This window comes from Haemaphysalis longicornis, unplaced genomic scaffold (assembly GCF_048455015.1).
Source record: "Haemaphysalis longicornis isolate Haplotype H1 unplaced genomic scaffold, Haemaphysalis longicornis Haplotype H1 scaffold_9, whole genome shotgun sequence".
NCBI lineage: Eukaryota > Metazoa > Arthropoda > Arachnida > Ixodida > Ixodidae > Haemaphysalis > Haemaphysalis longicornis.
In genome coordinates, this window is record NW_027526460.1 from 60,557,470 (window position 1) to 61,033,845 (window position 476,376).

Here is a 476,376-nt window from a genome sequence, read left to right on the forward strand (position 1 = left end):
GTTTGGTAAGCGCAGACATGGGCTCTGCAGGAAAAGTTGTTTCGGGATAGCCTTTCTTTTGGTGATCCTTCCTGTAAAGACCGTGATTCTGTTAGCTAACATTTTTTTTTTTGGTTAAAGGTTGCCACATTCCAGAAACCACACTACGTTCTTCACTGTTTTTAAAAGCTGACGCCCAACCGTGGACCTGCTTTCTCTGCCGCTGCTGAAAATAAGCTGAAAATATGCCATGGAGTTGCACATGTTTTAATTAAAACCCAAATAAACGCTAACTTAACTCTGACATCAACGTTGTGATTAAGCAAGCAATTCCAACATAAGAAATATTTCTTTGGTTATTGCTCTTAGTAAACTCCGCGTCGTTTAGCGCTGCACTTTTGATGTTGAGAGCTCATTTGTAGGCGTCTTTGCACATATCCTGTGCGTAAATTGGGTAGCCATCGCCGCAGATGTCGTTGTACTGGATGACGCATTCGTCTGGAATTAAGTCCTTGACAAAATCCTGTACCCAAAGCGTGCATTCTGAAAAGAAAAATTAACAAGAAAAACAGACGTCCGCATTCCACAACGCAGATTACCCAGTTGTGGTTCTTTCTTGTTTTCGATAGTTTTTGGTCAGGAGAACATGAAGAGAAAAAGAGTTGAAAAAGTAAGATAATTGAGATATCGTGCTGGCGGCAAAAAGTGAACACACATATACATACCTCGGTAAAACTGGATGCTACTCACTTCACTCAAAAAATATTCTTCCTCGCGCACTCACTCACTCACACTCACCTCTCGCTCTCACCACTCGCTCTCACCACTCCCACGGACTCGCTCTCACGCTCGCGAAAAGAGCGAAAGGCAATGATGCAAGCTATGCAAGACCTAGCGTTCACTACTTATTCGCTTTGTCAGCCTTCAAAATGTTTGTTCTTTTTTGAGTAGATATTTGGAACCTATATGAATACATGAACAATTTTTCCTTCATTATCGCTTCGCACCTACGTATGCACACCCGCACATCGTTTCAGGCAACTTTACTCGAAGTTATTGTTGTCTTTCTGGCTCTTCTCTGGGGTTAGGCTTTCGTCCCCTTTCCCTCTTCTAGTAAATGACGTAAAAACCCAGTAGAACTGTGAGTACGCGTGCAGAAGAACAAAAGAAAGAAGCAAAAGTTTTAGATTGCACACATAAACAACTGAATCTGGCGTAGAAATACCTTATGGAGTGTCAACGGCTTCACCTTCGCCTACTACAGACACTTCACCACCCTAAAAAAATATGAGCCTAAATAATGAACCTCGGCGTTTTGAGTGAGCGCTTAGCATTGTTTGTGTATCGTGAGACGTTAGACCCAATGAGGAATAAAGGAAATACTCAGATACCTCACCTAATCGCTTCATAAGCCTATGTGGAAACGTAAGCTAGAACATCGCGAAATTAAATCCCAAGAAATTGGACGAAAGCTTTACGTGGGGTAGTTGGGCACCCATTATCGCTTGAAAAACAGGGCTGAAAACTTGGACAAATTAGAACGCAACAACAAGTGCTGCTGTTGTCTTCTACTTCGTCCGTGTTTTAAGACCATCCTGCAGTCTAACACAGGCTGAAACAAGGTTCCAGTACCAGTACACACGCTTAAAACAGCCTGACTTAGACGACTAAACAATTGGGGTTGTGGTGCTGTTAATTGCTCCAGACTACTTCTAGGCGTATTTAAGCGGTTCGTGTATGGCTTGGTGTGTAGACGATGTGGTACCAATCTCAGCTGGACATGTCCACGAATAAACACTGGGAAAAAATCAGTTATTGACGTGTGTTCTTTACGTTTATGATAAAAAAAGTGTCGCGTACGTTGAAATTCTGCATGTCTGCAGTCCAGTTTCGTAGAAACTCTAGCGTCAATATGTACAATGCCAAGAAAACTGGAAACCAGTACAATTGTAAAATAATCTGTTATTTACTAAATAGCGCCGACAACTCAGCACATTTTTGTTGTGCTTTATAAGGGTAAATAAAACAAGGGACGCGCATGCCTCCCAATGATTCAACGTTTCATCCTTTGACGCACTTTTTATTTAAACCGCTGACACGTAGCCTTTGCCAACGGTGGAATGCCTTTGCAGAAAAAAAGAAACTGCGAATGGATTAAAAAATAGTTACCCTCTTGCACGCAACAGTTCCGACATGGTGAAGGTGACATCTCCTACTTAGCGACGGAAAGGTGTATGGTGGAGAATAGGTTTTGCCATTTGTGTTAGAACCTGAAGGATACGCGGTCAAATCATACTATCTGCTCTCCACTCTTTTGGGTGACCTTTATTAGCCTAACTTCACCCCCTTCCGGAGGATTCGCCGTTTACAGTGGGAACCTCGGGGAGGTAAGGGCCACCCAGGGAGCAGTTCTGCAGGACTCCCCTTGACTCTACACCCTTGTCCCCAGGCGACTGGTTTACATGGGCTCATCACTTTCCTCAGCCGCCGACGAGAACACACAATGGGCCCCTTCCCCACTTCCGTGTAAAGGGGTTCGCGACACTCCCCGGCCCCATGGAAACCATATGTGCGTCTGTACAACGTGGGTGTAGTAGTCAATTGCGGAGCCCGTTCTGCGGAACTCACCGTAGCTCTGCACCCTAGCCACCTAGTAATTTGGTTAAAAGGGCTCATCAAGCCTGTCAACCAGCTCGCATTATGGACTCCTTCCTGGCTCCGGTTACAGGGGTTCGAAACACCCCCGGCCCCATGATTCCATAAAACGAACTGTACGACATAGGTGCAGTAGTTACTGCAGAACATTGACACCCCGGACTTCTCCCACGCTGGATTACAGCAGCGCGTTACTGCTCCCAGCCGTTGGGCAATTCCCATTTTCCATGCTTCTGCGCGGGAAAAGAGAGTCATAGTCGTTTTTTGTCGTTCCGACTGCTCCAGTAGAACGTGTTGGTTGAAAAGTGTTCACGAATTTGTAAATGTAATGTTGTGGCAAGAAATATTGCGAAGTTTTTTACGATCTCCAAGGAGGGGCATCTCAAGAACGGCGCAATCCTTGTAGTCTGTGTAGTGGAAGCGGCCAACGTAACTGGTAGTGTTGTCTGAAAAAGAACAGTAAAAGAAACCACTGTGGTTATTTTCTCCTCTGGGTGAAATGGGCGGCTACATGACGGTTTAAGACATTTGTATGTCAGGTTTTTATGTAATCCTAAATTGATGAAGTTTATACTTTTGGTTTCGACATATTCGTATCAGCCTAACGAGAGAAATGCGGTTGCAAGTAAACATCAAACTTAGTTTTAAAACTATTCCTTGGGCATCCATTTCGATGCCCAAGACAATGCGAGAAGGCAAGCATGCGAGCGAGCAGAGGGCAACATATCGCTGTGGGACACGCTGCCTCGTTCCCGCCATCTCAACTGCGCATGTCCGTGCGTTTTCGACGGCCGCTGCCAGGTGACAGCACCGGTACCTTCGATCGTCCGCTCCGCGGTTCGTATTTGAATTGCCCATGACTGTACGATGTGAAACCGGGTGCCTGGTGCGGCCGAGTCGTCAGTGGGCAGTAATATCCCTGTATATTACGAGGCGTTCCCTACCCTCCGTGCGAAACAGAGAGATCTTGATCTGCGCTTGGTTTTACTTATGCATGCCATTTCACCCAGAAGGTTTTACCCATGAAAATGTAACACATTTTCAGGCTTTTGTATGGGCTTCTTTTATGCTTCCCACCAATCTCTGTCCTCAATGTGCAACGTGAGCTGTACGAAGGCAAGGGAAAGGCAATGTTGTGCGTATGTGGACGGGATGTTCATTTTTCCCGCTCGCATGGTGGCCATAAGGCGGCTGCTACACTTTTAAAATTGAGCTCAACTCCCAATGTCGAAGCTATACGTAACAATGTTTGACACAGAAATATTCGAATCAGAAACTGTGCATACGCGATACGTTGAATGGGTCGTTTCTTACTGGTTACTTGCGCTGGCTTTTTCTTTAACTGACATTTTTGCGTTTAACGCTTTAAGAATATCAAAGTAAGCTCCATAAAATAGTGTATTCCTCCTGAATTCCTTCTCTTCATCAATGCCCATCAATTTATGCGCCTTATACATTCGGCGAGATAAATTTCCGTACATAGAAGAGATTCCTAAAAAGCTTGATTATATATAGGGGCTTACCTGGGCCAACAGTGAACCTAATGGTATCCGGTGTGTCGCCTTCAGTGATGTGCACTGGTATCAGCTGCCTGGGAAAATAATCCTGTTGTGAAATGTTCCCCAGCGCCAAAATTTTCTGAGGCTTGGAAAGTCGCACATGGTTGTTACTCCAGTACAGCAGAATCTTCAGAATAACGTAATGTAATGTAATGAGTATACAATTAGCAGTGTAAAGCAGATTGTGACGATGGTTACTTAGCGCATGCGGAAACTGCCATTACTCAATCCAGTAACGCTAACTGCCGTCAGTGATGCTGACTCGCATGTGATGAAACCTGTTTTTAAAATCCCGCTAGTCAATTTTGTTGCTGGAAGCCTCAACTTACATCGCGGAATCCGATAGCCCAGCGAATGAGGACTCACGCAGAAGAAGAAACCATTAATCGGGTTATCTCTGCCACAGCTAGGTGGCAAAACGGCCAAATACTTTAGGCGCAGTGATTGGCGGTGGTGCTGCGGGAAACATAACTGGCACAGCGAGATGTTAACGACGTGGTTCACGTTGCCTTCTTCCCCCATCCACTATCCACGCATACAAACCTCCTTTTTCGCAGCTATAACAGAAAACAAACCAGATCTTGATCTTGACCAACTCGTCCAAGCTTCCGCAAGAGCGGAAGCTTGGACGAGTTGGTAATATTGGCGGGAAGCGCGAATTAACACGACGACAGAGAAGAGAACAACAAAAAGCGCTTCGTATTGTCTATTTTGTTGTTCTCTTCTCTGTCCTTATGTTAATTCGCGCTTCCCGCCAATGCAGATCTCGATATTTAAAATAAGAAATCTCGGGCAATCTCCACTAACGTGAAATTTGAGGAGGAGTGAAGCATGCAGTATATAAGTGTATTCTTGGCGTCTTGGCATTTTTGCCCACGGAGATGAAACCGTTGGGGGGTAGAGGTATACAGCCTTTCTGTCAGTCTCTTGTCTTTGAAGCTCGAAGCGTTCTAGCGCAAGGCGTTGGTAAACAAGTGTTCCGGTGTGTCATTTTAGTACGCGCTACGTTCTAGTGCGAGGCGTTGGAAAACGAGTATCCCGGTGTTTTAGCACCGTGACTACATGATGCTACGATGACATGAGACGACGACGACATGAGATGTCGACAGCCCGAGCCGCTAAGGGGCTTCGCCCCTAAAACGAAATATTTTAAAACTTAAAGGAATCGCGCAAGGCTACCTCAACAGTGGCGTAATAGGGCTAATACTTTATCTTGGCACTTTGGTTGCGAGATCGGACGGAACTAGAGGCTTTACTAAATAACCCAATTATGGCTTTTGGCAGTGGTTTTGGTCGGATACCGCCGATAGCACACACAAATCTTCGAGGCGCCATCGGAACTGGTCAGGAAAGTAACGTATAAGTCACCCCTGTTTCATCTGTAACATCAACGAAATAGGTTATCTGAGCATGGTCTAATAGATTTCCGGCTTGAAAAAAAGTTACCTCGAAAAATGCAGTGTGACATATTCCGACTATTTAAACGTACCTAAATTAACTACAGTGGGTATCACAAATGTAATAGTTATTGGCGGTTAACTAATCTTCTTGATACGCATTTAACAATTGAAGCAGAGAACTCCTATTTTGTGAAAAAAAATCTCGAAGAAAATGAATAGCCGGCGATGCTGCCGAAAATTGCTGAGGTTCGGGTTCCTAAACCACACTAAAGAAAAAAATTTATAAATGCTGGAAAGTACCGGGGGATGGCACTGACCGTAGTTGGCTTAAAATACATTAAATTCTGCTGCTCAGTGGTGTGTAATTCCAGAGAAGAATTGAAAGTTCCGCGATTGTGTGGCAAGGATCATTTCACCAAATTTGCAATATTTCAACCAATCATTGTGTTTTCTTGTCAAAATTTTTGGTTACTGTGGGCCAGGAGGTAACTAAGGGTTGCTTTATGAACAAGGATTGTCAATTGTCAATAGCGATCCGAAGCAGTGTGGTTTTAGGGTGGGTAAGCGTGCTTATCCTATCGCGACGGTGGGCAGCTGAGGGTGAAGCCGGATATTAGCTACGCCTCCTGTCCCAGGCGCTTATTAGGAAATAGTCTTTAATTGTGTAAGAAAAGTTTACCGAATGCCAAATAGTCAATTGAATCTCTAAAGGGAAAATCACTCTTCAGAGGAAATTATTTTCGTGGCCATTATAGTGATCGCAACGAATTGTGTTCAAATCAACAAATGTTCTTCGTGATAAACATTAACGAAAATAAAACATGAGCTCGAGATATACAGGAAAGAATGTAAAGCATTGGCCTCTCTAAAACTTCCGAAATCGCTGCTGCATCTTACCGTTCCTTCCCGTTTTCTCCTACGAGTGACCACACGTACGTCACGGTCTTTGCTTCCGAATTGAAATCTTGTCGGTGAGCGGATAGGCACTCAAGGATGGAGTCGTTGTCGGTGTCCGCGATGGCAATAGGATGTTCAAAAGCTGCGATTGCCTGCATAGACCAACCTAGGTTCGCAGCCAGTCAAGCCTTTTTCCCCCGAAAACTGAGGTAAAGGAGTTTTGCGAGATTCATAGTGTCCTAAAGGGGATATGAAGACAAAATAAGTTTGGTTCATTAAAGAGACTGATTCGTCACAATAACAGTAACAGAAATTTTACTGCAAACTCCAAAGAAATAAAGAAAATATAAGAAAAAAACAAATTCAGCAGTGGCGAGTCCACAGCCACTTTCTGCGCACTAATTAAGAGAATCTCACGTAGGAACATGTACAGTCTTTGTCATAACTTTCTAGTCTAAGCTGAAAGTGCGCAGGCTGCAGAAAATTTAATGTACAACCTTAAAGGGGTCCTGAAATACCTTCCGCCGATGAATGGATGTACATGTACCCAAATAAAGCAATGTATTTTCAATCTCCTCCCGCAAGAATTTTGTTAAAGCGATGAGTATTAGCTGAGAAATCGCAAATCAAAAACCGCGCATTATCGTCGCTCCGCGTTTCCTCCTCCTTTCGACTTACTCTCCGCTGTTGACGGCGCGCGAGCCTTGCCTCCCATGATGCTGCGCTCCGCAGCGGTGACGTACTTCCGCTATTCCGCTGCTCAGACTGTCGTCTGCTACGGGCAAGCTTTGTTGACACCATGAATCCCGCACTCCGCTCAAGGCTGGAAAAGCGAACGAAAAATCTGGCCGCATGTATGCGGCGGCCTGGCCTTGCCCTTTCGCGGTGTACGTTGCTGGTGGTGGTGGTGAAAAACGTTCTTTGGTGAAAAACGTTCTTTTTGCTGGTGGCAAATGACTTTTTATCGGCGGCGAACTCGCAGCCGCACGGGGAGGGTCGTGCGCTCGTTCCCTTGATGCACCGCGCACTGTTTATCCAAAAAGCGCCGTATCAGATGTGGCCCCGCTGGTGCCGGGTCTTATTTTGCGGCGGTGGTAATTCCTCCCGGCGGCATGTGAAAAAGTCATATTAAACCGATACAGAACCCGTGCACAAAACGCTTCAATCATGTGACCAGTTCAGCTTGGGGCGACGCGTGGTGGAGAGCGGCAACGTTGGCAAAACATGCTCCGTCGCGGCTCTGAGCTTTCTAGCGCTGGAGCAAGCGCCATTTCTTTGACAATCTCAAACATCGGTTGCCTTGGCAACAAGGCACAAACCACTCCAGAAGTCAGTTACGGTTGCGTGATCCCGGTTCAGCTTGGGGCCCCACCTCGCGACATGTGGGTACTGCTGGCGTACCACTCACTCCCATTGGAAAGTGCGAGATGCGTTTGGCATTACAGGAGGCGATGGTGTGTGTGTTGTGGACGCCTTTGTTTCGCGATGAAATGCGACGTTGTGCTTCTGCGGGTGGATAGTGCTTCCCATGGTCTGGATTATCTTTCTCGAGCGACGTACGACTCAACCTCGCATGGGGTATGTGCAGTGTGCGTGGCTAAAAGCCATCGGCTTGTGCGCCAGATTTAAGTGACTTGCTGTTCGTCCCCGCAAAGCGCGCGCGAGGTGAGTACCGAATTTACGACGGGCAGGAGGCAACCCATCCTCTGTCAATCGTGGTTCAGACTTTCAACGCATGTTCTGACGTTGTGTTCGTTAGAAACGCATCTCGGGATTGTTTTGAAGTTGAATAAAATGTATGCGTCAAACCCGGGCATTCGGCTCAGGGCGTTCTCTGCGATTGCACGAAAGAAGTGCCACGGGGCTTCAATGCTTTCTCTATGGAACGTACTCAGGTAACAGAATATTCATGTCGTGTTATGGCCGTGTTGCATTCAATACAAACGGTTAAGCGTTTGTTTTACACTTGTTTCTTTTGTCGTAAAATGTCCAAGCACTCCGGCACTCCGCTGGCAGATCAGCCGGCAAGCCGACGCTGAGCAGACGACTCATCTCTTTGCCGGAAGTGCGTGAAAAAGCCGCCCAATAGCAGGATGTCTAGCTCATGACGAACATCTGGGAATCGATGATGTAGACATGTGAAGATGGCGGCGTCCAAAAACACGAAGGGAAGGGTGAGAAAAAAACGACAAACTTTGCAACAAAAGTGTGAGCTTTCCGCTGCGCGTAAAAGAGTAATACTTGGCACAGAGGACGTTGACGACCCAGTCTAACGGTTGCGCTAGTTCATTTAGTGTGCTCAAAATGCCTTTCAGGGCCCCTTTAAGTCCCGAGAGGGGCTGAAACGTTTTATGCTGGAAAGCACGGGAAAACACCTTTGTTTTTTACTGCCATAAAATATTTTCCTCAGATTTAAAGGTAAAGCTTATTCTTTGTATTCTTTGTGGTCGATAAGGCTTATGATTGGCCTAGAAAATTTTGACAAAGGGAGTGCGTACTGTGTCTTGCATACATGGCTATTTTGTTTTCTTCGTTTTAGATACAGCCACCGTGGGCGAGAATAGAAAGCGTCACTTCTTGCTCAGCACGTGAACGTCATACTTTCTGGCCCGTTGGGATGGTTATAAGTTAAAAACTGAACGTCAGCGTTCAAATTTCTACATTTGCAACGGTGTTAACCAGGAAAAATGTTGTTCACTCAAGCTTTGCATTTCACCCAAACACAACAAATCATCCGGTGTTTTAAATACGGGTTTTTTTTGTTTGTCTGTTTTTTCAGGAGGTAAATTGATTTATTTAAAAATGGCACTTGCATTGTTAAAGTGTCTAACTAGCATACTCTCAGATTACAGAACAAAATCGGTTACCTTGAAACCGTCAGGCACGTCACGCTGAAGCTCTTTTGGTCCCCGGGCTCCTAAAGCGGCCCCAATAAAATAGGCAACTTGGAATGCAATTATGAATAAGACTAGACGGCAGATCATTTTGTTGGTCTAGATATATTTTTGTTTGCGAGAACACTCCCCAAGCCCGTTTTTAGATTTTAGAGCGCGAATTCTCACTCCAAGAGCGACGGAACCTGAGAGTGGGGCAAGGATCGAATGGCTGGGCTTTGTGCAGTTACCAGACCGTCCCATGAAAGCACATGAAAAATGATCCCTCCCGACAGTTGTGTTCCCGGACGCTTATAACAAAAATGTTTACTGCTGAACACATTGTTTGACCACTTCCCTGCGGCTGAGAGAGAGAACATTCCCCCATTGCGATTGTTATGACAGGTCAGAAAATTTTCCGACAGCCGTCAAATTGAACTTTGGTAGAGGTGAAAAGCAATGAATGTCATTTTTGAAAGGTTCTCGTTCATCCGCGAACTCCATAAGCGCCAACTGTTGCACTCAGGTTCTGACAAGCAGATGGTGCAGTTGTGTTGACTAAAATAAAATCAACGAAATAAAATTTTGCAACTAACACAGGCTGGTTGGCTACGACACGCAAGGTCATCGTACAAATGGCCGTAACTTGAAGTACAATGAGTACAAGCGCTTTTCCACCCGCCATCGGTTGGCGATGTTACACCTCAAAGCTTGAGGTCTGGCCTTACATTCAGGGGTAAGGATTAACGTAAGCAAGAGGACGCGCTACAAGAGGATTTTCCCTACGCGGCTGTGTCGTCGGAAGACGACGACCAAAGGGATGACTACGATTTCTCCTGATTAAAACCCTGTGCATATTTTAATGGTCTTTGCTTCGCAGCGCCACAAAAAACGGCTTTGCACTGCTGGGGTCCGGCTGCTCCCTCTTTCCTGGTATCTTCTGTCAGTGTGGGGACAAGCTAGGTCCACCCCTAGCTCTGCTGTTTCTCCAGCCTTGCACCACTCGTGCAAGCTGCGCCTGTTTCTTTTTGTTTGTTTGTTTATTCTTGGGTTTCGGGGGAAATAAGATGCATATTTTTTTTTTATTTCGTCAGATCATTTTGTGAAAATTTTATTTTTTCTATTTTTCTTATTCTTTGCTCTTTTTTAATTCTGTTCGACCAATTATCTCCATTTAAGCTCTTTTAATGATTACAGGTTTTTTTTTTCACCAAGTCTGTATTTTTGTTGTAATGCAGGGCGTTACACGGTCCTGGCTGTGGGGTAGTGATACCCCCCAAGCCCTGCTGGGGGTCCTCCGTGGCAACGACCTCTCCTGACCGAACTATCTACAACCCACCCAATCGTCCGAACAACGGCTGCCCCAAGACAGAACCGTTGTCACGGGCTATTGATCACAAAACAATCCGACGAAATCGACATTTATACCGATGCCAGCTTGACGACACGAAATGTTGGAACTGCCTTGGTTTTCCCAGGTTACAGAACCATTTGGACACCCGGAACGCCAAAATTACTGTCACACCCATGAAAGCAGAAATACTCGCCATTACCCACGCTCTTGACTACCTTATGTACGACCTCCATTAACCCACACCAAAAAAATACCAGAATATTAACCGACTCCTACGAAGCATTTCAAGAACTTCGATGAGCATTTTCAACGCACCCTTCAGGCAAGCAATGGCCCTACAGCTCTATGGCAGTCGAGTCCGCATAGACTGGACTCCTGGCCATGATTCGGCGGCGCCCGGGAATCAGGCAGCCCAGGAAGCGTTGCAGGAGACTTGCTCTTTCCTCTCCTGCGCTGACTCCGCCGTCGCCCAGCCTTCAGACCTTCCTGAATGCTTGGACACGACCGAAAGTACCAGCGTACCCCCCGCCATCCGCCTACACCGGTACAAACACGACAAGAAACTCCGACTCAAGCAACTTACTCCGAGAGGTCACGTTTCCAACCAACCTTCTCTTACAAGAACACAAGAAATAGTTATTAACAAATTCTATAGTACATGTCATGTAAAGTACATGGTACCCCCCCCCCTCCCATCAACCCACCCGCTGCGGTGGCTCAGTGGATAAGGCGTTGTGCTGCTAAGCACAAAGACGAGGGTTCGATTCTCGGCCGCGGAGGCCGCTTTTCTGATGGAGGCGAAAAGCAAAAACGCCCGTGTGTTCGAGATATTGGCGCACGTTAAAGATTCCCAGGTGGTCAAAATTAATCCGGAGCCCTCCACTACGGCGCGCCTCATCGCCTGCGCTGCATCGGCGCGTTAAACCTTATAATCAACATCAACACCCCACATCAACCCAAAATGTCCATACTGCCAGCAATCCTTCAAGGCTGGGTTGCACCAGCTGGTCTGTATATGCCTCAAATTTTTTCGGTACCGGAATTTCACTTCCCCAAACCCAGATCACTCCACCCATATCGATCCCCTCATATTAGATGACCACACCATTAACCTTATCATACACTTCGCCCCTAAGTGCGGTCTAGAGCGAGTTATATAGCGATGGCCTACAGCAGTGAATAGACAATTCAATGCTGTACAACCGTCCTGGGAAAGAACTTACGCCGCCTCCCGGCAACCACGAACTGATGACGAACCCCTTTCAACTATGAATCCGTCCCTCCCAACTCCCCCACGAGGCCTCCGGCCTTCCCTTTTGAATAAAAGGTTTAACAACAAGGCATGCAATAAATGCTAAGCACTAAAAACATTGTTTTTTTTTTATTTTGTGCGTTTGGACGCTGCTACATAGAGAGTTTGGTTTGTATGGGGATTTGTAGGAAAGGGGAAAGCGGAAAGCGATCATTATACCTCCATTTACGGTGTCATCAGACCGGAAGCAACATTTTGAGCGCTTTGAGTTCGTGTGTAGATGACAAAATGGACACGAGTTCTCCCCCAACAACGTGCAAGTGTAGGTTTTCTGTCTATGTTTTATGGCCTGTTTTAAAATCAACAAAAGTACAAAAATATTCGCCAGAGCTTGTCGATTTAGCGGCAACGAAATGCTGGAATTGCCGAGAAATCATCCCTCCGCTTGTTCCATGGCCCTTCCCCACAAATACGTGGCCCATGCCCCCAGACGGGATTGATCGAAATTGTAATGTCAATGCCTTACTAAGTGGAATTAAAGGCCATCTGCCTCATCCTCACCGCGCCTATGCAGATTTCCCAAGCCCAGGCTCCCAATTTTTTTTTTCATCCTATTACAGCGAAAACTTCAGGACGCACCGTGTGAAATATCAACCTCGCAATATCATTTTAGGTGTCGGCCCTTTTTCGCCAATCTCTGGGCTGAGCCGCGTCGCCGTCGTCGTTACCGAGTGAACGATGGGAAGGCCGTCGACTGAAAGAAAGCAAAGGAGGAGAGTGTCGCGAAATTGGGAGGGGAGGGCGGTTCTCCGTGGCGGCGCGAGCCAGTGCTCTCCGGAAGTGTGCGGGGGGGAGGGGGGCAGTATGGTGTGCCCGCACGAGGCGCTCGTCTGCGCGACGCTGGCGAAAACGTGACGATGGTGTGCGTTCCCTGCCTACTCGAGTCGCGGTCCCTTCCGGAGACGCACTTCGCGCCGCCGACGCAGAGGCTCATCATCGCTGCCGTCGAGAGAACCCACGAGCGAGTGCTGCCTCAGCCCACTGCTGCTGCGCCCAAATATCGCACTAGGGAGTATCGTAATCGCCAGCCAATTTTTTTCAATGAGCATAACCGCATGGATCTACGTCAGCCCGTGGCGTAGTAGGCTGCATCACACTCGGAAGATTGTCCGGGCTCGCTTTCAGGGCAAAAGTTTGTAGGGACCATTTATCGTTAGCTTTGAATCCAACTTGGAGGTCGTCACTTCGTACGTATTCACAGGTCACAAGTGTTTTTTCTCGCTTGACGGCAGCATGCATTCGCGACATGTTGGCGCGCTAGATGTGAGCTGGGCACGTGTACGCGCACATACGTTGGTTAATTGGGCACATGACTAACCGCTTTCATGGTCGTAGTGTATAGAGTGCCGTCCGACGCCGATCTATAGCTCAGTATTGCAGGCATGGCTAGATTGCGGTCCGAAGACATTCGAATACTCAGGACTAGGCTAGCACTACACTTAGTGTCTATCGTTGTGGTGTAGAGGTTTCGTCATAGCTTCTTGTTGCCAAGGACTCTGGTTCGAAACCGGCTTCCGGTTGTGTTATTTTTCTTTCACCTTTAACTGAATTATAATTCTCATGGCTTAGGTTAGTTTTTGGTGTTGAAATGATTGTTTTGTGTCCGAAAGGTCATTTTATATCAGTTTAGGCTAGCTTAGGTTACCTTACTTTACGTTAGGTAGAGCGGTGTAGTGCTAGACGCGGCATTTTTTTTTTTTTTTTTTGAAACGCCGGTGGACGTCGATACAGTGGAGTGCTTATAGTACCGTCGGTCGGCAATACAGCCTTTATTAATGCTGCCGCCAAATCTTTATGTAAAGCAAGGCTCATAATTAATGCAGTACTCTCATCAGGCTGCCTGGGCGATTTTCCATGAGCACCAGGCGTACGCAGTGGCCGTGTTCCTAAGCTGTGCTTTTCATGTAGACGGAATCGACGTCATCACCTCCAGCCGCAAACGACGACGCCGGCCGCCAGAAGCGAGCGCCCCCTGAGGCTGAAATCGGCCAAACGGACAACTGGAGCGCGGAATCGAAGATGCGTGCCGGTAAGTTCACCGACATTAATAGTGGGGCGGAGAAGAAAAATAGGACAAGGGATTTTAGCGCACAATGCATCGCCAGTGGGGTTCGTTCTCCCCTTGTCGCTGCTTACGCAGATGAGTAATTAATTTCGTGTGCCACGGCGTAAGAAAACTTTGCTGCAGTCCTAGGAGAGCACGGAAGGTGAATGCAGCACCTCTGTTCCAAAACCTCCTTCGACGACCAAGTACCAATTTTGGGTCTCGCATGTCCTAACGCCTAAACATAGATGTCCTCAGCAATATTTTTTCTGAGCTGTGGTGGAACACTGAGTTATACTTGAATGATGGGAGTTGTCGCGGTTTTTTAGTTGTCTTGTGAGATTGGATAGACGCGAGCTGTTCGATGCTGCTGTTGTTTAACAGTTACCGTGGACGTTATTCAAATTATCAGCTGAACTAGAATAAGAGCGCCTACGCGGCTCATTGCTGCGAAAGCGATTCAACGAGGTAGAAGTCGGTGCATGGGTACGTCATTGTCATTAGATTTTTTCCTGGTTAATCTTTAAGCACAACCCATGACCATGGCTAACAGAAAAAAATTAGGTTTCCTGCAAATCTCGCTCGTGTTTTGTGAGCAGTCGCTTAGGTTTCGACTCAAATTAGCAAAGTGGTTTTCTAACACATCATCAAACTTTCAAATAACAGTGCTCATACCTACTTTTCTTCAAGCGCGCAATGGCAATAAAACAAACAAAATCCCCACAAAACTTACCCATTAAAAAGTATCGCAGCCTTACAAAATTAAAAAAAAATGTCAGTTTCTGGTTGTCAATTCTATTTAACCCATTGCGTGCATTTCTCCCTAAATGTAGTCTATGGCCAAACGCTGCGGCATTTCATCAAATGCTGCTTGGCTAACCATAAGGTCGATATCCCACTGATTTGTTAATTTTTTGCTCCGTGTGTGAGCACGAGTTGATGAACACACATCATTTCAAGTAAGACGGTCGCACTTTACTGCTTTTAAAACTACAGCTTTATCAAATACGACATCACGCCTCGTAGCCTAATAGATAAGTGCACAGACTTTTTCAATTCCGCCGACTACCTGGGTTCGAGAACACATGACCCGTGCTGTTGGTGTTTTTAACCTTATCTAAAAACTCTTGAAGGACACTTAACAAGTATTCTCTGTGAAAGCGTTTCTTGTTTCGGCTCGGATGGGGGAAAATGTTTGCTGGCGCTAATTTTTTCCCACCTTTGTTCTGCACACATTTGTATGCTGCCGATTGAATTTCCCGCCAATCAACGACATTTCTTTCCGGGCGTTCGTGTTCGAAAAGCCGTATTGCACGCACTGCGGGAGTTCCCTGTGGTAGGCGGCGGGAAAACGTGTCCGGAAGGAGCGGCGAGATACCGCGGAAGGCCAGTCATTCGGTCAACGCCGCGGGCTACCACCTTTCCGCTGAATTCCCGCTACTCGGATCAGTGCGAGGTCGCCGGTCGAGTGCGGGGGCCGAAGGACGCCGCCAACAGGTAATTCGAACACTCAACGACGTCCTGTGGTTGCCTGTTGTCGGGGCGGTAATTTCGCGTTCCGTCACGTGGCTATAGGCTTGTGGTTAGTAACGTGATTAGTCCCACGTTGATGCAACTAAACATATTTGAACATGCAGTGGCTGCCACCTTAAAATTTTTGACAAGTTTGTTAGCCTCGAAATAAATTCTGGCTGCATGCAAAAACAACTTCGGCACTGGGTGCTGTAAAAGTTTTTATTTCCAGTGAGTCAAAGGAAAACAGCGTGCGCTGGGCAGAAAAGTAAAGAGAACGCAAACTGTCATGTAAGCCTACTAACAATAGCCATTTAACGTTTGGATGGGGATGCGGATAATAGTAAAAACTGGAGCGATTTTGCTTCCTTACACAAACAAAAAATAGAAAATTACATTTCCGCCTTTATTGTGAAGGTTAAATTGACTAATAGACACCGCCCAATAAACGGCGCCGCAATCACGGCTCTTGTTTCTCTATATAGGTCCTATGCATAGTACGGTGCAGTCATATCTAGAAATAGTCCTCGGACCATAATGTCCTGGAATGACCTAAACGCACACGTGATTGCGGAAGACGACATTGGAAAATTCCATATTGATCTTGAAATTTGAAATTGATTTTGTTAAATTATAAACGGTGTTTCTATTTTGTTCTATTGGTTTGTTGAGGACTGCGCGTACCTACAGTGAAAACTGTGAAACCTTGTCTCCAATTCGTGCTCCTCGCTTTTGGCGAAAAATGCAATTTTGTTGAAATCTCAAGACTACTCGGGTGATTGCTGTATTGTTTACACTGAGAGTACTCTGATGTTGCGTTGATGTTTCCTAATCCAAACTTGTACACATGTATACCACGTATAAAACCCTTTCAATTGGGGTTGGAAGTATTTCTTAATTAATAAGTGAATAAATGGCATGTAACCGAAACTTCATTCTAAGCCCTTTTCAAACAGGTTATGACCGCACCGTTCTGCGGTACTCTAGCACTTTTCCTTTGCAACGTTCAGTACGCCCGAAGCAGGATTCATCTTGACCCGGATGCACTTCGAAACGTGGTAAGTGCCTTCTGGTGTCAGACAATGTTGCCTGTTCTTTACCCCGTACCACCCAATCAGTCTTACTTTTTATTCTTTACAAAACGAGTTGATCATGAAAATTAAGTATTCTCGATTTTTGCATGCTATGTAACGTCGTAACAACAACGCGCTCTCCCAGTAGGCTGTGCAGTTGTTTCAAGTGGTAGAATTCTTCTCATTTGGTGAATGAGGCGCGGCCATGAGTCAATGTCAGCGCACATGTCTTGTAAATTTTAATCAGTTTAGGTCGACTCTCTTTTTATCGCTATGGATTTGTTTCTATTATGCGCTTGTTATAACGGAGGCATACGTTGTGGCATCTTAGTCACGCAGCCATGCGTTCATATTGATTACAGAGCAGCAATTGCACTTCAAGAAGCCTATGTCTGCAATGCCGACAGGCGGTACTATAAGCACTCCACTAAAGCGACGTCCATCGGCGTTTCGAAGGAAAAAATGCCGCGTCTGGCATTAATTCGTATCTATTAACTGTAACGTAACGTAAACTGCGTAAGGAACTGCGTAATGAAAACGAATCATTTAAAACACCGAAAACTAACCTAAGCAATAAAAATTATATTCAAAACTTAAGATGTGAAAAAAAATAAAGGTTGCAAAAGCCGCACTCGAATTACCGACCTTAGTAGCAAGACGCTAAGACGGAACCTCTACACCACAACGGCAGACGCTCTGGCCTGTGTCAGCCCTGTCTTAAAAATTCCAATGTCGTCAGATGGCACTCTATGGCACTCTGCGTTTTTAGAATATGAGAAGACCCATGCCTAATTTTAAAAGCTTCTGTCTACCTCGCCCTATTGTGTGCAAACTGACAAAGCTCAGCTGACTGAGAACTTGCGCAGCGCGGAACGAAAGAGCAGTACTGTGCGCCTAGCTTGCATAGCGTTGTTATGAAAATGCGCATTTGGTAGAATGAAGCAAACGTACGTTACGCGAATAATGTTAGCCACAGGCAGACTATTCATCTCTCCTAACCCCGGCCAGCATAGCCTATTAGCTAATTGGGACTCCCAACTACGGCATTTCTCTTCCGTTCCAACCAAGTCGGAGCTGATTACCAGCAAGGGTTACCCTGTGGAAGAGCACACGGTGGTCACTAGGGATGGCTACCTCCTCAGAATCCAGCGCATTCCCCACGGGAGGAGCGACAGCGCGGCAAACTACACTGGGGAGAAGAAGCCACCGGTACTCGTTTTGCACGGAACTGCCATGTCCTCCGCTGACTTCGTGCTCAACTTCCCACACCAGAGCCTGGGTGAGCACCCGTGAAGCTTCGACATGCCTCACTGCGAAGATAATACTGTGGTCAGTCGGTGTGGAATTTTAAATACAGAGCATTTCAGTAACTCACGATGTCACCCGCGTTGACGTCCGTAGTCGTAGTCCGCACCCCTCCCCCTACACTATATAAAAAAAATACTATCCGGCGCCTGGTTTCGATCCCTCGACCCTGCGGGCGGAACGCAATGTACATGGTGCTCTACCCACTGCGCCACAAAGCCGACACAGAATGGGAGGCTACGAACGCGCCTTATATCCTTGACTCATTCAAACTACGTCAAGAAGCTGCTGATACAACGCATTCACTATCACTACCACCAACTCCCCAAACACTAAACTTTAACGCAATACACCCACCCCCTATGCGACGCATTTACTCGAGTCCCCCTCGCGGGGAGATGGGCCCAATTTTTTTTTCCTCGTGAATTGTGCTAAGCAAACTGTGATTGCATTCAATTTGAGTGCCTTTAGAGAGTACGTCCGCGCAGACGAGGGCGGGCAGTCTTTAAACGCTTAATATTTTCCTACGGGAGCACCCCGAGGAAACTGTCTGTCACTCTGTAACGTTCGATGTGTCACACTTCTCCGTATTAGAAAATGCTTGTCTGTATACTAACTTGTATGTATTTTACACCGTTGGAAATAATAAAAATTCAAATTCAAATTCAAATGCCCTAGGGCCTTCATAATTTCATATAAGACCGCCTACATTGCCACTACAAAATGTCCTCCCTGTACTGCACTGTGCAAGCTCTTGAAACCAGGGGTCTCAAGGAAGTATCTAACTAAAGGCGCTCCGTCCTTCACCCACTTATATCAAACGCCTTATATTGACCCTGAAAAAATTTCTCCCGAGCGGTGCATCTGTGTGCAATAAAGGGTTTTGGTGTACAGCGGAGTAGATTACGCATTTACCCGACAATTCTGGCACGTAAATTCCAGCAATATTTTTACTGATAAGCATGCAGAAAGCAATATCTTTTTATTATTCTACGAAGATTATGTTTTCATGGAAACATCCTGTTAGTTTGCTGTCCGGCCCAGTGTTTATCGCGTGCTTGTTCTCATTACAGGTTTTTTACTTGCGGACGCTGGTTACGACGTGTGGTTGGGCAACTTTCGCGGTAACGTCTACACCAGTCACACCAGGTTCGCTAGGAGCGACCAGGCGTTCTGGCGCTTCAGGTGAGAATTCTTTTATGTGAGTGCGTGCTTTTTTTTTTTTTCGGACAATGGTACTATAGTCCAAGCTCCGCGGCTGGCTGGCCAACGCAGAAATGTTCCGTTACGCCAAACAACATGCATCGGCCGAGGGTATTTCAGCACCCCTTTAAGGAATAAAAAGTTAACCAAGAAAAGTTGACCAAGTAGAGTTCCAATGCTCAGAGAGTCTCTGAGCATTGGATCTCTATGAACGCGAAGGAAACAACGCTTCGATGAGGGCTGCGCCTGCTTTCACGTGCCTCTTCATTCCCTTTCCATGCGTTTCGGAAATACAGGAGCATTCGAAGGGTGCCCGAAAACGAAAAAGTCCCTCATTATGTTCAAGACAACCCTGCCCTCATCCGCGCCAGCGGAACATCATTTTAGCAAGGCAAAAGACACTCCGTCGTACAAACGGCGACGCCTTTCCGATGTCCACTTTGAATCTCGGCTCCTTCGGAGAAAGATATCTAACATATCAATGTATAGCGCTGTAAATAAACTGTACATAAGTTGGTGTATAAACAAATATTTTTGAGATTGCAGTGTAGTGTAGAGATTGCAGAGTTGGTAATGTATGAGTGATGAATTTTTGTTGTAGTAATTTCAAAGTAATTTCATTACTTTTGAAAAGTAATAGTAATGTAATGTCATTACTTTCGGTCACCTGTGATTTCTCGTGTAATTTAAATACATTTTAGAAAATTCTGGAAAAGTAATGAGTAATGTAATTTAATTACTTTTCAGATGTAATTTTGCCATCTCTGGTCGCGAACCTCCAGTGGTGTCGAATTGATTCTCCTGTCTCGTTTTTTAACACGAACGTGTTTTATGCCCGGGTACACCGAGATCTCACTGATGTCATATCCGTCAAGGAAGTGACGTCGCCAGAAAACGTGCCATTAACGCGGCGGCGCCCGCATTCGAGCCCACGAACTCTCTCGCCTCTCGCCGCGACAGGAGGTACGTGGCGCTATGCCAGCTGTGCTACGAACAGACACGTGAGCAGCTCTACAAACGCGCCTTACGTCCTTAATTCCCTATGACTCGTTCAAATGGTACTGCCGTCTAGGAGAGGTGAAGCGACTAAGCACATCATGACGCTAATGAGCGCCGACAGTTCGCGCCCCGATGCCAGCGCCTTCGTGTACGGGGGACCCGCATGAATAGAGGCACCATCCGCTGTCGCGTTGTTCCTATGACCGTTATGTGTTTCAAGCTGCTGTTTCTGTGCATGTTATTTTTGCTTTTGTTGTCCCGGAATAAACCGATTATTTTAAATGCAGAGCATTTCTTTAACTCACGATGTCACCCGTTCTTGGCGTCCGTAGTCGTCCGCATCGCTCGCAGGTGCGCCCTCTCGGCGCCATCGTGGCGTGATAAAGGCGGGTGTCGGCGAGGCTGGAACGCACTCATCGCCGCGCTCTCTCGTCAGCAGTTGCCACAAGTGCAACAACATTAACGTAACGCAAACTACTTAACGTCGTGCGCCCCCGGAAATGCTCTGCATTTGATCGTGCTCCTCACGAGGGGGATGTTTCTGCATCGCTTCCCCGTGGACATCGTTTGCAAACCACAATTTTTTTTCTTTTTTTTTTTGTTTCTTGCGTGTCGGCGTCACTTCGTCTGGCGGTGTCAGGGTCGCGAACCCTTCGCATAGGAAGGATGTTCCTTTAACATTCAACTGCTCCTGTGAAGGCCCCTTTTCTTTTCGTGTTTTACCGATTCCTATGAAAGAGGGATCCACTACAATTCTTTTTTCTTTTTTTAGACAAATGTCATGAGGTGTAAATTGGGTTCTGATAATTGGTCTCTGCACCCAGTCGCATGTTAGACGTGCCTTGAGTGCATATAGTACATTTGTTTATGTCCATACCTTCTGTAGTCATCCCCCACCGACCGCGGTGCCCTTGTCCCGGTGGAAAGAATCAAGAGTCTCTCAGGCCTACCTCTTCTCCTTTAAGTAAACTTCCCTCTCTCTTTCTCTCTGTCTATCGCTCTCTTTCTCTGCCTCTTTCTTTCTCTCTCTCTCTTCACCATGCTATCTAATAACCATTGCCATAGCGCTGTTATGTAAATAACAAGAAAGTCGTCAACTGTTTTCGGGTCATGAAGGTTATAAGAAAGATTTGGGCGGAGAAAATTTATTTGATACGAATTTTTAACCAAAGATGTGTGCCCCCCCCCCCCCCCTCAACCACATTTTCTTTTGTTTTCAGTTTTGACGAAATAATTAAGTATGACCTGCCAGCAACAATTGATGCGGTGTTAAACCTCACGCAGCGAGAAAAGCTTCAGTACATCGGCTGGTCCCAAGGTTCTCAAGTGCTGTTTGGTCTGCTCTCCGAGAGACCAGAGTACAACAGCAAGGTAAAAATGTGATGTTAACATATGCCTGTTATCTGTCGTGCGTTTACTCCTGCAAGCCGCATCAAGGGAAACTCCTTAAACTGTATACAGTCGCAATTCAGTGTTCCGTGTGGAAGGCAAATTAGGTCGAAAGCAGAGACAACGCAAGCAAGCATGTTTCTCGATATTGTCAGCCAATTTTAAGCTACTCGATTTGATTGGAACCTGTAGAACTTTATTATGCGGAATTATAGCTCAAGTTTATAGCTCATTTCTCAAGCTACGTGCAGCACTGTGGAGGCTACATTGTTGTAAACAGTCTGTCCACTGCGGGCGCCTAACTCACCATGATGGAAAGCGACAAATGGCGCCGGGGCCTTGTGGTTCCACCTGCCGAGAGGGGAGAAGGAAATGTCCTGTTAAGACCTTTTCACGGTGAGTCAGGCGTGCTCTGTCGGCGGGCTGTTGACAACAATGTAGCCTCCACAGTGCTGCACATATATCTTGTGGAATGATAGATATGTTTGTCCAGGGGAAGGGATGCGATCAGAAGGAAGTCGCCTTTCAACTGCTAAAGTGCCCTTTGAGGAATCTGTAAAAACATGTTTACACCTAGTTCATATATCTTTAGGGCTAAAAATTTTAAAAACAATAATCAAGTAAAGGTTAAAATCAGGTAACGGATGCTCTCGCCAAAGTGCACGGTCGCCCGGTGCAGCAGCTTAGGCTGGGGGGTGTTTAATCCGATGTTAAGTCAGTGAGCCACGTGTCATTAATAATGTTGAGTTCCATTCTACCTCCCCATTCTATTCTATCACTGTAGGTACCATTTCCAGCCGAGGCTCACTGGAGTCCATGAGTGGGCTTCTAAACTTGTTGCGTTATATCAAGTCTCCCGCTTCTTCCAACCTCCAGGTGGCCCTGTTCACCGCCATGGCTCCGGTCGCCTACCTGGGGCGGATCAGGACACCGCTGGTGGCGCTGGTACCCATCTCAGAGGGCATAGCTGTAAGCACGCATTTGCTGGCCGGCCGAATTTTCGTTAAGCTCTCGTCTCTAATATCGTAGTCTTCAGGTCAGTAAAATTATTGCAATTTTTATTCAGTGACTCCACGGGACAATTTAGGTATACCAAGCAAACCGCCGGGTGGTTGAATCGACCGTGTGTATTTAAATAAACTGCGCTAAAACGGCTGGGGCTTTTTTTTTTTTTCGATGTTGGAGCGCATTACTTAGACGGTGCCCTCTAAATTCCTTTTTAAAGACAATAGTCCTTCTTTGGCTACCCAAAATCGGAAATTTTGGTCCGTGCGTCCGTCCGTCCGTCCGTCTGTCGCTCGATTCAACCACCCGGCCAAAACTTGAGAGAGCACTTGCTTAAGTACATGCAAGACCATTCGAAATTACTAAAACTGGTGGCATATGTCGTGAACATCAATATTGTTCAGCAAATGGAAACATAGGGCATATTTGAGGCAAAAGATAAGCCCGTAACTGACAGTAGCAGCATTATTCTATTTAATATAGCCATAGGATTACTTTTTTTTGCGCCAGCAATTCAAGACGAAATGTCTTAAAAGGGTCAAGTTACGCACTCAAGCGACCTGTTTTTTATGTATAGTTTAATAACAATGGAAACAAAAGGCTCCAACAGATGGCGCGTGAGCTGTGCGAATACAGAAAAAATGTACCCGACTGAGCAAAATGCAGCTTGTATTCGTGATGGGAGGAAGGAAAGGGGAAGGGAACAGCTTGACTGATGTGAGGGGAGAGATGACAGGGTGCTACAATGCAGGGGTGGCCTTAGACTGTCCTGCACGGAGGAAGAAAACAGTTAGGAGGCGGCTTAACGTAACGCGGCCAGCCTTCGCAAGCCCACGTCTGTTGACGCCACTCGCTCAGCTGTTTCCCTTTCCAGAGCCACCGGAGTTGGCCCAGCACGTGACCCACAATATTTTTTTTTGCAGCTTCATGCCGGCATTTATTCGGTTGGAGATAGCTTTTATCTGACCTCTCTCTGTATTCATCTGCTCGATGCTCTCTTGTGCGCGCACGCGTACGGGCGGACGTGCACCCGATTTGCGATATATCTTACCTGGTTTACAGAAGGGAATAGAGTAGAAATGATTACTGGTCAGTGGTTCAGGATCAGGTACGTTGTCCCTGAAATCAGCATCCGCATTCACTGTAGCAGAGTATCAGCAGCGCGCGACGGCCAATACATCCTACCGCGTGCTGTCAAATGACGGGGTCACGTGGTATAGTGACGTCTGGGCCGGCTTTGATTTTAATTTTTAGGACTAGGCTTCACACTTCTGAAGTTGCGCCATTTCCTCACTTTTCCTTCCTTTGTGCCGTAGTCTCTCGACGACATTTGCATTAGGGCAAGCAGATACGTGGCCAATATTTGCAGCGACGCTGCACGGGGCTGTGGTTCGTTCCGTGTATGTTTCTGCTCCGCAAGCAAAACAAAACCACCCCGAAAAAAAAACAAGAAAAAACAACGTCAAGCGGAAAAGATAACTTCATCGCGAATGCTCAAACATAGCTGCACTAGCTATTGTTTTACAAAACTCGGCCCTCCCCCGGAAATTACACGACGATCGGCCGCTAATACGACTTTATCATTACTCTGAGTTTTAGTTCTTTTTCATCATTAGTTTTATCACTGTAAAGTTGTAAACGTTACGGAATATCTGCTATCAATAGAGGGGCATGTATACAGATGGAGTGTGGTTGCGGAAAACGGCTGTAATGTTAGTTTGTTCAAACTCCCTCCCTCCCCAAGCATTATATGACAACTGGCCGCTGAGACTTTCATTACGGCAATTCTCATTCGATTCCTGCAATAAGATAGTTCTTGCTGTAGTTGCAAAGGTTGTGAGTATAATGTACAAGAATTACTTTTCTATTATTTGGTAATAGTAGTGATATGGCTTGGTGGTTGCTCAACGAATCTTGGAAGAGCTAGCGTTTATCCTAGCAGGCAAACATGCGGCTGTTTGTTTTCCTCACGTGGAAACCCATCTATGGACAGCACATGGGAATGGGATATGTTCCTTTTATATAGCTTAGCCGGTCGTCCACCTTCACGGAGTGAATGGCGCGCAATTTTTTATTTGTGGCACAGTAGGAACTTATTTATGACTAGAGGAAGACCAAACATTTTGGTAGAGAGTAACCATGCATACCACCCTATTGTCGAGCTAGAAAATGGGGGTGGGTGTAATTGTATGAAAAATTATTGTACGCGTCACTCCGGTTTCAATTTTCTAGTAGATTTTATTCACACTTGGAGCACGTTACCTTGAAGATAAGCAGTAGTACACATTTCTCGGTAAGTTATTTTTTTAATGGGGCGGCAATGATCCTTCACATTCGCACCCGCATCGAAGGTGCAAAGAACGCATGAAAATGTAGCGCGCACACGCACGCACGCACGCAAGCACATACACACACACACACACACACACACACACACACACAAACAAACAAACAAACAAAACGCACGCGCGCGCGCACTCTGTTACATTTGGGAAGGTGTCCGGCACCGACCTCCACCAATGTCGCGATAGCGTGGTGGCCGAGCGGCTAGCAGAAGAGCTGCCTCCGTTTCGACGATGTAGAGCCGAGACCAAACTTAACTTGATTAATGCATAGCGAGGATACCGGAGGCGGCCCCCCGGCGCGTCTAGAGCATGGAAGTCGAACGGACAAAGCAACGCTCTTTGTCGAACCCGCGGTATGTACTGCAGCGGGAACTCGTCGAAACCTGCTTTTTATAACCAGGAGTCCCAACGGTCCACAGCCTCCCAGCGCATTGCGCACGGCACCTAAAACCACAAGTATATAAAACACTGTCCACAAGTCCCGTGATGCCTTTGTAGAAGACGTGTGTACTAGCTGTGCCGGAGAGAGGGTGGGAAAGTAGGGAAATCACTAGTCCAACGGACTACAGAGTGAAACACACACAAACAAGCCCTCTTGCAGAGCCGGAGAGGCGATGAGTCAGATGCCGCCGCCGTAAACGGCCGCTCGGGAGGTTTTTGAGGCTGGCCGTATTTTCCTTGGAAAAACGCATGAACGAAGCAAGCGCTCTTCTCCTCTACGCATCAGTGCTAAGTGGGAAAGTACCAAGGCGAGCTGTGCGCTGTTGAAGCCCGCGCACCGCGTTAAAACACGCACACCACAGACTCAGTCGATTCGTCACAACAAAAACAAGCAAGCACACACACGCATATATTTATATTTCCCTGCCTCTTCAACGTCCTCTTGCCTTTGCATACGTGCAGAATTTTTGGAGGTTGACTGGAAGTGGAGGTATCATGGTGAACACGGAGCTCACAAAGCTGATGGCCAGGCTCTTATGTGGCAACGACTTCACCGTCGACATCTGCATTGCCGCCGTGGCTGTCTTCAATGGCATCGATTGGAATCAGCTCAACATTGTGAGTGCCGCCTTTCGAGAGTGAGCCTAAGACGAAAACTAAAAGCGAAATAAAAATTTTGTCCGGTCTCAGAAAGTGGGATATACTACAATACCAGCTCAGTTTGTAAAAAAACTGTAGTAACGTAAAACTATTAAACCTAATAACATCCTTCCACAGTTTCGTTTTGTTTTGGTAGCCAGGAACTTTCCCTGCCTTCAGTACCGCCACTTATTCATAAGTGCTATTATAAGTAAAGCTCATAATGTTATTGCATTCACAAACGGTTCACAAAGTATGCTAAACTAAAATGTGCATTCCTTGTTTGCTGCAGAAATTGTATTCGCATTTGTATTAGCATTTATATTTGTATTAGCGTTTCTAGTTACAGCACACGAAGCCTCCAATGTGGAATCAGCAATGAAGGTTTCATTTGTTGCGCCTAACCTATAACCTTCTCAACAACGAACGCTGTACCTTAAACCCAGCTGCTCGATTTCAAATCGTTTACTGTTAAATCGAGTGGCCTTGCCATAATCTAATTAGCCGGGAATATTTTAAGAATAACGCCGTGTTGTTGACACTTTGTTCTCGACTTCACAGAGCCGCCTCTCCGTGTATTTGAGCCACGACCCTTCAGGCACATCAGTTCGCAACATCTATCACTTGACACAGGTAAGCAGTGCTGAAGCTATAGGTCAAGAAGCTTGAGGGTCGAAGGTCAAGCCCAGGCCAAGTTCACATAAGAGCAACCCTGTCACGTCTTACACTTTTTTACCTTACCCATACTGGCCACTTGCATACAAGTATCACAAGTATAGATGAAGAAATGGGCGTAGGCAGGGCATGTAATGCGAAACAAGATAACCGTTGGTCAGTAAGGGTAACAGTGTAGATTCCTAAAGAAGGAAAGTGTGGCAGGGGGCAGCAGAAAGTTAGGTGGGCAGATGAGATCGATAAGTTTGCGGGGATAAATTGGTCGCAGTTAGCACAGGACCGGGATAATTGTAGATCTATGGGCGAGGCCTCTGCCCTGCAGTGGGCGTAGACAGGCTGATGGTGATGATCATAAGCATCACTAAGTATCAAGTACAAACGTGTCCGAGATTGTAAAAGATTATGTTGCTGAAAACATTTTTGTTATATTTATACTACACGGTAGTCAGCACATGCAGCACTCGAGTGTCGAGTGCGAGCAAGACACAGGCTTTTTAAGGTGATCTTCACAAAAGAATTGCGTCATAATGCCTTGGATAAGCTGTGAAGCTTTACATAGGTGAAACCAACATAATGCTATCAGCAGCCGTCTGGGTGGGGCCTCATTGCTTTCATCATGCTTAACAGCTGAAAGAAGCCTTTTCGGTGAAAATAATATTTACTGATGGGACGTCTAACAGCCAACGTGTGCACTAGGAACTTTTATAGTACTTTTATCGACAGAAAGCTCACTTCTCTGTCATACTGTCGTTTCATTTTGTTTTGTTTTTTGTGCGTCCCAGTCAAACCCCTGACATTAAGTTTAATGATACAAAAACCTTCAATGCCCACAGGAATGACGTTCAGCCCAAGCACGATGATTTAAACGCGTAGCCAGGTGTTACTATTTCAATGAACAAAAGCACATAAAGAACATTAGTGTCATTGACCACAGCGCTGTATTCAATTTGCTACTCATAAGACAACAAATAGCGCCTTTGACACTGGTACTGTTAAATGTTCACTCTCGTACTCACCACGGACCGTCCACAGGTAGTTTGAGGGTCGTGCTCTTGTGCTCTTGGTACCGATGAAAGAGAAGCGAATACCACATTGCATCTAGGGTAGTGAGCGGTGAGACCATTACTGATAATTGAACATGTGCACTGCCGACCAGATTGCTCACGACCAAAAACGTGACAAACTCAACCATGTGGATTCAGCACAGCATTGTGCTGAACCTGTGTGTGTCAACCATACAGCAGGGTGCTTCGACGGCAATGATAACGCACACAGTTGCAATCACTTCTATACCCTGCTGTCATTAGTGGCAATTAGCAACCGCGAATGTGCCGATTCTAAATATGAATATTGCGGCAGCTGTCAGAATGTTGACTCGTGGAGGGGCCACAGGGAAAAAAATATGTTTGTTTCAATAAAAATACTGCTTTCCCCCATAACAATGCTTATAACTTCAAACAGATGACGCAGTGGTGACTCCGCAGACTTTCCCTCCAGGATGTTATGAGATGCCAGGAACTTGCACTATTGGCACGCACCAATGAAAGTCACCGCCAAGGGACATGACTTGCTTATTGTGTGGTGTCTCTTGTTCCGTTTAATTATTATACCACTCGAATGCTAACGCGCAGCTAACACGTTGCAACTGTTTTCAGTATTCCCCCTACTATTTAATGCACCTTATCTATCGAGTTTCTTACCGAAGATTTGGCCACCAAGAATCAGATACTCTGCGCATAATCCAAGCCATCCTTATCAGCCGGATTGCATACAGTGATCCTTACCTAGCCACATGAACGCGGGCATTGCCAGTTAACTGCGCATATTTTGCCTCATATGTACATACCTGCAGTTTTCCTTGCGCTAAACAACGGGGACATGTATGACAAGCGCCAGCGGTTCACGAGTTTGGAATGCGCGCATGACTGTATAAACCGATTGGCTTTCCAAGCCTCTGGCTTACACCGCGACAACGGAACGCCGTGTGGTTCTACTTGGGTCCAGCGAGCAGGCTACGACGACAAGACGAGCGCCTAAGGTGCTCTTTAAAATACCGATCAAGAGCCCACAGCCATGTAGGTGCCCCCCTTCCATAATTTCAGTATTTCGAGCTTTCACAAACTACCGAACAAGCGCCCCCCCCCCCCCCTCTCCCAACCGCTCTCTGATGGTTCAAACCAGCGAAACCAAAACTGGCCAGGAACTTCTGACTGCCCTCTTGCGTGAACTCAAATCCAGTCCAAGAACACACAGCATGCCGTAAATTCACCATAAGCTCGCTATTGTCCTCTGACAGTGCTGAATGTGCGTGTTATTTCATGACCATGGTGGTCCGTGATATGCATCCGTATACAAATAAAAAGAAAATTGAAGTCGTGGAATGGCATTGCTACGGCGAAAAAAAAAACAATGCACGCGACAACTTGCCACTTCGTTCGAGATCGAAAGAGGGCGAACGGGAGGGACAAAAAGTATGAATTTGCTGCAGCAGAACTTTGGAAAGGCCAAGCTTCGGCAAAAGTTGAGCAGTGAAGCGCGGTGTTCAGTGAAGAAATGGTTGACCCTCTTTTTGAGTTTCATGAGGGAGAAAGAAGCACAAGGCGTACTGTGAGTAACAGCTAGGCTTGTGCCTTAAAGGCCAACTCCACTCAAAATTTTGACTTCTTGAAAACACTACTTCCGTATATAGTCTGCTGAAAAAGAAAGCAAGATGCAAAATACAACAGCTGAAATACGCGCGTGGACGCCGCAAGCGGTCAGCAGAAATCGGCTATTTTGAAACCGAAATCGAGAAGAGCGCAGCCATTGAAGTGGCATTGCAGCCGTCCAGCGAGCAGCCGGACGGTCAGCAGCTCGGGAGCAGGCCTGTGTGCAAGCTCTACGCGCGCACGGGGAAGCAAATGGGCGAAGCGTTCGCAGCAGAGCTCGACCGGTTCACCAGGTGCGTGGCTGGCCAGCGGAAGAAGCCCCCGTCGGCTGGAGTAGAGTGTATTAGCTGGAGCTGGAGCGTCACAGGCGCGCCATGGCTGTTTACGCGATCCGCCGGCAGGTGCCGCATGGTCTGCGGAGCAGCTTTTTAAAATGTTTCTGACTGATTAACTAGGCGTTTCACGGGGCTACCACTCGTGTCCCAGATGATTTGGTGGTACTTATTACACATTAAAAATAAATTTGGTCGAGGTGAGATCTGAGTGCAGACGGCCTTTAAGAAGCTGTTAAAATAGCACACAGTTTGCACGTCGGAAACTGTTGCATCAAGCCAGTACATCCAGCGATAGATACAGCGGTTCGGCGTTACAATGCGTCATGGCACTAACAAAAGCCAGAAGACACCGGAAGATTTCTCGGGTGTAGCGAAGGCCTTTCACTCCGCCATGAACGCCCTCCGAACACGCCACAAGTACACCTTGTTCAACATCTCTAAAAGGGACCAGATGATGGTTAGAATGGGTTCTTTGGCTAACAGGACCAACAACGTGGTTGGCGATCACACCGTGCAAATAGCTAACACTGGTTGCGCTAAGAGGGGCTTTACGGTCTTTATCATCTTTATTAAAAATGTGTTTCTGCTGAATGCACTGCATTATTTTCATTTTCTGGGAGGCGGTAAGGGTATAGTGAACTAGAATTCTAGTTCATTATAGTAAGGGGGCTTAACTGCTTCGCGCCACCATTTTGAATTATGGGGCAGTTCCGAACAAGGACACCACCCTCTCCAAAATTTGCTGAATTAGCCCCGCGTCGAGGGGTGGCACTTGCTCGGTATTTTACGGCAGTCTGCCAGCCATGAGCTACGAACGCTAACTTCTTCACTTTGCTGGCTCACTCAGAAGGTGTCTGATTTTAAAAAGCCCGCAATGGCGGATAAGGCATTGTGCTGCTAAGTAGGCAAGGTAGCGGGCTCGATCCATGGTTGCGACTGCTGTTCTACGGTGTATATGATCAAAGAAACGCTATCGCATATGAAATTTTGGCACCCAATAAAGAGCCCCGAGTGAATTCAATTACTCTGCTCTGTGTAAACAGCCAAGGTACAGCTTAATTCTTTGCGCAAAAATGCTAAAAATAAAAGTGCTGCACAGGATTATTCATTAAAAGTAATTTATTTTTTCCAATCTTCTAGCTGATACGCTGCAATTGCTTCCGAAAGTATGACTATGGCTTGCTGCTGAACCTATTAGTCTACCGAACGGTAAGTCAGACGAGCACGTTTACCGGTACGGAATACTCAACTCCAGCGCCAAGAACGCCATGGTGATAGAGTTGAGTAGCAAACCTAGATTTCGTGTGTACGCTAAGCCATATCATGCATTCCACTGGGCTATTGTTCACAGGATGTAGACCAAAATTCATCCTGCACACATCATATCTTACTGATGCAGGCTACCCATTTTTTAAAGTGCGTAATGCTTAAGTAAAGAACATACTATTAAGCACCTGCACATGTACTTCAATGTAAAACATAGGCATTACCATTCTAAACATCCTAAACAGCATTCCTCACTTGCAAAATCAATCAGACATCTTACCTCTTGCATGCTCAAGCAATTATAATAATTTGAGCGTTGGCAATTAATATCAGTAATTAAGTTAATTAAGTGCAAGGTATGATGATAAGCATGTCATCACAGGTCATGCATTAAGTTAATTCTTGTTCTGTTTGCGCTGGTAGAGATTAATAAAGCCCACACAAATTGAAATGTTTTTATTTTCTTTTTACAGTGGTGGCCATGTTTATATATGTGTGATCACCAAGGGAAACTACAGTCAGTTTACTCATTTCTTAAGACATCTAAGGCTTCCACCTTAAGTAGGACCATGAATTTGCTCCTCATTGAATTCAATGGCGCTTAACTGTCTTTTAGCAAGGAAGGACCGGTCCCTGTAATGATGACCTCTTGGTACGATCGCTTCTCTCGGTTCTTGACAGCGCTGGCCTCCCAGCTACCTGTTGCAGCGTGTGCGGGTGCCCGTCGCGCTGTACCAGAGCCCCGGCGACTGGTACGCCGACCTAAGGGACGTGGCCAGGCTGCGTTCAGAGCTGCCGAATGTGGTGCACCGGTACACTGTGCCCGAGAGGCAGTTCACACACTACGACTTCGTCGTGGGCACCGGAGCAGCGGAAGTCCTCTACGGCGAGATGATACGCTTCATGGACCAGTACCGCTACTCCACCTGACCTTTTAGAGCAGGAATTAATGAACGTTTGGCAAAGCTGAAATATGGCCAGCGTTGTTATCGCATTGCAGCACTTCTATTGCTGTGCCGTTCAGTAGGGAGCAATAGCCGAGTTGGAACGATTAAAAGAGTAAAATATAAAGAAGTGTAACAGAGTCAAGTTCTTCTTAAAGAGTCGTTTAAAAGGGTCATGCAGACAAAACACAAGTTTGGTTTATTCGAAAGGTTGCCTCGTTATTATACTGACACGTTTTAATGCATACTTCGCTGAAATAAGCTACATAATTAGGAAAAAAGGGAACGACCATGCAACCCACTAGCTCATTTCCCACAATAGAACTTATGATGTTATATGTGCCCAGTTGTGCGATTGGCGGAGGCCGGCAAAAGCAAACGCAAATTAGGCAGGCCTTATACGCCTCGAGCGCGGCCTGTAGGGGCGCCACTGAAATCCCCCTAGCGGCCCGTTTCGAAAGCAGGAGCGGGAGTCCCCGGCCCGCTCCCCCCTGTCGCCGATGCTTTTGGGGCTCGTTCAAGACAGCCATTTACCGTTTGTCCCCGTTCGAAATACCGAATAACGTGGAGCAGGCACTCTGTTTGCAAGCCTGGTGGGTTCACGAGAGTATAAACGTTTATGACGCGATCTTAGAAAGATCTATATGAGCGCCGGGCGTGTGTCACAGGCCAGCGTCCCGAAGCGAGCATTTGCATGAAGCTGATTGCAATTCCGCTGCCCTGAAATTTAGTGGCAGTGTCTCTGTAAGCAGTGTTTCCTCCGATGGTCATGTTGCGGCCATACACACTATGATGTAAATCGACTTCGTGCACTACAAAATCTAGCGGAGCACTCATACCTGACAGCACGCAAGTTACGCCTGCCAATATCACATATCAGATATTGCTCAGTACCCTGAACAAGCCAATGCGGCATAAATTTCGCAAACATTGTACCAAAAAAGTACGATGGATAATGCAAAATTACACTCTGGAGTCAGCACACAACGACAAATTTAATGCTGGGTCGTCTTGTCCCGAGGTGAGCGCTCGCAAAGATTCATCTGTTACATTTATCCTCCACGAGAAGCGCGAAGATAGGCTTATGGAGTAATCCGCGACCGCGACCAAACGCTTCTTCGAAACATCGTCGTATGACACAGGGAGACTGCAGAATCTAGCATAAACCGAAATCAGAGACCCTTATTGCCCTTATCATATACGAAACTCTTCAAACGAGCCCGTGTGTACGAGATTTCGGCGCACGTTAAGGATCAGGTGGTCAAAATTAATCCGGAGCCCTCCACTACGGCGTGCCTCATCGTCTCCGTTGCGTCGGCGTGTTAAACCCTGCAATCAATCAATCAACTCTTTCAACGACACCTCGTATTTCTTGTGAACTGCCTACCCTGTATTCTTCGAAAAATGCGTCCGCCGAGTGATCAGCCGATCGTTGAAGGCGAAAAACAAACGAAAAGTGAACACGCAGCTTGTGTGTGTGATTACTAAAACGTTCATTTGTTGATTTCGCTCCGCATTTGCAAACAAACGATAGTTGAGCGCCCTCCTCCTCACCCCCCCCCCCCCCCATGTCTAGCGAAATATCAGTGCATTTCGCGTCTAGTTGGTCTGGTGAATACTACCTTGCTCAAACAAACGTCTTTAGCATTTCAGAAGCTGCTCTCGGTTTTTTTTTTATTCCCGTACGACTATTCTATTTATTCCTGACTTTCAGACCATTCATTTTCCCGTGGTTTCATTAACATATACCTTGGTCCTTACTATATGGGCACATATCTGACAATGCACAGCCTTTGAGTGTACTTAACATTTTCGCGTGGCTTATATTCCCATAAAAGGCACAAGTTTTTGTCAGCTATTGGGTTATCACATCCCCGAAATATATTTTTCTACGACGTACATATTCGAAGCAAAGCCGCATTTGTTGTTTGCGCTGCAAAACGAACCAACCTCTTACAGTGCCAATGTCAGGTCTAAACGAGGTGACGATAAATAGAATTCACTTGTGCTGACGTGTTCGAAGGCGACAGCGGTGATATGCTGCTGCCGTCGCCGACGACCGCAAGAGCGGCCAAGAAGCGCGCAGAACCGCCTCCCCGGGTAGCTCTTGTTGGCGTTCGAGCGCTCTACCAAGACGCAGCTGTTTTTTTAAGCGCCCTAAACGTTCAGTTAGCTTACAGACGTCACCATAACAAGTTATTTAGTGCGCGGAAAGGCAAAGAGAAGCGAAAGAGAACCAAAACACTGCATGACCACCTATCAGCCACGCAGCGCTAATCCCGCAAACGCCGCGGAGAAGCGGCGGCAGGCGGCGCAGCGATCGCGAATCTCGAGGCGTATAAGCTTGCCGAACAAGCTTTCTGAGCCTAAATGTAATTTTACAGCAGTAAGAATGGTGCGGTAAACAACGAAAGTTACGAAAATACACGTAAACATAGAAGTACCGATGTGCACTGCTGTTGGTACTGAGCGCACTATGCTTGTTTTAGCTGCACAACAGCCCGCCGCTTTGGAATTGTCTTACGTGACCCTGCTTGTCGAGCATACCCCATGTTTCACAAAACGGTTACTTTCTACCGAAGCAAAAAAAACCAGCCAGGTGTAAATACGGTCAAAAACAATACAAGGGTGGCCAACGGTCGTGGCTGAGTATCGTAGCGCCATCTGGGAGAACTGACGGCAAGCAAGGCCGCAGAGCCACAGCCGGGCTGGAGGAGCGGCGGGCGCGCACTTGCGCGCTCGCCGCTGCTCCAGTCCGGCCGTGGCAGAGCCACGGTGGTCACGGCCACGCCACGGCCGGACTGGAGGAGCGGCCGAGCGGCGAGCGCGCACTCTCGCGCGCCCGCCGCTCCTCCAGCCCGGCCGCGGCAGAGCCGAATGACGCACTGGAAGTGCGCCGTTTATGCCTTCACTGCAGACGTCACGCAAACAAGCGACTTGGCGGGAGAATCGAAATTTCAACCTAAATTGATTCTTTTCTCAGTGAATCGTTAGCTACCAAAAAAAACAAACGTGTTTTGTCTGCATGACCCCTTTAATGTTTTACGGGTGTTGAATTTAATATTTCATGACAAATGGGAAGAAGGTGCTGGCTTTTCGATCTTTTTCTGTCGTGGCCCCCGAAGGAAGATTTTTGCGTGGAAGAGGAACTTGTGCTTAGACATTCCGCAATAGGACAGGAGAGTGCTGGGGGAAACAGCAGGTGATAATTAGGAGGGCCAATTCGTCGGCTGATGACACTAATTCCGCACGCGTGTTTAGGCCTAAGTCTTGCCATGTGCTCCAGGTGCAGGGGTGGATTCCTCCACACACTATCTGCAAGTCTGTATAAACGACTTCCGCAGATGTTATGCAACTGCTGGAGCTATAGTAACCTCAGCATAAAGAGCTATTTATTCGCACAGTGACGTACACGTACAGCCTCCCAAATGTTTAATAATATAGCGGGAGCGACGGCCGATCGGCATGCCAGCGCCTTATCACGGTGTTCAGCAGCGAAATGGGCGAGAGTACGCGCACGCGCACAGGGCTGTCTGCTGTATAAGTGTTGTCTGCTACGCTGTTTCCTTGAGAGGGGTACACCCCCTGCCACAGCATCTGAATGACTTTACCGTGGTTATTTGAAGTGCACACGCATATCAAATGTGTTTGATTCTTCTTTCGGATCACTCGCCCCGCACTGCGTGAGGAATGCCACTGAAAAGATAAAAGCAGAACAGTACTGATTTCATGGGCGGAATGCTCTTAGGCCGCTACGCGATATAATACGATAAATAACAAATCTGATAAAAATAAAAAGTTGTGTCCCACGCTGCTTAGCTACCTTTGGCGGCAGCGAAACGGCCTAGCAAGATAAGAAAAACAGGGGGTGTGTTGCCCTGAGACGAACAGCCACGGCCGGGCTGGAGGAGTGGCGGGCGCGCACTGGCGCGTTCGCCGCTCCTCCAGTCCGGCCGTGGAACAGCGGAGCAGACGACACTCCCACAACAGATAGTTCCATGCGCGTGCGCGCACCCTCGCCTATTTTGCCGGTGAAAAGTGATAAGGCGCTGACATGCCGGTAAGTCGTCGTTGCCGCTATATTATCAAAATTTTGGGAGGCTGTACAGTGTTCTTGCCCTAGAAAAAACGCAGGCTGCCCTCCATCTATTATCCAATTAGCAAGGCCCATCAGTGTGGGCGTGGCCTCCGCGATTTGCTGCCGGCGGCGCGCAACGGCGCGCCGCCGGCAGCAAATCGCCGAGGCCACGGTGTGGGTTACCTAGTGTTCATTCGTAAGACCTAGCTTTCTTGCTCAAAATTCTGGCCTTTAAGGAGGCCAACAAAACCACTGCAGGAAAGTAATATCTTGCATAAAGCAAAAAATGTTTTCCAGGACTCTGAAGTTTGTGTAATTCTAGGTCAAAATTTGCTACCCATAATTTTAATGGGATCGTTTCCATGGCTGTGGGGCTTGGTTGCGCAACGTCCTAAACATTAAAACGCGCACAAAGTAAGCTTTCACCGCCTGTATTACCTGTCAAATTTTTCGCATTCTTCTAAATAAACTGAAAAAACTGCAATGAGCCAGAAGCACTCGGATAGTTTTCAAGATTTTCCGAAAGGGAAAAGCTTTCAATTATGAATACTCCCTTGTCATGCATGTAAGTTGGCTTGCAAGCCTTTTCTTTTTTTTGCAATTTCGTTTCGGAGACCTAGATCACTCTCGTAAAATACTTCAAATCTAATAGTTGCCGACCATATATCTGACACAGTCAGTGTACAGCTGTATACACTTGGACAAGGGAGGGAAATATTCCACTAAGGAATAAGGAACGAATGGATGGACAAACTTTTACTGCCATATGCAGCAAAGGGAAAGTGTCAAACACCTCCGTCCTCTCAAACACCATCCCTTGGCACCGTCAATATGCAAAACCTATTTTCCCCACTGACATAGCTTGCCTATTAGAAACAGCACGACGTAATACAAGAAACAAAACATGCCAATACCACACTTCATTCAACAGGGGCCGCTGTTTAATCCTTGTAGCGGAACGTAATAAAAAGCATGGAACAACAGAATTCCAGGATTCTATTTATTTTAATAAATACGTAGACATATGAACATATCCAGCTTGCAAACATAACAACGAAGCACAGCAATGAGTTTTTACAGCAAGGCGCACTTTACGTATGGAACTAAATGCTATGCGCAATTAAGGTGATGTCTTCCAGATATGAGAGAGCAAGCCAAGCAAAACTTTATTTCCAAGCACACAAAGAAAAAGAGAAGTTACAATGCAACGTGCAAATGAACAAAAAAACTCGCCCCCCCCCCCCCCCCCCCCTTTTTTGGTACGCCATCGAGCTGCATCTTTTTGCTCCTTGGAACACTTGGGCCAAAAAAGAAAATGTGAAAAGGCTTTACAGTAGCAACACCAAGTCCTACCCAGTAACAACTTCACAAAATGCAGCTTTCACTGCACAGCACAGCACATTCCCTCCTTTTCAATTTACTGGAGCACAGCAGTCTATGGAGACCTGCTCCGACGCACGATGACTCGCAGTAGCAGAATGCTGCCATGGAAGTAAGGTGTTGCAGCTGACGATTAAAAAAAAAGAAAGAAAACAAAATTGCACTCCCAGCGCTTGGATGATGCACTCAGATGGGCTCAGGTACAACTTTTCCACACAGCTCTTCAATCATCAGTCGTCCTGGGAAAAAAAAAAAGACACGAAGGACACGCAATTACACATGGCATCATTCACTGAAGCCTTCACTACAAATGCAGTGAACAGTAATTACTAGAGAAGTCCAAATAGTCAAAACTTTTGAATACCGATGGTAATACAACATTCCATTCGAGTTCGAATCAAATAATAGCAGCAAAGTGCGAACATTGTTTCTAACTTTTAGGAACCAGACCTTGCTAGAAAAAAAAGGGGGAGAAGAGTGGGGGGGGATCAACACAAAACACGACATAGGTATCGAAAAGCCCCGATGATACAGTCCAAATTCTGTCCAGTGCTCATTTAGTCTTATTTCTGCTCCTTGTGTATTCGTAAAGCCGCACTAAAGTGCAGTTATTCAGGGGCTTGATTTCGGACATCGTTAGAATTCGAATCCGCCAACCACCACTGTCAGACGTGGTTTTTCCCAACTCGCATTTCAGGAGTGCACCACTCCTGCTACTTTTACTCTTTTTGCACGCACACCAAAATTACTGATGTTTTCACACACTGCATTGTCACTTTCCAGTAAGCACTGCAGGTCCTTCCTACGCTTTCACAACAACTTAATCTGAAAGGTGCCCAAGACTTCAACCAAAACATTCCATTTTCCGAACAAAAGGGGCTTGGTTTTGGAGGATAACCCTGATCTGGAGCCCTTAGTCGCACAAAATATATTATGCCAGGAGCTAAAAAAAAATCAATATCAGAGCAGGCCTGCAGTACAAAATACTTGTGTAGCTTCACTAAAGGTGGATTTACAATATTGTCAAGCATCAAACTGTACTTCGATGGTCAGAAACTAATAGAACGGCGCGGCAAAGACTGTTCCAGAGTAATGCGAATCAATCCCCTTGAAGGGGTACATGTCAGGTGGTACGACATAGCCGAAGGTGGACACAGAAGTCGCTGCTTGCTGGTACTGTCGGAACATCCAGTGGCCAGTGGTGCCACTGATGAACGGTGATTTGGAGCAATTTTTGTATCAGCAAATTATTAATTTTAGAGCAATTTGGAGCACCTAAACGCCAGTTTTGGAGCACCTTGGAGCAACTAAGCATCAACTGCTAGATATGTCCAAAGCAACTCTCAACACTAAAAATTGACCAGTATCGTCCAGTAATTGATGTAGAGGTTGCCATGGAATGTGGTTCAAGATGCTTTTCACACGTGCGATCACAAATGGACGGCACAGCTGAAGAATAATGGCCTTTTGAAGAATAATGGCGTGCGATTTTTTCACGGCCACGTCGACGATTCCACGCACGCGGCGGCTTCTGCCTCGCTCAGAAAATGACACGCGTCGCGCGCGTCAGTGGGAGGAGCCTGGTGACTTGCGTCAATGGGGAGGCGTGCACCTCATGGCGGCGCTTTTGAAGCGCTGAGACAGCCCGGTCACGGCCGGCTGGCTCCGCTGGAGGTGTTTAGGCTTACCACCCCGGCAGGTATTGCATGGACGCTTTCACTGGCGACGCGTATGATGTTTTATAGTGACGATTTCGCCCACATTATAAGCTCATTTACCACACAAGCAACTTCATGTTTGCATTGAGCGGTATTTTAGAGAGCGCTTAAAAGTGGTCGCCCGAGCTCCCCACACCACTTCGCGGCCGAAGCCGCCGCCATGTTGCCGCACCGTGCGCAGCGTGCGGGTGGTTACGCGGCAGCGGTAGCGCGCCTGTGGCGTGCGCGGCGCGTTTTCGCAAGCAGATAACGCTCCACGAGGTTCATGCTTTAGAGAGACTGGCCATTTTTCACAGCCCGCTTCACTTGCGATGGTCCACTCCGCGAGCCCAACAATCGAAGCGGGAGGTTGCAGCCGAGCGCGTCATGCATGCCGCGAAACGGCACCCCCGCTGGCTCTCGGGGCGGAGAGAGCCGGCAATAAACGCCACCTAAAACTACCTATTGTTCATAGCAGGAACCATTGGAACCTACAGCAAGAAGGAAAGTTTTGAACCGCGGTACGCCAGCGCTGCAATGAGTTGCTAGATGAAAACACTGTATCGGCGGTACAGTGACGGCACCAACCAAACTCACAGCGGCAAACACGATGACGGGTGCTAGGGAGTTCAAGGTATCAAGCCGAATTAGTTACACATGTCCAGAGACCACTGTGAAGTAGTGCTTGTAACAGGCTGCACGCGATTTGCGCGACACAAATTTTGGCACACTTTTGGCGCATTTGCTTGCAAAATCGTGTTTTTTTTTTTTATCAGGATGGCGCAGGATACCTCATTTGGCGCAAATTGGCGCATTTGGCGCAGGAGTGGGAGTACTGAGTGGCCCGCCTTCTTGAACTTACTACCGTCATACACCAGCCTATCTATGCCCACTGCAGGGCAAAGGCCTCTCCCATGGATCTCCAATTATCCCGGTCCCGTGCTTAATGCTACTAATTTACGTCCGCAAACTTGATCTAATCTGCCCAGTTTCATTATCTAGGGATCCACTCTGTTACCCTTAATATTGTCTTCGCATTACATGCCCTGCCCACGTCCATTTCTTCTTAATTTCTGCTAATATTTCCTTAATACGCGTTTGTTCCCTGACCCACTCCGCCCTCTTCTTGTCCCATAATGTTACACCTATCATCTTCCGTCCCATTGTTCGCTGAGTGGTCCTCAATTTAAGTTGAACCGTCATAGTGAGCCTCCAAGTTTCTGCCCCAAAGGTGAGTACCGGTAAGATGCAGCTGTCATACACTTCCTTCGTCAAGGACAATGGTAGGCTGCCCTTCATTATCTGAGAATGTCTGCCGAATGCACTCCACCCCATTCTGGCAAATGCACTCACTACTGTATTTGCAAGTAAATAATGCGACCTCGAATGCGAAGGAGGCACTTTTGGCGCTTCTGAAAATGAAAAAAATATATTTTACAACTACAACGTGAAGATGTCACGAGGCCCAACGGCCTCACTTGCAAGCTCCGTCTGGCTCTGAGTTGCACAAGCTGAGCGGTTTCAGGCAAAAACTGGTCGCGACGTCCGCAGACGAATTCTGCCAGGTTATTCTCGAGTTTACGGTAGCGGCCATCCTTGGGTCCATGGGACGCTTTTTGAGTCAGTGTGGCTTGAAAGGTGAGATGGACACTTCCTCCAACCTCGAATGGCTGACTCACTTAGTCCGAGATGCCGTGACGCACTTGAATTTCCCTGCTCTTCAGACAGCAAGACCGTCCGTTTCTTAAATGCGGTGGTGTACTAATTTCGTCCGTTCATTGCAGCGGCTCAGAAGGCAGAAGCAAGTACAGTGTAGACCATTTATAACGTAACCGCTTATAGTGCGGGACCGGATATAACGCGGGTTTTTGCGACCACCGGTTTGCCTCCCATAGAACTCAATGCATAAGCATACCGCTTAAGATGCGGTTGGCCGAAGCACAATACCGTTTATAGTGCGGTTTTTCGGCGGGTCTGCTGATCGACTGGCCCAGCTGAGGCATCGTTTTAGGGTAGCAAAAGAAACAAGAAAGGGTGAAATCGGCCATCTGACGCAGCGTGCACCCCTTGCCCTCCTCTAACGTAGACACCCAGAGAAAAAAAATAGGCACCCTTTAGTTCGTGCGTACCTGATAACCACAACTGACCTTGCTTGATGCATCTCGGAAGATAGCGACAGTCTCCCCATCCGCGTTTGGCAAGTTGATTTTATTAAGGGGGGACGAGGGTCTTAAAACTAACTTTTTTATTTATGGGTAGAAACTTATGAAACTTTGCACACGGATGTGCTTTTCTCTGTAGATTTCAAATATGCAATTATATTTGAGCTGGTGCTGTTAGTTCAAAAGTTATCATACAAAGTCTAAACCACAATTAGGTAATTTCTTACGCAGCTTTAATGAACTTTCGCATTGCATTTTGTCGCTTTTAATTACATGAATGGATAGCCAGAGAGTTCCCATACCCGATGACATTCTTCGTTTTTCTCTAAAGTCACGGCATCCTAAAAAAATATGTCAAGTACAAAAAATGGCAGTATTGGATATTTTGGCTCATCAAAATAACTGCAAGTCATTATTTATGCGTAGCCTAAACAGAAAAACTAAGAATGTCATCGGCTGCCTCAGGCTGTACTGAAAAAAATGGTACCAAGATTGACCTTATGAAGCAAAAAGAAGTTTCCAAAAAGCTGCGTAAGGCTGAGGGAAGTGACCAAAAATATGAAACTGAGAAAACTGCATTTGAAGTTTGGCCATGTGTTATGAGATGAACCGTCAGTAGTGTAGCTTCAAAATTTCCCAGTAACAAAGACATGTTCTTCCCATTTTCAAATCTGTCTTTGGATTCCAAAAATGCCAACTAGAACTGGAGATACAAAAGGCCAAGTAACGGACCCCATCAGGAATTTAGCAAAATTTATCGACTTCGAATCGGTTGGCATTTTGTTAGCGTTGTGAAATCTGGTGGCGTCTTGCTGGCGTCGTGAAAACTGCAACAGTCCTTCGTGAAGTGCCATCATCTATTACAGTGCACTGTGGTACCCAGAATATTGTGTACGGCAAAAGTGTGAGGGTGAAACTTGCTTTAGGTGCCCCCCCTTTTTTTTGTTCTTTGGTGAGGCTATTTCATTCGCGGTTTTTATGCTGGAAGTTTGAGAGGATACAGTGGTGGGACACTGCGCAGTGTGTTTTCCGCAAATGCATCATGTTGTTGGCCTCAAAAGGGTCTTTTGGGGAAAATAAATGTAGCCGAAAGGCAAACTTTCTTGGCCTATGGGGATAAACCCATAGACGCCTTTTTCCTTCAAGCCGTGCATGGTGCGGCTATCTCCATCGGACATCACGGTTGTGTACCGCAGCCCATTCTTGGAGAGCGAGCGCTTGAACATTATCAGGGCTGCCTCTACCTCCATGCGTCCTGCACCACAGTGAATGTTTCGCTGACACTCATGGTCTGCCAGCCAATCTTCGTAGCCCTCATCTGAAGCTTTGGGTCCGATGGCGCAACTTAAGCAAAAGTTAGAGAGGACTACATGATCAATCACCAAGCCGGTGTACACTTCAATGATGCAGCCCACTCCAATGTGTGACAACCATCCCCTTGTCATCCACGTGCCATCAAACATCACATCCACGTTGTTTGGCGGCTGACCAAAGTCCGAGTACAAGTCCTTGATGGCACGCACACTATCAGCTTCAGAGGCTGCTGCAGTGTCCTCGCAAGCCTGAACCACTTTCCTCAAGTGCGCTTGAAATGAATGTCTTGTGGTGCAGGCCTCTGTGGGACAAGTTCATACCAGCACAAAAATCTGACAGAGCAGTCACCCCCTTCCCGATGCTTTGAATACTTTTCAAAGCCCTCATATTCACTTCAAAAAGAGTGATATTGCCAGATCCTTCGGTCGTTCGCGAGGAAAAACGTTCTACACGGTGTTCACAAACCGAGCACGTCACCTCGAGCTTCACGGCGAGGCCGTACTGCCGGCCAGGCTTCCTCAAATCCGGCGCCGCCAGCCCGCACTTGCCGCACCTGACGTGCGCAAAAAGGTCCTTCAGCATTGCAAAATCCACTAAGACAAAATCTGTGCCGGATTCTTCCTCTGAGTGCGCCAAATCCACTTCAAGGAGGTCGAATTTCCGCTGCGTTGCTGACTTGGTCTCCATTCCGCGCTTGACCTCGTCCGCTTGTTCCGTACGCGCGGCGATCTCCTCCGCCGTGTAATACATCGTGTCAAGCCGGCAGGACGTGCTTGGACTAGGTATGGATTCCGGAGGTGGTTGGTCAGGCGATGGGGCAGGCGAGGCAATACGAGGCGGCGAACGATTCTCATCCGGCGGAGTCGAGCGGCCCGAAGTCGCACCACGCGACCTTGGGATAGGCGGACGACGCTTTCGCTTCCCGTGTGCATGACGGGTCGTCTTCTTCAAACGTACGTCTCCTGGCATCATTCACGAAAGTACGCGATGGAAGAATTAGAGGAAACTGTAAAAAAAAACTGCTCTAAGCGAGCGCTGCGCCAGAAGAGCGGACTCCGTCAGACGAGCGTAGCAGACGCCATGATGGCGACCGCCATGACAGCAGTCGCGCCGACCAATGGGAGGGGTCGCACGGCGAACTCAAACCGCGCGCGCCCGCTCTAGCCAATCGGCGGCCGAGAAGGTGCATTCGGAAAACTGGCAAGGGCGGTCGTTCTACTCAAGCGACGCCATTTTGAGATATCGCAAAATGCGCACATAGAAACAAGCTTCAAAACAAGACCAAGATGGCGGCGATCGGTCGGCTGCTTCGCCTGCGGGGCGCGCGGGAATTTGAAGCAACTTTTGCCCAATTCGGGGCATTTTGTGGCCCTCGAGGCGTTTCAAAACATGATTTTAGAGTATTTCCCGGTGGAATTTCGCGTTGATATTTTGAAGGCAGGTGCTTGAAGGTACAATAATTCCAAAAATTGGATTTTCTCAAAATCGATATTTTGGCCATTTTTGACCATTCTAAGACCCGCGTCCCCCCTTAATCGTGAACCGCATGGCCCGTTTTCGCGCACGAATCGTGCACATCAGCGTTGCGCGTGTTTTTTTTTTTTTTTTTCGTGCTCGTGTTGATGATTTCGCGCTCGCGGTGACTTCTTCGCATGGGGCAGTGGGAGGAGCCTGACGACTTGCACCAATGGGGAGACGCGTACCTAATGGCGGGAGATTCGAAGCGCTCCGAGCCGGCTAGCCGCGCCAGAGATGTTTAGGCTTACCACCGCGGTATTTTTTGATGGGCACTTTCACAAGCAGCGTGGATGGCAGTTTATATTCCACTTTTCGCCCACATTATTAGCTCCTTTCTTGCATGAGCATCTTCGCTTGCGCCCCATGCGGCATTTCAGCGAGCGGTTAGAAGCGGTCGCTGGAACTTACTGGAACTGCCTGCACCGCTTCACGGCCAGTGCCGACGCCATGTTGCCGCCTTTTACCGCGCGCCCACATCACGCCAGTTGTATCCGCGCTGGCGTGCACTGCACGTTTTCGCGATACCAAATCTACCACGCGGTTCACGCTTTAGAACGTTGTTGCTGATAAGCCACCGCTCTTTCCCTTTCCGAACATTCGAGCCGCGCGAAGCCGAAGATTTCCACCACCAGTACGTTGCGCTGATAAGCAGCCGCCTTTGGCATCGTAAACACAAGGTGGGGTAAAAAAAAAAAATCCCGCTGGCGTCTTATCACGTCTTGCGGCATCTGTTCATAGACGCTAAAAACGCAGCCATGGTCTCAAAACAAACACAACGGAAGTTAAAGCCGCGCTCGCCGTTTGTGAGACTGCGCTTTTGCCCTGCAGCAGCGGCTGATGTTAAAAATAACACAAAATATAGACCGTGCCTTCGTTTTTAAGTGCTGTGCGTTTGATTGATGATAAATATAGGTTGACTTGAGAGATAGGTGGCGATGTGGTTGAATTCGCGCGTGTTTTGGTTATAGTGCGGTACCGCTTATAGTGCGGATTTTTGCCGCTCCCGCGACATACGTTATAAGCGGTCTACACTGTACGAACGAAACAAAGCACAATGAGGAGCCAATGCTGCACCGCGTGCACGTTAGCTCTCGCCTCCGAACTAGACTGCCTGATCATGCGACCACTACCAATGTAGCCAACGGTGATCTCGGGAGAAGCCAGCGCCGAAGTTGACACTGATAGCCATGAGCTCTCGTCAACAAAAAACTTAGGTTAGAGCAGCGGGTTTGCGGCTCACGTTCCAGGCATAATAGTACGAGGTGCATGCCAATGCCAAAGGTATTTGAAGAAAGAAAGGCGAGAATAAAAGCTACCGCCATGTTTAAGCCCGAATATAATGCGAGGGAGGAACGAGATGGGAGAGGAACAGCACGAGAGGTGAGTGGGAAAGAGAAGGAAGGCATTTACTTGCCAGGGGTGCCGGTTGACAATCATCATTCAACATTTGCAACGAAAGGAGCAGATACGCTGCCTTTTCTTTTTTTAAATTTACCTGAAAATGTTACAAAATTGGCCTTTGTATAATGCGCACACCGATTTTATTACTATTTTTAGAAAGTTGGCAGATTCATCTGTTACATGGTCGAAAATTCCAAAGCTTTTCCAGTTCAATTTCGACATTCAGCAAAATGAGGCAGACTTGTCAAGTTTTCGGCATCTGCAGATGATGACGAAGTACAAGAACAGCCAAGAACAGCCAGTGCCACCTCACTTGCGCTCTCATACTTTCTCATCCATATACCACTAGCAAACTCAGCTACGTAAGCTATACCACCTGCTTTAGTTCTTTTGGTACTGTGTGAAATTGACCACTTTTCAGAGGTTGGTGCTAAACACATTGGTTTGGCACGTATTGGAGTGACATAAAATGCAGCCGATTGATTCAATGCTTTTTCCACCAACACCAGTTCTTAAGGGGGGACGTGGCTTTCAAAATCAACTTTTTTATTTCTTTATGGATTTTGATGAAAATTGGCGCAGCAACTGGAAATGCTTCCGTGATAACACCATAAAAATTTCAAACTAATATTTTGAAAACTTTTTTATGTATTAAATTTTCTTTCTGTTCCGCTTGTACCGAGCTTGAGCGGCTTATAAAACATGATAGAAAATTTGTTCGAAGTGCTTTGCATTCCCAAATGAATGGACGAGGTCGTGACAGTTTTAGAATTTTTTTTTTACAACGCAATGTTTTTTAGTTTTCATTTTTTTAGAGGTTAATGTGCAATAGGCATGTTGACTGTGAACGATTATTTGAATAAAAAAATCACAAAAAACAAATCTGGAAAACCAAGAGTGTCACGACCTGAACTGTTCATCAAGGAATGTAATGCAAGAAACGGAATCAAAATAGACCCAGCGGTCACAAAGAAATCCCTGGTACAAGCGACACAGGTGGCAAAAAAAACTGTTTTGAGAAAACGGCTTCCAAAGTTGCAACATAGGTTTCACTTATCAAAAGTCGTCACGGTTGTAGCCTTTCATGTCCTTTTGAACATGGGGCTTCTGGAATGCCTTGCCTTGAAATTGGAGTGCCTTTTACAGCCTTTCTCTTTGCAGAAAACATCATTTTCAGCTCCTCTGTGAAGAGTACATACCCCACTTTGCAGACCAAATGAAGGGGGAGATGGGTTTCAATGGGCTTTCAATGCAAAGTAGGTTAGCTGGTTGGCTGTATCGCACTGAACAGCCTCCTTTTGCAGTGTTGTAACCATGGCAACAAGTTAAGCATTTTTTTTACTTAAATTTGAACATTTTTGGCTTTTTTTTTATGTTTTATCATTTTGCCTGGCACATCAACTTAGCACTCATACGTGCAGGTGTTCATTGCCAAAAGTTTGCATACCACAAGGATGAAAATGAGCTACTTTGAAGCTTGGTAGAGTATTCTGCATAACTCCCAACTCCCAACTTCAATGCAAGAGCATATTTTTTTACTACTTTTGACATTCAAGGCATCCAATATTTCTCGCAGCAAAGCCAGTATGCCCTAAGCAATGGAATAAATAATTTCACTAAAAAATCACTGTTAAATTGTGCGACAAACGTACATTTTTAATGCAGAGAACATATTTTTATTCCTATATTACTAACTCAAACCTGTTTGCATGAAAATTACAAATGCACGGGAAACGTTGCGCAAGAAAGGCGATATGGCTCGCGCGCATCGCAGCGCACGCTTACCGCGACATATCGAACTTTGATTATAGCTGATATGGCTGGTCAGGTCGCTTTTAAGATTAAATCTAACGTCGCAGGCATTAATTACAACTACTGGCGTTCAATCGTAACCGGTTGCCCAGTCATGTGCTGCTCCAATGCGCGTCAGCTATGCCGTGCGCGCCGCAGCGTTTGACACGTCGACCGTTTCTTTCTCAAGGCTAGCGAGCGCACAGTCAAAACACAGCAATAACTAAGCGTGTAAACATCGCAAACCCGACCAAAAGTTCACTTCACGAACCGCTATCGCAAGCGCGCACACCGCGTCACCCTCCGGGGTCTGGCGACGGTAGAGTCACGCGCACCACGAAGCGTTCGATGACCTCCTCCTTTCGAGCCACACAACTTCCCGTAATCTGGCTCGTTATCTCCGGCATTTCCACCGCGATAACGTCCGTGTTGAATGCCATAGATTGAACAGAAACTCGGCCGAGCGAAGCGGCGAAAATGAACTCAAACCGCTCGCTACGCAGCTCAGGCGGCCGCCATCTTGCATTGCGCCCGTGACATCCAATCAAGAGGGTCGTTGTTCTGCGCCCCGACCGAGGACCAATAGCGCTTCAGCATCTATTTCTAGCTTTGTTTGTGCGTCGTTTCTTTTCTGCCGTTTGTGCGTTTGTGAATGAACGAAGATAAAAGAGACGAGCAGAACCGGAAAGATGATCGCTCGGCCGATCTAACCATATCAAAATGGCCGCGCCCGGTGGCACCGGTGCGGAGATAGAGCGCTCCGAAAATTGCCGTTTTTTTCGCCCTTTTGCGCTGATAGTTTGTCACCGCGCCTGACAAAAGTATTTTTTTATGCCACTTTGCGACGCTTTTCAGCCTAAAAACTTTGCAGACGCATAGAATAGGAAACATAGAAGCCGAATATGTGGGTTTCAAAAAAACGATGTTTTGGTCATTTTTCCGAAGTTGAAAGCCGCGTCCCCCCTTAAAATGTTTCCATAAATAACGGTCACAAAAAAATGATCAAGAATAAAATGTTTGCCCAGATGTTCAAGAAAATGACAAAAAGGAAGTTGTATTAACAAATCCTGGATAGTAGAAAAAATTCAGAATAAGTACTTTGTCGGTAAACATTTCAAAAACACGTCTGAGAACAAAAAAAGAAATTGAGTTAGCACGTGTGGTACCGGTGCTATGCGGTGAAGCCCAACCTCAGTTTCAGGATGCACAGTTTCGGATGGTTTCTCTGGAAGAAATCTGGTAGCCCGAAATTATTAGAGGCTCCAACTAGCACCCATGCAGTAGCGGTCCCAGAGATCGGTTTTGGGGGGGGGGCGATTTTTTTTGGGGGGGGGGGGGGAAGGGGAGGGGGGGGGGGGGGCAGGCAAATTAAGAATCGCTCCCCTCCTTGTGCCAATTCTGCGGAGGTGGTGATAACCATGGAGGCGTGTGCGCGTATGCGGTGCAACCCGCTGGGATTTTATTTTGCGCAAGTGGAATGCTTAAGAAAACTAAAAATAAGAAACTGAGGACCTCTTTGGGGGGGGGCGACCGCCCCCTTCGCCCCCCCCTTGGGACCGCCACTGCACCCATGTGATGTAAAAACACCTTCACAATCACTGGCAAGCGCACGATGCGAAGGAGTCCACTTGGAGTTAAAAAACGAAACTTGGTCGTAGATGCTTATTGACGTTCACTCTCCGTTTATAATCACTTATGTGTCAGAACTTTCACTTGCAGTTTGATATCTCCTGATTTGCTATTGTAGCCCTAATGAGGTAACGATGCACTAGAATCATGCCCAGGAAACTTTTAACGAGTAGTTTGGCACAACAAAAAAAGAGTTCAGCACTACGAACCTCCTGCATTGCAGCACCACCTCTAATGCCCGTTAAAAAAAAAAAAAAAAAAAAAAAAAAAAAAAAAAAACTTGCTGGAGACTTTGCCCGAATTGATAGTTCTAACACACTAGAGCTTAGCAAATACCTTTGTACAGAAACGAAATTGGCCGGCAAACAGCTAGCAGTGTGCGAGATTGATTTGAAGCGTTCCCCAAGTGTGAACTGATATCCGACGACTTGGCGCTGTTTAGACTTTCAGCCGGAACTGTTATTGCAGGAGTAGGGCACAGGTGAAGTGAAACCACGAGCAGCATGCTTTGTTCGAGGAACAGTTGCGGGCAATGAAGGCACCACAGCAAATTGGCTTGAAGTTGGATAACTGCTCAATAGTGTCAAATATGAATTTTGCAACGCAAAGACGAAACCGAAATTGCTGCAAACTGGCTGAAAATGCCACGTCCACTCGCTAGACACGCGAGGAACTTGCCGAAATAAGCTTTGGCAGAATAAAGAGCTACCCGTTCTCTGAACCAAATCTCACCAGTGAATAGCTGGGGTCATTTTCAGGTACAGTGGAACCCTGATGTTACGTCCCCCGGTTTTCCGGCAACCCACTTCGTACAATGGATCACCACGGTGCCGGCAAACTCCCCATAGAAACAATGCATTGAAAACCTCGACGATTCAAAGGTGAGGTGCATGCGCTCCGCTTCATATGACGGATGCTGGTAGGCAGAGGTCGGCGGGCTCACTCATGAGTCCACTCACTCACTCATTTGGACTCAAACTCGCGTGCGAGTTAGAGTTTGAGTGAACGCGAGGCTAGTGTAGCATGGTGAGTTTGAGCTTGAGTGAGTTAGAGCCCGACTGAGCTTGAGTACTGAGTACATTTTGAGTTTGAGTCCATTTTGAGTTTTGAGTACATTTTCGAGTACCGAGTACATTTTTGAGTACTGAGTCCATTTTTGAGTACTGAGTACATTTTTGAGTACTGAGTACATTTTGAGTACTGAGTACATTTTGAGTTTTGAGTCTGAGTGAGTTCTGAGTTTTGCGCTCACTGTGAGTTTGAGTGAGTGGCGATTTGAAAAAAAAAATTTGTGAGTGAGTTCGAGTGAGCCGTGCCAACTTTGCCAAGGTATGCTGGTGAGGATAAACTGGTGGTTCACCCACCTTTTACGCCATTTTGTCCCGACCTTCATTTCTTAACCTCCATTTGACGCTGCTTGATGTACAAAGGAAAACAGTCGGCAGCGGGCCAACCACTTGCTTTAAAAAGGGGCACTGACACAAAAATTTTGCATCTTGGTCTTTTTTGTTGCGATAAGTAGCTAATGACCTGCTTATCACCTGTGGAAACCTCATTTCCTTCAGCGTGCAACGGTTATTTAATTAGAGACATTTTTAATGCGGCCAGTTGCAGTTTAGGTTTCGGCGGGTGCCGCGAAGTGGAAGATTTTGTATAAACAAAGCTGTTCACGTGACTGTCGGACGGATATCACAGAGCAGAGCTACCGCAGCACTGTCGAATCCGCAGGCCGGCAGTTTCTGCGAATGCCCCTACGTACTGATCTCATCAGCCGCTTAATTAAAAAGCGACCGGGGACGTGACACAGACGCTGTGAGTGCCAATTGCTGCTGCGGGTACAGAACGACGCGCGACACTCGAGACAGTGGGTGGGGATATGCGCACTGGGAGCAGCAGGCCAGTCTGCCAACAGGTCCGCCTACAGATGTGTTCGGCTTAACACTGCGGCGGATATTCAATTGCCACTCTAGTAAGTGGTGCAGCTGACGATTTTTAATGTAACCCCGCCATCACATCATTAACTCCTTTCTCATATGTGCTGCCTTGTTTGGGACTTGAGTCCCGTTTCCTGCAGCAGTAACAGCTATTGCTTGAGCTACCTGCGCCACTTCGCGGCTGTGGCCGCCACCTGCGCAGCGACCGTGCGGCTTACTCAGTGCGCTTTTCGTGTCCCCAGCGAGATTTCGCATCCCTTGTAATAAAAAAAAAGTAAAAATAGAGTGCCTGGAATCACTAGAAGTTATGTCGCGGCCGGCTGCCCGATGAGCCAACATAATCCCAGCGCCTCCGCCGCCAACAATCTAATCGTTCGTTGCTTGAGAGCAGAAGCTCCAATCTCCAATTGGAGCGGCGAGCGAGCGAAAAACGCCGGCACTGCAGAAGCGTCCAGCACAAACTCGTGACGTGTTTGGATGTTTATTTACTTGAAATCTTGGGAATGTCGATTGCGCGAGGTCCTTCGCTGGCTGCTCAGTTGTGTTTCGCACACTTTGATAGCTGCACCATAAGTATTCACAAAGCTGTCACCCCTTCAAGTCACCTAAATGACCATTTTTGCCTATGTTTCCAAACTTCGTGCGCTATTTCTCAGGACCAATTTTTTTCCCACATGGTCAGCTGTCGGGTACAATATCTTGGGATGTACTAATTTGATTTGTATCATTTTTGCTGCATTCGAAAGCTTAAGAACTGAACAGTGCAATAAAACCACAAAAGTACAGAATTTTTTGCTGGCACCAGATTTTACGCAGTTAGTTTTACAAAAAATGTCTTTTTTGGTCTTCACACTCTGAAGATTGTTCTTTGGAAGCTGTTGGATGCTGTTCTTTCATTCAATGATGACAGCAATGCATGAACAAGCTTTTTGAAATCGTTCGGATTGAACCCTGGGGGCAACACCCCCATTAAGGGGAGACGCGGGTCTTGGAATCCCGAAATTTGGCCAAAAAATCGATTTTTAGAAATCGCCATTTTCGGAAAGTAGAGCTATTTTTCTACTGGTTAGCCAAATATCCAGACCCAGGAGTACGTATTTGAGCCATAATATCAATTTACAGCACCGACGACCGCTAAAATCGGCCAAGATTCGACGCGAAAATAGCATTTTTTCGACGACTCGCCCCTCGGGTTCTACATGCGCCACGGCGTCCATCTTGGTCTCATTCGAAAGCGCGTCTTTTCGTTTTCAATTCCCCGCCAGAACCACTCCGTTTCGTCCGTTGGTTGCGAGTAAAACCGGCGTAGAAAAGAGACGGATCGCGCCGCCTCATTGGTTAATGACTGCACGTGACCGCAGGGCGCAACCTCATTGGCTGGGCCCCGTGGGTCGTCTGCTCGGCACTCTCATCACAGGGCAACGGCTCATGTATTCGTCTATGCGAGGACCGGCAAAAGCCCCGCATGGCGTAAAAATAAAGTAAAGATGTCTATCGATAACCGAAAGGAAGAACAGGCATTATTAAAAGCGCCTGAAATACGATTTTCTGCTCCTGTGACGACGACTTGTCGCGAGAACGGCGCCGAGACGGAGGTAGGCTTAGCGCCCGCGCGGGCACGATAGCGTAGCGATATGATTACGCCTGCGAGGGCACTAAGGTGCGTCTATCTTTCGATCAGCAGCAAATAGAAAAAAAAGAAATGATAAAGTGGAGGATGCCGCATGCCGACGTCGCAAGGGAAGTGTGTTCATTCTGTTATCAACGATGCTGCGGCGGTTCGGCCCACACTCCGGCGCGCGCTTCCTCGTCGGCAGGTTACCATATAGATGAGCGATTTGAGAATTATAAATGTTCGCACTGTGCACAATGTGCGTTGGTGACGTGATATACGAGTAGATTAAACCGAAAACGTGGTTATTCCACCTAGCCAAGCGCATGCACGTTACAGAACAGTGGCGGGCATTCCGTTACCAGCCCCTTCGCTGCAACTCACTTCACGCGATGCAAATCCGATTTGATTGCTACAAATGAAGCAGTAACATAACAAAATAGCGCTTACAACTGTGGTGCACGCTCGGCACCTCAGCCCTAGTCGCCAAAGAGAGACGGCGCGATGCCAACAGCATAAAAATTGAAGCAACGTTCTGGCTTTGCTTTTGTTCAGTTTTTCTGCCAGGTGCCATCTGTAGACAGAGGATTTCATAATTTTCCCACCAACTGATTTCAGCAAACTTGGTATGCTCGTGTTGAGCGAAACGCGAGCTACATTCTAGAACCTTTCTTTTTTTCATATGCTCAATAGATAAAACTGTCACTTGTAGTAAAACTTCAACTGCAATTTTCTCAGCTTCCCTTTTTTTGCATATGTGCCTAGCCTTACAGGGGTTTTGAGGTAGTTTTTTTCAAGGGATTTCTACAAGTGTTATACCGTTGAATTCGGGATAAAATGAACTGCATGCTGAAGCTATTTGAATTGGCCCATTTTGCCTCAAATAAATGTTATGAGTAATAATTAGAGGTCATTAAGTTTTCAGAAAACTGTACTTGGCATAATTAGATTAATTCTATCCAATCAACTATCTTTACAGGAATCTAAATAGCTTCAGCATGCATGGCAGGTCTTAAGCTACACATCCATACCATTTACTTTTAAAAAAATTGAATAAAAAGTTCCTTAAAGGCCCGTAAGAAATTACTTAATTAGGCTCCAGTGTTTTTTTTATAACTCAAAAAATATTTCTACCACTTGAAAACTAATTACATATTTGAAATGAGGAAGACAAAACACATATGCACAGTGATTTTCATTATCACAGACCAATTAATAAAAAAGTTCATTTCAAGACCCACGTCTCCCCTTAAGTGGCCGAAAAAGTATATACGCCTCGAGCGCTGCCTGTAGGGGCGCCACTGAAATCCCCCTAGCGGCCCGTTTCGAAAGCAGCCACGGGAGTTGCCGGCCCGCTCACCACTGTCGCCGTTGCTTTTGAGGCACGTTTGCGACTGATATTTTCCGTTTGTATGCGTTAAAATACGTACCACCAAAAAAGCTTGGGCATGACTGGTGGCCCCATGAAATGCTTTGTTAATCCGTTTAAAAATTTGCTAATCAGTTTAGCATTCCAAATATCTGAGCACAAATGTATGTCGAGGGTTTGTACTTGTACAGAAACCTTAAATGCAAAAAACACTTTTAGGACAGACCGAAAGAGCTCAGAACCTGGTCTCCCCATTTAACCGAAACTGAGGCTATGCTTCGAGGAACCAGGGCCTTCGCCCAATGAGTGGCACCAGACCTGCGGAACTTCTTGGCCGACTTCTTCACGCTGCTTCCGCCGGCAGACGACGACGACGGGGTGGCAGTGCCCCGCTGGTGATGGTGGTGATGGTGCTGAGCACCCATGCTGGCCGACGGCACGGCCCCCTTGTGCGACCGGGCACCGCCTGTAAGCAGAAACACCCACACCATCACCGTCAGCCAATTGTGTCCACTGCGGGAATCCCATGTCTCTCCAGATGTTACCATCTCGCAATGCCCTACTCCATTCATTGCCTCCATGTTTTCTGGTTTCACCCCTCCATTGAGTTAATGGTCTTCCACTTCTACCCACATGCACATCAATAGCGAATTCATTCCGCCATTTTGACCCCACTGCATTCAAATAGAGGCCTGAAAAAAAGTGAAGGAACAGAAACAGAGCGGGATGCTCCAAGACCTTTCAGATGCAATTTCTTTTCACTTGGTTTCCCGGGAAGTGTCTCAAATCTTGTCTAACGTCAGTCAAATTCTTTACTAATTTTTACTAAAGGTTTTCTCGTTCAATTTAATCCAATCACCATTCAATTTAATCCATGCGCCATCTAATTTAACCCAGACACCATTTAATTTAATCCAGGTGCCAGCAAATTTAACGTAAGTGCCGACCAATTTGATCCGGTCCCCAACCAAATTAATCCAGCTGTTAGAACGTTGTTCAGGGGCGTTCTGGGAGAAATTAGGTGTAGCTTTGTTGACTTTCTTCAGCATGGTGTGGCGAAAACGTGGTGTTTCTTGATCCGTTATGTGGAAAATATCTTATGTGCAGAGCCTAATGGACATTTACTAACACACGCCAACCAAGAGAGCGGTCTTGTTTGATCCGTTGGTGCCGTGTGCTGTGAGCTGATCGTGTGCAAGTTTCAACAGCTACCGTTTGGCGTAACATATTTTAAATCCATTTTAACCTTCGCCCGCACCAGAAAGCCCACAGTGGGCCGACATGACATCATCTGCCATTATCCCCAAACTGCCGACGTCGGTACTCCCGTGACGTAGCCAACACGCTGGCTGTGGTTGGCGCGCGCTGCTGCACCATGTGTACACATCATGGTTTTGGAACTGACGTCACGCTGCCCGGGCCCGTGGGGACAGTAAAGACCTCGGCCGGTCTGGGTGCTCCCACATCCAGAGCGGTAGCGGTACGGCAAGAATGGTGGCATCACGTGATACCTCCTGTCATGGCGGCCACTCGGCATTTGTTTTGTCAAAACCGAAACGGACACGAATAAACGCCGTAAATGATTGTTTACGCAGCGCTCGACCGTCTAATGTGTCAATTTGCAATTAGTGGGCTGGTAGGCACGCATAGCAGCGAAAAAAAACATAACACGAAAATTTCATGTCAGTACTCCTTTAATTTCACACTGGGCTTGGAAACTTTTTTTTTGTTTTCCAACCAATCTCCATGAAACTTTATGGGCTTGTTCAGTTGTTTAGATGATTTCAAATATCCAATTAGTTTTGATGTAACACATTTAGTTTTCAAGATAATTAGAAATCTTTCTTGATTGTTCTTGAGAACAATGGAAAAAAAAACGAATCAATAAAAAAATTACAAGCAAGGCATGAATAGACACTAGAAGTTGTGTAGAAGGTTATGTGGGAAGCAGTTTTTTTGTTTTTTAATGACATACCATGACGTTATAGATGAATTACCAGGAATTAGCTGGGGAGACGCCACTGCTTTATCTGTTCTCTCTAATATCTCGATTATTTGTACATTTGTGATACCATTGATGTCACTGCTACTGAGACACCATGAACCATTAACCATGGTGCGTTTCCCGGCCGCCATGAATGCCAGGCAGAGTGTTCTTGACAGTCAAAGCTTGCCAACACCGAGTGCTCCTCACGAGGCCCACGCTCACGTGTGCTAGGTGCTGTCAAATCCCGCTACAACAAAATTGACGGGACGTGCGAAAAATTTCACTTAAGTGGAAATTCATTCAGGCGAAATCTGCCCCAACACGCCACAGAAAGGCAAGAAAATTAGCCGCAACATTGACCGCATAATGCAACCTTTAAAAAAGGAGTGACGTGACGCTACGTTGTGTTCGGATAACTAACAGACCAATGGTTATCTGTTTTTTACCCGCACATAAAGAGTGCCTTACCAGGAGTTGGGGGGAAGAAATGCAGTCACTAAACAATGCTGTACAACAATGCATATCTGCCGAGCTGATTACTTGCAGATAGCTATGCTGTCGGAAGTCCCCCTGGTCCCCCCTCCCGCTTGAGGCAGGAACAGCACCTATTATCTTAAAGGGACACTGAAGTGATATGTAAACATTGCGGGATTACTTGCGCAAATTGTAGTCCGGAGTCCCCAGGCCATGTTTCGACCACCCTGGGCGCGTTTACGCGATTTTATTTAGTAGAAAAATTAATTCGAAAATGCTGTCCTCCTCTCTTTACGCTCGCCCATTTTCTGCGGCGTTTTCGTGTGACGTCAGGAGGGGATAAGCTGGCAATTGGCTGCGCTACTGCACGGCTCCCCGGCCTTCAGACGGAGTCAGTCGGCCCAGCGTTTCGTCCGCCGGCGGGTCGTCGCAATTCGTTCGCTCAGTTGAAACGAAGCCAGGACACGTTTGTGAATGGTAGAATTTGCCTTTCTTTACTTGGTTAGTTTGTACACTGTATCTAGCTCCAAGTCAAGGTCGCTTCACACAAGCGCTGCACAAGCGCACATGCGACGCTTCGCTGACTGGTATGCCAGTAGGAAAATATAAGGCCTCTTGAAGGCGGGAGAAGAGTCAGCGAAGTCAATATAGGTACTGAGGAAATAAAATCAACTGATATTTTTACCGTACAGCGGAAAACTAGGGTGCGGGAAGCACTTTTTTGCGCTGGGCGAACAAGCACAGCGGTCAGCAGCACGACTACGCATCTGCGAACGCTTTTCCGTCTACGAAATGCAATTGCTAGACGTGAGCTATTGTGGAAACTCGGGCGACGCTTACTGCACGAGCGCAATACAACAAATAGTCACCTAAGCTGCTTGAAATGCCAAAACCAAATAAAAGGTGTAAACTGATTGTACAATATATACCCTATATTACCAATACCAGCGAAGCCCGCTCCGTGGCCGAGCGGTCTGGGTTGCTAGGTATGCAACCGCAAGTATTTTGCAAGTCACGAGTTCGAATCCCCGCGGGTACGTGCGTTTTTTTTTGTAAGTTCACTTTTTCGTTTTCCACCGATGTTTTCTATATTGAGTTCACCTTTTTTTGGGCCTCAACGTTCATGGCTCCACGAACTAGTTCACAAAACGCGCGCAGGCTGGCACTGGCGCGCTAGCGAGTTCTCGTTGGCGTGCTGTTGCCATAAGCACCGACTGCTTGCAGGTAGTGGGCACAGGCCAGAATGAACAGACCCTTGGCCTGGTGCGAACACGCTTTTTACGACACAGGCATGAGGGAGGCAAGCTCCAAATATGGGGGAAAAGCGCATCACATTTGGGCGTCTGATGGTACGCGGAGGGCGTTCATGCACTGCGTAGGTTTCGGCTAGTGAATGCTACGATTCCAATCCGTCCTAGGAGGCTTATCTTTATGCATTTTTACAGCTGACAACATGGCAGAAGCGCGGTACGATGATTACTGAGTTATTGAGAATGCCCATCCAACAACGCCAACGGTTGTGTTTTACAGAACCGAAACCGAAACCGAAACTTGTTTGGTTGCTCACCTTGGGCATCGTGCAATCACGGTGCCCACTCCTCCTAACGTCACAGCCTTAGTTGGTGCGGCCGGCGCAAACCGCACATGGTAGTTTTTCTTCTTTCGCGCTTTGTAAAATAATTACCGATTTGTCAACCGAATAAACGATGAAAAGTGTGCTAATTTGAGCCAGTCTACGCAGTGCAAGCAAAAACGGGAGCTTGACAAATTCACTTCAGTGTCCCTTTAACCTCTGACTGGGCCTGTACAGTGGCATCTGGCCTTCGGCAGGCAAGCCCCGCATGCTTGAATATATCGCGAGCGCGCTCTTGCGATTAAGATAAATTGCACAAGCATGATTTCTGCTCTTGACTACGAACAATGGTAGAAGGAAAATGGCAATGACAGCTGCTCACAGCGCATACGTAATGGCGCAACACCAGCACAACACATTTGCGCTATTTCAACTAGATACGGATTGGCTGTAGCTCCGGCTTGGTGAACTGGTCCTGTGCCTCGTTTAAAGACAGTCAGCCGCATCGCAATCACCAGCAAGCAATGGCGTCCATCTATGCGTTTGTTTTTGTTTATTGGTGGTGGCGTGGCCGCACGGCGCTCGTTTGCGGTGGAACTAAGTGCCCCAAGTGTTTCAAAAGCTACAGACGGCTAGCGTTACGCTTAATTTATCGGAAAAATAAATGTTCAAACCCAGTTCCACCGAGTGAAAATTTCACCGAGAGAAACAAGCCAGATAAATGGTTCGTTGTGGCGAGTAGTTTGTTGCATTGACTTCAAGGGCTAGCTGACGGGGAATTGAAAACATTTCGTCGAAGCGGAAATTCCGCTAAAGTGGAGTTCGTTGCAACAGGATTCGGATGTAGTTTTTTTTTTTTGTACAGTACAGCCCACTTACACTGAACACAGTTTTAACGAAATCGCGGCTATACCGAACAAATCTTCATTTCCCAGTATCATTTCTATACATACATATTGTGTAGAGATATAGCGAAAAGTGGACATAACGAACTGATTCACATTTCCTGATGTGTTCGTTATAAGCGGACTCAGCTTTTTCTTTTTTTTTTTTCTGGCAACACTGGATGGCAGAACTAAAAGCTTGAACAGCTCTCCTCTTGGAACATACCCGGGTTGGGCGACTGGGGTCCCCCCCCTCCGGGTCCCCCGTTGATGGCTCCCCCTCCTCCTCCCGAGCTGCTGCTCGACGTGCTGCTGCTGGAGCCCCCTCCGGCAGCTCCTGATCCTCCCTGGGCGGCCAGCACCGACACCGGCCCGTTCTCCTCGCTGCCGCTCTGGGGGTTGGCAGACTCAGACTCGCTGTTGTTGCGATCTGCACAAAACGAGGGAGGCACACTCAATTTGGGAGGGGAACTTCACCACTCGCAGAACATGCAGCATGCCTTTAAAGGAGCCATGAAGACAAAACAAAAGTTTGTTTTATCCGGAAGATTAGGTGTTGCATAGTACCCCAAGCACTTTCCCGGAAGCAAACGATGCTTTATTCACTGTGAAATAAGGCAATTTAAGCCAAATTTTTAAATCTCCCGCTAAATCATACATTTCGTGACGTGAACAATGGCGTCATAGAGCCGGTCCATGAAACAGATACTTAGTATGTCGACTCCATATAGCACCCTCACGCGGGAGTCGATCGAGACGGCGGCCATTTTAAAAATACTAGTAAAACCTAGTGCACCCGCAGCCCTAGTCATGGAATCGCCTGATCCGGAGAACAAAACTCTGGCCGAGGAGCTCGGGCTTGCATTTAACAACCTCACACCACTTGAACGCTCAATGCTTCTAAGTGCACAAGCGGCAGGAGTTGTGGGATACGTGGATGGACCGGAAAGCGACCATTCCGCGATAGCCACAACAGACGAACGCCCAGCCGTCGGCACCGCTGCCTCGTCAGCCCTTCGAGACCTACGAATACAGACTGGTACATATGTGCCCATTTTTATTACGGTTAATAATGGTTCAATTTCAGTAGCAATATTGCTAATGCCAGTTGGCCGGTGTCGTGTATGGAAAGCCGTTCACGCGAGCTCTCTGCTCTGAACGATCTGACAATTTGTGTGAACGCCGACAGAAAAGCCTCGGCGCCTATGCTTCCGGCGTCCGAAAAACATGGAGGAAGAAAAATCGTTTCTAGAAGCTTTGGCGCCATCTTGAGATGGCGATGGGTGGGACGAAATTTTTGCTGTTTCGGCAGTTTCGGTTTCATATCCGATTCTAACGCGGCCTATTTTTCCGGAAAAAATGTGCACGGAAGAATCGGGTAAATACGGTAATTAGGATGAGAATTATGGATAGGCCCCCTTCCACACCTGCTACACAGAGGTTTTGAAGGCCCAGTGAGCTGGTGCGAGTGCCACATGCGTATGGCCTACTCGTAACCCCGCTAAAACAACTTCCGCCTGTCTTGTCGTACTTCACTACACTTTCTACATGTTTAGATGGTTAGCGCCAACCCACGTGGGCCTCAGAAAAGCAAGGTAAGGGTCATATAACCTGAAAGAGCGCAGCACCAGAACAACCTCAATAATCCACTTACCACGGTCATCTTTCTCAATGATCCCGCTGACGGCCTGCAAAAAGGAATGCAAGGGACAAACCTGTTACAAGGACTGCCCAAGAAGGACAGCAGCAAGTCCCATTTTGACTTCGTACAAGTTTAATTCAGCGCTAGTTTCACTCAGCCACTCGTCGACGCAAGGCTTTACAAAATCCATAACACAGGCATGTGCAATGCTCGCGACACAACTGGGATGCATTCATAGAGTTTCTTACAAGATATATTAGAGAGGAAATTGACGCTGCAACAGCGTGTACCCGTGAAAATTACGGGAAGAATATGGTTTCCCACTCAGCCTGGCTTGGCTTGCAATGCTTTCACGAAAGTTAAAATATGTAAGGCACAGCCAAAGGGACAAGTGCAGTGTTTATATACACACATAGGGAATGAATACACATAGACTTACGGCCATGGAGGTGATCGAAGACTTTGAAAACAGTCGCTCAGCTTCTTTGAACTTGCGGTTCCGTTTGTCCGCTTTGCTGTTGGTGTTTCTGCTCGAGAGAGACACAAGATCTCGTCACACAGTGGGGAGGGGGAGTATTCGGTGCAAGTAAACTATGGGATACATTAATATAAGTATACCTTGAGATATATATACCTAGGTACACTGATATACACAGATTGGTGTTTCAGCGTCATAATTCCCAACTTTGTTCAATTTGAAAGAACTAGTCTTTGGTAACTCACTAAGCTCAATTCCATCCACGAAAGAAAATCTTAACCAATAAACTGCAAGAAATATTGAATAACTTTTAAACTCCATGCTAAAGTAATGTTATACAAACCAGCCATAAAAATGTAGCTATGAGTTCGTTAATTGCATGTTATTGTTCAGTTGATATGGCCAAACAGTACTAGAGGCCCCACTACAACTGCCCAGTCATGTTTCTTGGCGGTGACTTGTGTTGGCTGCCGCCAACAGCACAAACAAGAACCTGCAACGTCATAAATTGTGGAAATGTGCTTGGGAGTCACTACTGCTTCATATGTTTTCCTTAATATCGCCATTATTTGCTTGAAGCATGAGAAAAAATTGGCATCATTGTTTTCTGGAAAAGACAGTCCTTTTAATCAACCAAACTATGTATTTTATCTTCATGGCCCCATCAACAATGGCAAAGACATCAGGCACTGACAAAAGGCTTGTATCACGTACAGCAGGGGTTCTCAGGCAGGTTGGTCCCAGGGAACCCTGCTAAGCTGTTAAGTGCCAAGGAACAACCCCCCCCCCCCCCTTTCATTCCGTTCACGCTACATTCGCATACAATAAATTCAAAACGAAGCAAGCTTGCTTGCTATTGAATATAATGCACGTGAATGCCGACTTTACGCCAGCGTGTACGCTAGCGGCACCCATCTCTAACAGAATTTATTCTTTCACCTTTCCATCAAGTCACAACTTGGTGCATCATTGCACGGCATGGATAAAACATTTCCATTAAAAAGAACGAAGTTGTTAAATAGGTCATAAAGGACACGGAACTCTCAATAAAATATAAAAATAACAGTTACACAGGTTCAACAGTCCAGGTCAAGGCAGGACAAAGTTAGGTCGAAATAGAAGTTTCTCAGCTTGGTCAAGCACTGAAAATTGTTCCCCAAGTTCAGATGCGTTCAGAGAACAGTAAAGAGCAAATACTGCAGATGGTGTGGGTCCCAGCAGGTCATACAGGAAGATAATAAATACATTTCGATTGATTGATTGATTGTGGGGTTTAACGCGCCGACGCAACGCAGGCGATGAGGCGCGCCGTAGTGGAGGGCTCCGGATTAATTTTGACCACCTGGGGATCTTTATCGTGCGCCGAAATCTCGTACACACGGGCGTTTTTGCTTTTCGCCTCCATCAGAAAAGCGGCCGCCGCGGCCGGGAACCGAACCCGCGACCTCATGCTCAGCAGCGCAACGCCTTAGCCACTGAGCCACCGCGGCGGGTCACACGCAATTTTCTTGAAATCCACGCCTATAACAGCTCCACTGAATTACTCGAATGTTCGACCACCACATCACTTCGTAGGTAGCACATATTCAGACAAAATTGTTCCCCGCACGAAGGGCTACCGCAACCTACGTCTTTTGTTGCACCAATCGTGAGCAGACCCACAGCGATGGTCACACGGCGTCACAGCGGCTCCCGCAAATATCGAAAGCACATCATGAGGAAGTGAGTGACCAGAGATGCCCGATAACAAAGTAAGGACAGGCATGCACAAAGCGCGCCTGGCACGCAAGTTTCTTCAGCCTCGACCCGGCAGTCTGGAGTGGCAGATAGCACAGCAATGCAGATCTGCGCCACTCCACAACGCACAGCACATTTCACAAACATTTGAAACCGACAGTACCCTCTAAAGGGTTTAAGGATGATGATGATCGACGATGATTGCTAGTGGTTTCGCCTTTGTAGCAGGGTGATGACATTGCATCTTACTAAAACGAGCTAATAATGTACCTATGTTTTGTACTCTTCGTTTAATACTAGCGCTGCTCTTAGGGCCGACACAAAAAACTTATTTTTTCTGTTACAGGTGGTAGCTGTTCTAGGTAATATTCCCCTCTCTGCTTTTCGTCCACCAGCATTCTAATCTTCTTTTCGTCACCTCGACAGCCTTGAAGTTAACTTCCTCTGTGCTACCCTTAAATCCTAGGGCTTCTGGAAGCCAATATTTCCCTCATGTAGATTTGGATGGATACCCTCGCATTCTCCTTTCTGAATTTCTCAGCCCTGTATATCTCTAACGACGTTTTAGCTCCCATTTTTTCTCTTCATTTATTCGTTTCTATCTGCCTGCCTCTTCTTTGGCTACCTTGGCTGTTTTTGATTCTCCACTGTACTTTCCGTATTTCATCGTTAGCCTTCTAGTCTTCCTTAAACACTGCGTGTCCACGCTTTTCAAGTATAGGTACCTCTTAGCTGCGCACCTACGTTGATCCATTGCTCTCAACCTCATCTCAAAACATATTTTGCTCTGCACTTCTCAAACATCAAACGACGACCATCCCGTATCTCCCTGCACTGCTTCGTTAGTTGTTTTTCCATGAGCGCCTAAGGCCAAACGGCCTACCACTCTCTGGTTCACTCTTTACAAGAGCCCCTTTAAGAGCCAACTACAGCAGAAATTTCGACCTCTTGAAAACACCAGCTGTAAAAGGGTTGAAAGTTGGGCGAACTGGTAATGATGCATCTCAAAATACAAACTGCGCACAAATTAACGAAGACAAGAATACATGAAGACAGCACAAGTGCAGCGCTGTCTTCATGTGTTCTTGTCCCCGTTTATTTTGCACACAGTTTGTTTTTTGAGAAAAAAAAAAAAACCTGCACACAGTTTGACTGAAAACATTCGAAATAACCATGTAATACCAACAAGTGTTCTTGACACACTCTGTTCACAGCCAGGAGGATAAGGCTCAATGCTTGGCATTCATGGGCCCTTTCTAGTTTAGATGTACATAAGCGAGCAGCGTAAGGTTTTCAAGGTCGAAGCTACCCATTCGTCTCCAATCGAGTCTCCAGAACAGTCAGCAATGGAGTGTGTCGAACAAAATCCCATAGGCACAGTATGTTTTTTTGTTTTTGAGAAGCGAAATTGACGCATTCGACCCTTTCCCTTCTAAATTAACTGCTGTGAAAAAATTTATTAGAGGGACCGCAACTATGGCTGAAAATGACTTACTTGTTAGGGGCGAGATACCGATCCCATCCTCGAATGATGTTGCCATAAAGCTGTGTATCCTCGAGGTAGCTGCCTTCGAAAGCATAGATCTGACGTTCGAGATTAGCCAAAGTATCCTGCAGATAAAAATCACAGCAACAGATTTCAGAGTCAGGCATGCAATAAAAACTAGGGCAGTATTCGGAGTGTCATACATGTCAAGAGCTTCCGTTTGTAGTTCCTGGGCTCAGCCCAAAGAAACGAGTCAACAGCTAGATACTGCAAACTACGTAACGCACATGGGGACCCAGAACAAGTCGTAAGATAATTACATTCGCTGAAATACAAGCTTATCGTACAATTCCAGGTTATTTGGTCATGTTCGAAGTAGACACGTTCTGAAATGTTAATTTGCGCGAAAAATACGAAATAATCACACAGGACGAACGCCAGACTTCTTAATCCCGTTCTCTCATTCGTTAAGTAATGGTTTTTTTTTAGAACCGTAACTACGAACTAGCCCACACAGCACTGTCACTACTCTACTCGCGTTCGAAACGAGGAAGCACTGTGCACATTGCCTTGAACTGACAACAGACTGGAATTTAACGACAATAAAGATAACCTATTTCTGTATCTACCAGGCAAAGGATTCATAAGCGCTAACCACATGGAATGATTTTGCAAGCGACTTGGGGAGCGACGAACTACTTTTCGCCGCGGACCAAGTCGCACACACTGGGTGAGACCCGTGTGACAAAAACGATGTCAAGAAAGCGAATTCTTCACGGCGTTCATGTTGGAGCCGAGAGACGAGGCGCAGAAGGAAAAGCGTGCGCTATGCATACCCAAACCAGTTTTAGAGATGCAATGAAGTGCAAAAAGCAAGGTAGAAAGGTGTAATACTTTTAGTCATGCTTTTTATGACAAATGATCAAAAATGTTTGTAAACAACCAGCGTACCAAGCGCGTTATTATGCACAGTGCGGCAACATTGAAATCGCCATCCTCAGGATGGCAGCGGAGTGGTACGAGGCAGCGAAGCGGAAGTCGGCGCTGACGATGTATGTTCAAGAGAAGAGGGAGATCCGCTGAGAGGACCTTTACGACAACTCGTGGGGCAGCGGCTTGCTGGCCGAGGCTCGAGGAGGTGTGCTGCACACACGGGTGTGGAAGGCGTGCTTCACAAGTGAGCTACAGACTTCCTGTGCCCTCTGTGGGGAGTGTGACGAGACTCTGGAGCACGTGATCGTCGGGTGCCCCAACATATCCCCCCCCTGCCCGGACGATGTCGCTGCCCACCACCCTGGGTTTCCGGATTGGCAGCGGCGGCATAGAGCGTGAGGTCATTGAAGTGACGAAGAGGCGGCTGGAGTTTTGGTGGCAAAGCTGTTCGCTAGGGCAAAGGCTGTGAGAGGGACTACAGGGGCGCTGCTCTTGGAGCGACGCAAGGAGTGACCTTTTAATTCTTTTTTTCTTTGTATTTCTTTTTTTGGCTTGGTTGCGCGTTTGAGCAGCGACAGCCCGTTTCAAAGGGCACAGCCACCATCACCAGCGACTTCGGATCCTAGTCACGTCGCTGGAAAAATCGCTCCGTGTGGTTAGCGCTATACTCCTTAAACGTTCTTAAATGTTCTCAAACGGTGGCTACCAACTAGCCCACGTCAACACTCCGACTACACGCGTTCGAAATTAGGCACAGCTCCGAATAGCACCCTGAACCGACAAAAGAGCAACGTCGAATTCAACGACACTAAAATCATTTATCTGGATCCACTGAGCAAACGATTCATACTTTTTAGAACCGCACTACCACATATCTCACACTGACCATCTAACTGGACCCGTTCGAAACTCGGCACAACTTCGAATACCACCCTGAACCGAAAAAAGACGAGCGTTAAATTCAACTACACTAAAAATTACGCTTTCCCGCATGCACCGGGCAAACCATTACCAGTCTTGATTTCGCATCAACCGCGTAAACAACTACACGTGGGTTAAAGCACATTGACAGATCCACTCCATGCTGCACCAACATTGGCGCCATTTTGGGAGCGGGAAGCAATCGAAAAGCTGTTTTCCACTCTTCCACGGCGCTCTAAAGAAACAACGAGGAACAATAATCAAACAACAATATTTCCTACTAATAATCAGAGGTCTGCTTACGGCGATCTCGGACTTTCGCTTGACTAATTCCGCCAACTCGGCCCGAGTGTCCATGATGCCGCTGTTCTTTGAGGCCATCTCTGTTGTTATGATGGACTGCAGGCCCGCAGTGAAAAAAGAAAACGTCTTTGCGACGTAAATAGTTTAATTTATTTATGTAACCTTAAACTTTTGTAATTTTTCAAGTTATTTTATTACTTTGTGGTTTTATGGATGTTTCTGAAAAAAATCAATTTTAAAACAATCGCTTTCCGGAGCTGCAAAACATGTTTTGGTTTCGGTTTCGGTTTTAAGCGGTTTTACAAAATTACGCACTTAAGTTCTTATTGTTTAGTTCGTGGTTCTAACGCCTCGTAGAATTTTTATCTTGCTTGTTTTTACGCCCCAAAAGTTATAAAACAAACAATCCGCATTTCGTTAAACCTTGGAGCGACATGTCTAGCAGTGTGAACAAGCTTTTTGCGCCCTTTTGTTGCTATTATTTCGCATTCACAAGCTTACCACCTTTGAATAATCGCCCGTTGGAACCTGTTAAAACCTGTTTTCGCGTTGTGCGGAGATCAGTAATTTTTTACACCACATTGTCCTGCCCCCAACGCTTCTCCGCATCATTCATGGGAACCATAGTTAGGGGAACAATGCCTGGCTTCATCTCATTCCTTCAGGCGTTGGTCGTATCTTCCGTCTAGTTCGGGAGGCCTTAGGCACTCAAATTGTATTTTTTTTATTGCATGACCTATACTTAAACCTGACGCAAAAAGCAGCTGCATATCTTGTACTTATGGGATGTCTCTTAGCAAGGCAGCAGAGTGCGCACGTCTTACGTGTGCTTCTCTCCGGATAAATGGAGGTGCTCTGTCTCTGCTTGAACCCTCTAATTGCATACTTGTTTGCGCATTCAGCATTCCTCTATATATTCCGCCTTTTCTTTTAGCATGCGAACATTAATCCATCTAGTTTTGTAATCCGAGTAGCTAATCAGTCTAACAGCGCACGCTTAGAACGGTGCAAAGTATTTTAGAGCTATAAACTGCCCGTTGTTATGTCTCTTTTTTTGCCACACTCGGCCGAGATTTTCAATCTGGATTAAAAGAAATTCCCCAAGGACTAAAAGACGGCCTCCCTGGAGAGGCCTTCGCCTGCAGTAGACATGTACGTAGGCTGAATTAATGATTTAATTATTAATTAATTAATTGGAAAGGGTTGATTACTTTATTCTAGCAAGGAGGCCCTCGTTGTGGGATATGGGGGAAAGGGTAGAAGATGGATCAAATAAAGCTTGTTCACGGCACTTCGAGCATTCACTTGAGCACGTATGGTCTGGTTACGACCATGAGGGACCTCACACCCGCTGGTAGAAGGGACGAAGACATCCTGAGATAATAATAAGTCACCCGAAAAATGCAAAACACGTGATCCGTCAGAAGTAATTCGCTATCCACAAATGGTGCGCTTCAGAGCAACCCACAAGGCAACTAACCCACTGAACACAAAACGTCTTATAGATGTCTACCATGGTCTTGCAAGGTCTGAGACATCTTGCGCTATGCGAGTTAGCTATAAGACGTGTATTTTTTATGTCTCAAAGATGTCTTAAGAGAGATATCTACAGGACACCTGTGCAAGATCTCCGACGTCTTGAGCTCCGTGAGATGTTGATAAGTCGTCTTTACTAAGATGACTAGAAGACACACGAACCTCAATGTGTACAAGACGTTCCCAAGCAGCAGAAATTGCCAAGCCCAAGCACGGCAAATCATCAGTGGCCAATGTGTCCGAGCTTGGCAATACTACCTCGGCCGCCATTATTGGCTGGCGCTTGGGAAAGGTGACAAGCCAACAATTGGCCAAGCTCTGGAAGGCCAATATTGGACAACGCTTGGCAAAGTATGTTGCCATGATAATGACTATGGGTGCACCCCGTGAATTCTCATGCACATTTTTGGCTTTGTGGCCAGTCTTTATGACCAATGCCTATGTTATGGGATGCCTCGCTCCTCGATTTCTGCTTGATACATGCCATTATACAGGAATTTATTTAACGTTACTTATTAATGCGCACTCGTTAAATAATTTCCTGTACAACGGCATCTATAAAACAGAAATCGGACTGCGAGGCACAATAAACAAACTGCACCAACTTTGCGAAGCAATTACGGGACTTGTAAAACAATTGAGAAACAACTCACCGGGTCCCTCTGTGTAGTTTTTTTTTATTATGCCATCAAATTTACAACGGGAAACCTGTCTTAACAGTGGCAAGAGTACGAACACAAACCCGAAAGCAAACAGAAACACAATAGTCGAGAAGAAGTTAAAAAAAGCGCAGCTCATGAAGCGCGAACCGATTATGCTTCGTTTAACGGCTTGAGATGCCTACATGCATGATGCCTACATACATGCATGAGAAGGCGGCATGCCCTCTTTCAACCATCCCACAGTAAGAGGGCTGCGCCGCAGTGCCAGCCGCAGGATGGCACGAAGGCGGCATGCCCTCTTTCAACCATCCCACACTAAGAGGGCTGCGCCTTGTTGTTGTTGTTGTTGTCGGTGTGTGTTATCGGTCTGTGTTATCGGTGTTGTCTGTGGGCCAAGGGAGCCGCGTGTTCTGTTCTTTCTTTCTGTGCCGCTTGCGTTATCTCTTCTGATAGGGAGAGCGTTCCGAACTAACGTGAAAAGCCTGGAATAATCTTCGATCTTTCTGGATACACTTCGATTATTCGAGAAACCCCCGCGCCGAGTGATAAATTCCCGCAGAGCAGATGCTGCGGCATTGGAATCGTCGACGCTCGCCTTCGCACGTCACTTTGTTGACTGCAGCTTCGCCGCCTGTATTCTTTGATTTGTTAGGGGAGCACAAGTTCGCTCCAATAGGCTTAAGACGTGCGGGAAATGATCTAATGAGTCGCATGGCCATCCATTTTAAATGCAGAGCACTTTATTTTGTTATGGGCTCACCTTGTCGCCTTAGCTCGCTAACGGTCGATGCGACTGCCGGAATGAGGCGGCGCCGCGAGATAACGGACCCAAGTAGAGCCTTCTGTACCGGGGTCAGGGAGTCACGCTGAAGCTTCGAAAACCACGCGGTTTAAATATTCATAACCGTTCACACCTCGTGAACCCCTGGCACTTGTCATGCATCTACCCGTTATTTAGCGAGAAGAAAACTGCAAGTACATTTCAGGCGAAATGTGTGTGTATAACCGGCAGCCCCCGCGTTCCTTTAGTTAGGAACGCTCGTTGGGTTGGTTTTTACGATAGTAAGCGAAAAAAGCGGCCACGCAAGAAAGAAATGGCGCGTTCGAAATGACGCAGAAAGGCTCCAGCCTCGCAAGAAAAATATAGCACATTCGAAATGCCGCAGAAAGGCTCCAGCCACACAAGAAAAGAATGGCGCGTTCGAAATGCCACAGAAAGGCTCCAGCCGCGCAAGAAAAAAATGGCGCGTTCGAAATGCCGCATAAAGGCTCCAGCCGCGCAAGAAAACAATTACGCGTTCGAAATGACACAAAACAGCTCCAGCATACGAAATTAAAGCAAGCGCAAAAAAGAACAGAACTCCCACTGGCGCAGTTTCCGGCAGGGGCGCGGGAGCACTGCGAAGACGGGAAATTTGAAATGCAGCAGTGAGCGGATAACGGCTGTGCAGCCCATTATGGCGAGTCACTGCTCTACACTTCCGACAGCTTTCACATTGAGTAGAACGGCTATAATTTCTTTCCCTAGTTATGCAGCTTATTCGAGTGAAGTTTACGTTAAAAGTGGTGTCAGTATGATTCTAAAGAGGCAATCTTTCGAATGAACCTAACTTGCGTTTTGCCCGCATGGCCCCTTTAAGCCGTCCTATTTCAACGCTTGGGTCGGCACGTTACACTGCTAAACTAACCGGTAATCGTGCCATAGTGTTCGCTTGGCTAACTGCACTAGCACTCCGACCTTTCTTATCGCGTGCTGTCGCACGATGCGAGCCCACACGGAACCAGGAAATTACGTGACTGTCTGGCTGTCCTTCCACAAGGCATGCATGACACTAATTTGTTACAGCAAGCACGCTCTCCTCGTTTAATTTTTTTTTACTTCGTTTCTTCTCAACCGTTCCCCGACATACACAAGGTGACACCCACGGTACGGCGAATCCGCAAAACCCTCCGCTCTTCCACATCTTCCCACAACTCCTCTATGCGAAGTCGTACGTCACGCAGACAGAAACAAAATAAATAAAAAAAGAGATAAGAGACGGGGCCTCACAGGCAGCTAACGTGCGCGATACAGACGGAGGAGTGAAAGTGAGTGAGACGGGCGCAGGCGTCGCTTCTTAGCCGCAGTCACGACTCGGCATTCGTCTTGTTCGGCTGTCCGGTCACGAGAAGGAGTCATCACGACCGAGCGCGAATCGCCAAATCCAATGACTAAGTGGCGGCGCGTGCGAGGGAGTTCGTTTCGTCTGCGGCGGCTTTCTCGTTCTTCGTTTACGTCTGCTCGCCGAGCGATATCGTGCATGTCTCAGGTTCACTTAGCAACCCCATCTTCCTCCTACCCCGTCCACTCCTTAAATGCAGTCAGGTGCGGAGAGTGCGGGGTACTAACCACAGTGCCAATTCCGTTGAAGGAGATGTGCATCTGTGGAACAGAAAGAAGTGTGTGGTCTTCAGTGCCACAAAGGACAGCAGCCTTGAATGAAATTAATATTTTAGTTTAACACGCTGTCTCTTTCTTCTCTTACTTCTCCTTCCAAAATAAATGTGTCACACGGGTAAGTAAAGATATTGTCCAAAACTTCTTAGCTCCACATTGCTGAAAAAGGAGTGCGAGAATTAGGTAGTTTGTGAGAACAACGCGTGCAAATTAGTTATAATTACACTTTCTTACTCAGTAACCAATACGCAACATGTACAAACGATAATGAGTGATGCCTTATCTTATGTCTAAAAACACACAGCAAGTTTTGTTTTGCCGTTCCTGGGACGAACTTTCCTAAGTGACAAAATGTCCTATGACGAATGATCCTATGTGACCAAACGGCCTATTACGAAACGGCCTATAACGAAACGCCATGTGACGAACGGGCCTACACCCAAGATGGTCCCAAGGGCTAAGGGACAGGAAGAAAGCGCAGTGGCTTAGGGAACAAACACGTGAAAAGGACATATTAGTAGAAATTAAGAAGAAATAGACGTGGGCAGGGCATGTAATGCGAAGGCAAGATAACCGGTGGTCATTATAGCGTAATAGAGTGGATCCCTAGACAAGGAAAGCGTGGAAGGGGGCGGCAGAAAGTTAAATATGTGCAAATGAGATCAAGAAGTTTGCTGGGATAAATTGGTTGCAGTTAGCCCAGAACCGGGATAATTGGAGATCTGTGTGAGAGGCCTTTTGCGTAGGCGTAGATAGGCTGATGCTGATGCTGGCCCTCCGACGGTGGAGATTGCCCAGGTGCGACGGTGATAGTCAAGCGTTTTTATTCGGTATTTTTTAGCAGATCGGACACTTGTCTCTCCTTTATCAAACAAGCCGCAACAAGGAGCTCCTCATGTAGATTTTAGCGTTGAAGGGGAACCGCGCTTGCCTATAAATATAGCCCCGCGATGGACCGTGCACCGTGACCTGGCCGGACTTTTCCCTTTCCCCTCTGTGTAGACCACAAAGTACAAATTGTGGGAACGGTTTAGGTTTACGACTTTGGGCGCCGTGGCGGCGAACTCGCCAGCCCACTTGAAGAGTAAAAGTGGCGGCGAAAGGTGGCAAGCGGGGCCAAAAGAGTTTACGAACGTAGAAGTCAGCAAATATCCTTTCGAGGACATGCCCAGAAGCACCTTGCCCGAGTTGGAAAAGGGAACAGGTGCATCTGAGCACCCTGTATTTATTTTGTTGATGTCGATGGTCCCTCTGACTTTCTGTGATAAACTCGACGGGAGCCTGCTGAGTAGGAACAGATTATCATATTCAACAGAACCTTGCTTCTTGCAGTCATGGCCTTGCGACTTTAGCAAAGCTGGGCGGAAAACTAATCGCACGTTCAGACTACAAAGTGCAGCGGTTTCGCCGTAGCGACACATACACATATTAGCGTTTCGAACGAATTTGACACGGCCCTTCAGTGGCTCAGCACCTGCCCACAAATAACCCACAATAACCTGCCCACAAATAAGTGGCTCAGCAAATAACCCACGAATAGCTAATCCGGAATTTTTGAAGCAAAAATTTCGCTTTTTGAGAGAAAAAAAAACGCCGGGGGCATTTCTTTCTGGAGAAAACACCTGCAGAAAGATTCCCCCCGTTCCATTTTATATGTTTCGGTCGCACTGAACATTTTAGAAAGTTTCTGATAGTGAATGCCAGCGGAAAAATAAGCAACCGCCGTTGGAAAGGCGGGGGACCCCCCCCCCCCCCCCCCCACCCAGTCCCGACGCCCATGATGGGTAGCGGTGCTGGAATCAATCAATGACCACGATATTAGGCACTTACCACGAAGAAAATAGGCTTCCAAAATGCCTTGCTGTCTGCAGCCTTTCCTTCCTGGTACCAAGGCCAAATCGGATGGACATTGATGGAGATGATACAAGTTGCATTAAGGCGGCGTAATGACTGTCGTGGGTGGTCTTCGTGGGTCCTTGAAGACTTATACACTTGACCTAGGCGGCCTGCCGTCGCTGCCGCATTTGTGGCTGCCAAGCTAGGAACCATTCCAGAAAAGCACGCGCTGTAACATGAGGTCGTCGCACAAGAAAACTAGGAAGAAAAATAAATTTGTTTATATTTGTTATGAAAATAGAATTGACAGTTTGGCGAGTGGATTGAAGTTAGTGATTGGAAAATATAGAGCGAAACAACGCAGACACAGTTAATGAAAGGCAGAGGAAGCGCTGAACTCACAACTGACATTCTTTATTAAGACACGGGAAGATAATATACAAATCAGAAAACAGGTGAATGTATCAACAATGCTTGTAAACACGGGTTTAGTAGTAGCGGTCCTTGTGCATCCGAAAAAAATTCGATTCCTCACTTGATAATGAGCACCGACAGCTGCCTGATACAAGTTAATTTATGTACATCGATACTAAAGAGTTCGGCAATCCCTCGAGTGAATAGACTTTCGTGAATAAAATAACAGTACTACTATTGAAAACTAGAGAGCAATGGCATTCGCGGAAATCGTTAGGAGTATGCAAGGGGGTATTACTGTCGACATCATATTGTCGCGAAGCATTTTCTATATTTTGTTTGCTTATGCGTTCTGTTTTCAGCGTCATGGCTTCGTCCGGCTGTGTTTTCTGTGTTTGAAGCGAAGCGCGTGTTACCTTCCTTTTCTTTTGTTTGCCGCCCAGACTATATTATTTGATACGTTCTCAAGAGTGTATAGCTCTGTCAGCACTGTGCTCTTCTTTGAAAACCAGTGTTCTCTACCTAATTCGACGGTTCCAGAAAGAATTACGCGGAAAGATAAATGCTCCCAAGGCAAACGCCGCGGCATTCGATTCGTCAGCACTAGCCTGAGCTGGTCACTTTGTTAACTGCTCCTTCGCCGTTTGTGTATTCTTTTAGTCCTTATTGGAGCCCAAGTTCGCTCCAATAAGCTTGTTCCTGCAAGAAATGTGCATCATCTTTGGCTGCGTGACAATATTGTTGTTCGCGCGATCGTGTGGGCAGACGACTGATGTATTGCTGGAAGGGATAAGATACACTATTTCCATATGGCAGCGAACGTACCGTAGAGCATGATTCACATTAGAACCTTTGTGCCATGTCCCGGATAAATGATAAATTATTCGTTGAAGCGTCGGGCAGACATGGCTAAGCTTAGTACGGGCTGACATGCCACATTTACTTTATTAACAGCTGGTAACGTTGTTGAGGGCATGTGCCACATATTGATACAGTTGAACCTTGTCATAACGAACACCGATATAGCGCAAAATCGGCTATAGCGAACTAAATACGAACTTTGGTTTGTCACGCTTCATTTAAATGACACTTGTTCTTTTAAAATGAAAGTAAAACGGTGAGAGCCGCTCGCAGTGTCGGATATAACGAAGTTGACTAGTAGGTGGAGAGGCTACTTTGGAAAAAAATCCCGGCGTCTGAAACTGCAGAAGTAGAAAATGCCCTTTGTTCGCGGACGCTGTGGAAAACTTCATCGCGCTCAGTGGCTAAGGCGTTGCGCTGCTGAGCACGAGGTCGCGGGTTCGATTCCCGGCTGCGGCGGCCGCTTTTCTGAAAAGCAAAAAACGCCCGTGTGAACGAGATTTAGGCGCACGTTAAAGATCCCCAGGTGGTCAAAATTAATCCGGAGCCCTCCACTACGGCGCGCCTCATCGCCTGCGTTGCGTCGGCGCGTTAAACCCTACAATCAAATCAATCAGTGCTGTTAATAGCCGCAAGACAAAGATCACATTCTCTCCCCCCAAAAAATAGGAACGCAGGCCTGTTTTGTCAAATGACCTTTGTTCTGTTGTGATTTCCCGTTTCATGTTCAGGTTCATTGAGCTTGAAATGCCACAAGGAGAAAGATGAAGAGAAAAGATTCCTTTTTTGCATCAACAATTTTTGCGGGAGCCAGATTACCGAATGGTATAAACCGATTTTTAGCTATACTGTTACAACGAATATCGTATATAACGAACTGAATTACTGCCCCGATACCACTTAGTTATAACGAGGTTCGATTGTATATGGCATAACTACTACATTCTTTTTCGACACCTCCACTTGTTTTTCAGGCATGATAACCGAGACTTCGTCTTTATTCGTTGAACTATTCTCTCACTGATCTCCGAAACGACACCGCCTAGATAACCGCCTCTGAAAGTCGTACAAATCTGCTACCTAAAAGATAACAAATGTTCACAACATTCTTTACAATGTGGAACAAATGCCTGATACTGCAATCTCATCTGTAACAGTGTTCTCGGGCGCTGAAGTACATCTGCAAAAAGGTTTATTTCGAAACTAAGTTGAATGTCGAGGAACTGCGTCTGTACAGTTTAGAGGTTTTCAAATATGAATACCACCAGGGCGCCTGCGCACGTTGGAGTTTCAGAGAACAAGATTGCCCATTCCCAACTTGATAGTTGACCCGCCGAGCACCTGAAGATGAATATCTGCGCCGGCTTCCTCTAGACTCGTATCCAGATATTACCGCACACTATAGTCTGCAGAGGCAAACATACGTTCCACCACACAAACTACCTAAACGTCACGAGAAAATACTTCGCACCCTGCAATCTCACACTTACCCGCACCCGAGAAGATGCCATTACATAGCCCCCACCCTGCTCCCACTATGTGCGGCTATTGTGGGGAATCCGGGACACTTTTTCATGTGGTCGACGGCTGCACACAAAGTCCACTTGACCCGCCCAGTCTTTTTCCCACTTCTGAGCTTTAGGAGAGCTCCCTGGCCAGCTGTTCCGTGAACGTCCAGCGCACGTTGGTGGAGAGGACAGAAGACACGGTCCGTGCCATTGTACTCCTGGAGTGAGGAGGCCACCCCAAAGACTCTTTTCTAGAAAACAATAAATGTGTTTTCTCTCTTTCTTTCTCTCTCTTTCAGTCTAACGCTGTACTCTTGAGCCCCTCGAGGATTGGATCTGCTCTTTTACGATGGCAAAATTAAATTTGAACTGTTGCGCAGAAAGAAATCATTCGTCCTCGAGGCGTGTTCCGAGAACCTTACTCAGGTGCATGCAACGGCCGTGGGCTGGGAATGTCGGAAGGCAGAGTCGCATCGCAGGATGACGTATATACCATTGCTGAGGATAACGATTGCTGGGCTCTTGCTTCTCTGCCAAGGTGATCCTGCAGCCCAGAAGACACCTGACGGAGCACTGACATGCGATTCTGGAGAGGCTTTCTTTCTAGTCTGTTGTTCGATACTGGTTACGGTAGACGTGTACACGATTGGTCATCCTCATGCACATTGAAGGTAACGCGGGTGAAACCGCCGCAACAAAGCGGTCTTTGTTGCGACAGCGCAATTGCTTACCACGACGCAACTTCTCAAGTCGTGCCCCGATAGAAGCACATTCATTCGCTGAATACCGCGCTGATTAGCGTGTTGCGGTATACAGAAAGTACGCCATTGTTGCGCGTATACGGTATACACGCAGTCCTTAATTTATGATAACTGAGAATTAGATGAGATTGCAATTAAGGCGCACCACATATTGAGACGAAGCCATTTATGCGATGCACGACTCGAAAAGAAAGCACGAGGGCAGCAACAAAAATGTCTTTTTGAACTCGCAATGCGTTTTGTCAGCCGAACTTCGCGACAAAACCGCCACTGAACAGCCACACGTCAGACTAAGACACAGGAGTAATGGTCAAGTAAAAAAATGTAGGACTTCATCCTGCGGCTTCTCGGTGGCGAAACAAGTGTGCTACCCTGCTATATTAGGGATTTTGAGAAAATACGGAAAAGAGCTGCTACTGGTGGATGCGGCACATTCTGAGGCATGTGCACACCCCACTGCTTGAGGTACGGTGGTGATGGTTTGAGGAAGGGCAAAAATAATAATGACCTATTATACGTAAAACGCAATCCTATTACATCCAATCCAATCCAATCCAATCCAATCCTATCCTATCCTATCCTATCCTATCCTATCCTATCCTATCCTATCCTATCCTTTTAAATGTAAAACGCAGTCTAGAGTGAAAGGTGGTTGGTAGTTCCAGTCTCCACCTGGACAGTTTTCTTTTTCAGTTTCTCTACAATTATCATTTTGATCGCTTGGGTTAGGTTTTGGTGTATTCAATGACTATTGCATACTTTCTGTGCGTCAGATTAGGCTACGTTTGGTTAGGCTGGGGATAACGAAGTAGTTACAGACGTGGCGTTTCGCAAGCAAACTCCTTCGGACGTCGACTTAGCCCTCATTCACACAGCCATTTATCACCCCGTCACGTCACCGTCACGTCACCGTCTTCCGTCATGGGCGACAGTTTCTCAGGCGATTTCTCGCCGAAAACGGTGCGACGGTGACGGGAATCCGAGCTCTATTTTTCGGTCCGTCAACGCGACGGGACCCCGCCCCGTGGTAAACCAGCCAATCAGAAAACAAATTTTCACGGCCAAATTTAGCGAAAAGTGACCACACGTAAAGATCTAAGCCACTTTCTTTATTTTCATATTAAGCACGCCCAATTCTAGGCTAAACTGATCACTAGGCAGACGACCCTGTACTCTGACGGAGAGCTCCAGTACGAACGCTACTCCGTTCACGTCTCCGTCGCGGTTTTTTGACGTGGCGGTGCCGTGACGGAGAAGGTGATGGTTTTGTGAATTAGAGCTTCTAGTAGCGTCGGACGGCACTCTACACAGAGCGTAGGTCGAATTAACAGCATTAGCTATGACAGTACACTACACGTGTACATGAGGGGGTTGGCCGACATGCAGACAAATCAACGCTTACTTTGTCAGAAGAGGCATCCTTTAAGACGATTTATGTAAAAGTGCGAACGGTTAACTATTGTGCGCAGTCCGTGATTGCTCCCAAGTGCCAGAATTAGCAGCGAAATGCCAGGAACCTAGCCCCAGCAGCAGCATAGGCAATGAAATGGTAAATGTCTTTGCTTTGCAAGGAATTGGCCAGCGAACTAGCACCAGTACAACAGCTTTTCTTTGGAGGGGTTTATGGCCGTTTTAAGGGTATGCCTACTAAATGGTCCGAGGGCTTCCGTACTTGTGTGCCGTACTTCTTATATCGCCCCCAAATATGTCTTTCCAGCAATTCATTTTTGTATTGTTGTGAAGCCAACTTTAAGAAGGCTTGGCGTACATTGTTCTACATGGGTTCTTTTGCAGGTAGCTAACAAAATGCCCTTGGGACATTTTACTTCGATGTCAAGCTACTTCTACCGCTTCTGAAAAAATATAGCTTCCCAGAAATGTATTTGTTTGGTCTATGGCAGACAAGCCGACGCTAAGGGTACTCGGTGTTAGCGCTCCATAGGGACACATGCGTTTTTTTTTTTTTTTAATACGGTGTAGGTTTGGGCGTTTTCAGGTGCGGCGTTTTTAGGTTGGGCGATGTTGGGGTGTATGTTTGCGGGGTTCTGTTTAATGTAAGAACATAGGACGTTTACATTTTCATATAAGACCTCTTGTATTGCCTTTGCTAGAAAAGTCTGCTCCCCAAAGCATTTTCGGAAAAAAAGTCAAGGCGAGTTTAAAAGATTGATGATTGATTGGTAGGTTTAACTTGCCGACACTACAGGCGATGAGGCGCGCCGTAGTGGAGGGCTCCGGTTTGGTTTTGACCACCGGGGGATCTTTAAAGTGCGCCGAAATCTCGTACACACGGGCGTTTTCGTTTTTCGCCTTCACCAGAAAAGCGGCCGCGGCAGATTTCACGAGGGCTTGGTAAATGGCGCATTGTAGGGATAAACGGGGTCTATGGAGGTACTTAATAAAAGGCTTTATGGTTTTCTTACTTTGGGGTGAGAGTGCTTATGTGGCACCTGAAAAAAGGTACTCCTGGCAGTGTTTGTGTTTGTAGCAGCGAAGCTGACTTTCGGTGTATTGCAAAGCGACTTGAGCATTTATTTGACAATTTCAACTTGGAAGTTTCTTCAGACTCCTTTTACTTAAACGACGTGTCTACAATTTCTCGTTACCTTCCTTGTGAAGGTGCCTGTCCTGTTTCTATACTGGACCCGGGGAAAGCTCCTAGTTATGTGTCCAAACAGCTTTCTGCCTTCTATGTGTTGCAGATAATAAAATTTCATAGAAAATAATAATAGAAAGCGTGCTTAGTTTTCTCAAGCATCTGCCAAGCAGAGAGAGAGAGAGAATGCTCTTTAATGTGAACTGGTGAGGTCAGCCCTGCTAGGGACAGGGCTTGCTACACCAGATGGGGGGTGACTACGTTGATGAGTGGTGCATATCAGACATCAATCAGGGTTACAGTAGGAAGAAGACAAACATGAAGCGTTAAAAAAAAGAAATAAATAAAAGGGCAAGAAAAACAAGAGATTGCTGCCAACAGAGTCCGGACAAAAAAAAATACAATTGGAAAGAAAATCGTTAATGGAAACGTTCAAACAAAATGAAAAGTAAACGACGGGAAAAAACGTAACAACACCATCCGAAGAAAAATAAATAGATGAACGCCACAGTGCGAAAGAGAAGATATCGTGACACACTTGCTCTGTCTCTGATCTAGAGAGATTTGTCCAGTTCAGTCTCTCGTAGGAACTGGAGCAGAACTTTTGTACCTAAGGTACTGTCAGACCGCCACAATGCGAATCAACGTAAGGAGGCTTAGCGTGTGCAAGTTTATTAGGGTGGAGCTGAATGAATTTCGGGCTCTTTTTTTAGCATGTATTTTTTCGTACATGTTACAAGCAGTCAAATCATCGTTGTCACGCCTTCAAGCCAGGTATTAAAGAAGTCCCAGGACACCCGCGCTCTTGTTATTACTTCTTAATGCGAAAGGTCTAAGTTCTAGTTGAATGACTGTGATCCCGTGCATCCGCTTCACGTTGTCGAACAGCTTTGTAATCTTGTAAGAAACCTGGATTCTATATACCTCCCCCCCATCCCCCGCCTGTAATGGGGGAGTGAATTTAACGGTAGCGAATTTGGCTGCTTGTATATCGCTCGTTGGCTGCATTTTTCCGCTCCCTTCATCAAAGGGAGACTGGTGTGGACGCCGACCTCTCCCTACTGCCGAGTTTAAGTGTTCGCTGTGTGAATGCCTCGTGCTGTGGGCCGCTTCCGAAGGAGCCACCTCTCACTACTGCACAATTTAGGCTCGGACTATGGAACACCATGTGGTACGGAGTGTTGCCGAAGGAGATGTTTTAGAGACGGCAGTCTTTCTTGGGATAATAAAACGCAAAAATTTTGGTCTTTCTTTCTGTCTGTCTGTATGTATGTATGTATGTATGTATGTATGTATGTATGTATGTATGCATGTATGCATGTATGTATGTATGTATGCATGTATGTATGTATGTATGTATGTATGTATGTATGTATGTATGTATGTATGTATGTATGTATGTATGTATGTATGTATGTATGTATGTATGTATGTATGTATGTATGTATGTATGTATGTATGTATGTATGTATGCCACTGAAATCAGCCACCTGGCCAAAAAGTATAAACACTCTTAAACAAGAAGTTTACATACGGTAAACCTTTCCAAACCACTGTGTCTGGTACCCTTCCTACTTGTCAACATTGTTGAGCAAAAGAAAGCATTAGAATATTTAAGACAAAGCATTAGCAGCTAAATGATACTCGTGCTGTTCAATGTGGGCTCGTTTTTCGCGATAGCAAACAATAAAATACGCCTTCAAAACAATATTTTGACCCCAAAATACGAAAAGGGCTCGTGGTGTAGCCTATACACCTTGTGGCGGCATCCCAAGAAGTACAACAGTAACAGAAGGTTCCAATATATGGCGCGCGAGCAGTGCAAAGCGGGACAGCGTAAAAGACTAGCGGGGTACCTGGCTGAAGCGGCAGAAGACTATGGTCTTTCAACGACATTTACAGCGAAGTCAGCAGATGCGTTGGCCAATTTCTTCTGGTAAGGGCGCCGACGCGGACTCCGGATTTTTCGCTCTGTGGATCATTTAGTACTTCGCGTTAAAAAAAGTGTATTGCCCGACTGTTTACGATTCCTGCTTATGAGTCGAGTGGTGTGGGTTCCAACTCCAAAGCTTCAACAGCGTTTTGTTTTTTCACATTCATGCTCGACGGAGCACGCTCTGTGATACCTGCGACAGGCACGCTCCTAAAAAGAAAATAGCAGTGGCTTAGCTCGGCTATGACAGGATATACCTAGCGGGAGCTAAGGTTCATCTGGTTATTCTTAGGTTTCCTGGTTGTCCAGGATTAGCTTATTATCATGCGTACTGCTGCTAAAACAATTTACAGTCCAATCCAATAGAATTCAATTTAGTCCAATCCAACCCAACCCAGTCCAGTCCAGTCCAGTCCAGTCCAGTCCAGTCCAGTCCAGTCGCGGCGGCGGCGGCTCCGGCGCGCCAGCTGTGAGCCGTGAGACGTCACTGCTCCTCGCGCATGCGCATCACGGCTCTCCAGGAGCCACGTGAAACTGCTCAACCTCGGCTTGTGTAGCTCACGCTACAAAAACAACCCTTGTAATAACCCCCTCACCGCAGTCGCTGCAAAAATGCGTCCGACCGTACAGTGTATAGTTAAGATGAACTGTGTTTACATTTTCCTTCCAAGCCCCGGTTGTCATTTACGTCACACCGACCTTGCCGCGACGTACAAGCGACGGTTTGCTCGAGCCCGCTGTCTCCCGGACTACGCCCGTTAAGTTCCCCGTCCCCATCGCCCTCTTTTCTAGTCGACTGCGACGTACGCTGTGCTCGTGATGGGCTGTAAATAAGGGAGGCTCGTCCCATCACCGCCGGGTATCCGGGCACTGCGGCAGGAAGGGGCACTTATGCGCAGAAATCGATCCCCCACCGCTGCTTCCTATAGCCGGGCAACGTGTCCGCCGACTTTCACCGCCACTGGCATAGGAACAAGAAGGCTAAGAGCCCACGTCGTGAACTGCGGCAAAGGTAGCGCCCAGCCATTCATTATTGGTAGAAATGAGAAAACGCCAGCCGAAGTAGGCTTAGATCACCAACAGCTTGCAGTGACCAGCGAGGAGACGAGCAAGTCGTGCTGACCTGATCTTCTCAGTGGTGATGTGATAACGTCACCAGGAAGTAGGTATGCATCGATCGACGCCAAAGTATATGGACGCCTGCAAAATATTTGGCACCTGTATGTGGTGTGTGTTTCTACTTCATCTTCGTCTGCTTAGCTCCCTTTTTATTATTCCCAACCAGCTAGCTTAACAAGTTTTGTTAAAAAGTATGGAAGCTACGAAGTACAGTCAATTGAAAAACAAAAGGGCTTCAGCCGATGCCCTTGGATGAACATAAAAAAAGTCTATGTACGTACCCAACCACAGGAAAAAAAGAGTATAGAGAAACTGCTCGGCCTTGTTTCTCAGCGGTGACGATGTACAAACTCCTCTGCGTACATGTGTTCTCGAGTGCGCGAGACGCTTAGACGCCGGCGAGATCAAAACAAAACGAAAGCTGAAGCTATAAACTAAACCGCGTAGCGTCGGCGCACTGCCGCGATGAGCTGTCCCGCTTTTGGTGGAGCCGACCTTGCAGCCGCGGCAAGCCCATCGCGGGCACGCGTCAAAACAAGGGCGTCGAGTTTCAACAGGACGCGCCGTTGCAGCGCGACCAAGACATGCGCCCTTACACCACCGCGCTGTGTTCAGCCGCTCGCTTATAAGGCCGGCAAGCCAGGGTTACTCAACGATCGCTGAATCACGGTAGCTTGGTAACAGTATTTTCATCCATCGACCCGGACTGAAATGTTTTTTTTTCTGACGTAATCGTATTCTAGGTGACATGTGCATACCGACACGTACCGACACCGCACTACGTGCACGAGCACTGCGCACATTTTAGGTGCGAAGCACCTTAAGACTTCGCTTTGTCTGTGCATGGCTTGTCCTTTGAGGTCCGTGTACACAGTGTTGCGCACGCGCGAGGAGCATGGGATTTGATTGGATTGAATTGGATTTGGATCAGATTGGATTGAAAAGGATTGGATTGGATTAAATTGAATTGGATTGGATTGGATTGAAATTGTATATACTGTACACACGCGTTTTCAACCATTTACAAGCGCGAGTGGACAATGCCACGGGTGATTTACGGCAAGAACGATCCCCAGTGCTTCGCCCACTCGTCATGATTCACCTCGTCGAGATGCGTGAATTTTTTGGCTTATGTCCGGATGACCTGCATGTCGCATCATACTGACCGCCGTTTCGCTCTCTTCCTGCATTTGGAGGACGAAATGCCTCCTCCTTACACATCTACTCTCGGACAGTGGAACACTCTAGGCTGACTCTTATTGCCCGCTACTCTGTAGAAAGCGGTCTAGCAGGAGCAGTTGAAGCCCGTGAGTTTGCCTCCCTTCCCGTACCCCACGCGGCCTCTCCCGCCTTTAAGGGGGCGCACTCACTGTTAGAACTGTCCACCTCCATTATTTCCCAGGCCACAAACACCCTATCGTCTCCTCCCACATCCCGCATTTGACATAGAGTACTCCTGCCCACATAATGGTTATCTCTGTCCTTCTCCTACATTAAAACCTGTACCCATACCTCTTGAAATGTCTGGTTTTCCGATACAATTGCTCAAGGGCAGATAATACTCTCGACACACGAAAGCCGTGCTTTGCATAAACACACCGCAAGAGCTCGACTAAGATCTTCACCGTTGCTTGATAGAAAATAAAGATTCATTCATGGATTCATTCGTTTGAACGCCGACGTACTGCTCGTCTTTCGGTTGGCTGTTTTCGTTTAGCGCGCGTCCAGCAGGCCCCGCCTTCGAGCGTGGATTTGTATGAAAAGCCGAGTCAGCTCGGAGATAGCCTCGATTGATTGTAGGGTTTAACGCGCCGTCGCAACGCAGGCGATGAGGCGCACCGTAGTGGAGGGCTCCGGATTGATTTTGATCACCCGGGGATCTGTAACGTGCTCCGAAATCTCGTACACACGGGCGTTTTTGCGTTTCACCTCCATGAGAAAAGCGGCCGCCGCGGCCGGGAATCGAACCCGCGGCCTCGTGCTCAGCAGCACAACGCCGTAGCCACTGAGCCACCGCGGCAGGTAATACAACAAACTAGATAAATTTTCCTTGTCGCATTTTTCAACTGCTGAGGCCCTAACTCTATTCCAGGACAGTTTTGTTTCGCTGGAAAGAATGTGAGGAGCCGAATGGATGCATACTTGCCACTTTCCTGGTATCTGGAGCCAAAGGTGCTCAAAGCCGTGTGTCTAAATTACAGCGACAGCAGCAGCGAATGGACAGCATTTAGTGCTTGCGTTATTAGCCAACTCGTTCCAAGTCTGCAACCCCCTTCAATACGACGTCCATTCAACTATATGCGCGGCTTTAAGGACAGCCAGAATCCGTTAGGAATATCCAGTAACCCGCTAGAAGACAAGCGTTGCGCCGTCAGTACAACGATGCAAACTTTGCTACGAAGAGGTCCTTGTGCTCAGTAATTTTATTTCCATGTGTGCTGTTTCATCGTTTCCTTCATTAATTTTCTACGAATCTTTTAATTCGTCTCGTGTACTCCCTTTCTTTAGCGCCTACTTTCCCCACTCTCACCTCTCTTTTTTTATGAATCTTGCTTCGCACGAAACTTTCACAAAACTGATCCATAGTAAAAAACATTCCTGTTTCAATTAACTCGCACCCATGCAGCCGCTTATTAACTTCCTAACCAGCTCAACTTGCAGACAGAGAGAGCGGGAGAGAGAGAGAGATGTGAGAGGGAGGGAGAGGGAGGTGGAAGGAATAGAAAAATAAAGGGAATCGCAAAACGAAACCTGGGCAGCAAGCACTGCTAAAGGCTGCGCCTGCTATTTCTGATCTAACGACTGGCCTCGAGAGGTGGTGTAGATAATTATAGGTCTGAGTTCTGGATCGGGAAGCAATTTTCTCAGCCGCGAAAGATATGGCCAGCCGCACAGGCCTTAGTATATCAATAAACCATCATCCGCTCATGGTTCCGAAGAGATGAAAGCGAACAGGAGGGATTTTATGGGGAGAAACTTTTGGCGATGAACTTCGAGAACCTATTTGCGAGTGCACCTTAAATTGCCTTTGAGATATTTGTCTGAGAAAAATTTACCGAACAGAAACATTGCGCTTTAGAGCACTGCTATGAAGTGTTCTAAAAATCTATATTTGACAGAAATTGCAGAGGCAAGCGATTGAAGCTAACAGATCAAGGCACCAGATAGATGCCCCGAAAGCACAGCAAAATACAAAATTTGGTTTATTGCTAAATATATCTACGTTTTCCAGGTTCAGTAAAGTAGTTAAAACCGATTTGGTCTCCCCAATTCTTGTGATCGTTTGCCGTCCTATCAACAGATAAAAACTTTCTTTTTATAAGGTGCTTTCAGTGTATGTATTAATTTGGTTGCCTATCGTTTAGTAGTTCACATGTCTTCTTGTTAACCCTACCTCTGCCATTCTCTTTGCCATGTCTTTGATACCACTTGTGTTGGATATATTTCTGTTCAATTCTTATGTAAAATATTTTGTAATGGTACGTCTATGTACAAGTATTCAACTGTATTTGATTACACCAAAAACTGCATTGCTGTTTTGTTTCTTGCTAACTGCTCTTCGCTACCCTTGTTGCCGATGTAGCTCAGGGGAAGGGAGCGTTGTCAAGCCTCTAAGCTGCGGCTTTTTTTCCCTCGTCCATAGCCATGTAATTTACATGCCTCAAATAAACTTGAAACTTGAAACTTGAAAACCATAGAAAGGTTTTTCTTATATCACCATATTTTTTACAGGCTCAGCGTCTGCCGAATTTACTCCGCAATTTTCAAAGAATAGCGACCGAAAACGTTGAATTTCATGTCTATTGCCATCGACCAAACCAACCATAATTCATCTCCAATCCTCACACTGTGAACGCGGCGCACGAAAGGCTGTCTAATCAGGCTTAACTTTATGCGGTATTTCTCAGTAAAAAAGCTCGCCCTTGGTAACCTATACGTTTTGTCATTCTCTGTTTATATATTAGGGTGTTAAGGCAGGTTTATGAATTACGTATCCAGGTCGCCTTCCCAATGCTAAACTTCACAGGGCCGCAACTGCGTTTGTACTCCCTTCTTCCTTCAGGTATTTTTTTCTATTTTGCACAATACTCTAACCTCGTGATTCTACATTTACGATAGAAATCGTCACAGGGACGCTTTACTAAACCAGAAGAAATCACTCTCAGTGCTAGCATTTTTGTAGGCCTCCTTGGCACTAAGCCGTTCGCTGTAAGTCCACTAAGCTCTATTTGTGAGGAGCGGTCGGCAGCAAGCGACGGGTTATTCAGCAAAACGGGCCCCCTTTTTAAACGCAAATTTGCGTGCTCCGCGAACGGTCAAAGCGCACGACACTTCGCGACCCGGTAACTGCGCGTGCAACAAAACGACCGCCAGCCGGCGGGCGTGCCCGACGCCCTCCCTCCCATTTACATTTTTCGCCTCCTTTCCGTTTATTCTTTTCCTCTTGTCTCGTTACCCCTTCTCACCTTTTTCTTTCGCCCTCTCCCCCTTTGTTTTGAGCTTCGTTTCTTCTCCGCGTTTATCACCGTCGAGTCGGAGCCTTCAGCGCGCAGCCCGCTTTCTTTTCATTCTATTTCGGTAAAGCCGTTCGACAGTCGGTTCGCACAGCTGCGCTCTTTTATGCCGCGGAAGTGCGCTCACGACGCGATTGCGTGATTGCTCCTCGCCCAGCTCCTAAGCCTTCCTGACTAAACTGGGTGGTGACGCTTCCTCTACCACTCTGTATCTTCCCCTTTCCCGCCATTTTTTTTTAAATGGTGGCGGCGAGCGCGAATCCGAAACCGGCGTCGTTCTTCTCGCCAGCAAGGCAAACAAAAGCAGCGTTATGATGACGGCGACCTTTTGCGGCCGCGGCGTGCAGCGCAGCCGAGCTCTCGCTGGCACGGGCTCGTACACGACGTCCCGAGTCCCGTCGTGAATGCCACATCCGTCGCGCTGGACACGCGTGCGTGCCGTGTACAACGCCGCCGCCGCCGCTCACGAGTGCCAAGTCCGCGCGCGCGATAGAGCGAGTGCTGCTCCGTGCGTGCGACGGCTCACGCGCGTGTGACAGACGCTGTCGAGATCTCGCTGCCACGGCTCGAACAGCGCGGAACTCCCCAGGGAAGAAAGGCCGTGATCAGCAACTCCAGCTGCACCTGTTCTTCACCGGTGTTCTTCACCCGTTGCACTTGTTATGCACTGGTGTGAGTGCTCTTCGAAGAGAGATTAGTTCTCCACTGGTGTGAGTGCTCGTTACACTTGTTCGTCAGCAGTGTAAGTTCCCGTTACACTTCTTGTCTGGTGTGGGCGTTTGCAGCCTGCTCTAGTTCCGTGTAGATGTGAAGCGGGTCGATCTGTCGGTGTGCACGGCGACTAGAGAGGTGTTTTGTGAACTGAAGTAGGACTGGTCAAAACACCTTACAGAAGAGAAATTTCGACAAATGATGACAACGAACTGCTCGGCCCACAGTATTCTCTTGGGAAGATTGCGTCCTTTGTTTGCAGTGATTTAAAGGCATGTGCCGTGAGCATAAGCTGTTGCGGTAGCCTGCTCTGTCCATAAGGTTCGAGTGTTAATGTTTTTAGCCAGACGCAATATAGGCAACGCTAGACAGACGTGTTTTAAAGACACAGTTAAAACGTTCATATGAAAAGAAGCGGTTAAGTTAGGAGCGGAATAACTACAAGGTAGAGATGCACCTTGCACGTCTTGCCTGCGGAGAAGATTAAGAAAGTTTCCGGTGAAACAGCTGTCAAAAATCTTACGCTTAATGCCTAATCGTTTGCGTTGCTGTCACACAAACATTTTGAAGTTTATTTACATTCATGGTGTATCAAAGGCTACCTAAGGCGCATAATTAGTGCCGTTTTGCAAGGACTTCGTGAACCACCGAACTGACAAGTTAGATGCACAATCCTTGACTAGTTCCGATTTGCTCGCCGTACTGAAGCTCAGATCCTGACACCTCTTGGAAGCGACGGAGAGTCGGCATTCGTCAAGCTCTACGGAAGCTTCATCAGAGACGTAACCGTGCGGCGACACGGTCTGAGAGCACTGGCAGCAGCGGACGGTGGGGGCTCTCACTGCTGTAGGGCTTCTGCTGCCTCCTGCCCCGCCTGTTACAGCTTGACGGTGAGCTGCGCCGTCCGCTACTCTCGACCCTGTACGAGCTACCGACTGGTCATCGACATCGACATGGGAACGTCCGAGCGCCACGCAGAAGAGGAGCTGGCTCTGGTGGTGGTTGACCCTCCAGTGCTGAGGGATGCGCCAACTCAGCAAACCAGCACCCTCTGCGTACAGGAGACTGACGAGCCCGGAAACGATATCTACGACGACCCGATCCGGCCGCGAGAGCCTTGGGTGAGTGCACGAGCAACCGCTATGGCATTGTCCTATTCAACAAAAATATTCCCGGAGGCTTGTAAACATGCTTGTTTTGATCAATAATTCATACTTGTTACGGAAGGACTCTGGAGTGGTGCCGGGAACATTCGAAAATTTTATAAGGAATAAATTCGTCCACTCACACCAGCTTTGCGTATATGGTTGGAATGCGCATTGCTGAGATAATGGATGAATTCATTGTTCTAGCAAAGGTTAATGCCTCGACTTACTCAGGCAGAGAATTCCTTAGCTGCTGCGTTTGGCGCCATTCGTTACTGGTGTTAGGAAAGCTCCTATCCTGAAACGCACTAGTTGGGTTAGTTTGGAACAGGTTGAAATGTCCTACCCGGCCCTGTCACTACGAATGTCCAAAACATAAGTGCGCTGAAATGGGTTGACGGTGGTCGATTGTCACTCGCCACCTTTATGCAGCGTTTCTATTTTGGGAGCTGCAGAAGAATAGGATAATATGGGCCGGTTCTAATCTACGTGAGTTAGATGAGGGTCAGCTTCTCCGTTGACGCTGTCAAGGTGCGGTGAAGTGGTTCTTCGCGGCAGTTAAATTAAAGGGCAAATCTGAATACAATTCTTCAAGTACATGCTAGAGTATTCCGGTGACGTTTTAACCGATGGAGAGCCACTTAACTCCGTAGGGAATGCGCGGCACGCCGGATTGAGCGACAAGTTAATGACAATACGACAAGTTAATGACAATCTGTCCAAAATCTTGAACTTGAATATCGTCGACTGCAAAAATACCCGACGTGCGCTTTACCATCTACGGCGTGGACATCGCGCTGTGCAGTAACTTCGGACCAACAGCTGATCAGTACAGAGCACTACGGACAACAATTCACGCACGTTCCTTCCACAAATAGGCCTCAGATCATTATCTGAGACCATTTACATTGGAACTTGGGATCTCCGTCACGCCGCAAAAATAATGTAAATTTATCTCATGTTTGGAAACATAAAAGACAAAGCGGGAGGTAGAGACTATTCTGTCTATCTGACGGATCTATCTGCAGACGGATCTGTCTGGACAGAGCAAGCGCGAGGGAGTAGTGGCTTGCCGAGCTTCGCGAGGCATGGCTGAAAACAACAAGGCCGATAAAGCGAATTTCCTTTCGCTTGGGTTGCGCTTGCAAACAAGTATGCGGAAGCCTTGTCTTTGTTGACGTTGGTTGCAGACGGAGTGGTTTGTTGTGATCGTTTGGCTCAATAATAAGCTCAGCGCTAGTTTCTAGACACGGCAGGGTCTCTTTTCCTCTGCTCCTGCATTCTTAATTGAGCTTCCGCGTCTCCAAACAACCTCCACTAGTATTTTCTCCTGGAAAACGGGTTACGACAAACGAACATGACCCGAGAACAGTCTTAACGAATATCGTTTGGTCTCATGTTCCCCTCTTAAGTATTTTCCGAGGCATTGGATCTTCACCAGCTGAGCAAAATGGCTGGCTTTTCTTTTCAGAACGTATAAAGAAAGTTTTCATGTCTCCCATTTTGGTTAAAGGGACCATGCAACGCTTCCGATAAACGCTTTCCCTCTTTCCTTCGGATCTGGAAGCTATAGTATCGCCAACACGGAGCGGCACTACGTGACTGGCTCGACACAGCGGATACGCATTCCGTTTCTGCTTTGCTCTTGTGGTTTTCTTTTTAAAGTGGCTATCGTATGCGTTCATTGCTGCAACTGTAGGAAAGCCGGCCAACAGCTGCTAGACCGCTGTGGTGACGTAATTCCAGCGGTTGAAGAACGCCAAGACCGGGAAAGACAGAAACATTTTTTGATGAAGTTTATAAGTTATCTGATGGGCATAGAGCAGTAATTTGTGGCTGAGGTGCTTTGCGTTTCCCTAATCTAAGTACTTGATGTTTAGGTTAACTGTATACGTCCGGCAAGCATTTCAAGATTTCAAAAGTAGTTGAAAAATGTGTCGCAGGGTCCCTTCAAAGTGCCAGAACGCCATTCTTGAAATAGGCATTTATTCCTAATCTATGAATCCCTGAATAAGTCATCATAAAATATTATCTCTTGATTTAACTTCCCCTTTTTGCGAACCAGTTTATTCGCTTTAGTTTGTACCTTCTAGAGAAATCGAGGACCTTACAGAAAGTTGGGTTGGTTACACAAATTCACACCATTTTCCAATGTTGTACCAGAATAGGAGATGCAGAAGTGTGTTTGATTGTATTTTTAAAACATAGATTCAGAAATATTCGCTAATGATTTTAAATAAACGGGAAGCATTACTTGGTTTGGGGCAATTAATCGGCGGTGCCTTTCAGGCCTGCACAGATGAGGATCCCTGGATCCCCGCATGAAATAAAACCCGCAGTGCGTACGTGTGTGAGTGCTTAACAGGCGGTTTCATTTTCCTTGCAGCAACAGTTGGTTGCAATTACAAGCAGGGCTTGTTACATTCGCATTTAGCTACTTTAGGTCATTGGGCGAGCCTTTGTAGTGGTTTGTGTAGTGAATAATTAATAACACTAAGTAGACACACTGGAACGGACACTACATGAAGGCGTTCGATTCTGATAGCCTCTGCCCCTTCATGCGCCAGAGATATTTCACTATGCAGACCACCACCTTATGCTTAGAAGCTTTCTTGGCCGCACTTTTCACCCCTGTCTGTCCATCCTTAGTACTGAATCCCTCATAGTGCGTTTAGCCCTATTTTTCGCGCTCAAAGCGGGGACTGGTGTCTTGAGTCTGGGGGTAGATTTTGCCGTCTATCGCCTTATGACTGGAGGCAGAGACCAGCATAGCACATGTTAGAGAGTTGGGCCAAGTTATTTATGCTAAGGACATCATTCCAGAAGCCATCAAATAGGCATTATCATGCACGGGGTGTTCAAAGCCCCTCGTACATGGAAAAAGGAACAATGAGAAAAGCGACTGAGACTGGCATGTAAACAGTGTCAAAAGCATGTACTCAAAGGCGAGGCACATTGGAAACACATTTAGAGTCTTCTTCGGCTAAGTAGAAGAATGGTGCCTGTTTCTTGGGATTCGTTTTTCTTATTTTGTAAAAATATTTTTACAGCTATAGAAAGGACAGCTGTGTTATCAGCATCATTATTTCGCAGGTGGGGAGCTCTCTACCTAGAATACAGTCGTTTCTTCAAAGTTCCAGCCATCTGGCGCATGAGTAACATTGTTCTGCAGCATTCAACGTTTTTTGTTATGCCCACGTGCAGAAAACAACGGTGGTACCCTATGGTAATCCAATATTACGCCACCGTAACTGCTGTAATACTCGAGAAAAGCTTTGTACGAAGGAGGTATCAACAAATGCGTCGATGGTTCTGACGATAAGCAGTCGAGAGCCTGCTAGGATCATGAGCTTAATGAAATACGTGGAAAGCTATCAGCGAGGGCTATATGGCGAAAACATTGAGAGACAGAGAGAGAAGGCTCTTTATTAGAGGAGAAAGCCGAGATGTTTGGCGGAATTTCGACACCGACATGCTACTCTGCGGGGGGAGGGAAAAAAGGGGAAAAAAAAGACCCGTTAGATTGCAAGGCAGAAGAAAGAGAATAAATAAAAGAAGAGAGAAAAATAACCTGGACTCGAAGGCGGATCTTATAAGCCTGAAACGCAGCGAGTGCTTCAGCATTCATGAACATGCCTCTCGTGACATCCCATACCTGCAATATTTTGCCAACGACGCTGCACACCGTATAACGTTTCAGTGGCTTTTAGGTCACTCTGGTGTTCTAGCAAACGAGAAGGCGGATGGACCGGCTCGCAGGGGCCCGTAAATGCGCAATGTGAGGAAGATTTTCTTCACTTAGCGTGATACCACAACTATGGCTAAGGCGCTCGTCTAAATAGAACGGAACCATCTCTCGTTCCTTCCAGAGCCCCGCCATGCCTTCCTACGCTACATAGAACCTGAGCTCAGGATGAGGCTGCCAGAGATACTTCCTCGCCGATTAGAGACCTTATACCACCGACTTCGTCTCAACGCAGCGTTTACGAATTCACACCTTTTTGGTGTCACCACAAACCCTTGCTGCGACAACTGCGGATCGCTGAAAACCGTGAAGCATTCGCTGTCGGAATGCTCGGCATATATACACGCAAGGCTCAGTCGTGTCTGCAAGAACTAGAGCGCCTCAGCCCAGGACCAATTACCTTGAAAGTACTTCTTGGTCCATGGCCATTTCCACCAGCTCAACGCAAAGTACTGGCGGCGTTGTTCGACTATCTGGGCAAGATTGGCGCCATTGCCGAGATTTAGAGCTTCAGTCTTTAAATTTTAAGCGAAAGCATTGGGAGTGCCATCCGGCAGGATACGCTGCGACCAATTTTTCTCCAGTTGAAGGAGGGTCGCACTGTAGCTGAAACCGTTTTTACACTTAAAAGTAAATTTGCGAGCCGTCACGGCCAATCATCTCCAGGTGCGGATTGCGGGAGTACAGACGGCTTTGGGATGTTCGATAACATGCCTTGATCGTGCGTGGAAGTCATGCTATAATTTCGAACATTTTGAACCCTGTTAAGCCCATGCTGACGCAGTGTTTGATTGTCTGTGTTTTTAGATTTCTTTTCAGCGAACTTAGACGGGCACGTTATAGCGGTGTTGCAAATCAATAAATAAGTGGCGAGTCAACGCTTACATCTCTATCATTTGTAGACTCCTGAAGCGTATCGCTGTTTCACGATAAAGTGGCATAAATTCACTTAGCCATCCATTTATAGAGAAGACATGCTTGTGGACGAACTCTGAAGCCTGCAACGAGTTCAGACGGATAGTAATCGCTCTGGCTGACCACTCGCGCTAAAAACAACAGAGGTATCTATTGATTGATTGATTGATTGATTGATTGATTGATTGATTGATTGATTGATTGATTGTGGTGTTTAACGCGCCCGCGGAACGCAGGCGATGAGGTGCGCTGTAGTGGAGGGCTCAGGATTAATTTTGGCCACCCGGGGATCTTTAAGGTGCGCCGAAATCTCGTACACACGGGTGTTTCTGCTTTTCGCCTCTATCAGAAAAGCGGCCGCCGCGACTGATGACTAGCTTCGTTTTGGAATTATAAACGAATTTGCAATCAAGGGTCAATTCCAAACGATAACTACAGTGAGGTAGCCACTCCAATGAGCCTGATATGGCTGAAAGGAAGGAAAAGACAGTCCAGGATAGTCCTGCCCTGATAATTACCCAACGGGTCACATTCTCTCCTTATTCCACTATTGCTTGTCTCAGGACCAGTTCTGGAAGAGCAATAATACGGCGGCTTCGATCAAGGACGGCTTCTCATGCGCACACTGCTCTTAACACTATGAGAATATTGTGCCATCAGTTGCCGGGGAAACTTCCCATCTCAATGCCGCCATGGTCTTACGAGAGCCTGCAGTGTCAGCTACATGTCCCTCACATGAGAGTCAAGGGAAACACGCCAGTGGAAGCAGCCAGATTTTTGGTTCTTGAACATTTGGAGAACACTTATCCCAATCACCTTCAAAATTTTACGGATGGCTCAGTCGATCCGTACAGAGGGGTTAGGGCAGCGGCGTAAGTCGTTCCTAATAACCCGGTTTCCTGGGCAGCACGCCTGGATCATGTGGTGTCCTCCACCGAATCCGAGTGCATTGCCATCGCGGCTGCTTTGAGAAAACTTAAGTCGTATAAGCCGCATGAAGTTGTAATTCTGACTGACTCAAAAGCAGCACTACAACTTTTGCAGCGTGGGATCCCCACGAAAAAGGACTGTCAGCGTTCCTTACGGCTTGTGCAAGAACTTAGCAGCAAGGGTTTCAATGTGCCGTTTCAATGGATTCCATCCCATGTTGGCGTCAAGGGCAATGAGACCGCTGATCAGATTGCACGGAGTGCGCTGCAATTTGCACCGACAGTTAAAGTTTCCCCCAATCACTGGAACGACTTCAGGCGAACAGTGGCCGAACATTTCAAGTCTTTTGAAAATCCCTATCACCAGCCTTGCGTCACAAACGGGCTTACAAGATCGGAGGCAACATTGCTGTACCGCATCCGAACGGGCTCAGCGAAGACCACAGCATGGCTATTCAAGGTGGGCCTCGCGCGATCGCCTCTGTGTTCGTCATGTGCAGTGATAGGCGATGTACACCACTACGTAATGTGTTGCCCAGAGCATGATGTCGAGCGGACTGCAATGCTCTCAGCGATTCGAAAGCTGACAGCCCCACACAGCACTCTGGACCACATCGTCTTTCCAAGGGGACATTGGATGCTGCGAAGAGAAGTGTCACGCCTTCTCCTGAGCTTCCTTGAGGAGACGGAGCTGGCAAACTTGTGGTAAAAGGACACTACCTTTGGCTAATTAGGAGGAGCTTGGGCGGAGCAATTGCTGGCATATCCAGCCAGGCCAATTCCACCTGTTCCCACAACAACCACCACCACCACCACCACTCCTTATTCCGGATTTAAGCCACAAATATGTCGCCCAAGTTTTGAAGTTTCCTGTAACTGACGTTACGGACTTACTGTATATCTTGAAATAAGGATTTTATGCTCATGCATGATAGAAGAAAGTAATTATGAAAACAAGAATTCTGCTGGTGAAATTGGCAGCACAGAAGTATGTGGCTACACGAGTATCGGTACAAACGGGAAAACACCCTGTAGGTGCAGATGAAACTTCTGGCCTTACAGAAAAAATTTGTTCGCAGATCAACTCCGACGCTTCGCGGTTATTCGGCGGATCGTGTGACTTTGAGGGCTTTCCGCAAGCCCAATCTTCCTGGATCGCTTTTCACTGATCGCCGACGTAAGCTGGCTTTAGAAAACTGAAATAACTGCGCTCTTCCTTGAAGCGAGCATACTTCCTCTACGAATTCATTCACGCCTTTCAGAAGACAGAATTGAATTACCGTCTTCCTCACTGCGTCCACAAGGGATAAAAGCAAATGGCACCGACGCAAAGAAAAGGAAACCATATTGAGCCACCACTGTCGCAGCTACGGCTTCTAAAGCACGCCTCTGAGAAATTGGATGAGCTCCGCCTCCCATGCACGCCTCACACCAAGGTGCGTCCTTGGCATTGAAGCTCCCCTCTATCCCGGAAACGAAAGCACGCCGCCGCAGTTGGGAAAATTGCCGAGTCGTGACTGCGTTTCACTACTCTCGAGTCGAGCTCCCAAGAGTCAAGCTTCGCGGCAATGCGCACGAGCGTAAAAGTGCACGTTTTTCTGGTTCTTTTGTGCGCGCATCACTCAAAGTGTGTGGCTTCTTTTCGTTCTTTGTGCAATTTATTTTTTTTTCGGTGTTTAAGGTTTTTTTTTGTGTGTGTAGCTCATGCGCGGTTTCCGTTTCCGCCAGTGTGCACACACTCCTGCACCGTGAAGACACCTCATTGAAAAGATGTGGATGTGAAAGAGAGAGGGAAATGATGAGGGAGAGTGAGAAAAAAAAAAAGAAATTTGGCCGCTGCGTTTACTGCGGGTCCCAGGTATACATTGTAGCATTCGTTTTGTGCAAGACTAAAAATATGTGGGTCCTTTCTGCTGTTTTGTATTTTTTCGGCTATTCAATTCCGTTGACGTTTAGCTGTTCCTGTCTTTTCTCGGCATGACAGGTTGTAAAAACCGGTACAGCATGAAAAAGCACCTAAAAGAACCAAACAAAAAACAAACGTGTGGCACAGGCTGTATTTTTAAAATGTTTTACCGGAATATAACGCCTCTCAAAAATATTTCTGTCAACGTCACTGCTATCAGCGTAAACGTGCTTTGTTACTTTTGTAAGTGGCCAAAATAGTTAAGAAAGCTCGTTTACGCTAACAGCCTTTTATTCCTCCTATACTTCCCTTTCTTCGTACTGGTTTGTATGCAGGCGAGCTCCCCGCCGAGCTCAATAATATCGCGGTGCACTTCCTTTCTTTTTCCTATCGCTCGAACCACAACAATTACTACTACTTGTAAGTCGCCTGCTCATTACTCATTAGGCTTCCACTGCTGCGATTCTATGCGGTCATTTTCGCCCTGCTATCAAATTAGGTTTTAGAACCGCGACAACTTTGTAACCAAAGCTTTCCGTTTAAGCCAGAAAAGCTACCACAACGTTTTGATGAGGCGTCGCCCTTCAAAGCTTAATCTTGGCATGCTTCTTGAGTAAACAAAGCGTGCGCGTGAAGCCTCCAGTTACACGGAAAGATATCGCTGAAGAACAGAAATCGCAAACGACCGTAGTGCCGGCTCGTAGCCGTTAATAATAACCTCTACGTCCCGAGCGGCCGCAGTGCGGCCCACTGACGGGGTCGGCGTGCTGCCCTTCGCCTGGTCGATACGGCCTTATTAGCCCGCAGAATAAATCGAGGCTGACGAAACCTCCCACCGTTCAAAGCGAGCGCGCTGGCGTGTGCGAGCAAGCACAGGTGCGGCCGAACACACACCTGCATGCAGAAATGCGCTTGCAGCCCACACGTCCGAGCTTGTGGCAGAAGTGACGGGCTAAAGGGACCATGAAGACGAACTTCAAGTTTGTTAAATTTGAAATAACAAGCCTTTGGTAACGCACTCAGCTCCATTTTAGCCATGAAAGATGTTTTGTAACCGAAAAAAAAGTTTGAAATATTGAAAAAGTTTCAAATTTCGCGCGTCAGTGACGCAATATGGGCAGGAGTGACGTAATAAGGCCCGGCCTTTAAAAAATGGTTATCAGTGTGTTAACTGCACGTTAGAATTCGAGTGAAGCGATCAAAGGGAATTGGACGCCAATCACAATCGCCCAGTTGCGTCTTGGCGGTTGACTTGGCCGGCAGCCGCCAATCATGCAAACAAAATTCTGTGACGTCATCGAAAAGTTGCCGAAAAGTGGCTGGGGAGTCTCCACTGCTGCATGCATTTTTATCAGCGGAGCTGTTTTAGGGCCGGCCCTGACGACAGTCTCGACTGGTGTCGTATCACGCCCTCCCTGGAGCACGTTTCCCCGCCACGCGAAAACAGGTTCCCAGTATAAAAAATTAAAGCGGTTCCACTCAACGTGAAAGCTGTCGGAAGTGCAGAGCAGTGATTCGTCATAATGGGCTGTAGCGCCGTTATTCGCTCACTGCTACCACCCAATGCAAATCAAATTTCCCGCCTCCGGAGTGCTCGCGCGCCTCCTGCCTGAAACTGCGCCAGCGGGAGTTCTGTTCTCTTTGTGCTTGCTTTTCCTCCCGCACGTGCCGGCGTTGCACTGGCACTTTTTTTTTTTTTTGCTTACTCTCGTTCAAACCAACCCAACGAGCGTTCCTAACTAAATATTGGGAATACGGTGATATTGGGCTCCCATGATGGATAAATTGTCCGGGCTGATCCATGCTGTGCCGACGTGTGGGTTTATGTGGCTAGCGTCGGTGTAGACGTCAGTTTCACCCGGTCGTTTAATTGAGGCAAGACGTCGGCAGCGTTGCTGTCGAAGCTCGGGCTTCCTGCGTGCGACGGGTTGAGAGGTGACGGATTGATTGAAGTGGGGCCGCTGCCATGGGGGTATTGGGGCTGGAAAATTAGGTAAGGGAATATTGCTTCGTTGATCCCACGCGGTGAGGAGCACGCCTTGGTGGGTGAGTTGTCGTTTAAAATTGTATTGATCCGTTTGTTCCTGAATGATGCGGTCGATTGGTGGGAGGGTCGCTGCTTGTTGGAGGTTTGCAATTTTTGTATGACGTGGGAGGCCAGTGATGGTGCGTAGGGTGGAATTGTGAAGAACTTGTAGCGTGCGTCGTTGGGTACAGTTGAGGTCATAATGTGTCCCTCCGTACGAAAGAATGCCCACCGCTACTGCTCTGCCGAGGGTGGTGATAGCCTTTTGTTTGGCTCCCCCATGTTTGTTTGAGAGCCGTCGGAGGGTGTGCTGCACGAAGTTCCATTTCTGCTTAAGGCGATTAAGCCATATTGTGGGGCTGTTTCTGGTTCCAATGTAGACTCCGAGGAGTTTAATTGGTTCCAGTCTGGCTGACACAGAAATGGAGGCGACACTGACTTGAGGTGGCACGTAATCGGTGGGGGGTTGACGGCCGAAGATGGCGAGGAATTCTGTTTTGTGAGGTGCGAGGGACAGGCCAAGGTCGGGGAGGACCTTTTCGAGTCCCGTCACTGCGCACTGGAGGTCGGTAATCATGGCGTCTTGATTTGGGTATTGGGCTGATTCGGTCCATATAGTAATATCGTCGGCGTAGATAGTAAAGCGCGCTGTGAACTCAGTGGTGATCCGTCTTGCTATTCTGGTCATGGCTAAGTTAAAAAGAGTTGGGCCAAGTATGGAGCCTTGTGGTACACCCCTATCAAGGTAAAAGACTCGGGGAGACCAGCCGGGGTAGGTTCCGTGTAATTGAATGGGGCGAGCTTCAAGGAAGTTTCGGATCCAGGTTTGAGCTTTCTGGCTGGGAAATGCCTCAGCAAGTTCTTCAAGGATTGCTTGTTGGCTAACGCAGTCGAAGGCTTTCTTTAAATCTAGTGCGAGAAGGTAGTCGGGGGGTTGTCGGGAGTATTTCCGGTTAATCACCCGTCTGAGGAGCCAGAGGCTGTCAGCGGTGCTGAGATTAGGGCGAAAACCTGTGCTCCGTCCTCCCTTCCCTCCCCCCCCCCCCCCCAACCCCCACCTGGCCTTTGGCCATCCTATCTAATAAAGTTTGCAACAACAACAACCTAACTAAATGAACGAGGGCGCTGCAGGTTAATTACGTATATTTCGCCTCCAATGTACCTGCAGTTTTCTTTCCGCTTAACAAGGGGGAGATGTGTGGCAAGCGCCAGCGGTTCACAAGTTTGGAACGCTTATGAATATATAAACCGCTTGGCTTTCGAAGCCTCTGTGGGACGCCCTACGACGGGTATACCGGGCTCTACTTGGCTCCGTTATCTCGCTGCGCCGCCTGATTCCGGCATTCGCTTGACATCGAGTGTTACAGCCAGCTACGACGGCAAGGCGAGCCCCTAAGGTGCTCTGCACTTAAAATCATTCAAAATAAAGGGCTTATGGTTTTCATATTTTAACACAAAACGGGTTTTGTTGGCCCTTAAAATTGGCCTTCCCAGCAGCTTGTTCAGAGGTGAAACCGACTTCAATGGGCTCGATGTAAGCTTTGCCTTTGCAAGCTGGCTTTTCCTGTTAATTGTTCCACAGTGAAGCACGGCTATCTACGAAAGGTGTCTAATTGCAGAAAACGGGTCTAACTGTTGTGCTATCGGAAGTATAAGAACTGTGAAAATTATCCGCCGAGACGATTCTGCCATTACGCCAAGTTTCATTTACCTGTCGTAATTACCCGCCGCGGTGGCTCAGTTGCTAAGGCGTTGTGCTGCTGAGCACAAGGACGCGGGTTCGATTACCGGCCGCTGCAGCCGCTTTTGTGATGGAGGCGAAAAGCGAAAACGCCCGTGTGTTCGATATTTCGTTGCACGTTAGAGATAGCCAGATGGTCAAAATTAATCCGGAGCCCTCCACTACGGCGCACCTCATCGCTTGTGTAGCGTCGGCGTGTTAAAACTCATAATCAATCGATCAACACTTGCAGAATTACTGTCTGCTGTCAATACATTAACGTCTACGGAGGGAGTGTGGTGACAGAAAACGGCTGTAACTGTTGTTTTACCAGGACTATCCGGGGAAAAAAATGTATCACAATTAGCCGCCAAGATGACTCTAACATCGCGCACAGCAAAGGTGCTGAAGCTAAAAGAAAACTTCATAAAGACAGGACACAGTTACACTGTTACAGCAGATTTCACGCCAAATGGAACTGGGTTAGTTTTTTTTCTTTGTATTTATTTCATAGTACACCTGAAGGCCCTTAATGAAGCGTATTACATAGGGGGGGGGGGGTGGCATGTACAGATTGAAAATACACAGATGGTGAGAGCAGTATTAGAGAAATAGGAAAAAAAAAAGATCTTAAAGAACGAAGAACAAAACTTCGGGACTATGGAAAAAAAGAAAAGAAAAGATAAACGAAAACAGAAACCTTCGCTACAGCAAAATATGGCAGGAATGCTGCAACGTGTTTTAGAAAAAAAAAAAACATTTGAACAAATAAACGGATTGCGCTTGCGCAAGAAGGCACTTACAGATTGCAAGGAGATTACTCTACAGAACCAGTTAAATACAGAAAAGCGACGAATAGCAAAAGAAGAGGAGAGGCAGGTGCGCAACAATACATTTCAAGGAACGATGCAATTCAACGAATCACAACTGGCGAAGCAACTCTTGAAATTTCGTGATGTCGGTTCGGGTTGCTGTATGTCAGAGCAAATTGTTCTAGTCAGTTATGATGTGGGGGGCAGGAATGAGTGTGCATACAAGGACGAGTGACATAGTGGGCGCTTAACTTTGTTGAGATGACCCCTGCGCCGAAAAATAGCTGATGGAGGCTGAAAGAAATAGCTGTGAAGTGTTGGGTGGAAGTAGATTTTATGGCAAAGGAATATCCTTATCATTTGTGGAACATCCCTATGAAATATCCTTATGGAATATCCTTATTATTTGTTTGAAGCTTGCGATAAAATTGATATTTTTGTTTAGACAAAGCGGTATTTTTAGCTAAGCGAAATACTATTTTGTCTCAATTGCTCCCTAAAAAACTCGAAGTCTCTGCCTTTTCCTAGACGTATGTATAGCGCAGTAACCAGCATAATTAGACTGTCTTCCGGTCTCCTTACTCAGAATGTTTTCTAGGCTTTCAGAGAATAGCCGACGTTGTATGTCGGAGCGCCAGTACACAACATGGTTCACCTGTGTATCTCCCGCATTCTTCAGCCAGATATACATTATAATTGGTGCTGCTGACACTGATCGCGAAGCGTGCCAAATCAATTAGTCTTTCGCTGATGAGAGTGGCAGTTGGCGCCCGTTCAGACCCTAATGTTTGGTCGGTTCTACTGCCGCAATTAAAACTTACTGGGTATCCTTGCGCCGTGTTTAGAGCACATGTCCGCTGCCAAGTACATGCAGCGCGCTTAATTACTCCGCGCTGGCAGAGGAGGCTCATGGTCAGTTACGCGCGCTGTATGAGTTGTGCGGTGGTTGGCGAGGTTGCCATATAGAGCGTATCTCTTCATAAGGTCTGTGTTGTTGGTTGAGTGACAGGAACTGTAGTAAAATGCACGCGCACTTTGGAATTCCGGAATGCTGGATTACAGAATTATTTATGCCGTGTCAGTCTGTGCTCTCTCGTCTGTTTGCAAACAATATTTTAAGCTATAAATATTTAAGGGATGAAATAAACTATGAGTTCGTAATATCCATTCGGAGTATTCCAAAAGGGAGTTTAGTCCTGTAGGTGGTGACTCCAATTTGAAGTTACGACCATGCCTTCAGCACAATAATCACTCCTAGCGTAGCTACGCGACTGAGACGGAGTACAACCCGTGTCGCGCCCTTTGTGGCACTGACCATCACAAACAGCGGCGGACGATTAAGTGACAGCTTTGTTTCTGCCCACAGCTCCAATTTGGCTTCGTGCATTTAATGAACAGTTGTCGAAAACAGCGTGTAAGGTTAGTTGTGCAAGCTATCACCAAGCGCGAGGACAGCATAACCCTTTAATTGCTCGCTTAGTTGTTGGCTTGGAGCGACGTGCGTGCTTAAAGCATGGTTAAACTTACGTTTTTAAGGCTTTTTCGTTACTTTACAATTATCCAGAAAGATTTTTTGTTACCTCAGCACTAATCAAAGCGCGCTTAATTCCCTATTCCCAGAACTTAGCGGCAGTGCGTGGGAAAAAAAAAATTACCAGTGGCCTAGCTCGGCTATGCCAAGATAAGGTTCAGCTGGTTATTCTTATCTTTCCTGGTTGTCTAGAATTAGCCTGATTATCATGCTTACTGCTGCTTCAATGATACACGCACTGTATACGCATTATGTGACACATGCACATATTTATCAAGCAGCTCCGGCGCAGCGTCACCAATCGTCCGAGAGCTAAGGTGGTTCCACAGGCGCACGCCGGTGCTGCTGCGACGCACGAGCCATCGGTTCCACACCCAGCCACCCCTCGCATGATCATCAAGTGGACCGGGCCGCCACGTGCGGAGCGGAGGTCGGCGAAGACGCTGGGCGCGTGGGGTGTGTGAGAGACGCCGGGCAGTGAGCAACGTTCTGTGCGCCGTGGGACGTCACTGATCCTCGCGCATGCGCCACGCGGCTGTCCAGGAGCCGCACGAAACAGCTCAACCTCGGCCAGTGTAGCTCACGCTACAAAAACGTACATGAAGATTCCATCGCCCAAACGACATGTCATGAAGGCGGTTTCCGTTATGCACAGCTTCAGTAATTACGTTGGACTTCCCGCTATTTACCAGCGCGCCTAATGACGACGCATTCAGTACTTGTATTAGTTACCTGCTTTATGCATAGCCGAGCCGTATATCCCTTCGGTGTTATACGAAGCCATTTCAGTGCGCGACAGCGCTTTCGGCCCTACAGCTCACGGCGAGATTGAGCGGCGTCGTGAAGGACATCTAAAAGCGCATCGGGTGGCCAAAAAAAAAAAAAAAAAAAGGCATCGTCTAAAGATGCGGTTTTCCGAGATCCAGTTTACGCTTTCGTGTGCGCGCCGTCGGGAGCAGGTTTAGAGCGACGCTGGATTCCGTGAATAATCTCCGTCCAGCTCCCGCTATGGGTCAAGGGCTGACGCTCCGCGCCATTCGTCTTGCGGCCATTTTCCTTTTATTCTGTGACGCCCACGGCAGGGTATGTCCGCATGAATTGGCGGCATACGCAAAGGCTTTTGTGAGCAGGAATGTCGGCGTAGTTGAAAAAAGCCTGAGTGAAAATTTCCCCCAGAAACATGTGAATTGTCATACCATCAACTTTACCCTTAAGCGTTCCCGTTGTCATCGCTTTTTAAGTGCAGAGCACTTTAGGGGCTCGCCTTGTCGTCGTAGCTTGCTCTAACGGTCGATGTCAAACGACTGCCGGAAACAGGCGTTGCCGGGAGATAACGGACCCAAGTAAAGTCCGGCGTTTCGTCGTAGGGCGTCCCGCAGAGGCTTTGACAGCCAAGTGGTTTAAACAGTCATAACCGCTCGAAACTCGTGAAACGCTGGCCCTTGTCATACATCTCCCCGTTGTTTAGAGCAAAAAAAAAAAAAAACTGCAGGTGAATTTGACGCAAAATATACGTAACCGGCAGCACCGGCATTAATTTAGTTCGGAACGCTCATTGGGTTGGTTTTTGCGGTAGTAAGCGAAAAAAAGTGGCAGTGCAAAGCCGGAAGGTGCGGGAAGAAAAGCAAGCACAAAAAGAACAGAACTCCCGCTGGCGCTGCTTCGGGCAGGGGGCGCGCGAACACTGCGGAGGCGGGAAATTTGATTTGCATTGGGTGGTAGCAGTGAGCGGATAATGACGCTACAGCCAATCATGGCGAATCACTTTCTCTGCACTTCCGTCAGCTTTCACGTTGAGGGGAAAGGCTGTAATTTTTTTAAACTGAAGAGGGGGTGGGAATAACTGCGTGAGCACAAATTAAATCTTCCAGTCGCCCCAGTGTTGCGAGCTGGATGAGGCGGAGACATTCAGATTTGGCCCCCGGGCTCCGCAGGAGTAAACGCCCCATAGGAATGTGGATAGAATTTTTTTACTCTCTCGGATGTCAAGAACTCAAGGCTGTCATCACCTTACTCATAAGCAACGATATTACCATATTACGCGAGGGTTTTTCTTCGCATTTTAAAGATTTCTGCAATGACTGTGCGGTTTCTGTTGTTCCGTTTCAGATATCAATTACTTGCAACCAAATGCAGTCAACTCGCGATAATCCGAAGCGGCCTAATTGTAATATTTGTTTATTCAGAAGTTCCGTGCCGGCCGGTTCCGGCCATTTGGCATGCTGTCAAATGGAAGAATTTGTTCGGAAATTCGAAGCTAAAATCCACTATATCGGTTAACGGGAAGTTATGTCGAATTAAAAGCATCGAGGTGACCGTCATTTCTAGATAGAAATCAAACTTTTGAAGTTGAACAGCGCTGCGTTTTGTACTGATTTCGGCGCCATCGCACCGAGGCAGCGCACAGTTGATAGAGCGGCCGGCCGGTTGAGGCACGTGCCAGCGCACGCATCTTTCTCTTTTAAGGATGTCATTTTTTATTGCGCATGGCGCCGTGTGAGCAGTTTGCGTGGGGAACCCGAGTAGTACACGCTGGACTTGGCGACGAAAGTCTAGATTCTCAAAGCAAACAAGGAATACGTGTAGCGGGCAACAATGCTGTTGTTGTGATTATTGCTTAATTGGAAGTTGTGTTAATTCGAAGTGCTTTGCGCTCCCCATGGACTTCGTTTTAGCGGGAGTTAACTAAATAACGCGTTCATATATTTCGCCAAGTGTTTTCCAACAACACATATACTTCTTACTCAACTGCTGCATATTTTTTTATTACCCGTGTGTCCACCCCTTTGTTTTCCCTTATCCTAGTCTAAAATCACAACAGGAATACCGCAAAAACCTAACAAGAATTCCTGTCGTGCTACAAAAAACTTTTCTGTGACAACAGAAGTCCTGTTGTTACGACAAAGCAGTCTGTTGTCACGACCCACATTTCTGTCGTAACAACAAAGTAAATTTTCTCAATGACAAATATTTCTGTAGTCAGAACAGACTGCCATTCACGCTACTCTTCACAATCGGCAATAACATTCAACCCTTCTGCAACTACTGATGGAAGATCAGGATCACGACAAGACAGGAATTCGGCACGATGGAACATCAAAATCAGGACAGGAATACCACGAACGACAGAACATCAGAATCGCGACACAACAAGAATACGACAAGACGACAGTACGACACGCGAAAATACGACAAACTAGAAAAATTTTTGTTGCCTTTTTTCGACTTGGCTATGGCATTACGCGGGGATGGAAAATAACGCTTCAAGACAAATTCGCTCTCCTAATCGGAGAGAAAGGCAGCGTAGATATACTGAATGAGGCTTTGAGTCAGATAATAAGACAATCACCAGTCCACCTTGAAAAGGCCAGAAAAACACGGACGAGGGTGGAGGGATGAACAAATGGAGCGCCGCTAGCAGTTGAATTTTATTTTGATAACTTATGTAAATATACTGTAAGTACTGAATATACTGTAAATATACTACTGTATGACAGCTGCATCTTACCGGTACTCACCCATGGGGCAAAAACTTGGAGGCTTACTAAGAGGGTTCAACTTAAATTAAGAATGACTCAGCGGGCAATGGAGTGAAATATGATAGGTGTAACATTAAGGGACAAGAAGATAGCGGAGTGGGGCAGGAAACAAACGCGTGTTAAGGACATATTAGTAGAAATTAAGAAGAAGAAATGGACGTGGGCAGGGCATGTAATGCGAAGGCAAGATAACCATTGGTCATTAAGGGTAACAGAGTGGATCCCTAGAGAAGGCAAGCGTTGCAGGGGGCGGCGGAAAGTTAGATGGGCAGATGAGATCAAGAAGTTTGCGGGGATAAATTGGTCGCAGTTAGCTCAGGACCGGGATAATTGGAGAGTAATGGGAGAGGCCTTTGCCCTTCAGTGGGTGTAGATAGGCTGGTGGTGATGATGATGATGTAAATATACTAGGCACGTGGTGCTTTGCGTCACAGATTCCTATCCAAATGTAGCAATTCTTCTTTCCTGCGAGAGGATGAGTGATTGCTGGCTGTATGCGGCTCATTGCAAAGGGGTCGGGTGTTCAGCAAGATGTCAGCAGCCACGTGTACGTACAGCTATCATTCAGCAAAGAACCAGGTAAATAGTGGAAGCACCCGCTGTCATAAACGCAGAGACAAATGCATAAGCCAGCTATTACTCAACGTCTCAGACGAATAGTTATATTTGTGTAGGAATCTGGGGCGCGAAGCAGCGCGGCCGAGAATGTTTAAATTTTTCCTTGTCAAAGGAAATTCACTTGTGAGTGGCGCTGTGTTTATTTCTCGCTCGACCTTCGTGGCAGTTGTTTTTCGCGCCTTTTCAGGGTGAACCTTAGCCTACTCGCGCAGCTCTATTTCGAAAAAAAAAATCACGCCATATCCACGGAATGAATGATGATAAGTGGGGCGAAGGTCGAGAGGGGGAGATCATCGGTAACCGTAACTCTCCCGTGAAAGTTCGCCCATTACATCATTAAGAAAGACGTAAGACTGTGTGCGTACATTGTACAAATCAACTTTTATTTTGTTCTTTTATTTTGTTCTTGTTCGTTTGTTGTTTCGTTTCTTCGTTTGTTCTTTTCATTTCGTCGTTGTCATGACTGGATTGCGAGGTCCCTTCATTACGACGGCTTTATGATCTGTGAAATGAAGCGAGAGAGGTTCTTGTACTGGCTGCAATGGGAAGTTTGCAAACACTAAGTCTATACACGTTCCTCGGATCGTGGTAGGGTTCATATGGATACATCTGAGTGCGTATTTGAAGAAAGAACTTTTATTTAGGGCGAACTTGTGCCCGAACAAGACGAGAGGAAACGAGCAAAGGTCCTTGCGTCTCGTTCGATCTCCGAGAACGACTGCCTGCGTTCGTGGCGTGATCTCTTGCGTGATCTCCTCCTCGCAGTGCACGTGCGCTCGCGCCTCCGTTGGCGAACACAGACAAGCTCGCGCTCCCGGTGCCGAGTTTGCGCTGCCGGTTGCAGCCGGTTCTTGCGCGTGCAACGCGGCCCACTTTGCGACACCTCCGAAAGCATGCGGCGGTCACGTACCACGAGACACAAGGGATGGACAGACCCATGGCTTTAGGAGCTTCGCCCCTAAATGGGAAATTTCCAAAAGTTAAAGAATTGCAGACCCATCAGCGCAGTCCCTGTTGTGTACAACCTGTGCACTAGGGTAACATGTATGATCGGCACAGTGGTCTCCTGAGAGACTCTAGGACCGGCGAGGCCTGACAACCATTGAAACGCAGGGGAAGCGCAATGGATACGGAACGAAGAGATATGCAGTAAGAGAGGGCAGACAACTCCATTGGGGAATGAGGTAAGAAAATTCTTGGCGTAGGAACCAATTCACAAAACACCGGATGGGCGCGGTAAGAGGTCTATGGGCGAGGCCTTCGTGTCGTAGCGGATGTAAATAGGCTGATGGCAATGATTGTGATTGATATATCCTGGAAAGATGAACCTTGTTACTCAGTGTAGCTGTAAGATACTCAACTCTATATTCCTGCCCAACTGGTGACGCTCGCTTAATAACTCCTAGTAATAAAAGAAGTTATCTTTCTTCGCTGCGCGCCACCTGGTCATTTTGGAGGATCGTGACCATTTCCCTTGACCCCACTGAGTTCCATTTTAGTGCACACAAACCTTGCATACACTAGGCGTTTACTTCGTTTTAGCCTTCATGACAAATGAAGACTCTAAGACATAATGTTTATGGTGGATCAAGAAGCTTTGGCCATAATTGAACGAAGGTGGGTGGATATTTTCCGGCCGAGTCAGATGACTGGCAAACTACGGCGCATTGGGCGTTCCAAATATACCAAAGAATTGTTAAAAGGTGATTTAGCAAGGTAGATAGAGTTTTTGCAGGTTCAGTTTAAACATTACGGTAGCTTGTTCCTTTATGTATTGAACAGTGGCGCAAACGAAAGATCAGTCTTCTTAAAATGAAAAAAAAAAAGAAGGCACTAATGGTTACAGGAATTTTGAGCTATAGCCTGATGTAATTTTTTTCCCAGTATGCCTGTTGTTAGCCCGCAGTGGCACATATAAACGGTGAATATAAAAAGACTAAAACAGATCACATGGCGTGCATGTGTGTGATAAGACATGTCGTTCGCAATTCGACGCTGCTTTTTCTGTTTAATGGTCTTCCGGTTGTTGGAACGAAAATGGTACCGGCCCTCGTAAACGCCTTGAAGACCAATTGTCCATCAGCGCCGTGTGGTCGTTGAGCGGTTGTATCCTGAAGCGAAGGCGTACTTCTCAAGTCTCGCTTATTATCACCTACCACCGCGGCACTTGCCACTCCTTCCGCAAATACAATTGAAGTCCCACGTATGTTAGCAGCGCTGATAAGGGGCGCCTAGCGCGCTTTCTGGGGAGTCTGTTAGAAGTCTCTGACTCAGAACTATACACGGCCCTGTTTTGTTTTAGTTCTTTTCTTAACTGTGTTGTCAAAACAACTCCACCTCTAAGCCACGTGCGTCAACCAGGATATTGCATGGTTGGGGAAGAATTCCTGCGTTGCTCATGTACTAAAGTCTACCGCAATAGCCAAGGAGTACTCCTCATTCTCTTGGAAGGATTTGCAGTGAAACGGGCTGTGTAGACTTCACTGCCCAGGAAGCAATATAACTATTGGGTGGTCACCCCAGTGAAGTTGAGAATGTATGACTTCCCTCCTTAGGTATTCGTCGATTTAGCTATCATTTTACTGCTTTACAGTTTTCTTGTTGAGCCATTGGAGCTAGCGTAAAGCTCTATGAAAGCATATACTGATTAAGTTGTAAACGCTTGCTCGCAAATTAGGCCTCGGAAGGTGAATTCACTCCCTTTTTTTTATTACAAATTAAATACGTTTGTGAACAAGGTTAGAAACCGAAGTTCATGGCGAATTTGAAGTCGTGACCAAGAATGTTGCATCAGCTTTCGCTCATGTAACAGAAACTAAGTGCCTCACGTCGCTTATTTCCCATCTACTGTGTTATTGATGCCCTACATGTAAAAAAATTAAAGTAATAAAAATAGTTAAACACGAAGCGGATAGCCTTGGAACCTGCTGCCCCCGCTGCGCAACCTGTGGAGATTATAAGTGAATCATGGCACTCCAGATGTCGCTTGATTTCTGCAAACAAGACTCATATTTTTACCTTCGACGACTCAGAAAATTATCGCTGGTATATGTCAGATTCCAGTAGCAGCTGGTCTGCACCAATATTATTACTTCGAGAGTCTAGCAAATAGCGCGATCGCTTACAGGGCGTACAATGCGGCTTGGGCGTACTGAAGAGGCTGTTGATCTATTGACGAGCATGGACTGACGAGCATGTGTGAGTCGTGCTGGCGTTGCAGCGAGATTTCGGCTGCTAATAACTCTATGTAAGCGCAACCTTTTGAAAGTGCCCGCTCGCAACACTTGCCAAGAACTATTATGGTCATTCAAGGCGAATGCCATATGCTGTTGCGAAAGGAGATGTGATTCAATAATGGCTGCAGTGACGATTGTCAAACTCACCGAACTGAAAGATAATGTTGCAAATTTGGCCTCAGGCTATTTATACCTTTGAAAATTTAAAACCAAACATGCGTATACAAGTCAGCGAGAAATATGGGTAGCAGGAAGCGTTGGCAGCAGCGACAACAGCAAAGGCTTACAAATACGGTGTTTGCATTTTGTTATACATACAACAAACAACGAGGGAGAATACTGACCTACTAATAATCTTTAAACACAGAGCTCTTCGGTTTATCATTAAACTTCCTTGTTAAGTGACCGGTCACTGTTGTCGAGCTACCCGTTCGTTTCGAAAGCTAACGCGAAGGCGTTCCCTGTACTCATTAGATGAGTAAATGCCGTCTGCGTCGAAAGTCATTTGGTACCCTCATGTAGCACTACGCTAATGGAATTAACAGATAATATCATTCTCTCTAAATGCCATTCCATTTGTCGCGTGACAGGAGTGTCAGTGTGTAAACACGGCTGTAGAAACAAGCGGCCGGACGCAGCCGAGCCCGGAAGTCTGGTTGTACACTTACACTCGATCAAGGACGGGTCGCGAGAGATAGTCGGCGAGGGTGCAGCCCGCCTGTGGCAGCCTTGAGTGACGTACCCTCGATCTGTATTTGGCTGCTGCGCCTTCAGCGGCATGAGCAATACTAGGGCAGGGTACCCTGGGGAAAACTAACATAATACTCCATAGATGGCTTGTTCCAGAGTAAAACGTTTAGCTGCCAAGACACCTTCCTCACTTTAATTCGCGCGAAACGAACTCCTGGAAATTCTTTAAAAAGTACTACGGAGGGTACTTTCCGGCAATTTGAAAGTAGCTGAGTGCGTTCACACCACTGCGACACCGATTAGCTACCGAATGTCACAAACGCGGCAAGACATTCCGAAGAGATCTTCGCTAAAAATTGGTTTGTCCGCCTAACCTATTACACAAGACATTTGCTTCATGACCGCGTTTATTTCAGCCGTGATTATCACACTGTGGACATAAAAAATGCTCCCCGTGCCGCAAGGTACTATGAGATGCTCTTCGCTATAGCGGAAAGCTGCGATATTTAAAAAAACAAATCAAAGCCCTTTTCTTAAAAGAAAGATTGTGAAAACGGAAGGCTTTCTCCCATGAAACCTGAGTCACGGTCAAAGTTCAAAATCCAAGCTGCTTTGACCGTGTCGAAAAGGCACAATCGTATAGACGTCAGTTCATCACGCGAGGGACCCAGGTTTAATTCCGTCAACGGGAAGCGTTTCATTCTTGAGAGGCTTGATGTGCCTTTGTGTAAACCCATTGTGTAAGTTGGCTTCCCTGCGGAGCGTTCTGGCGTAACGATTTTGGACTTTGAAGACATTGGCGTTCGACGAGAGAAAGCTTCACGTTTCAAACATCTTTCACTTCACCCACTATCAACATAATCGTCAGGGAGCGTTGGCTTCCTGCAGGGCGTTTTACGGCAACAGGGAGATATAAAAAGCTTCGCTTTAAAAATTTTTTTCCCGTACAACTACCGAAGCGCGACCACAAGATGAATTCAGCGTGGTGCCCTGATTCGCACAGCTCGTCCCAACACCTCAGATGTTCAAATGCTTTAAAAAGCAAGCACAAAATGTTCACGCATCTCCACGAAGTGAATCATGACGAGCTCTAGGGATCGTTCTTACCGTAAATCACCCGTGACAGTGCTTACTGCCGCTAAAGCGATTGCCACTCCTATCCAATCCTATACAATTCATTTTTTTTCTATTCCAATTTAACCTAATCCATTTCAATCTAGCCCAATCCAAATACAATTCAATCCAATCCAATCCAACGCTCCTCGCGCATGCGCAGCACGGCTCTCCAGGAGCACTCTCTCTCTCTCTCTCTCTCTTCCCCCCTCTCTCTCTTACCTTTTGTGAACCTTTTATTTCGCTCTTGTTACCCTTTTGTGAACCTTTTGTTCACATATGTTTTGATTTACACGGTGCTGTGCGTCTCCCTCTCCCTCTCCCTCTCCCTCTCCCTCTCTCTCTCTCTCTCTCTCCCTCTCTCTCTCTCTCTCTCTCTCTAACCTTTTGTGAACCTTTTATTTTGTTCTTGTTAACCTTTGCGAACATTTTGTTCACAGATGTTCCGATTTACACGGTGCTGTGCCGTGATCACGGATGCCGGGCACCGGACAAGCCTCGGCCTTAAGGGGCTTCGCCCCTAAAAGTTGTTTCCTCAATTGTTTCGGAAATGTAGAAACATTTTATAGGTCCCTGAGAAATAGAAACACTTTTTCACTCGTTTTCTGGCGTTTTTCAATTGCAGGAAAACTAGCACCTTGCTAGAAGTTTTCCCAGAATGAAGCTGACTCGTGTAAAGCGAAAATTTCAGTGTATGCAGGAGGCCAGAACGCACCCATTAATTCCAAAACAGTTCACTGGCGAAGGCCCTGGGACAACGCCCTGCACAATGGGTTCACCGTTAATCATCTGCGACTGCTCTAATGATTCTGTCGGACGGGGAGGAATATCTGTGGTCTCACTTTACTACTTTGCCTTTCCGCTTATATAACGATGCATACCGATGAGGAAAGTCGAAATAAATAAACGCATATTCCGAGAAATATATTCACGAACCCTTCCGTGTTTATGTTTGCCACGACAACCCTCGGTCACTGTCCCCGCTTTTTGTGGAACGCCGAGCATTCGCAATCAATCATAGTTTTCTATTGACACCGCCAATGCAATTTTCCTCCCGCATTGGCTGTCCTAGTTGTCCTCCTATTCTGGGCCAATTGTGATTCATTGCTTTCAAAGAGGCCACCTACCTCCGCTAGCCACGCACTGTTCTAGCCGCGCAGGGTCCAACGCTTTAATTAAAGGGCTAATATTCCAACAGAGCTGCACACTTGTAGGAATTTGCGGGAAATATTCGCGAAAGAAGGAACACAAGCGAATGCTTGCTTCCAGGATAGAGGCTACGAAATAGATTCTTTATCTCCCCCCGTTATTGGCAGTGGAAGCGTACACACAAAACAGGGCAAGAAGGGTGTGGCCTTAACAAAAGACACGGTTGTAGGAAACAAAATAACGTGCCTCGAGCGTGCAGTCTGCAGGGCGAGCTACCCGATTGTGTACGTGAGAGTAACGCCAACAGGCACTGCAAGAAAAATAAAGATGTAGTCTTCGGCTTACCTGTGTAGTTTGGAAGTGTGCCATTTATTTTCACTTATTTTTGCCGAGAACGTCTTGGCGCCGGTGTAGAGAATTAGGGCTCCTGGCGCCCATTCTATCAAGTGGCAGTCGACGCCGAGCCGTGCAGTGGTAGCTACAAAGAAGAGGTGAAGCATCAAGGGACTCTGCAACTGGACACCTTCTGTGCCATTGTGACCAATTCACAACGTCAAGGAAATAGCTCTCTACCACACTTCGCCGGCTCGACGACCACCCCTTTACAGCACAGACAATTTAGTGTTATAGGCGTTGTCCGTCACAGGCCGAAAAGGCTACCAAAGCCTTACTACGCTTTTTGAGGAACACAGGCCTATCTGAAGGATTGTAGGGACATTACTACAGTGCAGCTTCCTTAGTTCACCCATTTCATCAGTGTACGACATTACTTTCGTGCATTTTCTTGATTTGTGTGCGTGCTTTGTACTGCCTTTGTAGTTACCATGGCCACGCCTTGTGTTTCTTTTCTTTTTTCCCTCTTCTTTTCTGTTTTAATATGCGCCGTGGTCCTTTATTTCCCTTTCATTTCCCGTATCCCTGAGTAGGGTAGCCAACCGGACAGTACCCTGGTTAACCTCCCTGCCTTTCCTGTACTGTTCCTTCCTTCCTTCGTTCCTTCGCACCTGGAAACATTGTCAAAGCTATAGTTACCAACATCACGGAGTGGCACTGCGTGGTTTGCTCGTCGCAGCAGAACTGTCCACCTTCCGTTTCTGCTTCGCTTTGTGGATTTTAAAGCGAAGCTTTACTGTTCTTACTGAGGGCGTCTGTAACGCGGAAACGCCCTGGAGGAAAGCCAACTTTCTCTGACGATGATGATAGATGATCGTGGGTGAAGTGAAAAAAAAAATAAAAACGTTCCAGTGGCCGGAATCGAACCTGCGTCCCTCGCGTTATCAAGCCTGCCTCTATCCGATTCCTCCATTTCTTTTTTTTCCTTATTACATGGGAGAATACGCTCAGATGTGGCAGTACGACGAATAGTCAAGCAAACAAAAGAATACACTGAATTTCGACATGGTCGAAACTCAGTCCAAACTCAGGCGACAACCGAAGAATCTGCCACGAGAAACCTTCACGTCCAACCATCGTCGTGGTTAGATGGAGGGGTGCATGGTTTTTTCCAAAGTGGCTATAGCATGCGTTTATTTCTGGAACAGAAATGAAGTGGCCAATACGCGCTACATTGCTGTAATGACGTAACTGGAGCGCTCAAAGAACGCCAAGACTCGGGAAGGAGAAAAAAATCTTTTGAGTATGTTTCCAAGAGAGGCATAGAGCAGTTATTTTTTGGCTCAAGTACTTCCTGTCTCCCGTTAATAAGTAACGGATGTGTTGGTTGACTCCATTATGAAAGCATTTAGGTTTAGAAAAAAGAAAAAAGTATTGCAGGGTCCCTTTAACAGTATTATATGCCCCGAAACCATGGTCACTCAAACCGTATTGCAGGCTTTCCCATTCCTATGTCCTCTGTCCTCAATTTTCCGGGTGTCTTTGTAGACCACATGTAGGAACTGGCGGTAGCTCTGTAAAAGCATAGGTGTAATAATATATAAAGCTTTCGCTTGCCAAACCATGTGATTCAACCGGGACATATTCGTAGTTGGTCACAATTTAAAAGTTGGGGCAGCACACTAACCGCGGACGATATCACAGGAAACAATTTCACTGATGTGTGACCCAGTAAATTGGAATTTATTTTGTGTCACCAGGAGTGCTTTGCTTTGCACAAGTCAATTCTTTCTCCGAAGTGTACGAAAGCGTACATCATTGTCTTTTTTAAGTGCGTTGGGCCGAGCGGTGTTCGGGGTCTGTCAATTCATTAGTTAGTCCTCCACCCAATCGTCCGTCAACTTTCCTTAGTTCGAAATTTATTGTTATATTGGCAGAGACGTAGATAACCGCCGCTTTCCTATTGCCTGCTATTTGGGTGAGTGAGGAGTTCCTGACGACGGCTCATCGAAAGTGGAAAATTTGTTCGCAGCCACTGGTAGACACACAATGACACCCCTATTTGCGTGCGTTGAATAGAACAAAATATAGGGATGATAAGTTTGCGTCCGATATGTGAGGCCCTGGCGGAGTTCGTTACCCTGCATTTCCAAATTTCTTGACTATTTTAGAGGTCATAAAGTGCATTTGCAACCAAACAAATGCATGCGAGGTAACGTAGCCATTCAAGTTGTCGCGGCTTAAACGAATGCTCGAAATGACGTACTAAAGTGAGAAACCAAGCAAGAAGCCTTAAAAAGGCCAGCAAAATTCTATATATCGTAATTATCGCAGGTCTTAGTGGGGTGAATTCCTTGTGGTGTAATTGACCCAGCAACACTTTTGATGTCGCAATCCGAGTTGTTCTGTTGAATAAAAAGCGCACTCCATCAGTGACCCCAAATTTTCGCTTTTTCGCTGCACAAGGCTTTTTTTTGCTTTGCCGATACTGCGCCTCATTTGAATCACCATACTTCAAGCGCAACTCACCTCAATACCATCAACGGCAACTGCGGATAAGAGCCGCTCCGCCAGCGCTCAGCATAAATGCCGCTCCAAATAGGCGACAGCGAGAGAGATACAAAATACTGAGTGCGTGGAGTCACCGCTAATTCCTCCTAAGCTCTCCGTTTCTTCCCACTCGGAGAAGCTAGGTGGGCACATATTGCGGCCCGGCCGCTTTTGCAAAAAAAGTAGCCGCCCTCGACGACGACCCTGAGCCCACTCTCCCTCTCCAGCGACTTGCGATTAAAACGGAGGGAGAAGGGTCCAACGGACGACGCAACGAGGTTACATTGCTGGGCGACACACAGCCGTGACACACCACGGGGGCTGTTCTCACGCGGCGTTCCCTGCGCGTTATAGGTCGCGGGGGCGGTGGCGGTGTCGCGCGCGGAGACGAATTATTATCATCGCTCCGCACCGCGGGCGCTGCGGCGCGAACGGGTTCACCTACACGACCAGTCTGGCTCAGCGTGGAGCGCTGCAACCGTCGTCAAAGTGCGGAGCCTCTGCTCGCTTCCCGCGGATATCTGTGTGCGTGTGTGAGCCCGCCTGAGCTTGCAGCAAGACGTGAGATTGTTGTGGAACGACGTGTTCGTGGAGCGTGCATGGGTGCCGTTACGTCCTGAATTTCGTGCGGTGTGTGTGTGTGTGTGTGTGTATGGGAGTCAGTGTGTGTTCTTGAGTGTGTGAGAGTGCAAACAACAACCGAAGACCTGTGGATACCCTTCTCCGCGACTGGTCAGTGAGGCGTCTATTTCTTCATGGCACGTGACTGGTCAGACAGGATGGTATGTATGAGTGTTTTTTAACGCATGCCCGCATGTGTGCACAGCTGGTCATAAAGGTGTTTTCGAGCTCGGGGAAGGTTTTGTAAATGAAATGACGCGACAGAAGTGATCTACGGAAACTGCTGTCCCACATAGTGATCCTTCTCTGCTTTTATTCTACCAGGGATCGCCCCCATTTAACCCGAAAGATTGTCATGGACAGGGAGCTTTAATCGTCATGGATAACTCTGTTTAGAATTTTTTTCCAGCGCTACGAAAGCAGGAAAAAATGGCCTATTTTACTCCAGTGGCCATAAATGCACTTCAAAGAGTGGCCTTTGAGATCGAGGGCACTTTAAGGGCTATACGAAAACACCGGCGTGGCATTCTCAACAGATGTATCTCTGGTGGATGAATTTAAAAATGTAAAACTCGTTGTTTCTTATTGTCTCGCTAGTACGCCTCACCAAGTGGGAGATTGTACTTGCAAAGACCAAAACAATAAAAAGAATAACTATTCTCCCTCCTACGTCGACAGCACAGTTTGTGCACCCGCGCGTTGAAAATATTCTCTGAAAGCATTTAAGAGGAAATAATGGCGCCGCGTATTTATCAAGTAGTCGCCAACATTAAGGCGACGCAGAGGCAATTAACAATGTGCCTCTTTCTCGTAGAAGAGGAGCTTTGACCCCACAAGGACCAAAGCCCCACCAGTCCAGAGTTAACAGGGATACATTACCCCAAATATGACAATGGAAGTGGAGATGTCTTGGCTGAAACTGCAATGGAAATTTTCAACGCATAGTATACACCACCATCAAACCGGAGGCCACTCCCCGAGGAGAAACAGACGGTGACTTTGCCCTTTTGTTTTATAATCGCAATGTACAGCCAATTATCGTTCGGAAGAGGAAAGGAGCGCAGGCAAGAGTCCCCGCCGACTACCACGGCAACTACTTGCGCACGCAAGACGCTACCCAGCATTTAATCAGATATATGCGCCCTTATAGCCTTTTAAAAAGACCTTGTTGCTATAATACTAAGGTTAACAGTCCCGACATCACCATTGGGTACAGGTCATTATTCGCTGAAACAAACAGCCACCTGATTTCCACCCTTGGCGCTATGCGTGATGCAACCCTCAACCAAAACACCATCCTCCAGCTTGGAGAATTGCACTGCCCCCCTCCACATAGGGCTGCACTTACAAAGTTACCTTACAGCGCAAACCGAACTAATTCACCAGCATACATGAATGCATGCTTTTGAATAACGCCACTGCATCCCTAAAACAACTCCATTCAAGCGCCGTCGTGTCGTTAAATGCAGGAAACACGACCAGAATTACAGCGCAAGCGAAGGACGCCAGCTTTAATCGAGTTTTAATAGACCCATGTAGTGGAATCCCCAATGGAAAGTTAGTTACTGCGACTGGAAAATCTGGCACTAAACGTGTTTTAGGGTATACCGGCCGGGCCCTGGGACAGTCTTCACTAAACGGCCGTGATAAACATTTAACGCGCAACTCAAAAGAAGAAATGTTACTGAGCGAAATAAAAGGGCCCGACAGCACGGCGACATCCCGGTGTACTGAAACTGCGTTCCCCCTCCGAACAAATAAGAGTAGATCGCTCTGCAGTTGCCTTCTGCACCCCGCTATAGCTAAGTTTCTCGTGCTTAATAGAGAAGCTGCTGAACCTTTAAATAAGCCGCTAACGAATTGTGCATACAACCACGTAATGAGCGCGTAACCGTCTTGGTTTACATATAACGCGGCGTAGCTTGCCACCGCAATCCAAAGTGATCCGCAGACATTGAATTTTGCATATTAACCGTCGTCTTTCAAATGCAATGTGTATTCCACTTACGGCTGACCTCAGTTAAGCACTGGCGTCTTGCTTCAAAGGAAGACAAGGAACATCTTCCCTCATGCTACAGAAATCTGCTGCACATAGGTACTGCTTGTTCATATATGGAGTTATATTGCCGAGTTGTTTACTGCAAGAAATCAGTTGTAATTGCATAAAGAAGCATCGGCGGAAAAGATGTCCCCAAAAGTCGATACCCACAATTCTCTCAGGGTGACCCAAGGTATTCTTTGCATAGGACAATATATGTGGGTGACTGCTTCACGTTGGGTGAGTAGAATATAGAATTGGGTAGCACGTTACTGGATGAGTAGTCAGGCCAGTTCTCCAAAAAACAAACAAAAAAAAAACAATTCAGAGAGATGGTTACGAGACAAAATGCATTTCAATGCAGAATCACAAATGAACAATCGCCTAGCTACGCCGTTAAGATTGAAAGGAAAGTACGTAGTTAGTCCGTACTTCTTGAAGTCTTGTGACGCATGTGGGAAAAAACAAATATTCGAGTCTCAGCGCCTTGTCAGGAAGGACAAAGTATCACGTCTAATTGAACGTGAGAAGCGACTGCGATTGGCCAGCAAACACACATGCATTATTTAATCTCATGGGAACAGCACGTGTGGAGAACAGAGCAAGTGCAGATGAGACACAACAGGTGAAACATACGTGTAACAAAATAAAACCACGGTCCATGAAAAGTTTACGCAAAAAATAGGGCAACAAACTTCTTCGAGAAAAGAATAGCTTCAAAATGAAGCGTTGGTATCTAATGAAATATTTTCACGCCGCAAGAAACAAGGGAGGAAACGAGCAACATTTGGATTACGCTGTGGGAACGCCCCCGGATAAAAAAGCAAGCTTGTTAGCACAGGCATCACACGGGCGCCGTTCTGCTGACGCGAGTTGCGAAGTTAACAAAAAGAACGATAAAAAACGCCACCGCTCTGAGAAATAAACTGATAGTGTTAGCCAACTGCGTAGCCGCCATAGGGAAGTGTGTGTAAGCAAACAGGCTTTATTGTTATCTACGAAGCGTTGGCGGCAAGTTGAATGTATGCGTACTAAGCGTGCGATAACATTATAAGAATTCCGGCTCAGCATGCACCGAAGCGTGGAAACCTCTCTGATAAAGTGCTAAAAAAGGAAAACTCGAGAAGGAAGGGGGGGGGGGGGGGGAGACATGTTTGGGATTTCCTCGCATGCGACGCGATGATTCATAGCAGGATCCTGTGTATCGACATTTCCCGCTATCGTATGGTTATTGGCCGGTATCGATTTTTAGATAATTGCAAAAGCCTAAGAAATTTTCGTCATAACGGACGCAACCATGTAAATTGCGATACTTGCATAACAAATGACTTGCGATTGCCGCTTTTTCCTGACCGCGCGTTAACTCTCGAGCTGTCTTCTATAAGACAGTGTAAACAAGTTCTATCTGCCTCTCACCTCCCCCCCCCCCCTTTTCTCCCTTTTCAAGGCGAAAGCTACGTCTCATGATGCGTAACACTGGCGTTGACCACATCAAATGTCTATAAAAAACCACGAGCCGCACACGGTGATCTAGATTAGAATGCAAGGCCATTCCCCATTGCGAGTGTGGATGACCAGTGGGGCTGTATAACACCTCGAGAATACACGTATCCATCTGTCGTACATGGCCGGGGCAGCGCACTACGCAGCAAGGAATCCTTACACTTCCCGTGCACTTTGAACGCCGCCGAGCAAGACTTTTCAGGAAAGGTTTGCAACACGTACACTGTACGTTCAGGCCTCGCGTCATCCCGAACGTTACAAATCACCATGAAATCGGAGAAGGCTTTGCAGAAGGGCGAGTTCGATCGTACGCAGTTCTTCTGTGAAAAACAGCGAAGATGAGAAAAAAACAGCGAAGATGACGTGAAACGCAAGGGAACCACATAACACAGGCGCTGTGTGGTGTTGCTCTCTTTCGTCTGCGCTGTTCGTTCGCCGAAGCACCATGAGATTGGCTGTTGCCACATTATCCTTTCCAGGAAAGGCACTCAACAACACGTCCACTGCACGTTCACGCTTCCTTACATCTCGAACGCAAGCAACACCAAATTGTTCTCAAAAGACAGTCCCTCGCACACAGCACAGATGTATCCGAAACTCTGTCCAGAAGGTTCATCCGAAATTTCGCATGCCCACCTTTGTGGTAGTCCGAATGCCACTCGTCAATCGCCACTGCATTAACGTTCGCGGCGTTCGGGTTCCTCTTGCTGAGCGAGGTGTCAGTGTGAGCCTTAGTGGTTTGCTCTGCCTCGCCATAGACATTGCTGGACGTCTTGAGGTGCGGACATCGCAAGACCTATGGATACCTAGCCATGTACGGCACTGCTGTAAAAAAGGAAAACACAGGTGGGAACACAAAGCGAGTGCGAGCCCCCCGTCGCTTAATCTACATCACGTGGATCGAAAAATGCTGGAGGCATTTGCATCTCTTTCTTTGCTTTCCATTCTTTGTACTCATTGCTTCCCAGACCGTAGACAATGCGAAACTCCGTACTAAGAAGATAAGAATCTTTGTTAATGTAGCTTCATGAACCAAGCATGACAAACACCCGACGTAGCCGTGAAGAAACCTTTACTAAGTATCTCGAGGGGAAGCCACACTGCTTTCACATTGAGATCACATAACCAGACTTAAAGGTACTGAGGAATTATTTGTCACAGACACGTTGTTAAAGATATTGTGATGTTCACAAATAAATCTATCTCTTCCAGTGAATTCAAAAAAAGGAAATATGTTTTTAGACCATTTGCCTCACCCGTAAGTGAGATATATTTTAGAACACCTACGTGGCATCTTATATAATATATTAAAAGTACAAGAATGAGGTGGAGTGCATTCGGCAGGCATTCTCATATAATGAATGGCAACCTACCATTGTCCCTGAAGAGGAAAGTGTATAACAGCTGCATCTCAGCGGTACTTGCCCACTTGGAGGCTCGCTAAAAGGGTTCAACTTAAGTTGAGGGTGACTCAGCAAGAAATAAATGGAACGGAAGATGATAGGTGTAACATCAAGGGACAAGAAGGGAGCGGAGTGGGTCAGGAAACAAACGCGTCTTAAGGACGTATTAGTAAAAATTAAGAAGAAGAAATTGGCGTGAGCAAGCATGTAATGCGAAGGCAAGATAACCGTTGGTCATTAAAGGTAACTGAGGGGATTCCTAGAGAAGGAAAGAGTGGCGGGGGGCGGCAGGAAGTTAGATGGCCAGATGAGATCAAGAAGTTTGCGGGTATAACTTGGTCGCAATTAGCACAAGACCGGGATAATTGGAGGTCCATGGGAGTGGCTTTTCCCCTGCACAGGGCGTAGATAGGCTGCTGCTGCTGCTGCTGCTGCTGCTGCTGATGATGATGATGATGATGATGACGATGGCGTGGTTTAAATTATTCGGTCGCCTAACAACCCTTGTGGTGCTCTTCCTAAAGGAAACTTCGCTGCCGTGGCCTCATATCTTCATCTATCTGTGGGTAACGCAGACGCAATGGCCACTGCTCGTGTCTCATTGCAACCAGCCATAGCTCACTCTAGTAACAGACTCTTCATTCCAGCCACGAAAGACGCCACAGCAACGTCATATGGGCAGGAATTACGGGATATAGACCAGCAGAGTCAATATGCCGTTATCATACAAGTTATCATTTAAGTGGTACTGTTAAACGGAACTAGAGGCCCCATTACAAGTACCCAGCCATGTTTCGTGGTAGTGGTTTATGTCGGCGGCTGGCGATCTCTAAAACAAGATTCTGTGACGTCATAGAAAAATCGCCGGCAAGTGGCTGCGGAGTCCCAACTGCTGCATGATTTGGTTATATTTCGATTATTTCTTGGAAGTATGCAATAAATTTGGTGTCATTGTTAGTGGGAGAAAGCAGTTTTTTAAATGAAGCAAACTGCTATATTGTCTCCATGGCCTCTTTAAAATACAACTGGGTGCCGGGTTCGGATGTAATCCAAGTAACAAGTTCGTTTCGACGCTGCTGAGATTCAAGAAACCCAGCAAGGAGATTACGAAGTAAATGAGACAGTTTCAGAATATGCGATCGGTAATGGGTTGGCTTAGTCAACCGGCGAACAACCATCTCTGAAATCGTTTGTAGAAATTGATCAGTCGTTTTACAAGTCTTTGCATGTCAGTGACATCAGCCATCGGCAATATTAGAGTGCAACAAATATCAAGGCACGTTTGATTCCTTCGGGATATCTGCTCAAGGCAGGTGAAGACCGACAATAAGCACTCGGCAAGCTGCATCGCTCCGGCCGCCGCCGTCTCCCAAGGACGTATGGCGACGACGAATGTGCGGCGAGACAGCTGCGGTCACGCGTCTTGGGTCTCGGCACACATAGGCGAATCACGCGATGCGTACAACGCGTACACTACTCGTAACCGGCGGATGGCTGAGACGGAGAGAGAAGGGGTCGGCGCGGTGGAGTTCTTCAGATCACGAGCTGCCAGGGTGTGTGTGCTCTACGATTCACACTGCGACGCGCTTCGCCTCGTTGTGGCCGCCGCGCCGTAGACGAAGAAAAGGTGGGCGGATGTTACTAGGCTGCGCCGGTTCCGCACGATGCCCGGTTTCACCATTTCCTCCTTGTCCCGCCTCGCCCATCACGCACTGCTCGCTTCGGAGAACGCTGCTTCCTTTCACTTTTGCCGCGTTTGGAGTGGCGCTGAGTCGGTGTGGATGTCGCGATCAGTCTGACAAATCAAACGGGGCGACCCGTGTGCAAAATTACCGTGTCACGTAGCGTGAGGTTACACGAACTATTCAATTCTGTAGCTATTAGCCAAGGTTTCGTGACAAGCGCGTCTGGAGGCATCGTAACGAAGCTGGTGTAGCAACCGCCGCACAAAGGAACATGCACCATAAGTAGCAACCGGCACACAAACACGCACCTACGGACGCGCCCACATGGATACTCACTCGCATGCCTGCACACATGCATTCCTGCATAGCTGCACACAATATCCATCAATCTGAGCCGCTCCTCGGTAGCCAGTGATTGTATTTTAGGAAATTTGAAGTAGATTCAAGAGATTATTAGTAGTTTTAACAGGGATAACGTAATTCATGTAAATACAAATATTTCTGTGGACAATATTTTCCGGCCGAGCTACAAATAAAAGTAATTTCAAGCAACTCAAAGTAAATTCCACGTCCTTCAAAGTATTTTCAACAAATTTTAAGCAAATACAGGTAATTAAAAAAATTCAAGAACTTCAAGGAATTGCAAGAACTTCAAGGTAATTACCAAGAAATTCCAACTGCTTCCAAGCATTTTAAAGTACAAACAAGTAAAAAAGTCACTAAATAATCTGAAGTAATTCCACCTGACTTTCAGGTAATTCCTAGTGATTGAAATTAATTACATGCAATTCCAAGCAAGACCAATTAAACGTATTTTCAAGAAATGCAAATTAGATTACAAATAATTATGAGTGGTTTCTTAATTTACAAGGAATTCCAGACGAAATCAAGTGATTTATTTGTAAATTCGATTTTTTTGCAAGTATTTCAGAGTAATTCTAATTTACGTGATTTCAGAAGCAGTTCCCAAGAATTTCAATAATTAACCGGTAATTCCGAGTGTGACGAGTAATTTGGCAGCTAATTTTTTCAAGCCCTATGATGCATCGCATATAAAAGATCCATGACGAAAAATGCACATCTCGTTCATTTAAAAAGTGCTGTTCTAACGATATTGAGGCTGGCATTTACGTGCATTAGCAGTTAGTTTAGATAATAAGGAACGAAAACAGTTAAAGTAGTGACAACTTACCAGCCACTTTGTCGCCCTGGTGTTACGACGTTGCAAGCACTAATTTGCGCGATTCCGTAACAAAACCCCCCACCCAGAAGCATAAAGGCGACTCACTGATAACTTCGTCGTCGACTTTGGCTTATAACGTCAAAGATGGCGTTGTACACTGCGAATGCTGAAAGTTTTAGGCCGCAGCCCTTGGGCGGCCGTCTCTGGGATGACCCCCGTCTCATCGCAACCAAGTGAATGATGGCAAGACCTACGAATGAAAGGAAAAGCGAACGATAAAAGAAGCGAAGAAGGAGAGCGTCGGCAAATCGGGAGGGGAGGGCGGTTCGCCTTGGCGGCGCGAGCCAGCGCTCTCCGAAAGTGTGCGGTGGGTGAGGGGAGGGGGAAGTATGCTGTCCCCGCACGAGGCGCTCGACGGCGCGACACTTGGCGAAAACGTGAGGGGGACGTGCGCGTGACTATGATGTGCGTTCGCTTAAGACGCAGTTTGCGGTCCCTTCCTGAGATGCACTTGGCGCCGCCGACGCAGAGGCTAATCATCACAGCCGTCTAGAAAACCCACAAGTGAGTGCTGCCTCAGCGCACTACTGCTGCGCCCAAATATCGTATTGGGAGTATCGTAATCGCCATCCAATTGTTTAACATCTCTTTTAAAGCAAAGCTTTTTAAAGCAAAGCTTTATACCTGTACCCTCCGAGGGTTTTTTCTCGACCGTTGGTATCAACAGAAAACTCCCGCCAATAAATAAAAGAATTTAGTGGAACCGCCAGGAATCGAAACTGGAACTAGTAGCGTAACAAAGCGAGAGCCCATTGTCTTACCGATTTAGCTACGAGCCTACGCGGAGACGTGAAAAACAGGTGGTGGACTCACCAAGCACATCTACTGGTTTACCCCCTGCGTTCTCGCTAAATGCCACGTGATAGCGTCACGCGACCGCACGCGCCGCTGTGCGCTCCGTCCACGGCACGTCTAGCGGCCCTGTGCGCGCCTTGCGCGTGTGCTAGGGGTTACAAAAATTAAAAGAAGCTCACACCAACGCATGGCATCTCACTTCCAGTACGCCAATGTGCTCAAACCTGTGGCCTCCAGTGTTCACGTAAAAAATTACAGCCTTGTCGTCCGCCCTCACGCCAAACTACACATCAAGGAACACATTAAAATACCCCTTGATGGCCAGGCCATCACTCCAAGCCCCAGCATCAAGATCCTGGTCCTACATCTCCAGGCCAACACCAAGAGTGACGTATCCTTGCAGCGCCTCAAACACAACATCAATCAAATCGTACACATGATCAGGCGAGTTGCCACCAAGAAGCGAGGCCTCAAGGAATCCAATACCTATCGATTAATTCAAGCTTTTGTCCTCTTGAGAATCACTTACGTGAACCCCCTGTCTTCTTCTCGGCAAGGATGACATAAAGATGCTTTATATAATGATTGTAAAGCCGGTTGAGTAGGCCATTGGTCTTCCCCTGACTGCGTCCACAGAGAGGCTGCTTAGCACGGGGCTCCACAGCACATTGGAAGAGCTAATAGAGGGCCATCTTTCTAACCAGACGATCCGCGTCCTTCGCCTCATCCTTCACCAGATTGACTGGGCAGCACAAAATATCATTCTGCTTGATGTACTCTTGGCGACAAGAACTAAAGATGCTCCCTTTGCTTAGAAATATGAACCCCTCACACGGCGAGGGTCACCGACAAGCACGGGCTCAAGCGCTCAACAGCACCCTCTGTGGGGATCATGCAGTTATCTACACTGACGCCTCCCAACATCGAGGGCAGTAGTACGCCATCATTGTGGTTACCTCCAGAACCAACCTCCTTGCGTGTGCCTAACTCAAGACCCAAGACATGATGGCAGCAGAAGAGGCAGCCATCGCCTCGGCTCTCACTCATCCAGTGGTTCGGAAGGTAGTAACCGATTCCCAACAAGCCTACTGGAATTGCCAGTCGGGTTGGGTGTCCCGAAGTGCACTGCGTGTGCTAAAAACCCACTCCCCAAACGATTCCATTCAGCTCATCTGGACACCCGCTCACGCTTCCATCGAGGGCAACGAATACGCCCACCAACCCCCCGTGCTATGGAGCTGCACGAGTCACCAGCTTGTCTCGTTCAGGATCATAGCCCAGTATTATCGCTTTCAGAGACAGACCCTACCTTCGCTTTACCCTGACCTTTCCAGAGAAAAACAAACTACACTACGGCACATACAATCCGGCTCCTTCCCACACCCGACGCGTCTTCACTTATGCACTTGAATCGTTACGATGATGAATGTAAATATTGCTCAGAAGTAGGAACACTCCGCAACATAATGGGGGTGTGCGACTTCAGCCCTGAGCACCCTCCGCTCTTTCCGTCAACTACCCCAGAAGAGAAATGGTAGATGCTGCTTTCAAGCCTGTCTGCCTAGCCAGGTTCATTTGGTGGACAGAGCACAGGCGGCGCGGACTGCATATGGGCTCCAGTGAAGAAAGAGCCACTCCCATGGGCCGCACTCTGGGACGTTCAGAAATCTGTATAAAAGTACTACCTCCTCGTTCTACCCCTCCTCCTCCTACTTTTCCTCCTCCTTCCCCACCGTCTCGTCTGCCGATGTCGTCGCCTCCGTCCGCGGTGGCAGAGATGCACCGGGTTTGATATTCCTTTAATTTTACAAAAAAATGTTTCCACTCATGTGCCGCACCAATACAACTCAACCAACCACCGTTCATGCATAATCATTGATTTAACCTTACCAAGAATATCTTATTCTCCTCCTCTCCTCCTCCTTGAAGTAATAAATGGTGTGGTTAAGTGCATTTCACTTCTCTCTGGTTTCACTATTTCTAGAGCCACGTGAATGAATTTAAGGGACGTTGCATGGGTAATCGTTGTGGATGCCGTTTACAGCTTTGCTTTCCAACCAAATCCACAGGGTGGATTGGCGAAACTTTTTTTGTTAAAGGAATATCCTCTGCCTCCGAAATGGAGCTGAGTGAGTTACCAAAAGGCATTTTTTTTTCGAAATAAAACAAGGCCGCATTTCAGCTGCAGTGTTTCTTTAAAGATGACCAGCGGAGATAAATTTTTCTCAATTTTTCAGTAAGTGGTCCACTCATAAAACTAACGACGTCGATGGCACATTACCCTTATGGAACGCCTTTATTTAAAAAGATCCCCAAATGCTAAAGGTTATGCATGGGACAGTTTCACTGACTTGCGGGTTGGTGCATAAGGCTAAAATGGGATTTTTGGCTCCTAAGCTTACGTTTGACTCTTATAATGGCTGTTAAAAGCATCATTACCGTAAAAATAAGTGCTTCACTTCTCTTCAGGAAGTCTGCAGAAGTTGCGCGAGCAAGCGTTTGTATGATGTCACGGTTCGTTTCCCGTCCTTTATGTGCCATACACCCGCACTGGAGCGTGGGTGATTAGTGGATTAATTTCTAGCTCTCCAGCGTGCACGTTGAGTTAACCGCCGCTCTCGGCTTCACGAAGGCCGAGGACGCAATTCACGTGGCCAATGAGTCAGGCCGCCGCCTCTCTCTCAAACAAATTATAAAGTGGCCTTCGCAGCTGTGAACTCCTTGCTTACCGAGCTCGGTCCGCGTAGCCTGTGGCAGTCGTAGAAAGCAGCCAGCGGAATAAACAGGCTAGAGAGCTCAAGGGATAGCACTAACACAGGCTTTCGAGGTGATTTCAAACGCCAACTAAGTGACAGGGTTAATGCTGCATTCGGTGGTATTTTTGACCGTAATGCGCCAACTGTGGCACGTTCAGTTGCAACTGAATCATCTTGTGCTTATTTAATCGTGGTTTTACGACTACATACAAGTGGTAGGGGAGAATGCATTCGAAGAAATATAACGGAGATACCTTCAATAAATCAGAGAAACCGTTTTCATAAACTGTATAGAGATACCTTCAGCAAAGAGGGAAACGCGCCCCCCAAAATATAGCGAAGCTGGAGATACTTTCAGCAACCTGGGGAACGCGCCCTCAGAAATAAAGCGCAGACACCTACAGCTACCATGTTCAGTGCACCTGTAGCTATAGTCCCAAAAACGTTAACTTGTTACGTATTGCGGCATATTACGAGCCCATGGCCGTATCTGTGAAAGATGCACTTCTTGCAGAGGCGCTAAATTGCAGACAAATTGACAAGGTGTTGTCTATTGACGTAGGCAACAAACTAGTTGCGTCTGTCGTAGCGGTTTTAGGAATGTAAGTAGGTTAATGCTCTTATAAATATGAACCTGTTAGATTCCTTTAGATGTTTTCAGCTTACTCTAAGCCTTTCTTTACTTATGCTTTTCTCTGACACGTTATCACAGTTTTGACATTTCGTGGCTTATTAATTTGTTTTTCACTTGTATAATCAGTATGCATTGATTTTCGTTCAGCGACTGCACTTATTCTTCATTTTGTTATTAATCATCAGGGGTCCCACTTGCAGGGTTCTTCCCCTGGATGTATGCTAATGTTATGTTGTTTACTCTATTTGTCTAATAAAGGCTTCCATTGCCTCTTGAAACCCTGAAGCCACAAATAACAGGTATGAACATCGATGGAATCGGTAATTAACGTATGGCTTGCATGGTAGGTGTGTACCTGACGGATGAAATCTGGGTGTATTTGTGTCTGCGTGAGAACACACTCCCACACGCATGCGCACACACAGGCACACACACACACGCATGCACGCATACACAAATGCAAACTAAGATAATAATGACCTCTTAGCCAGGTTTTAGCAGTTTTTACTCAAAAAGTTTACATGTTTTATTGCAGTCTACTTTGCTGGCAGCGCTAAAAGTTTCCATTTACACTTTTTCTTTTTTCTTGTTTCATTTTCGCTTTACAAACTCAAGCCTGTTGAGTTGCGTTGCGCAGTGCTGGGACGCTGTCTGCAATGGTCGCTGAGTGAAATACGATGCTTGGCGACTCTCTTATCGAGGATACGGCCAAAGTACGAGTGCACCTGCTATTGCCACCGTCTCATCCCGGTGAAACGTTTGGAAGTGGGCCAGGTCGTAAGCACAGAGGCAGAGCGGTGATCACACACGGTTTTCCGCGGGATGCTTTGATGGATGCTGTGCTGTTGGCACAATAACGCGAATGCATGCATCTGCGTGCCAAGGAGATTCAATTTCGTCATACAACAAACATGCTTAAGGCGGGCAGTGAGCTTACAAGTAGCCTTCACTGCAAATGCGTCCACCAGTACCTCGCCGCTCTGAAGCAATTGCACGTCTATTTCGATGGGGGATAATTGTCACGAGTGATTGTCCTGGTCTTTTCTTCATAATCGTATAATGTCTGCTGCAGGACAAAGGCAGGCCTTCGCTTCCAACCACCCCTACCTTGCATTATCCGAATCCATTTTCTGCATCGAATTTTTTTCGATACAAAACTCGATGGTGGTATGCCACCATCACGTTATTCTGTGTCTATGTAGCTAGTTTAGTTTTTAGATGGTCTACTTTTGGTCTACTCAGTCCACTTTTGAATCAGATTACGAGGTTTAACGCAACGAAGCTACAAATGGCATATGAGGCGCGCAGTAGTGGACGGCCCCAATTAATTTTGACCATACGGGGATCTTTGACGTGCGCTGAAATCTTTGCACACAGAAGCTTTCGCTTTTCGCCTCCTTCTGAAAAGCAGCCACGCCACTCAGCCTACTTCAACTGCCGTCTCTATGTAGCCGAAAAATTACTACAGTGATCGGCCAGTTCTCAGTCCTTCACATTACATGCCAAGTCGATTTGCACTCACTCACCCCAATTTTGGATATGCCTTTTAAACAAGTTTACTCCCCAATCGAAGATACTCGTTTAATGTCGTAGGCATTACTCCTGTCAACATCCTTCCCATAGCACGTTGCGATGCCCTATTTCCTCCCCTTGTGTGCAGTATGAGTTCATCCCTTTAGTCAAAATCAGGACAACCGATCCCTTGTATACCGTTCATTTCAGTGCCGAAGCTACGCTTTTCGTCCTTGTGGTTTGGATAAACATTCACAAATTCTCGCACATTTTAACGTATTAAATACAAAAGTCAAAGTCAGACGGCACACTGTAGGTTACCGCAAGTTTAAAGATTTATTTGGACGATTACACATTTACGTATCTTCATCCGTAGGTGATGCCCGCTGGAGGCTTTAACTACTAAAAAAAGAAAAATATACAGGGAGAAAAAAGGAAGAAAAAACCCGAAGTAAACATTTAAGGAACAACATTCAGCTACCCACTGACGCACCGAGACGTCTATAATAAACATACTGTTCTTTCATTTTTTGTGTGAAAGGCAATCACCGGTTAGCTGGTGGTTTTGCTCGTATTTTAGCGAAATGTTGGCATCAGAAACCTTTGGCAGTGACGTGGTGGGAGATCGATGGCTTGGCTGGATGCAGGGCGTAGTTGTAAATTTGTAAAAAAAAAAAGCTCTGGTTTCCGTAAGTGCTCATTGAATCACTTCCGGTCTGAGCAATTTATACATTTATGCATGTTAGAACAGACTTATGCTGAACGCCCAGTCGAAAATGATGACAAGAAAAATGTCTATAGTTTTGTCGTATTTTCACGTGTCGTACTGTCCTCGTGTCGTATTCTTGCCGTGTCGAGATTCTGATGTTCTGTCGTGTGTGGTATTCCTGTCCTCGTTTTGATGTTCCGTCGTGCCGAATTCCTGTCTGGTCGTGATCCTTACCTTCCATCAGTAGTTGCACATGGTTTCAATGTTATTGCCCATCGTGAAGAGTAGCGTAAATGGCAGTTCTGTTGTGGCTACAGGAATGCTTGTCATTGAGAAAACTGACTTCTTCGTTACGACAGAAATGTGTGTCGTAACAAGAAATGGCTTTGTCGTAGCAACAGGACTTCTGTTGTCACAACAAAATTTTTGTCGTACGACAGTAATTCTTGTTAGGTTTTTGCGGTACTCCTGTTGTGATTTTAGACTAGGCGCGATGTATCAGGCACCGTCGTAGTACCAGGCTGGAAGACATAATGGTGCATTAACTGGTTAACTGCTTAACTGCTTAACTGCTTAGCACCGAGAGACTGTGTTGCACACGCATAGTATGGTTGCGTATGGCCACGCAGTGCGGAAGTATACTGCTCATACAGGTGCGAGCGGCGGCAATTTTTTTATTTTCGGTTGAAAAGAGAAGGCAATAGGTTACAGTAATCCGCAGAGCACTAAAGCAATCATTTGGTTTAGTTCCAGTGACATAGAATACTCACTCAGGGTTGAAGCCTTTCGGGGCCGTCGAGACGAACGTCGACGGAGCGTGGACGCTGGCCGCTGGTGCCCGACCGATGCCGCTGGGGCCACGAAGACACAGGTTCGTGGTGCACCTAGGATGACGGTGCCGATGCGCGGTCGGCCCGCTCCCGCCCAGGCTCGGATGGCGTGGTCGATGGCCTGGCCGCGTCCCCCTGGCTCGTTCGTTGAAGCGCACGTGCTCCGGCCGCCTCCTGGTTTCTTCGGTTTCTTGCCTCCCATTGTCTTGCCTTCCCCTTCTCTTTGTGCGCCCCGCTTTTATACCCTATGGGCTCTCCCGTGGCGCACCCTCATTGGCTCTTCGCCTCTGCTATGTCCTTATATGGCCATCTCGCCACTTGTCCCCTGCGCGGCCTTCCCTGATTGGCCTACCAGTGCACTGTCACCTTTGCCCAAGATTCCTCGGTGCGTCGGCGCTGGCGCTTGCTGAATGGCGCGCTCCTGGCGCGCACTTCCAACTGCCATTCCTTTGTTCTTTTTTGACCCTTTTTTGGGAGGGTTTCGATTCATCCCCTCTCAGGGGGTGCCCTGACACATGACAACATAGAATACTTACTCAGGGTTGAAGCAATTAGGCTGAGGCAGATTGCTACCGATGAGACAAAAACTGGGTTTGGATGGGCAGGTGGTGTCCACTTTTCACTATCGGGGTATATGAACGAGGGTGAGTAGGGAAGCTGTGTTCATTGGTAGCCCCACGGACACCAGGTTGAAGAACGACAGGCCTTACTTCTGAAATGAAAGGGCAAAAGTAGAAGGAGGCATATTAAGCGCTTTTACTGGTGGCCGCAAGACGCTTTTAATTCAAAAGCAAAGCTGGTTCATTCAGTTTTCGCAGCGTGAACAACCTATATCCCCATGCACGAGTGATAGGGCAGTGAGAAAATGTGTAGAATGGCGCGGCGCAGCGGTTCATGGGAAGGCTTGTTCGGTTGCCTGCGTCTGCCGAGCTCCTGTGTAATAATCCAATGGTAATAATGGAACCCATAGAAGCCATGGTAATACCATGGAAACCACGGTAATAATCCAATGTTTATCTTTCAATCTTTTGAGTGCGACTCTCGTACCTGAAGTAGCTGGTGAAAGTAATATGTGCGCGTATTTATGCTGAGAAAACTGTGTATTAGTCTTAACAACGTTAGCAACGTTTAAAGTTAGCAATGTTAAAATTCGTCTGCTAGCTGCAGATACGTATATTTGAATAGGGGTAGAAGACGAAACGTGGTCACGCGATATTCCTGGGTTGAATGGTTCAATGACTCAATAAATTTCCCTCCCGACCACTCACCTTTCCGCTCGCACACTCCCTCACTTTGTCTTAGAGCATGCGCTTTGTTCGCAAATAAATCGCCTTGACAGATTTGGTTATGGTGCAAATGTTAGAATGCTGCAGAGGTTATAATACAAACGGCGAAAATAACTTCTTTAATAGTGATCAAAACAAAATGCAGAAGACATTAATGGACACGGTATTTCAGCGCTTGTTAAATGCATCTAAAAAAAACTGCGCGCAAATTAAGGGGGATGGGAACACATGAAGGCAGCACAAGCTCGTGAGTTTCCGTTCTCGTTAATTTGCGCGCAGTTTGTTTTTGGAGATGCATCATTAACAACTCGCCCAGCTTTCACCCTTGTTAAATGGCTCCGGGTGGCCGTAATGAAACCTGCGCTCCCGAATCTGCCCGTTTTGTAGCATGCGCGTAGCATCCCCGCGTTCCAGGCTAAGTTGGAACTTCGAATTAAGGACAGAAAGTTGGACTAGTTGGTTTAAGGACGCAAGAGGAAGATAGCCACAGGAAGAACGCAGACTTCAACTTCTAGCGTTCGCCCGGCGGCTATCTTCCTCTTGTGTTCTATCCTAGTGCTATTACAATGTACCCAGTATCCTTGAACTACGAAATTTGCACTAGACGCCGACCAGACACTTTTCTCCCTGTGAAACTTCTGTTTACAATAAGAAGAATGGCAGGCCGACCTAACAACACAGACGTCGCCGTTTTCAAGTAATAAGGGTTGTGGAAAACAAGTGTTCTACCCTTCGAACAGAGCTCGTTATGCATGCAGCGCTCGAAGGGACGAAAGGAGCTGTTTGTTTCCCCAGCCGCCCTCGCTGTCATTGCGTCCCGCAGAGGCGTGCGCTTCTGACCCTATCACCTACTGATGCCTTGCAGCGCTTTTCACCCCGTAACACGCACCAGTGCTATGTTTAAAGCGAGGGTCGAAAGAAGCGGGCCAGCAGAGCTCAGCTGCGTTCAGTTGTTTATATGCTCGCGCTCCCACGTGTTTTCACCGTACCAAACACTTCGTCCAGACAGTCGTTGCGGTGGGTTTACATAGGCACTTCTTGTATAGGTCTAAACAGTATACTTTGAGCTTGCTTCCGTTTCCGATTCCAGGAAAACATGATGGCTGCTTCATGCATAGGCTTTCTATTTGAATTTATTTGAGATGTATTTCCCGCGTACGCGCCTTTGTGAAGAACAAAGGCCGCTGAGAAGGCGATAAAAGTGGGCTAACTGAGGAGTGGGTCTCTTTAACACGCTTGAAAGCATTACGTACTAAAAGGACGGTTTCAGTGAATTTGAGGTCAGCAATTGGATGAGGTGAGGTTGAGATAGAGTTGTGCTTGAGAATGCGTTTACGCGTGAGTGACGTTTTTGGTTTTCGACCGATATTGTGCTGGGCCATCAGAGGCCTAAGCTTAATGGCGAAGCTGAAGTGGCAATAAGGCCTAGACGGCTGCTTTAGTTTCAGGATTGTTCGAATCTGGAGACTCATTTTCATACTTTTGGTTTACAGAAGTCCTTCAGACTGCTCCTACCTTGCACAAGTACGATACTAGTCCACATGCTGGGCACCGAGGTAGGGAGAAGACTTCGCTAGCTGGAATGCAGAGCTGAAATATATTATATCTACCTTACTTCAAAATGAACATCACCCGCGAGCTCGAGGCCCGCTTAGGCAAACCATATGTGTCCAGATCGTTTGTGCGTATAAAATCCAGCAGCCATTGTTTGCTGAGATGTTATGTGACATGAAGAAAAACGGCAGCAATTTGCTTTTTCTACACTATTTGATTTAGGGATAAGCCTGCCGCGACGTGCACTCTCTAGCCACATCTGTCAAAATTTCAAAAGATGAAGTATGGTAATTATTTTTAAATAGCTTTGCGAATCAGTATCTCCGTCAAATATATATTTTGTTTCTTGTGTGAGCTTCATTAGGCGCTAATTACTGCTGATAGTTTATGTCATACATTTATTCGTACTGAGTGAGAGGCAAGCATACCTTTGTTCCTTAATGACACCATTATTCAGTTATACCGTACACCACGAACAATGGAAGCCAACATTAAAAATGGCCGTGTATCTGCTCCTTTCGTTGAAAATGTCGACAAAAGACGATAGTCGACTGGCGCACCTGGCGAGTAAATGCCTCCCTTCTCTTTCCTGTTCGCTTCTCATGCTGTTCCTCTCCCGTCTCGCTCTTCCAAAGATAACAGGCTAGAAGTTTGCTCAAGTAAGTTTAAATTTACCGCGTTCCACTGCTCCAAGCCGGGTGCCTCGATGCCAGCGCTGCCGTACGGCGGAGACGCACACGAATCTAGGCGCCTTACTACAACGTTTTTAGAACCACGTTACCCTACTCCACGAGTGTTTCAAGCGGAACGTGGAACCTATCTAGTGGAACCTTTCGTTGCTGTTGCCCCGTTTGATCTCTTAAATGCCGCCAGGAGTGCGGGCAACAGCAGGCGATGGTTTTCTACAGTTGATGTAGTATTTAATTTGCTATCGCAAAAACCAAGCACCCATAACGTTTTTAATAAAGAAACACTGCAAATATCCCTGATGTATTAATTTTCTGCCTTCTATTTGCGTAGTGTCCTGTTCTTGTTCAACAATGTTGACAAGTATGAACACTGGCATCGGACTTAGACGTTTAGATCTGGTTATGAGTATATAAAGCTATTGCGCAGATTTTGTTTCACTTTGGCCGGCTGACTGAATAGAGTCACAAACAGACAGACATACAGACAGACTAAAATTTCTGCGTGTAAGTAGGCCAAGAAAGACTATCGTTTTTAAAAAACTGAACGCACATCGCCATCTCCATATCCGAATAAGCGTTAAACACACCAGCTCAAATGAGTTTTACATAAGGTCGAAATGCTGTCGCTGCGTCCATAACGCGTCATGCCTTCGCTCGCCCGGGCTGCCTTCTCAGGAATCTGCGAACAATCATCTTTAGGTCTGAGCCAACTTATTCCCTCGTTTAGGAGTGAAAATGTAAAAGGGAGATTGTTTAGCAGCAGGGGGTGGAGCTGTTAGCGAATAACGACGTGACTCAATTGGTTTCAAGGCAGTTGGCTCATGCGTAAATACGACCGCACGAAAATGTGAAATATTGCCTTGAAATAGACCAATGGTTCATTGGTTTGCGTCACGAGTCGCGTTATTTATGTGAGGCATTCTTGCACGGCAATGCTTCCGCTTCAGAATCCGATCGTTCCTCGAGCGAGGCGCTGAATAAATAAACGGGTCGTGCGTACAAAAATTATGGAGCTCCGCCTGCCAAGTCTCCTGAAATACTGACCGCTGGAAAAGCCTTCTGCTGAAGGTTGGTTCGTCGACGCCCTAGTGAGATTCCATCGAGCGTGCCGTTCCCTCTTGCCCCCGTTGGCTCTTAGATGCTTTTCACGAACCAAAAAGAAAACCTCAACCTTGACCAGTGTGTCGAACCGGAAAAATACCGGTTCGATTACGGTTCGAGTTCGGGTACGTTAATTTCGTTCTGGCTCAGTTCTGGTTCGACTCAATCCTGTACCAAACCGGTTCCCGAACCGGTTCAGAGTTGAATTATTATCGGAGTGCGAAAAACAATTGTATTTTAACTCGCCATGAAACTGAAATACAATTTCTCTCTAATTAAAATTCTGCTGTTTTTTTTTCAATAAGCATGATACAATAATATAATCGCCCTTGAGCAATAGGGCCACAAATTATCCACTTTTTCACCCAACCCTTCTGTCGTCGCAGGGTATACATCACATTACCGGTAAAAAACACGATTGTGTGGATTTGTTAGTGAACTTGTTCTGTTTCATTGCATCACCTGAACGCCGACAAGGAGGTAACCCAATGTCCAGTGTGTTCTAACATTTTTCTTTTTTAGTTTCTGCTGAAGTTGTAGAGCAGAAAATTTGAATCGCTGTCGATGTTTCTTATCTATTCTTGTGAAAACAACAAGCTCGAGGCCATAATGGAGCTGAGCGAGGTACCAAGTTTGAAGGAATACAACCTCTCGAATTATGAATTGGCGCCCAAAATTTTGCATTGGCATGTCTCTTTTTGTCGCTGTTATGTGTTTTTGTGTTTATGTGTTTATGTCGCTGTTATGTGTTTTCGAAACCTATTTGGGCCCTTTAGCCGTATATCTTCATCTTTTTTGTTGCATGGGATTAACTTCGCTTGTATGAAGCCGATGCCGGAACCAAAGCTTACGGTTTCTATAGCCAGCTTTTGTAAATCAGTGTTTATAAACTTCATGTGACAAATGGTAATAGATGTTCAATCAATCAATCAATCAATCAATCAATCAATCAATCAATCAATCAATCAATCAATCAATCAATCAATCAATCAATCAATCAATCAATCAATCAATCAATCAATCAATCAATCAATCAATCAATCAATCAATCAATAAATCAATCAATCAATCAATCAATCAATCAATCAATCAATCACATGCGTGTCTCTTTCTTCCTGTGCCCCATCCATCACGCTGCTGCTCTAGATCGTAGGATTATGTAGAACCGAAACTTCAACCCTTTTGACGTGGTAGAAGTAAGCAAAATTTACGGTATGATCATTGGCCGTTGCGCAGTGCAGCAGTCTCACGGCCTGATTATCACAGCAGAGCCCTACAACGGAAGTGCAAAGTCGGTGCTCCAACCCTGCTGCAGGCTGCCAACAGTGTGACCTTTATTTTTAGGTAGTGTCTATTATCCCGGCAACCGTGAGAATTACCGTAAGAAGTTTCCCACGGCAGTCGCCTCTCATTGGCTGAGCGCGCTACGTGGAGAATCTATGGGATAAATATTTCCTAAAAAGCCGTGTCTGCAGCTGCACCTGTAGCGCTGTGGTATATTACTTGTTTTTGAACGAGAAGGTTCAGGTTCGAGTCCGACATTCCGGTGCTTGTTTTTTTAGCTTTCGGAATTTTTCTGTCGTCGTGATTTTGTTAATGCTTTTTTTACTCTGGTTTTTACTATATCAAGAGATCGACGCACAGGACTTCTAGAATGGGTGGAATTATCTTTAATATAGGTTGTTTTCTGTTTCGTTAGGCTGGGTTAGATTAGGTTTGTTGCAGTTGGGCTGGATTTGAGTAGGTTATGACGTGTTCGGATGGGTTACGTTACGTTCGGTGAGGTTGTGTTACGTTAGGTTACGTTTGACCGTAATATTATTCAGCAAATTTTAGGTCTGCCAGCTTTTATGGAAACTGCCGTGAGAATTTCCCGGTGGTAATTCTCACTGCTGCCGTCAGATTAGACGCAGCCTTATTTTTAAGTCGAAGCTTTCAACTCTCACTGATGAGGTCTGTACGCAAAAACGCACTGCAGGAAAGCGGACTTTCTCTGAAGACGGTTTTTATCGTCAGTGAAGTGTAGAAAAAGTACAACGCTTCCACGCGAAGCTTTGTGATAGCTCTGTTAGGCCCCCCTCCGCTAATGGTTGATATGCAGCAGAGGAAGGAGGTGGCGCAGGCGTTCGACGGCGCGACGTATATAGGCCTAACGTCATGTTCTGAGGTGAACATCGACGGCCGTTACCCACAGCTCGACATACGATGAGAATGACGTTGCTCTACATGCCGCAAGGTTGTTAGGGGCAGGGCCTTAGGCCTAACTTCGCAATTTGAGATTTACCACTTTGAACCGGCACCCACCCGAAAAAGTACTCACTGTAGGCCAAGCAGCAGGTCTCAGTGGCTAAGGCGTTGCGCTGCTGAGCGCGAGGTCGCGGGTTTAATTCCCGGCCGCGGCGGCCGCTTTTCTGATGGAGGCGAAAAGCAAAAGCGCCCGTGTGTACGTGATTTCGGCGCACGTTAAAGATCCCCAGGCGGCCAAAATTAATCCGCAGCCCTCCACTACGGCGCGCCTCATCGTCTGCGTTGCGTGGGCGCGTTAAACCCTACAGTTATCATCATCATCGAGCAGCAGGTACCGATGCAAGCCGTGGACCCCAATCCCAAACGTGAGGTCTACGGAGTGCATACCCTAGAGTTTCTGCGGTTTTTCTAGAAAAGTGGAGCAAACCTACGCACTAGCGATTAGTCGCAATGTAGGACTGACCGACCAAGGAATCCATCCCGAGAAAGCTTCACGTTCAGACATTGTCGTCGTTAGATGGACGGGTGCATGATTTTTTCCCCTAGCCTTGCAACCTGCTCGCGCTACCAGCAGCAATAATCATGGTGCGCAGTCCTTTCAAACATGTTGTGACCCCGAAGAGGCAGTTTATAACGTATTGGTTGATCTGAGGGGGAATAGTGAGCGAGAGATTGAGAAGTGGATGGTGCGTGAAAGAGAAACGACCAGAATGACACTGACTACCCGTTGTTCGCAACGGATGGGTGAACCGTTTTTTTTTTTTTGTGAGCCGGTAACCATTGTTTATTTTTTTGGTTCAGTTGCGGTTCGGATCCAGCAGGCTCAGAAAATAACGGTTCGGTTTCGGGTTCAGGCTCGGGAAAAATAGCAGTTCGGTTTCCGTTTTCGGCTAGGTTCGGATCCAGTTTGACACCCTGACCTTAACAAAGATAACGACTTTGCGAGGTATGTCCCAACTTTCCGAGGGGACTAAGGGATAATGCGTTATGCTGCTGAGCCTAATAAGATGTGTTTTAACTATGCCATATGTGTTAGCGATCCTCCGCCGAAGTTTAAGTGCGACGAGGTCGTGCATAACGGCCTGTCCGTTGAAAAATTTGTCTCGTATTGGAGACTTCCAAGCGAATTGAAGAAGCTTGGTAAGGCTTCTTTACATGCGACCCATAGGCGTGAATCCTCATTTGCCCCGCCGAAACTGACTCAAAAACATGCTTGCCAACGCAGAAAATATTTCTAAATAAAGGTCAACCAATTGACTAAGTTTGAATCCTTTATAGCACAGAAGGCTCCAGTGTCTCACAGTAAAGGTTGCAAAAAATTGTTGGTATTGGTACAAGTCAATTTCTTTTCGGATTATAACATCACTTGCCTGAAATAATTAGGCGCATTGCTCGAATTAGAAACACAGGTACTAAGCCATTTATGAATTTATAAAACATTTATGAATGGCAACTATTACTAGACTACAACTTCAGTGACTTCATTACCCGCCTCAGACAACTGCAGTTTCAGTTTACACCTACGTAGGGTTAAAATTTGCACCACATACGCATGTGAATGTTACAAGTAAATGTCCTTCCTTCCTTCCTTCCTTCCTTCCTTCCTTCCTTCGTCCTTCCCCCATCCCTTTTTTTAAGGGTCACTGATACTTGTCGAGGTCTTACCGCTACCATAACGGAATGAATCAGTCATTGGGCAGTTGATTCGGCTCACTGACTTGGCAGCCGGCCTCAGTACCTGTGCACCTGATGAACAAAGGAAGAATTGCGTACAAGATGTTTGAGCCCCTTCCAACTATTGGCCTCTTGCGGGTTCGACACGTAAAACCCCAAATTGAATTTTGTTTCTCAGCTCACAGATCATGTGCTAACACTATACGGGCAAATCAAATTTTGTAAACTCTCATGGGAATCAGATTGTCTGGTTGGATTTTCAAATTACACGCCATTGAAATTGACTATGGCAGCCGCCCTGACCTTACTTCTACCACCGTTACTTCTCATTCGACTGATGGTTTTAGCCATCCCCGGTGGCCCAGAAAAGTCACCACGCGACACCGGAGGAAAGAGGCGGCAGCCCCAGCTCTCGCTCACTCACAACCGGCCGCGTGTTTTGGAAGGTGGCGCGGACCCGGGCCTCACGCCCGAACCCGCCGACGCAGCAGGAAGGTCTAGCGGCGGCGCCGGTTGCCAAACATTCTCCTTGTTTTTTTCTCCCTTGCAAATCTCCACGAGGAGCCGCCGCGTCTGCCCCCGCGGGTTCTATATGCTGCTCCTTCGCTTCGGACCTCGAGCTCGAAGTGCCGGCCCCGCGTGCGCGCCTTGCGAGTCCGACTTTCGAACGCGTCTTCGTGGCCTGTCCAGATGTAGTTCACCCTGGATTATGAAGGCGGATTGAACTGTTTAACAACTTTGGTCGCTAGGAGACGAGCACGTGAGCGTGGATGCACTGAGTGCTGTCTGCTTCTTACTGTCCACTGTATGGTGCTGTGCGAAGTGAATGTGTAAGAAGCATCAGTGGTGTGGGACATTTCCGGGTGACGATCGACGCTGGCTTTTGTGTCACAGCTGGACGTCCTACCTTGGCTGCGAGTGAACAAGCACCAAAAAGAATGGTCTATGAGTGGTAGCCACATCTCGTGGTGAAGTGACACGGTTGTTTTGGTTTGTGCCTTTACGCTGCCGCCGCAGGACCACTCTTTAGAGAAGGCTCTTTCTGACAATGAACGCAAAAGAAGACAGGGAAGATGGTGAAATCTGGAAAGTGAACTGCTCACTTGAGATGCCGAGTGAGACGTCAAGCTTTGAAGAGGGCAGCCGGCACTGCGAAAGTCGGCGGCGTTGAACGTGCATAGGGTGGCCACAGCATGCGACGACAAGACCTGAAAACCTGACAGTTGGTGGCGCCTAATAGTAGAGCGGCCACGTTGTGTCTATCAGCGTGACCGAAATGTGTTGCTTCAGCCCGGCTCATGCGCTCCTTACACGTCTCGTGAGTATACACATTGCAATGGGCGGAAACACCACTTAGTGAACGATGTGAACGATTACGCATTTCATGACTGTTATTCTCGTCACAGAGGCGATAAAACAAGAAGCTTGATGTAGGAACATGTTGTTTCTCCATACGCCGTTGGTTCAGTTATGTATATAAACAGGTTGCACAAGGGAATGTAAATACCGGGAGGGGACCAAAGGAGATTCAACTAGAACCTTTTACTGCTCAAACGTAAGGGAGGCGCAGTAGCCAGGAGAGCTTAAGTCATGGCGTAGTCGCCGTATATATATATATATATATATATAGGAAGGAAATGAGGGGCTCGTTGAGGAAATACAGAAAGATAGGTCAGCAGTCTACAACGCCAAAGGAGGCATAGCGGTGTGGTTGGGCTCTTTTTTTTATCACTACGGTTAATTGGGTAAACATTTTTTTTTATTTATACAGAAGAAAGAAAGAAAAACACGCGCCCAGAGTGGGGACCGAACCCACGCCTTTCGATTACATGTCGAATGCCTTACCAATTCGGCTATCTGGGCGACTGTGTTCTCCTTCACTTTCTGGGCTATTTATATTTACTAGAAGTGTATCTGGCGCTTGAGGGTGGTAGCCAGCGCCACTCTGACTACACGGGAAGAAGGGGACCTTCTTTTTAACCCCCGGGGCGTGACTCGAGCGTCTACAGCCTGTCATGAGCGGGGTACTGGCGGGAAGCCCTCTTATGCTACCTAGGCATCAAGGCTGCCAGAACCGAGACCCTCGCTTGGCTTTCGCAGAATAATATAGTAAGGAAATGAGGGGCTCGTTGAGGAAATACAGAAAGATAGGTCAGCAGTCTACAACGCCAAAGGAGGCATAGGGGTGTGGTTGGGCTCTTTTTTTTATCACTACGGTTTAAAAAAAAAATGTTTACCCAATTAACCGTAGTGATAAAAAAAAGAGCCCAACCACACCCCTATGCCTCCTTTGGCTTTGGCGTTGTAGACTGCTGACCTATCTTTCTGTATATATATATATATATATATATATATATATATATATATATATATATATATATATATATATATATATATATATATATATGCAGTGACGTCAGTAAATTTTGATTTTTCTAATGTTTTTCTCGTTTGCTCGTAACCACGGATCTAAAATGAGTGGACAGTCCAATTTTGGTAGTAATAAAACAGATTGCATGTTGGGACGGAGCGCGAAAAACAATGACAACCAGGAGGAGCAAATACAACAGGAGCGCTCCATCCCGTTGTATTTGTTCCTCCTGGTTGTCGTTTTTCGCACTCTGTTTCACCAAGCACCCTTACTAACTGGCCCAACTTTCTTTGTTACTTTAAAGCAGATTGTTGTCATGTCATGTGCGAGCGGGCGTGTTTTGCTATGTTCTCAGCAACCCCACATTAAGAAATGCTGTGTCTGTGCTGATTACTTCGATAGTTCGATAGCGACATCAGCTTTGCTTTATTAAGGCTGAGCCAAAATTTTTGGCCTAGCAAGCTTGGCGTTCTTCCTCAGATAACCACGTCAGTCGCATAACAGCTGATTCCTGGATTTTTTATCGGTGCTTCTTAGCCGACCAGTGGGCTTTGAAGCAGACTTTGGACAAGTCCTCTGCCTTTTCTGTTTCTTCTTCAATAATTTCTCCCTGTTTCGCTCTAAAATAATCCACGCGAGTGTTTTACTGTGTGATCACTTCACCGGCCATATCGGTGAAGTTTTCATAGTTCTATCTTTATTTTCTCGTCGCTCTGTAACCAGGTGAAACGCTAGAAGACCAGAGAACGACAGAGTGGAGATATCGCACTGGGAGCCTTGGGAGCGCTGGCCACGTTTTCATGTAGACAAGTGGAAGCGCGGAGTGCCAGCGGCCGTTGCTTCTCCGGGTCTTGCGGGCCGACCACTTGCATGGTTTTAAAACAAATTCTGCAGCGTGAGCTTCAATGGGGAAGGAACGGCATGGGCAGCTGAGGAAACCCAGTACTGATGCGCAACAAATGAGCGACAGACAACCAATGGCGCTTTTAAAGCTGGAAAACGTGACCACTGCAAACAGATGAAAACAGAGAGCTAAGTAGGGTTGCCATGGCGTAGGAAGGACGGGCGAGAAATGTCGCGTCGTGGTCTTCTGAAGCCGGAGCAAGCCGTACGCTGGGGTCAGGCCTCAAGATCGCCAGAAGGAGGGGCAATGTTCTTACGCGTTGTGGACTGTCTACCGATAGATCTGCAGTTCCTTTTTGTTTGTTTGTCGTCTTGCCCTGACGCCACACGTCGCTTCCTAATCTTTTCTAGAAACAGCGCAATGATCGTACCACAAAATAAGCAGAGCACGTTAGGATGGGCCTGTGCCGTGCTGCCAACACGATGTATTATCCTGTGGGAGTCCCAGGATTTGGATGGAGATAATAAAGACTCTGTAATAAACATTTATATATGCAAGATAGGAGCTCGTGCTTAACTAAATCTAGTGGTGGTTACAATCACATGCATTTCCAGTGCACCATTAGCGCATTCTGATTTTCAGATATTTTTGCAGCCATTGTGTTCAAAACTAACTCCGGATGGCTGGACAGCGGAATGTTTTAGTATGCAATGCCGATCTTCAAACCTTAGTGCCTTATGGATGCGCCGCATTCCTTCGGCCTCGCCCACACCACATTTGTTTGCAAACTGCATATTCTACAGCGTTCATGCTGTTTATCCAGATGAGCTTTACTCTGCCCTGCCAGTTGTATTTTACGATGGGAAACGGTTTTCAAAGAGCCGCTTTCATTTTCACCAAAGGCACAAATCGTAATACAACAGCCGGTGCAACGCAAATTCCAGCGTAATCGGGTCGAAGAACGTCGGCTGGTCTTCTTAGCCTTTTGTTTTGTTTACTTTCTTCCTCTGCCAGTGTTTACAAAATACACTGACTCACTAACCCCCCAAGGCTTCCGCGTGCACACGATTCGAGCCTTGCGATGGCGAAACTTTCTGTTGCAGTGTACAAATAGCTTTAAAGACGCTTTCTCGCGTAAACCAAATTGCACACTGCTGCATAAATGCGCGGACTAAAAGCCAACTTCCCCTATTGCGAGATTTTTTTTTATCTGATAAAAAAATGTGCACTCCCATGAATAATTAGCCCCTAAAGCTTTTCCGGTGGTAGTACTTGTGCCAGCAGTAGTCATGCGCTAATGAATAGAGAATTAGTGGTGTTACGTGCATATGCAAGAGAATAAAGTTTAGGTTTTCCAACCAATGCTTAGTGGGCACCACAATACCCAAGGAGAATCCTCGACGTTGCTTTTTTAATGATATAGATTCAGTAATAAATACTTACTGGGGTTCTGGTACATGCCGGGATGAGCAAGTTGTAGGGAAGGTGTAATTAAAGCCCATTGTACAGAAAGTTTCCATCAGGCTTAAGTTATACAAAGACCCCAAGTCTAGCCTTGAAAGCATTGCCGTTTTAAATCTAACAGCGCGCCTCAGGGCAGGTCAGGTGCGTGATGGGATATCTGTCTATATACATGCATATAAAGATAGACGGAGCGGGTTCAACTGCAGTTACCGCCGCAACACTGCCCTGTTTAAATACATCGTTCTTGGGACGCCTAGCCCCTTCCGGTTAACTGCTGACGAACAAGGCCAATAGGTAATATGCCGGGATGATATCTTCAGAAAATAACCGCCGCAACACCAGCCTGGTACAATTTAGGACAGTTGCCGTCTGCGGTGACAAACACAAACCGTGGTTTAAAGTGTGTATACAATGGTCTCCGGTCACACGAACACTTGACTCTCCGCGCTTGTCGCCACGACAATGAAGCATAAGTGGGCATGCTCAAATGCCACCCGCGGCCAGGAGCGACAGAAATGACTTTTGTACGCTCGTGGGAGGCTGATTAGAGAGGGGGTTGGGGTGCTGCGGCTGTGGTTCTTTCGCGCTAATGTGTGTTCTTACAAAAGTTTTCATATTTTTTAAAGACGATAGCCTTTCTTGGGCTACTTGAACCCATAAATTTTGGTTTGTCTGTATGTCTGTCTGTCTGTCTGTCTGTCTGTCTGTCCGTCTGTCTGTCTGTAACTCGATTCAGCCACCCGGCCAAAGTAAAATTCTTGCTGCGCAATAGTCTTATATAGTCACAGCCAAATGTAAACGTGTAAGCCCGGTTTATATGTTCATACTTGTCAACTTTGTTGAACAAGAACAAGACATTACGAAAATATAAGACAGGAAATTAGTACACAGTGGATATTTACAGTGTTCCTTTATTTAAAAATTCCTGGATGCTTGGTATTTCGATAGCAAATGATATTCTCTACTGCAGTAAACCTCCACCTCCTGGCGGCATATAAGAAATCACGCGGCAACAGCCAAGAAAGGCTCCACTAGCTAGGTTTCGCGTTCTGCTTGGAACGCACGTGGAGCATGGCAACGCGGTTCTATAAACCTTGAAGTTGTCCGCCTCTATTTGCGCACATCTCCACCGGACTGCAGCGCTGGCATCGAGGAACCCAGCCTGTAGCAGTGGAACGCGGTAAATTCAAATCGCCTTGCGCAAACCTTTAGTGTGTTTACCTTGTGATGAGCGCGACCGTACAGGAACAGCATGAGAGGTGAACGGGAAAGCAAAGGGGGGCATTTCCTTGGCAAATGTCTACAAAGCCTATACTCTTTTGACGACATTTGCAACGAAAGGAGCAGATACGCAGCCAATTTTTTTGTAAAATTGCGCTCTGAGGGCATTTAGATGAAAATGTATCCAATAGCTGTGCATTTGTATGCACAGCGGGTGGTGAGGTCGGCAGTTTACTGACGGTTTGGCGGCTTCGCGCCGGTTACCCGAATAAAAACAGCTTCCAAAAACGTAAAGCTTCTCAGAGGGACATTCTTGCAGAAAAGGGTCTGCATGTGCGCTGAGTTATGTGCACAACTTGGCTAAAATAAACCAATAAAATGAACACCGAACGAACACAAAAATATGTTTGAATACGGGTAAGATGGCCTAACGCCACGGTATCTTTGACAGCAGGAACACTCACGAACACTTTCACATTTAGAGCGTCTGTTCGTTTGAATTGTGCATTTATGCAAGAACGAAGTGAGTGAGTGAATGAGTGAGTGAGTGAGTGAGTGAGTGAGTGAGTGAGTGAGTGAGTGAGTGAGTGAGTGAGTGAGTGAGTGAGTGAATGAGTGAGTGAGTGAGTGAGTGAGTGTGAGAGGGAAAGAGGTTCCCAGCCTGCACCACATATGTATCGCAGGGAAAGAAAAGGAAGGGGAGGGGGTAGAAATATTGGTTGAGGTAGTGGTAGAAAGGTTGTTGGGGAAGGAAAATGATGGGGTAATGGGGAAGAGAAGATAGATCTACCATCAGTGACCGCCGCCCAGGAACGTGCAAAACTATCAGCGGGCTTTTTTTCCAAGATGTCATTGTTTGAAACGGAAAATCAGATAACTCTACAAGTGTAAAGAAAAATAACAAACACTAAACCTTAAGAACACTTGGTTCTAAAAATTGATCTTCACTGTCGACTTGGATCCTTAGTAGACATCTTGTCTTGTTTGTTCTTGTTCTTGAACTTTACTTGATTCTTTGATCTTGGCTTGTTGATCTTGTTCCTCATGATTTGTTCGTGACCTGACTTGACCGGGGATATTGATCTGTTACGCCTGATGGTTTGTGATTATGTGTTGTTGGTGTTCTGCTTGGATTCCTTGTGTTGTTATGATGTAAGATGGGAATGACTGGAGATGTGGGCGGAGGAAGCAACACTGAATTACAAAAATTCAGAGCCAGGAGTCACATAACCGACACGTCCTTTCGGGGCCAAGCATTTAAATTTCGGCAGCTCGCCGTCAAGCAGTAGGATTACCAGGGATATTTTTCTTGTATAAGCAAGTGAAAAAATAAATGGGCGCCGAGGAAGCCTGGGATTCGCATTTTTTCGAATCCCCTTCCCTTCAGGGAAGTCCCGCCATATTAGAAACCCCGCTGTGTCTGAAATGACACCCCTTCGTACTCTTTGCCGCATCAAAACGTATCGTACGTCAAGGTTTTTGAGTATGGCACGTGAACGCTTTAGAACAGTCTGGCAAATTTACGAAGGTTGCCGCGCTTGAGAGCCCCGTAATGCCGTTCTTCTTCATTCTTACCTTGAGTTTTGTCTTCGTTCATTATCCAGCAGATAATCTTCTTATCTTCGAATTACTTAGCTAAAACTGAACTGCCCGGGAGGCCTTTAATAGAGCGCAGCTGTTCGCGACATGTCCTCAGGACACGACGGGGTATATCACTCGGTCTCGCGCTTGGTTGGACAGTAGGCATTATGTCGATGATTATCTTTCTTGGTAATAGGCCTAACAACATCACCGCCATTGTCGTCTTGGTTGATGCAGTCGTTTGACAACTATGTATATCATAAAAAAAAACTCTAAAATGGATGTTCAATGCACCAAGTCTACACCGGGGCTTTGAGGCGCGCCTTCCCGTTAGTGTTGTGTGTTTCTTCGTCTTTGTCCGTGTATCGTAACCCTTAGCGGCGCAATTATTTTAACCTAAGTTCGCAGTAGAGGGTTCTGCATTAATTTTGACCTCCTGTGCATTCGTTTTTCTGTTCAATCTGAAAAGCAGCCACCGCGGCCGGGATCGAACCCCCGTCCTCGGGCTCAGCAGCCCATACCTTACTCCACCGCGGCAGATAAATCTGTATATGTCAACCATTAAAATCGTCGACGCAGTCTTTTTCGACGCATGCATTCGTGAACAGAGAGTATCAAGACCAATCATGGTCATACCTTTGTATTCGTAAACAAAAAAGAAGGGTAAAGAATGTAAATGCAAACAATAAAAATTCTCGCCGCCGTCTTTACGGGCACAGTTTCATGATGCATCGCAGCCCAAAAGGTGTGCTTCCCTGTTCAGACACATTTGGCAGTCAATTTCGACGCGAGTCAAAATCACTCACAGCTGCTATGAAATTGCAACACACCTTCTACGATTATCCACGTACCTATAACCTTTGCATATTACACATCATGAACGTTTATTGACGCCATAAGAGAAAATAATCGCTGCAGATGTGGTTGTATACACTGACAGGGACATACGTCTGTACGGGTAGGGTTGAAGATCTCAAAAATGCCCCGCAACACAGCCGTGCGCCCACTGCTCATTGGAAGGTGGTGCTTTGAGCTGCAGCGCATCACCTACAGTGCCATCATGGGAAATTGGAACAATAATTTTTGAATATCGCAAAATACACTCTTATGGCTGTATGACAGCCATTACCGGTTTACGGGAAGCTTTTTATATTAGGGAGGACTCCTTTAAACGCCCAACAATGCAGCCAGGCAGTTTCGGCTAGAAGAAATTCCTGCAAATTAACGAGACCGTGTTCCAATTACTTTTGCCGGCAGCTGTACATATACAAACCGGCTGGCCTGCCATTTGGAGGCTAAAAAATACTTTTGTTATGGTTTCAAACGCTTCTTACTAATTTTCGTGGCCGGTGGTATATTTTGTATGGAGCCCCGCACAAACCGGTTGTGCGTTAAATGTGAACGCCACGCAAGTATCTCTAACTGTTGAGTATAAAGGGGGCAGGATCATATCGTTTTCTTAACGTTCGTAACAAGGGTCGCAATCAAAGAGCGTACATACGCATTTCCGATTCTGCTCACACAAAAAGAACTGCGGTGCAAAGGTGATCCGAAGACGTGCCAAGTCGACTGCAGTGAGCGTTTTGCAATGGGTGGGATCGCATATTTTTCAGGTTCATGAAAGTAATGGCTGCCTAACATCCGTGTATACCAGATTAGTTAATAAACGGCAAGGTGGAATGAAACGTCAATATTTTTCTAAATTCCGTCAGTTCAACAGATGACATCCACATATTCCTTTCTTCAAAAATTATTCTGATTCTGATCGGTTGCAGGGCGGCGATTTTTACCGTGCTGATTTTGTTGTGCTTGGGGTGGTTATCCACTGTACAGCCTGTACTCAGCCTTTTGCTTCACATTTGCGGCCTTCTGAATCCGGGCTTCAAATGGTATGATAGAGATACCTCTTTATTGGGAATGGACTCATTTCCTTCTCTCGATGTTGCCTCCTCTGAAGTGGCACCTTCCCTCGGTGTCCATAGCGTTATGCAACCCACGCGTTCTCTATCACTGTCATGTGTAGTCTGTCGAACACCACTTTTGAGAATTTGTCAGACAATTAACTCTTAAAAACATTTAAAGCCCGTCGACCATCTGCAGTCAGCGTCTCTCGTAATATGCCTGGTACAGTAACATGATTGCGTCGCGTACATCAGCGTCCTTCCCCTGAGGAACTTGGGAGCCCAGTATTCGAGTTTGACCCTGGGGTCTTCGTCCAGCGATGCTTATAGGTTCGAACAACTCGCTTCTAGTGCTAGCCTCCACTGACGTATGTCTTACAAGCGGCGGCATTGTTTGAGTCGCTTGTTTGCATAGGATAGCTGCGCAGAAAAACAATACGGCATCCGTCAAGGCATTCCACCGAGAAGCTTATTTGATTATCATTACGGTCACCCCGCACCCGCCTTGGCACACCTCCAGTCATTGATCTTCGGACAGTGACGGAGAAGCGTGTAGCAGGTGTGCGCGTGTGAGGAGCCTTTTCACGCAGCCATACCTAGTCCTTGTAAAACAAACGAATCTCCACCGCCTCTTAACGTGTGAAATATATGTGTGCCGTTAGACCCGCTATTAAATCTATACTTTAGCCTGTCAAGTCGATCCTTCTCTCCTTTTGAACATCGATGCCTGAGCAGCTCTGCCCTTGGGAAGTTGCCTCGTTGAGGCGCGTGAGGCCTGGGTTTCTTCATTTTTCGCTGGCCTCCGAAGCTTTACCCTTAAATGTCACTCCCCGTGGTTTATACCGAATCCTTGTGGTCGTTGGGCATAATCACACTCTCGAAAACAGAGCGTTTCCACCGTCGCCGTGGTCAACTGCAGTCAGTGTCAATATTCGGGTTTGTTTGTCAGCGTTTCCGCAGTTCCTGTCTTCGAGTTAGTTCACATTGATTGCTGTCAATAGAATATTTATTATGTGGGTGCAGCGGTATCACAGCGTGTTCGCTGCCAAGCGCCCATTTGAAAAGCAATGCTACTTTGGCATTACGGATGTTTAGGTCAACCGCAGGACTTTCTGCCTCTGTAGTAGGTATCGTAACCTGTAGCCACAAGTCCACTTTGATTACAAGTTATAATTTAGAGCATTGCATTTAGGTTTTGAGGCCAGTTTTAGCGCCTAGGAATCACAAGTGCAAGTAAGCATGGCGTGTGAATTTCGAAGACAGAAGAAGCAGTAATACAAAAATGCTTGCCGTTGTCTGGGTAGTTCAGAATGTCCCTCCTTCTAGACGCGTGTACTATCGAAGAAATAGAACTGGAAACGTATCCACAAGGGAAATTGACCGATAGTTCAATGCAGTACTTTGCTGGCGTATCTTGATAGTCAACCCGCCGCGGTGGCTCAGTGGCTAAGGCGTTGCGCTGCTGAGCACGAGGTCGCGGGTTCGATTCCCGGCCGCGGCGGCCGCTTTTCTGATGGAGGCGAAAAGCAAAAACGCCCGTGTGTACGAGGTTTCGGCGCACGATAAAGATCCCCAGGTGGTCAAAATTAATCCGGAGCCCTCCACTACGGCGCGCCTCATCGCCTGCGTTGCGTCGGCGCGTTAAACCCCACAATCAATCAAACTTGATAGTCATCTGCCCCAGGCCAATACCATGACACATTTTCAGGAACGGGCTGTTTTCTAGCTCTATAGCTGAAACTACAGGCTTACCATGTAAAATATTGCCTGTCCTTATAGAGAGAAAGTTTTTTTTTTTGCAGGAATATCCTGGATTGAAGGGAGGGGGAGAGAGATAAAGGGTGTATTGAGAGAATTTATGGTGTTCTTCTAGGAGTGATTCCCTCTTCACAGGAATCCCTAAGCTATTTTAGCATCGGCTGCTCTCCCGGTGAGCAGGAGCTTGTCATAAAGGCAGGGTCTCCCACTGCTCTTGAGGGTTGGGGGTGCGGGGAAGGGGCGGTAGGTGCTTGTTTTATGTGCATGCGGATCAAGTTAGGGACCCGGCTTGTAGTCAGCTCGTCCCGGGTCATGCTATCTAGCCACCGCAATCACGCGGTATCATGCAACCAAACTGATGATTTGAGAAAAAAACACCTGTTCCCCTGTTCGGCATCGAAGCTGGGTCCCTTGCTTTACGAAGCCGATGGTCAATCCTATTGCGCCAGAGAGGCACACGTCACTCATATGCGAAGTGTTGGAGTTGATATTTGCGCTACACCGTTGCCCCGGAGGCTGCTGTTGCTAGGCCGCAAAGAACTACACAATAATATAAACTAAGAAAAAAACCATGATTTAACGCATTACTTACCCAAAATTTAAGAAAACTTAATCCAGTTTCCTTTTATAGGCCTTCTCAGGAGCTGCGGCACCCTCTCTTGACTACTTACGGTATCAACGCCAAGATGATACAAAAACGGGCCACGAGAGGGCGCCGCAGCCCCTTCGGCGAACTGACAGATTTCAACTGACAGATTTCACGTTGAGTGGGACTGCTCTAATTTATGTCCTAGAAAGAGAGTGTACCAAGCACCGGGTGTTTCTGGTCTGGGACACCATGGGGTCTATTGGTATCTTAGGCGTGAGTCTGTTGTGTCCGTACGGGAGGCGCGATAAATCATTTGACTTCGGGATGGGGTGAAGGAAGTGCAATCAGGGCTCTGTGCTTATTGTGGTGGACCGCTTTCAGTGAGCAAGAGCTTGCGGGTGTTGAGTATACGGGGCTGTCAATGTGGGAGGAAGAGGCGCTGGGAGAAGGGGTGAACGCCCTACAGCGAGAGAATTCAGACAGGGCCAAAAATATTGAGCGTCGGGCATGGATGTTGCTTAGTATGGACATATAACTAAATGTGTGGGGTATAGTTAGCGTTGGCTTAGTGTGTTTGAAAATGTGGGCTGATACTCGGAGGGGGGGGGGCGATAGCATATCGGGCAGAACGCTGATTAGAGTGTGGTTCCTGAGGCAGTCTCTTTTTTTCATTGTAGGAGACAACTGGCGAAATTGAGACTACAGGCAGTAGGAGCAAGTGGGGGAACAGCGGAGATATAGGGGATATGCACCGTCCCGCAGCCACGTGGGCTGTCTGGTTGCGGGTTCACGGATCCTCCGGTCAGGGCGGAAGGTCGATGTGAAGATCAATTTAATTAGGTTAAGGGGTTTTTTGGCGATTTTACTGGTTGACTACGGCCTTTGAGAATGTGTAGAGCCACAGGGCCGCACGTTTGTATCCTTTGGTGGCCTTTATAACGTTTCGTAACGGTATAGTACAAAAAGACAAAATTCTTCCCCTGTGACTTCTTTGGCGCTGGTGACATCAGGGTTGCACTTCTATATTTATTTGACGACCCTCTCGGTTCCACCTTATGAACACACACACGCAAGCACACACGCACGCAAACTATATGTACTATGTGTGTGTGTGCGTTTGCGTGTGTGAGGCGCGTAACCAGCTTTTGAGGGCAAGTGTCAAATGGTTACAGGAATAGAGTATTGTACTCTTCTATTGGCCGACGGCGCTTTTAAATGGTCCGGCAAACATCTTGCGCGTAGTACGCAGGTCTGCGCCAGTGTGCATATGCAGCGTAAGTTTCTTGTTCTTGCTCATGCGATTCGATTTTTTTGTTATTTACCTTTCCTCACGCGTTTTCGCTGAGCAATGTTTACGCCTTGCCCCGAGGACAAGGGTGCGGAGCGAGGCTATTGTTGATGGCCGTAGCGCGTGACCGTGTTTACCCGGAAGGTACGGGGCAGTTCTGGGGCGTTCAAGTGCGCACGTGGAACGAACCCACGCAGGCGGATTCACGTGACTACATTCACAGCTGCGCTCGTCTTCTCACCGTCCCCAGCGAGTGGGGAAAGTGGCTTAAAAGATCACAGTACATTGGCCCGAAGTAAGCCACCTTCTCCATTGATTTGTGCTTGCTTTTGGTGGCTTCTATCTCGTCGCTCATTAAAGCCATCCAAGCTTTTAAGCAACTCGCGCTGGCGCACAGATGGCTTGCGAAAAGTGGGAACCGCGAATTACAAATTGCACTAAGGTCATCTTGACGGGTTCTCCAGTCATTGTTATTCGATTGATGAGACAATAAAGCAGTAAGTGAAAATAATGTGTAAAGAGAATGTGCAAAATTCACTAGCAAATGGTTTATACGAGTTACAATAAATAAGAGGCAGAGAGCTCGGCCCTAGGGCCTACCAGAAGTAATACGAGACAAGAAATACTTGCTAACTGCTGAGAGTTACGAAACGAGAGTATATTAAGGTGTCGCGACCGGGGAAATCAATGAATTACCGTCCAATATGGTTTTAAAATAAGGAGATGATACACTACTCCACTAAAGCGTATAAACAGCCACCCCAAATTTCAAAAACGTCGAACAGAAATAGGAGGTTTACTGCGTACGTAAGGAAAGAATTTAGTGTGGAGCCAAACATATTTTGGGTTTCTGTGTAGTATGTAGAAACGTGCGGCGGTCACTCAGGTCATTATGCATTGGTCCCTATGCCTTCACACTAAACTTTTTTACACCCTTTTTGGCCGAAAAGGGTGTAAAAACCTTGTCCCATGGCTAACACCTTTAAAAGGTGTTTTCGCCAAAAAAGGGTGTACGGACGAAAAAAGGGTGTAAGAACAAAAAAAAGGTGTTGAGGATGCTCAACACCCTTAAAGGGTGGTGAGGACGCTCAACACCCTAAATAAAGGGTGTTGAGCATCCTCACACCGTTTTTTAAAAGTGATGGCATGCGCAGTACCATGGTGTTGCGCATGTCATCACCATAGCCTAAGAGGCTTGCGACCTATCACCATGGTGTCCTAATGCAATTCATGGCGACAGGTGTATGTCTGGAGGCTCTGTAAGTAAATGAAATGCAACAATTAATGTCTAATGGCACAATTTTAAGTTATATATACAGTGATCCCTCGTGGCATCAAACTCGGATATCTTGAAATATCAGTTAACTTGACATGACACACACAAAAAAAAACGTAGTAGTCTGAACCAAAAAAGAAGAAATAATAGAACTTCACAATTTCATGCACGTGACGATCACAACATTGGTGCACTAGAGGGACCACTGAAAACCGTTATCAGTGTGCTCACTACACATTAGCATTCAAGTGATACAGCTAGACAGAACTGGACCCCCACTACAATTGCAATCATGTTTTCCGGTGGTAGCTTCCAAAAACAATATCCCATGTGATGTGCACCCGTAGAGAACTTGTATTGGTATTTGTCGTCACAACTTTTTTAAAAGGCAGACAACCACATTTATAAGTTCTATTGACCATAAATTGCACAATTTCTTTTTTATGTCAAAAATCTTGAGACTCAAGCCGAATGAAACCACGTTTTCCGAACAAACTTTTGCAATCGACAGTAAATGTTGCAACACAAAAAAAGAAACAAGAATGTTTGCAAAATTCTGTGCATGAATCCTGAGACTAAAACTAATTCACAACCATAAACTATGATTGAGGTGTCTATTAATAAACATTTTGGCAACTTCCCTTAAAACTTTACAGCCAAGCACATACCAAATATTAAGATACAAGCAATTATGAACGTCCTTCCCTCCGAATGCAATGAGGTGGACACAGCAGTCTGAACTATAAAGAACATTTATCTTTGACCCATCCTATAGCCGGTATTCATTGAAAAGTTTAGCTGTCAATTTCTTCGTTTGGCAACACTGAAATAGCCACGAACATGGCTGATCGCGCGGCTCGTGCCACTGCGGCCGCACGGCGAAAAAAATATAACACCGACGTGCGTCGCCTGCTCCGTTTAAACCGATTCTCAACAGTGGTGTCATCAAAGTTGTTATTAAAAGCACTCGCGTTGGAGTCAAGGCATTACTTTGCGTTCGGCGGGCTAGAGCTTGGAATGTCCAAACCATATCATGCGCTTAGCACGGACAAGTACCGCCAGAATCCAAGCACACCCTTTAGGGTGCTTGGATTCTTTCGCCGCAGGAGCACCCTTTTCTGCCCAAAATATCATAGGTAGGAGCTTTTCCTGCAAAAGCACCCACCTAAAGGGGTACAAAAAGGGTGCATCATCCTCGGTTCACAAATGGCGCTGCAGGTGTGCAGCCACATATGGCACATTATGACACACAATTACGGTATGAAACATTCGTGCTTTCCAAGCTCCCTTCTATGAGACATTCCATTAAAGCTCCATGTCAGCTGATAATTTACTTGAACTTTTTCACCCACCGATTTTTGAAACATCCATTTATAAAGTCTAATATTACAGCCAAATCGCAGTACAGAAGTTGTATCATTAGAGGATGTTGATTATTCGAAACGGTGTTAAAAATTAAATTTTATGTTCATTTTGCTAAACTGCAGCGCACATCCTTCGAGCTTCACTGCACAGCATAAACGTGTTATGCAGTGAAAGCAAGTAGGCGTGCAACAGATCAACTGCACAAAAGTTCTTCGAACCTTAAAACCTATGGCTTCTCAGCATTGCATCAAACTTCCAATCACGGTAGCTACTCGCAATGTTTAGTGACTTATTCTTGAGCTGAGCAGAAAAGCTCAATATTAAGGCAGACCAAATACAATATGTATACTTCCCTACGTACTGTGGCTTTATTCTACCCATAAAAGTTGGGTCCCCACTGCCACCTATTTTATTTTACATTATTCTTTTTGCTTCATGAAAAATGACCCCACATAGCAATACCAAGAACTGTAAACATCACAGAACAATGCATATGAGTTCCCTGGTTGAAATGTGATGACATTGTTGTTATAGCAGTATTTTATCATGAGTCTAGCTTGTGCATGGTGCCTTGCATTATGTCCCTGCTGGTGGATGTGGGGTCATTTTTCGATGTTGCAAATGAAACGCCAACAGCCAGTGCCCATTAGTTTCGTCTAGTATTACGAGGTGCGTCATGGGAACCATCAAACCCGTCTATAGCCCTTTTTAGAGTTGACTAGAGGTAAAATCAGCAATATTATCGATAAAACGTTTAGCATCTTTTTTATCAGCAGCTTTAGTTGCTACTTTCCATATTTAGGTTTTTTCTGCTTTTCTTAATGACATTTTTGTTTCGCTGAGAAGGTGCATAACCAATGAAAGCTTTTCTGTAAACCTTTGGTAGCTATGCAATTGTTAGAAAATATTTTACTAAATTAGGCAGCTTAAACTTAGAATACTTGCATTTAGAAACATTAAAATCAATTTAAATTCATCACACAGTTCTGGCTGTTTTTACACAAAGCTGCACATGGGATATTAAGTGCACCGCGAGGAGGGCTCTGGATTAGCTTTGGCAAACTTTGGGATATTTATTGTGGACTTAAATCTCCACACATGGGCATTTTTACTTTCTGCCTCCACCAGGAAAATGGCCACCAATTTAGAGAGCTATTCTTACTAGTATTTGATGTACATTTTAAAATAATCTCAAGTATTATAGCCACGAAATTATTCTCTACAACAGCACCCAGCGGGTGCTGTTATAGAGAGATTGTGCACTACACCAGACAATGTACTACACAGTCGAGAGCTTTGACATCTACAAAGCAAGCTAATACTGGTAAAATGTTTCATACCATAATTACTGCGTGTTCAAAGCTCACGTGTGAAGTACAGATACTGGTGCTTCAGCAAGAACCGAGGATGAGCACCCTTCCTGGTTCTGAAAAAAAATAAACATGGAAAAATGCTTTAAGCAGGATTAAGAAACAGGGTTGAAAGAAAGTGAGCAAGCAATTCTTTCAAAATATGCAAAGCAATGCAAACAAATATTTATTTCAACTTCATGTCTACAAAAGACACAAAAGACAATCTCATTAAGGCTGGTAATGGGGTCTTGGGTAAAAAAAGAGCAGAGAGCACTTATATAAATGCTACAGGGAACCTTCAAGCCAAAAATTGCTTGAGCACTTAAACTAATCACTGTTCAACAAATTCATGAAAATTGAATGGATGAAAAACCAGCGGTAAACACAGGACACAGTTAAAAGAGAACAACGGGTCAAGCTTATCCCGTCGTTCTCTTCCGTACCCTGTGTTTTCCGCTGGTTTTTCATCCATTCAAACATGTACCAACTAGCACAGTCCGATGCCTTGGTATCATAAAAAGACGAATTGTCACTCCTTACAGACAGTTGAAAAAAAAAGTATAAAGCAGGTGACAAAATTAAAATAACAGCAGATTGGTTAACTTTTAATTTTAAGTGATAATATAAAAAATAATGGCATGAATTAAAGTGAGCAGCAACCACAGGACCATGATGCTAGGCCAACATTCCACTTTGAAGAAAAATATCCGCTTTCAACGCTACATAGGCCAAACATGCAATGCGGCAACCCTTTAGGGCCACAAAACCTTCCATAATCTTTAAAAAAGCTACAATTTAGTTGAGAAAAACTGACCACAACAAATTGGAATTGACAACTAGATACAGTTGTCACACCAAAGCAAGCCGGCGAAAGATGAACAGATATCTAGCTGTCCTACCCCCTATTTGTGCCCTAGCCTCTGATCCACTGCAGCAAACAAAAAAATTGTTTATATGTAGAACTATTGCTCTTGGTCAAACATAGACAGTTCTAATGAAGGAGCCAAGTAGGTTCCGAAACGTTCTGAACGCTTCGGATAAGTCCTTGGTTAGAGTATTATATTTGATTCCATCAAACACAAAAAAATAATGCATGGTAAAGCGCTAACATTAACTTTGTCTACCGCGGTTCCTTCATGGTGACATCACTACAGGAACCAAAAATACAATACAGTGCATTAAAGGGGCCATTCGGACAACATAGAAGTTCGCTTCGTTCGAAATATTTCCTGTTTTATAGTGCCCCACCGCTTCAGCAAATCATGCTGCATTCACTGAGAAATTAATTTAGGTTAAAAGTCTGATTCTCCCACCATATCGTGTGTTTTTGGGATGTCAGCAATGAAGCCATAAGTGCATGTAATCAAACAAACTACTGCGTCACTCGGGTCTGCAGCCTTGCTAGCCATCAGTCCTCCCAGGTGGAGCTACCATACTCATCCACAAACCGTTGTTTGCCATTGCTTTGTTTTTGACCGCGTCTGCACCTGGCTTGTTTTCGTTACTGTAGAAAGTAATGGTTTTGTGAAACATGAGGTATCCTCGACAAACAGGGTCACGTAAGACAACATCGCCTATGCCAATCGGCCAGGGCCGTGCAAGCCAACTCCAAAGCGGCGGAGTGCTGTGCAGCTAAAACAAGCATAGTGCACGCCGTACCAACAGCAGTGCGCATCGGTACTTGTATGTGTACGCGTATTTTCGTAACTTTCATTGTTTACTGCCCCATTTTTACTGCTGTAAAATGAATATGCATTACATTTAAGCGCAAATAGCTCGTTCGGCATGCTTATAAGGCCTGCCCAATTTGCGTTTGCTTTTGCCGGCTTCAGCCAATCGCACAGCTGGGGACATATGACATCATAGGTACTGCTGTGGGAAATGTCGCATGGCCATTCCCTTTTTCCTAATTATATAGCTTATTCGAGTGAAGTGCGCGTTAAAAATGGTGTCAGTATGATTCTAACGAGGCAATCTGTCGAATGAATGAAACTTGTGTGTTGTCTGCATGGCCCCTCTAAGCAAAGGCAAGGCAGCCAATTTTTTTATTTAGGCTGCCTTCATGCACACATTAGTGCTCTATTACTTCCAGAAACTCATTACGGGACTCCTGACATATTTACAGTTGCAATAAAAATCAGAAATAGAACGAATAATCATTGGACACTCCACACTGTCCAAAAACAAAGGAATAATGTGCGAGTGAGCTACCTAAAACACTGCGACAGAAGATCATATACATCAAGGCAACTAATAAAAACCATGGCTAGTGCATAGCCACTACGCAGCTCATTTGTTAAGAGCTTATGTGCGTCCCCACAAGTTGGCTGTGTAAACCCACTGACACCTAACAGAGTCCAAGGTTCGACGAAAACTCGTCAGGGGAGGGTGATTCATTGATGAAATACAAGCAGGCACTCGCCTGGTCAAAAACAAATAAATAAAGACGCCTTGGGGCCCCTACTGGCCCCTTGTTCACAATGAAGAGGGGGTGAAAGGTCGCGACTATCTATAGGTTCGGTGGCGCAGATTGCGCATGTATATCTCGGGGAGATTACCCCGCTACCGGTTAATCGTGTTTTTAGTTGGTTGAATATGCTCCGATTCTAAAAGCAGTCGTGTCGACAGGCGCTTCTCTGATGCGATTATGCTTGCGGAATCCTAATCGATGGAGTGGTCAGTAGCCAGGTGATGATCCGCCAAGGCAATTCAACTTGCATTGACTTTTTTGACATCGTTCTGGTGCTATTGAATTCTTTTAAAAATTTCCAGTTTCACCTATGTAGGATTAGGAACGAAAAAGAGACGCTACCAGTCCAAACAAAACGTACTGACGTTTGGGCTTCCAGCACGGAAGCCTTGTTCACAATAAATGCATCACCAGAAGTGGGTCGTTTAAGTTTGCTTAAATAATCGCTGCAACGAGCGTGCGTAGATCGGGTTTAGATTTTCGTCGTTACGATTGACTGTGTTAGATATGGTCTGAATGATTAGTGATTCCAGATGTAACCGTGATGCTGTCACTTTTTCTGTAGCGACGATTCTTGCATTGTCCCAATCAATCTTGTGGTCATTCACAACGGCGTGTTCGGCTAAAGCATTGTTGCGGACGCTTTTATTCTTTACGTCACGTGCGTACTGCTGCAGACGATTCTTATAATTTCCTGATTCCCCGATATACACGCCACTGCAGTCTGCACAAGGTATCTCGTATACCACACCGGGGAAGCGCTCCTTGGGCAAGCGGTCCTTGGCGCATCTTTTTGGCTGGAACGTGGGCCACCTGCACGTCATATTCCTGTAGGATACGTGCCAAACATTCACTTGTTCCTGGAAGGTAGGGCACAGGAGCTCGCTTCATCGGGGCAGGAGGCACGTCCAGTTGTCCCCGTCGGGTCAGTTGGCGTTCCGTTGCGTTTTTAAAGTGCCTAGGGTAACCGCAGCTAGCCAGGTCGTCCCGTACCTTTGCCGTGTCCACCTCCGCATCCTCGGGCTTCGAGCACAATCTTTTCGCACGCTGCAGTAGCGTGCTAACAACAGCCGTCTTGCGGGAAGCGGGGTGCACGGAGTTGAAGTTCAGGTAGCGGCCTGTGTGCGTTTCCTTGCGGTACACGCTGAAACGTAGCCTCTGGCCCTGCCGAGACACGAGGACGTCCAGGAAGGGAAGTTTGCCATCGGCCCCCTCTTCTGACGTGAACTGAATGGCACGTTCCATACTGTTGAGGTGGGCCAGCAAGCTGTTCGCCGCGTCTTTCTGAACGACGCCGAAACAATCGTCGACATAACGCAAGAACACTTTTGGTTGAGGGGCAAAGGAGGCTAGCGCGCGTGCTTCCAGCGCTTCCATAGTCAGGTTCGCCGCCGTGACCGAAATAGCGGCACCCATTGGAGTCTCCTGCCTTTGCTTGTAAAAATGGCCTATAAAGACGAAGTACGTATTGTTCAGGCAAAAATCTAGAAGCCTGCGTAGTTCTGGCACATCCATCGGTGATCTCTTGGGCAACGTCTGATCAGCCTTGAGAGCAGCGGTGCATAGGTTGACAGCCAGGTCAATCGGAATGCTCGTGAAAAGGGACTTCACGTCGAAGGACACCATCAAGTCGTCTTTCTCGATCACGGTGTTGCGAGTCTTCTCAACAAAATCGAAAGAATTACGAATGTGAGTGGTCCCTTTACCGACGAGCGGAGCCAGAACTTGGTGCAAGAACTTCGACAGGTGGCCCTGCACCAAGTTCTGGCTCCACTCGTCGGTAAAGGGACCACTCACATTCGTAATTCTTTCGATTTTTTGTCGAGAAGACTCGCAACACCGTGATCGAGAAAGACGACTTGATGGTGTCCTTCGACGTGAAATCCCTTTTCACGAGCATTCCGATTGACCTGGCTGTCAACCTATGCACTGCTGCTCTCGAGGCTGATCAGACGTTGCCCAAGAGATCACCGATGGATGAGCCAGAACTACGCAGGCTTCTAGATTTTTGCCTGAACAATACGTACTTCGTCTTTATAGGCCACTTTTACAAGCAAAGGCAGGAGACTCCAATGGGTGCCGCTATTTCGGTCACGGCGGCGAACCTGACCATGGAAGCGCTGGAAGCACGCGCGCTAGCCTCCTTTGCCCCTCAACCAAAAGTGTTCTTGCGTTATGTCGACGATTGTTTCGGCGTCGTTCAGAAAGACGCGGCGAACAGCTTGCTGGCCCACCTCAACAGTATGGAACGTGCCATTCAGTTCACGTCAGAAGAGGGGGCCGATGGCAAACTTCCCTTCCTGGACGTCCTCGAGTCTCGGCAGGGCCAGAGGCTACGTTTCAGCGTGTACTGCAAGGAAACGCACACAGACCACTACCTGAACTTAAACTCCGTGCACCCCGCTTCCCGCAAGACGGCTGTTGTTAGCACGCTACTGCAGCGTGCGAAAAGATCGTGCTCGAAGCCCGAGGATGCGGCGGTGGACATGGCAAAGGTACGGGACGACCTGGCTAGCTGCGGTTACCCGAGGCACTTTATAAACACAACACAACGCCAACTGACCCGACGGGGACAACTGGACGTGCCTCCTGCCCCGATGAAGCGAGCTCCTGTGCATTACCTTCCAGGAACAAGTGAATGTTTGGCAGGTATCCTACGGGAATATGACGTGCAGGTGGCCCACGTTCCAGCCAAAAAGATGCGCCATGAGCTCATGAGAGTCAAGGACCGCTTGCCCAAGGAGCGCTTCCCAGGTGTGGTATACGAGATACCTTGTGCAGACTGCAGCGGCGTGTAAATCGGGGAACCAGGAAATTATAAGAATCATCTGCAGCAGCACGCACGTGAAGTAAAGAATAAAAGCGTCCGCAACAATGCTTTAGCCAAACACGCCGTCGTGAATGACCACAAGATTGATTGGGACAATGCAGGAATCGTCGCTACAGAAAAAGTGACCATCATGGCTACATCTGGAATCACTAATCATTCAGATCACATCTAACACAGTCAATCGTAACGACGGAAATCTAAACCCGATCTACTCACGCTCTTTGCAGCGATTATAGAAGCCCACTTAAACGACCCACTTCTGGTGATGCATTTATTGTGAACAAGGCTTCGATGCTGGAAGCCCAAACGTCAGTACGTTTTGTTTGGACTGGTTGGCGTCTCTTTTTCGTTCCTAATGTACCCTCCCGGCCAGACGGGATTCCATCACGCTCTCGATTTCACCTATGTAGGATGCGTCGCAATCCTTGCATGGAATTTTGTAGGCAACACCGGGGAATCTTGATTTTTCTAAAGGGTCCTTCACGCGTACCAGCTTCTGATTAAGCCTGTTCGTTGGCACGTGTGCAATTTTAACGCCATATGTGCCAAACACCCTTGCAAGAGCTTCACTGATGCCTCGCGTGTAGAGGACGGCAGCGCGGTTTTGCCGGTATTTTTCAGGAACCCTTTCGGGGGAGGCAACTGAAGCCCGCAATTGTTGCGTCCTCACAAGCTTTGAAGGGTAGCCATTGCTGCGAAGGTCCTTCCTTACCACGGCTAGCTCTTGCTTGCGCAGACCAGGCTCAGAGCAGATTCGTGATGCGCGTGAGAAGAGTGCAGCGGCGACGGAGCGTTTTTGGCCTATAGGATGCGCAGAGTAGAACCCCAGGTATCTACTCGTGTGGGTCGGCTTTCGATACCCACTGGTTGTAAATCCTTTGGCCGACCGTCTCACAAGTACGTCGAGGAAGGCGATCTGTCCATTATTTTCCTGTTCCATGGTGAACTGGATGCTTGGAACACAAGAGTTTAGATGCTCAAATAAAGGCATTACGTCTCGGCGGTGGATCACACAAAAACAGTCGTCTACATAGCAGACAAACATCTTGGGGCCGTCTTGTACGAGTATAGCGCAGAATTTTCTAGAGCCTCTAGGGCAATATTTGCACAGACTACTGAAACGGAAGCTCCCATCCCTGTTCGAAACCGCTGGTCCGTTGAAAACAAAATATATGTGTTCTGCAGGCCAAATTCCAGGAGACAATATAAGTCTTGCGTCTCAATTGGCGAACGTGAAGGCAGAGATGCATCGTTCTCGAGTAGATCCTTGCAACTCCGGACCGCGTAATTTTGCCTGGAATTTGGCCTGCAGAACACGTTTTGTTTTCAACGTATAATGTTACAAGCAGGGGTTTGGAACAGCGATGGGAGCTTCCATTTCAGCAGTCTGTGCGAATATTGCCTTAGAGGCTCTAGAAAATTCTGCGCTATGCTCGTACAAGACGGCCCCAAGATCTTTGTCTGCTACGAAGACGACTGTTTTGGTGTGATCCACCGCCGAGACGTAATGCCTTTAATTGAGCATCTAAACTCGTGTTCCAAGCATCCAGTTCACCATGGAACAGGAAAATAATGGACAGATCGCCTTCCTCGACGTACTTGTGAGACGGTCGGCCGAAGGATTTACAACCACTGTGTATCGAAAGCCGACCCACACGGTAGATACCTGGGGTTCGACTCTGCGCATCCTATAGGCCAAAAACGCTCCGTCGCCGCTGCACTCTTCTCACGCGCATCACGAATCTGCTCTGAGCCTGGTCTGCGCAAGCAAGAGCTAGCCGTGGTAAGGAAGGACCTTCGCAGCAACGGCTACCCTTCAAAGCTTGTGAGGACGCAACAATTGCGGGCTTCAGTTGCCTCCTCCGAAAGGGTTCCTGAAGAAGACAGGCAAAAACGCGCTGCCGTCCCCTACACGCAAGGCATCAGTGAAGCTCTTGCAAGGGTGTTTGGCACATATGGCGTTAAAACTGCACACGTGCCAACGAACAGGCTTAAGCAGAAGCTGGTACGCGTGAAGGACCCTTTAGAAAAATCAAGATTCCCCGGAGTTGCCTACAAAATTCCATGCAAGGATAGCGATGCATCCTACATAGTTCACTGGAAATTTTTAAAAGAAGAATTCAATAGCACCAGAACGATGTCAAAAAGGGCAATGTAAGCTGAAATGCCTTGGCGGATCATCACCTGGCTACTGACCACGTCATCGATTGGGATTCCGCAAGCATAATCGCATCAGAGAAGCGCGTGTCGACACGACTACTTTTAGAACCAGTGCATATTCAACCAACTAAAAACACGATTAACCGGTCGCGGGGTAATTTCCCCGAGATACACATGCGCACTCTGCGCCACCGAACCTATAAATAATCGAGACCTTTCACCCCCCTTTCATTGTGATCAAGGGACCAGTAGGGGCCCCAAAATGTCTTTATTTGTTTATTTGTTTTTGACCAGGCGAGTGCCTGCTTGTATTTCATCAACACCGAACTAACCCGCCTGAATCACCACTTTATAAACATTGAGCAATTTTTTGAATTGGTTTATTGTAGCAAGCTGTCTTGTTTATTTCCTTATTTTTTGGCATTTCCTGTCTCATTTGAAATTGGGAGACCAGATAGCTTTTACTACGGGTCATGCACTGGTGACAACAAATATTTGATTTCACTTTAAACAATTTTGAGTTCTGTTTTATTGCTCACCAGCCAATGACCAGAAATATAAGAGGCTCTTAAAACATGTGCTGGCATTTCTTTCCTGCACTGTAGTACAACTAATCATGACTTTTATCATATTTTGTTCACAAATTGTAATATTTAGAAAGTATTCAGCTGAATGAAAACGTTATTTCAGAAGCATGCGCAATCAACAAGGCCTCAATGACTCTCACCACGTGGTTCACTTGTTTCCGTCACAAATAACCTGATTGCAGCCACATTCCACCCAAGACGAAGGTAACATACCATCTGGGATGATGAATATTTAAAATGCCTTACGAGTAAGTGCTCAGCACATGAAATTGTGGCATTAAAACAGAAGATCCGTCTGCGGCATCCTTCACTTGGGGCAGCGCTTGATCACAAACTTCGAGAAGCTGAAAAATGCTCCATGCGCCGCTCCAGCCAGCAGAAACAATGCAGGACGCAAGTTGGTAGGTGGACCGTTGGCATCCTGCGATTGTGAAGATTTTTATTTAGTAGATGCTCTTCTTTTTGTACCATTGTTCATTTTTCCTTTAACAAGCAGCTGAACTCCTGCAGGTTCTACGAATCATACAAGCATAATAAAATGCAGCAATGCAGAACAATTGGCAGGGTTACCTCAATTTTTCTTTTCTAGGAATGAAAACAATGTAGGTAATCTATACACAACTACAATCAAACCTTTCAATTTTTACCTACTTCACTCCTAACAAGCCCGTATACACGTTAGACATGCGAGAAAGCTGCTAAATTTATGCCCACAAACTTAATCAGGCATCAGAAATCGGCAGGGAACGACGTGTTACCTTTAAATGGCACTTTTTTTGTTCAAAACACGTAAATGGGCGAGAAAGGCCCATAACTATGATTTCGTACCCTTATCTGGAATGGTTTTCAGGCAATGCTTACATCTCACTTCAGTACCTTCAGGTGGTGGAGATTTTTGAAAACTCATTGCGGGCAAGTGGGTTGTGTTCAAGCTCTCGTATCTTGCCAGCATATGCTGGATTCCAGCATTCCCAATTCAACGTGACGACTCGAATGTGGTGGATGCAAGAAAGAATAAGCACACGCCAAGGGCGTAGCCGGGGGAGGGGGGGGGGGAAAGGGGGGGGGGTCCAGGAGCTCCCCCCCCTTCTTCATAATGTTTTATGCCAAGGCTGGGGTGCGGTTTAGGCAGCCTGAAAAACCGCCTGAAGTCACCTGCAGTTTTAAGGACATTCTTGCTCACATAAAGCTGAAAACAAGGGCTATGTCAACGTCTCATCCCTGCGCCCGCTCCAGATGCTGTACCTGTCAATATATACAGCCCAGCTGCATTTCGCGCCGGATACACCGACAAGCGCCGGGAACCTGCCGCGAGCCCCACTTTGCCGCGAGCCCCACATTGAGCCCCACTGTTTCAATGGCGGAACAGCACGGCCGGGGAATGGCAGAACAGCAGGAAAAGCCTCATATAGGCTTACATGTGGTCGGGAGCGTGTCATTCCTTGTCTTTACACTGGTACAAAGTATAATCACATGACAGAGCATGTCGCTGTATTTTGTTCAGTCAACTATCAATCCTTGATATGTTTATTTTTCTACCGACATCGCATTTCATTGACTATTGCAGATCCATAATTTATGCTGCATAAAAAGCATTGCTCTGCCCATGTTGTATTTCCTCCACATCAACAAAACTACACAATTCTCCTTATTGCGGAGCTTTGTTTTTTTGGCACTATTCCACTGTTTCCATTGACCTCCCTCTTGGTTAGAATCAGCATTCTGTATTTGCTTAACCGGAATTTTACTGAAGCCATGTCTGTTTCGATTTAACAGATAGAAATATAATGAAATTTAAGAAACTTGCAACAAGCTCAACATTCAACAGCAGTGCAATAAGATGTTCTGCTTAGCGCAAGTTTACTACTCACGTTACTAGCACAAAAAATAACAAAAGGCGATTACTTAAGGACGAAGACGCACGTTTGCTAGCTTCACCGCCATAATATACGAATGCGCCGCATGTACAGTCCACTGCGATTCGATGGTTGTCGCGGGAAAGCTACTCTTTCAAACGAAGCAGAAAGAACACCAGCTTTAGCAAATATTCCATGCAAGTTTCGTTATCGTCGGCGTAATAAAGGGCAACCAAGTCCAAGTCTGTGCTTGATAACAACGAATGTACAGCTTGAAACCCAAAGGGTGGCAAGTCAGTCGTGCGGGCCATTGTTGTATCATGGAACAGCCAACAAAGGAGCGAAGAGTGCGAAATCTCGATTGTCATGGTTCCGAAACGAAACCGTGGGCTGGTGGCACGCTTGGCCGCTCGATGCTGGCGCGATAACCTTCAAATCGTGCTCGACTGTACTTCATAGCTGACAAGAAAACTTAATAGTCCCTTTTCTAAAGGAAAATCTAAAACACGAGAATCTTAATAGCAAACATTCAGTGTTGGCCTCCACTTCCTCCCGACGAACTTCGGGGACCGCGCGCCACTCACGAGCGCACTCATGATCACGCTCACGAGCGCGGGTCCGCCTAACCACCTGCTCTGCGGACGAATGATTCGCCCGTGGTCTGCCCATAGACCAGCGAACGGGAATTTAGGTGATCATAATTATCATCACCATCTAAGCTCCTTAAAGGAGCCATGAAGAGAAAACACAAGTTTGGTTCATTCAAAAGATTGTCTCGTTAGAATCATACTGACACCACTTTTAACGTAAACTTCGCTCAAATAAGCTACATAATTAGGAAAAACGGGAATGGTCATGCGACCCACCAGCTCATTTCCCGCAACAGAACCTATGATGTCACATGAGCTAAGCTCTGCGATTGGCGGAGGCTGGCAGAAGCAGACGCCAATTAGGTAGAGCTTACAAACTAGACGAATGAGCGATTTGCGCTTAAATTTAGGGCACATTCTTTACAAAGCAATAAGAATGATGGGACAAACAGTGGAAGTTACGAAAGCACATGTAAACATAGAAGTACTGATGCGTTCTGCTGTTCGTACTGCGCACAGCATGCTTGGTTTAGCTGCACAGCACTGCGGGGCTTGGGGTTGTCTCAGACGACACTGGCCGATTGACGCAAGCAACGGTGTCTTACGTGACCCCATTTGTCGAGCGAGCACTGTTTCAGGGAACGAATATTTTCTCCCAGAACAAAAACAAGCCAGATTTAAATGCGGGCAAAAACAAACCAAACGCTTGCCACGGTATGGTGGCGCCATCTAGGTTACAGAACGTAAAAAAATGCGGGAACAAACCAACACCGCTGTACAGGGTGGAGACAACCTTTGAACGGTCCCGTGCCGCCGCAATTGGGCCAACGGGCTCAACGCGTTATTCTTTTCGTTTCCCACGAGACCTAGCAACGCAAAACAGACAATATGATTCAAACTTCTTCAGTAAACCGCGTTGCGGCGATAATTTTAGCGCGGTTTTGACACAATGACTTGCTTCGGCGGCGAGCGAGCAACCGAAAATGGCGGCGCCAGCGTATACGTGTCTCTGCCCTGTACGGCGGATGCGTGAATGAAGGTACTCTAGGCTGCAGAGCGGTCGGTTCCTGTGATGTCATTTGGGACCACGAAAACGCACGATTGAGCGGGTAAATCAAAATTTTAACCTAAATTGTTTAATTTCTCAGTGAATAAAGCACCGTTTGTATCCGGACAAGCGCTGGGGGCACTATAAAACACGAAATCTTTCGAATAAAACCAACTTGCATTTTCTCTTCATGGCTCCTTTAAGGTGGGCTTTACAGTTAGCGTTGAGCATACAGAAATCGCATGTTAAAGTCAGTTATTTCAAGCATCGTCTGCAAAACAACGCGCAAGATGCCTTGCCTACATATTTCCCCGTCCCATCTTTTGGTCGACCACGGCTCCCCCCCCCCCCCCAAAAAAAAAAAAAAATTCCTTGCTACGCGCCTGGCAAACGCCCAATCAGGAGTACGTTCAGCATGCACGTCGGTTGTTTAAAAAAAAGGGTGTAATGTATTGCTCAGAAGACTCAATGCTTGCACGCATCTTGGAGCAGCAACGGCCTTGGCAGATGTGTTTGAGTGGTTTTCCTCTCTCATAACATCCACAGTGCTTTCAGGAAAAGCCCCAGGCCTAGCAATTAGCATGTTCCAGTTAAGAATAATGCTGCTGATACTTTACATTTTCAAATCTTTTTCTTTGTGGAAGGATGTTTCTTTATTGGCGGTACAGCACTAGCGTGCGTAAATCGCAGCCTTCAGAACCCCAATCAGGCCTGTTTAAATGGTACAGGCAGTTACATAACTATTTGAAAAAGTGGACTGCAAGGACTGTCAATTCACATGATAAACATCCAAAAAATAGCTGAAAACAGAACTGGTAAGGCTTTATCGAAGACTACTACAAAGGTAATAACATTTTTGTGTCACCACCTAAGAAATATGGCTTCACCGTAAACATGACTAACACCAGGAAGTTCGTATACATGGTGATTAACTGCTACGCCCACATTATGATTTTGGGTGAAACTTTGAGTTTTCCGAAATTAACAATAAAGGTTGCCATTGAGCGCCTACATGTTAGGTTATGCATGAAACACCAATAATTGTTACGGGGGAGAGAACTTGTACATTCAAGTGATCGAACATTATTCAAGTATGATAGCCCACTGTGCTACCGAAACTGTGTTTGAAAACTTACGTTCTGGCGGCCAAACACTGTTGACAATGCTTGTGGCTCTTGTCCGGTTGAATGGAGGGACGTGATGCGCTCAGACCGTCCAGAGGTCTAAAACGGGATGACACATGATTACCACACATGCAAGAATGGAAATGATTAGGTGCACGAATGTTACGTCTCGGGCAACAGAACATTCAGCCAAAATCACTGCCCGCGTACCGCGGCACCATACACATGGTGAGGTGGCTCGCCGCAAACGCAACGAAGCTTGCGAGGCGCGCACATTCGCTCGCAAACGATTCTCCCTCGCAATTCCCAACACGGCACAAACGACTGCGGTGATCAACGAAGCCGAAAACGCTGCGCAGCACAGTTTAGAGGAGTAGCCGCCCGTGTTCTGATAAACTACGCGTAAGACGTGGTTCGCAGTGGTGAACTCTGAAGCTGTTCAATATAGTGCTGCGGAATGGGAAACGTTACTGAGTTACTGAGCGCCACGGCGTTACTGAGCGCCAGTGCGTTTAGCGCTCAATGCAAGCACCACAATCTTTCGCACATCGCCTTTCTAGAGACGAGCCCTCTAGGTTCAACCTCGCCAGTTCAGTTAAACAATTCACACACGCGTGCTCCTGTTAACGAATCCTTAAAGCGCCGATGACAGCTACAAATGACATCCAGTGACAAGAAAGGCGGCAAATGTGACGAGACAGCTTACCGAGAGGAGCCGACGCAGAAGAGTGAGCGACGTTCAGAGGCAAGCGCCTCTGTTGTTCTCAAATACTTCATCGCGAAGTCGAACACGACAGACACAACCGAAGACGACGAGGTGCCCAATTAATCATAATAACTGCGCTTAACACAGTAAACACGTAAACAATCGATGAAAGACGGGTCACCACTTTCCTTTATGCGGGTCACGGGGTATCTGTTCCGGAATCCGGCCACGCCGCCGCGCGCCGTACTCAGGGTATCGGCCGTTGGCAGGGAGTTGCGTAAACAAATTAAAACGACAACAATAAATAATTGCCTCTTTTACTGAATATAACATAATCTTTAGGTTTATTATTTATTGTGTGTATTATAATAAAGAAGCTTAGATATTTAAAGTTTACAAACACAAAACGCGAACTGAAGCTTTTGGCGCTCGATTTGAACGTTAAAAAAAGCAGCAGATAGTAAGATAACACTGCGCAATGAAATTTGGCAGTGTTCTAGTGTAAGTAAGCGTATTATTATTTGGCGTCTGTTTATTTAGCGCCCGATTTCATGCCCCTACCTCCCCAATTTTTGTTTTCTTTTGATATCTGCCTTGTTCTCCAACGTTGTTTCTGCAGGAGAAACTAGGTGGTCTGTTTATTGCATTTGTACACAATATTTACGGTCGCTAACAATAAGAATGGAATAAAATTGCGATTGCTAGTACGTTATAACTCCACTGAGTGACGAGAATGACTGTTGTCAGAGAGGGCTATGATTGTGCTGGTGGGGCAGGAGAGGAACAGGGAACGACGGAATGATGATACAGATGTCACAGTTCAAGGCTGTGCTGTGCTCCGTGCAAGGCTGTAGAAAACAAAAAGTGGGAGGGGGAGTGTTATTCTGTCGAAGTCGTAACAAGCAAGGGCTGATATTTTTTTCCTGTTTCAACGTCGGTGCTGCCGCTGCTTTTTATTGAATTTGGCAGCTTTTTTTTTTCTTTTGAACATTTTTGACGAGGTTGGGAGGTTGGAGCAATGGGATGTCTTTTTGAAATTATATTGCATGCATGGCCTCAATCAATGAAGAGCTGAACACCTTTTCCACACCCTTTCAACACCCTTCCTAAAAACAGGGTGTTGAGGTTGGTCAACACCCTTTTTTTCACAAAAAAAAGGTGGAAAGCAATGAAAAAGGGTGTTGAGATTCAAGAAAAAGGGTGTGAGGGCCTCCCAACACCCTTTTTTCAATTATTTTACGCCCTTTTTGGCCAAAAGGGTGTAAAAAAGTTTAGTGTGCATACACATTGTTCTCGTCGGGACGGCAACTTCATACCACAACCAATGTTCTCGCAGAACCCATTGGGAAGAGTCGGTTCTGGCCAGACACCTGTGAGAAAACGTCCTGTTTAATACACCATGTTGACTCCGTCCAATATATAATTATGTGTGATGCAGAAGCGTGCGGGAATTATCAGTGATACGGCGTGTATTGGGGAGTACCCTTGCGGGGACGGTGCCGTTCCATGAGTAATGCTGGGGGCACTGGTGTGCTCTACATGTATTTTCTATTAAAGGGGCACTGAAGCCAAAATGCAAATTCGTGTAATTTGAAAGAACTGGCTTTCAGTAGCTCACTTAAATCTATTCCAGCCGAAAATGCAAGAAGTACTACAAAATTTTTCACATCTCACGCTGCAGTGACGCGGTATGGGCAGAAGTGATTTGCACCCTTTGTCAAAATTTTAGAGGCCGACCTTAAGCCTTCTCGACCACAAAGAATTCAAAAATAAGGTTTGCCTTTAAATGTGACAAAACTATTTTATGGCAGTAAGAAACAAAGGTGTTTTCTCTAGCGCTTCCGCGTCGCTCGTGACGTAAGCTTGTACATTGAATTTGTTGCGGCAGGCGCGTTTCCGGCTTGGCCTAGAAAATTTTGACAAAGATTGCACATGGGCCAGCAATAAAACCTACTCATTTGTGTGCTAACTACACGTTAGCATTCAAGTGGTACGACGAAACGAATAAGTAGGCCTCCGTACTATCACCCAGTCATGTTTCTTGGGGATGGTTTATGTCGGCGGAGACCACTCGAACGAACAAGAGTCTGTGATGTCATCGAAAGTAACTGGAAAGGTGCTGGGAAATCTCCCCTGCTCTACAGGTATTCTCTAATATCTCCGTCAGCTGTCCGAAGTTCGCGATCAAATATGGGCCATTGTTATCGGGACATAGCAGTCTTATTAATGAAACACTCAAGTATTGTGTCTTCGTGGCCCCTTTAGAGACATACTTCGTCTAGACTCTTGGTCAATTGCTGCAAGGAAACGTCTCAGGATTTTAATTTCTCCCGGCGGCTAAGGCCACTCATTCCGTGCACACTGGCAACAGGGCAGCATCTTCAACGTTGAATTCATTCTTTTGTATGTGCGCCAACATAAAGGGAGCTATGAAAAGGCCGCACAGGGTTCAAAAAAGTTATATCGTCCTTGTTGTGCGTGCTAAATTGCGGCGAGGTACAGCACTGCAAGATGTTGTACTTTTGAGAAAAATATAAATACTCATCACGGGATATGAGGAGCGAATTAAGGCTTCATCTAAGTATAGTATAAAAAGCAATGCAAAAGGTATAATTCTTGTAATCACAAGGATACAGTTGGCAGGAGTTTATACCAGTGGTCTCCAAACGTTTTAGACAAGGGAGCATTGTAAGTCCTTTCAGTAAAAATGCTCGGAATTTTACAAAATCATTACAAAATAAAAAATAAAAGAAACAAATAGAATTTGAATAAAATGAAGGTATTAATATTGTAGTGCCTGTCAGGTTGACTTACCTATTTTAAATTTGTATGCGCATCATGACTACATGTAGTGTTCAGCACTGAAAGCGGTTTTGGGGACATGAATGAGGACAACTGCACATTTCGACACATTCACCAATATACGTTAGGTGAGCAACTAAAAATGCTGATGTGGGTAGCATGGCATATTGATTTTCCTCTGTGCATAAATTATTTGAGCTAATTATAGCATCTGCAGTCTCAAATACCAAGAGTTCAAGTGTGAAGTAGGAATTCGCTTGTTCATCGGTTTGGTTATCTACACAGTACCCGTCCACCCACTGCTGCCTTTTACGCGGAGAATGTGGAACAGAACAATTTTTATAGGCAGTCCATCCGGAGTCGTTTAGTGTTTGGAGCGCTGTGCTGCAAAGCACATGTTCGCGGGCGCCCCCTTCCCTGCCGAGGCAGCAGTTATTAATGCAGGCGGGAAAGAAAAACGCCGTCTGTGCCAGATTCAGGCAACGTTAGCAGATCCACAGTGCAGGTGGTCTGATTTATTTCCTAGTCACTGAACCCGCCTATCACTTCTCTGCTGCAGCTTGAACCCGCACTCATTGCTGAACTCATTCATTCCGTTCCTTTTTAGCGGCATTGACCTCTAGAACACCTTGCAGTCATTTTTAAAATTTAAATTTCTCCATGCAGACGTCCGCCATGGGAGAGTGTATGATTAAGCTAAGTGTAATTAAAAAACTGCAAGCACCGTTATTTTTAAGATTTGACAGAATTTTCGCAACAGCAGAATTTTCGCAACAGAACAACCACTTGGTTGTTCTTGACATTTTCATTTTCTTCGCACTTAAAACGAAAATGTAGAGCTCTTGGTTCTTGATCACTGATGAGTTATGGTTGCAAACAGTAACTGAGAAATAAATATAAACGAATGTTAAGGGAAAAGACAAGGTTTTATGCATTGGCAAGCGCCACTTTCTGCCCCGTTGGGGTATTATTTGAACATAAGAAATTCTCTTAATTATGACATTTCAAAACAAACGGCGTTGATATCTGTTATCGGGGGAATTTTTTTCTTTCCCCTCGATAACCACCTATTTAGGGCCTTCGTTTAGCGCGTGAAGATGCACAGATAATAGGTCTTCGGAGTAATTCATTTACCAAGCTAGTATGCAGCCACATAAACTACACAATAGGTTGCTGTCGGTACGGAAGGCAGGTTAGATTAAGAAATGGCTCTCAATGCCGTGAAACACTTATGGCGTCAGTCAAGTAATAAAAAAATGTGGTTCATTTATCCTTTCGGCCCTGGTGGTGCCAAATGATGTCACTACGTAAAAATCCCTCTAGCGCATACAGAAAGACACCACACCTGCCCGTTTTATGGGAAATAGTCCTTCAAGGGTTACTACTGCGATAGACGTCACCATTATTGCATTTTAGCAGAACTGGACACTTCCAAGAAGAAAAAGACCGAGTGAATACAAAATTATGATGTTGAGTCTAAAAAACACAGGTACTAGCTTTAATGTCAAGCTTGTATATCTATAAATATACACACTACGAAGCTCATTTTGCATTTGTGGGCTCATGTACTTATAACATTTAGGAAATAAAGCAAAAATATGCTTTCTACTCAACTACGCACGTTTACTTTTCCGATGTTCTAATTAATAACCACATTAATAAATGAGTTAACACTTGCACTACCGGCTCTCTATTTTCTTTTGTAGGCTTATGGGAGCCGTAAAATTGAGATGAACCTACAGACAACATTTTTTTGCGTGAAAAAGAAATCAGGCTGTGTCAGAAACCCATTTACATGGCGTGCTCAGGTTATCAAAGAAATCAGGCAAAATTATTTTTTCTACTCAACAAAACATTTTTACTTCCAAGATGTCCCAATGAATTTGCTCATTAATAAATCAGTTATAACTTGCCCTACCAGCTCTAGTTTTTTGTTTGTGGGCTTATTGGAGCCGTAAAATTAAGTTGAACACAAAGAAAATATTTTTTTGCGAAAAAGAAAATCAGGCTATGTGAGAATCGCATTTACATGGCGTGCTCAGATTATCAAAAAAAAAAAAAAGGTTTCATTCAGTGGAAGCGACCACAAAGCGAAATGCATTGCGGGGCCAGAGAGTTGAAAAAGAGAACCCTTGAGGACAAATGCAACGACTGCCCATGCGCCCTATCACGAAGGTCTTCTGACGAGAAGAGAGGTACTCAGTGAAGGGAAGACGAGAGAATTCCGGGACAAAGATTGGGTTTGCAGGAAACAAGGTATCAGGCGGGACGCTATATTCCTTTCTAAGATATATGCGCAAGCCCAGACATTCTGGTGCGATGCAGCACGCTGTTTAACCGTGTTGCACCGTGCCGTGTTGACATACTGCGACCCGCTCCGACGGAGAACATACCGAACCACCCTTATTTACGAAAAGAGTGCGCAGAATTTAGCCAAGAGAACAGTTTACAGGGAAGAATTCACAGGTCTTTCTAAAAAAAAATTAGCATTCCTGGAGTTCAAACCGGGCCCGTTCGCTTTACAAATCGCGATTTACCCAGATGCTGTCTTTTACAGTTTGGAAAAAGAATAGAAGTGCCCCGCAGTCGCAAACAGAAGAAATGTTTTAAGCGAAGAAGTAGTGGGGATGGGGGTGCAAAGTAAGTGTTGGCTTGCACCCAAAACTGAACGGAACGTCGCATGCGGGGCTTCATACTGCAAGGATGTGATGAGACTGATGTAGCTAGTAATGATGATAATTGTTATGTTTGGGTGGTGATGATGATGACTTGATTGTTTCTTTTGGAAGAGGAAAGTGTAGGGTTACAAATTGGTTTCGCACACGGAAATGCCACAATCACTCGCATGAAATTTGCCCAGGAAAGATTGCAGTCAAGCGACTACATAGCGCAGGGATTTGTCTTCACCTCTGAAGGTTTGTGGGTTGGTGCTTTAAGCGAGAGCTATGCTAACCAGGGTGTTCGTACTTGTGTGCAAATTTTTCTCAAAACACTATTTCTTTTATGCCTTGGAAGCAGCGGACTACTTCGCCAAGTTGCAGGGTAGGGCTACGGCTTCCCATTCTATTTAGTTTTGTGTGACCATCGTTTATGTTGTATCCGCCGCCCACCGAGTCACCATACGTGGCAGAGAGATGTAGACGCTACCTTGTACCCACGGAAAAGAGACCCTTTATTCTTGTTACACGATGTTTATAACCGGGCTTGCGGTTGCTGATGATAATGCTGGAAATTGGCCACCTTAGCATTGTGCGCCACCTGGTGGCATGAACAGAACTACATTACAAAACACAACATCCCCTCCTCCCAAAAAGGGGCACGCACAGTCACGGCATTGTCTCATAAGTCATATTCAGCCAGCCACGCAGGCTTGCGTCGATCTCTGGTGGATCGCCGCGGAGCCTCACTTTCAGCACTTGCCTCAGTCCCTCCCGACACGTTCCTTGGTACACTCATGTCCGTGACATCAACACTCGGCACACCAGTACTTGCATTTGAAGTTGGAACTGCCGTTCTGTCGGTGCTGGCCGGGGTAGTAAGTGGCTGGAACATCTGGGCACTCGGGGGCTGTGCTGCGGTTGAGCCGGGAGTCCCAGGGGAAACGCAGGTTGCCTCTGTCGCAGGATTCCAGGCTGCAGTGTATGGAATCAGCCGCTCACGATTCCAAACGCGACCGTCGCTCAGCTCGTACGTGTCCTCATGTTGGCGCCGAACCACAGTGAAAGGAGGTGAATACGATGGGGAACCCTTTGGCACATGTCCCGGTAGCTTAATCCGAACCGCTTGTCGTGCGCTCAATGACGAATGTTTGGCTGCACGACGTCGATCCGTATAGTGCTTGCTTGCAAGCTGTTTCCGAGTTACCCTTTGTTGGACGCCTTGAAGCTCCACGCCTCCGACCTCAGGAACACTTCCAGTCGGTCCTGCAGCGAGATCGAGTCTGGTCCTTGGGTGACGGCCGTGTAGGAGAACAGCAGGTTTCTGACCCGTAGTAGCATGCGGAGTGCAGCGGTAGATCCCAAGGTACTCTGTGACAGCCTCCTTTAGTGGGCGGTGTTCCTCCAGACACACCTGAACGTAGTCCTTTAACACACAATTAAACCGTTCCACTTGTCCATTTGACTGTGGATGATAGACTGCCGAGAATGTGTGGTGGATACCTCTATTGCGCAAGAATTCTTCAAACTGGACGATGTAAATTGTGGCCCATGGTCACTCACTATCTCCTTTGGATAGCCTTCACGGCTAAATATACTCCGCAAAAAGGACATGGTTGTCGCTGAAGTGACGTTGGACGTGAACCCTACTTCTGGTCACTTGCTGAAATAGTCTACTAAAGTAATGGCAAAACGACAGTCCTGAGGAGCCCTTGCGAAAGGACCAACGATGTCGATGCCTATCTTGTCCCACGGTGCTGAAGGAAATGATACCGGCTGCATTAGCGGCACAACTGGCTTTGCTGATTTGTCAACAGACTGACAAACGGCACAAGACTTGATCAGCTGTTCGACGTGCTTGTTCATGCCAGGCCACCAGTATTTTTCTCGGAGTCGTTGCTTTGTACGCGTGATGCGTGGGTGTGATTCATGGGCGATATCCAGAAGTCTGCTCACCAACGAAGAAGGTGCCACGAACTGTTCCCCTCGGAGCAGCAGGTCATTCATCACTGACGGTTCGTCCCGAACCCTGTAGAAAGGAATTGCTTCTGGAGGCAGCGTCTTGGCTGATGGCCACCTGGACGTTGTCCACTGCATCACTTGGCGAAGTACAGAATCCTGCGCAGTTGCAGTTACGAATTCCTCGTGAGTTAAGCAAGAAGAAACAAAGCAAACAGCATCTTCCGGCTCCGGACGGGCTCCATACTTCTCCTGCGGTAACCGGGAAAGGGCATCTGCGACAGTGTTTTCAGTGCCCTTCTTGTATTCTATTGTGTAGTTTTATGCCAGGAGTCTGGCATGCCATCTGGCAATCCTGAAAGGTTGACGGCCCGCTCCATTTACACCGAGCAGCGTCACCAGTGCCTGATAGTCTCTACGTAACGTGAAGTGCCTGCCCCAAAGGTACCTTTTCCAGTGCTCACATGCCCACATTCAGGCTAGTGCTTCTAGTTCGCCTACAGAGTACTTGGCTTCAGCCGGTGTTAGGCGCCTAAATGCAAAAGCGATGGTATGCAAGTCATCACCCTTCTGTTGCTGGAGTACAGCTCCTATGCCAATGCCAGAAGCATCTGTTGTAACCACTATTTCCAAAGCAGGGTCAAAAAGCTGTAAGCAGTTACTTGCCAAGAGGAGCTTCAGCTGGTCAAAATAGGCTTGCCTTTCCGGCATCCAAGTGAAACCTACTCCCTTCCGAAGGAGCTGTCGTAGAGGCTCAACGAGTTCAGCATAGTGCGGTATGAATTTTGCATAATACCCAACCATGCCAAGGAAAGAGCGCAACGTTGCTACATTTGGGGGGGCTGGAACTGTCTGGATGGCCTCTGCATTGCTCACAAGTGGGCGAACCCATTCTTCAGTCACTCTGTGACCCAAAATGTCAAGCTCCTTCACTCCAAAAATGCACTTTTCATTCAGTTTTAGCCCAGCATGAGCAATGCACTTCAAAACCTGCTGAAGGAAGGTGTCATGCTCCTCTTTTGTGCACCCAAACACAACAATGTCGTCAGTATAGCAGAGAGTATTTCTGCAGCCTTGTAAGATTATAGACATCATTCTCTGGAAAGCAGCTGGTGCCGAAGCTAGTCCAAAACAGACACGCTTGTACCTGTACAGCCCATGCTCTGTGATGAAAGCAGTCAGGTCCCTGCTGTCTGGGCTAAGAGTCAATTGATGATAGGCCGAGGCCAAATCCAGTCTTGAAAAGAACTTTGCACCTTGCAGCTTGTGTAGCAACTCTTCAGCGTGGGGCAGGGGAAAGGAGACCACAATGATTGCTTTGTTAGGCTCCCGCAGGTCTACACATATCCTAATTTTCCCGTTCTTTTTCTTCGTTACAACTATTGGTGAGACCCAAGGGGCACTGTCAATTTTCTCAATCACATCTGCCTGTTCTAGCCGATTCAGTTCAGCTTCCACAGATTCCTTCACCGCAAACGGCAAGCGTCGAAGTTTAGCGCTTACAGGAGCGATATCTTTGCGTATCTTGACTTTATGCACGAAGCCCTTTGCAAAACCCAAATTCCCGTCAAACAGGTCAGAGAACTGGGATAGCAGATCAGGAGAGAGCCCTTCCGGTTTACAAGAAGTGTGGAAGCAGCTCAGTGACGTACCATTTATCTGTAGTTGCAGTGTGTTGATGGCGTCGATGCCCAGAAGATTTGTGCCTTGTGGTACCACGTAGAAAATGAGTTGAGCATGCCGGTTCCGATACTGGACTGGAGTGGCGAAGCATCCTTGAATGTTGATTTTTCTGCGTGAAAAATCGAGCAATGTCGCCGATGTTGGCTGGAGTTGTGGTGGAGGCCTCAGTTTGCTGTACGTGTCAGCAGCGAGAATTGAAACTGCAGAACCCGTGTCCACGAGGAAATCAACGAGAGTTTCTTGAACCTGTACTTGTATTCGCACTCCGGTGCTCTGTTCCCCGTTAAGTTGCAGTACGCTGAGAGCTGTTGGATCGTGGTGCTGGACTTCTTGAACAGCTAGTGACTTCTTGCTAAGCTTCTCGCTACGACAGACTCTCTCGAAATGGCCTACCTTGCCACAGTTGTTGCAGGTGTTGTTCCTTGCTTTGCAAATACTAGAATTGGCTAAGTGTTTCGCAGAGCCGCAGCGAAAGCAAGTCCTACTATTTTGTCCTACTATTTTGTTCGGCTGGCCCTGGCGCCAAACGCTTTGCCACTTTTTGCACGTACCCTGCAGGGCTAGCTGATGACAACTCCTTGGAATATTTTGCAGCTTCTTCGATACTTCGAGCAATTGTGAGGGCCCTGTCCAACGTCAATGAAGAGCCTTCCAAAAGTAGCCGCTCCTGAAGTACGGTGTTGCTCGTCTTGGCGACGAGTTGGTCGCGTATGAACTCGTCGGCCCTGTCATTAAAGGCGCAGGAAAGTGAAAGTTCTCGCAGCGAAGAAACGAACATGTCCGCGGTCTCACCCGGCAACTGAACGCGTTGACCAAACCACTGGCGTTCAATGACAACGTTAGTACTTGCTGCGTAGATGGCCTCGAGCGTCTGTAGAGCAGTCTTGAATTCGTCTTCGTCCACCGTAGGTTGCTTCTCTGGTAGCGTGTAGTAGATTCGTTGACCCTCGACCCCCAGGCAATGTAGAAGGAGCGCCTTGCGGCGTGCTGGCAGGTACGCGTCGCTTGCCGACGCTACGAGGTACCGTAATTACCCGATTCTAACGCGCACTTTTTTTCGCGGAAAAATAGGCCGAAAAATCGCATGCGCGTTAGAATCGGATACGAAACCGAAACTGCCGAAACAACGGAAATTTCGTCCCGCCCATCGCCATCGCCATCTCAAGATGGCGCCAAAGCTTTTAGCAACGGTTTTTCGGACGCAGGAAGCATAGGCGTCTAGGCTTTTCTATCGACGTTCACACAAACCGTCAAATCGTTCCACTTGCGCGCTTGATAACAGCAATGGCAGCAGCGGCTCTCTAGAATCCAAAACGAGCGGTCGGCTGAACCGTGCGCCTCTGGAGAAGCTCGCAGGATGGGCGTGCGAGGCGTGGGCCACGATCCCATCGACCATGGTCGAACGTCCGTTATGAAGTATGGCATCGCGAGCGCGCTTTACGGCACCAAGGACGAGATGTTGTGGTCAGCGGAAAGCGACGACGAGTGAGATGAGTGAGATTATTTCGAGAAATAAATCGCCCGTTTTTTAAGTGCGATGCACTTCTTAAGCGACCCTGAACCTGCGTCCACCGGCGATGTCCGCATAGCATACCCACGTGGGGGATTGGCCAGGAATCTCCTCGTCTTCCTTGGCAACGGGGGGAGATGGGCGCGCGCTGCCTGGTCGCTGACATGGCACATACCCACGTGGGGGATTGGCCAGGAATCGGGCGTGAGAAGGGCTAATGCGCCCGCTTAAAGGAGTACTGACACGAAATTTCAAAGCTGAGATCCGCTCTAGCAATCAAGTACAACGACAACACAAATAGGTGTCTGGGAATAAATGCATCTTTCTTTCTTTGTAGTTGTGTGTGTGTGTGTGATCTCTCTTTCGCGAACATTACCGAACCGCGCAAATTCAACTCGTGCATTCGCACTTTCACATTCTTCCCCTCGGGGAAATGCGGGGAATTTTCTCGCATTCGTTTTTCTTGCTCACAAAGTTCCGTGCGCGTTACAATCGGAGGTGCAAGTTTTTTCGGTTTTTTTACCTGGAAAATCGGGTGCGCGTTAGAATCGGGGGCGCGTTAGAATCGGGTAATTACGGTAGTTCTCGAACAGCCGACGCCATTGCGTCCACGGTATGGCGGGCTTTCCCGGTGTCGGTGGAAACGGCGGCGGCGGCGTCAGTGCCATTGAAGAAGATTGCAGTATGTCGTACTTGAGTAGTGACGTGGCGTTCCGCCCGCAGCCGAAAAGGGTTACCTCGTCGCCATTATGTTGTATCCGCCGCCCACAGAGTCACCATACGTGGCAGAGAGATGTAGACGCTACCTCGTACCCACGGAAAAGAGACCCTTTATTCTTGTTACACGATATTTATAACCGGGCTTGCGGTTGCTGATGATGATGCTGGAAATTGGCCACCTTAGCATTGTGCACCACCTGGTGGCATGAACAGAACTACATTACACAACACAACAGTTTACACTGCAGGATATTGCCCAGTGAGCCCTGGCGAGTGATCTGACTTAATACAAGACTTACTCCACGAGACCCAGTGGACTTCAATGACTGGGCTCACAAAATTTCTTCTATAATTCGTCATGAGAGTACGCGGTCATTATCTCCAGGCCGTGTCTAGAGTGCCATCCGACGGTATTATAAGCACTCCACTATATTGACGTCCACCGGCGCTTTGTGACAAAATTGGCGCGTCTGGCACTACATCGCTCTAGATAACGCAAAGCCAGGCTACCTAACCTAAACATAACATAAGATAACCTAACGCACACAAAGAAATAATTGGAAACACTAAAAGTAACCTAAGGCATGAAAATTATAGTTCAATTTTAAGATGAAAAAAAAAAAAACCGGTCTCGAACCACCGTCCTTGGGATCAGGACGCTAAGACGGATCCTCTTCACTACAACGACAGACGCTTCGGCCGGTGCTAGCCTAGCCTTAAATATTCGAATGTCATAGGACGGCACTGTAGACACTGCGTTATCTGTCATTATCATCATCATGGTTGTCGCAGTCAATAGCATGGTTTGTACCATCAGTGCCAAGATCCGGGAGACAGCAGGAGGGCCCGCGGGCGGCTTGGCCAAGCGGCTCAGATACATGACCCATGAAACATCACCGAGCACAAGCCAGGCACCACTCGTTGCCTTGGCTAAGTGCGTGCCTGGCAGACTCCACCGCTTCACCTACACCGAAAGATCATCGTCCCATGTGAATATAACATTTCTATAACCATACTTGCCTTACATGTGATCCACTGCCTAACACCGGTGCATGTTTTTCATTGCACATCATTGATTGATTGTAGGGTTTAACGCGCCGACGCAACGCAGGCGGTGAGGCGTGCCGTATAGTGAAGAAGCAGACAGGACAGCGCTCGTCCTGTCTGGTTCTTTTCTTTGTGGTCCTGTTTTAACGCGCTGTTTGCAAAACCACTCCGTATTCTCGTACACAGGGGCGTTTCTTTCACTGCACACTAATAATTACAAGTAACCACCTACTTATATCGGTACCGTTAGAAAAATGATGGCGTGAACTTCACGCCCCACGTCTTCCATGAACGCGTAGTATAAGCGTATGGCCAAATTTATCAGTATGACCAGTTGCAGCCGATAGATGAGAAAGGACACGTTTTTTACAGCTATCTTTTCGTGGAATTACAAATTTTATTGTAGTCAAGTGTTCTACGACACGTTGCCGGTTGCGGAGTCATACTGCTAAGCGCGAAATTGCAGCAACTGACCAAGTCACTGATAATGATTGTCAACAAGAAACTCGCATGGGTTCTGAAACGTCAAACATTCTATACTTGACTTGGTCAGTGATTGCAATTCTACCCTTCGAATTTTATTGTCCACGACTGTCTTCCAAAGAGACAGGAACAGTAACAACGTGAAGATTCACACGCCATCTGCTACCGTTACGAGTATAGACAAGCCCTCGGCATAAGCCCGTTCATGCCAGCGCGAAAGAGCAGCTAAACAGCCACAACAGCGCCTGAGGCTCGATGAAACGGCGGAGGTCTGGGTGTGGCTGCACAGCAGTCGCTTATGTGCGTGCCTGCGAGGGTGAGGGGAAGAAATTAAAGACGCTGACTGATCGCCGGGCGATCTAGCGTGGGGTGTTCGCGGATAAGGCTGAACCCGGAACGCCGCTAATAACGCCGCAATAGCACCGAAAGAAGGGGCGCGATGCACACCCCTGTCTAAACCCGTTCGGACCACGCACCGACTGTCGCGGGAAGGGAAGAATAGGGCGTGGCTCAGGCGAGGAGCTGAACTAGGTACTCGTGTATTGCTGTTTTCATCTTTGTAGTTTTGTTTTGGTTGCACTTTGATATATATTTTTGTGGGAAGCTTCACATTGATGCTGTTAATTGGGCCGATCCCCCGAGAAAGGTGTTAACTCCTTCCTCTTCTTCTTCTATCTCTCCCCCTCCCTCTCACCCTTTGTTATTCTCCATCTTCTAAAGTAATGTCGTTTGTACATGGCCTTCAGTTTAGCTACGCGCTACTTCCGTCGGAGCCAGTGGTTGTTTATATTTAAAGAAATTAAGGGACAACCTGAAGCGGTACGGTGCGCATTCAATCTTCCTTTGTTCCATTTGCGCCACCTATCGGCTTCAAACAAACCTATATTCTGCTCCGTAACGTGTGGGCCTTATACTCAGCACAAATTCTTTCTTGCTCGGCGTTGTCCAATACAGTACCCTACCGATTTTTCGGTCCTGGAGGGGAACTAAAAAAATAGTCCGAACGAAAGAGCAGTCCGAAAATTTCGCAAGTCGCAAAAACGAACTTTATTTCATTTAAACAGGGCTGAAGCCATTAATGGTTCATTGCCTTAAATTCCTCCTTCATGTGAGAACGTCTGCTTGCATTTCTGCAAGCGTCACGTTTTTTTTTTTTTTTTCGTAATCGTTGGATAACAGCGCCAAAGCGTTGGCAATGTCTTGCTTTGGCGGTTGCGGACGGTCGGTAGTGTCTTCTTCGGCGTCAGAGTCGCTTCGCGGCAGCGTGGTCACTTCGAACACGATCTCGTCGTCCGTTAGCTCGGCGCACAACAGTATGTTGCTGTTCCCTGCAGCAAACTCTTGAAATGTCGCGAAAGATCAAAGTTGGTTACACGCACGGGAGTCAAGCCGATCCCTATCCAATCCGAAGCTAGCCAGGCGGTTAGGATTCAAAATGGTGTCGTCCTGGAGTCGCACCGGGGCTCTGTCGCGGAAAATTTTGCCTGAAAAATCGAACGTCTGGCTTTACTTTGTCCGACATATCCGTTGTTCATATACATTACCACTCTGGGACAGCTGGTGATGCCTCGGGAAAGTCCGGAATATCCAGCAAGTCCAAATTTTTGGAGTCCCAAAAAAACGATCGGCTACTGTACTTCTCGGCGGGTACGTGCTACTCTGAGGGCATGTCCCCCTCTGCTGGACTTCATAGCACGCGCACAGGTTTGTGGTGGCCAACCTTTCTAGTGCCTGCACAGTAATAAAACCAACCGTTTTCTCTCTCTTTGTATGCACATTTCGTGCCTTTAAAAAACGCTGTTGATGCCGTGAGGAAACAGCTTCGACCCTTGGGCGGAATTCTCAGTTTTGTTCATTTCATGTCCGTTTCAAAGTATCCACTTGGAGCGAGCGCTGATTGGCTGAAAGCAGACGACCAGATGCGACGCAGCACATCCATTGGTCAGGGGCCTCGCAGGTGGAACAACGTCACGACTGAAACGGACGCGAAACGGACATTTCATTCAAAACGAACACAGCTCAGAATTTCGTTCCCTGGGCATTCTCTGCAAACCAGTTCTCTAGCCCTGGCAGTTTCCCTAAATAAATAAATAAATAAATAATTAAATAAATAAAAATGCCCCCCCCCCCTTAATATAGCGAGAGAAAGGTTCGGGTGAGCTGTATGGGTAGGAAATAAGAAGGGAAGTACTAGGTGGCGATACAATATCCCGGAAAGTCGCTTTTGCCGATTTGGGTAGGTGAAGGGGGTTGGTGGTTTGAAGGGTCAATGAAGACAAAACACAACTTCGTGTAGTTTGATAGAACTAGCTTTCTGTAAACTCGCTTAGCTTCGTTACAGCCACAAAAGACGTTTTTATAACCGAAAAAACGCAGAAACATCGAAGAAAAACTTTCAAATTTCGCTCTTCCTCTACTGGGACGCAATTTGGGCAGGGATGACGTAGTTTCGCCAGCACTAAAACCATTTTAACAGCATAACTGTTCAAGCTTGAGCTTTGTTCGTCTGCGTTCGCAGAAAAAAAAAAAGCGAGCGCACGTGAGCATGCGCCTCGTGCGGAGCACTCGGTGTCGTCCAAGCTTGCGCGTCGGCTTGCGCCCCATGAGGAGCTCGCAAAAATACCAAGACCTCGGCTCAGCGTTCATAGCGTGATCTCTCGCACGCTCTTCTCTTCGCCAGTTCACGGGCGTTCGCGACTAATGTGGGGAGCACTGAGCAGTTATAACGCTACCGATGCCGAGTTCGTGAATCCCGTTGCCACCTCTTCTTGCGCATGCTAACGCGGTCCACTTTGGGAGAGATGTGAAAGCTTGCGGAAAAAACAAGCTAGGGCTGCCAGTCATGCAGAGTTTTCATCGGCAAGTTCGGAAATCCATTATGAGGTGCAACAGCCGGGTCTGCGAAAAAGGAAGAGGGGCTGCCAACTCTGCTGTTTCTCCAGCCATGCACCCCTAGTGCAAGCTAAGCCAATTTTTTTTCTCAGTGTGTAAAAACTGCCCTTTAGCATTTTTAGCTAATGTTATGCTAGCTGTGTGACTGTTTTTTGGAGCTGTGGTATGGCAGGAGGGCAGCTCCGGAGACATCGTTGTGGAAAGAAGCCCCCAGTATGTGGAGCGTGGCTAATTCTGGAACGGGGGTATGGGGTAGACCTAGGTGGCAGTGATATTCCGTACTGGGGAAAAAATTCCCATTTTTAGGTTCAGAAATACCCGATGTCTTGGATTTGTGCCCTAAGGTTTCTCAAAATTCCCTGCAGATTTCCCTGCATTTTCTTTTTGCAGATGATGGATTTTTACTTGAATTCTTGTTCGGTTTTGGACGTGACCCAACGCCACTTATGTGTACTTTAGTTAGCTTTCCGGACGCGGACGCCGTTCAGAGAATCAGTTTCAAGGCGAACTAAATTCCACTTATAAAAGAAGGAAACGTGGTGCGAACTAGACGTGGACGAAGAAGACAAGGTACCACAAAAAACAGGCGCCATTGTCGTACCTTGTCTTCTTCGTCCACGTCTAGTTTGAGCCACGTTTTCTTCTTTAAGTAGGTACCAACAAGCACAGCAACAAGTTTTGTTAAGTCATAAATTCCACTACATTTGCCGCTCATTTTGCCACTACATTTGAATTACACACCTGTTACCAAACAGCATGCTTATTTGCACGCTAAAGCTCAAAGTTAAAAATGTCCGTACGAAAAAAACGGGACATTGTTGGGGAATCAAGCTATATTTAGCTCAGCGCCAGTACTGTTGGCGCCATCTCTTGTTGAAAACACGCGGACTAAAGCGCACCTGAAATACATTTTCGTATATTGCGCAGAAATACATGCGAAAAGGCTTCAGCCCTTAAGGCACCGCGCTTCACGCTTTACTAGACCATTCTCATGGAGTATTCTTTCCTCAATGCTTCCTCCTGTTTCATCAACTGGATTGGAAGCGGACTTGGAGGCTTGTGGCTTGCGCGGACACGACTGCGGATATTTGAACATAAATCCGACGAAGTGTTAAGGGAAATTTTTATAAGAAAACACAGTAATAAATGATGCGAGGATTGGTTTACTGACATTATTCTTCCTTTTTAACAACTCCTCGACTCCTAAAATATCCTGCATCTACTAAACACTTCCTTTTTCCCTTTTGGCCAAAATAACTGCCGGAAATTCCCCGAGAAATAGAAAAATCCCCGCAAGGAATATCACTGGTTGGTCTTTCGCCTTTTGTGTGGGCATAGAGGATCAGTAGCAGATTTGTTAGGTTTCGCTGTGAGCCCTGTTGGTTGAAGGTAAGCGACGTGTTCTGAATGTCTTGCTGGAGAGGAACTTGCTGCTCTCCGCTCGAGCCATGTGAGGTTCATGTGGTTAAGTTATCCGTGTAAAGTGTGTGATGGAGGCCAGGTTATTGTCTAATTAGGTTGGAAGTTGGTGGAATGCGATATTAAATAGTAGGAGTGAAATTACAGATCCTCGCGGGTTGCAGTTAACTCGTATGCGGAAGGTTGGAGATTGGAGGGGTCCGAGTCACGACGTGTCGGTGCGGTTTCCCTGCGACGTTTTGACGAAGTCTACGCCTTTTCTCTAGCTTGAATTTGAAGCTTCGACGTCAATAAAAAAATCTGGGCAAACGACCTCTCTTGCGTCTTCCCCTTGGCTTATTTTTCCTGAAATCCAACTATCAACTCACCTCTCAACACCCCGTGCTCCTAGAATATGTCGATATAAGATTTTTGCGTACGGATGCAGGATGTGCTAAAACGTCCCGAATGACGTTTTAAAGACATTTAGATGATTTTGAATGGATGTGTAGCAAAAAGGTGTCGAGACGGTTAGGAGAAGCTACGTAATCGCTTCGAGACTACTGGCATAAGCGTCTTGGTCTGGGATGGTTTTTTGCATACGAAGATTGGATTTCGTATAGTCCTCTCGTTTCTTCGGTATCATCTTAAATAAAAATAATTATCGCAGTCATTTTGCATCATAGCCAGGGTCAGCCACCTTGTTCAATCCAACCCTCCAATCCAATCCAACCTTAAATCCAACACTCCAACTCAAAAATTGAGGGTGGTATACACCTTGGACTAACACACTTTTAAATAATTCTAGTCAGAATAATCAGGAAAAGGTCGATTAAGGTGCACGAGGTAATTATGTAAAAAACAAATAATATGTTTGCTATAAGGTGGAGGCATAGTCACAAATGGCGGAGTGCGCTGTTGCCAAAGGGGATCAATGCAGTGAGAGATTAACATTCGCATTCTACTCAGCAGTTCCACATTTTAACAGCTTTATCCGCACAGGTGGCACAGCAGGCGCAAGAGCAGATCAATAGTATCCAACAAGAGAAGCTTTAGAAATTCAGAGACATGCATGCATTTACAAAAATCCCGGGCCATCTTCACTAACGTCAAACGGAAGGAGGGGGGGGGGGGGCAAATCATGCCCATGCAGTGTATAAGTGTATTCTTGGCGCATTGGCGTTTTTGCCAACGGAGATGAAATCTCCTGGGGTAGAGGTATACAGCTTTGCTGTGAAAGTCTCTTGTCTTTGAAGCACGAACAGTTCTAGCGCGAGCCGTAAACGATGGTGGCAATGTTTTTTAGTACGCGATAGAAGCGTTCCAGCGCGAGTTGTAAACGACTGTCCGGGTGTTTTAGTACCGTGACTACATGAGACTGCGGTTACGACGACGACATGAGACGCCGGCAAACCGAGCCCCTAAGAGGCTTCGCCCCTAAAACTAATACTACATTCAGAGTAAGAGGGGGAGTGGGCGCACATGCGCTTTATTGATGGTATTTCTCGTGACGTCATAGTTCAGAGATTTATATATTTATTTAAAGACGTTGACGGCCGATGCCGAAATGGCATTAGTTAGGAGGGGATACATTAACGTGGTTAAAATCGCGTCAGTAAAACAGCTTGTCAGGGAACAATATTAATAACAAAGTGACCAATGACACAAGCAACAATATAATAACACAGTGACTAAGAATACTCTGACCAGTCAATGGTAACATGTGAAACATGTTACAAAAAATAGTAATATGCATGGTCGACGCATGTAATACGCGTTAAATGTCAACGGTGGCTTCAAATCATTGTCCGCTTCCAAGTAAGTTATACCCGTGCTACGTGAGCTTTTCGAAGGCCTCGAGTCGAATGTCATTTGACTCAAATGACGCCCTTGAGATGCTACACGGCGTTTTTCAAAGGCATTTGGTTAAAATGTCATTTGAATCAAAAGGAGCACGGAAGCTGACCTTTGAGAATCTCAAAGGCCTTTGAAACGCGAACGGTTGTACCCTCGGGCGCAGTTTCTGCATGCCGTAATAACAAAAACAATTATTTACGAGTAAATCTAGGTGTCTAAAGTACACGACCTCCATAATTTGTCCCTTCTTTTTGTTAACTGTCAGTCGGTCTACGATTACAAGGTAACTTGGTAGTCTCAGCATCACGGTACTGAAAAAAAAAAATACTGGCTGCCTTGTGCATATTTTGGCCACGTCTGTAGGTTGTTATCATTTTGATCACTAGTAAGAGTTATTTTGCTCATTTTAACTCTAAAATTAAATTTTTGCCAAGGACGAGACATGGCAGCAGTGGCGACACCAAAACATGGCGGGCGAACTCGGAAGCTTTCAACTGCCTTTGAGAATGGTCGTGTAGATCGGCAGAACTCCTTGCAGTTCGAATGGCATTTGAAATTTCGAAGGTCATTCGACTAAACTGTCATTTCAAACGCTCGTGTAGCACAGGTATAAAGTAAGGTAGATTGTAAACGGAATGGGTATGTAACAGAGACGATGTCTGTGGGTAGAGCATTGTGTCGTTTATTGACAACAAAACAAATGAAAATTGGTATTTCTTGGTGCGTGAGTGTACTGGATTAACCTTAGGCACATGGTCAAAGCTAGCAGAACCGTAAGGAGCCGGGTGAATGAACGTTCGGGAAAAGGACGTGGCACTGTGGTATGAACTGTCAAAAAAAGATAGGCGGGACAGCTTTATACGCGTGGCAAATGGTGGAAGGTTCAGAGCATGCTTCAGAAAAATACACTTTGGTTGCGAGAATAACAGAACATAGATAGAGCTGCTTTTTTTTTTTTCAAGTATATTTTAGAAATTGCTAGGAGTCATCAGTACCTTCAAGTGACATACTTTTATGAAACGAACCGTGGAGGCAAGGAGGGAACATAAATGCGCGGTGTCATTATGGAAATCAGCGTGATTTAGGGACGGAGCTTGGAGACGCCAGCTAAGGCGGTAGTTGGGGGGCAGTAGTAGTAGTAGAACTTTCAGTGAGAAAAGAAGACGGGGGGGGGGGGGGGGCTGTTGATGGGGGTGATATATTGGGAGGGAGCTCATAATTGGGCTCCGACGTCCAAAAATCGATATACATCATCTCCCATATTGGCTATTTGGATCAGGCGTAGCTGATCTTAAATATTTCATTACGAAATTCGAACATTATGAAAACCGTCTAAACGGACAAAGGAACTTGTCCAGTAGACGAGCGCCATGCTAGCCGTAACAGAATTAAAGGGACTTAGCAAGCTTGCATGACGATTGAATTGCATGACGATGGTAATTCGGCTGGGCGAAAAAAAACAGAAGCCTGAATAAAATGACTCCAAAATAGCAGTACTACTCGAACACCTCCTAGCCGAACTGAAGGAGCTTGCTCTGGCGCAGATCGTGGTAGGCTAGCGCCACCTGCCGGGAGTGGCACGAAACTGGTTTCCGCGCCGGCAGGCCGGCAGACGCGCAAACGGTACAAAACGCCGGCGCCCTGCACGCGGGCTCTCCCGCAACGCGGAGCGGCCCTTCCCCGCCCGACAACCACCTTGCCGATCCGGAATCCGTTTGCCCCTCTTTTTCTGCTCCGGCTTTTATCCTTTGCTTGCTACTGGTTGCCGCCGCCGACCAGTGCCGCGTCGCGCGGTGGGGCGCACTGCCGTCTGCCACTCTTTCTTCTCTTATTTCTTGTTGTTTCGTGGCCTTGCCCTCCACTGCTGCGGCCGCACATCACTTTTTCACGGCGCGCGCTAGCTGACTTTTTTTTCTTCCCCGCGTGCGCGTAGTACCAGGCGTAGTCTCTTCAGTCTCTCCCCGCCACGGCTCGTCGTTCGTTTCCCCTCCCCCTCTCTCGTCACACCGCCCTCTCTCTGTAGAGAGAGAACCCTGTAGCCGTCGTGGCTTCTTTCGTCCGACGGTCATATCGGTTTGTTGGCCCGTGCTTAGCAGTTGCGTCCCATCCCGATGTGGTCGTCGTCGCTGTGGCCGAATATCCGGCGTGCCTTACCTACCAGCTCATGAACGTCGTGACCATTTTCGTCGCGTACCTCCGACACCACATTTTGTTCAATTATTCGTGTTGTTGTTCCCCTCCCGCTACCTGTCCTACCGAAACAACCAGCGGCTGTGCGGTGCGCGATAGGTGCTTTGTGCGAGAGCATCGCCGGAGGCCCACACCCATCTGCTGCGTGTGCACTGTGTAAAGACCATCGCCAGCACCTGTTGTCCTGTGTGAGCTTCTAGTGGCCGCAGCCCAAGTTATCGTGCTCTCTAGAGACAACGAGAAGAAAAAGGATACCACGTCTGTTTACATCCTGGTACCCCGCCAGCATCGCACCGGCGCGAATCCTTTCCACGTGTTTCTTGTTGCAGTTGCTAGCGTGGGTGTGTTTAGCTGCACCATGTTCGATGTTATGTCTAACCGCCCTTTCGTTTGAGTGAGGGCTGTTCCCGCCGTTTAAACCCCGAGGGAACAGGTCCAGGCGCCGTTCTTGTTGCGCGCTAATCGACGTCACACCTTTCCATCGAGACCTGTGGTTGTCTTCTACCCTTGAACGAGATCGGATATTTTTGTTTCGCTAGGCGAGTTGATGCCGCGTCGGGTTCACTGACGCCTCTGAACGCCGCCCAATACGACGGAGCAGGGAAGTTGCACCGTTTACAAAAGCTTGACCACCGCTTGTCGACGAAAGGGGTTTTCTTTCGTTGACCGGGCAGTCCTTCGCACTGGACAACAGTGTAGCCGGTAACGCAGCGTGGATGCCAGCAGTTCCTTGCACGGCTACTTTGTGGCGCGTGTCAAATATACTTTGGCCGTATTTTGCCTCAACGGTTGTGGTTCCTATTAGTGCTGCAGTCAACCTGGACGGGCTCAGAGTGCACTGTCTTTTCTGTTAGTATACCAGTGGGTATTCACCTCTTAGAGGAATCTATTTTTGCTTCTTGCCTAAATTTATTCCACCACTTCTGTCGAGTGTGGGTACTGTCTATTGGAATGTGTACTCACGCTACCTGTCATTTCACGAATTGAACGAGCTTAGACCTGCGCTACCAGAACCAGAGCTCAGAAACGGCCATTTTCCCAGTGTGGCGCACGTTAGGAGATAAGCACTGCCTCTGCGCATTTCTGTGAGAGGGACGTTGATTGCAACAGTCTGATCTGGATTGAGACGAGCGCTTATCGGGTGGCGTTGGGAATGAGTTTTCAAGACTTTCCCAACCAGTAGTGTAGAAGAGTAAAAAGGGGAACTACTCTCTATTTCAATCTCCTATCTTTGCCCGTAGAACCACGGGAAAGAAAGTACTTAACAATTAAGGACAGCCGTGTGCACCGCTAGTTGTCGAGACCTCATATTTAATTTATGGTTCAATGTTCACGCTTTGTCTGGATTTGTAGGGTATAGAGTAGGAATAACAAAAGGCACACAATGGAGCGGCTGTTGCATTCCAGACCACCCCCAAGTCATTGTACCCTGCTGTGAAAGGATGAATATCTTGGCGGGTGGTTTGCACGGCATGTGTTAATCCATTTGGCTTACTCGGAGGTGCGTCTATCCTAATTTAACTTTGAGTGCGCGAGTTGGCTTGCGGTGGATATAGCCACTTCAAAATCACTCCACTGGTTCATATCGTACAAAACAGACAGAAAAAAAGGAGCACCATGTCCCGTGCAGCCAGCTCTTCGTCCGGAGAGACCAAGTCCTTCTGGCGACGCCCAAGATTGTCGTCTCAGTGCAACGCGAGTAGTGCAAACCGCTTCGCAGGACCAACCATACGCGTTGCTGCGCCATCCTCTCAAATGCAGCCTCTAACGAACCGAAGGCTGTCGTCGTCGCCTCAGCAGCAAAGCTCTGACGAGGAGGATGAGGAGCTCCGCTCTTTTCTCACCATCCGAGAACCGATCCCTCGCCACAGTGCAGGAGCGCGCCGTGGTAGAGACGAATCGCCGTCTTCGCCTGCCAGCTCGTTCGATTCGACGCGACTCTCACCGTGGTCGACGCCCACATCTCCACGTTGGTCCGGTTCCACCACGCCACCAGGTTCCTCTAGTCTTGAGGGCCACTCTCCAGGGTTGTCTACGTCATTGTCGTCGTCTCCTTTTTCCGATGCCAGTGTCGTCGTGTCTTCAGACCCGCGAAAGACCTCCCGTGATGGGGGCCCCTTTGCCAAATGTGTTTCTTCGTCTGCTTCCACTTCATCATCTCCTGGCTGCAGAGTGAGTCTTAACGGTGATCAACCGCCACCACCGTGCAACATCTGGGCAGGTGGCTTCAAGTGGCAAGATCCGCCCGGAGCTGCACACGCCAAGAATCGAGACGAGTGCCTTCAGATATCAGACTTTTGGAAGTACCACCACCGCCGGAGCAGCGATGTTAGCTCCGACGCGGACTCTCGAAGAGGAGACGATATTGATTCCTCTTTCGATGGAACCCGAAGGGCATCATCATTTGATGCCCTGGAACTCGACAGCGACGACAGCTTCGTCGACGCTGTGCGTGGTGCGAGGCCTAAGATAAGCCTGCCCGTTCCCAAGCATTCTCCTCCTAAGAATAACTTTCCAGAGCCTCAGCAACCGTCGTATCCCGGTCGCTCAAGGCAAGACAGTAAAGAACCCTGCTGCCATTGCAAGCCGTCGCCAAACCTGATGCCTCTTGAATGTTGTGAACAGGATGCGAGGGGCCAAGGGGATGAACCTCTGGGCAGTGGCGTTGGTTCAAGGAAGGGCCTCAACTGGCCCTGCACCTTGCAGCCTCCGACTCAACGCTGCGAGGACTGCCTCTATTCGGTGCCATTGTCTACTGGTATACAGTGGGTGCAGGCGTCGTGCGGCAAGTTTCCATGGAATCGACGCCGAGGATCGGTGGGTGGCTCTTCTATCGTTTGCTTTTCTTCGGGCGTAGGGATCAATGCAGTTTAAGCGGCACGTGTTACTGGTTAGTAACGTTTGAAATCTGGGTTTGTTGGTGCGAAAATTTGTTAATTGTTCACGTGGAGTGAACCGCACTAAAAAAGGACTTAATACTCCTCTCGCATGGAATACAATGGGGCTGGTGTAACGCCGTAACTGCCGTGACCATGCAGAATTGCGTAAAAGTCACACTAATGAAAACATGTGCCTTGCTAAGCATGCTTTGCTTGCGCAAGGGTTGATTGAGGATTGTAGCGATGGGACGTCCTGTATACATAGGCAGTCTCGTATAATGAGAAAGCCGACAGTTGGAATGACGACTTTACGAGAGATGGGTAATGATGGTACCCCAACGTAAAGCTGACGGGATCTCGTTTTAGGCCCTCTTGTCGCTATGAGAGATAACCGAACTTATATGGGTGCGCTTGGTCCGTAAATGTATATAAAAGGCCTCCTGCTTGCTTGCTGCTGGCTGCTTGGGGCCCTGCTTGCAAATGTCTTGCCTATGCGTAGAACAGCAGCCGATAGTTTGGTGCTCTCAACGTCGGCGCGACAGGCAGGAGAATTCTGCATTCAAAATGCGACTGTTGATCATTGCCCATTGCTGAATATTGGCAAACTTGGGTATGTTTGAGGCGTGAGAATGATTTAGAAATGTGAAGGATGCCTGTCGAACGCAGGGCACCAGTGGCGTTATTTGAATACTTAGACGAGATCGGTGTCACTGAACTGATTTGACATACTACGGAGATCGTGATGTTCATCGAACTTTTTCCGCAAACTCAACGATGTGTGTTTTTTCTTACTTCTTTTCTCCTCGTTCTTCCGCCCTGTTATCTATAGGGCTTTTTCTACCCTCCTCTACCCATTCCCCGCCGAGTAGCATGTCAGTGTAGAGATTCTGGCAAACCTCTCGGATTTCTTCTTTAACAAAGAGCTTTCTCTCTCTCTTTCTCTTATGTATGTGCCGTCGCGATTGAGTTTCACGTACTGGCCGATTTATGGCGAGGAAAATAGACTTAGCATCACATTCACCCCATGCTTAACCTGCGCAAGAAGATTGTGACACTTGAATCGCACTCGAATTACCAGACTACCATTGCAAAAACTGCGTTGACTGCCCTACTCACCCACTCGCGGGCCATACCGTAATGTACCGGAATCTCCTGCCCTTTCCCGAAGACAATGTGTAGCCGCCCGTGCTATACACTTTTAACTTCATGGCTGTTAGAATGCTACTGCTTTGTGAAAGTTCCTATTGGTCAGGTGGACTTATTTAACCGCACTCTTCAGCGTTGTCGCAACAATTCGGGTTGCAAGTCCATGTACGAGCGTACTTGCATTTTAAGATTAGGTGGCAGGAATAGTTATGTTTTGTACCCTCCCGCTAGACAGCATGAAAGTTTGTATTGTTTTGACAGACCGCTCACTCTTATCGAAATGCGAATAACATTCGCCGATATGTGGCTACTACCCATGAAACCATGACGTTTTATTACGAACACCCTGAAAGGAAGCAATACGGCGTTTAAATTATTTTAACCGGTTCCCGTTTTGTTGGTAAGAACATTGGCTATCATTTCTTAGCGAGATGCACTCTAAACACTCAATAGTACTGTTAAAAAGTAGCTACGATAGGTATTCTCATGCATCTAATTTGTTAGCGAACGGATAATGACATGGTAGGGGACAGAAATGACAGCCACTTGCGCTGAAAATATTGCTTACCGAATTTCTGAGTATGACAGTTTGCAAAATGCAGATCCGTATTGGCTTTCAGTTCGATCCAAAGCTCACTCAGCCGTGGCTATACAACGCCTGCAACATTTAGCCAAGCATGAAATGCATCCTAGATCTCCTTCTTATTACAATCGGTGTTCTATAAACAGGTATTATTTTGTAATGATATAGGTTCAGATTCTTGTTGGAAAAGGCCCCATACTACATGTCGTTGGGGTTTGGTGGCATGGATTGCAATCTCTGCGATACGAATGAACAGCTGGGCGAGATATGTATTGAAGTAAGCGAACCTCAATACATAAATACGACAGAATAAGGCTGAGTAAAATCTATGGGAATCGCCGCCGTTTGGTCTGGCATACATATAACTTAGAAAACAGGGATTCCTACACAAATACACTGCATTTTTCTTTCAACACAAGTTAAAAGGAATAAGCGCGCTAGATATTTCTTTACTTCCGCCAGCACCTTTCTGTGATCGGGTGCACGGATGACGATTACAGCATCAACCGAAAGGAAGTTCTGAAGTGCAAAACTCGTTCGATAATTAATGAAATTCATGTAATGTTTGCTCATCCACGTGAATGAGTACACAGAAAGCTGAAAAAAGTGTTCATGCCCTCATTTTCGTACTTCCCTGATTCAACATCAATAGGCCAAGCTTGTTAGTAGTGCTCGCAGCCCGTACAAAGTACCACGTCGGTGGCGCAGTTCAAAAGATTGCGTGCACGTGAGGTGGTGTCGTTAAAAACGGTTACGTGTTGAATAGATAAGTGCATCCTGTTTAACTCTGGAATCATCCGTAGGAGCCGTTCAGGAGCAGAACAAGGAGGTCACCCGCCGGACTTAAAGCTGCCCTCTTTCAATGATGTCACATACACGTGCGTTCCGGAAAACCACAGCCGGTCGCGCTCATCCCTCTTTTATTGCTCCTACGCCGTGTTATCTCCTCACATCTCGTGGAAAGCCTCGCTCTCATCCTGTTTTTACAAGCTCGGAGGTGGCCTTGATCTTAAATGAGAGGCAATGAAATTCCCATGCACCTATGAATTGAGAATGGGAAAGTTTTAAGGTCCAGTAGAACGCTCCTGAGTGCTACTCCGAGTTTTGCGATGCGAATAATGTTTGCTCTTAGCTGTTTTGACTGCGTTTGTCCGTTCCCTTAATTCATCTATGGTTCACTGGCGTGGGCGGCCAAAGAGAGCGGGCGCCACCACTCCCTGCTGTAGCTACCGCACACTCTCCCTTCCTCTCTCTCTGCGCATGCCCAGGCGTTGGAACGCGCTATGTAAGGCTCCATTACTTTGTGCTTTAGCTTAGAAGCCGTCTCGCTGTTTACAGACGCCGCCACAGCCGAAACTGTCCCTCTTACTGACTTGACGGGCTATGTAAGCTTTTAGCTTTAAAGGGACTCTGCAACACTTACGATAAATGATTTCACTCTTTTCTTCACGTCTGGAAGCACTGCGAAAGCTATAGTTATCGCCAGCACTAAGCGGCACTGCATGATTTACTCGTCGCAGCAGATGCGCCTTCCGTTTCTGCTTTGCTTTTGTGGCTTTCTTTAAGTTTCTATCCAATGCGTTTGTTGCTGCAATTGAAAGAAAGCCAGCCAACAGCCGCTACATTGCTGTAATGGCGTGATTCAACGCTGGAACAACGCCAAGACCGGAAAAGAGACGAGAATCTTTTGAGCAAGTTTCTAAGTTATGTGATGGGCATACAGCGAAAATTTCTGGCTGAGGTACTTTCAGAACCTTTATTCTAAGTACTGGTTGTGGTTGTTGACTGTGTTATGAAAGCATTAAAGATTTTGAAAAGTGCTGAAGAGTATGTTGCAGGGTACTCGTAAAGAATGAAAAATAGTAAAAAAAAAACGTCTCTGTTAGAATCTGGAAGACGATTACGAAAGTCTCTGCAGGGACGTGGGTGCTTTATTATCCTTATCGGAGACGACATGCGTTCATACGCCATGGATTTCGATTGTTAAAGGGTAAATGTCCAGCAGATTCGCTCCGGCGTTTTGTTACCACTTACAATCGTGGCGTATGTGGCTTTATTACCCCAAATAATAGTGGGTAAGTGGTGAAATTTTGTATTTGAACAGAAATCTAGGAAAGAAAGAATCTACGTCCAACAAGATGCATTGCTTCAGACGCTATTTAAAAGGATTCATGTGTGTATACCCCTCTATAAAGCAACACCGAGCATCCCGAAGATATTTAAAATCCCACATGGGGTGTTCAGTACATTTAACAAATACACATTGCCTTCACTCTGACAATGCACTTCAAGCGAGATGCTTCATACGAAACTTCAAAAAATTCAGGTGTGTATTATCATCTACAAAAGCAACAGCGAGGATCCATGTATCCGCTTAGAATAGTGCATGGGTTCTAAAAAGTAGTTGCTACTAAATACCTATTACTCGCTAGTGGGGCTACGTTCACGTACACGCGATAGTCAAGGTTTTGGAGCATTCTCAGAAGTCATGGTGGTCGAGCGGGAGTCCGCGCAGGAGCAGTGACGGTTAGCGGAGCTTGCTCAAGTTTGTAATTGATGCTCCACGGTCTGTCCCGAAAAAAATTTAACCGATCTGAATAACAATGTGGACGAAGAGGATAGATGCAGTTGTACTAGGAACAGTCCTTGAAACTTAAAGGACGTTTTGTCACGAGCACAGGTCCTGGCGAACAGGTCCTGGCGAACAGTGCAGAAAGACGCGCTAATCATGAGCGTGTGTTTAGCACACAGCGTCATTATCATAAATGAATCTATCGAAGACTGATATTCGCGGCAGATCGATGGTTCCAGGCCTCATTTCCAGACTTCATCGGGACATCGAAAGTGAAGACCCAATAAGTCTCCAGATTTCAGTCATGTCTTCAGACTTGGATCCTCAGTGGGTCTCCAGAGTTCAGTGGGTCTCCAGACTTCATTGGGTCTTCGGAGTTCATTGGGTCTCCAGATTTCATTTGGTCTTTATTGGGCCTTTAGAGTTAATTGGATCTCCAAAATTCATTTGGTTTTTTATTGGGTTTTCAGAGTTAATTGGGTCTCCAAACTTCATTGGGTCTTCATTGGGGCTTGCTAGTTCTCGAGCCTGGTTGCTTATTTTGCTCTGAAGCTCGAGGTCTGAGCTGGCGAGAGATGCCTCCTAAAGCTCTTATTTCTCGCGCGATGTTGCAATGCCTGGTTATGTGTCAGTAGGTAGACATGTACGGATGGTACAGCATGGTATAAAATCTCTTTATCGCCGCAATAGGGGCATGATCTTTATATTGTTGTGGATACATTAAGCTGAGAAATCCACACCTATTCACATCTACATAAAACACACGGCATGGAACTAGCACGAGAAACAAAAGACGATAAATCTCGATTACGATTTCTTTCGCTAGTGATACATAAGGTATCCTTTCAGGGCAATGATCAGTCACGTCGCAATGCCCTGAAAAAAAAAAAAGAACCAAAAAGGAAATTCAAGCACAACAGGAAGATGTCAAATACGCCGGTGTAAGTGGAAGGTTTGTAAATTGGTCGTTGCAACTTCGCCAGCGTAACTTCAGCCTGTTTCACGATGCGGATAAATCATTGAAGGGTAGTAGTAGACCAGAAACCGTTGCGTGTAAATTACATTATAGAAGAATCTCTAAATGAATTTTAATTAATGATCTTTTTAAAGTGGATGAATGGAAAAGATAATAAAAATGGTCAAATGGCCAGCGAAATAATTAAATTGACTCCACTTAAAAGGTAATTTTAATTATTTGGTATGACACTCTCGTGCCAGGCAATGCCAGGAGTAGTTGTACAGGATGCTGTCATGCGGAATTTGAGAGGAGGCAAGGCAAAACTACTAAAAACAAGCAAACCAAGCTTGCAGCGGGTTCGGGGCAGGACGCAAAAGTTCAGTTATAATACGTCAACAAACATTTTTAACAGACTAGGGTGCGCTAGCACACATGCAATAAACTAACTCCTAACTGCGGTAAACTCGGATTAAGGTAAGCGAGGAAAAAAAATCGAAAAGCGGAGAACGTAACGTATTGAGAAACGCGAGAAAACGAAAGGGCCAATATTGAGGGAGAGGAATTCCCAGCGACATCTAGCCCAACAGGTAGACACTGAAAGAGGGCTACGGGGTATTCTCGACCATTTTTCAGAGTAGCGAAAATTAATCGGTTTGGACGGTCACGCAAGCTTTTTTTTAGGCGTTCCATGCTAGCGTTGGCCGTGTTATCCGGTAGTTAACCCTTCCCGTCAGCTGGCACTGCATTTATATGAATGCGACTGTGCTGCGACATTCGCGCTCACACTACTGAGAAGCTGCAGACAGAGAGAAAACAGAAGGAAGGCACAGTTCCTGACTATGCCAGTTGTGAAAGAAGGTGGTTGAGCCGGAATGCCGCTTTAGAGCCTTACCAACAAAAGCGACTTATCTGGAAGGAGCGCAAAATTGATTAATGTTTTCAGATAGGCGCACTTTTAGTTGTCTAGTTCCTTTATTAATCGCGGGTTTATTTATAAGTCGCAGGTTTCTTATGATCGATGATGTTCGTGACGATAGTCGAGGATGCGTGATACACAAAATATGCAGCGACTTTGCATTGACAGTGTCCGTGTCTGCAAGCCGTGCGTCCGAGTTTCTTGGTCAGTAACGCCCATAGATAGCGTGCATGGATTAGCAGGTAGATGTGTGTACTTATTAGTGAGATGCCTTTCGTTTATTGCAATCAACTACCCCAATTAAATAGGCTTACTGATAGTAGCCTATAAATAGCTGTAGCTGGTATTATTTTATTGACTCTCATTAAAAAAGTACAGAGAGAGAAAACCTTTTATTGAGCACAATAGAGAATGTAGAAACCTATAGTCCTGGAATCCAGGTGTTGTCCTAGCCGCCATATGAAGGATCCTACCACTTTATATTACCAGCTATAATATAACTCATATAACTCATATATACTTTATATAACTCATATTACCAGCACTTTCTGATCCACTAACTGCAATTTTGGGAAAAGCCTTCGTTGGGCAGTGGAAACAAATAGACTGATGGTGTTACTGTAGATGAACTGCCTCCCTATTATTTGCGTTGCCACACCGACACCGCCCATCTAGAACTCGCGCCGTGGTGCTTTAGGGGTGTGGGGGGATCGTTGAGTGTTGTGAGCTTTCACTCCACTAAAAAGCCTGTGAATTAATGCTGCTGACTTATCTGTATGATCCAGTTATGTGGCGACCAAAAGGTGGACATGTCCTCTTTATGTAACCGCATCGACCTCGGTCGGCGCATTGTGTAGCTAATAGAGGACAATGCCGAGGTAGAATATGTAAAAATATGTGGGTGGTGGCACGCAGACAAGAAGCAAAGTTTGTTCCTTCAAATGCGAGGACTACACAGTAGTTCCCGTAATGGAACTGCCCCGTTAATATTACCACAAGCCACAGATTTGCTCAGGAGACCTGGTTTTTTCGCGCGGCATGTACAGCTCTCTCGTCACGGTGATCACGCCGTCGAGGTATGCAAGACCCTGTTCAGTTCGACAGTGTTTCAACTTCTACGCGTATGTGACGATTTTTATGCAGATTACGAATTATTAGGGTGACGCTTTATTTTCCTCATTGATGCCGTTGTACGCCAATACGCCCTGCAGGAAAGCCCACTTTCTCTGACGGTGATGATGAGTGAACCTTTGTGAACTGAAAGGAAAAAAAATCTACCCGTTTGTCTAACGATAATTGGAAAAACGTGAAGCTTCAGTCGCTGAGTTTGTTATTTCATCGTTGAATTTAATTACCTCCGTCCAACGACGATGATGGTGGAACATGAAACTTTCTCGTGATGGATTCCTTGGTTGGCCAATCGTAGCGAAAGTGGTGCGGTACCTCAAGAGTAGGACATATTCTCAGTGTGGGATCGGTTACCGTAATGAGTAGGCCGCGTGTGGTTCGTTCAGCGAAGGAGCAGGCTGCCTTTAACCAAGGTCAGCGCGAGCGGGCTCGTGATCTTCACCCTATACATAAGATCGAACACGTCCCAGAGCGAAGTTCAAAGTTTCGTGGTCGAGCTAGTGCAGACACTACACGTGCCGGTAGAGCAGATCCATATCCTGCTCTGCGGAGACTTCAACGTGGACGTGACCAAGGAGTCGGGTAAACGAATAGAGCTCCGTGCTAGACGAATACTCGTTGCGTCTAAAGACCCAACTTCGACCAATCACTCAAAACCGTTCCTGCGTGGATCTCACGTTTGCAAACAGACTGTATCGAGTCACGATGGCAGAACCTCTGAGGGTCTACCACATCGATCACAGGGCAATACTGTGTAAATGTAAAGTCGTCCGTTCCTAAGAGATCCGGATACAGTCGTGACAGGCAGACTTAAAGGAGCCATTAAGAAAAAATAAAAGTTGGGTTTATTAGAAAGACTGCTTTATCCCGATAACAATGATGCCAATATCATCGCAATCTTCGAAAAAATAACGGAGATATTAAAGAAAAGGTGTGAAGCAGTCGCGACCCCCTTGCCAATTTCCCGCAACTTTTCTATGACGTCACGGAACCTGGTTTGTGCGATTGGCGGCCACATAACTGACCTGTCGCGACGACACGTGACTGGACGTCTGTAATGGGGCCTCTAGTTCCAATTGACCGCATTACTTGAATGCTAACGTACAGTTAAACGCACTGAAAATTATGTTTTTGTTGGCCCGTATGGCGTCCTTCTTGCTCATAACACGTCACTGTGGCGCAAAATTTGAAAGTTTTTAAATACATTTTGCTTTTTTTTTCGTTAAAAAACATCTTTTGGGGCTGTAATGGAGCTGAGTGTGATACTGAATCCGAGTTCTTTCAAATTGTACCAAGTTGCATTTTCTCTTCATGGCTCCTTTAAAAGGAACGTGTCTTCATTCTCTCCCCTTACTTCAAACAAATCAACTGCCCCAATGTCCAACCACAACGATGGGAAAACCCGCAGCTTTAGTGCGTCTACCCGCGTCGAACTGGACGAAGCAGCGCTAAATCCAAGCCAAGCAGACGATCAAACTCAACGATCAAACGCCAAAATAAACGACTAAAGCTTCGCGTTTTCCTATCGTTGTCGTTAGCTCAAGGGGTTCTCAAACAGGAATTTTTGTGTAGAATGCTCTTACCCTGAACTCGTTTCGTTCAAACAAAGAGGCACATACGGAGAGGCAACTGTTTTCCCCAATGAGACAACCCACCATATTGAACCACGAAAAGTCATTATGAACGTGGGGTTTCCATGTTTAATTGTACACATACTGCAAAGGTCTACTTTTAGAATGGGGGCGCAGAAGTGAGCCAGATTGCCACATTGACGGAGTATACGTTGCTGAGGCGCTGCGGGCAGTATGACGTGCGATTATGGCCAACGGCCACAAGAATGAGTCTCACACAACAGAGTATAATATATAACGTGCGATGGCCACGTAATTGATATCAGCGGGGACAACAGTCGGCATTCAAGGAGAACATGTTGAAGAAATGAGCAGCGCCAGTGTGCATTTTTACTGGGGCCCATTGGGAAAAGAACACCTTTTTTTCACCCGCCAAAAGGCTCTTTCTTTGTGCGTATCTGCAAACATTGCAGGAAAGATTTTGAAGAATTCATGGTTTTTGTTGGTAAAAATACAGCTTAAAAAGGGCGAGGGGCATTCGACGAAGTACAGGACAGGAAGCGATGGGAGAGTAAAGGGTTGATTTAAAGAAGAGTCATAGTTATACTTGCACATAAACGAAAAATAAGAAGTTAAAAGAACTTCCACTCAACCTGACAGCTGTCAAGTGAGGAGCAGTGATTCGCCGCAGGGGCTGTGGCGCTGTTCTCCGCTCATTGCTGCCGCCCCTCATGCTCTTCACCTCCCTGTCTCACTCCTCTCTTGGTGAATTGAACAGAGGCTTGTTCAATGCAATTCAATTTTCCCGCCTTTTCAGTTCTCGCGCGCCTTCTCCTGGGACAGCTTGCATCCTCTTCTTTCTCTCTTGCTTCTTCTTCCGCCTTCAACAGCACAAGCGGGAGTTTTTTTGTGCTTGATTTCACCTCGCACGTGCTGGAGCCCTTCTGCGCCATTTTAAACAGCTCGCGTTTTTTAAGTGCAATGCACTGCTTAAGCGACCCTGAACCTGCGTCCACCGGCGATGTCCGCGCACGTGGAGATGGGCGCGCGCAGCCTGGCCGCTGACATGGCACATACCCACGTGGGGGATTGGCCAGGAATCTCCTCGTCTTCCTTGGCAACGGGGGGAGATGGGCGCGCGCTGCCTGGACGCTGACATGGCACATACCCACGTGGGGGATTGGCCAGGAATCGGGCGTCAGAAGGGCTAATGCACCCGCTTAAATGAGTACTGACACGAAATTTCAAAGCTGAGATCCGCTCTAGCAATCAAGTACAACGACAACACAAATAGGTGTCTGTGAATAAATGCATCTTTCTTTCTTTGTAGTTGTGTGTGTGTGTGTGATCTCTCTTTCGCCAACATTACCGAACCGCGCAAATTCAACTCGTGCATTCGCACTTTCACATTCTTCCCCTCGGGGAAATGCGGGGAATTTTTTTTCCTTCGGTGGCCACTTTTTTTTTCGCTTGCTATCGTAAGAACCAACGCGATGAGCATTCCTAGCTAAATGGAAGCGGGACTGCCTGTTAAGTGCATATATTTCTCCTCAAATGTACCTACAGTTTTCTTTGCGCTTAATAATGAGGGCATGGATGACAAGTAACAGTGGTTCCAGGAGTTTCGAACGGTTCTTCCTATATAAACGTCTTGTTCAAGTATGCTCAACTTTGGACCAGAAAGATGAATCGAGGGACTAGCGGATGTCTTTTCGAAGCCTATGGTTGGGTGCGTGACGCCGTGGGAGTCCGTTCGGGTCCGTGACGCCGCGTGTATGCGATGGCTGGATAGTGTTACAGCGGACTAGCTATGACGACAAACCGGGCCCCTAAAGTGCTCTGCACTTAAAATGGCCGCTAACACTCTCGGCGTATTCAGATAAATTGGCCAACTTTAACAACAGCAAGTGCGCACGCACGCACGCATACGCGCGCACGCACACGCATGCACAAACACACACACGCAATAAAACAATAAATAGAAGCTATCTAGGGGCGCCTCACATTTCGCCGTATCATGAAAGAACTGCCACTCGAAGTTTCCTTAAGCCAACTTTAAAGAGCGATATATAGCACACCTTGTGGTGCGAGGTGCACGCGCACCCTGCGGCCGCGCGGGAGGGCCGTCAAAAAGCGAAACCCGGTCGTAAAGCGTTCACGCGGCATTTAAAACGCTCCCGAGCGGCACGCACACACCGAGATGGTCGCCGTTTACTTCAGTCCTTTTGTTCGCTGTGTATACTCGCCGCGGCTGTGGTGGCGGGGCTTAAAGAAGTCGCGAGCGGCTACCGCGCCGGAGGAAGCCGACAGGCGCGTCGGAGCAGGTTTTGTGAATCCTCTTAAATCCCCCCTCGCCGCAGCATCCCGGGGCAAGGAGGCTTCGTTCTCCTTGCGTCCAGGTTGGTCCTACATCACGCCCGGTTTGTTCTGGCAGAATGAGGCGGCTGTGGGAGGTTCCTTGACCTTGCACGGACGCCTCGATTCTTGGTTTGTTCCTCGTTGGGCTTACATCCGTACGTGCCGTTCTCCCCTTACCCTCTCTCTTAACATCTGACCAGATCAAGTGGTAGCCTCCTTTCCCACTCTGTGGAGCGCACAAAAGGAAGGAAGCTTTGTGCATCGAGCACACGTCGTAACGCACAGGCTACTGGAGGTACGGAAGGGTCCCGCGCGCTTTGAACACTCCTTTTGTGATCTGTCTTGTTCGCCGAGGCGCGACAGGCTGCGTTGTGTTGAGCCCGGCGCCGCTCCATCGACTTCCTTCCTCTGTCTGCTGGGACCTATTGAGATTCGGTATGGTAGGTAGGGTTGAATGAAACTGACGCGGGTTTGGTTGCACAAAAAGTTAGGCGCATCCTCGTGGTGTCCTTTGCCTCTGGAAGACACAGACGAACTGCAGCTGTTTTCGTTTTGCTGTGTGAACTTGCGGATGTAGCGGAGGTTGATAGGCCGTAACCAATTTGGTTCGGTGAAGTGGGCCTAAGAGAAAAAAAAACTTTTCGAAAAATCCTAGACAAAATAATCATTGCATTCAGTCGTTGCAAAGGACAGTCACATTAAATTTATGCTTCGCTCGCAAGCTTTAATGCAACAAATGTTTCTGTGGGTGATTCTTGAGGGCGTGCAAAGAAGTGCTGAATTTCAGAACCATATTTCCGACCGGTATGGGGTTAGAAACAATGTCAAAGGTTTGGTCAGGGGTGGTGTGTGTATGTAGGGGGAGGGGGATGAAACACAGGCTGTTCTGTAAATAGTGTGGTTTCCTTTTATCTGCTAGCCGCGCGGGCTCTAGCGGGGCCTAATACAAAAGCGCTGATAAAAGAAAATATCGCTTTTACTCCTTGAAATCCCAATACAGAAGAATTGAGCGTGGTTCGTGATCTACTGGTGTACGTGGCAGCTTACAAACTTCGGATCGGAAACGCGTTCGCTGAGAAAGGACAGTTGGTCTACCGCCCGTCTCGCTTTGCGCGTGGTCCCGCGGCGCGGTTGGAAATGTCGCCAGGAGATTATTTATTACAAAATCCTTGATTATTGTTCTGAAAGGAAATTCTAAACCGTGGATGTATTGGAAGTGCGTTATAATATTACAAGGCATAGGTGGGTGGAGCTATGGACGGAACATACGTCGTTACTGTTACCTTTCACCTCGTAGGAGCGCGAAATATAAATTATGTGTGTGTGGTTTCTTAACGCTTTTCTAAATTTCTCGCATTCTTTTAAGCCTAAATGAACTTAAACATCCTTCAATGTGCTTCGAAGGGGTACACTAGAAGCACTAGAAAAAATCCCGGGCCACCGTCACTAACGTGAAACCTGTGGAAGGGCTAAGAATGCAGGGTATAAGTGTATTCTTGGTGCCTTGGCGTTTTTGCCAACGGAAATGAAACAAGGGGGGGGGGGGGAGTGGGGTAGGGGTATACAGCTTTGCTGCAAATTTGAAGCACTAAGCTCTCTAGCACGGGGCGTAAATGGGTGTCCCGGTGTTTTATAAGTACGCGTTGAGTTCTAGCGCGAGGCATAAACGAGTTTCCCGGTGTTTAATAACGTGACTACATGAAACGGTGATTACGACGACGATTACGACGACGAATGCGAGAGACGCCAACAGACCCAGCTCCTAAGGGGCTTCGCCCCTGAAATATTTATAAGATAAATCGTGTTTAATTGCTTCTTGTGCGGGACCTTTGGGGCAGAATAAGTTGCGTAAAGCGACCTGAATATTTCAGGTTGCGAAGGCATGCAAAATTGACTGGGCCTGTAGTATCATAAAAGACCGAGGCATTGCATGTCCGACCTCGACCCTCTGCCCTTGCACGTTTAAAGAAGTCTTTCGTCTTGTAATCACTGTACGCTACGTTCTGAGATTTGCAGAGATTACTTCTCTAGACGCCTCCGAAAAGTTTTCTAACTGCCCATCTGCTTGCCATCCTTTAACCAGTTATTATGCGCAGAGGTTTTGACCTTCCGTTTTATTCGCCTCCAACTTGAGAGCAGTGGCGTGTGTCAGCACACCATGTAGGCAGGTGTTCGGCGTCACCTGCGTAAGGACATCTGCGGCTTGCAGCCCTTGTAAAGGTGCTATGGCGCCATTCGCAGGAAAAGAGTATGGGTCGGAAGTTCACTGCGGTTCACAGCATACTGTAGACAGCGAGAATGTTTGGGCTAACACTGGCAACACTCGATGCAGAATGTTATGTTCGTGGTTGCGCTAGTTTTTGCGCAGTAACACAACTGCTGTATATTCGGTTTCAAGATATTCATGCAGCTTTGCAGCAGCGGCGAGACGGGGATAGTAGGCTCAGCCAACACTGCACAAAGCAAAAGATCATCCAAGGTGCACCATCTGCGCTCTACCTGTGGCAACAGACGCCGTTAACGTGTTTTTTTTTTGTGGAGGCACTTTGCCGTTGTTGCACCCGCACCTCTTATTTGCTCAAACAATACCTTTTATTTGCTGATTCCTAGCTGCTGTAGTTTTCACTATGCAGCAGCAAGTTTGTGAAGCGGAGTGCAATGTTCTAGCGGAATATACACATTTGCTGAAGTTTCGTGAAATCGCTAAGTCCTGTATCGTCAGGCTAGCCCAATGTCTGGTAGAATGCATCATAAGTAACAGAAAACTATCAAAACTAGTTCTATAATCGACACAGGAAGCTGTGCGCGTCATGTGATGCGCCATCTCGTAGCAAATGCGTAAAAAATGGCGTAATCGATGACCATGCGCTTTAACGCAACGCTGGCAGTGTTCTTAAACTGTTCCTCTTTGGCGTATTTTCGTACACTCGCGCAGATTTGTGCACGCCAGTCATATTTTCATTTGGATTGCTCATTTTAGGAGTTGCACGTTGGGGCAACGGGTCATTTAAAGACAAAGCTCTGGTCAAACTATTTTACAAGAACCCGTAAGCGAACTTTGCTACAAGATATTTTAAACGTATTTTATTGGGAGCATCAGGCGTTTCAAGAAAACAGAAAAATATATAGACTAAAAAGTAGCTCCCGCCACAAGCAAGTGGCAAAATCTTTCATGCAGTAAAAGCACTACACTGTTTAAATGAGACATATTCGAGGTCCCCAGAACTACACGGTGGGGAAGTTGCGGCCAGGTTGTGGTGCAGAAATGTGGGTACGCAAGTGCAAGTTTGGGAAGAACGTTCGAATACCGTTTAATTTGACAATGGAATGGAACAAGAAAATATCTGCAAGGACTGACAAACAGATTCTAGTTCATAATTAGAAAAGGAAATGGGCTTGGGCGGGACGGGTCGTGCACATGAGGGACAACAGGTAGACCATCCGTCTAACGGAGTGGCTGCCAGTAGGCCGTAAACGCAACAAGGATAGGCAAAGGACTCGATGGAGGGATGAAATGAGATAATGCGGCAAATGCGGCAAAGGATGGACTCTGCTACCACAGGATAAACGCGGCTGGAGATCTTTGTGAGACGCCTTCGTCCTGCAGTGGACACAACCAGGCTGATGATGATGATAGGGAACACGGAATGGTCGTGTGAAAGGCTATGCTTAGAAGTAACTAGGAATCCGTGGTTCTCTTAAAAAGAGATTTGCTCACCTTCGCACACACACACACAAAAACAGTGTAAGCCCACCGTGGAGGCAGCAAGGATGCAAATGAACGGCGTTCCGCATCCCTGGTTTCAGAAGAAGGAACCCTGCTGCGCGGCCGTGCCATTTGATAACTCCTTGCTGTTGTTGTTGGCGCTGTTGTCATCGTCGCATCCCCGCTCACGAAGCACGGAGTACGTGTTTTGAATGGGGCCTGCAGCGCACTCGGGCGCGGAACACGTTTAACGGGTCGGGGAGTGCTGTGTCCGCCACCTTGCTATTCAGAAAGCCTCTTCACGACGACGTCATTACGTAACGAAAGGAGGAGCTCCTTTCCGTTTAAAGCGAAACTCGTAAGAAATAATTCGAGGGATTAGCGGGATATGTTAAACAGGTGGCGAGAAAAGCGCTGTTTGCAGGTGGTCTTCTTTTTTGTTATGCTATTCGTCGTCCTCGCCTTGGGGCTGTGCCTTAACATGGTGCGCAAGCTCCTTCAGACGTTGTTGTGCCGGCGTCGACGTAAGTCCGAAGGGTATTACCGTTTTGACAGTGAACGAGGAAAAAGAGGAAACGTCCTCGATACTCCCACAGCCGTGGCCTAAATTGCACGAACTCATACATACGAGAGAGCTGAAAATACGGGTCTGCCGTATTCGCGCAGCTATAGGTGGGCTTGTTTTGTAACGGCTCCCGGTACGGCGCCCGGTGCGGCACCCGGTAGCGTATTTCCAAACTCTTCGCTGCGCAGAGCACCCACGTGACATGTGTGTTAGCGCGATGCAGAACGGTAATTAATGTCGTCATTGGCTGCGCCTCAAACCTAAAGCGACCTAAAACATGCCAAATAAATATTAATAACAAAAACATCAAGCAGGTATTTGTTTCGAAAAAATTAAGTATATACAAAACGGTTAACTAACGAAAAAAAAAAACTAAGATATAGTCCTGCTGGGGCTCGAATCCAAGCCACCAGCGCCAGTCCTCAGAACTTTACATGGAGGCCACAAAGCCCTTAACAGGCGCTGAAAAGCCTATACCGCGTGCAGTGACATCACACGAGTGAGGTGAGTGCTCTGGGCAGCGTAGCGTTTGGAAACACGCCGCCCCGGTACGCAGTCGGTAGGCCTGCGCATGCGCACAGCCGGTCTCGCCACCTCTGCGCACGCGCAGTACCGCCGGTTGGCTACCGCGTACCGTACCGGGACAGGGTCTCCGCTCTGCCATAACTATCTAATATATTACACCTACTACGCAAAAAAAAAAAAAAAGAAAAACGGGATTTCATCACCACGCTTATATAGAATAACAAATGCGTTGTGCAGATGGCGGGAATTAAAGGCTGGTTTGGAGCTCAGAAGAGTTGACGCAACAAGTGTTGATGCGAGCAAAACGCTACTTCCGGCAGCACTTCCCCGTTGGCAGCGTTGGCGCGTGACTCGGCTTCACGGCGACAGCAGCAGGTCACTCGAACGGGATCGGGAGGCCCTCGACGGCGCGATAACGGCCCCGTTTCATAGGCACCCTTGGCTCGCGGCCGCCGGCGGTGCGATTGACCACGAGGTCGGTCAGCCCTTCCTGCTGCGCGCGTTGACCCTGGCCGTGCGCGCTTCCGAGAGCGCAGCGCTGACCTTTTCCTATCAGCGGCCACACCGCTTCCTCTGATGGGGATGTGGTGTCGGTGGTGGAGCCGCCTTCTTCAATAAGCACAGAGTATAGGCCCTCTTCTATAGGCTTTGGATATTCTTGATCAATCAATCACCAAACCTTCAAAGACCGAAATCGCAAACGAAGAACGAACTCACGCGACAGTTTTTCGCGTACTAAGTAAACGCATATACGAACGATGTAAATATACCGATACACCCGCCGCGGTGGCTCAGTGGCTAAGGCGTTGCGCTGCTGAGCACGAGGTCGCGGGTTCGATTCCCGGCCGCGGCGGCCGCTTTTCTGATGGAGGCGAAAAGCAAAAACGCCCGTGTGTACGAGATTTCGGCGCACGGTAAAGATCCCCAGGTGGTCAAAATTAATCCGGAGCCCTCCACTACGGCGCGCCTCATCGCCTGCGTTGCGTCGGCGCGTTAAACCCCCACAATCAATCAATCAATCAACGTCAAATGTGGGAAAATAGTCTGTTTTTCAAGGAAGGCAGCCTAAATACCAGCAAACGAGTGGTGTTTAGGTTGACTGCCGAAAATGCAGCGGGCCCGAGCGTTGAAGTTTGTTTATACAGGGTGATCAAAATTAGGTCGAGAGGTATTTATTAAAACTGGACGCTTAGATTTACGTGAAGACCACCTATACAGTGAGGTTACACGCCCAGTTGGAGACAGAATTAGGTGGTAATTATTGCTGTCAGTGGCATAATTAACTGAACTCGAGTAATTAACTTTTTAGTGGCTGCAGTAACCAGTCAAGTTTGTATTCGAACGTTAGACGTAATCGTGTTGCTACGCAGTTTCATTTGGCGGAATTCTTGTAGCGCATTCCTAGTCCGAGATATCGAACTGCGAAGTTGAATTGCCGTTCGCATGATTACGCATGATAGTGAAGACCGGCGCAAAACTCCTCCCCTTTGTTCTGTGTTTCGATAGCGGTTCTGAGTACTGCAGATTGCGATAACGCCAGCCAAGACTGAAAGGGTGCCAGTTATCACTTTCGCCCATGCCTCCACCCCGTTGTCCAGCTAAAAACCGTACACAACAGGCACGTGACAAAGGGAAGAGCTTTGCGCCGGACCTCACTTTCTTGCAGGCGTAATCATGCGAACGGCAATTAAACTTCGCAGTTGGATATCTCGGAGCGCGAATGCGCTAGAAGAATGCTGCCAAATAAAACTGAGTAGAAACACCATTGCTTCTAACTTTTCAATACAAACATGCCTGCTTAGTGCAAGCACTAAAAAGTTAATTATTAAATTTTAATTTATTGGGCCACCGACATCACAAATTGCCACCTCATTATGTGTCCCCCTGGGCGCATAACCTCAATGTAGAGATAGTCTTCATGTACATCTAATTGCCTAATTAAAAAAAAAAAACATGTCGACTTAACTTTGATCACCATTGTATAAGAGCTGGAATCGTTCCGGGCTCGATATTTATGTGCCGTGTTGCGGTTTAGTTTTTGTTGGTAAGCAATTCTTGTGAGAATTTTGTGCGTGCCTTAGATACATTAATTGGTGTTTGTTGGTGACTTTCGTTCTGACTTATACAACAGCTCCATGGCTTTCATACAAGGTAGGGTCAAGGATTCTATTCTGAACCAACTGCCAAAGCTCTTAGCGACAGCGGATGAAGAACCCAGCTGCCTTTAGCCGAGGAGAGTGCCAAGCACGACTGTGCAATCTAATTTTTATCTGCAGTTTACCCTCCAACTGCGTGTGCAAACTTTAGTTGAGCCAACTTCCCCTCCGCTGGCTCCCCTTTCGGCAAAAAAGACTTTTGGCTTCTCATCTTGAATCACTTCTATTCAATTTGCAATCGTGTTCGATGGCTTGCATGACTCAATGCTTCTATTTCGCTGAATACAAGATTTTCATTTCGTATTGGTTCGAAGCTTACGGAGCAGTTTACCACCAAGGCTGAGTATGTTTGCCGATGTATGGAACTTCCGTCCGCAAAAATGTATCAGCGCAGGCTTGTTAATTAGGCTTAAAGCCCAAAGGGTGTCGTGTGTTAGAAATGTTACAGAAATAGAGCTGGTTACATTTCTTACATGCAGTATCTTCAGTTACTGTGCTTTGCAGCCCGACCAATAAGTAAATATACGTATAATTAAATTAATAACGGAAACGCAGCGGGTCGCTGGACTAATAATATGCCGCTAATGCCGCCGCCCTCCTTGTCATTGCACCGTTGTTTATTTGGGAAATCTAGTAAAGCAACTGAATTTAAACGCGTGTCGATTTTAGCGGAACATTCTGATTGCAAAACACTGGCCGCGTATCTGCTCCTTTCGTTGCAAATGTCGACAAAAGGCTACAGTCTTTGTCGACATTTGCCAAGTAACTGCCTCCCTTTGCTTTCCCGCTCACTTCTCATGTTGTTAGTCTTCCGTCACGCTCCTCCCAAGGTAAACATACTAAAGGTTGCTCAAGTCAATTTAAATTTACCGCGTTCCACTGCTCCAGGCCGGGTGCCTCGATGCCAGCGCTGCCGTACGGCGCAGACGCGCGTGAATTGAGTCGCCTTACTACAACATTTATAGAACCACGTTTCCCTTCTGCACGTGCGTTCCACGCGGTACGTGGAATCTATCTAGTAAAACGGTTCGTTGCTGTTGCCGTTTGATTTCTTAAATACCGCCATGAGCTATAGGAGCGCTAGCAACAGCAGGCGACGATTTTCTGCAATTGATGTAGTATTTCATTTGCTATCGTAGAAAACAAGCCTTCGTGAATTTTTAAGTAAAAGAACACTGCAGATATCACTCTTGTATTGGTTTTCCGCCTCATGTTTACGTGATGTCTTCTTCTTGTTCAACAATGTTCACAAGTATGAGTGGTAACACCGGACTTAAATGTTTAGATTTGGTAGTGTATAACTTTATTGCGCAGATTCTGTTTCACTTTGGCTGGGTGGCTCAATCGAGTCTCAGTCTGACAGACAGACAGACAAACAGACATACAGACAGACGGAAATTTCTGGGTTTAAGTAGCCCAAGAAAGACTATCGTCTTTAAATAACTCGGTTATGTTTTAAGAAACTAAGGGGAAAATAAAACCTGAGAGGACTTCCGTATTTGACTCTACACCCCCCCACCCCCCACCCCACTACTCCAGCGAACTGAAAATTCTGGTATCAAGAAGCATGGACAGAACAAGTGAATCGGCGTGGGGTTGCCAACTTTTAGACACGGTGGTTGTAACCAAAACTGGACCGGGGCGTGATTCACTACAGTATTTTTTCAGCACGAGACGGTACATAAAAGGGCAGTCTGGACTACTGAGCACACACGGGTGAGCGCCGCAGTAAAGTCACTAACTCCGCACTGTATTGCCCGAAGATTATGCAGGAAAATTGTTACAACTGTAGGGAATTGCTCACAACATTGGCTGTGGGGGCGTTCAAATTTGTCGGATCTGTCCACGGCCCCAGATTTCTGCCGAACGAGCAGGCAAGAACATTTACCAGATCTATTTCTAAACAAAGTGGAGAGAAGCGCGAAAGCTAAAATTACGTCGAACCTTCGCTCGTCAATCCTTCGATCGTCAAACCTTCAAATCCCCGAATTGCAAACGAAGAACAAACTCATGTGACAATTTTTTTTGCGCACTAAGTAAACGCATGTACGAATGATCTAAATGCATACCGATACCCGCCGCGGTGGTTCAGTGGCTAAGGCGTTGTGTTGCTGAGCACGAGGACGCGGCCTCGGTTCCCGACAGCGGCGGCCGCTTTCCTGATGGAGGTGAAGAGCAAAAACGTCCGTGTGTTCGAGATTTCGGCGTACGTTAAAGATCCCCAGGGAGTCAAAGTTAATCCGGAGCCCTCCACTACGGCCCGCCTCATCGCCTGCGTTGCGTCGGTGCGTTAAACCCCACAATCAATCAATCAATCAATCAATCAATCAATCAATCAATCAATCAATCAATCAATCAATCAATCAATCAATCAATCAATCAATCAATCAATCAATCAATCAATGGAATGCACAGCGATACGTGGTTTATGCGATAAAGGCATAGTATTGTACTCCATCTTCATGATCGATGTGTGTATTGTCTTGTCTTGAATCGTTCGTTTTTCGCGATTTTCAAGTAACCACAATGGAAAATCAGTTTGACGCACCGGCAGTGTGTCCAGAGATACTTTGAAAGCTCTTCGGTCGACCAACCGGTCTATGGGGAAATGCACCAGTTTTTTTGACAGGACACCATCGGTCCCACTAAAGCAGCTTTCGCTTTAAAAAACTCTGCATTTCTTTGGACTAGGGGGTTAAAATTATCGAATAACCACCGTGTTGGGCATTTCAGACACCACGGACGAGCATTTATTGCATAGATTAAAGCGAAAGTTGAAAATGTTAACTAAGTCACACAAACAGTTTGACTAAAAATAATCAATGGTTTACCAAGTGCAATACTATTTCAACCTCATGCTTGAAGACGACAGTGTGTTACATGAAATTTTTGGTTCGTCGAAACTAATTTTCGATGAACTTACAAACAAGACGCAAAAGTCTAAGAGTTACCAAAGTAGCACAGATGCTACACGCACTGTGTTAAACCGATGACTGCGAGGACGCCAGTACAACTGCTTCTGTTCATTCCCATTAAAAACAAAAACACCTGTATTAACCCCGATACCCCAGTCCTCCAATGTCCGCCTCGTGTGTTACGTACATCTTCATCGTAAATACGAAATTTGTTTTGTAATCCCGTTGGGCATGTCTCTACACCACATGGCGACTTACAAAACTCAATAAAGTAAACCTTGAAAACAAACGCTTGCCCTCCTTGTTTTACTGATTTCTCGGGCTAGGCGCGTGTCCGGTCGGCGATAAAACTAAACGCCATTTGAAATAAAACTGCGCGCGGCGATCTCCTCGCAACGACCACGATTGGGGCCGACACTGGCGTGCGAGAGGCCATCAAACGCCAAGAAACACGACTGTCGGGTCTATAAAAAGCCAGGGGACTGAGTGTTTGCGCGAGCACAGCAGCGCACAGCCTGTTTCCCAGATCTATAACCGCGAAAGGGCGCTGGAGAAGCGTTGCTGGGGCGTCAGGGCCGATAAGCCACTTAGCGGAAGGGGGAAGTTCGGAAACACCGCCAAGACCATGATGCCTGCTTCGGTACTTTGTCAGGCCCCGCTAGGCCTTCCCTAGTATACTAACCGGCATCTTCGTGTGCCTCCTGGCGAAGTGTTTCGATGCCTGCGAAGCAAATATTCACCAGACTTCATACCGCTACGTTTCAGGTAATACAGGCCTTTAACATAGGGGGTGTTGCCGTATAGCCTATCTGCCGCCATACACTCGTCTATAATACAGGCTGCCTGATGGTACACACGCATGCGAGTTTTAGTGCCGTGCATAAAATGGGCCGCCCTGACCGATAGCTGGTGGTTTTGAGGTACGAGGTAGCGTGACGTCACACGCTCCTCGTGGTTTAGTGCCGCGTCTAGCGACCTCAGGTGGGCCGGGCCCGTTGAGTGGATGCCTTGTCAATAGATGTCTGCGACCTAGTTTCTCGATGTAGCGAGGCTGCTGGGAAGGGTTTCCCAGCAAGCTTGTCGTAACCACGCTAGCAAGGTTGTTAAAATCAGTGTTTGCCGCCGCTATATCTTTCCGGTACTCATATGCGTGTCCCAATTAAAAAAAACAATGCGCAACTCGTATGGTTGAGTAGTGAGAATAGTTGGCTGCTTAGCTCGCGGCTCGGAACCAAAGTGCCTGTTTCGGCGTGTTGGGTGGCATAATTAGCAGGAAAAACAGCGCACTGATCATGTGTGAGCCGACACTCTGCTCTAAAGTGGCTGTTCAAGCGTGCTGGTTAGACACAACGGGCCAAAACAGAGCAGCGCTTATGTGCCCACGAATGGCTCATAAGCGCTCGTGGACTTCACGTCCTTCTTCTGTCCTCGTTCCAGCGACGCTATGTTTTTATCCCGTCAATCGTGGCTCTGCACTTTGTATTCTCTCTCGAGGTCGCCGATGAAGGCGGGGTACGAAAATAACCCTTATCACGAGGTTCTGACGCGTGTTGAAGAACCCCAGATGGTCTTAATGTTGCGAGCCATAAACTACGACGCCTTTATGGGCCGGATATCGCCCTGGCGCTTCATTTAGCTAAGGCACGTCGAATCGAATGGGAATAACGGAGACCGTAGGAGGATCTATATTTTAGTAGCGAATTTCGTGTTCGTGGGAACGTTTGGGCATTTGCATCTTGAGTACAACAAATGCATCCTTCAGTTATTGCAGAAAGAGGACTCTGGTGGTGATGTAAGGACGTGGCCTTATTCGAATAAAATTAACGCAATATTAGGTGCAAGCAGTTGAATTGCGATAATAGAAATGGAAATAAAGCGCGTGCTAAGCAATGAGGAACTCAGCTGGTGCGAAGATAACACCAGCGTGTACGTCACATGTTTAGACCTTTCAAAAATAAAACATGCCCTTCATATATTTAGTTTTTTAGGGATGGCATCCCTGACTTAAATTTCCGACCTGTCAAGTACACATGCGAATTTTCAGCCTAGTAAAAAACCTATGAACAAAAGGCGAACTGTCCGTTCGTAGTGCACAAAAACTAAAAAAAAAATAACTTGTCTGCAGCTTGACTCCACAAGCTTGCTTTAGTCTGGATGCCGCTTTCTGTGAAGCCAAAATTTTCCTGTAAAACCAATTTCTGCAGCAATTGCTCGGCAATGTCCCGAAGCCTAAATAAACGCTCCGTAAAAACAGTCATTTTAGGATCGTCACGGCATCAGGATCTTGTTGCCGGGACCTTGTGTGAGTTTCGAATTCTGATTCTTTATAGCGTTCGCCCGATCAAAAGGGAGACTTACGTCTTTTCAATTGAAGAAAAGTGCTCTTGCGGCGACAACACACGATAAAATTGTCGCAAAGTGACGTTTTGTTCACTAAGATCTCTGTTTCCGTGCAGGGCGTCCTGGTTCATGAAGTCGACGAAGGGCAACCCTGCCTGACCTGCAAAGACAAGTGCCCGGGTTTCAGTCCCCATCTCTGGAGGTGAGTCGCAGCAACAGATTTGCTTTGTTTTTAATGCATGCGCGGTGTATATGAAGTGAAACGGAATAAGTGAAAGCACTCGAAAGTCAAATCGTGCCTGATGATATTGGAGTCGGCCCTATGCGAATGGGAAACCACTTTCACAGCCTCACGTCATGTGCCAATACAGTTGAACCTCGTTATAACGAACACTGATATAGCGAATTATCGGCTATAGCGAACTAAATACGAACTTTGGTTGGTCAGGCTTCATTTCAATAACACCTATTCCATTATATCGAAAGTGAAACTGTGAGGGCCGCGCATATTATCGGATATAACGAAGAAATATTTGACCAGCAGGCTTAGAAGCTACTTGGAAAAACTCCCAGCGTCCGAAACTGCAGAACTAGAAAAAGCCCCGTTGTTCGTGGACACTGTGGGAAACTTCATTCTGCTCAGTGCTGTAAATAGCCACCAGACAAAGATCATATCCTTCCTAAAAAAATAGGAACGTAGGCCTGTTTTGTTAAATGAACTTTGTTCTGTTGTAATCTCCCGTTTCATGTTCTGGTTCGCTGAGCTTGAAATGCCACAGGGAGAAAGATGAGGGTTACCTTGTTTATAGTAGGTTCGAAGATTAATATAATGCGTTTTTGTATGAAGGATTTTTGTGGGAGCAAGATTAACGATTGTTCTGAACCGATTTTTACCTCTACTGTTACAACGAATATCGGATATAACGAACTAAATTACTCTGCTGATGCTACTTCCTTATAACGAGGTTCGACTAAACGTTTTGCCTTGCATTGAGATATCAGCCATGGCTATCGCCCAGAGAAAAAAAAAACGTCAATGGAGCGGATTTTAAGTGCATACAAGCGTGTTTTGGAGCACACTAGGGATGCACGTTGTGAGGTCGAAATTGCGTACGGTGTGGAATGATTCAGTTTTGTTAACTTACTGCTGCCTGCAGGATGCATGTACTATAAAAAGCATAACTCAGCCTTTGGGAATTGTGTGGGACTGTACACAGAATATACTAGCTACGTGTTTGCAGAACAGTACCATAAATAATGAAAAAAAAAACTCATGTAAAAAAATAGTACGCCCTTGTATGGTACCGTAAACCAACGCGCCGTTTCTCCCCCTTTGTGTCTTGCAGCTATCGGAATACTTGTTCCTGTAGATAAATAAATCTTTCTGTCTAGCCTTAAACCTCCTAAAAAAGTAGAAAAGGGTGTGTCAAAAAAAGCCATTTGTTCCTTTCAGCCGTGGAGGGCCTAAAGAGGGAGTTGTGTTTTTTAAACCATCGGATTACAACTACCGCCTCATGAATAAATATCGCCATTTTTCCCTAGGTGTTTTACTGTGCATGGAGGAATACACTGCAACCTGAAAATAGTTTTTATTTATGTTAGTACCATTACACCTCGGATGCTCAAAGGGGATATGGTTCTTCTGGCAAAGGCCATGAATAGAAAGTCACACCATAAATATCCCACTTGTAGTTCATAAAATGGATTATTTGTTATTTCATTAGGGTTCAATGCTTTTGAATCAGGCTGGGATTCAAGAATCCTCACTTTTACAAGAAACAGCTTGGCGATTATTTGGGTCGTGCGGCTGCATTTCTTCTACATCGAGTAGAAAATTCACGGACGGCCCTAAACACTGTTCTGCGATTCTAACGCACCTACAGGGGAATTGGGGTTACGTTGAAATCGATGAACAAAGCGCTGCGGAGGCGCAAGCAAAACTTCTATAGCTGTGAGATACAAACGCCGCACCAAAAAAAAAATTACATTCATGGCCTAACCCCTGAGTCTCTGAAGACGACATTGTCAACGGCGATGATTGTCTTGGCGACTCGTCGACAAAGACGAGAACGACTGTGACGATGATTCCTTTATTTCCTACAACCTACCGGCCACTCGACAGACAGGCGGAGAGATCCTACATGTATGGTCTTTAAAGAAACATCCCTGGAGAAAAACAGAAATGGCTACGGAAGCGAAGAGTTTTCTTGTAATCGTGTTGTTGCAATTCTATGCTGCGCTCCACTCCTAAATCAATGATGCTTGTTTTTGCAATAGGAAACCCTGTAACGTGTTCACATCTGTTATACATAGCCAACTACATCAACCCTGCGAGGTGAAGCATACCTTTTTATCAGCGGTCGCGTTTGGTGAAGGCTGCCTGTGTGGGCATGTTGAATACGCTAGATTGTGCATCGAAGTTATTAAGCGCAGTATTTAAAAGTATACATCCTTCCGCACCCAGTCAGGCACATCCATCTTCTGAGCGGATGGCACATTGCGTAGGGAAGAAGTATATCTCGATAAGGAACGAGGTGATGAGTGTTGTTGATGTGCTAGCTAGTGTAGGCGCAGTGCGGTGTTGGTCCCACTGGTCTGGATATTCTGACCAGCTACTTACGTGTTCTGGCGTTGTACCTGCTGAACTCTTATCTTTCTATTTTGTCAGCCGTATCTCGTATGATACGTTCATTACGGCTCCCTCCCTAGGCAGCGGTGGTGGATCCATGGCTGAACACGCTTGTTAACCAAATAGCAGCGGGTTCAGGTTGGGTGCGTCAAACTGCGGTATCACGTCTAGCTGATTCCTTGTAGACTTCAGCAGAGAATCTCGACTTTGTAATCTTACGTCCGCCTTCAGTTGTTCGGTGCTATAGTTGTTCAGTTGTTCGGTACACGGCACGACCAAATCCCATTGAAGAGTTGGAGAAGACTCGCTTTGGTTAAAAAGCGTACGTATAATGATGTAACTGCCAATGAGTATTGATATTAACACTTTGCTTTATGGGTTGCAAGTACTGGTGGCACGAAACTGAACAAAATTGGGTGTCACAGCGTGATTACAATTTTTGATGCAAGTTAACTGTTGTGCTTGACTTGTAATTTTTTAGACCGCTCGGCAGGGATTCTTCTACAACTTTTTGTTTTTAGATGCGACGCATCTCTTGCTCGGGGGTATGTACCTCCATTGTCGTTGTCGCGCCGTTGTCCGCACGCTCACTGCACATGCGCAAACTCTCCTCCGTTCTCGCCAACAGCTGCGTGCAACGCACTCTTTCTGTCTCATTATCATAACAGCTGCGCGCGCTTCGCTGACGCTTCTCTCTCGCATTTGCTCTCGCGGCGCATGCGCAACTCTCCTCCGTTCGTCTCCTCTCTTTCAAGTGCTGAATATAAAGCGGTGAGCGCGCTGCGCCGGTTCAGTCAAGGGCGTTCGCTTGACTGCGCTTGACTTTGCTTGTGCTTCGCTTGACGACGACGACTCCGTTGCTTCTTCCGATGTAGTGCGATGGAAGCAACAGTCCCGTCAGCGAGTGGTTTGACACAATCGAGTACCAGCGTCAATCCAAACGCTGATGGCAACTCTCTCATGTCGCGTATGCATGTGCATGAAAAGTAAAATTACGCCCATCTTCCCGCGTATGAGAACACCCGCATGTGATGGAATGCATCATACGCGTTCACAACACGTTTCACGTGATTTAGAGAATCAACCCAATGAAAACGCCAATTGAACCCCCCCCCCCCCCCCCCCGATGCCTCGCATCACGTCAGGGTTCCCTCGCGGGAAGATGGGTGTAATTTTTTGTATAAAGTTAAACATAAATAAAAGCGCAACTTTTGCTTCATCCTCTCGCCGGTGACCTGGATGCATCTTTTTTCTCGTAGATTCCTTGAAGGCTTAAATTATAGCGAAGTCTTTCCCGGTTTTCCTGGCAGTGTGTTTCTTTTACAGCCCATAATTACGTTTCCTAGATCACCTAACCGGCTCGGTTAACTTTCTGCTTTAATCCCTCCAACGGGTAAACGACCGTCTGAACTCTCCGCCCAAGGCGGCCCCAAGGCCTACTCAGCCCTTCGCAAGCTCGGCTGATCTTTCGGGCACAGGGCGTTCGTTGACCAGTGAAGCGAGCTGCATGGAGCCGTGCTACTTTACATAATTGCACCTCGTTGGCGTCCGGCATCGCCACATAGCGGAACCAATGGCGCCCGACCTCTGAACGTTCCTGTGGCTTTCTTCCATGTAGGCGCACCGCCGAGGGCAACATGCAGTGCGATTTTGAATGACTGATTATGAAGCAAAAGAAGAAATTACCTCGGGTGTTTAGAGTTCGTCTGGATAACACACTTGTAGCATTCCTTGTGCGCATAAAGGAAGTATCCCACGATGTTGCAGTGCTCTAAAAGGCTGTAAAGAGCATGAATGTTTTTGTACACATTCGTTCAACCGATAAGGGGTGAAACCTTTTTTCCTTCATGCTTCATATTGCCAGCAGCTACGCTGTGGGATTCGTTTTGTTTATGCTTTGTGAACACGTGGCTAGGCTTTGTTGTCTTTTGTTTTAAGACGAGCGTTTGTTGGCTCCTTGTGTCGCATTCCGCGCAGGTAATTTGATAGAGAAGAGGTGTCACCTGTTTCTTGCTTGTTCGACAATGTTTTCAATTAAATTTAATGGTTTCAGAAAAGGCAGTATTTACAGAAAAATTCACCCAGAGCACACAGACGCTGGTCTGTGAAGGTCGAGTGATTCTTCATCTTTGGTGTTTCCTTCCAGTTAAAGAATGGTACACGTTCACCTGAATAAACTGTTTTCCTTGTACAGCACTGCGTCGTCCTCAGATACTTACCCATGTCAATCAGCGGCTGAGAACCGCATTCATTTTAAAGCACGCAAGGATTCAGATACGTAGCAGTGACTGCAAACCGCCTGGTCAAACAAAACCACGGAAATTTGTCGCAAAGTGGAGGTTAGGTTCACTCAAAAATGCTACCGGCTATTTGTGAGTAACCCTCAACCATTCGTGGTTTCTAGGGACTGACGTTTTTATGCACGACGTAACAGCTTTCAACTCTGTTTACCACCCAAGATGACAAAAAATAAACTCTTCCTGTCTTCAGACGACGCTCCGGCTCACGAAGAATGTCGCCACGTCCTCTGGTAACCGTCCCAACTCTTTCCCGCACGCACGCACACCAGAGTGGCGTCGTGTTCTTCCAAAGGTCAAGTTTAAGTACGCCTTCTCGTTTCAACCAGACATCCGGTGGGATGCTGGGAAAGGGCAGGGAAGAGGCTGGGTGAGCTCCATTTCCTGTAATAACAATCTCCAGCACTGGGAAACAGCAGCTTCCGCGGTGATTAAGAAGGCGCGCGATCATCTCGTTATCGCTGCTGCTCGGTCCTGTCGAGGACGCCCCTTATTAGCGCGCCTCCTTGTTCTCCCTTCTTCTCCGTGCCCTGGGGCAGCGCTGGAGCGGAGCAGCGGCTCTCTTCTTCAGGAATGCCGCGTATAAAGTAACAGAGCTGGCGGGACGTCGGGGGCCAACGGGGTGGCTGGTACGGCGTCGCTGAGCGCACGGGATCGGATTGCACTTGGCCGAAGCCTTGCCGCGAGGCTTTAACGGTTCATGGTCAAGGAGAACTCTCCTTCATTCACTTCCTCTCTGGCTGTTTTCGTTGGCGCGCTTTCTATCTCTCGTTTTTTTTTTACGAACTGGTTGGTCCTGGCGCTATTGCTTTTGTTGTTGTGCAGGCAGCGCTATTAAATGCAAACGCGCTGCGGGAACTGTCCGGGGCGCTTCTGGCCTGAGGACTTTAAAGATTCAGTTCTTATTTTTTGGGCGTGCAAGGTCGTCATGGTTATAGCGCTAAAACAAATAACCAACCTACACTTACACTGAAGTCAGCTTTTTTAGGGGAAAACTGGTCATTTACTGAACTCAATTTTAGTGACATAATTCAAGAGTAAATGGCTTTAAAGGCCTTTTGGGGTTTAGTTCAATTTAAGTTACGAAAAGGGCTGAGGCAAACTTTACTATGTGCAGCGATTATCCCCATCAACTAGTCACGATGAAATACTTGGAAACCTGTTGTCTTGTTGGTTTAGCATTATCTATGAAACTGGTTGCGGCGGATAAGCAAGAATAGTCGTGATGGCCGGGCATTGCAACCTGCGAAGAAAATCCGGCGCTGTAAAGAAACCGCGTAGTTTACACGCTAATCACGCATCGTACCGACGCTGGACATGATTATTTTCCCTAATAACATCTTATGCGCACATTTGCAGATCTGCGCATATTTATATATTTATATATATAGAAACCGGTGGGTATCCGGCGGCCCAGTATTCCAAACTGGTACCTCCCACTTACGAGACGAGTGTTTACGAGACGACCTCTCTATATTCCACTAAGTCTTGAAGAGAACAATGCGACAAATCTAAGTGTTCGATAGGACTATGTTGATCCCCGCCTCAGCAGCACGTGTGTCTCACCTGAAGCATTTTATTTCAGCAGTTCGAGGTTTTACCTCCGTTTCAAATTTGTTAGCCATTCCCACATCCGGATTAAGGCAGAAAGTTTGCAAAGTTTTTTGTTGTTTTCTCTTTAATATGCCGTCCGCATCGCTTTCGCCCCATAGTGCCAAGATTTGCCTTGGGAATAAATATTGCTCTTTGGCGACTGTGCGAGTCAGTTATCCGCATTCGCGACAGTCTGCCGGTAGCCTTCGAGAGATTTAAATTCAGCGTTTCTTCATTCACTCCACGAACACTTCTAGCGAGCGAAATACGTGCGCGCCTGCTCGGCGGCTGGTGCCAGCCTAAGCACTCGTGGGCCCGTACTTCACCTTACATCTAAAAGCAGGCTCTGGTTCTCACTCTCATTCGAACGGTGGTGCGGAGATTCAGCTGGATGGGTAGGCCTGTTTTCAGGGTCGCGTCACAACCTCACGCGCTCCAACAAACAAAGAACCTAGATGAGACGCGAGGTACGACGGAGCTCTTAACCTGGTTTCACCTGCAAGAAATGGCTTGGCTAGTGCCAAGGCCGTCATTGGCATGAAGACAAGATCAGCTGTGCTTCTTTCTGGCGCGGACACCTAGCGTTGACTTGATTCTTTGGGCTTTCTCATTTACTCACCATGGAGACTCAGATCCGGTGTCGCGGAGAGAACGGCATGGTTACGACGGGAATAGAAAAACCGGCGTTGCGCCCAGCTTGTTGCATCTTGAGGGACGAGCCTTTTCCTTTCCTATATTGGGATGGTTGGCTGTTTAGGATTGCGATGGCGATGCGACTTCCCCTGCTCTTTATTTTGACCGGCGGACAGCACTAGGAACGTATTCTGGCAACATGAAGCACGTGCAGAGGCGGCGTGGCCGCTCTGGCGGGACGAGTGCGCAGTTACGAAATCGCCCAACCGCTACGGTATTCGCAGTCGCCTTCTGTAATACCCTGGTGGTGGCGGCACGGTGCGTTCTTCCTCACAATAACGAACAACGCACGCACGCACAAACAAGCACACGCGGACACAGAAGGGCTCGCTTGACTTCACAAAGCGGCGAAGGTCAGCCGTTCGCGTGTGCCAGTGTGTGTGTGTTCAACTTGCTCGCTGCGAAGCCGCGTACGACGTCACAGGCGCGACGACTTCGCCGTCGTCGCCGACGTCGTTGTTGGCTCTTCCTCGTTGCGTCCCCTCCCCAGCTGCGACGTCGGCAAACCACCTAAAAGGAACGCTGCCGCCGTTGTGCGCCGCCTTCGTCTGCGCTGTCACCGCTAATGTGAGTACGAGCGTCACTTGATAGGCGGACCACCCTTCTCTTGAGATAATTCGAAGTGAAGGCATTGACACGGCTCGCAGGCTTCTCCTCCATTCAGCTGCTAATAATACTGCTTCGGCGGGAGAAAGCGCTGCATACGTTTTAGTTTCATTTGTTTAGTCAAGGTACATTGGGTGGTGCTCGTGTTATTTTTGTATTTTTTTGAAAGGGAAGAGCTAGAGCTGCGCGAAAGTGGGAGCTGTGAGTGAGATCAGGGACGTGTCGAAAAGTAAGTTTGTGTCCGGTAAAGTCTGGGGGCACTGCGGTGACTTTAACAAAGTCTTAATTGTGTGTAGTGGTATTTTTTAGTTTTATTTGTTTAGTCAAGATACATTGGCTGGTGCTTGTGTTATTTTTGTATTTTGTTGAAAGGGAAGAGCTAGAGCTGCGCGAAAGTGGGAGCTGTGAGTGAGATCAGGGACGTGTCGAAAAGCAAGTTTGTGTCCGGTAAAGTCTGGGGGTACTGCGGTGACTTTAACGAAGTCTTAATTGTGTGTAGTGGTATTGGACAGCTTCCACGATGTACACCATTCCTTGGCGCCCACTCGCATGTCTAGATCTTTAGACTTTTCGGCTGCTGACAGCAGAAGCTCAAACAGTATGCGCCAATCGCGGCCGCTGGAGCGACCATTGCAATGGCATCGTACCGGTTTGCAATCCGTTTTTTGGGATTTCTCAACCTTCATAATATTAGTGTTCAATAATTTGTTGGTTGCTGTCTGCTTTCTTTGTTCACGCGAAGGGTGGGCAAATAACATGATGATGACGATGACGATGGGTAAATGTGGCTTTTCATGTTTGGCGGTTCGTCTTCGGAGGCTACGCCAGCAAATGGTGAGAGAGAAATGACACTTTTTTATTATTTATTTATTTATTTCATCTACCCTCATGGCCCAAAGCATTGGAGAGGGGAGTGGTAGAGCGTACATTTTTAGCAGAGAACAATGTTTAACAGGTTTCTTCACAGACATGAATTAAACGGAAGAAAGATAGCGGTGTTATGCAATACTATTCAGGGACAAGAGAACACGGAACAACTTTTGATTCCAAGCAATAGAACAATCAGGCACTTCAACCGTGCAAAAAAACTGAAAAAATTACACCATCTTCCCGTGGGGAACCCTCATGAGGATGCGAAGCATCATGGGGGTTCCGTATGCTTCCACTGTGTTTCCGTTATGTTGAGTGATCTGGTGTTTAGTAGCGTCAGAGGGAATTCTGCGTCCGGGTCCACACCAGTGGCAAAGGCACGCAAGTACTGTTGTGTGACAGTGAGTAGGCGGTGGTTCTCGAGGCGCCGAAACTCGTCCATCATGTTCTTGTCGATGTTGTCGTCTCTGTGGTAGAGTCGGTAGTCTCCATCAGCGTTGGTGAGGTAAAGGTTGTTGACGTTCGTGCACCGGCTGAGAGCAACGTACACGCCCTGCTCTTCGCAGCTTTGTCTTCTCCTTCTTCTTCTTCAGCGGTTCCCCTACGGGAAGATGACGATGGTGGTTGAACGCGAAGCTATCTCGTGATGGATTCTTTGGTTGGCCAATCCTTATGGGCATCCTGCCACAATCATCATCAGAGGCGCTGTGGACGGGGCGAGAGCAACGTACACGCCCTCCTCTTCACAACTTTGTCTTCTTCTCCTTCTTCTTCAGCGGTTCCCCTACGGGAAGGTGATGACGGTAGTTGAAGGCGAAGCTATCTCGTGATGGATTCTTTGGTTGGCCAATCACTAGGGGCATCATGCCACAATCATCATCAGAGGCGCCGCAGACGGGGCACGGACGCGGGACATCCCCCCGAGCAAGAGATGCTTCGCATCTGAAAGATGTACACAACGACAACAGTGCAAATCAGGTAACCAATCAGCAGCCTCTACTCCAAAGTGCGCGCAGCCGCTTTTTGAACTCTTCTAAATTGTTAGTATCAACGACAGCTGCTGGAAGGTGGTTCCACTCTGATGACGTCTTTGGAATGAAAAGTGACAAGAGGCACTACAATAAAGAGGCGTGCCCACTTTGTGGCGATGATCCACGCGCGATGAAACGTAGGTTGCCGGGGTGAACAATGCATTACTTACCTGAGTAAGGAAGTTATCTGAAACAAACAAAAAAAAACTCATAATATGGCGTGAACCATCGTAATCTGGTAGGAAGGAGAAAGAAAAAAAGCTTTATTAAAATGCAAAATTAAGCGTCTAGAACGCCCAGGGCAAGGTTCACCAACTCCAACTGGTCCGTAAGCTGGTCCAAGGCTATCCAAGTCCGCCAAGGAGGAGTTTGTGGAAAATGTGGGGACGGAATTACAATGAGGCAGGAGAAAATGCGGTATTCTAAATTAGCGTACGGCTGCGGACAATTGTTCTTGAAAGCCGTTATAACATAATAGGGACACTGCAGTGAGTTAAAATGGGTTATGTAATTAGCTTGCCAGATTAAGAATACTCGTATCCGACATTTGTAATCTGTTAGGTTACTTACACAAATTATTTCAGCTCACTCCAGTGTCCCTTTAATGTTAATAGGGCCTAAAGAACTGGGGCGGGAAATAAAATACCGTAAAATTTTGCGTTTCTCGACAACGGAATAAAAATATTTTGGTATTATTCATGAGAAAACACGTTCATTGCCAGTTGACGCATATTTATTGTCTTTCTGCAGCGCCAAGCTTAACAATACAGAGCCGGTCAGGTCACTGCATAAATTCATGCCAGCTTTTTTTCGCATCCTTCCTTCTTGATGTGTTAGCTGTGCTTGCAGGAGCAGTGGCTATTTTGACCTGATGATCATTATACTTACATCGGGTTAAATTTATTTGTTTATCCTCAAGGCTCGATGGACGTTATGTTGTATGTCGGTCGCAAAAAAGCAAAAATAGCAAGAAGAAATCTTCACACCATTATGTTCGCTACGCCAGATCGAATAACAGTATCAATCACAATACGTCGAGGCACGCGGTTCAAAGTAACGCAGGTGCTGTGCATAAGTGACAGCTGGAAGTCCCTTGTTTTGATCAGAGCGTGCAGACATGAAAGATGCTTTAACACTTGGCGCTCGAAAGAAAGTGGACTTACTAACTCGTAGCCGAGAAATGGCGTAGTCGTCAGGTGTCCAGCCTATTCTACGGGGCACCACGGGCCGGAGGTGTCAAGAAGGCACTGGCTTTCTAAATCTTCTTTAATAGTCATGCAGCAAGACTGCTAAAAATATACCTAGGGTATTTGGTACGACGTGAGAGTAGGCGGGCGAAGCTGCAAAGAAAAATGAGCGGACTGGGCTAACTAAAGGTCGCGCCATATAGCTTACCTTGCGGAGCCGCAATGGGAATAATAAATAAGGTACGTAATTTTCTTTTCTCCGCATTCTTCCAGCCCCGAATATATGCCAAGAATGAAAGCAAAGATGGTATGCGTGATATGTATTTTCTCATTGCAGTTACGTTAAGTTACATTACGTAAAGTTGCGTTGTCTTGGGGAGCGCTCTGTTTCTCAATGGCTCAAGCTTTTTCCGGTTATTTATTCAGTTACGTCAGGATTTTTGTTTTTCAGAGGTGTATTTGCATTCCCCTGCGGAAATACTTAAACCATTAGTGAGACTTTCACAGGCATGAGAAAGGAGCATTGCTTTTATTCGTTGGCTTTGCTGACATCTGGCGGCAGTTAAGCAAAGGCGGCAGAGATTTGTAAGGATTTGTGAGCACACTCTTAGCTCTTTTTGTTCTCGTGGTAATGAAGTAATGGCATATTTCGCGATCATGGTCCTGTACGTCCCTCAGTGAATGAACCTTAAAAATCTCCGATCCCTAGGTCGAGAGGTTCGCGGTGGGCGGTGGTTTATATTACAATATGCTGGTCACTTGTAATAATAAAAGTGAAGGGTTTAAACATCCCCGAATTGTTTTTTATTACGTATTCCAAAGCGATCTTTAGGGACAATAACGCGCCTTTAGGCCTACCTTGCAGACCTAAAAGGTATTAGGTGGTTTATGTGGAAAATTAGCCCTGTTAACCCCGATTGAAGAAAGGTCAGTGTATTAAAAATATTTTACACATTTTTATCAATAATTTGCACACAGAACCAAATTTGTTACTGAACTGGTCTAGGAGATGTAAAGCGGCTGGTAAAATGGTTGGGTAACCACACGATCTTTGTTGAGCGTCGTAAAAGACGAAAGAATGTTACAAAAATCAATCAATTTCTTCGAGAAATTTGTACGAGATCAAGAATGTAGGTTAGTTTCTTTCTGTGTGAGCTATAAAGGAGGAGAACTTCTGCATTTGATCAACCCTGCGGACAAACCTTATAAAATCGGAAATCAAGGCCTCTTCGTTGCACGAGGCGCTATAAGGCGAAGAGCGGTAAAACAGATGCAACGATACAGCGGTCGTTTAGCTTTCAACTTAAATATGACAACGCACCTATGAAGGCTGACAATAAAAAAAACTCAGCCTGGTTTTCAGCGTTCGTGCGACCGTTCTTATACCTCAGTTTGAAAGGTGAGACTAATTGTATTGTTTATTCTCTCCGCCGTCTTCCAGTATTCAGCGCTATCAGATGCATTAACAAGATATCAAACCTCCCACTATTTAGACTCGACTTCTACCACAAGGGCCTCTAACTTTCGCTTTCTTTGTTGTCCTACTACCACCACCCCATTTCTGGCCCTCGCCCCTCGCCGTGCGCGGAAACCCTTATTGTTGCTTCTGAATACTTCGAAATAATTTTCGGCGATTTGTCCGTTCGCCTGGCCATAACTGCACCGCAATTTATTATCTTCTGAAGGTTGAACTGGAAAGACAAATCCGGTTGTAGAGTGAGTGGGTTTGCACACTTGTCCAACACCAGCCATGTTTCCAAAGCCACGAGACAACTTAGGGAAGGTCTGCACATTTCGGAACAGTCCACGGATTTCATGTAGACCGGTCAGTTCGCGCAGCTTCGAGCTGGCGTCCAACCGAAACAGCCGATGTCACGTGCTAGTTGCACACCTGAATCTTTTCCTCCTTGTCCTCTCCGGTGGTGAAGGTCTTTATGACGAAAGTTTGCTGCGTAATTCGGTGCCTGAACGGTTTTCAGGGGTGTTCCAGATGTCATCACACTCGCCCCGAGAGGGATCGTGACCGTTGAATAGTGGAAAGTGTGGACATGCTGTCTCACCGCAAGTCGGCGCCTTCTAGACTCCTGCTACAGCTCGTTAACAAATCCTGGAAAAAATATCACAGCGTTCCTGTCGGTCCCACCAACACAGAACGAAGATCCGTTGAAAGCAAACGTTGACCAGCCTGTGTATTGTGGTGTTAACATTCCTTCGAACGCGGTCAATTCCAGGTCGAAAATATAGCGGTCGTGGTGTCGTTTTCTGAGTTTTATCGGCCGTCCATCAGTTCGTCACCCTGTGTTCTTCGTTAGACCTACAAAATCACCACATACTGGAAACGAGTCTGAGTTCCTCTGACGTTCATTTAATAATGCTTGCGGATGATTCACGCGTACGAAGATGGGTGGTTGTAATTGCAACGCTGGATAAAAGATACGCACACTTAAGTGTCCTGCATAATGGCTGTATTGTCATTATGTTATCGCTATCTTGTCGCAATTTGCTTCGTACTATGGTCACATAATGTAATAAGCATAAGGTACGACCGGTGGACCATCCGTTTAATGGAATGGCTATCATGTGATGGTAAACGGAGGAGGTGAAAAGAAAAGAACAGCTGGAAGAATGAATTAAAACAAAAACTCGGGGTAAAGAATGGGATCAGCAAACTCGCGAAAGGAGCGGCCTGAAATCTCTGGAAGCAGCCTTTTTTCTGCAGTGGACACACAAAGGATGATGGTGATGATGGCTTAGAATGATCACGTGTCATTTAAAGGCACAGTTTCCCTGGCACACATTGTACGCAAGCCTAATTACCGCTCTATGTAGGGCCTATCACATCGAAATCTTTGGCTAGCATCTTGGAGGTCGTTACCTCCTCCTACAGTTTGTGCCGTGATAAACTGCGCGTGCCTTGCATTTGTGTGACGTAAACTGTCAGGAACGTACGCTAAACAGAGAGGTGGAGAAGAATGGGCAGCGGTGAAGCTGAAGCCACATAGCGGTAAGCAAAGTAGGCGTCAGGTAACGCTTCCTTGCCTCTGGCGGCGTAAGGGAGCGAGGGAAGAAGTTTGCGGTTAAGTTCAACGCAACACTGTTGCTCGCCACGCGAGAAAGGGCAAATAAACTGTGCAGATTTATGCGCTGGATGCTGACTTTTTTCTTCAGAAAAAAAGAACAGACCCCTTGAGTTTATTTCATAAGCGCTGGAAGAAACAAGCCGCAGGTTCTCCCTGGTCAGAGTATTTTTACAACTTAACCATCGTCAACCAAAAGTTTCTAGGCTGTAGTCACAGAAGAAAAAGAAATCCATATACATAATTTGACACCTGAATAGCATTGATAAGCCGGTGCATGAAAACAAGAAACAACAAGAAGAGCAACTTTCATTGTTTAAGTTTTGCTTTTCTTTCTGTAAGGAACGTCAAGAAGATTGGTGTGCATTACTCGTTAACATTTCGTGACGTGTGCATGGTCCTGATGAGCTCAGTGGCTATAGAGTTTGGCTGAACATGGGGGAGTTTAATGTACTACTGGCGGTAGTAGCAGCATGAAAAACGAAGCCGAAGCAGAGGCCACATGGCGTAGCCCTGAAAAATTGAAAATTTAGTTCAGAGCAAGAATCGTGGCTCATCATGTTCCGCTCCCTGTTTAAGGGTGTAGGTGCTACTGCCTATGGACACATGGCACGGTGTTAATCAGAACTTCACTGCACGGAACCTATGCTCTGGCTGGTTAGGCTAAGAGAAAACTGTCAAGGCAGGTTCCCCTAAAGCAATTCATGGAACCTCAGTTACGCGGACTTGTAAACCAACGGTTCATGAGATAGCCTGTGACAAACTTGCCAGCAAAAAGAGAACTACCGCAGTGTCATCACCCACATGCGAAACCATACGCTGGGGATACCCACATGAGGAATTTCTAACCAGCAACTGGTAGGTCAGTTGATCTTAATACATAGGAAGGCTCACCAAGTGCTACGAAGCGGAAGCTGCTCCAGGCCCCAACCCGCATACACTCGCGGGTGATCGACCAAGATTGGGCACCGTCTTCAAAAACACGTTCGTGTAGTCGTAAGCCTTGTGACTGCCTTTGGGCTCGTTACTGCAGCCCTCTTTCAATGTGGAGGGGTCGTCTGTCAGTCAGCCAGTCACTTGTTTGCTTGTTTACTTCATTGATTGATTGCTGGCTTGGTTACTTTACCGCTACAATATATCGACCGTATCGAATTAGTTGATGGTTTACTGCTTCAGTGATGGCGTGAAAGTAGCAATAATTATTTCTTCAGCGTCTCTGCTTTGGTGTTCTCCTAAGCCCGCTTTTTTGGCCAAGGCGGGCGGAAGGAAGCCGCTAAAAACAAATGTGGGTGTACGTTACCTCACTTAGTGAACAGCATCACTTGATTCACATTGGCAGTCTGCAGTACGCATCGTGGCCCAGGTACATAGGACTTGTAAAATTATCAGCTTACATCAGATTTTTTTGGAAACTTTGTACTGAGCGTTCGTTCTGTTATGTGGGTGAAAACCGACAGCGTGTATTGCTTTTCTCTCGGAATATGTGCATAGCCGGTCACGACACACGTGCCCGGGCTAGCGATGGAAAATTCGAGAAAAGCACGTTTTAGAGTAAGAAATAAGGCCGGCGGCGTGTACTTCCGAGTGAAACAACACTACAAACAAGAGCGGATGCCTAAGTTTTTATAGTTTGTGTTCGCAGGCGAGTAGAGTTGCGGGCTGTGGCTGCCTGCTACGGCATATCTCTCTTGTCACCGTTCGCCGAACCCGTATCTTCTGTTATCTTGCTTCCGGAGTAAGGCACTGTTACCTTCGGCAGTCGGCGGAAACACGTTGTTACGCCGTGGTCGACAATCGCCGCAACCCTATGGTGATTCCTGTGAACGCAATAAGGGCTTAATGGAAAGCCCAGTGGTTTGATTTATTTTTTTCGCTATGCAAAAATGAGAAGTTTTATGTTTGAAACCCTGTCATTGTAAATGTGGTGAGAACGCCTATAAGTAGTCATTATCCGGGGTTTACTACTTTCAGTCGGGTCGGCGACACGAATATTTTCAAAGGTGTGGAGCGTGAGTGCGAAATAGTTACAAGCGCAGTTTACTATACCGATTGGAAAACATTACAGGTGTAAACTGAAAAAAAAAATGATTGTTTGCAGAGATCAAAACTGAAATTTCGTAGCCGACCACCATTATTGATTCTCAGAAACAAAGCGTAGCATATGTGACATAACCTTGGCGGAATTTTCTGTTCAATCCTTTGGAGAATTTCTTGGCATCGAACGAGCAGCTTCTGTTTGTTGTGCGGTGTGTTCCGTTTATGAATTGACGCCAGAGGTACCGGTTGTGCATTATTATAAACTACACTCCGACAAGAAAATTCCTTTGCAATATGATCCCAAGCAGTGAGGCCTTGAATATCTAGTCTCAAACCGTTGTTTATATATACTTTCGGTACAAACGGGATAATTGTAATTATTCACTTCTGGTGGTTGGTTGTATCATCATCATCATCATCATCATCATCATCATCATCATCATCATCCTATATACGCCCACTGCAGGGCAAAGGCCTCTCCCATTATTCTCCTATTACCGCGGTCCTGTGCCAACTGTGACCAATTTGTCCCTGCAAACTTCTTGATCTCATCCGCCCATCTAACTTTCTGCCGCCCCCTGCAACGCTTGCCTTCTCTAGGGATCCACTCTGTTACCCTTAATGACCAGCGGTTATCTTGCCTTCGCATTACATGCATTGCCCACGTCGATTGATTGATTGCGGGGTTTAACGCGCCGACGCAACGCAGGCGATGAGGCGCGCCGTAGTGGAGGGCTCCGGATTAATTTTGCCACCTGGGGATCTTTATCGTGCGCCGAAATCTCGTACACACGGGCGTTTTTGCTTTTCGCCTCCATCAGAAAAGCGGCCGCCGCGGCCGGGAATCGAACCCGCGATCTTGTGCTCAGCAGCGCAACGCCTTAGCCACTGAGCCACCGCGGGTGTCCATTTTTTGGACACGGCGGGTGTCCATTTCTTCTTCTTAATTTCCACCAGTATGTCCTTAACACGCATTTGTTTCCTGACCCACTCCGCTCTCTTCCTGTCCCTTAATGTTACACCTATCATTTTCCGCTCCATAGATACACCGAACGCAATGAGGAAAGGTGCGTATTTATGCAGCATTTATTTACATAACTCCCCGGAGCCTGCTAAAAGGGTAGATGTGTGATAATTTTCTTCGCATGTTAGAGAATACATTGGAAGTCTCCGTTTCCTTTTAACCGGTTTCGATATTAATGGCCACCAAACCCTCTTTTCGAGATTAAACCCGCGGGGAAGATGCATCGTAGACGTTTTAAGATGCCAACTCAACAAAACGGTGTCCCGTTACGAGAGATCCTTCTGCCGTATCTAACGGGTATCAGTACTTGAGGCACGCACTCGCGTTGATTCGTCGTTGCCGATAGGACCAGTGGAGTATCGTCAGCGAAACACTACCACTGGAGAATGAAGCGTGGCTGCTATCGGGAAGGGTGTCGGCGCTGCAACTTCGATTACTTCGTATTGTCGTCATCCGCTTCCTGCGACCGTGATTATGTCGACGTGTGCCACGGTGGTTGGGAAGCGTGCGGACGCTGCAAGAAACCGTAGGCGGTGACCGTGCTTTACGAAACAACACCGCCAGATCCGGCCTTTCCGAGGAGCCGTGCATATACGTCGTCCGCGGCAGACGCAGCACTGGGACCGCCGCTCGCATCTATCTCTTCCTGCCCGCTTTCCGGCTGCCACATCTGCTGCGCACTGGTTCCCGCAACGTCGTCCATAGCAGCGTACACCTGACAACTTGCATATGCATGTGCTTGCAACCCGCTCTGGCACGTGCTCCGGTTGTGTGTGTGTTTGCGGGGCGAACGGTGTCAGGCTGTCCGCATTGTGATACCGGCACGGTTATGGTGCCGCGAAAATTGTCCTGCCCGTTGTGTGCTCAGCGACTACCGTGAATTTGAGCTGTGTGTGCTTCCGTGCGTCTTACACGCGTTTCACCCGGATGTGATTTCCTTATCCGAGTTTGTGTGTGTGTGTACGCCGAATGCAGTGAATTTTAGTCAGCGTGGGTTCGCAAAACATCGCCAGTTGAAAAAAAAAAATTTGCGAAAGTTGTGTTCGAAGGGAAAACGAACGTTGAGAGAAAAGCCATATTGAAGGAGAAAGTATCTGGTGTTGATTAGATAGTCTGGAAATAAGAGGGCAAAGGCTGCGATCTGGTGGCGTGACAAAGGAATATTTTCTATGTGAGAACTTCTCTTCGGGAAGAAACAAGCTTTGGGAGTGCATGCAGTGTCATGTTGACAACGATGTCTGTGACGTTCAAGACACCTCACGCGGAAACCATAATTGAGTAAGTTTTTTGTTTTTGAAGCTCATTTTTTATCGTACTTGTAATGCGAATGTTCTCATTATTCGTTGGATTATGATGTTTCGCGTTCTTTTTTTCATCAGTAACTTTTAACTGCGAACCTAATAATGAAAGCTGTTGGTATTATGTCCACTAACCCGACACAGCAGTTTTGAGGTTTTTCCTGCTAGCAATAAAACCATGTACCTACCTCGCGGCACAGCATTTTAGGAACCTGAAGCGGCGTAATGATTTCTGGCCCGAAAGATGTTATGTACGACATTTCACCACTGTTTAACTGTATCAGAAGGTGCGCAGCTGTTAAGCCTTGGAAAAGCGACCATATTGTCATTACTGTGAACAGGGCCACATTAACAGAATAATTTAACGCGGTTGTTTATTATTCGCAGGGTAAGCCATTTAAAACATCATTTACATTTCGTCCGTGTGTAAGCACTCTACGTGGGGTTTCTGCGTTCAGTGTTTCTTTGTGGGGCACTCATGAAGTGGTCAGTACCTTAGGGTGAACAGCTCGGGATATATTGTACTCTGGAATCTAAGCACACATGCACCCACACAAAACGCAGGTAGACGTTGGCTTACTTCACTAACCCATTCCATCCATCTGCGCTGCATTTTTAGAAGCTACGCAACAGCTAACTCAGTGATGTATTTTTTTGTGACACATTTATTTTTTTACCGAGGTGGACCAAGGGGGGCTGTATGTGTGTGTATTGGCATGCTGGAGAAGAAAGGCACGCAACATAAGCTCCACCTTGAATGTTCATCTCAGCCTTGTCTTTCATTTTTACTCCGTGCAGACGTTCAGAATGCATCCGTGCCGTGTAGCTCGTCGCTGAATTGTACCTGTTGGAACTTCTTTCTCTTCAGCGCTGTAGCAGATGACATTCATCATCATCAGTCTCATCATCACCGACCGAGCGGTGGCACGCGCTCGCGCTGCACCCGCAACCAGTTAGATTAAAGCCCTCATTATCATCAGAGGTGCGCTCTCCGCTCTCTCTCGACGGCTTGGCAGCCGGAGGACCTCGAGGTTCATTACAGTACCCATGTGTGCCTCCAAAATGAAGCATTTGGCTGTCGCATTCTACAGGAAGTAGGCGGAATGAAGGCAATAGGCTTTCAGTCCACAGGAAACAGCATGTGGCTTCTTCTGCTAGTATTTTCGCATACGAGCCTTGATAGATATTTTGCCCGCAGGTTGTTGAACTTCACAGTGCTAGTACCTTCGCGACATCCTTGTCTTCATAATATCGCACGCGCAAAACTGGCACCGTGAAAATGTACATAAAAGAAATGACGGCGGGACATATTTATTGATTTAACTAGCGGTAGTACACGGTAATGGGCAGGGCGGCCAATACATGTTGGCCCGGGTGTGTCTGCAAATCCTAGCTACTACAAAAGCTGCCAAACAATGCAAAAGTAATTTTCCAGCACAATACAAGGAAAACATCCAGTTGTGCATTTTTTTGTTTAACCTTTCCTGAAATTACTGTTATTTCGGGAAAATTCTGCGTAGAAACATTTTCGCGCAGCATGTGTATGGGGTCAGGATTTGTAACCCTGCTTCGAAGCAAACAAACAATGTCTAACAAAATGTGGAAATATTCCAATCCACACGGACGTGTTAAGTATTAAATGCGTTAAAAAAACCGACCCTCGCGATTCTTGCGTAATTGCCAAGCTACGAGCCGAGTGTCTTATTTACGTGTGTGAATCTCTCGGTAAAGAAGTACGCGTTTTAGAGCGCACCAATCCAAGAGGCCCTCGGAGTATGCGTAAGGATTACGCAATAGCGGTCGCAGCTGCGGGCATGTCCATTTTCCTAGCGTTTGTCCCACAGGCGTCTAAAGATTGACACGCAGAGGGAGAGTGGTTCACCCTACTTCTGCTGCTGTTACTCCCGGGATTCCTATCTCCGGTTATCGCCGATTGCACAGCAAGGCCACATCAGTGTCAATATACCGGGACAACTCGTTGAAGCTCCACCGTCGCCAATCTCTACCCAGATCTATTGGATTACAGCGAGGTCAGTAAGGCCTCCAGGTGACATCTAGCACGCAACATTTTGGTTTTGGTGCGACGAACAGAACGAGAAAACTTGAAGCGATAGCGGATAGCCGGGTGACATTGGTCAAATGCATTTTTTTCTCTTTTTATGTACCACTCATCAGTCACACATGTTTCTGGAGCATTGAACAGCTTAGTTGGAACTCACGCTTTTTTAATCTTATGTTTAAGCTAACAACAGTAAGTCAGGAATAACCGGGCTATTCGAGGGGAGTTTTCTTCTTCAAAAAGTAAAAAAAAAGTCGTTAGAACGCTTCATTATGGTATTCACAGGAAAGAAAGGGCAAACATTTATTATCTTGCCGCTCAATTCTCACTCAGAAATGCCATGAGTTCATAACATGTGAATATGTTAAACAAATCTTTGAAACTTCCTTTATTACAGCTCGCAGCAGAGTATCTTAAACTACAAACACTTCCATTTTAACTATTCGATTCCAAACACAACTCGTTTAGGTATCCCTCAAATCGTCAGAGGAAGATTTCACTCTGCGTCACTGTTCTTACAGTGGCCTACCGCCGTAATTAAATCGCAGTGCCGCAGCAGGGTATTGGAAAAACCGCGACAGAAAAGAGCGTTTGACCACGTCTGTTCACTACTATACTGAATAGTGCAACTGTATCATGTACTCTACAAACCATTAGCTAAATAGCGTGTACTCAGCGTAACGGTTGCTGTAATGCTCACTGGCATACTTGGATTGTTGTACCAGAATATTCGCAACCGCGGTATGAAAAAAAAGAAGCGACAAAGCTAACCGTTTAACCCGTACAGGTCTCTCGCCTAATGTATACCACAATAGCCTTCAGGTATGACCCGATGTGAGAACGGGAACGCCGCTCTGAACCGACGGTTCAGTCTTCCTCTTTCCCAATCCTCTCCTTGAGCCTGCTTCTCTTTTTTGGTTCAGTTGCTCACGCTTCGGTTAGAGCCGCGAGTAGTTCGCATCGCGGAGTTCAGTTCGGCACCTATGTTTAGAACCTGCGGTGAGGACGCAACCGTGGAGAGAGGCGGTGGGTGCTCCGTAGAGTGCACAAAGAAAAGAAAGCGAAGAAGGCAAACACACCAACGAGAATAACGCCCACAAGAGAAGCACAACGCCGGAGTAAAAGAAGATCCCACAAAAGAACCGCGGAATAGCCAAAGCAAAAGGAACACAGTAAAGATCCCTCGTCGTGGAAGTGGACCCGGGTAACAGAGCGTGGAGTGAGAGAGCTGCGCTTGACGTTCGGGAGCGCGCACATCTCGCGCGAAAGATGCGTTGTACGCAGCTCGTCCCCAAACCAGCGGAGTTCTTGCTACTGGACGCCGCGTAGGGGACTTTAGCAGACGCCGCACGCTGAAGAACAGTATCTCAGTGTCTCCGCCTCTTCTGGCTTCTGCCGCTTCCTTGCACATCGATCTTCACCGCGGAACCTGAAGGGTGTGCGTGCTCTGTCAACGTCTTTTTCCTACACTCGCCAAAGGAGGTGAGCGATCGAGACAAGGAAAGGCGAAAAGTGCAACGCAAGGCGGGACAGTTGCAACAGCATCTGCACTCGGGTTGTGATGTGGGAAGACTGCCAGTAGTGCACAACGACGTCTGCTTGTACCACGTGCTCCGTTCTGCCCATTCATTTGAGAGGACTGACTTCTCAGCTCGGTATCGCTCCTCATCTGTGAGACCACGGGCACTTTTGTCTACCGTTTTGCGTACCCAACGAAGTTGACAGCGCCGTTGACGTGTTAGTTTGAAAGGTGAAAGACTGACTCAGCAGTTCTGGAAGATTTGCGCACGGATGGTATATTCTGCAAGCACGCGGTTTGAGAAGCAACGCACCAGTTTTTGGATTCCCACTACCGCCGGTTGTGATGAGTGCTGATATTACACATCGCAGTGTGCAGCACAGATAAAGCAGTGCGCCTTGGCGTTTGTATGAGTATGAGTGTGCGACTACAGGATAGTTGAAGATCGTCATTCCTGCCTGTTACGGACGTTCCTCAGAAGTGTCGTTGAATTAGTCTAGGATTCGAGAGTTGAAGAAAAGGCTGACGCGAAGCCTTCGTTAAGCGTTCTCGTGTTCTACATAGTGAGGGGACGACGGGGGCTGGGAAACGAATTTGTCGAAGATTTCCGGGTTGAAATGTGCGACTTTTAAGTGGTGACTTGTGCTGATGACTTGCATTTTGTTTCTGACGAAGCAGAGGAATACAAGTAGCACGTATGACTGGGTATTGCGACCAAGACTACCGCGCGTGAAGAAAAGTGCAAATCCTTTCCAGTGTCTGTGGCATCAACACCTTTCGGCTTGTGTTGGCTTGCAAAAAGTAAAGTGTACTGAAGAAGACCAGCACGTGGGACTTCAGTATTGGATTGTGTGGCCGCATTGGACTGCTATGTGCCCTTGCAGAAACTACTCGAGCTAGCGATCCTGGGACTGCGAGAGAAGAGCAAACATTACCCGCCATCTCTTTTGGTATTGCCACAAAACATACCGGTCTGTGTTATGTGAGCGCATATTTGAGTGGCTTAAATAATAGTTGATTCCAACTTTGCCCGTCAGGTGCGAACAATACTGTGTTGTGCGGCGGAATCGAATCTCCCGTTGAAGCGTCAGGGAAGCAACCACCTTCAGACAAGACCTGCTCGCGCTTTACACGTTCCCACCCCTCTCTAAGCGCCATCTACGAATCTGTGCCTTTGATCATCCGGAGTCAAGACTGAGAATGGCGTCTCTTGTCAAAGCTCGGTACCGGAAGAAGAAGTGTAAACAGTGAGTCTGCCCTGCACAAAAGCTAACTTTTGTTCGCGTTTGTGGCTCGTTTGCTTTTTGTGTTCGCTCATTGTGCTGTCTAGTAACACGTGAATTTCCCTGGCGAAGAACCAAGCCAAACACTGGCAGCTCAATGGGGCGCGCTGTCCTATCTCACACCGGCCTGGATTGAGTCCAAATGCTTGACCTGCTATTGGCGAGTCAGCAGTGCATGTCGAGGCTTTGCCGCGGGTTTCTTTGTCGGGATCCACCCTTGCGCCCTCGCTGCAGCGCCTAAAATAGTGTTAAGCTGGTTAAAAAAATAGGGCGAGTGCTTAATTGCTTGCGGAGCAAAACATTTTTGCCTCGTAATCAGTACCGGTAATAAACAAGAGTGGCCCCAGCACTGAACCTTGCGGTGCACTCCTGGTGAGGCTTCTACACGTGTCATCTGGCGTGCATTGAAGGGAAATTAAGAGAAATTGGTCGTGCCCATTTCGTACGACGTCGTTCGTTCATTTACTCCTCGAGCATGCTATCTTCACGTTTTAGGTTTTCGGCGCCAGATCTGGTGGTCGCTTTGATTGCTATAAAAACGTCCTGTGACCCATGTTGAATGTTATCTGTACGTGACCCAGTTATAAAGGATTTAAATGCCACCAGAAGTGCACGCAATTGGTAAATGTAAATGTGTCTGCTCTCTACCTCAGGCGCCTATAAAACCTCTACAAATGGGTAAAAGTACACTAAAGCTTCTTGTCAGACTAGTTGGTGTAACATGCTCTTGAAGCGCCGCGTTTTTGTCAGTGTTGTTTTTCTTCCTGTGTCCGTCTCTGTTATCATAACAAGCGCAACTTACCTTCAAGGGTAAAAGTACCATACCATAACTGCTCCAATGTTTTGTTAATAAGAACTCGGGATTATTTCAACAATTGTTCTAATCGTTACAATGTTCAGGATTTATCGTTTCGTGCGCGCCGTATCAGAAAATATAATCAGGGCACAGAGCAGCACACGCCCGCATTGGTGTGTTGGTAAACGCTCGCTACCGGCAGTTTTGCAGAAAGACAAGACGCGGGTCTGCTAAGGTGGGACGTTAAGCCTAACGTTACGCTTTGATGCCGCACGACGTGGCGGAGAAAACCTGAACATTGCAACGATTGGAACAATTGTTGGGGCAGTTATGCATTGCAAATGAAAAATTGGAACTGTCTTCACTTTAGTAATTGCACCCATTTGTACATGTTTGTAAGGGCCTGAAATATGCGGGCTTTGGCGTTCCGCGCGTGTCTCAAAACTCAATCAATTTTACCAACATAGCACAAAGCATGTACTACGCGTACACACTCGAGAAACCTTCACAGTGTAAATTCGACCCGAAAATTTGTACAAAAATGTTTTTGGTGTTTACATTCCAGAGCCGTCGGTAAATTTTCTTTACCAGTTCCTGCAAAGAATTTATAAAATGGCAAGAAAACGTACCGCATATTTGCAACACGTAAAAAATTCAATACTGAGCACCGGGTTTGATATGGCTGCACTGCGGCGAGTACTGAATAAATGTTACGTAAATTTACGTGAAAGCATACGCTGGCATGCATATATCCTGGAAGGGACGTTATGTCGCTCAAAATATCCCAGCCTAAGTTTCAAAAGCGCTTAAGGCCACATAAACGGCGTTTCATGCAGTATTTATTGTAAAATTCGTTTTATTCTCTGCAGGTGCTGGGGGTATTTCGTTATGGAATGCAAAAAGCGAAAAAAGAATCATCGCCTCAAGGCAAAAATGAATTGAAGCTGCACTGTTAATACCTAGCCTTTCTTTTTCTTTGTGGTTAGCGCTATTATAATTTCCGATATTTACTGGATAGCAGTACATTATGTCTGTTTTGGATTAGCAAACGCGCAAACGTACGTAGATAATAAATTAGAACTTTTTTCGTTCGTGTTCATCGGTGCCGTTGCGTGACGAAGTTTTTGCTATACACCACAGCTAAGTTTGATCTTCGCATAGTTTTCCCGTGTTTCCTCTTTCAAAAGGAAAACAGACTATAAGGTACCCGTGGCCTGAACGGAATGCGCTCGTTAGCAGATCTATATTTAAGCGCTTCCCTGTATAGATTCACAGGCGGCGGATGCCTCTTCAAAAGATGCTTTTTAAACGCGCAGTGTTTTGCTCAAGTACCGAAGGAGGTGTGAGTAAGGCCGAAAGGAACTTGCCACTAATGAGAATTCTAAATGGTGAATGATCTTCAGAATCAGCATACAACCTGCACACTGCCGTATCTTATACTGGAAAACAGATTTGTTCTGGGGGTTTCTAAACTAAAATTTCTAGTGTTTAACACGTAGAAGCTGTACCTAGTGGACGGCCCCGGATTAAAGTCTAAAGCTTCTAAAGCGGGGGGTTTCTAAAACTAGTATTTAGGGTGAGTCTGCATGTGCTCAATCATTAGAACTGTTTGTGACTCAATGTACAACGGGCGTATTCCGCCACTAACGTAGAACAAGCACGTGGAGAAATAAACGTTAACCGTGAGGGAATAAACTGAACCCATACAATGCATATTGAGGTCGGAGAAAAGACAACTCAAATATTTTTTTGGCAATATACACGGACTGCGTTACCTTTCTTTATATTCGTGCTCTTATATCCCACCAGAACGGTTGATAAAAGGCACCACTCACGTGTGTTACAATTAACCTGTATACAACAAGTTTTCATCTTTGCGACTGGGTGAGGAGGAACGAACATTTACCGCAGATAAAAAGCCGCAAATGTGAAAACATAATTCTAGCTCGATTTTACACACGTGAAGAACGCGTGCGTTTTCAGCAATAATCATACCTTTTATTTGGGAGACAGACCATTTTTTTCTTACACAACATAACAAAAACTACTTTTAAGGCGTGAGGCCAGTCAAATTCGATTTCAGTAAAGCTCTTTTCGAACTTAGTTGGTTGAAATAGAAAAAAAAGCAACTTTCTAGTCCTGCAACAACACGACGCCAGGTGTTCGGCAGTTAGCTTAAATCATGTTTAATTCGCCGTGCTCTGAGACAGGAGTCACTTTAGTGAAGTTATGAAAAGCAGATATGAATTTAAAGAAATTGTAGAACCAAAACTGAGAAGATGTGTGATGAGAGCCCTTCAGGGCTTTCTAACACTGAAGTTGTGACGCTAGGGCTAACGCATATTTCATAAACTGATGCGTCTTGCCATAAATTCACATTTGATTACTCATTTCTGGGCATTATAATCGGGAGGCTACGTTTAATGCTCTGGTGACATCATATGTTCAGCTAAAATTAAGCTCCTTTGGTGAATTTCAAGCTTAAAAAGCATGGAATTCGTAAAATAGTTCTGGTGCGGCGCTTACGTAAGCAAGGACAACGTCAATTCAAACTTGAACCACTCATGTCAATGATGACAACAATGAAAAGACCGTGTCGTTACAAGGTGCGGCAAACTGTATGCCTAGTCAATTTAACTTTGCCATTCTAGCAGATTTACAACTGTAAACCATTATTGATCAGCATTATGCATCTGCATACACAGAGTTTTTGACGACACATTTCATTTCACATCCCCCCCGCCCCCGAGTTATGTGACGTTATTCAGACTCTAACTAGGAATATAACTAGCCACAACGAGCACACAAAGTAATAATTCGCTGGGTTAAACTTTTTTGCCATGGCCGTTGTTTTCCTGACTCATTCTGCCCATTTTGACCTTTTTATACAATAGGGTTGAGACGACCGAACGAGCGACAGTTGTTGATCGGGTAACTTCTCGAAGTCGCACGGGGAATGCGCCAGGACACACTGGTAATCAGATGAACTGTAGCGGTGTTGTCACTGCTAGCGGTCTTGCACAAGAGAGAAACCAAATCAAAAAGGGAAGAATAGCTATAGCGGCTGCACAACGGCGGACAATACACTCCGCACAGCAGCTACCTCTCAAAACAGGTTTTTATTGCAGCGTCGCCCGGTGAATTTTTGTGAATATTAACTACTTGGTGAACCTCGGAGCTGTTTCGATTTGCCCGTGCGTTGATTGAGTGAAAACACCACGTTGAAGCTATAGATTGAACCTATATCGGCAGCAGCGGTATTACAATGACGTCCTTTTCGATGCAAGTTCATTGGGACCAGTGTACTATTTGTTTTTGCTTCCAGGATCGTTACCGCGGACAGCTCCGATTGCCACAATTATACAACTATCCGTGTTACTTCTCTGAGTGCCGAAATTCGATTTCATTACTTTTACCGCAGGATAAAAATGATCGGGCCCACGTTAGTTACTCAAAAACGGTTTTCGTCCTTATATGTTGGTAATCATTGCACTTCGGTCATTGTGCTTGTTAAAGTTTTCTCAGGTTACAGCAGTTCCAGAGTGTTCGCTTGAGTAAGCAGCATGAAACTTTTCAAGTGAACTACGCATAAAGGCGGACTACATAATATCTGTACGAAGGCTTGCGCGAAATATAGTTACCCCTGACAGTTTTGTGGGCAACTACTGCCAAGCAGTTTGCTACGATCGAGGGACGGTTGTCCAGGTGCACTTTCTCAAAAGGAGCATAAGGCTCCACTTCATTCTTGACTAAACACTTTCACGCGTTTTACTGATAGACAGAAGCATTCTTGAGGCAGCACTTGTCGATAGGAATGTTGCCGCTACTCCTGCAGTCCCACTTGAGGCACTTGCGATAGATATATCGGTTGCTGCCAGCCGAAAACTGCTAAAGGGTATCACTCTTAGAATAAATAGCTCGTGATTAAAACACTGCACTTTCTTCACAGTGCTACTTGATTTGTATGTTACTATTTCGCGTGTGAAATGGTTCTTGAACATGTTTGACAGTATTACAGAAGACCATGAGGTTGGGGGGTGGGGGCAATACATCTTCCTGTGAAACTATTTCTCGTCGTGCGTCGACCTTGTAGTGGTCCAGAGTTCCTTTCCATACCAGACGGCGTGTATACCTTCGGGGCACATGACTCAATTCCTTGGGCACTCTCACCTAGGCGCCAAAGGTCGCCTCTCCAAGTAAACAAGCGGCATTCCGTACGGTTCGCCGCCTCGGTCGCCCCCTATTTATCACCGCCGATGCGTGAAAAAGAAAAGCATGGCGAAAATAGCGCAAGCGACAGATGCAAAGGAGCCACGCAGAGGGAAGCGAAAGCGATTTTAAACGTGTGTTCAAGGGATTTGAAACGTTTCTTTTGTTTGTTCGTTTTCTTTCTGCGTGCCAGTGACGAATGGAGCCACTCTGAAGGAGGAAGACGCATGCCTGGGGACGTAGACCGCGTTCACTGCTGGTGCTTACCGCTTGCTGAGCTGGGGGGACGCATTCGTGCTGCTTGCATGTCATGCCAAGCGCAGAGTTGAACGGCCACCCCCTGCTTTGGGATCATTGGGTGACCTTTCGTGTGGCGTGCTGTGGCTCAGTGCAGGCCATTCCGTCTTAGTGACTCATGCAACCCTACGCAGAGCCTTAGAAGTCTCAGCGATGACCCACACGAAGCGACCAAGACCGGTGTTGTAAATGTTATCCGCACTACATCAAACCGTCCTTGAGTGCCGCATATCTACTTCAATACTTGGGGGCTGTTTTTTATTGTATTAGGCTTTCAGTTGCCGGTACAGGCTTTGCACAGTCGTCGAAACTTTGTGGTCGCAATCGCTGCATCCTGTTCCGTAGTCTATACAAACATTGCTACTTACGAATGCCCTACTACCGTCCCCGCTATATCGGCAGGCTAGCGGTGGCTCAGTGGCTAAGGCGTTGCGCTGCTGAGCACGAGGTCGCGGGTTCGATTCCCGGCCGCGGCGGTCGCTTTTCTGATGGAGGCGAAAAGCAAAAATGCCCGTGTGTACGAGATTTTGGCGCACGTTAAAGATCCCCAGGTGGTCAAAATAATTCCGGAGCCCCCCCCCCCCCCCCCCCCCCTACGGCGCGCCTCATCGCCTGCGTTGCGTCGGCGCGTTAAACCCTACAATCAATCAATGAAATGTACCCTTGAAACCAAGACAAGTCAACACGGCTCTGGGTTACGTTACTACACCTGTCAGGAATGTGTTCACCGCAGAGTCTGTTTTGTTTCCCTTGAGACATCGCTGCTCCTGCAAGATAATTTGCCGCTTCGCATTGCGCTGCGGAATGGGAGGTGCGCAGACAAGGTGAACAAACACGGGCTTTGCGCGGAAAGACAGCGCATACAGGAAAAAACGGGATTGCGCTTGTCCCGTTCTTTCTGTGTGTGCTGCCTTTTTCGCGCGAAGCTCTTGTTTATTCCCCAGATTACAACCATCACGTAAAAGATGGCAATCGACAGTTTATCATTGTGCGATACCTTCCATTGGCTCACCGTCTTGTGCGAAGCCTGAACGTGATACTGCTCCTTAATCTACCCTTAACATAGGAGGAGATTCGCAAGAGAAAAACGTAGGCAGCAGGATAACACTTCATCAGTTCTACGTTCACAACAATAAGAATCAGCTAAAAGCTCTTAGAATGTCCCATACGCGGCGGCGTGAGTCACACGGCTGTTGCGTTCAACGTGCAAAAATTGATCCCGACAGCCGCAATGGGCTTGCACAAAATAGAGGCAAAATATCGGTGCTGATCGGGGAGATACCAGGATAAACAATACGCGGTTCCAGCTGTAAAAGTAATTGAATACGCGGTAGCAAATGAATTTTAGGTGCCTTATTTCACTGCAAACCTTGTTGATAATCCATGTTGCGCACCTCCTCTCCCCTTTTTTCCTGTGAGGTCGCAATAATCGCAACGGTTTCCTTAACGTTTCCATGCATGTATAGGTAGTCATGGCGTCGCCATATCGCTTTGGTTCTCATTTCCTGGTACAAGTTTGGTGGAGAATATTGCGGCGACAGCTGGCAATGCTCGTAATGATGTTATAAACAGTAATCGTGTACGACATCACTGATAGAGCTCCGGCTTTCCACCGATAACACCCCTGTTCGCATTTCACTGCTACTTTGGATTTTGTTGTTGTCGACATTGTGGTGATGTACAGGTGCATGCATATCCGGTAGGACAGGCACAGGCCAGCGACCGGGTTCGGAGAACGTGCTGCTTGATACCATGCTGTAAGTGATGTAAAGGTCATTTTTTAGCGAATCAGATGGGCATTGTACATGATAAGATCTAAAACGAGTTTTTTTTTAAATATCATATAGGTCAGGTAAGAGTAGTCACCTTTTGACCCTCAACCTGCTTTTAGGGCCGGTTTCGGAGTACGGGTAAAAATAGACATTTACATGGGTAATACATTTAAACCTGGATGTAACGAACCTCCATGCAACGAATTCCTGGATTTAACGAAATGTTTCAATCCCCCAGTGCCAGCCCCTTGAAACCCATGTGTTTGCGACTTCTATGTATTGAAGGCGTTGTGACGGTTAATGTTTACGTAACGAATTCGCTACGCTGATGAAGCATTGTTCTCTGTACGTTTTCTGCAAATCGGCTGGAGAAATACAGTAACTTAGCGAACTTCGCCCACACCGCAAAGTAGGGTGCGTTTACAGTGTCAGTGCGGTGTCGGTTAGGTGCTAGTGCTGCCTCTCGACGTGTAATCGCGAGTCTCCACTGCTATCCGTGGTTTCGATTCGGCGGTGATGAGCTCTGCTGCCTGAAAACGAAAAGTTTTGTCTTTTCGAGACAAGCTCGCAATTTTAAATACCGTTTCCGCCGTCGATAAAGAAGAACGTCGCCGCCCGGTATACAGTATCCCAGCTAGCACCCTGTCAACCAATGTGAGTTCGGAAAAGAGCGTCAAGTTCGCGGAAAGGCGCCCTTTCGGCAGAAGTTTGGTCCTTGAAACGGGTAAAGGCACCGAAAATTGTCAAAAGGCATAAGCGATACTTAAGTTACGTTTGTGAGTATGGGGATGATCGACCTTGTTTCTTTGCAGTGCACTGCAGTGACTAGGTTTGTCGGAAAGCAGCAGTCGCAAATCACGCAGTTTTTCAGTGTGAAAGAAATCATTAAGAGTTAGTTCACCATCACTGATGACTAGCATTTGGGTTTCGGTTTTGCTGCTTCATTCACGCAAGCCTGAACTCGAAACCTGCATGTAACGAATACCCGGATTTAACGAAAGGGTGCGACTTTTTGCCAACTTCGTTGTATCCAGGTTTAAGTGTAGTGCATAAAACGGGTTTACATATTTATGGGTTTCGCAGGGACACCGGTCATAAATAGTGCAATGCAATTGCGGACGCAGACGAGGTATTCGTCGATAACGAAGTGCTTGTAAGAGTTAAAGGTATTAATTAATAATATGTAAGTGCCATAAAGAAACACTTGTTACGTATTTCGTTACTGCGTGACTGAGCAGCATCCCGAAGACGTTAACGGAAAAATTTCACAAATCTTCCATGCGCGAAATTCGAAGGTGTGGCCTAATGTACCCTGCTGATGGGGAACGTTTTTACGTGTTTAGTACAGTGCCTGGTTTCCGCTAGTGGTTGTTTTCTCTCCCTTTTTCTAGTTTATTTATTTCACACTTCCCGTGTCGACGTTTTAAAGGATGAGGTTGGTAGAGTCGCCATCTCCGGTAGCTGCCGCGGTGACTGACTATTATTGCTGCTTCACGTCAACAAGCCCGGTTGGAAAGATTTACGCTAAGTGCTTGTGCCAGCCTCAGCACCACTCCGTCTTGTGACACGGTTTGGAGAGATGGGCCAGCGGTCCCGAAAACAGTGCAACCTCGGATAACTTCTTGCGTAAGTGAAATTTGCAGCTTCAACGGAACCTCTGCTCATTCTTTTCGGCATGCTGGGTGTGCTTTTGGAGTGTAACAGCAAGCAGTTATCGTTACGTATTTGTGCTTGAAGTCCCTCATGTGTGCGGATCAGGTGCAAAATCGACAGTTGTTCACCTGGGTTAGTTTGAACTGCGAATTGAATGACATCGTGTCGTACGCCAGCGGTGAGAGAGACAAATTCACGGGGAGCGACACAATCCAAGAGGACCGTGAGCTCTGCGCAATGGAAAGTGAGCGTACAAGTATCGTTCAATCCCGACATCCTTGGCGCCTTTCTGTATAGCTACGTTTGGTACACAGGGTAAATAAGGAACTCAAAGAAAATCACCTGGACTATATCAGGGGAACCTTGAAAGTGTAATTTTGTGGGCTGAAGAGTGGACATAGCAGCAACCTTACGGCGAGGCCTGACAAAATGTAGTAACACGAAATTTTATTTTGTGCCTGTGAGGTAGAAACAGTTGAAAAGAAAAAGGTAGCGTCAAACCGGTCCGGTTGGCGTTGTGCAGTTGACAGAGCTGAGGTAGAAGAAATAGGAAGCATAAAAGTATGCGCAATGCAACACAATGGCGGTGAGTCAATCCGGTGATTGCGAGATGTGTTGCTAGTTCCGCAGCGTATAGCGAGCTCCGTAATTTTTGCACTTACTATGTTTACGCCACTTCCGCTTGTACCACAGACAACCGGCCAGTACTAGGTTCAAACAGCCAATGGTTCGCGAGTTTGAAGTTAGCTTCATATCGTTGCTCTATTTTGTCCTTCTTGTGCGCTTGCGAACGATTCTAAAAATCGGTTGCAAAGTTAAACCCTCAACCCCAGTAACCTCACGAAGACGGTTCGATTGAGGCTGTGGGCACTGATGAATCGTAAAATCCGCCAATGGTCATATATCTTTTAACTAATGTCGTTCCGGGACGAGGAGGAGAATCATGCCAGGAGGGGCAGTGCCGTTTCCACTAACTTCAAGGGGAGGGGGCAGATTGACGAGTGTGCATCAGTTACTGCCTTTAAATGTCAATGAAATAATTTGCTTTCGCTTAACATCTACGACGACAACGGACACAAGATAGTTCCGCTGAGGTAACACAAACAGGGCTGCTGTAAACTAGTTCATTACGTTGTGGTACCAACATGTGGTACCCAAATTGTACCCAAAGGTACATTTTGTGGTACCGAAATGGGTGGTCCTTGGACTGAATGGACGTAAAAAATGACACGAGGGTTTCTGGTTTTCAAGGCGCACTATTATATCATGTTTGTAGAGTTTTCGCTTCACTTCGACTGTCATTTAAACAGTGCACCTAGATTCGCATTTTTTCCAGAGAGGTTTTAATAACGTTACGCCTCCCAAAATCAACGAGGAGTTAATACGGCAGCAATTTTGAAACGAATAATCAAGCGGAAAAATTTTAGACGTGCTATTCAAACCGGTGTTTTGCTAGGGAGCTTTTGAGCCATTTCACGCAACACACTGATGTATGTGGAAAGAAAAAAAAACTAATTAACCTAATCATTACGGTTGCAAATCACGTTGCAAGCGCACAGGGTTGTGAACCAAGGGAACCAGGGCATTGCGTAGCGATTCTCTTTTAATTTGGTAATCTGATTTTAGCTTCCGAACTGTTGTATGCTCCGACCACTTTTTTACCGCAAACGTCTTGTACCAGTTGGTTTACCGAGTACTGAGTGACAAAACTGTGAGAGGTTCAAGACACTTAACGACGCCACTTCCTTAAAAATGTTCTTAGTAAGCGGCGGCCCGCTACGACATTTTTTTGTGGGGACAAGTAGCTTTCTTTTATTTACTATAAATTTGTGCACAGTTGGCGAGCTAAAAGCTGCAATAGCAGCTTGACGAGGCCCAGCAAACCGTTACATGGCAATAACGACCGACAACATCAAAGCTCTACGCGGTTTCGTAACATAACAGAACATGATATACATACATCCAATATACGGAGTTTGCATACAACAAAACCGTAAATCTGATTAAACCGTCTTTCAATTCAATGGCAGGTCACATACATTGGTAGGCAGGATTTGCTTTCGGGTGTAAATTATACTAAATCAATCCCAAACAGCAGAACATTACAGACAAGGAATAAAAACCAAGCAGCACAAACATTTAGAACTTGCAGAGGTAACAAAATATTTTCGGAGTGACCGAAAATTAAAGTTTGCCGTGTGCTTATAGTTCTTTAGAAGGGAGGGGAGAATGCGTTGTAGCGATTGTAATTTATAATTGGTTCGGAAATGCGGGATGAACTAAGGATCACAACTGCGGGTGCTAGCCAAGTTTTCGCTCTGTCGCAAAGAAGCCAGTTGAGTAATATAGTCTCTGTATTGGGGGGAAGAAAATACGAAGGAGCGCAAAATTCGATATTCATACATGTGGTCCACTTTCACAATGTGGTACATGGGAAATAAATTTTCTGTTGGGCACAGATAAGGCACGTTGGCGATTAAACAGATGATCTTTTTTTGCAACAGTAATACTTTCATGATATTTGTTTTCGTTGCGGTAGCCCAAATTAAACTACAATAATTGATATGCGAGGCAAAAAGCGCGTAGTATATGTTCAGTTTCACCCTTCTTGGGAGCAGCGCACGACAGCGAGACAGCGCTGCAGTTGTGGCAGAAAGTTTTTTACATATGCTGTCTACATGAGCATCCCAACTAAGGTGAGCAGAAAAAATGACGCCAAGAATTTTTTGCTGAGGCACTAAGTCAATTTTGCTACCTGCATATACAAGCGAGTGTTGAAATTTAAGTGGTTTATTTCTTGCTCTGAAAATAATTGCTTTTGTTTTCGCTGTATTAACTTTCATTCTATTTAATTGCGATCATAATTGGAGCTTCTCTAGCAGGTCATTACCATTAGCAATTAAATTACTTTCGTGTTTGTCAGAAAGTAATATGGTGCTCTCATCCGCATATATGATAAATTTTGCTGTTGTATCTACCTGGACAATATAATTAATCTAGGCATTAAAGAGCAGCGGTCCAAATACGCTCCCTTGAGGCACACCGGTTGTTATGGGTAAAAACGATTATCGGAAGGGACCTATGCATACACACTGATTCCTATTGTTTAAGTATGACATGAGTAGTGCAAGTGGTTCACCTCTAATTCCAAAGGACGAGAGTTTATTAATCAGTATGTTATGATTGAGGCAATCAAATGCCTTGGTAAAATCTATGAATAGCCCCAAAGTGTAATTATTATTATCTATGTTTTGAATAATGTTCTCATTCAAGGCTAGTAGAGCTGTCTCGGTTGATTTATTTCTTCTAAATCCGAACTGTGCTTCAGAAAGGATGTTATGTTTATCGAAGAATTGAGTTACCCGTCGAAAAATTAACTTCTCCGATCCCTTTGAAAATGTAGGAATAACCGATATTGACCTATAATTTGGGGGCAAATTGCTGTCGCCACCTTTGATAATTAAAACGACTCTTGAATTTTTCATAGCACTCAGAAATACGCTTGTTTTGAGTATTAAATTTAAAAAAATATGTGCGAGTACGAGAACGGTAAATTCTAACACATATTTAATTGGTTTTATTTGCAAGTTATCAACATCTAACGCCTTTGTATTATTTAGATTCATGAATGTTGAATAGATCTCGGATTCATCTGTTGGCTCCAAAAACAAAACACACTTTCGCGCACGTTACGGACTAGTTTCTCTGCCTACAATATCAGGATCCCGAGGGACAATGTTGACGAGATATTCATTGAAGTGCTCTGCCAGCGCTTTGCCCGTTATTTGTCGGTCGTTACAAGTTATCTTCTCAGGAGAATAACCTTTTCTATCGCAGCCTAGCACACTACTAATAACTTTCCAAGCAGCGGCAGGGTGCTTCTGAGGGATATAAGTAAAAAGTTCGTGGTAGTAGCTAATCTTTGCTCTCCTCAGTTCGGCGTTCAGACGGTTTCTTAGTTTTTTAAATTCATCTAGCGTGGCGGGCTCGCGCGTGCGCAGAAACTTGTGGTATAGATAGTTTTTCTTTCTGATCATGCGGACGTGCGTAGTTCTAACCCAAGGGTTTCTGCTTTTTTTTTATTGCTTTATAAGCCTAAAAGGAAAGTGCTTGGTGCATATCTGTGCAAAGCTTTTAAGGAACATAGAATACGCCTCTTCTGCATTTGAATTTGTAAGTACGGAAGACCAGTACTGAAGACCAATTTCCTGTTTTAAAAAGTCCAACGCTTCTTCAGTTATGTGCGGTATGCGAAGGCTCTGACTTTGAACGCTAGGGCGCCTCCCTTCCGAATAAAAAAAAAGATAAAAACAGGGCAGTGGTCGCTCATGTCTGACGTGATCGTACCAGCGTCCGAAATTACACATTCAATATTAGAAAAATAAATAAATAAAGAATAGACGAGGCCTAAAGCGTAACTCTAGTTGCAGTTTTTATGACATTTCTAAAACCAGAGGATTCCAGCACCGTAATAAAATTTCTGACGTTGTTGTTATGTTCACCGGTGCTAATGTTGTAGTCTTTTTGGCAAACAAGTTGAAGTTCGTTTGAGGAAACGTCTTCTAGAAACTGTTAGAAAAAAGTGACAACGATGAAAACATTGCCGTTTGGGGGCCTATATACAACTGTAGCTATCCCCTGCTTATTCCGTATTGCTAAAAGTTCGTAATCCTGTGTAGTTTTGCTAAAATCTGAGATTATTTCATAGTTTCGGCCCAGGTTAATGTAAATAGCGACACCGCCTCCTCTTTGTTCAGGGCGATTGATATATAAGAGCTATTGCAGCCATTAATGTGGAGCATATTGTAATCATCCCGGTACCACGTTTCTGTCGGCATTATTATGTTGAATTTAAAAGAAACTTGATCAAGAAAGTTCGTAATAGACTCTTCTTTGTTGCGTGCTGAACTAGCAATGATGTGTAATGCTGAGGTTAGGAAGTGCTGTTTAGGGTCTATGTTCTGCGGAAAAGCGAATTCGTGGTAGCAAGTTTGCGACCAATTTATTGAGTCCAAGTAGCTATTACCGCCCTTAACAGATTCTGTCGAGATCATTTTGATGGCTTATGTGTACAGCGTCCATGCCCTCTGCCTGTTTCGCATAGATCTTGCCATTGTAGGACCACACCGACTTCCACTCGTATTCATGTTTTCGTTTGATCGCCATGCCAAAAAGTTGCCTCAGTGCGGGACAAAGGTGCTCGTTCATTTCTACAGGGTCTGTGTTATCGATTCCTGTATCTTTGTTGGTGAGTCGTAACTTCTTTGCCTTATATAGCGCCGCGTCTCTCTTTGCACGGGACTTGAACTGTACAATTATGTTTGTCTTACCAGGACGTCGGGCAGGTACCGAATGGTATTTCTCAATGTCAGCTTCGGTAATTGGTTCTTCAGTAGCACTTCCGATTTGGCTAATGATGCCCAAAACGTTCTAGTTTTCCTCCTGTGCAATGCCCTGGATCTCTTAAGTTCATGTTGCGCGAGTACTGCTTTATGTTTACCACACGCTTCTCTAGTTCTAGCGATGTACGCTAGAACTAGGCTGTACACTTGGTTGTACAGTTACACTAGGCTGTACACTTGGTACGGAGAAAATCATTTTCTTGCGACAGCTTAGTGCTCTTTGCAGTTTCATTGTCTAGTCGGGATTTCAACTCCTCAATTGCCTTATTTGCAGACTCCAGTTTTTGGAGCACCTGTGTTTGTTCGTTTCGCACTTCACGGATTTCATTTCTGAGACTCATCTCAATTGATTCTTTCGATGACTTAATTTCATTCTTCAGTTCGTCCTTGAATTTGAGAAGATCAAGGCTTTAAGGCTCCCAGCACAAGACACCTTTCACCCGGCGACGACGTATACCCGGCGTTTCTCCGCTGCCGGGAAACAGCACTTAGACTGCGGGAAACATCATCGTGGTCGCATCACCTCGAGAGCAAAAACGCCACCCGAAGTGTCTGGTACACGCAGGCCGCTGTGATCAGGAGTGCAGTTGACGCCGTTCGCATGTCCGCGCTGCAAAAACAAACCCGAGTGCCCCGCGCGGAGTACAGGAAAGACGAACGAGGTGGCAGCAAGGAAGCGCCGTCAGTGGGAGACAGTTCTGGGGCGCTATTTTTAAGGTGGTTGCGGGTCCGGCGCAAGCTCGTGTGCCACGGGCCCGCCACCAATCTTCCATGTTACTCGGCAATCTTTTGTCTTTGAAGCGCTTCTTGTTTTGTGGTTGTTCAGGTCTTCACTGTCGGCTACGTAGCCGGCCGGGGCCGGCTAGTCGCATCCTGTGGCTAATCTTTCATCTCGCGCACTTGCTGCCAGCCGCGCTTCCCAGAGCCCCCGTCTCGTAAGAAGAACGGGGTGCATGCTTGCTGTATACAGAGGAAGGGTTCGGCCTGCGGGGGGGACAGGGGCGTGGGTGGAAAGGAGGCGCATGTGAAGGAAAACTAGACAAAAAAAAAAGTCGGCTTCAAGTGGAGGTGTTCCTGTTGTCTGAGAATCGCCGCTCCCTGTCGGGCTTACTTTGTCCGCGCCGCTAAACGTGGCTGGGAGTGGGCGGAAGACGAGGGCTAGTTGAAGTAACCGTAAGGAGGGGGCCGCAGGGAGCTTCTCTTTGAGCTGCGTAGATTGCGCTGCGCAGAACTCTTTAGAAGCCGTTACAACATCGACAGGTGCCACTCAGCTATCGTCGGCAGTCTATACGTCATGCTAATTGCGGTTTTCCGGGCTGCTGTTATTTCCGACGCTAAGCGCGAAGCGAGCCTGTGCATGCGTTTGGCGCCAGAAGGCCGGCTCGCGTGACGACACCGGTGAGCGGAGCTAAGGTACCGCCGATTTTCGAAAGCTGGGAGTCTGCGTCTGCGTTATTCTTTTTTTCCCCTTTTTGCCGGGTTTGCGAAAGCCCCAGTCGATTGCACAGACAGCATACGTACTCGGAAGTGCGGGCAAGTGGTGTAGACTAATGGGTCATCCCCTCGCTTCCTATTTCCCCTCCAGGGCAGCCAGCCTGGTACCGCCAGGCGCGTGCCCTCATGCGTTTCGTAACGTGGTTTATACGCTGCTTAATTATTTTCTTCTCAACCCTTTTCACGGAGTCGACGGAAGCCGATGAGGTACCAGCTCGGCTTGAGACGCTGTGTATATCCAGCCAACTTTTTCTTGCAAACAGACGAGGCTGAGTCAGGTGAGCGTGCCCGCTACATAGAGGGATAACGATGAGTTTTACGGCATTAACTTCTTATCATTCGCGGCATGCAGATAACGAGGCTATCACCAAACTGTCTGTCGTCAATTCCGTCGGCGTTTCGTTCTGATGTTTTTTTTCCGAGCACTTGTCATCCCCCTAGGAGCTCGTAAAACGGTTCAGGGCTTCGTGGAAACCAGCGCACAGGTTGGCTGGTAAAACTGGTTATAAAACGTGCGAGAAACGGTTTCAACAGCTACGCAAGCCGGTTAAAAGCTATAACTTTGAGCTCCAAGTTTACTGTTTGAGTATTTTTTAAGCACATCTCTTCCCGCAGTGTCTGGATGGCTGCGTCGTGCCGTTGTTCTGATGTAAAAACGTTGAAAACGCACGCCATCTGCTCGTCCTTTCTGGCCTGGCATGGCAGCCAAGCGCTAGCGTGTGCACTGGCAGGAAATCAGTCTTACTGGAGGCAGGCGACGTACTGAATGTCAAATGGGCTTTCATATCTAATAGCGAATGATTCACTATTTGTAGACCAGGATTCGAGTCGAAAGCATTAGAGATGCAAGTGGAGCCGCCTGCAACCGCAGGGATTTCTGCCTGTTTTTAGCAATGCCAGGAAAACAGTCGCCGTGTCACTGGGGCTGACCGAAGGCGAGCGGTTGCTTCATTTATCTGGAAAACTGCCGTGTGGTTTTCCGGCGAAGCTCCGAAAGGTTGCTTTTTGTGTAAAGCGGTAGATTTTGTGCAGCGCCGGTAACATTCTTGCGCCCTTTCCTCTTAAGGTGGAGAACACGGTTTCAAGGGGCACAAGTTTTTTAGAACCGTCCACAAGATGCTTAAAACTAACCGAGCGAAGTACATTAAGTCTTGATTTTCAAAACACGCGTCGTAAAAAGGCCCGTGAAAAACATTATAAAACTTTTATACTACGCGAGATCTCGTGATAACACAATCAATCATTTGCTAATCATCAGCCAATCATCATTGCGTCCCATGGCGTTTTCGAAGAGCTAGAGCTGCCTTGTTCAGAGAGGTGTAGGTCATGACGATAGCGATACGTAGGGATATAGGTATTTAGAATTTAGTCAGGCATTCGTTTAGCTAAAATCTTCGTTTCCTAAAATCTCCGTAGGTTGGCATCAGTGACATGAACAAAAAGACCTAACGTCTCTTCTCAAGCAAGGACGTATAGAGAAGCGAGAGAGCGGGATTGATGAGAAAAATTGTCCAGCAGCCGGACTCGACGGCTGATTGCTGTATTGCTGTGCTTTTGGTAATGCCCACTGCATCATATCGGGTGGGATATGAAGGGGAGAAAGTTGAGGACTTCACTTTGTGACATACACACTTTTGTCGCTCGAGTCAGCAGTAGATGGCGTGTTCTGGTAAAAATCACAGCCCCATGGGCTGAGTCAGTCGATACTTTTTGTCCGCAGCACATGACATGGGAGCAGTCTTTGCAACGCCTCGTTGTATTCAGCTGGTACGCACTACGACAGGTGCGGTGAGAGGGTAGATTGGGGTGGAGCAACTTCGTTTTGTGGGGACGTACAGCATATATACTTCCCAGCACCGCATGGCTTCTCCCCACTCTCTTAGAAGACTCGGTTTTTCGCAGGGTACTCGTTGGTGGAATCGACACAAGCCCACCCGTTGCTAGATTCAAGTCAGCCCTGGGCTGTCTGTGTTTATACCGTATCACCAAGAAACAGAAACATCCTTAGGAAACAAGGCAATAGTCCGAGGTGGGAACCGAGTGAGGGTTGCATGTGGACCGGATGTAACGCCGACGACTCGGGAATCTGGCGTGATGTATAGGTCTAACGCTTCCGGAAGAAGCTATATACAGGTGAGCTGAAAGAGCGCGGCGACCGTGGGTGAAAGAGAACTGGAGAATTTTTCCCTAGACAACCGAAAGTGCTTATGGCTGACGGCGTTGAATAACCTTGGTATTCCGGAGCCATCCGTGTAGTATTGACCCTGGCTCCGAATGGTTCATGGCCATAGGCGCACTTGCGCTACTAAAACTCACTAAACAACAGCAACAACAACGGAATGGCGCATGAAGAACTCTAAACATAATCGGCATTGAGGGGCCATACACGGAAATGGAGCCACGTTGAAACCGAGATATTAGTTTTTGACGTACAAATAAAACGCTGAGGAGGCTCCAGAAGTTTTTGTCGTAAAACGCACGCACACAGGGTGGCGACTATTACGTAAACGGGACGATCCCGGCCCACGCATTATTATTTTCTAGTCCTTCTTAGGATTCTCGCATCTCAGCGTCAAGAGACGGGATCTCACCTCTTAACGAATGCGCTGCGGTGGGCGGATAGTACGCGCGTCCATTGTTGTGTGACAACCCCAATATGTTAGAGTTTCAGTGTAAGGCCTCAGATGTCAGGTGCGAGCTGGACTTCACCACGGTTTTATGCTGTAGGATTGCAAAGAACTGGCAGACAGATCACTGTCAGTTCGGGACATTGGCCAGTCAAATTCTGTGGGCCATCTGACAGCCTGGTTTTCATTGTTCAAGGGTATCTAATAAAACAAGTTGTTGGCCCAGTTGGTTGATACTGAATGGGAGGCTTAGTGCAAGGAAGATGAGGACGGTCTTGTCACGGTCCTCGTCTTTTTTGGGCTAAGCCTCGAATTCAAGGGTTTTAGCGCTCCGAAGTTATACACTCATTGGTTATGAAACGTAGCGTTGTAGGTGGCTGCGAATTTGGTTTTACCCACGAGTCTTCCAAATTACACGGTACCCTTGTTCCGTTTTTTAAAAAAATATGGCATCCGTACCCCAAAACAGAACAACTTTACGTGCAGCAGCGCGTGTACGCGCTGCGCTACAGCTGTAGATAGGTTTTAAGCGAAAGACTTTCGATAACAATTTAGCAGTGGCTTAGCTGGGCTATGCCAGGGTATACGTAGCGTGAGCTAAGGTTTAGCTGGTTATTCTTAGGTTTCCTGGTTGCTTAGGATTAGTTGACTATGCTTACTGCTGCTAAAACGATTTCCAATCCAATCCAATCCAGCACAATCCAATCCAACCCAATACAGTCCAGTCCAGTCCAGTCCAGTTACTGCTCCTCATGCATGCGCAGCACGGCTCTCCAGGAGTCACGCGAAACGACGATCAAACGGCTCCTGCGCCGCGTCAGACTTAGCTACTGCGCAACGGAGGCGCACAGCTAGGCACGCGCCTGCGCCAGTGCGTCTGCCGCGGCTATGATGTCACTCCTCTGGAATGCGCAGACCGGCGAATGTGCAGACCCAATTCTCTACACACCCGTACTCCAATTGGATTGGATTTCAATGCAACACAATCCAGTATAATCCAATACAATCCAATCTGATCCGATCCAAACCAATCCAATGCTCCTCGCGCTTGCGCAGAACGGCCCTTCACGGCCCACGTGAAACTGCTCAACCTCGACCAGTGTAGCTTACGCTACAATATAAAAAGGTGCGCATTAGCCTTGGCGTGATCTCGGCGGGAAGATGCTTGTTCACCACGTTTCACTGATACCGAACCTTTGCTCGCTCTTCTACCGTACTACAAGAGTATCCTGCCCATGCACTTGAAAAGGGCTGGTAAGCTTCCAGTAATCTACGTACATATTTGATTGGTAGTTTACAAAAACCGCAAATTCCTTGTAGTCGACATGGCTATTAACCTTAAGGTTTCATAACGAAAAAATCCAACCATGTTTAACTTGAAGGAACTAGGCTTCAGTACCTCAGTCAGCTTCATTCCATGCATGAAACACGATTCTAACAAAAGAAAAACACATGAAATATGCAAAAACTTTGAAATTTCGCGCTGCAGTGACGTGTTATGGGCAGGAGTGACGTCATGGGGCCATCACTAAACATAATTTTCAGTGTGTTTACTGCGCGCTAGCATTCAAGGGATGCGATCAAATGGAATAGAGGACCCGTTACAACCTCCAGTCACGTGTCTCAGGGATGCGTCAGTTCGGCAGTTGCCAATCGCACAGACAAGGTGCTATGACGTCATAGAAAAGTTGCCGACAAGTGGCTAGGGAATCGGCACTGCTTCACATGTTTTCTGTAATACCTTCACTAATTTTACAAACTTGGGATATATATGGTGTCATTGTTATTGGAAGAAAGCAGTCTCTCTAATGAACCAAACTTGTATTTGTCTTCATGGTCCCTTTAAATGCTGAATCGTTAGCGCACGAAATAAAAGTTTTGTTTGACAAAAAAAAAAAACCTCCTTGGCTGACTTTGGTTAACTTGGCGTAGCATGTCATTTTATATAAATTCGTTCTTCTTCGGTTGTCACGTCTCGCCACCATAAATCGCTATTTCCAACCGTAGGAACAACGGTCCCTTTAGCCTCGTGACGATCTAACCACTTCGACTTAAAGAAAAACAATCTGTGGCAACCACGTGCCACCGGAAAGTAATCTTGGTTAAGTTGGGTCCGACAAAAACCGGTGTGGCAGTCAAACCACAGATCCTATCCAGGCCATAAATGCGCTAGGGAATGAAGAAACGCTATCCAGGCCGACTGAACTCTGCTAAGAGGATGCTATCAGCCTGACGCCCCGTCGGCGAGCCAACCACACAGATGAAGGGAGCTCGCTCATGGCTGCCGAGTAACTTCGCTATGTCGCGCACATCGATTCTGACTCCGCCGGGTCATGGGCAAAGAATTTGGTGCCGGGTAGCTTGAGAGCCAGTGGGGTGGCTTCTGATTGCGTCGGCAGACCGCGAAAATGGTATGGAACGTTTTATGACGGCAGCCACGCCCCCGGCTCGGCTGCTCATTGCAGTCTTCGCGTTGCGACACCGCCTGTTTGACGTATCTGTCTCGCCTGGTCTGCTGTGGCTATGGCGGAGCTGTACATACACCCCTTCTCTGCCGCTCTCTTCATCTTTCCTTGCCCTGTTGCCGTCGTCATCGCTTGCTATGGTTGTCATCTTCGTCTACATGAAATGCGTCGCCGATCAGAGTTATCAACTTGTCCACTGGACATTGTTCATTATGTCATTGTCATGAATCGAAGCTACTGTCCTTAATCCTCAGCACGGTGTCGTGCGCTTTTGTATGTTCCCGTACATAACTTCACACGCTGGTTTAAAGGAACAGACAACCGATTTTGTCGAGTATATTTTCTCCATCCCAAATGAAAGGGCATCACTTAAAACTCCTTAGCCCGAACCGGTTTTGCTGATAGCGTCCTCGAACTGTTGAAATCAGAATTTTTAGGTCTACCAGCCAAACTTGTCCCGCCAGAAGGAATGCTGGCAGCCATGACAGTGAACCGTGGGGGAACATACTTCCAACTGCACGCGAGAATAAAAGAGCGGTTTCAAAACTTGTCCCCGGCTAAAACAACAATAATGTGCAACCTTTCCTATTCCTTCATGCAGTCTTTGAATCACGCGTTGGAATGGACGGAATTGTTTGGACACGTGACGTAGTGTCACGTTTAGACGCCACATGGCGCCACCTTTCATGCTTGAGAAATTTTAGTGCAATATTAAAATTATTTCCGCCTGTTTATTGAAAGGTTCCGCGCGGTTACCTCAGTATATAAGACGCTGGCTTTCATATGAGCTAGATCGGTCATCTGTCACTTTAACCTGCGTACTAGGTGATTCTTTCGAAGAGACAACTGGGTATCTGGTTGCTGACGTGAACGTTTTCCACAGTGAAAATGTACTTGGGCCCCTCCGACTGCGATCATTCGTGACCATAGTAGAAAGTTGCCCAATGTCCAGTGCATGTTGCTAATGCCCGATGCATTTGGTGCACTCGTTCTTTACTAGGCGGCTTGAAGATTCTATTTTACTGGTTTTGTAGAAGGATGATTATCAGGTTTAACGCGCCGACGCTACACAGGTGACGAGGCGCGCCATAATGGAGGGCTCATGATTAATTTTGATCACCTGCGGATCTTTAACGTGCGCCGACACCTCGAATGTACGGGTGTTCTCGCTTTTCTCCTCCATCAGAAAAGACTCCTGGAGTCACCCTCGCGTCTTCGTGCTCAGCAGCACAACTTCTTAGCCACTGAGCCACCGTGGCGTGTTTTTATCGAAAGTTCAGCTACGGTGGTTTTTTTTTTTGCATAAAAAAGGGTTAAGTTACGGTGTGTTTTTATCCTGAAAACATGGTGTCGGCAACCTTTTCGCCAGGTAAACACCGCCAGAAGCACAAGTGGTCGCACAGTGACCTTAACATGGTTACTGGATGGCAAGAAGGTTGTCGGCACAACAGATGTCCAACGATGTGTGGCCTGAGCGTGCGAGGTCTCGTTCCCAAATGGTCAACCGAGTCTCATCCGTTCACGCCTATATGGCAACCTGCCTTGTATAGTATCGGAAATTGAGTCATTTCCGGCGCGCAAATTGATGTCGTCTTGCCGTGTTCTATAGACCTTGTGGCTTCTCCCGTTCTTGATTGTTGCTTTAGTACATTTTGTGCCGTGGAAACACGGTGGTTTGTTTCTTTTCCCATGTCCCGTTACTGTCTGCGCATGCTTGCGTGCGGGAGTCAATATGCATAGCCATTGACTGTGTCTTTGAAATAACTGGCTCGCTGGCGAGGTGGGGGGGGAGGGGGGGCGGAAGGGGGGTAACGAGGGGGGGGGGGAGGTACATGTAAGCAGGTCCCGGATATGCAAACCTGCTACCATACAAACTTACCTTTTTTGATCTGTTACACTGAGACCAAGGGAAAACAAGCTGAAACTAATGGTACAAGTGACTAATCTCATCAGAAAGTGTTTGTCGTTCTAATGGTAGTAACCCAGACTTAACGCTGATTCGGAGCGGTCTTTCGTTCATCGTAAAAAAAAAAAAAAAAACAGGCAATTTTGGAAACCTGACTTGAGTAATTTCGAATTATAAACGGCACGGGGGAAGGGTGGCACACGCGGACTGGTGACAGGCAGCTTGAAGGCGTGCAGGTCTAATCTCCGTATCGTGTTTTTTTTATGCAGCAACGGGATCATAGTGCTATCATTCATATGCTTAACAGCGGAGCTGTAGTTACTGGCCGTAAGTACGCCGTTGCGGGAAAAAATACCAAGAAAATGCCGGGTGCTCTGGAGCGCCTACCTCGTGGCGACCGGCGAGCGTACCCAGCATGCGCAGTGGCTTTAGCAAAAAAAAAAAAAAAAAACTCCAGCGCTGTTGCCAAGCGCTACCGCGCATGTCAAAAAAAAAAAAAACTGCTGCGCTAATGTTAAAGTTCAGAAGACACCCTGCTTGGGCGAGCTCATCGTGGGCGCCGCATTCTCTAGAAGCCATTATGGATAAGTCCACACATGGCTACGAGTGTGCCAATCCTTCCCGAGACGACTTGCAGATCCCACAACCGCTTCCTCCAGTCGACGACGAAGAGCTGCTGGAAGTCCAGAATGCTTAGGATTGCTTTGCATGCACCACGCGCAGCGAAGAAGACGGCGACCTCTTCGATGCATGTGACGACGATAACTATCACCGCAACTTAATAAATAAGCAATGATACTGAAGCTTAACTATGTGTCCGGCAATGCTCTTCTGCAACAGCTCCGCCATTTAAGTCTAGCGCGTGAATGGAAGCTTCCCTGAATTTTTCCCTAAGTTCCCTTCTTGTTACACTGTTGTTCCTGTTTTTGTTCTTTCGGGCTGACCACAACTAAAGAAGCAATTTGCTTCAACTAGATCAACCGTGAATTTCACCGTGTGACGTGCAATGCTAACAATTATGAAAATTTCACCACGAATTACTTCGTCGCTGTATGTTTAAGTAATTTATATAAAGACCTTGAAAACCGGAGGCAGTTCTGTTTTACTATACGGAAAGTCGGCACCTTTTTTATGGCTAGCTGGCAATCTGTAGGATGGTTTGAGTTTCCCTAAACTACAATTGACGTTCGGCGGCCTATTTGGTAAAGTGTAAAAGTGATCAGGATCCGAAAAACTCCTTGAAAGTTCACTTCAGTGGATATCCATTTCCCGTAAATCGAGGTCCCGTTCGTGGTTTGAAACCGTAGGCTGTGGAGGGCGCTAAATACCGCAAATCACTTTTTTCTTGGGAACCCTCGGTCCAAAAAGAGCCTAACTTGGGCCGAGCCTTTACATTAACCTTTGCATTCTCACTCAAAAGGTACACTCATTTCGAAGCGGTCCCACCGCAGTCAATCTCAGGTTAGCGCTTGCGCCGTAGGTAGTTACATTAGAGGACCACATGTGAGTCCCTTGTCGTGTTAGGTAGCATTGCGGCCTTGGAAGCGAACCCACGCGGGATAAGAGCTGCTCGAGAGGAAGCGGTATCGTGCACTGGCTGGGTGTCTTCAATACGCATCGAATAATTAAAGAAAGCGGACGCGAGAAGCGACGGCGTCTACAAAGCCTGACTTCTTGTAAGTGGCGTTTGCAGAGGGATTCGTACAGGTGGATTCGTGAATCCCCCTGTACAAATCTTTCTGTAGTCAGCGCTCCTGGTTTGGCGCGCTGTTTCACCACAATGATTCGCGAATCGCAGGCAACCTAGTTGCGTAGTGATTCCTACCAGATTTTTTCTAGTTTGAAGTGACGAAGAATAGTTGTAGATCTTCTACGTAGCTGTCCATCATCAACAAAAGCATTTTTTTTCTGCTCACGAGAAATGATCCTCTGTAATTCCAGGAAAATACGGGGAAAAACAAAAAAAAATGACAAAGGCAAGTGCGAATGGAAGTGCAGGAAAATGTTGTAGTTTATCAGCGTATACTGTTAATAACTTTGCCGCATTTTTAGGCATGCTCCGCGCAGCGCAGTATTTGGTGTTACAATCACGAGGCGGAAACTGGCTCTCTAAGCTGGGATAATTAGTCGACGCGTCTCGCTTGGCTGGTCTCATTGACGCGAAGCAGTGCCTCGGAACGGTACATCTGAATGAGCCTAATTAACGTTGTCAGAGGTGCGTTCGTGGTTGCGATGTGTGCTTGTTGACTTCTTGGCCAGCGTGCTCACAGCAGAGTTAAAAAAAAATAACGCCTTGTTCGTTTTCTCTGCGTAAAAGACGGGTTACTTAATATTCTAGTCAGTTCATGCCACTATACATGGGCTTGCAAACTCTAATTTCTTGGAATGCAGGCTGCACGAATAAGGCGCCTTCCTAAAAGGAAACAAATAATTAAAATACCTTATGTTCAGGATGGGCCGCTGGTCAGTTAAAAACAACACATACGGATGTAGAAGCATGCGCGAGTCATAGCATTGCTCGGCAGTGTGTTGTTGAGAAGAAAAACGGTGCAAAAGGGTCCGCGATGCTGAAATTTCTGTATACTCTCTCCGTAAGTACTTTTTACTACCCGCCGCGGTGGCTCAGTAGCTATGGCGCTGTGCTGCTGAGCCCCAGGACGCGGGCTGGATTCCCGGCTCGATTTCCGGCAAAAAGCAAAAACGCCCGTGTGTTAGAGATCTCGGCGCACGTTAAAGATCACCAGGCAGTAAAAATTAATCCGGAGCCTTGCACTTCGGCATGCCTCGTCGCCTGTGAAGCGTCGGCGCGTTAAACCTCACAATCAAAGTTCTAATTTACCGTAACCCTCACAACACTGTAGACATTGTAGCATGCAACGTAATACTATCGCATTCAAAAGCAGCCTGATAACCCCCCGATAGCGCAGTGTGTGGGTTTGTTCAGGGGATAATTTTCGGGTTATTTAAAAAATGCTGGTACAACAACGATACTAAGCTGCGGGACGCGGTATATTTCTCCGTTATGCGAACACATAGCACGGTCTGCCCCGCTTCTTGCATGCAGTCGGGCGTGGCGGAAGCGCGTTTAAATTTGTCGCGTCGCGTCATCAGAGCTTTCCCGGTGCGAGCTGAAATCCCGATGCCGAGCCCCGAAATAGAGGGGTCGCGACCGTGGCTCGCTTTCCGTGTCCGCTGTTCCGCCGCCTACTTCTCAGCTCATTGCCTGCTTCTTAGTTTTCTTATCCCACCCGCGCGTCTCCGGCCTTTCCGTGCCAAGGTATGACGCTCTCGCAGCGAGAAGTTTCAAAAGCAGGCTTCACTAGGGCTGCCCCGAATTTGTCGTAGTGGAACCTTCGGGTGCGAGTTTCTCGAGCTGACAAGCGTGTGGCGATGCATGAGCACTGGTCGAGCTTGAGCACTCATTGCTGTCTCTCAGTGGCGGGAAAACAGGTTGATGGGTTCGTTGCTACTTTGTGTGCGAGGACGACAGGTTCTCTGGTACTCTGGCCAGGCCAAACAAGTTGGCAGTCTTAGAACGGCTAGCTTTCTCTCCATATCGACTGGGTTTGTGACCGGGGACTGATGAGTCATGTCGGCTGTTACTGAACTCTGAAGGCCTTCCAGGAGGCCCGCTCTGGAAAACCCACCCTAGAAGGCCCAATTTCTTTCTGTTGCCTGTCGTTCCAGTGTTGGGAGGGTCCTATAGAAAGAAAAGAACCATTTAAAGACACGTATGATTTCTAACAACTGCTGATGGAAAATTTTCTCTGATTTTTAACAAACAGGTCGCTAGGTAGAAAGGTGGCACTGTTAGAACGGCAAGCTAACTTTAAATGTCGACTGAGGTGAGACGCCAGTGCGGTTGGTGACTGCGAAAAGGGTTAGTCATGTTGCGTGTTACTGAGCTCTGATTTGTCACTTTGGAATGCCCAAGAGGGGTCTGTTGAGGGCCATTTCGAGATTTAAAATGCCGTACGCAACAAAAAAAAAAAAAAAAACATTGTCAAGGATACGTGCGATTTTTAACAACTGCTGCGGCGAAATTTTCTCTGCTGTCTGATAAATAGATCGCCAGATACTAGAGGAGCTGATAATGCAATCCTCAATAGTTTTTTTAGGAGGACCCTTTTATGTAACTCGGTTGATGAAATAAAACCTTCTTGCATGGGATAACCAGTAATGCCGTCGCAAAAATGTTATTAACAACACAACTGCAATGAACCGAGATATTGATTATTTATTCTAAACTACATAAAGGATATTATATCAACTCGAGTATGTCAGCGACTCCCTATGCTACAAACCACTGAAGTCGCTTCCGATATGCAGTGGCGACGAACGCCAGAGCTTGGTTACCGCATTTATTTTTTGTTTTGCCCATTCCAGAATACTAGGGGGCTTTTGGGACAAATTGTGTCGCGTAATAATTAACAGTACTATGCCTATTCGCATTTGCGAGTGTCGTATACGGCCCGACGCTTATTTAAGTGGTCGTGAATTTTAATCATTTATCGCAAAAAAACACTAAGACCATATGCAAGCCCTGTGCGTAGGATTTGTCCGCATAAAGAAGCAAACAGTAACCTAAAATAAAGTGCCTGAAAATCAAAGCAAAGTTATAACAAAAGACAATGTTGCATTCGTCGATGATCTGCTTGAACAAAAGGTCCACGATACCAAGCGGCAAGATATTGGGAAACCGCCTTTGCGAAGGAATGGCAAATATTTTTTTTTAAATTGCATCTTTAATATTCCCTATTGAATGTGGAAGAAATTTTAGCAGTTAGCATTATTTTGAGCCTGTTATACTGACGGGTTCACGGGTAAGGTGTTCTTGCTGGTTTGTCACATGTAACGCTCAAGAGAGCTTGAGGTTTTCTATGAGAGTACAACAAAGGAAATTCATCGCATCTTGTGAGCGAAGGGTGAAATAAAAAAGGGGAAAATAACAAAGCAAGAAATGGTCCATGGAAGAAGGAGGAATAAACATTTATTCAACTGCATGAGTTCCGTTGTGGGAGGCCTCCATAGTCGAAAGAAAAAAGAAAGGAGGGAATAAAGCAAAGGAAGGAGGGTAAAAGAAGGAAGAAAGAAAGCAAGAAAGGAATGATTGAAGGAAGGAAGAAAGAATGAATGAAAGGAGAATGCAGGAAGGAAGGAAAAAAGAATGAAGGGAAGGAAGGAGGGAAGGAGGGAAGGAAGAAAAAAGAAAGGAGGGAAAAAGCAATGGAAAAAAGAAGGGAAAAAGGAAGAAGGGGAAAAGGAGGAAGAAAGAAAGAAAGAAAGGAATGCAGGAATGCAGGAAGGGAGTAAGGAACAAAGAATGAAAGGAAGGAATGAAGGAAGGAGGGAAGGAAGGAAGGAAACACAAAGAAGGAAAAAGCAAAGGAAGAAACGAACGCAAAAGGAAGAAGGGGAAAACAATGAAGAAAGAAAGCAAGAAAGGAAGGAATGAAAGAGGGAAGAAGGAAGGAAAGAATGATAGGACGCAAGGAGGGAAGAAATAAAGAAAGAAAGGAAGGAAAAGAAAGGAGGAAATGAAGCAAAGGAGGAAAGGAAGAAAACGGGAAAAGCAGAAGGGGAAAGGGGAAAGCAAGAAAGAAAATAACGAAGAAAGAGGAAAAGGAAGGAATCAAGGAAGTAAGGAAGAAGGAAAGGAAAGAAAAAGAAAGAGGGTGTAGTTATACAAGTGAAGAAAAATGGAAACCCGCCACGGTAGCTCAATGGCTAAGGCGTTGTGCTGTTGTGCCCGAGTAGGCGGGTACCATCCCGGCCGTTACGGCCGTTTACCGATGGCGGCAAGAAATAAAAACGACCGCTTGCAGAGATTCCGAATTAATCCACAGCCCTCTACCACGGTACGCATCATAACCGAAGTGCCGCTTCGTCACTTGAATCGCCAGAATTTCAAGGATATAGGGAGGAAAAAAGTAACGAAGGGACAACAGAAAAGAACTAAGGGACCAAGAAAAAGGAAGAAAGCGTGAATGAAATAAGGAAAAATGAAAGCGGACAGAAAGCAGGAAAAATGAACAAGAGGAATTCGAAAAGGAAGGCTCCGTGAAAGAATAAAAGAAGGGAAGGGAAGGCAGGAGAATGCGAACAATGGATGACTGAAGCAAGAAAGGAATAAAAAGCATTTAATTATCGAATAACCCTTTTAGTGTACAGATCGCGTATTTACGGTTGTTCTTTCACCAAGAAAGCGGGAGAGCTCCCCAAAAACGCGAAAAGAAAAAGAAAAACAACTGGTTAATCCAAAGCGAAGCAAGGTCATCCTAACAATCCAGCACTCCCGACAAGGCGGGGAAAAATAAATAAACCGAAAGACGTGGAAGGGGCTAGCGAGATAACACGTGGGTTAGGAACGATGTCTGGAAAGAACGAAGACGCCAATCTGCCGCCATGGTACGGGACGCATAGGGAGAGAAGGGAAAACTTTCCGGAGAGGCGACGGAAGGTGGGAGTGTCGGCGGGTGTGTCGGTAGTGTCCGCGCCGGAGCCCGAAGTGCCGGTTCGCGCTCGGGCGCCAGCGGACGGTCGCCCGTGTCGGTCGACGACGGCCAGCGTGGGGGGGACACCCGACGCTCGCGGCGTTGTCACCGGAGTCACAGTGGAGCAGTGACAGTTTTCTCGCAACCTTGCCTCGAGCGCTCGACCACCGGAGCGCGGTTCGAGGCAACGTCCGCGCCGCGTCATGCTGCCGAGCCGACCCCGAACTGCGCCAGTGTTGAGCGCCAAGACCGCAGTCACCAAGAACGCCGTCACCAGTGCCGCCTCCTCGGGTTCTAGACTGCGGCGGCCCAAGGTTGCCGTGGCAAGCACACAGACTCCGGACCGAAGGTAAAAAGAGGAAGCTGCGGCGCGCCGCCCACCTCAGCCCTTCTCCGCGCGCCCTTCCCCAACCCTTCGCCGTCATCTCTGCTAAGCTCTCTCTCGTAATTCTCCTCCACCCCAACATCCTAGAGGAACAACCCGTGACGCCCCCCTCCCATCTTAAACTACCGTTTTATTCTGAGTCCATTTTGGTGGAGCTTGAATTGTGGGCTTCGTTTCTAACCCGAATGTTTTTTTTTTTCGTAGGTGACTGCTCTTAGTTCCTCTTTTTTGTTCTTATTCGCTACGTCACTTGCGCGTTTCGCTCCCGGCTGCCAAGTTGGCACCGACAAGGTTACGTCACGTCTGATTACCAAACACCACGTCAACTCACCGCGCTAACTACCTCTCTTCTTGTTGCCTCTGCTCGGTCAATTTGTCTGCATTTTAAAAGGGGTCTTTGTCGTTTTTGAAACGTGTTCAAAAAACGTACAGGTGCCGTCAGAAGTAATTGGAGCACGGGAAGCTGTGGCTTAACCGCATAGGAGCGCCGTGTAGCTGCACCGGGGGCAGACGAAAGGACGAGAACACGCATGCGCGGCTGGCGACGGCGATAGCTCACCTATGCATATCAAAACACTTCTTTTAACCTGCATTCGATAATTATTCGCAGCATACTGGTTTCTTCGATGGCGCTGATGGCATAAACACCTAAAAACATTTGAAAAAAAAAAAACACTCAGTGAACACCCCTACGAGAGCGCCGCTTCTCCGGCAGCTCGCGTGCGCTGGAAATGTGCAAAGACTTTGTCAGGTGTGTCTCTGCTATCAGCGTCATCGCCGAGACCACTATGCTGCGAAGAATGATCAAAGCAGGTTAAAAGAAGCGCTCTGAAATGCGTAGGTGGGCTATCGCCGTTGGCACGCGCATGCGTGTTCTCGTCCTTTCGTTTACCGTCGGGGCAGCTACACGGCGCTCCTATGCGGTTCGGCCACCGCTTCCCGTGCTCCAATTACTTCTGACGGCACCTGTACGCACAGTAACCCGGCTTTCCGGTGGGCACCAGTCAACGCTTTCTGTTTGCTTCAGGACTTTCGGGGGCTGGAGAACGAGCAGTACTTGCCGGAAAACATACTGAGTAGCGCAAAAAAACGCACTCGAGAAACAAGACACGAACAGGCTTCTTTGTCGTGTGGTTTTTTTTTTTTGCTATTCAGTATGTTATTAGACCGTGACGAACACACCCAGCAACAAGTTCTCCTGGAGCAGTACTTGTAATGTGCTGAACGACAGTATTACATTGCCAACTAAGGTAACGCGTATGCCTGTTGTAAGAAAATGATTCTCTTTTAGGTTCGTTGTCAGCCGGGAGGAGGTTTCGGCCAAGAATTGCAATAACTTTCGAACCGAGAGAGCGCCCCGATATTTTTAACGAAAGTGGCTGACATGGTTGTTGGCCATCACTCTGCTGCAGTAATATGTTTAAGGCCGGGTTCCGACTCTTGCCGCAACTATCGTAATGACTTTGAAGACTGGCGTCATTTCAACTCTCAGCAAACCGAAATGCGTGACACGCAGTTTTTTTTTTTTTACGTCCATAGGTCACAATACGGCTTTTGCGCCGGTAGTCTGAACGTAGCCTAAGACGCACTATCAAGTTCCAGAAAGTTCCGCGGGTATGCGTTTGAAGTCAATTATTGCGCGCCTTCAGCCTGTTCGGATTCGTTTTTAACCAAGTGTAACTGTTTTTATTTGGGGCCAGTCAACCTGTTAATTGTAGAATGCTGCCACAGATAAAGTTAGGCACGTCCACGAGATACGGTCTTGTATAAATAATTGAATGTTTAAGCTGGACGCACAAAAAAAAGCACCATGAATTCGCAACTGTAGTAATTTATTCTGTAGGCAAGGAGAAATAACACAGCCTTTGGAGTGTGTGCAAGCTCAGTATTTTCCATCTTTGCACATGGTTCATTAAAAGAGCGGACGGAATTGTTCGCTCATCGTTTCTAAATCCTTTGTTGACGCTGAAGAATGGACCCAAAAGACGCGAACTCAAAACAAGCCTCATTAGTAGGGTTCGTTGCGGCGCATTAGGACTCTAGGCAAGTGGGGCTCTTTGATTAACAATGTCGGGCTCGCCGCGTAATCCGCGAGAAGCAGTACGGCGTTCCTGTTTCCATATAGCCATGTATCGTTAATATGGACCCCGCTAATATGAACACCCGGCAATATGGAAGAAATTTTCGACGACCGGTCTCTCGCCGTGCAATTCTGCCCCGGTAATATAGAGACTCGCAGTCCGGACTATGAACGGCTATTTTGGTCACGAAACGGGTAAATACAGGCACTTTTGTCTCGTTATCATGGACACGGGTCCACAAAGAAAAAAAAACCGAACAAATGAGTGGCGACCCCCGAGACCCCAGTGCGTACCAGGAATTTACTTTTTGCCGAATCATGCATTTATCTCGAAACGCTCTTACTTCCAGTACCATAGAATTAGATCTAGAACATTCGTGATCAGCGAACAATATTCTAGGGTAGTGATGACAGGGTGACAACCTTTCCCCATCAAACAAGACTGCCCAGTGCGGCATATTCCGGAAAGAGCAAGTCATGAGGCTCAGGACAGGATAACAGGACGATATTAGTTCGTGCCAATATTCGCCGCGGATAAAATGCAAGTCTTCTCTGATCAGTTCGGTGGAGGCAATGGCTGGTATTAAGAGTGGAGGCACTGAGCTTTGCCTTATGTTTTCTTAAACGATTCTGCCTAAAACGACCTTTCCTTAAACGAATATTCCGTAGTATTCGTGCTTTTGAGCTTGTTTCGTTATTATGGACGATTCACATTTGTTTCTGGGTAACGAACGCGTCCATAATAACGAGGCATGACTGTATTCCTTTGACGCGGAGAATTTTCGGGATACCCGCGGTGTGCGGTTTTTAAAGCGAAGCTTTCTGTGTCTCTCTTGTGCCGTCGTTTCGCCAAAACGCAGTGCCGAAAAGTCAACTTTGCAGAGTAAGAAGTGCCTCAAGTGAAAAAACAAAAAACAAAAATGCTTTCCGTTGTCGGAATCGAACCTCCCTCGCGTCATGAAGCTGACGTTTTCCCGAATGCGCCATTCAGACACGCTCGAGTCAGTTTGAGTTTTTGACTTTGACTTTGACTCGGGCTGCATGGGGGAAAGCCTCGTGTTTTAACCCACTTTCCCTTAGGAAAGGGGCTTTGATTTCCAAATATTGAAAAACTGAAATTTCGCTCTACATAACTTGAGCATGGACGTGATAGGCGGAATACAAAAATCGGTGTTGTCACTGTGTTAAGGACACGTTAGCCTTAACAGTGCGCGGTGAAGCGTTACTAGAAGCACCTCCACTACAAACACACGGTCATGTTTCGGCGGTGTCCTTAGTGGAGGCCGCCACTCAGGCAAAAAAAAATTCCCTCGCATTTCCCCGAGGGGGAGAATGTGAAAGTGCGAATGCACGGTTGTCGGCCCGCTTGCGGCGCTTGCGCTCGGCCCCCGCAGCCCACCGCCTCGCCGCCTTCTCTTCCATCTCTTCCATCGGGTTTGTAGTATCACGTGTACACCACGCAGTTATCAAGCCGCTATAACGCCGCTGAGTCGCCAACGCACGCCGCTGACGACGTAGTTTGAATGCGTTAAAGATATAAGGCGCGTTACTGACACCGATGTCAGCGTCGCGTCCGTGGCTTATTCGGTAGAGCGTCGGGCTGCGGCCCGCAAAGTCCTCGGATCGAAACCTGGCGCCGGATGCTGTTTCTTTTTTAAATATAGAGGAGCACTGCGGACGCCGCCGCCGCCGCCGGCGGCGGTGGTTGGTTTGGGGTCGCTTATAAAGTGCATTCGCACTTAAAAAAAGTCCCCGTCGCGTCGTGAAGGACTGGTCCAGAAAGTCAATGGTGGGTCCCCAGTGCTTCATGTGCTTTGCTCATTACCTGGATTATTTGTTTGAAGCTAATAGCGTCGTTGCTATTTCGACAAATCAATATTTTTAACGAACCATATTTGTATTTAGCTTACATCTTATGTTAAGGAAAGAAGGCATCTATTGCAAGTAACATCATAAAAGATTGCGGGATATATGAACACCTGACCACATGAGTGGGGTAGTTTTCGGATTGAAGTATTTCGCGCCCCAAAATAATACAAGTACACCTAGGCCTCAAGCTTTTTTAGAGGCGGAGCCCCTCAGGGGCTGGGGCTGTTCGCGTCTCCTGTCGTCGTCGTCGTAATCGCTGTGTCATGTAGTCACGGTGCTAAAACACCGGGTCACTCGTTTAGGCCTCGCGCTAGAACGCTTCGTAATGCGTACTAAAAAAACACCGGGACGCTCGTTAACTCCTCGCGCAAGAACGCTTCGTGCTTCAAAGACACAAGACTTTTTACAGTGAAGCTGTATACCTCCACCCCTCAATGGTTTCATATCCGTCGGCAAAAATAGCAAGGCTCCAAGAATACACTTATACACTGCAACCTTCGCCCCTCTCCAGGTTTCACGTTAGTAAAGATGGCCCGGGATTTTTATTATTGCGTGAGCAATAGCCGGGGCGTGCCTGCAGAAATTTTCGCCTTATATCTCTCAACGGAGCGAGAAAAGAGCAGCGGACAAGAGAGCGCGTGGCTGCGGCGGCGCTGCTTTCACAGCACCGGCGACCTCGCTATGCAGCCGGCAAGTCGAAGCGCGTCTCGTCGCCTGCCTCTACAGACGCGCTCGTCAGTGGTGGACAAACGAAAGCGGTGACTGGCAGCCTCTTCCGCTGGTATAGCGGGAAAGCGTGACCGCTTAGAGGGTTAGGAAGCGAAGCACGGTGAGCGAGTGGCATGCGACGATGCCGAACAGAGGCCGGAACATCGCGCTTAGCCTAAGGTTCGCAAAGGAAGGGGACTAGTGTCTTGCGCGTTCTTGGATATCCGCTAATGCATCCTTCTAGAATTTTTTTGCTGTCGCTCATGTATTATCTGATAAGCCTTCATTATGCGAGTGTCGCCAGCTAGGCCACGCACGTATATTCTCTGATATGCCTGTATGATTCGAGTGTCGCTGGGTAGGCCGCGCACGCTAAGGGATAATTCTTAGAGACATCCGCGGATTTTGTGTCATCGCGGAACGTGGCATTTGGCAGGTGTCTTTTGGTGACTAGGAATGGAGCAATCGGGCTTTCTGCGTCATTGACACCGTCACGGGATTCGGAAACGCCTCACCGCTCGCAAAAGCCCGCGAAATGGTAGATTCCTTCGACGCTTTGCCGCATTCGCACGAGAATCGAATACCATTTTTATTAGCCTCTTGTCCCACTGTCTTCCCCATCTCCTGCTGTTTGTTTTTTCATCGATTATTTCCGTTCACCCCACGAAACCTTGGAATCCGATGTCGTGCCATGCGACCACTGTGTGTCGGCCATTGTGGACCCGTCCCGACGCGCAGTCTGTTACTCTATCGGGCCGGGGCCGAGGTTCTCCTTAGGGACAAAAAAAAAAAAAAAGGCAGACGACACACTACCCAGCATCAGCGAATGAACAGCAAACAGATAAAAATATGACGACGGCAGTCAACCACGGCTGCCGCGCCCAGGAAGTCATGGCGGCTCGCATATACGATGATCGCGCCGAGGTTGCCGTGCTTTTACTGCTTGCTCCTCTTACCTTTTCCCTCACATCCCCATCTCCTCTTTCCCCTGGTTGCGTGCATTATTTTTTACGACGTGTCTCTGTCCAGGCCGAGAAGACAGGCGACCACCTGTTATTTTTTCTGTGCCCTGCTTTCGTCCCCAGCCTTGTACTCCCCGTGTTTCCGTGCATTTGCCGGACGACCTCTCAGCATTTTTTTTCTCTGTCGAATAGCGCCAGGTCGTGAATAAGTGACCAAGGACGCGGTGGCCGGCTTTCGGCTCGTATGTGGTAGTATGCGCAATGCCGTCGTTCACCGCGAACAATTCGCGTTGAGATGCGGACAAACGCGGTGCCAGTTGCCGGCCGGATCGCATGCTAAGCCTCGTCGTGGCGTGCCGGGGGACGCCATCTTGCTGATAAAAAAAGGGCGCGGGGGATTTTCTTCACTGCGTAGGACCAGGCTCTGACTGTCTCAGCTATGTTCATTGTCTTCGCTCCCTATTTTAATTTTAGGCCGCCTCGTAGGGTGTAGCGAAAGCGAAGTATTTGTAGTGAAAGTGCGATTTAAGGTTTGTCCATAGTACGGCTAATATGCAGATATAATGGACTCCACTGAAAAGTGTGTTCCAAAGTGTGTTAGTTGTATTCCCAAAGCACGATCACTACCAAATGGTGGGACTAACAATAAAAAATGACAGATAGGTTGACGACGGATAGAGGAGATAAGAGGCTTCGTTCGCAAGGAATGAATACAGACAACGCGGGATAAGCTCGTTTGAATGTCTAGAGAGAGGCGATAACTTTTCAGCGGACATAATTAACTGATAATGATGATAATATCTAACTTTTAATACGCACAACAATTTTTGTGTCTTCTTAGGTATACGCATGCTTTCATTGCCGTTTTCAAGGCAACCGTCCTACACAAGCATCTGTAAACTACTCGCCGAGATATGCGTGCATAGACAAAAACATTGGCCAGCGGTTAGAAAAACTGACGAAAAGTGTCATACAAGTACGGCATTCAAATTGTGCATCTGAGAGGAAGCAAATTTTCTCGAATATATATATATATATATATATATATATATGACAGAAAATAAGGGCTGGTAGTCAAGAAAACCTCGGAAAGCAAAGGGGAGGTTGTGGTGGGTCATATAAACAGATGAAGAATTTTTTGAGTCAGAAAGAAAGTGGTGAAAAAATGCCCGCCGGGTGGGATGCGAACCCACGACCTCCAGCATACCCGTCTGGTGCGACAACCACTACGCTACCGGCGGGGCTGTTCCCCCACTACCTTCTTGGGTATTTATGTTAGGTATTTTTATTTCCTGTACTTCGAGGTAGTATATATATATATATATATATATATATATATATATATATATATATATATATATATATATATATATATATATATATATATATATATATATATATATTGTAACGCTACATAACTTGTTGAGTGTTGTGCACAGTAGATGGCATTGACTATGTCACAGGCCAATCCCGCCGGCGAAAACGCCAGGGCGACGAAGAGAAGAAAGAGCTGCTTTTCGCGTATCCAGGGCTCGGACACGACGCTCGGCGACGGTCCTCACCCAGGTTTTTTGGCCTCACCCAGGCCAATCCCGCCTGCGTTTTCGCCGGCGGGATGCCATCTACTGTGCACAACATTCAACAAGTTCTGTAGCGTTACAATATATATATATATATATATATATATATATATATATATATATATATATATATATATATATATATATATATATAGAACTTTGAAGATGGTAGAGAACACAAGAGAGGAAAAACTTCGAACAAGGTAAAAGCACGATTGTGGCCTACGTTTCAGCAAAGAGAACTTGCTTTCCTCAGGGCAATCTCTCGCCTGGCAGGCAGGGTTTATATAGGGGTAGGACCCCAGGTGAAAGGAGAGGGAAAGATGGAAGGGAAATTGAGCAAGCTGATTGGTTTCGGAGTGTGTCGGGGGAGAGATTGAGGGGCCAAGAAGGTTGTCTAGTTTAAGCCGCGAAGTAGGTCACACGGAAGTCAGCTGGTGGTTGATATTCGTGGAATTTTCGGACAGAAAGGATGAGAGGGTGCTTATTGACACGCCGCGGGGTATAGGAAAACGATCTCAGAACCGCCGGAAGCAGACCAGGCGGTGAGGGTGGGCTCCTTATCAGAAACTATCTGCAAGCCACAGGTCAAAAGAAAAGATAGAGACGGGGGAAAACTAACTAGGTCAAGAAAAAAAATAAAAAAAAGGAGAAAAAACAGGGAGGGAAAGCACATAAACCCACACACAAAAGAAAAAGCAATGGCCCGGCAGCTGAAATGGCACGTGTCACCCACGGCAACATTCCTGGTACAGGCCTGTCCTGAAACTCAAAAACGAACAGATAAAGTTAGAGTGACGTACGGGGCACAAGACCACGCGGAGTAAAAAAAAAAAAGAGAAATTAAATAAATAAAATTGAATTCCAAAAGCAAAGGTTGGAGGCATGAGGGCGAGTATTAAGCTAGACACTAAGGAATGAAAAAAAAGAAAAAGAAATTAGGTGACCAGGTACAGAGCAGAGTGAACGGTCATAGTCTTTGGATGAGGAATATGCACGAAAATGCCTAATGCTGTATTCCCGGTGAATATCGCAAGGATTCCAAGTTGCCCTTAGACGCATTAATTCCAGCAGGTTCCATGGAGTTGAATTTGTGAATTAAGTAGGATTCTCGGTATTTCCTGTCCCTAGGGGACTTAAAATTTGACTGAAGTATATATACCTTAAGGTCATCAAAATTGTGGCCTGGTTGGTTGAAATGCTGCGCTACAGCTATGGAGGATTTGCTAAGAGTATCTGCCCGGTGACCATTAAGTCGTAGGCTCATAGGTTGGCTCGTTTCGCCTATATACTGTTTGTGGCACATTGAGCATTCCAACATATACACAATGTTGGATGAAGTGCACGTAAAACTTGAATTAATCTTGTGGACATAATTACTGGCTGTGCTTTTTACAACGCAGTCTGTTTGCAGGTGCCTACAAGTCTTGCATCTGGGGCGGGAGCAGCTGGCTATGACTGGTTGCTTTGAAGGCCCTGTTTTAGCATGGACTAAAATATCTTTTAGATTCCTGTTTCTCCGGTAGGTAACCCTTGGTGCTTCCGGGAAAGTCTTTTTAAGTCGGTCATTACTGGCTAAAATGGGGTAGTACTTCCGCAGTATATTGTTTACGTTTGGGAGGGCGTTTGAAAATTTAGTTATTAGGGCAGGTGGCCTGGCGCTTTCGTTTTGCCGCTGTTTCTTGAGAACGTCATCCCTTTTGAGATTAGACACACGTTGGTACGCCTGATCGAGCGAGCTTTCGGGGTGGTTCCTGTTCATAAGGGTGGCCTTTAGTTCGTCTAGGTGCTCTACGTAGTCACTGTCATCACTGCATACTCTTCTAAGCCTGGTGGCTTGTCCTACAAAGATCCCTTGTTTGCAGTGTCTGGGATGATGGCTTTTATAATCTAGGTACTGCTGCCTGTCTGTTGGCTTTCTAAAAAGCGTGGTTTTAAGTTTACCGTTGTCTAGAATGACGGTAGTATCTAGGAAGTTCACTTCTTTTTCAGAATACTGGCAGGAGAATTTAATAGTCGGATGCGAAGAATTGAGATGGGATATAAACGTTTCTAGAGTCGCGCGACCGTGTTCCCAAATCATAAAGATGTCGGGAACACGGTCGCGCGACTCTAGAAACGTTTATATCCCATCTCAATTCTTCGCATCCGACTATTAAATTCTCCTGCCAGTATTCTGAAAAAGAAGTGAACTTCCTAGATACTACCGTCATTCTAGACAACGGTAAACTTAAAACCACGCTTTTTAGAAAGCCAACAGACAGGCAGCAGTACCTAGATTATAAAAGCCATCATCCCAGACACTGCAAACAAGGGATCTTTGTAGGACAAGCCACCAGGCTTAGAAGAGTATGCAGTGATGACAGTGACTACGTAGAGCACCTAGACGAACTAAAGGCCACCCTTATGAACAGGAACCACCCCGAAAGCTCGCTCGATCAGGCGTACCAACGTGTGTCTAATCTCAAAAGGGATGACGTTCTCAAGAAACAGCGGCAAAACGAAAGCGCCAGGCCACCTGCCCTAATAACTAAATTTTCAAACGCCCTCCCAAACGTAAACAATATACTGCGGAAGTACTACCCCATTTTAGCCAGTAATGACCGACTTAAAAAGACTTTCCCGGAAGCACCAAGGGTTACCTACCGGAGAAACAGGAATCTAAAAGATATTTTAGTCCATGCTAAAACAGGGCCTTCAAAGCAACCAGTCATAGCCAGCTGCTCCCGCCCCAGATGCAAGACTTGTAGGCACCTGCAAACAGACTGCGTTGTAAAAAGCACAGCCAGTAATTATGTCCACAAGATTAATTCAAGTTTTACGTGCACTTCATCCAACATTGTGTATATGTTGGAATGCTCAATGTGCCACAAACAGTATATAGGCGAAACGAGCCAACCTATGAGCCTACGACTTAATGGTCACCGGGCAGATACTCTTAGCAAATCCTCCATAGCTGTAGCGCAGCATTTCAACCAACCAGGCCACAATTTTGATGACCTTAAGGTATATATACTTCAGTCAAATTTTAAGTCCCCTAGGGACAGGAAATACCGAGAATCCTACTTAATTCACAAATTCAACTCCATGGAACCTGCTGGAATTAATGCGTCTAAGGGCAACTTGGAATCCTTGCGATATTCACCGGGAATACAGCATTAGGCATTTTCGTGCATATTCCTCATCCAAAGACTATGACCGTTCACTCTGCTCTGTACCTGGTCACCTAATTTCTTTTTCTTTTTTTTCATTCCTTAGTGTCTAGCTTAATACTCGCCCTCATGCCTCCAACCTTTGCTTTTGGAATTCAATTTTATTTATTTAATTTCTCTTTTTTTTTTTTACTCCGCGTGGTCTTGTGCCCCGTACGTCACTCTAACTTTATCTGTTCGTTTTTGAGTTTCAGGACAGGCCTGTACCAGGAATGTTGCCGTGGGTGACACGTGCCATTTCAGCTGCCGGGCCATTGCTTTTTCTTTTGTGTGTGGGTTTATGTGCTTTCCCTCCCTGTTTTTTCTCCTTTTTTATTTTTTTCTTGACCTAGTTAGTTTTCCCCCGTCTCTATCTTTTCTTTTGACCTGTGGCTTGCAGATAGTTTCTGATAAGGAGCCCACCCTCACCGCCTGGTCTGCTTCCGGCGGTTCTGAGATCCTTTTCCTATACCCCGCGGCGTGTCAATAAGCACCCTCTCATCCTTTCTGTCCGAAAATTCCACGAATATCAACCACCAGCTGACTTCCGTGTGACCTACTTCGCGGCTTAAACTAGACAACCTTCTTGGCCCCTCAATCTCTCCCCCGACACACTCCGAAACCAATCAGCTTGCTCAATTTCCCTTCCATCTTTCCCTCTCCTTTCACCTGGGGTCCTACCCCTATATAAACCCTGCCTGCCAGGCGAGAGATTGCCCTGAGGAAAGCAAGTTCTCTTTGCTGAAACGTAGGCCACAATCGTGCTTTTACCTTGTTCGAAGTTTTTCTTCTCATATATATATATATATATATATATATATATTTGCGCGAAGAGGGGGTAATTTTATTCCTCAGAAACACTCACTGCATCGGCGGGCACAAATATACCCGAAGAGTAAGGCTATGTTCAGACTACCGACGTAAAAACCATATCGCGATGTATGAACGTAAAAAAAACGGCATGTCACGCAGTTCGGTTGGCTGAGGCGTGAAATGACGTCATTTTTTGAAGTTATTACGACAGTTGCGGCTATAGTCTGAACCCGGCCTATAAAGCGTTTGATCCGTGAGAAATCATCGCATTTCTTCGGATGCGCTGGCATCTACTCTTAAGAGGTATTCTTCGTGTCGAGTTTATAAAAAAATACAAGTCTATGGTTCATTTCTCATTGTAAATGGTGGTGAATGCAGTGGAATGGACACTTCAGTAGCCCATTGTAACAACCGTAACGACCCACTCTGTACATTCCACTCCATCAAGCAGTCAGGAAGAAGCGGACAAAAAAAAAGGGGGGGAATAAGGAAGCCCGAAAACATAACACGGCAAAAATTTGCCACGTTTCCAAAGAACTTGTCCCTCGGGCGACACGCAGAAGCTTACAGAAGCATTCGAAATTGCGTGTTTATAACCCTCCGAGCACCAGAGGATCTCCGGCCTTTCTTCCGCGATTGGCCCGACGTTCGCTTCCGAGATCCGTGTTCCGGAGCAACCGAAATCCCACTACTAAATTGTCTTCCGCAGGAAATAAGTTCCTACCACGTGATAAAGAGATCTGCTGTTATCTCAAGCCTCGGCGCAGATTGCGTGCTTACAAGCAGGCGAACGAAGTTCGGCAGTAGAAGAGAAGGAACATCCATTATAACTGTAATGTGCGCCTCATCCAGCCGGGTTAGGCGTCTGACCTAAGGCATCTCGGCAGCATCGAGGAAGAATACGCGAAGGAAGGACAGAATAAAATAAGACCGCCATTGGAACAATAGCGCGCAATAGTAGTAGTGTAGCGCCGAGGATTGAGAGCAATCGCAACGGAACGGGACACGAAATGGTTTGTTTATACAAGTTCGCTGCTGTTCGGCGTTGTCGGGTGGCCCAGTTTTATTGGGTGACCCAGTCACACTGTAGCGGCGCGAGACTTAACGTCGCTGGACCGGCCGGTGTCCTTCCATCTCCGCGGCCCGGGTCGGAGACGCCTTTTATCGCTGGGATGCGGGAGATAGGGGCTCTTTGGCGATGGGCTGCGCCGGCCAGCCGAATTGGCACCCGCCCTACATAGGCAGCGGGCACCGATGCACGGCCCCTTCCTCTGCTCTCTAACCGACTGACCCTTTTGGGACAGGTCCTAATCGGAAACTCGTCTAAACCGATTCTGTGCAATCTCTCAATAGCTAACGTATACCGACCACGTTCATACCTGCCTATTTCGCGGCATGTGCGCGCGCATTCCAAAAAGCGTGTTGTGCAACGCAGGAGTTGTCTTTACTGTCGAGCTAGTAGAACCTTTCGTTGCTGTTGCCGCGTGATTTTTCACATGCCGCCAGGAGGCGGCGGTTTTCGGCAGTAGATGTAGATTATCATTTGCTATCGAAAAACGAAGCATCCATGAATTTTTTAATAAAGAACACTGCAAATATCTCTTATGTTCTAATTTCCTGTCTTATATTTGCGTAATGTCTTGTTCTTGTTCAACAAAGTTGACAAGTATGAACATATAAACTGTGATTTTTTTTTATTTGATTGTAGGGTTTAACGCGCCGACGCAACGCAGGCTATTAGGCGCGCCGTAGTGGAGGGCTCCGGATTAATTTTGACCACCTGGGGATCTTTAACGTCCGCCGAAATCTCGTACGCACGGGCGTTTTTGCTTTTCGCCTCCATCAGAAAAGCGGCCGCCGCGGCCGGGAATCGAACCCGCGACCTCGTGCTCAGCAGCGCAACGCCTTAGCCACTGAGCCACCGCGGCGGGTGGGGATTAGACGTTTACATTTGGCTGTGAGTATATAAGACTATTGCGCAAATTCAATTTTACTTTGACCGGGTGGCTGAATCAAGTCACAGACAGACAGACAGACAGACAGACAGACAGACAGACAGACAGACAGACCAAGATTTCTGGGTTTAAGTAGCCCAAGAAAGGCTATCGTCTTAAAAAAAAACGGGAGGCTGCGCATTCCGAAGCGCGGGCCCATTCCGGTGACGGGCGGAGCGCCGAGAGGCGGAGCCACCCATCCAGCAGCCCTGTCCCCATGACACGGAGCTTACCGTGTGCTCGATTCAGTTTTTTTCACTGCTAGGAAACCCACACATCATCTGGAAGCCCCAGGGAGGATAACTTTAAACGATGCATAACCCGTAATGATTCAATGCATATTCCTTAATTCAAGCAAAAAAAAAAAAAAAAACACCGCAAAAGTAAGCGACGTTTTTAAACTTCAAAAAAAAAGAACACATTTTTATTAGTTTTTTTGGGTCCAGAGTATTCAGAGAATTTTTGCAGTGTGTGGCAGGATTGACGTTGTTATCGACATTTGAATAGGATGTCTAGCAGCACACCTAATTATAGTACCGAGTTCTATAATTAGGTAGTAGATATTAATTATTGCACAATGGGATGATAGAAATAGTCAGAGTTACTTACTGCCTCTAAAACTCGTCTGTCCCGCTTTATTGAACGGAAAACCAAACGTGCTTCCAATTTGTAAGCATTTTAGCATATCAGCTCGGTTCAGTCGAATCCAATTCATTTAGATTTATTCAACATCTGTACGATGTTTGCAGCAGTCAGAAAGCCTATAAATGCTTGGCGGTGCCTGAGCCCCAAGGCATAGCAAACAGCAAGGTCAAAAGAACAACACCAAACTGCGTTGCAAAAAACCTTGAAACCTCAAGAGAAATATCCCGGGCCATCTCCGCTAACGCGAAACCTGGGGAGGGGCGAAGCATGCAGTGTGTAAGTGTATTCTTGGCGCATTGGCGTTTCTGCAACGGAAATGAATCCGTTGGGGGGTAGAGGTATACAGCTTAGCTGTAAAAGTCTCACGTCTTGGAAGCACGAAGCGTTCTAGAACGAGGCGTAAACTTTCCAGGTGTTTTTTTCGTACGCGCTACGAAGCGTTTCAGCGCGAGTTGTAAACGAGTGTCCCGGTGTTTTTTAGTACGCGCTACGTTCTAGCGCGAGGGGTAAACGAGTGTCCCGGTGTTTTAGTATCCGACTACTTGAAATGACGGTTACGACAACGACAGTAGACGCCGACAGCCAGAGCCCCTAAGGGGCTTCGCCCCTAAAAAAAAAGGAAAACAGCATAGTCTACCTCGACCACTTCCAATACTGGCATACATACATACATACATACATACATACATACATACATACATACATACATACATACATACATACATACATACACACATACATACATACATACATACATACATACATACATACATACATACATACATGCATACATGCATGCATGTATGCATGCATGCATGCATACATACAGTGCTTAAATACATGTCAAGATGAACCTGTAGTGCAGAAATGAGAGGTATAAAGAAGATTCAATCGAAATAAAACAAAAGAAAAGTAACAGCAAGCAAGCCTAAAAACACGCGCACAAAGAAAAGAATAACCAAGGCAAAATTACAAGGAGCCGTCATGTTTACATGAACATTTCGCGCAGGTCCTTAAAAGATATGGATAATATATCTATGTTGTGATGTCGAGCCAGTGCATATTATTGTTGGAAGTTGGAAGTTTACCATTGGGTCAAAGTAATTTGTGCAGAATTTCCGAATAATCATTCCTTCTCCTTAAGAGCTCCGGTGCTTGAGACCTCGAACAATAAGAGATTTATTGGTTCAATTTTATCGGACCCTTCTTCCGCATTGCTTCTTTTTTTCAATGCTTCCAACCTTAATGCTGGCCACCTTTAAAATGACCTCAAAATACGAACATGTCTGGTGTGGCTGCTTGTCTCTTTTTGTGGTATACCTGGTTCATGCGTGCCAACGTGGCGCAGAAATTAATTCTGCGGCTATTAGATGATAACCGTGAAAAGCAATGGCTGGGGGAACAAACGAAACAGCAAGGGTGTCGTACGTAGTCGTCGGGGATCGATGTGTTCTCGCCCGTGTCACCAGAAGAGGCTTCAGACTTCACGTCACGGGGTTTATTGCCTGCAGCAGTTTTCGTCGCACCACTCAACGGTCGCAGATGCCTCCGTACTCTACGCGACTGAACCATAGCAACAGCGATGCGAGCAGTGCGCTCATGGATGGGCTTGGCCTGGCGCCGCTTTGAGTCAAGCCCGTATGCCCCTCGCCGTACCTGTCGTGTTTCAGAGGCCTAATTGAAATGAAACCTGTCCACTCGTCGCTGTGCCTCACCGCATGACGTCGCTTTGAAACCCCATATATACGCGAAGTTTATGGACGACGAGCAAGGGTCATCAGCGGGAGTAAACGCGGCCGAAATTGAGGCCAGCGGGTAGGATCTTCGTTACAGTGTAGCCCGTGTCGTGCGGGCGGTTGGAGAAAGGCTTATGGCGAGGTGGACATGCGTAAACGTTTTCGGGTGAATTTGTCTTCTTCTGTGACTGGGTAGATGAGATGCTAAGAATGTTGCGACTACAATCCTGATTCGAAGGGAGTTGTTTTCTGCAAAAAGAAACGTGAAATGCCGAAAAACTGTCGCATCATTCTTTGCAGAACGTAGTAGGGCCTGTTACTGTTCGTCACTGTTCTGCGTTCTTTGCAGAACGCAGAACAGTGACGTAGTAGGGCCCAATACCACGAAGCGGGTTTATCGCTTGTGTTGGAATTTAAATGCTTTGATGAAGGGGAACTAAACGCCGTCTCACTGCAATCACATAGTCATTGTTCTTTTTGGCTGTTGCTATGGTTCGCGCCCACCAATGGCTAAATGAGTCCCTGTGACATCCAAACCCGCCTAGAGGAGAAACCGGCCGGCGAATAACCTTTCTTTAAATCGTTTTTGTTAGTGTCTTCAATGAATCTTTGAATTTTGTGTTAAAACTGGCATCAATATTATTACGTTAAAGCAGTCAACTGCTTGAAAGCGGCATTTTGTCTTCAGAGCCCTTTCAAACCAAAATACCTCAACTTTCCCCGTGTGGAACAATATTACACACGCTATACCGAAGCAATAATGCAATTAGCACAACTGTATGGTTGTTATTCATAGTATTAGTAACCCTAAAGGTGAATAGGTGTTTTATCTTTTGTGCTGTTCTGTGAGCACTCTCCGTAATGTACACCCGGTGGGCGCCCAAAAGTGCGCAGGTGGTTCCCTTATTTTGGCAATGCATGGTTTCAACAAAAGAAAATTGCGCCTTTTCATGCTCGCGCATGCGTACAAGGTTCAATAACATCGGGGAAGCGATTCGGCGAGGTCACTCAACATATATGCCTCGGCAAGGCCAGCCCCTACTGAACAAACACGAAAGGGAAATGTAGGCCATGAATCTTTTAGGGGAAACCCAATCTGCTGCCATGTGCTCTAGGTCCCTTTTTGCTTCCCACCTCCATTAGCTTTTTCTGTCGACTGTACCGCGGAGGTGGGAGACGAGGGATTGCCTGCGAGTGCACGATCATGACCCCTTCGGAAGGTAATGGAAGAAGCCTGTGTAAAACCTGCTCGTGGCTGTTGCACGTTTTTCTGAATTTGTCTCCACGAGCACTCTGTTCCAAAGCAGGAGGAACATTAGCTCCGCTTTCAGGTGGAGCGGGCTTGAAAGCCTCGACAAGGTAGGACGAAAGAAACCGTAACTTTTAAAAATTAGGGTAACGTCATACTGTGAGAACTTGTGAGGCACAAGTAGACAAGCATGTATGAATGCCCCGGATGAACAGAAGTGCACAAAAGTTGTTCGGGATAGTTTTTACGCGTGGCGTTAACCTGATCAAAGAAAAGGCAACACATCTGGGACAGGGAACAAAGACACACTTGACACACACGTGCGTTGTGTGTGTGAAGTCTTCCTTGACTCCGCGCCCCAGCGGCGATGTGTTATATTTCGATCATAAGTAACCAGCACGCCCAAACAGCCACTTTACCCTTAATGTGAGGCTACTTCACCGGAATCTCAAGTAGAGTCGTTGTAGCGAGTGTCTAGGTAGTGTAATATCTTGTATTGCTCTGTTAAGGAAGCAAAGACTGAATGCATTAAAGCCACGACAAGCAATTCTGAGAAGTGGTAACTCACACCGACTTGAAAAAAATACAGCGAAAATTCGAGCAACAAATATGGTTCTACCTTTGCCTTACGGCATGCCACAGTGTAGGTTTATGCCGTATAGCCCACTTATAGCATACCTAGTTTTAAGGAAATACCGGCTATAAAGAACAAATCTTTGTTTCCCGCTACCATTTGTACACATATATTTTATGTCCACATATAGCGAAAAAGGGATATAACGATTTTATGTCCACATATAGCGAAAAAGGGATATAACGAAGTTATTTGCGTTTCCCGATGTTTTCTTTATAAGCGGGCTGGCAATAAGCTGCTGGCAGGTCTTTAGTGCACGCTGTACTTGCTCCCACAGAACTGTTCACAGCACGGGCTGTCAGGCCCATATTTGGAGCCTCTCTATGTATGGAGTTTCGTAGAACACCATCATTTGTGACCCCGAAGTGCAGTGTGTATACATACGTATACATATATATGCATACATATCTACCTACCTACCTGCATATACACATTCATGCATACATGCATGCCTACATACCACCAGAGGGTTTTTTTCTGAGGCCTTCAACGTAATGAATCAAATAAAAAACATAAATCGATCAACTGCCACGAACTGCATTGTAAATCATTCAGTAAATACGACGTAATTAACAGGTAAGATAACGTCACCCTACAGTGATATGTAGCACCACTCTGTCTTCAGGAAATACAAAACGACGGATATCGAACGCCCTCCGAGGGGATTAAGAAGGTTCTTCAGAATGCTGCTATGTAATATGTAACATACAGTACATTATATACTAAGAATGACATAGTTGTATACATTTATATAATATTTTTTTAATATATAGTATATGATAATATATTATAATATAGTATAGTATATAGTATTCTCTCAACAAATTGGGAGTATTAAAAATTTTTACTTGGTTAATCTATTACCTAATAAATTTAATAAATTATGACTTGTGGTTACGCTGAAATTGTCAGCATAACTGTTATGGGATCCGCGAACTTTTGCTTTTCCTCCTCCGGTAGAAATACATTTCGATAGAAATAATAATTTACATCGATTCCAATATTAAACTGAAAAATACCAAATGTGTTAGAACTTTGTATTTGTATTTGTGAACCTTTGGCCACAGGGAACTAAAGTGGTCATTGGGATGCAAAAAGAAATGGCAGCAAATAGCAGGAACCCATAAAAATGGCAGCAAATAGCAGGAACCCATAAAAACAAAGTTATCGCCAAGTTAGGTATAAATCAAAAGAACATCTTGAATGAAGAAGCATATTTTGACAGCGGAGATGTTCTAGCTGGCCGTAATATGTAGCGCGTAACGCGTAATGCGTTAAAAATAGCATGAAAATGCCGAGCGCTCGTGAGCGTGTGCCTCATGGCGACCGCCGAGTGTCCCCGGCCTGCGTAACGGCTTTACTAAAAAAATACTGGCGAAAACTCGGAGGAGCGCCTCGAATTGCCCAGCAACCAACAACGGCACAGCTGGCGCAACACCTGTTCCACGGAACCTCAACGCAAACGCCAGGAACACCGCACATGCGTCGTACATGGTCACGCCGCCGCTGTGCCCCAGTAGCCGTCAAGCGCTAGCGCGCATGTAATGCATGGCATGAGGAGCACGACGATGTGGATGCATATGACGATGACTAGTACTAGTACACTGCAATGGGACGACAGTATATGTAAATAAACAATTTCAAACTTGTGTATTTGGGTGGTGATGTGTCCTTGAGTGCTCACGTACAAATAAATCCTGCAGCTTCGCTGTCGTGCAAGCCTTGCGGAACGTAATGCAAGCTTCGCCAGTTTTTTTCGTGCTTTTTATGTGATGAAAAATATGCAAGATATGTGTTTATTGTGAACGCTCTTCATAATAACCGCTGAAGATCAAGATGGCATGGTTACGAGCTACTGCTTATGTTGAGGGACCATTGGTGCGGACCACGATTGTTTAAAATGCGACCCCTTAATACCCATTTGCGGTTTAACATAGCCGCTGTCAGATACCAAACACATACTGCCCTAATAACTGCTTCCAAGCTCCGTAAAACGGTTCTGGAAATAAATAAACCTACACTGATGCCCAACTCGATGCTAGTGAGCATCGACTAGTTCGGCATACGAAAGCTTCCTGCCTGGAAACGTCTGCGCCGTTCGCACAGCACTCGAAATGCGACGCCCTTCACGGATGTCTCGCTCGTGCCAAATGATTCTCTGCACAGAAAACGGGGCCGTCTCGAGACTGCGGCGTTTGACGAGGTCAAAACACTGACGAACGCAGCTACAGTGAGTGGGCTAAAATTGGCTAGAAGGGTCCGGCCTGTGTCGAGGAAGCGTCGGCCGGTAGAGCGTGCAATTAAGGGCGAGGTTTATGGATCTTTATCACCAAGCGACACTCCAACCATCCATAGCCGGTAACTGCAGCGCAAGGTGGGAATAAAATAATAAAAGGAAGTAATAAGAGCGCACTTGAATAACGGGGGTCTGTACTACGACTCCTGGCTTTTGAGCCGCTCCAGTGCATGCAAGACGGCGTGCTATTGTATCTGTTTTTTTTTCATTTGTATTATATCTGTTTTTGTAACGTTTCATCTCATTTTATACGGTGTGGTGTACTGAGCACAACAATTGGCAGAGCAATGAGGCAACAGTGGCAGAAAACCACAGAAAAAGCGACATCACCTCGCTACTGCGATATATACTGTTTTATTAGTGCCAAAATGCAGAGCTCTTCGAATGAAACATATTTTAAGCTCAGTTCTTTACAAGACGGCTTCTTGGGTATCACAACGCTTTTCCCGGAGAACTGACAGGGCACGGGCATCGGCCAGTCACAAGGTGCTCTCTTATTTAGGAACTTCTCTGGGAATCTAGTCTCCAGTGAAAAACTTTCACAGGCAAAGGAACTGTGTTTCTAGTACAATACGCGAATTTTGTTTACACACTGCGCGCGGTACGACGCAGAGAAAGATTATCCATTCTTGCTTTCACGTGGCGAAGCTTTCTTTGGCGAGTTGACCTGAAGTACTGCTGGTGAGGAAACTCATCATACTTAACATCACACCGCAATTCTTAGTACTTTTACTTTGCTCTTTTCAAACTCTTCAGTAACTTAGTCACGTGCTCTTTAAGCAACGCTATGGCACGTGCTTGGGGTACGAAATCAGCAACTGGCGTTGCACCTCCGAGGACATCTTGACAACCATGAACCAAGAACGAGTGTTTATTGCCAGAAAAATTGGGTTTAGCACTGACGTTCTAATCGTCTGATCTCGTGGGGAGAAAAGTGAGCGAAGTGGCTGAATAAAAAAATAAAAATAAAGCAGAATACAGCCGAACTGTGAACTCTCCTGGCGGCTTTCGTACGGTGCCCAGTTGTGTTCAGACTTCACCAGCCGGAAGCAGGGCTTGTCGATGAAGGAACGGCCCGAAAACTGGAACATAATTACGTATACTCACGTAGTCTTGGGCCATGTCATCAAGAATGGTCGGATACGCCGCAGGAAAATTTTACAAGCATGTTCGCGAGTAAAAACAGGTTCGTACACAGTCTTACTTGGCCTGGTGCTTGTCTGAACACTTTCGCCACTTTGGTCATAAACGGCTATTAATGCAGATGGTTTACGAGTTTGTCACTAAAGGAGAGGTATATGAGTAATAATGCGACTATTGTGTGCTGATATAGAACTATTAGTTTTGAAGATGTGTAATAGTCTCATTTTACTCTGTGCCTGTATTTGTAGGTGTAGATTGACAAGAATTCGCAATAAAGCTGTTCCAGCTTTTCAAGCCAGAGAAAAGGGAAGTGAAATGTGTTGATGAGCGTCCGCACGTGCATAAGTACGTAGTTTGTAAGGGTAGAAGCTTCAAGCGGATAAATTTGGTGCAAATGGCACCGTGCGTCCGGTGGCATGTAAAAGTTGTAACGATTGTGTTTTGCGTGCGTTTGTGATATAATATGGCTACAGCAGTAGCCATCTCCAGGTGATTTGTTTTTAATAGGCGTATTGGCACAGCACTTGTGTTTAGATCTTCCGTAGCCATTTTGTTTTGGCTACGGATGATCTATTTATCTAACTATATAAAAAGATCTATCTAATTCTATCGCTAACGTTAAACGTTAATGATCAAAGTAGATAGATCTTTTTTGGCAGCGAGAGTGTCCACGTGGCATGTGACCTTCATTTTGTTGGTTTCGGGGACTCTAGGCAGCCTTACGACAAGGCTACGATGACTACTATCTTGCTGTGATTTAGCAGATAAAACTATGTATTGACGCAAAATTGTAAAAAAAAGATTGGTAACCTAATGAAATCATGCATCATTGAATATCGTAACGAACGCTTTCTGTTTCGGAATTGTTGCATACTTTGCGCCTTCATGTGTCCAAATAAGCTGCAGCTGTAGTAGTTTGCGCGAGAAGCGTCACCCCTTGATCCTTTTGGGATCTTTACCATAAAACCTGATTGCCAATGCTATAAGCGTACACATCCAGTGAATCACCTCCTGCATTGACACTTGCAAAAAAAAAACTGTGGTTGATTCCTCTGTCATAGGAATCAGTAAAACACGAAAGTGAAATGTGCAGCGAAATCTGCAGCTGAGCATGATTTGAGGGTCGGCGGCTGTCTTGTGGGGTTGCTTGGCGAGCGACGTTTAGCTAGCGGGTTGCTTCGGCAAAGGTGTACTGGCGTCGTTTCCGTGACGGATATGATGTCAGTGAAACTGGGGTATCACGGCATAAAACAATTTCGTGTTAAAATATAAAACCCGGAAATGAACAACCCCAAGTATAACGTTATCTTTAGTACTAAAGGTTGCTTCCCCGCAAGAAGACATTATGTGCAGGGGTGCACCCTTTACAGGCCGCTTGTTTCGTTGTACTGGCGTCACTTCCGTGACGGATATGACGTAAGCGAAATCTTGGTGTACCCGGGAATAAAAATCATCCGCGGTAAAAAACTGCAATGAACGGGTATAGGCAGTGGTTAAAGAAACACGATCCTTTAACCTAACCACAAATTACTGTGCAGCCAGAAATAATGAACCATGTGTTAGTGCAAAGGTGAGGTTAAGGCCACATTGTAAATATATATTTTGAACTATGGGTGTGATCACTTGGTAGCCACAAGCGACCTTTCATCATGTAAGGCGTGTGTATGTGTTCGCGGCCTTTTTATGGATCCTCTGATTGTCATCATCATCAGTGGCAGGGCTCGCCATTGTGTATTCAAACCTAGGTGGTCGTTGAAGCGTTACTCGCGAGCGTTTTAGTGGAAATATGATCTCTGTTCCTGAGGAATAGGCCTATTCAATGGAATCTGGATATACATAAAGTATCTTTCAATGAAGTAATTGCATCATTGCTTACTTCATTGCCTTCAACGAAGTAAGCAATGAAGTAAGCACGTCTTAGACGATGGCAGGATGCGAGTTCGCAGGCATTTACCTTGACACATGTGGATGATCTTCAGAGATGACGCAACGAAGCGTATCTTTAGGTAATAGCTCACCTGCGTGGTTATTAAATCCAGAGTAATTCTTCCAAGCCGTATGCTCTCTGAAGTTCGCGTAGGGCGTCATCGCTGCAATTCGCCAGAATCACCAATCGACGTGGCCTGGTGTGCAAATTCGATGAATGAAGTGTCCGAGCATTCAATTTTAGGAAAAAGGGCATGTACGCCGGGACATGGCGCCTTGCAAAACACCTAGCACGGCTTGCGCATTGTGCCTGCGAACATGCTTCGTAATTCGCTAAATTTCCACAGTTGGTCACTTCAATTTTTTATTCTGGAGTGGTGTGGTGAAGAAGACCTACGGGGACTTCTTAGAGTGTAGGCTGCTGTTCAGCCTTTCTAAAGGTCAATGGATAAGCCTCATGTAAAATATGACCGTTTAACATCATTAACACCATTAAGGCTTCCTTTAATGTTATTTGTCCCTGTGACGTACACGTGGCGGGCGTTCGTGTGTTTACGGAGTTTTTGTTATTGTTTCTTCTTCGCAGGAAAGTGTGCAACAACTGCAAGTGCCCCCGAGAGTCACACGATGTGTATCACGAGGAGTTCGTCAACGTGCGAGATCGCATCGGCATCAAAGCGGCCGACCCTTCACAGCACATGTCAAAGGAGAAGACCCTCCAGGAGGGATACTCCTGGGTGCCTCCGGGACTCTCGAGCGTCAAGGTGCGCAGGGCGCTAAGGCCTTGAGCTCGGCAAACAGGAAGTTTTTATCACAAGTCGCCGATGCCTGTTCATGGGGAAAATCTGCCTTTTCGTAAGAAATTAGTGCACGAAAACTCCAAATCGGTCAGTCTCGGTGCACTGGACGAGCCGTCGGGTTGCTGCGCAGTATGTCGGGAAAATCCCAGCCGCGCACAACGTATTTAGCATGGAGCCGTAGCATGAAAGCTTTGTTGTGCACCGTATCTTGGCCCGCACTTTAAGGAAAACGGGGGAATCTAAGTTGGTAGTTAATCCAATTCTACGATGTGCCAGAAATGGCATTTACAGGTCAGGGCACTAAAAATTCAAATTTTAAACATTTTAAAAGTCTAATACAGCGACGTAACGAGTAGTAAGCATTGGGGCGGTTTTTCTCAGACTACGCCAATGCCCTTCGTTTAAGGGGGCAGCCCTCTGGCAGCCGTTACCTGGGATTCGCGGCGTAGGCGTCCGCGTATGCGAGGGACCGAACGCAGCAGCGATGGCAGAAAGAAAACGGTTAGGAGCGTCTGGCGAAGCCTGAGAAGGGTGGCACGCGAGGCTATGGCGTCACCTCTCTCACTGCCTCCCTCTCAGTCTTGCTCCATGCGCAGCGGCCAAAGACGGGCCCTTACCCCTAACCCTCTCCAGGCGCGGTTCCATTCAATACTAGTTCAAACCACGTGACATTTGCGCGGGAGATTCAAGCACGATTAGCAACAAACAAACAAACACGCTGGCCGGTGGTGGTGACGCGCTGCGAGGTAACACCAGAGTAGCGTGCGCCGTCGTGCGTTCGCTGATCACGTGATCACCTCCCGAGGCGCAGCAGGTGGTTGTATTTTGCTGGAAAGGAAAATGAAACGAAGTGCACTGGGGAGATATGCGCCGTGATCCAGAAGACCGCAGCTTGTGCTCAGCCCAAATTTCGCTTTAGGGAGTATAGTATTCGTCAGCTCGTTTTTTTAAAGCTTTCAGTCATGGAAATAGGTGTGGTCATATCGTAGCGCAATGATGGAAAGGCACCCCGCTACCGGCGTTTTCCGGGTCGAACAGCTCGCGGGGCCATATCCACGGGGTGGTCAGACGGCGCTGGCCGACGGCGGCTCAAAGCCTGCAGTTTCCATGCAACGCTCCGAAAGGACGGCTGGGCTTGCTCTCATCCATGGCCAAGCTCGCATGCATGCGGCGATTCAAGTGGTCAGGCGCGAACCAGCTGCGGAGAGCGCATGTGCCAAACCGGCAGCGACGGCGGCATCAGCTATCGGACGCGGCCATCGACGGAGCTCGACCCGGGAGCGCGTTGCCAGTCACGTGGCACGGCGCATCTGCGGTCAAATGAATGGGAAATTTACCACGAACGCAAAAGCGCTGGAAGAGATTAATAAAGCTTTTCTTTAATGTTGAGTATATATGGTGCCATTTTAGGGTACCCCAAAAGAAAGGTAAAATTAGTCCACCCGCCGAAAAAAACTCGTGGGATCCGGGACCATACGTTGTAATGCACGTACGAATGCACTTAAGTCCTTTAAACGTTTTGCCTAGTGATCACCTGCTTACATCTTCTGGTAGGAAGAGGCTAAATATCATAACTAGGGATAGAAAGAGAGCATCGTATATAAAATAGGAAATGAAAATGGAGGACAATTCGGCTCAATATAAGGAAACAAAATAGTACTGGCTGCAAGTCTATTGTGGAGAGTTTACTTAGTATGGTCGATGAAAACAATGGTGAAGCATCCGAAGGATAACAAGGACGGCCAATACACAATACTATAAACTGATGACATAACAAAATTCAGGAGAAAGGGCTAGATTTGACTGAAGTAGGGCAACTCCGGTATGGAGAGGTCTTTATCCTTCGGCAGAAATCCAACGCCTGGTCGTTTGCTTACAATTTAGCTCGCGAACATAAATTCTTGTCTGTTTTTGAAGTAACAGGTTCTAGCTAGCCTCGAAGTGGGTGCATAACAATTCCTTTCTGGGTTGCATGGCGACGGGCATGCGTTTTTTAGATTGTCAAACATCATTACTGATACTCACACTTCTGCTTCCTGCGCGAAGAATTATATTTTCCAGACAGTTCCTCGGCCTCGCAACGAGACCCAATTCCCAACATGGGCTGATATGTTTAGAGTTGTGCTCCTGGATAAGCGTAATTTCTAATTTGTCCGCTGTTTTTATTATGCCCCCTTGCAGTCTGGCGTATCTCTGCGCCCTCCTTGTTTTGTCTGGCTCTTTTAAAAGGTATGAATAACGTCGCAAATTTTCGACATGCCATTCAGTGCTGTTTTTTTTCCACCGCGAAACGAAAACAACCCTCAACATCAGTGTTTTTAATGTTCCTGGACGACGTATTCCATAAGTTTACCCACGCAGCAAGTGAGTGATGTGAGTGTCAGGAACTGAGTGGTGAAACAGTGAGTGATACGAGTGACTCACAGATGAGTGAGTGAGTGAGTTAGGAGTGTGGTGAGCGAAGATGGTCCCCGATGACGGGCTGCACGATCGGTGACGTCACAAGAATTTAAGCTGGAGAGGTGGTCATAGCGCTTCCTACCAGCCAGCAGGTGGTCAAGGTGGCATGAGTGATTGATTTGATTGATTAACGCAGGGTTTAACACGCCGACGCTTCACAGGCAATGAGGCGCGCCGTAGTGGGGGGCTCCGGATTAGTTTTGACCACCTGGGGATCTTTAGCGTGGCCCGAAATCTCGTACACACTGGCGTTTTTGCTTTTCGCCTCCATCAGAAGAGCGGCCGCCCCGGCCGGGAATCGAACCCGCGTCCTCGTGTTCACAGCCAGCAGCACAATGCCTTAGCCACTGAGCCACCGCGGCGGCTTGGCATCAGTGACTCTAAAACTGTGGTGCAAAATTACGAATTATAAAGGATGACAGAGGTTGCCGTCCAAATACTGAATGGGTGAGGAGGACCCAAAGAGCCGGTTGTAATTGTATGGGCCCCGTTCTCCCAATGACTCAGATGAAATGAGGAGGCTCATTCGGTCGCCCGAGGTCTCACACACCGTTCGACCCCCGGAACCTATCAACCCACTGAGGAAATTAACCCTGTAGAGGATATGCGCACATATCAAGAACTTACACAATACGGTAGACTGAGTAGAAAAATTTACCCACAAGCGGCAAGGGCGCTACATCAAAATGAAGAAGCCGTATAGAGGAAATTACAAACGGGAATTTTTCAGAACCATGCGCTGTACAGTAAGCTAAACGCTGAGGTATTTAAACCATTGTGCATATTTTGCGATGACGTAGCAACTGTGGTCCACATGGTGTGGACATGCTTGGCATTGTACGAAAGTACGCTTACTTTAGAATCCTACTTGGCCTTGCTATGCAACCCGGACGCCAAGAGGCAGAGAGAGATGAGTCAAACCTGGTTGCCGCTCAGTCCCAAGGAATTCCGGCCGACGGCTAGCGCCGGCGGGAGAGAAGGACTTTTCTGTCTTGAATTACCTGGTGTATGAATAAGAATAAGGTTACATGGTATACCCAAAGAACCAAGTGGAAGATCAGTTGCAAGATGGGCTAGTTGGTACGTGTTCATACTTAATCACAGCGCGAAAGACGGGATAGGCGGTAGAATAAACACAGCGCCTGTCCTGTGGTTATTCTACTGTCTGTCCCGTCTGTCGCGCTGTGATTAAGTATGAACCAAGTGGAAGACACGCTGCTCATGATGTGGGCCTTCGCCAAAGGGGCACAGCTCGTGGGAAGACCCTAAAAATGTGGTGTATTTTTCATTCCTTTCCCCACCCATTTCCTTTTTCGGCCATAGTGCCATCCTTGTGAAGTCAATTCATTCATTCGTTCATTCATTCCTCCTGCTTATCCTGCCCTATCAGTGTACCTCGGTGTTTCTGTCGTTAAAACAGTTCAAGGAGGGCTGCTGTTTAGGCAAGTTGGTTTGGGCTATTGACTGCACCATACGATGTCTAATGCGACAAAGTCAAACCATTGGTTTCTTTTTTTCACTCGCAAGAGATTTCAATAGACAACACAGGACTTATTTGCTTAAATTGTTCTACAGAAAAATACGCCTGCGAAAGGGAATGTTAGAGATGCAAAAAATAAGTCAAATAATTGCTATGCATTTAATAAGGTGCATGTGGTTTTAATAAGAATAATAAAATACTCGAAGAATGGTATGGGGGAAATACGGATAATGAACAAGGCTAGAGTCTCTAACCCGGTCAACTCAGCAACGCCACGCATTTTGCAACAACCACGCTTCCCTTTCATGCAGTACGATAAACGACTCGCCAATGCACGAGTGTTGCTAAAGAAGATTAGATATGATTTAAAGATATCGTGTTTTCGTTAGCGGCCATCTGAGTACTCTAGCACTCTTAAAGCTCTAGTGAACAATGTTGTCTGAGCACTAATGACCTTTTTTTCTTTTTCTGCCACCCAGATCGAGGAGTACTTCGGCCAGCTTCCTAACCACAAGGTACCCCGGCTGGGCAGCCCCGGTGAAAAGTACCGCGACCGGCAGCTGATCGTGCAGCTGCCGAAGCAGGACCTGGCCCTCGCCTACTGCAAGTTCCTGGAGCGCGAGTGCCAGCGGTCATTCGAGGACTTCGTCAACGCTCGCAATGAGATCGCCCTCGACATCGGTTACGTCAGGGAGGCCCTGGACAAGACACTGGTACGCCCCTCGATGCGCTGATACTTACACTCGAAGAAAGAAAAAGTTGCGGCTTAAAAATACCACAAATAAATCGACAGGATAGGTGAACAGCGAAGTACTGAGGCGCTCCTTGAGCCTAGGTAGAGCGGATGTAAAAACTTCGGAACAAGTTTACAGTATTAATATTAGCGCGAGAACGAAATCAGTCGTATGAACAATATCGGCTGGTGTGGTCTGACGATAATAATAAGTAAAGAACAGCAAGTTGGCCCTGCAACTAAGGAGAATGCTGAACAGTCAAATCTCCTGCGGATGCTTAGTTATGCGGATGAAACTTGAAATATGACTTATCACCTGGCCAAAAAGAAAGAAAATGAGGGGCGCTCATAGAGACATGGAAGAGTGAACAACAAGCGTAACCACATGAGATTGGATGCGAGCGTCAAGAATTAAGAAACTAACTTGTGTACAAAACGTGCCAGCCCACATTAAGATGAAAAAGGTTTGAGATAGAGGACACGGAAGGGGGAGGAGGGATAACAGAGAGACACCCCCAGCAACGGAACGAGTACAGAAAGATGTGGTGACAAGTAGGTGCAAGCGGAAAACTCTTCTGGAGGTGGGCACTATAAAATTCTTGGGCAAAGAATGTGTTCGTTCGTACGAAGGCACATAAAAGGGGTTCGAAGTCTTGAGGGAAGTTTCTTGTCGGGCAGGATATGTCAGCTACAGTACGAATACAACGAAGGGGATGATGTCGCCGACGATGATGATTATGACAATGATGATGATGATGATGATAGTGGTTTTGGAGGTTCTAGGAGGGAAACTCACCAGCATGAGCCAGTGGCTGACAAGAGTACATGGATATTCGCTAACGGCTCGATCATCATACTTCTTGTGGCAAGATTGCTAGACTCTTTATTGACCTTTCCGCGTTCCGAATCAATGTTAAGGTACTGTTTTCCAAGACGAAAAGAGGTACACCAACAGATTTTTTTTTCCTTTCTACGTCACGTAGCAATATCCAAGCACCGTTGCTAGAGATGACGTTTGGACTCTACTAGTATCGTTTATGTACAGTAGAAGCCATGCGATGCAATTTCACAACGCTAAGGAGACGTTTCGGAGAAAGGGTGCGAAGCATATGCTCCCGATCTTACATGGTTTTGACTGACCTTTTTCTCAGTTGTGTGGCGCATTCTAATATTCGTCTAGGCAGAGTGGCCGATTCTGGCGCAATGTGAGGGGGGCTAAGATCGATATCTGTGGGGCAATCGCAGTCGTCCATACCATGTACCGTGCGTCGTTTCAGGTAGGGAGTGTGTAGCCCTACCAGTTTCCTTTTAGCGTTCTCAGTAGGGCTCAAGATCGTCGTAAACCACTATGAACGATGTATGCGACAGCGCTTGTCCGCTGGATTCTGTGCAAGAGGAAACTACCCGGGTACACGCAGCATGCGCGCGTCTGAGTCTCCCTCTAGGGAAGCGTGTTCGCCAGGCCTAACGAGTGGCGATAAAAGGCGCGTCCCGACCGACCGCGCAACGCATGGTGACAGGGGAAGGGCGTGCCGGAGAGCGAACAGACAGGCGGAGTATGCGAAGCGACGAAGAGCGAAACGTCACCGGTGTTTCACGCAGGTCGCTTAACATTTGTCGGATTCTTCGGGCGTTCATTGCTGATGGTGTTGTGGCAAGTAATAAATTTTCGTAATATAATCGAAATTACCTAATGCAAACATATACGCCGCGCTTGTCTGAGTTTGTTGGTGCTGAGTTTGCGTTATGTCACTCAACATGTTTGAGTTAAGAAAGCCTTGCAGGCTGTAAAAACTACTGGGTATAGTTACACAGCTGACAGCCAACCGGTAGGGGCGAAGGGGGGGGGGGGGGGGTTTCGTGACCGAGCAAAACCTCTGTGACTTTGATTTCAAGATAACAGTGTAAACTCTCACAAAGGACTTTACCGAACCTTTTATTCGGACATCCAGTGGTTAATTATGGTAACTTAACAAGTACACACAGCTTCGGTAGTGCGAGGGGCAGAGACATGAGGAATTTGATGGAAAGTGGGCATTGGAACCTTTAGCTTTCGTTGAAAAGATATAACTGGTTGTCTTCAAGGAGTTTGTGTAAAACTAAATGAATGTAATGCACATGGCGTCTTGGTTTCTGCGCATGCAAAAAAATATTTCGGGCGAGTAAGGAACAACGCCACAAAGACTAACATATTTTAATCTCGTTGCAGTACTGAACACGAAGTTACAAACATATGAAGGGCCTCCACTAATCTTCTGGGATTTGATGCACTCGGCGACAAGCATTGCTTCATTGAGCCGTGCACTAAAGTAAAAAAAAATAGATTTTTTTTAGGCAAGTCAGTCCTTAAACACACGAAGATGCTGTTAGGCGAACTGCACTGTTGAGAGAACAGCGTTAGAATTGCCCGACCATTTCACGTTTTACTTGTTTCTAGTTCCTTGTTGGGCATCTTTGGGGGCTTCTCAAATTTAAGTTAGACAGTAATAAGTACGGTATCCGACGTTCGCCTTTTCGGCGTCGTCGCTTTAATTAGACCATATACTGAATAAGTTATAAATCTTGCGCGCCACGCGGCACCTTGATAGCAAGTGTCTGCCTTGCCGAAACCTCGTTTAAATTCTCTCGTTTTCACACATGCATATGATTTACTACTGACTTTTATTGACGAAATGAATGATCGTATTTGACGCGTGGCACGCTGCGCAGTAATGGTTTCTCTGAAGCGAGCAGTACCTTTGCGTGGAAGTCGTTCAAAACTCGCGCCATCTCTACAGAGTATTGGAGCCTGTTCACCAGGGAGCAGCACGCGTCCTAGCAGAGCAGTGGTGCCGCCTACCGACCGCCGTGCAAAGCAACTCTCAAATCACCTTCTGTTTTCTTTGTCACCACTTTCTCCTGTGCCTGTCTTTTCTCCTCTCTCTCTCTCTCTCTCTCTCTCTCTCTCTCTCTCTCTCTCTCTGAGTCACACCCACATTCTCCCTTTTCTTTATATATTCCTTTCCCTCTCTGCCAGATACTCTTGAGTTTCCCTCTTTCTGGGTATTTATTTCTCACTTTCTCTCATTTTCTTTCTCTGTCGCTTCCTTTCCGCTCCCGGATTTGGCCTTTGTTTATCTTGTTCTATTTGTGACTGTGAACAGCGGGGCCGGATTTTGGCGTCGAATTTATTATTGCAGTGGGATAAAAATAGAGCTTAGGGGCGCCAGAAGATTACCGCCGCCTTGGGCTTTTAATTGCCTCGACATGCAGTATGGGCAGAGGACCCTTGCATTCAGAACAAAGGCTATGATTGAGTGATTGATTGTGGGGGTTTAAAGCGCCGACGCCACACAGGCGATGAGGCGCGCCGTAGTGGAGGGCTACGGATTAATTTTGACCACCTGAGGATCTTAACGTGCGCCGAAATCTTGCGCACACAGGAGTTTTGGTTTTTAGCCTCCATCAGAAAAGCGGCCGTCGCAGCCGGGAATCGAGCTTGCGTCCTTGGGAACAAAGGCTATGGAGTTGTAGCCGTGAGCGCGAGGAGTAGACAGAACGGGTCACTGCCGTTGCTGGCTCGTAGTGTACGCTTGAGACGTGGTTCTTTGAATTAAAGTTTTGCCTTTAGAATTAAAAGTAGTGCTTATTATAAGGGCCGTATTTGCACTTAATTTTAATAACAGGCACGAATTATTTGTATATATTTATGTGATAGTTTTACTTGTAATTGCCATTATAATTTTTTTACCTCCACTTAAAGTTTTGCGTTTTTACGCTTAACTTCTCAGCTCAAAGCTATGAATAATACTTATTGTTTTCTTAGCAGTAAACTGCAAAACAGTTTTTCAAAGCACTTTTACAGTATTTTCTTGTTTAAAAAGCGTTCAGTTGGCATCGACTGCTTAGAGTTATCACTTTCTAGCATACCTACTGGACACGCTTTGTCATTTCTGGGTATACTTTCGGAGTATTAAGCGAGCTGAAATGGAAAATTCCTTGAAGGTTGTGGGATGTAATCTTAGAAATGCTAAAAAAAAAGCTGAGGTTATTGTGGTTTCCGGGAAACGAGTGTGGCCTTGGAGGCTGCCCAACGGCACATAATTAGTTCTAAACATCTGTCAAGCTATTTTGAAAAATAATGGGGTCATGCCACATGTTTGAAAATGATGCCTACGACTCAGGAAGGAAACGAACAGCCCCATGTTTATCTGCTCGAATAAAACCTAGTCCTTCAAAGTTTCACTCATTTAAATGGCTGAGAAGTATTCTCAATTGCGAATAGCCAGCAAATGTTTTGTTTTGTGCACTCCTGTATTGCGCCCAGCTTCGCTGGTAATTCTTCTTCACAGGGTGGAAGCGTATTGTAAGGTGGAAAACGTCCTGCTGTCTCTCGTTTCTAAAGATCCTTGTCACGTCACAATCTTTACTAACGAGGATCACAGGTCGTTTCCACAGCGTAGGTTTAATAAGAAAGGAACAGCAGAAAAGGCTAGATGATGATAATTACACGCTGCCCGAGGCAAGACTTCTTCCTCACTTCTATTGCGCCTTCTACGGGAGATCCGCTGGTGGTGACCTTCATCATTCACTATATCTTAAAATGTGCCTAGGCGTCTGCGTGCTGAGCCCATTGCTGCAGGTGCTGCTTTTAACGGTGCTGCCGGGGCGTTACTCAAAATAAAAACATTCCCTGTGACTTCGCCATGGATTTGGTTAAAAAAGTGCTTTCGCATGGTATTCTGGGGTTGGTGCACCGAAACCTTCTGTCAATTTTGTAATTGACAGTAAGTCAGGCCTGGAAAATTTCTCTAGTCAATATACGAACCTCCCTCGCCGTGAAACGCTAGCAACGGGATTACACTAACCCGTAAAGGCCGAGTGCGCTGGGTTTACAATAGAGTAGGTTAACGGGGAGTGTACACATTTGCATTTAAATGGCACTACCCTTATTTAATGAGGATAAAGGTAATGTAGGGGTGTCGTCGCAGCGCTGAACGTAATATCATCTTACAAAATGCGGCTGTATGCAATTAAGATATCAAGAACTGACTATCTGGCGCTACGCGTTAGAAAGGACACGTGCTGCATAAGTTGGACTCGAGGCTGAGCCAATTGCGTTTTTTTTAGCTCACTTCTTGCCTTTGTATAAAGCTTCTATTTGGGTAACACCGTGCTTGACTAAACTAACTGGGGTTTACTCTGCGCCGAATTCTGGGGATAACTTACCCCGTGTAATGGGGTTCACGATTGTCCTGGAAGCTTTGCTCTCAATTTATTTATTTATTTGAAACGCGAGGCCTTTTAGACTTAAAACGAACTATAGTGTTCTGTCGTGGAAAATGTTAACCCTTTTAGCACTGAAAAGTGCTAGTCCCGTCTGGTCTTTCTGTGTCTTCTGACGATTTGTTTGCGCTCAATTCTCTGTCTGAAATTTTTCTTTCTGTCGAAAACTTGTTTCTATGTGTTTTCTGTAACATTTGGTCTCTATAAGCTTACAAAGGAAAAATTGAGCTTGTGATGCAAGTATTTAGCGATTTACAAGCATGAGATGTAATTAGGTCGTCAAGCAATTAAAATTTACGGTTACAGAAGAAACATTTTTGTGCATGTTTTCCAAAATTTCGGAAGGCACTGAGCCAACGTACAAAAAAAAAAAAGGCTGGTAGCGCAAGTATTTTTAGATTTGCAGCCATGTCATGAAACTAGGTTCTTCGGCTCTCGGGGTAACCCTGACGTCCGTTTGACCTTCATTGAAATGCCTTCCTCTTCCTGGCGTTCAGAATTAGCAAAAAACGAGCAATGGCGCTATCTATCAAAAGAGCTGAAGAACTATTTCCCAGAAAACAAGCTGTTTTGGGTTTGTTATCAAAGTGCTAGAAGTATTTTGGTTTATGTCCTAAATATAGAACGCCAGGGCCGAAAGGGTGAAAATGCCCGCCAGAAGATAAGTTTTCCCCAAGGGCAAGTGGTAACAGTATACAATATGTGTGTGTTTCGTCATAGGCGATTGGAGTGGCAGGGTGACCAAAAATAAATACGACCAAGGCTGAAATGCTTGCTACTTTACCTTTTTTGCGAAATGAAGATGCATCATTACCAGTGCTGTTGGGATTCCGACCCGAACTTATTTTGCAGCATGTGTGTAGAAGAGAGCCGGGACAGTTTTTACTGCATTTAGTCTTGCCCGTCGTTGAATATGAATACGTATACCTACTTCTGGTACAGCTACTTTCCCGGTTATAAACGACAGGCTGGGCTCCATCACCAGGATGAAACGACAAAATATGTAAAAAAAAATTCAGGAGATGTTCTACATACCTCACAGTTGCAAATGGCCACGCCCTGGCTTGAAGCCCTTTTGTTGCCATTACGCGCACGAGGGATGCTCTCTCTCTGCAGCGTCAGCAACAGTTTCATTCCATGTTATTTATAGCTATAACAGTCAACTTTACATTGTTGATTAGTCTATCCGCCGTTATTTAGTAGGGAATTTGCTGTTTCCCCATAGTTATGTTAATCCGGTAGTTCAAGGTCCTCTTCTTTGAGCGCCACGCATTGATGAACCCGGGAATTTCGTTGGACAGCTGGACAGCAAACCCTCGTCAGAAAAATAAAACGAGCATTTTTATGAAAATTGTTCTCTATGTCCGGAAATATCTAACAGATTACATTGCGCATTCATTTTTTTATGCTTCCGTACATTTGTATAATTGGATCTACGTACTGCTCGCCCAATCGTAATCAGTAAGAACCCACAGATGTTACAAGAATTCATAAATAGGCATTAACGCAAACCGCTGCACGGTACTATCTGAACAACCGTAAAGTTGTTACTAAAAATGCAGCGCTCGCAAAACGTGAAATTGTGTTTACGAATCCTGCATTTCGCTGCTGTCAAAGCTTTCAAGACGTTTCCTAAACTATCAAGCTACCGGTAATCGCATCAGGAAAAAATAAACGATAAAAGCACGAAACCCCCTTTGAAAGTATTGGTCATGAAGCGGAGTGTACGTTGCAACGGTGGCTTGAACAGGGGTGCAGCGCATTCGAGCAGGGCGCTTCCCTTCACCCCCCGGGTGCCTAAATTCATATCCGTTCAATGTTGTCCGCAAATGATGCAATCGCCGAATAGCCCGTCCAGATTTAGGGTTGCGACGACAATTTTCTTTCAACTCCGACCTGTTAACCCCGTCACTTTCATGTTAAGTTTTCAATAAGTAATGTTAAGACATCTGGAAATGTACGTTAGATGTTTGCTTTGGTGAGTGGAAGCCGCCGTTGAGCTTGTACAAAAATTCTACGCACGGGCCACAGTGGACATGCTGTAGATCGGGAATGATGGCGCAGACAGATTTTCATACTAATAAATACTAGAGGGAAATCTGTCGCTGCAGTCGCGGGCTGCTGTGGGCGGTGCCATTGCCACTAGCGGCGTTCCTCGCCTACTTGGCTTAGCTAGCCATATGGCTTCTTTTTAGTCTCAAATCCAAAAGTAACACGAAATGGAAACATTTTTTTTCTTGCTCATCGTGCATGAAGCTTCTACGTAATCACTGAGAAATTAATCTTTTTTGGAGGTTCAATTTTATAATAACAAAACAAATTTGAGGAACCTTCTGCAGTAATATTGTTGCTTTTTTTGCAGCCAGAGCCAACTTTTCAGCCGGTTTATGAGCCATGCCAAAGACAAGTGGAACGTGCCTGCCCGGTACATGACGGAACGCTCGCCGAAGCGCGGCTCCCCTAGACAGTGGCGCCAGATTTCCCTCTAGTATATATAAGTATGAAACTCTACGGGCGCAGAGACCTTGCTAGGAAGTTTGTCTCCGCATCGCTGCCAAAGCGGGCATAAAATGTTGGAAGAAGTATTCAGACGGCGTAACAAGTAATGGTACACTGGGGGCAAGGCCTGATGTATCGAGGAGATAGCCTTTCCCTAAAACAGTAAACCATATCATTGTACAAAATACCAATGTGTGCAAATGTTGTGCAAATGTGTAGTATAGGATAGGCTGGAAATCAGAACGCGATAGTTCGCGGCGGTTTTGGCATGTGAAATTCGATATATGGCCAAACGTAAAAGTTATTTCTTGCACGGTAAAGCTCAGATGTTACCTTGTGCATATAACCCAAGCGCTGGTTGTAGAAAGTTATTCATACAGCATTGTTACTTCCAACCGTCAACATACCCGCTCTTTTGTGACTTCCCAGTAACTGAGGCAAGTCCCTGCACTACAACCTTGAAGTAAGCTCACCTCTGCATGCGATGCAACAGGACATCTTTATGAACAGTCACTGTTTCTTAACGTTCTAAATGCAGAAGTAACAATAAAAAAAGTGCTAAGAGAAGGTTTAGGAGCAAGAGTAATGATCAGGAACAAGAAACACAAATATTCAAGCGTACTGGAATATCGAGCAACCAACAAAACAAGAGTGAATCATGCACAGTTTTTCGATTGCGGAATGTGCAATAAAGGAGAAATTTGGCTGCCTGTGGGATCAACATGAGTAATTATGCCTGACAATAAAGAGGAAACTTTTTTCTACACTGACTGCACAGAAGTGCAAGCATTACAAACAAAATCACACAAAAAAACGTTCGAGCTTTGCTAATGAAAGCAAACAGTACGCATGCAAAAAAAAACTTTATTCAGTTAGAAGCGGAACCAGAGTCGTACAAACAGACCAGCTTATTAATGAATCACCGCTCTTTTTCCCTCTTGCTTATCTCGCGCGATCGCAGGAGTGCAACAAGTGCGGCGGCGTGCTTCCGGGCGGCGAACTGGCCGTGATTGCACCCAAGTTCGGCGAGCTGGTGGCCTGGCATCCGGCCTGCTTCGTGTGCAGCTCCTGCCACGAGCTCCTGGTTGACCTGACCTACTGTGCCAAGGACGGGAAGCTCTACTGCGAGCGACACTACGCCGAGACACTAAAGCCCCGCTGCGCTGCGTGCGACGAGGTGAGGCATACCCTCCTCCCGCTGCCTGTAAGATAGGAAAAGTTACGGTATATGCTTACAAGCACTTTCAAAAGGGGACGGCGACTGTCTAGTTGGACTTCTGATAGCGAAGAAATTCTGTTAGTTCTGCAAGACGGGGCAGAAGATAGAAATGTACGGGACGAACGCTACAACGAATGATTTTTAAGGAACCCGAAAAAATCACCGTGGTTTATGGTTACCACAGTGCTACACAATGACCATTCAGCGTGGTGAAATACGCGAATTAGGGCGAACGACAACGCCGGACATGCGATTAGAATAAAGCATAGCTGATGCGCTGGGACAACAGCGCACATGCGCGCCTTTCGCTCTTGTCCTAGGGCAAATGCTATTTTTACTCTAATCTCATGCTTGGCACACCCCACAGCGCACGAACAGAAGAAGACATACCACACAGCGCCTGTTCTGTTCGTCCTGTCCTTTTAGCGAAATTTTATTTCCATCATGTCAGATCAACTAGCCCGTCAGATTGCTCTGACGAACCGCATGCTTGGCCTCGTCATTAGCCCAATTTGCACATGTGCTCTCAATGATCGGTCATTGTGCAGCACTATTGTAAAGCCCGCCTGCGGCTACCTCTTATATTGTAGACACACCTACAGGCTACCCCATGGGTGTACAAAGGAAACCTGTCATTCTTTACGTGTGCCCGTAAACTTGAGTCTCAAGTAGCACACTTCCTTGCGTGGCAATGCCCCGAAAAAGGTGCTGACACAAGCGTTGCCTTATTCACCACTACCGAATGCCTCGAAAATTTCTCTTTCCTGTTGCTTGTTGTGTTGTGCCACGTCACACCTCCTGTTGGTCGGCGGTGGAACTTCGTGTTGAACTTTCCGGCCGCACCCGTCACCACTTGTCGAGCCGCCTGGAGAGCACCCTCGGAAGGTAGTTGTCCTTGCTCGCCTCGGCCAGCAGCATCGTGTTCGCCCCCGTCGGTACCCTCACCTGTCAAGGCAGTTCGAATTTCACGTGCGGCATGCGCCGACCCTCCTACGCTGTGGCTGTTTCCCGTTTTTGGTCCGCGTGTCGTCGGCACAGCTTTACTTTGGCAGTGCTACACTGTAAAATAATTTGCACCTTTAAGAGTGTAAATCACTAGGACACCCTTGCACCCGAGCAAAAACACAAATTAAAACGGCCGTTGAGGGTGTTTGGCGTTTATGACACCCTTCCACCCTAGGAAAAAAACGAATTCACCCTTGTAAAAGCATTTTTGTCGTTCAGTATACCGTTTCAAAGGGTGTTTTGTTTTGTTTTTTAATAGCGTGTAGGGTGTTAGGCATAGACAAAATAGGTGTAAAGGATTTTACAGTGCGATTTCCTTTTCTGGTCGCTCCGATTTGACGTGTGATTCTGTGTCCGCCACAACAATTTTCGGTACCTCACGTGTTCCACGAAAAATTGAGATCTGTGACTTTCCCCTTAAAACGAAAGTATTGGGGTTCAGTCTAGCACATTAGCCTACATTTTCTCGCAAAGTGGCGATAGGAACCTCCGGGTAGGCCCGAGCCCATCCTCCGCGCTATCAATTTACGAAACTTAGTACAAAATATATTTAGCTGCCATAGGCAATGTCAGAAGGCAGAAACTTCAAATATTGCTCAAATAAAACTCCCCGCATGAAGAAAAGCTTTCGTTAACCAATGGAATAACCGCGACATCAAGTTCATAGCTATGTCGAATCCAAAAGCCATTGATGATGCACTCCCTGCCGCATAGTGACGGGAACAAGAATTTTTACGTCACGTTTGGTTGCAGCGTGCTCTGTACAAATCGCGTAATAAACAGTTCCTGAAGCATTTGTATGCACCCTCAGTGTGAAGAAAAACAAAAAAGGGACGCTTCTTACTGGAATGACAAGTGAACGGTGAATGAAAAGCAAGAACTCAGGATTGCAGCTTAGTTATTAATGGAAGCGCGCGGACCGGAGATCGTTAAGGACTTCCTAATGAAGCCCCGCGCAATTATCTTAATGCATGCCTTGCCATTACTTCTCACCAGGTGAATGAAAATATCTGAATGCTATCGCACGTTCGTTAAGGACACACATCTCGCAAGTCAGAAGATTTTTACTCGGACTTCTTTGCGCGTTACGAGCACCGGCTCCAACTCCACTTCACGTTACACGCGTCACAAGTAAAGCTGCTCATTTTTTCCTTCCAGGAGCGTACCAGACAGGGCAGCTCAGTCTTATCAGTGCCGCGGTCGAGAAGCAGAATTTTAGCGGTTGTGCGGCATTGTTAGCCGCCGTCGGTGGTGCAGTGGATGTTCCATGTGTTGTGAACAGCTTTCACTTGTACACCCAAAACTGAACATATAAAATGGTCACTGATTTACGTCACGTATGAAATGTTGAAAAAAGGTCTCAAAGACGCCGAATATTCAACCGTTGTGCCGACAGCGACTGACAGATGGCGGAAAAGTAAAAAAAAAAGGATTCGTCCAAGCTTCGCCACTGGCTACTGCCTGCGATATCTACCTATAACGGCTAGCAAATGGCGCCAAATTAAACGAACCACACTTCACAGTACACGCGCCGCAGTTAACCACAGATTCACCTTTCTCCGAGTAGGCCTTTTAGTAGGTGGATGTTGGTTAAGGCTGCGCGTATGAACCCGCGGTTTCCGCCGGTGGCTCTCGCTAGGTGTCGCTCGTAGCCTGCGAGTCTTGGGTTCATATTCAGAAAAGTTTTGACTGTGCTCAATCGAGGCTTACTTTGCTTTATTAATGCGCGTGCGTTGTATGCGTTGCTGGGGACGACCCCGGCCGCTCATGGGCCTTCCATCTACACTCTCGCAAGATGGCATCTTGGCTCTCATAGATGCGAAGATCGTGGCATGTCACAGAGGCGAAGGTCGTGACAATTGCTTTGTTGAAAGTTAGTTCGTTCGCTATCCTCCTCAATAATCGTTTGGCCTGTTTAAGCAGCAACGTTTCCCTACGTAGCCTGTAACAAAACACTGGTGTGTTTAAAAAGCCGTTGTGATAACGATCGCATCTTTGCGATCGCAACGATCGCAAGCTGAACCCCGTCGAAACAGCTACCCTGCCTTTTGGGGCCTCTTCGACGGCCGGCTTGGTTCTTCTATCAAAAGGGGACACTACTTGCGGTCTGCTTCTGCTTCGGGTGTAATTACAGCGTAACCGACGCTTCTTCGTTATGTATTGTTGTGCTGCATTATCGTAATGTGCCTTATGGGACGCTATTCCCTCTGCACCGTCCGAGTTGTTATGCTGATATGGACCTGATATCAAAGCTTTACTGAAATCTGCTGATATCAAAGCTTTACTGAAATCTGTAATGTTCGAGCAGCTTTATTGCTGAGTTATCTTGTAATTTAAGACAACACTACAAGGTGGTTTAGAAGGGGTTGTCTTTATTGTATAGAGAACATTACTTCGATCTGGGCGACGTGCGAAAATGGTTTCCGGTTATTGAGCTGTTTTTATCTCACAAAAATGTGTGCCATGATAAACATTATGAGTAGAAGCCACCCGTACTGTTCGTGATGCAAGCAGGCATTTCTGAAATACTGCAGCGTTTTTAAAGCGTGCCTAAAATTGAGCGAGACGAACTCACTTATTGTCAGCGGCATACGAAACCAGCGGGCCAAGGAACCTTAACCTGGGCGTGAGATTGTTGTAATTTGTGTTAATGGAGAAAAAAAAACAATGCTTGCGTTGGCCCGCGTGTCACGGAGCACCCATTGTTATTATAGCTTAAAAAAATGGAACAAAATACACGTCATGAGATGAATAAAAATGAAGGAAGCTCACACTAACGTGTAAGACTTGAAGGTAGCGAAGCTGGACGCAACAGTAGCGTGTTTCCCCCTTTTTGCGACCACAGCTGGATGCTCGTCCTACTCCTTCGCACACGGCTCTCCGCGCACGTCGCCTTCCTTCGTCGCGCGCACGTATTGCTGTTGCGGCGGTGTCCTCGCCTTCTTCCGCCAGGTGGCGGCACGGGTCCTGCGCGCTTCCCCGTTCCCTCGTCGCGTATCTCTCCCAGCCCGCGGGCGCTGCTCCAATCCGTGCGCTTGCGGAAGGGGATGTGGTTTGACCTCTAGTTCTCAAGGTCAAAACTGGTCACCCCGCGAATACTGCCCGAGGTAGCGTACTGTAGCTTTGGCTACAAAAGTTGTGAAATGTTTGCATTCATAATTTCGTGTTCGGTAGTAATTTTTCTCTCATTCCGCCTCGTACCGACTTGACAACCGCTGACGGCGCAGCGAAGTTTGTGAGGGCTCCAGTGGCCGTTACAACAGGTGTAAAACAGGCTGTGGCTGAGTTTATTACTCAGCTGCGGCTGAGTTAAGGTCCAGTCAAGGAGTGCACGCCCCTTATCGATCCTCACGTAGTGTCCTATCCTCGTGTGGCGGGGCGACCGCGGATTTTCCGCTGCGCTGCAGGGCCTGCACTTGTGTTGCAAGGCTGAGCGGTATAATGATTTTGAATAGACGTCCTAATGTAAATTCGCGGTAGGTACTGGAAGCCTTTAACGGGACGGAACCCTTAGGAAAACTTCCAAATAAATCTTGCACGTAATCCTGCAGGAGAGAACGGGTCTTGTATACTTTCAAAACGACCTGTTGGGAGCTATAACGGTCCAGTATTCGAGAATTATCGTGAGAATCAAAATCCTGTAAGAAGTTATACCGTACCGTGAAGAATCCTTTATCAGCAAAGCAGGAATTGTCGAGCATGGTACTTGTCCTGTACGGTAACGTACGGCAGCTTTTGCGACCATAGATGATTTAGAGTACGATTTAGATTAGTCAGTGTGCACAAATGTTTTGGTTTTATGCGGGTATTGTAGGGCATCATGCGGGCCTCCTTCGTGTTTTAATGGTATTATATAGCGACATACTGTAGCCATCTTGCAAACGCAAATTCTACACAGGCTATTTCAGGAAAGACTAATTATTATAAAAAATAATATTTTGGAGGTAAAATTGTTCAATTAACCAGTACTTATTAATTACCTTTCGAACTGTTGCAGTTCCGCGTGGTATTGTAATGTGGAAAATGTAGGTGATTATCAGTCAACTCGATATAGAGCGTTAGTTTTGCGAAGATGCAATTTCCCGCAGACGTATGGGCTGAGTACTTTGTCCTCCGGAGGCGCGAATCTGTAGCTGGGGGCTTTAAAGCGCCGTAAAGCCACGACCCCGTGTTGACGACACTCAGAGCTGTACACGTCATGCCTACGCCGCGCTACTTTCCGTTCGAGACCAGATAAATCCACGGCTGAGCTATCGCGGAGGCTCGCGCGCGCCTCCGCTGTAGCCGGCCGTGGCTTATTTTATTAAACTGTGACCCCTAATAAATTGTGACGCCACAGTGGTCACTAACGTACGTTTACCAAGCTTCAGTTCAGCACACGTGCCTGTTTTATGAAAGTAAAATCCTACAGATTTGAAAGTGATGGAAACTATCAGGTTATAGACGCCCACATTATTCTGCAGAATATGTCATTTTCGCGGTTTAGGAACGTGCGGACCCAGAGAATATGAAGTGAGAGCGCCAAATATAAACCAGATCACTGATCGTCCCGCAAATACGCTGCTTGCGTCGGTCGTGTTACGCGGAACGAAAACGACCTGTGATATATTCGTTCAGTTTGTGCTTTAAAACTCCTAACAAAAAGCACCCTTCGTTGAACACACGCGCTGAGACAAACCTTTGATGCCCCGCTATGTTTTTAAAATGAATTTTTCAAGAAGCTTAATTTTCGCTGGAGGGCATATCCCGGAAAATTAAAATCACGAACGCATAATATGAAAGCTTTTAAGCCCTGGCCCCTAGTTGAGAAATAAAGCTCATACTGGTAATTTTTATAAATGGATTACTGAACAAATGATCACCTTTCATTTTATCTCTTTTGCCCTTCGGTGTATCAGTTCGAAATGTTGCTTAGTCCGACGTTTTGGGTATTAATATTATGGTTAAGAGGTAATTCAGGTGTCCGCAACGGCTGCTACGCAGATCGCGTGTTCTACACGTGATACGTAGAACCCAGGACATCTTTTAGGGCATCAGCCTTCTTGGGCTTGGGCATGTATACCTAAAGTGTCGCTGTAACACTGACTCGTAATTTTCTTGTCAATGGCTTCAGTGATTCTTCGAGTTGTTTCAATCGCACAATTGGCATATCAGCACCAGGGCTCGCCAGGATGCGGGAGAGTTGCAGAGAGTCTCATGGTGCCGAAATTACACCGGTTCTCGCCATTTACGCGCGCAAGAAAGAATCAATTTCACAGAAAGGAAGGTGGCGGTTCAATCTGTTGTTGTGGGAATTCAAATTCTCATGCGCAGTTCCTTCCGTGTGCACATTGTTCCTTGTGTCGCAGTGGGAGTTTCGTCAGGAAGCTGTAAACGAAGCGCTGAATCAGCACGTTTACGGTAGCTGGCAAGTTCAAAAGCTCGTAAAAACTTTAGTGCGCCCTCTGCCGCTCACGAGATGCTACAACGTATTCTGCAAGCTTCGGCGCCAAGAAAAAGAAGGTAGACCTTTGCGCAAGACTTACATTGGCTGTCCCGTGTAGGCGCACTTTATGTTCGTTCGCTTTGTGTTTTGGTGTAATTTTGGAAAGTATAGTGCTATTTTTTTATTCCGTAGTGTGTAACCGATACCTGCCTGGACGTCAAGCTATAGCTGCACCCCAGTTCAATAGCTCTGGCGTATTCTCGCAATGTGTGCATCTTCCCGCCATTTCTTGGCAAAAATGTCAAGCTCGCTAGTTCTGTTCCCGAAATAGATGTGCGTCTGCAGAATAACAACTTTTTTTTGTTCACCTGCGACCTAAACGTACGCCGGCAAGCAGCAAAAGAAGGGACGCTGTTACGCCAACTCCCACTGCTTTGGCGCCCAACGTGGGGGATGAGCTGTCACTGGAAGATGAATGGCTGTATTCTGCAGGACTCCTTTCCGCTCCGGACAATTTTTGTGACGCTTTTAGAACGCTCACGCGTGGGGGAAGTCCCGCAGCGCTGACGCGGCAGAGATTGCTACAAGCTCTCAGAAAGGGAAATGGTCGAAAACTTTTCTCTCGCCTTGTTTTCGCGGTTTCCCTACTCACCCGGTTTAAATAACAACAACAACAACAAAAAAATCAAGACGGCGATACCGCCTTTGTGCCTCCTTTTCGTTTAGCACATTGCGGGAATTTATTCGACTAGGAACCGGTTGTCCGCTATTTATGGGAACGTGTCGCTTAATTGATAGTGCTGGACTCATTAGTGGGGTATACCTACGGGGCTTCGTGTTAAGGTAAAAGCCGATGTTGGTCAAAATCCCCAGTATAAACCACATTCATGAAGATCACATCCAAGTATTGGTAACAGGGTCCTAATAAAGGTTTTTATTTGCGAAAAGTTTTATGGGCATAAAATAGGCCGTATCCTAAAGCCACAATATTATGGAAAAAGTGAAGATGTTCCCAAGGTACAAAGTTTAGCAGTAAGTCGTCCATGCTACCGCTGCAACCCAGTTTATGCTTAGAAATTTTGTCTCATTCAGCGATAGCTTATACTGCTTAGCATGGGCATCGCCTTTGTATGCACCAAGAACATTGCAAAGATAACTGCAGACATGAAATAAAATTTTTAGCGGGAAGTTCAGGTCATTATGCCTTGCTTAAACTTGTCAAGAGAGCTAGGCTGGCGGCGACAGCCCGGGGACTTGTGTACTGGAAGACCCTCGCCTCCATGGTCCCCGCCAAGTAACCCTGTCTCACATACAGCTGATTCCTCCTCCTTTGTACTCCTGAGGCACATTAGCAAATGTTCCAACGACGATGCTGGGATTTCCTATTGAGGTGGTTCAGAAACATATTACTCACCCGCGCAATACGTAGACCTTGTGCGTCCTCAGCAACCTTGTATTTTGTGCTGTGGCCGCTTCCACAGTGTGCAGTCGCGACAAACGAAACATGAAGAAGGATGTATCAACCAGACGCACAAATAGGGCTATTCCTTGGTAAGTGAGCTAAATTGGCACTTTGCAGTTGAGAGAGGGAGAGAGAGGGACAGAGAGATTGAGGGAGAGGGGGAAAGAAAAGAGAAACGTTGATTAGGAGATTAGGATTAGGAGAAAAAAAAGAGGTGTCGCCATTGTCCTAGGGATTGTCCCAGGGCCCCAGACTCTTCTGCTCCTCTCCGGGCTCGAAGAATTAAGTCCTTCTGAATCCCGAGGTCGGAGCTGGCCAGAGCTGCCTCCCATAGCGCGACCGTGTTTGTGGCGGTGTTTCCGGAAGGCCAGATGATAGGGCAAGCCCATGTTGCATGAAATAAGTTGGAAGGGTTTCCGCATTTATTCCATGCGCCTGTGTGCATTTGAGGGAATATTTTGAATAGCCGGGATTTGTTAGTGTAAGTGTTTGTCTGGATTTGCCTCAGTGTTTGCGCTTCCTCGCCAGGAAGGTTCTTGTCCGGGTTGGGGAAAAGGGCTCGTTCGCCTCTTTGGACGGTGAGGCATTCTCCAAAGCCTGTTTGGAGGGGCTGCAGCAGGCTAGGACTCTTAGCTGCGCGGTTTGTAAGATCTCGCGCAGCGTGGTCGGCCCTCTCGTTTATCTTCTCCACCTCCTCGTGTCCTGGAGTCCAGAAAATGTGGTGGAACTAATTCGGTGTTTTGGGGTCTAGTTTTGTAAGACGTTTGTGAATTCTTCTATTTGTGCAGTTATGAAAATCTAATGTGGCTCTCACACTTCCTAAAAATACTGTGAGCGCTCCATTATTTAAGATTTAGGAACCACGTTCCTTGACTTCGTGCGTTTTAGTTCACATATTCGTCTCCTGGTTGAATCTTTCTGGGCCCGTAGGTTAGGTGTGTCAGAATGTTTGGGTGTGAAAATTAAAAACCAAAATTTATGTTTAGGGGAATTTTATTCGCCGAAGCTACGCGCGGCCAATTTGGCTCGTCGTAGTTGAGGGCTCTAAATTATCTTGACCTGGGGCCCTTAACGTTCGCCGAAGTCTGGACACACGGGCGTTTTTGCTTTTCGCCTCCATTTGAACAACAGCGACCTCGGCCGGGTTCGAACCCGCATGCTCGGGCTCAGAAGCACAACGCCTTAGTCACTGAGCGGCTACGTCGGGTTCGTTTAGAAATTCTAAAGTGCCGCTGCAGAACAACATGCTTGCTTAATTAAAACCCGGATTTCTAAAATCACACATACAAACCATGTTCGATTTTCTTCCACTTTGATTTTTCTGTTGTTTCTTGGCTGGTATATGCGCACGTTGAAACCCAGAAAACGAAAAAAAAAGAAAAGATAAGGCTTTCTCGCAATACCTGTCAAATATTGTGAGGCGGTAGTGTGCAGTTCCTTTTCCGAACGCCCCATTTCCTTTTCCCTCCAGAAGCAGCATCAGGAGCAAGATTTGTTAGTCATATAAAAAATGAGCGGTGCGGTGTGAAGTGTGACCCAGTTTCCCCCGTAAAAGCTGGATAAAATGGGGTTATGAAGACACACTCAAGCATTTTTGATTTAAAAAAAAGTCCACTATTTTTTCCCTTCACCAATTTCCATTATTTCTTAATATTTTCTTTAATTGTTCTAATTGCGATAAAATTCGTTCATTATTATAAGTACGAAGCATCTCTTTAATCAACCATTGGTTGATTAAAGAGATGCTTCGTCCCTGCATTTCCACAATAACGCCCTGCTATTCCACAATAATGCAGGATTCGCAAAAATTTCACTTGTAATCGTTATGGTAACGTAAGTGGAGATAATTAATTGGTCGAACGAAATTTAGGAAAACTAAAAAGTAACAAAAATATATAAAAATACTGAAAATGGTGAACCGTGTAACGCTCTGCATTTCCACAATAAAGCAGATATGACGGAAGTTCCACCGGTATTCGTTATAATAGAGTAAATAAAAACAATTGACGAAAACAATTTTGAAAATGTAAAGCAAATAAAAAAAATACGCAAAATGTGGTACCGTGTAATGACCTAAATTTTCAAAATAATGCAGATATGACGGAAGTTCCACCGGCATTTGTTATAATGGAGTAAATAAAAACAATTAAAAAGAATTTTGAAAAAGTAAAGCAAATAAAAAATACGGAAATTGTGGTATCGTGTAACGCCCTGAATTTTCACAATAATGGAGATTTCGCGGAAGTTCTACCTGTAATCCCTATAATAGCAAAAACAGAGGTAACTGGTCGAACAGGATTTTGAAAAACTAAAGAAACAAGAAAAATATTAAAGAAACATGGAAAATGGCGAACCGAGTAACACCCTTTATTGACAAAAAAATGCTAATTTGCCGCAAGTTACATGTGTAAGAGTTATAACAGCGCAAATTGATATACAGTAGAACCCTGCTGTTACATCCTTAATTGTTGCGCTTTTCTGGCTGTTATGTTGTTTGTCAACGGTCCCGGCATTGCTCCCGGAGGATATAATGTATTGCGAACGCCGCTGTAACGTCGCAACTATGGACCCGTTCTCGTGTGATGCGTCGCAACCTGACACCCCGACGCCGCCTGGGCACCGCCATTTTAGCTTTTGATGAGTCTTGGCCAGGCTTAGTTACTGAACTGGCTACAATGAACCACAGGTCAGTTGGAGAGGCCGTCACTAGATGGCCATCCCTCGAAAGTGCTACCACGATCATCACTGTGCTTACAACAGAAGTTTCCTGTGGAACGCCGGAAGTGCGTGACGTTAGCGCCGCCGCGCTGTTGTAATGGTGCCGTGCAGCGTTTTTAGATTAGTTCAGTTGGAAAAGAGCGCGGCCTTTCAGTACCGCGGCGCGGGCCAGTGCTGCCGCCGACCACGCGGTGGCGCTGCGGTAGCGTTGAGATCAGTGTCGGCGCGTCGTCTGCTGCTTTTCTACTCCCGTCGCTTTCTACACCGCCCCATACCCTCACTTGCGCCAGTTTCTCCGAAGCTTGTAGTGTATAGGGGCTTGCCAGACACTACAAGCTTTAGAGAAGCCGTCACGGCGGTGGACCTCCTTTGCAGATACGTCGCAATTCAACGTGACGCTGAAAGCAACGCGGCCTTTCAGGTTATTGAGAAGCGAGGGGTGCTTACGAGTGGGAGAAAGAAACGGCAAGCTTCTATTCTCTATTTTTTAAAGCGTTAGGCTCACATTGCAGAAATAAATTGTTTTTATCAAAGGGGCACTGCTTCCGTTCATTTTGCGTATCACGACGCCCGTGTACGCGCCGCGAGACGGTCGAAACGGCGAGCGAGTGGAACGGTGATTTCACGACGCCCGATTTTGTTGTCGACCTTCACGAGTAGAGTGACGGCGGGCGAGTAGTATACAGTGATTTTACACACGACTAACATGAATTGACACCCGTATTTATTGCTCTTGGCAACACTAAATGTGCGCATAAAAATGCAAAAAAAGAAACACCTTTACATTTGGCTGAACGGGCAGAAGCCAAGTTTACAACAATAAAGCTCTAGATAGGGGTTGATTTAACGACGTCATCTAGACGCTGGCCCATTTTCGTGGCTTTCCTCACTCTTGCATTTTCCCGGCTGTTATGCTTTTTTCGCGGTTCGGTGAGAAACTTAGTAACGGGGTTCCACTGTAGTTGGTCGGGCAGGATTTAGAAAAACAAAAAAAAATGTGCCTGGAAAGAACTCACACTTAAGACAAGAGGCATAACAATGCTACGCATTAGTAGACAATCCTCTGAATTTCTGGAGATTTTTATCTTAGAGAATACCGTATTTGCACGATTCTAACGCGGCTCCGGTGGTAACGCGCAGGTAAGTTACCTTATGGAAATCCGGAAAAAAATAATTTCCCAGTTATTCTACGGCACAGATCTAAAAGACATGGCACGACGTACATGACAGAAGACGTTTTGTTTGACGCATGCGTGTGGCAGCAAAACTTCCTTGTTCTTCAAAAACTTCCCTATCCGGCTCCCGCTCGGACTAAAACTAAAGCGGGCACCATTGAAAACAGATTTCGGTTTCTAGCCCGATTGTAATGCGCAGTGGCAAAAAAGGTGCGCTAGAACCGTGCAAATAGGGTGAATGGTTCTCCTTCTTTGGTCTTATCGATTAGAGCTGCCATTAACAATGTACTCCCCCAATAATATTCAGAGTAATTGGTTTTATATTATGCGTACTTATTCCGTGCTTTCTTCAGAAACAGCACCAGTGAGATGGGCAGAATTGACACTTTTATTTAGCTTCACAACCATGTATATTCGTTTCTTCTTTCGCATCTTCAGTGGCGGTGACTCTAGCAGTTATTTTACGAGGTGTTTCGGAGAGCCCATTTGCCAGCGTGCATTCGATTTTTTAATGACAAGCACAGTGGTAAACTAAACGATACCAAGGTTTGTGAGAGCTGTGAACAGCTTCTTTTCTGTAATTCTGCGCGGTCAGTTGCGTTTCAAAGACTATTGTCTGACTGCTTACACATCCAAACTAATGTGGGGCTTACACATCCAAACTAATCCAAACTGCTTACACATTCAAACTAATGACGCCCAATGTGGGGCGTCATTGATCCGCGCTCGCCTTTGCTTTCTTTTGGAGCATGCACTCGGGGAAACCGAACAGATCGGTAGGAATGTTACTTTGTGCAACAGTGTGCGTTGGAGGTCCCAGAAATAGGGGCTCGATGCAGATCACTCTGGCTCGCAAGCAAGGTTGGCCTTACTTATATCCACGAGCAGCTCACCTGGTCGCCTGTTCATTTGGCGCAGATCCAGGTCACTGCGGCGTTTTCTTCAGCGGGAGCTTTGAAAAGCGGCTGTTGATGAATTGGCATCTGGCCGTTGCAAGGGGCCAAGAAGGCTTACTAGCGACCTTCTTAGCGTATGGGAAAGAACAGGCACAAAAACGTATGTCCCAGCTAAGCTCGGCATCTATTTCCTGTCAAGAACGCGTGAGCTGGCATTCACCGCGTAAAACTCGCGAAACACCTTCACTGACAGGGGCGCGTAGAACTGTTCTCGCTAGGCTAGCAAGTTCACGTATTCTCAAGTTTTCGAAGCTCTGAAAAAGACAAGGCTTGGGCGACGTGAATGAGCTCGCAGTCACGTTTAAATGTTTCAAAATGCTAGCGCCTCCGACAGTTAAGGAAAAGCAAGAAAACATGCAGCGAGTAAGATTAAAACAATGATTTGTTCCCTTTGTTCGCCTCGACTTCGTTATGCATGTTGTTCGATTGAGACTGCTTTGCCGCAAACATTAAAAAGCATGCACCCCTCCGTCTGTAAAATCGACAGATGTTGCTAGTTGGATTTGCTACACCGTTAAGTAGCGCTTGAAACAGGTCGAAAGCAGTGAAGACACGCATGACGGCGTGTGTCGTGTGTGGCACACAGGACACACGGAAGCAGAGAAGACACACACGACAGCGCTAGCCATTGTGTCTTTTCTGCGTTGGTCCAGTTTCAACGGCTACTTAATGATGGACCCTTTCGTCTAGCGAGGACGGTGGTTGAACGCGAAGCTTTCTGGTGATAGATTCTTTGGTTGGCCAATCCCACGCTGCCAGTATGTGCTACTCTAGAGGTACGCACCACTTTTGTAGAATACCCACAGCAACTCTCGGGTGTGCACTCCTTAGGCCTAACGTTTGGGTTTGGGGTATACTGCGGGAATGGGTACCTGCTGCTTGGCGTTCGCATCGACCGTGTCGAAATGGAGCAGTCGGATAGATGCCGGCTTCATAACGCGAGGGACGCGTGTTCGATTGCGGCCACGAAAAACGTTTTTTCTCTTCCCCGCGATAATTGATCATCATCGTCAGAGGAAGTTGGCTTTTCTGCAGGGCGTATTGGTGTACACCGGAATGAGTGAGGACACTAAAGCTTCGCTTTAATAAGCTGGAAGTTGCTTCAAGTAACAAACCCCGACCAAAGCGACCATCTATGCCAGGTTTACTTTTTTTATTTGAGGAGCCCGCCAGGATACCAGGTCGTCGCCCGTCCAATGTCGTTGTACGTGACGCAAGTCAGATGACGGATTGGCCAAGAAGAATTTGCTTTGGGCATAAAAACCAATAAGGTAAGACAAAATAAGAAGGTAGGAGAATTTATTTAGTTAGTAAGTTCAAAAGAGAAAAATTAAAGTCGTTCCACTGGATGTCAAAGCTGTCGGAAGTGCAGGACAGTGACTCGCCATAATGGGCTGTGGCGCCGTTATCCCCTCACTGGTATACCACCCAATGCAAATTAAATTTCCCGCATTCGCAGTGCTCGCGCGCCCCCTGCCTAAAACTGCGCCAGCGGGAGTTCTGTTCTTTTTGTGCTTGCTTTTCCTCTCGCGTGCTGGCGTTCTGCCACTTTTTTTGCCGTAAAAACCAACCCAACGAGCGTTCCTAACTAAATGAACGCGGGCGCTGCCGGATAATTACGTACATTTTGCCTCAAATGTACCTACAATTTTCTTTGCGCTAAAAAACGGGGAGATGTATGACACGCGCCAGCGGTTCACGAGTTTCGAACGCTTATCTATACCTATAAAATGAAGTGCCCGACTGACTGACTGACTGACTGACTGACTGACTGACTGACTGACTCATCAACTCCCAGCGAAAACTGCTACATCTAGAGACTTGAAATTTCGGGAGTACATTTGCGACATGCCGTAGAGGCTCCCTGAGGGGGACTTTTTGAAAGTGCACTCCTAGCCGAGAGTAAGGGGGACATTGTGTTTTCTGAAATTCGTGATTACCTCCTTCACCAGTTGACATTTTCAGCCGCTTTCTGCTGATATATGTAGCCCTTAAGAATATCTAAAAAGTAGTTTTTGGATTTCGCCCTAACAAACACTATCGAGGTGATTCCGCATTCTGAAAAAAAAAATTGGTGTTCTTAAAGATTCTCAAATAAATCTTTTACCGATTCATTTATCAAACTGATTTTTGCTAGAATATGTTACGTATACAAATGCAGAGAACCGTTTTTAAGGATTTCACCGTGTGACCCCGCTAAAGGGGTCATATTGTTTTTTTACAAATTACATGGCTGACGAGCCAAAAAGGCCTAACAGGCCATGTCCAAGCCTAGCCAAACTGCTCTTTCAAACGGTTTCATATTTCATGAGCATATTCTTATTACGGTGTTGGAGGTCAATATTGATGAAAATTTTAAAAATTCCACCACGGGGAGAGTGGAAAGCGGTAAAATTGTTTTTCAGATATCAATTTTTTTTTATCGGACACCATTTGAGATACTCAACTGGTTTTTTCTGAGGTGGGCAACTTACTCAGGTATGTAAACAGTGTTCTACAACAATTTTCTACGACACCCACCCAATAGAGGCAATCCGGAGGCAACCACACAGCCAGTTGATATATCCCATTCGTTTTTGCTTGCCTAGAGTGCCCATCCTATTGCCCAAAAAGCAATTTCAGGATTTTGTCCTAACGTGCGGATGAAAAGGCAAGCGAGGTTTTCTAATTTACACTTCTTTGGACGTGGAGTTCAGCTGAATTTTCCCGCGTTCGCATAGCGTTAATCTGTTGGCACTTTCTGCAACCACGCGCCTACGGCAGGAGCCTTGTCATTTACAAGAAATCTAAGAGGAGACGCGGGCCAGCAAAAAGCGCAAAGGTTAGCGCTCGCCATCTGTTGGGCGTTCCTGCAACCTTGTGCCTCCCCTAGGGAGCCCATGTTACTTATCATAAAACTGTACCGACGAGCATCGTTCATATCTGCTGTGATACTTCCCATGAGGAAGAACAGTCCTCACACAGTCGGCCTCCATCGTGTGTTCCTAGCGCATTCTCCTGCCGAATTCGTGTTGTGTTTAGAACGGGGCACTCTTCCTCATATGATATTAAGGGTGCAAGCAAAACAACCTCCCCCTTCTTCTATCCACCCTTCCCACCCATGAGCTGTAGGAGAACCTGGTGACTAACAGCGGGCTGGAGGTCCAGACAATTCTTCCCCCAGAGTGAAGGCTGCCCACTCATACTATAGCTTTCTGAAATTGGGAATCACTCCCACTTTTCAGGCTCAATAAAATGCTTTTCAATCAATGACTCACTCGCTCGAGCGCACCATCTCGGTGCAATTTGTTTAGCGATAGTTACAGTAAAACACGAGTGCCGGACGTTTCGCATTACCCCGACGCGCCTGCGGTTTGAGCCCATGTATTGACAGCAGTCAGGAGCTTCTGAGTGTCTACCACTTCCCCATGAACTAGCGAAATATGACAACTAACAAATAAATAAAGACGTGTTACACCCATTAGTGTCATTAATATAATGGTCCACCCGGGCACCGACGGGTACTACCGCTAGTGGCTATATAAACCGCTTGGCTTTCGAAGCCTCTCGGTTACGCCGTGGCGACAGCGGCTACGTCGGAACGCCGTCTGGCTCTACTTGGGTGCCGCGAGCGAGCTACGACGACAAGAAAAACTAAACAGGAGTGGGACAACAAAGTAAAGTCCACCTGACCCGAGTAGCTCTTGCATGGCAAACGAGCCGTCTCTGCATCGAATCAGTGGACGGCGTAACACTCATCCCTACGGCAGTGGTCCAGATTCTTTGTGCCCGAGAAAAACAAAAGCACTGGAAGAGAGAATGGCGGTCCTAGGCGTTTCGGACGAGTCTCCAGCATAGAGTTTCATACTAAGATGTGCTAGAGGGAAATCTGGCGCTACTGTCCAGTGGAGCCGTGCTTCGGCGAGCGTTCCTTCATGTACCGGGCAGGCACGTTCCACTTGTCCTTGGCATGGCTCATGAACGGGTTGAAAATTTGGCGCTGGCTGCAAAAAAGCAACAATATTACCGTGGAAGGTTCATCAAATTTGTTCTTAGAGAATTGAACCTCCAAAAAGATTATTTGTCAGTGATTATGTAGAAGCTTCATGTACGATGAACAAAAAAATGTTAGCCATTTTGTTCGTCCACCCAAATCGGACTACCAGGGAGATTATGGAAGCATGGCACATGTGTAAAATAACGGAAGGGTGCGTAAGCAATCCGTCTATCGCCTTGTCACAAAAAGAAATTGACTTGCTAAACAGCATGAAGTAGGTTGTTTATTAAAAAAATAAAAAAGTGTTTTTAGTGATTAGGCAATGTGTGCACCATTCTGACCATGCGCAGTGTTCATAGGATGTTGAGGGTATAAATGTGATATGTTCTTAATAAAATTCAGCTGTTAGTCTGCGCTTGTCTTCGTGTCACCTTTTTCTGTGTCCCCGTATCGAGTGCGCAAAAGTTACCGTTAAGAAGCCTCTTTTGTGTTGATTTTGGCTTCTAGACGAAAAAGAAGCGATATATAGTTCAAGAGGACTGTGATTTGGGCGAGTTGGTGAACGTTAATGATTGACAAACCAGCGCGGAAAAAAACACTGCACAAAATAGGAAAGAGAAGTAGACAGGACAGCGCTGCATGTCTACTTGCAGTCTACTGCATGTCAACACTGCAGCGCTGCATGTCTGTCCTCTCTACTTCTTGTTCCTTTTTTGTATCGTATTTTTTATGCGCTGGTTTGTCAATCAAGAAGCGATATGGTAAGCTAAGCCAAACAGACAAGGAACGTCGCTAGCGTCAATGGCGCCGCCCACGGCGGCCCGCGACCGCAGTGACATATTTCCCTGTAGTATATATTAGTAGGAAACTCTATGGTCTCCAGCACCCTTCTCCGACGATTTTTGTTGTTCCTCGCTTCGCGGCGCATGTCCATGTGGGAAACTGGCCAGAAATTGGAAAATGTGAGGTGTTATCGCGCCCGACTTGATTAAAACATAAACAAAAGCGAAACAGAGAAAAGGAGAACCTGAAGTCAGAAAAGGACAACCAAACACAAACAAGCAGACTATAAACACAAGGTACTCACAACAATAGCTCAAGGGAAACACTGGGGTATCACTTCTCCGCACTTCCGACAGTTTTCACGTTGAATGGAACTGCACCCCTTTTTCTTTAGTGACGTATGGCGTAGCATATCTTCTAGCAAGTGTAAAATGACAGATATAGTGACAGCACGGTTGATGTTATGTGCATTGTATAATACTTCGCTATAGATCATGCTGTGTCCTTCATTCCACAAACTATATACCCATGTTTACGAGTGCCGAATGAACATCTGCGGAGATTTTCCCGACCTCTCAAGTCGGTCCCACGCATCGACGTGAACGTCGGAACTGCTGCAGCGCTAGTTTATTGAAGTGGTGATGCTGCTAAAATGCTGCGAGCCTCTAGAGGGGTTGGTGTCATGAATTCTCCAGTGGGACAATGGGTGCATCAGGGTAGGATAGCCACGCTGGCTGGCGGCCGTAAGTGCTCTTGCTCTGTGCCGCGGTCGTTAGGACTCGTAAGGGAAGTGAAAACATGTACGCCACCGAATGGGAGTGCGACTGGACCGAACACGCTGTTAGGCAATGCGGCAAGCTTGCACACACCGGAGGCTTTTAGCGTCCTATGTTTGAAGAACAGGCATGCGCAAGCCAAAACACAAGCATATGCTTTTTTTGGTATGTTTCATTCTTTAATGATTTTGGTGAATGTTGGATACTTAAATGGCGTGCTTTAGAGGACTGTATACGAAGCTGGTTGCTCGGGTAAACATGTGGTCCCTTTTTTTCTCGATTAGGAGGGAAGTCAGCCTTAGCATGACTTTGGATGATGTATCCTAGTAAATCTACCATAATTATTTTCAAGTAAAGTAAAGGGAAGGGTACTGGTTTTAATACGGCATACTTATTAAACCTAAACAGCGTTTGGTTTTGAGCAACAAAGTGAAATTTTGGACTCGTCAGTTGTTGAAGCTTTACTATGTGGAAACTGCGGGAAGAAAATTATGTGTAATAAATTTCAAAGAAATTTACCTCACGTGGCCGTCTGGTGATTCAATTCGAACAAACTACGTCAGGTTAGGGTAACCGTTTTCAGGGATCGATTACGCGGAAACTTTTGGGTGCGGTTCAATGTCGTCCTTAGTGTTCGTTCATCTTTACGGCGCCGAATTATAGCAGCTAATGTGCGTTTCTTGAAATCCGTGGTTTCTAGAATAACCTTTGCCGTCACACAGGCTGAAAGTGCATAGATGCTTTCTTTCTATCTTAAAATCCCTGCCCCCGTGTAGAACAGAGAACAAGAAAATACCTGTGTTGCATGTTCCTTCGTCGGCCCTTGATTCTGTGATTTAATCAGAATGATAAATTCTTTAATATCCCCATACGATCTGCCATAGTCACCCACTTACTAAGTGAGAATAAATAAATCACAGTTAGCGGTCTGTGTTGCTGGCACGACGCGGCGAAACACCGTGTCCATGGCCACTTTTCATGTCATATTAATATTGCTTGGTACCTTGACAGCGGCCCACATTAACGCTATGTTTTCACCGAGAGCTGCGGGTTGGTTATGTGCAGGCGCACTTGGGTAACGCCTATGTGCAGTACAGTCTTTGTCAAACTTTTCTAGCCCACACCAAAAGTTTCTGGACCACAAAGAATTCAAAGCGAAAGCAAACATTTAAGTGTGACCAAAGTATTTTATCCCACCAAGAAAGGAAAATGTTTCTCTAGCTTTGTGGCCTAAAATGTTTCCGCCTCGCACAGGAGGTAAGCCTGTATGAATTTTTTGTGACCTAGTTACTTTTAGCATGAGCTATAAAATCTTGACAGTCTGTACGTGGTCAGATATATTTAAAGGTTAGGAAGGCACTCTCTGATTTCGTCAATGTTTGCCTCCGAATTCGCGGAATCCTGCCGTTGTATCTGGAATAATTTCCAGCAACTCGTCCCCTTCGCAAGTATAGTGAGACCTCGGACTGGAACCTATTGAACCTATTTTTGTTAACCGGTACTTCAGGTAGGACTGCGTGCCTTGCAAATGAAGGAAAGGTAGAACCTCTTTACAATGTTTGCAGGCAATGCGGAGGAGAGTGTGCGCATCAGTTTTTTTATTCTGGGGTCTTAATCCTGCATTTTGCGCGCGTGAAGTTTCCCAACGGGGGATGCCACATAGCTAACGCGAAACGCTGCAATTTGCAAAATTTGACAATATATAGTACACAAGTTGAGGACGTAAAACACGAAGTCCTGTGGCATGGCCCTTTATGGTAAACTGCACCTTGTCTGGGAACTAGGGGCGCCGTCTCTGGTGAAAGTACCTGTCCCCAGACTCACGGAAGACGTGTGTGAGTATCGGGGTCAAAGTGCCTAACTCGAGTACAGTACAGTGTACTGAATTAACGCAACTTATTTAGTGGCTGTCCGTATATGACATGCCAAACCAACCTAATTTCTGCTGTAGTTTTGGTTAGGACGCCAAATATAATTTCTAAAGTCAATTTATTGAGAAGCCATGATTCCCACGCCAAGGCACATACAAGTTTTATTGTTGTCTTGACGTATACTGCAAACTCAACCGCTTCTAGAAAAAAAATGAAGACTTAATGGAGACTTGCTTAGACAACCCTGGAAGATATTTAGGCCCTTTCGACTTCTTGTGGTGGCTATTTTGGGGAGTAGCGATTATGCATTAAGGATATATATTGCGTGGAATCGCTCGTAGTTCACACCTTGGAACAGTGGAAAAGCGTAGGGCGTTTGATAAGGGGTGGTCCTTCGCACTGAAGATTTGGGTCCAACATCGTACATTGCTTTTCTTTCTTTATCTCGGGTATAAGCAATTTCCTCCATATATCTAGCAAGAACATAAGGAGTTGCCCGAGTTCTTTTGTCAAAAAAATGAGGAATGGTTACTTTTAATGACTATTAGCGGAAGATGCTGTCGGCCGAGGCGGGAACACCATTCGCCCGAAGATATTAGTGTGCGCTATCCGCTTTACAAATTCCATGCGCTGACCGGCTGAAAAAACGGTACCGCCAAATCGTTATTATGCACTCTTGCGGTACCCCCGAAATTCGCGCGCCTTCCTTGGCGTGCCGTGTATAGCAACCTACTCCTCGCTATAAATAAAGTTGCCTAGACCGAACTCACTATCTCCGAAGGCCGGAGGAGCCGGAATGCGCAAAATTGGCTGTCCTTGACAGGGGCCGGCCTTCATCCGGGCATGCACGGCCCATCTGAAGAGGAGCGCTTAACGCGACCGCCCAGCGCCTCCTCGAAATAGTCTCGATGGGGGCCTACGCGGTTTAATCTCGTCCCTAGCTGGAGCGCTGGAGGAGCGGCGTCCGCTCGGTGCATAGGTGCCATCATTCCGCGCATTTTGTTTACGCAACATGCCAAGGCGTCCGAAAAGATAGTGCGATCCTTCTCGTTGTGCCGGTATCGCACAGCGCACTGATTTTGCCAATAAATTTGGGCAACTGCACAAGTTCGCGCTATGCGCCCGCCTGTGAACGGAAGGTGCGCAGAACAATATATTGCTAATTTTCTTATTTCGAACTACCCTGTGTCGCTGCAGCACTGGTACTATTCAAAATCGCATAAACGGGATTATATACGACGCTTAAAAGCACTGAAAGCTTATGTTTCTTTATTTATCTTGTTTGCGCGAGTTGGGGGGACTCAAAGGAAGCGGGTACTAGACGAGAAAATACGGTATTCACAGATATGCGTGGTATTTGCTGGGTGTACCTAATGCCAGAAATAGCTCGACCGTGGCGGGTAAACGAACCAGCTACCCTGTGCTCAGCAGCACTGCCGGTGGCTGTTATCGAGCCAATTTCTTCAGAAACGATTGTCTATCGCATATCGCAATACCTCCACAAAATAACATGACGTAATACCGCGCGTGTTAAGGGAAGGCTTTACTTAGTTAGCTTGGTTGCGCATTGTTTCAACTAGGGTAAGCTTTGATTTAGCTGTTGATTGATTAATTGATTATGGCGGTTTAACGCGGCGACGCTACGCATGCGATGAGGCGCGCCGTAGTGAAGCGCTCCGGATTAACTTTGACCACCTGGGTATCTTTAACGTGCGCTGAAATCTCGAACACTCGGGCGTTTTGTCTTTTCGCCTCCATCAGAAAAGTGGCCGCCGCGGCCGGGAATCGAAGGTGTAATCATTATACTATTCTTCCAAAGCCAGCCTTTGTCTACGGTTGGGGTCCCGCTTCCGGACTTTTTCCGAGCCGAACGGCTCTCCGGTGAATATCCGCGGAGTGGACAGACGCCGCCGGCCGACACCGGCTCAAAGCCTCCAACTCCCGCGCAACGCTTGGAGAAGACGGCCCGACCTCGCTCTCACTCACGGTCAAGCTCGCATGCACGCGGCGAGTCACGTGGTCAGGCGCTAACCAGCTTCGCAGAGCGCATGCCCCAAGTCGGCAGCGGTGAACGCGGCCGGCGGCCGAATTGGCCCGGCGAGTCACGGGATGCGTTTTCAAGGATACGGTGCAGCTACGGTCAAATGAAGGTCAAATTTATTGCGACGGTGAAACTGCTCGAGTTTAGGAAAGCGTTGCTTTGAAATTTTTGCACTGCTGTCGGTCGCGGCAGTACCATGGTTCCACCCTTCAGCTACCGAGACCGAACTGTGGGGCTCTTTTACCAGTTGTTCTTCGAAACAATAGACTGGGTGTTCGAAATAAGAACCGGGAGGTGGCCTTGAATGCTTACGGGAAGGGGCAGTCACGGGAGCGGAATTTCGCTTGTGCATAACCTCAACTCCGCTTGTCATCCACCATCGCAAAGTGGAGTGGCAAATAATCTTATTTTGGAAATTAGTAATGGGGGGCGGAAGCGGAAATGCCCGAATGCCCGGGCAACCTCTTCTCTCTGCCCCCCCCCCCCCCCCCTTCCTGGACCGGTGGGCTCCAGGACCGTGGCGTTTGAGTGCACGAATAGGTAGGCGTTCTCTGCCATGCCTGCCCCCTGGAGCGGTGGGCCCCAGAACCCCGTCGTTCGTCGCTGGTTGAACTCCCGGTGGTGTCTTCTACTTGAATGGGTCCTGGACCGACGCTTTTGCCGGTGTCTTCCAGTCCATTCATGTGCATACCACAGCACCGCCGGCGGTCGCTCCGGGGGAGCACGAGTGCGCTTCGCGCTTTTATCAGCAAGAGAGAGAGAGAGAGAGAGAGAGAAAAATTTGCCACGTATCTGCTCCTTTCGTTGCAAATGTCGACAAAAGACGATAGTCTTGATAGACTTTTGGCAAGTAAATGCCTCCCTTCGCTTTCCCGCTCACCTCTCATGTGGTTCCTCTTGCGTCGCGCTCCTCCCAAGGTAATGACGCCAAAGGTTTGTTTAAATCATTTTAAACTTACCGCGTTCCACTGCTCCAGGCCGGGTGTCTCGATGCCAACGCTGCCGTACGGCCAAGACGCGCGTCGATCGAGACGCGCTACTTCAACGTTTATAGAACCGCGTTTCCCTACTCCACGTGCGTTGCAAACAGAACGTGGAACCTATGTAGTGGAACCTTTCGTAACTGTTGCCGGTCGATTCCTTAAAATGCCGCAAAAAGCTATAGTGGCGCGGGCGACAGCAGGCGACGGCGGAGTGATTTTTTTTCTGCAGTTGATGAAGTATTTAATTTCGCAAAAATCAAGCATTTATGAACTTTCATAAAGGAACACTGCAAATATCACTTCTGTATTAACTTGTTGTCTTATATTTGCGTAATGTTTTGTTTTTGTTCAACAATGCTGACAAGTATGAACACTACATCGGACTTAGACGGGTAAATTTACTTTTGACTATGTAAGACTATTGCGCGTTATGCATTTTATTTTGGCTGGCTGGCTGAATCGGGTCACAGACAGACGGACAGACAGACAGACATACAGACAGACCAAAATTTCTGGGTTTAAGTAGCCCAAGAAAGACTATCGTCTTTAAAAGCTTTTATCTAATATATCCACGCAGGCCTGCTTAGTCCACATTCCAGAGCACCTCTTGTGACGTCTTCAAGCCGCTGCCTGATGTACGCCGCCAGTTGCCTTTGTTCCTCGATGGTGCTTGTTGCGGTCAGCCATCCTTTCTGGGGTGTGTTTGTAGTATTGTGGGTGGTTGTGTAGTTCCAGGGGATGTGATCCTGGTCTAGTATGACGTTACGTGTGGAGCAAGTAGGGGATGATGTGTCAGGATCGCCCCATAGCTTGTGTAGTCTACCGGGAGTGTCCAAGATGTCTGTTTGAGCTTGTCGTATTAGGGTTGCTTGGTGTCTTGTGAGCTTGTCGGAGAGCTGTGGTAGTTACCTCCTTGCCGTGGAGTAGTTCTTCAGCGTTTGATGTGGTTGGTGGTTGGAGGGAGCCCCGGCTGCTGCTTCTCGGGCCAGCTGATTAGCTGCCTTTTCGTCACATGCTATTCCTTCGTGCCCAGGTATTTATTACACTGTTACAGCTCCCTTGATGCTGTTGTTGGTAACAGTATAGCTGTGGGTCATGGCAGTTCTATGCTTAGCAGTTGGTGACAGGCGCTTTTTGAGTGCGTGTATATGTACGTGTACTTCATGGGGCTGGATGTGTGGGCGATGGCAGTGGCGATAGCTGTGAGTACAGCCCAGATGGGTTCCATAGGGGGATGCACTGCAGGTACTCCAATTTTACTTTGAGGTCAGCATACCCTATACTTGTTGCGGTGTCTGTTACTGCTGCATCTGTGGATACGTGGTGGTTGAATTGGTCCGCACCTGCTTGTTTATCCTGATGTTTGACTTGAATGCTCCTTCTGACCTTGTTGCGTTGGCAATGCTTGTGTCTTGGTATGGGTGCAACTTTGAGTACGTTGGTTGTGTGTGGGTTTAGACGTTCCGGGCGTCTAATAGGCTACTGGGGTGTGTACCCTAGGCTGCGAAGTATTTGTTGCTCTGGGACTGTTGCTTGGGGTCTGAGGTGCTGCTTGTACCTGTATGCGGCTGGCGGGTGGTCACTGCATTCGGGTTTCTTCTTACCTATGCTACTTCACAAACCTGATACTTAATAAGCATAATCGCTATTCAGACGTGCAATCGTTCATATGAACCAAAGTTGTATACATTGTATTCATAGTGATTTCAACAAAAAGTCGTCTTCGGATTTAAGGGTGTTATATGCTCGTCAAATCATATAACACCCCCTTCTCCCATGCTTGCTAAGTCGCGTATAGCGAATACGTAACAAAATGTATAGTGTCGCGCCTGTCATCATAGTTAACAAAAAAATTGTGGTTGATCCCTCTTTCATAGGAATCGGTAAAACACGAAAGTGAACTGTGCCTTCACAGGATCAGTTGAATGTTTATTCTGCATTGATATGAACTTGGACATCGCTATTTATATTTCGTTGGTATGGTACCGTCAGACTTATCAACATTAGACACGGGGTCGCACGCGCCGGAGCACTGCGTAAACCCGAATGAAACCACACGCGCTCGCAAACCATGCGAACGAAACCGAACGGGTTGCCAGCGAATCGTGTGGTGAACTCCGGTCGGCTCCAGCGAAAGAGAATGATTTGCGTGGCTGTCTTGTGGGTGTGCTTGGCGAGCGACGACTGGCGCGTCACTTTGGCACGTGTGTGACCACTGCGTTCCTGCTCCGTGGAGTGTACGGCAGACGGTTGCGTTGCGACGAGCTCAGCTGGCGCCAACTGTCGGCGTTCATTAGCATCGTGATGCACCACTTTGCTTCACCTCTGTTAGACGGCAGCACCATGTAAATCGAGGAGGTTATAGGAAGGACATATGGCGCGTTCATACGTCCGCGCTTCAGCTCATGGCGCAGTCGGTAAAGTGGCAGACACCTCTCGTTACGGCGACGGAGTTCCCGGCTCGAATCGTGGCGCAGCCGCGGCAATGGAACTTTTTCTGGCGATGTCATTTCCGTAACGGATATGACGTCACCGTAAAACATCGCCGATCCCGGCATAAAATACGTTCGTGTTAAAATAGCAGTTATCCGAAGAGAAAAGTGTAGAAAAACATTTAAAATGCAACACAAAGTGAACGTGATCGAACAGGCTTTGACTGTGACTGAAGCCAAGCGCTTTAGACGCCAGTTCTGAGGGGATGAGGGTCGGTTGCTAAAATGTCGGCCTATTAACTCGAGTCAAACCAAATAAAGATGCAGCGTCGAATTTTAAACCATGGCCATTTTTAGCAGCTCTTATCCGAAGGCTCAGCGGCATTTTTATATTTTAGTCACACAGTAAGCCCGTTTTTTAACACCTTTTGATTTTGCGGTTTTGTGCGGAGTGTTCCCAATGACAGCATCTCTGAATGTGTGCGTAAAGCGCTCTACGTCGAGTGCGCATTTAGGGCACTTGACGCCATACCTCTTGCAGAAATAGAAACCCACCGCGAGGCAGGATTTCTAGGATAAAAGCTGCCCGTTAGACCGTAGGGTCTTGAGAAATGTGGTTGAATGTTTGGACAAACAAAAACTTTCCTCTTTCGTTCTTTATTTAGTTTACTGAGACTCAACAATAATAAAAAAGAGCAAGTGCTTTTTAGGAGCTGAGAAAATCTCCAGGGTTGCTCATTTCAACGCTGCTTGGGGAGGAATTGGGGAGAACGCAACAGCAACCATGTCATCTTTTGAGCTCCAGAATTTCGCCATTGATTTTGATATATCAAGGCGGCAGTGCTAGATACTGTGAGGGTCTAAACATTGTGGAATCCCTGCCTGCTGTCAGTACATTGGCTTTAATGGGAGGGAAACGGCCGCTCCATGTTTGTCCGCAAGATTAGGACTCCATGAGGGCCTTCCAAGTTTCACTGAGATAATGAACTATGACATATGCTTGATCGAAAGTTGGTTGGTCACCCTTCTTCACAGGACGACTTTCTTTGTATACACCCGATGAGCAAGTGCGAGAAAGGTTCTGTTGATGTCTCTTTTCGGATGCTTTTTTCGCAAGCCAGCTTGATACAGCGTCCTTCACATTTCTTATAAGCTCACGAGAAGACGGGCCTGTCACTTCGCCTTGAAGCGACAGCCGCCTATATCTTCCCGTGATATTCTGCGTTACGGGGCAGGACGTACTCGTGGTTTTTCACCCATCAGCTGTACACGGACGCTTGAATTTCTCTGGTGAGCGACCGCCCGCCGGTGGGGTGGCGTATTTCCAGGCCCTAAACAGACATACGTATCACCAAATCACCATTATTAAAAAAAGAGCACGCAGAATTTGTCTTTGAAAACAGTGTGTGAAAACATTGTAGAAATCCAGACAATTGTCTACTAATGCATAGCATTCTTGCGTCGCCGGTCTGCATTGCGAGTTCTTTACAGCAGGACTTGGCTATGAGTAGCCAAATACGTTGGGTTGTTTTAATTGTTTTTAATTTTTCTTTTCTTTCTTTTCGTCAATGATGTATTTCCCAGCAGATTTGAAAACCGTAGTTCAGGGTTGGTACGTCGTTTGCGATTTTTTATTCATGTTTTCGTCGCTCTGGTCCAGGCTTTTTATTTTAGTGCTCGTTTTTTGCAGAGGTATAAGGCGCACATCTTGTATTTCGTTAGTTCGTTCGGGTAAGCTTCGTTTCTTGTATTTTCTTAGTTTTGTACACTCCGCTCTACAGATTATCTCCATTTACGCTGTTATAAGGAATAAATGTGTTGCTTTCGACAATTATCAATTTGTATGCAAAGTCAGGCCGTTACACAGTCCTGGCTGTGGGGTACTCTGCAAAGAATGCTACGCATTCAAAGGTAGACCCGCTGGGACTGGAACGCTGGCTGCTAGCGCTAACATCAGAAACTGCACCTGGAAACCACAGAGGCTCAAATGCGGGCTCCGTGTAACAGGGGGTGGGGCACAAAAGAGGGTAAATTTCCTCCCCATCCACCATGTTGCCTCCCCCTACCCGCTTAGCTCCGTTCTCCCATTACCCCCTTCCCGCTCCCCCATTACTGATTTACAAAATCAGATCATTGGCCACTCCACTGCGAATGACCGGGCAAGCTGAGCGCAGTCCTTATAGTGCATGAAACAAAACACGCTTGTTTGTAATTTTATATTGAGCGTGCTTCCTAGCTAATTAGCTGAATTAAGCTTGTAAGGGGCACAATGTTATCCCAGCGGACGAGCATGGAGCTCTCCGTTTCCGTCCCTCGTCATAGGCATTCAACTGTCTGTGTAACACACCTATCTAAACCGCTCAACCATGCACGCAGGACAGTAGTCAGGTCACATCGGGCCGGGGGACGCCCACGTTGACATATACCACCTGCAGAATGGGGATGTAGTCGGTGTTGGTATTTATTGATTCAGAAGGACATGGCGAGAGAAGGGTGCACTGCGGATACTTTTACAGCTAGTCGCATGCTATATGCTTGCTTGGAACGCTGTGCGCGGTTGGGGAATGTACCGAGGGGGGGGGGGGGGGGAGGCAGCGAATGGGTGAAGCAGAACGTCTGTAGGGCTGCCGTAGCGGGAGTGATCACTCGCGCTCTGTGAGGATAGCTGAAGCGCAGAACACCTGAACCGCACAGTGCATGAAGGGTGGTTGCGGGTACGCTCCCCTCCCCCTCCATCCCCCCAACCGCACACACGTAAACGGGCAGCCGGTGATGTGCGCGTAATTAGATGTGAAAGACACCAGCCAAATGTCCCACCAGGAGGCCTTCAAGGAGGAAACGCAGAACGCTACCTATTGGATGCATTTATGCTAATTCGCTTTACACGTTAGCGGCGAGATATCCTCAGCATCATCGGATATTTTTTTTTCTTCCATAACGTAGCCGTAGACCGCTTTGCTGTAAAATCCCCACGGGCACTGGACATTCAATTTGCATTCAAGTGAGGCTATTGGAGGGCCACGGATAGGACTCTCCAAGAGCTGGTTCGCTATGAAAAGCGACGAACGGAACGGTCGAGGCAATGGGATCGACGGGATGTCGCGTGAAGGGTCAAGAATGTCTGGAAAATATAGCGGCAATGTAACACACTCTGGTGGTAGTGGTCGATGACTGAAATGTAGATGTTTGCTAGTCATACAAGAAGTGCTTGTAAATCATGTTGGAAAACAGACAACTACAGTGTAATGATGGACGTAAAGCAACAACTCTACATAGGTCATGAGTAGGCTTTTCTTTATAGTGTGCATAGGCCACGTGTAGAGATAACTTTCGCAAAACATCTCCCAGAATCTTTGATATTGATATTGGTGTCTTTAAACCAGAAAAACAGTGGGCTATCGAATTCATGGTAGAAGAATCTAGTGCCTTGACTCCGGAGGATTCAATAAGGCCGACTCGGGAATTTCTATACCGTGCAAAAAATAGATGGAGTTGTGATGTTCAACGTGTGTACATATCTCCAGGTACATCGATGTAATATCGAGAAGTCTATGCTCCCGCACTCTTCTCCAGTTTGCTCCGTGATTCGATCTCCTGTGATCACTGTTAGGCACTTCAGTGAAGACATTTCAAAACCGGACACGAAATCGTTTCTCTCTGCTATTTGAGTTGGTTTTAAATGCTACATCATTCCAAGGCACTCAAATACGCAACAATGGCCGTGTATAGATTTAACATTAGCTTAGAATTTGTTTATCATTTCAACCAAATAAGTCGATGTATAACAGAGTAGCCAAAAAGCTATCGTCACTACCTTCGCAAAACAGTGAAAATAAATGTTTTGCTGTCTAACTTTTCCCATTGTGATGTGGTATACATTGTGATTGTGGTGTTTAACGCGCCGAAGCAGTGCATGGGCTACGAAGCGCACCTTAGGGGAGAGCTCCGGGTTAATTTTGACCACCTGAGGATATTTAACGTGCGGCGAAATCTCGAACACACGGGTGTTCTCGCTTTTCGCCTCCATCAGGAAAGGCCGCCGCGGCCTGGAATCGAAGGTGTAATCATTATACTATTCTTCCAAAGCAAGCCTTTCTGTATGGTTGGGGTCCCGCTTCCGGCCTGTTCTTTCTAATTGGCCGCATCTCTCAACCCGCACTGCACCTTCTTCGTCAAGTAAAAAGACTACCAGAACTTATTATCACCTGGTCACCCGGCCACCAGTCCCTACAAAGGGACGAGGCGGCACACGCCGCTGCCCGTGCTCATACACACCGGGCCGTTACCTCGGAGGGACAAAACAACGACCGCACTACCTCAAAGCCAGCACTACTCAACCCACACACCTAAATCTTAGCACACTAGAAAAGGGACCGCCATCGCTTCCTACAACCTCATTCACAGTTAACACGCACGAAGAAACCACTTTCCGGTGCCTACAAACCAATTCGCATCCCCATAACTCCCTACTAAATGCTATGTACCCCACCCGATACCCTGCCACCTGTAACTTCTGCCCTGTTGCTGGCACCCTATACCACGTGGTATGGGAGCGCCAATGCACACCTACTCTAACCCTAAATTCCGACCCTACCTATGAGCAGTGGGTGGAGCAGCTGACGAGCTCCGAGCTCTCGGACCAGCGTCGACTGGTGAAACGGGCCCGGATGGCCAGCTAGCTCCAAGGCATCTTGGAATAAGGATTCCTCTCACTGGGTGGAGGCCCTAGGAACCTCTTCCTGCTTACCAGTATAATAAATGTTTCTCTCTCTCTCTCTTTCTCTCTCTCTCTCTCTCTCTCTCTCTCTCTCTCTCTCTCTCTCTCTCTCTCTCTCTCTCTGCTTTGAAATTTTGAACTGCTGGGGCTGGTGCCAAAACCATGGTTCCACCCATCAGCCACCGAGACCGAACAGTGGGGCGCTTTTAGGAGCAAAGCACCTTAAGGCCGAGACTTGTCCGGCGTCTGTCGTCCGTGCTCAAGGCACAGCACCGTGTAAATCGAAACATCTGTGGACAAAAGGCTCACAAAAGGTTAACAAGAACAAAATAAAAGGTTCACAAAAGGTTAGAGACAGAGAGAGAGAGAGAGAGAGAGAGAGAGAGAGAGAGAGAGAGAGAGAGAGAGAGAGAGAGAGAGAGAGAGAGAGAGAGAGAGACACACACACGCCGCACAGTACCGTGGAAATCGAAACATCTGTAAACAAAAGGTTCACAAAAGGTTAACGAGAACAAAATAAAAGGTTCGCAATAAGGTGAGAGAGAAAGAGACGCACAGCACCGTGTAAATTGAAACATCTGTGAACAAAAGGATCACAAAAGGTTAACAAGAGCAAAATAAAAGGTTCACAAAAGGTAAGAGAGAGAGAGAGAGAGAGAGAGAGAGAGAGAGAGAGAGAGAGAGAGAGAGAGAGAGGGAGGGAGAGAGAGAGAGAGAAAGAGAGAGAGAGTGCTCCTGGAGATCCGTGCTGCCCATGCGCGAGGAGCATTGGATTGGTTTGGATTGGATTGAATCGAATTTGGTTAGGATTAGATTGAAATGGATTGGATTGGATTTGTTTAAATTGACTTGTGTTTGATTGGATTGGGAATCGTTTTACCAGCAGTAAGCACTCTCATGGGTGATTTATGGTAAGAACGATCCCCAGTGCTTCGTCCACTTGTCATGATTCACTTTGTGGAGATGCGTGAATTTTTTTAAGCAAATGCTTAAAACAATAGATGGGGTTTTCGAAATAAAAACCGGTAGGTGGCCTTAAATGTTTACGGGAAGGGGCAGTCAAGGGAGCTGAATTTCGCTTCTGCATCACCCGAGCTTCGCTTGTCATCCACAAGCGCAAAGTGGAGTGGCAAATAATCTCATTTTGGAAATTAGTAATGGGGAGGCGGAAGCGGAAATGCCCGAATGCCCGGGCAACCTCTTCTCTCTGCCCCCTCACCCCCCCCCCTACCCCTGGAGCGTTGGGCCCCAGGACCGTGGGGTTTGAGTGCACGGATAGGGGGAAGCGACATGGCGTTCTCTGCCATGCCTGCCCCCTGGAGCGGTGGGCCCCAGAACCCCGTCGTTCGTCGCTGGTTGAACTCCCGGTGGTGTCTTCTACTTGAATGGGTCATGGACCGACGCCTTTGCCGGTGTCTTCCTGTCCATTCACGTGCACACCACAGCGCCGCCGGCGGTGGCTCCGGGAGAGCACGAGCGCGCTTCGCGCGTTTATCAGCGAGAGAGGGAGAGATACATTATTAATTATTGAGCCTTTAACGAGCGTCGAAGCAAGTATCCGCTCCGACCCATCACAGCCGGTTCCCCTAGCCGCGGCCGGGAATCGAACCCGCATTTATGTGCTCAACAAGACAACGACATAGCCACTGAGCCACCGCTGATGTGCTAAAGGTTTGCCGGCCGGCCGTGTTCACAGAGTCGAATGGCTCCTTAATTTTTAAGTGCGAATGCACTTATTAAGCGACCCTGAACCGGCGTCCACCGGCGATGTCCGCGCACGTGGAGATGGGCGCGCGCAGCCTGGCCGCTGACATGGCACATACCCACGTGGGGGATTGGCCAGGAATCTCCTCGTCTTCCTTGGCAACGGCGGGAGATGGGCGCGCGCTGCCTGGCCGCTGACATGGCACATACCCACGTGGGGGATTGGCCAAGAATCGGGCGTGAGAAGGGCTAATGCACCTGCTTAAAGGAGTACTGACACGAAATTTCAAAGCTGAGATCCGCTCTAGCAATCAAGTACAACGACAACACAAATAGGTGTCTGTGAATAAATGCATCTTTCTTTCTTTGTAGTTGTGTGTGTGTGTGTGTGTGTGTGTGTGTGTGATCTCTCTTTCGCGAACATTACCGAACCGCGCAAATTCAACTCGTGCATTCGCACTTTCACATTCTTCCCCTCGGGGAAATGCGGGGATTTTTTTCATCGATCTTTCTTTTCTTGCTCTACTGGTGCGTCGGTCGCATAAAAGATTTGTGGTTCGTGATAAAGCGTAGGAACAAAAGTGCTCCCCCTAAGCGAAGGATTATCTAGTATCAAACCATTTTTGCAGTTACGTAAACAGAAAGAAAAACCATAAATATGGAACCATATGTAGCACGGTCGTTTTATTATTTTTTTTTTCAAGGTTCAGAGAATGTTTGATTACCCACGGATCAGGGAAACAGGTTTTCCTGATATGATTTGTCAGTGGGTAACAAAAAAGAAACGGCTTCAATAAAACTTGCGATAAAGAGAACTTGTGCGGAAAAAATTGGCTGGCGATTACCATAGTCTCTAATGCAATATTTGGGCGCCCAGGCAGTGCACTGAGGCAGCACTCACTCGTGGGTTCTCTCGACGGCAGTGATGATGAGCCGCTGCGTCGGCGGCGCGAAGTGCGTCTCAGGAAGGTACCGCGAACTGCTTCTTAGGAAGCGAACGCACATCGTGGTCACGCGCACGCCCCCCCCCCCCCCCCTCCTCCCTTACGTTTTCGCCAAGGGTCGCGCCGTCGAGCGCCTCGTGCGGGCACAGTATACTGCCCCCTCCTCATCTGCACAAAAAGTATGGATCTCTGCCCACAGTGGTCTACACAGATGCAGCCGCATACCCCAAAAGACAAGCCAAAGTAGCGGTAGTGACAACGAAGACAGACCTCATCGTCGGAGCAACCCTGCCACGAGCCTCAACAAAAGAAGCGGAAGCGGAAGAACTAGCTGTAGCCTTAGCTCTTTCACAAACGAAGGCAACAGTCATAATTACTGACTCCCAAGAAGTATGCAGGAGTCCCACGTCGGGATGGGTAGCTCCAATGACATACCGCATATTGTCAAGCAAGCCACCAGACAGGGTAGTCGAAGTGGTGTGGGTGCCGGCCCATTCCTCCATGGAGGGCAATGATCTAGTCCACCTCAAGGCCCGATGTTTCGTCGACCAGGCCGCGGAGGATTCAAATGAACCTATGCCACTCACGACGTACCAGGAAATTACAGAGCACTACAGACTCGGTCGCAGAACACTTCCACTGCCCCACCCACAACTAACAAAGACACAAGAAACTACGCTCAGACTTGTGCAAACAAACACGTATCCCCACCCAACACTGATGCACCTTATGTTTCCACATCAGCACGAAGCCCAATGCAAATTCTGTACGCAATCAGGAACACTTAGGCACATTATCCTTGAATGCACCCAGAACCCTGATTTGCCACCTCCACCCCTTCCCCGTTCCCCCGAGCAGTGGGAGACGCTGCTGTCCAGCTCTCTCTTTTGTGATCAGCTCCTGCTGGTTGAGAGAGCGGTAGCATCAAGGACAGCACATGGCTACCTGTAAGAAGGCTCCACTTCCACTAAGCTCTATCTGCCAAATAAAAAAAGTTTTCTCTCTCTCTCTCCCCACCGCCCATTTTCGGAGAGCGCTGGCTCGCGCCGCCGCGGCTAACCGCCCTCCCCTCCCAATTTCGGGACACTCCTTTGCTTTCTTTCATTGTTCGCTTTTTCTTTCACTCTTCGGACCAGCCATCGTTCGCTCGGTCACGACAACAGCGACGCGACTCAGCCCACGAATTGGCGACAAAGGGCGGCGCCATAAAAGGAAAGGATTGTCAAATTTTAATGCCAAGGCATTACAACTGACAACTCTTGCATGACTTTTTGGTGGTGCCATTTGTGTTTGGTGAATGTATCATCCTCTCGGGTTTCTTTAGAATATTTTGCAAACTAGAAAAGAGGTCTAGGCCAATACATACCCTGTTAGAGTGCCTGGACCTTTCAATACAGGTGCCCCGAAAAGTAAACGGAGCAGGAGTTGGAGCTTAGGAGGGGATTTCTCCGCCATATATATGCCTAGCCAGCAACCTCTAAGTGACTTCTCAAGAGAGTCATTCTAAAATAAAATCGGGCCGCACGTATGCCACCTATGCTGGCAGCCGCATAAAATAGAGATTATTCTAATTTCACGAAGCCGCGCTCCGTTTAATTTCTGAACGTGTTGTACCGATACTCAAATGGGAGCACTCCTTTAAATCCTTTGCGAGCGATCGCCGGGTATTTATAACCAAAAGCGCCAAATCCCTCCCGCATGGTTACTGCGCCATATCTGCGCGAACCTCGTCAAGTCGACAATATCGCTAGGATAAGAGAATGAAGCCTCAATCACTACATGGAAAGAACAGGTGTATAATGAACTGAACAGATTAGAAGCGCGCTATTCATGAGACTCGGTGCAAATTACACCTCGCTCGGTACACGGCTTCTTGCTTCAAACACGCTGCGTACAACCTAAAGGTTCAGCTAAACGTCGTCAATTTATTGGGCTCTAGCCAGCTCTGCAGAGCTCACGGCTCGTATATTTCCACCTCAACGCGGTAATATATTATGTGGTGCTCACCACGTGGGGGGATTATAGGCCCACCGCCGCTACGAGGCCGGAGAAACGAACGGTGTGGGAAGCAGAGATTTCCCTATTGCTTTCGCCACCTCAGCCTCGGTTGCAAACAAATAGTGGATGCCGCAAAGGATGGAAAAAGGGCGTGGTTTTTAATACTCTTTGGGGAGTGATGCTCGCGAAAAGGTCGTTGCTCGGCCGAGCACGAGCGCGGTGTTTGTCGTGTATAGCGCGTAGATCTTCCTTTTTTTGCGCTGCTTGGTCATTTGGGTAAGCTTTCTCCCCCGTTTTCGTTTAATTATACGCCGCGAGTTATTGGACAGAATTCATGGAAGTTTCCCTACGGGCGTTGGCAGCGGGTCGTTGCACGCGTGACAATATGCTTTGAGCGCTTTCAGGGAAATACTTTGTTCCCGGTATTTTTTAGTGGTTGTTAAGATTTGTTCCTGGCTGAGTTGTATCGCGAACAGGTGTAAATTCTCGAGGCACTACTACGCGGACCTGGAGAATTGAAATTTTTCGGGCGCGTTGAAGAACTTCTAAAAGGGAGCCGAAGTAATGAAAGCGGTTGCTTCTGCCGCAAATCACACGAGAAGAGATAACAACTGGAACAATTGTAGTTACTTTTGAAACTCCTCGTGATCATTGTAACATATAACGAGGGAATAATTTTGCTGCGCGGTTTCTTGGTTCGAAGGAATTTTTAATTCTTAGACGTATCGCGAACACGTATCAGTGCGCTAAAATCCCATTTTGGCGCGAAGGGTCTTCTCTGTGCATGTTTTATTTACCACAACCTTCGCTTGTTCAGTAACATCCGTTAATAACTAAAGAAGTGCTTCTTGGTTTTTAGAAAGGAATATTTAATAGTCGCTCTTTGACTGTGTTTACAAGTAAGTACACAGAATGTTTCACCGTCAATATTCTTGATCTTGCACGAACAAGGGGAAAACCTTGTTCGTGAAAGAACAGAAAACACGCAGAAAACAGGATAACGGGAAGCTGCAAGAAAACAGGGAGAGCTTCAGAAGGATGGCCAGAAGCAAACAAGTATTGATTGAGCACCAGACAGAAGAGAAACCCCGAACAAGCGGCCGCGGATTTCTTTCTCCAAACCCCCTAAATGTATCCCTCTGCACTAATAAGAAGGTAAAAATGAGCAGTGGCTTACCTTGGCTATGGCAGGGTATACGTAGCATGAGCTAGGGTTCAGCTGGTTATTCTTAGGTTTCCTGGTTGTCTATGATTAGCTGATTATCATGCTTACTGCTGCTAAAACGATTTACAATCCCATCCAATCCAATAGGGTCCTATCCAATCCAATCCAGTCGCGTCGGTGGCGGCTCCCGCGCGCCAGCTGGGCACCGTGAGATGGAACTGCTACTCGCGCAGGCGCAGCACGGCTCTCCAGGAGCCATACGAAATTGCTCAACCTTGGCCAGTGTAGCTCACGCTACAAAAAGAAAAGGAAAGGAGCGCCGTAAATGCGAAGAAGTTTTACCCGTCAAGAGCCTAAGCAAGAAAGATGTACTGTTGTAGAAAATTGGAACTAGAGTTGAATTTTAGAATAGAGGAGCAATGAACTGAAAATAGCCACGGTGGGATATCTAGTGAGGTGTCATGAAAATGAACGAACTTATCCAGTGGTTATAAGCCAGGTGATCGCAGCTGTTGGTTTTTCTTGTCGACACCTAACAAAACAATTCACGCATCTCCACGAAGCGAATCATGGTGAGTGGGCAAAGCACTGCGGATAGTTCTTAGCGTAAATCATCCGTGGCATTGCCCACTCACGCATGTAAATGAGTGACAACGCGTGTGTACAGTATACAAAATCCCAATCCAATCCAATCCGATACAATTCAATTTAATCCAATCCAACCCATTTCAATACAATCCAATCCAATCAAATCCAATCCGATGCTCCTCGCGCATGCGCAGCACTGTGTACGCGGACGCCAAGCCCCGGACAAAGCGAGGTCCTAAGGTGCTTCGCTCTTGACACCATTGTTCACGACCGTACACTCCTGCTAAGAAACCAGACGAACTCTAAATTGCTCCACTCACCCCGGGGCTGTCGTTCGCCTTCTAGGCTGGGTTAGCGTCACTGAATAAAGGCTTTTAGAGTATCAGCACTCTTTTCTCTGGTTTTTATGTGCCGCCAAGATTTTCATAGGTCGGTCGGCACCACGTGATATTTGTTTACATATGCGCGCAGCCATTTTGTTTCTGGGCGCCTTTCCTCTCTATCTGCTGCGGGGACGCCAGGGCGTCCGGTCACAATCTGCTCGTCACAACCAGCGGCGCTTTTCTTGGCAGAGATGGCAATGCTGCAATCCAAAAACAAAATGGCCCCCACACTCTTCTGGGTGCACAAAGTGGAGGTACTCTTAAGCGTAGCTTATTTGGTGACGGCAGACTGGGTTGTTTCAAGACTAAGTTGGGGCTCAGAACAGACTACCCAGTATGCTGCCTCAGCGCGTGCCTATCGAATGCGGAGAGCAGCCATCAGCTCCCTCAAGGCTAGGCAAGTTTAACGCAACTGAGGTCAACGGAATGCTGCGCACGTCAAAGCTGCTCATTTGCAGAAGGAAACACAAATACCCCGACGCGTACCAGAAACGGAAGAATTGGCTGCAGCAGAGCGTGCCCCAGGCCTCCTGGATAACTCGATTCCATCCTTCTCGGGGTCTGAAGCCTCGAGGCTTTCACGCGAGCGAGCTCATTACACGTGGCGAAAATTCCTCTGGGTCTATTAAATAATCCTTCCCTGGCCTTGCCGGTCGTCTTGAAGCCTTCATTTTTTTTCTATGTGTTAACTTTGAGATTGCGTAATCTTTTTCTTCTGATTACTAAATGCTTTTAGTAATAATTTATGTGTTGTCGTGCGGCCTTTTATTATTCATTTAACCGCACTGGTCTTAGGTTTCCGAAGTGTCGTGATAGAGGTAACACGATGGGGTATCCAAAGGATTAATCATCATTTAAACACTGCACGATTTTTTACAAGCTCTGCCAATCTTTTTAAAACGGTATCAGAAACCGAAGGCTTCTTCCATGTTGTAACGCGTGCATTGACAGTGTTGAAAGGTATTGTTTTGCTGGTGATTGAGAACATGCATTTCATGGGTATGAGCTACACAGAGCGTCGAACGTTTTTTTCTTGGAATAGTGATAAACTTTATTTCAACTCCGAAGGAACCGCGTAGTTGCTATGTATGTTAACAGGGAGCAAGCTAAACACAAGGTTAACGGCATGGTCGCATATCAACTACTTGTACAAATACTATTCAGACTTCCTGGCACATCTATAACCACTACTGGATGAGTGCATTTTCCCTCTACGGCGAAATTTACAGCCAAGGTGCCGACTGATCGCATGAGGTCCCAGATCAAACTTTTGACGGCCGTGTCTTGCTTACTTGGGCCAAGGCAGCTATGGTTATCGGAATTGTCATTTTCCACTTAATGTGCAGGCCGACGTATAAACACCACGGTGCATTTCGACTTCCCGGCCATCGTCATCGTAACCATTCCTTTACGGACCATTTTTGGGGTTCCTCAAGTTCCTATAAGTTCCTGAAAAGAGAGTGCAGGCCAAACCTTTTTTGTCAGAGAGAGAGAGAGAGAGAGAGAGAAAGAGAGAGGGAGAGAGAGGGAGAGATAGATAGATAGATAGATAGATAGAGAGAGAGAGAGAGAGAGAGAGAGAGAGGAGAGAGAGAGAGAGAGAGAGAGAGAGAGAGAGAGAGAGAGAGAGAGAGAGAGAGAGAGAGAGAGAGAGAGAGAGAGAGAGAGAGAGAGAGAGAGAGTTTATTTATTGGTAAAAGCGAGTTTAGACGAGCCATTTCGCTTAGCTTGCTACGCCAAATGAAGCAACAAAGAAACATGAGGGTTAGTGAAAATAAATAAATAAATAAATAAATAAATAAATAAATAAATAAATAAATAAATAAATAAATAAATAAACTGCTTCGGAGTATTTAACGGGAAATTAAGAAAAAACAACTATGAAACCTTTTTTTGCCGCCCTCATCATTGGCCCTATATTTAGTTATTCCAAACTTTCGACCAGACGGTCGTGTTCCGGCCTGTTGCGAGGAGGCGCGTGCTTGAACCGCCGGCATAGCTTCCGCGGCACCAATACGGAGTCCCGTGAGAGGGGTAGCATGGTAAGGGGGAGAGGCAGCGGAGCTCCGCGAAATTCGGGTGCGCCCGAAAAGGAAAGTTTGTCTGTTCGTGCAGGCGAGGTCGCTCGTTTGTTGAGCAGCCGCGCCTTGTCGCCCAGGGTTCGGAAGTCGCTCAAGCGAGCGAATTCTGAAAGGGGGTGGGTACGGAAGGAGGGAAAAAAAAAAGAGAGCGATAGCAAGATGGGAAGCGAGCGAAGAGGCGACGGAAACGTGTAAGCGGAGGGCGGGCGACGCGCGAATGACGCCGAGAGTGAAGCTGCCGAAGGGCTGCGTAGCGAATCGGGGAGAGGGCGCGCACCGCTACCAAGGGAAGGGGCCCTTGCAGCCAGTTAGGCACGGAACCAACCCGTAGTCCGGGCCCCGAGCCTGAGGTGAGGTAGGGGTCTTCCTTCTCTACTCACGCGGTGACCGTGACGACGCGGCCGAGGAGCGAGCAGCCAGGGTCCCCTTTTTGGTGCGCCCCGACCGGAACTGCGCCGGCCGACCACGTTCTCCGCTGCCCTGCTTGTTTTTTCTCATCCTTCATTTTTTTTGAGGAATTACCTGTGCTATCCTCGCCTTTTCTGGTCTCCGAGCTTCGACGTTTTCGTCCAGGCGAACAGACGGAAATTTGCTCATCTCGATGTAAGTCGCACGCTTTTATTGACACGTGGCTCCCGCCGGCGGTTCGACATGAAAAGCAGGCAAACGGTCTTGAACATGAAGCCTGAACATGGTTTTTACAGTGTCACCAACCTGACCGGTCTTGGATCTGCATTTATGCAACTTCGAAGGCTGCGGACTTTGGTGTACACTCCTACCAGCTTAGTTTTATCGTCGCTAGGTGGCGTGAGCTGTAAAACAGTTGCGTTTTTTCAATGTGGGCGATAGTATGCATGCCACCCAGTGCATTTTGCTGCTCCAGAACTAAATGATCCCCATTTCATTTAGTCCAGGGAATCTATGAATGTTCAGGCCGGCCTAACAGTAAGAATAACAGCTGCTGTTGTCCTATGTCTACACCATCCGTCGGGAACAGTGACCGGCCTACCAGGGTTGCTTCTCTCTTCAACTTCGTATGCACTCGATCCAAGTGTGAGAGAGCCTAATTTAAATTCTATGCGTCTAATTTGTTACTGGGCTTTTGTTTATTGCAATGTATGCCTAATGTCTGGAATAATGTGTTTGAGAGTGGTTTATCAAGAGGCAGCAACTAGCTTATTAACCACTCGATACTCCGTTTTGGCGACATTCGAGGTATTGGCGTTGCTATTTATTTTTGAAGAACCACTGAAAACATTTTTAACAGACAATAAAATAGCGCGAGGTGTTTTTATACGCGGCTAGAACAAGTCAGATTTTGAGTAGCTAGCATACTCAGCTCATCGAAGCTATCATGCAGTACGAAAACGAGTGGGGAACCTTGAAGTGGCTTCATTATTCAAGCAGCACAGACAGACATGACGTGCAAAAAGTTGCGCACTAACTTTCTCGAGAAAGGTCATGAAATCGCGTTGCGAGGAATAGAAAAGTACTCAGTGGCGTTCCTTTGTCTGCTACAATATAACATGTTGTCCTTGAAATTAGAGACTGCTGCGCACATTTGGACGAAGTTGCCGCATGCACCGAATAAACGGACCTGCGTATTGGTCCCCGCGAAGGCAAAAATGGCGCGTTCAATCTTGGCCATTTGGCCGCCCTACCATAAGGGGAGGAATTCTTCAGCTTGTAGCCCATTGTAGCAAAAAGCGTTTTTGGTGGGTGGCACGGCTCTCTTTTATTATCCTACAGTGTCCATAGCTGACGTTGCTGCGATATAGCATTGCACCACTTTCAAAAATAAATGAGCCAACCCTATGACTAATTAAATCATGTGTGTTTGTAATAATATAAAATTAATAAGTTTTCCACTCGTGTGGGTGGCACTCAAGCGGACACTAGGAGGAAATAAATGAAGTTTGGCCGCGCACTTAATGTGGAGGGCCAACAACAGGGGCAGGCTGATAAATAGAATCACTATTGAGGGATTGGTTGTGATTTAGAACTGAGAGAGAGGTGTCTAAAGGGATGAGATGAGAAACGAAAATACAAATACGTTTGGAGAAACCAGAATAGATGCGAGTGGGTGTCAACGGAGAGGCAGTTTTTTTTCTTGTGCCCATCAGCGACCTTGTAGCGATGGCGGCGAACATGTGCAGAATAGGGCTGCAAGTTTTCAAGAACTCATTGTTGTGTGAAATGGTTCATACTTTACAGTACTGATTATGGGATACAAGCAACCGGCGATGAATGGTACACCGATCAAAATCCGTCGCCTTCTTAAGCTGTTAGAATTGACATCTGTTAAGTCTTACCGACGACTGCACTAGATGGGCATATAGACGAGAAACATTTGTTTGATGTGGATGCTTAAGTAGGCTTGTATTCATCCAGTTACATGCAGGCGCGAATGCACTGCGATTGAACCATGCTGCATGCAACTGCCCTTTGGGGCGCGCGCTCTTGGTATGGCGATACACTGTGTTCGCGGGCAGCAACAGGATCGAAACTAATAAAAAAGAGAATAAATTAAAAGGGATAAGGAATTGACAAAGAAGGCAAGGCTGCCGCGAGCGAGGCTGCGTTAATGAGTGAGCGACATTTGGCTTCCGTGATCGGATACTGCTGGTGGCCGAGCGAATCCGAAGACGTCTTTCTGCCGTGCACAGTTCGCAACACGCGACGCGGCCCTGGACAGGGCCGCATCGGTACGGTTCAGGGAACACGCCCCGGCCTTTACCGCAGTCATTAGCGGGAACCGTGTTTTGAACCATGCAGTCACATCACGTAAGAAGTTGTCAAAGGTTGCGAAATGGGTACGAAAGCGGGTAACGATGTCTATCGGTGCGAAATTATCGAAAAATGTGGAAGCCCTCCACAAGTTGCTTTTGTGGTTAGTTTTGAATAACGAGTTATGAAAAGCGAACCGATCCTTCAGTAACTGTGTATTGTTCGCGTTGGGGCTTGCAGAAGTGAGTCAAAGTGTCCCTGACACGATGAAATGCTGAAAGGTGGAGCTGTTAAAATGCAGGTTCAACGTGCGATCACCATCAGAAACTCTTTTGTAAGCAATGCGAAAAGGCACTAACTCCTTTTAGACATGCACAGGCTGTGAAATCGGTCGCCGGCACAAGTGATAACTAATGATCCTTTTCGTCTTCATGCGATGGATTGAATGTTATCCCAACTTACACTCTGGAGTACTTTGGCACATAGTAGCTGCGACCACAACGCGTCCGTATTTTCTAGACCTTCAACAGACACTTCATACAATATGGAAATTCCACGACGCTTTCCCCCCCCCCCCCCCCCCCCCCCCCCCCCCCAAAGTTCCTACTTGTTAAAACGTTGGTCAGAAGCTATACACCCATTCATGGCATCAAAGCAGCCAAAGTTGATTAGGCTTTCGCGTCATTTTGGTTTGAGAATGTTTACCCTATACTTGCAGGTGCCCGACTTGCGGAAGAACGTCAGCTTTGTAGTCCACACTCTCCGGGGTTTGGAATGTTTTGCTTTTGGGCAACGCGCATGGAAGGTGATGAGAGAGATACTCAGAGAAGGACACTCAGTGCACATAATGAAGTGTGCGCCCGTTTCATGTCAGTTTCCTGGTCGTGTCCAACCTTACCCGAGACTGTCAAGTCCCGTATCAGGCTTTGTCTAACGAACTTTATCGAGCGACGCAGCATTGGCTGCTGCATAGGCTACGGTTGCTAGAAGTTGGCATAAAGAAGGTCACTTTTATATCGTATCACACTGTCGTCCTCTCGAAATTGAAATCATTGGACGCTAGAATAAACACTACTGGAAGTGGCAATCACTTTGTGCTATCACCAACATTATTCTCCGTCCAACCTGGAAGATAGGCAGTTCCTCTTTCTAGAGAGAACACCGTGTCACCCGTTCTTCATGTAGGCAGGCAGGGGACTAGGCAGGTGGATTTCAGGCTGTGCGGTGTATGACGAGTGTTAAGTTTGGACGCTGGAGAGAGATTAACAAAGGTTTACTGTCGTTGGACAGTCGAGCGGTCACAGCGGACAGCCTGGCGCACCATAAACCTTCGTGCTTTAGACGAATATTCGCGCACCGTTAGGGCTGACCGCAGTCCACGACGAGCGGCCATCTCAGGTACGCCGCATCCCCACGCGCTTGCAGCACGTGCGTCATCCAAGCGAAATGCGTGCGATGTTTTGGCGCGAAATGACGGCACACCAGGGAGACGACGACGCACGGTCGCTTACCTTGGCACGGCTCGTTGCGCACCCGCCGAGCTATTTCGGATTGGGATGAGCAGACTTCTCTTCCGGTCCTCTTCTCCCTCCTTTCGTAACGTGGCGCAGCGCCGGGTGGCATGGCTTGCGTCTCCGCACGTCGTCTGGCCGCGTTGGTGGGCCCGTGTTTGCGCTTGCGCTAAAGCGGGCGCTTGACTCGCACTCAGTCATTCTGTCCTTCCTTCCAGCTAGTGCGTGTGATGGAGAAGAAAGGGCTGATTATTGTATTCACCAAGGCTTCATCATTAAAAAGACTTGGAGGCAACGAAAACACGTTTTGTGTGGGCAGCGGCGGCGGCGTGGTTCCATAGTTCACGGCTGTTTTCTTTCAGCCTGCGTGTATTTTTGTGCTAAACCATTGTAGAAGAGTTTGGTTCTCGGGATGTAATCATGGCGCATTCAAAATGTTCCGTCAATATAAATGCTTAAGCACTTGGTGGGTCGACCACAGGCGATGTGTGTGCGTGCTTTGAAGAAAATAGTGAATAAATGTGACAGAAGGAATGATAGCACAGCGTGATATTCGATAGAGCGGAAGAGTGCGGAGGAGTTGCGGTGCGCAGCTGGCCTCACGTGTGTTTGTGTGATCGCCTCCGTGATCAGCGAAGGCTGCAGATCAGATGCTTTGCCCCGTTACCAGGAAAGTGCAGTGGGGGCAGAAACAAATCAGCAAAGAGGAGTAGGGGAACCTGCGCAGTGCTTAAGAGGTGGCGGGTGCGGTTAAGGCCGTCCGTATGCATCGCTTGGTGGTAGAGCGAAAAGAAGAGTACCGGCAACCCAAAAGCAGCAACTAGTTCGCGGTATTTGCGCGTACAGCCTCGCAAATTTTTAATAACATAGCGGGAGCGACGACCGATTGGCATGCCAGTGCCTTATTACGGTGTTCACCGGCAGAATAGGCGAGGGTATACGCGCACGCGCCTAGAACTATCTGTTGTGGAAGAGTCGTCTGCTTCGCTTTACTTCTCAGTGCAGTTAACACTCTCCCTGTTTTTCTTGTATGGCCGTTTCGTTACCGCCAAAGGTAGCTAAGCAGCGTGGGGCACAGTCATTCAGATGCAGTGGCAGGGGGGTAGAACTCGCAAGAAAACAGCGTAGCAGATGACACTCATACAGCAGATAGCCCTATGCGCGTGCGCGTACTTTCGACTATTTCATTTCATTTCATTTATTTACTCTCAAGGCACTGGGCATTACAGAGAGGAGTGGGACAACAAATATCAAACATAAAGTAAAACAAAACAGCAGGATTAGAACAAATTACAATGCACTCTAAGAAATGATTGATTTGAACGCGTTGGCGTCTGTGATTGAAACGATCGATGCGGGAAGGTGGTTCCAGTCAGTACATGTTTTAGGGATGAAAGAGTGGAAGTGCTCTGGTTCGTATGGCAGAAGGGAACGCCAACCTTGTATCGATGGTCATTGCGTGCTTATATGTAGGCTGGTGGAAAAAACAGTGAATGAGAGAGGGTTCTGTTAGTGTGATAGATCTTATGAGAGAGGCAGAGACGTGAATTTTTGTGTCGTATTGAGAGGTTAGACAAATTGAGATGAGCCTTCATTAATGTGACACTTGCAGTTCGAGAGTAATTAGACAATATGAAACGTGCTGGGCGCGCTAATGTTTTTTACAGAAGAAGCTTTAGGTTAATTGGAGCAAGAGAAAAATTTCGACGTAAATAGCCAAGAGTTCGGTTAGCGTTGCATGTTATGTAATCAACGTGCTGAACACCGTGATAAGGCGCTGACATGCGGGTCGGTCGTCGCTCCCGCTATATTATTAAAAAATTTGGCAGGCTGTACACTAAAGACAGCATGTAAGATTCATTTCTGCAATATTGCTGACGCAAATAAAGAAGATTAGCGTGCTTGTGTCCCTAGAACAAACCTGCCCCAGATCGTGGCGCAGTGTTATGAACATTCACGTTCGAGCGGATGTACGGAGGACGGACTTTCCAGCTATTCGTCGCCGTCGGAAAATCAGCCACCGCGACCGGGAATAGATCCCCACATTTTGTACGCAGGAATTCCGCACTTTCGTCGTCATCCACTGTGGCGCTGTATCCACGTATACGTAAGCGCGTACTTGGTACATATATGCAGTAAAATCTCGATAATTCAAACGCGGTTAATTCCAACTTTCGATTAATTCGAACTCACGCCCTGGTCCTGGCACAGCCCTGTATATTTCAATGGGGGAAAACTCCCGACAATTCGAACGCGTCGGTATCAAGAATGGTTAATTCGAACTGGGATCCCCTGGTTTCCATGGCTCCTCGCAGAAGAATTCGGCCCAGAGTGATTACAATGTGTTGCAGATCCAAACCAAACCAAATTTTCTAGAGATTCAAAACAACGAAACCGAAAAACAACAGACTGGCACGCGCGCTACGCTCTTGCAACACCTTATTTCGTTTCTACAGAGTGCACCACACCACAGGCGCCAGTGCTCCGGCGCAAGCCATTATTATTTATGAAACATTATTTACGAAATCACCTGCCACAAACGTGTAGTAGCGCCTAATTCAAGATAACGAGTCCGGGCATCTTCTTTGAGTTCTGCCCGCGCAATGTGGCGCGATTTCCTTTTATTCTAGCACCCACCGGCAAATTCGAACTCTGCTTATTTCGAGCAATTTTATGGTCCCCTTCAAGTTCGAATCAACGAGCTTTTACTGTATTGCCAAAACTACGCGCAAAAGCTAACGTGCGCAAAGACCCACGCGGCAAAATCTACACGATGGTACACACGTGCACACATGAATACCCACAAAGAAACAGCCAACGACAGAAATATGCAGTGAGTGGGACGGAGCCGAGAGCGTTGCGTGTGCACGTCACGTGTCAGTCAGTGCATTACAAACACAAAATTTCCCTGACAGTGGTTAATGCCCCCTAAAAATTCTCAGCGGCAAGTTCCACTCGGTGCTTTGGGTGACACATGATAACTACGTTGAAGCCAACATCACTGGCCTTCTATTTCTGGGTTTTGGGAGTCGGAAAATGTGTGGCTCGTATTTCTTACGACCAATATCAAAATTACTTTTAAGCGCTGTTTTTAATGCAGGATAACATCGGATGCCGCTGCAGGATGTTGGCGGGGGCATTTGTTTTTCGACAGTGAAAGAGTCTTTAAAAAGGTCATGGAAGAGCTCGCATTAATATCAGCCAATTCGTAGCACAGTTGCCGCCGGGCGTACTACCCAAAAGAGGAGTGCTCCTTGAAATAACTGCCACCCACATATCTACCAAAACATACACAATAGCCACTGTCTCCCACACAGGAGGAATAAATGCGTTTCGATCGCGTTACTCGCGATACTCCAGACCTTGGTTTACATGCCCTTGGCCTTGAGGGTAAAATTTAATAAATAAATAAAAAAATAAATAAATACATGTTGCGTACGCCCACCGGAAAATCGGCTGATACTCCCACACACCGGGTCCGCGCAGGCGCCATGCGCTCATGCAGAAAACAGCACCAAAATGATTCTTTTTTAAGCTTGCAAGGCTGGAAGACTGGCCGATAATCTGGAGTTTCCGATGACAGTAAAGCGCGTTTAGTATGTACAAGTTCAAAAAAAAAAGAACAAAAAAGACACACAAAATACCACGAAATCTCACCGAGTACAACATAGCGTATCCATTACGAAGCCGGGTAATATAAAGCTTCACGGTAGCACAGCCTTACCGACAGAGAAAGAAAGAAATGTCGACGGTGGGCGTGAGCGTAGAAAAAGCCAACGTAAAATAATGTAAATAATGTGTCTTACTTTAGGCTTCGCCCACTCGGGCGTTCGTCTTCAAGACGTCGTATGGATAGCATCAGAGGCAACGGAAGTTTCAAAAGGTATAATCAGTGTTCGTTTGAGTGCGATTTCGAAGGCGGGCCCCCCCGGAACTACAGCTAAAGCTTAATGAAAATTAAGCGTGCGCCCTCCCCCACTGAATCGATCTCTCCCTCCCTTCTGCTTACACCCAGCTCGTCGCGGTAAAGACCGTGCCATCGCACTCGTTTGATGTGACATTTCAGCAAACCACTGCCTTCGCAGCACAGGCCTGTCCTGCGCGCAAAAGCCGAAGTATGGGCAACCGTACATTGTCTATGCCAACTTTAGGTACAAGAAAGCGCGGGCGTAACGACACACGCTGTTTCTAGTGAACTATTCCGGTGAAGCTTTGCCGGGAGAATAGGCGGAGAGTGCAGAGATTCTGACGAATGCGTCGTCAAGCACCGGGACCCGTATGTAGATTGCAAGAAAGGGTGTGCACAACATTCCGTTGAACTGCAGAAAGCACTACGTCGGTCAAACCGGTCGCTGCTTAAATGTGAGACTGCGCGAGAACGAGAATTCCGCGTAAGAAACCCCGAACTCAAATCTTGCACTACATTGTAAAGCCTGCAAAGGGGGCCAACCAGCTTGTAGGAGTGCGACAGCAGAACATGCGCGCAAAGATGAGATGTGCCGACTCATCGTTAAAGCTTACAAACTACGGAAATCAGGAGGCACGTGCGTCGCGCAGCCGTCGATAACACTACAGGAGAATGAGGCTAAATTTTTGGATGCAACAATCGAGGGTCATGCGGGATGGTAACGCAAAAAAAAAAAAAACACACACACACAAGAACTATCTTCGTGTTCTTTGCGCATGTGTTGTGAATGAACATTCGAGTTTAAATGTGTGTATGTGCGTTTTTATTGAATTTTAAAACAGGTGATAGCGCTCGTGTTGTCCTCTTCTTGTGTATCGTTTGTCTGGGCTTTAAACATGAATCAGATCCAACTAGCTCAACTTTCCGTTCAACTGAAGTTTACTTCCGGTGATCCGCTGTAACTCGCCACCTAAAACGTTATCGCGAGAACTGCGCAACTCTTCCCCCCATTTTAACCTATAAGGCCAAGGGTGGCAGCTGGCATAGGAATTTTACGCAAGCGGCGATATTGCGTTGAGTCAACCGTGCAACGGTAGCTTCCGTTTTACGCAGGTGTAGATAGCATTGTCGAAACCGGAAGGTTAAAACGTGGACTGCGTGACGAGTAACCATTTCCAATATATTCACGCTTTCACGCAGGTCTTTGCAGAGCGATCTATGCGTGAAATGGCAGTAACTGGCTTAAAAAAGGCACCCGATTCAAAACAAGCGCTCTAGGACAACATAAAAACGAGTAGCGGACACCTGCGAATATTGGTTTCTTATCTGCGAAAGACGAGCCTGGCGTGACGACTGGAAACTTTAGGTAAAGGTCGCGGTCTGCGCATCCCTCTGCAAATGTTGGAATTCTTGCAAAAACGATCCCACAGTATGTTTCATGTTCCTCTCCCCCAAGTAAAAATGGCGACGTGAAAATGGCGACACAGTAAATGTGCAGCGTGGTATCACGCCATGTCTTTTCCGGAACCATTTTATCAGAAAAGGGCACTAACCTACCGCTAATGCCTACAGTGCAGCCTCGACGTACTATTGTGAAAATCTGTAGCTGTGCGGAAACGATGGTCATCGCCTCCCACTTTAACACAGGTCCAATTGAACTATGGGAAATCTACGTGTGGCTAACCTTCGCAGCCGAGTGCGTAAATTTCGAAAATTAAAGGCGCCGTGAAACAAGTTTTTCAATTTTCTTCAAAGAATGAAATACTCTTAAAAAGAACGTAGTACACAAGTGGATCCAGTTGTCAGGTCACGTGGCCACGATGGGCTGGAGATCAGATTGTTTAGAAATTGGATCTAAAGAGTTTTGTCTGATTACCAATCAGCGCATTGTTTGTGGGCTTTAGTTACGTCGCCCAGGCTGTAGCAGGGTTATCCTCCGGCATCGTTCCAGTTTCAGCAATGTGTGCTTTCGAGAGGCACATAACAAAAACTTGAAACAAAAGCAAAGCAAGCATTAATAGTGGTATCTTCTGGTGCCACCAAATCGCGCCGTGCTGCTTTGTGCTGGCGACAACTCTAGGTGCTTCGAGGAACAAAGAAAGGAATGAAAAATGTAACGAGCATTGCCGTATGGGAGCTTAATTAAAGGGACCCTGCAGCCCTTTTTAAACTTTTTCAAAATCGTAAATGCTTGCAGAACGTAGTCAAGCAACATATCCAGTGCTTAGATTAGGGAGTCGTGAAGTACCTCAGCCTAAAATTACAGCTCTATGCCCATCAGATGACTTAGAAACTCGCTCAAAAGGTTTTTCTCGGTTTCCCGGTCCTGGCGTTCTTCGATCGCCATAATTACGTTATTACAGCGGCGTAGCGGCTATTGGCCGGCTTTGCTTCTGTTACAGCAATGAACGCATTCGATAGCCACTTTAAAAAGAAAGCCACAAAAGCCAAGTAGAGCGGCTAGCGTACCTGCTGCGACGAGCCAATCACGCAGCCCGGCTACGTGCTGGCTAGAACTATAGCCTTCGCAGTGCTCCCAGACGCGAAAGAAAGAGTGAAAGCGTTTATCAGAAGTGTTGCAGCGTCTCTTAAGTTATCAGAGAGCGCAGAAAGTTCTCTACACATGCTTGCGAAGTTCTTTGTTCGGAGAGAAATGTTATCCTCATTGTGTCGGTACCAACCCTGTCATTTGTTTGCCTTTTCCCCTGTCAAGCAAATGGCCTGCTGCGATTTGCTTGAATCAGCTCTAACATTGTCGAATGCGAACGGATTGGACACATTGGCCGTGCAAGCAGTAGTCTTGTTCTCCCTCAAAAGGCGCGTCGAAAAGTTGGGCTCAGAAAAACGTCTGAGATCCTAAAACAGGTAGATACGCTTTAACAAAGTTCGATTCTCAAATTTAGATTCATGTTTTGCTTCCTTTACTGTAGGGCGCTGAGTTTATATGTATCTGTTTTTACTAATTACAAGGTTGTACTGAATTTTTTCATGGTGTCGGTACCTTCGTGAAAGCTAGTTCCCATTAGTACTTTTAATAATGTGCCCAAATCATTTCTGAAAGCGCCGTTTTTTTTTTTTCAAGTATATTTAAGCTATGAGACATTTTCACATACCCATCTCCGATTTTGCGCTTCTGAGTGTTTCGTTGACCCCCCAAAGTCAGATTGCCAGCGAAGCGAAAATTTTATTATTCATATGTTTGTTTGCACAAACAATACTCAGCAAACAAAATGCCTCACTGAACGATAATTTGCCTTCATGAAATAAGCAACAAAGAAAATGCCGTACTAAACAATAATTCGTCTTCGTGTTTTTGGAAGTTATCTAAAGCAAGATGTGGGGTGCTATCCGTTAATATAGAAACGGTTGTTGTAGCTGTCGTAATAGAGAACTAACACCAAAAACAGCTCGTAGTAGTAGTAGGTGTAGGGTAGTAGTGATGTCAGTAATTTCTGCTGATATGATTGCAGTGTTTGTGTAAAAGAGAAGCGGTGCTACTGGTACCAGAGTAGCAGTAGTCGTAATGGCAGTCGTATAAGCAGTATTGGCAGTAATGTCCGTATTAGTAGTAGTGTCAGAGGTTGCAGTGAAGGTTGTGGGGTAGTAGCAGACGTTCTTAGAAGTATTCGTAGTACGTTCACAGTGAGTTCATAGTACGTTCATAGTACGTTCATAGTACGTAGTATGTGCATAGTAGTTCATAGTACGTTCGTAAGACGTTCATAGTAGTATTCGTAGTGGCAGAAGGAATTTCAGTTATAGTAGTGCTAGCTACAGTGGTTGCAGTAGCAGTGGTGGCAGGAATAGTAGCTCTTCAGTAGTACTGCTCGAAGTAGTAATTGTCTTCGAGGAGCCATGTGCCACATACCCAAAGAACAAGAAAATGGTTGAAAATACGAATAGAAGCTGTTGGGATTTAAATGTGGTGGACTTGGTTTCGATGCATTTATATTATGGAAGCACTGGTACTGAACTGCTGGAACTGGTTCAGAATAAGCAGGTCGAATCCATCCAACGTAAAAAACGGGCCTTGCAGGAATACTACATTCTGTACATCTTCATACCTTTAGGAATTCAGAGCCTTAAAGTTCTTCTCTGATCCGTTCTAATGCGTTATCAGGTGACTAGAAACATACTGAAGGGGCATCGTTCAACGAAAGGGCATCTTGAGCGATGAACGAAGGGGCATCTTTGCAGTGATGACGAGCTTCAGTATACTTTGCGTGTCAGGAAGAACACTGTGATTTGCTGGGACGCCTAACCAACGAATAAAATGCAATCTTTTTACTTTGTAACGACGAATTCTCAGCACCTAGTGTGTTTTGTTTTGTTAAGTCGATAAATGCATTTCAGTTATAAAGTTTAACCAGAAATTTAATTTTAACATTATCTCACAAGCTGATCCCGCCGACCCCACCTTCATACATGCAACGAAAATCTTGAAAACGTTCTACAAATTGCTGCACTGTTCTAGGAGTCTCTCTTTTAACTTGTGAGCACTCAGGCTCAGTTTAAATTTCCATATTAGACGGCTAAGTTGCCGCCTTAGTGGACTGCTCACCATTTTAAGCCTTCCTTGCAGCCCTGAATAAGCCTTCAAGAATTCTGCATAGCGCACCCAGGGTCTAAGTCAACGACGATGCCGGCTGAATTTCACTGTCTAAACTGAAAAAAAAAAAGAAAAACGACACCATCGCCACCTTCGTTGCTGAATAATTTCGTAGCAAACAGACTTGCTTTTTGATCTACCGCTAATTGTAATTTATTTAGTACTTGTGCGCTTGCTTTTACCTATTTTCGATTGACCTATATTTCTTATAATAATGTGTTTGTCTTGTGCTTACAAAACGGCGGCTTGCATTTGATAACGTCGACGCTACGATGTTGTCTGCGGTGTTGGCCACTGCGCCTAGAAGGCTGACTAGACAGCTTCTTGAGCTGTCGACCATACCGTCACGCAACACAGCCCCAGTGAAAGACGACAGAGCCTAGCGCGCCATCTACTTTTGAACGAAGCAAGGGTGGCTGGCACGGAGCAAGGAAATGAGCTCTTTTCCTGGCGCTGAGCACCGTCGCTTTTAGTTTCTGGCTCCAGAACAGAGAAGCCAGAAGTAGCGTGCACAAAAACAAGACCTCTTAGCGTTCCTCGCGCAGACGACAGAGGGCGCGACATTCGTAGCTCAACCGTATGACTCGTGAGGACACCAGAAAGCAGAAGGGAAGCGGTGAGGTTCATGGCGTCGACCGGGGGCGGGGAAGGCAGGAGAAACTAAGGGCAACGCGTAGGTTGCTGTTTACGTTTCTTCTACGTTCCCACGGCCTCTTGGTCTTTCTTTATTTGCGAGTTTGTCTTTCATTTCCTTTATTTACTTCTCATAAGTTTGGATGGCAGTATTTTCGTTGTGGGGCCCACTTTATTTTCAGACTGTGCAGGGATGATAAATACGCTTTTTGTATGGTGGAATATGGTGTGGTTCAAATTCTTGCTTGAAGGTTCCGTTACAGATACAAAGTTGGAACGATGTTTTTTGGTAGGTGTCACTAACCGTGGTCACGCATGGTAGGTAGGCCAAAATAACTCCACTGCGTCTCTAGATAGCTGTTCCAAAACTAGACACGTTTTGTTTTTGTTTTTCAACGTCTACATTATGTACGAAGGCTCGCACAGGTAGGCGTTGGCGAACAGTCGGCGTTAAATGTCCTACACAGAGTGAAAAGATAATTACAAGGGCGAACAAAGTTCATTATATCAAGAACTTTCCGTAGTTGTGTTTCTGTGAAAAAGTTGTGTTTCTGCCAAGCTCTACGACAATATACTAACGATTTTGTGGTGGAAGCTACGTCTGTAGCCGCAGAACAGTACCTTCCTCGTTGCTCCTTGACGTAAAAAGTGTGTGGTGATTTAGATCAAAAGTGAAAGACGAGGTATTCCTAATGAGCCTTAAAATTGGACTGTTCAGATCAGGATGTCTGGCCCCGAATGATTGGCGTAAACATAATTTCTAACCAATGGCCTCCATGTATTAGAAAAATTTAGAAGAATGAACTCAAGCGCTTCGGGCCACAGAGAAACAGATCCGTAGCAGTTCTTAAGCTCATAAGCAGAGCTTCAAAGTCCGCGCGTTTATCAAGCGGCTCCAAAACGTATTGAGCCCGCGTTTAACCCGCAGGCTCGAGCGCTCGTCGCTGTGTTTCGATCGATCGAGGTCTGCCGTTGTTCTCGAAGCGTCGCCACGCTTTAACCCAGAAAACCATCGATTCGGGAGGATCCACGAAGAAGGCGGTCATCTTTGAACCGTCTGTCGGGGAAGTGTCGTCGTGGCTTGAGTAGAGTGACTTCAAAGCAACAACGGAGCCAATAATGACCGGACTGATGGCCCCTCACCACGTCGGGACGGGGACGCGCGCTCCCGACGTCGGCGGATTTTTTCAGTGAACCGTTGTGGCTTTCTTTTCGACTTCGTTTTTCGAATTTCGATTTTGGCTATTGTCTCTTTCGTAGAACCGCGTTCGTTTTCCTGAACTTGGGGGTGCTGGCTGAGACCTCGAGGAGTTTGTTTCCTTCGGTAGAACACTGCCTAGTAGAGCGAGGACTGCTGGCTTCATCGTCTGCGTTTCTTGTACCCTAACAATGCTGGCTGTTGCTAGCTAGTTCGTAGTGCTGAAAAAAAAAAAAAAACGGATGCGGAAGAAATAGAAACAGGACGCACGAAGAACAGACAAAACTAGCACTATAGGCCAGAATGCAGGCCTATACGTAAGTAAAAATGTCCTTGGTTTATATAAGGTGCGGCCAACTTTTCATTCTGCAGTTGTTGCCCGTCTGACCTGTATTGTACCCCATATTGAGATTACTACGTAAACTGTGAGAAGGGCTGCGGGCACGCATATACACAATACAAATAAAACAAAAATATTCAGACGCGGAAACTTAAGGTATGAACGTGAGTATGCAAACAATAAAAAAAAACGTGGAAAATATTAAAAAAAAGATAAAAATGAAGCACAAATAAAAACGGGAAAGGATAGAAAAAACGTTTAGGTTTGCCTCATCCGGCGCTTTGACGCGATTAACGGTAAAGAGAAAGGACAAAAAAAACGTTGTCTTGGTTAAAAACAGCGTCAAACACAGGCGAGACAAAAGCAGAACAAAAAAAATTGGGCCCATCTCCCCGCGAGGGGGACTCGAGTAAATGCGTCGCATAGGGGGTGGGTGTATTGCGTTAACGTTTAGTGTTTGGGGAGTTGGTGGTAGTGAATGCGTTGTATCAGCAGCTTCTTGACGTAGTTTGGATGAGTCAAGGATATAAGGCGCGTTCGTAGCCTTTGATTCTGTGTCGGCTTTGTGGCGCAGTGGGAAGAGCACCATGTATCTTGCGTTCCGCCCGCAGGGTCGTGGGATCGAAACCAGGCGCCGATAACTATTATTTTTGTATAGTGTAGGGGGAGGGGTGCGGACCTGCGCCTCGCCGGCTGGGTGCGGACAACGCCGAGGGACGACGGGTGACAGTGCGAGTTAAAGAAATGCTCTGCATTATAAATTACGCCCACCTCCCCTCGCGGGAACCCTGGTGTGATGCGACGCTGAGGGGGGTTCAAGCGCAAGCGGAGAGCAACCGTCGACCGAAAGGTCGCCGGAGAGCGGCACACCGGTTATATGCGCAGCGCGCCCGAAGAAGAGGAGACCGCGGAAGAGAGAGTACTGCACATGCGCCGGTGCCAGTGTGTCTGCCGTGGCTATGACGCAACACAATCCAACACAATCCACTTTAATCCAATCCAATCCAAATCCAAGCCAAGCCAAGCCAATCCATTCGAATCCAATCCAATGCCCCTCACGAGAGAGGGGCATCGGACAAGAGAGGGGGTGAGCGGCGGAGAGCGCAGCTCGCGCGGCGAGGAGAATGGGGGAGGGGCGGACGACAACAACGCCGACGACGCTGCATGGACAAGGCGAGTTAATGAGATGCAGTCGCATCTAAAAACCAAAGGCAAACAAAAAGTATAAATGCAGCTCTCTGAACGACGATTCTCCAGTACAGAATCTCGGCCCCACATTTTTGAAGTTTTGTCCAAAAGAAATGCTCTCTTTCAGTTCCCATCATTTCCACTTCTTGATACTTCCAGATCTAAATCAATGTTATCACCCCCTTTCACTCACTCTACAGAATACCGCCGGTGTTGCCGGCAAAATGATTCTTTGTGCGGCTAACGATGATCGCGCGATTGCGTGCAGGAAGAAAATTAGTCATCACCAGCCCCTTATTTTGCAGCCTACAGACCCAACCGAGCTTTCAAATGATGTATTCACCCTACAGCCGCTACACATGTTATCTGGGGAATGAGACCCCTGTACGGGTTGAAAATAAAGGGTCACGGTGCGCAGAAGAGGTGCGCGAGATTTTCACATTAATTGTTAACGTGGCCAAAACGAATGCTGGGTGAATTCTGCCTGAGCCCATCATTAATTAGCGATTAAGAGCAGGGAAAACAAAACAAAAAGAAGATGACTGCATTTGAGTGAGAATGTCCGAATGATGCACGAGAGATGCATTCCGCCATGAATTCTTACATCATCGCGTAAAATTCCGTCTTTTAACCTGCGTGTCTGTTACTAGTACGCTCGTTTTCAGTTATTATTATACGTGGTTCTGCCAAACAAATTAACTGCGGCATCATTCATCACCAGCTGTGCATGACAGTAGGTATTTTACTTAGGAAGCGTTGCTTCTGTAATCGATTAGATAGCTCCGTGGACAGCTTTCACTAAGCTGCGCCGGCGGGCGGTAAAAAAACACATGCCGCCGACATGGGCGGGAGCAATTTTGTTAACTAGTTCGGCTTAGTGCGGAGTTACGTCACGCGGAAATCTCCCGATGAATTTAGAGTTAACGAAATAAAAAAGCGGGCGATTGGAAGGGTGTCAGCCAGTGCTGATTTGTCATTTACTCAGGCCTTAAAGGGGCCATGAAAACAAAATACAAGCCTGATTTATTCGAAAGATTAGCTGTTTTATAGTGCAACAAGCGCTTGTCCGGCCGTAACTGTGCCTTATTCACTGAGAAGTTACACAATTTACGCCAAAATGTCAATTGTCCCGCTAAATCCTGTGTTTCGTGACGTCAGGGATGACGTATATGGGGCAAGTATTTCGAACGAACGTTATGTATGTCAACTACGGCTGCAGCGAACGACGAAAGGTCTTTTGTTGCTTCACTAAACCGTCCGTCCTATAGACGACGCCACAATACCACTCAGGCCCGCTGTACGCACTCGCTTTGTTTTTGACCGGATTTGCGCCTGGCTTATTTTTGTTACGACTGATAATAATCGTCTCGTGAAACATTGGGTATGCTCGACAACTAGGGTCACGTAAGACACTGTCGCTTAAGCCGTTTGGCCAACGTCCTCTGAGACAACCCCAAAGTTCCGGACTGCTGTGCAGCTATAAAAAGCATAATGCCTTCAGTACGCACTAGTGCTTCCATGTTTACGTGTGCGTGTGTAACTTCCATTGTTTACCCCGCCATTCTTACTGCTATAGAAAGAATATTCATTGAAGTTGAGTGCAGCTAGCTCGTTCTGCAAGCTTATAAGCCCTGCCTAGCTTGCGTTTACTTTTGCCGGCCTCAGCTAATCGTTCAGCTGCCTATAATACAGCAAAATAAAAAATTGGGCCAGTTGGTTTGGAATCGTGATAAACAGCGAAGGGAACGAGACAGGGAGCACAAATACACGGTAAAAAATGATTCCAAACCAACTGGCCCAAATTTCACTTTTACTGCGGTTAATTACTTGTTCAGCGGGCCCTTTTATGTGTGCTAACCTTAAAAAAAAAAAAAAAAAAAACAGCGTTCGTCCCGTGTCTTTCTGCTCCCCGTCTCGTTCCCTGCGCAGTTTATCATGATTCCTATAATGCATCGTAGGTTCTAGCGCGGGAAATTAGCTAGTAGGTCTTTTTATTCCTAGTTATATAGCTTATTCCAGTGAAGTTTGCATTTAAAGTGGCGTCAGTCTTATTCTAACGAGGAAATATTTAGAATAAAGCAAACTTGAATTTTGTCTTCGTAGCCCAATTAAGCGGCGGACACGCATCCGACTGATGCGGTTTCCAACGAGCGGCAAAATATCTAGTAGTAGATTAGGCGCGCGCAAAAGCAGCCGATTCGGGGGTCTTCCGGCAGCAAAACCGGCTCTCGGAGCGGGAAACGCGTGCGCGGACGCGTACTTGTCCGTTGACGTGTTTTGCCCATTAAAGTACTATACTTAAGGCACAATAGGAGACCTGCGGAGCTGCATTTCAGGGAAATTGATTGTGGAGATATCGGACGATGCAATTGTTTAGAAATGTTAGGACAGTTGCTTGGCGCTACCGGCGTTGGTTACGCATGCAGAGACTTGCGACCTCCATTGAATTTCATAATACACTTGTAAAGTTTTGGCGAGAAATATACAGGCGGTGATGGACGTCATTGATAGCCTGTAGCACTTCTCAAGAGCATGATATGCCTGCACTGACCTCTAGTAATCGTTTTATGGCGATGAAAATACAGTAATCTCTCCTTATAACAAAGTCAGCGGGACGGCTAAAATTTCGTTATAAGCAGTGTTTCCATATAAGCGACAACTCGAGAAAAGCTAGAGCATTTTAGCTTTAATCGCACCACACGTGCGCGGAATCAAAGCTCAATGTATTCAGTGAAGCAAAACTTTATTGAGGTGCCAAAAAAGGCAGGGAGCTTTGTTTGTTTCATGTTCTTGCCGGGCGCGAGCAACCCCTGCTCCAATTTGGCCAAGCATTGCATGACGCTGGGGTCGGCGCACATAAACGTGGCAGTGGCAGTGGTCACTTTTATAGGGGACATGCGGGTGTCACGGAACGCTACGAGAGTTTCACACTGGAAAGCGCCACAAACGTAGTGGCTCGAGTTTGAGGTTGTGTTTGTTGATCTAAAAACACGATTAACCGCTCATTGTGGGTACTCAGAGCAATCATAGAAACCGACCGGTTTTGCACTAGGGGCTCTGCATAATCACTAGGCAATTTTTTCTCTGGCTGTGCGACTGTTAAGTTTGCAACACAAGAGTTTTTTTGGCGTCCTGTTGTCGACGACACTGCTGATTCTATGGAAAGAGTGTCGGTGTTGTCGCACCATCTCGTCTTTGCCATTGCCCAATGTCCAGGGACAAAATTCAATGGCCCTATCACGCATTTGGACTACCTGTATAAAGTCACATGGGGCGAATCGAGCATGACCGGCTCGAGAAAATCGCCGGGAAAACACTAGCTTGCGTTGACCCGCCATGTTGACAGCCTGACTCGCCGCTGAGTCACCGCCGCTCGGCGACGCCTCCGCTCGCCACTTCTTTCTAAGCGGGTCAAGCTCTTCGTGCGCTTCGAGTAATACGGTCTAAAATGCATGTTTTTTGGTTGGGAGAAGAAGAAATTTCAAATAAAGTGATACTTCGAACAAAGCGATTTCGTTATAACGAGTGATTAAATAAGGTTTAAATAAACCTTTGGTCGGTGACTACAAACTTTTACTATGAATATCTTATGATCGGCGACCACAAACTTTTGCTATGAATCTTTTCCCCGAACAGACAGGATTTCGTCAAACCTTGGATTTCATTGGGCTGCACATGTCCTCCAAATAGGCTACGGTAGTCTGCGCGCAAATTTGTTTAATGAATTGTCATGTTCCTTGGAACGGGTACGAAAGTCCTTTCTCCGGAATGCTTCACTTGTGAACGTCTTAAAAAAAGTCGCAAAACAGCCAGTAATGCTGGGATGAAAGCAATGTGACAAAATTTTGACGCGATTGATTGCGGCTAAACTAAGCGCACGCAATTGCCCACGCAATTGCAAGACAAAACACAGACGCTGCTCCGTACCGTCGGCGCTGTAGGCAGGAACCGCCAGTGCAATTGTAGGCAGCCATCGCCTCCTTGTATCATTTCCTGATGCCAGCCGCCCTTACTCTTTCCCCCTATTTCCTTATTCGCAATACTCCCCTTGGAACAAACGGGCGATTAGACACTCACTGCTCAACCGCACGAGGCGCTGTATTGACCTTGGCTGAGCGTAGAGGTCAGACTGACGCTACGAGGAACGAGGCGCTTTCTGGATTTGTACGGCGAGTAGTAGAGCTTTCGCTCTAAAAATATCAAGGGGATTAGTCTCTTCGGCGGAGCCAGTGCTCTTGTTTCGTTTTCTTTGCAATAAATTCAAGCAAGCAAGGAAACTGCACAAAAACACACTAACAAGAACGAACAAATAAGAACAAAAGAAATAAAAAGTAGCTGTTTCTACAACAGCAACCTATACACGCAGCACCACTGATGCGTGTTGCGCCACACGGCCGGGAGCAGCTTAGATCAAAAGAATGATCCGGGAAGGACGCACAACGTGAACACGGCGTTGCAATCCACTTGAATAAATGTGTTTACGTTTTAGAGCGGCTTATTGTCTTGCCGTATTACGGCTTTCTGAAAAAGACGAAAAGTTTTACTGCCAAGGGCGGATAGGTAACGTCTTTTAGCTTTCAGGCGTATAAATAGAGGACTCAATTTCAAAACCACCAAAATGTAAGTTTTGATAGCGCCAGTAAAGTTGCTGCCCGACTTAACTGAGTGACGCTTATCTCACGACAGTGTTTAGAGATCAGTTATAAAATGGTCCGGAAAAGAGTTGCGATTTCGTTTTGCGCTGTATACGGAAGCCTTATAGGCTTGCGCGCAGACGATTCACGTAAATGCGCGGGCCATTTTTGTCTAAACAAGGTCTCTCAAACGAAAAGGGCATAACGTATTTGCTCGCATAATGATCGCACTCGCGTAATGGTCGTACCTCTGAAGTCCGTCGTCAAAATACGACTTTTTTTTTTTTATTTCCCGCGCAATGATCGCACTCTGAACTTACCGCAGTCATATCTCGTATGTGTGCCAAGTCTAGCTGACGATGGTCGTTCTTACCTATGTTTCATCCTCTTTCAAAGCGGACAAGGCTACGTTATTGCCGCAGACGTGCCGATATTAGCGATATCGGCAAGCATGAGTTCATTATTAGGGCGGGAGAAACTCTCGCTAAATGCACACAATGTACTTACAAGACAAAGAAAAAAACGCCCTCAGCTTGCTGCGGCGGCAGCCGTGTCAGGTTTTGATGTCCCGCAATGTGACAGAGGCCGCCACTTATTGGTCGACCTGTTCTCACCTTGCAGCAAACTCATTCCGGCGCGTTCAGTAATTCATAAAAAAAACTGCATGTTGCGCCACCTTGCAACGAGGCTGGCGGTGGTCTGTGGAGTTTTTGTTGTGTTTTTTTATTTATCATGTTTGTTGCGTTCATGAGACCTATCGTAAAAAATTCTGACCTGCAACTTGCTTTTGTTTTCTGCGCTGAAACTTTCTTCGCGAAAAATTTACCTCGCGTAATGAACGCACCCCTAAATTTGCATCATATTTTTTGGGAAAAAAAAAGTGCCATCATTACGCGAGAAAATACGGTACGTTTGACACCATAAACGCGCCAGGATTCATTCCCAGCGGCGGATTCATGATTACGTTGCGCCGCCAATAGACCGTGTTCGTGCACGGTGCCTGTGTAGTCTTCCTTCTAAACAAAAAATCCCGGGGAACCCTCACTAATGAGAAACCTGGGGAGGGGCGAAGCGTGCGGATAGGTGTATTCTTGGCGCATTGGCGTTTTCGCCAAGAGATGTGAAACCGTTGGCGGATAGAGGTATACAGCTTTGCTGTAAAATACTCTCATCTTTGAAGCACGAGGTGTTCTAGCGCGAGGCGTACACGAGTGTCCCGGTGTTTTGTACCGTGACTACATGAGACGACGCTTACTACTACGACGACGACATGAGACGCCGACAGCCCGAGCCCCTATGGGGTTTCGCCCCTAAAAAAAAGCTGCCTCCACAACGTCGCCGAAATTTTCAACGTGGCGTGAAGTCGAGACGCGGCGCGCCACCTGCCTGTTTGCCGTCTCGACGGCTACCGTGACTCCCGGCACCACTTGCACGCGTTGTAGAACCGAGCGGTCAGCCAGTGCAGGGAAGCAAAGCAGGAAGCCGGAGCAAAGCTTGCGCATCTGGCCGCGCATCATGTTCGCGATGACAAGGTCGCGGGTTCGATTCCCGGCCGCGGCGGCCGCTTTTCTGATGGAGGCGAAAAGCAAAAACGCCCGTGTGTACGAGATTTCGGCGCACGTTAAAGATCCCCAGGTGGTCAAAATTAATCCGGAGCCCTCCACTACGGCGCGCCCCATCGCCTGCGTTGCGTCGGCGCGTTAAACCCTAAAATCAATCAATGTTCGCGATGAAAAGGGGTGAGATGCTGGCGCAGTTTTAAAGGTCAACCAATAGACACTCAGTTACCGCATTTTCGCGCGTGTAACCCGCCTCTGCATACAGTCCGCACCCACACTTTCAGCCCGCCGGAAAAGAAAAAAAAGTCCTCGCGTATTGCCCTCAAATTTGATAAAGGAAAGGCTGCACCGAAGCTACTGCTCAAGCAACACGTCGCGTACTTATACGTGGACAGAAAAAGCGTATATTTAGAAAGCAGAATCCACTGACTGCAAAGGGAAACTCACAATTCACGAATAAAATTCGTTGGTCCTGCGCTCTTCCTTGTTTTTTTCTTCCTTGTCCTTGTAGGTTTTTGCGCAATCGCTGCCATGGAACGCTTAGTCAGTGTTACTGTGTAGGGGCTTCACGGCACAACGCGCATTGCCGTGAAGCTGCACTAAAGGAAAAACCCCGGTTATTATCCGCACCCCTACTTTGGCACTGAAATTTTCGCATTTTTGGTGCGGGTTGTACGCGCGAAAATAGGGTAATTTCTTTTTTCTGAGGAGTGTCCCCGTTGACCTTGAACGCGTCGCGTCCAATAACTTCTTGACTTGTCCTTTCCACTCTGGGGTGATAGCGTCGTTTCAAGGCACAGTTGGTGAGCGCGCGGCAATCACGGAAATGAGCTCCCTGCGGGAGTGCGTGCAATGCGGCCATTTAATTCACACTCGATTGTGGTTTAGCATGAGGTACAGTAATCATGACCCGAATGAGCGGAATACAATTTGCCGAGCTTATAATGGACGCCCGCAGATTGTGAGCGCAGAATTACGCTGTGTTGCGTACATAGCACGCAACGTTCTGGAAGCTGTCGGAATGTCCGAAGTCGGATACCGCTACCGAGTGGGAGATTTGCATAATAGTATCCAGCGGCCAGGCGCCGCTCTATTTCCTCTATGCGAAGGCGGAAGGGGTTCCTTAGCTTCGAAGCTCGCGATGTTAACTTAATGAGGCGCACATCCTCGGAATTGCAAGGGACCCAATTAGGAAAGTGTTCGGGTGGTCACCTTTACTCGGCAAGTGTACCAGCTCGTAGTCTGTTACATCTGTGTTGTCCCCAAATCCTAGCATTTTTATAAGTATTGCCGCGAACCATACATTGGGTTTGTTTATTTGTGTTTTGCTTTTACCGCCCGGCTGCGCCGGTCTGTGTTATCTCTGCGCCAAGGGAAGCGCGTGTTCCATTCTTTATTTCTGTGCCGCATGTGTTATCTGTTGTGATAGGGAGAGCATTCCCATCTAACGTGAACAGCCCAGAATAATCTTCTTGGATCTACTATGTTCTCGATGCGAATCGACGTTTCGAGAACCACGCGCGCCAAAAGATAAAAAGCCTGCAGTGCGGACGCCGGGGCATTCGATTCGACGACACTCGCCTGTGCAAGTCACTCTGTTGACCGCTGCTTCGCCGCCTCTGTATTCTTTTGAGTTGTTAGGGGAGCACAAGTTCGCTCCAATAAACGTGTTTCTCATTCAGCACAACTGCATCGTCCTTGTCTTCGTGACATCTGGTGGAGGTGCTGGGTACGCACCCTTCATGCCCACTACAACCTCGAAAAGCCGCCAAGCCAGTCCAACAAGAGCCAGCCCCCGCCTGCAAGATTTACCGCCCGAGTTCGGTTTGATGCCAGAAGGGCCCAAGAAAAGGAACGCTGCAACCAACACCATGGTGCAAGAAACAACGTCGCCAATCGTCCTGCAGCAGCCCCGGGAACCGCCATCGTTCCGAGGAGCCCCCGCAGAAGACCCAGAAGAATGGTTGGAGAAACTGGAGCGCGTCCGGAAATTCAACAGGTGGGACGACGCAGAAACGTTCCGGCACGTTTTCTTTTACTTGGAAGATTCGGCTCGCACTTGGTTCGAGAACCACGAGAGCTCCTTGACAAACTGGGCTCAGTTCAAAAGCGAGTTTACTAAGACCTTCACTACCGTCGTGCGGAAAGAAAGAGCCGCCCTTTTGTTGGAAACGCGCACGCAACACCCCAACGAAGGTGTCGTGATCTTCGTTGAGGAGATGAAGCAGCTATTTCGCCGCGCGGACCCCGAAATGACGGAAGAAAAGAAGTTGCGTTTCTTAATGCGCGGAGTGAAGGAGGAACTGTTTGCTGGACTTGTCCGAAATCCGCCCAAAACCGTCGCCGAATTCGTGACCGAAGCCAGCACCATTGAGAAAGCCCTCGAAATGCGTGCTAAGCAGTATGACCGCAACTTTGTTGGCGCGGCCAATGCGAACGACTTTGGCAGCACGCGGATCCCGGCCGACAGCCTACGCGAGACTATCCGCGCAATAGTGAGAGAGGAGCTGCGGAAACTTCTCCCAACGCCGCCGCAGCCCCAAGTCGCTTCCCTCACCGACGTGATTAGAGAAGAAGTGCAACAAGCGTTGGGAACTTCTACGCCATCCGAGGTACCCCGAGAGCCACAAGCTATGACATACTCCGCGGCTGTTCGTCGACCCCGCCCTGCTCCAACACGCCGTCAAGAGGCCCCGACGTACCGCCGCCCACTGTCACCCGCCCGACCCCCGGTAGCCCGAAACCAGACGCCGAGGAAGACGGACGTATGGCGAACTCCCGATAACCGTCCTCTGTGCTACCAGCTGCGAAAGGGTAATCGCCTATGCTAGCCGTGGTCTGTCGAAGGAGGAGAAAAACTATTCTGCCTCTGAGAAAGAGTGCCTGGCTATTATATGGGCGATTTCAAAATTTCGCCCATACGTGTATGGAAGGCCATTCAAGGTTGTGACAGACCACCATGCGCTGTGTTGGCTCGCCAATTTGAAGGACCCCTCTGGCCGTCTTGGGCGGTGGAGCTTGCGCCTGCAGGAGTTCGACGTTACAGTCGTTTATAAATCCGGCAGGAAACACTCCGACGCCGACTGCCTGTCCCGCGCCCCCGTCGACCCACCACCACAAGACTCTGATGAAGACAGCGCGTTCTTCGGGATCGTGACGGAGAGCGACCTAGCCGCCCAGCAGCGTGCCGACCCCGACTTACGCGTCATAATCGAGTACCTCGAGGGATGCAACGTTGCCGTTCCTAGGACCTTCAAACGCAGCTTACCAGCATTCAGCCTGAGAAACTCCGTCCTTGTGAAGAAGAATTTCAGCCCCGGAACAAGAGCGAATTACCTTCTCGTCATCCCCGCGGACCTTCGTGACGAAATTTTGGAAGCGTGCCACGACGACCCGTCTTCCGGACATCTGGGCACAGCCCGCACTATTGGAAAAATCAAGGCGAGGTACTACTGGCCCGGCCTTACCTCTGACGTCACCCACTACGTCCGGAGCTGCCGTGACTGCCAGCGACGAAAAACGCCGCCGACAAGACCCGCCGGACTTCTGCAACCGATCGCCGTCCCATCGAGACCATTTCAACAGATTGGAATGGACCTTTTAGGCCCGTTCCCTACGTCACGATCACAGAACAAGTGGATTGTCGTAGCGACAGACTACATGACGCGCTACGCAGAGACCGCCGCTCTTCCGAGGGGGACTGCACAAGAAGTGGCGAAGTTCTTTATAAGCCAAGTTGTGCTGCGACATGGAGCCCCGGAAGTCCTAATCACAGACCGCGGAACGGCATTTACTGCGGAGCTGATGCAAGGAGTATTACGCTACAGCAACACGGATCACCGAAGAACGACGGCGTACCACCCCCAAACGAACGGACTAACAGAACGTCTGAACAAGACAATCGCAGATATGCTGTCAATGTACGTTGACGTTGAACATAAGACTTGGGACGAAGTGCTCCCGTATGTCACGTTTGCGTACAACACGGCTATCCAGGAGACGACACAGCTGACGCCGTTCGAGCTTGTCTACGGTAGAAGGCCGACTACGATGCTCGACGCCATGCTTCCGCACGTAGAAGACGACGACCTCAACGCCGACGTCCACGGATATCTTCAACGTGCGGAGGAGGCCCGCCAGCTCGCTCGAGTTCGTATAACGGACCAGCAGCTGGTGGATGCGGGCCGCTACAACCTCCGACGCCGAGACGCCGAGTACCAACCAGGGGATCGTGTGTGGGTTTGGACTCCCATCCGACGACGCGGACTCAGTGAGAAGCTCCTGCGACGGTATTTCGGACCCTACAAGATTCTACGACGTGTTGGCGAACTCACCTACGAAGTAATCCCCGATGGTGACTCCGGCACATCACGACGACGCACGCGGCCTGAAGTCGTCCACGTGGTTCGCTTAAAACCTTTCTACGGACGATGACGAACTTTTATTTTCATTTGTTCGGACTGTCGCCTATGTTAGCATCGGGTCGATGCACTCTTAGAGGGGGGGGGGGTAATGCCGCGAACCATACATTGGGTTTGTTTATTTGTGTTTTGCTTTTACCGCCCGGCTGCGCCGGTCTGTGTTATCTCTGCGCCAAGGGAAGCGCGTGTTCCATTCTTTATTTCTGTGCCGCATGTGTTATCTGTTGTGATAGGGAGAGCATTCCCATCTAACGTGAACAGCCCAGAATAATCTTCTTGGATCTACTATGTTCTCGATGCGAATCGACGTTTCGAGAACCACGCGCGCCAAAAGATAAAAAGCCTGCAGTGCGGACGCCGGGGCATTCGATTCGACGACACTCGCCTGTGCAAGTCACTCTGTTGACCGCTGCTTCGCCGCCTCTGTATTCTTTTGAGTTGTTAGGGGAGCACAAGTTCGCTCCAATAAACGTGTTTCTCATTCAACACAACTGCATCGTCCTTGTCTTCGTGACAGTATTTTCTGCGAGCTCGGTTTGATCCTTTATATTGTCGTTCCCCATTGGTTGCCGGCAGCGGAGTTGCTTCTCCCACGTAGCCGAAAAACTGAAAAAAAAGCGGCAGTTCAAAAAAAAAAAAAAAAAAGATCGCGCACTACAGAATTCTGCGTGGTCCAAATTAACGTAATGTTTCCGGGCTACTGTAGCGATCTTAACTCGCGAGTAAGTAAGCCACATTATTTTGTATCTGTTTTGCAGGAATGTTGTACGTTAGCAATAAATCAGGCGATCGGATTTGAACAAAATAGCTCTATAACTGCCGCCGGCAGTTTAGGAGATAACGAATATCTCGGTTAGGGCAGCACGCAACGAAATGCAGCAAGTGTTTTGGGCTGAGTATCGGTTATAGCGGATATATTTACCTTCGTCGTAGGGAATGTTGTCGTAGAATTGTCGTAGAATCCTTACGTAGAATTGTCTACGTAGCATTGTCTAAGACGTCTACGTAGAATTGTAGTTGGTGCTGTTGTAGAATTTGGGTACATCATTGATTGATTGTAGGGTTTAACGCGCCGACGCAACGCAGGCGATGAGGCGCGCCGCAGTGGAGGGCTCCGGATTAATTTCGACCACCTGGGCATCTTCAACGTGCGCCGCAATCTCGTACACACGGGCGTTTTTGCTTTTCGCCTCCACCAGAAAAGCGGCCGCCGCGGTCAGGAATCGAACCCGCGACCTCGTGCTCAGCAGCGCAACGCCTTAGCCACTGAGCCACCGGGTATATCATGTACGCACACTACACCTCCTCTTTGCTTATTGCCGAGGTATTTTCACAAGATTCTCCCCTCCTCACGGTGGCCCTAGTCTTTTAGTTTCGATTGTCACGATGTACACACGCAATAGATGTTCGCTGAGTTACGATACTGGCCTTATGCTGTCTCAACGGGCACGAGACGAGGCCCGATGTTTGCCTTACGCCCATACTCTAATATTCTACGTTCGCGTGTTTATGTGCTTAGGATCACATCGGTGTTCCTTAAGGGCATACACTATACTCCATGTTTGCAGGGCTTTTTAGCCTGGATCATACGCGAACCATATAAGGTTTGTGACACTGCGTGGATCTGGAATGCCCTCTTCGCTTCTTGCTGTTGGTGGTGTGACACTCGTGTTGACGGGCTTGTTGACAGATCGCGACTTTCCGGTGCTCGATTCCCGCTGGTGGAGTCTGGCTTGTAGCGCGAGAAAAAAAAAATATGCAAGCTGTTTCGTCGGCGCTGATTCTTGGGACGGGAGTGGGCTGATGCATCGTTGATGTCGAAACAGAGCCGCAATATGTGACACATTACGTTAGGCAAAATATTTCCCGGGTTCTTGTTCGCGGCGGATGTTTTTCCTGCGGATTAGCATGTATATTTAGATGATGCACCACGCTCTTTGAATGTTTCATGAAGTAAACGGTAAAGCATTCCAGCTGGGCTGAACTTATTGCGCTGGTGGTATTGCAGAATTTTGCGACGCGTGTGTCCAAGGGAGTGCCCAAATCTCATATGTGGCTGGGCTGTGGTGTTATATTGAACGGTTAAGCTGAACTAATTTAGTTAACTAAATAATTTAGCTCAATTAACTGTTTAGGGCTTTTCTATTTGCATGGCTCTTCTGAAATTGGCGGGAGGAGGGAAAGCAACGGCCATTCGTAGCCTGCGCACCAGTCACACCAATGACGTCACGCTAGTTTCGAATGTGTTTTTATGTCATCTCACCTTTCTTGGTCTCGATTTTCGCCTAGTTAATTGTTCGCATTGTATTTCTGTTCGTTCATAAATTGTAGCGATTAATCGTGCGATCAGGCTGCAAAATTCATCCCCGCCGTCTTACCGGTGTGCTGCCACAGCCAACGCAGCTGATCAGCGGGGGAGTTTTTATACACATTAAAGAAATCGGTGAGTGCCCGGCGGTACGCGGATTCGAACCCGGCACCTCCCGCATACGAGGCGAGTGCTGTACTTCCGAGCCCTGGCTGCGGTTCAAAAGTTACGACCCCTTCCACCGGGGCAGTTCTCGACAAATTCGGGTAACTTTCCAAGCGCAAGATCCCCTGTGCAGGGGGTGCTTGTACCAATTTTTACTGGTTGGTGCCCAGCGGTACCGAAGTACCTCCCACATTCTTGTACCCCACGGTACAAACCGACGTGGTGGAACGGTTTCCAGTACACTGGATCCTCCGTGCGTGGGGTGCCTGTTCCCATGTTCTGGTGGGTGACCAGCGGCTCCAGGGGAACCTACCACGTCTGCTGCACTGGTAGTGGGCAGCTGACAAACGGCAATGTGCCACACACTCTGGTCGCTTAAACAAACGCGTGTATCAGCCGAAAGAACCAGGAACATAGCTAACGCATCGTTTACTTTTATCTGGTGCGTAACGATGCTGCGACTGCTCTAGTTGAGGAATCGCGAAATAATCACGTTGCAATGACACAAAAGTAGCACGTGTGCCCACGAAGGAGGTGCTACTGCGTTCAGCAAACACCTTGCGATTGTGCGGACTTTGCGCCCTTGTAGACGACGATCTCAAGTAAGACTGTTCTGATAAGCAGCTGTTAACAGCTGTTTATTTGTCTTCGAAAGTATACTTCGCGCAGCAAGAGACCCCGAAGGTTGCTTCACGAGGGCCCGTAGTTCGTCGGTACCAGAGTTATTTTTACCCGTGCGGCAAGGATGAGAGTCCCTGGAAGGGCCTTCCAAGGAACCACTACCAAAAATGCAGCGTCTGCCATTCCCCCGTTTCTCTAACACAAAAAAATACGCGCGCGCACGCGCGTACACTGAAAAATACGCGCGTCTTAATTATTACCCGGCCTATTTCACCCTCCGTAAGAAGCCGGGCATGATCTGCCTCTTCTGAGTACCGGCGTCAGAATGTTTCGGTATTAAACGGTGGAAATTAAACACCTGCATGTTGGCCTTTTTAGTACGCCTGTCTTAATTGAGTCGGGTACACGAGTAGAAGGGTAGAAGAGCAATAGGCGCGCGGGTCGATTTCAAAAAGCGCGCGAAACGGCAGGCAGCTGCAACGGCCCACGCCGCCCGAAGGTCTCCGGCGTGAGTCACACTCGGTGGCACACAAACACACAGACAGAGAGGAGACGCGCCGAAAGTGTAGTACCACTACTGCGCTCATTCCCCGGTGCACGCAACCGCCGGCACTGCCGTCGTTGTCGTCCTCGTGTAATAAACGGGCGGCGCGCCCCAACCGGAATGGCCGGCTTGCAGATGCTCAGTGTTTTCGCTTTTGCTGTCCTCGCGGCTTTCGCCATGGCAACGGCGTTCGTTTGACTCGGTCCTCGGCAAACCCTCTTCTGCGCACGTTACGCGACCACTCGTTTCGTCTGGTTCCGTCCGCTTGTGTCCCGTGCTGTACGTTTTGTTTCCCGCGCCCACTGTTGTACCTTACAATTTCACTCGTGTCCCGTCGTTTCAGCAATCGATGTCAGATCTGTGGTGCGTTGTATAGCTTGGCGGGCCTTGTGGTTGTTCGTTTGTTCGCAGCGTGAGACAACGCCGGGCGTCCGGAGCTCGTTCCGGTGTTGTTGGTCGCTTTCGACACGCCGACCGTCACTACCGTCATCGCCGTGGGAGGCTGGACCTCGCCTGCTGACCATATCAGGAATCGGAGTAGGCATAGACGCAACACCGAGCGGAAGGGCTTGTGCGTCGTCTACCTTGGACAGAAATTTCGCGTGGGCTTGTTTCTGCGCCCGCGACACAAGGTCTCCCCGCCAGCCGTTGTTACGCGTGTGCGTGCTTTTTTGGAGTCCGGCTTTGGACGTCCGCGTCGCCGAAGGAATGGCCAGCCGACCAATCTGGCCAGGACATGAGCGCGTTCTTGAAACTGCCCACGCGCAGGAGAACGAAGAGAACGCGGCGTAACTGGATGAAATCGTGTCGTCTCTGTGTACGTGTTTTCCTGTCGTGCCCAAGTGCTCGTCACTTGGCGCCAAGCGCGCGCTAAGAGACGCGATGCCTAGTCAACGGTTCGTGGTGCGCGTTTGTTGCTGATTGCTTCTCCCGTTTGTGGGTTTACATTGCTGCGAACCATCGCCGAAGGACCGGCGTCCTTTTTGTGCTCAGATCTGAAACACCGTTCATTCCTTTCGGCGTCCTGGTAAGGTCCCTTTTCCGTGGAACGGCGTGTGTCAACGTCATAGTCGTCATCTTCTGTGTTGTGCTGCCTCGAGCCACGTGCCGGCGATTCCCGCCAGCGGATGCCACCTGCCGCGTCGCAGGTGCATGCCATGATGCACAAGTGGCCAACGCTCTCTTCCCAATGCATCGTATTGACAGCGCTGAAAGCCTGATGACATATTTCCCCTGAGGTGAGGATGGGGGGCCGTCCGGGTAGGGGCATGCCTGAAGCTGCTTCTTTGAGTGTCCTTGTAGCGGTTCTTTTCTGTTGCTGTTGTGTTTTATTCTTACAGCTCATGGCTGTGGCGACTGGCGGCGTCCCCGAAATAATTTCCGTTATTTATACTTCACCGCCTGCTTCCCTATTCCCTCCTGGAAAAGCGAATCTCCAGGTCGAGAGGAAATTGCCGTTTCTTGTTCGGTATGTCCAAACCGCGCGTGTTTTTGCGCTTCTGGCTCTGTCCGTTCTATTTTTATCCCGGAGAAACAGCAACGCATTGAAGCGGCTGGCCCGAAAGGAAACGGTGAAATGGACGGTAAACAGCATTCGATCGAATCCCTGCCGCCGGCAGCAATAGCCGTGCCCTACTCTTGACAGCGTCGAATGACAATGTGCTTCCTCTTAGAAGGAACAATTCTAATCTTGGCTGCATTTGGTTCAGAGAATCCTTGCACTCGGGAAGAAAGCGGTGTTCCGAGTACCTTTTGCTGTTCATGTGCACGTAGTACCAGGGTGACTGCACAATGTGGAAGAGGCAATTAGTGGCTGTAATGCCGGGAAAGGGAACTTCTTACTAGGCTTGAGTGGTTAGGGACTATGTTTTAAATTTAATTTTCTGGCGCATGCGCAGAAGATATTATTCAGGTTTTTTTACCTTTCAAGGCCCCATTCACCAGGTACAACAAAAGTATTCTTTGTTTCAATAAAATTTCATTGATTGATGCTACTTTCGGTTCCACTCATTTTCATAAATGTATTTGTAGAATTTACACGCGGTTTGTACTGTAGCCGACCTGTTGTGCAGTTGAACGTGGTGCTAATTGTCAGCTTTAGGTGTTTGAACGTGGGGATAAGTTTCTCGCACGACGAGGTTGTGGCACGACCAGGTCGAGCCACAAGAATTAACTCGTTATACCAAAAATAACTAACGAACTTTCTGTAAGGTGGAGCTTCTTTTATAAGTATTGTGATCACGAAGCTTCGCTCTACTATTTCGCATTGAAGTACATTGCCAGAATTTTTGTTTAGAGGAAATGGTGATAGGTCAGAATTTGGCGTCAAATCATGAAAACTTTGCAGGGGAATTTAATGAATGTCGCCGTAATGGCAACGGAACATCAATCGCTGTAATCATATTTTGGGGTTGCTCGGACCATTCCTAAAACAAAAAAAGGCCTGCTTTTTTTCGAACACGGCTTCGTATGCATATTTTATCCGCTCAAGTATCGGCAGCAGCAAAAGAAATTGGTCTTGTTATCTCGAGATTACTTCTGCTTTTCGATCGGATGCGCAGTACAGCCACAAGTTCTGCGCTCATGGTCCGAAAAATACGTGCAATTCTTCGATTCAGCCTACCTGAAAAGGCAGATCGACATAGACTCGCAATCTTACGAGGCACTGGCGTTTTTCTCTGTCAATCTTAGAAACACAAAGACACTCCGTGTTATTTCTACAATTGCTGGAATCCACCGGGATACATCCCATCATTTGTCTTTGTTCTCTGTAGTCAACAGTCCTGACCTTGAGGGTTGTTCGAGTTCGGTAAAAAAGTGTAGGCTGCTGAAAAGAAACCGTGATAGCAAACTGAAACGCCGCCTTATAGGATGGAGCTTCAATGCGTACACTTTCCGCTTTGTGTGGAAGACAAGTATTCATCATGCACGTGCAAGCAGTGTGTAAGGTTGCGTTTCTTGCCACTTCGGGCCACGTTTTTGCTTGGATCAAGATAAGAGGAATATTTGCTCTTGACAATGGTACGCCTTGTTGGGGATCACGAACCGAACGGAGAAACTCTCCGGAGCGTCCGAGAACAAGGCCTCCGCATCAATATTTAGTCTATGCGGTAACCGGTGCCGGAGGGCGACGCCACGTGGCTGTGTCAGCAGTTTTCGTTGTTTTTCTTCTGAACAGAGGAAATAAAAACTATTCGCGTTCGACAAGAAAGCGCGAAGAATGCGGGCATACAGCGAACGTTTATTCAGCCGAGATATCGATATGCATACACACATGTGTAAGCATATGAGCTGTGGATGATGTGAGACTGCTGAATAATGAACAGCACGTGCCACGTTCATCTGTTGCAAGTGGCAAGAGAGGGTTACTATTGCGTGGAACGGGAAACTTAGAGGCATGAAGCAGCAATTGGTATGAAGCAGATATTCAATACGCCTTTTCCGTTACTCGAGTCTGTCGGGCTGCTTTGATGCAGGGTATTTTTTTTTGTGATGTGAGAAAGAAACATGTAGCTTGACTTCAAGAGGAGGTGAGTTTGGGGTATACCGACGGCTTCCTCCTCTTTGTGTGCTTTTTGGTGTATTGAATGCTGTTTTATGCGCTGTGCGGTACAGGAATGCAAAAGGGGTGCCACATTTGAAGCCTGCCTTACAAGCAAAGGCTCAGAACTCACAGTAGAGTCCTTTATTCTTTGAAGGATGAAAGATGATTTCATTGTATGATTGAAAATTGATTGATTGATTGATTGATTGATTGATTGATTGATTGATTGATTGATTGATTGATTGATTGATTGATTGATTGTGGGATTTAATGCGCCGACGCTACGCAGGCGTTAAGGTGCGCCGTAGGGGAGGGCTCCGGATTAATTTTGACCACCTGGGGATCTTTAACGTGCGCCAAAATCTCGCACACACGGGCGTTTTCGCTGTTGGCCTCCACCAGAAAAGCGGCCGCTGCGGCCGGGAATCGGACCCGCATCCTTGGGCTCAGCAGCACAACGCCTTAGCCACTGAACCACCACGGTGGGTATGATCGAAAATCGATGGCATAGAACCGACCATTTCTATATTTAGGTCGAGCCCCTTTCTGCGTGATTTTCGAGGATTTTCATAAAACAAACTGGCCATATTTGCTTGTAAAAACGTGTCAGAAAAGAAGGCGATGTATGTCGTTTTGAGACTTTGGGGCACGATCTCACCAGTGCGATTCTGTTCTTTGTGTGTAACGTAGCAAGAGCTGTAGTTTAAACAGTGCAAAAAAAAGGAGACTCGATGTTTTAATCTTATCTATGCCCACGCAAGTGTACGGACCCTTCCTGCAAAGTCACAGTGACAGGCTTTGTATGCGGCTGTGCGAAACAATAGAGCTGACATAAAAATTACTAACAAAAAGGACAAAAAGAGCGAGAAGAGAGATCGAAAACAAAAGAATACAGTGATTGTCCTAATGTGTGCGGAAACTGCCTAATGGAGAATAGTAGTACGGCGTCTATCATCGTGAAACAATCATCTTTGTCGTGCTTTTTTTATTCAAACTACAGGGAAGATTTGACCGGATGTGACTGGTTGAAACGAGGCGAACGCAGTTTTATGTTTCGTTTTCGTTCTGCTGGGCGCCGCTCGTGGCTGCGTAGTACAGAATGTGTTTCTTTATCGCTTGCTTTCGTAGTGCCTTTATGTGACCTTTCTTCCAAAGCCTTTTTTACCTCAGAGGGGCTTGTTCTTTATGTTTTGCTTTTGTTGTGTTTGGTGCTATTCGAGACGGTACCGTGCCGGAGAATTTGTGTTTTGGTTTTGTTGTGCCAAAATATTTTGATGGAGTTTGTAATTGATATAATTTGCTTAAAGCACCAATATCTGCCTGGAATGCTTCGTCGCCACCTAGTCCAAGGACGGGACGAACTTGACTACGTTCTAGACGTTGTTTCCGATGTTGAAAAGCGATGCGTTGTATGGCTCCTTCTGTAGAGATAACTAGTGTAATAAATTGCGAGTATCGTGGGTTATATGAAGCATATTTCCAATGTCTGCTAATGAACTTCGAAGCCCCACAGTGGGAGCAACGAGATTACTGCGCAATGAAGCACGTAACTTCGGTTCTGAGCGAGAGCGGGTCACTTCAAGGGCGGTTATTTCCTCATCGGATCGGAAGGTGCCGGTCTTTTTGTTTGCTGTGGATGGAAACGACGCCGCCATGTTTCGCTGTAGAGTGGACAAAGAAATCCAGATAACCTGCGTTAAACGTTTTTGTTTGCAAAAGAAGCCTGATAATGCCTTAATCCGTAGTCGTCGTATCATGCGGACTCTGCAGGCGCATCTTTTGGCACCATTGCCTTTGTCCCGACGCGGCTGGACAACGGCTTGATATTGTTTACGGCAGTGCTAATTCTATCGTTACGCATGATCTTCAAGAAGCGGTTTGGAGAAGGGCCGAAGAAAACACTTAGAGGTGCGTAATAAATCACGAAGAGCGTTTTATTGGCAACTGCTACTTAAAAAAAAAATGATAAATATGCTTTCAATTTGCGACAACATGGCTGTTAGGGGCCAGGAAGGCGTCCTAACCAGCATTTAAAGCAGTACTTTCACTATTCATGTAGTTACAGCAGAGGAGGCATCTCAGTATAAAAATGTAATAGGACCTCTGAGCGAAACCTTACGCTAATGCAACAACATTTGTGTAAGGTTGCCGGAGTTGTGGCTGCCACTATGAAGCTCTGTTTTGCTAGAGAGTGCAGCGCCTCTAGGTTAGGCCGTGCTTGCCTGAATAACCGGTCTTCTCGTTATAATAATCATCACATCCACTTTGCGCCCATTTGCCCTCTTGTTTACTGACAGAAAGCCTTAGCCGACCGCCCTTTTTAGTCCAAGCATGTAAGGTTAACGTTAGGTCGCAGTAACGACGAGCCTTACGACGCTCTGAACCACGTCCAACTCCTTGTACATAAAGTCGCGGGTGCCGGTTGGCGGTGTTATAGCGCAACCCGCAACTTGAGGTCTAACGTCAGGCCGGCACCGGTCAAATGGGACATTTAGCGAGGAAGTGCTTTTCTTCTCGCCTAATCGCCAGTTCTGAGATGACCGTCCTCAAATTGCTTATAGGCTTCAGTACGCGTCTGGCGCAAGTTTAGAAGTGGACGGCCACAGCGCATTCGTTAGGTACATCTTCGGTGAGCTTTGGTACACCTTCGTTGGGCTTAGGTACACCTTCGTTGGGCTTTGCGTTCCAGAGGCCGAGGAATCGATTCTCATCTAAACCCAAGTTTTTGCCGGATGGCGTTTTAATTCAATTGCTTTACTTTTGTTCCTCGACGTCGGCCTTTTGTTGTGCAGTCTGCCTGTCAGGAATTCCAGAATTTTTACCTACAAAATCAATCAATGTTTTAATTAATTAATTAATTAATTAATTAATTAATTAATTAATTAATTAATTAATTAATTAATTAATTAATTAATTAATTAATTAATTAATTAATTTATTTATTTATTTATTTATTTAAATACGCCCTCAGTGCAGCGGCATTATAGAGGGGAGTGTGTATTAGAATTCTCGAACAAGTACAGATTACAATGCATATTGCGCAATCATACAAAGAGGAGGAATCGTACACGAACAGTGAGCCGACGTATTCTGTAGACAAAAGGTTAATCACTGCAAGGAGAAACCAACTATACTTTCACATAAGAGATCAAACCGACATTAGAGGCAAATTTAGTATCCATTCATGGCTTTGAGGAGTGGTTTTCATTACTTGTAGCTGATCGGAAAACATGAGTGTCTACGACAGTCGCAGTTTAAGGTATTTACGCTGTCGTAATAGTATTCTTACTACCTGCGCTGACTTGGAGCAACCAATAGACTACCATATGAAATTCGGTTAGAACCCCCCGCTTCTTATCCGCGTACCGCCTGCTGCAACGACGGTAAGACCAAAATACAACAAATTCACAAGCAAGAAATACCCCCACGCACATGTCGGATTGAATACGTTCTCCAAGTGGCTTGGACAGCAATACGCACTGGCTGGTGCATTCTTTCGCACTGCAAAGCATCAGACCTAATGCCACTAACTTAATGCTACGGGCTCCAGCAGGCCATCCACCCTTATGCTTCTTGCATTGCATTAGGCTCCCGATTTTTTTCCCCTGCACGATCTTCCTCCTTCTCCCGGAACCTTATCTCTAGCTAAGTGCATACCGTAGGCTGCCATCTCAACTATGTGCAGACTTTCGGCTCCAAGCGTGGTCGGAAGCAACACAGACCTGAACCCTCACCGGAGATGCTCGCGTATCCTACGGCGGCGGCGCGTGTCAGGCATGGCAGAGTAACGCCACTGCGGTACATTACGCATACGCCCCCCGAGCTTTTCCTGCCTCGGATGGATTCGTGTGGATGACGCCACCCGGAAGACACGCTGCCAGGGAGAGACCGCTGCGGCGTTATTTCCGACCTGTTTGTTCAACCTCCGAGTGTTTCTCTTCGCGCGCCTCGGAATGGCTGCTGCGGCAACCGAGGCGGTTCGCTGCGGCTTAAAGCAAACATTTTGGCGCCACCGTGGGCGAAGTAAAAACGATAACACAAAAAGCGCGAAAATGGAGCGGCTTCAACGGGCCGGCCAGACAAGACGCATCACTGGCCCAACTCGGCTCGCGTCTTGTGCCTTCTCTGCTTCGGCATCACCTTGCTGATCCCTTCTATTAGGATGTCGACACTACATCTCTGCAAACTTCGACCATTCGTTTTGTTTTGTGTGTTTTAACCTTGCGACGCTCGCTGTAATAAGCAGCGTGCCAGAAAAAAAGCGACAGTGTGTGAGCTACAGATTGAAGATGGCTCGGACCTGGCAAATTATTTCCAGACACACTCGCTGGGCTTTCTTTTGCAACGCCGCAATGAAGATGTGTAAATATAGGGAATGGAGGACCGTCCCCTTCGTATCCCTTAGATGTGATGTCGCTAAGGGTCGTGGCGATAATTGCACGTCTTGCACGGGCCACAACCACCTCCTTTCTTTGTGGCCTAGCGACAGGCCCGGCGTCGCCTTCGCCTTAAAGGGACAGACAAGCGATTTATGTCCAGTATATTTTTTTATCTAAAATGAAAGGGCCTTACTTTAAATACATCAACCCGAAACGGTTTTGCTGATAGCGCCCTAGAACTTTTCAAATTGGACTTTTTAGGCCTACCAGCCGTACGTTTCCCGCCAAAAAGGTATGCCGGTGACCATGCCAGTGAGCCGTGCGAAACCACGCTTTTGACTGCACGTGAGGCTAAAAGAGGTACTTAAAAACATCTCCCCCGGCTAAAACAACAATAATGTGCAACCTTACCTATTCCTTCATACGGTTTTCGAATCACGCGTTGAAATCGACGGAGTTTTTTGGACATGTAACGTGGTTTGGCGTTTAGACACTACGTATCGCCACCTTTTAGACTTCAAAAATTTTATTGAAAAATTGAATTTATTTCCGCCTGTTTATTTAGAAATTTCTTGAGATTACACCAGTATGTTAAACGCCGGCTTTCATATGCGCTAGACGACATGCGCTGCACAAAAATCAGTTGTCTGTCTCTTTAAACGCGGACCTGTGGAGTTCGCCTTCCATTCTACGTCGTTCCTCACGCCTTCGGTCGTCTGTGCGTGGGGGCTGTGACGTGTCCTATACTTAGCCGGTTTAATGGCTGCAGACGATCCGACATGCCTCCCGTCGGTGACGTCGTGGCATGGCCTGTATTTAACTGGAGCTCTGCGAGCAGCAGCATCGCTCTGCCCCGCGTTCAAAGTTAACCCACGGAATGCCTGTCTACTTCTCCTTCTCTCCCTTCCTCGCTCACTCTTTCTCTCCCCCTCTCACAAAACTGTGACCCGTGGAGGGCTTCGCTCTGCCGCCCAGATTACGGTCTCGCCAGTGGTGGGTACATGTCAGATGCGGAGGATTTCAAAGTCGAGTGCGTCGCTGTGGTCCGTGCTGCTGAGGGAGTGTTGAGGAGACTGTGGAACCTTGGGATACCACACCCGCGCGAGCGGGGATGGCGATTTTGTGCGCACGGCCCGTGTGGGATATTTTTTGCGTCGTCGCTGCCGTCTCGACGTTGCGCAGTCGGCGCAGTGTCTAGCGTTGCATCTTTTCAATCTTCTGCGCTCCTGTGTCATTTTTTTTTGTTTTGCTGTGTTCGGTGCATCGCGCTGCAGTAGAAAGTTTCTTCCCCAGGCCTTTCTGCATTGTCGCTTGGCTGGAGTCTTGGTACGCGTCTCACCGACGCTTTAGTAACGGGCCATCAGCACTTGGAACGTTTCCCATCATAATGTCCCTGATATTCTGGCTCTTCTTTCCAAATTTCGGCGCCTATTTTTAAATCATCCGTTCCGTTATTCCCAGCAGCAAAAGACGAATAGCGTTTCGTCGGTGAAGATGTGCCTTTACCGTATTTATTCTAATAGAAGGCGAGGTTTTTTTTCAATATCCCTAGTCTCAAAGTCATACCACATTTTATATTCGAAGCTCAGTATGTATATATTGGCAATGTTTCGGGCTCTCCAAACTGCACCCTCGCCTTTTAATTGTAACCGCCTTATAATCTAATACATACGGGTACTGTCTTCCACAATAATGAAGCATCTTTTTGTTACAGTCTTTGGTGCGGAATGTATTGAGTTCAATAAGTAAATTTTCTTAGTACCCTCTCCATTGCGATGGTGCATCTATTTGAATTTTGTAAACCTTGAGGATTCCTTCCTCGTTATGTGGTTATTTACGTTTGACATAATCGATGTATAGGATATAACTAGTTTATTTAATTGAGTGTACTGTTCTGTTTACTGTGCCAGCTTGCAAGAACCACCTATGTTTCACACTACAGAAAACGTCGTTTGGTAGGCGGTACTGAAGCACCATACAAGAAGTACGTCGGGCGAAATTTAGCATGCTTTCCCAATATATGTATATACAAGTACACATGTAGCGTGTTTCTCAGTAGCGGGTTTAGAACTATGGTTATCTGGTACTTGACATGCTAGAAGGGTAGTGCCTTCTATGAGAAAAAGCAGCTTGCCATGTATTCAAAGGGGCTTGCCTAAAGTATCTCATTTCCTTCAGATAATGGGAAGAAAGGTCTTTAATTGTGTTCCTAATGTTTGGGGCACGCAAGCAGGAGGTTTGCCAAAATACCGATAGCTTCTGTAATTATTTTCCTCCTTTTCTTTGCAAGCCTTTGGTAGCTGGTGCATAAAAACGCAATCCACGCGGAAAAGAAAATCCACTTCCTAAACGGGCTACTCATACTAAATAGGCAATTACGGGATACGTACTGGAATTGCGACTGGAGCTTAACTGTAGCTTTACGTGACCCACATTAGAAGTTTGGATGATTTGGTCAAAGTTTAAAATCTGACCGGCGGCTGCGAACGTCTTAAAAAAAAAAACGTTTTTGCAGTTTGATAACTTTAAGTTGCCATGCCGGGTTCTCGCAACTGCTTTTGGAAACTACCACTGTAGCGGTTTGCCGAGCATTCAGTCTTAACGAGGCTTCTTGCAAATTTCTTTCGACGACATATGCAGCTCTAATTAATAAAGCATACATCCTGCTTCTAGTTTGTACCCTCTCAAGTCGCCATCAGTCCTGCTAGCACGGCAAACATTCACTTTCAAACGTGCACCTGCTGTGTTCCGGGGAACGCGAAAGTAGTTTTTAATTCTAGCCTATTGCGGCGCTCTAACACCGCTTCACCCCCGTGCATTTAAACGCCACAATGTGTAATTACACGTGGCTTAACGAATATAAAACAAATGCGTATAATAGCGCCAATGTGGGGCTGGACTGCCCATTAAATATTTAGCAGAGCGTTTGCCACGGCAGTCGCTTTATTTTCACAGATACAGAAACTGTTCCCGAAGCATTAGTGGAGCGCCGAATGCAATTAAGACGGTTTGGGAGTGCCCGAACGATCTACGTTAGTTTTTCTGCGCTGCTGAACGTGCAGTGCACGCAGGCGTAGTGAACCCCTTACGACTAACGAATCCACCTGGGGCCGATTAAGACGGATTCGTTCTGCTAGTGATAGCATAGAGTGGCACACATGGCCGTTAGTGAGCCTGACCAACCAAGCAAATTGAGACACGCTTGCATCGTTACGCATCTGCGTATCCCAGAAGTGAGCCTTTGGCAGGTAGCAAATAACAAGATAACTGTTGCTGCTTGATTAAATGAACTGATAGAGTGCGCAATTGCCGACAGTATGAAAACTTTTCCGCTTCAGTGCTGGAGGCCACAGCATAGCTCGCTCTCGCTGGGTTTGCAGTGTGAGACAGTCGTAAGGCTGCAAAGCCCTGCTGTTGGAGTTGGGAGTAAATCTAAGCAGTGAGTACGGATGTTTAAGATTTTCACGTCAGCAGGGCATGCGGCATGGTTGCAGTAAAAATTTCATTTACGCCGTATGCAATTAAGCCTAAATGTTTACGGATCATTTGCCTTGCAATATTGACGGGCACTGAGGTAACAGAGAATACAGATTTCATTTCTCGGTTTTTAAGTTGGCTCGTCAGGGTAGTTCCTTCGCGAAAAATTCTAGCTCATATTTTTTTTTACAGTTACGCCACACGCGCCGTCTGTGCAAACGCGAATTCGGGTGCCTTTGGTAACCATATTGGTTTTTTACCCTTTATATGGTTAGACGGCTGTTATATTTGCATCTCCCGACGCCCGCTGGGGCACGCCTCAGAGATCGAGAATTTGCAAGTGGTTCAAGCACCCGCACTGAATTGTAGTCCGACGTGTCTCTGGTCACAGCATATGCCCATTCGCCGAGGATCTTTAAATTGTGAGCAGCCAGCACCGCTACTGAAGCGGGTCGCTAGTAAACAGCTTATGAATGGCACCCGTTAGGGCACGCATCAAATGATTTGGACAGTGCCAAACCGATTTTCAAAATTTTGGGTGGTCACGTGACAGTGGGAACAAATTAAAATAGGAAAACGGATCACAAATTGTGCGGTAATAATTATCGAAGTTAGGTATCACCGGCCCCAAATTCCTAACGCCTCGGTCAGGACTCTTTGACTGTTCTTTCCACAAGCTCCGCGAACTTTTGTGAAATCAAAGCAGCGGATGATTGCCTGTTCGTTTTTTTGTATTTTGTAATAACCACCTCGAGCGGTCCAGGCAGCAACAAAAAGACACGTCTTTGCTAAATATCTGTTGTGAAGTAGTCTGTGTCCACGAGACATGTACACGTACGGCACACAACGCACATGAACGACCTGACTAGAGTGGATATGCTTTGCAAAGGCAGTTCACCATGCTTTTTCGCATACTTGCGTGCGAGCTTGCTCATTCGAAAAGCTATTTTCACATTTCATGCACTGAACGAGCTCCTACATGAAACGTCAACTTCTGATTCCTTCAAGGCTGGCAAAAAATGTTTCTCTGGGGCATATAAGATAACAAAAAAATTAGTGGTTAGTTTAAGGGTCTAAGCTTCGCCTATCAAAGCGGCTCTGACTGATGTTATTCTGTCTTATTCTGTCAGTTTCAACGTCCCCTTAGTGTGAACTTGCTTTGTTCCTACCCAAGCCCATCACAGCTTCCTTTGCTCTCCATTTTTTCTTCCCAGCGTGTCAACAATAATGTCACCAGGTTTGCTCGAAAAAGTAGATTGATTTTACTGCATTAGATTGATTTCACTTAATTAAAGTACGTACTGAGTACGCGTAGAGATGGCTGATTTTTCTCTACTTTTCTTCTCGGCTGAATGCCACAAGCATGAAAACGTGGAAATATGCACACAAATTTACTAATGCATTAAAAAGCGTCTTTCTCGATGAAGCATTATCGGTTTCAAGTTTTGACTCGCCTTTTCAATCCAATCTTTTCCTGTAATTTCTTCCTTGCCGTTTTAAACAGGTTTTGGTTTAGTTTTACAGAATTTGTTTTACATTGTGAAAGTGGATATCCTCTAGTGTGGAACAATTTGTCAATAGTTAAGTAGGAGTGTTTGAAAAAAAAATTGGCCGCGTATCTGCTCCTTTCGTTACAAATGCCGTCAAAAGACGATAGTCTTTATCGGCTTTTGCAAAGTAAATGCCTCCCTTCGCTTTCCTGCTCACCTCTCATGTTGTTCCTCTTGCGTCGCGCTCTTTCCAAGGTAAAGGCGCCAAAGGTTTGCTTAAATCACTTTAAATTTCCCGCGTTCCACTGCTCCAAACCGGGTGTCTCGATGCGAACGCTGCCGTACGGCGAAGACGCTCGTAAGTCGAGGCGCCCTACTTCAGCGTTTATAGAACCGCGTTTCCATACTCCACGTGCGTTGCAAGCAGAACGTGGAACCTATCTAGTGGAACCTTTCGTAACTCTTGCCACTTAATTTCTTCAACTACCGCCAGAAGCTATATGGCGCGGGCGACAGCAGGCGACGGCGGAGTGATATTTTTTTCTTCAGTTGTGAAGTATTTAATGTCGCCAAAATCAAACATGTACGATTTTTTATAAAGGAACGCTGCAAATATCACTTTTGTATTGATTTGTTGTCTTATATATGCGTAATGTCTTGTTGTTCTTCAACAATATTGACAAGTATGAACATTACACCGGACTTAGACGGGCACATTTAGCTGTGACTATATAAGACTATTGCGCAGGCACTGTTTTACTTTGGCCGGGTGGCTGAATCAAGTCACAGACAGACAGACGGACAGACAGACATACAGACAGACCAAAATTTCTGGGTTTAAGTAGCCCAAGAAAGACTATCGTCTTTAAAAAACTAGGCCTCGCCAAACCTGAGGAGAGAACGAAAAGGTGCTTATTTAGCTCGCGAGGAAGCACCCACAACGCGCGAAGATGCAAATTTTCTCTCGAGCCTCTCAGTTGGCTAAAAATAGGCGTAGTGGGACGGCTCAACAGCTGAAAGTGTGTGACTTCTTTCTATGCGTTTTTTTTTCGGAAGACGTTACGTCACATGAATGGACTGCTTGAAAGGCTCGACTGCTCTTTTCGCGCTTGGCGTTTAGAAGTAAATCACCAACGAAGACTCAGACGGCCGGTGAAAGGGGCAACGCTGACAGAAATATAGAGACCACTCACAGAAAGAAGTAGAGGAACGCGTGCATACGCTTTCACCGTTGCGTAAACGCGTGACGTCTCGAACCATAATGTTCCCGTATTAGTTGCCGCGTTGTTACCAAGCATAAAAAGACATGCTAAGTTTCCCGCGCCGCTGAGAACAAAAGGCATTCCTAGGATCACGTCACCCTGCATATGTTCTTTGAAGGCGAATGCTTGGCGATACTTATTAACAAACCTCTTTGTTGCAACATCGCATTGCACCGCCTTCTTGGCTTTCGTTTTTTCTTTACTTCAACCGCCTTCTTTATTACTTCAACCGCGGATTACTTCAACCGCCTTCTTTTCTGCTACATTGGGTGCGTCTTTTTTTTTTCTTTTTTTTTTGTGCGTCGTACGGCGTACCTCACGTCACCAAGCAGACTGCTGCACGCCACAGCTTCCTTGGAATCGGGGTTCGGCGCGGCTGGTGGGCACTTTTGTACCCCCGTGCCTTCACGTTCGGCGCGCGTCATTCTACAAATTATACGTTTCAAATTTATAGTTTCGTTAATTTTGTGAAGCAGGCGCGTTGCCCCTCAAAGCTTCCGATTCCTGATAAATCCACCAAGTGCCTATGTGCTACGAAGAAAGGAACAACAACGACAACAGCTTTTGTTCTGCGTTCCTAGTGCTGTGATAGCACAATTGGTAGAGCAGTCGCCATCGAATGAAACACGTTTTTTTTTAATTTATTTCCGCTCTACTTCGGCGGCCGTTTTCTCGACCGAACAACAACAACAACGGCGCTTTTTCGCAGAACGGGGCATTTAACGCTTTTGTCTTAAAATATTGTTAGTTACATTTAAGGTGATGAATAAGTATTAAAGTGTTCTAAAATACATTGCCTTTTTTGTGACTACTTTTGTGTTTCCACTGCGCTACACGATAAAATTAATGTTGTGGGCTTTGTTTATACCTAACACAGCTGCAGGCTTGTAGAAGATCGGGCAGACTTCTTGGCAGAAGATCGGGTAGACACAGACAGTTAACTCGCAAGGTACTTACTGCGTGTTGTGATTGGATTTTATTGTGTCGTCGCTTAAAGATAGAGAAAGCATTTAGTTTGTAGTGACGGATACCTCTGTCAGAGCGTGTCCACCTACGTGATATTTAGAGAGGGGGAAATACAGTCTAACCACCGGGTCCTGAAAATATATTGCGCACAGAGAGAGAGAGAGAGAGAGAGAGAGAGAGAGAGAAGAGAGAGAGAGAGAGAGAGAGAGAGAGAGAGAGAGAGAGAGAGAGAGAGAGAGAGAGAGAGAGAGAGAGAGAGAGAGAGAGAGAGAGAGAGGAGAGAGAGAGAGAGAGAGAGAGAGAGAGAGAGAGAGAGAGAGAGATGACGGTGTGATTTCAGCTAAAGCGAGGCTCGAAGTGACCTGTCTGGGAACGTTCGAAGGGCAATTTAGTTAGCAATTTACCAATCGTCTGAGTTCCTTTAGGCACGAAAATATATAGGTCAGAGCAATATGCCCCGCTGACAGCGGGTTCCTTGGCTGAAGGATTGCATCGTGGGTAATTGGGTCAGGAGTTTGGTGGTTCCGTACTTGGCTGGAAATGGGACCATGCGTCTACCTGTGGAGGGCATTCCATCTGCACGTCAGTTACAGCTTCGGCCGAATCATGGGTTTCGCAGCAGAGCTTCGAGTTTAGTTTACTCGGAAAACGGATGCATTGGTGGGTGCGGAATTTTGGTGCGGCCTGTGTTTATGGCAAACAACGTAGTCGCGTTGGCAGCCTGAACTTGTACTATGAAACTGCAGAGCAGAGTTTTGAGAGACCCAGTTGCGTGACGTAGTATAGTGGAGTTGATTCCTTTGTGTCAGAAAGATCAATTTTTTGTAACCAACAGGCAACCTTCCACCTCATTTGACTACATTGCGTCCCTAGAAGGTAAAGTAGCCCACGGACAGGACAAGGCGAGTGTACAGGAGCGCGGACTAACAACGGGAGGTAATAAATACGAAGCGTTACAAATAAGAGGAAAAGTACGATCACAGGTGATAGCTTCAGTATATTTATGCAACGCCGCAAGAAGGAAACTACAAGCGGAGCGTGCTCACCCCAAGGTAAACCATAACTGCTTCATACCGGCTGAATAAAAAGTCTTTTACTACTACTACAAAGCCATCGTGAAAAAGCATGTATAAAAAACAGCTGTCTAAAAGTGGTAGGGAGTACTGTGAATGCCAGGTGAGTACAGGAGAAGCTGGATAAAAAGAAGCAGAGGTTAAGCAGGAAAAGGTCGGGAACTGGGTGCATTTCAGGTAGAATACGTCAAAGAGCTACGCCCGAGATTCGGCGTATTGATTGAATACCGTGACAGAAAATACAATGCGGAGGGCGCCTAAATCTGCTTACCTGTGGGGATACGAACTGACTGATGTGCTGCGCGATGTTTTGGAGATTTGCTTGCGGTTTGGCCGCACTTATTCGGCTATATCGATGAAATTGAATGAAGCTGATATTGTTTCACTTTGGGTCTTCACGCACCGTACCTCGTTGTTGCGCTCTTTTGCCTCCTCTGCTGTTTCGTACTTGCTTAGATAACCCCGACGCTTTACCCCCGTCTTTTGGCGGTCCTCGATGCCTGCTTCGCATCCTGTCCTTCGGTATTATTAGAATATTTGCGTTGTACGCCGCTCTTAGCCCGCACACAAACTGGCGGCACATATGACGTAGGAACGCTTTCGATCACAAGACATGGTGCGAATGACTTCGGCTGGCAGACTGATGGCATTTTAAGTTTTCACCGTTGTAGGCTGCACTTGTCCTCAAGTGCCTTTACGAGTGACTCTTCCCCTCGAGTTGTGCCGTCATGTGCCCAATGACGCAGGTTGTAAGCATATATTCAGTAAGTAAGCATATAGTCAGTCAGTACCGTGGAAAAGCCGGGCTCTCGGGGTAGCCTAGCCTGTTCGGTTCGACATCGTAAAAAGCGCAAGAGAACATCGACGAGAAGAAACACATAGACATGTACAACCACCTGGTTCGCAACTTTTCGCGGTTTTTAAACAAGCCAACCTATTACCAACCAGCTAGCCCAAAACGTCTGGCTTGAAAAACCTGTACGTTTCTCATCCCAAGGGCCCGTATTCTATTCGCGCGCAGAAAGTAAGGTAGCCGCATTTCTTTTAAAAGCTAATTTACGTTCTTTACTGGAACATACCTGCGATCTCTATGTCAGTACGATCTTTGTTGACATTCTTTTGCTGGTTGATTTCGGCCGTTTTTGGTAATTTCTACCGCACCAACTGGATATTTTTTGACGCATGATGCATATAGTCTCTTCATTCAATTGAAAATAACTGGAGGATGTACGAAAGAACATCATCAGTAAAATGGCGATCAGACATTACCACAGAGACAGCGCAGGTACAGTGTTTCCGCTAGTATTGACGGCCAGATAAATGCAGAAGAAAGAAATCACATTAAAAGATCTTTGCTCGCTTTAAAAACAATTAAGTGGAACATAGAGACAGGAATGTCTACTGCAGAACTAAACTATGCGCTTTTATAGGTGCACGAAAGGTAAACAGCCGTATTTATGGTGCAGAGGCAAATATCGATGTGCCAAATGGCTGTCTAAGGTGTTTTTATGAGTTAATCGACGTAACCAACCGGCGTACCGTTACACGAGGAACCCAAAACAGAGTCAATGATGCCTTTGGACTATGGCCTGGCTTCCGGACCGCACGTCAATTGGAGGAAAGACAAAGAGAGAAGGGGTAATGACGGTGTGCGACGGCAAGCGACACTCGCACGACAAGCGGAACTGACGAAGCTCCGTCCATGGGACAGAAATAAACACCCGCGGGGGTGCGGGATGAAGTGAACTGAGAAACACAGGACGTTCGTCTGACAACCTTTTGGCCGCCATTGCGTCGGGTCGACAAAGGCGGTGCTTTTAGTACAAGGGAACTCACATCAAGTACACCTGAGTAATTATAAGTGCGCAGGGAGTTCTAACAGTGCCGCTAGAGAAAACTTCCCAACGTTAGATAATAGGATGGTGTACTCACGCCAGTTTGAGTGCGGGTGTAGGTCGTATTCAGGTACTTTGGATATGTTTCGAACGAAGTATAGTGTTTACGTTATGCGTTTGCTTTTTTGTCAAAAAGTGTTCGATGAGAGAAAGAAAAACAACAAAAAAAATCTTTGGAGAGCTAGCTTCTCTAATCTCCTGCCTCCACCTAAAAGGTCAAGCCGGAGCATTTGATAGAGGTGTCAACGTTATTAAAAGCGTGTTGACGCCTGCTGCAGGAAGCAGACCTCCTCCATAAATATCGACAGCTTCTGCACTGTGTCATCGTAGTTGATTTTTGCCTTCGCACATTTTCTTTCGTCATTCTTGAACCGAGCGAGGGAGTGTAATTGTTTAAACACTTTTTAAAAGTTACGCCGGCAACGGCTCTGACCCAGCAGCCTTTAAAAACTACGTGCCCCGCACGACCTCGTCACCTACCGTCATCAACGAGTAGACGCGAAATGTGTACCCTTAGGATGATGTATTCTTTTGGATACACAATGTGTTTCGATGAAGCATACCGATCGGCTCTCTTTTTTGGCCTACCGAACACAGCTGATCGCTTCATCGCATATTGGAAAAACCCTGCTCGTTGAACACTGCGGGGATGAAACAACGTTGAGTTTAAATGGACTTTCCTGTGGTCTGCTACTTACAAAAATAAGAAAACATCAGAGGTTTAGCTATAGTGAAAATGCTACGCATGTTTCAGGTACAATAATGTGTGCCGATTGCCATGTTTTACGTCTAACTGAGCTGAAAAAAAAACCATCAACGAAAGCTGTTGCACAACATTAAGATGGGTCCTGAATAAAATATACAGTTACTGCTTATTAAAACAACTTGCCATTGCTTGTAACAATCGTCGCAATTTGAAAGCAAACATGAACTAATTACGTCATATAATAAGGGAAACCCATGGCATTGTGGCAGCTCACTAGTAACCCTCTCACAGTGCCGTTGTGACGTCACAGGAACTGGATTGTGCGATTGGAAGCTGTGGCTTATAAGCATTTCTGAAAAACTTTAGTGGTGCCTAGTGTTTTGTCTGATGCTAGTATATGTTGAAGCATTCCTTACTCTACTCTAAAGAAAACCGACGCTACTGTTCCCATTGCGCAGCGCAACACTTGCAGTTTGATAATAGTCGCGATTCTTTCTTAAAGGAGCCTCAAAACGGACCGAGAAGAGAGTGAAGCGGGTTATCTTGGGGCTATTTCTTTCCACGAAAACATGCGTGTTGTTTTCATGTTTTCTTATGCAGCTCACAAAGAAAGTGAGTAACTAAAACAGTTACTATTATCAGGAGTAGCGGTGCTCGAATACGTTGTTCGGGCTAGAGGACGGTATTCTTCCACCTGCTTTCTATCTCAATGCGTTTCTTACGTGCATTGATAGCTTTTGTTCATAAATCTAGAGTATTTAAAGGCAAACGTTTTCTGAACCAAGTAGAAAACGAACTGAGTTTGACATAGCGCGTACTCACGTGTAGCTTATCTTGACTGTATGAGTTCCCGTAAGGTTTACGCAGCGGTTTTTGAAAGCAGTAAAACAATGGGAAGAGTATAATGGCACTTCGTGTTCCTATTTCATGCCTTTAGTTTCCTTTAGTGCCTGATAGATAAAAAAAAACCGGTCACAGCCGCAGTCACCCAGAGCTGCCTACTCCTGATTCTGCTAACTACATAAGCGAACAAAAGGGCGGTTTAATAAATCTCGTGTTGCGCGTTATGGACGGATCGATGGGCGGATTGAAGGACAAATCTGTTTGGGGGTAGTCGCTCAAGTGTGCTTGCGTATTAGAACTTAAACGTATTTGAAAGAATAAATGAGGCGCTATGGCTTCGTGTCCGTAGCAGCAGTTGCGCGTGTGTGCCGACGGGTCAATTGCCGTTACTATTTTATCTGAGAGCCGCCAGCAAATGGTAATTCCTGGCAGTAACCTTGATACTTTACTATTGGTCTGTGTATAAGTAAGCGTGGTTCTCATGATTAAACAGTTGGAAGTTGGAGCCTGTATGTGGTGTGTGTGTCTACTTTGTCTTCGCCTGCTTAGCTCCCCATTTAGTCTTTCCAATAAGCATGAACCAACTAGCTCAACAAGTTTTGTTGTTATCAGGGTAATTGTTCAGCCCGGTAGTTGCATAGTTACGGTAGGTACGTCGTAACAATTTAATTACAGTAGTCATGCTAGTCACGCTGTGACGCCTCAATAGTGAATGCGCGTCAGTTCAGGACTGTGTGCTCTTCCTTCCGATGCTTATCAGATGACATCTCCTACGGTTCGTGTGGCCTTCTGTTCGACCTTGGCCTACAAGCTCCAAAATGAAATCGAGCGGTAATAAGCAAACAGGTTGAAAAGATAGTGTCGTTTGCTGGACCGGGTGGGCGTTGCTTCAACAAACTTGTGAAAAGAGAAGAGATCAACAGTGGGCAGTATCTGGAGACAACAGTCGAACTGCGAGACGGAGAGGTACCCTTGGAGCGTCCCTCCCCTTTGTATCGCTTTCTCTCGGGCTTGCCGTGGTCCGCTCTAAGCCCGCTATTTTTAGCTGCCCTACTTTTTCGCCCTGAAACCTGGACCGGCTGCGCGAGACGCAGCGGCCGTAGTCGAGCGTCCGGGCCGCGTCGCCATATCTCCGTTGCTCCGGGAATCCGCGCGCATTTCACCATAGCTTCGCTAAGGCGCCGAGTCTGAGGGACTAAAAGTTTGCTCTTAAGGTTGCGTATCCATCCGCTGATGTATTTTTCTGCCAGGGGCAGTTACAAGCATCTGTGTGGTGCCTGTGATAAGCGGTAGAAAAAAACATAGCGAGTAGTTTGTGGCTATAGCATCGGTTGTGGCCTTTCAATAAAGAATAGCGAAGGATTTTCCCATCCGGGATGGAGGAGGTATCCGTTTGTGTTTTTCACATGGTGGACGGAGAATTTATTGCTGCTGTAGCCATAATACATAGTTTAAAGCTTGAAATAGAATTTCTGACTTGTTCATGGTCATCAATTTACACAAATTTATTTTCTTAAAATTTTTACCGCAGATTTTTAAAGACTGCGCTTATGTTTATTCTAAGTTCAACCGTTATCGTTTTACCAGAATGGTTATTGCAGGTGATGGGCTTTCGTGACACCTTTCTCAAACTTTGTAGTTCGAGGTGACTTCCTGTTCATTGGCAATAAAGGCGTATTTAATATATTGTGCTCAAATTATGGTGTCGTATGTTAGACTGCAATGTAATAAAATAAATGTGTTCATGGGTAATAATGGGTTCGAAGGTTGCGATGAACCCCAAGTATGCTTGCCATACTTCCAGACGAAGTGTTTGATATTTTGATGAACACAGTTATACCACTGTACGTATACATACAACTATACGTATCATACAACCATATGAGTCCGCGTGAAATAACTTTAGTTGTTGGGCGAAAATTGCCTGTAGTCAGTAAGCAGAGCTTTCAACCCTCAAGAGCTGCAATTATAATGTTCAACGTACAAATCGTGGGATAGGTCTACTTATTCCGCCTTGCAGTCTGGTTGCCCGTACCGTGGCCTACATGTATGATGTGCTAATTAGAATTAGAGGGAAGGCGCGGGTTGCCCATAGCTTAGCCGTTTATTAAGAACAAAGGATGACATCTTGTTTTGAGAACCCACAGAGGGAACGGGTTGCAGCTTGAAGAAGGGTACGGCAAAACAGACCAGCCCTAGCTAAGCCACAAAATTTGTAATAATGGGGTTTATTATATGAATTCAAGGTTTAAAACTCAAACATGAGTAGAGTGTTTTGGAACGGCATAACGAAGCGGCTGCGCGCTTAATAAACACTTTCCTGTCGTTGTGTTTGTTCAAACCTTGGGCAGAGAATTTCTTTTGGCACCAGCTTCGGGCTGTGTAACTAGTGGAGCACTCCCGACGCCAGAACACTCCGTCTGTCGGAACTCTTTGTCTACAGCCCCGCTTTCACCAGAGGTCTGGCAGTTCATCTGCTGCGCAGCCTCGAAGGCTCCGCTTTTGTTATCCCAGAAGAGAACGTCGTTCTGGCGGGGAATAACGAGCTACTCCTAATTGATTGTGGTCGCCCTGTTCCGGCTACGAAGTGTTGCGTGGGCGCGTACAGCTAGCCAGTGCCTTCCATTGTTACAATTTCTCTCGCAATTGAATCTCGTGGAATAAAGAAAACAATACGCGACGCTTTCGAGATTGCCCAAGCTTATACGCACGGGGGATTTAATTAAGATACGGGAAATTACGCTACATTTATGTCACCAATAATGTTTCTGAGAAATTGCCTAAAAAAATAACACTTCATACTGATTTTAGAAACAAAAAAAATACTGTGTAGGTAAATTCAGAAGCGCGTGTGAATATATTTTTGTGGCCGAAATTGGGTAGTTGTATTAGCTGGAATTAAAATTATACTATTCATTCTTAAAGATACTTGACAGAAGGACGGAAGCTTTCTAACATCAAGACAGCGTAAAAATGCGTCAAAAGCTTCACTAAATTTGTGTCCAACCTTAGCTGAAAGTGGATCCAATCGATCGTTAAACCTTCAAAGCCCAGATGGCAAACGAAGAACGAACCTATGCTACGATTTTTTGCACACTAAGTAACCGCATCTACAGACGATCAAGATTTATACCGATACGTAGTTTATGAGGTAAAAGCATACTATTGTACTTCTTTTTCGCGATCGATACGTGTTTTAAAAGGAATACCTGCGGCCCTGAGGGCACAAGCACACACAGGACGCAATGAGCAGCGCATATGCCTTGCATCGTCGCAAGAGACGGCGCCAACCTGGCAGTACCTCAGGTGCGAACGTCGTGGCCGGGCTCGCTAAGTTGCGCTCGTTGACGAGGGGTCAGTGTGCCGAGTTCTTGAACGGGCGATTCTCGGGTCTTCGGCAGGGGCGCTGGCATGCCCTAGTCTTGCTCCCTCCTCACGCTAGCGGTTTGTAGCAGCCGGGGCGGTTACTCAATGACGTAAGAGACAAAAGAAAAATAAAGAAAGCCAGCGTGACGCACTGAAAGAGAAATATTTATAAAAATCCGGCGCACAAGAAATGGAGCAAAAGAGAAAATTGAAGCAGGCCACAGAGGTCTTTCTGGTGATGCTGCGTCGACACAGGGGCAAGCGCGGTGCTTGCGTGCCCTTGGCCATCCCTTAAAAGGCGGATGAAAGCCTAGAAGGTGCTCCGACTTTTTATTTGCTTCCCGGCAGGCAAAGCGTCTGTCACTCTCTCCAGCCACTCTTACCATCTTCTGTCTCTCGCCTTCCACGTTTCCGGCGTTTCGCCTTCATCGTTGCTGCGTTTTGCAGCCTTTTTGCACGCGGCTCATCTGCGCCCTCGCCCAAAGAACGCTCCATATGCACACGGTACCTAAGGGCGCTATTTCGGAGCACACGCGTCGGTGCGACCCCGGTGCCAAACCCGAGGAATGACTGCGAGTAGGTTGGGAAAGGGAACGGATAGGACAAGTATTCCACGAAGGGCCTCCGTGCTAAGGGTCCCTCGACAGAGCACAGAGGTACTTGGTCTCACAAGTGCGCCTTCGTGTTGTTTTATTTTTTCAGTTTCTTAAGTTGTGTCTTCGGTGTGTTCTAAACATTTTGCGAGTGTTTTACGCGCGTCATTCTCGCTTCGTAATTGTACTTCAAAAATAAGTTTTGGACGAAAACATGCGCAGCTGCTTGGTCGTTACGAAACGGCCAGGGCTCGCCTGTTTTCTTGACGAGCGAAACATGGCTGTTCGAGGTTGTTCCCTCGACACTACTTTCTTTACTACACTAAGGTTGTTCACTTTGTGTAAGGTAGGAATAGCTGTGAAGGAGTGAGAAGGGTCATTGCCACTGGTAGCACTTTTTGAAGCTGCGTGCGGCATGACATAAGCTTTCTCGGCGTCGCTAGGGCATTTTAAGTCACTGATTTTTTGGGGGACCTAACTCCTTGTTTATGGCATAAAAATATTCGGGTGCTCCTGACTGTGTCTTCACTATTTCCCAATGACTGTTAAATATTCGTAGCTGTACTAGGTAAAAAATGTGTCTTGCCGAAATTTAACACAGCGTAAGTGTTATGAGATTTTTAATCTGTACTGGCACTCCACATCAGACCATTGGGCATCGGTACCAAGCATAGCAAGGGGAAAGCGTCTAGTGCGTTTAGACAAAGCCCATACCACGAAATCTGTGTACAGGTGGTACAGGATAATATAAATCTGGGAATAAATAGAACCTTTGTTTAGTACGCTCTGAATATCGCCGAGTGCAACTTTCCGCCGACTACTACACGCCAAGACAATGCCTGTTTACGACTAACATTGCGGCCGGAATTTCTCGCCGGGAACGTTAATAGAGAGGTCACCGCTATGGCACCTGTCGGGAATCATTCCCTGGCTTACTAAGTGTTCCCTATCGCAGTGACAAATTGTGTTTCTAGATGATGGAATTATCGATGAAAAGGCAACATTTGAAGAGTCCCGCGGTAGCGATCGGTTCATTCTGTTGGAGCCGAATAAAATTGCAGCATGGCGTATTTGAAAGAATTGATACTTCTTTTCCATGCCCCTTCGACCACATATATTCTGCTGCTTTCGAGCGAGGCGCCGGTCCTATTAGTTACACACAATTAAACATTTTCAATGGCACATGTTTACAGCTCCCACAAGGGACTTTCTGTAGCAGACTTCTAAATGAGCTGTCACTTGAACTTCCTGTCTACCGGTGACGGGCCAGGGGCACAGTTTTTAGTCTAAGACCACAGAAGGCTTCGGGAAAGCCCGTAAACCTACGCCCTACTTGTCATACTTCTTCTGATCGTTTCTCTCTTACCATGTAATATCACACAACAGATCCGGTGAGATTTTATGGGCCTCTACGTAAATACAACTTGGTGACGACTTCCTTTACTGTTTGTAAGGTTTTTGGTTGAGCTCTCTCAACGAACGCCTCGTCGTTCTTTTCTTTATAGTGGTCTGCTTTCTCATTGGCTGTCGCACCCAATTTCCAAAGCGCAATGGAAAGTTTTATTGGTCTTTTCATACTACTATCATAATAAGAAAAACACAACTGGAATGAGGACTTAGCTAGAGCACAGGAGAAGGCAATACTAAAAACTTATATTTTACTTACGAAAATGAATACGCCTGTGTCATCACAAATTCTGTGTCTGTGTGCAAGAAAAATTAAGAAATGTGTAATTCTGCTACAACTCAGAAAACACACTATCAAACATAGTCCTCAAAGGCTCACTCAGTAGCCGATGGCAGAGCAAGAAGGTGGCTGACACAGCAGTTTCTCCCCATCCTAATGCTAAAAACTTATATAAGCTGCAGTGCAGACCGCTTTGCGTACTCGGCAACGATGCTCGTGTCAGCAAGTTCACGTCGACACATGCACTCTTGGTGACGCATTGCTCAGCGGGAGCGCGGTGTCCCTTTCAGAGAGCGTTTATGTTTGCGAAGGTGAACTTTTAAACACCGGGCTGTCGGGCCGACTAGTAGGTTTCTCTGCGGGACAGGGACCCATTAGAAAACGTATTTTCTGCACTGGACAAACTTCGTGGCATGGTAATTTCCACATTCCTCCTCGCTTGCTGTTATATTTGTGCAGCGCTAGCACTATGCGGCGCAAAATATTTGCCAATTTGTTTTGAGAAGGAAGCACTTCACGCAACCACTGCGTTGACGCTAGTTCGTTCAGGCGTTGGCTTAGGCTTTCGTTTACTGTTCTCTCGTAGTGTCGCGTTGCACTTACATTAAAGTTTCACTGACATTCCATCAAGAGTAAGGTGTGCAAATAAATGAAGATAACTTTGCGGGAAGTTCTCGCTTGGTCCAAGAGATTGAAATTAAAGCAGCTTGAGCCCAAGTAACTTTCCCGTAGTGTACTTGCATGAATTGGTCAACCTTTGTATGCTCACCCTTCCATCTACAGACATCGCCCTGTGAGGCAAACAGGGTGCTGTTGTGGCTGATTTTTAGCTCAGTGCGCTGATTCGACAAGTCATTGGCCTAATTCCCCTGTAAGGCAATGCGAAATTCCAAATAAAGTGCATTCTTTGCGACGCTTCCCACTGTGATTGAGTTATTCAAACCGAACGCTTTTTCTGTAGCCAATACTTCCTGGTCTACACATTGACGGAAATTACCGACGAGGTCATCGACGTGCTTGTGCGTTGTTAGCACTGACAGGGAATGGGAACATCCTTTATGATTGTTTTATCAGGTTAGACCGGTGTATTGCGATGTTCGGGGGTTCCTTGGCATAGGAAAGATATTGTGTATTAACAAATTCCCTGGTCTTTTCATTGAGTTCGCGATAGAGTTTCATGTGTGCTTTTGCCAAACTTCTACAGAAGTCGGCACCAGCTAACGATGGTTTCAGAGGGCAAACGGAGACCCGTGCTTCAGACTCGAGAATAAATGAAGGCTGTTGTTAGCTCGCGGACTGCATGTGGTGACAACAATGTCGTAGTCGCAGCTTACTTAGGCGTGCCTTTTAAGAAATAAAGCTACCGGAGCCTGTTAACTCTGTAGTAGCTGCTTTGTTAGCTCCGCTTTCAGGAAATGGTTCTGACCGTTTGTATTCGCTATTGTGTGCAGAGGGTTTAATTCCCGATGTTTTATAAAAACATCGGAGAACGCAGTGACAGGAGAACACAAAACACGTGTCCGGAAGTTCATTTCAGAAAAAGGGTGTTCGCACGGAAGAATTGTACTGAAGACATTTTCCGTTGCGCAGGAATCGTCGGCTGTTTGTCGTACTATTTATGCTTTCCGACGACAAATGTCGTTTTTCACGCGAGGCGCTATGTTGAAGCCCGGGGCTAATTTTAAATGACATCGAAATGGCCATTACAACACCAAAAATTTCACATTAATTTCGTACGCGTTCATTTTATGCTTCGGCAGTCAGGTTCCTCCGCCGTACGCACACGATTTTAGCGGTAATAAAACGGTTTGGTTACTTCCGAGCGATGATTGTACCTGGCATCACCTTGCCGTAATGTCTCCGCGCTTAAAACACAACTTCTGACAACTTGGGTTTCGAAGTGTACAAAAATGGCACGTTTATTTTTGCCTGTTCGGGCTTGTTCGATTCTTGTTTCCGTGCTTTCGAAAGCGAGTGCACTTTGTAATGTCGTTATCACATTTATTTCTCGAACGTGTGCAGCACCCGTGCTAAACGTAGCTAAAACATGCTGCTGTATGGCGCTCCTAAATATCGCCCACTGCTCCTCTCATATAATAAAAGTTCGCCGTAATGAGGATGTTTTCGCTTCCCTGAAACATAATAAGACGTGTAGGGCGAAGCATTTGTGAAACGCGAATTCACGGGATTAAGGTGTTCGTGTTTGGACGTTGCCAACACTTCAGTCTAGCGGAAGAGACTGAAAAGGACAAACGCAAAGGCAACGCCGCAGGATCCTAAATGCGGATTTTAATGGGTTATGAAACCGTAGAGCCTTCCGCATGGTCTTCCCTGAAATAGGTCATGCTGCACAATGACTGCAAGACGCTCTTTGTGCAAATGTTTGTCTTGCAGTTCCGAATGTCTTGACAGGAGTTGAGCGTTTTAGACGTGGGATTCTTATGCGTCTTAGGGCTATAGTTGCCTTCTCTTAGGGCTATAGTTGCCTTCAGATACGCGGCCCTGATTTGGTTGTTATTGTTCATTTATATTCTGGGCTGGAAGCCTACGGTTACAAAACACGGGTTACAATTTTAGCGGTGAGAGAGAAAGTCAGGATGATCGTTGAATACTTTAGCACAAGGTTTGCACATTTTAAGTCACATATTTATGTATTAGCACGCACTCTGAATAGTCAGGTATACTGCAGGGAGCAAGGAGAAATTTGATAGTGTTAAGTTGCGCACGGATGGAAAATAAATTTATCCTTTTCCCGATCATATTTAAATCGGTGTTAGTATTAGTACAAATGCTGTGGGGCAGAAGCACATTGAACCCAGCTTATAAATAATCAAGCCCTTCAAAAGTGGCATTCATATAGACATAACGTAATTACAAAACATATTTATGGTCACGGTCCACCTAACAATAGTTTGTGTCAGTGGGACAATTATAGAAAGAATCATGAGAACGTAAAAAGACTCTGCAGGGTTATTACAAACAACCAGTTTAACAGAGAGCTGTCATGATTGTACACATTGCGCGAAAGTTGGTCCCTACTAAAAGTGTTTTAGTTTTAAAAGTGTATCTGTTGATGAGGCGCAGTAGTTATGCACAAGTCCGAGCAGTCTCAGTTTCCAGCAGCAGTTTCCAACAGCGGGTAGGGAATTGGGTTTTCCTGAGAGTCCAGGGCTGTGTGGGACACGTTTTCTGAGTTTTTGCTCGCGATAAGTATTGACTACGGCCAACTGTAGGTTGTGAATCAATTGGTACATAATTAGTAGTCGAGTTGTATTCAATAAATTTTAAGGGTGAGTATGAAAGCTCTGCTTTGTAATCCTGAAGAGTAAGTCTGTTCGACTTCATTTGTTACAAATTCATCCAAATTATTCTTGCATACGTTTTACTTGTGTTCGTTTACGGCTTCATTTATGTTTGCATCTGATAAAACATATAAGTTTTGCGCCGTGGCTCAGAAAATTTTGCCGGCGGAAGGCCTCAAAATACTCAATTTCAGGGTGTTGCTTACATAAGCGTAAGCAACGCGAATAAGTAGAAACAACAGGTAAACGCGCGGAATTGTATGAAGTAGCAGCTGTAAGTTATACCAATAAGTAAAAAAGAAAATTCAGCAGGAGTCAGCACTTAAAAACTGTGTAATGCCAAAGGCAACAAAATTTCAGCAATGCGATCAATTGAGGTTAAAATGTATTGGCGGAAACCTCAGCAACGTAATCAGGGACGTTAAAAGGGGGTTTTACGCATCATTATTTTCCAAAGAGATCTTGTTCTGTCAGCGAAAGGGCAGGGGACTGAGTTAAAGGGAAAGTATTGGCAGAATTGATCCTGTCCGCCTAGAATACTTCAATCATAGTTTGCGGACTGAAGCTTGGTAAATCTGGTAAATATTTGGAAGATGAGAATGCATCCAGTCGACTTGGATAATGTAAGACATCGTTAATTTGATGCACATCATGCCTAAACTAAATTAGCACTAGCACAAAAAACGAAAACAAACACATAGCTAAATACAGCAATGTCAGCCTATGTTCCCGTTAGCTGAACATACGTTAAATTATTTTAAGTTGGGGTCGATGTGTCTGGATGCTGGAAAATTTTCTCCAGAGCGACACAAATATCACACAGCAGACTTTGGCTTCCACGGATTTTCAATCATTGGTGGCGGTTAAAACCGTGCATCCGTATTGGGCGTGTGTTTATTTCATTTAGATTGTAGCCGCGGAGTAGGCGAAGACATTTCAAGAGAACGTTGGCTTTGTTAACTTGCCGACGCGCTGCTGCAGCGTCCAAATACCCTTGGCACAGCCGCTGACTTTTTACTATGCTTACACGACCCCGTTCCCCACTGGCTGGGCCGAAAACGACCCGTCTGGCGTTCATCGGCACGCGCAAACGCGCGGACACACGCACACACCACTGCTGTCGCCCTCGCCCCTAGAAGAGAGAAAAGAAGAATTGCTGTTAGCCATGAGCGTGCGTCGGCGCGGCTTAGCGTCTGCCTCGCATCGCATCAGTCGTCATCTTCGGGTGACCGCTAAATCCTTTCCACCACTGGTCCACAGACGCAGCCCTAGGGCTCGGCAGTTCATTTGTGCACTTTGCTTTGGTTTTACTCTGTTTTTCACCCTCCCTTCCACAAACTCATCTCATCCCACTCCCCCGCTTCAGCGCGGCCTTAGCCCGGGCTCATCGTAAACCGAACCCCGGGCCCCTTCCGTCCTGCCTGCAACGGAGATGAGATTTCTGGCGGCCACCCTCCTTTTTCCCTCTCCACATCCTCTCTTGCACTTGCCCCGCGGCCCGTCGAGGGTCCGTGTGCAAAACACGAAAGATTCCGGGCCGAGCCCCGCGACTCTGGGCGCTCACAAGGCGGCCGGCCGTCCCTACTTCACCGGCACAGCGGCGCGCGGTGCCAGTTTCGAACGAACCTCCTCGACGCTCTCTGTGCAGCCGTTGTCGGCCCCGCTTGTTGTAACCTTGTGCGCGAACCGCCGCTGCCGCGTGCACTAAGTCACCATGTCTGAAGAAGTGGACACCGTCAAGAGGACCACCACCATCAAGAAGACCAAGAAGAAGACCAGGATTCATGTGGACGTAGACACGGACGAGAGCCAGTACAACAACCAACAGCCTAACGATGAGGTAACGATGATGTGACCAGTGCGCGCCCCTCACGAGTCCCTTCTCGCCGCCCTAATTCTAGCCCGCAGGGTCACCCCTCGCGGCCCGACTACATCATTGTCGTCGAGGGTCTCCTTACAGATGAATAATGGAGCGGTGCCTTGTAGCTCCCCCGCTATTTTCGGTAGAACTTCAACTGATCCGGATTGAATAGCCCTCCTCCAACTCGAGTCGGTCGCTTCTACTTTCACTATGAAGTACTGCCGAAGTAGTATTGGCAATTTGGATTCGGTTTAAATTCGGCTCACTTGATGCCTCGCTAGCGTGGTTGGTATACGACGTCGCGATGTGTCTACGGATTGTTAATGGAAAGAAATAACAGTCAGGATTTTCGATGTGGTCACATTGCGGGTTACACCCAAATGGCCGAAGTTGAAATGTGGGTTTGGCGCTCCTGAGCAACACGGGGCCTCTGGTGGGAATCGTAGTGGAAGGCTAACGGAATAATTGACTAATTTAGGCCTCTCATGGGTATTTAACAAACGAATGTCTTTGCTTTCCTTATCTTCACAGAAAATCTTCGACTATTTCCCCTCCTGTTGTTGGCCATATTTGTTGTAACTTAAGGCTGGCTCCTGGGAGGAAATGACGAGGTTCCAAACCAAACATAAATATGCTTTTGTTCGCATCAGTAACTGGTCGACATCGCCCGCTTGAATGTCCCGACTCAGCTTTTGATATGTTTTTTTTTATCAAACTCATTAGTGCATTGATGACTAATTATGCAGCCGCAGCATACGGACGACCTTCTGTATTAGTTGCTCAAAATAATTTCTTTCTGAGTAAACCACACCATTAAAAAGGCAGCGTTTAACTAGTCACGAATAAAATGTTCCACACCTCCACATGGCCTAAGGAATTCACGTATGCGCAGAATTGCGTATAGAAGCATTTGCCTTTGGGTCAGTTAGAGGTCAGCTCAAGTGGCGCCAGCATCAAAATTGTGCCCAGTAGAGTACGTCCCATCGGGATCGCACAGTACAAAAACGGAAATATAATTTGTTTCTGCAATGAAGCCATGTCACGAGAAGGACAAAACGTTCCTACTAAATCTTCGTTCGAAATATTTTACTTCCATGTTCTATAACACGAAGTCCTGAAACACTTAGGTTTGCTTTACTTACAGAACTCGCCGGTTGCAAAGAAGAACTCCTTGGTCGTCCTAACCACGGCCTCCTGAAAGTTTTTTGAATATCTCATACTTCATTTTAATATGATGCATCCATGATTGCAGACCTTAATTAAAATTTAACCGATATCTGTGCCTGCTATCCCAGCTCTACAACAATGTAGGAGCTTGTAAACTCGATCAAAAAATTTTCCATCAATGTATGGAACGATTGGTTTTGTTGTCGTTAGGAGGTATCGCCGCTATTAGCCCATGATTTCAAACGGTTTCATCAGCACGTCAAGAAGGCGAAGCAGCGGAATTTTCGCTTGCGCGTGCTTGCAACTTTCCAATAAACCCGTGAAATATCTCAGCTTGAGAAGAGCTCATGGCTTTTAGACGGCTTTAAGGCATCAATAAAACACATAAATTTAGGTCAGCATGGTTGCAATGCTCTCGAAAACGTTTAACGTCTTGTAGGTTTAATATGGAAGCCTGCTTGCAGTTTCCCACTTGGCGGCTAGCCTTTTGATACGAGCAGTTATGCTTAAAAAAGCGTTTCTCACGCTTGAAAATATCTCCCTGTGGAGGCCTACAGAGGGCGTGTCTAGTAGCTTGTGTGTCCGGAAGTGGGGTGGCCCTAAGCAGCCATGCTTCCTTCGCATCCAAGAGATTTTCTCTTTCCACATCATCAAGGAGTGCTAGCTGCTCCGTTTTAAATTGGTAATCGGAGAACCACAACGAGAGTGCGCTACATGCACCTAAAAGTGTCTTCTGAATATTCGAAATAACCTCTTGAGTGACGCATGTTCAGAAGATCTTTAAAATACGCTCGAATTGGTCTCAGAGGCCATAACGTCCGCACCAGGGAATTCCTTCCAGGCTTCAGCCCCCGAATAGTATAATGCAAACTATACTAAGAAACGCCTAATTTCAATATGTTCCTCCTCTCTCCAGCATTGCAAATAAACATCGATATCAGTGTGACATTGATGAAATTTTCTCGCTTACAATTGGAAAGTAATACCAATAAATTTTTAATTCGCCTGGGTTTGTTACCGAACCATTACACGTTGCAATGACCGACCAACAGATTTATACCATCTGTTTACCTGGCGCAAAAACTGCATGAACGGTAAAAGGCGTGTTTGCTGTTGCATGTTCCGAAAAGGTTATTTGTGGCGTACAAAATATAATGCATTTTCTGAGCGTTTTCAAATGCGTTGATCGTTCGCTACTCCTCTTTCCTCTCGTATCATTTCAAAATCCAGCGAAGAATTTCGGTAAGGGAAGCACCAATCCGTTCCTTCATTTTGCTCATCGGGAGCAGTATTGTATGGCATCGTTTGGAGAACCAAACTGTTGCGAGACCCTGTTGGATAGGTGTGGGGCAGTGTGAGCTCTAGAACGAAGGATTGCTATTCTACCTAAACGTTGGTGCGCTTCGAGTTCAGTAAAACCAGCATGACAAAAATTTATTTTCTTGCCAGCGGCAGTACGCTGCCGTGGGTACGCTGCACGACAGTCCGCTGCACGAATGCTTTTCTGGAACTTTTGTCCACCAGTTTTGTTTAACACGTTGTAGATGGTTTTTTATGCTACCAAAACTTACGTTTCTTCAATTTGTGTAAGAATAGGAAGGCAAGTCCTGGTGTTCTCCATGGACCCACCACTACTTCTAAAGTTAATATACAGGCTCCCCTTTTGTACGGAAAATTATGTAACCCTTCCAATTGAAAAACACTGCTATAAAGAACCCTTTGTCGGGATTTCGAGTGCACGTTAGGTTAATGAGATGGCGACTGAATGACCTTGGCGCTGCAATAGTTAATGAAACATCGACAAGGCTGGCCCTTGATCGAGTTGCAGCTCGTTCGATTTAGGCATTTTCAGCAGGCCAACTTCCGTTGATTGATGAACCCTTGGGCAGGGAGCCTGCGTTGAGTTTACAAAACTCGCTAATTAACAGTGACTTAATTATGCAAAGGATGTCTGCGCTTCGCCGGTAACCAGTACGCAAGTTTGTAAGCTTATAAAAATTCAGCATCCGAAAGTTTTGCAACGTCCTCCCTCGACAGAATGTGTCGTGTTTTCGCTCTTGGTGTTAAATTTTCAAGTGCAGCGCGCATAGTTAGGGCGAATGTTGCGTCTCAACAATTGTAAAAAAATGCCTTTGAAATTCAAGTGCTGTATACACTACCAGCTGTTTTGTCGTCACATAAACGAGTCACATGACAACATTTAACTTTTGGTGCTTGAATGATTTAAAATCACCCTAACCAAAACGGAAACAGGCGCTTTGAGAAAAGATAATGAAGCCTAATGCAATTTCTTGCTAAAAAACCAGAAGAAAAAGAAACCCCGCTAAACTTTTACAATAAAAATGAAAACAAAGCATCTAGGCAAAAATTTCCCGGGATAGGGTATAGGATTGGGTGCAAAAATTGGCATCTCTGGGACAAACAGAGGGTTGTGTTATATAACCGGAAGCATCCGGATGGTGCTCCGAGTGTCTATTCCGGGCTTCGAGCTGTGGCCACCGCCTAGTTTTCGAAACTTGACGCGTCGCCAAGAGAACTGGGTTCCGCCGATGGCGTCAGCGCCCACCCTCCTCAGGGGCTTCTGCTTTTTGTCGCGCAGGGAGCGAAAAGTCGAGTCGACAACTCTCCAGAACAGGCAGACGCTATTTGAAAACAGGAGGGCACACAAAGTGGTTATGTAAGCAGCAGCAAATTTGTGTCGGCGTCTGTTCCAGCGGAGCAAGAAATAAAGCGGCGAAAGAAAAGCAACCAATCAATCAGGGCATTCTTTTGCAGCTTTACCTTAGCATTCACAGCTCTTTCTGACGTGCTTATCCGAAAAAGCCTTAGACGCATCTTCCCGACGAGGCACCGTAGGCTATTGGGGCTTTTGAGGCAATGAAGTTTAGTGGCTTAATTATTTGGGGTAAGCGATATGTAATACGCGCACGTACACTCGCATTCTTGGCAGAAATTATACGAAAAACGCATGCCACAAAAAGAAACGTTTTTTTTTGCATATCCGAATTTTGCGTTGGACTTTTATTTTCAACGAAATTGCTATGTTCAAATTGCTGTTTGTGTGCATTACAAGATGTCTTGGGTTGTCTGTCTGCGATGTCTGCTGGGTATTTGTTAAATATTTTGTGAACAAGAGGAAAAGTAGCAATTCTGCGGACGTCAGAGTGGTTGCAAAGCACGACGGGGTCACACCGCCAGTTTGCATGCCTTTGACGGGCTTTGCCCATCAATACCCACTTCCTTCGCCTATTTTGGGCGCTACGCTCCTAATCGGGCAGTCTCGTGGAAAAACACTTTAAAGTCCTCGAATGGCCGTTTTTGTTTTGTGTTTCAGTATCCTTTCGTTTCAAAAATACCTGTTTTCTGTGGTCTTTTGTTTTGCAATTGCTATTTTGTTTAGTGACCAATTAAAATATAAGGTTCAACGGTCGTGTACATGTATAAGTGGTACAGAGAAGACGCAAGGATGACCTCTAACAGGTCGTTTGGGGCTTGTGCTAAGAAGGTGGCGCATGAATATTTGCTTTTTTCGTTAGGCCTGAACGATATCGGCAAGAGTCTGTAAGAGAACACTCCGGAATCCATTTTACACTATTGTTTTTTTCATGTGCCTCAAACGCTCGTCTACCTAAATATTTTAAATTTGATAGCCTTCCGTAGCGAATTAGCAGGAAAAGCTGGAGTCAGCGTCAGAGGCACTGAAAAATGAAAGCAGTTCCACTCAAAGTGAAAGCTGTGAAGAGTGAAGCACTGATTCACCAAAGCGACTTTAGCGCCTCATCTTGATTAGCTTCAGTATCATCCTGGCGTTGATACTGAAAGTAGTTAAGAGAGGCGCTGAAGTCCCTTATAACCCCTATAAAGAGACGGCGCAATGAGATTTTATTAATTAGGCTAAATTGCACTGAATTCACCATCGTCCGCTCCCCCATTACACTGGGGCAGGAACGAGCAGGAATCGTTAATTGGGCAGTCCTAGCAGTTAATGTCACGAATAATTTGCACGGGCCTCAACACTCTGGACAGTAAAAAAGATCACAGCTTTCATGGAAAGCTGTGCGTTCCGCTTTTCGTAAGTTTTATTACTAAAATTTACTAATGGGCGCGCTTTCGGGGAAGGTTCGTGGACTTCAACATCTTTATTCGTAAAGGTCCTTTGTTGTCGGTCAAAAGCAAAATAAATGTTTATACAGATGTCAAGAGACGTTCCGAGTGACGTCGTCTGCAGTAGTCGGCTTCCTGTGTAAGCACGTCTACATCCACGAATGAAATAAATACCGCTAAAAGCGATAAGCGGTTGCGTATTAAGGGGCTCAATTTGAAGATTTTCGACAGATGAGGCAAAAAGTATAGGTTTACGAAGGTCCTGACGATGTGGCGCCACGTGTCTGGGGACGCTATGACTTGGTATGTTTCGATATGGCGCTAGAAGAGCCCTAATGCGTTTCGCATTCGGCGGATAAGCAGATCCGTATTACATAGTAGCGTTACGGGCATACGCAAGAAAACCTCATCTAAAGGAAATAGTAAGTTCATGTTGCCATTAGCTGCAACTGCCTTTTTCTCCAGGGTGCGGTTCTTAAGAATACCGCGGTTATTGATTGATGTAGTCAATATGTCGCGGCTGCATTGGTACACGAAACTCTCGTTACAACGAAACCGATTTTTACGAAATCTCCCTTTATTCGAAGTCTTTTACCGTCCCTACAGTATTCCGCTTTATCATTTCCGCTTTACTGGAGTATCGCTTATAACGAAGCGAGCTTTCTGTCGTGAGCACCTCGCAATAACGGCGTTTGCTATAGTTTGCTTGGGTTGAAGGATCTCTATCCGTTACCACACTGTAGACAAGAGGGCGTGGTCTTGCAAAACTCTCTCGTAGATAATTGGGATGAGCGCTTTCATAACACTAAAGAGGTATTGGGGCTTCTTTTTATCTACAGAACAAATCAGGAATAAAGATTTTACTGGCGCGGAGTATGGTAAGCAGTAGTAAGTCGGAAAATAAAAGCTGGATTTATATTGATCACGTGGCTGATGTGTTTCAAAGACGCAGATTATTGAGTGTAAACCTCTGCTTCCTTCCGTCCGTGCGGAAAGTTTAGGTGAAAAGTACTTACGATTGTAAAGCTAGCTCATTTCTGAACTCGCGAAAGAGATACCCGTACGCCCCCGGTGGAAAGCGCAGTCGGCTTACGTACGTAATCGGAGGATTACGGGAAGGATGGACATCACGATATTGCTCGTAGTCAGCGAGGGCATACGCAAAATCTTTCCTCTCGAATGAAGCTCGTTTTAATTAAAGATACTGTTAATGACGTCCGGCATCGTAAGTTGGTCGCTCAGCCCGGGTCCGTGCGACGCAAGGAATATTTCAAGCAAAAAATAACCGAAATCGTTAATCTCTGTGGAACGAGTAACGGTCCCGGCATTTTCATCTCGTACCACGTTGTATAAAGCACAAAATGAGCGGTTCAGCCTGTTAAAAATGTTGGGGTAATTTAGTGGCACATAAGTGGACCATTAGCCCTACTAAATTCTCGTATGCTAGGAGGCACTGGCACGACACGATCTGTTAAAATGACTAGGATATCTACTATAATCAAAGTGTCCCACAAAACCGTATCATTCATTTAGCAGCTACGTCTTACCGTGATTCTCTGCAATGCGCGTACAACAGATACGAACTTGCGGGTTTATTGGAATATTTGCTAGGAGCTTATTTCTGGCCTAATATACGGGTACTGTTTTCATCGCGGCGCGCGGCTTGTCGACTTACAACTATATTGATTAGGCGTTTTACAATTGTGTTTCTTTTACCCAAATTGCATGCGTGTTCTGGGCTTGTTTAAGAAATGTCATGCACGTGTCTAGTTCCCTTTGGTGAATCTCGGTAGTTCGGTGAATAAGGGTTTAGCGTAATTTTTCATTTAACTATCTAGCTAATGGGGCTCCGTGCTTGTGCAAGGAAGGTCATGCACACGTGGCTAGTTTAAAAATTGGGTTATTCCGGTCAAAATACGCGTCTTATCTTGTGTGTTCACGGGGAGTTGTTAATTTCACAGTCTAGGCATTGTTTTTCATTCTTGAATGCTAAAAGTTTTCTCGTCCGTGCATACCCTGTATCCGTTGTTTGTCGTCGGTGAAACATAATGATCAAGATGGCGCGCGATGTGGCTAGGGCAACACGTGAACACGCCAACGCGCAAACTTGCCGGCAGGCCCACGCGGCGGAAAGAAGGCGACAGAATGGAGAGAACGTCTTGCCCACTCGACCGAGATTTCCGGCTGCTTTCGAACAGAGTTGCTCTCGATATCTCCCACGTGTACTGTTCATTGCGATTACTGCGTACCAGCCACGTGCTGCTGGGATTAGTGCCTACATTCGGGATGAAGCTCGCCGCCCGTCGGATTGTGCGCTATTCGTAACCTGTTTGCGTCTCATCCAAGTAGCGCCTCGTAGCCCTACGAATGGGACTAAGAGAAACAGCGCCAAGAACAGCAGAATATCCGAGCATGTGCCGCGCTTAATCCCTTTACCGCGGGCACGCTTCTCCTAGGCTGCTTAGGGGAGACCCGGTTCACTCCTGACTTGAACGACGGACCACTACACCATACGTACCCGTTAAATTTATCGCCCCCCCCTCCCACCCCGCGTGTGTTTACGTCTTCAAGTCTCGCTTTTGTTTGTCCCAATGCAACTTCCTGAACGAATTAGGCTGTGTGAGCGGCTGCAATTGGATTTCCTGCTATTAACTTCTCAAAGACACGAACTTGTGTTAAATAAGCGCTACCGTTTGTTACGAGAGTGGAGTAAGAGGCAGCGTGGACGTGATAACAAAACAGCGTTGTTTTTCGCTGCTACAGCACGTTTGTTGGGCACGTTTACGGAACAAAGTATTTATGAATTTCCGTTAGGAGTACTCGCTTTTGAAGATTTTGTTATTGTCTTAGCGATTTGAGTTTGTAATGTCAGCACGTTTTCGAATGGCGCGACGTCAAAGCGGGTTGGATTGAGTTATTGTGAAAAAAAAATATTTCGGAACGTTTTTTGTTTGCGCCTTTTTGGTTTTTTTTTTTTGGTGTGCATGACAAGTTAAGAGGAATAGTAAAACAGAAGACGAAGGACAAGGTCAAGCGCATTTTCAGCATGTCTGCTGATTTTTTAAGTGCGAATGCACTTTATAAGCGACCCCAAACCTTCCACCGCCGGCGGCGGCGGCGGCGTCCGCAGTCCTCCTCTCTATATAAAAAAAAAAAAACAGCATCCGGCGCCAGGTTTCGATCCGAGGACTTTGCGGCGCAGCGCGACGCTCTACCGACTAAGCCACGGACGCGACGCTGAAATTAGTGTTAGTAACGCGCCTTATATCTTTAACGCATTCAAACTACGTCGTCAGCGGCGTGCGTTGGCGACTCAGCGGCGTTATAGCGGCTTGATAACTGCGTGGTGTACACGTGATACTACAAACCCGATGGAAGAGATGGAAGAGAAGGCGGCGAGGCGGTGGGCTGCGGGGGCCGAGCGCAAGCGCCGCAAGCGGGCCGACAACCGTGCATTCGCACTTTCACATTCTCCCCCTCGGGGAAATGCGGGGGAATTTTTTTGCGTTGTGTCGTTTCAAAAGACATTTAATTGTTTACCAGTCATCTGCAATGACAGGTGCGGTTTGACTTCGAAAAGAATTGTTATTAATTGGCGGTCACTGATTTGGTTGCACATATTTGGACGTGATATGAAGCATGAACACTGTGTAGAAACTAATGATGGCAATGCATGTCTGAAATTAATAATCCATAAAGTGGTACTTTTAATTATTACTGTGTCGTTCGCGACACCAGGAGGAGGATTTACTGAAAACAACCTCACTATTAAATTATATATCTGGCGGCTCGGGTGCCGTTGATCTAATTTTGCAGCAGGCTGTGGTTACATGAACCCTGTAATCTATCGCCCTAGTGAGACTGCGGCAGCCGCTCGCATGTAGAATAACCACGAAATAAATCGAGCAGCAGCCGATGGAGGGGAAAATTCTGGCGCCCAATGTGGGACGGAGGCGCCCCACAAAATAAAGGTTAAAAACATATTACCCATGCCTTTGCCTGCTACTTGTTAACTTCGCTGTCTCTTTTTCCTTCATGAAAACGTGGGAAACACCTTCCACCATATTCGGAAAATGGGATGTGAGGCTTAACCGGCTAATAACGGAAGAAAATAGTTTCGAGGCAGTTATGTTTTACACTGTTATTGTTCACACCGAAAGCTGCTGCTATCGGTAAAAGTCGCCCGTTACAGTTGCGGTGAACTGCCTGCGTGATAAATATACAGGGTGTCCCAGCTATCATGCACCAAGATTTTAAAAAAGAGTAATGGCGTAACTCGAAGAAAACCTAGTGGATAATGTTTGCAGTACTGTGGAGAAGCGGACAGCATTTTTTTCGTTAATGAGACTTAATTAATTAATTAATTGTAACTAATTATCTAACTCGCGAAGTACTGTCCTAATCACTAAAGTGTCAATGAGGCACTTGTAGGTACCCACGAGGGGCATCTAACTGCGGTATTTTCAGCGACGAACTAATTACGTACACATTTATTCCGACTGATAAAGAAAACCCGCAAAATATGAAAAATACCACGTGACGGCGCGTCCGCGCGCGTCGTAAAGCAACGCCATCAAACAGGCTGCCTATGAGTTAGCCAGAATAAAACAAACAAAAGAAAGAAAGAAGAAATCGCCACCGAGTTTGTGCCTTATCTGCACACGCGCCTTATCAAGGCGATGCGCTGTCTCTTCGGGTGGGTAACACCGGAAGCAGTTGCTTTCAATCAGCTTATTTGGGGACGCTGCTTTACAATGCGCGCGGATGCGCCGTCACGTGGTATTTTTCATATTTCGCGGGTTTTCTTTATCAGTCAGAATAAATGAGTACGCAATTAGTTCGTCGCTGAAAATACCGCAGTTAGATGCCCCTCGTCGATACCTACAAATGCCTCATTGACACTTCAGTGATTAGGACAGTAATTATCGAGTTAGATAATTAACTAGAAGTAATTAGTTAAGTCTCATTAACGAAAAAATTAGTCACCGCTTCTTCACAGTACTGCAAACTTTATCCAATAGGTTTTCTTCGAGTTACGCCATTACTCTTTTTTTAAAACTTGGTGCATGATAGCTGGGACACCCTGTATACGCAGTGACTTCACAAGTACTGTGCTCTTTATCTTTGGCAATGCTGGCTTCTTAAATAACTACGTTCTCGTGTAAGACATTTGGACGCGCTCCTCGCCACATATTTGTATGGCACTTGTTCTCATGGTGTCTGTTCCGGTTTTTTTTCTCCACCCACGCAGCTGATCTTCTCCGGGGAGTACACGAAGGCCATGAACAAGGACTGGCACTCGAGCCACTTCTGCTGCTGGCAGTGCGACGACTCGCTGACCGGCCAGCGATACGTGCTGCGCGACGAGCACCCGTACTGCGTGCGCTGCTACGAGCAGGTGTTCGCTAACTCTTGCGAGGAGTGCTCCAAGGCCATCGGCATCGACTCCAAGGTACGCATGCAACAAGATATCTCCTAGGTACGTTATCTCCCTCACCCGCCGCGGTGGCTCAGCGGTTAAGGCGTTGCGCTGCTGAGCACGAGGTCGCGGGTTCTAATCCCGGCCGCGGCGGCCGCTTTTCTGATTGAGGCGAAAAGCAAAAACGCCCGTGTGTGCGAAGTTTCGGCGCACGCTAAAGATCTCCTGGTGGTCAAAATTAATCCGGCGCCCTCCACTACGGCGCGCCTCATCGCCTGCGTTGCGTCGGTGCGTTAAACCCCACAATAGACTAGAACATTATCTAGATACCCTCGCACACCTGAGGGTGATTTCTAGTACTCCTCTTTAGAAATGGCCGGACAAATTTGTCGTGTAGGAAATGCCATTTGGCCTACGTGTGTGATGCTTTAGTAGCTTTATTGTACCTACGGGATACGTCTGACAAAGTCACTACATTCTCCTATTGGTATTTTACTCTAACAAACAGATGTCACTTCAATGTTTCGCACGCAATTCAAACAACTAGTGGATGTGTGTTGTTTTCAAATGCTGAACCTTCAGAAAAAAGAAATAAACGAAAGCCGAGTATGCAGTTCTTATGAGTAGATATCGATAGTAAGTAGCAAATGGGAAAAGTACGAGTAATATGTATTCGTCAGTGCTCGCCTAGAAGCGGTGATATTAGTGTTTGTTGTACTTGGTTAGCTTATGGTTGGCAGTATTCTAGTTTAGAAGCTTGGCTGTCTGTGGATTAGAATTCTTCAAACGCGGCGTACACGGCTTAATACTGATCTTTAATTATTCCGAAATTATGGGCGTATATGAGACTAATTTTGTTGCTATATTTTTCCTAAAGAAGACGTTCGCATTAACGTTCCTTCAAACATTTTGCTTTTTCCTAAAGATAAGTGGCATGGCGGCAACCTAACAAAATGCATTTAAAGCTGGCTATTTGCAATGTAAACGTCACAGCGCGGGTGCGATGGAGGCGTTAAAATGCGACGGAGGCATTCATAGGAGAAAGATCTAGCCGCGCACTGTTTACTCCGACCAACTAAAAGTATTCTGTAAGAAACCGTTTGGACACAAAAATAGGCATAGGAAAAGGGCGCATCTGTTGTAGAAAATTACAACAAATGTTTCGCTCTGAACATGGTGTCGACGCTGGCTTTGTATTACGCTAATGCATTCCCTTTCCCGTGTTTGAACAGGAATATAGCCAGTTGATTTTCAAAGCACGGGCGAGCCTGAAAACTTCATTTTACCTCAGCCGATAGGAATTGTGGCATACCTATGTGATCTAATTAACAGAGCTTATGGAAGGAATATGCCCACCCGCTTCCCCGGTCTCTACTTCTTCAGTGAGAATTGGTGTCTATCGGCGATAGCTACCCCAACGAAGTGTCTGATGCAGGGTAACAAGCGGTGAACAAATTGAAAATTTCCGTCATTCGAAAACTTTCAGTTCGAAATATCTAAATTCCCGTAATCATGCTACAAATTATGATAAGCCAATATGTGGTAGTTCAGTACTTATGCAGTGCATTCTAATCAGACTGGTATAATCGTGTTAGCCAATATGTTTTTTTCTAACAAATGTAGCTGGGAACAGGTTGAAGCAGCAGTTCACAATTACTCGGAAATTGTGGCTTTGTTAACGATTCAGAAAGAAAGACGCGTGTTGAATATGTGAACCATGGCATTAGACCATACTTGAATAATTTAACCCGGCCACAACACAAAGAGGCACTTGCTGAAGTGTCTGTTGAGAACTAGGACTGGTAATGCTGGGGCCTTACAAAACGGAGTACGCAAATCAAGACAGCCTTAACAAGCACTGCGAGCCGAGTAGATTGAAACTTTTGGGGCGAAAGTAGCGTGGGGTTGACGAGATTGGCCTAAACATTTCAGGCTTTTTAAGTTGAAGCAATGGTTATTAGCAGTATCAGCTGTGTTATGTTTAGCATCTGTTATGTGTCGCTTACTGTGGCGCATTTTTATTGTGCGCAGGGATCAAACGATTCGTAGTAACAGTCGCTCAACTGTCGCTGACGCACGTCGTCACGTTCGTCAATTTACGGTCAATTTACGTCAATTTACGCACGTCGTCACGTCGCTACGTGCGTTATATACTGACGCACGTTCTGTCACGTTAAAGCGTATTCGTCGCTGTACCCGTGCACACGATTGTCAGAGTTAGATATATAATTTTAAGTATAGATAGATGTGTCACTCATCCTGTCTGATGGAAGCGTAGTTTACCAAGAGCACAAAAGCAAATAAAGAGACAAGAGGATCACTTTGCAGAGCAAGGTATACTATCAAATAACAATAATAAACACTTAAGGAAACTAACGGCTGTTGAAAACACGTTCAAACTACAGTAGTGAGGTGCGAATAGGTGAGCCGCTGAATTGCCTATAAAGAAAACGCAAATGCGACTGTACTGAGGCAGAATGATCACGTAAGTGTGGGTGGTTGCTAAGTTTACTCGTGTTCGCTGTTAATCAACGAGCGAAGGTGGCAGAAAGCTTCTTCCCGTGCTATTTTGTCCTACAACGCATGTGTGCAGTGCACATGGCAGTTGTTCGCTGAGCTCGCGTCACGCTGCTGCTTGTCCCCTGGAACCGTCGCCATTAGTTTAGAGAAAAGAAGAGAAAAGTGCAAGCCAGTGGCAACCCGTGCCACTCGTTCCTTATTCCTCACTTTCCCGTGACCTGTGTTTCAGGACCTGTCGTACAAGGAGAAGCACTGGCACGAGGCCTGCTTCCTGTGCAGCAAGTGCCGCGTGTCGCTGGTGGACAAGCCGTTCGGCTCCAAGGCTGAGAAGGTCTACTGCGCTGCCTGCTACGACGCCGCCTTCGCCACCCGCTGCGATGGCTGCGGCGAGATCTTCCGCGCTGGTAGGCTTACCCCATTCCTGACACTCGAATGCTGCGTTTATCTAACAATATTTTCAGTGTTCTTTGGAACATCACTCGCTGGAAGTAGTCCTGGCATTTTTCGCAAGCACTTGTTAAGAAAGGAAAGTCCAGGCGACCAGACAGCGCCTGTGTTAGTGATCAGGGTGTTGGATGGCGTTTCAAGGTTTAGGAATTTACTAGGGTGCCCAACTTCTGTTTGCGTTATTACCTCGACCGGAAACGGCGCTTTATCACATGCCGCCGGATGAAAATTCGCGCTATACCGCTGTAAGCGATGCCCCACCTAATTTCGGAACTTTCAACCAGGTGCGAAAAGGAGCGAAATATTCTGACGTGCGTTAAGGAAACACTTTAAGACGTTTTCGAACTAGCGAATTTGACTGGTGCTATGCATACTAGTGCATTTTATGTGAGATTTTTTCCTCCCTCACGTTCCTATACTAGGCTGCTCATCATTCGTGTGGAGCGGGACCGTGGGGCGAGAAATGATAATCGTTTGGTTGAGCGGAACAGTTTTTTACATGATTTGCCAAATGGATTTTCGGGCAGTTTGTGTGATAAAGCAGATTAGGCAAGGTGCTAGCTACAATAGAAGAAGAAAAACAACCACGGATCAGAAAATGTCTTTACGTTTTTCTTGGCTTGGTGCGGGAAGTTGTGCAGTGGAAAACTAATTTACGCGATCAACTGAACAACCGAAGGCAGAAGTTTTGCGCCAGATGTCAAAATGGGTAAGTTCCGTAAATAGTGCTGATTCGGAAGTACTCTACTGTTTTGGCGACTTTTCCTCGATCATTTTTCACTCGTTTGCCGTAAAGCACCAAGGCCGTACCGTGCCTTGATATGGGTTCATCGCGAAAGGAATCGGTCTTTAGAAAGGGCATACTTTCACATATATTGTGGTAATAAGAACTCACTCAAAAACACACCGACACGCGCATGCGCGCGCACAGACTCACACACAAAGAATGGTAACATTGTTTCTGCGTATCTTTAGGGTTATATGCCAAAAAATAAAGTTCGGTTTTCATTTACTTCACAATGTTTTCGTAGAACTGAAAGTGATTAGTCCGAGAATTTTCCTTTTCATGTCGTTTTTATATAGTACGGGAACTGGGTTACTTTTGCGTACTCATCTCAGCAGGCATTTCGCATCCTTTCTTAGAGAAATGCAGCCCTTTTCAGGTGGCTATATGGGATACTAGAACCAAGTGCTTATTTATTGGAGACAGTTTACAAATCGCAATCATCACTTTCGCCTGTTGAAATGTACCATGAAAGCCCAATGCAGTGATACAGGGCAACATCAAAACTTACGCTGCCGGCCAACATTGTTGGGGACCAGGTCAGGCGGGCACCCTTTGACAGGCAACGCTGTTCGATTTATCCAGTGGGTATGGCTCCGAAACTTAAAGAAACATGGCCGACTGGCGAATATAAGACACTTTGTTTTCTGCGATGTGCGCTGTGTTTGACCAAGAACTATGCCTTTAATGACATTGTCAGAAGTTTAACGGCATTGAATAGTACGGGAACTGTGGTTACAACTAATCACAACCCGTCGGATTTTTATATGAAGGGCCCAGGGTTGTTGATGGCACTGGAATTGCATAATTGCACACGCCATCTTTTCGCCCATCTGCACTGTTTCAGAAATGCTTGGAATATAAAGGGACTCCAAATGAGCTCAGTGCTGGCTGCCTAGGTTTCACAGCATTCGCCAGATGGCGACAACCCATGAACGTAACTCCGTTGCCTGTCGAGGTGTCGGCCTGCGTTAACGACCGTCGAACGCGCGATCGTAGGGCACGTTTATCGGTCAAGTGGCTGGGTTGCTTAACATGGAAACGCCACTTTATTTGAGAGAACCCACAGACTGGGTCGGCGCCTAACGCTTCTAATGAATACTGCGAGTACCTTGGGGAATGTGTGTTCTTGAACATTTGCTGGACATTTCAGGAATGTTATCTCTTTATTTTTATATGAATGTTGTAGCTGGTAATCTGACCTTTCGACTCTGCGATCAGTACTAACTCCTTTGCTCATCCTCTGTTGTGTAACACGTGTTACATCGTACAGGTTGCCAGGTGTAGTGAAGCGGGGCGGACTGGCAATTACCTGATCGCAATCGTAATTGTAAGCCTCAATAAGCCCATTTGTTAAGCTTAGCACAGCTGTGCTAGGTCTCGCCTCAGAAGGCAAAGGTATTTGCAGTGGCATCGTGCCAATGATCCTAACAATCGATTCTTCTCCGAGGTGTAGCACTTGGACCTAAAGATAGCATCGCCCTGCACCGACCCGACAGTCTTCGGTGTATAGAACGAGGAGCGAGGGGCAATCGTCTGCGGTGGTGCCATGAGCAAACTGCTTACGTAGGATTATTGGCACGGGGATAGCAGGGCGCGAACGAAAGGGAGCTGGGCACCAATAATGTACGATGGGCCGGCGGCGCGCCAGGCCTTTGACCCCTTTTCTCCGCGCCCCTCATCATCCCTTATGCCGGCGGGATAGGCGGAGCGTATACTCTTCCTTTCTCTCAGTCGGGTAACACGTTGCGCAAAAAATCTCTGCAGAGGCGAGTGATGAGGAAACAAAACGGGCTAGTGAAGGCAGAAAAAGGCTCGCAGGGATCAATAAGGCGCCTTCTCAATCCGTTGTCGCGTTAGGGTTATTAGGCAGACGACCTCCAGACGGGTGTGTAACCGCGTGAGTCTCGCGTCCTGTGGTCGCCGTGGCAACGGGGCTGAAGCAGCTCGTTCCCGTTTCGGGATCGAGGGAAAGGGTAAAAGAGGAAAGGGGATTTTTCAGCTGGGTGTGGCACCAAGAGAGAGGAGTCCCCGCCAGGGCTCGATATAGAGTGGTCGCGTCTTGTGTATCTGGCCGAGCCCCGCACCGCTTATAAGCAAAGCGAGCGTCTCTTATATCGCTGCCAAAGAATAGCTGCGGCCGCCGTATAGTTACTGAAACAGGCGTGTTCGCTAGGCAGTCTCCCTTGTCGACTTAGTTACCTTAGCGCCCGCCGCAGGGAATGTGTCTGTAAAGTTGCAACTCTGCTGACCCACTGTAGTTAGTGTAGTTAGCTGTTGAGGCTCAGTCGTAGACGTGCTGCTGTCTTCATAGCGGCCTACGTGAAGTGCTCCAACTCGATTCCCGCCCATTTTAGGCTTCCCATTGTATACATGCGACAACTGCGCGACACCTGTGCGCGCATGTGCTACGCATATTATCGCGCCGTTTGCCACGCCCCATAAGCAGCCAATTCCCGTCGGACCACTGCTAACGAAGTTGTGAAGTTCTGGAGCGACGACCTCTGTGAGTGACCGATCGCTGCGAAACCGTAGCTACCACCGACGACTTATCGGCCCGTTTTCGGATGGGGCGTGAAGCCGACGAACCGCCGGAGACGTATCGCCCGAACGGTCAGAGTCATTTGTTTATGCAGTTGTTTAAAATATGTATATGACTGTAAAAGCGGTAATCTGTAATGGGGCTGGTGTGTGTACTCCACGTGAAGTGATAAACTTGAACGAACTGATCCAGTAACTTTGAAACGTTGTACTTGATGACTTTAATTGGCACTGTGCAATAAAAGTTGTTTGGGAGTGTAGGAGATTTCTCGGGCGAGTTTTATTTCGTACGCGTTGTAAGGTAACCAGGGGGGTGGACGACGTTTCTTTAACACCAGAAAAAGATTAGCGACGACGTTTGCGGTTTGGATAATTGGCATTGCTAATATAATCACACAGGGGCTGCTTTGAAGCCGGTAGTTCGACCGTTTGAATTCGCAACGTACAGAAAGCCAGGCTCACAGGTTTGACGCAGTTAGTGACGCTTTATCACTGGTTTGTGAACACACTTTGGAAGATTCGAAACGCGTAACTTTTGTCTTGTTTTGAGGAAAGGATTCACTATTTGTGCGCATAGATTTTCTTCCAGAAATTAAGCAGTTCGACGTCCGGGGGTAAATTGAAATCTGAATGTAATAAATAAAACTGCAACTAAAAGGTGTGCAAAAATTGCGAAGAAAAAGCTACTATGTCGTGCACACGAATATATGGATTAGCCTGGGGTCCTTGTGGGCATTTGTTCACTCCTCGTCCGTCCGCTGAAGAAAGAGGATGAGGAATAGAAGTTCATTGAACAGAGAAGCACAGGAAAAACGAACTTTATTTAGAAAAGTTTCCTTGCAGCCATTGGGGGATGAGGAAAGAGCTTAGGCAGGAAAATAGCATTTCTTTTGTCTTTCCTCGACTGCTACAATAGGTTTAGTTGAAAACACAGCCTTTTTGCTTGGCCTTTATGGTATGGTGCTTTCGCTAGCAAATCTAGTTTCAACGGCCGTTAGCCGAGCAGCACCTTTGCATTACGACATTCTAAAGAGCCTAATGAAGACAGTGCTTGTTAACCGTTCGATGCCCTTTTGAGTATGGTGGCTTACGTTAGAGGAAGCAGCAGAATCTGTCTTTTAAATCGCTTACGACTGCTAAGTGTACCGCCGGCAGCTTTCATAACTTTGGTTTTCGGTTTTTCCGCGGCAAGCGTCTTAGTCAAGAGCAATGAACTCATCCTTGGAGGGGAATTGGGTGTTGCGAGCTTTCTCTCTAATTACAGCTAAAACACCGTCTGGGAATGTGAGAAACCGAGACACTGCACACTTCCAACGCATCAAGGCTGAGGTTTCGCTTACGTGTTTTTTCTTCGGAATTCAGGATTTAAGTGGTTGGAGGATTTAAGTGGTTGGATTGCAAAGGGACCCTAGGCGGATCCGTTTTCGGGTTTTTCGTTTCTGAGGGCTTCACACACTTGCTGTCTTTGTTCTTTGGAATAACTTCCTACAACCCAAGAACAGTAAAAGGGAGGATGGAGTAAAACGTTGGGTAGAGTTTCTTAGGTTTGCTCCGGTGTGTTGTTCAAGTTTGTAAGAGTTGGTGTGCTGATGATGAACGGTACCTAAATATATATGTGTGCATTGGAACCACCTGTGAATATCCTGTTCCTAAATGTAAAAAGTGCGTGGACGTAAAGGGAACAAAACGGCTTGTCATTCTCAGTAGGAGGGAAAAATATCTGCGGCATTACCCCGAAGTACATATGCGAATCTAAAACTTATGGGAGTTGGTAGAGCGTTGAGACATAATCGATTGTAAGGACAATAGCAGCCGCCAGTACGCCGAGCGCTGCAGTAAAGTTGGATTACCCAATATTGCTCTAAAATAAACATTCCGGAAGCGTTACAATGGGATGGCTTTCTTAAACAATTCAACTTTCACCCACTTAGTCCTACTTTGTGATTATATACGAGGCTGCGAGAGCTCTACAGGAGCTTGTCTGTGTGTCCATCGATTCAAAAGAACAAGCCATCGGTGCCGTAAACAGGAAGAAAACTTCAGTTATAACAGGGACCATAAAGAGTTTACAATGGCGTAGGTTCTTGTATAACTTATGCCTGTACTACACGGCTGTATTAAATGCCTTCCAACTGGGGTAGCAAGTTAGGCATTTTAGCCCAGCTAACATCGCCAGTCTTCATTAAAGATCGCTCTCTCTCTCTCTCTAAATGCCTTCCGAAGGCCGTTGAACCAATCGTCTATCGAGTGCCCAATTGGAAATACATAAGACGCAGGGGGGGGGCGAGAGTCCAATTGTCAATTGAAAGTTACCGTGTAGCACCGGCATTACACGAGTTATACATTGCCTTATTACATAAAAGAGCACTCCGGTTACAGGGTTAACATATTGCGGTATGGGCCAGAGAGTTAAAACGCCATCTTTAACGTAGTGAAGGGAATATTTATCAGCACAATGTAGTCGGAGGTGGGCGCCCGGTTAAGTACTCTTGCCTTAACAACCAGAGTGTGACGTAGTTCTGTAGGTCTGCTTCAGAGCTGTGGGCACTGAAGTTTCGGTGATGGCGACATGACTTTCTCAGTTGTTCGGTCGTCGTGCGATTCTTCCACAAGGTGTTTGACTTCAGACATTTGGTCGGGCTAAATAAACTCGACACAACCATTAGGAACATATTATTCAGTCATTACAAGTGCACGATTTTGTTTTATAGAGCGACATGAAAACAAGTCTCGCTTAGAATGGCACCGACTGGCACTTTTTAAAGTTTCTGTTCGTCCCTTTTCTTCCCTTTTTTGGGTGGTGACAGGCACGAAGAAGATGGAGTACAAGGGCCACCAGTGGCACGAGAAGTGCTTCTGCTGCTGCGTGTGCAGCAACCCTATCGGCACCCGGAGCTTCATTCCGCGGGACAATGATATCTACTGCACTGGCTGTTACGAGGACAAGTTCGCCACTAGGTGCATTAAGTGCAACCAGGTACGTTTCGTCTACTATCGCGTCACTTTTGGCTTCATTTCTACCATATGTTGCAGTGCTTTCTGGGATCTGTGTGTTTTTCTGTCACCGATAGGACCAGGTTTCAGAAAATGTTTTCACGAGTTCTCTTTAGCATGTTTAAATACATTTGGGTGTTAAATACATTCGGGGAAACTTACATGTTCAAAATATATAACGTAGCAAGGTTGCTCAGAAATATCGAAACAGTAATACCGAATTTTCATCTGCGGTCAAACCTATGCTAAGACATTGTCGGGCCTCGGTCGACTGTTTTATTTTTATGCTGTTGTGTGGGACGTTGTACTAAAACGCACCTAATTGGTTCTACTCCTTTATTAAGGAATGGAGTTTAAATTTTCTGGCGTTTTTCCTTATATCGTTTTTCTGCGTGTACTGGTACAAAAGGAACGATATCAATGTAGCTCCATTTTTGTGGCGTTGATATTAACACGATCACTAAGGCTAAGCTGTGGGTGTTTCTTGAGAGCAAGACCCGCGGGAAATAAACGACGCCCAATGCCGAGTGCACATCTCCAAACCTCAAGGATCAGTTCTCCTCACGAATAGATAAAAATAAGATCCTGGATAGACGCGGCTAAACTGTGAATGTGCCGTCGTCGTAACAATCATGTCTGAGCCACAAATAACACTTTTCGATGAGCAAACGAGACAAAGGTTATAAGTGCAAATCACCAGCAGTTGCTGAGCGGAGGAGGGCCTGGTCAGCGATCCAGGACTTGTGTCCGCATTCTTGGTCTGTCCGGCTCCACGTGTTTCCTCGACTCGGCTAAGTGGAGGATGCCCCAATGCTTTTACATGCGACAATAGCTTTCAAAGATCTTTTGGTATGGAGGCTCGATTAGAGGAGGAAATAACAATATCAGGGACACTGGTTCGAGTCGCTTGGCTTGGACAGGGATCAACTTAAATAATAATGTGTGAACATGTGACCATTTCTGCTACCAAATTACAGTAGTTTAATTGTGTTTTAGAAGGAGCTTGGACTTTAAATGTTATATGCTATATCTACGCGCGGTTGGAACTGTAGGTGACGGCTTTAGCGTGTAGAGGTAGTGGCATATTTTTTGTCACTGCGGCATCCAAAAACCAAGAGGTTATGGTTGAGATTCTACACTTCTTAAGGAAAGCAGCAATTTTTAGGAGTTTCGCAGCATTAAAGAAACTTAAGCATTCATTAGCGACCTCAACGGAAGGAGCATGTTGAGGGTGGCACAAGCGTCAGTGGGAACGTAGAACTACCAGCGGGGCTGCTCAAAATTTTCAGAAGAGGTTGCGCCGGCACAAAATAAGGAAAATACTCGGAATAAGAGATCGACGGCATTCTTTAACACCCAAATGTTAGCCATGAAGGCAAGAAATGCGTCCTGGAAAACTTTGGAATGTTCAAATAACCTTGCTGATCGAAAGAGTTTGTTAATATCGGGTAACTTTGTTTGAAAACAGTATTACAGAAAATAAAATGAAAACTCCCCAGCAAAAAATACAAATTTTTATGTGATCCTTTGTTCAATGCAAACCAAAGTATTGTGCAGGATATGAAGTTGTTAAATAAGGTTTAAAGACAATGATCCAAAAGTAGGCGCGGATTCGGGTTTAGGATGCCGTTAGGACGGGAATGCATTAAAGTTAATCAAAGACAGACAAGTAGCTTGTTGTCAGTTAGAAACAGGGTGCAGACCTGGGAGTCACATTTCGGTGAATGTCAGCCAGGATATTTAGCGCCTCTGCTTCCATAGGTGCGTTGAACCGGTTGTGTGGTCAGTATCATAATCAAGGACATGTTATACACGCACGGTGCAAATTGAGCTCTTGTTTGCGAGTGAATTGCGTATTCAAATCCCCTAATTTTATGTCATTCCTCATTATTATTTGAAAGATTTACCGTATTTCTAAAGCTCAGGAGTAGACAAACCCATGGTTCCTAGTGTGGATCGCTCACGCGTTTCCAGGTTTTGTCAACCTTGTGTTTTATGTAAGTGTTCTAAACATTATTGCTCTACATCATCATAACTCGCATGGGTAGTCCGAATTGATTAACCAGGTATATTCTTTAACACTCAGATAGTGTGCAAGAAGAGAAGAAAACAACTTGAAACAAGAAAACCAGAAGACAAGAAAACAACTTGAAACAAGAAAACAACAAGAAAACAAGTCAAAGAAATATTTTAGATAAATGCTTAAATATCGGCTAACCACTTTATTCAAAACTGCGGATAGGTTTTGAATAACTGCGGAATGGTTTTGAACTGGTTACCCGATGGGGGAGGGTGGCCACTGCTCTGCAGGAATTATTTGTTTACTTGTGCAGTGGTATTCGTTCTGGTGGGGTTTTTCGGAATCAGCGGCTGCTGTCCTATATTGTCATTGTAGTCGAGCTAATGTTTATCTTTATTCACTTGCTGTGCAGATCATCACCAGCGGAGGTGTGACGTACCGCAATGAGCCATGGCATCGGGAGTGCTTCACGTGCACCAACTGCAGCGCTTCATTAGCTGGCCAGCGATTCACGTCGCGCGACGAGAAGCCTTTCTGCGCCGAGTGCTTCGGCGAGTTGTTTGCCAAGAGATGCACTGCTTGCTCCAAGCCTATAACTGGTGAGTGGCTAGCAAGAGCACACTACGTGCTACATACGTGGACGCATAGAATTATAGGTGAAGTTTTCCTGGCCTGGATGCAGCTGGTATGCATTTTCACTTCAGAGCTAGTGTATTGAAACGCCTAATTGCGGCAGTTCTAGTTATGAGCGAAAGAGCCCTGGTGATGCAACACCGCCAAAACGTTTTTGGCAGATTTGTTTGTTTGTTTGCAGTATTCTTGCTCCTAGCAAGGTGTTTCTGTTTTGTCCAGCGAATCTCGGAACTAGAGAGCTCTGCGGCCAAGGCTTCGCCATGAGGATGCTTTTTGTTGTGGAGTACAGGATCTGCGGAAGCAGTACCCCCAACCGAGAGGAATTAGATAGGCGTCAATGGATGACTATGCGCTGAGTTAACACCTCTCGCTCCCATATGATGAGGGTCAAAAAAAGAGACGGCTTGCCATTTTCTACGAAGACGGGAAACCTCGGGGCCATATACGTGCTCCGTTTTTCCGACTCAACTTCAGGCATTAAATATGTATGCTTCGGACGGGGCTGCCCGGGAAAGCACTACACCCAATGTGAATACCATAGTTTAACAATTCACCTATCCCTCTGAACAAACGTATTCAGGATCAGTTATGCATAACGTGCGCACAGTTCATGCCTTACGTTAGTATTGGTTAGAGGCACACAACCCGTGCTTTTTATCTTTCTTGTTAGGCTGGGAGGGGGGGGGGGGGGGTGCTTCTCTTGCGCCTGTTAGACAACGGTTGGCAGCCTGAAATAAAGATGCCTTTCAAGAATCCAATGCAAATCCCGAAAGGTTTTGAAGCTGAAAGAGCACTCTGTATCCTTCAGGGGTCGCATCAGGGCACCACGAAAAAAACTACATCTGAAGCAGCAATATTACAGCGCCGGATCTGAAAAGCCGCATATCCTGTGAAAAAAAAACATCAACAAAATTACTTCCCTTCAGCGGCGTTCAGCTTTTCAAAGCAATTATTCGCAGTTTTGGCCATATGCACCGGCACAAGCTGCAAATTTCACTCATTTTTGTTGTCTTCTTCAAATCTTACATGCCTTTCCTAGGCTTCGTTTCGTAGAACTTACTTATTTGGTGTTCGAAAAAAGCCAGAATATTAGCCGCAGCTTTTTAACTATAAAAGTTCCCGTATCTTTTTATCATACATTCTTAATTATCATGCATTACTTACCCTTATTTTTGTGCGCATAATTAGGAAACGCAAATGAGGTAACTGGTGGAAGATTTTCTCCTTTAGTTTACATTGCTAACAAGACCAGGTGAAAAATCGCGCGTGTACTTTTATTCGTTATAAAAATAAACTGTTTGATGTAGCAGTTTTACGCAAGTTCATGTGATGTTCGTGGTTTTATTGCTCTGCTCTGTTTCTGTCCGACGTGAAAAAACAACAAAAAGTCGACTTCTGTACTACGACTGTTCATAATTTTACAGGGTAGTTGGGGCATTTTAGATGCTTCCTTGATTCAGTTTTTATGTCATTGACCGAAGCTTAACTGCTACTGTTTACATCAATAGAACTAGCAGGACCGGTAAAGAACGTCTTGGCGGAATTTTCTTGGGAGCACAGTTATGCAGTCGGCTTCGGAGTCCTTTAAACAAAACAAGGGAAACATAGTGTAATTCAGTCATTGTAGTTGTAATCTAGTATTTCTTGTCAGTAGACATTGCTGCGACAAGTTTTGAGCGAGCAGGTACGGTACTCGGCTGATGCATATGGCTCTTACATTGCGCTGCGCGAATATCTTCAGCCCTTTTATCCTGACAATATGTTAAATATTGCTGTTTAATGTTTGTTAGGCAAGGTTTGTTCCTTTAAATTCTGTGACACACAGAAGTGTGTAATTTTAAAAAGTATTTGTCTTCATCTTGTAGTTTTTGTTGCTTTTTCTTGGATGACAGCGCCGCACCATATGAACGTGAGCCTCAATTCGCCAAGGTTAGACGTAAGACATGTGGTGGAGGGCTGCTTCATAATATTTGAGCAAGCTGGCAACGTTTTATTGGCGCCAGAAATCTTTCATTGAGCGGCGCTATTAAGTTTCTCTTGCGTAAGATATACGAGGAGGCTACATAGCCATTTGAAGAAAACAACATATCCGGTAGACTTCACGTACACGCTCTAAAGAAGAAAGTCGCTTTATTACCCTTTCCGCCAGATTTACTGAGATAAACATCTGCCGTTACAGGAATTGGCGGAACTCGTTTCATCTCTTTCGAAGATCGCAACTGGCACAACGACTGCTTCATCTGCGCGATGTGCAACAATTCCCTGGTGGGCAAAGGTTTCATCACCGACGGACCTGACATCCTGTGCCCCGAATGCGCTAAGCAGAAGCTAATGTAACTCTCCACCCACGCACCAAAGCAGGCGCGAACTATACGGGGACACTAACGATACGAACCCATTATTTAGAACCTTGCGACACCCGTTAAGAGGTATGTGCTGAAATTGCACAGTGGATACAGCAACGAGTTCCTTGAGCTGCAGCAGGCTTCCAGGGCAAAGGAAGCAATCAAATGTAATATAATACAGCGGTGCCTCATTTGATGCATGCTTGGGATCTAACACTAATGAAGGCATGCGTCTTTGCGTGTAGCTGATGGCAGCCACCCAATATGTACCCACGAGTATCCTTTTAAGGCGGGGTGTGAATCGCAACGCAAAGGTATAAAAATTTCTTGTAGTGCGAAGGAATGGCGATGAAAAGCATTCCACAGAGGCTTTCAGTTACCACTGCAAAGTGGCTATGAATTATGCTGTTTGATCTTTAGTCATGCATCAGATGGGGCTCTCACGCTCTCGTAATGAGCACTTGTGTGATGCTTTTTGTTGATGTTTCGCTATAAAGAACTGAATTCTGCCTTTGGTGCTGAGCTTTTCGATGTTTTTCAGCTAAACTGTCAACGTTTCATCTGAGCTAAGCAGGTGTGGAGGTACACTGACCATGTTTTGCAGCCCTCTCGCTCGTTATTTCACAAGAGACAAAGTCACGCAAAACAACGTTGGCAGCATGTGCTGCGGCTACTGCATTGTTGCTTTATTCTACTTTTCTGCTATTTTGATTTCCCAACAATAGTACGCTGTTGAAGTTTACGCTATACCCTTGTTTCAGTTTTCAACAACGAGAACTGTACGTTTTGTAACGATAGGCAACAATAAAGCTTTCACTATAAGCACCATTTTCAGTGCAAGTCCTTTTATGTTGTGGTCACATTCTTCAAACTTGAGTCTTGATTCTCGTAGACGCAATGTCATTATTGTGCGCACATTATTTTTCTGTTATTTTCTTTCATTTATTTCATTAGCTTTGCCAGGTGAACAACGCAAGCTTGACATGTTATTTTTCAGGAATCATAACAAGGGTAGTAGGTCTCGAATCACACCGGTAATTGTTAGGCTGTACGATTGAATGAATTAAACTATTAATCTTGTAAATAGCGTGATTTTTGATTCTACGGAAAAATCAGTTTCGCCACCAGAATTGCCTTTCCACTGAGCACACACACACACTTCGTAGGGCTGCGCATATACCCCACAGTGCCGTCGAGAATTCGTAGTTGCTTGCAAAAGCGCGTTTAGAGCGATCATTTCTGAAGTAGCTTCGAGGAGTTTCCTTCCCTATCCAGCATGTACATGCTCCATGATGTTATTTGCGTTTAGTATGACTGCAAGCCTTATGGTTCGTTGTGTCTGTTAAAAAAAACGTTGCATAGTATACGTTGGAGAATAATAGAAAAAAAGTGTCACTGTACTAAGTTTGTCCACAGTTTATAAATTGAGGCTTCATTATTTGGTAATCCTGCATATGCTATTCATTGCCGAAAGCTTTGTGCCTGTGCTTGCAAAATAGGATGTGTCGTTGTGTAAACATGTGTGAGTTTATTTGTGGCTTGAACTACTGACTGTGATGAACGTTCATTTTTGTGTGGGGGTTTCGTGGCTATCGTAAACAAGTCATGCATCTAGAGTTAGTGCGGCCACTAACAATGCCTTGGCGATTATATGTGACTGCAGCCTTAAATTCACAGCCGCAAAGTGCATGCTTCTGTATGCATCACCTATTCGGTACTTAAAAAATCCGGTTGACATTTTACAGTTCCTAAGTTCGCGAAGCTTTGACACATGTGTCTTAACGAAATGGAGTTACTGTAGTTGCCGAAAGGTTTTATAGATTGCTTAAAGACGCTGCTAACAACATCTGTGCTTTACTCGATGGACACACAAAGTACTGAACCAGAATGAATGGTCATTTGAGAAAAACACAGAAAGTGAAGGCATTTATCACCATTGTAAACACAAACTGTGAAATATATAGTAATTGTGGAGGATTGACTGAGGTGCATGGATATTGTGGTGCAGGAATAGCTTGTGACTACATTTTGTAACTAATAGGTATGCTTTGCGTGCGTAACATTTCATAGTCTATCACTTGCTATGCAAGCAAGTGAGCTGAGTTCTATTTTTCTGCACGTTTAAACCACATGCGAGCATTAGCTGCGTTTCTAGTAACGCCGCCAATAGCCTGTACAAATGCACTTGTTTAGACCAAGTTGCCAGCTTGAGCACCCGGTGTGCTACCTGTCTTTCAGCCTGCTTCCGTGTTTGCAAATCACAGTTGACGCTTTACCTGTTGCCCTCTTGTACGATGTCGGTTTACGATGTCAGTCTGCTTGTGTGTACGTGCTTTTTTTGAAGTCTTTACTAACACTGTACGTTCTGCACTGACGAAGAGCACAGCTCTCCCGAGTTGAATAAATTTTCACTCAATGCTTACACGCGTGCTTCGTTTTACTAATTGCGATTGACGCTGCAACAGCCATTAAGAAGATGACTAAATACCGCTCTATGGAACGAGCTACCTTATTTAGCTTCGACCATGATTATTTAAAAAAAAGGTGCGCTGGGTTTGCTTACAAAGACAGACACAGAAAAAAGCACACTTTCACGAGTTTTTTTCGAGTCCACCTTTGTGAGGATACCCAGCGCAACGTTTCTTGAAAAGAATGTTATGCCAACTAGCGGCATCAAGCATTACTGAACTTCGAATAGGAGCACTTCGGTTGTAATTTCAGGCTCAGCATTTTAGCAGCAGGACACAAGAAGATTTTCAAGTGCGTCCACACGTCCAAAGCAGCCCCGGACAGAAATAGGCAGTGCTGCAGTCTTGGCGCAGCGGTTTACAATATTTTGCCACTCTTTCTTGCTTCACATTTGCCAGCGAAATTTACTTTTATCACACATGGAATCCAATGACGCAAGCTGATGCAAAATAAAATGCAGCCTGCATTCCCTGGCGATGGCTTTGTGAAGGGACGTAGCGCTGCCGAACACGTCATCCTATTGAGTCGTCCTAGACGTCTGTGTGGACATATAGGAAGGTGAGTACCCACGGCAAGATACGTGGCGGGGATGTCAGGTCACAAACGGAAGTGTCCTTACTTGGAGGTGTGACTGCGAGTCATTTCTGGCCTTGGAGTCAATTCCGTTCTTGGTGATGTGGCCGTTATGAAAGCAGTGCATTCCTATGAAGTTGAATTCAACTAGCTGGATTAGTGAGAGGCGCCCTTAGGCGTAACAGATGTTTTTTGCAGCTCTGCTATGGGTCCGTCACGTGTAGTACGACGCTCATATTTGCAGCGGGAGCACCAGCAATGACACATAGGAAAGATTGGCATCGGTCGACACCGCGGGATGGGCAGTTCCACTCGTCAGCACGGTGTATTTGTAGTGTAGCACTTCGAATTTTTCCTCAATCATGTAGAAATAACTTGGCATACGACTCCAGACAATTGAAAGAGTTATATTAAAGAGTGATAGCTAATATTATGGCACACGCAATTCCGACAAGCCGATATACTTTTGAACAGCTGTATGCGGAAAATTGCGTGTGGTGTTTCAGCAAACGGTGCTCAAACGAAGCTTTAAAGTCGATGCCCTCGATTTACCGAACAATCTACCAATTTATAGTATAGCAATGGTAGTGGGTGATTTCGTCGGTCATGGAATTCCTGGCTAATGCGTTGTGGTTTAGTGAGAACATTGGAATGGGTCTGTACCAGAAAAGGGTTATAGTTCGAAATGGGTGCATTGATCTAGCTCACTGCAGTCAAGCTGACGTAGCAATAACCATAGTCAACAAAAAAATTACTACCTGCGAACAGCTACAGCTTAATTGCCCGGTACGCAAGAACTATGGCTCATGTAGGTCGTTTTGAGAACATCTTGTATTTGCACGTTGAAGCACTGGAAAGCGACGCTGTCAGTAGCGCGAGGGTATATATTTACAGTGTTTGTCAAAATCTTGTGGACCAAGCCCGAAACACGCAGGCTGCAAAAAATTCAACGCACAAGCTTATGTCCCGAGCGGGGCTAAAACTTTTACGCATGAAAGCTAGAGCAAACACCTTTCTTTCTTACTGCCCTAAAATATTTTTGCCGCATTTAAAGGTAAAGCCGATTATTTGAATTCTTTTTGGTCAAGAAGGCCCACAAAATTGTGACAGAAGGTGTACATGCTGCAAATGTTGTCCTTGGCGGAAAAAGTTCGGGGTGGGTCTTTTATACCTGGCCGTTATTTTATATTATCCCGTTACTTTGTTGATCGTCAGGAAATTTTGATGCTGGAAGTGCGGCAAAGCGCTCAGCAGCAGCTATTTAGTGTGACAAACATACCACCAATTATCGGTGTGAATGGGAGGTAAAAAGAATAAAAAAACTTGTAACCCAGGTTTGTGCTCTTTTGTTCCGAAATAACTACTCTTTCGATTATTTGTTTAGTGTGCACTATGTTAGAAACCAACGTCTTAGCGGAGCCTTGCTAATAGCAGTGACGGTGTTTTAAACGTTTAAAATGCCTTTATACTTCTGACATTCGTAATGACGGGGTATTTGAGACTAGTTATTTCTAGGGTGTAGATTAGAAGGCTTTATTTTTAGCACGCTTTTATTAGAGAGGACATTGGGGTTTGGGTGACGTCTCGTTAAAACGACATTTGTTCAGTCATGTCAACTGTTACACAGCAAAATGAAAACCTCTAATAGGAAACTCGGTGAAAGCTGCAATCACAAACACGTAATGGTAAACTGGTCGGTTATTATTTATTTCAAATGCCACATGGCGTGGCCATAAAAAATAAACTTGGAAATAAAAATAAGCCTACTCTCAAAGTTATGTATTTTAACAGATAAAATAAGATGATATTCTTTTGCTTTCATAAATTTTCCCGAATATTACTTTTTTGTTTCCCGTAACCAATCAGCGACTCATGCACGTAAATGGTGTAACAAAATGGCGTGGATTTTTATCCTTAGCCGCCAACAAACATTACCCCAAAGCATACTGCGCTCTGAAGTTATGAAACCGCAGGATTACAATTTTGAAAATAAAACAACAAGTCCACCCCAAGGAAATAGACAAAAGTTCATGCGTAGCTTACATGGTTAGCGTTCCATGGGCTTTTATTGTTGGTCCATTAAAAGTCCAGAGGCACCACCTGTGTTTGAAGTGCGACGGGTTTTATGGCACGAGGCTTTGAACAACGAACTCCCAGGAGTGTATGTTATTAGCATGCGGTCACTACCAAAGGCACACGCCGCTCAAAACATGATTTGAACCTCAAGCTTATGCGTTTCATCACATGACTCTGCACGTCAACGGTGAAAAGGTAGTAATGGACAGCACTCTCAGGATGGTTATGATTTTTGGGTGTTACTGGCGCAAGGCCAGCTAGGGCAAAAATCGCCAAGAAAGTGGTTAGAAACTGAGGTGCATAGGTGACTACTAAAATTTGTTAGCAAGAACAGAAGTAAGATCAATAAATACAAAGAGGATGGCTGGTGTAAAGGGCCAGGTTATGATCTTGTGTGATACAAAATGAAGTGTAGAAATTTACCATCTGATAAAAAATTAGACATGTTTGAGAGAAAACGTAGGGTTGACCCTTAAAAACGTGCAAGCAGTGGAATGTGTTTTTGTAAAATTCTATGAAGTGCGTGCATCGTGTTGTGTCTAGCGCATTGTATTAGATAAGAATGTAAACCACGGATAGGCGGTCTCCACACCCGCTACACAGGGGTCTAGGAAATCTAGTGAGGAGGTGGGCGTGCGTTACATGTGTGCGGCCTATCCGTAATCTAGCCAAGGCGGCGTCCGTGTATCTCCTGGGTGTGTAGGTGTGTATGGTGCAATGAGCGGTTTTAGTGCGTGTAGCTTGTCGGTCTGGATATTCTAGTCTTTTTGCGATGTTTTGGGAAGGTTTTGTATGGTGTGTTATATAAAGGTTATATAAGTTTTTTGGTCGCAAAAAAATGGTTGGGAAAAATATAACCGGTGAACGTTCCGTCGTGTATGGCGGGACCTATTGGAAAAGTGAGGTTACGGCTTTTGACAGATTTGTGTTTAGGAACTGTATTCACTTACCCGCATCATTTTTGCTTTTTACACACTTTCCTTACACTCTCTTCTCCTCGTCTAGATGCTGCATACTACGCTTTAACTTTCCGCGCCTTTCCATTCCCACTTTTCCTGCACACGCTGCCATCAACCTTCAAAGCAAACAATCAACGTGTGTACTTTCGCCTACGCTTCATTAATACAAGAACGTCGCCGCTGCAAATTTTTGTACGCGTACTCTATTACTGCGATCAGAGGAGTCGTGACCCGCCGCGGTGGCTCAGTGGATAAGGCGTTGCGCTGCTGAGCATAATGTCGCGGGTTCGATTCCCGGCCGCGGCGGCCGCTTTTCTGATAAAAGGGAAAAGGAAAAACGCCGGTTTGTACGAGGCTTTGGCGCACGTTAAATGTCCCCATGTGGTCAAAATTAATCCGGAGCCCTCCACTACGGCGCGCCTCATCGCCTGCGTTGCGTCGGCGCGTTAAACCCTACAGTCAACCAATCAATAAATCAATCAATCACAGGAGACGTGACCAGAATTAACGCGGTAATGCATTGTTTTCATCGGTATATCTACTATACCTTCCGAAAAGATAGGTTTGCTGATGCATTTTGTTCGGAATTTATTGATAACGAAAGAGAAACTGTCATTAGCAGCGAAATCTACCACAGTAAATGGAATGGCGGAGGGGGTGTTATTTGAACGAGGAGAAAATATAAATGCCTGTGTGTGTATTTTTTTTGAGCAACTGCACAGAGTTATGAGTCATTCATCTGCGGGTGCCAGTTCAACCGGCATGATTGTGTGGCCGGAAAACACTGTAAGGCTTGCGAACCAAAACTGCACGGTTGCGTGGCGGGTCTGTATAATGATTAGCACGGGTCATTAGAGCATGAAAAGCAATTGAATGAGCAGACCGGAAACTTTTTTGCTCGGAACAACCGCAGTGACAGCACCTCATTCATTAACCGCGGTTCTGCCCCGAGTCCACAATACATAAGGGCAGGAATGGGACAGCCAAATGGCTGCGGGCACCGCAGATGAAATGTTTACAGAGCGTAACAATGGCGGGTCTGTGCGTGGGTTTAATGAAATATCGCAAGGCGCATGAGTCGCATTTTACATTTTGTTTGTATGATGAATGGGTGGCAAGGCGAAATGGTGCATAATTAGGTAACTGAAATTTTAACTTACATTTTGTTTGTATGATGAATGGGTGGCAATGCGAAATGGTGCATAATTAGGTAACTTAAATTTTAACTTAAAAGCTTAACCTTTCTAACTTAAGTAACCTAAAAGTAACTTGAGTAACAACCTTAAGTAACGTGACTAAAATGTAGCAACTAAAATTTATTTTTCATTTTTTAAAACCGTCTTTGACCTCATCAACTTTTTTCTTTTGTTGGCGCAGGCGTGTATGTGACAAATGCAATAAAAGCTCCCTGTTTGCATTATGACATTTTCGATCGGTTAGCAGAGCAGTAGAAAGCGGGAATCTCACGGGTCAAGTTTTCCAGTGCAGCGAACACCTGCTGTAAGCAAATACATGTGAGCAAATGTACCAATCGCGCAGTCGCATGTAAATAAACAACACTAACAGAATATTATTTACTGTGCAATAAAACAGCTAATTAGACCAAAAAAGGCAACATTTCCCCAACATTTCGTGGGAATGAACCACACCTTACTTCACGCCTCTGCTCTAACCTGCTCTAATCTCGGCAAAACCCAACCGAACCGTTATTGAGACTGCTAAGGAATCATGATATCGTGCCTCAGGCCCTATTTCTTCTCAGTGTCCCCACTAAAAAGTTTACATTAAGACGGTATAATTGTCCTATGTTTAGTGCCGAACGACCATACGGGCTTTCGGTAGAGGCGGATTGCTCAGCTTTGGTAAAATATTGAAATTGTACTGTAGCAAGATTGCACGGTTCTAAAGTTAATCAGCTAAATGCTAAACTTTGTTCATTCCTCCCCACGATACTTTTTAAACTCAAAAGCAGCAGATGCAAAACAGCCAAATATAAAGCAAGGTGTTGAGAAAAAAATTAAAACCGTTACACTTAATGTGAAAGCTGCCGGAAGTGCAGAGCAGTGATTCGCGATAATGAGCCGTAGCGCCGTTATGCGCGCGCTGTTACCACCCATTGCAATTCGAATTCCCCGCCTTCGCAGTGCTCGCGCGCTCCCTGCCTACAACAGCACCAGCTGGAATTCGGTTCTTTTTGTGCTCACGTTTCCTCCCACACGTGGAGGCGTTGCACCACCACTTTTTTCGCTTACTTTTGTAAAAACCAACCCAACGAGCATTGCTAACTAAATGAACGCGGGTGCTGCCAGTTAGGTACACGTGTTTTGCCTGAATTGTCCCTGCAGTTTTCTTTGCGCTAAGCAACGGGGAGGTGTATGACAAGGGCCAGCGGTTCACGAGTTTCGAGTGGCAATGACTATATAAACCGCTTGTTTTTCGAGGCTTGGGTGGAACGCCGTGACGGCGGTACGCCGTGGAGCGAGCTACAACGACAAGGCCCGAGCCCCTAAAGTGCTCTGCACTTAATATCGATTAGTGTGTAGTTTGTGCGGCTATATTTTACAGCGATCAGGTCAAGACACGAATAATGCGGGGTCTTCGCTCGCGCAGCGCATTACGCGAGCATGCACCCGCGTTTCGTCCAGGCAGTAGATTTGGCTACGGCATGCATAGAACAATACTTACCAAAAATCATTATCCCATTGGTCGAAAGCGTAGGTTCTCAGGCCTAGAACTACCATTGGCTGCTGGAGGCACGTGGCTGCGAACGGTGAAATGCAGCAGGCTTTCGTCCATAGTGGTTGCGAAGGGGCATGCGCCGGGGAAAGTTCCCCACTGGCATTGATACGTCGTGGCAGTGAACACAATATGCGATTGCCGCAGGTCTCCACTGGAGATGATACGGCCAGACGTTATGCCTAACGTTACAATGTGAGGTTAACGTCGTGTCACCGCTACCTGCAGCCCGGCATAGAATAATTTGAGGTTGTCTGGCATGTTCTTTGTATGTATGTTAAGATTAGGTAACGGAAGTATAAATATAGGGCTAACAACTTGTAAAGTTGCTCACAATAAAACCTCCTAAATAATCTCACTACACAGACTGACAGCAATTTAGAAGAGACGGGACATAGTTGTATGACGCCCGTTTCGACAGGAAATATTTCACTTTTTGCATGAAGGGTTACCTTTCCCGTGTATCTCTGTTATAGGTCCTTGAAGGGCCCAACGTATTTCTATTGAATTTCCTAGTCTTTCTATGATCCAGGGTCTTCGGCAGTGTCTGCTGTTTCAGTTTTTTCTGGATGTTTAAATGCCACATGAAAGGGTTTGCGGATTTCTCTAACTTTATTGATGAAATGAATAGGTTGTTATGTGTAGTGCGTTCTCCTAAGTACACTATGATTGATTGATTATGGTGTTTAACGCGCCGAGGCTGCACAAGTGATGCGGCGCGCCGTATTGGAGGGATCCGGATTAATGTTGACCACCTGGGGATCTTTAACGTGCGCCAAAATCTCGAAAACGCGGGCGTTGTCGCTTTCCGCCTTCATCAGAAAAGTGGCCGCCGCGGCCGGGAATCGAACCCGCTTACTTGGGCTCAGCAGCACAGCCTAACTACATTCTGTTCTCTCGGTTGTTTTAACGTCGTGTCGCTGATGTGGTTACTTTTACCTTGGTAAACAAAATGTAAAGAATAGAGAGTAGGCTGATATGTGTATTTTTGAGATGTCTTCTATCTTCCTTCCTGTAAACGATATGAAATGTTCCCATTTTTCAATTTAACGGCAACTTGAAAGTCCTCAGGCATTACGGGAAATATTTTAATAATTATTCTTGTTCACTATTTTGTTCATCCTTCACAAGATTCACGGGTAATCGCATCGCCTCTGGCAGGTATCCCTATCTCCCTCTCAGCGGCTCGTTTTTGGACACCGCGAAATTAGTTTGTCTTTTCAGTGCTAAGTATTTGTTCTACGTTAATCTATTGATTATGCCGCACATACGGTTTGTAACGTTATTAGTTTTGTCTCCATAGTTGAACGGTGCTGGCGAAAGGCACGTATCGATTTCGTTGCCCTTCATTTTGCAGCCTTTGAAGGTTTCTGACAATGTGTGCCTCTTTTTCAGTCACTAGTGTCTCCAACCAAGCATAGAAAAATCAGTTTCCACAACCCTACTGACTCAATTACATCCACCCTGCTTGGCACTTTAATATTCCCGTGTATTGCAATGAGTTCCATTGGCGATATTGGCCAGAAAACGAAGGACTCTGTGTAATACGTCTTTCTCTGCTTTACCACCTAATATGGTAATAAACTTAGGCTAGTCTTAATGGGAATCTCTTCAGGTGTATTATTATGCTAAGTGGAAGAGCGAAATAACTTGTTCTTTCAAGCCGAGGAGAGGCTGGGTGTTGAGCTTTTTGGCATAATTAGGAAGAGTGTCGCAAAGTCTCCGATGTGAGTTTCTGCTAAGATCAATATTTCACTTTGCAGTATGAAGCAACATCGCATGCGTAACACGTTGATTAGTTAGTGTAAATGGCACGCAGGCGAGAATAATGGCTTCTTTGGAAATTTCCAAAGCAACATTCACTTTCTAGTTCGACGTGGGAGCGTAAATGAAAAGCTTGAAGCCCCTGAGGTTTACTGTCGCACAGCTGTTACGTTAAGCTATGGCGAAAATTGCAACCTCGGCTCCATGAAGTTGCTCTCTTTCGCCTAACACAGGTTCGCGTACATGTTTACCCCTTGTTTCACATTTTTAGGGTGGCAGTATTATTGGTTGTCATGGCAGGGCCACTAAACCTTGTCGCTATGCCAACTGTTCCGAGCAGCGCCTCATTGCGCTGACTTCTTGGAGGCGAACGTTGTTTTCGTGGAAAATATTCACTCGCTACGCAATACTATTTCAGGTTATATCCCGCAAAATAAGAATTTAACATTTTCAATTTTACTGTAGTGACATAGGGGAGAGCTGCCGAGAGGCTGCGTTCAAATGTTGTTGTATCCGTTTATTTTAGACAATTCGATGCAAACTGTATTGGATGGCATGGCTAAAGGCAAACAAAACTACCTGACGGGGCACTGCCACCCGTAACAATAAGAGGAGCAGCGGTATCACAAGGAACAACAACTAGAGGAATAACGTAACAAAAATAAACAAAAAAAATACAAAAATTTTCGCCAAAATAAAAGGTCCACACTGGCGTAATCATACCAGAACATAACTATGAACACACATCTTCTATTTGAACCAACAAAACAAGAAACGAAGAAGTCTCAATGCACAAGATGCCGGTTTTTGCAGTGCAGGTCGTTGGGATTAAAATTGAACCGCTATTTGGTGAATCTCACTGCAACGTACAAGGCCAATGATGAGATTGCGGATGACATCGAGGGGCTGGCCTCTTACGTGTACGCCTCGTGCACCCCCGTTATAATCACAACTGGAATATTTCGCTGGCCCCTGAATGTATCACGAGTAACTCAGCAGCCCCTGAGGTTCAGTTCTCTGTCTGTTGCGCGGTGCTGGCGCCGAACCTTCCGCGCTCGTTTTACATCCCAGTCTTGACATTACAAGTTAGATATCCACCACCCCAGGGCTCCGGGACGACAACGCGATCATCTGCGCGATATTTCGCCAACATGGAGGCGTAGCTTTTGAAAAATGTGCTGGCGTGGTGCCAAAGTTCAAGTATACATTTTCACTTCTTCACTCAAGAAGCAGATGAATTGCCTGGGAGTGCTTTGGTGATAAGAAAGTAGAAAAAAATTAAGCAGTTTTGAGCATGACAATCAGCTGGAGATGTTTTGGTTTGGGTGACCATCGTCTTTCAGTAAGCGGCGAGTGGCGCGGCGAAGGATACTGAAGCGAACATCTTGCGTACAAATACGCACAACCGGTATTTGAGCTGGTGGCGTTTCTGCATTACTTTGCACTTGTGTGTAAAGCGCTTATGTCATTTTTCTCAATAGTCCGGCTTTCAGATTGTTCGTAAGTGCTAAGAAAGGTAAATAGGCTGTTTTTGATGGAGGCTAATTTTAATGCTTCCAGTCTAGTGAAGGCATACGTCGAAGTAGTCATTATGCACCCGAAAGAGCCGACGTGGGCATAGGCAAGATTCAGGAGGAGGGGGAGCGGAATCCGTGGGCATCCATTGCACACAAGTAGGATTCCTAAGTAAGTAGGTACCTAGGTAGCAGTTACATGATGAAAATTCTCGCCGGAAACCATCCGCTCTGCTTCTAATACCGCCTACGAGTCAGACTGACAAATTACATATTTTTTGTAAATTGTGATATTACACACACCAAAGACAGGTAGGCACAACCGAAAAAAGGCAAATAAGCACAAATTCTTAATATTCGTAGAAGCGTGCTGTCTTTATAATGAAGAACTTTCGAGCAACATCTATTATGCCCAAAACATGAAGTTGGTAGGGGACGTAAAGCGCAATATTTGTTCCAATATTGGGAGGCAAACTATTTGGAAAAATTTGGACGTCGTTCTGCCAAATTTTCTAATCCCCTAATTGACGGATGGGGTAATTATAAGTGACCAGGTTTTTCCTGGAGATAAACGTCTAATGAAAGGCGGCTCGAGCAGTGTGGCCGGAATCTTGTTTTTGAAAACAGCAATTCTCCTTCGGTGAAACTTCCCTTTCATTATTTGCAGAATATGTTTCGCGTCTTCAAGGAGACATTAGGTCCCAATGGAATAATGTTGTATCGACTCATTAGGTGCCTCCGTCGTCCTTGGGTCTCTAGATCGCACGCATAAAACAAATTAGATAGGTCTCATTAGCGGTACCGTAGAGATCGCCTAATTTTGCAAGGTTCCGATATAATTTCGCAAATATATATATATATATATATATATATATATATATATATATATATATATATATATATATATATATATATATATATATATATATATATATATATATAGGGAGTAGTAGAACTTTGAAGATGGTAGAGAACACAAGAGAAGAAAAACTTCGAACAAGGTAAAAGCACGATTGTGAGGAAAGCAAGTTCTCTTTGCTGAAACGTAGGCCACAATCGTGCTTTTACCTTGTTCGAAGTTTTTCTTCTCTTATATATATATATATATATATATATATATATATATATATATATATATATATATATATATATATATATATATATATATACATACATGTGTGTGTGTATATGTGTGTGTATTGAGAAGCTCTGGGAGTCGCCAGGCACGAGACTTTTATTCGTGCGGTCACAGCGCTAGCAAGACCCAGCAAGAAAGGCGATGTCGATGACACTGTCGCCGCCGAGATGAAGATGATGCGATGATGATAGCGTGCGCACCCAGAAGACGGCGATTGTCCACATGCTAAAACATAGCCTATACCGCTTCTCACACTTATCCTCTCCCTTCGGAAAAATCAATCACCTGGCCGCTGCCTAGGGCGTGTCGGCTTCAGCCGAGAAACGTGAACAATTTCAGTCCCGCGGCAGTGACGATCGGTGACGTCGTTGTTCGGAGCCACGCGATAATTGAACGGGGACGTTTGCTGAAGCACGGTATAAGGACCGATGAATCACGAAAGCAGCTTCTCTGATACACCAGGTTGGCGTACGGGTGTCCAGAGCAAAACTTGGTCCCCTGGCCGAAAAGAGACACTGCAGTGAGTCGCATCGTAGTGAGACTTGCGGAGATGCTGACTGGCTTCAGTATTCGCCCGGGCCAATTGGCGGAAGTAAGCAACGCGGGCAACGAATTGTTGGGGAACATTCCCCGTGCAGTCAACAGGGACAAAAAAGAAACTTCAATCGAGAACAGAAGCTGGTGGGCGCCCATATACAAGATGATACGGCGAAAAACCAATGGTGCGCTAAACTGCAGAATTATACGCGCATTTCACAAAAGGCAGAGCAGTGTCCCAATTGCTGTGATCTGGTCGCATGTAGGTAGAAAGCATACCAGAAAGTGTCCGATGAAAGCGCTCAGTCAAGCCGTTTGTTTAAGGGTGATAACTCGAGGTCGTTTTATGGACGGTTTTGGCGGCACGAAGAACTTCCGCAAAGACTGCTTTCAGAAACGTCTTCCCACGGTCGCTTAGAAGAGCGCGTGGTGGACCGTGGCGCAAAAATAGGGAGTGTAAGAAAAACTCGGCGACCTCTACAGCGCAACCGCTTCGGAGAGGGGCGGGTTCAACATAGCGGGTAAGGTAGTCAACCGCAGTTACTACCCACCGATGACCAGCTGGGGTAACGGGCAACGAGCCGTATAAGTCGATGCCCACAACATCGAATGGTGCTGACGGACAAGGTAGTGGTTGCAGCATTCCGGCAGGTGCTGTGGTTGGCCGTTTATGGGGCTGGCAAGGCGCGCAGGAAGCGACATATTTGGAAACACTGGTAGAAAGCCCAGGCCAGAAGAAACGACTTTTGATCCGGTGGTAGGTCTTGTGAAAGCCTAAATGTCCGGCCGTAGCGTGGTCGTGAAAAACTCGAAGTATCTGCTGTTGAAGAGCACGCGGAACGATGGGAACCCACTTGTCACTGGTAGGGTAGTAATTATAACGATGCAGGATACCATTGAAGAGACGGAACTTCTGCAGCTGACGACGTAAGCGGCTGTTCGACGGCTTTGCCAAACCGTTCAGTTGATCCATGAGCTTCCGACAATAATGGTCTGCCCATTGGAGTGCAACCACGTCTTTGGGACAGTCGAGCTTCGCGATGCCCAAAGGCGCCATTGGCAAGGGAACTTGAGCCGCAAGAATTGATGAATCACTTTGTGACGAGACAGGGCAACGAGAAAGGGAGTCCGCATCCATAAGCTTTTTGCCAGATTTGTAGGTCACAATGAAATTATACTCTTGCAGCCGCAAGACCCAGCGGCAAAGCCGTCTGTCCAGGTTCTTGAGTGACGAGAGCCAACATAAAGCATGGTGGTCAGTGGCCACCGTAAAATAACGTCCGTACAGGTATGGGCGAAATTTTTGTACTGCCCAGACAACTGCGAGACACTATTGTTCCGGGATTGTATAATTTCGTTCGGCAGGTGCCACGGCACGACTTGCATAGGCCACAACGTTTTTCACTAAAGATGCGGTGCGGTGCAACAGCACGCACCGAGGCAATGCTCACGGGAGTCTGTCTGTAGGATAGTGGTGGCCGTTTGGTCAAAATGGTGGAGCACCGGCGCAGAAGTGAGAGCGTACTTGAGATTTTCGAACGCTTCTTCGCAGGCATCAGATCATGTTTAGGAGGTGCCAGAAGGGAGAAGTTTGTGGAGGGGCGAAGCAAGCGAAGCGAAGTTTCGTATGAAACGCCGGAAATAAGAAGCTAAGCCAAGGAAACTGCGGAGGTGTTTGAGACGGGTCGGCCGGGGAAAGTGTTGTACGGCACTAATTTTGTCGGGGTCCGGGCTAATTTTTCTTTGCTCACCACGTGTCCGAGCACCTTGATGAATTTGCCCGCAAATCGGCACTTTATCGTGTTTAGTTGGAGCCCGGCGTTGGCAAGGCATGTAAGGACTTCACCTAAGCAGTGTACGTGGTCAGCAAAAGTAGAGGAAAAAACAACAATGTCGTCTAGATAACATAGGCAGGTTATCAATTTAAGGCTTCGAAGGGCGGTGTCAATAATTCGCTGAAATGTGGCCGGAGCGTTGCACAGCCCGAATGGCATCACGTTGAATTCGTAAAGACCATCGGGCGTGGCGAAATCTGTTTTCTCTTTATCGGCTTTGTGCATGGGAACCTGCCAGTATCCAGAGTGAAGATCGAGGCTCGTAAAGTACTCGGCACTTTGCAAAGTGTCTAGGGAATCATCAATGCGGGGCATCGGGTATACGTCTTCCCGAGTTATGTGGTTCAGCGCCCGATAGTCGACGCCGCTAACGCACGTGGGGTCATCCTGCGTGCACGTGGCTCCCATTTCTGTGGTCTCTTCAACTCCGCAGTCTTATTCCGTCTAACGCCCTTCACGGGCGGTTTGTTACTACTGTGGCATCCGGGGCCATATTTCACGTATTTGCGATGGCGCCAGCAGGACGAGCGATACAATTACTCTATGTACGCACGCCCTGATAACAGCCCACGCCGTTATGGACAACCCTTGTTTCCACCCGCTACCCGTCGCTCTTCATCCCCTCCTGACCCGTATGACCCGCCCCACACCCTCACAACTTGAGAGGCTCTGGGAGTCTCCAGGCAGGAGACTGTATTCGTGCGGTCACAGCGCTCGCAAGAACCAGCAAGAAAGGCGATGTCGATGACACTGTCGCCGGCGAGAAAAATATGATGCGATGATGATAGCGTGCGCACCCAGAAGAGGGCAATCGTCCACATGCTTAAACATAGCCTGTGCCGCTTCTCACAGTTTATATATACATCAACGACGTATCGCGTTGTACCACCGCAATATCTACCTACAAAGTCAATATGTATAATGAAATACTTGCGAAAGTCAACATGGAAGACCCGTTACCCTGGAACATGATATTGCAAAGTTTGGTATTTGAAGTTTCGCTCCTTTAAACTACACCAGGGTTCTGCTATGAAGTTCCGAATGCAGAATAAGTGAGAAATCTCGTTTGAGGGGACCTTTATCTATAAGAGAATATTTTTATCACAGTACGGGAATTGTTCCTGTACCGCATTAGTCAGTCAGCAGTTAGCGAGGGGCCTTGAAAGCATTCATTGCTGCGCGTAGCACGTTTCAAAGGAAGCGATTCAGTCGTCGGTTGCGAAAAAAAAAAAAACCTTACTCGTATTAGAAGTACGACGGTCACGATTTGATGCCTTTTCATTAAAATAACCGATACCGACACCGAACACACCGAGGGGTTTATTGGGCCCAAAGGTTTGGGCGATTTGCTTTGGTACTGCAGAAACAGAACAGCAACAGTACAAAATAAATAAAATAGCTCTAATATAGCACATTGCTCTTGGCAATGACCGAATGGTGCACCATACTTCAAAATTTTGTGAACTTCACCTTGTGTACTTAAGTACAACTTTTCAGTAGAGTAGGTTCGGCAGCACTGTTGTGCAGATACTAACCGGACTCTATAAAGATGGCGTGAACAGAAACAGTAATAGAGGATTTAGGCAATTAAGGGTAAAAGCTATCCTGTCGGTTGGCATTGCGCTATCATAGTTGATTACTGAAAAAAAAAATGTCGCACCGGGTGGGATTCTGTGAACATCCCTGCATTAAGAGTGGCTATTATAATCCTTCATTACGTTACTAAAATGGACGGTATCTCTTTTCACAACATTGGTTACAAATATCTCGATAACGCATAACTACGGGAGTGTTTCTCATATATATTTTGAAAAGTGTACAACGATTAAAAAGCAGAAACGGGAACGTTTTGCCGTCTGCAGAATTTTCCAGGCCACATAGAAGTTATAAAAATACAATACGGTGGAAGTTTCTTAGAGTGTGGCGGCATATTGAAGAAGGTTTTCTACCGGGCATATAATTGAAGTATAGGGAAGATGAAAGGCCTCAGATGTTCCATCGATAGTCCTAATTTAAATTAAACGAGAGAAAACCCTTTGACAATTAAAGGATAGCATCCGCATTCTATATGTACATCTGTTCCGCAATCGCTGGTTCTTACACTGCGAGTTTTGCATGGTAGCTTGCCGATTGTCATCAACAGAAATCAAAGTGCTCCCCGCATCGTATGCCATAGAGCAGAAATTCAAAATTGCAGTTGCCTTAATAATTTTTTACCAGCTTTGTTTTAAAAAAATTGGGCCCATCTCCCCGCGAGGGGGACTCGAGTAAATGCGTCGCATAGGGGGTGGGTGTATTGCGTTAACGTTTAGTGTTTGGGGAGTTGGTGGTAGTGAATGCGTTGTATCAGCAGCTTCTTGACGTAGTTTGAATGAGTCAAGGATATAAGGCGCGTTTGTAGCCTTTCATTCTGTGTCGGTTTTGTGGCGCAGTGGGTAGAGCACCATGTACCTTGCGTTCCGCCCGCAGGGTCGTGGGATCGAAACCAGGCGCCTGTAAGTATTATTTTTTTAAATAGTGTAGGGGAGCGGTGCGGACGACTACGGACGCCTAGAACGGGTGACATCGTGAGTTAAAGAAATGCTCTGCATTTAAAAAAAATTGGCTGACGATTACGATTATCTCTAATGCGAAATTCTAGCGCAGCGTGCGCTGCAGAGCCTTCTCGGCGATGGCGCATAGCTGCTGCTTCGGCGGCGCGTACCTCTGGGTTCTGTTGTCAGTCTGCTCGGGCAGCGCTTCCTTCGTTTCAGGAAGTGATCAAGTCATCGTCGAAAGCACGACGGCGCGCGAATTCTGGCATTATCTCGGAGCGCGTCGCTGCCGCGGACAACGTCTCGCAATGGGCCATCGGCATACCGCCCTCCTCCTAATAATTTCGCCATACTCTCCTCCTCCGAATTCCTGCTCGCTCTACCTTCGTCGTCCTCTTCCTTTTCTTGGTACAGCGAGGCTCACGGCTGCGGATCACGCAAAATTACAGGAGCTGGCGCTTGAAAGCTGCACTCTAAAACTGATTTTTTTTCTCATTTAAAACATTGAAGCCATGAAAACTTGCGAATATTGGCAGCTTCCAGTTTACAGTTTGCAGTTTATTTTGCAGTGTGCGGTTTAATGCAAGACGCAGGTAGTCATGAGATCATTTTTGTAAGCGCTATAGGTGAGGCCACAGAATTTGCTTGGATTTTTAATGACAAGATTGTCATGTGGAATTCAGACAAATGATTTTGCGCCGACGTTTCCAAGTTTATTTCTTGGCGCCGCCAGTCTTTTGTTAACTGTTTTCAGCGCTGCTTGCAAACGCATTTCCTTAATATCAAGCATGAACATAAAATATGTAGAGGTAAAACCTTTCCAAACTGATAGAAGTTATGGTGTGGCTCTTTCGTGATAAAAGTGTTTAGCGCTAGGAAATCTTAGACATATCCAGTGCAGAACGTGGGGTCATAACCAGAAGCACAGCTTTATTTGGAATAGAAATGCACGCTGGATTAGTTTTAACGTACACAACAGGAATGCGTATGGAATGGCATCAAAGGTGATAGAATAGACACCCCCCCCCCCCACACACAAAAACAAGAATAGAGAAACGGGCTGAAGCGGCACTACAGAAAATAAAAACAGAAAAACAAGAAATACACCTACGCACTCCGTATAGATGGGTAACCAGCGAAGCCGTCACGTGTAGCTCCGCCCGAAGCGCAGCCGTTCCCCTCTCTCGCCGTTGACGCTTGAGCTGTTCGCTGCGCGCGCGCTCTCTGCTACTTCTGACTCCTCTCCAACCTGCTCATTTTTTTGCGCATGCGCAACGGATGGCACCGCATGAGTTTTCTGCGCGAACGGCACCACCGTATTTTCTTTAGCCTAGCCATAAAAACCTTCGCGTTAATACAACCCATCGAGCTCGCTTTCCAAACGGCACCAATGCTTTCAAGGGTTTCATGCCACCAAACTCCGGCGCGACACCACACAGTGTGCGTACAATTATGTTTAATTCACAGAAAAAAAAGTGTGGTTGATTCCTCTTTGATAGGAATGCGTAAAACACGAAAGCAAAACCTCCAGGGAAATAAGCATGATTTTCGGGTCGGCGGCAGTCTTGTGGGTGTGCTTGGCGAGCGACGTCCTGCTAGTGAGTCACTTCGGCAAAGGTGTACTGGCATTATTTCCGGGGTGGATATGACGTTGGTGAATTCTTGGGGTATCGTGGCATCCAGCACTTTCGTGTTAAAATATACAACCCGAAAACGAACAACCCTACGTATAACATACTCTTTAGTAAAAAAGGTTGCTTCCCCGCAAGAAGACCATGTGTGCATGAGTGCACCCTTTACAGTACGCTTGCTTCGTTGTACTGGCGTCACTTCCGTGGCGGATACGACGTCAACGAAATCGTCGTGTATCCGGGAATAAAACACTTCTGTGTTAAAGAAGCGAAACCACCCAGTGTTGCCGCTGATCGCATGAGTTTTTTTAGATTTGGTGAGGGCAAGCTAGCCCTCACCGACGCGACTACATATGGGCTCATGGCGGCGGTGCCCCTAAAAGGTGGTTTGAGTAGCGGAATTTGATTCCAGCTTAGACTTCTATCTGCACATACGTGCTCATTTTCGCGGACCAGGATGCCACAACATCAGTTGAATCTCCCAAAAATTTCCTGTTGCCATGTGGCACACGTTTATAAAATCAGACTTACGATCACTCATATCAAGGGGAATCGACGCAGTAGAATTTGGTTCTACGCTGCATGAGAGCAAATATTAGAGGGATTGGCTCAAATTGTATGTAAAACTGAGGAGGTCGTGACAATCTTCCTCCAAACAGGGGCCAGTTTTGTTTGTCTGTTCGGGCCTAGTTTGAACGTGGAAAGATACTGTGTTGCAAAGAGTGCACTGTGGAATCTTACTAGGTCAGTTCTAGTTGAAGTTCTTCAATGTGCGATCAGGCCTCGCTGATGTTTTTAACGAAACCCTTTTTTAGGAAGTTTTACTTTTCAGGAGAGTAATGCGCCGTGTGCAGGCGCGGCAATATTGAGAAATATTAGCAGACTTCATAATGATTGCATTTTGGCCTTTTTCGCAAAATGCATTATTAGAAAAAGAAGAGAGGCAGTTTAAATCTACAATTATTTCAAATAAAGTTGGTTGTGGCGTCATTTTCAAGGTGGGGAAAAAAAGGAGCGCCAGCAGTTTATTATTAACCACACCAAGAGCGCAGCGTTTTTTACAAGAAAAAGGTCACGATGTGGGCACGGCTGATAAAAAAAAAGCTTTGCAGTTATCTCTCAGGTATTGCTTTCTGCTCCTTAATATAGCTTGATTTTCTCTACCAATCAGGTGAACGTTATAGCCCAAGAAGATGTGAGGGCTCCGCAAAAAGTTTTTTTATGGCTTCGCTGGGGCTGTTATAAATCGTTGGGGTTCATGGTGTACTACTACGAAGGACTGTGATTGTAGTTTCACAGTCGAATCAAAGCCGGGTTGAGTAATACCCGCAGTACGGCATTCAGAGTTCTTACGATTCCCCGCTCATTTGATGTCATATCTAGAAATAGTGTTCGTCGCAGCAGAACTCGTATAAGCCCATTGTTGGGCTCCGAACGTATGCAATGTCGTCGCGGTCTCATTAATGCCCTTACTGCCGAAGCTAAATCCTTCTCACGTGCCGCAATCAGGTTGCGGACTTTATTAATTCCCTGTTGCTTAACGCCCACTACCGCTTGGATTCGATGGGAAGCCCGAAGAACTGTCGGCCAGCAACAGGGGAAATGGGTTTCATCGACGACTCCTTAGTCTACCCGGTCCCTCCTCGAAATGCCAAGACCGCTGCACTCGTGGACTTAACGAAGGTTTTGTCATTACGAAGTGCGAGACAGAGCTTCATGAAAGCGAGCGTTCTTGCATCACAACCACATTATCTTTATGGCTGAGCGCATTGCCTTCATTTCGCGCTGCATAAGCAACGTTGCGCGCAGTTTCGCATACGCCTGAGATGAAACTGCGTGGGACTCGTAGTTGTGGTCAGGAAAAGAGCAAATTAAAACTCCTAATTATGTTCAAGGCATCCTTCGTTTAGGCCGCACAGCTGCTTGCAAAAAATACTACGTTATCACTGAGACCTAGATTGCGTTTGAAGCTTTAGGCTATAACGTTATTTTTCTTTGCTCCCTTCAACGTGCAATTACAGGCCTGACATGCTACTAGGAAACGTCCTTTCGGTTACGATTAACAAAATAACGGTTGAAATATATTGGTACTACTATAAAGAGAGATAAACCGGAAGGAAGCTGAGCAAAGAAGTAAACGGGGGGTGTAATGTTTTATATCTTACAGGCTCTCTGCTTAACCCAAAGTAATGGAAGATGGAAGTACGGGCCGTAAGAGGCTCGCCGCTAGTAGAACTCTTGCGTAGCGGAAATGAAATCACATGACAAGAGGGTCGCAAGTACAAATTATTGCGTATCTGAAACGAAAACCTAGAAACCAAATGAAAAAGAGGTTGTCCGGAAGAAAATGCACTAAATAATTTTTTTTTTGAGTTCTTAGCGGAAAAGTGGAAATTTTCCATCTTCCTTACCGCACGTATTTACCGCAGCGAACAACATAGTCTGGTTACACGTGTTCACGAAGTCAAATTTCGCGGGAGTGCGGTAAAGGGCTCCGGTCTGAAATAATTCGTTATTTCTCATCGCCAAAAAGTTGATCTGGCAAAAGCTTACTATCGAACACCGAGAAAAAGTTCAAGCGTGGACACTTCAGGTCATGCTTGTTAGGCAATGCTTAAGCTGTGCCACTTCTGTGGCCGCGCGGTTGTACAACCACGTTGTAGATCAACCTTTTGGTCTTCTGACGTCAGACTTCTGTGGCGCATGACCATCGCGACTTGGTTCGGGAGTCGAATATAGACTTTAAAAACTACATCTCCCCTGTAGACAAGCGAAAGCGTGTCTACCACGCCGAAGTTACTTCAAAGATACCAAGGAAATGGTTATGTGGAAATTAAGCGGTACCTGCGAAGAAAAGTGAATGAGTAAGCCAGTAAAGCAAAACATTCCCAGGTGTTGCCAATAGAAGCCAAGGGTACGGAATTCAGACGGTTGTTTTAGAACAAATTGGTAGCTCAGAGTAACGGTGGGCATAGTCCGGACTTTCTGAGTTGTTACCTAAGATACACATCGAGTCAGCAGTGACTGTGGAAGGGACAGAACAAAAAGCGGCGATTCTGAGAAAATTATCTCAAACAAACAAACAAAAAACAAACAAAGTAACAAAACAGAACAACAAAGGGCCCAGTAAAAAGCACCAAAACATGGAGGGATTAAGAGCAAAGAACAGCATAGAATGGGCCAAGCAGCCAGAGTTTGACTACTTGAGCAAGTTTGTAGACATTCGTGTATACGAAATGACCCATATAGAAGACAATAGAAGGAGTAAGGAAGAAACCAAGAAGAAAATAAAATATCTTCCGTCGGACAACCACGATGGTTGAAACCCGAAGGTTTATTGCGTGCGAAAATCGCCCGTCGAAGTGCCAAAGTCAAAGCCGCTGCAATCGAAGTCCAAGCTTTTGAGGATCAAAGTGCAAAATGCCTCTTAGTCAAAGTCTAAACTCAGACGACAACGAACAAGTTCCTCAGCAGAAAATTGGCCTCCCCACCCATCGTCGACGGCGTCGGAAGGGCGAAATCGGACAGAATGCCAATCGCATAGGCGTTCATAACGCGAGAAACCGAGGTTCAATACCTACCAAGGGGAGAGTTCTCTTGGGTCATCATCATCATAATCCCCCTACCCCATGTGTGTAGTTGGCTTTCACGCGGTGCATTCTGGTTGCGACGCCACCTTCAGCGAGACCAACACAGCTTCGCTTAAATAATCGCAACACGGACTTCGCAATTCCTTGTTTCACCAACTTAGAATTCGCCGATACAGCTCAAAAGTGGCTTCAGGGACCTATGCTGATAACACCAGAAGAAATACCCTTTTTCCGGTTTTAAATTAAGATCGAGGTACTGAAGTCTGCTTCCGCAAGCAATCGCCAAGGAATTTTATGTCCAGCCCCACCTTTTCAAAGAGGATTACAAAACCAGTGACCACTGAGAGGCACGCATCTTGGTTACACAGTATCAAACAGCCATCCACGTACCGAAATATGCGATACACTCAACTAGTAAGTGTACTCTCCAATCTTCTGTCCACTCGAGCTACGAAAATATCCATCACGTCGGGCGCTACACATGACCCTATGTACGCTCCAGAGCGTGGCCCAACCAGGATGCCTCGCCCTCAGTGGTGACTGGCTTTGTAAACCTACCTCAGAAGGTAGGTTTGGGCCTGAAATTTACTTTTGAGATTCCCTGCGAAAATGAGACTTCAGTATTTGTATCTCAATTTAAATCTGGAGAATGGGGATTGGTGCTGGCTTTATCAGAATGATTTGATTGTAGGGTTTAACGCGCCGACGCAACGCAGGTGGTGAGGCACGCCGTAGTGGAGGGCTACGGATTAATTTTGACCACCTGATTATCTTTCACGTGCGCCGAAATCTCGCACACACGGGCGTTTTTGCTTTTCGCCTCCATAAGAAAAGCGGCCGCCGCGGCCGGGAATCGAACCCGCGACCTCGTACTCAGCAGCGCAACGCCTTAGCCCCTGAGCCATCGCGGCGGGTTCGGCATTATCAGTCTAGGTGCCTGAAGCCAATTTTGACCCAAGTGATGGGGCATTCAAAATTGGTGAAAGAGGGAATTGCTAAATCCATGTTGGGCGCCGCTTCGGACAGGTCATGTGTGCATTGGCTGGAATAGTCTTTGGATGGTCAAGTGGCTAGTCTCAGAGGTGGCGGTTTCCTAAACAATGTTCTGAGGTAAATTTATGAAAAAAATGATTAGAGAACTAAAAAGAAGAAAGGATGACGTTGATAGGCCTGCATTATTGGGCGGTAGAAATAAGAGGCCAGTAGTAATGGGATCACTACTGGCCTCTTATTAGATGCGGAGCGTCTTATGCTCGGGGGTATGTCCCGCGGCGTCGGCGGTGGTCTGGCGTCCGCACACAACCGTTTCTTAGCCAATCCCCCACGTCTTATACTCGGGGGTATGTGCCGCGGGGCGTCCGCACACTACCGTTTCTTGGCCAATCCCCCACGTGGGTACGTGCCATATAAGAGGAACCGCAAAAATAACAACAACTCCGGTTGTGCTTGCGCTTGACTCAATGATTCTTCAGATGAAGTAGGATGGAAGCAGCAGCCCCGTCAGTGAGTGTGCTGACGCAATTAAGTGAGAGCATCAGCGCAAACACTAACAGCAATTACACCCAACTACAATCCACGGAACGTGTATCGATCTCGTCTTTACCAACTGCAACGGCGACGACTGCATACAACCGCTGCTACGAGATCCACTGACTGTGCACTTCAGCGACCGTAAGGCCGTCATACTCAAAGTAAGAAGACGTGCAAACCTAAATAAAGACCTTTAGATACCACTTTAATCTCGTCTCACTCGCGTATATACGCATACAACAAGGAAAATTACACCCATCTCCATGAGTTGGATACATGAGCATTACGGGGTTCACTACATTTCCACCAAATTTGGCTAACAAACATAACGGAAACGCAAACAGAACCCCCTGACGCTCCGCATCCTACTCATGGTTCCCTTCGGGGAGATGGGTGTAATTTTTCTACCGCCCAATAATGTCGAATACCTAGGCAAAATGTTACATCGATTCCCGGACACGGCGGTCGCTTTTCTGATGGAGGCGAAGACCAAAAACGCCCTGGTGTTCGAGATTTCGGGGCACGTTAAAGATCCACAGATGGTCAAAACTGACCCGGAGCCTCATCGGAGCAGGCGTGCCTCATCGCATGCGTGGCGTCGGTGCATTAAATCCCACAATCAATCAATCAATCAATCAATCAATCAATCAATCAATCAATCAATCAATCAATCAATCAATCAATCAATCAATCAATCAATCAATCAATCAATCAATCAATCAATCAATCAATCAATCAATCAAAATGTCACGTCCGTTGGGTCGAGGTACAATGTGAAGGTTCTGTTTTCAGCAATAAACATGGTTTGCAGGCTGCGTTCCTTGGATGAGAAGTCCGTTGACCGCCATGAGGGTGGAATGTGTGCAATGTGAAACATGAAATGAGATTTGTCGATTGCAGTGTTGGTTCTGTGTATTTGCTTCCACTGTCTTGCGTGACATAATACACACGACAAACCAGCAGATGTGTCAACGTGCGCCTCAGAGAGCATGAATTGTCCTTGAAAGGGGCTATATCGTCTCATCTTGCGGGTTATTGCAGCCTGGTACCGTGGTGGTTGCACGCCGATTTTCTGTGACACAAATATTGTGTTCAAGCATGCGCACCCAATGACTAGGGAGACAGCTGAATCGTTCCAAATGAGCCAGAGAAGTGGTAATTTATTCATTAGGGCTTCTGTTTCGTTGCACGCGAGGGAGAATGCTATATCGGCAGCTAGTGAGTGCGCACCTTGTGGTGGTTGTATTTTTTGCCGTGTGTTCTATGTTCCCGTCTGTTGTCATGACGCCTGCGCGGTCTTGTCAAAGGGAGGTTATATTTTCTTTGTTTTTCTTGATTAAAAAGCAGTTGAGAGTAAGCGCTTGTACTGCTCTTCTGTTTGTGTCACGTTTTCAGTGTTGCGATTTTTGAAGGTTGCAACCTGCAAATTTACCAACCAGCGCAACTCGCCCTTCAGCTGCAGTACGTCTACATGTTGGGGGTTAGGCTGAGAAATCAGTAGTAAGAGTTTCGGTTAAGTCATATTCCCCCTTCGTTATTTGGTACGAACTTGCTGTTGGGATAGGATTAACATTGTTTTAGCTTTGTTTTTGTCAGGCAACGTATAATTTTTAATTTCGGAAAATTTAGGTCAACTACATGGTTGATTTTTCAGTATTGTTACGCATATTTCACCAAGACATCCGGCCTTAGGGTGTTCTACGGCAACAATATCTTTATAATATCTGCAAGCAGTTGACTTCCTACCGATCAATCCAGGCGCTTTTTAGCAGTTCAGGCTATGTTTTTGTGTTACTAATTTCCCATCAGTAACAGCATATAAGCTCGGGCGAGCGGATAATTTTTGTGCATCCAGGTTGGGCGTGGTGCCCACTGCTTTTACATTTCAAAAATGGCTAGAGAACAAAAAAAGCGGTAACCACTGAATTACGTATTCCGGATAGTTAAAAATAGGTCAATGCAAAATCGCCAACAATAGGCACGTCGTTTGCTTGTACATCAAATCCATGCAAAAGCATTCCCGGTAAACTTCACCGTTCCACGCACTCTTCAAACTTCAGATGCATGATAAAGAATTCAAGTGGCATCGAACGAAAAATGCTCCTTCCAACCGTCTACGTACCTGAGGTCTAGAACAGAATATATTGGTCATGACCGTCGAGCGACGTGACATGACGTGGAATACGTTACCAACGATTTTGTTTTGATTTCGGACTGTTGTTTCGCATTAGGCACCCCGTGCGTTTTCTTTTCAACGTTGGTGGGCGTTCTTTACACCGCCGGCGGGAAAAATCGTGTGGCTTTGTGTAGTTTTAATGGTAGTCGTGAGGTCGGCTTACGTGATCGTCTTAGCGCGTTGTCGACACGTGGCCCTACAGAATGGACGTCTTTGTCTTTTTACCCTCCCTGTCCACAAGCTTTCCTTCTTATTCTGACGTATTCATGGCACGTGGACGGCGAAACTAAAGTCGACAACGCCCGTTGCCGTAGGGCCTAAAAAACCCTCCTGGCCCTTCGCCGCTTTCTCTCTTGCGCATTGTGGACTGGCGGCAGGAGCTGCTTTCCGCACACGTGCAGTTATTCTGCCTGCCTTTTTCCTTAGCTCTACTTTCGGTGTTGGCGGTATCATGGTTAAACAACTGGGAACCTACTTTCTAGCTTGCACAAATACGTTGTGCGAGGAGGCCTTGAAAGCAATTAGGACTGAAAAATTTTCATCCGGTGCACAGTTTTCACTCCACATTTCGCAGCAACTTTCATTTCTAATGCTTTTAAGCATTACAAGGGTACGTTTAGCGGGATTGAGGCCGCACGTTTGGCTTCAGACGGCTCACCTCCCCGTTCCTTATTACGTCAATTCTGACATTAAATGCACAGATCTTGAATGGCAAGTGTGCGAAAGTGGCAGTCGTGCAGCTGAATCCTCGATTCCGGAACCTGCGTTGCGTGAGCGTTGGTCCTGTGGTTTAATACATTAAAACGAAGGGCTAAAGCCACACCTGCACACACAACCAAACACACGAAAACGCACGCACACGCCGACTCGCGCGAATACTATATATATATATATATATATATATATATATATATATATATATATATATATAAAGTGTAGTCCACTTATAACAATACCCAAGTGCCAAGAAAATTCCATCGTTATAGCCGCTCATTGTTATATGCGGGTTGCTAAATGAAAAGACAAAACAGAGCTCAAAACATTTTATTCGCATGCCAGCAAGGTCGTACTACTACTATTTGCGGAAAAGAAGCCACAGTCGGTCACCTTTGTTTGCCGCGTGTGAAGCTAGCGCAAATCGTTTCCAAGAGCATCTATAGGTGCTTCACCTAGCTGAGGTAAATGTGCTTGGCAGAAACAAAGTCCGCGAAGAACTGTGTCACGCATTGGGCCTCCTACGAAGACACTACTTGAGTAGGCTGCGCAACCGCGTCGTTAGTCATCACAGTTGCACTTTTGGTGCACAATATAACCGGATTAAATCGTTATATCCAATATTGTGACACTGGAGCATTGTAATAAGCGGTTTATTTTACCATAGAAAGAATACAAAAGTTGACGGTGCCATAGCTGCTCATCGTTATATCCGATATATTGTTATAAACGGTATCGTTATAAGTGGACTGGACTGTATATATATATATATATATATATATATATATATATATATATATATATATATATATATATATATATATACAGGGTGTCCCAGCTATCATGCACCAAGATCTAAAAAAAGAGAAATAGCGTAACTCGAAGAAAACCTAGTGCATAATGTTTGCAGTACTGTGAGGAAGCGGAGAGTAATTTTTTCGTTAATGAGACTTAATTAATTAATTGTAATTATTTATCTAACTCGAGAAATACTGTCCTAATCACTAAAGTGTCAATGAGGCACTTGTAGGTAACCACGAGGGGCATCTAACTGCGCTATTTTCAGCGACGAACTAATTGCGTACTCATTTATTCTGACTGATAAAAGAAACCCGCGAAATATGAAAAATACCACGTGACGACGCTTACGCGCACATTGTAAAGCAGCGTCCCCAAACAAAGCTGATTGAAAGCAACTGCTTCGCGTGTTACCCGCCCGAAGAGACAGCGCATCACCTTGATAATAGCATGCATGGAAGGAGCAGCAGCAGCAAGATTCGCGGGACGCGTGTGCAGATAAGGAACAAACTCGGTCGGGATTTCTTCTTTCTTTCTTTTGTCCATTTCATTCTGGCTAACTCAGAGGCAGCCTGTTTGAGGGCGTTGCTTTACGGTGCGCGCGGAGGCGCCGTCACGTGGTATTTTTCATATTTCGCGGGTTTCCTTTATCAGTCAGAATAAATCTGTACGCAATTAGTTCATCGCTGAAAATACCGCAGTTAGATGCCCCTCGTGGTTACCTACAAGTGCCTCATTGACACTTTAGTAATTAGGACAGTATTTCTCGAGTTGGATAATTAATTACAATTAGTTAATCAAGTCTCATTAACGAAAAAATTACTCTCCGATTCTTCACAGTACTGCAAACATTATGCACTAGGTTTTCTTCGAGTTACGCCTTTACTCTTTTTTTAAATCTTGGGGCATGATAGCTGGGACACCCTGTATATATATATATAAGGATTGGCAGTTAAGAAAACCTCGGAAAACAAAGGGGAGGATATGGTAGGTTATAGAAACAGATAAAGAATTTAGAAAGAAAGCAAGTGGAGAAAAAATGCCCGCCAGGTGGGATCCGAACCCACGACCTCCAGAATTCCGGTCTGGTGCGATAACCCCTACGCTACCGGCGTGGCTAATTTTACCCTCCATTTTATGGGGTATTTATGTCAATGTAATTTTTTCCTGTGCTTGGGGGTGGTAGCCTGCGCCACTCGGACTCTACATACATATATATATATATATATATATATATATATATATATATATATATATATATATATATATATATATATATATATATATATATATATACAGAAAGATAGGTCTGCAGTCTAAAACGTCAAAGGAGGCATAGGAGTGTTGTTCGGCTCTTTTTTCATTAGGTTAGTAAAGTGAACACTTTTTAAATTTATGTAACAAGGAAAGAAAGAAAGAAAAAACACGCACTCAGAGTGGGGACCGAAACCACGCCTTTCGATTTTATCTCGAATGCCTTATGAATTCGGCTATCTGGGCGACTGTGTTATCCTCATACCTCGGCAAAGTTGGCGCGGCTCACTCAAACTCACTCACAATTTTTTTTTCGAATCACCACTCACTCAAACTCAGACTCAGTGTTGAGCAGCACATCTGCGCTCACTCAAACTCAAACTCACATTGAGCGCAAAACTCAGAACTCACTCGGACTCAAAACTCAAAATGTACTCAGAACTCAAAATGTACTCAAACTCAAAATGTAATCAAAACTCAAAATGTACTCAAACTCAAATTGTACTCAAACTCAATATGGACTCAAAACTCAAAATGTACTCAAAACTCAAAATGTACTCAAACTCAAAGTGTACTCAAACTCAAAATGGACTCAAAACTCAAAATGTACTCAAACTCAAAATGGACTCAAACTCAAAATGGACTCAAAACTCAAAATGTACTCAAACTCAAAGTGAACTCAAAACTCAAAATGTACTCAAAACTCAAAATGTACTCAAAACTCAAAATGTACTCAAACTCAAAATGGACTCAAAACTCAAAATGTACTCAAAACTCAAAATGAACTCAGAACTCAAAATGGGCTGAGAACTCAAAATGAATTCAGAACTCAAATGGCCTCACAGAGATTGAGACAGTGAGAGAGTGAGAGTGTGAGAGTGAGAGTGAGAGTGAGAGTGAGAGTGAGTGAGAGTGAGAGTGAGAGTGAGAGTGAGAGTGTGAGTGTGAGTGTGAGTGAGAGTGAGAGTGAGAGTGAGAGTGTGAGTGTGAGTGAGAGTGAGAGTGAGAGTGAGAGTGTGAGTGTGAGTGTGAGTGTGAGTGTGAGAGTGAGAGTGAGAGTGAGAGTGTGAGTGTGAGTGTGAGTGCGAGTGCGAGTGCGAGTGCGAGTGTGAGTGCGAGTGTGATGTGAGTGTGACTGAGAGTGAGAGTGCGAGTGCGAGTGTGAGTGTCAGTGTGTGTGAGTGTGAGTGGAGTGAGAGTGTGAGTGTGTGAGAGTGTGAGTGTGTGAGAGTGTGAGTGAGAGAGTGAGAGTGTGAAAGTCTGTGAGAGTGTGAGTGTGAGTGTGAGTGAGAGTGAGAGTGAGAGTGTGAGTTGAGTGTGAGTGTGAGTGTGAGTGAAAGTGTAAGTGTGAGTGTGATTGTGAGTGTGAGTGTGAGTGAGAGTGAGAGTGAGAGTGTGAGTGGAGTGAGAGTGTGAGTGTGAGTGTGTGAGAGTGTGAGTGAGAGTGTGAGAGTGAGAGTGTGAGTTGAGTGTGAGTGTGAGTTGAGTGTGAGTGTGAGTGAGAGTGAGAGTGTCAGTGGAGTGAGAGTGTGAGTGTGAGTGAGAGTGTGAGTGTGAGTGTGTGAGAGTGTGAGTGTGAGTGAGAGTGAGAGTGAGAGTGTGATTGTGAGTGTAAGAGTGAGAGTGAGAGTGTGAGTGAGAGTGAGAGTGAGAGTGAGAGTGTGAGAGTGTGAGTGTGAGTGAGAGTGTGAGTGTGAGTGTGAGTGAGATGTGAGTGAGAGTGTGAGTGAGAGAGAGAGTGAGAGTGTGAGTGTGAGTGAGAGTGTGAGTGTGAGTGTGAGTGAGTGAGTGAGTGATAGTGAGTGAGTGTGAGTGAGTGAACGTGTGAGTGTGAGTGTGTGTACCTTTTGCTGTATACCTTTTGCGATATCCTCATAATTATAACCAGAAAGCCTTTTTATATTTGTCCGACGTGATCCCCTCGACGAGACCTTTAATTTGATACCCCACACACCCTAGCAGGGTCATATGGAATTCATACCAGTCAAAATAACCATGACTTTCATGACTGTAACCAGGACGCATTATTTAGGTGTCCGACGTGATTACCCTAACTGGAACCTTCAATTTGACGCCCCACATGCTTCAGCGGCCTCACCTTGAATTTAACCCAATCTATGACTCATAATGACTATCTCATGATTCGAACTACGAAGCCTTTTTTTATTTGTACCACGTGATTCCCCTCGTCAAGATCGTAAATTTGATACCCTACACGCCCTAGCGGGGTCACTTCGAATTTTACCCCAATTAAGACTCGCCATGACAATCTAATGGTTATAACCAGGAAGCATTTTTGTATTTCTCCCACGTGATTCCGCTCATCAAGACCATTAATTTGATACCCATCACATCCTAGCGGAATCATCTTGAAATTAAACCAATCAATGACTAACCATGACTATCTCATGATATAGCCCTACCACATTTTTGCTCACGTAATTTCCCTTATCGGAACCTTCAATTTGATGCCCCGGACACCCAGTGGCATCATTGTGAATTTTAACCTAATTTATGACCCATTTTGACTATGTCATAATAATAATCAGGAAGCACGTGATTACCCTCATCGAGACCTTTAATTTGATACGCCGCATGCCCTAGCGTCATGAACTTGAATTTTAACCGAATCTATGACTCACCATGACTACGTCATGATATATCTATAACTCATTTTTGTCCCGAATGATTCCCCACATCGAGACCTTGAATTTGATTCCCCACATGCCCTCGCAGCGTCATTTTGAATTTTAACCCAATCTATGACTCATTATGACTGCCTGATGACTACAATCAGGAAGCATTTTTTTTATTTACCCTGCTTGATTCCGTTAATCCGGACCTTTCATTTGATACCTTACATGGCTTAGCCTCATCAGTTTCACTTTTCACCCAATCTAATGTGGTCATTATTCTGTCTTAAGTGGCGCTGCCCAGTCATTTCAGCTAATTCATTTGAAACAGCAGAAAGGATAGCCCCCGCTCCCATTTCCCCCCGGCTCTCACCTCATCCTATGTGACCCCTAGTATATCAAGCCGTTAACAGTAGCAGGCGAACAACCAGCACGCCAGCGTCGACGTGTGCTTTCCCACCACCCTTTCCCACGCTCTTAGTGGATCCGTCAGTAGGAAAAGTTAAGACAACCCTTTTTTATGACCTCACCAGTCAATTATCACTCACGCGCCCAGCCGCGAAAATTAGGTATACAGCAAGTGCTTATGGCCATGAAAATTCAACAAGAAACTAAAAAAAATCAGACACCCCCTCCCTCCCAACCGATCATGCAGATCGCGATTGGTGCCGTACCCGCAGGGAACCTGAATTCCGAGCCCACAGTGACGCATGAAACTTAACAGCCAACCATAGCTGCCTGCTAGGCTACTCATATGTACTCAAACTCAAAATGGACTGAAAACTCCTATGTACTCAGAACTCTAAATGTACTCAAAACTCAATATGTAATCAAACTCAAAATGTACTCAAACTCAAAGTCTACTCAGAACTCAAAATGGACTCAAACTCAAAATGTACTCAGAACTCAAAATGGACTCAAACTCAAAATGGACTCAAACTCAAAATGGACTCAAACTCAAAATGTACTCAGAACTCAAAATGGACTCAAACTCAAAGTGTACTCAGAACTCAAAATGGACTCAAACTCAAAATGTACTCAGAACTCAAAATGGACTCAGAATTCACTAGGTCTCAGGCGTACTCAAACTCAATCGGACTCAAACTCAGTCGGGATCACTCGGCTCAAACTCACTCAAGCTCAAACTCACCATGCCACACTAGCCTCGCGCTCACTCAAACTCAAACTCACGCGTGAGTTTGAGTCCAAATGAGTCTGAGTGAGTGGACTCATGAGTGAGTTCGCCGACCTCTGGTTATCCTTCACTTTCTGGGGTATTTATATTTCACTGCAACTGTACCTGACGCTTGAGGGTAGCAGCCAGCACCACTCTGACTACACGGGGAGAAGGCGTTGTAGATTGCCGACCTATCTTTCCTTATTTCCTCAACGGTCCCCTCATTTTATGTATATATGACCACTATGCTACCGGCGTTGTGCTCATATATATGTAGTGGTGGTGGTCATCAAACCAAACCGGTATTCTGGAGGTCGTGGGTTCGGATCTCACCCGGCGGGAATTATTTTCACCACTTGCTTTCTGACTCAAAAACTTCTTCATCTATTTCTATAACCTACCACATTCCCCCCTTTGCTTTCCGAGGTTTTCTTGACTGCCAACCTTTATTTTGTCTTAATTAACCGAGCCCCTCATTTCTCATTTCTGTATATATATATATATATATATATATATATATATATATATATTCTGCCACGTAGCTGTCAGCTTAGCCTAGCGATAACCTTTTGATGAGGGTATTGGTCGCCGTTCTTTGTACAATCTCCCAGTGAAGGATACTCGCCGTCTTTTTCTGACCGCCTATACATTGAAGACAACGCCGTAAAAATGCGTACTACGGACCTAACCAAAGAGGTTACGCGGCGGCATGACGAAAGTCAGAGGATCCACGACAGATGGTGAAGTGATTTATTTATGAGACGACGTGATCTGTCTACAATTCGGCAATGAAAATTCGAGCAATGTTTACGCGCAACCCGTCTTCATCGTCGTTGGTATTGAATATCAATGGCTCTGCGGACCACTGTACGCTTCTCTTTCTTCTCTTCAGCAGATACAGCGCAGGGGACATGGCCGGCGTGCGAGAGAACATCTTTATGTCTACCTAGATCTACAATCCTATGGCTAATGCACCACGGCCTCTTTCGGGGGCTACTCCACCGTTCGAGCTAACTGTGCAGCACCACCCATTGTGAGAGGCAGCACCCTTCACCCCCCTGCCAAATGAGCGGAGAGGGTAGGGGCAGATAATATTGCCTTGACCCCCGTAGTCAGTATGGACGATCTCAGTCTGGGAACTGAGTGGAACCACGCTGGGCGAGATATCGTAGCTCACCGCAGAGATCTTGCGTAATAACGTTATTGCACAGACGTCGCCGCAGTTGCTGGGTCATGGTGGCTCATATGGAACACTTTGGAGCAATATAGAACATGGAGCTGTGAATGAGGAGGAGGAACACCTTTACTGTCGCAGGGGGAATGAATTCCCTGGTGGGGAAGGAGGGACACGGAAGAAGGGAGGAAATAATCGAAAAAAAATTCCTGTTAAGGTTCAATCACTTGAAATGGTGGATAGCATTTAAAGTCTGTGGTCCCGTTCGCAGATTTCGTAAAGAGATAGGTGCTACGTTTATGACAGGAGTCGGTCCAGGTTAACACACCAACTTGTAGAGACCACAAGTCAGGGAGTATTGAATAATCTTCTATTGCACCGAGTGGTACCCTAGAACGCGTTGCTATTGGGCTTCTTCATCTGCGGGTGTGGATTTGAGGTCCAATGATGGCTCGCGACCAGCCGGGACGTGTGCACAGTACCATATCAAATGATATTAGTTAGGGATGCACGTCTCGTCACAATACGGGCAGCGTTGGATGGGCGAGCTGTGAAGGAAGAAACTTCTTCCCATTATGAGCTTCTTCTTAAGAAATTCTTGGGAATTCCGTCCTGTATTTGCGCGTACTTCTTGCAGATTTTCGGTAGCCTCGCAGAGGAGGCAAGGGCAGCATGGTCTGCCATGGCCTTCCAAGAGCACGTTCACCACTTTTTACTACTGCATAATGAGCAATTTGGTTCTGAATACAAATAATTTTGGATGGGAAGTAGCAAGAAGTGAAAAGGCGGTTTACGCCGCTGCAGTAAGAATGCCACGTTTTCTGGAGCAGGAACGCCGTGACTAGTGTTTTGTAGAGTTGTCAAAAGTAACCGAAAACATAAAGGCCATCGCCGCGATACGCCAAGCACCAAACAATACAACGGAATGAGAGCCCTATTCTGAAAAAACTGGGGCACAAGGCGATATAAGCTTAGGCACGCGTGGGCAGCATATGAAATGAAGTCGTAGTTTCAAGGCTAGTTTTCTATGCACGCTTCGCAGTTGCAAGCATTCTCCCATTCTTTTATCGTAGTACAAAAAAGGGAAATTGAGCGGCATAGGATTCAATGTTTTTTATAAATGGGACTGTTCTTATAGGGAAACCATACACATCTCTGTACACAACATGTTTTACGAGGTAAACAAGACTCTTGGCTCACTGAAGAATTTTCGATCGTAGCCCGGATGGAAAGTCCACGATATGCAGAAACCTGCGAAAAGAAGCAACCTAATAAACACACCCTATGTGCGCCATTCCGTTAGGGAGAGTTCAAGAATGCGCTGTTGGAAAGTTAAGAAACAGAGCCCCACCGCGGGCTGTAGAAAACGGCTGTCGAAAAATGCTTACGGGTGAAACTGTGCGGTTAGGTTCCCTTTGGGAATAAATTGCTGAGAAAACAGATTGTGGTGCCTTGCATACACTTCTACGGGGCTAAACGGGTACTAGTACCATGAGCGGTCTTTATATGTAAAAAAAAAACACATGTACCAGCCAAATGTGTCCGAACGTTTATTATGCTCTACTACATGCGATTAGCCTAGAGGGAAACACACGTAGAACTAACCGTCTCTGCGGAGATGAGCCGCTGGAATTAATTCTTACGCACTATATCACAGTTGCCTCTCGGGAGTTTCAACTAATTTCTCTTCTACTGCAAAATTATGTACGCTCTCTAACCTTTTAGTAATGATAAATCAGTCAAGCGGTATTTTCATCAATATCAACTTACCGTTGATGTTCAGATAAAATACCGAGATAAGAAAGTTTAAAAATGTACAGTTTGGCAGTGACATACGAACTTATATGCCAAATATTTCTAGCTGGAGCCATACATCGCAAAATCTGATCACGAAATAAAATTTTCCTCCTCAGTAAAGAAAGTTGTGTAGTAGCGTAGCTCGACATTTAGGCCAGCTAAATTTCAGAAATAAAAAGGCCTGCTTGGTACCACGCCTAGGAACTAATATTGTGCTGGGGCCGGGCATGCATTAATGCCCGTGTAATTATGAACCAGATGGTGGAGGCAATCGGAGGTGGTGGGGTCAAAACGTATTTGCACAATATCCCGGGTTGCACGGTGATTACGATCAAGGCGCCAAAATGAAGAACGAAGATTTAGTACTAACCTAACGTGAAAGACGTCTTGCGCTGCTGGGGTACCTAAGCGTGGTTTTAGAGCCTATCCTGTTCATATCACCCGTATAGAGGTCTTGGGGTCACTTGCTACGACCAGGCATTGTTGTAAAGTTAGAGAGAAGGGCACGTTGACCCAGTTTGCAGATCCATTTAGGCTCCATCTCGCACTGAATTTCACGGTATGAGCCGCTGAATGTGAGGCGGCAATAAAGGCTGGTGGTATATTCCTTTACCCTCCACGGACTGCCGTTTTATGTCGTCACGCAGGTTCTTAGCCTCCATCAGAACGCACCAATAAACGCAAGGCACCATTAAGCTTTTTGCTAGAGCACAGACATTGGAGTCGTTGTCCCGAATTTCAACCAATACGCGGTGAGCAGGGTTTTTGCTGAACCGGGCCTTAGAAACAGAGGATCTTGATTGATTGTAGGGTTTGACGCGCCGACGCAATGCAGACGATGAGGCGCGCCGTAGTGGGGGGCTCCGGATTAATTTTGACCACCTGGGGATCTTTGACATACGCCAAAATTTTGAACACCCGGGCGTTTTTGCTTTTCGCCTTCATCAGAAAAGCGGCCGCCGCAGCCGAGAATTGAACCCGCGACCTCGTGGTGAGCAGCACAACGCGTTAGCCACTGAGCTACCGCACCGGGTGAAACACAGGCTCTAAGCTACCAGAATTGCTTTTATTTTTTTTCCTACGCTTTCAGAGCACTTGTTTTATGCGTGGCTGTTGCTAAGAGTACTCTAGCCTGTATTCTAAGGACAAAAAATGTTGAACGTTGCAGGGAACTGAAGAGCATAAATAAATTAGTCTGTAAAATATTTAACAAGGTAAAGCTCATTATGTGGCGTCGGGATACAAAAATTTGAGAATTCAAAAACTAACGTCACAATAAGTTTAGGCATAACGTCGCTAACCTGATAAAAACCTTGTGCCTCACCCCGTTGCTTTCCTGGTGTGTTGAATGCTGTACACAATTTACACATATATAGTCAGGATGGGCATTGAAAGTGGAAGTAGTTGATACGACCGGTTATTCTTTTCAGAAGTGTGCCCATTTAACTTTGTGTCCAGTGGCCTGTGTCAATGCATAAGTGCGCCTTACCAGATTCCTTTCATGGCTTTCACACAACTTACCCGCTTCCTGAAGGCTTAAGATAAGCTCACCAGCGGTTTAGGGGTGACTATGGTGAACATTGGTGAGAATGAATTTGCGGCAGAACATCATCTGCTCCCAAATGAGCATTAAAAAAACTCGCACGGGAAGAAAAAAAACACTAATGTAAGTGACAGGCTCCTTAAATTGGCAGAAGAGTCGACACCACAAACCCCGCACACTGCACATTGCTGTGGGCAACGCTACGGGCCTTGAAAAGGGCGGGATTGCGACTGCAGCCGTGATTAGAGAACCAAAACAGGTTATTGCAATTCCATTGACTTTTGCGTTTAGTAATGACGAAACGTCTCAAAATATGACGTTGTAGACCGGCGCCCACTGCAACAAGCACTCACAGTAGTCATTGTGCATTAAAAGCTGAAAGCGAAAATTTCGTCCGAACCAGCGGAGAATACTACATAGTTAATATTGCTGTTTTTGCTAGGTGATACATACCCGTACAGTAAGACGTACCAGCATTAGCGTATTGATAATGCTGAGGATGCTGCTGTTCTGCATCTTGTTGTAGACGCTGCCACCACCGGGGCGTACTGGGCCATCCGAAAAGCAATCTCCAATTCAAATATTCGATTAGTCAGATCGCAAACACTACAAGGATAGTCCACATAAAATATGTGCCCCTGCTCTGAATCCCGATGTTCTGTTCTTAACTCCACAAGAATGCGGTACTTCCATATAGCAGCCCATACCCGCATTGGGGCAATGAACAAGAGCGCTTCATACGCAGAAATCTGTGCAGCTTGTGTAATTTAATCTTGACGCAGACAACCCGCCTGTCATTTTTTATGTTTAAGCTACAGCGCAAAAAAAAAAAAAAACACACACACACACACAAGGACAAGTAAGGGACATACGCAGCGCTGCTTCCAACTGATAGTTTATTGACACGGGAGACATTTGTTTACATGCAAGATATAGTGACACAACAGCTTAAAAGCCGATAAACAAGATACACAGGATATGAAAGCAAGTAAACTTTATCCTTAATGCATTAGTGTGCATTAGGCTGCATTAGTGCGCCTTCAACCCTATTAACAGCGAAGGAATGAGCTTACTTAAACGAAGCACGGGTTGGAAGTGGGCGGTAACGGCGAACGGCTAAAGTGTACTGCATTTTATATTCTGGCTATCTTGCTGATCTGCTTTTAGGCTGTTGCGTCACTATATTTTTCATGTATATAAATGTTTCCCGTGTCAATAAACGATCAGGTGGAAGCAGCGCTGCGTATTTCCCTGTCCTTGTGGGTGTTTTTATTGCGCTGTTGCGTAAACATGTTGAACCAGCTAGCACAGAGGTCACCCTTACTAAGTCATTTGTTTACTTCCTTTGCACTTTCCTTTGCCTAGATAAGCCAGATGAACGCTTGCACTAATCCAGTCGAATACTGATTGATTGATTGTTGGGTTTAACGCGCCGACGCAACGCAGGCGATGAGGCGCGCCGTAGTGGAGGGCTCCGGATTAATTTTGACCACCTGGGGATCTTTATCGTGCGCCGAAATCTCGTACACACGGGCGTTTTTGCTTTTCGCCTCCATCAGAAAAGCGGCCGCCGCGGCCGGGAATCGAACCCGCGACCTTCCAGTCGAATACTCTGCGCCAAACTGCTCATTTTAAACACGTTAACCTGGGTTTACGTACAACTCCAGGACCCTAAGTAAATATCTATCTGAAACAAAAAAAATTGTCGTAACAGTTTCTACGGAAAACATCTTAACATTGTTAGAAGTTAAGAATAGTACTATCAGCGTTTCCTGACGCTTTTCACGCCTTTCACGCTATGCCCCGACCAAGAAACTAGGTTTCTAGCCTACACTCATCTATTATTACCGCCACTGTTTGGGTTGTTCTCGTAGATAACAGTAATATCAATTGTGACTAAGACTATCTGTGCCCACGCGGCTACTAGCCGGAGGTAGAGCTTAATGAAGTCTCGTAATTTTCAACTTTGCCACGCGCTGGTTGAGCAAAGTTCACCTGATTTCTCTATAATAAAACCTAAACATCGCAGCGGTATGACACCCTCCCCCTGGGCAGCGAATCTTGTTATCGCGATAGAAAAACATTGGTGTGTGTGTGCACTTTAGGAGCGAAGCCCCTTTGGGCTCTGCGGCTGTTGGGGTCTCCTGTCGTCGTCGTCGTAATTGTTGTTCGTCTCATCTAGTTATGGTACTTGAACACCGGGACACTCATTTACGGCTCGCGCTATCGAGCTTCGTGCTCCAAGGACAAGAGGCTTTCGCAGCAAAGCTGTATACCTGTACTCCCCAACGGTTTCATCTCCATTGGCAAAAACGCCAAGGCTCCCAGAATACACTTACACACTACATGCTTTACCCCTCACCAGGTTTCACGTTAGTGGAAATAGGCCGTGACTAATTAGTTCCAGCGAAAGGAAGATGGCGGCCCCAAAAAGTGTTAATGGGTCAAGAAGTTAAGAATGAAAAATAAGTAAAGGTAAACATAGTTTTTGAGTGACAACGCTTATCACGATGACTGCCATCTTCCAACAAGACGGGGTTTGCTGGTGGGTCAATTAAGCAACAACATGTTTTCTTGCAATGATGCGAAACACGCTTTTCTACACTGGATGTCTTTAGCATAGTCGGTTAGCTGCACGTTCACCGAAAGTGCCGATGTAAAAGTTTTTTTGCTTGCTGTAAATTCAAACCTCCGATATGTGATATTTGTTTTAAGCTGCTCCTAGGATTTAGGCCCTAAATTTTAGTGTATGCAGTAGATCCCACACATTCGTCTGACGTTGCTGCGCCCGATACAGAGAAGGTAGGATTGCGCCAAAGAATAAGCGCCGAAGAACTGATTTGTATACTGCCGCGGCTACAGAAGCTTCCTGTGGATACAGCACAGGCCCGTGATTGTCGCCCACTGCTGGGTAGTGTTTCGTAAATTGAGAAAGGTTTACAGAACAACTATACCTATTGAACGTGTGCCTCTTTTTCAACGTACCGGTGCTGTGTGTTGACACACGTTTTCTTTTCCGCTGCTAAAGTGTCGGTATATTGGGATTGCACTGCCTTTGTGCCCACAGCTGTTCCGGAATTATATCATCGCTATTTCGGAATTGGTAAGCTTGGAGCGTGATTCCCTGTAATCGTGGACTCGATAAGAACACCTGGTATAGCTAGCGGATTAAGAAAAATAGCAGTTTTATGTAACTAGCCCAAAAGACGCTCGAGCAAAAAGCGGCGTGAATGAGTTTTTTTTGTGGTTATTATTCACCGGAAAGACGTATTTTTCTGCTATTTTGTTTCCCAGGAGAGTAACACGATTACTAATTACGCAGTTCTACTACTAGACATTCTTCGAACCACCGAAAGCATAACCAGCGAGTACCGATTTTTCAAAAGCTGCCTCACTTTTGCCCTCACTATGTCGCAACAGGCCACCCGAAAAGGCCGGTTTCAGGAAAGGCTTCTCAACTCTCCATGCTACGCCTCTAGAGCACCGTGCCAGGTTTTAAATGCTGCCAGCTCCGGTATATAACGCCGCGGGGTACCACGGGTGGTTGTACTAGATAGGTTCAACCATGCTAAGTGAGGCTCCCTGGGACACAGCATTTCCTCACCAGAAAAGGATTCAGCAACCCTGGGTGAGTAAATTGGCTAGAAACCTCCCAATGATTACACAATCACACTGTCGGCCTCCAGGCACTCGATAAGCGTGGCTGCAGATCTTCGGGAGAGGCCTTCGTCCTGTAGTGGGCAAAACTAGGCTGAAGATAAGAATAGATAAGAGTAACGCGATATTGTGAGCGGCTGGTAACATGGTTCAAATACTAAACTGCGTCAAGCTGAATGGCACGCAGGTACTGGGTGAATGTTTCAAATAACGTTTTCTGAAAATGGAACTTTAGCGTGCATAGCATTGATACGAAAACAACAATTACGCAAAATAAAAGTGTGACGTAAGTTATAAGACATACTCGCGGACCCATAATTCCCAATTTTTCTCCGCCAACTTTAAGAAAGAGATTTAGGGTGCCTCTTCAGCAGCTTTCTCTATTATTTTTAGTAAAGCCTGTGAAATACGGGCACGTATTGCATAATTTCTTGCGAAAAAAAAAGTGTACGACTGTAGATATTTCAACGGCAGTAAGCTAAATATGTTAAAAAATACTTTTACTGGTTGCTTTTGGCTGGCAGTTAGCAACTAGAATAACTATCTGGACAAACAGCCGTCTAGGAGATCGAATACAGATAGGTAAGCGTGCACCGTTTCCAAGTCACGCTTCTTTGCCGGCCAGCAACGTTCCAGCTTCGAAAAGATCAACCATGAAAGAGCAATCCTTGTCCATCAGCATTCTGCGCACTATCGGTGTGTGAAGCACGTGAATTCGAAAATTCATGCCGCGGCACAGCCCAAGCCCATTTCTAATGGCATCAAAAACAACTATTTTTAGATTTCCAGCTGAAAACCTGCAAAACGTCACTGATGAGATTGGCTTGGGTGGACACTGTGACGAGCTATGAAACCAACTGTTTTAAGGTTAAAAGCATTTTTGATGTTGTCGTTTAATGGTTGGTTAGTGGAGTGACCTAACAGACCTTGGGCTTAGAGAACTTGCTTGTAAACTGTCTTTTTATTTATATATGCATTACATTTCATCTGTGCGGGCATCCTACCTGTCTTAAACCCTTCCAGAAAATACATGCCCCCCAGGAGATTCCACGGCAAACGGTCACGGAAAAATATTTGCGTGGTGCAACATGTAATTTACTTTGTTGGTGGAACGTAGCTTTTAACCTTCTATGCACTCATGCATTTTGCGGCAGCATGGCCCAGTTATGAAGATTTTAGAGAGCTGCCATTTTGACGTCATCATCACCATCATCATCATGAGCCTGTTTGCGTCCACTGCAGGACGAAAGACTCAAACATTTATAGCCACGCCTATCGAGGGCCAGCTGAGTACATGTTTTTCCTCCAAATTTTAGCAGCTCATCTCGCCAAAGAGTTCTTGGCCGACTCCTAGTGCGTTTGTGTTTAGTCAGTTGGCAGCCAGTCTGTCAAACGGACGGTCCCCTGTTGTCCCGCATCCGCATTACGTGACCAGCCCATACCCATTTCCTTCGCCTAATTTGAACTAGGATGTCCTCCACCTTGATCTGTTCCCTAATTCATGCAGCGGTTTTCCTGTCCCTCAAAGTGACCCCTAGCATTCGGCGTTCCATGGCCCGTTTTGTCGATCTAAGTTTGGTGTCAAGTCGTTTGGTGAGACCCCCCTTTCTGCCCTATAAGTCATTACTGGAAGAACGGAGTGATTAAATACAAGCGTTTTGAGTGACAGCCCTGGGAAGCATACCAGTGATGTCGGAGTTCTTACAAAACGCAGCCCATCCCATGATTATTCTGCGGGTAATTTGCCGTTCATGGTTTGGATCACCAGCTGTGACTTGCCCAAGATATACGTATTTGGTGACTGCTTTTAAGACCTCATTGCCTACCTTAAAGTGATGTACCTTGACGTGCCGATTCGACATTACCTTCGACTTCTTTGTGTTTATTTTTAAGCATGAAATCATATTTTCTGAGTACAATTGGACAAGCATGCGCTGCAAATCTGTTCTGCTCTTACTGAACAGGACAATGTCATCTGCAGACCGTAGGTGGCTGAGATATTGCCAATTAATTCTCACACCTGTTTTCCTCCACTAAAGCTTTGTTAACACACCCTCCAGACAGGCTGTAAATAATTGAGGTGATATCGTATATCCTTGCCCAACACCCTTTTGTATAGGAAATTTGCAATTTCTGCGATGGAGCGGCATTGTTCCCGTACATCCGTCGTATATATTGTTACGAAGTCAAAGATGACGCAGTCGTCTTGAAGTAAAAACACGTTTATTTGAGCAAACTTGTGCTCCCCTAACAACTCAAAAAGTACACGGACGGCTAAGCAGCAGTCAAAAAAGTGACGTGCGTAGGCGGGCGTCGGAGAGTCGAATGAATGCCGTGGCGTCTGCTCTGCAGGCTTTTGTCTTTCGGCGCGAGTGTTCAGCCGTCAATTTACATCCAAAACATTGTAGATCAAAGAAAATTATACCAGGCCAGTTGACG

At 46.5% G+C, this 476,376-nt stretch overlaps 4 protein-coding genes, 1 long non-coding RNA gene and 2 other non-coding genes across 16 annotated transcripts; 2 read left to right on the forward strand and 5 right to left on the reverse strand.

Moving 5' to 3' along the window:
• Nucleotides 1–250: 250 nt before the first annotated feature.
• On the reverse strand, nucleotides 251–9,662 carry LOC144152121 (uncharacterized). 2 transcript variants are annotated; one of them, XM_077683332.1, is made up of 5 exons: nucleotides 9,358–9,662; nucleotides 6,491–6,642; nucleotides 4,158–4,225; nucleotides 2,997–3,080; nucleotides 251–522 (listed from the first exon to the last, which is right to left on the reverse strand). In XM_077683332.1, exons 1-5 carry the CDS (start codon nucleotides 9,472–9,474, stop codon nucleotides 392–394), a joined length of 552 nt encoding a protein of 183 aa, XP_077539458.1. In that variant the 5' UTR covers nucleotides 9,475–9,662; the 3' UTR covers nucleotides 251–391. The 2 variants fall into 2 exon arrangements, with proteins under 2 accessions (XP_077539458.1, XP_077539459.1); XM_077683333.1 differs by lacking the exon at nucleotides 2,997–3,080.
• Nucleotides 9,663–16,544: 6,882 nt separating this feature from the next.
• LOC144153222 (lysosomal acid lipase/cholesteryl ester hydrolase-like) lies at nucleotides 16,545–31,864 on the forward strand. The gene is made up of 9 exons (XM_077684875.1): nucleotides 16,545–16,643; nucleotides 17,727–17,937; nucleotides 19,037–19,148; nucleotides 21,386–21,536; nucleotides 22,431–22,523; nucleotides 25,808–25,963; nucleotides 26,546–26,617; nucleotides 30,783–30,851; nucleotides 31,590–31,864. Exons 1-9 carry the CDS (start codon nucleotides 16,545–16,547, stop codon nucleotides 31,836–31,838), a joined length of 1,212 nt encoding a protein of 403 aa, XP_077541001.1. The 3' UTR covers nucleotides 31,839–31,864.
• Nucleotides 31,865–37,393: 5,529 nt separating this feature from the next.
• LOC144151656 (uncharacterized) lies at nucleotides 37,394–66,257 on the reverse strand. Its single transcript, XM_077682770.1, has 7 exons — nucleotides 66,156–66,257; nucleotides 64,008–64,123; nucleotides 60,737–60,824; nucleotides 60,310–60,343; nucleotides 58,882–59,085; nucleotides 54,056–54,203; nucleotides 37,394–37,549 (listed from the first exon to the last, which is right to left on the reverse strand). Exons 1-7 carry the CDS (start codon nucleotides 66,231–66,233, stop codon nucleotides 37,534–37,536), a joined length of 684 nt encoding a protein of 227 aa, XP_077538896.1. The 5' UTR covers nucleotides 66,234–66,257; the 3' UTR covers nucleotides 37,394–37,533.
• Nucleotides 66,258–86,684: 20,427 nt separating this feature from the next.
• Lmpt (four and a half LIM domains protein limpet) lies at nucleotides 86,685–434,550 on the forward strand. Of its 9 annotated transcripts, none has more exons than XM_077682881.1 (10): nucleotides 86,685–88,164; nucleotides 217,294–217,379; nucleotides 293,293–293,470; nucleotides 297,926–298,159; nucleotides 306,905–307,120; nucleotides 417,677–417,877; nucleotides 420,594–420,768; nucleotides 426,944–427,113; nucleotides 429,563–429,749; nucleotides 431,963–434,550. In XM_077682881.1, the coding sequence occupies exons 1-10, from the start codon at nucleotides 87,997–87,999 to the stop codon at nucleotides 432,118–432,120; spliced, it is 1,773 nt and encodes a 590-aa protein (XP_077539007.1). In that variant the 5' UTR covers nucleotides 86,685–87,996; the 3' UTR covers nucleotides 432,121–434,550. The 9 variants fall into 9 exon arrangements, with proteins under 9 accessions (XP_077539007.1, XP_077539011.1, XP_077539010.1 ...); XM_077682885.1 differs by lacking the exon at nucleotides 86,685–88,164 and adding an exon at nucleotides 115,502–115,782; XM_077682884.1 differs by lacking the exon at nucleotides 86,685–88,164 and adding an exon at nucleotides 140,542–140,598.
• On the reverse strand, nucleotides 141,072–141,143 carry Trnat-ugu (transfer RNA threonine (anticodon UGU)). The gene has a single exon. It is a non-coding gene; the product is annotated as a tRNA-Thr (tRNA).
• LOC144151615 (uncharacterized) lies at nucleotides 163,926–169,822 on the reverse strand. Its single transcript, XR_013318914.1, has 3 exons — nucleotides 169,662–169,822; nucleotides 168,968–169,054; nucleotides 163,926–164,758 (listed from the first exon to the last, which is right to left on the reverse strand). It is a non-coding gene; the product is annotated as an uncharacterized LOC144151615 (long non-coding RNA).
• Nucleotides 434,551–461,744: 27,194 nt separating the features above from the next.
• Nucleotides 461,745–461,817, reverse strand: Trnas-gga (transfer RNA serine (anticodon GGA)). The gene has a single exon. It is a non-coding gene; the product is annotated as a tRNA-Ser (tRNA).
• Nucleotides 461,818–476,376: the final 14,559 nt, after the last annotated feature.

Bases quoted from the DNA above. Each gene is read 5' to 3' on its own strand.
- LOC144152121 (XM_077683332.1), bottom strand. From the start codon at position 9,474: ATGATCTGCCGTCTAGTCTTATTCATAATTGCATTCCAAGTTGCCTAT. The intron at 6,643-9,357 runs GTAACCGATTTT...TGGTCTATGCAG, and splicing joins ACGTGCCTGACGGTTTCAAG to GCAATCGCAGCTTTTGAACA. The intron at 4,226-6,490 runs GTAAGATGCAGC...TTATTTTCCCAG, and splicing joins GGAGAAAACGGGAAGGAACG to GCAGCTGATACCAGTGCACA.
- LOC144153222 (XM_077684875.1), top strand. From the start codon at position 16,545: ATGACCGCACCGTTCTGCGGTACTCTAGCACTTTTCCTTTGCAACGTT. The intron at 16,644-17,726 runs GTAAGTGCCTTC...GTTCCAACCAAG, and splicing joins CGGATGCACTTCGAAACGTG to TCGGAGCTGATTACCAGCAA. The intron at 26,618-30,782 runs GTAAGCAGTGCT...CCAATCTTCTAG, and splicing joins ACATCTATCACTTGACACAG to CTGATACGCTGCAATTGCTT.
- LOC144151656 (XM_077682770.1), bottom strand. From the start codon at position 66,233: ATGGCCTCAAAGAACAGCGGCATCATGGACACTCGGGCCGAGTTGGCG. The intron at 60,344-60,736 runs GTAAGTCTATGT...TCCTTTTTGCAG, and splicing joins CTTCGATCACCTCCATGGCC to GCCGTCAGCGGGATCATTGA. The intron at 54,204-58,881 runs GTATGTTCCAAG...TTCTGCTTACAG, and splicing joins ACCCCAGTCGCCCAACCCGG to GCGGTGCCCGGTCGCACAAG.
- Lmpt (XM_077682880.1), top strand. From the start codon at position 192,477: ATGTCCCGTGCAGCCAGCTCTTCGTCCGGAGAGACCAAGTCCTTCTGG. The intron at 293,471-297,925 runs GTGCGCAGGGCG...TCTGCCACCCAG, and splicing joins CGGGACTCTCGAGCGTCAAG to ATCGAGGAGTACTTCGGCCA. The intron at 429,750-431,962 runs GTGAGTGGCTAG...CTGCCGTTACAG, and splicing joins TTGCTCCAAGCCTATAACTG to GAATTGGCGGAACTCGTTTC.